The sequence below is a fragment of the Mobula birostris genome, chromosome 7 (genome assembly GCF_030028105.1).
Source record: "Mobula birostris isolate sMobBir1 chromosome 7, sMobBir1.hap1, whole genome shotgun sequence".
Lineage (NCBI taxonomy): Eukaryota > Metazoa > Chordata > Chondrichthyes > Myliobatiformes > Myliobatidae > Mobula > Mobula birostris.
In genome coordinates, this window is record NC_092376.1 from 101,989,214 (window position 1) to 102,565,929 (window position 576,716).

General features: G+C 42.2%; 1 protein-coding gene and 1 long non-coding RNA gene across 5 annotated transcripts; one reads left to right on the forward strand and one right to left on the reverse strand.

Annotated features, from left to right (window-relative positions):
• Positions 1 to 6,136: 6,136 nt before the first annotated feature.
• ebf1a (EBF transcription factor 1a) lies at positions 6,137 to 482,929 on the forward strand. 4 transcript variants are annotated; one of them, XM_072263544.1, is made up of 17 exons: positions 6,137 to 6,352; positions 7,453 to 7,686; positions 8,290 to 8,446; positions 8,880 to 8,943; positions 9,556 to 9,611; positions 13,910 to 13,983; positions 26,806 to 26,874; positions 234,803 to 234,884; positions 253,410 to 253,551; positions 301,182 to 301,312; positions 320,071 to 320,197; positions 389,439 to 389,527; positions 447,215 to 447,280; positions 448,245 to 448,422; positions 454,125 to 454,304; positions 467,244 to 467,438; positions 479,864 to 482,929. In XM_072263544.1, exons 2-17 carry the CDS (start codon positions 7,553 to 7,555, stop codon positions 479,893 to 479,895), a joined length of 1,776 nt encoding a protein of 591 aa, XP_072119645.1. In that variant the 5' UTR covers positions 6,137 to 6,352; positions 7,453 to 7,552; the 3' UTR covers positions 479,896 to 482,929. The 4 variants fall into 4 exon arrangements, with proteins under 4 accessions (XP_072119645.1, XP_072119644.1, XP_072119646.1 ...); XM_072263543.1 differs by lacking the exon at positions 6,137 to 6,352 and adding an exon at positions 6,661 to 6,766; XM_072263545.1 differs by lacking the exon at positions 6,137 to 6,352 and having other exon boundaries at positions 6,792 to 7,686; positions 253,410 to 253,527.
• On the reverse strand, positions 378,935 to 391,164 carry LOC140200346 (uncharacterized). The gene is made up of 4 exons (XR_011886602.1): positions 391,091 to 391,164; positions 389,369 to 389,556; positions 381,608 to 381,704; positions 378,935 to 379,020 (listed from the first exon to the last, which is right to left on the reverse strand). It is a non-coding gene; the product is annotated as an uncharacterized lncRNA (long non-coding RNA).
• Positions 482,930 to 576,716: the final 93,787 nt, after the last annotated feature.

Genomic DNA, 576,716 nt, shown 5'->3' on the forward strand with positions numbered 1-576,716 from the left:
GTCCTATGTCAGGCTTTATATGACGATGGTTGAGAAGTTGTGAATATCTCACCGGGAGCGTTGCTTTCTGAACCGTGGTACTGTTTCTGTGGCGAGACTTGCTTTAAATGCTGGACTTTCTCTCCATCACCCAGCTGACACACCCCTCAACATTAAAGCTCCTCTGGCCACTGATTCAGCCGCTGGTTATGAATGTGCCATCTCCCTCCCTTACCCACATTTCAGAGCCGTTCTGTGGGTATTGGAGCACAGGGGGAGGAGGTTGCTGAATAGCAGATACTGCACGCACAGGGTTCCAGACACCTCCATGAAGCGATAATAGTTATAATGTCATGAAGGTTTTCTCAATATCCACGCTGCCGAGACGTGGACCAGTAACTGTGTTCGGGGAGGTTAGCGGTGTTTGCCGCTCGTGCCGAAAATTTTCAGATGTTTTGGAATGTGCAAGGTCGCGAACCACCTCCTCCCTCACTGCTGTACAAAGAATGGTGGTTTGTTAAAGCAAATCGGGTAAAACAGTTCGCCAGAAGTGATCGGATCCCTATAAATGGGGCCTCTATTGGAATTCGGTCTTCCTTGGTAGGGGCTTAGTTACATACAGAACCTGATGTTTTAAAGGAAGTATTCCTTTCTCCCAAACTTTCGGGCATTCCATGACAAAGTTTTTTACAACCCGCTGAATTGACTGTCAGCAGCTGGAGAAGAGTGGCCTGCATTGGCCGGCTGTTTCACTATGACTCCGTGTACTCGGCGCCAACCAGCGGAATCAGCGCTGGCCTCACCTACACAGCTTCAAGGGAAGGTTATGTTTTTTACAAGGGTAATACCTATGGGCAAGCGGGTTAAACTCCGGCTTTATCTTTCATCAAAACAACTCGGTCTTGTTTGAGCGTTGGAAGAAGCTGCTCCTGCAGACAGGAAACGTGGAAGCTGCGATATTACACGTTTCAGCAAATGAAAGGCGAAGTTTCAGATGTTAACTAGGATAAAGAATTATATTTCTAAGACCTGTGAATTTACTTCATCTCGGTGACATAAAGAAAGGACGCGGTAAAGTGTAAATGTATGAGGCGAATTTGGAGCAGTTATTTCATGAATCTCATCGAAATCAGCCACTGAAAAGGAGAGCAGGAAATGTTCAGCAGTTCGGGAGGTGTCTTCGGAGAGGGGGGGCACATTAACAACTTAGCTCGGTGACCTCTTGGCAGTATCCCCTGGATATTTCCATGGCTGAAAGGTTTTAAGATTCCCATTCGCTGTTAACTTGTCCCGGGCACTTCCGTCCGCCCTCGCGGCTCCCATTCTGTAATATCGGCACTCGAGCACTGGGTGTCAGTGTTGATATTAGAACGGCAGATGTTGCTCTGGCTCGGAGATGCAGCTGCAGAGATAGAACCGGGTCAGGAAAAGGCACCGCAAACTTTGCCCTCATCCTTCCCCGAAGTACTGTTTGCGTTAACCCTTTAACTGTTTTATTGCCAAGTCAGAGTAGCAGCGATTCTATCCAAATATCTGTGATCTGTTTAATGCGATTAACTCCATCCCTTGAACCAAAATCGTTTGGCGCTTAAAGGCGCGACAAACAGCAAAATAAGAACGGAGGCGGGGGGTGGTGGGTTTTTAAACCGCGGTGCCTTCTACGTTTCTTCGTGTGCGTGGTCTGGATATATGATTATCGACTGTGTGTGTGTGTTCAGTGTTCAGGGTCCCCAAACATTTACTCGTAAGCGGATGTTTCCAGCTTGTAACCCCGGGGCAGCGTGGCCCCAGAGGCGAGACGATCTCAAAGCCCGAAACAGCCTGACAGTCTGTGCTGAGATATCCCGAGCCACCACATCTCTGCTTGGAAATAATTCTTCGTCATTAAACGTTTTATATAGCAAGTCATATTCTTTTTATAGGAAGAGGAAACCCACGCGGCACCGTACTCCAACAATGTGTCTATCACTCTCATTTGGCTCGCTTTTCAAAATCCTCCCTTCTCGCCTGTTGCCACCCCACCTCACCGCCACCTTGGGTTCTTCTGTCTGCTCAGAGCTGACCCTGAGAATCCCTCTCCTCTCTCTCTGGTCGACACTTGTTATTGCAATAGCAACAGACCCTCTGGTCTGGAGCTGACCAGAGCAGGGTAAGACCATGGGTCATTTCTCGGACAACTCTCCCATGTATTTTCCACTCATTCCCGCCCCCTGTCATAACTCATCTCTTTATGCCTGCGTTTTAACGCTATCGCTACCCTCAATCCCTGATCTTAATGAAGGTACTCGCCAGGTGGCTCAAAACTGGGTTTACTCCCTCCTCGCTCTTCAGTCCGACTAACTTTTCCAACCTGCTAGTTGTATGGATATGGTCGGAAGTTAAAGTTATAAAGTTTTCTCTTTACAGGGGTCATGTAAAGGTTAGGTCTTTTCTTACCCATTGTTCATCTCCGTATGTGTTTATAAATGTACAACTACATGTGCGTCTATCTGTGTGCACGTACACAGATAGAGGTGCGTATGTATGATTATGAAGGCTGATAACTTCGGAAATTCGAACGCAACAAATGACTGGAGACTTAAATTATTCCCGTTCCTACTCCTTTCCCCAGAAACTCATTGCATTAATCTCTTAACTGACTACAGTAATCAGTTTGTTAATTTGCGTGTTTTTTTTAAACCATGGTAGTCTGCAATCGTATCACACAACTGTTTATCAGCGTCACCCTCACTCAATCCCGCCCCAGCGAACCTCTATGTTCATTTCCCTTGTGAATGCGAAGTTAGTAAAGTTATTATTAAACCCAAAATATAATAAATAAATAAATTTTCATTAGACTTTGTAAATGTTGGAGTCATAGCAACATATTTCAGGTATTGATATCCTAATGGGAAATTCAGAGAAAACTTCAAAAGGCGCATTTCCACAACATTGATAGGAAATAATACTGCAACTAAAATTAAGTTGTTTAGTGTAGGTTTGATGTTTATCAAACATTTCCTCTTCCACGAGCCTTTCATCTGATGACATCCTGATAATTACCGTGTGAGCGGTCTGATAACATCCCAAAGATCTAAGACACGTTTAGTTCTGTTTGGTTCGACGAGTGCAGCCGCGGCCACATGTCGCCGTTAGATGGCGCGCTTGTGCACAGAATGCCCATCAACCTGACGGATGTTAATGAGAAACACTGACTTCCCCAACCTTCTCCGGCTCTCGTTTATTCAATCCTTATTATCTTCGCTCTCTGTCTCCTGCACCCCCCCCCCCAACTTCTCATTCTTACAAACCACCTTCTCTTATTCTGCTCCTTAGTTATTCCCCATTCCAAGTCCTTCGACATTTTCTGAAAGTTTGCTTTTTCATTGCAAATAAACTTATTATTCCGAGCTCCTGCTCTCAAACAAGTAAAAGGTCTGTTAAACATACATTTAATGAACTGGAGCATTTGGGTTTGCAAAGTGTTAAAGAGCTGAAGATTGTGTTGGTATTAATATATCGCGAGTCAATCTGAACGATTTTACGTGGCTTTAAAAACAAACTATGTTATAAGTCTAAAACCAGACAAGGCTCGTGCGCGTATAAACATATAAAGAAACGCTCATTAAACTGCGGCCAATAAAATTAAAATGAAAATAAATAGTGGGAAGAGATTTTGAAGAAACTGGGGTATGTAATTGTACACCGATTTAGGTTGCGCGATGGGACTCAGTCCTTGTCGGCACTGTACCTGACTCCAAAAAAATAACTGAGCCCTGAAGGCAGCAGGAAAATAAAACCAGCGCTAACACTCCAGCAGCCTGGGAGATCCCTCCGAACTTTTTTTCAGATTAACAAACGTCTCTCTTAGATACTAGTCCAGTGTTTCGTTTGAGGGGCTGCCTGTTAAACCTATTCCTGGGATGCTATTTTCCCGTAGGAATTTTTTTACCCCTGCCTTTGACCAGTTGCATTATGTAAGGCTTTACAAATTACTAGCACTAACGGCGCGACGATTTAACGGTTCGCATATCTTTGACCAACTCAATGAAAGGTGCAGTTTTAAAAAAAACTCAAGATCCCGTCGCAGAATTTGGTTTTCCTGGTGCGCCGTCCTCAAGGAAAAAAGAATTTGAATATTTGAGAGCCACGATATCTTGCCTAATACAAACCCTGGAAGAAAATGTCGCGGCTGAATATACGACAGAAATTCAATAAGACTGAATGTGTTGGAGTTCATTCCGTTCTCCTCTCGCATATTTTGGGTCTACAAGGCATTAAAAACATTTATGCCGTTCAGTAGAAGCAATTTAATGTAAAAAAAAATAAAACGCCTTTTCACCTAATCGATGGGACGAAGTCATTAACTTTTCCTAATATTATTCAACGGCAATGTCGTTTAAATAATTGTTTTAATTGGGTCAATTTGTTACTTGGGGGAGAAACTGTAGGAAGCAAATAAATATTTTATCGCATGCATTCACGTGTGTGCTAGTAAAAATCCTGATGTATATTTAAAAGATCACTGTCATCTCTCAAAGCTGATGGAACCTTTGTACAAAGCTGTACTTTTCCGCCTCCTTCGCTAAAACGTCTTTTCCGGGAAGAATCTGTAGCTATCGCACTGGTTATTATCGATTGGAACAAGCAATATTTAATAATGAAAGAAATGACCCCTGTGATAACTATCTCCGCAGTTTAATTCTGCGGGATAACGGAATTTTGCCGGTTGTTTGCTCGGGATTCTATAAGTTTTTCATGCTCACTACTTTATTACGAGTTTTACTTAATCGGTGTGCGCAAGGTATGGACAAATTTAAATATTTAATGTGATTTTGCCAAATTCTCTCCCCTCGTCTAAAGCGACATGGGAAAACTGGAATGAAATATTGACTGAAACTGAATTAAATTGTTTTCATTTTTGTATCATCTCTCTCCCTCTCCATAACCCCACAATCAAATTCGCAATTAATCGAGATTAACGCTCTGTGCTTGCTCGACGATCTCTTCCCTAAAGAGTTGGGACCTATTTTCCTGGTCATATCCGGAATGCCTTTGAGGCGCTTCATTTCCCTGTCCAGAATTACTGTGGTTACGGTGTGGAAAGTCCATCTCCTCACCTGGATATCAACAGACACTGAATTCAAGTGGGACCGCCTCTCAGGACCCGAGAAGTGTGAAGTTCATGCTGTCAATGTAACTTTGGCTCTGTTTTCTTCACCTTCCAAAATGTAGCCTTGGGTCAAGAGCAGAAAATGATTTACATTCGATCGGTCAGGACCGGGGGTAGTGTGGGGTTTGGGCGGGAGATGAGAGGATGGTGTCTGGGCGGCGTGTTTGTGTTTTGACGGGAGATGGATTAAAACAATATTCAGACCCAAATTCCCTGAGTTCTTGTGAGAGAGAGTCAATTTCTCCATTAGTCAGGGTGTGAGTGAAGGCTGCCGTCTGCACACTGGAAATTGGTAACTCTGATTCTTTAGCAAAGTTATGTTCTTTTCATGTGTTCCCAAGTAGCGAGGGTGAGAATAAAGCTCAGGCGATAGATATACGGAAAGCTCTGGGATCCGAGGTCGGAAAAAGAGCTGCCCGTTCCAGGCTCTTTTACCAGGAATCTTCCCCCTGTTAAATCCCGGGATTAATAGGCGAAAGGAAACAATCTTGAACGGTGCTACATGCTGTACACACGGTTATTAAATGCGATATGTAGTAAATCTTAAACCCTTATCTGTGCATGAGGTTAATATCCAAATACTCACATAAAAACATTCAAACCTACAAGTCATGGTGAGCATTATTCTGCTTTATAAATCAAAATAATCACACCTCTTGTTCGTATACATCTAGTTAATTTACTTTCGCTATAACGCCAGTGAGAGCGGGCATCAGTTTGTAACTCTTTGCGTTCGTATAAATAAGGTGCGACAGAGCAGAAGTATATCGGTATATTCTGTGTGTGTGTTTAGTGTGTCTATTGTCTATACATGTATTTAACATATGTGCACGTCGTGTGTGCGTTTTGTTAGGCATTGTGTGTGAGCACATGGACATGAGAGTGGAGGGGACGTGAGAGTCATTTCAGGAAGCACATCGGATTTGCCTGGTTGGCGAAGGCCCGAAGGCCATCCCCTCCTCTTTAACTCTCGCCAAAGATATTACACCCACCAATGTTTCTCCAAGAACTTTCCAAGACGATTACCTATGGGAAGGTGCAAAGCTGTTCGTGTTGATTTAGCATCCTCACCCTTATACAGGGATTGAGTGAGTTTTGTGGAGCGGGACGGTGGGAAATACACACCTCAGCGGCGTTGGCAGATCAGGATACAGTATGCGACTCCGGGTGAAGTTGCAAGGTTCTCAGCGAGCGATGATCAACACACTCAGATCAACCCAAGTAAACTCGTGTGATTTTTTTGCAGAAAAATATATTGTTCATAAAATAAATATTTCATAAAGATATTGTATGTAACCAATATTCCAATGGGACAGATTGTATTTCTAAAGAGTGAATTCCTTGTACCTTTGCCGCTTTGTTATGTCAAATATGAAAAGAACAAAACATGTTTTACTCTATTGTCAGGTTTTGCTGTCAATCATGAGCACGCCGCATCGCTATTGGCTCAGGGTGGAGGCGGGTTTTACCATATTTGGTATGCATCGTTCAGCCTCCCCCCCCCCCCCAGCCCTCCAACCCTCTCACTTGCCGCGACCCATACGGGAGGCTGCTTGCCCTCGGGAAGAGACAGGGGTTAGAGTGGGGTAGCTCAAAAAGCGTGGCAGCGAGAGAGAGAGAGAGAGAGAGAGAGAGGTAAATCCGAATTCCTTCAGGGCAGTCGGCTCCCATCACTGACTCCCGCCCGCCCCCTCCCTCTCCGCCTCCCACCCCGAGAGATCAGAGAACAAGCATTAGTCCCACCAATAATACCCACCCCCCCGCTCTGAAATCCCCGCATCGTTCACAAGGGAAAACCTCATCGTCCCGCATTTCCATTCATTCGCTACACCGCAGATGCGACCGTTTGTGAATACACACACACACACACACACACACACGCACACACACACGCACACACACACACACACACACACACACACACACAAACACACACATACACACACACACGCACACACTCACACATACACACTCACATACACACACACACACCCACACACACACACACACACTCACAGAGCAGGAGAGAGAGAGAGAGAGGGAGAGAGAGAAAATAAACTTAGTTTTTCTAATTAGACCATGACACTTGGTGCTCCGAAGCCTGTCAGTCCGGCCTGATTTTTCCGTCTGCTTCAATCTCACCTGCTCTCTCCACCTTTTGACCCTCTTTCTTGGGAATATTTTACTAAAACGGATTACAGTGTCCCCCCTCTCTACTCCCGTTCTCCCCCCTCCCTCCCTCTCTCTCACCCATCACTTTTGTTCCCTGGTGACCAGCGCAGCGCAGTTATCACTCTATTATTTTTGCACTTTTTTTGGAGGATACTTGACGGCCGTAAACTGCGTTTCAACATCTTTAACTGTTCTGGTGGCTTTTGACGGCGGCGAGAAGAGAGTGGGGGAAAAGACTAGCTTGTTCCCATGTTTGGGATTCAGGAAAACATACAGCGAAGCGGGGGCAGCATGAAGGAAGAACCGATCGGAAGCGGAATGAATGCTGTCCGTTCCTGGATGCAGGGAGCCGGGATAATGGATGCAAACACGGCCGCTCAGAGGTAGGCATGGTATTGCTGTTCATGATCCGCCCGCACCTCCGTAATATCAAAGTGCGTATTTATTATGCTCGGTAGATCTCGTAAAAATCGGGTTCGAGATCAAAGCAAGCCCATATATTTTATCTGACATCTTTTAAACATTTCTTTTACGATCATTCATTGTCTCCCTGTTTTTGAGTCTTTTCGCTTCTTGGATGAATATACAAATTGCCATATTGCGACCATTGGTATTTTGCGTTACGCTCTCCCCGTTATGCTCTCCCCGATAGCGTGACGCTAACTTTTCCAAAAACGTTTTTTTTAGAAAAAGAAAACGACTTAAAACCACTAATAATAAAATAATGCAAGTTTTGTTGTAAGAGCTGCGACTGGTGCCCGGAATCACTAAACTGGCGGGTTAAACATTTCATCGTTTCTGACACTACATTGCAAATTAACCAGGAATTTCGTAAAGTGCAAAATTATTTTAGATTTGGGTTTAGAAGAAGTTTAGTTAATGTGAATTTTGTACATTGCCTTGAGAAGGGATAGATTTTGGAGTTCTTTTGTCATTCGGTGTCTGTTTTCCGCTCACCGACTCCCCCTGCTCTTATTTGCCCGCAGTGGCGTCGGTCTAGCCCGGGCACATTTCGAGAAACAACCGCCTTCTAATCTGCGCAAATCCAACTTCTTTCACTTTGTACTGGCCCTCTATGACCGCCAAGGTCAGCCAGTGGAAATAGAGCGGACAGCCTTCGTGGGCTTCGTGGAGAAAGAAAAAGTAAGTTTAATTTTGTTTCTGGAATAAAAGTTTGAGACTAGCTTTTGGGAGACGGAACAAGCGGGAGTGTGAACTGGCTAAGCACTGGCTATCAGTTATCACCACCGAGATCACAGTGATTTCTCAATATATTGGCAAAATATTGTATAATATGGACAACTACCCTACTCCAATTAAATCGATATTTTAAGTTCTGTCTCCACTTCTTAAATTAAAAAAGAGAAAAAAAAGTAATTGACAATTTTCCAATCTTTAAAAAAATAATTACTCAAAAGCTAATTACCCAGATTTTAGGCGAGCGAGTTACTGCGCGCATCGAACAGACCTGGATCTCTCACCTTAAAACTTTATAAAAGGAATTTAAAATTGCGGTTTCGCTTTATTTAGTGGAGCTTTTTTAAAAAAATCGCGTTCTTTTCAAACATCGTTTCAGGAATTAAGTGGAGAAAAGACCAATAATGGGATTCATTACAGATTACAGCTGCTCTACAGTAATGGTAAGTTGTTTTCTCTGAGTTGTGCTAACTTGCAAATCCGCGACAATGATTGCGGGATTCACCTCTCCCGTCCTGGACCAGACACTGCTCAAAATTCGCTCCGAGAACCTCGCCCGTTTCCCTTCCGTCTCGTTTGCACACGCCATTCCGTTTGTTAGAAGTGTAATTTCTTACCGTCTCGGAACTTCACTTCTTTTAAACCCACACTCTGCCTTTAGCTCTTTCTCTCTCACACACACAAAACACAGGCTTTAAGTTTTCCTTGCTCCGCACATCTGCCTCCCGCCGTTCTTCAATATTTCCAAAGGAGTAGGAGTTTTGCTGTTTAATTTTCGTTGTGGAATCACATAAAACCAAACGCGGTTTGCATTAGTAAAACGTTTCCAACAGTTATCCACGATGGTCCTTAATCCGCTTTTAAATAATCTTCCCTCTACATGTTTTCACCTAAAAGGACTGCTCCACACTAATCACACCTTCCCATCCTCTGAGTTTGGTTCTCACACACCTGACGGGCGAGGAAAGGGGAATAAAGTGTTGCTGTGCGGTTTTAAATGCTAGTCCTAACATCTTCAAGTTGAAGCTGTCAATTTTCACTATTCCTATGATTAGGTATCAGGACCGAACAAGATTTGTACGTGCGACTCATAGACTCGATGACAAAACAGGTAAGCAAGGATATAAAAATAATTTCAGAATGGTTAAAGTTTAATCGTGTTGGGGGATAAGACACGGGTCCTGGTTCTGATGCTTGTGCTGTACAGTTTGAAATACGAATTAAATTACCGAGAAAATTGTTGCGCGACCAAGCTGTTGTATTGGAAACAATAACGAAAAGGTTTTGAGGAAGTTTGGTGTTGCTGACGTGAAGTAAAGCTGTAGTTGTAGTAAGCGCCCCCGCGAACATTGTGAATGTGTAGGTGAGGAGGGAGGGGTGGGACAGAGAGGATTTTGACCAGCAGTTCCGAAAGTGCAGGAGTGAAAAGGCGCTCTGACAATTGCAGGCTGACGGGGGCTGGAACGTGGGTCGCTGTGCAGCCCAGATGTTCAAATCGAACAAGTTTAATGTCTCCAAACTTCAGTGGTTGTGGCATTTTGTGATGGATTTTGTTTCTGTGATTAGTGAAGTTTATCTTTGAATTTTGTAATCTATGATGCACAATGTAGTTTAAAAGTTGCGTGAAACTGCCTGGTGTTCCTACTAGCTGCCTACAGTTTTTCACGTTATACACAGTACTCTGGCTATGTTTGTTTACAGTTCGGTGAGGTTTGCTACTAGATACTCCCTTTTGGGTTAATCCAACGATTATGCTCGCCTCTAAGCACATATCATAATATATCCATTCTCCAACTAATGTACAGATTCACATGAGGTTAATGAGTCCCTAAGTTACAGGGTTGAATTCAATTAGCGTTGATTTAATTCCAATGTTTAATATTTATTAATAATAAAAATAATTATGATTCCACGGTTTAAGGCCCAGTAATACTATTCGTGATCCATAAGTTCAAGAATACAAGAGAACTCACCGAAACGGGATTTTTACCCGAGTCAACGTTTCCCTGTGCTCCAAACTTGTGAACTCTGGTCAATTTTAAGAGAGCTACAAACCCGAGCTATTTTACAGCGAGACAACGATGAATTTTGTAACAAAATAAGAATAATCTCTTTGTCTGAATTGTCCATCTTTGCTTCCCGCCACGTTTGGTTTCTGAAGTGCCTCGCTTCCTGTCCCTTAACAAACCATAACATCAGCAGGCAAATCTTGTTATGAAAATATCTCAACAGTTCTTTTGATATTTGTTTTTCTTAACTCCGCTACTGAGGAGTACTTGGGCCAAGGAAAGGACTCATCTGTAATCTGAGAAACAATGTACAATTTCAGTAAGAAATCATGATACACATTTAAATCAGTCCTATTTAACAACACAGAACTTTAACACATGTGTGCAAAAGATAATAATGCACGTAAAATCTTTTTCAAAATAATGAAGACGCATTAATCACAATGGCAACCGCGTTATATATCTTCTCAATATGCCTGTATATAGATACTTTAATATACTACATATTACACAGATATATACGCTAGGTAAATAATGTCATATCAACTTTTTGATAATCTGGCATCACCAATCTTAAAATAACCTGTTGATAGTGTAATTCTATTTCTGGGTCATTTTTAACATAAAAAATAAAATATAGCAAGTTCGCGCCACTTCATCACACTACCCCCGCCTAGGTGCTCCTTAACAGCGGCGGTGTGATGTGTCGAATGTTGGAAGGGCATTTATTTGCTGCTTTTCTCTAAGTGGAAAGATCTGATATAATATATTCCGATTGAAGCAGCGATTTCAGGGAGACGGTCTTTTCGATTCTGAAGGTCGAGGGGCCGTTCAGTCCTGCGGCTGCGTTTGACCTCTGAGATTCTGATTATCCCATCCCATCAAACTTCTGATATGCCCACATATACTCCTTTCTAAAATAAATCTTAGCTTTTAAGTTCAGCTTTGTTTTCCTTCCTTTCCAGCGTACACTCAGTATACCCAATTTTAAAACACCCCAGGTGTTTGTACGTTACATCCTAAGTCAGATCGAGAATTATTCTAAATGCCTGATCACATGCTCTAACGGTATGCGTAATAGAAGAATAATTATCTGAATACATTAAAAATGAATGAAGTTAAAAAACTCTCAGATCGCACCTCTGATCAAACGCATTACTTTCAAGGGGTTTTATTCCCACCGCTGGATTTAATACGATTTTTGATTAAACCATTTATTAATATATTATTATTTTACATTTTCCCATTTTCATTCTATGTTATAAAACGCACAGAAGGTTAGTTCTGCGTATTCCCATTTTTCTTTCGCCTCAGTCGTTGGTTTCTCTGGTGTGTCTGTAAGGGAACGGGGTTAAGATTTCACAGGAAAACAGAGCTTGCGGAAACAACAGTAAACACATGCGAGCAGTTGGGGTGGCATTCTGAACGCGATTCACCATCTGTCGGCGAAAAGCTCTCCAAATCTGCCGCCCTGTTTCTCTTCATCATTGTCTTGGGCCCAGAGTCTAACACCCCTCCCCCTCCACACGACACTCACTGATCGCCTATGGGTTGTAGATGGATTTTTGTTTGTTGTTTTGCAATATTAAATTAAATTTAATTCGGCCCTGTATTGGGAAACTAAACTACATGTACACAGGCGACGTACGCATATTCTATTTAAACAACTGTGAAACGTGTGAAAGCATACTTTGTCAAGGGATTTTTTTTGCAAATGTGGAAATTAACATGAAATTAGCGAGCCGTGTAATGAGCATTCTATACTGGATTTCCATTTTACCCATTATTTATAGTGATGTAAGTAATATTAAAAATATATATGTTGGTGCATCACAAGGTAACTATAAAGATGGGGAATTGTGCAATAATTATGCAGAGTTGTAATGTTCACCTATTGTGTCTACATTATTCATAATTTGATAACTCTAGTGCTTAACACGACATTACGGTTTATGGAAATGATTTACATTTTGTTTCCTTTTGCTTAGAGAATTCTCTCAATTTGCATCTTTGCAGTTAACTTGGTTTTATAAATAGCAGTCTGCCCAGTAGTAAAGGACCAACTCCTTTATAGCTTGCAATATTTCATAAATCCTGCAACAACCTTGCATGAGATGTTTTGAGTATGTTTTCACCAATGAGTTATTGCCCAGCTGTAGGCAGTGGTCAGTAGGTGGAGTGTTTTAATTGGCATCCAATACAGGTGAATAAATACCACCTTAAAGCAAAGATTTTGGAACTATTGATAACCACATCTTTACCAGAGTGCCTAAAAATTTGCAGCCATCATTTGCAAAGCACCTATTTTACTTTGAAATACACTCTTGTTTCACAAAATCCCAAAATCTAAAGTACTGAGATGACAAGGAAAAGGTCTTGCTGGGTTGTAAATACACTCCACACAAAAGCGTTGCCAGGGATAAAATTGGGATTCTAATTTTTTCCCTTTCAACTAATGTAGATGAAAGTTTTAGAGTGAACTATTTTCTGCTCTGCTCTTAATATGGACACATAAGTTAAAAACAAAATGTTAACCAAACTTAAAATAGGCTGCAGTATTAATATCGGTCAAACAGATGTTAAAATATGTGTAGCCTATCCTGGTAAAGCGTAGATTTAAATGTCTCATCAGATTATTTTAATTTGCCATCATAGCTTTGATTGAAATTCAGTTAAATTTGATGTTAAGTGTGATCTGAGATTACTGGTAAACACACAGTTCAACTGCCGGGTTAAACATTACTACAACCCATAAATATGCAGAACTCCCCCCAAAGGAAATGAAAATAGTGGAAGCAAATTGCAAAGTAGCAAAGTATCTGATTTTGTTCAGCTTTGTAATTTTTGTTCTATGGCCATAGAATGTTTCATTAGGTTGATATTTAATAATTAAGTTACTGTGAGTGGTATGCTGACTAATTATCTTAGTTATTATGTCTCAGTAAATATGTACTAGTCACAGAAAGTTTTGCAAACTTTTCTCTGCCGCAGTGATTTGATATAGAGAAGCTGTACCCTGGTATTCATGTCAATTCTATTAAAAGGATTGCATTAGAGGTTGTACATCCTGCTGTTATGTGACATTGTGGTTATACCTTAGTCAAAGATCTAGGAGATGCGGGGAATGAAATTCCTGCAGTGACAGTTTGAGAATTCAAATTAAGTTTTTTTTTGAAAGTAAATCTCCTGTATGACAAAACTCAGTTGTTTCCCTAATTACATTTCAGGGGAGAAGTTTATCCTACTTACACAGTCAGGTACAAAGCCATCCACTCATGACAGCCAGGGTAACTAGTGATGGGCAATACTAACCTTGCCCAGGCCAAACCTGAACAGAAGTCTGAGGAGTGAGTGAGAGAAGTCCACATTCTAGTTTTTAACCCTTCTCTTTCTGTTCCAGGCTATCATTTATGAGGGACAGGACAAAAATCCTGAAATGTGCCGAGTCCTTCTGACACATGAGATCATGTGTAGGTAAGAGATGTGTAAAGCTGGTGTCCTGTCATATGTATGTCCAATTTTTAAGGGGCTTGTATTTTGGCCTGTCAGCAATATTGTGCCTTCTTATATTGAAATAATATAGGAATAATCTATGTTCATGATTTCACTAACCTCCAGCCTCTCTGTACTCCAGATTAGTCCAGTCTTAGTCACAGAGGTTTTCTTTATTACGTTCTAAAAATATCCAAGCAGCTATTTTTGTCAAAGCAGCAACTTCCAAAAGCATAATTGCAGTAAAATGAGTTTCAGAGTATTTGTGATTTTTTAAAAAAATCACCAATATTTGATATGCCTTAATTTCAAATAAGCATGTGTATGAAATGAGACACTGATAAACTTCCATGGGCCCTGTTAGCTTATCTGTTGTTTTTATACTGAGTGACCATTTCTTCATATGTGTAAGCCTAGGCTGTTCTGCTTGCAGAGGTGGGCTGGGGAAGACATATGTATATTCAAATCTACATTTTTTTTAACAAGGAATTACTGAACATTGATTTGGAGCAGGATACCTGACTGTTATTTTTCCTATCTAACCCTGGAGCACTGAAGCCAATCTATGTTGTTCTCCCCAGCTAACACAGAACAGATTAGGAGTAGGACTTGGGACCTTCTGCTCTTGATTTTACTGTTTGGTTTGGAAGATTTGTGAGATTTGACAAATTATTCCATCTGACTAATGACATTTATCTCATTATAACAAATTCAGGGATTAGAAAGCCTCCCATTATAATAAATGTTTCCCAAGCTCCCAGCTGGACTGCATTAAAGACTGTGGTATACAAACCCTGTTAAAACAAACTTTGCTGTAAGAGAAAGTGATTTATTTCAAACTGGTTCCATTGCATCTTACTCTTAGTAAGTTTTAAGCTGTGTAATGACAGCTGTAATTATTTTAGCAGTCACAGGAAGTGGACAGTGCCATCAAAAAATTCCTATATGTGGTTCCAGAACAGACATTAATGTCAAAAAACCACAGCAGTCTGTTTTGAAGGAATAACATTAGTAAAGCAACTCTGTGTCCTAGTAACAAGTCTGTTCCTCCTTCTCCACCCAAATCCTTGTTCCTTTCATAGGAAGAGCCTGTACCAGAATCTGTTGGCTGCAATGCTGAAATACTGATCTTGATATACCGTAGTCACAACACAGCATGGAGCCTGTTCTAGAAATTGTCCTTGTTCCAAGTTGCAGAAGTATGTCAGTTGAAAGAGATGAAAAATGCTTGCATTTATGTAGTGCATGGTAATGTCTTAACGTTGTTCCCACAGTGAATTTATTGCTGAAATGCAGCAACTGTTATGTATAGTTTAATTAATTTGGAGAAGTCCTTTTCCAATAGTTGAGTGGGCATCGATACCGTACAGCAGTGCTTACCATCACTTCAGGATAGATCACACTTACGACCCATCATCTAGGCAGAGTTACTACCTGTGCCACATTTGGTCACTGGATTAGAGAACACGGAAGCTCTCTAATTCAGTAGTTCTTAATACTGATTACAATAAGGCACTGTGCTAAAGTTTCTAGCTGCATTGGAGGCCCATCCCAATTCTAAACCTTCGGAGAATGAAGAGTGAAAACCCTAAGTGCCCTAACATCAAATAAGTTATAAACAGGAGAAAATCTGCAAATGCTGGAAATGCAAGCAACACACACAAAATGCTGGAGGAACTCAACAGGCCAGGCAGCATCTAAACAGTCAACGCTTTGAGCTGAAATCCTCCATCAGGATTGGAAAGAAAGATGAGAAGATAGAGCAAGAAGGTCGGGGGAGGACAGGAAGAAGTACAAGGAAGTATGTGATAGGTGAGAGGCGGAGGGGCGAAGTAAAGAGCTGGAAAACTGATCAGTGAAAGATAAAGGGCTGGAGAAGGAGGAATCTGATCAAAGAGGGTAGAAGGAAGGGAAGGGGTAGGAGCACCAAAGGGAGGTGATGAGCAGATGAGGAGATGAGATGAGAGAGGGAAATAAGAATAGGGAATGGTGATGGGGAGGATGGGGAGGGACAATTGCCAGAAGTTTGAGAAATTGATGTTCATGCCATGAGGTTGGAGTCTACCCAGATGGAATATAAGGTATTGCTCCTTCAACCTGAGTGTGGCCTCATTGCAGCAGTAGAGGAGGCCATGGACTGACATGATGGAATGGGAATGGGATGTGGAATTAAAAGAGGTGGCCACCAGGAGATCTCGATTTTTCTGGCAGACGGAGCATAGGTGCTCGACGAAGTGGTATCCCAATCTACGTCAGGTCTCACCAGTATACAGGAGGCCGCACCGGGAGCACTGGATACAGTAGATGACACCAACAGACTCACAGGTGAAGTGTCGCCTCACCTGGAAGGACTACTTGGGGTCCTGAATAGGAGCGAGGGAGGGCCAGGTGAAGCACTTGTTCTGCTTGCAAGGATAAATACCAGGAGGGAGATCAGCGGGGAGGGACAAATGGACAAGGGTGTCATGTAGGGAGCGATCCCTACAGAAAGCAGTAAGTTGGGGGACAGGAAGGAAAGATGTGCTTGGTGGTAGGATCCCTTTGGAGATGGAGGAAGTTATAGAGAATTGTGCTGGATGCAGAGACTGGTGGGATGGTGGGTAAGGACTAGAGGAACCCTATCCTTGCTAGGGTGACAGGAGGATAGGGGTGAGGACAGATGTGTGTGAAATGGAAGAGATGTGAGTGAGGGCAGTATTGATAGTGGAGGAAGGAAAGCCCATTTCTTTGAAGAAGGAGGACATCTCATTAGTTCTGGAATAAAAAGCCTCATCCTGAAAGCAAATGTGGTGATGATGGAGGAAATGAGAGAAGGAGAGACAGGATGGGAAGAGGTAGCTGTGAGAATTGGTAGGTTTATAAAAGATATCAGCTGGTTCCTGAGACAGAAACAGAAAAGACGAAAAAGGGGATAGAGGTGTCAGAAATGGACCAGGTAAATTTGAGGGCAGGGTGGAAGTTGGAGGCAAAGCTGATGAAGTCGATGGACTCAGCATGGGAGCAGGAAGCAGCTGTAAGTTGCCGATGTAGCCTAGGAAAAGTCAGGGAGTGATATTGGTATAGGCGTGGAACATAGACTGTTCCATGTAGCCATCAAAAAGGCAGGTATAGCTGTGCCCTTTGGTTTGGAGAGAGTTGGAGGAGCCAAAGGAGAAATTATTGAGAGTAAATAAATTATGGATGCTAGTTATAATTGAGGCAGAGCCTTTATCTCACTCAGTCAACTCCAACCAACAAGCACTCCTCTGCACCAATTCCTGCTTACTTTTTAAAAGTTTCAGCATTAGGTGAAAGTTGGATATCATATCAAAGAATTCCTTTGCAGTTACATAGTATCATAATGCACACAGTACTTTAAGTTATTATATTTGATAGATACAGTGTAATCTTGATTGGTTAAATCATTAATGGCTCTTCATGAGGAATATACAGTTCAATGGACAGGTAATGTTGACCTCTTGATCAGGGCATTCTCCCCTACCCTGTATCATTTTGTTACATGTTACTGCATTACGGACTCTGTTAAGCACATGATACGGAGAAGGTTATTTCTGTTGCTGGGGATTATTTTATGGACAGGTGTGCTCTGATTTACTTTTCATTATATCTGAAAGGACCAGAATAAATGCATAGGAAAAGTATAGACATGATGGTCAGCAAAGATATAGTAGGACCAAAAGGCTAGTGTACTTCACTTGGAAAGGTGCTGGCAGTCCCAGAGAAGGAGCCACGATGGTCACTAAGTTGTCAGTTTTGGATATTCTTCTCTAGACTCAAAATGCAGGTCTAACTAGCAGCTTGTGTCACCCCAGGTTGCCATGGGGCTAATTCAAGTTAAAGGAATTAGCTGGGTATTAAAACACCTCACAGTTCAAATTTGTCTTCTTCAGCTAACTTCTGCTGCTTTGCAGGCATGTAACTAATACTACATAAAATGTTTATTGTAAGGATAACCAGTAAACAGATGAAAAGGTGTGTTAATTCAAAACTTAATGCACAGTGGAAAAGATGCATAACAATTGCTAATGTGAAACTACGGTGACAAGTTGCAGTTTATAGAAAGAGAGTTGTCTTTTTGTAATGTAACATCGTTTGTGATGAGGACATTCAATGTGCTTTACTGTCTATACATTACATCTGAAGAATTAGAATTTTCATGTTTCTTTTATATATTCAATCCTGGGATGTGGGCTTTGCAGACTGAGCCCGCATTTAATTGTCCATTCCCATTTGCCCTTGAGAAGGTGTTAGTAAGGTGCCATCTTGAGGTGTGGATCTACCTGCAATGCTGTTAGGGAGGGAGTTCCAGGATCTTGACCGAGTGATGGTGGGGGATCAGGGATATCTTTCTAAGTCAGGATGAGTGTGATGTTTGGAGGGCAACTTCCCGTGGTGTTCTTCCCGTACTTTGGCTGCCCTTGTTCTTCCAGCTGGTGGAGGTTGTGGGTTTGGAAGGTGCTATCTAAGGTGCTTGGTGAGCTGCTGAAGTGCATCCTGTAAACAGTGCAAGCCCCTGTTACTGTACATTAACTGATGGTGAGTGAACAGGCTGCTAGCTTCTTTGAGTGTTGCTGAAACTGTGCTCATCCACGCAAGTGCAGAGTGCTCCATTACATTTCTGACTTGGGTCTTGAAGCTGGTGGATAGGCTTTGAGGAATTTGGACGTGAGTTACTCTCTGCTATGGATGTACAGGGAGCTACTTTGAGCATAGCAGAGGGGGATATATCATAGCTTAATATATATCCTTAATAAACGAGGAGGGAGGAGAAGATAGCGGCATGACGCAGTGTGCGCGGCCGTTCCGAATGAATATCGTTATGTGTAACTAGGGGGCCGTGCATCAATCCGGATTTGATGCAGACAGCTGTGAAAGCGCAAAGGAACATCTGGAGCAACTTCTGAAATGCCCGCTTCGCTGCTGCTGCTACTGTGCGATCGAGAATCTCCGGAGACATAGGCCCCAAATCCTCGGCTTTGCATATCTCCTGTTGCCGGGGCCAGAGTCGAAACACTCGGCAGAGAAGGTGTTCAGTGCTCGGTGTCGGGAGGTGGTCGGAGGCTTGGAGTTTTTTTGGACAGACTCGGAGTTGGACTGTGGTCGGATGCTTCCGGGATGCTGCATCGGAAAGTTGGCGGTACTGGGGGTTTACCGTCTGCGTGAGATGATAGGACTTTGAGAGACTCTGAGACTTTTACTGTGCCATGGTCTGTTCTTATCAAATTACAGTATTGCTTTGCACTGTTGTAACTATACATTATAATTATGCGGTTTTTGTTAGTTTTTAAGTCAGTTTGACGTGTTTTTGTGATATCATTCTGGAAAAACATTGTATCATTTCTTAATGCATGCATTACTAAATGACAATAAAAGGGGACTGCGTGTCCTCATAATCATATTGAACGAGCAATTAGCTTGTACACTGTTCTTCTGTGAAGGAAGGATGATGGGCAGAATGCAGAAGAGAACTTAAAATAGGCCAACCTTTTTCAGTCTGGGAGTGGAGTGGCAATGGATTTCCAGAGAGGGGGCTTCTCCTGTGCAAGAATGGGATACAAACAATGAATCCTTTAAGGTGCTGGTGTGGGAGAATCCAGGGACACATTGTGAAAAATGTGGATGAAGGGGGTTAATATGGAGGTCTGGTGGATTGAGATTGTAGGGCCATGGAGGAATTTTGTATGGAAATCTCTGTTCAATATCTTTAAAGTGAAGTTAACCCATTTAAAATAAATGGGTCAATGCCTTTGTTAAAATAGCAGGCAGAGGAATGTCATATCACAGCAGCAACTTATAGGCTTGAAAGCACTTATCATTGTAATGCTGTCTCTCTTTTTGTATTAAATGTCCTGTTCCTATTGAGGCTTTCCTGCAAGCATAATTAATTGAAAAAAGATGGATAAATATCTGGCTATTCTGGTGATTAGCTGTACAGATCAATGTTGTTTTCTGGTGTGTACTCAGTTACACAGTGTGACTGCTGGGCATGGCTCTTTTAGCCTCAGTATCACTTGATTAAGAGGGGCAAAATAAATTAACTGGAGTGCCTGCATTGACTCTCGACGGGAATATATGTCCAGATAGATAAGGTGTGTGTGTGTGTGTGTGTGTGTGTGTGTGTGTGTGTGTGTGTGTGTGTGTGTGTGTGTGTGTGTGTGTGTGTGAGAGAGAGAGGAATTGGTGTCTGTTTAGGTAAGGACATGTTCTACTTAAATACGTAGTTTACTGATATTACCTGGAGTGCATAGACTGAAAAGTGAATCCCAAGCATTTTCAAAACAGGTTTAGTAGACACTTGAGACAAAAGCTGTACAGAGCTATCAGCACAACTGGGAGGTTGAGACTAATTCAGTACCTATTTCAAAGTGTTAGCATAGCCACCACTGTCTAATGACCTTCCTTTGCACTGTATGATTTTATGACCATTTTAATGGCATTTTCAAAAGATTGACATCCATAAACTCACGAAAAAAATATGCCTGTGAGTCTGCTGCTGCGAGTTGGGAGTAGTTTCAACAATGTGAGTATTTTGAGTGGCTCATGGAGGCTAAAATGCTAGAAAATTTAGATTCAAAAGCATAAAATAAAAATAATTATTTCCTGGGTTTACAAGTGATGAACTGGATGTTGAAGAAAGCTAGCTTTAGTAACAGACACAGAAGATAAGGAAGGCAACCCAACAGGGAACATAATGTATGAAGAAACAAGACCTTTAGGTAGCTGCTGTATGTCTTTCTGTGTCTGTATCTCTGTCTGTGTCTGTATGTCTGTCTGAGTGTCTGTATCTCTGTCTGTGTCTATAACTCAGAACCTTTGTTTCTGTTGGTACCTGTGCCTTTATTTCTGTGCATCTACTTATGTCTTGTCCTTTGTGGGTGTTAATTCTCCCAGTTTGAAATGCAAGTTGTGTGAGAACCAAGTGTGTATTTTCAGAAACGCATTTCTCTGGGCAGTACTCAGTTTGATTTTTTTCATTCATTCTGTTAAGCAGAGGAAGTTTTTGTGGTGTTGAATATTGTTGTGAAGTTAAGCACTGTAAGAATACCTTCATCGGGTATCACAAGTGTCTAGAAGACTACTAGCACTGAAACTTTCTCTGAGCATTCACCTCTGATCTTCTGGAGCTGTTGACTCCTGGTTTGGGTGTGTTGTGTGTTTTGATGGACGTGAGTGAAGTCACTTGATTCTGGGAGTGGGCTGATGTATCAATGCCTGATCCTGCTCACCAGTGCAACCTCCATTAGCCTGATTGGAATGGGCCCCCTTTCATCAATGCAGCAGCACAAAAACTAGGGCACCACTGTGGTGGACGGGCTAGCGCAAAGCTATTACAGCTCAGGGCGTTGGAGTTCAGAGTTCAATTCTGTACGTTCTCCCTGTGATTGTGTGGGTTTCCTCTGGGTGCTCCAGTTTTCTCCCACAGTCCAAAGACATACAGGTTAGTATGTTAACTGGTCATTGTAAATTGTCCCGTGATTAGGCTTGTGTAAAATAGGTGGGCTTCTGGGCAGCACGGCTGGTTAGATGGGAAGGGCTTGTTCCACACCATATATAAAAGAAACAAGTCCCAGGTGTGGATAGCTCATTCAGAATCAGGTTTGCTATCACTCGTATATGTCCATTGCAATACATAATCATAAGAGTCTATAAGTTACAGTAGCAAGTATTAAAGAATTAATTTATATAAATAGTGCAAAAAGAGAGGGTAAAAATACAGAGGAAGTGTACTTGGATTCATTGTCCACTCAGGAATCTGTTGGCGGAGGGGAAGAAGCTGTTCCTGAAGTGTCGAGTGTTAGGCTCCTGTACCTCCTCCTTGATGGTAGCAATGAGAAGAGAGCATGTTCTGGGTGATCGGGGTCTTTAGTGATAGCTACTGCATTTTTGAGGCATCGCCTTTTGCTGGGGAGGCTTTAGCCCTCGATGCTGGGGAGGCTAGTGTCTGTGACGGAGCTTACTAAGTTTACAACTTTCTGCAGCTTTTCCTGATCCTGTACAGAGGCCCCTCCACACCAGATAGAACAGACCACCAATTGTCAGTCTGACCTGATACTCGTGGACCAGCCATGCAAGGATTTATTTACAGGAGCCAGAAGGCAAGGGTGCTGACATTTTCATGGGTGGCACAATCATCTCTTTGGGTTTTTTATTTGTGGGAATCTTGCTTTGCACCATAATTTAGCATGCATGACAAATAGCTGAGCCCATATTGACAATTGTCTCTGTTGTTTACATGTTAGTGTGTGGGGTGTTGTGGGTTTGCAGCACTCTGTAGGTGAGGGTCAGCTCTGATTACCGAAGGTGCCCAGAATTCCCACAGCTGTATGGTTTAGATTATAGGAGACAGAAAACCGGAGGGATAATATCTTTCAGTGTGCGGAGGGTGTTAAGAAAGGGATGAGAAAGGCACCTTCAGAAAGGTCAGTCAGCTGATGAGGGAGATTACAGGTTCATTGTTGGCTATTGAAGTGAGGTTTTGTGAGGGTGCTGTTTGTTTATTACTTGACGTGACCTGCTGATGTGGAAGCTGTCACCCATTGTGTCACTAATGCTGCTTTAAATTGCAAATAAAGTGCTGCTGGCTTGTAGCAGGGCAGCAGGCATGCACCTTTTCAGCAACTCACAATAAACGCTGGAGGAACTCGGCAGGCCAGGCAGCATCTATGGAAAAGAGCACAGTCGACGTTTCAGGCCGAGACCCTTCATCTGGACTGCACCTTTTTGCCACTCTGAGTGTTGCAAGACTGAGTTCTTCCTCTGCATTATAGTCTGTCAAAGTTTGGATATGCTGAATTTGCACTTGGGTGCAAATGTGCCCTCTGTGAGAAGCATAAAATGAGAGTCTGTTTGCCATTAATCACCTCAGCTAATTGCTATGCTATACTATCACCCATATGGTGTGAAACTAACTTTCCTTGTGGGAGCAGAGCCATTCAAAGTTTCAGGAGAGACCCAATTTTAACTTCCTCTGTGTAAACTTAACAATGACGCACAATACATTACCACAGAAATAGTATGCATAGGGTATCATGTTAGATGACATGCATTATTTTAGTAAGGTCGATTGACCACATCAGCCCCAGGCCAGTTCTTGATTAGTGACAGTAATCAACACACAGAGAGATGACAATTGCTGAGGGAGGAATCATATCAGTTTCCTGTTAATAGGCCAGGGGCCTCCTTGTTAATCAGCAATTTTGAGTCCTTCTCTCAGTACAACTGGACTGACTGAGCTTGTTGTTATTCCTCTGCAGAGTTTTCAACTGGTTCAGTGAATGAATTGGAAGTGTTAGTATGGAGATGATCAGAACAAAATGACTACCAGATTTACAAGCCAGATAAAACACTTGTAAATGTCTGAATTTCTGCTGAGAAGTGGGAGTTAGGCATCGAAAGCCGTCTCTATTTAGACATAGACACAAAGCAAAAATCACAGATGTTTCCCCTGGTGCTCCCGCCTCCCATGTTCGATACCCAGGCTGTGGATTATTTGTCTCAGCTGTTGGAGAGCAGCAGCTCAGCTCCCTGAGCCCTGCCAACTGTGGAGAGGCACAAAGCAACTGGGGTTCTGCTGCTGGTCATAAGCTACTCGCCCCTGGTGAGTGTGTCTGGACGGTAGAAAGAAGTACATAGTATGTGCTACACGGAGTCAGGCCACTGGGCCTGTCCAATCACTGCTGCTCTGCCTGGCCCCTCAGCCATTGTGAAGTGTTGGTGGTGAGTGAGTATCCTTGTGATGGCTCCGGCCCTTACTTGGAGAATGATCTTTGTCTGAGGTACTCCTAGCAGCACTCACAGCAGAGGCAGACCCAAGAACTATTGAAAACTAGTTGGGGAACAGTAACAGCAATTTACATTTATGTAGAACTGCAGAGTGGTGAGATGTGCCAAGGCATATGAAGGAAGGTTATCACACAGTTATTTATCCTGAGCAGCGTCGTAGAATCATACAGCACAGAAACTGGTCCTTTGGTCTGTGCTGACTATTGATCACTGATAATGTTGTATTCTCCCCACACTCCCACCAGTTCCCACCACTTACCTACATACTGGGATCATTTACAGCAGCCAATTAACCCACTGATCTGCCTTTGGGATCTGGGAGCACCTGGAAGAAGCCTACAGGGAGAACGTGCAAACTCTATGCAGTTAACACTGAAGGTCAGGAATGAATCTGGGCAGATGGAGCTATGACTTCCAGCTGGCCACTGTGCCGTCAATGGACGGGTGACCAAAATCCCCAGCAAAGTGTAAATATTTAGGAGAGTTTTACCAAAGAAGTGTGAGGCAAAAATGCAGAGGTTTATGGATAAGAAATCTCCCCTTTGCCTAGTTAGTTAAATACATGGCTGTAGGAAGTTAAGAGATGTTTTGATATCTAACACTTGCTGCAAGTCCTCTAGCAAATTTGCTTAAAAGATTGCATAAGCTTTGGTTGAATGACGTGCATTAACATCACTCACAGGTAGGATGGTGTCATTGAACCAAAGCTTTGTATAATCTGAATGCCTTTGTCCACTCTGTTGACTTCCAGCTCACCCTGCACATTCTGGCTAAACAACAGTGGCCATAAGACATAAAGGAATAAAGCAGAGCCTAACTCAACATGATCTAGCCAGAAACCTCATCAAGTGCTGTCCTAAATGGCCTTTATTCTAAAATCTATTCTGTTGCACAAATTAGATTGAGCGTGCTGAAATTTATTTGTCTCCCCCTTTCTTTGCTGTGTATCTCACGTTAGTAGCTTTCCAAGAGAGTGTGGCCCGCCTTCATACAGGAACAGTGGTAGGTCATTTTACCCTCATTCACCCCTGCCAAGGTAATGGCCTTGCAATTACAGATTCATAGGTACTGACTGGCAATTTTCCCCTTCCAGTCCTTAGAGTGCTGACGTAATTGTAGTTCTTTAAATACTGAGTCAGTAGGCAGAGCTAACTGAGCAGAAACCGGAATCAACCTGGAAAGCCAATGGCTTGTGCAGAGACTGCAGCTGTCTATACGTAATTACTGGTGACATCAGTATTGTGTCCAGTGTAGCATGAAAGATGCCTTCCATGTGACAGCCTAGCGGATGTCATTGTTGACAATCCAGAGGAGGAGTTCCCAATCTTTTTTATGCCATGGACCCCACCATTTACTGAGAGGTCTGTAAATCCCTGGTTGGGAATCCTGGTCTAGATATTATGGGTTCCACTCTGATAAATATCTCCAGACAGTAGTGTTTATATTGTGCCTAATCAAACCAAAGAAAGATGTGACTAATCTTGACATAAGGAGAGTGTGGAACCAAGAAGGTTGAGGAAAATTGAGGTCAATGGCCATCAAGGAGAAAACACCCTTGGTTGGAGTTACCCTTGAAAAAGGTGTTATCGGTTGTTGAAGGTCAATAATCCTAGCATCAGGATAGCATTGCGGAACTTCCTCAGGGTAGTAATCTAAGCCCAACCATCTTCAACCACTTATCAATGACCTTCCTTCACCAAAAGGGCAGAAGTGGGGATGTTCTATTCACAAATGAAGAAGACCAAGTACTGAGAGGGACCTCAGCAAGTTTCCAACTACAATTTTTTCCACTTTAAGGGAAGGTAGATATGGATGAAGAGTAGTTACTTTGCCTAAAGATGAGTGTTGGGCCCTCGTGTAATCCCATTGTTGTGCTGTTACAAAGTGGTTTTGACTCCCTGGGGAGAAAGAGTGATGACCTCGGAGATGGAGGATCACTGGTTGTTGGAAGACCTGGCAACTATCGCCACTGCCTCTGACCACTAATTAGGTCTTCAGGACTTTAGTCTTACAGTAGCAGCTCAGGGTGTTCCAGAGTTGGGAGTACAATTCCGGCGCTGGAGTTTGTATGTTTTCCCCATGACCACTTGGGTTTCCTCCGAATGCTCCGTTTTCCTCCCACAGTCCAAGAAAGTACCATTAATTGGCCATTGTAAATTGCCCTGTGATAAGGCTAGTGTGAAAAAGCAGGGCTGCTGGGCAGTGTGGCTACTTGCTCCATGCTGTATCCATAAATAAAAATAAAAAGTCAGTGTCTATCTAGTCGCCTGAAACTGTCCCTCTTTTTAGCCGAGTGCCATCAGACATTTAGCACGCAACATTCGTGTGCTCAGCGCTTGGTTAGCAATGGTAAGCTCTCTTCTGAAAGCCATAGGTATATGCAGTGCAAAGGTATTACTGCATGCATTACTATTGATAAGGAACTAGGATTTTACCTGTTGAATGTGTAATAGGGATTCTTTTATTTCCCACTTGTGAGTTAATCAGGAATGTTATACAGAAACAGTGGAACCCAAATAATGAACTAGTTTCAATCTTGAGTTTCCACACTCAAGCTCAGTGCAACATTGCAAGCTTTGAAATAGAACGTCAGAATGTCAGAATGACTGTCGTGTTCTGCTGAATAGTTTTCACCATCTGTGATGGTTGTAAAATGAGAGACAATAAGACCAACATCTTGGTGCTGAAGAGGTTTACTCCATCTATTGTTTTGAAAAGGGGTTGCTTCCCTACGTCAGGTGAGCCCTGGTTTGCTGCACACCTTTACAAAGGCATCTTTTCACTCTTTAATTATCACCTGCTGTCTAGGGGAAGTGGGAAGTAGTAATTTTCCCAAATTCAACCATGGTTTCCTACTGATTTCTACCTGTTGTGCCCTGCAATAGGCTTGGCATGAGTTACTCAGCCATTAAATTATACCTACAATGGCTGATCAGTACAGCGAGGGAAGACATCAGTAATTTAAGACATTGTAGCAGTTATTTGATGCTGATTTCAACTTCTCTTTTCCTCCTCCTGCAGTCGCTGCTGTGACAAGAAAAGTTGTGGCAACAGGAATGAAACGCCATCAGACCCAGTGATAATTGACAGGTACCAACAATTGTTTGTTATTGATTATTGTGTGACACTGCCTCTGCAAGTGGCAGTGGTTCATTGGCTGGTTTTTATTGTGTCCTTGCAAACGTGTTTGATTTTGAATGTGTAACTACTCTGTCTCCTTCATCTTGTTTTGTGTGTTGTAATTGCCCTTTTTATCTGAGACCAGCTTGGAAATTTTCTGGTGTTTTGTGCATTGGGACAATTTGTGATGTTTAAGGTGCTAAATAAATACAAATTGTTATACTTGTTATTATTAGAGATTGGAGCTCTTATGAATTTGGCTTAATGAGGGAATTGTTCAAGGTGACAGATTCCTGCTGTCTGGTTTTTCAATTGATTGTTATAGTTGATGTATGTTGTTAAATTGTAGATAACTACATGTACAAACAAATGTATGTATGTATTTTTCTACGAATATATCTACTTGAATATAAACTCTATAGTTTGTGATTTTGTGTTACTTGAATCAGTGGAAAGATGGAGAGTTTAAGAACTTTCAACATAATTCCTGAATGATTTGGTGTTTCACAGTATTGTATCCGTGCTTTGTTACTGGACACTTCTTGCTGCTTATACTCCAGCTCCAGCCATTAGGAAATGCACTGATGAACTCTGACTAGAAAATGTTCCAATTTGCCAGAAGCATGACACAATACAGAAGGGAGTAATGAGGCTCTTGCTCAGTGGATAAAGGGAGATGATCAGGCATCTTCCTTACTGACTGCTGATCAAGTAACTTTCAATGGAGAATACATTGTGTGTTGTTGGCCAGGTTGATGCATGGATGCTCTTTTGTCAGAGTGGCTGTTGGCACTTGTGTGTGTGAGTAATGGACACTTGGTTAAGGTGTCAGAGATTGGGGCTGCTCTAAGACAGTGCACGTTGATACCTTCAGGAGAGCAGGAGAAAACAAAGATTTGAGGAGCACCCTCATGTTGCATAATTGCAGTAACATTGAAGAGCAGAAGGCAGAATCAGACCCTGTGTGTTTGGTGCAGTGTTTGTATTATATGCATTGAGCTGTAGAACATGGAGAACCCGGGGCAATGATTTTATTTCAGTGGAGCATTATTGGAAGTACCTGTATGCACTTTGTGTGACACATTAATTACTGTATCAGAAAGACTTCTTTCAATCATTTCTTTAGTTAAACAACAGTTTGTAACAGCACAGAATGGTGATTCCCGACACTGAAGTACAGAGAAGTAATCCTCATCTCTCGTTTGCAGCCTTGGCTGATTTGTGATTAGCAATAATGGTGAACAAAGAGAGCCAGCAAAGTACTGTGGCTACCAGTGGAGTTCTCTCTGAAAGGGAGACTGGGTACCTATGGAACAAACGTTGGGATCTCATTCATATTGTGACTCAGCCGGTGCATGATAGCCTATGGTTGAAGTCGCTGGGCAAACATACACTGGGGTGCATCCTCTCCTTCTTAGGAAAAGTCATCACTATAGAGTTATCTTAATACTGTTGACCAGTTAGTAGTTGGGTAATGGTGTTAGTTGGATCCTCAGTGTTTTAGAGTCTCTGCAAGTTTTTATTTAAGTCTTTAAAGTTTTTCTATTAATTACAATCCTGTAATGTGGCAAATCTCTACAAGGGAAGGCTGAGATAGATGATGTCCAGTCCAAGTTCCCATTGGAAATGTTTTAACATCATTTTCTTGTATATGTGTTGTGTCTAGGATGCTGCAACTCCCAACCCCATCCATCACCTCTGACAAGAGATGGACTTTCTATAGGTTCTCATGAAAGCAGAGGACCAAATGGAACTGTACCTGGCAACAGATCTCTTTCAATTTCCCAAACACCAGCTGAGTTAATGGGAAGCTGAGGGAGAAGGGAATAGGGCAATGTAGGACATGGAATAAGAGAGAGGAGAGGAATTGCAAGATAACTCATTGTAGCCTGTTTCTGCAGTAAGTTCTATGGGGCCGTTCTGAATTGGTCATTCATCCAACAATATCATTGCTGGTTTTTAAAACTGTGAGACTAGATCTTTGGCCTACAGTATTCTGTGCAAGAAAGGAAACCAATTCATATGTCCTTATGACATAGAAAGACACAGTTCAGCGTGCCATCTTCCAGAGCAATCCCAATAGTCCCAGTCCCTTCTTGTTTCCCTCTAACCTCACTTCCCCATTAACTGTCCTTTGGTTTCCCTTACCAACTTCCTATTGCACTTCAGCCTTTTCACAATGACCAATTAGCTTCCCAACCAGCACATCTTTGGGATTTGGGAAGGACCAGGAGCATCCAGAAATAACCTGTGTGGTCCCAGGATGAATCTGCAAATTCCACAGAGATCATATCCAAATCCATGTTCCTGGAGCTGAGAGATACTACCTGTTGTGCCACCTGGCTAGTCATGGGATATGCAGAAAGGGGTGAGGGGCAGGAAGAAACATGAATTAGTGTGTTAGACTGTGCAACTGATGGTTCCCAGTTACCATCAGACATTCTGGCAAAATCCGAGTGGCAAGTGTTAACTGTAAACTGTTAAGTCCTGGTGCTTGGTTTGAGGTTTTGGGAATTGTCTCGGGGCTTACTTAATTCAAACTTGTGATCCAGTGGGTGATTTATTGGCACAGAGTTGAAACAGCAGCAGCCTGGCAGATCTCAGTTGAGCCAGTAATGGCCAGTGATTTTATAGGTCTGGCAACATAGTGTGGGTCTTAGATTACTGTGGAGCATGAGATCTACAATGGGGAGAAAGAAACCATCTTGATTATTAACAAAAAGAAACTTGCTCTTTTCTTGACATCAGAAAACAATGTACCGGAATAACAGGAGAAACTTTGGCTTGAATCAAATTCACTGTTAACTCCAAGAATACATTGCACACATCCACTATTAAACCCATTGTTCCTAACCCACTCCACATCCTTTACATGGATTCCATACTCCTCTTCTTCTCCTGGCAGATTCTATCAGATGTGGTCATTTGTTGTCTCCTCCTATCACTTCCGAGCATCCTTTTCTATCTCCATCCTTCCCTCCTCCATTTGCCAGTCATTCCTCACCTGGACCAATCCATCGTCTGACAGCTCTTGACCCATCCCTCCCCATCATCTCTTTATACTGGTTGCAATCTTTCTTTTTTCCACCTCTACTCTTTCAGTTTAGATGAAGAGTCTCAGTTCTGAAACATTATTTGTCCATTTCCCTGCACAGATACTGCCTGACCCGTTGACTCCTTCCAGCAGGTATTTTTGGTCCATTGTTAAAGCCAAGTTGACTGAAGCAGTCTTCATACAAGACCTAAAGATAGGCTTGTTATTTTTGTGTTAGCTTCATATCAACCCTGGACTTGCACTATAAATAAAATGATAAAATTGCAAGAAGCAATCCTGAAGGACACTTTGAGATGACCCTAAGTTGCTGGGTGTGAGAGGCACAGTTATGTCACTCTGTTGATTAGTAATTCTCTTAAAAGTTTACTGCTACCCCACTTCAGACACTGCATTCTCAAACACCAGAATGTATTGCAAAAATATATACCTTCATTTGCTTCCACAGATTGTCATTTGTCTAAAGTATATCATCATGGAGTTTAAAATGTACGTGTGATGTGCCCTTCTTGACAGAGGTGGGCAGACTCAGCCCCCTGTACCAGCTGCCAGCCTCCAACCAGAACCTGCACTTTTCAATGACCTGAGCACAGTTGTACTGATGTCATAATCCTGCAGCTCTGGAGAATCTGGGTCACTCTTCATTGTCACCTTCATTAGTCAGCAGGAAGGACCTGCCCTGGGTTACAGGAGTTAATTAATTTATTACATCAAATTCAACAAAAGTCTGGCTGGGACAAACCCTTTTTTTAATATGAATAATCACATGAAGTCCATGATTACAATTGTTGTATGTGTCATTTATGTTGTGATTATTGTTTAAGGTAAAATTCCTCAGTGAATGGTAGGTCTTCAAGTTATGCGCTAAGGCAAAGAGAGTTAGTTCCAGCACACAGCATTCAGTTTTCCTCTGCATGTTTGGTGCAATTCTGTTATGTCGACTTTGAACACTTAGTCAACTGCATATGATGGGATTTTAAGAAACAAAAGAGCAGTGGAGAAAGAGGAGAGTGCGAATCATGCATTACAATACCTTCTTGATTTACGAATATTTATCATTAACCCTTTGGTGTACATGTCCACAATTCTTTTTTCTTTCTGTGAACATTGTTTACGCTCCACAAGCATTGTACCAAAGAGCCCATAATGCACTTTGCTCAGTTTTTCTATTCAGTGTAAGTTGAAGAATTGTCATATCATTGTTTTGGTGACATTAGATGCATTTTCATCAAAGGCCATCGTGGATGAAAATAAGTGGAAAAATATTTTCCCAAACACTTCTTTTTGCAACAACATCATATTAATGACAGGAGTAGTAAAAAGTTTGCTGATTTTATTTTCATATCACTGGCTTCATTTTCATTGGATGGAGATGATGCAGGAATGGAAACAATAAGCAATGAACTGAAAAAGGCTCATTCATTTAAATAAAATACAGTGATGTTCAAACTGGATATAATGTGAGCTGTGTGTGATATTTTCAAGGATGGTGTAATTCTTGTAATGTAGCCTAGAGAAGTTGGGAAATTGTGAATGAAATCCAGAAATTGAGTAAAAAGAGGACCTTGTTTTTGGTTTGCCAAGACTGGGTTCTGTGGTAAATAATGCATGGAAGGAATACATGGCGAGCTGCAATTATTGTCAGCAATTGCTTGTTCTGTTGAGGCAGTGCGAGGTATGAACAGAGCTTGGGGCCTTTCAGGACTTTTTGGTGGGCTACAGTCATAAACATCTATTAGGCACTTGGCAAAGGCCAATAAAAATAAGGGAGATGTAAACAGAGTGGCCATATTATGAGTGGATAATGTTAGAGTGGTCAGGCTTTGGCTCTGCATGCTTCGGTGAGAACAGGTAGAGGCTCTAAGTTAGACTCTAGTAAGTTTTTTTTCTCTTTTTTGTACATAGTGAGGTGAGATTGGGTTTAGAGTTAACGGTATACTCTTTGTTGTGAGATGTGGGAACTCTAGATGACCTCCAGTCTTCTTGGTAACTACATCTACACAAAGTGCAGTGAGCAGCAGTTCCTTACAGACTGTGGTGAAGAACTGCAGCTGCAGTTGGATGACCTTCAGTTCATACAGGAGAATGAGGAGGTTATAGATGGGAGCTTCAGGGAGGTAGGCATCTTGAGTGGCAGGAGGCAGGTATCTGGGTGACTGTCAGGAGAGGGAAAGGGAATAAGCAGCCAGTGCAGAGTATCCCTGTGTCCATTCTTGTCGCTAGTAAGCATAACGCTTTGGATACTGTTGAGGGGGTGATCTAGTGGGGTAAAAAGCATGTAAAAAGGGCAATATTATGTTAGTGTTGGGGGATTTCAATGTACAAGTAGACTGGGAAAATTAGGTTGGTGTTGGATCCCAAGAGAGGGAATTTGTAGAATGCCAATGAGATGGCTTCTTAGAGTAGCTTGTGGTCAAGCCCACAAGGGGAAAGGCAATTCTGGATTGGGTGTTGTGTAATGATCCAGGTTTGATTAGGGGGTTAAGAAGTTTCCTTAAGGGAAGAAGATTTACAAGAATAATTCCAGGAATAAAAGTGTTAACACATGAGGAGTGTTTGATGTCTCTGGACCTGAACTTGCAGGAGTTTAGAAGAATGAGCTTATCTCATTGAAGCCTATAGAATATTGAAAGGCCTTGATAGAGTGGACGTAGAGAGGATGTTTCTTACAGTGGGTGAGTCTAGGACCAGAGGGTAGCTCATAAAAGCCACCAGCATAGGGAACACAAATGATTTATTTTCTATAGTCATGTTAACAGTTACTGAGGTCTCTTTCTCTGCTCGTGGTTCACTGACCATTTGTAGATTTTAGAAAGGGGTAAAGGAAGATCCATTTTTGTTTTATTTTCTCTTGGACATCACAGTTGTACAGCAGGCAGTGCTGCTGTCTCATGGTTCCAGAGATCTGTGTTTGAGTCTGACTTGTGGAGTTTGCAAGTTCTCTCTGTGACCACATGGCTTTCCCTGGGTACTCTGGACTATCCTTACATCACATGGAACTTCTGGTTAGTAAATTAATTGGCTGCTGTAACTTTCCTCAAGAGTAGGTGGGTGAGAAAGAATCAGTGGTGGGTGGGGGGGGTGCTGAATGTTGATGAGTGACAGAGAACAAGGAAGTATTTGGGAGAATAAGATTAGTAGAATTGCTTTGGGAGCAAAACATAGGCTAAATGGGCCATATTCATATAGTCCCCTTTTATTTCACATATTAAGACAATCTTTGCTGGTATATTCCAAACTTCAGTAATTCATTTCCAATTGTCTGGATTGGATGAAAAAGGATGAGGTTGTTTGTAATACTGAATGCAATCAGGTTTTCTGTTAGCTTGTATCCTCTGCTCCCTGTGCAGAAGATGCTGCCATTGTGAGGAGGTTTGACCACAGAATGGTTGGTTGAGGACAATCTGTCATCATATATTATCTTCCCCAAATAATTGGCTGGGCCTGTTGCTGCAAACTCTGGGTTGAATTATTCCAGGAGGGCACTTGAACGTTTTGACACATGATCTCTTAACTTTTGATTGTTAGGGAATCTTTTTTCCAGTTTCCACTATTATTGTAACCACAAAATAAAGGTATTTAATGACATTAAAAGCAGTTGTTTACTTAATATCTCAATCATTATTTCTCAGCTTTGGATATTAATCTTCAAATCCTTGAGATTGCAGGCAGCCAAGGCCTTGCTTGATGGGAAATACAGTGGCTGAGGTGAGAATGATTGGCCTCAGCATTATGTATAACTTGCTGAGTGTAAAACTGAACAGTGGGCATCAAGGAGTTGGTGTGGGGGTGGGGCTGAGAGACACCCCATCGGTCAGATTTATATCTTTCACAAAGGTAGATGGTCTTTGGAAACCAATCATCCCAGCCCAGGGTCTCATGCCAGGCGTTCATCAGAGCATTCCCATAGAATCAGTTACTTTTAGCTATTTCATCCATGACCTTCCCAAGGGCAGAATTGGGAAAGGTCATTAACCATTGCGTGATGTTCTTTGACCATTGTATAAAGTTACTTCCATTCCAGCCCATACCTGCATACAGCAAGGCCTAAGACAAATCTTGGTGTGGGCTGATGAGTGACAAGTTATGTACATGCCACAGAATTGCAAGGCTATGGCCATCTCTAACTAGCAAGAGCCTAACCATGTACCCTTGCCAAGTGCTCCACCATCAATATCCTGGAGTTACTACAGGTTTCCCCCACCATCCGAAGGTAGAGCGTTCCTATGAAATGGTTCATAAGCCGGAACGTCGTAAAGCCAGTTTTCTGAAACGCCAGTTTGCTGCTGTTGTTACTGCATGGTCGGGAATCTTCCGGAGGGAAAGCCTCAAAATCCCCGGCTTTGCCTGCTGTTGGCGACCGAGATTGAGGTTGAATCATTAGGACAGAGATGGCGCTCAGTACTCGGTGTCGGAGAGCTGACCAGAGGCTCGAAGTTTTCAGATGACTCAGATTCGGAGTGTGGTTGGGCATGGCAAGGAGAGTTTTTCTTCCTTCTCCCCTCTGCGTGAGATGAGAGAATTTGAACTTTTTACTGTGCTCATGGACTTCTTCATCAAGTTATGGTATTGTTGCACTGTTGTAACTATATGTTATAATTATATGGTTTTGTTAGTTTTTTCAGTCTTGGTCTGTCCTGTGTTTTGTGATATCACACCAGAGGAAATTTATGCATGCATTACTAAATGACAATAAAAGAGGACTGTGTGTCTTCATAATCTAAAAAAAAGCGAAGAAGCAATTATCATTTATTTATATGGGAAAAATTTGTGAGTGTTCCCAGACCCAAAAATAACCTACCAAATCATGCCAAATAGCACATAAAACTTAAAATAACAGTAACATATAGTAAAAGCAGGAATGATATGATAAATACACAGCCTATATAAATTAGAAATACTTCTCCACAACGATTGCCTGCACTGTTTTTGGTAGCGAAAATCTCACGCAAGCGCTGTCGGCAGAAAATCGCACGCAAGCGCTCTCTAGTAACCTTTAAGCTATGAAGCTGCCAAATCATACCAAACAACGCATAAAAATAAACAGCCTATATAAAGTAGAAATAATGCATGTACAGTCTAGTATCACTTACCGGAATTGGGACAGTGCGGAGCACACTGATGATGGTGTGTTAGGCTGAGTCAGAGGTTGGGGTGGTGCAGTGGACCCACCCTCCGGGCAGCGACCCGATACTGATCCGTGAAGCATGCAGGGGTATAGCGGTAGCCGGGAGGCACCCAGCACATCTTTAAGAAAAAAGCAGAAATAAACAAGCTAATTAATTAGGTGCTGCCCGGCACGTAAATGTCAGCCCAGATCAGAGGCAAATCACCTCTGATCTTCATGTCCCTGGATGAGCTCAGCTTCAACTCTCATGAGGACCTGGACAAGGTAGCCCCGACTGACAGATCATCCAACACGTTACACATTCATTCCCTTTACAAAAGCCATACAGTAGATGCAATCTGTACCTTCCACAAAATGCTTCTCCATCAGCACCTCTCATCAAAACAGTGAGAAGGGTGAGCAGTTACCCAGAACACCATATCTTTTAGGTTCCCTTCAATATCGTACACCATCTTTGATTTGGAAGAATATTTCCATTCCTTCCTTGTCACTTTGATCCAACCTTGGAGGTACCAACCCAACAGCACTGTGGGAGGACCATTATCAGAAGGACTGTGACAGTTCAAGAAGGTGGCTCACAAAAGTAGCAGCATCTCCCTAGGTAATTAGGGATGGGTAGTAAATACAGGTCTTGGCTTGACATTGCTCATATTCCATCTCTTGACTTCCCCTTCCTGAAGTCCACAATCAATTCTTTGGTCTTACTGATGTTGAGTGCAAGGTTGTTGTTGCAAATATCAACACAGAAGTCAGAAAAGGTCAGGCTGTGTCTGTGGTTCAGTCATTGAGATTACTGGGACGACCATTACCAGTACATTGAAGTGGGACAAGCGCATTACACTCATCACTAGGAAAGTCCAGCAGAGATTGTTCGGTCTATGCCAGTTTAGGAAACACAACATCTTAGGGCCTATCCTGAGAAATTTTTACTCAGCCATCACTGAGGGTGCTGTGACCACGTCTGTCACCACTTAGTTTCCCACCGCCTCCTCCCTCTCCAAGTTCAGGTTGCAATGAGTGGTCCAGTCAGTGGAGAAGATCATTGGCTGATGTTAAAAGACCGATTCATTGCCAGAGTGAAGAAAAGAGCTGAAAAAATTGCTGCTGACTCCACCCACCCTAGCAGTCATCTATTCACCAAATTGGCATCAGGGAGACGCTACAAGTCCATCACCACCAGGACTATACGTCACCTCCAAAGCTTCTTTCCTATAGCTATCCAGAGTCACAGCAAAACTCACTCTGGTATAATACCCTGACTGTCCCTGTGCAACATCCGTTAAATGGTCTTTCCTGCTCTCCTTGTTCTGTTGATAGTTGTTAAGTCTGTTCATGTGTTCACATTTATTTACGTTGAGTATTGATGTTTGTGCATGGGACCGTTCTGCTAACTGTTGATTGCTCATGGCTGTTTGTAAATAGTTGCTTCCGATTGTATTGTCTGTACTTGTATGGTGCTGTCCTATGTTTGTGCTTCCAGTGGTCCACCATCAATTCCGGTATGTTTCACATACTGCCAATAAAGTGCTTCGGATTCTCATTCTAAAACCAGTAGAAAATCCAGACCAGAGAAAGTGAACATCAGTTTTACAGTGCGTTCACAGATACCATAAAAACAATTATCTTTTCTTGTGCATTTGCTTTTGGTGTAATTAATCCTGAATTCTCGCAGACTCCTGCACACACACTGAGAAATGTCTCCCCAGTGTAAGCACAAGTGGGACAATGACATCTCCTCTCCTTACTGAGACCATGCAAGGTGAAGATGTAACCATGGAGAGAACCGCTCTTTGAGATAATTGAACGGTTTAATGAATTTTCTCCCAGTGCACTCAGATGAACCAAGGTCTTGAATTCCTCCTTTTAATTCACATTTTAAGACCAACCGCTCCTGGATGACAAGAAAAGTTAAAATGCATCCTAAAACATCTTCGTTTCATAAATTGCAAATCATGTTTGGAACGCAGATTAAATTGGAAATAGTGAGAAGATATGGAAGACTGGATCTTTCCATTTTGGGAGCAGAAAGTTCAACAGTGAATGGTTTTTGTACCAATCACAAAACTTTCAAGACAGTTGTGGTTGTGAAGGGATTAAAAAATGTTTAAAATTCTGTGGGCATTACCTTTTGTAATAAAAGTGTGAGCCTTTAGTTTTATCCTTTTCATATTGTCTTATCCACATTAATTTGTGTGGGCAAGGCAGTTCTTAGACCTTACTAATGCTTTAACTTAATCTGCTATTGAAATAGACACAAAAGGCCATTACCAATGATAATTTTATAGTTTATCTTTATTCCTTTTCTTGTTCATATGATTTGCACTTTATCTGTTACAAAGTTTATAAATAGTAACTCTTCTTAGAGTCAGTGCATGGGTTGCAATGGAGTGAGAAGGAAACTGGGAAAGGTTATAAGAGGGGGAGAAGTCGGGCTTGATAAACTTGACAGCATAGTCCATAAGTTAGACATCATGAAAGTAAACATAGTTGGGAGCACTTGCGACAGACAGGGCTGTTTTCAGCAATCCTGAAAGAGGTGTTCAGAATTGTGTGCAGGCCACAAATTTTCTCCCCCTTTCAGATAATCTGATGCTACCTGGATAGGTCAGATGACAACACGCCCAGATACACAGGGTCCAAAAAGCAGCTGCCTGTTTGTTGCTTCTTGTCTCCCAGAAGGCCAGTAAGTGCAGTCAGCAGAGCAGTGGGGCCAATGTGGAGGAAGGAAGTTGCTTTTCCTTCTCTTTTAGATAAGATGTCATTCATGAGAGCTACTTGTTGAACTAATCAGGTTAATTGAGAGCCGTGTACAGCAGTCAATGAGCTGAACTTTCCTTCCTGTCAGGATTGAGCAGGTGGGGGAAGGGAAAAGATCTTTTAGCTAATTGGTTTGAATTCTCACCATGCTCAACCAGAGATTCATAATCAGCAATATTTACACTTTATTGTGGCTTTGTTTGAATAGCAATCTCTTCAAGTGTGGGAGGATTCTATCAGCCTTTTTTGATACTAATTCTCACCTGGTGCCTGGTCTGGATGGGACACATCTGGACTGATGCTGGATGCCATTACAATTCCTTGTCAGTCACAGACTGGAGCAGGTTTTTCTAACATGAGGAAGACATTGACATTGCTAGCCTGATCAGGCTGTGCATAGTGTGTACTCATTGTTGGGGGAGGAGTCCCATTTTCTGACAAGTCTGGATCCAAATACACTGGCACATCACATTCTGGACGTATTGGTCTGTGTAGTTTAGCTAAACTCTGCCTTTATTAACCGCAAAGAAACCCTTTACCCCTGTTCCAATTTGTAAAATCATTGTGGGTAAACATGCATACTCAGATGGAGAATTAGATTATATAAATGCATGGATTATAAGTGTTATAGGTATCACTGTGTTTTAATGGGTCCATGAATATCAACTGTGCTGCATAATTAATGTGAATCAACATTGTATGAGGATAAATTATCTGACCTCTGCTGCTTCAGAAAGCCAAGGTACCTGTGCAGAAAATGCATAGCTTTCAATGCAAATTGAACTGGCAGTACTGTGACCCTGTTAATGGACTAACAGCTGTAGTAATTTTCGTGATGGGCTGAGGTTGAGATTAGTTTGTTTGCAGTTTGGAATCAGAGGGCAAATGACAACAGAATCAGAATCAGAATCAGAATCAGGTTTAATATCACTGGCATGTGTTGTGAATTTTTTTGTGTTGCAGCAGCAGCGCAATACAGTACATAATAAAATAAAACTATATATTACTGTAGGAAATATATTTTTAAAAAAATTAAATAAGTAGTGCAATAAATGAAAACATACTGGAGTGGTCATGGGTTCATTGTCCATTCAGAAATCTGATGGCAAAGAGGAAGAAGATGTTTCTAAAACATTGAGTGTATGTCTTCAGGCTCCTGTACCTCCTTCCAGATGATAGCAATGAGAAGAGGGTATGCCCTGGGTGATGGGAGTCCTTCTTGATGGATGCCACCTTCTTCAGGCATCGCCTTTTGACGACGTCCTCGATGCTGTGGAGGCATGATAGAACATAGCGTCATTAAGGATGTTGATGAATGCACTTACTTATACCAAGATGCAATATGTCAGCATTGCCTTACATAGAGACTAAAGCCGCACCTTTACGATAGCTCACTCCAGTAGCTGATCTTGAAGTGTGAACCTTGTTGGTTTGCTGGTGAATGTAGATGCCAGAATTACTGCTGTTCTTAACCTCTGTGGAGGAGTCACTGGATTGCAATCCACGGCGTCAGCCAAAGTGTCTCTCTTTACAAAGGAAATAAGTGGATTAGAAGAGAATTGTTTGGATGAAGTGCCATAGTGGCCAATGGGAAAAAAAATCATTTCATGGATCTGGACAAAAAAAGAAAAATCTAAAGAAAGAAGATGGCAGCTCTGCTGAGGAAATACAAAGAAGTTTGTCTGATTTTGATTTCATTTTTTGTTGCAGATAAAGGGATTGTCTGAGTGAGATAGCACAGCCAGATTAAAGCAGTGATTTGCCTCCAAATAGTTACTGTGTACATTTAATGATTTGGAGTCAGTCTGAGGCGTGAAGTACAGACCTTGAAGAGTTATGTTTGTTTTTTGAGGTAGCAACACCTTGCCATCTCATTGCCCATTGAATTCAGCTTCAGGAAGCTGAGTTTGGGGCTTTGAACAGGTTTTTTATACTTTTCATATTTATGCTGTCGTGGGCCCTTTTTGCTTCTCTGAATGTACAATGTGAAAAGTATCTGCAATGTCATTAGTACAAGAATCTGCACTCACTCTGCCTGATGAAGAATATTTAAGAGTTTTTTTCCATAATTTCCTCCTCTCTTCTGAAAGGGGTGAATTTACTGGGGCCTTGCTAGCTGTTTCCATTGTATGATTCAGTGTTGTTACCTTATGAGATCCACATAGTAATGACTCAATATTTGATCATAAGGGCACCCATATCCTTTCCTCGCCTCTCAGTTTCCTCATGCAATAAAGAATATTGAATAAGGTTACAAACCTGCCTTTAAACATCTCAGGGCACACCACAGAAGAGATATCAAAGAAAACGTGAGGCTAAGTCACATAAAGAGGTAATGAGATAGGTGACCAAATGAGGTAGCTTTTAGGGATTTGATTAAAGGTGGTCCCAGTGGAAGGAACTCCTCCTCAATCCTGATAGACTGTCCAAGAAAAAGAAATTAAAAGAAGAAAAGGAGGTGGAGTGTTGGGGAAGTTTACAACCTCGTGTTTTGACAGCTGAAAATATTCCTACTGATAATCGAGTGATGAAAAGTAGTAATGGTCAATATTGGTGCAGCTTTGGTACCTTGAACAGCTTCAGGGATGGAAGAGATATCTAGATGCTATGGAGTAATGGAGTAATTTAGAAGCAACAGGTCAAACAGGAGTTGGACATACTGTAAGTGGTTGGCTGCGAAGCAATTTTGATGAACAGAGGGGACTTGTGTTACAAGTCTATAGATTCCTGTACATGTCAACATGGCTAGATAGGGTGTTGACAAGGCATTGACATGCTTGCCTTAATAGGTTGGGCACAGAATATTAAAGTTGGGTGGTACTTTGCAACTTTACTAAACACTGATTAGGCTGCATTTGGAATATTGTGTGCAGTTCTGGTTGCCACGCCATAGTAAGAATGTGGTTGGGCTAGGGCGAGTGCAAGGGAGACTTACTATGATGTTGTCTGGATTGGAGTACGAAGGGTGATTGATAAGTTCGTGGCCTAAGGTAGAAGGAGTCAATTTTAGAAAACCTAGCACATTTATTTTTCAACATAGTCCCCTCCTACATTTACACACTTAGTCCAGCGGTCGTGGAGCTTATGGATCTTGGACCTCCAGAAAGTGCCCACAGCAGGGGTTATTGATAAGTTCGTGTTCGAGGGTAGAAGGAGATGAGTTATACAGCTCTCGTTACATGCAGATGCAGTTCAACTCTTTGAGTGATTATGCAAAAAGTTTGAAGTTAATAACTCATCAGGGGTGATTGATAAGTTCGTGGCCTAAGGTAGAAGGAGATGAGTTATTAACTTCAAACTTATTGCACAATCACTTAAAGCATTGAACTGCATGTGCATGTAATGAGAGCTGTATAACTCATCTTCTTCTACCTTAGGCCACAAACTTATCAATTACCCCTCGTACTTTAAATATGGGTTAAGGTTGAGAGTCTAGATTTATTTTCCCTGGAGCAAGGACTACTCTATGGAATGGAAGAGAATGATAAAACAAAGTTAAAAACAGAATAGTACTGGACATTTCAGTAGACGTTTAGATTTGACACCATGTCACAGACCAGAAACTTTGACTTTTTCTGTTTTCACAGATGCTGTTTGACTTGGTAAGTTTTTCCAGCATTCTCTGTTTGCTCCACATTCCTAATACCTGCAATTTTAAAAAGATATGGCTCTTACAAAACAAGGAACTGCAGAGGTGGCCTGTTAATGCAGATCAGAGGGGACCGGGATAGTGGGTGAGTTATGAAGTTCTCTGGGTGAAGGAACCTGATGTCACTTAATATTTTGCAACACAGAAAAAGAGCAGCCACTTGGACAAGGAACATGGGAGAAGCCAGCATTAAATCCTATTCTGGCAGGTGGTCAGAGTCTATCCCAAGTATGATGTGTTGAGACAAGATCCTGAGTATCTGTTGAGGTAGAGATTAAAAATCCCATGGCCATACATGAATAACCAGGAAACTGCCAAGTGTTTTCATTTAATTTATTCATGTTTAGGGAGCAGGGTTTTGTTGGCAAGGACAGAATATACTGCTCTTGAAAAGATGGTGATGAACTGCCTTCTTGAATTGCTGCACTCCTTCTTGGAAGTGGAGGCTGTGGTTTGGGCGGTGCTGTCAGGGCAGTTTGTACTATGTACCTACAGTGGAATATGTAGTGCCTGTAGTTTTCCTTACTCAATGCCTTCTAACTGGTTAGTCAGTCATCACTTTCATTGCCCTTGTGGCATACGCTAGTGACCTGTGATGCAGCTAGCACAGAGACCTGGATTCAGTCCTGACATTGGGTGTTACCTGTGTATGGAGTTTTCACGTTTTCTTGTGACGGCATTGTTTCCTGGAGATTTTCCAGTTTCTTCCTGCATCCCAGAAAAATGCAGGTCAATACGTTAGTGTACGACAATAAATTGCTCCTAGATGTAAGTAAGGGGTACAACCTACAAAGTAGCTGAAGGGAATGTGTGAGAATAAAATGGATTAGGGTAAAATGGGCAGGTGATGGTCAGCACGGATGGTGAGCTGAAGGGCTTGTCTCCATGATGTATGACTCCATGAATTCTAATCATTCTCTTGAATTTACCTCCAGTTTTGAGGAGATGCCATGCTATATACATGCAATTCCTTTTCGAAAATAAGGGCAAAAGGAATAACAAATGGATTAATTCCATGCAGTGTGGTGAAGGAGAAGCAATAAACTGATCTGGGAGGGTTAATTCTGTGATCACTTCTGAGAGGAAGAAAGCTTACATGTTGGTTAATTTAAACAAGATTTCCTCTGTGTCATTTTGAAACTTAAATGAATGATTTAAATTGTATCAGCAATCTGACTGTTGCTGCTATTCTCAGGAAAGAGTTCCGCTGCAGGATTATTTTCTTTAGCACTTGGGGATAAGGGAAACTGTTAGTTTTCAAATTGGAACCATCTGTGCTCCCCTTGGCAACCAAAGGGGGAACCTAAAAAATGTAGCATGTCTACGATCAAACTGCCAGCACTCTCGTTGGTTGTAACAACAGACATGGATCTTGAATGTTTGGTCTACCATTTCTGACAAGGCTGAAAACTATCAAGGGCTTCTAAATAAATTAAATACATTTAATTACGTGGAACATTAGCAGGCCATTCAGCCCATGTGTTCTACACTGATGTTTGTGCTCTATTTGGTGGTTTCTCACTTTACTACATTTCCCCTTCTCCAGCTATCCTTCTCTTCCTCTTTATCTACTAATTATCTAGCTTTCCCTCGGAGCTGTGCTTGTTATTTCCCTTGGTCACCTGAAAGTGAAAGCAGATTCCTCATGCAAACCACTACAGACCATGAGGACATAGAATCACAGATAATATACAGCATGAGGCCCAGCTCATCCATGGTGGCCACAAAACCCCTTCAGTCTGCCTGCATTTGTCCAATATCCCCCTAAACCCTCCTATCCACGTACTTATCCAAATGTTATTGATTTGCTTTTCAGTTTATTAGCATTTGCATTATATATGCGGCTTATAGTCTGGACTGCCTTCATGGAACTCTTAGACTCTTTCATGGGCAACAGAGTGATAACCTGATGCTTGGCTCAATGTGGCAATGGTCCTTTTTTGAAAGGTGGTTCATATACAGCACCCATAATTTAGCCCTGCATGAATTATTCTGTGGTTCCTGGTATTTGAATGTCAGCATTACAGGCACGTTAGTGTTGGGATATTTTTCTTCTCTGGACAATGTTGATTATAATAATTGGAGATATGGAAAAGTACAATTGCACCTGGCTGGAGATGTTACGCATGTCTTTCAATATCCATCCAGAAGCCTTGCTAGATTTAACTCTCAGAACCAATTAAAACTGTATTTCCCCTTGAAGGCAGTGACAATGAACGGAGAAGTGTATACCTCCTGACTCGTGGCACCTCTTTTGGGGTAGATGCGCGTCAAACAATACCTCAGCCAATACCGCGGCTGCAGCTTTTTCTAGTTTATTCCTCTACCCCCCCAACAGCCCCTCCCCACTTTTTTTATTTCACTTCCTGTCATAAAGGTCGAGGCAGGGTGACCCCTGCATCGCAGCAAGGTTGCTGAATTATTCATGCAATTGACTTTGTGTCAGCGTACACATTTGTGCAGAGGGATGTTTTATTCATTTGTCTCATTTAAAGGCCTTCCCTGCACCTGTTCTACCACTAAGTACCCAGTGATTTGCATTTGATGCTAATTTAGTTACAGTATCTGACTGATTTCCCTCTTAATTTCATTTTCCAATACTCTCTCAGAGTAGTTAGTAAACAACACATTTGCCTTATTTTTTGTTATATTTATTAGCTGAATTTTAGTTACTTGTATTTCACGTTTACATGTGCACTTTCACCTTAGTAACATGTCTTTTATCCTGCAGAATGAAGCTGTCTCTATTTAAAAATAACATCAAGCCAATATACCAAGTTGACTTCATTACTCAGAGCACTGAATTCCATCTTCCTCTTCTACTTCCTCCTCCTTTTCTCTTGTCCCTTGGGAAAGAAGATGACCTGATTGTTCTCCACTTCTGCGAATCCTGAAGCAGCTGATGAAGCCAGTACAGGGCCCGGGGATTCTGCCACAGGTGCGACATTTAGTCGCTGCATGAGGTGCTTGGGTGAGCTAGCTAGGATGGTGTGCGCACTTCCACCTGCTGCTGGAATAGAGACTTCAGGATGATCAGTGGCTTCCTGGATACTTCTCAATTATTACGAGGGTGATTGATAAGTTCATGGCCTAAGGTAGGAGGAGTCAATTTTAGAAAACCTAGCACATTTATTTTTCAACATAGTCCCCTCCTACATTTACACACTTGGTCCAGCGGTCGTGGAGCATATGGATCTTGGACCTCCAGAAAGCGTCCACAGCAGGGGTGATTGATAAGTTCGTGGCCTAAGGTAGAAGGAGATGAGTTATACGGCTCTCTTTACATGAACATGCAATTCAACTCTTTGAGTGATTATGCAGAAAGTTTGAAGTTAATAACTCATCAGGGGTGATTGATAAGTTTGTGGCCTACAGTAGAAGGAGATGAGTTATTAACTTCACCCCTGCTGTGGACCACATTCTAGGGGTCCAAGATCTGTATGCTCTACGACCGCTGGACTAAGTGTGTAAATGTAGGAGGGGCCTATGTTGAAAAATAAATGTGCTAGGTTTTCTAAAATTGACTCCTTCTACCTTAGGCCACGAACATATCTATCATCCCTCGCACATGGTAGGGATTTCCATAAGACAGTGAAGATGTTTTTAGGAGATTTTGAGAAAGTTTAAAGTACATCAAGCTACATATATGTTGTTACTTTGTGATTCATTTCTTTTGCATGCATTCACAGGGAAAATACAATAGGATATTATGAAAAATTATACATAAACAGACAAAGGGTCTCAGCCGGAAACGTCGACTGTATTCTTTTCCATAGATGCTGCCTGGCCTGCTGATTCCTCCAGCATTTTGTGTGCGTTGCATAAACAGACAAAGACTGACAAAGTTTTTAGTGATATTCCAAGCCTATGCAAACTTCTGAGAAAGTATAGGCCTTGTTGTTCCTTCTTTGTGATGACTCATGTGCTTGTCTCAGGACAGATTGCCTGATATGTTGATGCCAAGGAATGTAAAACTATGACCTTCTCCACCTCTGTTCCCCTAATGACGACTGGCTCATGGACCTTTGGTTTCTTACTCTTGTAGTCAATAGTCAGCTCTATGATTTTGCTGACTTAGAGTGAGGAGTTGTTGTTCAGTCAGGTTTTCAGTCTCCCTTATATATGCTGCTTTGTCACCACCTTCGATTCGGCCAACAGCAATAGTGTCACCACCAAAAGTGAGTAGAGCAGAGGGCTGGGCACACAGCCATGCCTAAAGAGTGACCTGGGTCTGCTCCAATTTGCCTACTATCACAACAGATCAACAGCAGATGCCACTTCATTGCATCCAGGTCACTCTTCAGGCAGGGCTGTGTGCTTAGGGTCAGCAGCTTTAAATTCCTTTCATCAGAGGAAATGTCCTAAAACCAGCATGTAAATGTCATCTTAAAAAAAATGACAATGCCTCTACTTCCTTAGAAGTTTGTGTAGATTAAGCATGTCACAAAAATTTTTTGAGAGCGTTCTGTAATGTACAGTGAGGGGTATCCTAACTGGTTGCATTGCAGCTGAGCATGGAAACCCCAGTGCTCAGGACTGGGAACACCAGTGCTCAAGAATGGGAACTCCAATGCTCTAGAATGGGAACAGCAGTGCTCAGGAATGGGAATTCCAATGCTCAGGAATGGGAACAACAATGCTCAGGACTGGGAACACCAGTGCTCAGGAATGGGAACTCCAGTGCTCAGGACTGGGAACACCAGTGCTCAGGAATGGGAACTCCAGTGCTCAGGAATGGGGACACCAGTGCTCAGGAATGAAAACAACAGTGCTCAGGAATGAAAAGGCTACACAAATTGTTGGATAGAATTCCAGTCCATCACCAGAAAATTTTGACTACTTTTTATTTTCTCACGTAGCATTCACTACAACAAGTGCTTGCCTAACATCTGCCTTTGGCGGTATGTAACTTCAGTAAGGATCATAGCAGAAATCTCTCTCAGTAAGTAGAATGGTCGGCACTTAATGATTAGATGTTGCAGGTCAGGAGAAGAAGGGTGAGACAAGACTGCTACGTCCAAGCTTCCAGGTGCTGCACCTGCATCCTGAGAGTCAGGTTTCTCAAGTCCTTCAGGTTCATCAGGAGATCATAAGATCACAAGTTCATCTCGATGATTCAAATTCCATTTCTTGAAGAAAAATTAAAGGCTGCACATTGAATTGGTATCAAGTTGATTAGACTGATAGTCATAGGAAAGTATCAATGTTCACAGTTCATATAGACCTGTAACTTCCAGACAATTATTGGAAACTTAAGATGAGAGAGGAATAATTTGCAAAATGCTGTTTCCAGGTTTGTGTGAAGCAGAGAGATAATGCAATGGGAATGGACATATTCTGCAGCTTTCATTATGTCTGGTGTGAGCTATATATTGGTGTGCGTTGTATGAGTGGGTTTACCCAGTGACTGATGGATCCATATTGCAGTATAGTGAAATTAGTTGTTTTAAACCAGTGAAGTAGGATTAATGTAGTGTGATCTAGCTAGCATATTGAATGTAACTTTTCACTAAGTTGTCTGGACAGTTGGTTGTGTTGGGTAGACCAAGTCAGTTTGCATACCCAACAGCAGTCTCCTGAAAAAGACTATATTCTGAGTTTGCCGTGGGAGGAGATTACCAGGCAGACAGCAAAATAGCTTCATGGAGGCTCAAAGTCTCTTTGAAGAAGTGCAATATTATTACTGACTCCTGGATATCTCAAAGTGGATAAAGAGCATTCAGTATAGTATTGAAAACTTCAAGGCCATGCATCAGCACCAAATAGAGAACTGCATAAAGAATGGACACTTCACCGACCATGTGGCCACCTGATTTGTTGGTTACCTGCTGCCCCATCTTGTGGCAAAGCTGGTAATTCCCACATTGGACTCTTGGGCCAACTCAGAACCCACTGAAGCAGGTCAGGCAACTCATCCTCATTCTCAAGGGTCTGCCTCAAAAGAAGATCATGCATTCCTCTAGTTAAGTCGTCAAGTTTATTGCATTTAACTGTATACATGCATATAACGTATATAACCATATATTGCATATAGAAAGGAGACAATGTTTCTCCGAACCAGTGTATAAAGCACAGTAGTACACATAACACACGATAACTTATGAAGGTAAGGATAAAACCTTTTGATAAATCACACATAAATAACAAACTAAAGTATATTAATTAAATATTGTAGGGTACAGAGCAGATTAACCAGTGACACTCCAAATACAATGCTGCAGGGAGTTCAGAAGCCTAATGACCTGGGGAAAGAAACTGTTTCCCTTCCTGACCATTCTTGTTTTTATGCATCATGGTCTCCTGCCTGATGCTAGAAAGTCAAAGAGGATGCTGGATGGATGGGTGGGATCCTTAATAATACCAAAGGCCCTGCGTATGCAGCGTTCCTGATAAATGTCCCCAATGGATGGTAGGGAGACCCTTATGATCCTCTCAGCTGTTCTCACAGTCCTTTGTAGGGACTTCTGGTCCGATGCTTGACTGCTCCCATACCAGGTGAAACTTTTCAAAACAAAAATTGATTACTCCTTTGGTTGCCAACTGCCTTTCCATGATTTCATGGCTGAAATCAAAGATCCTGGTGGAGAATTAGCTTGGAAAGGTGTCAGGTGCATGCACTATACATTGAATCACAGAGGCGTACAATATAGCATGGAAAGAGGCTCAAATCCATACTAAACATTAATAACTCATTTACACGAATGCTGTGTTAATCCCATCAGTCCTCAGATTCTACCACGTTAGGAGCAAGGTGCAGCAGTCAATTATCCTAACAACCGGCAGATCTTTGGGATGGTGGAGAAAACCAGGCCCAACCATGGAAATGACATGTGATCACAAGGAGAACAGGCAAATGGTACCAGATGTCAGCACTGAACATGGGTGACGGAGCTGTGAAGGAATAGCTCTACAAGCTGCTGTACAGGACATCCCCCATTATTTCACTGTACTGATGCATGGAAACATACAATAAATTCCAGAAGACAAACACTTAGATAATGTAGTAAGAGAACAAATATTGACCAGAAGTATCCCTTATCCTTGAACAATACCTTGACCATGAATGTTTCATCTCCATCTGAGAGCCTAATGGAAAAATATATAATGTTTATTTTGACCCATAAAAAGCATGACTTTGTTGCTGTGGCAATCTCTCAGTACTGAAGATTTTGCTTTGTGCATGTGCCAAACCTTTTATTTTCTGGCTCAAAGCCTTGGATGTTATGAGGGTGAAGACAAGTATTTCAGGTCCTTAGTAAATAAGTTACTTCAGGTGTTTTTATTTTTAGAAAATTTGCTTATGATTATGTTGTTGAATAGGAATCTAACTTTTATTGAGTACTGATCTTCTAATATGATGCTGAGTAGTGGAGTAGGTACAATCCTTAGTAATTGTGCAGTCACACTCAAGGTCCTTACAATTCACCATGATTTTGGACAACTAACATTCCCACCCCCAGCCTCCCTGTGTGGTAATGCTGGAAAATCATCGTAATATGAGTGAATTTGTCCCTACGTACTAGTGATTGTAATGCATTATAAATTCATTGATTAACCAGAGCAGATGAATATCTTAGTAACATTTCTGTGTATGACGCTACCGACTATGAATGTGGTTGCTCTCAGCTCTGGGAATGAAGTTTGAGTTACTGCAGATTGATGCAATGTTATAGTGCCTATATGGCTGCAATCATACAGTTTATTATTGGAATATGGAACTGCTCAGGCATGTAATATGGATGAGATTAATTTTGATGGTTGCATCATTTATATATTTATACAGTCACTTTAAGAGACACTTGGAAAGCATGTTTATACAAGAGAAGATTATCACAGGCATTACTAAAGCACTGTTAAATGAAACAATCCATTTCTTGCAGATTTGACCTGTTGCATAACTTTTTTTAATCTTAAATTGTTATTTCAATGTAACACTGACTCAAAAAGCCCAGATCTGACTGTGGTGCAATTACCTATTCATATGCTGCCTTCATATGCAGCTGTTAGTGCTGCTGTTGCTGTAATCTGTAGTGTTCAGAGGAGCAGGCTGATGTTAGGTGGTAGTCTCTTGTCAGGGGCTACAGCCTAGTCAACAGGTTAAACCTTTCAAAAACTTTTTGTCAATATTGTCTCTGCAGAGTGCAGACTGATCCAAATCTACTGATTAGATAATGATGCATTTATAAACAGTGGCCCTTTTACCATGAAGTAGTACCTAAAGGGTGAACAAACCAGCTATTACCCTATATTGGGATATAAAAAGGTCTGATCAGAAAAATATCAGAATGTATGTAGAGGCAGAGGGAGAAAAAGTAGGAGATAGGTGATAAGGAGAGAGCAGGGCTGAGAGATGACGCTTTTACAAGTGAGTGCTGGAGACCTGCCTAGTGCTCTGGGACAGGTAGGTGTAAAATGATGAAAGGGGAGGGGTGTTGAGCAGGAAGATAAAGCGGGTACAATGAAATATTTGCTAGAAGTACTAGGTTTAGGCAACACACAGAATATAAATTATACATAAGTTATAAAGATTGAAGAAAAATGGACTGTACAAAACAGAATGTTAGTGCAAGTAGAAACAAGGACACAAACAAAAAATGCATGAGGTGGTCTGTAATGTCCTGTTACTGAGTTAGGGTAGTGACAATGGCCATTCTTATCACATACAGCATGAGGTACTAAAGGGTGACTGCTACACTGCAACGTACATGAGTGTATGAAGGAGAGTAGGACATTGGGTTCCAGCCAGATCCTGAGTTATTTCCAATGCTGCTGAGCTTGGCTAATAGTGTTTTGTCAGCATACAAGTTATGTCCTTGTATTGCTCAATTCTCCTCCAAACTTGCTCTTCTTCCCTCCTGAATCGAATTATTTTTGGTTCTCCTCTTCACCAATAACTTACATGTAATATACAGCTCTGAAGTTACTTACTTAAGACCAAAGATGTAACTGACCATTTGTTCTCCACATAGGCCTCCCCACCCCTCTTTATCTAACCCTGTCAGCGTATCCTTCAGTGTTCAGCTGGCTCCTTGTTATATTTCTCTTTTTATTTATTGAGATACAGTGCAAGACAGAACCCTTCTGGCCTTTTGAGCCATGCTGCCCAGCAATCCTCTGATCCCCCTAATCACAGGACAATGTACAATGCCCAATTAACCTACCAACCGGTACATCTTTGGACTATGGGAGGAAACCAGAGCACCACGAGGAAACCCATGTGATCACGTGGAAAATGCACAAACTCTTTATATGTGCCTGCGGTAGCAAGCTTCACGTTTTACCTACTTTGTTCACAAAGAGCAACTTTCTCTTGGATTTGTTAGTAAATATTTTATATTTGTGACCCTTAGTTTGGGGGCATTTTCTGTGTAGATTTTGTTAGACACCCTTTCTTCAGTCATTCTTGTGTCACTGGCAAGGTTGGGATTGGTAGTCCATCCCTGGTTTTTCAGGAGCTAATGGGGATAGCCTTTATAAACTGGTAAATTGGTTTATTATTGTCACATGTACCAAGGTATTGTAAAAGATAGTTTTGCATGCCATCCCTACAGATCATTTCATCACATCAGTCAGTTGAGGTAGTGCAAGGGAAAATTGATAACAGAGTGCAGAATACAATGCAACAGTCGAAGAGGAAGTGCAGTGCATGTAGACAATAAGACACAAGACCATAATGAGGAGGATTGTGAGGTCAAGAGTCCATCTCATCACACTAAGGAACAATTCAATAATCTTATAACAGCAGGAGAGAAGGTGTCCTTGAGCTTACTGCTATATACTGCATGTTCAAGCTTTTGAATCTTCTGCCTGAAATGGACAATATCTAGTAACATGAGGAAACGAATTGAAGCAGCAGAGATGTAGTTTTTGAGGAGGATGCAAAGAATATCATGGACAAAATGACTATCTAACGAGGATGTCATGAACAGAACCAACACAAAAAGAGAAATAATGTATGAGATCATGAAAAGGCGACATAACTTCATTGGACATGTGATTAGGAAAGAGGAGTTAGAATGCACGGTGGTTATGGGAAGGATTGAAGGGAAGAAAACAAGAGGAAGACAAAGACAAATGATGATGGAGACAGCAGCCAGAGAATTGGAAATGAATACCAATGAATTAATCCACTTGACCCGAAACAGGAGTGTGTGGGTCATGGCAGTCAAAGTTCAAACTGGGCATGGCACCTGATGATGATGATGATGATGATGCCTGAAATGGGAGGGAGTAGAAGAGAGAATGTCCAGAGAGGGTGGGGACTTTGATCATGTTGGCTGCCAACTTGAGGCAATGAGAAGTGTGGACAGACTCCATGGAGGAGAGACAAGTCATCATGATGGGCTGAGCTGTGTCCACAACCCTCTGCAGTTTATTCTATGCCGGTGAGAACAGAATTAGTGAATGAGTTGTGTTTTCATGATTATCCCGCTGTTTCATGGCCACTTTTATTGATGCAGCTTTTTGTTTATGTCTAGAATTTTTTAACTAAGTGCATTTTCTGTAAATGTTAATTCAAGGTAGAATTTGAATTCATTAAAGAGAACTGTCCATCCCCATCTGTCCAACCTCATCTGTCCATCACCCATCTGTCCATCCCCATCTCTCCATCCTCATCTCTCCATCCTCATCTGTCCATCCTCATGCTGTCCATCCCCATCTGTCCATCCCCATCTGTCCATCCCTATCTCTCCATCTCCATCTGTCCGTCTTCATCTGTCCATCCCCATCTGTCCCTCCCCATCTCTCCATCCCCATCTGTCCCTCCCCATCTCTCCATCCCCATCTGTCTGTCCCCATCTGTCTGTCCCCATCTGTCCATCCCCATCTGTCCTTCTTCATCTGACCATCTCCATCTGTCCATCCTCATCTGTCCGTCCTCATCTGTCTATCCCCATCTCTCCATCCCAATCTGTCCATCCCCATCTGTCCATCCCCATAGTGTCCATCCTCATCTGTCCATCCCTATCTCCCCATCCCCATCCTGTCCATCTTCATCTGTCCATCCCCATCTGTCCCTCCCCATCTCTCCATCCCCATCTGTCCGTCTTCATTTGTCCATCCCCATCTCTCCATCCCCATCTGTCTGTCCCCATCTGTCCATCCCCATCTGTCCGTCTTCATCTGACCATCTCCATCTGTCCATCCCCATCTGTCCGTCCTCATCTGACCATCTCCATCTGTCCATCCTCATCTGTCCATCCTCATCTGTCTATCCCCATCTCTCCATCCCCATCTGTCCATCCCCATCTGTCTATCCTCATGCTGTCCATCCCCATCTCTCCATCCCCATGTTGTACATCACCATCTGTCCATCCCCATTTCTCCATCTCCACCCCCATCTGTCCATTTCCATGCTGTTCATCCCTATCTCTCCATTCCCATCTCTCCATCCCCATCTGTCCATCCCCATGCCGTCCATCTCCACATTGTGGGACAAAGCTGCAGAGGAATGTTTCACAACAAGTGAAGTCTACTGTCAGGTACACAAGTACGTGAGGTACAGGTACAATAAAAAAGTTGCTTGCAGGAGCATGTAGGTTAAGACTACAGACAAAGCATAAATTATATCAGACGGTGAAGAGGGAAAATAAGACCGTGCAAGACAAGACATAAGTGTAAGAAGAACGGAGTCAGTCCATTATAGTACAAGAGATGGTCCATAGTGTTCCGTTACTGAGGGAGGTTTAGAGTTGTGCAGGAAGGTTCACAAAACTGTTTCTGTTCAAAAGGAACTGTTTCTGAACCAGGTGGTTTGGGTCTTCAGGCTTCTGTCCCTCCTGTCTGACAATAGTAGTGAGAAGAGGGCATGACCTCGATGGTGGAAATCTTTGATGATAGATCTTGACACCATGAAGCAGTGCCTCCGGTAGTCGTTGTCAGCAGCTGAGAGGACTGTTGCTACAATGGTCCACTACCATTGGAAATCTGCCTCTGTGTGAATGCTCAGCACTTGACAATTAGGGAACTGGTAAATGTGGCTAAGTTAGGTAAGTAGGAATCATTGTAAAAATGTGACTGGACAGGCAGGATAGAAGGGCTGAAATAGCCTCGTCCTACCTCTGTTTCTTTTGTGTCTAAAGGCGTGTGTTCTGTTTTGTGTTAACTGGGGAATAATATGGGTGGACTGCTCACGTATTGGCTTAAGTTTAACAGAGATGCCAAAGGAATTATTTCATAGAACCAGCTGGCAACTATTTTAATTTCCAGTATGTGATGATCCCATATACCCATTAACACAGTATGCTAAAAGCTTATTAGGTGGCCCCTGATTCTGTTTAATCAATAGGCTTCTAAACTGCTCAGAAGGACAAAGGGAGTTATTAACTGTATTTGTCCTTCTGCAAATGCCACCTAATGTGTTAAAGGTTTCCAGAATTGTCTCCTTTAGTTTTAGATTTCCGACATATACAGTTTTGCTTCTGATTTTTATTCACTGTCTTCCTCCCACTTCCAAAATGATGGAAAGACCTAGAATTTCAAATCTTATCATTTCCTTCCTTCTCTTCAAAGACGTGATGCCAAGTGTGCCTTGTTAAGGGAGAGCCAGGAAACCATCCTTGATCATAGTTGTTATCTAAATGTTTCCACTCAGTGGCCACTTTATTAGGGACAGGAGTGGAACCCAGTGTGGTCTTCTGCTGCTGTAGCCCTGCCAGTTCAACGTTTGATGTGCTGTGTGATCAGAGATGCTCTTCTGCACACCACTGTTGTAATGCATGATCATTTGAGTGACTGTCGCTTTCCTGTCAGCTTGGACCATTCTGGCCATTCTCCTCTGACCTCTCTCATTAACAAGGTGTTTTCCTACACAGAGCTGCCACTCACTGGATTTTCTTTTTGTGTTTTCACTATTCTCTGTAAACTCTAGAGATGGTTGTGCATGAAAATCTCAGGAGATCAGCAGTTTCTGAGATACACAAACCACCGTGTCTGACACCAACAATCATTCCATGATCAAAGTCACTTGGATCACATTTCTTTCCTATTCTGATGTTTATTCTGAATAACAAATGAACCTCTTGACCATGTCGGCATGCTGCCATATGATTGGCTGATTCGATATTTGCATTAATAAGCAGATGTAAGGTGTAGCAAATAAAGTGGCCACTGACTGTATGTATATGCATGTGAGTGTGTTAGTGAATCAAGCTGGGCTGTATTAATATCCATGGTTGAATGGTGTGCCAATATCCACTGCCCAATCCCATGCTTGAGTGAGATGCCTGAGGCTACTAACAGCTATAGAACTGAGGAGGGAAATCTGCCTGGGTTTGGGAAGCTCATGCAGAAATGAAAGCAGATTACATGTTTTGTTTGCTGATCTTTCACTCAGTCTTCTGTTAGTTGTGAAGGATAGAGTGAAGAGTGAAACCATTACAAACCAAGCTCTTAACAGCAACATTCCCCATTTAAAGTAATCTGAAGAAGAGTCTCGGCCGAAAACATTGACTGTTGGTTCATTTCCATAGATGTTGCTTGACCTGCTGAGTTCCTCCAGCATTTTGTGTGTGTTGCACTGATTAAAAACTTGGATTTGAGATTTACAATAAAAAAGGCATCAGGGTTTTATTTGCTAAATAAACGTTTCAAAATCCAGGAGGAGAACTTCTGGTAATAGATCAGATTTCATATCTCAGGCTTCAGAGATAACACTAAGCACTTACAGCTGTGTAAGTTACATTTAGGTTAGTTTTGATTAAATTTTCCTTTTAAATGTTGATTCACCAATGACCAGCATCACAAAAGCAATGACGGTGAAAGGAAATGTGTGACATATTTATCAGCGTAAGTGGAATTTAAAGTTCAATTTATGAAGATTTAGCAGCTTCAGGAATATTAAGTGCTGTTTTTGGGAGAGAACTTCTAGTTTGCTGGTCCTCACCTTCATCGTAGTGTTTCTAGAGACAAAATATCAGGGTGAGTATATCCAGCAGATACAGCGCAGCTACAGGAAACTTATAATTTATTTTCGTTTTTCAATCCTTCTGATATGACACTTCACACTTGGGGCTGTAGTACAAGACATCTATCACCCTGAACTCCACCGAAACATGTACCTCTGGACTCAGGGGAAGAAAGAAATCTATTTAAGCTTTCTGTCTCCATTTGATGTTGATGAGCGTCTGTTGGAAAGTTTGTGCGCAGTCGTGTAAGGTAGTGAGATGGTTTGATGGGAATGATTTAATATGATACCTCCAGTCACACCAAATCCAAGCTTCACAGACAAAGTTACTGAGAAATGACATCATGTTAATTTGAACAGAAAACAAACAAGTTAAAAAAAAATCTCCTGCTGTGGTATGATGAGGAAAGATCCAGCAAACTGTACATGCTGAAAATCAACACAGACCTATTGGTGTTGCTGGACAGAGCGCCTCAGTGTTAATGTTGTATCGTTCTTACCCATGAGGCCAGAAACAGGCAACCTCACCAAGAGGTGTTCACAGGCACACATTCTGTATGATCTGTTGTAGCAAGCTGTGAGCTAAGGGTGGCACAATACAACCAGCTTTTTCAAAGTTGTTTTTAGCCAGCAACACGCGCTGCCAGTTTTCTCTTAAAAAAGAAAACACGTATTTTGACAAAAGCCTGCTTTATAAACAATATTTTGACAGCAAATGCAGAAATGGGCAGAAGTAGGAGCCGTAGAGAACCTTTTCCTGTCACTGGATTGTCAGTAGCAAGTCAGACCATCTGTCAGAGAAGGCCCATATGCAGGGACTAGCCTTCGCTCTGTGTTTTCTTACCTCTAACCAGCCCAGGAGAGATGGCTCAGGGGAGCTGGGAGACTCTGATTGACAGCTTCAATGTCAGGAAGTGAAATGTGTGAAAAAGTTTAACTTACATTTGGCAAGATCCCAACAACCCCCTACCCTCATCCTTTTCCACTACACTGGAATAAAAACCAGGTTTAAGTGACCTTCTCACTACACAAGTATTTCACCTTGAAAACGATTAAAGGCACAGGGTCTCCTGTATTATCTGACTGACACCACCGTGCTACACACAGAACTTCAGCATTACGGTTAATAGGTTCACATTTCCTTCTTACAAAAGTCAATTTAATTTGCAAGGGAGTGACAGAAAGAAGTAGATTGGTTTGAGGGAAAGGAGTCTTCTTCCCTGTAACTTGGAAAAATAATACTTGAGACAAAAAGGGAATTGTAATTCAAGGTACATGACCCTTACCCTCTTCGGAGCGCCACTAACCATCACCTTAGTGCTTAGAGTTTCTACTGTAATTTGTTCTCATTTGCCTTTCCACTTTGCATCCAATGTTGCCGACTCCTCTACCCCTTGGAGTTGCATGGAGATCCATTTTCCTAGCAGTCTGCTGCGTGATTGTCATCACCGCAATGCACTCCACCGCTCCCACTCCTGTCATTCACGTGTCTGTTACGGGCTGTAGGTCTGGATAGCAGCACTTACATTGCTCTGGGAACCCTGAAGTACCCTAAATTACTCCAGTGTCTTTTCCTACCTACAGATCTCTCCAGCCTGACCTTTCTGTCATTGAATACAATCCCTGCTATAGGGCAGTGCATTCCACTATGCAGGTTCCAAGGTTTGAAGCATCACCGAGGATCACTAATGGCCAGCTGGATATAATTCTGAAGCTTAACCTTGGAAGCATGCCAATGTCAGCCAATGCCTTGGTGGAGAAAAACAAAAATGGTGAAGAAATGAAAAACTTATTGAAATGCCTAGCAGAACTTCTTTGTGGAGAGTACCAGGCATTCCACGGTCCAATTTACTTGAAGTCTGGAGGTCAGCAACAGGTTTTCTGGCCCTTCATTCACATCACCCTCTCTAAGCACCCCAAGTGATCAAGCTTACAGTCAACTAGTTACAGCCCTGAGCTTGGTCTGCAAGCCTCTCTGAAAAAGCTCATCAAATATGATCTCTCCTGAGTTTACTTTGGCTGACCGCCACAATTTTTCCTCTAGAAAGGCTGTCCGATTTTTTATGTACTGAAGCGCCTTAGGATGTTTCGTTATGTGTAAAATTGCTGCATAATTCCATGTTGCTACAGTTGCCTTACAGAGGTCAGATATATACAGTGTACAATGCATTCGAAGCAGTGCCTTATATCACATGTCTCATATCAAGAGAAAAGGAAGTATTTAGAGTCTGAAAATTAATCTTTTTTTAATGGTTTACTAAGCAAGAATGTTACAGTATAATGGCCATACCTTGAGCTGAAGGGGATAAGGTCGTAGAAAATGGTTCAGACTCACAGACAGACCAAGAGGTAGCAGAATAAGAAAGCAGTGTTGTGCCTTTTATCACTAGTGTCATTGTAGGTAGCTGTGAATTAAACCTTAGTTTGACATCAGCTGCAATAAATCTCAGACCCTCTGATGAGTTCAGTGTGGGCAATGGCGCAAGGAGAAGGAGAAGGAGAAGGGGGTGGAGGAAGGCAGTGTTTGTGTTGTTCTTAGTGACACGTTGCAAAGATCCTCCCCCCCCCCACTATCCCCCAACTCCTGAACGGAAGGCTCTGGCTCCAGCTTGTCGCCACTGAAAGCAGGAACATTGCTTGCACATGTGGTGAGAAAGATCAGTGTTTTTTTTTAACCAAGGGGAGTTGAACCAGCCACTGTATTACTGCAGGATCTAAGGAGTATAACCTTATGGTGGAGTTGGAGGGAAGAGAATACAAGAAAGGGAAGGGGATGAGAAAAGACAACTTTACGTAAACCAGTACAATATAGGAATGCTGCAAAGTGTTTAGGAACTGCATTTCAAGTCGTCAAGCTTATTGCCATTTAACTACACCCACATATACCGTCAAATGAGACAATGTTTCTCCAACCCAGGGTGTAAAACACAGTATTACACATAACACAAAATAACTTATGGAAGTATGGATAAAATCTACAGGTGAATTAAAGTGCTTAAGTTAAATATTGTAAGGTACAGAACAGATTAACCAGTGACATTTCGAATACAAGTGATGCGGCAGGGCCTGGATCATAGTTTGCTGCATTCCTATGTGACACTCTGCATCTATTCTGTTGCACAGTGATCCAAAGTCAATGTTGTGACACATGCACCAATACCTTGGAATACTGAATTTTTTAACATGGTAGGCAGTGCATAATACCTTTTGGAAATGCACCATAAATATTATTATTAGAGCTAAAGAGGATGCAGCACTCATATATCACTCTATTATTAATAACAACGTCCAAATAAAATGCAGACCTTGTCAGTTTTAACCGATGACTGCAGACATCCTAGTTTAAAACTAAACATTCGCATCAAGAGCCGTTCAGCTTTAATTCCCAGTCTGGTTAACTCTTCCTTTACATGGGCGGTGTTCCTTCTTTCCCCTTGCCCCTCCCTGTCTTTCTTTTGTACTTCCTACAACTCACTGCTCCCCATCACTCCTCCACCATTCCGCAGCCATCTACCAATCAGCCAGCAATTTGTCCATGCCTGCAAATGTACAAAGACAGGGCTCTCTGGGATTATTCTGGTTCCCAGGAATCAAAACAAGAATTCACCCATATGCTGCTTAAAGCAGCTCAGGAGAAATAAAACTGGTGTTATGAAATTGTGGACGAAACTTCTTTCAACCGTTTAACTGTACAAAAAAATTGGCTGGTTGGGGAAAGCATATGGAACAGTGAGGTCATGTGATGAAATCTCCAGCTTTACTTAACAACAATCCTCCACACCCCAAAGACTTGAGGATTACCCTTTGTATGTAGGCGTGTGCTAGAACTCGTGGAATTTGAAGGGAATATGGGGAAAATGAAAAGTGGGATTAATATTAAATGGATCGTTGCTAGCATGGGTTCAGTGGGCTGAGGAGCCTGTTTCTGTACTGATTCTCTGTATGATTAATATTGCAGACAGCTCTCAGATCTAAGGCCATTGTTCCATTTCAACAAATGAAACATTGGGAGTCTTCACTTGAACAAAGGTGTGGAGAACGTTACCCAGTAGGAATAAGCAGGTTTAGTAAAATGGAAATACAGTCGGCATTCTGTATCCATGGGTTCCACATCCGCGGATTCAACCAACCACTTCCCGGAAGTTCTCTCTCATTGTTTGACCACTGTTCGCCCCACATCTCGTTCGGTTGCGAAGAAGCAATTACCATTAATTTATGTGGGAAACATTTTTAAGTGTTCCCAGACCCAAAAAAATAACCTACCAAATCATACCAAATAACACATAAAACCTAAAATAACACTAACATATAGTAAAAGCAGGAATGATATGCTACTAGCAGAACTAATGGTAGCATCAATAGCTTTCAAGATTCTTTTTCTCTGCGTGAAAATACAGTAGTACGAATGGTGGACACAGGCAAGTTCAACTCACGCACGTCTTTATTTTGTTCACCATGATTGAAACACTTAATTACGTCCAGTCTTATGCTAAGCGTTACACCGTTACGAGCTCTCTTAGGCTTTTCTGATACTTTAGGACACACCTTGCTAACGGATGCACAAAATAAATCAAGATAAGGCACTCTTGCTGCTTGGGGTGCGCGCTTCCTCTATAACGGCTCACTGCAAAACAAACGCTGAACGCTATTTTCGCTTTTTGTAACACCCTTATGAGCTCTCTTAGGCTTTTATATAAGGGACTTGAGCATCCGCGAATTTTGGTATCCACGGGAGGGGTCCTGGAACCAATCCCCCACGGATATGGAGGGCCGACTGTACACAACAGGGAGAAGATTGCCAGAATCTACTTTGTCAGGATTCCACGTACTGGTGGTACTTACTGAATCATTCTCATGGCTGTTCTTCCACTCGAGTGCGACTCATTGATTGCAATCCCCTCGTGGCTAAACCCAATCTCCTGCACCTAGTATCCACAGGCGATTTATCTCTAGCCTGAATTAGACTGAGAGGCAGTTCATTCTTCCAACTTCTTGCACATTGCCTGGCTTAACTGCTCTGCATATCCCCACACTCTCACTTTGTTTTTATTTCCAAAAGCCCAAAATCTTCGATGCCGATTATCTACCAACCCACTTGAAATCAGTCATCTTGGCACAGACCAAGAATTAAATCTCAACCAGCTATCCCATTTTAATTTAAATTGGCCTGGATTTTCCAGCCCTAAGGCCAACCATGTACAAGTGGCTGCTGAGTGAATAATCCTGCTAATGCTGAAAAACTGAAATAAGTGCAGAAAATGCTGGAAACACTCAGCAGGTCAGACAGCATCTGTGGAAAAAGAGAAGTGGAGGTCGTGTTTCAGGTTGATGAAATTTCATACAGAATTTTATCAGACCAGATGGAACTTTTACTCTTGTATCATCTCCAACCATGGTGCCTGAAGCACAATACAGCAGTTTAATCCCAGGGTACGAAAGACTAGCCTTATGCTTTGCATGTTTTTTTCACTAATTATTTACCAGCTGTAATCATCCAAGCTAGCCCAATTGGTTAGCTCACCATGGTTAGCCAACTTCATTCCAGCTCGTGTGATGTATCAGTTACATGGTGAATCAGCAGTAGTAATGACAATGCTTGAAAGCCACTACTTCTCCTTTATAATTACAGCAACCCAGCTCTTGAGGCAAACTCTTAGACAATCATATGGTAATTACATTAGGCTCAGACACAACAGCTAAAAGGGCAGATTGTGTTGATCAAGCACTACATCCCTTTGTTCTCTGCTCCTTGTTCCTTGGAATTAAGTAAAGTGGATGGGGTGGGGGATGGGGAGCGAGAGATGATTTAACACTTTAACCCATGTGAAGGAGGGAGGAGGAAACACTGGAGTATAGAACTTTAAAATGTTAAATCACTTTAAAAAATTATCTGTCATGTTGAACAGAATCAACACGAGTGTCATTACATCAATAATTAGCATTAAAATTTAGCTGCAAATAATATTTCACAGAATGTAATAAAAAGCTATTTATTTTAGGATATAGCTAAGATTACTCGCGGTATTGCTGTTACAGAACCATAACTGGTTCCCTTATTCCAATGGTTTAGTGAACTGGAAGAGCCTTGCCACTGTAAGGTACGTGCACAGCCAGTCCCATTCTCAGGCTGGAAAACAGTCATGGTGAACGGGCATACGGGTTAATTCAGGTGACTCATACAGTTACTGGGTAGTTTTGGTAGGTGGTTATAAGATTATGCTGGTGAAAATTTTGCATCATCCAATCACTTGCTAGCTCTTTCTCCAATCTTTCCATTCACCTTTTTATACTGGTTATCTCCCATCTGTCTTTTCGCCCAGATGAAGGGTCTCAGCCCAAAACATTGACTGGCCTTTTCCCTCCATCGATGTCTGATCTGCTGAGTTCTTCCAGCATCTTGTGTGTTGCTCCGGAAGCCAATGTGTGCACTCGCTTGTGTCTTCCATCTTAGCAGCTGATGACTCTTTCTGAAAAGAAGTTCCTGATTTGCTGCCTCTCGCTCTTTCAACTCGTTCTGGACAACATCTCACAGCCCTTAGACAGTGAATGATTTCAAACTAATCCACGTGACAGTCCCTGCAATGACCACACATGTACATTTTTTTTCCAGTTGGATTTGTGGAATCCCAGAACAGGATTTCTGAGCACTCCTTCCTCACTCCCTAACCAACAACACCCATGCACACCAGTTCACAGTCCCTCTGCCTACTGACCCAATAACAGAGATCTTGGGTGATAAAGATTCAGTACTGGGATGCCAAACAAGAGAAAATCTGCAGATGCCAGACATCCAAACAACACACACAAAATGCTGGAGAAACCCAGCAGGCTAGGCAGCATCTATGGAAAAGAGTACAGTCGACATTTTGGGCTGAGACCCTTCATTAAGACAGGGAAAAAAGGATAAGTCAGAGTAAGAAGGGAGGGGGAGGGAGAAACACAAGGTGATAGGTAAAATTGGGAGGAAAAGGGATGAGGTAAAGAGCTGGGAAGTTGATTGGTGAAAGAGATATAGAGAAGGAGGAATCTGATAGGAGAAAACAGAAAGCCATGGAAGAAAGAAAAGAAGGAGGAGCACCAGGGGGAGGTGATTTGCAGGCAAGGAGATAAGGTGAGAGAGTGAAAAGGGGATGGGGAATGGTGAAGGGGAGACGGGGCCATTACCAGAAGTTTGAGAAATCGACTTTCATACCATTAGGTTGGATGCTACCCAGACAGAATATACCTGAGTGGGGCTTCGTTGTGACAATAGAGGAGGCCATGGTCTAACATGTTGGAATGGGAATGGGACTGGGACTGGGAAGTGCAATTAAAATGGGTGGCCACTGGGAGAACCCACTTTTTCTGAAGGATGGGTCGTAGGTGCTCGGTGAAGTGGTCTCCCAAACTACGTTGTGTCTCACTGATATACAGGAGGCCAGACCAGGAGCATCGGATACAGTAGATGACCCCAACAGACTCACAAGTGAAATGTGACCTTACCTGGAAGGGCTATTTGGGACCCTGAATGGTAGTGAGGGAGGAGGTGTAGGGGCAGGTGTGGCTTTTGTTCTGCTTGCAAGGATACATGCCTGGAGGGAGATCAGTGGGGAGGAATGAATGGACAAGGGAGTTGCATAGGGAGCGATCCCTGCAGAAACTGGGGGGAGGGGAGGGAAAGTTATAATCGGTGGAGGGATCTCATTGGAGATGGTGGAAGTTACGGAGAATTTTGTGCTGGAAGCGGAGGCTGGTAGGGTGATAGGTGAGGACAAGAGGTGTCCTTTCCCTGGTGGTGGGTATTGGGATGCTTAGGGTGGCGTTACCCAATGTATCTTTTTGATAGCCAGGATCATGTTGTTTGGTATGTGCATAATTTACTGAAAAGTTGGTCTTGTTGCTGTCTCTGTTGAAGTCTTGTCCATTTGTCCCTCAACTATCAGGCTCTTGAACCAAAGGGGATAACTTCACTCAACTTCACTTGCATCATCATCGAAATACTCCCACAACCTATGGACTCACTTTCAAGGACTCTTCATCTCATGAGTGTGATATTTATTGCTTATTTATTTACTATTATTTTTTTTTGTATTTGCAGTTTGTTGTCTTTTGCATATTGGTTGAATGCCCAAGTTGCTACAGTCTTTCATTGATTTTGTTATGATTATTATGGATTTACTGAGTATGTCCACAAGAAAAATAATCTCAGGGTTGTATATGGTGAGATATATGTACTCTGATAGTACTTTTATCTTGTATCTGATCACTACACTGATGCAGTAGAACAAAGCCTTCAGTCCGGTCAGAAGGGGGATTAGACTGGGGAGAAGCGATGGCTGCAGTTTAGGAAAGGCACTGGTTTTAGAAACAATGCAGCTTTTGTGTTGTTGCAGCCCTGGTGACTGTTGTGAGTAAGCGATGGAGCTTCAGATTTTTCCACAAGGACAGAGGGCATTTTTGTACTTGTACTGTTTTATTACGCCCTCTGTTCCTAAATACAAAGTGAACTTTCACCAATACAATAAACCCAGAAAATACAATAACTACTGGAGGATCTGTATAAATTGGAAGCCTTTACAAAGCTCCTGTGTACAGTATGCTGCTGGATTTAGGAATCCATTTACAGTTGTGGGTTCAGTGAAAGAGGTGAAAAATTACATTCAGACTGTCTTCCACTCTTCCAAATGTGACTTCAAATCTTGCACAAAAGCAAACTGTGCAGGTTCAGTCGATGATACCAAGACAGCCTCAGCCCTGTTGGATGAAAGCTGGAAGGGGTTCAGAGGTCTCCAGGCTTCCTTCATGAGAGCACTAATCGATCAGTAGGCAGGATGGTACCAGTCTCTCGAGTGGGAACCAGTATCTACAATGCCTGCTGCCTTATTTCCCACCTTATTCTAAACGTAACAGAAGTGGCTGTCAAACGGGGTATCGATTTCACATATGTCTGGGGTAATTTGGTTCCTCACAGCTCATGAGACCATGCACAAATTTTGGAATGTGCTGTTTCCAGAGAGATCTATAGAAAAATATAGGTATATTCTTAAAGTTTTGTCCCAAATAGGTGCATAACACCAGCCTTTTTGCTATCTAAGGTGAATACTAAGGCAAAAATCAACTCCTGCTATGTTTCGATTTCCCTCCTTTTCCTGACACTCTGTTATTATTCCCTTCCCAACATTACTTTCTGTTCTGAGCAGGAGGACCAGATGCCAGTGCCAGCTGATCCATTTTGAAGAAGAAGGCATGGTAACATGGAAAAAAGCTTCCTTAAAGCACTATCTCATCTCTAATCTGGGAAAGTCTTCAATGGTGTCATTGGGGGAAAGGGCGTGGAATTGTTGGGGTCTGTGGAAGGAAAACATTTCCTGCAGTGCTTCCTTGCTCCTGATACTTACCAATAGTTTAAAAAAGAAATACAAAATTAACTTTCCTGTGTCCAAAACCACACACCCATCTCTGGAATTAAAGTCACCCGAGTTCATTGTTTTCACTTGAACTTCAAATACGGAGATTCTCTTTGTCTTTGACAGGAAGTTGCTGGTAGCCCAGTGTAGAGTTCCAAAAGGAAAGAGTTGTGTGCTCAGCATTGATGTACCTAGTTTGTTGACATTGAGTGTTGCTCCTGTTATCCAATGTAAGAGGCAGTCACTTGATGATCCGACGGGAGAAACGGACTCTCTCTGAGGAAAATGCAGGAAAAGTTGACTTTCCATTAATATGCACAGTGTTCAAGGAAGGAAATTTGGGCAAAATGCTATAGAAAGGTGACAATGACGCAACAGGATTTTTCCCCCAGTTATTCCACTGAATTGTACTTAAAAAAAACTAGTTTCTTCCTTTTTAAAGCACAAAAAACAGTTGACGTCATCGCACAGAAATAAATTCCACTGTTTCCAAGCACTTAGATTCAAAGATATTTCATGCACGCATCATAGGGAATAACTCTGTAATGATAAAAGATAGTGTCTAAGTAATTCTCTCTCTACTTGCTGTCACAGATACTGACTATAACAATGCACTTGTCTCCAGACAGTTGATGTCTGGGTCCTGTCCACAGGTGAGCTTTAACGTGACACTTCAGAGGCCTTCATTGCAAATCTGGGGCACAGTGTTCTCTCTGGTTCCCACGTCAAAAGCAGCTAAACCCCCGTCTTTCTGATCAGCTACTTGTGCAGAATGGTAAAGGAGAAATCTGCCCTCTCCTGCTGTTTAACTACCAACCTGGTCTATCCCTTTAAGGCTATGACTTGAAAAAGGTAAGGCAGGTAATTGAAACTGCTTGTAACCATTGGAGGTGAAGCTGGGGTCATTCATAAGGGCTAGTAATTATCACCTTTCAGTCAATGACTGGATTTACCAAGGAAGTGAACCTGGTGTTGCCTGCTATCCAAAAGAGACACACCGATGTTCTCTCCCCCTGGGATTTGGTGATCTAGTCTCAGTCCCAATGTGAGTTAGTCTCTGAGAAATAATGTGCATCATATTCTCCATTTTTGACTCATTTTCTCTCAATTTTCATTAATTTTGGAGAAAATGTTCCAACTATTTACGTAATTTCTCTTGGAAAGTGATGTATGAGTAACTCTGTCCCTGTGTGTTAGAATGGGACGCATACAGTCAAATATACCCAGCAGATATGGACAGGGATGAGATGGGAGGAATTTTCAATTGTGGGCAGAAAACTTTTATTAGTAACTGATCATGAAAGGAAGGGGGATGTGCTATTCCTGCTATGGAAAGATGGCTCTGCTCTTGTGACCAGATTCCATCCTGATCTCAGGTGCTGTCCGTGTGGAGTTTGACTCCATAGGTTTCCCCCAGACATTACAGTTTCCTCCCAGATGGCAGGTTGGTTTTTCGGATTGTCCATTGAGTGTAGGTGGGAATATAGGAAGAAAAGTGTAAATGGGTGGTTGATAGTACAGTTTCCAGGAGACACCAGCCCTGTTCACTTACTGTATGGCCCCATGATTTCACATATCACCTTTCACATTCTCTGAACACCGCAAAATTATTCCCAATAAATGAAGTGCTTTTGAAGTATGACCGATAGCCGATGGATAAGTACTACAGGTATCCTCCTCATGGCAAATGGTGATGTGATAATGATAAAAATGAATGGAAACACTCATGAACTCAGGCAGTATCTGTGGAGAGAGAAAGAGAAAGAGATGCTTTGTCAGAATTGGGAAGTGATATCGGTAAAACTGGCTGTAGGAAGAATGTGGGCAGAACACTTGGGAAAGCCCCTAGCTTTTAAACAGCGTCCACTTGGCAGGGCAGTGAAGGGTATCCTTGTCCAGTAAACCACTGTCTATGCAGATCATAGGGCCATAGAATAACGGAGACCTTCGGCCCAACTCGTCTATGCTGACAAAGATTCCCATGTAAGCTAGTCCTATTTGTTTATGTTTGGCCCATATCACTAAACATTTCCTGACAAAATACTGTACCTGTCCAAACATTTTCTCAGGCAACTTGCACCCCCCACCCTGTGTGAAGAAGTTGCTCCTCAAGTCCCTTTAAGCTTCTCCCCTATCACCTTGGCCTATGCCCTCTAATACAGGATGGAAGAGCAAAGCTAAGTGACCGCTCAGGTATCTGGACTAGGGCTCACATATGTAATCTCCAGCATTGCAGGTGAGTGAGCTACCTTTGAATGAACTCTTGTCTAGTTGTCTGTGAAATAAATTGCCAACTTTTATCCAAGTGAAGAGAGCATTTACTTCATAAGGTTTATATTGCAACTTGGGATGAACAAAGTGCCAACTTCAACATTGACAGTGCACAGTTCAAATGCAGAGCAAGTAAACCCTGGAGATGAGGTCCTGTCATGGTGCTGAAATGGCAACTCAGCCCTAGCAAACATTTGGCTGAACGAAGAAAATCCCAGGTACTCTTCCTGGTGGAACATGGCCAAGCCTTTACTACTGTTACACTGTAATTGCATATATTCTTGCATTCCTAGAGACGTACATGGCAGAAACGAGCCCTTCAGCTTATCCTGGCCATCTCTACTGATATTTGACGATGATATTTTCCAACACTTGGCCTGAAGCCTTCCATGGTTCAAGTGTTCTGTAATGTTTTGAGTGTCGCTGCCTCCATCAGCCCCTCATAATTTCAGTTGCAGTCGATGGATGTGTGGCTCCCATTTTACAGTATATTTAAGGAGCCCCTTTACTTAGCTTCATGGAGACCCACAATGGACCTGCTGGAACAACTCCCCTGTGTTCCGAACCTGCATCTTAATGCAGTAGGTGACACCGTGTTGATTATATATTGATCTGATGATGAGGTGCTGGGAAGGGGGTCAGGGTGAATGGAATTTTGCACCCAATGCCATATGATACCAACCAAATCAATTGCGGGATCGAATGTCTCCAAACCTACCTATTAGCAGAAGCTTGGTTTTGTCTTATACATTGTAGAAAGCAGTATTCCTTTATGTATTTGTAAACTCCTCCCTCCTAAATGATTTTTCCCTTCCCTGAAAGCATTGTCCCTTACTTCAAAGCAAATTTATTATCAAAGAAGGGATATTTGTGAAGGGAAGGTTGTGCCTCACGAGCCTAACTGAGTTTTTTGAAGAGGTAACAAAAGAAATTGATGAGGGTAGGGCAGTAGATGTGGTCTACATGGATTTTAGCAAGGCATTTGACAAGGTCCCCCATGAGAGACTCATCCAGAAAGTCATGAGGCATGGTATCAGTGGAACCTTGGCTGTTAGGATAAAAAATTGGCTTAAAGGAAGAAAGCAGAGGGTAGTAGTGGAAGGAAAGTATTCTGCCTGGAGGTCGGTGACTAGTGGAGTGCCGCAAGGATCTGTCCTGAGACCCCTGCTCTTTGTGATTTTTATAAATGACCTGGATGAAGAGGCGGAAGGATGGGTGAGTAAGTTTGTGGACAACACGAAGATTGGAGGAGTTGTGGATGGAGCTGTAGGTAATCGAAGTTTACAAGAGGATATAGACAGGATGCAGAGTTGGGCAGAAAAGTGGCAGATGGAGTTCAATCTAGATAAGGGTGAGGTGATGCACTTTAGAAGGGCAAACCAGAAGGCTGAGTACAGGGTTAACAGTCGGTTACTTAAGAGTGTGGATGAACAGAGGGACCTTGGGGTTCAAATCCATACATCCCTCAAGGTCGCTGCACAGGTTGATAGGATAGTTAAAAAGGCCTATGGGATGCTAGTCTTCACTAACAGGGGGATTGAGTTCAAGAGTGGAGAGGTCATGTTGCAACTCTACAAATCTCTGGTGAGACCACATTTAGAGTATTGTGTTCAGTTCTGGTCACCTCATTATAGGAAGGATGTGGAAGCTACGGAGAGGGTGCAGAGGAGATTTACCAGGATGTTGCCTGGATTGGAAAACAAGTCTTATGAGGCAAGGTTAGCAGAGCTGGGACTTTTCTTTTTGGAGCATAGAAGGATGAGAGGGGACTTAATAGAGGTCTACAAGATTATGAGAGGCATAGATAGGGTGAATAGCCAGTACCTGATTCCCACGGCACGAATAGCAAACACCAGAGGGCATATGTACAAAGTTAAGGGAGGGAAGTTTAGGGGAGACATCAGGGGTAAGTTTTTTACACAGAGGGTTGTGGGTGCCTGGAATGACTTGCCAGGGATGGTGGTGGAGGCTAAAACATTAGGGGTATTTAAGACCCTCTTGGACAGGCACATGGATGAAAGAAAAATAGAGGGTTACGGGGTAGTGTGGGTTTAGTACGTTTGTTTAAGAAATATATGGGTTGGCACAATATCAAGGGCCGAAGGGCCTGTACTGTGCTTTAGTATTCTAGTATCTAGTGTCTAGTGTCTAATGTCACTGTATACAACCCTGAGATGCATTTTCTTGCAGGCATTCACAGTAAATACAAGAAACACAATAGAATCATTGAAAGACCACACCCAACAGGTTGGACAAGCACTAGTGTGCAAAAAATGACTGTGCAAATACAGAAAGAAAGAAAGAAAGAAAGAAAGGGAAGAAGCCATAAATATCAAGAACGTGAGGTGAAGAGTCCTTGAAACTGAGCCCAAAGGTTATGGGAACAGTTCAGTGATGGGGTGAGTGTAATTCAGTGAAGTTATCCCCTCTGGATCAAGAGTCTGATGGTTGCAGGGCAATAACTGTTACTGAACCTGGTGGAGTGGGTCCTGAGGCTCCTGTACCTCCTTCCTGATGGCAACTGTGAGAAGAGAACATGGACTTGATAGTGGGGGTCCTTTAATGATGATGGATGGCTAACCATTAAAGTCACTGTAGCTAACTGCCGATCCTAGTTCCCTTAACTCAGCTTCCCATTCAGCAGTGCTGCAGATGCAGGCTTAATGGATCATTTCCCAATTCCTCTCCCCCTCCCTGCCTTCCTCTGCTCCTCTCCACCTTAGGAACACTGCACTCAGCTGTAAAGCCCCTGGCTGATTTTTTTCCTATGTAGGTAAGAAACAATTTTGCTACTGTCCGAATTTGTGGATCTCATTAACTGAGTGAGCAGTAAGGCAGAAATGCTTTTTTTTGTTTTAAATAGCACACCATACCTACCCAGTCCTTGTGTGAAAAATATATGAAATTCTTGGCACTCTGATTGAGCTTTATGGGGTGATGTCACTGAAGGCATGGTACAGGCTTTTAATATACGTATTCATCACAAGGCAGCATGCTAGTGATTTAGTTATTGCCTTGTGTATACCATATTAGAGCTGATTCTTAGGATAGCTTGGGAGAGCCCTCTGGCATTGATGAAATACAGAACTCACTGGACAGTGGTCATTAAATCAATCAGACAAAAACTCCCAGTGGTGTGCAGATGATCCTGGGGAATGTTAAATCCCATCAAAGCTTTTCCCACTTTGTTTTCCATCTGAATTGGAATTTGAATCTCCTTTATTAGGCAGTGGCTAATATCTCTAATTAACTGAGAGACAAAAGCTCTGGTTACAGAGGGGTGTGTGTGTGTGTGTGTGTGTGAGAGAGAGAGAGGGGGGGGTGCTTCTTTTCCATGTGGCACCTGGGAAATATCCCTAAGAGAGCAGCATCTGAAGTATGCCTGCTAATCTATTAGAGAAAACTTATATTTATGTAAACACCTTGCAAAGGAGATTAAGCACTTTAAATAATTGGATGGCCAAGAGCAGAAACATACTGGCTGCACGGCACTGAAAACAAGAGCAGAAAAGGAGGCTGCCGTCAGAGTTTAAGTTGTGAGACCTTCTACAGAGGAATAATTTCCAGTGGTTTTACACAATACTGCACTAGTAGAGGTATCAACACAACAAGATACAACAGTACAATAAGCAGTTGTGTGAAATGCTGGTGGGTCCAGACCTGGAGTATTGTGTTCAGTTTTGGTTACTCTGCTATAGAAAATATGTTATTCAGTTGGAAAAGAATGCAAAAAAAGATTTACAAGGGTATTGCCAGGACTAAATGAACAGGATTATAAGGAGAAGTTTGACATGCAAGGACTTTTTTCCTTAAAGTGTAGGGACTGAGGGGTAACTTTTAAGAGTGTACAAAATCATGGGGGACATAAATAGGGTGAATATGCATAGTCTTTTTCCCAGGGTTAGAGTCATAGAGAAGTACAGCACAGAATCAGGCCCCTTGCCCATCTGGTAATGGCTAAACTATTTAAACTGCCTACTCCTACCAACCTGAACCAGGACCATTGGGAGTCAAGAACTATAGTGCATAGGTTTAGGATGAGATGAGAGAGGCTTACTTGGAACTTGAGGGGCACTTTTTTACACAGAGGGTGGTGCATATATGGAGTTGCCAGAGGAAATGGTTGGGAATGGTATGCTAACATCATTTAAAAGACACTTGGACAGGTACATGAATAGAAAAGGTTATATGCCAAACAGGGGCAAATGGGGTCAGATTGGATGGGATTCTTGGTTGGCATGCTCCATTTGCACTGAAGAGCCATGCTTCAGGACTGTATGACTCTAATACTGAGGGGTTTGATGGACTCTGCTGCCCAAAGAGGTCAGGTATACAGGCACACCAAACTGCAAGCAAACTGCAGAGAAGGAAGAATATAGTGAGTCTCAGGCTGGGCATCATTTTCCCTTTCCTGGGTCAATGAAGTGAATATGCTAATATTGAAACCCTTGTCTTAGCTGAATGGCATTTGCCAGGGTACCAGCAGAAGCAGCAGGCTGACTTCTGGTTGCAGATTATTTTTAGAAGAATGAAATGATAAGACACCCTGGACAGCATGACAAGTACTAACAACAAGACTACTGCACCACAACTTGCCAGCAAGATCAATATGGTAACATTCATGCAAATAGACCTGGATGCATATGATAAAAGAACAAAGATGGACAGCAGAACACTGAGGGTCCAGTGCAGAAGATACCAGTGTGCACTGGATGAATGTCCTCTCCTTGAAGTACATTCCAAACTTCCAACATAGCATCTTTTTTCTTGTGGTGGGCAAGTGGTTTGGGCTTGATGATGTGTAGATGAGTTGACCTGAACATTCAGCAATCAGTATGAGAGTCAGCCTGCTAATGCAGGGATGAGCTTATGTTGGCATTTCAAATCCATCTAGACTGTCTCAGTGCACTGTAGTCATTGTGATGAACATAGTGAAAATCCAGGACCAGATTTTTCACTGAGTAAAGGAACTTTATTTGAATGTGTTTTCCTTCAGAACTAATGCTGAACTGAAACTTTAACCTGACTCAAATTTCCTTGGAACACACATCAAAGTTGCTGCTGAACGCAGCAGGCCAGGCAGCATCTGTAGGAAGAGGTGCAGTCGACGTTTCAGGCCGAGACCCTTCCTTGGTTCCATTTCCCTCAGCCTGATGTAGCTGATTACAGTTGGAAGTTCAGATTGCTTGCTGCTTCCTTGGCCAGGGAAGTGGGGAAAAAAAAACCATCCTGGGTTTCTGCGTTGGGAAGTGCTTGTGTATGGATATTTGGAGAAAACAGCATTAAGCTTGGTACTTCCAGTAGATAAGATTACATCTTGGTCTATTGGACCCATGGAATTATAAAAGTGAGAGTGATGATAGGAATCTGGCGCATGCACACAGATGTAAACACATGTAAAACATACACAAATACACACACACACAAACATACACATATGTGTCTGTACACACACACACACACACACATACACACACGTAAATCTGTAGATACGGACCCAAATGTGGAGGCCACATAGAAATTGCCTGCTGTAAGTTCCCAAATTATTTCGTAGTTTTAAAAGCAAAGTATAACATGCAATAGTGATAAGACTTGAACAAATAATTCTAACATTTAAAGAGAATTCAAGACTTGTTCACAAAGAAATTAATTTTAGTTAGTGTTGTGAGTCTGCTACATGGTGAGTCATTGGACCAGTGAAGTGAAGAAAGTCATCCAATCTGATCTGAAGCTTGGCTAGAACTGTGGTCTCAGCTCCGTTCAGCTGGATGGTGACAAAGTTCAACCAGGGGCTCAGGTGTTGAATACTATTTATTCTCTCTAAACTAAGTGCATGTGAAAACTTGGCTGATTGGTGGTATAGCCTCCTGTCATTTGGTGAATGAGTTCCTAACCCAAGAAAGGTCACTCAGTGAGTCACACATAACCTGAAGTTGTATCAAAGCGTGAACCAATGCCTTCAGGTGAGGTGAGGAGAGGAATGGAGCCCTTTAGGAATTTTGTTTATTCATTTCCAGGAGAACATGTGATGATGGAAGGTGGGAGAAGGATGTGAGCATGTGGATGGAGATTGATGACTGGTGAGACTGGAGCTTGGGCTAACGAAAGACCTGTGAAGGGTATCAGTGGCAGAGGGGTGGTTGAGACTCTGAGGCATAGGAATAAGGGATAAATAAGGATCTTCCGTAAGGCATCAGTCTCACACTGTGTGGAGTGCTCGATGTTATCTGATTTCAAGTTCATACATCTCGAAACTTGTAGCACTGAATTAAACAGCACAGCGCAATCCAATTTTGGACCAATGAAATTAAGAGCTTCTGAAATTGTGAAAACAAATTAATGTTTTTCCTCAATGCTAATAAAACTTCCCTGTTTAAACTTTAATTTCATATCGCTCAATGTATATTTTAATTACTTAATGTACTCAGCAAATTTCTGTGGAGGATAACATATTAATTTCAGTAAATCTGCAATATTAGAACTGAATTTGCATATGCTTTTCGCTTGTTAAATGCAAACTTTGCATTGCATTGAAATAATTATAGGTACAAAATAATTCAATCAATATTTTCTTAATAAGTATGCAAATAATTTTACATATTTTGCTTTGAGTATTTGGTCCATTTTCACCCTGGGTTATGTTGTGCACTGAATGGATTTTTCTTGTTTGAAAATGAGTAAGAGCTGGAGGTCACTCAAGTTCTGAATAGCTCAGATTTCAGTGGATAATTGATTGGTCCTTGCAGAATAACAATGGAAGCATATGGTCTTCAAAACCACATACATTTATTGTTCATTATACATACAAATGGCCCAGACATTCTCTTTGGTGTCCAGTTTTGGGAATACTACCGCACTGAGTACAATAGTTGATGATTGCATTCAGTCATCCCAGGTGATCCGCACAGGTTAAGTCAATGACAGGGATTTCATGAAGTCCCATGTGGGAGGCTGATCCAAAGGGTTAAGGCATATGGGATTGAAGGTGAATTGACTAATTGAATCCAAAACTGGCATAAGGATAGGAGGCGGAAGATAGTAGTGGAAGGATGTTTTATTGACTGGTTGTGTTTGACCAGTGGTATACCACAGGGATTGGTACTGGGACCTTTGGCATTTCTGGTATATACAAATATATCATTTGTTCATTGTGTGCCATGTCACATGATATTGCTGATCATGATCTTTCCATGACCATGATTGTTCTTGGTAAGTTTTTCTACAGAAGTGGTTTGCCATTGCCTCCTTCTGTGCAGTGTCTTTACAAGACGGGTGACCGCAGCCATTGTCAATACTCTTCAGAGATTGTCTACCTGGCGTCTGCGGTTGTTTAACCAGGACTTTTGATATGCACCATCTGCTCCCATTGCTTCTCACAAAGATTAGTGGTGTTGTGTCGTAGGCTACAGTAGGATATAGATCAGCACGGTAGTTGGGTAGAGCATTGGGAAATGGAATTTAATCCTGACAATTGTGAGATGATGCCTTTTGAACATTAAATAGGGTTGATTCATATACCCCTATGGGCACTAAGGAGTATACAGGGGACGTTGAAGTTCAAAACCATCATGAAGAAATCATATGGCACTCTTTCCTTGATAGTTTGGGGCATTGATTCAAAAGTTGTAACTTTATGTTGCAACTTTACAAGTTAGACTGCATTAGGAGTACCGTGTGCAGTTCTAAATGACATCCGACAAGAAGGATGTGATTGCATCAGAAAACGTGCAAAGGAGATTTATCATGATGTTGCCTGGTTTGGAGGGCTTTAGTTGTGCAGATAGATTAGATAACCTGGCTTGTTGTCCCTGGACTGAAGGCTGAAGACTGTAGGAATTTATAAGAGGTATAGATAGATAGCCAGAATGTTTTCCTCAATGTAATGGTATCAAAATCAAAAGGTTATAAGTTTAAGGGAAGAGAAAAGCATTTAAATGGGATCTGAAGGGAAAGTCTTTGACACTGAGAGTGTTTGCTGTCTGGAACACTTTGCCAGAGGAGGTGTTAGAATCCGATGCAATCACTACATATTAGACACATTTATACAGGCAAGGATCGAATGATGTGGACGATGGAATTAGTGCAAATGGGCAAAAATGTTGACATGGAGATAGTGGTCTAAAGGACTTTATCCTGTGACTCCATGAACCAGTGGATGGAATTTAAATCAATACATGGTCATGAGGCTATGTAGAAGCAAGAATAGCAATCAGCTATTCACATTTCCCATTTTTATTTCATTTTTAAATGATGTCATTATGTCCATCAAGTACACACTGGCCCGCAGAGCAATCCCATCAACCCCATTCCTCCATTTATTTCCCTGTAACCTATTTCCTGTCTCTTACACATACTCATCAACTGCCCTCTGATTCTGTTGGTTACCAGCCCACACAGAAGGTAACTTACAGTGGGTAATTAACCAACTGAACACACGTCTTTGAATTGCTGGAGGATATCGGAGCACCCAGTAGAATCCCACATTATGCAACAGTGGCCCAGTTTGGAGCTATAAGTCGGCTGCACCACTCTGCTGCCCAATGTTAATTGTTAGAGCAAAAAAAGTGGTCCAGAGGGCTTTGGTAAATGTTACAGACACAACACGCTGGAGAACTCAGCAAGTCAGGCAGCATCCATGGAAATGAACACGCAGTTGAAGTTTCAGGCCGAGACACTTCTTCAGGACTGGGAAAGACTTAAAAAAAATTATTTGCAGACACAGCTGAAACGTGGACAGGTTTTCCTCAGCTTATTCTGGAATAGATTTAATTTAATTGGAGTAAATTGGTTGTTGGTCAGTGTGGACTCGATGGGCTGAAGGGCCTGTTTCTGTGCTGTCATGCTGTAGACTCCAGCTTGATGAGAAAATGTTAGTGAAATTTCATTGCAGTGTGTTCTTATGTCTACGGAGAGATTGTTGCTGGTTACAGCAAGAAAAAAGTTATAATCAAAAGCAAAATGCCAATGGCATCTTAAGAAAAAATTGTAAATAGAATGATTATAAATAGAGGATTATTTATAGAATATTGGGTTGAATAGTTGGGGATGGAGATACTGCACTGCATATCCCTATAAATGTGAAAAAACTGAATTCTCCATAAACACAAGGTATTTAGTCTTCACTGTAATAGCGACAATCAAAATTATTGCAGAGAGCCTACAGGAGAATTATGGGATTTAGTTATAAACTTGATAGGGTGACCATATGAAGCAAATTGATTGGACCTGAACTTAACTCTTGAGAAGATGAGGATAAAAAGGCATTTGATAAAGGATTCAAAAACCAAGGAGGACCAAAGTATAACATTGCAAAAATCAGAAAAAAAGTGAGACTAACCAACATTTTACTATATAAGGGCAGTTGTAAAGCAGAACAGAAATGTGTATTTGAAGGAAGGACAGAACTTAAAATAGGATTGGAGGAATTCCTATTCGGGACACATACAGAATAATCAATTCTATCATAAAATGTTGGGTGGATTGGAAGGATCGCTGTAAAGGATATTGGACTTCTCCAGCCTGGAATATCACCACATTTGTATTTAAAGTTGAAACGTTACTAAATGGTATTCTCTGTTCAAATCACATCTTCTTACATTGATGACATAGAACCACATTGAAGAGGCATTGGGGGTGAAATTCAATCTGAACAGGGATGTAAAACTGGCATAAATGGATTGGCTGCTTGTTATATGTCCTGCCTGATCAGGAAGGATAATGCATGTAGTGTTTGTCTCAGGTTTATGATCGTCGTGGTGATAAATGCCTTGACGTATCCCTTTATCAGGCAGCCCTTCCCAATTAAAACACACTGGATGCTGTCAGGCCTGCTTCCCTCTTCCCGGAATGAGAGCTTATTGATCCAGGAGAGAAGCTCAGGCCATCCTAGACTGACCACAAAAATTACCAGTTTAAAAGAGGAAAGTAAAAGCCAAGCCATTATTTTTATTTCTAGCATACTGTTCAATATTTGAAGGTAATGGAGGTTGTCAAAATGTCAAATGCTGGCAAGGGTTAATAAGGTTAAACAGACAGTGCTGGTAGTATCCATAGCAACAGAAGGCTGCTTTAAAACTTGGGGCTAATAAATATAGATTTCTGTGTAAAAGCTGAGAGTCAGGTGTGTACTACTTTGAATCCACAGTGTTATTGCTGTAATGTTATGTGAAAATGGATGGTTGCCGTGAGGTTGCATGGCTATTACATGTAATTGATTACTCAGTCAGGCTTGTGCATTGCCACCAGGCCTGCTTTATCTCCATTTGCCTGGTGTTGAATCTTAGGAACCAGCTGGTCATCACATTAGGTAACTGAGACAACAGAAACAGAGAGCTTCCTCTGGCAATCAAGGGTGGAGGGTGGCAGTGTACTTAAGTAAAAGTGAAAGAAGATCATTTTTTAGCTAAAATAATCTGTACACATTGTTCAGCAACTGCAACTTAAATTCATTAATTTCAACTTTTATAGAGGGTAGTAACAAATAGGCACACGTGCACTGTTACTGTGAACAACTTTGCAGAATATGCCATTATGCAAATAATTAACATACTAGTATTTGCCAACAGTAGTTGTTGTTCTTTGAACGGAGTCATTTAAAGCACTGGTAGGTGGGGAGCAAAATTCGTCCAGTAGCACTTACATCCACAGTGATGAAGTGTTTTGAGAGGTTGGTGATGAAACATATCAATTCCTGCCTGAGAAGCAACTTGGATTTGCTCCAATTTGCCTACCGGAGTAACAGGCATAGAGCAGATGCCATCTCGTTGGCTCCTCACTCAACCCTGGAACATCTGGCCAGAAAAAATGCAAACATCAGGATGCTCTTTATCAACTACAGCTCAGCATTCAATACCATCACTCCCTCAAAACTAATCAATAAACTCCAAGATCTTGATCTCAATACCTCCTTGTTCAATTGGATCCTCGATTTCCTCACTTGCAGACCCCAGTCATTTCAAATTGACAACATCTTCTCGACAATCTCCATCAGCACAGGTGCAACACAGGGCTGTGTGCTGTGTGCTTATGACTGTGTTGCTGAGCACAGCTCCAATACCATATTCAGTTTTGCTGACGACATTGTTGTAGGCCCAATCAGAGGTGGTGATGAATCAGCTTATAGGAGGGAGATTGAAAATCTGGCTGACTGGTGCCACAACAGCAACCTCTCACTCAATGTTAGCAAAATCAAGGAGCTGATTATTGACTTTAGGAGAAGGAGACCAGATGTCTATGAGACAGTCCTCACTGGCGGATCAGAGGTGGAGAGGGTCAGCAACTTTAAATTCCTCAGTGTTATTATTTCAGAGGACCTGTCCTGGGCCCAGCATGTAAGTGTAATTACAAAGAAAGCACGACAGTGCGTCTACTTCCTTAGGTGTTTGCAAAGATTCGGCATGAGATCTAAAACTTTGACAATTTTCTACAGATATGTAGGGAGGGTATATTGACTGGCGAGACCACAGCTTGGTATGGAAACATCAAGGCCCTTGAACGGGAAATCCTACAAAAAGTAATGGATATGGTCCAGTGCATTATTTAAAGTTAAAGTTTCTCCCGAGCCTTGTGGCCCATCAGGCCGGTGCTTATGCCGGTTTCTGTGGCGTGAAGCGACTGAGAGTACGAGACTGCACCCCCCCCGGATAGGATGCCATGAGGTTAACCCCCAGCATTTTGCCAGTACCCATTTTCAGCTGGGTGAACTGGAGCATTGTGTGGTTAAGTGCCTTGCTCAGAGACACAACACACTGCCTTGACCGAGACTCGAACCCACGACCTTCAGATCGTGAGCCCAATGTCCTAACCACTTGGCCATGTGCCATACCCAGTCCATTATAGGTGTAGCCTTTCCCTACCACTGAGCACATCTACATGAAATGCTGTTGCAAGAAAGCAGCATCCATCATCACGGACCCCAACCAGCCAGGACATGCTCTCTTCTCACTGCTGCCATCAGGAAGAAGGTACAAGAGCCTCAAGACTCACACCGCCAGCTTCAAGAACAGTTATTACCTCTCAACCATCAGGCCCTTGAACCAAAGGAGATAACTTCACTTAACTATACTTGCCCCATCACTGAAATGTTCCCATAACCTATGGACTCACTTTCAAGGACTTTTCATGTCATGTTCTTGATGTTTATTGCTAACTTATTTCTTCTTATTATTTCTTCCTTTTTATATTTGCACAGATTGTTGCCTTTTGCATATTGGTTGAATGCCCAAGTTGGTGCGGCCTTTTATCGATTCTGTTATTATACTATTATGGACTTAGTGAGTATGCTCACAAGAAAATGAATCTCAGGGTTGTATACGGTGACATATATGTATGCCTTGATAAGAAATTTACTTTGGACTTTGAAATGCACATCTCATTGGAGGAATATGGCAGGGCACTATTTTATTTCAATTATTTAGTTTGAAAGTGTACTTATGAAGGATGATAATTTTTTTATTGTATGTTTTTTTTGTGATTGGAAGATACATTGACAATAACTTTTCTCAGGTTGGAAATAAATTATTAGTCTTTTGATGAGGGTAAGATCATGGGTACATATATACATAGCCTAGGTTGCCTAAGACCTTTGTACAGTACTGTATTGTCAACGTGGAGCAGACAGTGAGTTTGTAAATCTGGTGAGAGGAGAGGAAGTTGGGAATGGTGAGGATAGAGCACTGTGGGAAGGGTGTGGGACAGGTGGCAGAGAAGGAGTGCCAGTGGCGGGTAGTGGGTGTGGTACGGGTGCAGACACGCCCAGCCCTGAGACACCAGGCAAGGTTATTTGATTCCGCTCAATTGGTTTATTAATTGTTACAAAATGTTTCTCTGGTGCTTCCCATTCCCTACCTTCTCCCTTCCCCTTTTCCCAACCATGATTCCTCTCTATCTGCCCCTTTCCCACTCTCAGTCCTCAAGAGAGACCCGTACCAGAATCAGGTTTATCATCATTCACAAATGTCATGAAATTTGGTTTTTTTTGCAGCAGTACAGTGCAATACATAAAATTACTACAGCACTGTCCACAAGTCTTAGGCACCTGAGCTATATATACATGCCTAAGAATTTAGTACAGTACTGTAGAATTATAGAGAGAAAGGGACCCTTCAGCCCATTGAATCTATGCTGACCATCAACCATTAATTATTCTTGGAGCCTGTGAAACAGAAATCCAATAAAGAGTGTTCTGTGATTTTGATATGTGCAGACAAACAAACTTTGAATTGAGTGAGGAAACATTCACCGTGCAGTATATGATTAAACCCTCAATGAGTCAACGCTGGCCATAGAGGTCGAGATAAATCGAAGAAAATGAACAGCTTTGTTTGTTCATTCACCAAGAGTGAGCTCACCTAGGCGGCAGTGGAGGTGCTAGAATTTCAGAAAGTTTCACTTGATATGGCAAAACCACCACAAACCACGAAAATAATGCAAAATATTGCAGATACTAGAAATCTGAAATAAAAGCAGGAAATACTAGAACCACCCAGTAGTTCAAGAGGTGTCTGTGGAGTGAGAGGGAGTTAATGTTTCAGGTCCAGTACCTGATGTCAGAACTTCTGTGTTTCATCACACCTCAAAACAACCTTGTCTCTGTTGACAGAGAGCAAAGAAATAATTTTCTCTTATATGGTGCCTTTTATGACCTATAGAAATCCCAAAGAGGTTCTGAAGTTGAAATAGTTCAGAAACGTATTTGTTGTGGTGTGAGAAATGTGGCAGGCAAATGTGTGTGAAGCGAGCTCCCACAACAGCAATGGCTGGACCATTGTTATGGACATTGGGAAAGGGATAAATATTGATAAAACACAGGGCAAATTCTACAGCTTTATAGACTACTAGAAGATGTTTTTTTTTATCCATTACTACAATTTTATATTCACATCAGCGGGAGTTGGGTACCAGCCAGCCCTAGGTTTCAGACTGGGATTTGGGCCTCTCTGGGTGTGCTAGGGAGAGATAAAGATAGTTTTGTTAGGAGGGAGAATGGTTATAAAAGCAAATAGCTTCTGATTGGAGCACTGGGGACCAATGGGTGAGGAAGTCGCTGAAAAAATCCTACTTAAGGCACAAAAAAATCTTTGTAAAGCCTGGCCTAGCTATGTTCACAAATTTCTACGGAGTCGCTTGGATCCAGTATTTGACTTACTGAGACGGCGTAGTTTTGATTACCTTCTTAGCAAAGGCATCATTAAGCTGGATGAATGCAGAGAAGATTTATGTGTATTTGCCAGGACTCAAGGCCTGAGTTATAGGAAGGGATTGAACAGGCTAGGACGTTGTTCCCTGGAATGTAGGAGATTGTGGGATGGCCTCATGGAGGTGTATAAAATGATGAGGGGTTTAGATAGGGTGAATTCTGGTTTATTTCCCAGGATAAAGAACCAGTAAATAGACAACATAGGTTTAAGGTGAGAGAGGAAGATTTAAAAGGGACCTAAGAGGCATCTTCCTCATGCAAGGAGTGGTGTATATACGGAACAAACTGCCAGAGGGAGTGGTCAAAACAGGATCAATAACAAGATTTAAAAGACATTTGGATAAGATCATGGACAGATGGAGTTTAGAGGGCTATGGGGTAAATGAGGGCAAATGGTTCCATGTTGGTGGGCACCAGGGTTGGCATGGATGGGTTGAGCCTGTTTAATTGAGGTATTACTCCATGAGGGTGCTCTCGACTGAAGCATAGCATATACTCACTGCAACAGTCACCTGAAACTGTAGCTGATCTGTTGAAAATGATATTAACAGATCCAGAGTCCATTTGTTAATGTGTCCCGCAAATCACATTTGGGAGATGTGTGACTGACTAATCAATTTAATGCTCATGGTCTGTGTAAACGAAGATGCCAACTAATGGAGTATTTGCAACTAATGCAATAAACCCCAACTAAAGAATGTATTTATTACTTAGCAAATACCTGGATTCCTTCAGATTTCTTCCCAAGTCTGAACTGACCTGGTGTTCTTGGCCTCCTACACGCACAATCAGACATGGAGGAATGGCTAGGCCTCAGGCCTGATTATCACAGAGGCACCACCCTTAGACTGAACTGACAGGACCTATTCTGGGAGCAAGAATTATTTCCTTTCAAAGGCTGTGGAGCTTTGTAGGAGTTTTCCAACATCCAATATTTAGTGATGTTTAAAATATTTTAATTGCTTAGATCATCTGTAATAAAAATAAAATCTTTTAAATGGAAGCACATCAAGCACATTGAAACACTGAATAAAGGGGAAAATAAATATCTGGATGTAGCTTTAGCTTCCTAATCCCTAAATGAAAGAGACTCTGTTTGTTTATCCAGTCTGACGGGTGTAATATCACCTGGCATAATGTTGTGGAATTCCTGTTCATAGTAAATCCAACAAAGGATTGGGGAGTCCTGCTGAAGGATCTTGGCCTGGAATGTCGACTGTACTCCTTTTCATAGATGCTGCTTAGCCTGCTAAGTTCCTCCAGCGTTTTGTGTGCGATGCATAGGAGTGGGGCGACAAGAATCTTGTGAGCCTGAAACATACTTACCTTTGAGTGACTGAATGGTAATATTCGCCTCAGAACCACTGATCACACGTATTCTGATTCAGTCCATTATTGCAGCTGCCTGTTCAGTTGAAGGTATTTGGCTCATTTGCAAACTACAATGTTCAGTGTAGGACCTAGTTACAGAGACCATGATTCACTGTTCTCCACTTTGAGCTGATTAATGATAGTGATTAACACCTAATGGTTGTGGCCATAAAACTTAGCCATGTGTTGTGTTGCTTGTCCTTTTCTGTGAGTTTATCCAGACAGATGTTGGACAGTGCAGGATCTGTCTTGGTTGTGATGTTTCCTGCTTTGGAGAGCTTTCTACCAATCAGGCTAGATTGCCAGTATTCACTTGGACGAGGTGCAATAACAGCTTCAGTACTTGTTGATCTTCATTCCAGGATGAGTTCTGATATGGTGGTGCAGTAGTTGGTGCCACTGTCTCACAGCTCCAGCAACAGGAGTTCACCCTGACTGTGTGAAGCTTACCCGTTCACCCTGTGGCCCACATCCGAAAGGTGTGTGGGTTGATAGTTTAGTTATGGGAGTAAGGATTGTTATTAGGGTACCAGGGAAAAGGAAATGGTATTGAAAGATTGCTCTGCAGGGGCCAGCAGAGTAATCTTTAACTTTAAACACAGCCATGTCTCAGACCAGCCATGAAATGGATGTCTTCAATGTACTTCATGGTGTTTGTTGAGGCCAGAACAACAGGAGATCTGTACACTTCACTTCAAGTAATATTCTGGTATCTTTAAACTCTCACTTGCAAGTGAATTTTACTTCACGTCATCCAAAAACTAGCATTAGATGCTCTTTGATGCTACTAAGGAAGCACCTATAATATAAAAACATGTTTCAGAGTAGGAGTTGGGGATTTTTATAACACAAAGCACTCATAGTCTTTGAATGGCTTCTTGATGCTAATTCCTGCTTTAGTAGTAAAACAGCTTACAATATCACACTGTTGACCTTTCATTTGTTTTCCTTTTGGTTTTCCACAGGTTTACAAGAAACTATTTAATGGAAGTTGACTTACTGTAATTAATACCAAAGATTCTGAAATTCCTTGGAAGGGATTTGTGATATAATCTTAACAGTTTTATGACATTCTGAATTTACAATATGGACAAAGGCCAACTTGGCAGTGCAGTGAAGGTGCTAAGTTTATTAATGAAAGAAAGTTCCGTGTAAATCATTTGTAATGGAGGAAGCGGGAATGCTTGTAAGTAGTCTGGTTCTGGTATGTTTCTAAGGTGGCCTAAACTCAAATCTGCAATATATTTTCAGGAGCAGATTCCTCCAGTTTCTCCTTCCCTCCCCCCACCATCCCTAAACCAATCAACACAAACCACAGCTTTGAAGCCCTGCTGTCATCAGCCTCAGGAAGGTCTTCGCAGGATCAAAAACAAATTGAGCAGTGCAAGGCTTCCGGGCAGTAACTAAAGAAAATATACAATCAGAGGATGTGGGCCAGCAAGCAGCAAGGCTGTCACAGCAGTAGACTTGGACCCTGTCTTCCGTTTTCTGTACTGCACCCTACATCTGGTCAGATTCCAGCAATTATTGTCGAGATGTTCTAAAAGTGGAGGCTGTAGGGTGATCCATAAAACTGGCAGGAAAGACCCCTGGCTGCCTTCTTCCTTACAAAAACATGTATTATATTGTATTGCTGAAAGTTTCTAAAATGGGACTTTGGCACGAGCCTTTGTTGTTTTTCCATGCATCTTGCCTTACGAGCAGCCGTGAGCTTAATCTGACCAGCTCCTGTTGTCTTGGTGGAGGCCAGTGTTGTCAGAGAATGTGCGTGTTCAGTTCATCTCTGTGACATCCATCTGTGCCATCTAACAACAGAAAGAGCAAGCACCAAATTTTCAAGTTTGTATTTGCTGAGGATGGCAGGTAGCTCTCTTCCAAGCAGTTTGTAAGGAGGAGCTCTTATCATGCAGATTGCCAAATACCATGCCCTGGCAACTCCTTTGCCTGAAGGTATCAACTCCTTGCTGTAATGCCAGAGTCCCACTCACTTCTCAACCATTTTCATAGTAGCTTTAAAGAAAGGCTTGCATTTGTATAGGGTTGTTTCCAAGCCCCAAATGCCCAAACTGCTTTACAGGATATTAGGGATGCTATTGTAATGGAGGTTTCTCAATGGTGAAGGTTTCAAATCCAGGCTCTCCTGTCCAGAGAAGGTCACAGTATGAATGCCTTACGTAGACACAGAGGTAATAAAATATCCACACTTCAAAATAAGCTTGGAATCCCCTTGGCTTTTGCAATAATGTTAAATGGGCATTTTGATTCACATGTGCAGAATGCTTCTGCGCGAGTAGAGTTCACACAATGAGTCTGGTGTTAACAGGCCTGATGATATACTGACCTCACACTGGATGAATACTGACCTTACACCTGGAGAGAACTGAACCCACACCTGCTGAGTACTAATCCCACATTTTCTTAGTACTAACCCCACACCAAGTGAAGACTGACAACCCCCATACCTGGTTAGATACTGAACTGCCCTCCTGCCTTTCAACCATTCACTTTCTCTGATGGTGTTACCTCATCTGGCTTGACTAGATGAGTCTTATTCAACATTCTGGGCACTTTTACATGAGATAAGATACATCACTCTCATCCTTTACCTCAATTTAAGTGTGAGCAGCTGACTGAATCATCATGGTCTCTGCCTCATCGGTTGTTGGGCTTAGGACTTACCAGACATTGGACTCAGCTTCTCAGCAGATGTTGGACAGCACCTCACCTGGTGTTGGGCCCAGGATCACAGCAGTGAACTGCCTGGCCAGCTGACATTACGTAGTTCTGCCTTGAGTAACAGCAGCAGTCTACAAAAGTGACTGGACCATTATAGAGTAGAGTGATGAAGATGGTTTGATGGAGAATGCCAGGCAATGTCTTGATAATATTTTAAGCGGCAAGTAAGTGTGTAGAAGTCTGAGGGTAGGGAAAGCTGGAGTGGGAGGGAGCAAATGTAATTGTGCAAAGAGATCACATTGGATGAAGATAGATCTGACATCATGAATCACAGACAAGCCTGGCTGACAACAAAATAAGTTTCCTGTCTGCAGGAGTTGCCTTTCACCTTAAGCTTCCACTTAAAATCTTTCAACCTTTCGTTGAGTAGCTCATTGTCAATCCTGTCATGGCATGTGGGTGTTCCGAGGGCAGAATGCACAGAGCTTCAGTCCAGTTACAGATAAAACCCTCCAGCGGCCCCAGCGTGGCATTCCAGAAGACTAAATACTTTCTGTGTGTGTGTGAATGCTGAAGTGATCAGATTGCTACTGTATCAGATACAGTCACTTTTAGGATTTGATAAATGAATTTCCCAATCTCTTTGCATTACTTCCTTTTGTTTGGGGATTCTGGTGAGATGTCAGTGGTTGAAAGAAAGTGGGAGGCTGGGCATTCTTGCTTGCTTGCAACCTTGCAAAGAGCTGCATCAAGACAAGGTAGATGAGAGCCAGCAGGCCTCTGTAAGACTGAATCTGCCATTTGTTGGCACACGCTTTTACTTTCTTCGAAGCTGCCTTTCTTGAAGTGCATTGGTGTTATATCTTTTGCAGACACTGACTTTTTATATTATTCCTGTGTAGTGAAATGTAATGTTAGGCACTTCCCCTCACAGCTACATTATTATTCAGGAGACCACATAGGATTTTTGGTAGTAAGCTGTCGAGCTATTTGTGCAGAGATTCATTCCTGCAGTTTGCTTCTAGCTTTCTGAACTACTGTTGCCCGGGGTGAAGAGAGGCACTGGTATGTAGTCATCTTGGCCACATTTCTGGTTCCTGTTTGCCCCCAGATTACTGTGTTCACAGAGGGCAATTCTGCTGGGATTCTCAAAGACAGACTGACACAGCCCTACTGCAGTTATTCAATGCCAACTCTGGTGGACGGATCTCCTGGCACCAGAATCCTGTGTAATAAGTGAGGGGAATGGTAGTTCAGAATTCAGACCTGGGGCCTCAGCTGATGTGGGAATTGAGGAGATACAAGATAAGGCAGCTGACCTGCTGGATGGTCAAGTATCCTCTGATGCTCAGGCTGCTTCTTGGGTTAGAGTTCACTCGTTCTATGATAGAATGGGAGAATTGGAAGATTAGAAGAAATGAAAAGATTGTGGAATCTTACAAGAAAACATTCAAAAATAGTCCTAACTGAAGCACAACTTACATTTAAAAGAGCAGTTGAAATAGCTGTATCAATGGAAATAACAGGTAGAGACACAATTGAGTTGCAGTCAGGAATGAAAGTGAGTGTCAACAAAATTGTAGCGTCTAGATGGAGGCCTGCCTAACAGAACAATTGTGTTACCATTGTGGCAAGGGCTCTTATACACCAGACAAATACAGATTTAAAAGTGTCATATGCGGAAAAAGCAACAAAGTAGGTCACATATAAAGAGCATGCACTGCACAGAGAAGAGAAAAAGATAAAAAAAATCAAGTTGCAGTTTCAATAAGAGCACTAATCTGCGTGAAGAATCCGTTAATGATGGGAGTGACACAGAACTGGCTAGCCTTGAGATTTTTGATGTGCAAACTAACAATAGACAAGCAAAATGGTTTACACCAGAAGTGAACAACAAATTAATTAAAATGGAATTGGACACTGGCTCAGCTGAACGACATTTCAAAGATACTGAGCTGGAGCGTGCAGATAGCCAATGAAGAACTTATACTGGAGAAAAGGTAATTCCTGTGCGAATGACATTCGTAACAGTAAAATACAACAACCAGCAAGCCACATTGAGCTTGTGTGTGGTACAAACAGAAGGACCAGCATTGTGGGGCTGTGATTGATTGAGACAAATACAATTTGATTGGAGATCCATCTATCATTTGCATACCACATCCTCTGCAATAGAGCCAACTGAAAGTGAATTAAAGAAGGTATGGATGATGCTACAACTGTTTCCATGCTGTACACCATGGACCATTGCCCAAAGAGGGCAAACAGGTGTTGGTGCCAACCTCTGTATGTCTCGTTAGAAAGCATATTGAACCAAGAAAGGACCATGCTGCTCAGAAGAAACGTGAAAGTGAGGAAAGCAGTGGTCCAACTAAAGCAGTTTTCATGGGCAACATATCTGAGAAAGCTGCTGATATGTTAATTAGGTAGTTACTTGTGTCTGTTGCTGTGCCATAGTGCTCTGTGACTCTGTGGCCAATGCCCAACTGGATGAATGGAAGGCCAAAAAGAAAGGAGACAACAGAGATATGAAAACTGAGGATTTGTCAGATGATGTCGTGGATGAGGAAACCAAGAGGAGAGATCAGATCATAAAGGGAGCAATTGAAGGATTAATGAGAGAATACTCCAATGAACTAAATGCACCTTCCCAAGATCAAGATGCAGAAACTAGAAAAAGAAAGTTGTCCAGTGCTGTCAGAACCAATTCATGCAGTTTCACAATCAACTCATACAACCCCCACAGAGGAGGGCCCAGAATCTGAGAGTGTTTTCACAGCCACAAATCTCACCTGACAAGCAGAGTGCCCTTTGTCAGGAAAGATGTTATCCCACAAGAGTAAGAAATCCTCTACAATGATTATATAGTATGCTGTGTATATAGTTGCGATGCATTCTCTATTGATTTGGAGTTTATAGCTAAGCAGGGAGGAGTGTAGTGTATTTAATATTTCAGTAATATTTGAGTAATGTTGCAAATACATTGTTTGATTAAACATTCTTGGTTTGTTTAAATGATTAATTATGGGTTATATGTAAAAAGATGTGAATTGCATACACCATAATGCTTCCCCATGGTATGTGCGTGCCTTGCTTAAAGTAAAACTTGGAGTTAGACTCGCATTCCAGGCTCTTCTTGTTTTCTTTTTAAATGGTTTAATGTTTTGAAGTTACAAAACATAACTGCTGCTGTGGTTGGAGGGTGTCTCAGTGTGAAGAGCCAGGGAAATAGAAGGTAGTCCTGGGATCCTTTCCTCTGAATAGTGCTGGTTACTGAAAATGAAGCAGTTAATGTGGCTTCCTACGAATGTGTCATTTGCCAAGAGGAAGCCACAGTCTTATGAAATGAGGAAGTGGAATGTTTCCAGTTGATGAAAATTTTATTCTCAATAGCAATTCCATAGACACATGAGTGTGGTGAATGACTGCCATCTCTCCTGTAAATCCAGTGCCCAACATATCATCAGGTTCTCAGTGAAATTCAAGCAAATCCCTCTGTAAGTGCAGCCCCTGTGTGACCGCTGAGTGATAGAGCAGCAATATGGGTCACTGCTTGCAAAGAACCTGTTAAGAATCTAGGTGACCTTGACTTTCAAAAAAACAGCTCTGTTCAGGCACAAAACCATGATTAATGGTCTTCATACAAAACGTTAAAGATCCCAATACTGATAGTCCTGGAAAACCTGAGGCTTTTCTTTGCATATATTCAACTTTTGGGATCTTGGCATCACCAGCAAGGCCATTCTTAATTTCTCTGGGGATAAGCTGCCTTATTGATCTACTGGAATTCTTCTGGTGAAGGTTCTCCCACAGTATAGTTGGATGGAGATCTCTGAGACTTAATGATGATTAAGAACCATTATTATATATTCAGATAAGAATGATGTGAGACTTGGAGGGGAATCAGCAGGAAGCAGTGTCCGTACGTGCCTGTTGCCCGACACATCCTGGACATTCTCTCTTCTCTCTCCTCTCATTGGGCAAAAGATATAAAAGCCTGAAAGTATGTCCCATCCGGCTCAAGGAAAACTTCTATCCTGATTGTTTAAAAAGACTAATGAATGATCCCCTAGAGCCAAAAGATGTGTAGATCCCCTAGATCTCACAATCTACATTGTTATGGCCTTTTACCTTATTGTCTGTCTGACTGCATTTTCTTTGGAACTGTAACACATTATTCTGCATTCAGTTATTGTCTTCCCAATGCACTGATGTGATGAAATGATCAGAGTGGGTGGTAAGCAAAACAGTATTTCACTCTACATCAATGCATATGACAATAATGAACCAATTTACCAATTTGTCCTTCTTGGTAGTTGAAGTTCCAAAGTTGGGAGATGATATTGAAGTAGCCCAGGCTTGTAACTGCTGAACATTTTGTAGATGTATGCACAGCAGCCACTGTGCTAGTGGTAAAGGGAAAGGATATTTGGGGTGATAGATAGGGCTTTGCCCTGGATATTGTGCTTCTTAAGAGTTATTGGAGTGTGCTCATCCAAGCAAGTGGAGGATATTTGATGCAGATGGTGAAAGGCATTTGGGTTTCAGGAGATAAATCACTTGCCACAGGGTACACAGCCTTGGTCCTGCTCTTGTAGCCACATTATTCTGTGGCTGGTGTTCTTGTGTGCCTGGCCGTGGCAATGATAATACCATTGAATTTCAATAGGTGGGATGCCCTCCCTTGATCAGCATTTCCTGGCACTTTTCTAGCCCATAGCCTTTGTCGTTTCCAGCCATTTAGGGATATTTTCTCAAGCAAGCTAAGTTGACTAAAGACAGGATTTTGAGTTAGTGGGATCTTGGGAGGGAGCTGAGTTGGGCCATCCACTCAAGACCTCCATTGAAAGTGACTGTGAATGTTTCAGCTACATCCTTAGCTCTGGCATGTGGGGCCATGCTTGACCTTGCAAGTACTGTATATTTTTCATGTCAATCCCTGGTGGGATATGCTGTCTCTGGAGACTTTGTAGGAGTTCATTGGTGGGATCAGGTGTTGGAGCAGTTTGCAGTCAGTTCCGTCAAGGATCAGACTGATATCAGTAGAGTGTCACTTTGCATAGTCAATAAAGACAACAGACTAGAGTGATATGGTCCTGGTTCAACCGAGACTATTCAATGATGATTGTTAGTCATGCATTTGAGTTCCAACTTCTGTCAACAATTGGGGAACATCTAATGAAAGAAATGGTCTATGTTTTTAGCATGTAAAACATCAGTGACGTGAACAGTTAGCTCTGGGATTCCTTTCATATATGCTGCCTCACCTGCTAAAAATTTCTGGATCCAAATTTAGTAAATTTGTTTAATTATTGTCACATGTACAGAGGTACTGTGAAAAATTTTGTTTTGCATGCTATTCATATGGATCATTTCATCACTTTAGTGCATTGAGGCAGTAAAAATGGAAATCAATAGCAGAATGCAGAATATAGTGTCACTGCTACAGAGAAAGGGCAGTGTAGGCAGCTAACTAGTTGTAAGACTATAATATTATTGAGGCAGACTGTGAGCTCAAGGGTCTATCTTACCGTATGAGGGGACCAATCGATAGTCTTATATTAGTGGAATGGAAGCTGGCTCTTAGTCTATCTCTATTTATATTTTAGAATTCCAGCATTTACAGTGCATTGCTTCTGATATTAAAACCTACATAATGAGAACAAATGTGAAATTAAATCAAATTTAACATTAAAGCCATTGTTGTTATAGTTAGTCTCCTGCCACAATTACTCCTCACTGCTTCATGCACTACATTGCCCACCACACACACAGTTGAGAGAGTCACGCAGCAACAGAGAAAAGCATGGGTGGCCACAACTCTGAACATGCCATGCTTTTTCCTCTCATTGTCATCTGCAGATTAATGGTGTCATTGATTTAACGTTAGACAATTGTCAGCTTTTTCCTGGCAGGAGTATAAAAAGAAACAAGGTGTCCCCACCCTTGTGCACATTGAGTTGATTTAAATATGTATTTCTGATAGAAACAGACATTAAATCAAGCATACACAGCGAGAGCACCCATGAGTGAAGCTGTGTGTGTGTGATCATGCTGGATCAGAAGCTACTATTGTGAAACCTGACTGTCTGGGTGGATAGCGATCCCTCTGGGGTTTGTCAAGACAAGACAGGAAGGGGCAAAGTAATTGTTAATTCTTTTCTTCGCTTTATTAATAATTCTCTGTGTGTTAACTGGAACCTGTAAATAGTCACAATTCATACCTTTGCCAGCTCCTGTATACAATAAGAGAATAATATTTTCAAGGCCAGTTGTATAATACCTGACATTGCTGTCAGCCTCTAGTTTCAGGATTCGGGTTTAATCTGTCCTCTATGGGAAAGCATTTAACTCAGATAATTTCATTCTGTGCTCCTAAGTGTGCTGCCTCTCATTGACACAACTCTCTGTCACTCTCTGGGACCTCTCCCGAGTCATCATTCTTCACAAGCAAACTGAAGCAGTGAGTGCTGACATGCTATTCAACTGTGAGGGAAGCACCCTACAGATACTATTTTTCATTAAGTTCAATGTTTATACCTAAAAGGATTGCCATGAGTGAAGTTGGAAGAGGGGAGACCATAATGATTTTAATCCTGTTAATCTCCCCTGAACCAATCATGCTGAGGCAAATTGTAGCATCCCTGCTGCCCCCTGTAAGCACAGCAAGCTCAGAATAGCTCGGTCAACATGAATAACTGCATTATATATGTCATTACTCATTCTGTGAGCGCCCTGAGACTGAAAAGTAAAAGAAACATTGGCCTTGTTTAGGATCAGAATTGGTGAAGTAGGATAATTTATCACCGTCTCTTTGTGCAAATTTTGTCTAGTTTTGCAAGTGAATGTCATTAGGAACAATGAAGGATTTTGTTGGTGAATGGAAGGAGACTGTTCTCACCTGGTGATGAGGTGACGAGTGGCACTGCTGTCACAGTCCTCTAGGATATCAGCCAGCTCCCCTGTCCAAGCTCCGTTGGCTTTGCTCGGGAGCTGGGAAGTGAATTGATCATTAGTTGTTCTCTGGGCTAGGGGACGTTGAAATGCAGCAGGATTTTTGCTCCTGATCTGTGCCTGGCTGGCTCTGTTAGGAAGTTGGGAAGTCAATGGACATCAGAATTGTGAGCAATACACAAAAGAAAGCTCAGCTGGTATAGCAGCAGCTACAGAGGGAGATGGACAGTGGATGTTTCAGGCTGATAGCCTTAAAAACATTAACAACTCTTAAAAGAGTATTTGGACAGGTACAAAGATAGGAAAGGTTTAGAGCAGGGGGTCCCAACCTTTTTCTCAACTAATACCATTAAATAAGGGGTCTGTGGGCCCCTGGTTGGGAAACCCTGGTTTAGAAGGAGGTGAGCCAATTGCAGGCAAATGGGAGGAATTTAGATGGGGGACTTTGTCATCACAGAAGGGCCCATTTCCATGCTGCAGGACCTTATGACTCTGTGATCATTCATCTCTCACTGTGCGAGTCACTCTGCTGCGGTAGATATGTTGGAGGGGGGAAGATGGCAGTACTGATTGACAGTACTTCTGTAGGAAGATGAGATTTAAAATTAAGGTGAAGAAGAGGGAGATATAAAGATAGTTCAGCTTCCCTGAGTTATGGAGCTTCAAAGTCAGAGCACATGGACTCACTAATATTTAAGTAATTTGTTTTTGTAACAGTTAGGCTATTGCAGAACTTAATTGAAGCTGAAAATTGATATTTTCAGGACTTTTGTCTGCTTACATCTTCTTCCCAAATTGGTGCTTTGGTGCAAATTACCCTTAAGTGATGTGCTCTATAGTTAAATAAGTCCCTGCTTTTTTCTGTTATGGTAATAATTTATATGAAAAAGTACATACATTAATGTCATTTTCATTGTTAAAAAGTTCCAGCACCATTAAAGTGCCTTGATAGGTGCAATTATGTTTCACTTAACTTGTTAGCACTATACAAATTGACACTATTTGATTCTTGGAACTTGATTTTTTTAAATTGTGGGAAACCTCTTTTTATTTGTCTCTCTTGGGTGTATTTAAGAAAATAGAAGAAACTACACAACGGCCTTACAAAAAACGAAATCATTTCATATCATTCTTTTCTTACCCACTATGAACAAAGTTGGTGGCTGGAGCTGGGCTTAAGGGTCAGTTTATGTGGTGTTTCAAACTAAATTTAGTTTCTGAATTGTTCCAAGCATGTAGCAGAAGATAAGGTTTCTTGACCTTATTGATCCTAATTAAATAGAACTACTTTTCACAGAAAAACAAGAAGACTCGTATTTATACACTATGTTTCTAAACACCTCGGAAATGAAGGCTGAGAGGTAATCTTTTAGAGGTGTATACAGGACATAGATGGGCTGAATGCACACTGTATTTCCCCTGGTGTAAGGTAAGGTGAAAGGGGGAAGATTTAGTAGGAGCCTGAGGGGCAACTTTTTTTTACACGGGTTTTTGGAGTAAGCTGCCAGAGGAAGTGATTGAGGCAGGTATATTCACAACAATTAAAAGATATTCGGTACAGTAAGTGGACAGAAATGATTTAGAAGTCTATGGGCCAAATGTGGGCAAAAGGGACAAACTTGGCTGGGCATCTTGGTCAACATGGACCAGTTGGGCTAGAAGTGCTGTTTGACTCTATGACTTCATAACTCCCTGACATGCTTCCAGTCCAGTTCTGTGGGTTCTCGGATGGCTGATGAGGGCAATATGGACCCGCACACAAGTTAGGTGGGTGGAGATTTTGAGAGGTGAGGTACTCCTGCTGGTTTTACTGGTCTTCTCTCTGCTCCTTGGAATCAAGACTCTCAAACCATCCCAAACGGTGCCTCTTTACTTTGAGTGATGGCGGCCAGAGGTTCCTGAGAGAGAGAGAGGAAATGTTGCAGTTTTTCACCAAGGCTTTGAAACATATTTGATTTTTTTCCCTTTTCCCACCTGGTAATCTTTTCTCCAAAGAACTCAAGGTATATTATCTGTTTCAGAAGTATGATTTTGGGCATGTGAATGAGATAGCCTGCCAAGACTGAATATAATTGAAGCTCAGTGCTGGGAATGTTGGCCTGTGAAAGAACCTTTATGTTTATTTAGTGGGCATGGGGAGAGTCTTATGGACTCAGAATTGGTGGTATCTTTCCATTACCTGCTGTAAGTAGTTGAGATAGCAGGGTCATGGTTCCCTGTTGCCTGTTATACTGCTAGTTTTGTGTGAGGTTTGAGTTCATGATTTTCAAATACTCCTTTCCTCAGTCAGCCAAGGGCTCTCCTGGAACACTGAAGATAATAACTTAAGCCTTTGCAAAGAGGTCCCTCCATTTCCAGGCTCACACCATGAACTGTTGCTGTTCGTGGGCAGGGTGGTTCCTCTGGGGCAGTCAGTAAAGGGACCTTTGTCATGTGGATGTTTCAGGCATCAAATTAAGAGTAACTTAGACCTTGGGTTTTTAATGAGTGCAAACACAAGTTATGATTGTTGATTCTGGGGTATAGGCTATGCAGATTGAACAGTTTCCTATCAATCCTCTTTGTCAACTACACTTCATTGGGGAAGTTTGTTCAAGATAATGTGCAACATTGCATTGAGGAAAAGTTTTAGGGCAATGAGGTGGTTCACACCAAGATTATAGACATTTTGGCTATGATCATGGCTTGCATGCATCAACAAACAAATGAAAGGTGGAGACATGGTGTCATTCAAAAGGGTGCAATGCATTCTAGCAAATATTCCTTCCTTAATCAACACCATGACAGAGAAGAGAAGAACATACTGTATGTAATCGAGGAGTGATATACCAGTTGGCTTAGCAGGAATGAAAGGGCTCAGTGGTGTAGCAGTTAGTGTAATGCTTTAATGCTCCAGTGATCAGAAACCTGGGATCCAATCCCTGCTACTGTATGTAAAGAGTTTGTATGTTCTCCCCGTGACCACATGGATTTTCTCTGGGTGCTCTGGTTTTCTCCAACATTCCAAAAAGACATATGGGTTACATTAGTAAGTTGTGGGTATGTGACAAATAAAGCTAATCTTTAAAAACCAATGCAATTTTACAAGAAGGTCTGTTCAAAGTGAATAGAAAGAAGTCACTGCAAACAATTTCAGAATTGGTCAAAGTGATGGGAAATCATAAAAACAACATCAAAAAAATCCTCAGTCAAATATATTAAAACTCAAATTGCTGTAACTGTGACTAAAGCCAGACAAGAGTAAAGAACAAAACTATATATCCTTCTTGCTGGTGTATCTGTTTTATTGCTGAATGTGATAGGGGTCAAATCATGGGTAAGAGATGAGGTGTTATCAAATAAATAACACAGGTTTTCATTCTAAGAAGAGTTTGGATACTGGCAAGTGTGATTGAACAGTGAAAATGAACCTCCTTGTAAAGCTATCTTGTTGAAGTGAGGGTGAATATGAAGATTGGTGGACTTGACCTCAGACCTCATCCATCAGTCACTTTGCCTTTACTCAAGCACCCTGCTTGCATATCCATTATTGGTTTAAATCCAAATTGACTGTTTCTTCACATTCAATCAACAGCCTTTGGTGTGAAGGGAGAGCTCCAGTAAAGCACTTGTGAGTGTTATCATAGCAGGAAACCAATAAAAGGCTTAACCAGAGGGGATGGAACTTAGCAACAAGAGGAGTGGGGGGGGGGGGTGAGTGGGGGGGGGAGGTAGAGCGACCTGAATAGCCTGGAGACCCAGCCAGCGAACATCAAAATAATTAAAGAGCAGGGAACACAAGAAATTGAGTACATTACTCGTCAGATAGTGCAACCTCATCTGAAATCAAATATTTTACTGAAGTTTTCACTTGTTTACTGTCAGCCCTGAAGAACGTATTTTTTAACTCTTCAACACAGCACTGGTTTGTATAAATATATAAAACATGATTGGTTTCAGGGTGCTGTGTTTTGCTGGCTCTATCTTGAAGTATAGCCATGCAGTTATACAACTCCTGCTAGACACCATGTGCTTTCAATTAGCAGTAACTTGTGATTGACTGATTTCATGAGGCATGTCAATAACAACTCACTAACTCAACCAAAGTCAAAAAAGTTTCCTTAATTAAGAAAACACATGAGCCTATTGTTCTTTGTTTATCAAAGTGAAGACATTTCTGTCCATTGAATTGAATTGTCTGCAGTGTGATGGTAGTTCAAGACAAATTGTCCCATTGTTGTGGTCAGAGTGGGCAGGGAGGTGGAGAAAGGTACTTTAAAGGGTATCTACTTTACCTATCTTCTGGCTGATTTCTCCTTTCACTTATAGTGGGTTGACAAGGAGTAATGCATATGCAGCACAGTCTGTAGACCATGAAAATGATTAGGTAATTAGGTAATTCCTGACGAAGGGTCTCGGCCTGAAACATCGACTGTACCTCTTCCTAGAGATGCTGCCTGGCCTGCTGCGTTCACCAGCAACCTCGATGTGTTAGCTCATTGACTGATCTAACTTCTGAACTCTTTAACCAGCTTCCACTCTCACACATTCCCATCTGCTTTATGTATTTGACTTCTTTTTAATACGCAGGCCTTTGATGTGAAGTCTACTTCTCAGTCAGTTCCTCAGAATTGAGAATAATTACTTTGCGCCACAGTTCAGTGGGCCCTGGGATAACTGAGGAGACCATTGCAGGACGTGCAGACTCTTTCCATAGTTGTCACAGCAGATGTGTATTCTGGCAGGCAGGAGGTTAGATTCTGAGGTGGTGCAGTCTCTCCTCAATTTACAAAGGCCTTCTGAGTCCTCCTGAAGCATGGACTCAAAGTTCTCAGTACCACCTCAAATGTTGCATCTCTACTCAGAACAGTCATAGCCAGATTCTCGTGAATTGTAGGGATGTTGCACTTTCCCTGGAGGTGTAGAGAGCATCTTGAATTGTTTCCTGTTTCTTAGCAGAATTATGCATAGTGCAGAGTGTCTGTTTTAGTTTTCTGATTTCAGCTATATGTGCATTATGTGTCCTGTCCATTGGGTTTACTGGAGTGTCAGTACTGGGGATATTGGACTGGCAATGTTAGTTTGCGTATCCTCCCTGTGGCTTTGGAGAACTTTGTGGAGCTATCACTGATGTAGCTCTCTGGTGCGTCAAGGTAGCTGCTATCGACAGTCTGCTACTCTGAAGTGTAGAGGAGGGCAGGGTCAATGCCGTTCAGCAGACCATGAATTTTGTGCTGAATTTAAGCTCCAGGAAGTAGTACCTACTTTTAAGGGTCTTATCTGGCATCTTTATTATCAGAGGGCAGAATTGTACAGTGGCAGCAGATTGGTAGTGGATGTGTGATCTGTGGATGTTGTGTGTAAGGCCTGTACTCTTGTGTTTTTCTGTGAGTGAGAGGGAGATGGCTTGGAGCATACTTGAGTCCATGAAATTGTGTGTTATGCATATATACAAATATATGCACATACACGTACGTGTGTGTGTGTGTGTGTGTGTGTGTGTGTGTGTGTGTGTGTGTGTATATGTGACATGTGTTTATATGTATTTGTTATTTTGCATCCTTCCCTGTCCCACGAAGTGTAGAATAGGCAAATCCCGGGAGTTTCTATGTTACCTCAGCAGACATCCCACCCTGCAAAAACTCATTTCAGGGAGGTAGCATCCCCCACCCACCCCCCCCGCAACCCCATATCCCCCCCCCCCCCCCGTCGACCTCCAAGGGTGTATGTAATACTTTGTTTAGTGATTTTGTCTAATCTGTGAACCAAGTTGGGTATGTGCAGCAAATGTGACATTAAAATATGTACTTATATTATATTATCATGTTTATTCTATTACAACTTTAAGCAAATCTACAGAGAGTTTGGCCTCATCACGTAGGACATAAATAGCGTAGCTCCTTAGCAGCTAGCCAGCTAGTTTAAATAACATTAGCTATGCTGTAATGACACCTGTTAAACTCACCTCAACATGTCTTTTACATTTTAACCCACCATGGACAATAGAAAAGTCACTGTTGCAAACAGTGCAGCGAGCAACACTGTCATAATTTTTGAGGTCGACTGTAAAGCCCACCCACAGAGAAAACTGATAGGTCTACTTAGCAGGGGTCCCCAACATTTTTTGCACCACAGATCAGTTTAATATTGACAATATTCTTGCTGACCGGTCGACAGTGGGGGGTGGGGGGTGTTAATCACGACCGGAATGTAGGTGATAAGTCAATAGCATCATAATATTTTAAGTAATGTTTGGATATTAAACACACAGTGCATATTTTCCTCGTATGAACATGTAAAATCATTGCAACACACCAATATCGCTGAATCAGTGCGAGCCCTGGGCTTGTTTCCCTGCAACAAGACGGTCCCATCGAGGGGTGATGGGAGACAGCGATACTTGAAGGGGGTTCCTTATGTCCAGTCTATTCCGCAATTTAGTTTTCATTGCATTCATTGCAGAAAACTCTGCTTCGCAGCGATATGATGTTGGAAATGGAAGCAACGTTTTCAATGCTTTCGTGGCTACCTCAGGATACTTAGCCTTGACTTTGATCCAGAATGCCGGCAGAGATGTTATGTCAAACAAACTCTTCAGCCCACCTTCATTTACAAGCTCGAGGAGTTGATCTTCTTCCCGCGCTGACATGGATGATGCGTGCATAATGACCTCGCGTGCGTTCAAGTTCAACAGTGTGTGACAGGGAATGAGGAAAGGTGCAAATGACTCATATCGTTTCATATCGCCAAATCATATTGTTTCCTCACGGCCCGGTGGTTGGGGACCACTCTTAGCACGAAGAGAGACCAATCAGGATGCTCGCTTTCCCTCTCCCTCTCAAAAAAATCTATTTCCGGGATACTGTATATAATTTCCGGGCATCAGGGAGCCACTATCGATATGCGGGAGACTCCCGGATCTTCCGGGAGAGGTGGGATGTCTGCCTCAGCAGCTGCTTCCAACCTGGAGTGCTTTATACTTTCAGTGTCAATGTATTCTGTGGTTCATGTTCCTCTCTGCTGCTGCTACATCCAGTCTGAGGACTGGGCCTTGCTGCTGTGCTGCCGTGCAGAGCCAACCCTTGGATCTGCCCTCCGTACCTACCACTAGCCTTTGCTTGCCAGTGGTGTGTCAGATACGCATTGTGGTGGAGAGAACCAGTGCCTTTTGCTGAATCCTGGAGAGTTAAAACACTTTTGATTGCTGCCTGTCTCTTCTTATTCACAACCTCATGAAGTTACAGTTTGCTTACAAGGCTGATTTAAAACATTAACATCAGCTTGATGTTATTACCTGCAGTTGCTAAAGAATGCTGGTCCTGGCTTTTTTTAGCAGTGTAAAACACAATCTTAGAAAATTGGAAACTGCTGACACCTCTAAATGCAGATATTTACTTAAGAAAGTGCACCCTCGACACTTAAATAAATTCCAGCCCATCAGTGATGTTTAACAATAGCCACAAAGTGGAGATGACACAGAAACCACAGGCACGACATGCTGAATCATGGATACTGCACATGAATCACAGAAATCATATTCTGAATCACTGATGATATGCACTGAATCACAGATATTATAGTTTGAATAAGATATTGCAGTCTGAATCACAGATATTACACACTGAGTCAGATATATCAGACTCTGAATCACAAATAGCACAATCAGAATCACAGATAGCATTCTCAGAATCACAGATATTACAATCTGAATCACAGATATCACACTCAGAATCACAGATATCACAATCTGAATCACAGATATCACACTCAGAATCACAGATATCACAATCTGAATCACAGATATCACACTCAGAAACACAGATATCACAATCCGAATCACAGATATCACACTCAGAATCACTAACATTATTTATGCAGAACCACAGACTTAATCATAGAATAATACATAATAACAATGCACAATCATGGCTATCACACAGTGCCATGAACCACATGCACTAAATCACAGATATTACACAAACCATATTACAGATTGTGCACAGTGAATCACAGTTTTCACAGACCGAAATACAGATTCGATAGACTATAACTCAAAACTATTTGGTATATTTTTTAGTTTGGGCAGAAGTACAGATGAGTATGGGTAAAAACAGACATGGTGTTGCTAAAAATGCTGTATTTACTAGGAAGATGAAAGTCATGTTAAACTGATCTGGCTGTGCAATGATTAGATGTGTTACTGTGTCATCCACTATTCCCTTGTTCCACTTTCCCCTCCCTATCTCCCTATCTTACCTCCGTCCACTTCCAACTCCCCCAGATCGACTCATATCTTTGCTGTTGTGCTCTTACACAAGCTTACGGTTGATCAGCCGCTCATCTATTCCACTGACTATAAGCTCGTGGGGGTTAGGGTGGGTGGGGTGTGCTGTTGAACTGCTATTGCAGCCGGCTCAGTTGTACATTGGTGCTCACCCTGCTTGGGCAATTTATCACAAGAAGAGCTGTCTCCACTTCAGCAGGATTTCCCTCTACATTGAGCAATACCTTCAACAGAGAGACAGAGAGGGAGAGGGAGAAATAAATCCAAACAGTCTTGGGTGTTGAGGCTGGGATTGTTTTATCTTCCATTCAGGTCTCAAGTCAAAGCTCTTTTTAATGTGTGTGCATTGAGAGCTAAATGGTACACAAACAGCACACAAAACCTCTTCTCTGCCTGCTTCATCCCATTCTTTAGGTACCTTCAGGGCAGCAGTCTTGAGCGTTAGATCAAACTGTAGGTTTCTAGTCAATATTATGGTGTAGTACATTTATACCGTAACAAATGCATGCTTGGCTCTGTGTTGTTTTAGCCACACAGTAATCAAATGCAGCTTCAAACAGTATTGAAGGAACAATTCTTTGTGCTCACTGCTTCATTAGTTTTGTTTTATCCTCCAACTGTCCCATCACAGTCCAATCAATAGCACTCTGGAGAACCCTCAACCAATAATGGAAACAGATCTCACTGCCTTGAGGTAGAATCTGGACAGTCTTTAAGCTTAGAAAAATAGTTGCAATAAATGTATCAACAGTCATGTAAAAGTCTGGCCATTAATCTTGTCAGGCAGGGAAATATAACAAGTGGTTTTAATTGAAGTTTATTTCTTTGAGCGTAGTTAGTTATTAGGTGGAAAGTGATTTCAGCAGTAAATTGTTACAGTGGAAATCTGCTTAAATGCAATCGACTGCAAAGCATTTTAATACATAAGCCAGATAGATGGGGAGAATTTTACTGTGTACAGAGCTTAGTCTCCTTATCTAAGAAAAATGTACCTACTGTGGAAGGAGTGCAGTGAAAATTCAATGGACTCTGGAAATATAAAAACGTAAACACGAGGAAATCTGCAGATGCTGGAATTTCAAGCAACACACATAAAAGTTGCTGGTGAACGCAGCAGGCCAGGCAGCATCTCTAGGAAGATTTTGCAAATCTCTTACTAGCTCTTCTTTCAGTTATTCCTGACGAAGGGTCTCGGCCGGAAACGTCGACTGCACCTCTTCCTAGAGATGCTGCCTTCACCAGCAACTTTTATGGGTGGACTTTGGGAATAGAGAGGTTTCCTTATGAGAAGAGATTGAATAGATTGGGACTCTGTTCTCTTAAGCTTCAAAGAATGAATGCAGATCTCATTGAAACTGATAAAGTATTAAAGGGTTTACAAGCTGGGTTCTGGGATGATACTTTTTCCCTGTTAGAGGAGTCTGTGATCATTGTCATGGTTTGAGATTAAAGCCCTTGGACTTTGATGAGGGAAAATTTCTCACTCTGAAGGGGGTGAACACTTGGAATTTTCTGCTCATGTGATTTAGTTGTTAAGTTTATTAAAAAGAGAGATCAGTAGGATAGTAGGGATCAAAAGGATATGGGAGTAGTGTAGGAACGTGTCAGTGAGCTAGAAGATCAGTGATGATTTAGATAAATGGTGGAGCACACTCAAAGAACTGGGTGACCTATTCCTGCTCCAGTTCCCTCACCAACACTCTAAAACTCATTCAACTTTTTGAATGTGGCATTAATAATCTTTGATAATGTTGCTCTTTTCAAAGCACTACATTACAGATCTTTCCCAATTTACAAGCACACAATTTACTTGCAGACTAGTGTTTGGGAGACTGGTGGGATTGTTTTGCTGTTTGCTGGGGGGTTGCAGGCATCTTCTGTTGTCTGGGAACTCAGTCATATTTTTGACTTACAAAATGTTTGGGTTGGAAACAATTTACAGATATTCTGCGGAGAACTTGCAGTTTTTTACTTCATTATTATGTGGGTTCTTAAAAAATTGTAAATGATGTTTACTGTTTATTCAGTGAATATCTACAGGATAGAAATCCCCATTGAAAAGGCATGTCTTTCTCCTGTTGTGAATTGTTGTTACTCTGCTAATGATGAAAGACAAACCCTTTGTGTAGGGAATGAGTCTCATATTTTCCAAACCAATAGATTTGTTGACCCACCAAAGGTGAACAAAGTGACATAGAATAAACAGGGGAAAAGAGTGCAGGGAATTCAGAGAAGTGAAGAGTAACTTTATAATGAGCTTAATTACATCTTCTTGACCACATCTCATGTGTTTTTATCCATTAGACTGTAGGTAAACAGAGTGATTTGGCACTTCTGTTGAGAAGTGGAAGCATAAAATATTGGAGAATTGGATCTGTAGTTCCCCAGCCCTATCTCTGACTTCTGTTCAAGAGCTAATTGGTGTAATTTTCCTTTATATCTATAATAGAGAAGAGAGTAAATTAATTCAAATCTGTCCTGGATCTTGATTCTGTTACGAAACACTTGTTATGAGAGCATTTTCAATGGTCTTTCTAATAGAAAGGAGAAGTATGTGTTAGATCTACACTGAATCAATGTGACAATGCTAGCTGGAGCTAGGCATGTGTTGCAGAAAGGATTTGCTAAATAGTTTCCACAGTACAGGAGCAAAGGATTTGCCTGGAGTATTATATCAAAAGCTTAGGAGTCGGTACGTTACAAATTGCTTAGCATGTCCAAATCCAATACTCAAAGTGTTAATACAGCACTTTTCAAATACCTGGCTTTAAATTATGCCTTGCAGGATTTTACAGATTTGGAGAGTCCCATAGGATTGTGCGAATGTGATAGGAGAAAGCATCAGTAATTATGTAGATATGGGATGGGGGAAGGGCATTTTGGGTCTTCTGTGTGATTAATATGAGAGTCGGGGTCCTGGATCAATGAGCAAAAGCAACCATTCCCTTCTTAAACTGCACTACTGGGCATTTTAATGCAAACCAACATTGTGAAGCTCTCCTTATGTTCTGTCCAACATAAGAATCTAATATGTGAGCAGGTATTACAAGAAGAAGTTGTGTGCCATCCCAACTTGGAAGAGCTACCTGATTTCTCCAGAAATTGATCTCTGCAACCCAGATATTACAGAGTAAAGTAACATCCACTCATTGCTTTTGCTTCTAGGTAGCAAACAAGACTGACTGGCAGCAGATTTAATTTTGTCTTTGCCACCTCTGGACTTGGGTATTTCTACACTAACATCCTTCATTCTGTTTTTCATGAACCTGGAGTCATCCAAATCTCTGCTCTATATGTGTACAACCCACTTACCCACCACTTTGCTGACACACAAAGAAACACTTGATTTGAAAATTCCCAGCATTTTTCTCAAAGAATTCCAGAGTTTCACTCCTCCATGTCTCTGTAATCTGTAATCTCCTCCAGTACAATCCCTCTCTCAGAGGTATACGTGGTTGTTCAGTTATGGTGTCTCACTCATTCACCATCTTAACTGCTCCAAAACTTCCGATGGAAAGATTGAAAGCGAGATTTTCCTTCTGAAAACCTTTCTGTTTCAATCAACCTTCCTTACTTTGACCTTTTTCACAAGCCATCTGTTTGATAAGATAATATTTTTTAAAAACTCCAGATGCTGGAAGTCAGAAATAAAATTAGAAAATGTTGGAACACTCAGCAGCTCAGACAGCATCTATAGAGAGAGAAACAGAGTTGATGTTTCAGATCAAAATCTGATGAAAGATCTTCAACTGAAGTGCTAACTCTGTTTCTCTCCCTATCGATGCTGCCTGACTTACTGTTAAAGATGGTGCTGGACTTTACTGGCAGCAAACAAAACTACTAGCTGTTCTATTAATTACACTTTTTCTGGACAATGATCACTGCAATCCTCAGGCTTGAATTTCCATTTGGGAGTTGTACTTTTGAACCACCTGTACAACCTGCTGCATTTTTAGCATCCTGAAGGATTCAGCTGACTGGACTCTCAAGAATGAAAGGGGTGGCCATTGCTGGAGAAGACGGGGCTGGATTGAAGCGGGGAGCCTGGGCCCGAGAGCAAAAAAACCAAGCGATGTTTGGCCGATTTAAGCACCGAGATTAAAAAGATCAAGGCATTGACGCCGAGGGCGAAGGACAAATTGGCATTCAGCTCACTATTCCGGGTTGTTTACTTGCCTCAGGGCTGGACTGGCCACACAGCTGTGGCCTGCAACCATGAGCACTCACCTCAGCACTGAACTGGCTGCATGGCTGTAGCCTGCAGCCATCGGGCTCCTGGCCCAGCTGCAATACTGGATTAGCCCTGTGGGTGCAGCCTGCAGACTTTGGGCTCCTGGCCCATCTGCAATTCTGAATTGGCCCTGTGGGTGTGGGCTGCAGCCTTTGGGCTCCTGGCTCAGCTGCAATTCTGGATCGGCCCTGTGGGTGCGGCCTGCAGCCTTTGGGCTCCTGGCCTGGCCGCAGTGCTGAACTGTCTCGGTGACCATCAGCTCACTTTCGAGGACTCTGCCATTCACTTTCTGTGTGTTGTTTACTTTTTTTTGTCTGAGCAATTTGTTTTATTCTTTTACAAATCGGGTGTTTGTTGGTTTTTGTTCCATGGGTTTATTTTTAATGGGTTCAATTGTGTTTCTTTGTTTTTTGGCTGCCTGCAAGAAGACGAGTCTCAAGGTTGTATACAGTATACATACTTTCTTAATAAATCTACTCTGAACTTTCTGTGCTTCCAGCATTTTGAATAAGTTTTTTGGTGTTCAGTCATGAAACCTCCTTTTGTGAATGTGTCAGCTTTTGTTTGATCAGGCTTCTGTGAAGCAGCATGAATCTGCACACATGAAAGTGGTAAATAAATAGAGGCTGATTGTGTTGTATTCGTGAAGATGCCCCAAAAAGTCAAATAGCCATCCAGAGAGCTGGGCGAATGCAGCAGGGCAGATGGCATCTACAGAAGGAAATGGACATTTCGGGTCGGGACCTTTCTTCAGGAATGATTGAAAGATTTTGATGCGAAATGATGACTGCCCCATTTCCTTTCATAGATGCTGCCTGACCTGATGAGTTCCTCCTGCAGTTTGTGTGTTGCTCCAGGTTCTAGTCTCTTGTGTCTCCATTCAGTGTTCACTGTTTAGATACCTAGAGTTTTGGTTTGCTGTTGGAAGGTGTCTCTGGTACTACAGTACAGATCAAGAAATCAAGACCTTGAGGAGTACAGGAAGAAAGCTTTGCTCCATGTGTCTGCAGAACAAGTGTAAATGTAAAAAAATAGCAGCAGACTCTGCTGATTGAGGAAGGTACCTGTGGAGAGAGATGTCTCATCTGACTCAGATCTAAGCCGTTAATGGTGTTATTCTCTAGTACTTTGATGTTTACAGAGACTGTGGGATTTTTACATGGGTGTCTGATCTGTTGCTGTGTGACTGCCTCTCTTTGCAGCCTTCACCTTATGCAGACACATTACCCCATTGTGAGTGAACTGAAGCCAGGGTTTTTTTATGATAATTATTTTGTTTGTTAATGACCTGCCAATAAACAAATGGCAGCAGGAGGAATTTGCCAGGTTTTGCCGCACCATGTCTCTCTTCACACCAGCTGAGACTCTAGAGATGTTCTTTTTAAAGATGAGAAGACTGACTGCCAGATCCCAGTCTCGAGTGGCACTTCACAAAAGAATGTGGCTGGCCTAGTGGCAACACATCACGACAAGCTCGGAGAGACTGTGAAGTGTTAAAACGTTTACACAAGAAGTGCCAATAATCATTAGCTTTCGATGAGGAATGCTTCTAAACATGCCTGCTGGTTCTCTTTCCAAGGACTGACAGCCCCACAAAGGCTTGCTGGTTGGAATAAACCCACGCAATTTAAAGAATCTTTTTGCTTTTCATAACTTAACTGAGAGTAATTGAATGGACTAACGGTGATTAATCGTTGCATGTGAAAACCAAAAATCAGACATTTTTGCAATGTTTTGATATTTACCTGTTTCTGGGGGTGGGGAGGTTGAAGTTATTACAATATGTTTCTTCTCCTCCTCTCTTTCTGTTTATTCCCATTCCTTCATGACACTGAGGAGAAGGCTGGAGCACAGCGTTCTACTTCATTCAGTTGTCTAGTAGAGAAGTATTGCAGAGCAGGTTTCTAATGTTGAACTCCTCTGTCTCTCTCTGCCTTGCACCTCCTGAAACCAATGCTCAATTAGTGCCCTAAAACCCCATAGTGGAGCCTCAGCCAATATTCTCTGTTCCAGTGTAGCAGACACACAATAAATGTGCTAGGCTTACACACTCATCCAAAATCATCAGCTACTGCCTCACAAGCTCCATACCCAGGTTCAATCCTAACCTCTGGTGCTGTCTGTGTGGAGTTTGCAGTTCCCCCAGTGACCACCTGGGCTTCCTCTGGGTGTTTCAGTTTCCTTCCACAACACAAAAATATGCAGGTTGGCATGTTAATTAGCCACTGAAAATTGCCTGTTCTGTGTGTCTGTGGAGCGGTAGAATTTGGGGAGACTTCATGAGAATGTACCAGAGAATAGATGATAGGAAGAGGCTTCAGGGAAATGCAAATGGAAATGCTCTGAGCTGGCATAAATATAATGGGTTGAGTAGCCCTCTTCTATGTTGTAAGGAGAAAAGAATCAAATATTTTGTTTATCACATTATCCAAGCAAATTCTATGTTTCTTACAGCCATCATGGACCAATGACTTCCTGATGTTTGAGGGTATTTTTAATTCAACTAATCATCCCCTAGGATATTGGAAATCTAACAGAACTTTGGAGTCAAAAGCATCCAGCATGCAGCAAAGAGCCAATTTCTAACACACATCTGTGAAGAAGCTCTTACTTACAGGAGATCTAAAAGGACATTTGTTATCAATGCCAATATCACTGGTGTGAAAAACAAGCTATCAAATAATTTCAAATTTAGAGTTCTACTCATAAATTGGCAGCCTATGTTCTGTCTTCTTTTCCTTATTTTCATTTGCTTAAGTTGGTGATTTTCTCACCTAATGCAGGAAATCTTTCAAATAATCAGCATTATTGCTGCTTCTACCGAAAATACCATTTGGCATCACCTTGTTTTATAGTAGAGGGTTCAGCGAGATACTGAGAAAATGACAGCCAGGAGGCCTAGATAAAAAATCCCCTTTAAAAGTGGCATATTGAATGGTAAAGCCTAAAGGAATTGTTCTGTTTATCTGAGATTGTGAGAAAAGATAATTAGCAAATACCCATTAAATAGGGTTAGCATATATACTGGAATATTTTTAAATTAATTTAAAACCATGCTTTGTCAACATTGATAGAATTTGACAGCAAATATTTCAGTGGTCGCTCAACATTACAATGATTTTCTGGCCTTGGCACTGTTGCTGTAACTTATCCAAGATGATACAGTTTGGGAATGAATATTTGATACAGCATGTTACAATAAAGGCAATGATAAAGGGCTAAGTGAGAGCTTACTCGCAACTTTAGAATGTCTTGACAAATGCTGCAGGAGGTTCCATGGCTCCATTCCAGCTTAATCTGAAACCTCGCTGGCCCAACCAACCTACCCTCCATTGATACAAGAATGGAGGGGGAATCAATATGGTATGACTGATCTCATCAACTGGGCAAAGAAATGGATTTCCCTGTATCCACTCCCAACACCTACTGGAAAATGCATGCTTCTGCATTTAACCAGAAGTCACCATTGGATAGGTATTCAACAGGTACTCTCTGTCTAGGCTCAAACTGTCTGTGTGCAAACTGGAGTCTCAGATGTGGTGTTAGAGACTGCTAATGTGTGAAACTTGTACCACAGTGTATGGATGAACCTGTAGAGGAGAAGATAGAGATTTTTTAAAAACGGCTTTTGATAGCATAATTTCCATTTTAAACAATGCAACCTTTTGAAATGAATCTTAACTTAGCATATGCTGTTTAGATAATGTATAGGGAGGAAAGGACCTATCAGCATGAAAGATTATTTTTCAAAATGGATGTAAAATAAACAGCCCCATAAAGTAAATTTATTGTTGCCTCATTCTAATCATTACCAAAAATAAGGTGGTGCTTCATGAAAACTCATGTAAATGTTTTTATTGATTAATTCTTGAAAGAACAAAACAACAAAGAACACCTCTGCATTCTGTGCCTCAAGTACAGAAGATGAATTATAATTGTTGATTGCTTCAGGGTTTTTAGCAAATATGTAAGATACATATCTTACTGTGTGGTGCCATAATATTAATGATAAAATGTAAACATTTTATATTTGTGTGTGTGTGTGTGTGTGTGTGTGTGTGTATGTATGCTTCGTCAGATCTTCTTTGCATTCCTTGGATCATTCAGAAATTCTCCTGTTGGCGGCATGCTCAATTTTTAATAGCTTTCTTGTTTGGGTGTGGCCAGGCCCTGAAGCTCTCGACCAGGGTTGGTCAACCTTTGACATTGCATGAGTCAATTTTTTCACACACAAGTTCAGATGCACCATACAACTCTTGTACCCCCATTAAATTCTTATAAAAATATGTTAATACAGACATATTTAGCATTTTTATGTGATATATTGATTTAATATAAAAACAAGATAAACATTACTTACCTTAATGAGACTTCTTTTAGCATAACTCAGACCCAAGGACTAGCTTCAGTTTTCCTTCTACTTCAGTCTGGTGTTGTGTTTTGTAGTGTCTATTAAGGTCATGTCTTCTATTATGTGAGGAAGTGTTTTCACAAACAATGCACAACGGTTTTCCTGACAGACCCGCTATAAATAAGAACTCATTTTCCCACTGTTCATTGAAATCACACTTACTATCACTTTCTGCTTTTGCTCATTTTCTTTTGCACTGTGATGGGCAACTGAATGTAAAAACAAGGCTTAACTTTCAAAAAAGTACAAAACAGCAAATGTTCACAAAGGACGAACAAAGCACAACTCCGTAGCGCAGGAGTGTCAGTTGTAAACTGACTGGCGAAACCCTGCGACGCACTGCTGGTGCAGACGCCTGGCGCCTCAGGATCAAACAAGCATCAAACGTGTATTGAACAGTTATGGAACGGCTGCAGAACAAAAGTCCTTCTTTCCTAGTTTGACTCATTGAACATTTTCTTTAATTGAAAACAGATTAATGTGAAAGAAGATAACATTCGACAAAAGATGTGCACAAAATAATAAAATAGCTAAAAATAATTGCTAAGTTTTAGATTTATTCTCAGTAAAACCTATTTCTAGCTCTAAGCTACTTGAATTCCTGTTACAGATTTTTTTTCTATAAATCGGTTTTTGGTTAATACATTTTGCATGAGTAGGCTTACTTTTTTAATATTATCGCTGGGGTGCAATGCGTCGCTTCTAATCACCCAATGTGCCACTTTTGGTGCATGTGCCATAGGTTGGCCATCCCTGCTGTAGACGCTAGCTTGGCCAGCAGTTCCAGTTGACTCTGTGTAGCATTCTCCTTGGCTCACTTTGCTGCTTCTTATCTTCAGTTTACCCAGAATGAGTCGCGATGGCTGACCAGTGAGAGCAATTGTCCCATTTGCATCCTGTATCCCATAGAGGTGTCTTGAGTGAACTTGTTTTCCTTCAGTTTCCTTCTTGATCTTTGTGATCTCCTCCAAGGATCTACCCTTCCACAATCAGTCTGGTACTCCACCCTGCTCCTATTGTTTCTGCCCAACAATGATGCTGCCTCTCTTGGTCCTCCTCACTTCACAAAACCTCATTAATGGGGTCTCTTCTGTATTGCTTTATTTCCCATTTTTTGGCCTTTGCTCTTATGTGCCTTGCCTTGTACTTTGTATCCGATATATTCTTATTGACTGAGTTATTAACTGAGCCAGAAGCAGGAATAAGGGCCTACATGGCCCAAAACATTGACTGTACTTTTTTCCATAGATGCTGCCTGGCCTGCTGAGTTCCTCCAGCATTTTGTGCATGTTGCTCGGATTTCCAGCATCTGCAGATTTTCTCTTACAGTGGCCTACTGTTTTCCATCTTCAGTGGGCCATCTCGACCGGTGTGATCGACTAGTAAGGATATGAACTAAGGTTTCATTGCCCAGAGTAACAAATTAAGGAGCAGGCGAGACAACAATGTGCCTATTAGAAGGGAAGTCCTGTTTTTAAGTGAAAACTTACTCATCTCTCTGCAAAAGATTGCTTCAACCACTGCATAAAATGAACAGGAGTTGCTTGATGATTGTTGCAATAACAAGAAATACTCCTGGCAAGTGTAAGTGCATGGAGCTAATTATTTTTGTCAATAACTACCAGGGGAGGAGGGATGTAGTGAAGTGCTAGGAAACTTGTCCCTTCCTTTTGAAATCTCTGTTGGCAACCCTACTTTCATCTGACAGGGATTTACTGGTGTTATTCTTAAATACTTTGATGTTTGCAAAGAGTGGGATTTTTACATGGGAGTCTGTTGTGTTTGGTGTTCAAATAATTCTCTTACAAGTTTTCATTTTTCAGTAATTTTCTGCAGACATAATACACCAAGCAGCAGTGAGTTGAAATAAAGGACTTTATTTTTGTTGGTGTCATGCCAATCAACATACTGTATGACAGTGTGGGTAGATTGCCCTGATTGGCCTCATTGTCTAAGGCTAGAAAAAGCAAATAATATCACTGTAACCTGTTGGCAACACTTGAGGTTCTCTTCATATTGGTTGCAATCTTTTGGAATGGTCCACCAAAGAAAATGATGAATCTAGAATCAATTGGCAGTCAACTACATTTTGATGGGTAGGAGTATACTAAACTAGATAGACAGAATGGCCTCCCTTGCAGCCATTCTTTTTATAAACTCCACTGAATTCCTATTGGAAACGCCAGGTTCAAGGGTGCCAATGATTCATAGGTTACCAGCACTCCATTGCCTGGGTGGACCTAGCTGATTAAGTACAATTGGAGAGTTAGCATGGGGCCTCCAGAATAATGCAGAGGTTCATGCTTTGAAATACTACTGTAGAGATCAGGAAAACTTCTTTCAAGTGGGCAAATCCTGATGCTGGGTATCAACCTGAAGTGTCAACCTACACTCAAAGCATCAACTCAACTGATGCAGCTGAGTTCTTTCAGCATGCTCTCTTTTTCTGTTTGATATATTGTCCGCAAGGAGTGAAAGAATTAAATAAACAACCCCCAGTTAATCAGATTTTTCAAATATGCTAGTTATTTTGCTCAAACTGACAATTTATAATATGTGGTAAAATAAAACAACTTTTCCATTTTTCTCGCTGAGAAAATACTTTTTTATTGCAGTTCATCTTTTGATTCTTTTTTGACAATTCTGTCAAAATTAGTGGAATCTGTGACTATATGTCTTGCACATTTAACCTTGTGTGTGTGTGTGTGTGTGTGTGTGTGTGTATGTGTGTGTGTGTGTGTGTGTGTGTGTGTGTATGTGTGCGCGCATCTGTGTATAGTTGTTTTTTCAGAATCCATTGTGTCAGAAATGCATCCTTCTCATGTATATTTGATGCCAGGCTCCAGCCTAATCTGATAAAGTGCACTGTGCCTGTTGTAGCTTACAATAAGCCAACTGTGTTAGTGCTGGGAAAAATCAATACCGATTTATAATTTACAATCACAAACCTATCAGTTTTTATGGCCCCTCCATCCAGTCTCATTAATATTACATTAAGACAGACTGCAACAGGGGGAGAAATTTTAAGCTAGACTTGCCTTTACATCTTGAGCCTTCATAACAAAGTAAGCTTTAATTGGGTTCAGTTTAGTGCTTTTCAAAGGCTGCTCCGTTGCTTTAGATGTATTATTAATGGCCAGTCAGGTGAATTCTTGAAGAGCTTTACTAAAATAATTTCTTTTCTCTTGTGCAGTCTCTTTATATTCAGATGTGTATCATACTGTCATACTTGAAAATGTGTGATTTGAAGGGCAATTATTTAATTCCAAATAGCGACATGCGACTGATTTGTTCATCTTAATGGATTAACTAACAATTAAAAGCCTTTTGTTTCTGAATTCTTCACTTTGATAAAAAAAAGTTTATATGAATTTTAAAAGATCATAAATTAGTTTTCTCAATTAACATATAAACATGCAAATAAAGTTGTGCTTCTGTCAGGTTTTGTATTAACATTGCTCTTGCTGCATAGCAAGCCACTTCTGGTGGAAGACAAAGCAACTCTGAACATATGATCCCAGATATCTGCTGCGTTTGCTGATCTCAACCGGGCCATCAGTTAAGGGCTGCACAACTGGTCTTCACCCTGTAAGTAAAGGAGCAGGAGTAATGAGCTATTCTGGAAAATGTACCTATTTGGACATTAAATAAGGAAGTACTAGGTTCAGATATAAGGTCCACTTAAAATGCAAAGGTGAGATTAGTTTAAAAAGTCATCCCCAATGGCATTGCCTCCATGGAGGCACCCGAGGAAAGCAACAGTCTAAAAAAACATCTTTATTTACATAGTAGTACTTATAATACACTTGATGTAAAGTTGTGTTGATTCTTGATTTTACCTCAAAACCAAATAATGTAAAAATGCTTAAATAACCTTTATTCCTAATCCTTTAATAAAGATAGTAGGATGTTTGCTTGAATAAGGTTAACATCTTCCTCAATACACAGTCAAAAATCAAATTCTGAAGCATTTTTAGTTTAAATGTATCCATCTCAGCAAGGTGCTAGCACTTTTACCTGGAAGTCAGAAGGTTGTGGATTCCAATCCCATTGCATCAAGTTTAGCACATATCCTATCCCTACATTTCAATGGGTACTGACAGCTTTTTCCTGACAGACAAGTTAAATTAAAGCCCTATCTGTCCTATCAGTAGCATTTTTAACCCTCTAGAGCCTTCCTATAGTTTCTAGGAACTGAAGATTAATCTTTGGGATGTTGCTGCAAGCACCACTGAGAGAAAAATTCTGAGACATGGAAAAAAGTTATTTTTAAAAATATGAATACCCTTCCCTGTCAGTAAAATAAAAGGTCTATTTGGACAGCTGAAGGAAAAGAGATGTTGAAAACATTGAGGGATATATCACATCAGTACTGGATACCTACCACTTCCATTTCTACCTCTACCAATGGAATAAGCTTCCATTGAACACAAGGGCTCATCTCTCGCAACCAGTATGTTGAAACTAGATCATCTGGGTTTATTTGTTTAATTACTACTTTCTGGGCATTTGCTGGCTTTGAAGCATTTTCACATTTAGAGATTAAGAAATGTTCTATAAAAAAGTAAATCGTTTCTATCTTACACCTCCATTCGTGCCATTTCGGGACATGATTTCTTGAATACCCAGTGATTGATTGGGAGGATTGGGGTGGCACAGTGGCACAGCTGCTGGAGAATGACTCCAGCAGCCTGGCTCCAATCCTCATTTTGGGTGTTGTCTGTGTGAATTTTGCACATTTTCTCGGGGTGACTCCTGTTTCCTCTCACATGCGAGTTGATAGGACGATTGGTTACAGTTAGTGTTTGGTGGAGTATTCAAGGGAGGGCATTAATGGGCATGTGAGAGAGAAGAGGGAAATAAGTAGGGAAGTGGAACTGATGGGATTGCATGAGAACTGATGTAAACTTAAAGAGGTAAATGGCTTTTTTCTTTGTCATGAGGAATGTTTTGAAAATAATATAAAATAATTTGATGAATATGCTTGTTCTGATGGAATAGTCAGAAGCCATTGAAAAGGCCGGTTATATCTTCTGAATGGATGAGTCTATCATGCATTGCATGGTTGAATCATTTAGATCATTAGCACATGGGTTTTTCTGTACTTGTGTTGGGAGGTTACCATTAGTCTTGGTATCCCTCAGTTCAGAAGTTGAGTCCTCTTTTGAATGTTGATTAAGGTTGGATTTCAATTTGGATGTGACATCCTTCAAGGTGGAATTGTTTGTTGACATTTGTATCTAGGCTTGAGCTGCTGAGAGAGTACTTATCAGAATGATTTTCCAGTGAGAACCAACATCTTCTGGAGTAGAAGAGATAAACGAAATTGAAGAAAAAAACTAAAAGCTACTTCCACACACAAAATGCTGGTGGAACACAGCAGGCCAGACAGCATCCATAGGAAGAAGCACAGTTGACGTTTCGGGTCGAGACCCTTTGTCAGAACTAACTGAAAGAAGAGATAGTATGAGATTTGAAAGTGAGAGGGGGAGGGGGAGATCCAAAATGATAGGAGAAGACAGGAGGGGGAAGGATAAAGCTAATAGCTGGCCTACACTAAAAGCTACTTGTTCAGTAAATAGTGTCCAATTACTTTCAAGAAAATCACTCAGTAGATCAGCAGATTTCATTAGTGGAATGTGTTTACAGGTACCCTGAGTGCTGGACCGTTATGGAACTAGTTAGACTTCTATATTTCTTGACACACTGATTGAAAAGCTGGTGCACTCTGGGGTGGCTAGAGAGATGGTCCCAGCTCTTGGCTCTGAATGTGATGATTTCACGTGGAGTGACATTTCACTAAATAGAGATGCTGACTTCTTTCCACCTTCACAAACAAGATAGACAAGACAAGATAAAATGGCAGTCAGTTCAACATGACACTGCCAGGCAGTGAGCGATGGCCAAATGACACAGTGAGTTAAAAATTTCCTTTGAATTATTTGTTGCTATTAATATTGGGGATGTCTTAATGTTATATAAACATTCAACCAATATATCTCATTGAATAAAGCCTTGACAATTGCACCATCTGTTTTATTCTCTATCCTAATAATTGCAACTACGATAACTTTATATAGCTGTGAGGAATCACCACAAAATGGGTTTTATGAAGATAATGACAAAGCTTTCCTACTTGGCAAGAGAAAGTTTCACTTTTAGTGGAGAAAGGAATGGTGTATTCAAGTATCAGTGATGTTACACAGTTACTGATGTAGAGAATATGGAAAGTACACCCCAAGAATATAGCAGACAAGCTTAACAGGAGCCTCTGCAAATCTTTTTGTCAAAAGCGCAGATTAAAAATATAAACAGTGCATAAAAATTTAATGCCTTTCACAATCTTATGAAATACCGTTGAAGTGTTGTCACTGATCAGAATAGAGGGAATAGGCTGCCAGTCACCGCACAGCAAGCTCCCTCCAAGAACTAAGCTCTCTCTTTCTGGGAATCTCAGCTGAGAGAGACTTTGTTTTCAAACACACACCAGGGTAACTTCCCTGCCCTTTTTTATCATGGAATATTTTATATCCAGCTGAGAGGGCAATTTAACATCTCATTGGAAAAACAGCAGAATCAATAGTACAGCTCTCTCTCTGTAATATGTTGGAAGTGCCAGATTATGTCATCAAGTGTCTAAAGCAAATCCTACCAACTCAGAGCTCAGGTGGGTGCCACTGACCAAGCACAGCTGACAGTAACACTACCCAGGCCATAATCTTTGAAAAATAGGAGAGGAAATGTTAGTCAGCCCATTAACATCACCAGAGAGAGCAACTGGGGTATAGTGTTGGTGAAAACTCTTTGTTTCGGGGCAACGTGTAAGGTTCAATCCTGGATTTGGCTAAAATTCCCACTATAACTTCCCCATGCCACACTCCATCCACCACCATCCCAGTCCCCTCCCTTACCTGCTCACAGTTGACAGTGAGTCCTAGCCCTCATGAGTTAGGCTGCCCTCCTGGCTCCCTTTTATTGCATGGCTGCATAGATTGAGACACAGGAGGAATAGCAGTGCGAACAAACCTATACCTTGGCAGCCATTAGTGCATTCATTTGCAAGGAAGTGCAGTATCTGTTATTTCACACAGGAAAAGGCATAAAATATTGAAATGCACAACAGGTCTGCTTGTGCCACAAGCAGAAGCTCAGGTTGTTCAGACAAAAGATGCATATCCAAAATGTAAGCTTCGTGCAGATGCTGACACTGCTTCTGTTCCTCTTTCTGATTTCATTGCCCACCGGTACAGAGTCTATATTGGAACAAGAAGGCTTGTCAGATTGAGATAAATGAAACACAGTCAATGGGGATGCGTGTAACATGTGAGTGTTTGGTGGGGGTGGAGGGAATGATTGGCAGGTGCTGTTCAGTAGGTGGAAGGTTTGCGGGAGAGAGCATTCCTGTATGGGAACATTTTCTGAAACATATATCGATTCCCGGTGAATTTAAATTAGTATTGATGGATGTTGCTTAATAGGGACGATACAAATCAGAGACAGCCTGGAGGCTATATGGGGCCACTGAGCCACAGGGTAATTGTGGGAGGAGGCTGAGATGCCCTCATGAAATTATGTTGAGTTGAATACTGTGCAAATCTTTCCTAAATCAAATACTTGTGGATTTTACAAGTTGGAAAACAAAAGAAGATTTAGTCTATCATCTTCTGTTCGTTTATCAAGGTTGTGTCCTAGATATTGGGGAGTTCACTAATTATTTAAAAAAGCTGTGGTTTGATGCAGTACTGAGGGAGTCCTTCACTGGTGGCAATACTGTGTTTCATAAACTGATCCCCCTTCTACTCCTCCCTTAGAATGAGATTGGAGAGCTCTCGGTAACATTTATTCTTCGACCAATGTTTGATACAGATCGATCATTTGCACCCTGACATTTATGGGAGCTTACTGTGCACAAACTATTACTATGCTAACCGCATTTGAAATGTGGTTAAAAGGCTCAATTAGTGCAAATACTTCAGCAGTTCAGTTAGTTGTGAAACACACTATTGAAATGTAATTTTTTATTCTGCTGTTAGTTTTATAAAATGGATTTTTTTTTCATGGCCTTTTTTCTCAGAAGTCACTAATGTAAATGTCCCTGTAGTCCTTGGCATGACAGTCTTTGTTACCGACATTTAGCTGTTCCGTGGTGTCTTTGGGTGGGGTTTGTAAAGCAAGGGAGTATTATACATACTGGCTCACACTTTTGTTCAAAGCACCAGCTCCTTCCATCATTCAGGAGGGGAAAGGCTGACTGACATTTGACCTTCCTGAGAAGCTCTAGCTCTCTGGGCCTGGTTGTTGTGTTGTCGCAGTTGACCAGCTGGAGAATAATACAAAGGACAGGTTGGCCCTGAAGGCCTCCTGATCTGTCCAGCTCACTGACATATTGTTTTTCTGAACAGGAAGTCACTTGGGACTGAGGATGATTCTATGGTCTCTGAGGTGGCTAATGAGACCAATGTTGGGAAAGCAGATTTTTCTGCAGATGGAGCAGGAAGTGGCTGTTGAGACAGTTTGTGAGATGATGTGCCGCTAAAGCAGGGCTTCCAGACCTCCTGATCCATGGCCTTATGGCTCTCAGTACTTCTTCATTTTGACCATCTTGAGTCAGAACTTCACAAGAGTCAATAGGGATGCTATATTTCTTCAGGAAGGCTCTGAGCATGTCCTTGAATCCTGATCTCTATCTGCCTAGTTATTTCCTCTTATGACCTAGCACAGAATCGAGCACTTTGTAACTCTAGTATTGAGCAAATGAATGATATTGCTTGCCTCAATTCTGGGGATGTTAGCCTGAGAGAGGACACTGACATTGATTTGCATGTTCTTCCAATGACTTGAAGGGTATTCCATTTACAGCATTGATTATTTTCCGGTTATTTGAAATGCCTGTTGTACATATTTCAGGTCCAAGGTGTGTAAGAGTTTAGAGTCATAGTCATAGAGCCAAAGAGAGATACAGCATGGAAACAGACCCTTCAGTGCATCAAGTTTGTGCTGACCATCAACCACCCATTTACACTAATCTGACATCAATCCCTTTTTTGTTACCCTTCCCATATTCCCATCAGCTCCCCCCCCAGATTCTGTCATTCACTGACACTCTAGGCACAATTATATTGGTCAAGTAACCTATATGACTGTAGGGGGAGGTCGGGCCACCTGAGGAAACCTTCATGGTGATACGGAGAATGTGAAACTCTACATAGACAGGTCACGATAGAACCTGGCTCCATGGTGCTTTGAGGCAGCAGCTTTACCAGCTGCATCATTGTGCCACCTTTGTGCCTTAGGCCTTGTGGGCCATGAGATTCATGCCAACGGCTTTGATTTACTAAGATTGTGTTTGTTTGTTTGTTTGTTTATTAATTTACTTATTTACTATTTTAAGAAACAGCATGGAACATATCCTTCTCCCCCCGATTTAACCCTAGCCTAATCACAGGACAATTTATAATGACCAATTAACCTGCCAACCGGTACGTCTTTGGACTGTGGGGGGAAACTGAAGCACCTGGAGGAAACCCGTGCGTTCACAGGAAGGGCGTACAGATGACGTTGGAACTCTGACGCCCTGTGCTATAATAACATTTCGCTAACAGTTACGCTACTGTGACGTACGTCCTACCATGTCGCTCCAATATCATGGCTTAAACAAAGAAGGGAAAGTGGCCCTAGGAATCCCTGGGCCGTGGACAGAAAAAAACCTGAGGACAAGTTCCCTAGTGGAAGATTATCCGTGACTCCCTCTAGGAGTATGAGCTTGGACAAAATTAAGTACAATCAAAACCTTCCTGATGTTCACCACCACATGGAATATACAAATTGATTTAGGACTCACGTTGTTATAGCCCAGCGTTTATGCAATAAAAAAGGATAAATAGAAACTGAGAATAAAAAGAAGACTCAGAAACAAAAAAAATTAAGCACTGACCCTACCTTATCAGAGGCATAACCTTTCTAATTTCTGAACCTTCTGTCATTTGAAACAAGAACCCAGTGCACTTTAAACTTAAAACCAGCTCCAGAATGGGAGATAAATTGATCAGTCTTTATGAGGTCTGGACTGATAAGGCTGATTAATTTGGAAGAGAAATGGAGATGAGAGGAGGAGAGGGAAAGTGAACGCTCAGTGATGCTGTAAAGTAACAGCCTTCTTGCATAAGATGGTCATTACAGTGATGCAGAGATTAGGGACAGCAGGAATGAAATAAGGGAATTTGTTGATTTCTCAAGTGTAGTGCATGGAGGTACTGTGCGACAGACTGTGTCGTGATTGTTTTTTTTAAGCAGTTTGTTTCCTTGTTGACTGACAGGTCTATTGATTTTCTGAAGTCTCTGCCATCATCTGTTCCGAGAAGCACAGAACCCATATGTGGAGGTCAGAACGAGCTAGGGGTTCAGGTGAGCAGGTACCACCAGGACCTGAGTGAAGGGCTGCTGAGAGAAAATCAATCATGTCATAAGTGGCAAACAATGGAATGGTCTCCTCATTGACTAGGGTCCAGCAAGTCTGCTTGATCGAGGCTTAACAGTCAGAGCTGGAGAACTCTCAAGTCAGACTTGGCAAAAAGGCTTTCAAAAGGCACTGAACTTCCCACATCTCTCCATGTTACTGTTCCTGAGTCCACTCAGTGAACTTGACAGAATATGTACAGCCTTATTTATTCATAGATGCAGTAATTTATCAATAAGATGAAGTTTAGCATTTCAGAAAGTGCTTAAGTAAATACACTGATTAAAGTGGACAGGTTTTGAAATGGGAGCAGGAAACGTCATCATTTATAAGGCTGTCATAAAAAAAAACGAAACTGTTCCCAATAAGTGTTTTACTTTCAATGTGCTTTTTGAGTTCCATTGCTTCTCTTTTGAGTAATCCTACTTAGGGTGTTAGTGTTAATGACACTTATGGGGAACTTACTGCAGAGGATTTGTCTAGCTTGCCTGTGTCAGGGAGTTGAAGTAATGTGGCCAATTTTATGGCCAATATCACAAAAAGCTGAACCACAAACAAGATTTGTATCCCCAAAGATAAAAATCAAAGATCCAGCTCAAACTGCCATTTCCCCTTTTGCCTGTATTTTTAGTGATATAAATCCAGCACTTCTTAATACTGTCAGCGAGTAATAACCAGACAGACCCCTGGGTAATGTACCATACCTTCACATGTGTCAATACTTTTCCCTCACATTGTCCAGCTCAGGAATTTCCCATCAGTTTTCAGAAGGATTTCACAAAAGACCAGGAGGTGTTTTGGAATGAGGGAGCAATAGGTAGAATGTCCAAATTCCCTCAAGATTTTGCTGCAGAGAAGGGGTGCCTGGAATGCACTTCCAGCAGCTAAGTAGCTCTTTTCAGGTAAATGATTGTGCAGAGATGGAGGAATATAGACACTGTGCAGACAGAAGGGATTAAACCAGTTAGGTATTTAGTTACTTTTTTAATTAGGTTGGGATAATATTGTGGGCCGAATATTCCTGTGCTGTATTGCTCTATGTTCTATGCTCTGTCAACTAAAATACGTTTAACATGGGGTTGTGGACGCATTTGCCCCATATTATGCTTGCCCGTCCCTCTAAAACTTCAAATTCCTTCATACATCTCAGCCAATTCATTCAGATGAACAGAGAGGAAGATATGATTAATTGTTAAAATTTGACTAATGTTTTTCAAACTAAAGTGCAGATGATGATCGCCAATGTTAATTTTCCCAGCAGACCAAGCAGTTGAAAATATGGCTGCATGGCCTGTTACTTTATATACATCAGAATAATGCAATCTGAATTAATTAATATTTACAAAATTGTTCTTTTTTATGTCTCTTTGTCTTAGTGAGACAAAGAGAACAATTTATGATTTGTAGTTTTTAATGAATTGGATAACTTGAATCCTGGATATTTTTTAATGTTGGTAATTTTCGTATTAGTTAAATTTGACAACCTTTGCTGTAAAATTTGGATTGGTTTCAAGTTCCTCTGTACATACCAGAAGCTGGAAGGACAATAGATTCTCTGAACACAAGACTGGGCTTGGATGAAGTCAATGTTAGAGCTCCCAGCTGATGATGGCAGATCTTTTACGACAAGTGAAAACAAGTTAGAGGTAAAGTGTTCTGCAGACCATTTGTCCTCCCTCCTTCCCAGCGGGGCTTTTGCATCTCCAGGACTTCCCATCTCAATTCATCATCTTTGAAGGTAATGAAATTCTGAGATAATGGTCATCCTACCATGTACAAGAATAGACACTAGACAGTGCCTGTTAATTGTTACAACATCATTCCCCCTTGTCCACCCTTACACAACCTACTCTCTTTCGTATATATATGCCAACTTCTCTTTCATTCACTTGTCACCTACCTACAGCAGTTGCCATTTAACCTGCTGTACCTGCATGCCTCGGGGCTGTGGAGCAAACTGGAGTACCCGGGGGAAACCCACAGTCACAGGGGAAATGTCAAATAGCATTATCCTCAGGAACAGGAAAGTGCTGATTGCGGTGTCCGACCTGAAACGTTAACTCCATCATTTTCCATGATGCTGCCTGACTGCTGAATGTTCCAACATTTTCTGCTCTAACTGAAATTAAAACATTGCCCCCACTGTTTGGACGAACTATCGGTTCCTGAAGGTCCCAGTGAATCCATGGACACTGCCCCCTCCCTCTCCAGGGAGGGAACAAGGCATCAATGAAAACTGGGAGGAGGGGCAGGCATTTGGCCGAGTTGGAGCCCTTGCTGCCCAGCTGTCTAGACCTGGACTCTGGCCAATCTCCTCTTATTTGGGAGATTTGAGACTTTCTCATATTCGGAGACTCTGCTGTCAAGAATATGGGGTAGAAAACACCAGTAAAACCTGAAGCTATACAGCAGCACTGGGACCAGACCTTAAGGTAAATAAAACCATAATTATTTTTTTGTGTTCTTGCCTTCTGTTAATCTTCCTGAAAGTAATTGCTTTCAGCTGTAAGATCTTTTAACCCTAGTAACTCGCTGACTGAAATATCAGCTTAAATCACACGTGTTCACATTGGGAATCTTATTCTAGTGTCTCCATGGGCTACTGCTTTTGCAAATATGTTTAGACTTTACTGTCAAAATAAAGAGGAAATGAAACAAAAGCTCTCGTGCTGCTTGCTGAGTGTTGATATTTCCAACATGTTACACCTGGGGGAAGGAGCTTCATTCTCAATGCTGGCAGAGATGGTACAGGTACACCTGGGCACGTCCCATGTTTGCCCTCAGTTTCAGGTTGCCTTTCAGAGATTAAGCTTAAATCAAACCTACACAGTGAAGGTCCAGTTTGGCAGTGGAGTACTGAATTAGTCGTCCTGCACTCTATTTCAAATCTAAGGGCTAGCAGAGAGAATGAACATAGCAACCATTATTGCCTGCAATGAATTTCTGCCAAGCTTCTCCCTTTTGAGTTTTCGCTAGAGCAGAGATTGGAGATAAAGTGACTGACTTTCTTTTTTGTTTAAATCCATACAAGGAGCAGAATTTCAATATTTAAAATGAACACTAATTCAATCTACCTGTTACACACTATTGAGATTTGGATGCTTCCAACCAACCTATGTTGCTGCCTGATTAACATCCTGAGCTCCCATTTTAACAGCCCTATGGGAGGACCTTGATGTACAGTACAGGAGGGCTGTTTAACAATGCCATTTCAACAGAAACAAGGCAAGGGCAATAGGTTCAAAGTTCAAAGTAAATTTATTATCAGAGTACATATATGTCACCATATACTACCCTGAGACTCATTTTCCTGTGATATTCATAATAAATACAAAGAAACACGATAGAATCAATGAAAAACCGCACACAAGAGATGGACAAACAACCAGTGTGCAAAAGACAACAAGCTGTGCAAATATAAAAAAAGAAAAAAGCATAGTAATAAATAAGCAATAAATATCAAGAACAAGAGTCACAGAGTCCTTGAAAGTGAGTCCATAGGTTGTGGAATAAAATCAATAAAATTATCCCCTCTGGTTCAAGAGCCTGATGATTGAGGTGTAATAACTGTTCCTGAACCTGGTGGTGTTGGACTTGAGGCTCTTGTATCTCCTTCCTGATGGCAGTTTCTCAAAATTTTAAAGGATCAGCCTTGCCCATCTCCAACAGTACATTTAGAAAAACTTGTGATATTAAAATATATTTTATCAGAGAATCAGCTGTAAGATAAAGCAAAATTAAAAATGGAACTGGATCCAAATATTTTAGTTAGTTGGCATTTAGTAGTTATCCATTTTATCCTCATTGTATATTTAAATCTAATGCCCATATTTAATATGCAAGCAAAAAATGCTAGAACAGAACTACCCCAATACTTCATTTTGATGATTATGCTCAGGTTGGTCACCCTGCTAAAGGAAAGATGGCAATAAGCTAGAAATAGTGCAGAGCAGATTTATGAGAATGTTGCTGGAACTAGAGGCACTGAGCTATGGATAGAGATTGTGCAGGTTGGGACCTTTCTCACTCAAGTGCAGGAGAATGAGGAGTGATCTTACTGAGGTATATAAAATTATGAGTGGCGTAGATCGGATGAATGCACACAGTCTTCTTCCCACTGTCAGGGAATCAATAACTAGAGGGCATAGGTTTAAAGTGAGAGGGGAGAGATTTAATAGAAAGCTGAGGGGCAACTTTCTCTACCTGGAGCGTGGTCAGTATATGGAATAAGCTGTCAAATGAATTGGTACATTAACAACATCTAAAAGGCACTCAGACAGGTACATGAATAGGAAAAGTTTAGGAAGGTATAAGCCAAACATAGGTAAATAGAGCCAGCTTAGGTGGGAATCTTGGTTGAAGGTCCCATTTTATGCTGTGTTACTGTATGACTCTAATAAGTGAAAGATTAAATTATAGAGAGATGGAGTCTAATCATAGGTGTAGAGGGAGGTATTTTATAATGTGAAAAATTTTCAGGAAGGTTGGTGATTAATCCTCAGAAATCAAGAACACAAAAATGTGCAGGTGCTGTAAAGCTGATATATAAACAGAAAATGTTGAAGATACTCAGCAGGTTAGGCAGCACCTGTTGAAGGAGAAGAGGGTATTCTCTATTTCTTCTAAAATATTCCCTGTTAGAGCAAAAAGGGAGAGAAATTACTTAATCTTCCCACTGATGTTGCCTGACCTGCTGAGTAGTTTCAGCTTTGTTTGCCTTGGTAATGTTGGAGATATTGAATGCTTTGGATGTAGCCGCTAACCCTCATTAAGCAACAGTTGATCCAGGGGAATATTCTGCCTCGGATCTGGTCTATTCGTGTATAATCTTGGCTATTAGGGATAGAGGACAGCATTTTCCTGTATTGTAAACATTCAGAGATAAATTAAATTATGAAAAGTTTTCTAAATTAAAACTGGTAATTGCCAGAAGAGTCCAATGTGTTGGAAACCCCAGGGTCTTAACAAACCCACTGTAATCAGATATTTTTGTTTCTTTTCCCTTTAGAGATAAACAAGCTGCATTGCTCCTTTAAAAAAAATAAAAATATTTTTTATTAAATTGGCACAAGTATCTGTTACCTCATAACATTCCCCAGGTGACTTGTGTCACCATGGCAATTTCCGGCCTTAATGAAGGAAACCTAATTAGCAAAAGACTCGCTGATTGGTTTGCTGGTATAATTAACACAGGTGATGCTAATTAATTCCTTAGAAACCAGCAGTTCATGGAAAATAAGTGGAGCTTTGCAATATTGCTTATTGGACCGTGACATTTGGAAAGAATATTTTGAAGGGTGTTTAATGTGTTTTGGTCGGTCACACAAGTGGCTTTCTGTGTGACAGAAAATGACTGCAAAAGTGTTTCCTGTGCTTTGATTGGATTTGTCCCGTCCATATCCCCCTCCCCCATAGTTTTGTTTTACATCTGTACTCACCTGGGAAATTCTGGGTCTGTCGTTATTCCAACTAACAATGGAAAAAGGAAAATAGGCAGATCGTAAACTTCTTTAAGTGAATGGCTGCATGCTTGTATCAGATTGGAGAGGGAAAGGGATTACTTGTATTCAGCAGTGGACCAGGCATTTCTTCATAAATACACCACAACTGGTGGATCATGTGCACGCTTTGTTTTTGTTGCTCTTTAGCAAACACGGCATGTAACCAGTGTACAGGAATCAGGCAATGACCCGTTTATATAATTCAGCAGTATCACTGAAACGAGGCTAATGTAAGGAACAACCAAGGTTCCCTAATGAGTGATCTTAGGTGGCTGATGATCAGGATTGACTAGCTGTGATGCTTCATATAGTCAAATAGTTTATCAGCCATGTCTTTTGACCTTCATGCAGAAATAATCATACAGTCTGTAGAACCACAAACCAAGTTCGGTTTGGGCTTTGAGTGGGAAAAATGTCTAATTTTTACCCAGGTTTACAGTCCTCTTTTTTAACTCCATTTGCTTTTCTTTTTTATTATATTGTTATTGCCTGACTATGTTAACCAGGCCGAAGGGGCCAGCAATGGCACCTTGTATCAGCGCCTGTCTCTCTAAGGAACAAGTGTGTTCATGGTCTGCTGTTAAACATCTTCCCACAGGCTTGCAAACTACTTGATTAAGTAGAGATTTTTTTTGGCTCAAACCTTTCACTCAGCACTACAATGATCTATAAATCTTGACACTTGGTACTTGTTTATTGAACTTATTAAACCGGGAAACTGCATGCTATTGCCCAGCAAATACAGCACATTGGCTCAATTATGTCTTTTCCTGTATATTTTCTCTTCACATCTGTTCTTCTCCACTTGCTCGGTGCAGACGTTGAGGGAACAAGTTCCCACTTCCTGTTAGCAGCAATGCTACTGCTGGAAGTTGGAGGAACACACAGGGAATGCTGGGAACATCGGGCACCATTGCAGGAGTGAGAAAGACTTCAGTTCCATCTTGATGACCTTTCATCAGATCAATAGTCAATGCCCCAAATTGTGAACTCTCTTTCTCTCTCCAGAAAACCTTGCCTAAATGCTAGTCTTTTCAATGGTGTCATAGTGCAGCCACACACTCAATGTTGAGAATTCAGGGACTTGCATGTTGCTGAAATTATGTTTGTGCTACTTGGCTATATTTATGCTCAGCTACTTTGAAGTGCCCTGCTGAGAATATTCTCTCTTATCCACCTAAAGAAACTCCTTACCCATTGTTTGTCTTTTGTATATATGTTTTCACTTTTCCCTTCTCCTGCTGCCTGTCATTATCTGTTTTCTCATTCTGTATAACTTGTTCCTTTCTCTACTTTCAGCTGAATTGCTAATTTCTATCCCTTCTCCTCTCCCTAGTCTTTCTGGGATTTTAAAAACTGGACTAATCACTTACCCATTGTCTGTTCCATGTTCCCTTTTGCTTTCTGTTGTATTTTCTTGTTGTTTGCGCAGTAATATTCAAGACAGTCTTGTAATCATAAAGCCCTTCACAAGGTCAGGATATCCCAAATCCCATTATGGCAAGTGTCGTACTCAAGTGAATCCCACTCTTACAACTGCTTGATTGAAAATGGTTTCTTTTTGGCTTTAACACAGGACCACAATGATCTAAAAATCATGATGCTTGGGACCTGGTTATTAAATTTGTTAAATTAGGAAACTGCATTCCATTGCCCAGTGATTTCAGTGCTATGGCGAGATGATGTATCAACTGTCTTTTCCCCTATCTTTTCATGAGCTGTAAAAGTAGTTTTGCTGTAACATGATCATGGTGTTCCTGAGGAACCTCTCATTAGAATAAGTCATGTAATGGTAGAACAGGCTGTGGTTGCCTTCAGAAGTCAGATTTGAGCAAGTTTGCCTTTCTGCAACAGTGCATAATAAATGGTAATGTAAATAGTGTTCCCTAGTCAATCAATCAATCAATCAATCATTTTTATAACCGATTGGCAGCCTCAGAACTACCTGTATCTCCAGATCACTTCTTTCCCGTCTCCATTCCAGTCGCTATGCTTGCAAGATCATAATTCCCAATAGGTCTCAAAGCACACATGATGGCAATGCGAGGAATGGAATGCTGGAAGTACTCAGCAGCATCTGTAACGTAAGAAAGCTTACAGCCAATTTTGAGATATCTATGTTCCCTAACAAATACTTAGATAATGACAGGGTTGTCCATTCTGTAATGTGATTAAGACTGAGTATTGTCCAGACACAAGAGAGAATCCCTTTCACTGAATCAAAAGCATATTGTGGGAGCTTTTACATTTTCTTGGAAGACCTTGGCTAAATGTTCTCTCCCACAGCATGCCTCTCCCTTATTGTTGCATTTAAGTATTTATCCGGCTTTAGTTCCCAAGACACAACTTCACAATTTGCTAGACTAGAGATAGAATAGAATCTCCCAGACTCCAATGGGTGTGGAAAGATCAGTTCAATGGTGGGGCTTAGGTGTTCTCCTTCCTGCATGGAGCCTTGTTCAAGGAGCGTATGGATCATGGAATTAGATATGAAGGCTGCTAGCTTCCCTGATATTCTGCTGAGGAATTCAATCAGTTGGAAAATTGGTTGCCCACAAATCACCGGGTTTGTTGTACAAGGAAAGTAATTGAACAAATTTCACCCTTAAACTTTAATTCTTACCTTTTTAAATCTAGCTTTTCTTACTTCCTCTTCAGAAAATGCAAAAACAAAACCTTTTGTTGTTTCACATAGATGTCCACTTTTTAGATGCGAGTGCTGCAAAGCTAATTGTTGTGGGGAATTTACAGCAGGGGTCCCTTAATCATATAACAGATCCTGGCTGATCTTTTCCTTCTGGCAAGCCCAATGATACTTATCTCCATTGTAACAATGCCATCACTACCAAATAACTCTTCTGCAGCCCACAGTCTGTAAATCATCTTCCAACACACGGAATTGGTGGTTGGTTTGTTATTGTCACATGTAGTGAAAAGCTTCCATCTACATGCCTTCCAGAGAGATCATTCCATATGCAAGTACATTCAGGTATTATGGAAGGAAAATAATAACAGTATGTTACAATATTAGAAGAAGTCACTGTAGGTAGACAAAAAGGTTCAAGGGCCATCAAGAAGAGAATGAAAATTATTGCAGATGCCTGCTTTGAATAATGCTCTACCTTGACTTGGTTTGCAGCTAGAAGCCAGCGAGCTGATCTTAAGTAATGTCTGTGCGTGGTTCACATTGGCCTGCACCAGATTCTCCTAATGCTGATGTCAAAGTTATTTGACACAACTTGTATCTGACAGAGTCACTGCAATATTGCAGACAATCTGATAGGTTGAACACACAAACATAGGTAAACAAGCAGTGGGTTCTCCAAAAATAGGTTAACATTCAAAGATGTTGGACATGTAGATCCGCAGGAAAGCAGTCAATCATCTGAGTCACTTCTCAGTAAAAAAAGATCATGCTTGAATTTACATTCCATCATATAATGCCTTCTGCACACTCTATTTTTAAGTACTTCGCAATCAATGCATCATGTACTTATTTTTAAATACAGTGTTTACTTTGATAAATGGGCTATTATTTAGTTTAACTTGGCTATATCCATTGTAACTAGCTGCTAACATCACATTACATGGAACATAAAATGGGCCAGTGGCTGTGTACACCACACAGTATGGATTTGAGTCATGACCCAGAGTTGCCAAGGCTGGGGAGAATTCGTTGGCCTCTGGGTATTCACGATGGAGAGTATAGACTGTCGGAGCCAGTGGAGCTGCTGTCTCACAGCACCAGAGGCCCCAGTCAATTGTAACCTTGAGTGCTGTCTGTATGCCCCCACCTCTTTAAGGTGTTTGAGTTGGTGAGTTAACTGCCCTTTGCATTCCTACGTAATGTTAGGACAGTGTTAGCATCTGGGGAAATTGATGAGAATAGGGCTTTATGTAGGATTAGTGTAAATGGATGGTTGATGATTGGCATGGACTCCATGGGCTGGTCAGTTGATCAATCAGCACGGAGGTTGCATCCCTGATCACTGGCCAGGGTCTCCACGAGTCATACATGCACACAGATGTTGAGTGAAGACCATGTCACCTCAGTTGAAATTCATCCAACAGCTGGATAGTTTATCCAACAACATTTCCCAGTATAAGCAAGCACAGTGATAGTGGACCAGCATTTCATAACTAATGCAGTAGTGCAAAGCTGCCAAAGGACGTATTTATATATATCCTAGCCACTTCTCCGCATCCCTTTCTGGAGGATTTGATAACAAGCTGATTGCAATTGTTCTGCAGAATGTTAGATGTCTTTACTGAATACTTGATATTCATGAATGACCAATAGTGGTGAGGGCCAGGAAGCGCTTTTCACAGGACAAACTCTACAGACACCTGGGATCCTTGTCTGCGCTTCCAGACTTCTGGAAGAACTAGAAAATGCTCCAATGCCTTGTACTCAACATCTGAACATTTCAGGAGGGGAAGTCAGGAATGAAAGTGCAGAGAAAGGGAATTGATGTTTCATAATTTGTCTGTGCTTACCTGATGAAAAGAGACCAGAAGCTCTGCAAAGTGAACATGTGAATTCTAAATGTGTTGTTCACTTGAAAGTGCTCTTTAGTAAATGCAGGGATGAAGAGGAGAACATATGAATGAAGTTGTATGATGCTCATATCATTTAATGGCAGGGAACAGTTGAGTCTGAAAAGCAGCCTGTCATGCCATGTCAAACTGACATTTCGTGACATTAATTAGTTTGGACAATTTTTACCTATTGTGAATGAGATGGCAGCGGAAAGTGTAGCATCTTTCAAAAGAGTAGCAGGTAATCGATAGCTTGAGATGAGCCTTGAGCTTGCTCCCCATTACATTGAGATCAACTGTTGGCAGCAGAAGGCAGGCATAGTGTCTGGCTGATCCAAGGAGACACTGCAGGCAAAGGTACACACTGTGTGGCCATGCCTGTTTATATACCTGCAGGCCTGCGAGTGACTGTGTATACATAGGGAGTGGAAAGGCAAGTGTATGATTGCTTTCCAGTAATTATTATATCAAAATTGTGATGTATGTGTACCTGCAGAGTTTAGAGAGTTATTTTTGTATTTCTGAGTGCTTTTACTCTTCTGCCCATGTTTGGTAACTATTACTGTATGATACCACGGTATGGATGCTCAACACGCTCTCAAATCGCCACCTCTGTCAATCTAGCAGAAGTGATAGCCTGCTTATTGCAAAAGGGCAGAGGAACCTGATACAACCATGTTCAGTGCTTAATTCTCCCCAACTTCCTTTAGTCTTTGTTCTTCCTCAATTTTGTGTCCAGTTTCCCTCCTCTTTCTGTGATATCTACCTTTCCCATTTCCCCTGACACTCCCTCCATTCCTCTTTTGCTAACTTGCATCTTACTTAATTCTCCCAATGGCAGAGTTCCTGTATCTTTCCTATGTCAGTATTTTGTCAGTTTTCTGCCCTGCTCTGTTACCCATTGCCGCCTGTTTCTCTTTCCTCTCATTTGCCTCTTTTGTTTCTCTCTATTTTACCTGCTCTCTTTGGCTTTCTTTTTATTCCTCTTCTCCTTATTCTAGTCTCAATTTTTCCCTATGCTTCCCTTTAAATCAATAAATTGTTTCTTGACCTCTGATGACCCTCAGGAGGCTATACACTTAAAACACCTCAGATGTTCTTGGATGTTATGAAAGTGACCGGCAGTCGGAAGAGCTGAACTGAAGGATTTCCCAATCAATTTTTATGACTAAATTGCTCCGAAGCCTACAGGGACTAAAAGAAAAGTCAATGCAGATCTTGTGAAACCAAATCCAGTTGTAAATGGAAACCAGTGAATAACAGCAGCTCCCTTCATCAATCACGTAGAATGAAGAGTCCTTTTGTGATCGAAACATTTTATCCCCTACGTTCTGTATTTGTACTCAGGACTCTGTGCCTCTTTCCCCCATCCCTGGCCTATGGATCTCATTTCACTGTTGATTTGATTCTGTGAATGATTTTACAATTGTTTTTGCTTCTTTCTGCCCCTTGTTTAGTGGTTGGATAGGCAATGGGTTTTCCATTGTGATCAATCAGCAACAGAAATGCTTTCCTTGGCATTTTTTTTTCTCTCTGAGTTTTACTTAGGCATGAGTCAGTCAGCTCAAGTCGGATTACTTGTCAGGTCCGAGGAGAAGAAGAGAGCTTTGGTGAACTAAGGTCTAGTGCCGTTAGTCACAGAGTCGAAAAACATGAAACAGGCCTTTCAGCACAACTGGTGTATGCCGACTAATGAAGCTACTTGCATTTGCCAGCATTTGGCCCATATCCCTCTAAACCTTTCCTACCCATGAACCTATTAAAGTACATTTTAAATGTTGTTAATCACCATCACTGCCTCAACCACTTCCTCTGGCAATTATCCCATATACTGGCCACTCACGGATAAAAAATTGCCCTTCAGGTTCCTATTAAATCCTTTCCCTCGCACCTTAATTCTGTGCCCTCTAGTTCTTGGTCCCCCAATCCCGGAAAAAAAATATTCACTCTATTTATGTCCCTCATACTTTATACTCCTCTATAAAATCGGCTCTTTTTCTCCACTGTTCCAAAATAAATCCCAACATAGGCAACCTGTCTCCATAACTTGATCCTTCAAGTCGTGACAACATCCTTGTAAATCTGATCAACTCTCTTTTCAGCTCAATGGCATCTTTCCTATATCTGTGTGACCAGAACTGAACACAGTATTGTTATAGGTTTGTTGTTGTCACATGTACAGAGATACAGTGAAATGCTTGTCTTGCTCATTGTTTATACAGATCAAATCATTACACAGTGCATGGATCTAGAACAAGGCAGATTAATAAAGTGTAAAAACTGCTGAAAGAGTGCAGTGTAGGTAAATGATGAAGTGTAAAATGATGTCGAGTTAGATTGTGAGGCCTATCTTATTGTACAAGGGGAGCATTCAAGAGTCTGATAACAGTGGGATAGAAGCTGTCTTTGAGTTTGGTGGTTCATGCTTTCAGGCTTTTGTAACTTCTGCCCGATGGGAGAGGGGAGTGGAGTGAATATCCGAGGTGGATGGGGTCTTTGGTTATGCTGGCTCTTTTACCGAGGCAGCAAGAAGTATAGGCAGAATCCATAGAGGGGAGGCTAGTTCCACAAGCCTCTGCAGTTTCTCATGGTCACGACTAGTTGCCATACCAAGCTGTCATACTGTACATCCTGACAAAATGCTTCTCTGGTGCATTGAAAATTGGTCAAGAATTGATGAGGACATGATGATTTTTTAAATCTTTCTGAAGAAGTAGAGGTGTTAGTGAGTTCCTTGGCTGTGACATCAATATTACAGTATTACAGTTGGAATTATAGTATTACTAACATCTTGTACAGCTGCAACGTAACATCCCAAATTCTATTCTCAATGCCAGCATGCCAAAAGCTTTCTTCACCACCCTGTCTACCTATGATAGCATTTTTAGGGAAAAAGATACTCCAGGTCCCTCCATTCTACACAGGTCCTTAATGTTCACCCTGAAAATCCAACCCTCATCTCAATTAAACTCCATTTGCCATTCCTCAGCCCACTTGCTCCCTGATCAATATCCCTTTGTAAGTAATGATAACTGTCTTCACGGTCAGTGACATCATCTATTTTAGAGGGAGGGGTGTGAGGTAATCCCGAGTCTTCTGCCCACCACTGGCCCTGCTCTCCTTCACCTTGTAAGTCAACCCTTTTAAACAGTGTACAGCTTTCTGCAGTAGTCCTCCTTTTCAAGAAACAACGGAGTGCCTGTTTTAGTCTCTAGCCAACCGTCCAATGCAATTGTGGGAGAGTAGAGTTTCTGAGAGACATTGATGAGTTATAACAAAAAGAACTGTTTCTTCTGTACTTCATTCAAAGAGAAGCTTTGAAGCATGGGAGCTAATTGCCTCTGGGCCATGTGCAAATGGACTGGCTTTAATACCCATTACTACCCCTGGGGGTAGGGACAAGACCAGCTGTCATGCTCTTCACTGCCCCAGAGGAAAGCTACCTATGGGTGAGGATACAATCGGCTTTGATGTCCTAACTACTCGGGGCAATGGAACCAGGATATCAGCCCCGAAGTAAATGGAGAGAAAGGGTTTCTTCCATAGATATTAATGTGGGTGTTCACCGAGTGAATCTACCATCAATTGCTTGCACGATGTGAATAATTTCCTCTTTCTTTGTTGCCTGGACCACTCAGTGAGTTGGCCTGTTCCCTGCCATGATCTCAGCAGGTTTCAGCTGCCAAACTGTGAATATTGATAGAAGTAAATACCAGGAGACTGCAGCTGTATTGCAAGAGGGCAAGTGAGTGCATTCATTTCTGTAGAGGCTTGCAGACATTTATGGAACAGTATTTACTTAGGATCTGGGCCTTAGGTTTGTTGGTTCTATCTTCTGCACTTTTTTCATTTTGAACAGAATATTGAATTCTTGTTTACTTGAATCAGTGAGATTATTTATTTTACAAACCACTGTTTGAGAATACTAATAAGTCTGTTGCAAGTCTGGCAGGATCACTGTTCTGCTGCATTTGAAATCATAACTCAGCCTAATGGAAATGTGAGCCATCTTATTTATTTAAAGAGACACAAAGTAGGGACTGCTCTGGGTGCTGGAGAGGAGGGGAAGATGATTTACGCATCTTCACAATCCATTGCTTTTTCTTGATTATGCAATCCGCTGTTTGGGTAAAGGAGCCATTTTTACGGACACAAGCAGCCTGAAGTACAGAAATGTTGGTTAACATGTTAATAAAGGATTTGGATGCACATACAAAGATGAAAAATTGACTGTCTCTGTGAATAAACAGCTGGGGCAGTGGAACTAATACGCTAGCCCCTTGAAGTGGCTGAACATTTTTGCTATGCAGTGATTAAAGGTGCAGGTTCTCTGAACAGCATCCAGGTTCATTCCCTCTCCAGCATGATGTTTGCCAATATGAACTGTTGAAACATTTGGGTAACTCCTTTAGTATTTTGTGAGAGAAAAGGAGTTAATGACAGTTTTTCCTCCTGCTTGTCACACAGTGACTCCAGTGACTTCATCCATAGTAGAGAGGGGAATCCAGGTGTTCCCTTCAGGAAGAATGGCTTTGTTGAAACCATGTCCAGATCATCACATCACATATGGAATGGGGTTGTGTGAAGAGTCCTGCAGAGTTCCCACTGTCACTGAAACTCAACCACCTGCAATGAAAAGAGAAAAAGATGCTGGAAACACTCAGCCGGTCAGGCAGCATCTGTGGAGAAAGAAACAGAGTTAATGTTTCAAGTCCAAGACACTTGATAGGAACTCTATCCCTAGATAAGTCGGATGTCTTTGGGAATGAGGAGTAAAGAAAGAAGGACCCGCATTTATATGGCACCTTTTGCACCCCTTTCAGCAAAATGCTTTAAGGCCAACAAAGAACTCTTAAAATATAGTCACTGTAGGAAGCACCACTGCTGACGTGTACACAGCAAGATCCACAAGAAGTACTGCTATTATGGGCAGATAGTCTGTTTCAAGTGATAATAAGGTTATGTATTTGAGTCTGAACAGCGTAACTCCCTCAAATCCCCTAAAAGTGGTGATGTAGGATTTTTATGGATATCTGAGTTGGTAGGACAAGGTACCTGTTCAACACCTGTCTAATGCCGGACAATTTAGTATGTCTGCCATGGCAGTGCAAACCTGGATGGTGTGTTCACATCTCTGAAAAGAACCTGAGTACAGGCCTTCCTGATTCAGGTATGATCATGCCACCTATCTACAAACGTTTGTAGCTGCAGGCATAGAAGAGGCACCGACAGGTAGACCAGGACAGCTAGTACAATTTTCCAGGGTTATCGGTACCCAGCCTATTTTCAGCCCATCCATGCTAGCTAGTACGTGGGAGACCAGTGAGGTGGATTTGCTTGTTGCTGTGGGACTGCAGGCATCTTCTGCTGTGTGTGAACTTAGCTCGTGGCTGCATTTCTGACTTGCAAAATACTTAGATTATGAAGAGTTAGAAGGGAGAATAGTACAGAACAAGAACAAGCCCTTTGGCCCACAACGTTGTGTTGAACCAATTAAGCTAATGATACCTAGCTAAGCTGTCCCCTTCTGATCACTATCCTTGCATTCTCAGCACTTCTATCTGGCTATCTAACAACAGCTTAAATGCCTCTATTATATCTTAGGAGTTTGTACCTTCTCCCTGTGACTGTGGGTTTTCTCTGGGTGTCTTGGTTTCCTCATACAGTCCAAAAATGTACTGTTGGGTAGGTTAATTGGTCATTATAAATTGTCCCTTGACCAGGCTAGGTTTAAATGGGGGGGTGGGGTTACTGGGCAGTGCAGCTCAAAGGGCTGGAAAGGCCTATTTCACGCTGTATCTCAATCAATCAATCAATAAATAAATAAATAAATCATTGCCAGGCCATTCCAGGCTCACAACTCTCTGTATAAAAACATGCTCCACATAGCTAATTTGAAATTCCCCCCCTCACCTTAAATGCATGCCTTCTCATTTTAGACATTTCTACCCTGGGAGAAAGAGGCTGGGTGTCTGCTCTATACCCCTCAAAATTTTCCTTTCAGCTCTCCCCTCCGCCTCTGCTGCTCCAGAGAAGACAACCCATGTTTGTCCATCATCTTCTAGCCGGCACATGGCCCCTAATCCTAGTAAGCCTCCTCTGTACCCTCTGCATAGCCTCCACATCCTTCCAATAATGGGGGTGATAACGCAAGAATGCAAATCCATAGATGTGGCATGAGCACAGTTCTATAAAGCTGCAGTACAGTTCACAGGCCCAGATCCCACAGTAACACAACATTAATACACCTTGGAGTGTTCCCGAGTCTGCAGTTCAATTCCAGCAGCATTCTGTAAGAGTCTCTGTACTCCCGACAGAACATTCCCTGTGGAATGTATAGGTTTTCTCTGCGTCCTCCAATAGGTCGTTGTAAATTGTCGTGTGATGAGGTTAGGGTTTGTCGGGAGTTGCTGGGGTTGCACGGCTCGAAGGGCCGGAAGGGACTACTCTGCACTGTATCGCTAAATAAATAAATAACAGCCTGCCTTAACCCGCGGAAGACCTGTAACATCTGCAGGAGGATGTCCTGGTCTGTCTGGCACATGCCAGACTGGTCATAAAATGCAAAGACAGCTCTTTAAGTTGAACTCCTTATCCCTTTCTGTTTTGGTTAAGCAAAGGCCTGCTGCCAATGTATTTAAGAGCACCCCAGTGCACATTCCACCTGACAAGAGAGAGGTGAAAGTTTTGGCAGTGAAGCAGTCTAGTATTCTTGAGGACCAGTGGGATTTGTCTGTCCTACTCTGCAGTTATTTATGCGGAACTGTAAGGAATCTTGTCGTGTGAGTTGCTGTCTTGTCTCGTTTTCCAGGTTAACTGTCAGACTACCCAGCTCCCCCCCAAAAAAGGGACCAATATGAATTTTATTTGCCCTATTTACAGTGAGTTAGGGTGTTTAAACTGCATTATAGTACAAATGACCATATTAAAGCCTGGTGATGACAGTGATTTTAGTGTTTTGCAGATTTATTTCCTCATTAGCATACTGCCCTTGGGTTAGTATAATTGGTACACGAAGACTCTCTCTCCCTGCTACTTATAATGTCCCCTTTGAACCCAGAGAGAAACCAACACGGGAAACATATAATACAAAGAGCAAAAGGGTTGTTCCATTATTCATGCAGCTTTGAACTAATAAAGCACAATGTCAATACATTTAGAGATATTTGACATAATGTAGATAGGTGGGAGAGTACCTATCTACCATTTCAAGTTGCTTGCTGAAATCTCAGTGCAGTTGCTGAAAAGATATTCCCTCTGAACACAATGGAACCTGGGCAGAGAGTGGAGAGAGTGACAGCAGGGGGCAGGAGACCTGGCATGGGAAAGCGAGGGGTTTGGTTAGTCCGTAGAATGAAGGGTAGTGAAAGTGAACTCAAAGTTTCATTCTCCAAAATAAACATTTTGCATCTGTGGTGTGGGATTGTTTTTGAAAATGTGGACTTCGGTTTACTGGAGGGTGTTTCTGAGCGTGAGAGGAAAGACACAGTCCTACTACAATCACTGCTTTACATGGTTCATGCTCTAGTGACAGTAAATATTAGCCTGGGTGAGCCACTTTATTTCAGTCACTCCAAGGGAGGAACACGAAACATAACTTAAAGCATAAAAAGGAATAATGCTATTATAATGCTATTCCTTTTTCTCGGTCCCTTCATCACCACTGCATCTGTTCCCAGGATGTGGTTTCCCTTTCCAGGACATCAGAGGTGTCCTCCTTCTTCAAAGAACAGAGTTTCCCTTTCTCCACCGCTGATGCTGCCCTCACCCACATCTATTCCATTTACTGAACATCCATGCTCACTTCATCTTCCTGCTGCCTTAATAGTGATAGAGTTCCTCTTGTCATTACTTACCCCCCCGAGCCCCCACACCCAAAGCATCGCCCTCTGTAACTTTCACCATCTCCAAGGAGATCCTACCACAAAATGTATATTTACTTTCCCCCATCTGCATTCCACAGGAATTGCACCCTCTGTGATTCCTTTGTCCATTGTTTCTCCCAACTAATCTGTCTCCTAGCACATATCCCTGTAAACAGCCCTTTCTCTTATGGTCTATTCTCCTCTCCTATGAGATTCCCTCCTATCCAGCCTTTTACCTTTCATATCCACCTGGCTTCACCTGTCACCTTCTAGCCTCCTGTCCCTCCCCCTACCTTTTTGCTCTGGCATCTTCTGCCTTCCTTTCCTGTCCCAAAGAAAGGTCTTGGTCCGAAATGTTAACAGTTTATTCATTTCCATAGATGGTGCCTGACCTGCTGAGTTCCTCCAACATTTTGTTTGTGTTCCATTAAAATATGATCCTTATTGTCATTTTTCTGTCACTAATCTGAAAATTTATCTTTTCTGAAAATCTAACTTGCAGGGGTGAGGACGGTGTGAGGAAAAATGGCCACAGTTGGAGAACTGATAGAATATAGTGCATCAGCAAATTTCCACAATTCAGAATGGGTGGTATATTTTAATTTAGTGATAATGAGAAGGAAAATATTCATTAATTGGTAAAATAATTCACATCAGTGCTGAAACATTTGTGATGTATTTTAATCACTAGTCAGTAGGGAATATTATAAAGAGCTTTTGTGCCATTTTGTTTTTCTTCTAACTTTCTTCTGCTTGACACAGTAAGTAATTATGACTTCATTATTGCATTATTTTTCTTCGCATCTTCCTTCTGACTGTTGACAAAGACATTAAGCACCTTATGTCATGTATAACTCTACCTATCCTTGTGTTCTTCATGGATTAATTGTGACCTGAAGCAACAATTCACTCCAAATCAAGCAACTGTATCTGTTGGTTCACTGAGTGATATTCTTCTCTTTGGGATACTGGATAGAGGGTTCAAGTTCCAATTCTGAAACATGACTGCATTTAGAGTGACACTTCAGCCTAGTGCAGGGGGATTGCAATATTCTCAATCTTTGCAAGAGACATTGAACCAAGGATGCCTAAAAAGGTTAAAAGGTTCATTTACCATCAAAGTATGTATGCAGTATACAACTCTGAGATTTGTCTTCTCGAGATAGCCACAAAACAAAGAAAACCATGGAAGGCATTCATCTAACCCTCCCCACACAAAAAAAAACTAATGGATTGCTCCACACAGAAAACAACAAGAAGAATATCAACCCCAGTCCCCTCTCTCACACACAAAAACTTACAAATTGCACCAATCAACAACAAGAAAGAATGGGCTCCAGCACCTTTCAGAATCTGAATCAAATTTAATATCACTGTCTTATATGTTGTAAAACGATGTGTTTTGCAGCATCAGTGCAGTGCAAAGACATAAAATTACTACAGCTTACAAAATAAGTAAATAGTCCAAATAAATGAGTACATTTTATGGGCCATTCAGAAACCTGATGGTGGAGGGGAAGAAGCTGTTTCTGAATTGCTGAGTGTGGTCTTCAGACTTTCATACCTCTTCTGTGATGGAAGTAATGAGAAGGAGGAGATTAAGATCTCGTGGTCATATGTCAGGAAAGCACTGCAGATCTCCCTGGTAAACATTTCCTACATTATAATCGCACCTGACATCCTTTTTCTGGGGGTGGGGGAGGCGGGGGACGGGGTTGGTGCATGTGAAGTCAACACAGAAGGCAGGGCTTGAAAGTAACAAAGTAATTCTAAAAACTTCTTGGTCTTAGTGAAAAAGTTCTACCTTTCCAGTAACTGTCATGTTAATGAGGAGGATAAAGGAGAACTCTTGCTGATGTGACAATTGATGGTATAAAATGAGCCATCTATGTTACCTGCTGGATGAATCTCCTCTCTAATTGTTAGTTTAATTCACCTTGTGCCTTTTGCACCTGTTACTCCTATTCTCAGAAACCTCAATGCTGGATACAGCCCTTCATTCTGCCGGAATGGAGCCAATACTGGAAGAACTTAATCCTGTGCACTTGAAACGAAAAGGGAGAAAAACACAATACACAAATGCAACTACAGTAACGTTTGAATGCAAATATCTTCAGTGTTGATGAGCAAATTATTTTCCCTCAGCTTTTATTAGTTTACAGTTCACAGCTCAGTCAGTGGAGGTGGACATAACTGAAATTTCTTCCTGCTGTAGTCATATTGCTAATATTAACACAAAATACTCTGCAGGTGCTGGGGCAAAGCAACACTCACAACAAGCTGGAGGAACTCAGCAGGTCGGGCAGCATCCTTGGAAACAATCAGTCAACATTTTGGGCCGGAACCCTTCGTCAGGACTGAAGAGAGAAGGAGCAGAGGCCCTATAAAGAAGGTGAGGGGAGGGTGGGAAGGAGAAGGCTGGTAGGTTCCGGGTGAAAAACCAGTAAGGGGAAAGATAAAGAGGTGGGACAGGATTAAGCTCTTCCAGTATTGGCTCCTCCTCCACCACTTTATCTTTCCCCTTACTGGTTTTTCACCTGGAGCCTACCAGCCTTCTCCTTCCCACCCTCCCCTCACCTTCTTTATAGGGCCTCTGCCCCTTCCCTCTTCAGTCCTGATGAAGACTTCCGGCCCGAAATGTTGACTGATTGTTTCCACGGATGCTGCCCAACCTGCTGAGTTCCTCCAGCGTATTGTGAATATTGCTAACATTAATGCTTGAAACCATTTGTGCTGATTGGGTTGGTACACTATGCATCAGTAGTTACTCTTAGCCCTGTTAGCAGAGACTGGAAAGGGCATGTTGGAATAAAGCCAGGGAAAATTGGAAATGCTCAGCAGGTCAGCAAGCAGCTGTGGTGAGACCGTTGCTTCTCTCTCCACCTATGGACCAGACAGTCAAGATCATGAGAGGCTGCTGCAAATTTTCCTGTATTTCAAAATTCTGGGAAGCCCATCTGTGAGTTTTAAGTCAGTCTGAATCCTGGCTGATTGTTATATCCAGACTGCAGTCAGTTTGTGTGAGGCAGTGAGTTCAGCTACTGGCTTGTCACTGTACTGTTAAAAGCAACTGAAAACTAAGGCTGGGGACTCCTGCCTGTTGTGTTGTTGCTTGTTTCCACAGTTTGTGCTTCACAGAGCTATTAGCATCTCTTTATACTTAAGTGCTGAATGTTACCAGTTATGCTGGATGTGTCCCAATATTGATGGTAATGTGGGAGTTTTTGCAGATCGGCAGCTTGAGGGGCTGGTGCCATTTAGGGAAAGTCGAAATGAGATTGGCAGCAGCAGATAACTCAAGTCAAAATAAAGGGAGTTTGTGCTGCATGAAATGCAAGAAAGCTTCGCAGAATAACCTGTGTTTATGTTTTAATGCAGCAAAGTGTCCAAAGCATTTCACACATCATCAGACAAAAAGCCTGCACCACATGGGGAGATATTAGGACTTGGAACCAAAACCTAGAAAGACAGAATTGCGGATGCCTTAAATGGAAGAGAGAGAATTGGTAAATTAGTTTATTATTCACAAGTACTGAGGTAGAGTGGAAAACTTTGTTCAGTGTACTGTACGTACATTCTGTTAATGCATCAGTGCACTGAGGTAATACAGGGGAAAAGTATTATCAGAATGCAGAATTTAGTGATACGGTTACAGAAATAGTGCAGTGCAGGCAGACAATAAGGTGCAAGGCCATATTGAGGTTAATTGCAAGGACAAGAGTCTATCTTACCGTACCAAGTAACTGTTCGATAGTTCAATCGGTGGAAGCTTTCTTTCAGCTTGGTGCTATGTGCTTTCAGGCTTTTGTATCTTACGCTCAAAGAGAGGGTGGACAAGAGAGATTGTCCAGGATAGTGGGGTCCTTGATTATATTGGTTGCTTTAATGAGGCAGCAAGAAGTGCAGTCAAAGTAGACTGTAGTTTCTTGTAGCCTTGGGCAGAGTAATTGCCATTCCAAGCCATGATAACTATAAGACCGTAAGACATAAAAGAATAAGGCTTTTTGGCCCATTGAGTCTGGTCTGCCATTCCATTACGGCTGTTTTATTTTCCCTCTCAACCCCGATTTCCTGACTTCTCCCTGTAACTTTTAACACCCTGACTAATCAAGAAGCTATCATCCTCCACTTTAATGGCTTAGTACTGCTGACTGTGGCAATGAATTCCAGAGATTCACCACCCTCTGGTGAAAGTGATTCTTCACATTTCCAGCTATACCCTTCCTATCATATCAATGCAGAGATGCCATTATTCTATTGTAAACTCCGCTCTTACCCTGTCAGGATATGCATCACCCAATCCCATCAACTTCAAAGAGTCATCCACAGCTGACTGTTGTACTCGGACTCGTACAGCAGGTCAGACAGGAGAGAGCAAATGGGGATTACCTCTCAGCAAGACTGAAGATAAAAGATGAGGAGTAGATTTAAATGGTGGCAAAGGAGAGAGAGAGTGAAACCGGGAGGAGCGGGGATGAAGTAAAGAGGTGGGAAGTTGATTGGTGAAAGAGATACGGGGATGGAGAAGGGGGAATCTGATAGGGGAAAACAGAAAGATAGAAATAGAAAGAGAAAACAGAAAGCAGAAGAAAGAAGAGAGGGGAGAAGCACCAGAGGGAGATGATGGGTAGGCAAGGAGATAAGGTAAGAGAGGGAAAAGGGGATGGGAAATGGTGAAGGAGGATGGAGCCATTACAGCAGGTTCGAAAAATCGATGTTCATGCCATCAGTTTGGAAGCTACCCAGACAGAATATAAGGTGTTGTTCCTCCAACCTGAGTGTGGGTTCATTGTTACTATAGAGGCCATGGATTGACATATTGGAATGGGAATGGAAGGTGGAATTAAAATGAGTAGCCACTGGGAGATCCCACCTCTTCTGGCAGACAGAGTGTAGGTACTTGGTGAGGCGGTCTCCCAATCTATGTCAGGTTTCACTGATATACAGGAGGCACACCGGGATCATCGGACACAGTATATGACCCCAACAGATTCACAGATGAAGTGTCGCCTCACCTGGAAGGACTGTTTGGGTAGTGAGGGAGGAGGTGAAGGGGCAGGTGTAGCACTTGTTCCGCTAGCAAGGGTAAGTGCCAGGCGGGAGATCAGTGGGGAGGGACGAATGGACAAGGGATTCCTGTGGAAAGCAAAGTGCTTGGTGGTGGGTTCCTGTTGGAGATGGCAGAAGTCCTGGAGAATTATGTGCTGGATGCGGAGACTGGTGGGGTGGCAGGGAGGATTTTTTTCCATAGATGCTGCCTGGCCTGCTAAGTTCCTCCAGCGTTTTGGGTGTGCTGCCTGGATTTCCACATCTGCAGATTTTCTCTTGTTGGGGGTTACCTTACTACACTTTGCCTGGCTGATGATCCAGGTAGATTGATCAAAAATATAAAAATGAGTAAGGGTCAAAATGGAATATGCTGAATTTCTTTAGCCCCGTAAGCAAGATGTTTATGGAAGGAACATCAAAGATTAATGTTTGATTGTTGAAGGTAGTCAGTCTGGAATACATGTATGAGTTCTTTTACACTGTAATGTCTCAGTGGTATTATGACTGGATTAATTATTTAGATACCCAGAGCAGTGTCCTGGGGACACGAGTTCAAATCCTACCACGGCAGATGGTGATAAATTTGAATTAAAAATCTGGAATTAGAAAGTCCAATGATGGCCATTGTTAATTGCTGTAAAGACCTGTCTGGTTCACTAATGTCCCATATGGGAAGAAATGTGCCACCCTGACCTGGTCTGTCTAACATGTGACTCCAGGCCTACAACAATGTTTGACTGAGCTGCCCTGTGAAATGTGTAATAAACTGCCAGGGCAGCAGTTCAGGAAGGCAGATCACCGTCACCTTCTCGAGAGAAAATCAAGATGATGTATAAATAAAAAAATGGACCCATTAGGTTCCGGATGGCTCAGTGTGAACCCTATAGCACAGCACAAGATTATGAAATACGGTTATATCAGGTTCAGGCTCTGGGATCTGCTGAAAGAGCTGATTCTCTGCAGGATGGCTGCGATGGGCCGCACTTAGCTTCTGTAGCACTGTACCCACAAAATGAATTGGCTTTGTCATAGTCACTTCCTCACTGAATGCTCCCTTCAGGATTGTTTTCATGGCTATTCTGAGGAGGAAGGCACTTGAGTGTGATGCTGTACAAGTAGTTGTGTAGGATTTGGGGAGAAAACTATGGTCATTGTAAATCTGGAAGAAAAGCAAAAGAGCTGGCAATATCCAGAAGGCTAGTGGCATCAGTGGAGAGTGAGCTGAAGGAAGGACATTAACTTGAATGCGAACTCTATATGTCTCTATAGGTGCTGCTTGACCTGTTGAGCATTTCTGATATTTTCTGCTTTATACTTGTTGACTGTGAGCTGCAGCCTTCAGGACTTGAAGGGGAGGGTCCTGCGACCTTCTGAGTATTGGAAGAGAGCACAATTGAAATCGCTCAATCTGATTGCTCATGTACATAGATACTTTAGTCAAATGATCTTCAACTAACCCACTCTACCACATCAAGCAGGCTTTTTCCCATTTCCAATATTTCTATCATTTATACGCAGAAATGAGCAAACCAAATCTTTAGCGCTGCTATAATGTTTTTCTGAGCTTGCCTGCAGCAGGATTTTGAAGATTAATCTTTAATTCTTGGAGGGTGGGATCCTAATATGCAGTGTTGAGATGTTTAAGATAATTGGTGGAGCTGGTTGAGTAAAAGGGAAGAGACTTCCTCTTCCGAAGATTCTAGGAAAAGGAGCCCTGCTTGTAAATGTAATGGATTTGAGTCGCAGAAGTTGTGGTACAAATAGTGCAGATGCAGTGTTTTGACCCGAGATACTGAATGTCCATTTCCCTCCACCAGTGCTGCCTGATCCACTGAGTTTTTCCGGCATCTTGTGTGTTGCTCCCGATTCCAGCATCTGCAGTCTTTTATGTGTCCAGAATGATTTTTTAAATCCTGTTGTTGGTGTGTGTATGTGTGTACACATTCTTCCATGGAGTTGTGTGTGTTTGCATGTGTGTGCACACTAATGTGTGTATATGTATGTTTCTCTGTGTGCGTGTGTGTGTGTGTGTGTGTGTGTGTGTGTGTGTGTGTGTGTGTGTGTATATCATTCTGTTGCCATTTTGATGAGCTGTGGCTAACTGCCTTTAGTGCCAGAAAAATTAGCCTAATCTGATTTGTGTGGATTAGACAGGTTTGTGAGGGGGCCCCACAAGTGCTCATCAGCAGGCTGGAGGATCCCTGCTGGCCTTTGATGAGAGTGGTGACTCTGACTGCAAAAAGGAGTTGAAAATGCTGTAGGGAGGAAAACAAGCTTCATTTACTTATAAAGGGATCTGTCATTACAACAATAGGATGCAAGCCAAAAAAGATGGATAGAGACAGAAGCCAGAGAGAGGAAAGGACCACCAGTTTCTGTCATATCACAGGCCCTTAAAGTAGTGGGAGCTGAGCGAATGGGTATTTTACCAATTCGTCTGCAAACATTATTTTTTTTCTTTGGGTTCTTCAAATCACCAGGAAAAGGTCAGATTCATTAAGTGCTACGATGAGCTTCAACTATTTACTGGTTAAACACTGAAAAAGAAACCAGCCCTTGATAATATGTGTTGCAGACACCTTACTAATTGATAGATTACATTAGAATGAGTTTTGGCTAAACATGCCTGAGAAAGTAAGTAACTGAGACAAAGCATGCACTCCAGTGTTTCAGTCTCAGGGACTGAATTGAACTCTTGTGAGATACTTCATGTCTGGGGATAGATCTATGGATACACAACCATGGGGATAGATCTGTAGGGTACACAAACTCATATCAGAAAAACATGGACAGCCCTCTGGTGCCTCACCCTAGTGTAGTTTTCTTACTGCAGTTTCTGCATTGCAGCCTGCATCTTGGGTGAGCCATTCCATTGCATTAGCCAGCTCTCGGTTCCTGAGATTGGCTGTACTCCTGGGTGATTCTGCGTGAATAATACCTTGACCATGGCCGTTTTGGCAGAGATCAAGGGCAAGGGTGTTGTGATGCATTATTTCTGGGAGGTGGGACGATATAGAGCGCAGATGGTGGTGGCTGAGGTGGTGGGGTCAATCAAAGTTGGTGGATTGACTGGTTTCAAGTAAGTAAGTAATAGTGAAACAACGAATTAACAATAACAGCCTGACCTGTTTTAAAGTTGGTGATGTTATGGATAGCAAGCGAGGTTGTCTAGGGCTATATATCAGATGGAAAGTTGGGTGAAACAATAGCAAATAAAATTTAATTCAAAACAAGTGAGCATTGAATGAAAGAAAACAAGGTAATGTCTGGGGCAGATCTCTGCCTTTGGCCTGGAGTTCTTGTGGGCTTGCTGGAGGTGGGTCATCATTTCCATTGGTGAATGCACTACTCAATGTGCCTCTGACCAGTCCATTCCAGAAAGGGACCAGTCTGAGGTCCGGTACTTGCCAAATCAGTTGAAGCAACAGGAGAAGCATGTAAACCTATCAGTGGCCTTGAGAGTAGGAGATTAGGGTGCCCAATGAATATGGAACTGGAGGTGGCTTCACTGCTCAAGTCCAAGCTCATGATCAACAAGTTTCCTAAGTGAACTATTGAAGACAGTGGTCATAGCCAAGCAGTAATCCAGCAGAGATACAGGCCATTCAGTCTACCATATTTGTGCTGACCATCAAGCACCCATCTATCCTAATCCAATTTACATGGTGCATAGTTTTCTATTTTTTACCATTTCAAGTTGTAAAGTACTGGTCTAGGTGCTTCTTAAAAATGGTGAATTTCATCACCTATACCTGCCTCCAGTGTCAAGATAAGGCTTTTCATGGCCTTTCTGTGAACTTTTGTAGTCAGAAGTCTTTGTGTTGCTGGTGGAAGATGATGGTCTTATAGGTGTTCAGTGTAGGGCTTATCCTCATGTAGATGAGTAGACAGTGTGTTGGAGTGCAGCCTCCAAAAGTGCATATTCACAAGTATCACCTGTACACCCCAACTTGGCCATTGTGATGACCTTGGTATGCAATGTAGTCACTCTGCACTGAACAATTTCCCATTAGTTCTGCAGATTGATTTTACTCAAATTGGAAGTTTGTGAGATGCAATGTTGTGTCAAGAATGGTTGTGAAAAGCGTTGTGGCAATTTTGCAGCATTGTTTGATACCAGTTTTCATTAAGGTTCATTTTCTTGTAGTCCCGTTAAGAACAGACTTTACATAACTAACCACTGAACCAGATTCAGCAAATATTCCTGCTGGACTGCAGATGCTGGAATCTGGAGCACAAAACAAACTGTTGGAGGAACTCAAGTCAGCCAGCTTCTGTGGAGAGAAATGGATAGCTGATGTTGTGGGTTGAGCCCCTGCATCCAGTCCAGATAAAGGGCCTCAATTTGAAACGTTGACTGTTCATTTACCTTCATAGATTCTACATGACTTGCTGAGTTCCTCCAACAGCTTGTTTCTTGCTCCACCTTTTTAAATCTGCCTTGGGGCTAGAATATTTTTGGAGACTAATTTTGTCTGATTTGACTCTACTTTCAATGCCCTGGGATGCCTAACTGTGTTAAAAATAATATTCAAATGCAGAATGCTTCTCCCAGTTTTATAGCCTTTTGTGTGATGGAAGATCTTTTCTGGGGAGGTATCTGAATTCCATTGATTCTATGTTTGAGAGAGGAGAGGGAGAGAAGAGAAGTTCTAGATGTGTAAACATGCCTTACAGTATATTTGATTTGAAATCAAATTTATTATTATAGTAGGATTGTAGTTACAAATGAATGTTTACTAGTTTTCTAAAGCATGTAACTCAACGCAGAATAGAGGTGAGCTTGTAAATGGTCATTTATTTTACAATTTTGCAAGTGTTTTCAGATTTTGTTTTTGCTCTCAGAATAACAACTGAACAAGCTAATTAGACTCATAAATCATGCCCTCTACTTGTATTAATTTGAAAATTAATTAATGAAATAATGATTGCATCTTTCCCAATAAATATTTTACCTAAATGCAGAGAGCAGTAAATCACAAAATGATGCCTTTTAGCTACATAAAACTACTGCTAATATTTAACCCAATAGTCTCAAGTAGGAAATAAGTTGGGTATATACAGTCCTTCTAATTATATTTCAAGTAATATTATTATATTATATCATGTTATAAAAAGTAGCAAGTTTGTTTTCTAATCATCACCTTCAGAACACTGACTGGGTTTATTGTATACTGGGATAAAGCATTCTATTTTGAGGCAACAATAGAATGGGTGGTAATCCTTTGACTTTTGTCCATGGGATTTCTCAACAAAAAAAAGGGTTAATTATCGCCTACTGTAGCTCTTTGACTAACAAAAGACACAGGTCTCCTTTCTTCCTTTCTGACTTACTGTAGGGCCTTTGAAATACGATAGTTTAATCGGCTACACCTTCTGTATGACAATTTATGCATGCAGGGTCCTTCAATAGGTTTCTCATGTTGCTGGGAACCTTACAGCAATGAGGAGATATGACCTTTCGACTGGGTATGTGATCCAGCCTTTTCTTATGAAAATCCAGTACACGATGATTCACTTTGTACCTCCTCACATCACTATCGAGCTTCATACAGAATCTATTTTAATTTTCTCTTTTGTATCAAGATATCTGCAAACTCCTTCATTATTTGTTTTGATACGGCAATGCAAAAGGAGCATGAGGGGAATATTTACATTTTTGTTGTTTGAAGTTTTTGTGGGAGTAAAGAGAACAAAGTTGAAATAGACGAACATAAATGCAACGGGGTTAGGAAGAGGAGATATTTGGGGTTTGATGCTTCCCTGTGTTTGTCTGGGGTGATAAGCATCAGCTGTTCTGAATTCCCATGTATGAAGAGAAGACTGTCAGCTGTCAGTCAAGGTGACAGAGAAAACTAGGGTTTGCAGAAACTGATGGCAAATCAGGGAAAAAATAAAGGCCATTTGGATTGTTTGTTACGTTTCTTCTCCCACCTTACTTCCCACAGTGGCCCAGTGGAATAGACCAAAGGTATCAGATACAAGGACTCCACTCCAGACCCACTCCACCCACGAGCTCTGTTCCTCTTTACAAATCTTAGTCCTTTTTTAAAAATGTGCCTCCTGCTCTTTCCTCCCTCAGGGGCATCAAAAATAAAAACAAAACTGAAAAGCAGAACAATAAACAAAGCTGCCTGGTTTTCTACAAGTCATTTCTCATGCCTGGGGTTCTTGATATCGTGGTTCTTCAACATCTTTAGCTGTCAAACCTGTTTGCATTTTTCATCATTCTGTGGCATTTTCTTCTGCCGTAGAGCATGTGGCTTTGTTGTGTGTACTTCTGCCGTATAATTATGACAGAGAGCAGCCTTCCACTTGCTGGGTATCAATCACTGAAGGGGTAACCCAATTTTGGCAGATCAAGCAAACGAGATTAAGGTGTAAACCACTAAAGGCACAGAGGCTCAGGGAAACACTCAAGGCGTCCTTTGAGAAGCAATCCTGCAAAGTGTTGCTCTTTAGAAGTGGCAGGATAGATCGGTTCGGGATGTGAGTCAGCTCTGCATACCTACGGCAATTTTTCTTTGAGGGAAGAAAAAAGTTCCTTTTTCCACCCCTTCCTGCACAGTATGACCCAGGGCTGGCCTTTCTGTGTTTGAGCTGATTTCATTTTGATTAACATTAAAAAATAATACCTGTAGGCATATAATTTAACACTTATACTCACAGGCATACAAGCAAGAGTTATTTGTTTAAGACAAGCGATTGCCATTTAATTGTGAAGCCTCACACTAAGTCTGACAGGCATTTATTTATTTATTTATTTATTTACTCAGTGGCCTGCTGTTAACCCTCTGATAGCTGCACCAGTCATGAGTTCTGACAGGGTTTGCTTTTAAATCATCTGAATTTTTCACATGATCATTTCTCTCAATGAATGTGCAGAGTGATTAACAATCCTCGTGACTGCTGCAAAAAGGTTACCAGACACACATTTGGGGAAATTGGAGTGCGGCTTCACTTTAACAGTGCAGAGTGCTGGTAGATATTCATTCAGGAAATCAGAAGGCAGGGCCGGAGTAGAGCTTTGAAAAGCAAACTAAATCGAATTTGATAGAATAAACTGGAGTCCTTATATGTTTGTCATTATTGGAACCCACAGTGAAATTTTGCTGCTCCTTATATTTATCTTATGGAGCTCTGTTTGGCCACGAACAGCCACTGGGCTAAATGGCCTATGAATTAAAGTGACTGTCATAATATTAGAACAAGCAGGGCAGATCTGGGCACTGTGGACTCCCACAGTCAGAAGGTGAAGAGTGTCCAAAAATTTGTTAAGGGTGTTGAATAAAGGATCAACCTTAGCTTGACTTTGACAAGAACATATTTGAACCTGTGAAGTAATTTCATGGAATCTATTAGCCCAGACAACAGATGTTGCCTTTGTTTTGCATTGCACCTGCAAGGCAGCATTCCCTCAGTGCTGGACTCACAGTGTGCGGCACAATTGTACCCGAATGTCAGTTTGGGACTTGATGCCACGGTGGCTTGTGATTCAGAGCAATTGTAGTACTCACTGAGGTACTGTTGTCACTTTTAGGGGTTTTCTAGTGTTTATGGATTCCCTACGGCAGCAGAGGGAGGTCTATGATGGGATCCATCTACCAGTGGTGAGCTTGATGACCCGAGTGTCAATTCCTTATAGAATTGGTTTTATTATCACATGTTGTGGCATGTTTTGCGGCAGCTGTACAGAACAATACATTAACAAAATTACTTTAATTACAATAAGAAATATAAAAAGGTAGCAAATAGTGTTCATGGACCATTCAGAAATTTGATATCGGGCGGTAAAAGCTGTTCCTAAAATATTGAGTGTGTGCCTTCAGAATCCTGTATTTCCTCCCTAATGACAGTAATGAGAAAAGGGCATGTCCTAGGTGGTGAGGGTCCTTAGTGATGGGTGGTGCCTTATTGAAGATGTCCTTGGTGGTGGGGAGCTAATACCTATGACAGAGCTGCCAGAATTTATAACCCTCTGCAACTTTTTCCAATCTTCATACCAGACGGTGATGCAACCAGTCAGAATGCTCTCCACAGTACAACTGTAGAAATTTGCTCGAGTTTTTGGTGACATGCCAAATCTCCTCAAACTCCTAATGAAATGTAGCCGCTGACATGCCTTCTTCATTATTACATCAATGCTGGGCCCAAGATAGATCTTCAGAGATGTTGACACCCAGGAACATCAAGCTGCTCACTCTTTCCACTGCTGATCCCTTGATGAGGACTGGTGTACGTTCTCTCAATTTCCCCTTCCAGAAGTTCCCAATCAATTTCTTGGTCTTACTGATATTGAGTGCAAGGTTATTGTTCCACATTTTCTGAGAATAATTACCTTATTTTAGAATTAATTGGACAAAAGTCAAAAAGCTATAAACCAGTCACCTTAGGTATTTCAGTAGGCTTCTGTCACCTCATTTTAGATCAACTAATTTGGCTGAAGTGTGCAATGATGCTCCTTGGTGATGATGCCTGTAAGCAGAGGGTCAGATTTCACATGAATGCAGTCAGAGCTCAACTCCAGAACCATTTCCATGTTGTCAGGCTGGCAGAATAGTATCAGATTCTGGGTCATGCTGGAACTTCAACTCATCACGGGGTAGGCCAAAGCTGTGGATTAACAGCCAAGCGATATGTGCAAGGGGACACAAAGTGAGAAAAGGCCACGCAGGCTCTACTAGGGAACTCCAGGAATTGAATGAGAATCAGGTGGGGAAAGTGGAAAGTGGAGTTAACATCTCAAATCCTGCGGTTTGATAAAACTGATGTTAGGTTGGGTGCAATCCATTCATGTATTGACAAGCAGTTACCAAATACTGGAGATTAAGAGACTGCAGATAGTGGAACCTGGAGTAACACAAAACAAGCTGGAGGGAATCAGCAGGTTGCACAACATCCCAGAGATGAAAGCAATTGTTGCTGTTTCATGACAAATTCCTGCATTAGGATGCACTGGACTCTGATGATGGGGAAGGGGGAATAATGAACTGAAGTGGTTTGCCAAAAACAATATTTGTATCTTGCACTGCTGGAGGTGTTCCCTGGGACTTAGTGTGCAGGACATGTGCAAAATGATTTGGGGGACATTATTAAGAAAACGATGATGAAATTTTGAGATCAATAAAGTCTAGAAGCCACTTAGAGGCATAGAAGGAATTTTGCCCAGAGATCATAACACTCTGGCCAGGAATCTGAGCTTGGCTGGACTCAACTACATAGCTGACTTATCTCCTCAGCCATAACTCAGTTGTGCTGGCTATAAACTGAAATTACTTAAAAATCTTAATAATTGAATGACTGAGTGTGGTTTATGTGATCTTGAGCTTAGATGTTGACTGAATATATCGAAGAGTCCAGAAAAATTGAAGCCTTTTCAAAGCATTCTTCCAAATCCTTTCACAAACTTCCTGAGCAACATTCTGTGTCATCATATCTGATGTGATTACTCTGGGCTTTAGCCAATTGCTATAGACTTGCCCACCTAGTATGCTATTAACTGCAGATTTTGATTCATCATTAATACAGTTATAGGACATGAATCTTCAGTATAGGGTGTCAGTCAATAATATTATAAGCATAGAACCCATTCTGGACACTATCAATTTCTAAATCTTTAAGGGGAAACTTATTCCAGCTGTTAGTTCATTGATCATTTTTTAGTGTTTCCAGTAAAATAGGTAGACTTATTATGTTCAACTTGCTTTGGTACTGAACAGTTGTGAAAATTTTTAGTTGTGAGGACACCGTAAAACTCAGATATTTCTTTCAGAATCTAGATCAACAGTGGAACTTTTTGTCAGTGTTATACACAGCCCCATAAAGCACCAGGACCTCCGAAACATCCATGCCAAGTGTGGAGGATTTCCTAGCTATTCAGAATGACTGTGTGTTATGAAACGACTGTAGTTTAGTGCAAAGTAAAGGAATGTAAGGTTCAAAAGATGAGTGTCATCTCAATCACTGTAGAACCTTTGTTAAAAATTTTAAAGAAGAGAAGTAGAAAAGGATCTACCTAGTGAATACCATTAACTATGGTCAATTTAATTGCCCATGGGTCATTTGACACAAGGTTATGTGTTTTACTTTTAAACCAGTAGGTGACATTTTTAACCAAGTGTGGTAATGTCTCAATTGTATTTTAGAAACACATATTCATTTAAGTAGGGAAAAAAATCTTCAGCACTTGCCGGATGGGGTGGGGGAGATTGTGTAGGGTTCTATGGATGAACAAAGCATTGGTCAAAGGTCCAGAGAGTTAAATACCTCCTTAATGTCCATTCTGAAGCCTGGCACATGTTACTACCTGGCCTTCTGACCCTGAGTCAACCCACATATAAAAGATTGTCCCTTGTCTACTTCACACTCGACTGATAAATGATGGCACTCCCTCTCTGAAGGAACTCCATAGACTGTTGTGTAAGAGGTCACACTGTTGGGAGGAAATTATCATCTGTTTTACTTAACAAGAAACTAGAACAGCATTTGAAAGAAGTAATAGATCTCAAGTAGCCATTGAGATCTTCCTATAACTTCCCACAAATAAATCAGAATGGAGCAACCTTGTGTTGCCCTGATGATGCCTCTGTCTGCTCTGATGCTGGTTGCTGCTGTTGGACAGCTGTGTCACATACTGCTAAGTATTTTTCTGGAGCAGGAGACTGAACACTTTGGGCTGTTTGACTGTTACCTGATGTCAAGTTCACAGCACTCTAATAGTTGAGCATCTTGCTCGGCGTGGACGTTGGGTTGAGGGGCCTGCTTCCATTCTGTATTTCTTCACGAGTATTCACCCAGCTTCACTGGACCATATTTGGATTGAGCCCTCTCCCCAACCAAAGATTCCAAGTGTACTGAGTTAAGTAGAACAAGTCGAAAACAGGGTTTTTTCCATTATAATGCTCTACAAAACAGTCATTCTGTAGAACTGTAGGAAGCCCCAACGACACAGGAGAATAACGCTACAGAGTTGGGACAATTCATTCCTTGCAGAAAGGACAGGACCTGATACAGAAAGTACTCCTACGGACAAAGATGCCATTAGAAAGCTGTTCAATGTTGCTGCAAATGGCAGAGAAAGAAGAACTAAACTTTTAATGGACAATATTTGTGGTAAAGAAATGTTTTTGACAAGTCCCTGGATAAACACATTTAACGGTGTACTGAATTGCTGATATATCATTTTCAATGACCTCATTAGTGTCAGTTAATTAAAACTTTCAGCACTTGACTTTGATGCTGTTGCAGCCCAAAAAATAGAGTTCTGATTGGACCGACACAAAGCTGATTGTACTAATGAATAGCAGCAATTTCTAATGGAACCGAATTATACCTGCTTCTTGCAACTCAGATAAAATATTATTAAATTCATGGCAACTTTGCATAAAGCAAATTAATCAGCTGCCCGTGCTTTCGCTTCATAATAATCTCTAGTGCTTATTGATCATGTTTTTAACGCAATTTTGAAAGCGCGTGCATCAGGTTCTCGCTAATTAAAGCCACAACTTCAGAAAATGCCATAATAACGGTTAATTAGGAGGATGCTATTTTCAACATAATTTGCTAATTAGTCACTGAGCTAGTACAGTGTATCTCCCTAATTACAGCGAGGACTGAGCGTTAGGCACTTGTGACTGGAGTGCAAATGACACCATTATGGGGTCCTGCGTTACGATTCCTCTGCAAACGGTTAATTGCCCCTCTTTCTCTTTTGATATTGCGACAGAAAAATAATAATCTTGAACTCATGTCAAAAAATAGTTGTAACTGAGATGATGGAATTCTTTTTTATAATTGTTTTTTTTTGGCAGGGAAATGGGAAAGAGGGATCACAGGTTTCATTTCTTGTTATAAACTTCTTACAGGTTTTCTTGGCTTCTTAATGGATCATGTATACTCCCAGAAACCAGTGGCAGTCTTGTTGGCTGTCCAATTGTGGGAGCCTTCGTGTGGGGCAAACAGCTAAACAGCTTTGCCTGACCCCCAGAGACAGGCCCTTCTACAGCAGGCTGACTGCCTTACGAATTGGTGGGGTGCAAGCTCTTAAAACTGGATCTTCAACTTGCCCTCACATCATTTTCCTGGTGCGAGGTAAACACAAGGAATTGTCTCGGTGTATGGTGTAACAATGGTTAAGTTCCTGTTTGCTTACAATTCTCGTTCTTATTCATCCCAGGCCATTGATATCAAGTATTATGCCCCTAATGACAAACTGACTAGGACAACAGGCCATACTGAGGGTTGAACCCAAGACCTGCATTGTCTATATAATTCATTGAAGCTACTTATGGAGTCAAAAGAATCTTCTTTTCAAGGGGAGAGGAGGAAAGGAATGCATATTTAATCCAATAATAAATGTGCCTTAGTCCAGTGTTAGAGTCACTTAAAGAAAATCTTATTACAAATGTCCCTGTTTAAATAGCATGAATGATAGTAAATCACATTGGGAAATGCACAGACGGCTCTCATTGCTATGCTGTGAGGGATTATAATTAATAGAACCTTCCTCAACTTCTGTGCAACTGCCTTTTAGCTGTTGTGACTGACAGTGTTATGACTCAATCAATGTGACTTTGATGTAATTATAGCTGAGTAAAATCCAGCAAAAATTATATTTTGCATTAGATTCACATTTTGTCATCCAGATTCTGATGTTTCAAGGGCAGTCATATTGGGTTGCCTCTATCATTCCACTTTAGGAATACCACTTTGCAGCAGGAAATTTTTAATTTCAATTCCTTTACCCCCTATAAGCTTGTACTCATCTAAAATGCTGCTACTTAAAACCCCCAATGAGTTGATAGGACTCTCCAGCCCTGATATCAGCTGATTGTCGAGCAATGCCTTGATTTTGAATTCTTCATCATTATCTTCAACAAATCCATGCCTGTCGTCTGACTTGTACCAAATCCTGCAGTTGTGTGGGTCTCTGCAGTTTGTACACCCCTCCTCATCTGTCTTCTTTACCATTTCCAATTACTGTTAGTCCACTACTGACAGCCACACCTTCAAGTGACCAGACCCTAACATCTGTAGTCTCTTCCCTAAACCTCTACATATTTTAGTTCATCTTCTCTTTTGAGAAGCAGTTGAGAAATTACTATGCTGACAGGCACTTTGTCGTATGAACAAATATTAGACAGACTCACTGGTTTTTAGAAGAATGTGGGACAATTTGATTGAAAAATATAAGACCCTGAGGAGTCTTGATGGTACATATGGAGGGGATGTTTCCTTCTGTAGGGGAACATAAAACTAGGGGGATCACTGTTTAATTATAAGGGTTGTGCATTTAGGACAGAGATGACATGAAGAAGTATTTTCTGGAGGATCATGAATCCTTTGAACTCTCTTTCTTAAAGGGTGGTGGAAGAAGTACTTGAGTATTCCTGATAAGCAAAGAGTAAATAGTAATTGGTATACTGTTGCCACATGTACAAAGATACTGTGTAAAACCTTGTTTTGCAAGCTATCTATACTGCTCATTTCACCATATAGGTACACGGAGGGGTTGTACAACAGGATAGAAGTGATCTCTGAGCTTGGTGGTATGTGATCTCTGAGCTTGGTGGTGTGTTATCTCTGAGCTTGGTGGTATGTGTTCTCTGAGCTTGGTGGTGTGTTATCTCTGAGCTTGGTGGTATGTGTTCTCTGAGTCTGGTGGTGTGTGATCTCTGAGCTTGGTGGTGTGTGTTTGCTGAAGGTTGCTGTGGGTGAATGGGAATATAGAGTTGAAACTGCATTTAGACCCACCATGATCTTATTGAAAGGTGCAGCAAGCTTCTCTCTCCTGTTCCCTTCTACTTCCTCTCAAGGTGTAACCAAAGCCAACAGTCTTGTTACTTTGGTTAACTTCTCACCTACTTCCTGCTCGATGTTCCAAACAAGGCAACTACTGTACCATGTAAAGCTTTATCTAAAGATAAATTGTTGTCATTGAGACAACACCAAGAATTTACATTGATGTCTTTATTTGCTTCATTCTATTTGTCAGAAAAGTTTCTAAATTGCTATGTGAACTTAATTGCTATTAAGTGTGCCATACCATATTGATACTGTATAAGTGAACAGTTGTTATTGTATAAGCAGCAAGATCCAACCAATTGCATATAATCAGAGACACACTTGCTTGATAATGATGGTTTGACTGAAGTAGTAATGTTAGTTCAAAGTACACTGTGTTACCATATACTATCAAAGTACAATGTGTTACCTTATGTTACCTTGAGATTCATTTTCCTGTGGGCACTTGTAGAAAAATTAAAGAATACAATAAAAATTTTGAAAAACTGTACAAACTGACAAAGACTGACAAATGATCAAAGTGCAAAAGAAGAGAAACTGCAAATAAAAGAGATAACATGGAGAACATGAGTTGCAAAGAGTTCTTGAAAGTGAATCTAAAGTTCATAGCAAGGTCACAGAATCACTTCAGAGTGGTAATGAGTACAGCTGTTCACACCAGTTCAGAAGGCTGATGGTTGTAGGGTTATAAGTATTCCTGAACCTGGTGGCGTGGGACCTAAAGCTTCTGTACCTCCTGTCCGAAGGTAGTAATGAGAAGAAAGCACGGCCTTGATGGGTGGGGTTTTTGATGGGCAATGCTTTCATGTAAATATACTTGGTATTGGGGAGGCCTTTGCCTGTGATGGACCAGATTGTTTCCATTACTTTCTGTCGTCTTTTCTGTTCCTGGGCATTGGTGTTTTGATACCAGGCCATGATGTAACTAATTAGGATACTCTGCTCTCTGCATCGATTTAAGTCTGTCAAAATTTTTGGTGACATGCCAAATCTATGCACATTTCTAAGAAAGTCGAGGCGTTGTCATGCCTTCTTTGTGATGCCACTTATGTGCTGTTCGCAGGAAAGATTTCGGAAATGGTGATACCAAGAAATTTAAAGCTATTGATCCTCTTCACCTCCAATCCTCTAATGACGACTGGCTCATGGACCTCCGGCTTCTTCCTCCTGTAGTCGATAATCAGCTCTTTGGTTTTGCTGACATTGAGTGAGAGGTTGTTGTTGTGATACCACTCAACCAGATTTTCATTTTCCCTCCTATATGCTAATTCATCACCATGTTTGACTTGGCCTACAACAGTGGTGTGTCAGCAACTTAACTGGAGCTGCACTCAGTCACATAGTCATAGGTATAAAGTGAGTAAAACAGGGGCTAAGCAGACAGCCCTTTGGTGCAGCTGTGCTGATGGTGAGTGTGGAGGAGATGTTGCTGCCAATCTGAACTGATTGGGATCTATCAGTGAGGAAATCGAGGATCCAGTTACACAGGAAGGTATCAAGGCCTAGTCTACAGAAGAATTCCCTGCTGTCCTTTGAAGAGCTTTCTAGGATTTTAAGACCAACCTGAATGAATAACTGATGTAGTCAACAGAAATAAAAAAGCAGCAGACGCTGGAAATCTGAGACCCAAACAATACCGAAAACAGTCAGCAGGTCAACAGTGTCAGTGGAGAGAAAAGCAGGGTTAATAATTCAGGTTGAAGATTCTTCATTCGAAATTGCAAAGAGAAAAAAAATTAAACATTTTCTGTGTAGCAGAGACAAATCTATGAATTGAGGCAGGGCTGCAGGGAGGAGCTTTGAGAATGTTTAGATAGAAATAGAAGGAATTCACTCAGCCTTGTTAATGGATCTGACAATGTAGCTTGGCTAAAGCATCATAACACTGCGATCATATGAAAACATGGGATCTGGGGATTTGAAGAATGCAAATTTTGACTGCAGAAGTCTCCTTGAAAAGGTGGAAAATCCTTTTGCAGTTTACAACAATTATACTGTACATCAGTTTGTGAGAGAGAACTGAAGAAGTTGCCTGTAAATTTCTGTTAAGCTTTACTCTGTGAATGTGAGCTCAGTGCAAAACAAATTCACTGGATCTGAAGTGGAATTAAAACAGCACTTTAAAGACAAGGATCAGCAATGTGCCTCCAGGAAAATCTGTTGGTAATTCCAGGGTGGGGTCCTGTTGGAATTATGTGTGTGTTAGGGATGGGCTGGGTGAAGTAGGAGAGTCTGAGCCTGGGGAAGGATCAGCTGCCTTGTGACCCTGATGCCCCCATACACAGCTGGGGACAGATGGAAGACTAGTGCAAATCAATAAGTGTCAGCCTCACAGATGGGCAAGCAGGCGGTGTTCATATCCTCTCCCCCATCTCCTTGCAAAAGGAAATCGATGAGCCCTCCATGATAGGCAAAAAGGATGATGCAATCTGACCATCACCTCCCCCCACCCCTCTGCTTCCAACCACGTCTGCAAGCAGGGACTGTGGATATTAATGAGGAACACAGTGTGTTAAAGCCAGCTCTAATTAATGTACTACAGCACGTCTGCAGTGCAATTTGCAGACAAGCAAGGAAAAGCCTTGTTTTGGAATGAGGTCGCAGTCCTGAATCCTGGGGTTTCACAGCCGCGCTCTGACCTCAACATGATCTTTTCTGGAGCAACCCAGTGATAATAAAGGAAGGGCATGTCACCTTGCTGTTGTCTTGATAGCCTCTAAATGGACCGATTTAAAACCCAGTCAAGGTCTTGCTGGTCAGCCCCAGAACAGCTGTGAGCATTGAAGGCAAATGAATATTATATTCAACGCCAGCTAATCATCACCATGGCCAAATGGTGTCTGACTGGGAGACAGTGGGAGGGGTCATTGTGAAATGGTGTCTGACTGGGAGACAGTGGGAGGGGCCATTGTGAAAAGCACAGCTTGCAAACTGGCAAAGTGCAGCCTGTTTTTTTCCCCTTCAATAATCTCCGGTGTGAGCTTTCCATAAGTAAAAGCCTTCAAACCTTCAGCCTGCTTCTTACACGATCGTCTGAGTATTATTTTCCTCACCCTATCACATCACAATCCTCACAGTCAGTTAATACGGCAGGCAAATAGAAGCCAAAGTGAACAGTTCACAGGCATTCATTATGTATTTGTTAGTATTACACATTAAGGAACAAATAACAACAAATGTCACTGGATTTTGCCAGTTGGACCGACTCCACAGTGCTTCTCTATGCTGGTTGATGTTTTCATCTCTTGAGGTTGAAGAGGGGCACCCCTTTTGTGAACTGTAGAGCAAGCTAAAGCACTGTAAACAACAAACACCTGCCTTTCTAGAGGGCCATGATACTTCACAAGAATGTTATCATTATGAAATAAGGAGATATTTGGTGGAAAATTAAAAGATTGGTGAACATGCTGCGTATTAGTGAGCTTTGCAGAAGTAAAGCTACCTAAGTGGAGTGATTACATCTTAATAAATAGGTTGTATTGTCAGTAGAAATTTTAAAAATGGCAAAGTTCAAAATAAATCTCTTATCAAAGTACATATAGGTCACCATAAACAACCCTGAGATTCGTTTTCTTGTGGGCATACTTAATAAATTTGTAAATATATAATAACCATAACAGAATCAATGAAAGACCACTTTCCTAGGTATTCAACCAGAGAGCAGAAGACAACCAACTATGCAAATACAAAAAGAAAATAATAATACTAATAATAAATAAATAAGCAATAAATATCGAGAACAAGATGTGAAGGGTTTTTGAAAGTGAATCTATTGGTTGTGGGAACATTTCAATGATGGGGCAAGTGAAGTTAGCTCCATTTGGTTCAAAAGCCTGATGGTTGAGGGGTACTAACTGTTCTTGAACCTGGTGGTATGAGTTCTGAGTCTCCTCTATCTTCTTTCGGATGAAATTCCAAATGCAGATGCTGGAAATCCTAAACAAAAGCATTGCTGGAAATGCCCAGATGGTTGAGAGAGAAACAGGGTTAATGACTTAGGATGAAGACCCCTCAACAGAAGTTGAAGAGAGAGTCTGCTCAAACTGGTTCAGATTTTATAGCATGACTGAGCTGGTAGAAATTTCAGAGAGGATAGTCAAGAGCCATGGAACAGAGGATTTTAAACTCAAAAGTGCTCATGTAGGTCAGCAAGGTCAGGATGCTGTGTGAATGGGACTTGGTATATGTTAAGACATACAGTAGATAAAGGAGTTCCGGGTGATTTTAAGCCAGATAGAATACAGGAGCATGATAGCAAGGTATTGGATAAAAATCACTTTCAAGCCAATGATGTTTTTGTTTGGATCTGATTGTAAAAGTTCCCATTACTGAATGTTGTTCTTCAATGGTGTTGGTATATACATTAATCTATGTATATAAGTCATCTTATGTACTTATATTAATTGAGTTTTTTATTATTGTGTACTTTATCTTATTTTGTTGTGCTGCATCGGATCTGGCGTAACAATTATTTCATTTTTCTTTACACTCGTGTACTGAAAATGACAGTAGACAATCTTGAATCTAGAATGGTGAACAATCATCGAACAAAGCATATAAGCAGCGGACAAGGACATGCGTTACATAGAGATGGCCCTTTCTCAGCACTGCTACTCAGATGTTTCCAATGGGTAGACCTTGGTGTTTGCTTGTCCAACACCAGGTTCCTGAAACAGTCTTGAGCTCTCTCATAGGAAGAGGTTTTTGGTGGACAGAGGAAAACATTCAATAATGTTCTCCTTGAATCTGTGCAATACTCTCACCAGCTCCTGGGAAGCTCAGACCCCAAGGAGGAGCATTTGGAATGGTATTGTGAACTTTGAGTCTATGAGTTAGGAGCCAAAGGAGTCTAGTAGAAACTATAAAAGGAGTACATCATGTCACCGACTACCTCATGTCCTGTCAAGTACATCCTGCCCACCCTGATTCTACAGGGCTGACACTGAACCCGCAGAATGAGAGTGAAGTGAATCATTCTTGATTTCAAAGCAGCATCTAAGTACTAAGTGTGTCTGCAGAATGAACCCAAATAAAATCTGGTCTAGCCAATCATAAAAAGGAACTTCATGGTCTCTTTAAAATAAAATCACCTGGGAAAAGTAATGAAGTGAGGGTGTATAGTGTGACTATCTCTTTGCTTATCTTCTACGTCAGAGGAAAGCTGATGGTTTATCTGCACCGTGTGAAGATTAGACTGTTGATGCAATATAGTGTGAAGATTCAATTGTTTACATGGATATATTTGGGACAACAAATGAAGATCTGCAGAGCCCAAACTGGGAGCAGATTCAGTAATGTCGAACTTGACAGAATATGTCCAAACAGATTTGGTAGTACCACCCACTAGCCATAACTGCAAATAAGATTCCAAAATAAGAATTCTGACTCCCCACATTCTTACTCAGACATCAATCCTTCAGTTCAGCTGAGGCTACGTCCACACTAGATCACATACATCCGTAACTGAAGCTTTTTCTCTTCGTTTTGACCGTTCATTCACACTGAAACGGCGTTTTCCTCTCCCGAAAATGGAGCTTTTCTAAAACACCCTCCAGAAATTTCAGAACAGACGACACCAAGACTGAAGCCAGAAGAGTTAGAAATGTACTCACCAAATATTTGACCCATAACTTACTGAATAAATAAGTATACTCACTTTGCCCTGTTTTCTGTCCTTGCTTGTATGAAGGTGGTTTACTTAGTTATGTAAGTACTTCTCTGACAATACAAACGTTTGTAGATGTGTAACAGCCTATAGAAACATTGTATGGAAATACAATATAACACAGATGCAGACATGTTTTGTACATTTAACAAGGTGCTCTATTAATGCAACAGAGTTAGTCAGTTTTTCAATGTTCGTCGTCAGCTGGGTCATGCTGTGGATCCCTCATCAGCCAACTCAGAACCCAAAAAACTAGAGTAGAAATACATCTTCCTCCATCCCACAGGAGTGCCCAAGAAAAAGGCTCTTTAAACACTTGAATCTTCACACTGTACTGTATAAACAGTCTAATCTTCACACTGTACTGTATAAACAGTCTAATCTTCACACTCTGCAATATAAACACTTCAGCTTTGCACTGATTTATAACATAAGCAAAGGGATCTTCACTCTATACAATATGAACTATATAATATTCAGGGCTGATTTCATATTGTTGTACATATGAAATGTTTACGCCTCACCATACTGTTTTATTGGATGATGAAATAGTTAAATTTTCACACTATTATCAAACTGAAGTACTGTGGTGACACTGTCTAATACAAACACCCTGTGTGACAACACTAATGTGCAGAATAAACAGTCTGATACTTGACTCCGAGATAATCTTGGAATCACAAATCCACAGAGTCACTAAGAATGCTTATTACCACTTCTATAATGTTGTTTAACTCTGCTGTGCCTCAGCTCATCAGCCACTGAAGCCATCATCCATGCCACTGTTCCACCTATTCCAGAACAACTCCAACCTTCATCCATCCTCAAAAGCCTTTTTGTCCTAAATATGATGGTCCCATTTTCCCATCATCCATTTCTTGCCCCCTTACGCAGATTCCTGTTGAAACACTTCCTAAGGTGAAATTTTCGTCTTGGCCCCATGGCTTTGAGTCTCCCAAACTCTGTAACCTTTTCTGTTCCCTGAGATGGGCGCACATATCGAGTTCAGGCGCCTCGGTTGTTGTGAATTCAGCTTTTCTACCATTGGCAGCCTTGAGCACAGTTGTCAATATCACAGACCCTTCATTTCTTTCCCTTTACCGCTCCATCATTCTTCAATCATATCTCTTTGACTTAGCTTTTGGCTACTGAACATAAAACATAGAACTGTACAGCACTGGACAGGCTATTCTGCCCATGATGTGCTGATCTTGATGAAGGTGTTGATCGGTAAGGCTGTTTACACCTGCACCCAATAAACCACTCCTCCGCCACTTCTTTATCATATCCCATCAGTCACCTTATGTACAGATACTCCTTTATGGATGTACAATCAATCTACAGTATGTCTATAAGCTACTTCTGTATTTATGTGTATTGGGTTTTTTTGTGCTGCATCGGATCCGGGGTAACAATTATTTTGTTCTCTTTTACACTTGAGTACTGGAAAATACATTAAGCTATGGTGAATATTGAATCAATTTATCCTTTTACTGTGTATCATCCGTACCCTTCAAGTCCTTTCATGTTGATATGTCTGTCTAAAACTCTGGCTAACTGCCGTCTTCTACAGCCAGCCCAGGCACCTGAGTAGAAGATGACCACGTGGTTATGTGGGTTGGTGTCAAATCTCTCATCAATTGTTTATATTTTCTTTGAGATACAGCAGGGAATAGGCCCTTCAAACCCTTCCAGCCACATTGCCCCAACAACCCATTCAACTCTAACCTAATCACGGGACAGTTAACAATGACCAGCTAATCTGGTAAGCAGCACGCCTTTGGACTGTGGCAGGGAACCGGAATACCTGGAGAAAACCCACACAATGTACAGGACGCACAGACTCCTCACAGGTGACATTGAAATTGAACTCTGAACTCTGATGCCCCGAGTGTTACTCTAATCGCTAGACTACCACAGCATCCTGTTGATAACACCTGCGAGGATGATTGGGACATTGTTCTCTGTAACAGTATTGTACAAGTGAAGTGGTTAGAACTTCTCCCCATACAATAGAACCAAGTGCAGAGTGGTGCCACACATAGAGCTGCTGACTCTCAGCTCCATTGACTGGTTTCTCCCCTGACCTCTATTGCTGTCTGTCTGGAGTTTACAAGTTCCCTCCCTTGACCACGTTGGTTTTCTCTGATGTTCTGTTTTTCACACACTGCTTAAGGATATGCAAAATTGATAGGTTAATTCGTCATGGTTAATTACCCCTAGTGTAGTGAGGGAGTCAGGGAGGAGTCAATGGCCACATATGGGCAAAGAGTTTACTGGGAAAGGAGAACAGGGATGGCACTGACAGGAATGATCTGAGGGCTGCGATCAACTGGACGAGACAAATCTCTTGTTCTACATCGTGACAATATAAGAATATGAAAATCTGGGGCTAAGCATTCAGATAATCACATGAGTGTATCATCTGAACAGTGAGGTATTCACAATGCAGCCAGCAGTCTGACTCACAACATAAATAGACTGATCACACTTTACAATTTAAATGGTTTTGTCTTCACACTACACACTTTAAACAGTTGAATCTTCAAACTGCTCCACTTAAGCAGCTGGATCTTCACACTGATGTTCAATAAAAGCCAATCTGTTCACGTGTACAAAATGATAGTATGATCTTTACCCTGGTGTTTTGTATGAACTATTGGATCACAGAGCACAATGTAAACATCTGATCTTCACACTAATATTTTGTGTAAGCAGGCAACTCTTCATCTTAGTTTTATGTAATCAGTCTTGTCTTCACATATTCCAGTACAAACAGACGGATAATCACTATGGTATATTGTGTTAATAGTTGAGTACTCATATTCTACAGTGTAAACAAATAGATTTTCACACTGTGCATCATGAACAGCCCAATCTTAATTCTGGTATTTTTTATATTGCCCAGTCTTCAGATGCTACAATATAGATAGTCTGATCTTCACGATGGTATACTATGTTAACAGTCCAGCCTTCGGGTTGGTGTGTTATACACAATCTTGTCTTCACACTCTACAGTATAAATTGTCAGATCTCTCCAATGATGTATTGTGCTCCTATATTCCCACCAGCAGTTTAATACAACCCTGAGTCCCAATATCCTACTACTTGAGAGTTTATTGAGTAGGAGGCAGGTTGACTTAGATCCTGGGCTGTGCTTGTCCCCTGTGATTTGGCTCAGCACCCTAGAGTTAGAGACAGTACATCAACTGCAGAGTCAAACAGAGCAGAAGAGGGGGACGGGGCGAGTGATTGTTATGAGGCAATCCATATACTGTAGAACCAGTTGCTTGACTGGAAGCCTGTGATGTAAAGTCTCCCAAGAAATCCGTGGCAGGGAGCACTGTGCGAGTCCTCCTTGCCCTGTTTCAAATTAACCTGCCTCCCCAGAAAGGTCATGCTTTCTTGTGTGGACTTGTTAGCAACAAAGTATAGGAGATTAGTGCATGCCTGTAGAGGTTCGTCAGTGTCTGGTATCAATAATTTAGCTGCCTTTTTCTTAGTGCTACTGAACAACAGGACTGCCCCATATTCACTGTCAGCTCCCTATAACCTACCAGTCCACTGAACTTGATAAGTGTCCCATCATCCTGTTAATCAAATTACTTATGAACCGAAATTGACAGTTTTCATTAATTATAAAGGATTATTCTAATTGCAATTCAAATTTATTCATTTAGAACAGACGGCATTCAGTAATATTTCAAGAAATTTGCATATTAAATGGAGAGGGTCGTACATTAAGTATGATAATATATGCATATTTCCTTATTTTTAACTTCTGGGCCATATGTACCGCTGCTGTTTCAGCAGGTGAAAGCCTGAATGTGTTTAATTTGCTCAACAAACACAGGGCTCAAGCTTATCCTTTGGCACGTATAGTACTGGCCTCACTTATACCTCCCCCTGTGTCTCAGGTCTGCTCCTCTCTGCTTACCCACATACTCCCCCCACCACCATCCCTAGTGAGCTGAGAAACGATGCAGTGGGTTACATCCCAGACAAACCACATCTGGGAAGGGCTGGTGAGAGGTCTATTGGATGAATTCCTGCGGCCCAGTCCCCTCGCTACCTGACTCATGTGTTCAATTGGCAATGGGAACCTTCTCCAGCATGGCCTCATATAGTAAAAGGGCTGTTTTGCTCGGGTTTACATCAGTGGCTTGTCAGCCCTTGGGTTAGTTCCTCTATGAGAGACAAGCTCGCCTCTCTAGTGATTGGGACGCAGTCTGATCAGTGTGCAGGTTGATCCAGCGCATTTTGCACGTTTCTATGTAATGTACTCTGAGTGTGTATGTGTGTGTGTGTGTATTTTTATATATATAAACTCTTTCTTGATATAGCCATAACTGTCAGCACCAGGTCTACTGAATCAGAGATTTTACAGTTCAAATTGTACGTTTTGTAATTGATTTCTAGTTTTTTACTATTTTTTAATGGGCAAAGCACAGCAGGTGGAAGTTTAAGAGTTCTGCGAACCTCTTACAAGATTACTGGGGTGACACCTTCAAAATAACTATTAAAGATGCTGATAAGGAGATTGAATTCATTAATTTCATAGCCTACATTTGCGGTCATAGAAATATAAAATATGTTAAATATGGAAAAGCCTCAGCCAGAAAATTAATAGCGTGACTGAGCCTAAGAAACTGAAGAGTTTGTGGCTGAATCTTGTCTAACAGTGGCTTAGTTGAGCTCAGTCACTCTGGTATAGGCAGGTGAAAGTCTCTATCACTATCACTTGCCTCTGGGGAGGAGAACAGCAGTGACAGGATGTATGCTCTTGTTGGTCTGTGTTGCAAGGACTGGACTGCTAACACAGGGCATTCAAAAACAGAACTGCCGACCAAAGAATTCGCAGCCGGGTCAGGGAATACTAAGAAATTTCCAGGTCTGGAAGGATGAGAGGGGAGAACACTTTATAGGTAATTGGCCAAAATAAGGCCACTCCACTTCTCAGTGACAACATATCACAAATACTGTAATCAGTGAAGTTTACTCAGTATTATTCAGAAGGCTTCTCATTGATATTGTTCGTTAACACAAGGCAATAATTCATTAAATGTTCGACAAAAAATAGAACGGTGAGTGTTAATAACATTGCGGATCAGTAATTGACCTTCTGGGTTGTTACTATTTGTAATAAGTTCTTCTTTTGCTTCCTGCTAAACATGCCGTTGACTGTTCTAGCTCAGGTCTGTTCCTCGAAGTTATAGAATCCTTAAATAAGGAAATGTCCCTAAATCCCTCTGTAAACTCACCCTGTCCTATCTCACTCAGTCTCTCATGTATCCTCTGTCCTTCCCAATTGGATATTCCAAATCTGATCTTTGACCACCTCCCTCGATCACCTCCTTCCTTCACTCCCACCAATGGTTCCAGAGCTTTATGTGAACCACTCATGCTCTTTGAAACTCCATCCCTGACTGTGAATAAGTTCTTACCTTGGAAAACTTCATATCAATCACTTTGGCCCAATTTTCTGTTGACGAATTCTCCATCCTTGGCTTGGATGTGATCATCATCTCTTTGTACTTTCTCCCTCAAGTAGCTTTAGTTTCTCTTCTGTGTGGTTGACAATTCATGCTCTTGCTTTGTAGTGAGGTGGTGCTTCAACTTTGGAGAACATCTTACAGCAGTTGTGTTTTTGGTCTATTTTGGAAGCACCGAGTTAGGTTTCAACAAAAGTGGACTATTCCCTGGAGGAATGGAGCTGTCAACATGAATGACGCATTCTCCTCACTTGGGTCTCCTGTGCCCATCACTCTGCTAAACTTGGAAACAATAAAACGTGATTCCAACCAGGCTTATTGAAAGGTTATAACTGGGCAACTGGATATAGAAAGCCCAGTGTTAGGAAGCTAATAGCTGTCACAACTTTGTTAGGAGTTTTCATGGCATTGTAATCTTAATTCATTTTGTTTTGCAACAAATCAGAACCTTTCCTGCCACTGTCTATATTCTCCCTGTGACCACGAGGGTTTCCTTCGGGTGCTCTGGCTTCCTCCCACTGTCCACAGACGTACAGGTTGGTAGGTTAATTGGTCATTGTAAATTGTCTTGTGATTAGGCTAGGATTAAATCGTAAGATTGCTGGGTGGCGCTTTATCCTAAACATAAAATAAATAAATTAATTAAACTGGCTCCCCAGAAAAGTCACTTTTGTGTGTGAATTTGTTAGTGACAAAGGAAACGAGATTAGTGCATGTCTGAAGAAGCTCATCTAACTGCATTCGAGACATTCCTGTTTTAATGTTGTCGGATGGAAACTCATATCTTAGCAGTAATGCTGTGTGGTGTTTTCTTGTGTACCAGCATCATTCCCAATAAAATATTGAGAGCAATATATTGCTTAACCAAATGGGTAGATACTTAATTTGTGACCTAAATTGGCTATGTTAAGGAGCAGGTAAACAAGCTGATTAATTCCTGTGCACCTTCTTGTCTTTTGTTGAGATACTTCCCAGGGATGAGAGAGGACCGAGACTAACCTAACAGCTCTTTCAAAAGACTCAGCACAGGCACAATGACTTCTGTGCTCTCAACACTATGGGCCTGCGTTGCTAAACAAAAATGATTGGATGAGGAGCTTTGGCAACTGGTGACACACAGAGTCAGTTTGCAGCTGGATGAGGAGCTCAGAGGCACAAAAGATAGAGCGCGAGCCATGCTTTGCTTTCAGCACCACTCAGCATGTTTTACTCATTGCACAGCCCTGCTACCTCATTCCCCTCCACAATCTGGTTGGTAGAACTTATGCCTGTCACTTGAGCTTCAAAACTGGCCTCCAGTCAGGAACCATGCTGCCTCAGTGTGCTGTGTCCACCAGTGCCAGCTGGCCCAGCTTGGGAATGCATACAGCAAGGTGTGGTAGTGGGGAGCAGAGTGGTCAGCCTCACTGTGATTCATTGACCCCACTAGGGGTGTGTATGTGCTCACACGGCATGTTGATGGGGCTTGATTTGTTGAGTGGCATATCTTGTTAGCATTCACTAGAAAGATCACACAAAACAGGCATCCTTTGGAAGAGAAATTGGCACAACCACCATTGAAATCGTATATTAGTAGGGAATCAACACCTTCACTCATGACGTTTACTGTGCAGTGAGTAGAGAGACTGCCTCACATCCAGAAACCTGGGTTTAATCCTGTGTCGAGTTTGCATGTTGTCCCTGTGACCATGTGTATTTTTCCAGGGTGATTCAGTTTTGTCCCACATCCCAAACATTGTGGCTTGGTAGGTTAACTGTCTCTAGAATGTACTGTAGTTGAATGGTAGAATCAGGGGGCATTTATGGGAAAGTGGAATGAGTGTAGGTGTACTCAATGGGCAGAAAGACCAGTTTCTGTGCTGTACAATTCCATGTTTGCATGACTGAAGAAAGTTGGAAGGACGACTCTTACTGAAATATGGGCCCTGTACTCTAAGATTCTAAGCTGGGGATGAATATCACAATCTGTTTCTAATTTAGATTTTGTTGTGGAAAGGGAAACACACAAAGTCCCTCTATTGCTGGGGAATACAGGAGCATTCCTTCTTCTTCCTTTGCAATGGCTAATGTAACATGTTTGCAGTAAAATGTACTCTTGTATTAGGTGACCCATTACATTAGCTGGGAAACTCTCCATGTGCAAAAGGATTCATCAGATGATTGGGTATCCTTCTTAGCCTACTAAGCAGATTTGTTCTATGAGGAATGTTTCCTGACAACCTCTTCCCTCAGACCAGTCGGAACTGATAAAAATGTGTTTCTGAGGGAAGAAGGGCTCCTGAGAACTCATCTTTGCTAAATGTTAGGCAAGATGGGTTGGGCAACTTTTTATCTGATTCCCTCTTCCTCACTGTTGAGGTCTACACAGCATAAGAAGGAACTCAATATTCAACCTTTTAGGCCAGTAAGCACTGGCTTGTAAAACAGAATAGCCAATAGATCTACAACTTTCAGAATGCAGCAACTGCAAAAATATGTTTTCCTGATCTGTTGTTGCAGCTGACAGCAACTCATAGTCAGTGGGGTAGGTTCAATCACTTGATTGCAAGTGATAGAAGACTCTAACTGCAGTAAGGATCTCCAAAGATACTGGATTCTTTTAAGTGCAGCTCTGCAAGCTATGTATATGCTTATCTGATCACACTTGATCTTTCGAGGAAGACCAAGATGGTTTCCTATGTTCCACAAGCAGCCACCACCCAATCAGAGGAGATCATTGCTAAGCCCTATTTACCTGATCTTAAGTCACTTTGTTTCAAATGCAGCAGATTACATAAGACCATAAAGCATTGGAGCAGAATTACGTCATTTGGCCCATCAAGTTTTCTCCGCCATTCCATCATGCTGATGTATTATCTCCCTCTCAACCTCATTTTCTTGCCTTCTCCCTGTCACCTCTGACACCTTATTAATCAAGAACCTATCCACCTTTGCTTTAAATATACCCAATAACTTGGCCTCCACAGCTGTCTGTGGCAATTAATTCCACAGCTTCACTACCCTCTGGCTAAAGAAATTCTTCCTCATCTCTATTGTAAAGCAAAGTCCTTGATTTCTGAGACTGTGTCCTTTGGTTCTAAGTTCCCCCACTATAAGAAACATCCTCTCCATGTCCATCTAGCTGGGCCTTTCAGTATTCTACAGGTTGTAATGAGATTTCCCCCCCCCCCCCACCATTCTTGAGAACTCCAGCAAGAAAAGGTCCAGAGCCATCAAATGCTCCTTATGTGTTAAAGTACATATAGTGCTTTCAGATGACCTTAGGGACATGATAATGTATTCCATTAGGTTATATGCTTTCTTCTCCATATCTTGTTACTTCATGTTCTTTGCAATTCTATTGAACTGGTCCAACATTATAAATGGATTCAAATGGAACAGAAACTGTGGGAAATACTCAGGAGGTCAGACTGCACCGGTGGGAAGAGAAACAGGATTAACATTTCAGGTCAACTGTGTTTCTCTTCCCACGGATGTGGCCTGACCTATTCGGTATTCCCAACATTTTCTGTTTCTATTTTTGATTCCCAGTTTCTGCAGTCTTTTAGAATTTAAAATAGATGGAAATCTGTCATCTGGCAAGGGGTATGGATTTAGGTAATGCAAGGTCATCATATATCAACCTAGAAAGTTGTCAATATGTGGAATAAGCCACCAGAGGAGATGGTTGAGGTAGGCACACTAATTACATATAAAAGAACAGTTACGTGGAATTGAAAGGTTTCAAGAGATTTGGGCTAAATGGGGGCAAATAGGACTAGCTTGGATGGAAATCCTGGTTGGCATTGGCCATTTAGGCTGAGGGGCCTGTTCCCATGTTGTGTGACTCCATAACTCAATATTATGTTGACTAAGGATTAGCACTTGCAGAAACAGTGGAAAATTAGAGTATACATTAGTAAGAGGATGGTCTACCAGGGACAAGTTACCTTCCAAAGGCCTGAGCTCAATTCTTAACTCTTGTGCTATCTATATGGAGTTTGCAAGTTCCCTCTGTGAGTGTGCAGGTTGAAATATTAGCTCTGTTTCGTTGAGAAGGGTCATTGACCTGAAATATTAACTTTTTTTATCTTCCCTACACCCATTGCGAAAATCCCCACTTTTAGACCCCTGAGTCCTTTCAGTCAAACAGCCTAAGACTGGGTGATCTCAATACTGACCGAGTATCAGACTGTGGACCTTCCAGTCAGTGGCGCTCCCTTGTAGAAGTCAACATGAAAGTCAAAGTGAGTTTATTATCATATGCACAAGTATGTTAGGGAGTATTTCTCATAGGCCCGGTATTTTCGCTCTGTATAGTCCATGGCAGATTCATCAGCTTCCCAAGCAACTGAAATTATCACTCCTCAGTTATTCTCTCCTCCTCCCAGTCGCTACCTCACTAATTCCCTTAAGTTTTGAGACCTCAGCTCATTACTGCCATTCTCATTAGTTGCCTGTGTTCCATCCCACACCCCTGGGGTCAGACTGTCCCATATATTTCTCAGGCATTTAGCTTCAACCAATACATGTATGTATTTGGAGTGCATCTGGTGACTTCAACCATTACTTCCAACTTATGCATCATTCTGCATTTCCACAAGCAACTCTAGGTGAAGGCAGTTCAGAGAGAATGCTCTGCTTTTCTCCTGGGGTGAAGGGCCTGTGGATAGTGGTGATGAGTGTGAGATTTGGCTGGGATCATTGGGGTTCTGAGCTTGCTGATGTCCAGTCTCCATAGATGTCATTCTGACAGACAGTACTGGGTATAACCTCTCCTGTTTGAGGGTACTTTCCCACTTGTCAGCTGCCTGGTCCAGCTCTTCCCATTTCCCTCATCACCTTCCTCAGCAGTTATTTTCATGACTGCTGTCCAGTGAGCATCCACATGCTGGGCCTTGTCCCATTTACCTCTCAGTCTGTCCAGATGCCTGACTAATTCATTCTTGTATTGTTCTGATTGTTCTACCTGTATCTCAGCTGTGTCTCTCACTCTGTAAAAGTTTTAACAGTTCCTGCAATTTGTACTGCCCTGCTTCTACACTGTCCCACTGTTTTCTGTATTCATCCCTTTCCTACGGTTGACCTACTATTTGTACATGACATCGAATGACTGTTGTTTTATCTCCCTTCCTCTTTGATTGGCTTTTCCACCATTGCTAATGCTCCTCCGGGCTCCAGGTCTTAATCCACCTAACTGTCCAATCTTCCTTATGTTTGTCGAGTATATATGCTGTGAGTTCTCTCATCTTCATAATTGAGTCCATGATGTTGCTGTATCCCTCTTATGTAGAAAGTGAAAATTTCTGCACTGTTGCCCACCTCAGGCTTTGATTCTCTGGTTTTCCTACACACAGTCAGACACATACTGTACAAGCAATTCCCTGAATGTGTATACCATCCGGAACAGTATTTCCACCCGACCCGAGCTTTTTCAGTAGTCACACCAATCACATAAACATGTACTCCTCTGGCACCCTGGGTGATCAGTGACCACCTTTTGCAACTGGTGGCCCTGTCACAATGTATTACCCAGTGGGGTCTGGTGACTGTTCCCTTATACAGACATAGACACGCTCATCATTACAGTTTAACATCTACCTCTCCTGCTCTCCACCATGTTCTTTGATACTTCCCAGTCCCTTTGTCATTGCCCTAAACGGATCTAAGCATGGGATGTCACAATCAGAAATTCTCACCCTCCTTAGATTGCTGAAGTTGCTGACCAATTAATTGATCACAAATAAACCCCAGATGAGCCACCAAATATTGTGACTCTGATTGAAGTTGCCAAAGAGACACTGCTGTTGTGGATATGAATTTCTTTACTCATCATGACAAACAGACACTCTTGGTTGAGGCTCACAGTTCCAAAAGTACATCACATATTTATACCCTTAAATATAAGGTAACGGTGGGTGATTCAATACAAACTCAATAGTTACAATGACATAGTTTACTTCAATAGTCTGGGTTGAGTATGTTTCCTTTGAAGTGCATATCTGCAATAGGAGACTCCTCTGAATGTTCAAGCGCCCCTGTTGACACAGATACTCTAAAATCTTCTGAAGAATACGTAATAGATCAGCTATTGATTGCAACTATACCTGTGACCATATATAGTTTAGGCTGAGCATATATGTCTGTTATGCTAAGTGACAACATCAGCCTGGTCTTCCAACATAAACTCAGTCACAGTGGTGCAAATAACTTAGCCATGTTGCCTGGTTTGATGCAAGCCAATTAACACAACCCCATTGTCTTATATTTGGCTGATGCAATCTTGTAGTCTGTTGGCCAGTTTAACTTCAATTTACTGCCTACAACTTACAGGAAAAACTGAAGACTATTTATTGTATGAATTAATATCTGCTATATTTATAAAACTCCAGAATACTCCCTAACATGAATATGTAAGCATAAGTCCAATAAAAGACTCATTTGCAGCAGCACTACAGACACATGGCATTACATACAGAGTCTTCAGAAGGAAAACATAAATTAAACATCAATTGTACAATTTTTTAATGAGAAAGAACACAATTAGACCAAAAGCAGACCAGTTCATTATAGTGCAAAGTGCTCACCAAGATCAAAGTGTTGCTATTCTGTGGTTATGATTAGGGTTGTGCAGGATGATTCAAGGAGCAAATGATTGATGGGAAGTAACTGTTCTTAAATCTGGTGGCGTCTGCACTTTTTGCCCAATAGTGGTGAAAAGATGTCATGGCCCAGGTGGTGGGGATCTTTGATGACAAAAGTTGCCTTCTTGAGGCAACGTCGTATGTAGCAGCTACCAATGGTGGGGAGGGATGCACCGGTGATTTACTGGCCTGAGTCTACTACAGTCTGCAGTTTCTTTTATGTTCCTGTGCCCATTTTAAGAGATATGAAACAAAGTGATACTGAGCAAATAGCTCATTACTGCCATGTAGCTGACCAGGGAGACACTATTGATTCCTGTTCATTGATACTCTCATCCCAGTCAAGAGAGAGGGTTGGACACAAAGGGAAGTTGCGGTGTAATCATTTCCCATCAATCAGAATTATCTTCAGCAGCTAAAATGTGAATGGCTGCTTTTCAAAACAGTCATGATGGGAAATATTCATCCTGTTAATGTGTTATTTAATATAGCTTTCAAACAATAGTCAGTGGGACTGAGATGACAGGAAATAGACTATGATATAGGAGGGGCTGCTAAAACTTTGCCACATGTTTATTTATTTATTTAGCGATACAATGCGGAGAAACTTCCGACCCTTTGAGCTGCACAGCCCCAGCAGCCCCACAACCCTGACTTTACCCTACCCTTGTCACAGGGCAATTCATAATGACTAATTAACCTTCCTGGTACATCTTTGGACTGCGGGAGGAAGCTGGGGCAGGGGTCTATTGGTCACAATCATACTAGGACTTCATTAGCACCTTTCACATCGCCTCCAGAGTTTACCAAAGGACTTTAATTGTTTTGAAGGGGTTACTACGGTAATAGAGACAGCCAATGGCATACAACAAATTCCACAAACAGGTCATCTGTATTCTCCCAACTTGAAAGTATACTGTATTCCCGTTTCATCAATGTTGCTGGTTCTAAATCCGGAAATGCACTCCCCAGCAACACTGTGGCAGAACCTTCATCAGAAGGATTGTAGCCATTCAGCATCACCTTCTCAGGGGTAAATAGGGGTGGGCAATATATACTGGCCTTGCCAGTGACGTCCATATCCCAGGAAATTGATAAAATAATTTAAAAAATCTATATAGTAGTCGTAGTCATACTTTATTGATCCCGGGGGAAATTGGTTTTCATTACAGTTGCACCATAAATAATAAATAGTAATAGTAATATTACTATTAGTAAATAGTAATAGTCATAGAAATAATAACTAGTAATAGAATAGTAATAGAAAATAGTAATAAATAGTTAAATAGTAATATGTAAATTATGCCAGTAAATTATGAAATAAGTCCAGGACCAGCCTATCGGCTCAGAGTGTCTGACCTTCCAAGGGAGGAGTTGTAAAGTTTGATGGCCACAGGCAGGAATGACTTCCTATGACGCTCTGTGCTGCATCTCGGAGGATTGAGTCTCTGGCTGAATGTACTCCTGTGACCACCCAGTACATCATGTAGTGGATGGGAGATATTGACCAAGATGGCATGCAACTTAGACAACATCCTCTTTTCCGACACTACCGTGAGAGAGTCCAGTTCCATCCCCACAACATCACTGGCCTTACGAATGAGTTTGTTGATCCTCTTGGTGTCTGCTATATATGTGTTATATATTACAAGAATGCAAAGAAGCATTATTCAATTAGATTGATCATGAAGCAAATTAATCTATAATTTTGATAATTTATTTGCATGTACACTTTAAGGTAACTTCCGCACAGCTTGCTGAGAGACATGACTTTTCCTGACTTAAGGATAAATTGCTATCTGTCCCTCCTTGCTGACTTCAGCTGGGAATTTTCTTCCCCCATTGTTAGCAACCATTCTAACAATGCAGGCTGTTGTACCATGATGGTAGCAGCTGTAGTTGGGGTGATTCAGGTCCCCAATGATCCTTTGGGCCCTTTTCACCTGTTGCTGTAAATGTCCTGAATAGGTAGAAGTTCATATTCACAGATGTGCTGGGCTGTCCGCACCACTCCCTGCAGAGTCCTGCGACTACAGGAGGTAGAGTTCCCATACCAGGCAGTAATACAGTAATATATATATATATAGAGAGAGAGAGAGAGAGAGAGAGAGAGAGAGGGTGGGGGGAGGGAGGGGGAGAAGGAGAGAGGGCTGCTCGCTAGGGTGCCTGAGGCTTCTGCACAGTACTGTGGTAATTTTATGTATTGCTCTGTACTGCTTCCGCAAAAAAAAACAAATTTCAAAACACGTGTGTGATCATAAACTGATTCTGATATGGGTCTCAATTGTGAACTGAGAGTGGGAAGGGGGCAGTGAGATGGGAATCATGGTCGGGAAAGGGGAAGGGAGAGGGGAGGGAGTAGGAAGCACCAAAGAGACGATTCTGTAATGATCAATAAATCAAGTGTTTGGAATCAAATTACCTTGCCTCGTGTCTCAGAGCCTGGTGTGTCTGCGCATGTGCCTCTCCCACCCTGGCACACCTTTTCTGCCATCATTCCCATACCCCTCCCAAGGCTCTCCACTCTTGCCATTCCCAACAATCTTTGCTTCAGCCAGATTTGCAAACTCGCTCTCCACTCCACATCGACAAGTGCTGCACTGTGCAGAAGACTTAGGCACCCCAGCTACTATATATATATATATATATATATATGTGTGTGTGTGTGTGTGTGTGTGTGTGTGTGTGTGTGTGTGTGTGTGTGTGTGTATGTGCCTACAACTTTTGCACAGTACTGTATATATGTATCTATGTTGAGATGCATTCTATGTTGAGTTGGAGTTTATCCTCCAGTCTTATGGCACCTCACCTGTGGCTATTGAAGATACAAAAATCATTTTCAGGGTCCTAGCAATCTCCTCTTTTGCTTTGCATAGCAACCTAGGATAGATCTTTTACAGCCCTGAGGATTCACCAACCCTATGTGTTGACAGAAAACTGCTCTTAATACTGAACTGCTCCATGATATCTACGTACTCTTCCCTGAAAACATGATCAGCCACGTTCTTCTCAGTGAAGGGACAGCAAAATTGTCTTGCATGGCACTGAATCAACAGCTCAAATAGTACTGGAGTGGAGAATCTTTCAGAGAACACCAAAATAGCTTGGATTTGGGATGTCAACTGAGCATCATGGGTGCCAGTGAATGGGAATAACAATTGATCTTCCTGAACTCTTGTAATCCACAGAGAGGAAAACATGGTGGTGACAACTTAGCCAGACGAACGGAAGCAAAAGTAAAGAAAAGGAGAAAAAGGAATTAAGTTTATATTTTAATAAATCACTACTTTAACCAGCAGAGAGATATGGAATCAAAAACAGAAACCTCTTATTTCAGCTCAGTGTTGGTTGATGTGTAGGCTGAACTTCAAGTGGAAACGGTCTGATTTTAAAACTTTTCCTGGGTCTAAGGAAAAGAATGGCATGGTTACATAGCGGTTAGCACAATACTTTACAGTACAGGTCACCTGGATTCAATCCCCACAGCTGCCCGGAAGTAGTTTGTACATTTTCCCCATGATCCTGTGGGTTTTCTCCGGGTGCTCCGGTTTCCTCCCACAGTCCAAACACCTACCGGTTGGTAGATTAATTGGTCTTTGTAAATTGTTCGGTGATTAGGCTAGGATTAAATCAGGGGGTGCTGGGCAGTGTGCACCGCAGGGTCCGAGGGGTTTTTTCCATGCTGTATGTCAATAAATACATAAACATCATTACTGGAAGACAGTTCTCACAATCTATACATTGTGAAACACCATCTGCACTTTTTCTGGTGGTTTAATCAGTATTGCAACAATTTCTCTAAATGTAATGATTTGTTAGAGAGCCAAGTTCAGTTTATTAGTATGTTGCAATAAGAATCCCTGTCATAGCTCATGTTTCTGTGCACAAATATGTTTGTGTATATGAATGTGTTTGCAAATAATTTCATTTGAGTGTATTTGTATATTCTGCTGCATATGTAGGTGTGCGTATCTGCATGTGTTTGTGTAGTATGAGTGCAGACCTGAACCTGACTGTATGTGTCAGTATATATGTGTGTGTCCTAGTGTGTGCTTGTGGGTGTTTTTGTAAGGATGAGGGAAGAGGGTGGGGAGAGGGAGAGAGAGAGGGTGGGGAGCATATGTTTCCTACACCTTTAGGGTCATGCTGGCATGCCTACTTCACTGCTGTAATATTAATGTGCTTCTCTTCTAGTGCCCTACCTCAGGGTCAGATCTGTGTTTCTCAGTGAAAGACATGTGACTATAAATCTCCTTAAATAATACAGCAGGCTGGGAGGGTCAGAGAGGAAGCACAGTGTTAGTCTGTCTGAGATGGCATCAATGCATAGCAAAAAGAAGAGGTGAGATAGGCAGGGAGATGGCTGTGAATGAGGCAATCTGGAGGCCTTGTTTCACTTATTGTGTATAAATTGGTATAATTTGCACAAGAAATAACAGCAAGATATAGGCCATTGGACAAATATCAGTTAAATATTCTGCTGCATGAAGAAAACAGCTTTTCTTCTCAAACTTGTACAGCTCCAATTTCCTCTCTGCTTTCAAAATCATAGCCCAGGTCCCTATACATCAGTTACCTGCCCATGCCCGATCTTCCTCTCCTTGTTAAGCTTAGTACTGTAGATGTATGTCCATAATATATCCAACACTGTGCGTCTGCTGCTGACGATATTGGTGGGGCAACATGTAATCTGTTTTTTTGATGTTGCCACAAAATTGACTTGAACATAAGCATTAGCCCCACCAACCCCTCCTTAAATCAGCAAATGTGAAATGAGCATGTTCATTAACGTCCCAACCTGCATTTTTAGAATAATGAACAGTTTGTCAACACTCCTGCTATCAGTAGGAGAAAGCTATTAAATATATACAGTGGACTTTTAGCACTGCTAATTGTGTTCAGATGAGGCTTTGGCTTTTCTCTCTCTCCCAGCCTGGCTGCTTCTGACTGGACATGGATTGACCTGACTGATATCCTGTCCTGATTGTTGGGTCGATGCTGATAGCTCCACTGTCTTCCTTGCTGGCTGTGTCATCTCAACATCAATTACAGAGGTTGCAAGGAATATTGACACTGCTTAGTCCATCATGAAAATCAGCCTCTCCTTTTCTGGCTGCCTTAGGAAAGCAGCCCAGATAATCAAGGACTCCTCCCAGCCTGGAGATCGTCTCCTTCCATCAGGCAAAAGATACATGAGCTGGAGAACATATACCACCAGCCTCAAGGACAGCTCTCATCTCACTGTTAAGGCTTTTGATCTCACAACCTACCTTTTGAGGCCTTAATTGTCTATCTGCCTTGCACTTTCAATGTAATGGCAGCACTATACAGTATTCTTATTCTATTACTGCTTTAGCTTTATTGCTCATCCCTTTGTAGTACCTCAGTGTACTTAAGTTTTGGAATGATCTGCATAGATACCATACAAAGCATAGTTTTTCACTATTATCTCAGTACACGTGACAATAATAAATTCTTGTATCAAATATGCAAGGAATTCAAGTGTGAACCTTGGGCAAGTAGTGTAGTTTGATTGTTTCCTCATTTGCAGAGCCTATTTGTTCCTCTCACCACAGATGTTGCCTGATCTGCTGAGTGCTTTCAGCATCTTCCTGTTTTGTTGGAGGAGCAGCTTTTCATGCAGTGCATCAGAGGAGGGAATAGCACAACCAAGCAGGTGGCTAAGCTGGGAAGTCGTACTAAAATGGTGAAGGGTAACCTTCTCTGTTTTTAATGCAATCTTAATCACGGCATCATACAACAGTACACAGAAACAGGCCATTCGGCCCTTCATGCCCATTCTAAAATCAAGTCAACACCCCGAGTAATCCCATTTGCCAGCCCATCTTCTACACACTAGTGATCCAGCTACTTGTGTAGATTCTCCTGAAATGTTCAGATCTTAGGTTACAGATTTGAACCATCCTCTACACGTCCTATGCCTTTCCTTAAACACATGCCCTCTACTTTTAGACATCTCTTCTGCAGGGAAAATTCTTCTACTTTCTATCCCTTTATCAAGTCCTCTTTCCTCCCTGACTGCAAGGAAAACAAACTAGCCTCTTTTGGAGACTTCTCATGCTGTTTGGCTTTTGGCCAAAGGGACAGGTCAGTGGGCCAACATGTTTTGAAACCGGAGGGGATTCTCAAGGGATCACAGCTGGGGGATGTGGAATGGGTTGGGAAAATGGCCAGCTCTCACCAAGGAGTCAAGGGATGTACGTGAGCTAACAAAAATCTTCTGTGCTTTTCTTGCTTTTCAATATGAAGTACTGGTTGCTGTTCAGCTGCTGTGACTCAGCTAGAATTACCTCCGCTACAGTGGATAACGTGATAGTTTTCTCCCCTCTTGCCCACCCCATGCTGCAATATGACACAAGATCCAGGACTCGATGCCGGGCATTGATGTACTGTCAATGGCAAATAGATATCCCTAATGTTGAATGAATTCCTGTGAGATTTGAAGGTAATAGAATCGAAACCATAGGGTGTGCCCAGTATTTGGGATCCAGTTACCTGTTGGTTTTTGGTGGTAAGGATTACATACAGCTATGTCCTGGGTTTGTTGAAGCTACTGATCTTGAGCCCTGTAAATATACTGCCCAGTGTGGAACAGAGCCAGGCAGGCCAGCTAGGTTTAAATGTTAAAGTAACTATTGTAAGCTAAGAAATATGATCACAATAGTGCAATCACTACAACAATTCTCGCAGTTCCTATTGAAGCTTACCCCTCCTGCTTTGTGACTGAAGCCTGCCCCGGTAATTACCCACTGATAATTAGCATGTAAAGCCATTAGTGGGGAGGATGATTGACTCCACTTGGTCATAGAGTAAAACAGCACAGGAATAGGCCACTTGGCCCAATTTGTCTGTGTTGAGCTAGTCCCACATGACCCACATCCTTCTTTTAAACCTTTTTTATCCATGTACCTGTTCAAATGTCTTCTGGCAGCTCCATCCTCTGTGTGAAAAAGTTACCCCTCAGGTTCAGATTAGATTTTTCCCCTTGCATTTTATCTCTATGCCATCTAGGTCTTGATTTGGGGAAAAGTCTGTGTGCAAATTTGCACTTGGGATACAATTTCAGGTAAACAACCAACTGACATAAAGTATGTCATAGCAATGTCCCACCTATGGTGGTGGAAGGTAATAGAAGCAACCTTCCAACCCAGGTGTGGAGTAATATCTCTGTGATTTTAAGGTGTGGGTGCATTTACTGGCCATCCCCTGATTTCTGTTGAGAGCAGGCGCAGTGAACCACCTTCTTGAACCATTGCAGCTCTTCCACTGAACGTGGTCCCACATGCTGTTAGACAAGAAGTTCTAGGAGTTAGACCCAGTAACAATGAAAGGTGACTTGACAGTTTAATGCCTGTTCTAGCATTCAGGATTTTTGCCCAGGTTTTCTCCACCGCTCAACAAAAGCCGACTATTCAAGCTGCTGAGCTTCTTATACCACTCATGACTGACCTGATCTTTAGTCTCAGCTTAATTTTCCTGGGCAGACACTTTTTAACCCTTGATCATCCTGACTAATTGCATGCCTTCAATGGTTCAACATTCAGCTTCCACCATTCCCTGGGGAAGAGAATTCAAAAAATTCTCAGCCTTCTGAGAATAGCAAAACCTTGAGATTAAGCACCTGCCTCACACAACTTGACCACATCACCACATATTCTAAACTGCCCCACCGGGGGAATTATCTTGTTATACTACATCAGAGCCTTAAGTGTCTCAATGAGGTTCCTTAAACTCAGGCTACTCTCCTGAAGGTGCTGGAATGCTATCCCACAGACAGCGTCCATAACTGCACCCAAGCGTCCATTATCCATCATCAATGTTGAGGGCCATACAACTACTTGTGCAAGTGTTTGTATCAGCATATTCTGTGTATGTGAATGATGTGCTTCTGTATGGGTATTGTGCATTCGGTCAGGTTGTATGCAGTGGATTTGGATCAGACTTGTGTATGCTGTGCATGTGCATGTTATCCCTGTACATATATGTGGGCCTTGTATATCTTACGTGTATCTTACATGCATATCAACATTCAGCAATTGGGAATCTGGTCTAATCTGGTTCCCCCCTCACAGAAACTTTTGCCCAGGAACACTAAGGATGGTTTTGGTGGCCTAACAACTGAATTAGCTAAGCCTGCACCTATTAGGGACCAAATACTTGAGTTAAAACATTTCTTTTCCGAAGCTGTCGATCGGTAAAAGGTTAACAAGATTCAGTGGTGCTGTGCAGTCTTCTTGTAGCCGCAACGTCAATTCCAAATTGTTGGAAGTCTCAGCTACACGTGGTGCACACCTATGCTAACTAGCAGAATCTCCATCAATATAAGCTGTCAATCAGACAGGAGCAACCACAGACCTTTGACCTCTCTTCTGCTTCAGCAACAATATTCCGAGCGCACAACTCTGATTTACGATAAGCTATCGACAGACAGTCAGCATCCCAGAATTTCCTTCAAAAATTTTTTTTAAACCATCCATATTTTAGACATCATTAGCACTGGGTGTAATGCATTGGATTTATTCATAACAGCTTGTAAAACTGGTGCAATGGGAATGAAATGTAACCATTCAGCCCTGTCAGGGCAGTGTGTAATTCATACATGCCAGTGTACAGCAATCCAACAGGGTGAGTTCTTCCTGGAACTGTGGTGCCTGCATGCTTCAGTAACGAGGAAGAGAAATTGTTTTATATTAGTTTAATAAAGCAGGAGACGAACGCTACCCTAGTGCTTCAACTGAATTACACACTTCATGAACCAAATTAGTATCACAATGCATTGCTTTGTTCAAAAGGTGATGTTCATTTATGAGTTCATTTTTCACCAAGATAAATATGACATGAGTCACAACTCCCCCGAAGTAAATATTGTAAATAATAAAAGCCACTGCCAAGGCAGGTGAGAAATGGCTTAATCTTCCCCATTTATACAGTGTGTTTGAGTAGTCACTGACCGAGTTGTGTAACAAACAACGTGGCTAATCTTTTCCACTTAATAGCTGAATATGAGGCAGCTTTGGGCTCAGTAATATGTAATAGTTAATATGCTGTATGATGTGTTTGTATTCTGTGTAATGCCTTGATTTAAAAAAAATTCAAACGTTTACAAAATGCAGGCATTCATGGGGGGGGGGTCTGACCTTACATATGGATTGAATCTTGGATTTTTGGAATCCTTTTAATTTCAGAGATTTCCTCCTCTCTAATGGAGAGGTTGACCCCCTTGAGAAGGAGGCCAGCTTACCCTCTAACATTGTAGCCAGCTTCAATGTGAAGCCTTTGGCCTCAAGCCATTCCCTTGCTGAAGGCATTGTGGCCAAAGGCAGTGCAAACGCTGGATAATGTCTGTTTTCCTGCTGGCTTGTTTCAATCTGACTTCTGCTGCACTGTGTACCGTTTTGACACTTTTGTAAATTTGTTCCTGTTCTGAGATTTGGCCAGTATTTTTATGCTTATTTCTAATTGGCCTTTAGAAGGTGGTGTTGAGCCATCTCATTGATCCGGGGCAGTCCTACCGGTGAAGGTGCTTTCACAATGCTGTTGGAGCAGAACTCATGGATTTAAACCCAGGGACTATGAAGGACCAATAATGTACTTTCAAGTCATGAGAGTGTGCAACATGGAAGGGAAATTGCTGTTGCTTATGTGCCTATATGGAATGTGCTGTTGGAGCAGCCTATACGGATGTTTTTGCAGAAGGCAACTGTATGCCAGTGGTGGAAGGAATGAACATTTAGGGTAGTGAATAGGATGCCATTCAAAACTTTGTACCAAAGTTTGGCATCCACAAACATTTGATAGAGTGATTTTGAGCAAAAACCGAAAATGATGCAAATGCTCTGCAGATCAGGCAACATCTGTGGAGAGAGAGGTGGAGAGAGAGAAGGAGAGTTAAGGATTCAGAATTTGAGTCAAAGACCCTTCAACAATACCAGAAATAAACTTGTTTTAAGTTGGAAGGAGAAGGAGAGGTATAGAGAATAGACGGCATGTCTATAATAGGGTGGAGAGCAAAATTGTGTCACAATCAGTACTGATAGTTGAACAGCTATCAGCTGGTTAATGTTAGAGAGAGAGAGAGAGAGAGAGAGAGAGGGAGAGAGGGAGGGAGGGAGAGGGAGAGAGAGAGGGAGAGAGGGAGAGAGAGAGGGAGAGAGGGAGGGAGGGAGAGGGAGAGAGAGAGGGAGAGAGGGAGAGAGAGAGGGAGAGAGGGAGGGAGGGAGGGGCAGAGAAAGGTGGAAGTTGGAACTGTGTGATGCAGCTGTGCATAGAGAAAAACTGTGTTAATGTTCAGAACTTAACGTTTGAGGATCTGGGTGGTCCTTTGGTGGCCTAATGAGATTGTTAATAGAGGCAGGGGTAACAGTTTCTCTGCTTGTTGGTGGAAGAGTTGGATGGTGCAGACCGTGTTACTGCTTCTACAGGAAGGCATTGGAGTTGATGTGCGAAGGTGGTGTGCAGTTTAACAGCGAGTGACTCTTTTAGACATTTCTCTTGTGATCGCAAGACCCTGTTGGACATTGGTAATGTAAAATGCTGCAAGCCTATTGGGGAGACTGATGGTGGGGGAGCTGTGTGGCCTTGGTTGTAGTGAGCACTAGGCCTCAAGCCACAGGCTTGCCTGTTGCAGGAGAGGAGAGACTCGAGATGGTGTAGTGCTGCATTGATGCTGGGTTGGAGGTTGGCCCTTCCCATTGGTGCTGCCCTCTAGTGTTTGAACAGTGGAACAACAAGCAGGATTGCGCGTGTGAATGCGTACATGCATCTGCAGACTGATGAAAACTGCTTGCTCTTGCCAATAACACCCATGCACCATCAATTTTACAGGGCAGGTCACTTAGGGACTAGGGACTTGAGATATATACTGGATGTATATATTGTATGACTGAATGTTTACTTGCTATCTTATATGTGTCTTGTGTTGTGTTGTTACTGTATTTTGCGCCTTGGAGGAATGCTGTTTTGTTTGTCTGTATTCATGAGTATTTATATTTGGTTGAATGATAATTAAACTTGAACTTGAAGTTAATGGCTGCATTAAAACAGATCAATGTCCTGTGATTGCAGTAAATAACTGCATATGATGCTTGGGGTACAAACGTAAAATGAGGCCCCACCTAACTCTCAGATGGGTATATCCCAAGACACTATTTGAAAAGATGCAGGGTTGTCCGACCTGTTGTCCCATTATGTCTTGACATATATAATTAAAAATGCACATGATATGATCATTAACTCATTACTGCTTGTGGGAGCTTGATGTGTTTCTTGCATCACCACAGCGATTATGGTTAAACATACCTCACTGGCTGCAAATGATTTGGGATGAGTTAGGTCCTGAATCATGCTATAATAATGTAAGTTCTTGATTTTTTTCCAGTTAAGCATATCTGTTGTGTGCATTTTCTTGGTGTCAAAAACAGTACTATATATGTATAATGAATACTATATGAGAGCTTTTGCAATTAGTGAAACCATGATGCTGGAGTAAATTTTATATTAAAATCATAAGTGTACTTGTTAGAATTTACTCTGGTATGTTCTTTGACTCAAGATTTAAGTCCATGACATTTAAATTTGTCAAGCTCAGTCCCCTGAAGCAGTTAAAGTACAAGGAGGTTCAATGTGTACATTATCCATTCTGAGAGCGGAGCTTTTGAGATGCTACGTGTGTTGTGCTGTTTTGAGTTTTATTTCTTTCCCTCTTCCAGCTAGTCATTTCTTTTGGTTCTTGAGTGATAATGCTGCTGTATCACTGGAGCTTGGGAACAATTTAGAAATAGTATTTTAGTCCCTGAAGGCATGCTTAGCCTCTGCATTGCCCGTCCACCCTGGACAAACTGTCCGAGAGAGCAGAGAAAGAAAGATTGTTTGGATTTTGCATTCAGTAATTTAGTACCACAGACTGTGGATGTGTTCTATTCTTGTGTGGATCTCATCGAAAAATTCATTTTCTACTGGTATTTTACATGTCTTACTAAGTATTTGGACAATTTCTGCCTTGTATTATATCTGTAATATCTTTTATAGCAGACAGTTGGCCTTGATCTGGCATAGGATTATGTGAACAGATTCTGCTGCTAATAAACTCAAAGACATTTTACAAGCAAAGAGGGGGAATGCAGGGGAAATAGTTTATTTTTGAGTTTGGCTCTTATCATGATAGCTAAAGGGTTTACAGGATTCCAAGCCTCATTTTGCTTCAAAACTACAAACCACTTTTATTAAAGAATCCAGTTTCTCACTCTGTGTTGGAGTTCTCCGGAAACAAGAGCAGAGATAATAATTGAGAAGAGACTGGCTGAGGAAACTTTCAGTTATACTGTTACATTAGTTGCTTTGATTCTGATTACGCTTTATTATCCAGGTTATATTTCCCCTCAGACCCACTCCACTCTCTTTCTTTAACCACTTACTTAATGTTTCTGGTGGGGCCAAGTTGGCGCTGAGCTGCAGTGTCCATTGACGCCATAGTCAGATACAGTAGTTGTCTTTTTTTTAAGGCTTGTAGGGATAGTTTTGGGACACCATAGTGATTTAGGGATCAAGTTAAGGTTTAGGGACGGGGTTGAGGGAGAATGAATGGTCAGGAGCAGGAGATATGTTCAGAGTCCAGATTGGAATGCTCCACAGTAGAAGGTCAGTGATCTGGAAGATTGGGTTAACAGGTGTTTGGGAGACCTGTGATATCCAGGTCAGCGAATCCCAAATCAGATGTCCTTACAGGCAGGAGTCATGAGGGCCAGAGACCCCCCCCCACCCCCCCCCACCCAGGCCACCAGGATCTGGACACGCAAGTCTGGAAATCAAGGCCCAATGTGCTCCATGGTCAAAGGTCAGTGATCTCCAAGGTCAGATTAGTTGAGGCCCAAAGGTTAAAACCTATGATTTGCAAGTCCTGGGGTTGAGTGCCAAAGGCCAAACTGTGAATAGTGAGTCCTGGGGTAGATATCCAGACATTAGTGAAGTCCGGAAGGCAGTTGAAGGTTAAAGTCCAGAGGTAGAAAGCCCAAAAGGTCGAAGACTGAAGTCAGTGAATCAGGAGATGGAGGCTCGATGTCTGAGAGTCTTTGAGTTCGGGACCATGAACAGGAGAACAGGTAGTGTGTGTGAATAGGGGCAGGTGGGTGGGAGGTAGGAAAGGGTTTGTTTTATTCTGTTGATGGTGTTGTTGCATGTGTCGTTCTGCTGAACATTGGTGGTAGAATGTGTGGTGACCCAACTCATCCTTGGGTGTGTTGGTTGTTAATGAAAACAATGCATTTCACTGTATGGTTCAATGCACATGTGAGAAATAATTCAGAATCTGAGTCAGAATAAGACTTACAACTATCTTCTCTTATTTATTACTGGCCTCTTTACACACCCTCTATAATTGGCAACTGTGCCTTAGCTGGAAGTTCCAAAGATGAACTAACTCATCTCCCACCACACTCTGCCAAAGACCCTGTATCTTTTCTTTAACATCACACTCTTCAGCAAGCCTGAATTGGTTAATGTTAATATTTCCAACATTAAATATCCTATATAAATCAGTTGTGATGCATCATTCAAGGATAAGCTTTGACAAAAGATACACATTTAAATTATAAGTCAGTTTTATAGGGAATAGAGGCATAATACCGTTCAAGGAAGCACTTTCTATAAATGACTCTTTCCAGCCTTTTACCATTTCTGGGTTATCCATTTAAATTCCTGTTGCTCCTCACCTCCAGAATTTCCTCCTTTTGACATTATTTTCTTCACTCACCATCTTTCCAGCTTTATTAGAGAGCAATCAGGAAAGTTGGATCATGTCTTACCGTCCTGTTATGGCCATTGTGAAATTCTGACTGCTACTTGTCATGAGAAGTGCCGAGTGAGGCAAAAAAAAACGGCCTGCAATGGAGATGGGAAGCGGAAACAGAAAATACAAAAAGCTGTCAGGAGTTCTGGTCGTCTCTGTGGAGAGACACAAAAACACAATCAGTATTTCTGAATCTTCATCGCGAGAAGCACTAACACAACGGAGCCCATTTGGTGATTTTCTGGTTACCAATACACCACACCATAGAACCATAGAACACTACAGCACAGAAAACAGGCCATTCGGCACTTCTCCTCTATGCTAAATGTTATTCCGCTAGTCCCATTGACCTCACCCAGTCCATAACCCTCCAAACCTCTCCCATCCATGTATCTATCCAATTTATTCTTAAAACTTAAGAGTGAGCCCGCATTTACCACGTCAGATGGCAGCTCATTCCACACTCCCACCACTCTCTGAGTGAAGAAGTTCCCCCTAAACCTTTCCCCGTTCACCTTAAAGCCATGTCCTCTCTTATTTATCTCTCCTAATCTAAGTGGAAAGAGCCTATTCACATTTACTCTGTCTATACCCCTCATAATTTTGCAAACCTCTAGCAAATTCCCCCTCATTCTTCTACACTCCAAGGAATGAAGTCCTAACCTGTTCAATCTTTCCCTGTAACTCAACTCCTGAAGACCCGGCAACATCCTAGTAAATATTCCCTGCACTCTTTCAATCTTACTGATATCCTTCCTATAGTTATGTGACTAGAACTGCACACAGTGCTCCAAATTTGGCCTTACCAATGTCTTATACAACTTCATCATAACATCTGAACTCCTATACTCAATACTTTGACTTATGAATGCCAGGATGCCAAAAGCCTTCTTTACCACCCTGTCTACCTGTGATGCCACTTTCAGGGAATTATGTATCTGAACTCCCAGATCCCTTTGTTCCTCCGCACTCCTCAGTGCCCTACCATTTACTGTGTAAGTCCTACCTTGATTTGTCCTTCCAAAATGCAACACCTCACACTTGTCTGCATTAAATTCCATCTGCCATTTTCCGGCCCATTTTTCCAGTTGGTCCAGATTCCTCTGCAAGCTTTGAGAGCCTTCCTCACTGTCCACAATGCCTCCAATCTTAGTGTCATCAGAAAACTTGCTGATCCAATTTACCACATTATCATCAAGATCATTGATATAGACAACAAGCAACAATGGTCCCAGCACAGATCCCTGAGGCATACCACTAGTCACAGGCCTCCAGTCTGAGAGGCAATCATCCACTACCACTCTCTGTCTTCACCCACACAGCCAATTTTGAATCCAGTTTACAACCTCACCATGGACACCTAGTGTCTGAAACTTCTGAACTGACCTCCCAAGTGGGACCTTGTCAAAGGCCTTGCTAAATTCCATGTAGACAACATCCACAGCCTTTCCTTCATCTACTTTCTTGGTAACCTCCTTGAAAAACTCTACAAGATTTGTTAAACAGGATCTACCACGCACAAAGCCATACTGACTATTCTTAATCAGCCCTTGGCTGTCCAAGTACTTGTATGTCTGATCTCTCAGAACACCTTCCAATAATTTACCTACTACTGATGTCAGGCTCACCAGCCTTTAATTACCTGGTTTACTTTTGCTAGAATACTCCTTGCATTGAAATAGATGCACCTGAGAACATTTCTAGCACGTACAAACCTTTGATTTCTGTCTATACATGCAGTCCTTGCATGACCTTTATCCTCCTCCACCTCACTATCTGCTCTAACTCTCTGGTTCCCCTCCCTCTTCAAATCTAGTTTAAACCCCCCAGAGCGGCACTAGCAAATCTACCCGCAAGGATGTTAGTCCCCATCTAGTTCAGGTGCAAATCATCCTATCGGATCAGGTCCCACCTTCCCTGGAACAAAGCCCAATTGTCCAAAAACATGAAGCCATCCCTCCCACACCACCTCCTTAGCCACGTACTTAGCTGCATTATCTTCCTATTTCTAGCCTCGCTAGCATGTGACATGGGTAGCAATCTTGAGATTGCAACCCTGGAGGTCCTGTCCTTCAACTTTTCACCTAACTTCCTAAACTCTCTTTGCAGGACCTTCTCCTCCTCCTTCCTATCCACGTCATTGGTCCCTACATGGACACAACATCTGGCTGCTCACCCGCCCTCCTGAGAATACTGAGAACTCGATCTGAGATATCGCGGACCCTGGCACCAGGGAGGCAACAGACCATCGGGGATTCTCGATCTCTCCCACAGAACCTCTTATCTGTTCCTCTAACTATCGAATCCCCTATCACTACTGCTCTCCTCCTTTCCCTCCTTCCTTTCTGAGCTGAGGGTTCAGTCTCAGTGCCAGAGATGCGACCACTATAACTTCTCCCTGGTAGGTCATCCCCACCAACAGTATCCAAAACTTACTGTTGATGAGAACAGCCACAGGGGTGCTCTGCTCTTTCTGTCTATTCCCCTTCCCTCTCCTGACAGTCACCCTGACAAATTCTCATTGTTCATCTCACCCATCCATGTACTTGCTGTACTATCTCTTCTCTTGAGTAACTCACCAAGTTGTTACCTAATCTGTCTGCTATAAAACCCTCTCAGTTCCACAACCCTTTAGCTGAAAAATAATTCGCTAACCTCTCTTCTCTAACTCTCCTGGTGTTTAATTCGTGTCTCCTAGTTTCTGGCCAATTTGCTCAGATCAGTGTTACCATGTTTTATACCGGTTTACAACATTTTCGTCTCCCCACTCTCAGTTTCCTGGTTTATTCCCAGATGGTACCCACCTACTTATCAGTGTAGTTTGGTGTTTATAGGAACACTTGGCTGCTTCTCTTTATTATTTCTCCCCTCCTTTTCTAGTTTAATCCACCAATGAACTGCTTTTTAAAAAAACTTTGACTATGTTTCACTTTCCTATGAGGAAGTGCCTTTTAAAGAAAATGTCATACAATAGCTCGGTTGTCTCTTGGGCTGGTTGGATTTGCATGTATCATCACCTGCGACAGCATGGTTACCTTTTCCTGAGCTTCCAAAGCATTTTGGAGCATCCTCTAGTGGTGACTGTCCAGAATGACAAGAGAAAACAACTAACGCTATATCCACACCTATTTAAACATAATTTTTCCACACTGCAAGGGGGAGCTTTTAATGGGTCAATCTTGTTACTGAGAACACCAGTTGCCGTGCCTTACTCTTCAGATTTCTAAGCAACCTCACGAAGCTCACAGTTCTGTGGGTTCTGAGGTCAATGTAAGACCTGCAGATTCTGTTACAGGTGGGCTATGAGAGGGCAGGTAATTTATGAGGTGATGTTCTCCCTACCATCAATTCAGAAGTTCCATGTGCTTTCAAAACAGAATGGAGTTCATAAAGATGAGAAATCCTACAGATGCTGGAAATCCAAAGCAATACACACAAAATGCTGGGAGAACTCAGCAGGTCAGGCAGCATCTATGGAAATTAAAAGATAGTCGATGCTCCAGGCCAAGACCCTTCTGCAGGACTGAGAAGGAAGGGGTTATGGGTGGAGTTCTAAGTCTTTCTCCTCTTTGGGCTGTCAAGGGATAGGGATTCCCAAAATTGAGTTGTAATATTGCATTTTCTCAAGGAGTCTTTCAGAGCATCCTGTTCCCCCGATACATTCTTCCTTTCAAGGAGCTTGGAATTGAATGTCTGCTCTAGGCATCTGGAGCTAACTGAGTGTAAAACTAGGGCTTCCGTGTTGGGGATGTCAACTTCAGCAATCTTCCTACTGGAGTGCAACTACAGCAGAGAAATGGAAGGGCCATCAAACCATAGAATGATGCAGTGTGGAAACAAGTCCTTTGGCCTAACCTGACCAAAGTTGCACAGTGACTCAGAGCCACAGATCAAGAGAGCGTAGAAAAAGGTCCCTGCCACAACCTGTCTTTGCTGATCAGGAGTGTTGATTGATATTACTTTACATCTGGGGACATGTCCTGCTTTCCCTGCTAATGGTTGTACTTGGAATTTTGACTATGTTAGAGCCAGGTACCTCGAGATGTCCTATTGTAGTTTAGTGAGTCTGCCCGCAAGGGGACAGGCAATTCGACTCCTCTGAACAGTGTGGTGTGTGCAGTTGAAACCGACTCAGATGCAGCACCTCTCTGCTCTCCTCCAGAGTCAAATAAGATTCACTCATCTTGCCATCACTCAAACAGGGAGAAGGAAGGTGGTACAAGAAAGCATGTGTGTGTGTGTGTGTGTGTGTGTGTCTGTGTGTGTGTGTAAATGATAGTGGCTTAAACTGCAAACACTATGCTATGAACTGCAAAGAGGTGGTTACATCATGGCACAAGTCCTGGAAGCCAGGGCTGGGTGTAGAGTTAATTTTAAGGGATGCACTTTAAATGATTTTATTTTTGTAAACTAGTTCTGTGACTGTTTGGTTGAAGTAAGCTGCCAAAAGAGGTGAGCAGTCAGATACTGTGTCATTACTGCTTGGCCTTGACAATTCACTCACTCTACTCCCTCCTGAAATAATTGATTTCCAGGATGCATTATTACAAAGCCAAGCCAGCCCCATTCAGCAAAACCCCAGTCACTGGCTTTGGACCAAGAAGTGCAGATACAGCAGTGCATAACCCCCTCTGATTCTCTCCAGGCTCTCTCCCTCCCCCTCACAGTCTCCTCTCTGCCTGACCCAGCAGGGAATTCAGTGTGTTAGTTGATCAATCAGCTTGCACAAATTGTATTTGAATAACTGAGCCTCGTTTCTCAAGACCATGCTCACCACATCTCATCACTAATGATTCTTCCTGCTGGAAGGCAGTGAAGGAGCCTCGGCCTTCCAGTCACCCTCCCCCCTAAAAATCAATCATTCCCTTATGAATTATTCAGATGTTTAGCGTGGGTCTTCTGAAATATACAGGGAGCATAGCTGGAAATTTCATTTTGTCTTAGTGAGCGTCTACACAATATAAATAATAAAAAAGACATGGCAAAGTTTTTTTTGTGCTGAAAAGGTAACCACAAAACTCTTTAAAATTCCTTTTCACTACGACTTAGTGAAATTCTTCCACTTGTTCCTATGCGACACATTTGTCTCGTGCACCTTTGTATTTACTTGCATAGTACAGTTTTATGGATGACCTATATAGGGAAAACTTGAAACTTATCAGACATTTATCTTATATAACATCCCAAATTGGTATTTTCTTTCTTCTTTCACTTGCTGGAGACCTTCTTACCTATTAGATGGTGCCATGGGTCAGAATGCAGTGGTAAGGGATGTTGTTCTCCTATACTCTGACATTGGGTTTACAATCTCCTCTCTTCCAACCCTTCTCCTGAAGGCAAGGACTCCTTGCAGAGTCAGTATTCACTCTCCAGCAAATCACATTGGGCCGTTCAGCAGTCAGAAGAATCATATGGAGACAGTTCCTGTTTTTATTGGCAGGAGCAGAAGCTTTTAATCTTTTTCATGGACAAGGAATTCTCTGGACAATAGCACCACCACAATCAGCCCATCTAGTCCATGCTGAATGTTAATCTGCCTGGTCCCATTGATCTGCACTCAAACCACAGCCCTCCAGACCCCTCCCATTCATGCACCTATCGCGATTTCTCTTAGATGCTGAAATCGAACCTATATCCACCACTTGCACTGGCAGCTGGTTTCATACTCTCATCACCCTCTGAGTGAAGAAACTCCCCCTCAAGTTCCTGCTAAATATATCACCTTTCATCCTTAACTCATAACATCTAGTTCTAGTTTTCACCCAACCTCAAGGGAAAAAGCCTACTTGCATTTACCCCATCTACACCCCACATAAATTTGTATACCTCTATCATAGCTCCTCTAACCTATTCAACCTTTCCATATTACTTCAGAAAACTTTATCAAGACTGTGCACTATACTGGGATGATGTCATGCTTTGTCTCAGCTTGAAAAATCTCAAAACTGTTCAATCTCTAAAGAATTTTAGGACATGAAGGGCTCTATATAAACCCAGGTATTAGTTATCCATCTTCTCTGGGCTTGCTAACTCTGGTGGGCTATCCTCTTGGAGATGCCATCACTTGTATTTTTGCCTTCAATTACCTAGTTACAACTGCCCAGTGACTGACTAACCAACCATTTGCCTCCTCAGAGTGAACTTGAAATTGAAAAGATGTTTGAAAGACTTTGCTCTTGGACCATCAAGTCTTATCTGTTATCAACCATAAAACTGCATGAAGAGCTACTTAGAAAAATTATAAACTTTTTCAATTCCTGGAATTTTAAAAAATTTTCCCTGTGATTTCTCTCACCATTGGCCAGGAAACCAATCTTAACTTCTGCAGACATCAGGGCCAATCCTGAGTAGTTGTTAAAACTATTTCACTCAGAACCCAGTAATGACTATGTAAATGAGAAGGCAATTTAGGTTGAATAGGAGGAGATTGACAAGACAGGCAGAATTTAATGGCGGGAAATGGAGAGTCAATGCTGTTCGAATGAAAGCCAGATAAGGGAATAGCTGGGATCTAAGGCTATTTCGGTTACTTTATTTTCACCTCTCATTACATTTTTTTCTGCCCATTACGGTGCTGGTGCTTAGGGCAGCAATGAAAGCCCTCCATCTCTGGCAGTGTTCAGAGCTTCCTTTATTTTGTCAGTGGCTTCCTTGGTTTTCACTGCTGTCAGTAATGCAAGTCCTGGGTGGAGATTCACGAATATCAACGCATTCAGATACTGAATGGTTCTTCAGTGCTGTTTCCGTAACTATCTTGTTTTACCAGTCAAGGTTGTTAGCCCTGAGCTGAACCCCCGAACCTGGAGGACCAATGGACCCCGCTTAGTCTGTCCTCTACACTGTGATCTGTTTGGCACGAGTGACCCGACCAAGTGCCAAAGCACAAAGCCCTGACTCCAGCCAACATAGCTCTCCAGATCATTGAGGCATACAAGCCTCCAAATGCTTTGAAAAGGTTGTGGTCCTCTTGGAGGTTCTTACCGCATACAGGTAGCATAAGGTGATGCAACAGCTTCCTGCCCAGTTAACAGACACGCAATCAGAGTCCTGCGTTACCACATGCAAGATGAAGACTTGCAAGCCTTCAGAACATTCTAGAATGGATTCCTGGATCTCCAGTGAGTGACCCTAAATGGAATCTATACTTTTATCCCTGTTCCCCTCAGCTCCACTAACTAAAAGAGGAAATCACATTGCTAAAGCCCCTTTCAGCATCATCTGAAATGCTTTCAAACTGATCCGTGCCCATAATATGCAGACTCCAGCAATAATAATACGGATGAAAAAGCTATGGAGGCAAATCCAAAATGATCACTGGGATGAGGCAGCAGAGGGTGGCACATGCCTTGGGACTGTAGATCAGGAAGGAAAGAAAACTGGATGCTAGTCAAGCAGGCTGAAGCCAGCCTATGTTCCTAAATTGAAGAAAACTTCCAGAAATTTTAAGCAAATAGTTCTGATTGATTTTTAAACGCAAACAACAGGAATTCTGCAGATGCTGGAAATTCAAGCAACACACATAAAAATTGCTGGTGAACGCAGCAGGCCAGGCAGCATCTGTAGGAAGAGGTGCAGTCTACATTTCAGGCCGAGACCCTTCGTCAGTTCTGATTGATTTACTGTTTTATTCTTTGTGAATCATTCTAAAGAACAATTGCCAGTCCTGATGAAGGGTCTTGGCCCGAAATGTCAACTGTTTATTCTCCTCCATAGATGCTGTCTGACTTGCTGAGTTCCTCCAACATTTTGTGTGTTGCAAAGATAGGCTCACTTCTCTAACAATATAAGCATCTGTTAGTCTCGTGAGACCATGGATTTGCGCCTTGGAAGGTTTCCAGGGTGCAGGCCTGGGCAAGGTTGTATGGAAGCCCGGCAGTTGCCCATGCTGCAAGTTTCCCCTCTCCACGCCACCGATGTTGTCCAAGGGAAGGGCACTAGGGCCGATACAGCTTGGCACCGATGTCGTCGTAGAGCAAAGTGTGGTGAAGTGTCCTGCTCAAGGACACAACAGGTTGAGGTTGAGATGCAACTAGTTCAGCTGAGGCACGAACTAGCAGCCTAACAATAAAGTAACTTGTATTTATACAAACCTTTTTAATTCATAAAATTTCTGAAGGAGCTTCCAGAATTAGAATCAGAATCAAGTTTAATATCACTGCTATATGTCATGAAATTTGTTGTTATGTGGCAGCAGTACATTGCAATACATAAAATATTAATGCAAGATTTTATATATGTGTATACACAGTGGATTCCAGTTAACCGGGGCAGCCGTTTATTTGGGACAACTCTTAAAGAAAAAAACTAATTGATAAAATGGCCAGGATTCCTTTGTTTATTTGTGACACTATTCCATTATTGGGACAGGACACTGCTGCTGAACACTTTCTAACTAGAGTCAATCACGTGCGCTTGTGTGGCTGCTAGATGCTACGCCGTGCTTAGAGTGAACAGTTTTTAAATGGTGTCAGTTGCACAGATTTGTGTTCAAAAAGCAGTGACTTTTGTCACTGATAGTTGGCAAGAAGTAAGCAGTAAGAGAGTTCAAAACTGTTTTGCTCACTGTGGTTTCAAGCATTCAGACTTGGAAAAGCCCGAAACAGCCAGGAGTGAAAATGAAACGATTTCACTACTTCAGCTAATTAGGAACTATGAAGTTTTTGAAGGTAGTGACAATCATTAATGGATATACACCGAGACACTGCATCGACAGGTGGGCTAATCCATGTGAGTGTAGCTGCAGGGTCTCCTACTCCAGTAGACAGGAAAATGCTTGTCCTAGCATGCGAATTCAGCTCCGGCGGACTGGGCATACAAAATCTACAGTGAGATCCACTAGCCAAGAAAGTGGTTCTGCAAAGCTACGTACATAGAGAATACAGAGCCATCACAAGGCACAGAAGAAGTGATGGTCATCCACTACAACCAGGGAAGAACACTGAGGTCGAGAGAGTGGAACTGCCCCGTGTAACAGCTTTTCCACTCCAAAAACTCTTTTTCAACCACCAGTAGTATTAGTATTGTTCTAATTAGGTCTGTATTTCATATAAATGCATAATTTGCTACTCACTTAAATGGCAGTTTGTCTTTTTTTATACCTTTTTTACTATTTCTAAGAAACTTTAGCTAATTGGGACAGATCATTAACTAGGCAAAAATGATCTGACCCCGGTGTGTCCCAATTAAATGGAAAATAGTGAGGTAGTCTTCATGGATTGGTTCATTTTTGACTGAGAAATGGGATGGCAGAAGGAAGAAGCCCCTCCTAAAATGTTGAGTGTGTGTCTTCAGAACTTCATCAAAAACATCACTAAGCAAGATATATAACAAAGATACATAATACATCTTTGTTCAAAACTGGTCAGAGAGGAAACTTGCTTAAAACGAGGATGAGGTGTGCAGGCCTAAAGGTTACTGCCGGAATTTCAAAGGCCCTGGTGGTAGAACAGCTAAAATGGAGGATGTGGGAAGACCAGGATTGGAGAGGAGCTGAGTTTTTGGTGGGTTGTAACACTGATGGTGGTTAAGGTAAGTGCTCACGGTGAGCCCACCTTGGGATTTGTAAACAACTGCAAGAATTTTAAAATTGAGATATTGCTGAACCATGAGCAAACATAGGTCACCCAGCGCAGAGGTGATAGGTGAACAGGACTTAATACAAAGCAGGAGGATGGTAAGCCTTTAATTGCTTGCTTGCTGAGAAAAAAAAATCAGTGCATGTTGGAGTACAGTAATAAGGCCCTCATTTTGCAGTGTTCTGATACCTCATGCCCTCTTGTACATAACGTGCATTGTTTATGGCTCCCACAGTAATAAAGTGTACAAAAGACCCTCATTATAATGTAGCTTTCAGTGTAATGGGGCTTTCCTACAGCTCCCAAAAGGGAGCATTATAGTGAAGAACTGCTATTTAATGCTCGACTATTGCTGGTTTGGGTCCCTGCACCGTGGTAATTGCTTGGAGCCCCTGATACTGAAGATAAGAAATTTAACCCTTGAGCTGCTTGCAGCTAGCAGAAACCTTAAGGACGATGCTTTCCAACTGAAATATAATGTGCATTATTGATTAATGGATTCGGTCAGTGAAAGCGTTACTTCAATAATCTCAGAACTAATCAGGAAGTTAAGGGTTGGCAAGTTATTAACCATTAATCTTCACAGTTACAGACGTACCGAGAGAGTTTGGAAAAAATAAAAGGGAATAAGATTCCGACAGATCAGGGTATAGACATAAACTTGACAAATACAGTGCTTTAGGACTGCCTGACTATATCAGCATAATGCGAGTAGGAAGCAGTCTGTCATTCAGGCAATGGCTGGGGATGATTGGCAGCTTAGCTAGCTGAACGTTGGCCCATTTCCCTATCATTTTGGTGCCTATCAGTTACAATTTGCAACACGGAGTGTCAGTAATGTAAAATAATGCTGACCCCTGCTCCTAGCCTGGGGCCAGCATGTGGCTTTGTGCTTCATTTCTGTGTGCAGAAGCCTGTTCAGTTGTGTGAGCAGCAGATTTTCTCAATGTCAGTATTCAGATGTTGTCTCTGAATTGCTGGGAGCAGGGATTCTGAAGGGTAAAATCTCTCGCCCAGCTCAGCCTTATGACACTGGGATGGGAGTTCACATACTGTATTCTAGCACAGCACTTCTTGGTCACTGTCCGAAAGGTGGAGGGGCAATCCAACCCTACCGTTGTATATGATAACAAGCCAGCTTTTCATTGTGTGCAGTGTCACCTGTCCTGAAACAGAGACTGAGACAGTAAGAAATACGCAGTAGGCTTATTTGTATCTGATGATAAAAGGGAACAGAAAGGGGTAAAAGTCTAGCTTTAAAGTTTTCACTTAGCTTATTCCCAGGTTTCCTTTCTTTGTACTTTAATGCAAGCAGGAAGAGTTTGAAACTCCATTTCTTTCACCCTTTTTCTACATTTCTCTCCTCCAATGCCCCAAGGACAGAACTTGCGGCGGGGACTCTAGTAACTTCTGTTCCTTCACTGGGAGCCTGATCACTAAGTGTGGGCATGTAGGTGAGGACTGCCTCCACCATCTGCCAGTCTGTGGACTCCTGACTTCTTTCAATTGTTAAGTGGGCTTCCAGCTCCGTTGTAAAAGAACATTTGGAAGATTGCTACTTTTTGGAACCAACACAGTTTTCTTTGAAGTGTGGTCACTCTGGCAATCAAGGGTAATTAGAAGCTAATTGATACACAGGAAACACCCACAGACATGTCTTGTAAAGCCATACAGAAACATTTTTCTTTCTTTCCCTATATGGGATAAATATTGGCCAGGATGCCAGATTAGAAGTTTCCTGCTTTTCTCCTCACGAAATTCATTCCTCAAGTTGCTTCACGTCAACCTGAGAGGAAAGCACAAGACTACAATTCAACACCTTATCTGGAGGACAACACCTTGGTCATAGCCACATTCCCCAATGCTGTACTGTATATGATGGGGAGTTAGACTTCTAGCTCAAGTCACTATAATAGGACTTCAACTCCTAACCTTCTGACTTTCAGAGAGGCTTTTTCTGAACTGCAGAGGAATAGGGTAGGTCCATAATACCACCACAGTTGAAAGCAAGAGCCTTTGAAGTTCCATGATTCCCCACCAGCATGCAATGAAACACGAGTATCTGGCACAACCTCTAAGTAGGAAGGGAAGAAAGTTTGTGGAGAAATGGAGTAGTTGACTGGTGACCTTCTGCAATAGATCACTTAGCAGGGATTAACTTTTCTAATGGAGATATCAGCCAGCTGGCAATGTGTCGGGAAGCCAGGCAACAGGATTGGTTATAGGCTGACTCGTGACTTACTTTTGGCAGGATTACGATGGGTGGTACCTGTACACAAACATCTGTTATTGTGAAATGAAATTATGTCACATGCTTATTAAGAAAGATATTTAATAAAATATCAGTTTGTTTCCAGTAAAAATCTGAATTGTAGCACCATGGTCCTGGAGGATCATTGTTTCGTTTTTACTGTGTACTGTACCAGCAGTTATAGTTGAAATGACAGTAAAAGTGACTTGACTTGACTTGAATTATTGTCCATAACTAACCTTCATAATAAGTGGTACAGCAAAACTTTCAGGTCAGGAGAATTGGGGGAAGTTGCTGGTTTTGCGTGAACAGGTTATAAGGGTCAATGGGACTTATGACATTGTTCTGTTGGCATTAACTCAGTGGGCTGAATGTTGTAAAGATGACAATCATGAGAAAGTCTCTGCCCATCTGCTCAGTTTCTGCTGGCTGTGAGGATCTGTCACTTGGCTGGATGGTGTCAAATTACTCTGTGCAAGGACTTTAATCCAAACTGCACAGAACCACGGTTGCAGCTAAGACAAGTAGTGCAAACAGAATATGGTACATTGAACATAGACAACAGTACACACTTCCTTTGAACTTACCCTCTCTCACCTCAAATGCATGCCCTTGAGTATTAGACATTTTGACCCTGGGAGCAAGAAACTGGCTGCCTACTAGATCTATGCCTCTCATTATTTTCTGAAGTACTATCAGGTCTCCCCACAGACTCCACCACTACACAGAGATCAACACTAGATTGTCCAAGGTCTCTAGCACATGCATTCTAATCCAGGCAACAACTTGGCAAACATCTTCTGCACCCTCTCCACATTCTTCCTAAAAAGGGATGACCAGGATTGAATGCAATATTCCAGATGTGGCCGAACCAGAATTTCATAAAGCTGCCATATAACTGATCACAGTGCATTGACTAGTACAGGAAAGCATACCACCTGCCTTCCTTGCCACCCTTGGTCCCCAAGTTCCCTCTGTACATCAACACTGGTTCTGCCATTAACTGTGTACTTTCCTTTACATTTGATTTTTTTTAACAGTTCAAACCACAGGCAGTTCCTGGTAAAAATTTATGAATGCCTACAGCATTGGAGGAAGCCATTTAGTCCTCATGCTTGTGCTGGTTGCTAGACTAATGCACCACTTTTCCCCCTAAGGCTTGTGCTAGTCCCAGTTTCAGATAGTTATCAGGTTTTCCAGTTTAGAGAGCAACCCACTCTCTCTGCTGTGTATGTAATACTGCACCCACCATCTGTGAAAACAAATTTGTCTTCGCCTCTTCTGTCACTGCCAACAGACAACTCACTCACAGAGCTTTTCTTTCCCAGTTTTGTAAAGCATTCTCTTTTGTTACTGGCACCCAATACTGGGAACTCCTCCCTGTGAGACAGGCCATCCCTCCAAAGCCAGAAGAAAAATCATTGAGCCAGTAATTTTCTTTAATCAAATTTATTAGTTGTAAATGTTTGGAGAAATTTCCAAAAGACGAACAAAGCCTGGAGGATGAAGCAATGTTGGGAAGGAAGGAGTGGTATGAAAGGGAAGTGGAATTTTTTGAGGATGTAACTATGAAAATGGACAAGGGAGAGCCCGTGGATATAGTGTATCAGGACTTCCAGAAAGCCACTGATAAGGTTCCACATAGGAGATTAGTGGGCAAAATTAGAGCACATGGTATTGGGGGTAGGGTACTGACATGGATAGAAAATTGGTTGGCAGACAGAAAACAAAGAGTTGGGATTAACTGGTCCCTTTCAGAATGACAGTGACTAGTGGGGTACTGCAAGGCTCAGTGCTGGGAGCGCAGATATTTACAATATACATTAATGATTTAGATGAATGGATTAAAAGTAACATTAGCAAATTTGCAGATGACACAAAGCTGGGTGGCAGTGTGAAATGTGAGGAGGATGTTATGAGAATGCAGGGTGACTTGGGCAGGTTGGGTGAGTGGGCAGATGCATGGCAGATGCAGTTTAATATGGATAAATGTGAGGTTATCCACTTTGGTGGCAAGAACAGGATGCAGATTACTATCTGAATGGTGTCAAGTTAGGAAAAGGGGGAGTACAACGAGATCTAGGTGTCCTTGTTCATCAGTCACTGAAAGTAAGCATGCAGGTACAGCAGGCAGTGAAGAAAGCTAATGGCATGTTGGCCTTCATAACAAGGGGAGTTGAGTATAGGAGCAAAGAGGTTCTTCTGCAGTTGTACAGAGCACTGGTGAGACCACACCTGGAGTTTTGTGTGCAGTTTTGGTCTCCAAATTTGAGGAAGGACATTCTTGCTATTGAGGGAGTGCAGCGTAGGTTCACAAGGTTAATTCCCGAGATGGCGGGACTGTCATGTGTTGAAAGATTGGAGCGACTGAGCTTGTATACACTGGAATTTAGAAGGATGAGAGGGGATCTGATTGAAACATAAGATTATTAAGGGATTGGACATGCTAGAGGCAGGAAACATGTTCCCGATGTTGGGGGAGTCCAGAACCAGAGGCCACAGTTTAAGAATAAGGGGTAGGCCATTTAGAACGGAGTTGAGGAAAAACTTTTTCACACAGGGGATTGTAGTTCTGTGGAATGCTCTGCCTCAGAAGGCAGTGGAGGCCAGTTCTCTGGATGCTTTCAAGAAAGAGTTAGATAGAGCGCTTAAAGATAGCGGAGTCAAGGGATATGGGGAGAAGGCAGGAACGAGGTACTGATTGTGGATGATCAGCCATGATCACAGTGAATGGCAGTGCTGGCTCGAAGGGCCGAATGGCCTACTCCTGCACCTATTGTCTATTGGTGATTAAACCCTCCAGAAAATGCTGAAACTTCACTTACTGGTGAGCCTGACATCTCAGCTAGGATTCCCCTTCTCTGGAGCCAATAGTGCAGGATAGCAAGGAGCTGTTGTCCCACTCTACACCTGTGTTCAAGGACCTTTGTGGCCAGGAAACCCACGAGGTGGCAGAGTGGAGCAACTGGTAGAACTGCTGCTTGACAGTGCTCCAGGTCTGGGTTCAATCCTGACCTTGGGTGCTGTCTGGTTACACGCTCTCCCTGAGACTGTGCGGGTTTCCTCTCAGGGGTCCCCAAACTGGGGTCCACAGACCCCTCGCTTAATCGTAGGGGTCCGCAGCTTAATAAAGTTCTCAAGCATCACCAAGGTGTTCAGACTGGTAGCCACTGTAAATTGTCACTCCTGTGTAGGGGAGGGGAAAATCAGGGGAAATGTGATTATTCTAAATGGGTGGCTGATAGCCAGCATGACTCAATAGGCTGAAGGGGCTGTTTCCATGTTGTATAGTCCTCCATGAAAGTGAGCTCTAGGCCAGCTGTGTAGGTGAGATAACAATGAAAAGGGAACAATTCCAGTTTGGGAAATCAGAACAGACTGGACTTCAGTTTGGTTGTGATGCTGCTTGTGGTCAAATAGTCAGGAGATTCGGACCGTCTGCCTCATATCTGAAGAATGAATAGAGGTGGGGTTCAAGGGAGTGGGGGCCAACTCTGCTCTGAGAGGTGGAAATAAATGGGTGTGGAAGCAACAATAATAGCTGACAAAAGTCTGTGTAAACTCCAGAACTGAGGGAACACAATCTCTACAGATGATATCAACATGAATTTCAAGTTGAGTTCGGTGGTGGGGGAGGGAACTTGAGAGACCGAGAGAGAAAATAAAGAGAACTAGTAAGGCAGGAAGACAGTGAACAGCAGCTGAGGCTCAGATATTGGTGATTCATTCTGAGGGCTGTTTTAGCCCTCATAAAATATTCATTCTGGTGTGGACGTGCTCCATAATTGCCATCTCTAGCCTTGAATTATTTATATGGTGGGCCGCTCAGATACGCTCATTTGCTGATACCTAGGATAACATTGAACAAGTGGATCCCAAACACTGTAATGCTGCTACTTTGCATTTAATAGCAGGATTCTATTACATAAGGTGTGAGGCACTGGCCTCTGTGCATGTTATTCACCTTGGAACTGATATAATTTCAGTATTTGTAATATGCATATGACTCACTCCTCTCCTCTCTGGCTCTCAGTGTTGAGAAACCTGGGGAAAAATTCGATAAAACTTAAACAAATATTCACCCTTTTATCTATATGCATGTGTAAAATTTGAACTGGAAACCATTACTGTATAATTACAGATCATTAGATACTCCATCCTAATGATACTTTAGAGGTGATTTCCTTAAAAATATGAGAAGTCTCTCACAATTTGCATTTGTTAAGAGCCGTTCTAACACAGAAGCGGATGATCGATTATGTTGGGGGTTATGGCAGGAATTGGCTGAGGTGGGGTAATAGAGATATCGAGGATGGTTTGGTTTATGGAAGAGATGCAGATGGAGGCAGAAGCCAGGCAATATTCTACAGCTTGGTGGGTTACGGAATGGGACATTGATCACTGACCATGCCAAGGGCTAGTGTGTGGGTGAAGGGGCAAGGGTACTGAGGTCATTGCCTGTGCTCAGTATATGATCTCTGACTGAGGGGTAAGATGCGGGCAGAGGAGAGAAGAAAATGCCTTCTTTATCACATTTGGCCACACTGCCTCCTGGGCTAGTGGCATCCAATTTTCTGCTCATGAACACAAATCAGTGTATCGTTCACATCGTACACGTGCATGATGGGGTTCAAGTCAGCTAATATGAATGCTTGGCAACTCTGTTCACAGCTGAAGTCATCCCTCCTTAGTCCACACCACCCCATTCTGCTTTGCCCCAGCCCACTTCTTCAGGTTTTAACAGCTATTTTGAAGCACAACATGCAGATTTCCCAATTATAATCATCTTCTTTTTAAGCACTCCCTTAGAATTGAGTACGGCTTGCTCTGCTCTAGTTTTGTGGGTTCTGAGGTGGCTGATTAGGTTAATGTGAGACTCTTCCACAGATGGTGCAGATAGTATCTGAGGGGGAGGTTAGTTTGTTAGATGACCTGCTTCCTCCACCACCACAGGCAGCCTCTGTGTTCTCCCAGTGTGTAAATCTGGTCTCCAGTCATCCTAGTTCTCCTCGCCATTGGATCGAGTCCCTGCTCTTGCAAGCCCATGTTATAATTGGTGAGCCACAACTAATTCCCGTTGAGGGAAACTGCATGGACAGCTCACACTCCACAATCTGAGGTTCAAGGCCGTCAGTATCAGGATCCTCACAGACAGTCCCAACAATGGAGTGCAGAATGACTTTGTATCTGAGGGTCATAGTGCAGAATGGGTGGAGGAGGTTTGTCTCAGCAACCTCCTGCTGTTGAGGAACAGGGCCCAATAAGACCACCTCCAATACAGATAGAGCCAGCCCACATTTAAGAGTGAAGCTAGAATGACAGATAAAAGTGATTCACTGGAGAGAAGAACAAAGAGTATGGGGTCCACCTGTCCAAAAGTGTTGGGTTCACCCGAACAAAGAGTGTGGGGTGCCCCTGGACAAAGGATATGGGGTTCACTTGAACAAAGTATATGGGGGTCCACCTGAACAAAGGACATGGGGCCCACCTGAACAAAAAGTGTGGGGTCCACCTGAACAAAGGGTCTGGAGCCCACTTGAACAAAGGGTGTGGGGTCCACCTGTCCAAGGGGTGTGGGGTTCACCTGAACAAAGGGTGTGGGGTCTACCTATCCAAAGGGTGTGGGGTCCACCTGAACAAAGGGTCTGGGGCCCACCTGTCCAAAGGGTCTGGGGCCCACCCGTCCAAAGGGTCTGGGGTCCACCTGTCCAAAGGGTCTGGGGTCCACCTGACCAATGGGTGTGGGGTCCATCTGTCCAAAGGGTGTGAGGTCCACCTGTCCAAAGGGTGTTGGGTCCGCCTGTCCAAAGGGTCTGGGGTCCACCTGAACAATGAGTGTGGGGCCCACCTCTCCAAAGGGTGTGGGGTCCACCTGAACAATATTGGAGAGGCGTTACCTCTGCACATTGAGAGTGAAGTCTCCATAACTTCACCTAGACCAGGCTGGGCAAACTAGCGACTTTTCTGAATTGAGGTTCACCATGGTGAAATTCTGTGAGTGGATGTCAACAATATCAGTTGGTGGATGTTACTGTTCCTGTTCTGGTTGTAACTGGCAACCACTGGAGTTAGGTATTGTTGCATGTAAGCACCAAAGCCCTTTCCAATGTAACATTTGAATCCTTCTACACTTTGTATGCAGCAATACCCAGTACCAGGTACAGTACTGTTTACTCAAGAATCATATTTGAAGTTAAACAAGCAATTTCATAATGCAAGTGGGCACCATTTGGAAAGGACACTGAAACCTTTTAACATACAATCTAGAGCTCTGTGGGATAATAGGTTACAGCTGCATTGCCTTGAGCTTCCAGGCATCTCAATCATTTGTACTCTCCTCTCTATTACCCATGTCACTGACTATAAATAGTCACTGACTGTCCAGGGTACTTTTAGTGAAGGGTTGGTGCAATCCTGTGGGCTCGGGGTGTAGGAAAGGAGAGGAGTTTGGGATATAACTAGGTACTATTGCATGCCCAAACCTCTCTGGACTGGCAAAATCCAACAGGCTAGAAGGAGAAAGCACTTCATAGCCTGTAGAACGGGCACCTGGAGAGCCAGCTCCAAAATGCCATTGGATCAGAGGGAGTTTACCTATGTTAAATATTTGAAAGCAGAGAAACAGTGGAACATTAAATGTGATTACCTATTTACCGATAGAATTACTGCTCAGCAGTGCGGTAAACAATGGCTGCTTTCTTTAATAACACACCCATGATTCTGGGCATGATCAGAGTCATACAAAGTGTCAGCAGAAACAGCTTTTTTAACAGGAAAGTGGTAATAACACAGAGGCAGATATAAAGCTTAAAGTGAACCCTGTTGACTTACAGTCCAACTGTATTATGTTTTCTCACCATATCAAACTCCATTCACCCATTCTTCTGCCCCCCTGCTCCTGGTGTCGTCGCTTCGGTAGGGGGCAGGCCGATATGGTGACACAAATGGGATATGGTCAAGGTGAGCTTATGGAAACTTCACTCTCTATGTGCAGAGATAACACCATGCCAGTATAAAATGAGGTTGTTCCCATATCTTCTGTTCTTATTGCCAGTGAGTCTCCTTAATTTGCCATTCTAGTTTCAGTCTCTATATTAGGCTCCTATTTATCTGCACTAGGGATGGCTTTGGCGGGGTCTGGTCACTAATAACAAGGATTCCCAGGATGAAACCCCACCTGCATTGACCCTTGCTGTAGTAGTCATTTAACTACACAGTACAACCCGAATGGATGTTCCCAAGCTGCCACAGCAGAGTAATGTTCAGTTTGCTCCTCGGTGAAGGTCCTGAAATACCAGGTTCAGAACCTCAGATTGTGGAGTGGGAGTTGGCCATGTGCGATTTCACTTAATGTGAAATAGTTGTTTCACATCAGCCATAACATGGGTTTCATAGAGCAAGGTCTTGATCCATTAACAGGTGAGGCCAAGGTGACATGGAGACCAGGTCCTGCACTGGGAGAATATGGAAACCCTCTCGGGGAAGTGCAATGATGGGGACACTTTTGGGGAAAGTGTGTATTTATAAGAGTATAACCATCAATTTGTAAAATGTGAGTGTAAGGGAGAGCCAGTTTTGAATTTTTACATGTCATCATTGGAACTTTACTTCATTCCTTCTGGACAATTTAATTATTTCATCACTGGACAAGTTACAGGCAATTATTCAGATGGTGCAATGTTAAGAGAAATCATCTGACCTTAAACCAGCTGGAGTTTCACAGAAGGACTGAGTCATTATTATTGGAACTGTGTTTTCTAGTACCTTATTACAAATGCATTGAATCACACTTTCCTAGAACTGGCTAATCTGCAAAACTACTAAAAAAAAGAGCAAACTTCTGGTCTTCATTTTGAAATAGAAACAGTCAGACGACATATTTTATGGTTTTATAAAAGTGTGGATTCAAATAACCCCCTTTTGTAAAGCTTCTCAGAAATTTATACGGGTTGCAATCATTCCTCTGAACTTGGCAGCTATTTAACATAGAAACTTAGAAACATAGAAACATAGAAGACCTACAGCACAATACAGGCCCTTCGGCCCACAAAGTTGTGCTGGACATGTCCCTACCTTAGAAATTACTCGGCTTACCCATAGCCCTCCATTTTTCTAAGCTCCATGTACCTATCCAAAGGTCTCTTAAAAGACCCTATCGTATCCGCCTCCACCACCGTTGCCAGCAGCTCATACCACATACTCACCACTCTCTGAGTAAAAAACTTACCCCTGACATCTCCTCTGTACCTACTCCCCAGCACCTTAAACCCTTGTCCTCTTGTGGCAACCATTTCAGCCCTGGGAAAAAGCCTCTGATTATCCACACGATCAGGTCACCTCTCATCCTACATCGCTCCAAGGAGGAAAGGCTGAGTTCACTGAAACTGTTTTCATAAGGCATGCTCCCCAATCCAGGCAAAAGCCTTGTAAGTCTCCTCTGCACCCTTTCCATGGCTTCCACATCTTTCCTGTAGTGAGGTGGCTAGAACTGAGCACAGTGGGGTCTGACCAGGGTCCTATATAGCTGCAACATTACATCTCGGCTCCTAAATTCAATTCCACAATTAATGAAGGCCAACACACCGTATGCCTTCTTAACCACAGAGTCAACCTGTGCAACTGCTTTGAGTGTCCTATGGACTCGGACCCCAAGATCTTTCTGATCCTCCACACTGCCAAGAGTCTTGCCATTAATACTATATTGTGCCATCATATTTGACCTACTAAAATGAACCACTTCACACCTATCTGGGTTGAACTCCATCTGCCACTTCTCAACCCAGTTTTGCATCCTATGAATGTCCCACTGTAACCTCTGACAGCCCTCCACACTATCCACAACACCTCCAACCTTTGTGTCATCAGCAAACTTACTAACTGATCCCTCCACTTCCTCATCCAGGTCATTTATAAAAATCACGAAGAGTAATGGTCCCAGAACAGATACCTGAGGCACACCACTGGTCACCAACCTCCATGCAGAATATGACCTGTCTATCATGACTCTTTGCATTTTGTGGGCAAGCCAGTTCTGGATCCACAAAGCAATGTCCCCTTGGATCCCATGCCTCCTTACTTTCTCAATAAGCCTGGCATGGGGTACCTTATCAAATGCCTTGCTGAAATCCATATACACTACATCTACTGCTTTTCCTTTATCAATGCTTTTTGTCACATCCCCAAAAAATTCAATCAAACTTGTAAGGCATGATGTGCCCTTGACAAAGCCATGCTGACTATTCCTAAACATGTTATACCTCTCCAAATGTTCATAAATCCTGCCTCTCAGGATCTTCTCCATCAACTTACCAATCACTGAAGTAAGACTCACTGGTCTATAATTTCCTGGGCTATCTCTACTCCCTTTCTTGAATAAGAGAACACCATCTGCAACCCTCCAATCCTCCGGAACCTCTCCTATCCCCATTGATGATGCAAGGATCATCGCCAGAGGCTCAGCAATCTCCTCCCTCGCCTCCCACAGTAGCCTGGGGTACAGCTCGTCCGGTCCCAGTGACTTATCCAACTTGATCCTTTCCAAAAGCTCCAGCATCTCCTCTTTCTTAATATCTACATGCTCAAGCTTTTCAGTCTGCTGCAAGTCATCACTACAATCACCAAGATCCTTTTCCATAGTGAATACTGAAGTAAAGTATTCATTAAGTACCTTTGCTATTTCCTCCAGTTCCATACACACTTTCCCCCTGTCACACCTGATAGGTCCTATTCTTTCAAGTCTTATCCTCTTGCTCTTCACATACTTGTAGAATGCTTTGGGGTTTTCCTTAATCCTGCCTGCCAAGGCCTTCTCATGGCCCCTTCTGGCTCCCTAATTTCCTTCTTAAGCTCCTTCCTGTTAGCCTTATAATCTTCTAGATCTCTAACATTACCTAGCTCTCTGAACCTTTTGTAAACTTTTCTTTTCTTCTTGACTAGATTTATTACAGCCTTTGTACACCACGGTTCCTATACCCTACCATAACTTCCCTGTCTCATTGGAACATACTTATGCAGAACTCCACACAAATATCCCCTGAACATTTGCCACATTTCTTCTGTACTTTTTCCTGAGAACATCTCTTCCCAATTTAAACTTCCAATTACCTGCCTGATAGCCTCATAATTCCCCTTACTCCAATTAAACACTTTTCTAACTTGTCTGTTACTATCTCTCTCCAATGCTATTGTAAAGGAGATAGAATTATGATCACTATCTCCAAAATGCTCTCCCACTGAGTGATCTGACACATGACCAGGGTCATTTCCCAGTTACAAATCAAGTACAGTCTCTCCTCTTGTAGGCTTATCTACATATAGATAAGCCTATTGTAAAGTTATTGACCCCTTCCTGTTCCTAACCTCCACCAACTGAGACTCTGTAGACAATCCCTCCATGATGTCCACCTTTTCTGCAGCCGTGACACTATCTCTGATCAACAGTGCCACACCCCCACCTCTTTTGCCTCCCTCCCTGTCCTTTCTGAAACATCTAAAGGGATGTTTAAGGATGGAAATGGCAGTGAGATAGGATAAATGTAACTGACATCCTCGGCTGAGGCTGTTTAATCAGCCAAAACAACTGAAAGAACTTGCTAGTATATATCAATTAGTGGCTAAACTCAGAAAGGACATTCAAGGCTTGGTTTACAGCTTCAGCTAAAGGATAGACCAATAAAGAATCCTGCATAACTATTGTATAACAACTCCCTTTCATTTGGTTAGATAGTTAAGGAGCTCACACTAAGTGCTTAAATGCACAGCACAGTTGGATGTAAACCCAGGCGTGATCTTCTTCATGTATCCATCACTAAAGTAATCGATCTTATGTCAAGCACAAATGTGTTGGAGAATTCACATGGATGGTGACAGCAGGATTGAACAGTTTAGAAGTAACCCCTAGTCCGCTCAGGACTTATTTGTATGACCCTGTTGTGGTAGTTAGTCACGTAGACAAGGAATGTTCTTCCCCTAATACTTGTACCTTTCTTCTTAGTGCCTTTCCTACCTGTTTGTTATCCACAAATACACAGGATCCTGTGCCACATTGGATTATTTCAGACAAGTAGTGTGCTTTGTGGGTGCAAGAACCCCCTCCACCATGTAAGGAGGGGTTGGGGAGAAAGGGAGCAGGAAACCTCCTCATTGTTTCCATGGAATTGTACTGCTCAAGGTCTCTGGAATTTTCACTCAAACCATTGAGGTTATTTCACTTATATTGGCTGCAGATGGTAAAGAAAGTATTTGAAAGGAGACTGTGTGTAGGGACTTTAATTTAAACTGCACAGAACCAACCATATTAACCCAACTACTTGATTTGTCCAGGTAGGACTTTGCAACATTATGAACTTAATTAGCCCCTCCCAGAATTTTGTTTGCTCTTGAAGAAGGTTCCCTTTGATGGAGCACAGTGCTTTGCATTGTCAGTGTCAGCAGGCTGCTTGACTATGAAGAGCAACACAGTTTTAGCCTGCCTAACCATATCTGTTGTCCCCTTGCACTGGGAGATCATATATTCAAATCATCATGTATTCAGAAATGCTGCTGGACTGCCTGAGGTGCACAATTTACATTATTCTGCATGAATTAGATCTTAAGCAAAAATTAAATCCTAGTATTGGTCCTGGGGTTTAAAGAATTTTTACAACCCACATTTAATGATGCGAGTAAGACTCAAATGTAAGGCAGAAGCTAGATCAAAAGAGGTAGAATTAGTAGGTTAATTGGCTACTCCATATTCCTCACTTTGAGTTGTAGAAACTAGGAGGGATTGATGAGAATGTGTTGGAGATTAAAACATTCAGATGGATGTCGGGTTAGTGGCTGTGGATGGTCAATATGAGCTCGGTTGGCTGAAGGGCTTGTTTCTATGCTGAATGATTGATTCTATGCTGTACTCTGCACTCACTACATTCTGTGGAGATAGGCAAGAAAGGGATACATTGAAATGAATGGCTCCTTATGTCTTCTTGGCCCTACCTTAATTTGTAGTGAAAACTGTTTTCCATTGATTATGTCTCTCCCTGACCACAGCAGACTAGAGGAAGAGGCCAGTTTATTTGTTAACAATGACAAAGGCACACTCATAAACTGTGACATGTTGCATTAATTTATAGCTGCTGAGTGACTTATTAAAAGCGACAAGTAAAATCTAACAGGGAATGTTGGCTAGTGTGAAGAATGATTTGTTGTTTCTCTTTCATTTGCCTATGATTTGTTGACAGGTTAGAGTTATGGACTGTGGGATCTGAACATGAATCTCACTCTCTCATTACTCTGCATTAGATACATTAATAGTAATAATTGCATGAATTAATCATTCATAATGTTTTAATAAATGTTCAGTCAGCATCTCATCTATGCTGCCAAACTTCACCAGTCTGTGCAGCTTGTAAGTGGGGACTTTTCTCCCAATGGATGAGGACAGGAACTGTCTCAGTGCCCGTTTCCACCCATTCAATGGTTTTCTGGGTCCAGAAGAATAGAGAGTTAAGAAGTTAATTCTATCATTCTCAGCCATAATCTGGAGCCAGCTATTGATCACCGGCTATTGGAACATGAATGTCTTTGACTGTACATAAACTCTATCCCTCTTCATTTAAAAAGCACCCTGATTCTGCTTGTGTGAAGGAGATTAAATACAGATACCCAAGGTTTCTGCTTTGTAGTCAAGCTGATGATCTGTGATAAATGAATAAGGCAAACACAGATTTTTGTGACAAATGTATAGGCTTGGAGACTTTTACTGGTGCATTGGGGATTATGCTCTGCGATCTCCCTTTCTTCATAATGTAAAGCTACAAATCACTGGCCTTGTTTATTTGATGCCATTTAGATACCGTAGGTCTTGTTCTACAACACCTAGTGGGGACAGGACTTAAAGAAGAACAAAGAATTGTGGGCTGATCCCTTGTCATGATGTTTTTTTAACAGCAGCTTACACCCTGTAAAATCCTGCTGCAGAACTGAAGCTCACTTGATGCTTAGGAATGAGGTGATGGAAAATTGTTCACTGTTTGTCAGAGTGCAGTGTCATATATAGACTTCAGCTATGGAATGTGAATGCACCCATTTCAGGGTTCTATTGCACTGTACTGGTGTTTGGGCTAAATTCTGCATGGAAGATTCCACCATCACCAGTCAGATTGCACTGGGGCAAGGCTTTGTCAAGACATCCAATGGGAATTGGTAACTCCTAGACAGGTGTTGAGGGTGGGGTCAGAGATATCATGACCATAAGGTTTTGGAGTGAATCAGGATGATTTCCTGGTATTGTTCCTGACTTGAGTTATTACTGGGAAATGGTTTGGAGCCATTCCTGTCACTAGCACTCTGAAATAGGGCTTTAATAGCACTATCCTCTGAGGTGCTGGCCACCCTTAACCATTGTGATGGGCTTTCACTCTCTCTCTACAGAAATCCCCTTGACTGAGGAGCACCCACGATCTCCAAGCACTCTGCACAAAGGAACCAGGCATCCTGGTTAACCCACAACCATTTCACTTGCTCTCCAACGCACAGCAACCCTATAGTACACTTCTTGGCCTTGAGGAGTTTCTAAGCTGCTGTATCTGATTGCTGTAAAGCTTCAACTTACATGGAAAGCTTTAAAAGGTTCCAGGCTTCTGGCCTAAAGAAACTAAAATTAAATAACTACTTCTTTGCCGATATTCTGAAGAAGTTTTAGATTGGATGGTGCACAATCTTGTAGTTTTCATTACCTTAAGATTTCCCAAGGTTCTAAACAAAAATACAAAGAAAGCAAATAGATTTGTGTCAGAGTAAGAGAATGAAATACAATTTGGAAAAGTATTGTGCTTAATTATTGAAGCTCTGTCAGAAGCAGGGAGTAAGATCTTCCTGTATTCTTATGAATATTTGGACTACATGCAGGTTTCATGTAAAAGGTCCTGTCTTGTGTTTTGTATGTAAGCTCTTGTAGTTATGCATTTTAAAGATACAAATCTCAGTTTACAATATCAGAAGCCCAAAAATACAAATGTCATCTGTAACTAAACTGTTCTTGATTTCCTTTTATTTATAAAAAGACATGAGCATTCCTGAAGGAATGAATTCAAATAGAAGTTTTGTTGCCAAATTCTGTAGATTAGGAAGGCTCTGAACTGCTCTGCCCTAATCCAGGAGGCAGAGAGTCAGAATCAGATTTAATTGTGGCAGCAGTACACTGCAATACATAATCACAAAAAAATCTACAAATTACGATAAGAAATATATATATGTAAATTAAATAAGAGAGCAAATAAAAAAATAGTGAGGTAGTGTACATGGATTCATTGTCCATTCCGAAATCTGATGGCGGAGGAGGAGAATCTGTTCCTAAAATGCTGAGTGTGTGTTTTCAGCTCCTGGACCTCCTCCTGGACGATAGCAATGAGAAGAGGGCATGATGAGGGTCCTTAAGGGCTAATGCTGCCAACATTGGTACTCTTTCTACCTCAGGGAAAGAATACACCCTCTTGATTACTGTTAAGGTTTGTTGGTTAGACAGTCAGTTCTTAATTGTATTTGGAAAAGCCTGGCCTCCTGCCAGTATTAAAGAGTCTGCCAACACTCTATGTTCACACCAGCAATTGAAGCATTGTACTTGGGTGGAGTTCTTGGGGCCTGTTGGGGAACCAGATGCCCAGTAAGGTCGGCAAGGGAAAGGAATTTTCACTTGGAGAGAGAACCGCCTGCTTTCTGCAGACTGCTTGATTCGTGAGGGCAGTGCATTGAAAGATGCATTGTGACATTGCACGGCCATGCCTCTGACAGAATCTCATATGATTGTGACACCTGGGCTTTCAGAAAAATGGCAAAGGAGGGGTAAAGGCATAATGGCAGAGTGAGTTCTATGACAGGTATAATTGACCCTGTGAAGACAAAGTGACCTTTCCTGAGAATCAGATACAAACATTTTTCTCAATATATTGCTTCAGATGATATATGATTTTAAAGAGAGAGACTAAGTACAACAGGAAATGCCAAGGACAATGCATACATAATAATGAATGCTTTCATGTCTATCTGCAAAAAGGTTTTCTTTACAGAAAGAAATTCCATCAAAACAGTACTGTTCTTGTGCTTATGATGTTCTAAAGAGTTCTTAACGAAGTGTCAGAACAAAATGTGGTCAGGCAAGTTGAGCTTATCGTCATATACACAAGTACATGTATGCACAGATGCCATGACAGCCTTACTTGTACTATCACAGACAGAGCATTAGATAAGTAACATTCACAAGGAAAACAAAAATGATGCACATTTTTCCAAAAAAAACAGAATTTAAAAAGTTCATTGTAATACGAAGTGGTAAAGGTGCCTATAGAGTTGTTAAACTTCGGTGATTAGATTGGTTCAAGAACCAAATGGTTGAAAGGAAGTAGTTGCTCTTGAACTTGATGTGTGGGACTTCAGACTTGTGTACCTCCTGCTTGATGGTTGTTACAAAAAGATGGTGAAGATCTTTGGTGATCGATGCTACCTTCTTGAGGCAGTTCCTCCACTAGATATTACCAACGTTGCTAAGTTGCAGGTTCTCAGAAACACGCATGAGGTCATTTGTTTTCAGTGGTTGGGCTGAAGAAGAAATATTCGTTGTATTACAGGAAGAACTCAGCTTTTCTTTTTTGAATATGCTACTATTACTACTATTACGTCTTAAATGACAGCTTGGGGCTTGCTTAAAATCTCGCCTGAAATTTATCTGTCTTGACAGTGAAGGTCTGTGGTGTCAGCCTAGGTTATGTGCTTAGTTCTCTGAGAGGGCTTCCAATGAGCTAAGGCTAAAGTTGTGGAAAGGTAAAATCCTGCAGGTGCTGCATATCCAAAACAAAAATAGGCAATGCAGGTAAAATCCTGCAGGTGCTGCATATCCAAAACAAAAACAGACAATGCAGGAAATACTCAGCAGGTCAGGCAATGTCTGTGGAGTGCTATTTTGGGCTGAAAATCTGCCATGTGATGTTGTGGAAATGTAGCACATCATGAGTTGGAGCATCTGGTCACCATTCACACTGTTTGCAATGACAACGTATACTGTTACTAACCAATGCTGATCTCAGCGTGTAGGGTGTTAGCGGGGCAACACTGGATGACGTAGAATCAGTCATGTGGCTGGTCCTGCTGGAACATCATGTGTGAGTACGTTTCGATGAGAACTTCTGGGCCCATTTGGTGATGCCTTTCCTGATCACCTAAGCACTCAGCATCTGGTTGGGACAGGTGGTGGATGGTGATCGATCTGTGGCTTTAGGAAAAGTGTCTGATAACGGAAATTTTGTCAGATTCGCTTGGACTTCTGCTGACGTAGTGAGCATGGCATGGGAGGGGATTGCATCATCAGCACACTTACACTCTATCCACCATTCATATTGACCATTGGCCCCACATCCCTCTACACAGATCAGGTATCTGAAGGTACAATAAGTAAAGGTATTTTTCCCGGTTTTCCTTGGGCTGAAAAACTGAAGAGAGGCCATTGTGATGGAGAGGCAACAAACTATGGCAGTGTCCTCACCAGGCTGGAGGAGAATTCATGGATTGGTGGACCCCTGAGAGACACAGGAATGCATTTTTCAATAATTAATCTCTGAAAAAAAAACACTCTTTTGATTGCACTGGGCCCTTTTTTGGATTATGAGAACACTCAGTCCTCTTTTATTGTCATTTAGAAATGCATACATGCATTAAGAAATGATACAATGTTCCTCCGGAGTGATATCACAGAAAACAGGACAAACCAAAGACTAACACTGACAGAACCACATAATTATAACATATAGTTACAGCAGTGCAAAACAATACCATAATTTGATGAAGAACAGACCATGGGCACGGTAAAAAAAAGTCTCAAGTTCCAATCGACTCCCGTGTCCCCGATAGCAGGTGGCAAAAGGGAGAAACTCCCTGCCATAAACCTCCAAGGCACCGACAACTGCCGATGCCTTGGAAGCAGCCGACCACAGCCGACACCGAGTCCGTCCATCCGAAAACTTCAAGCCTCCGACCAGCCCCTGTGATACAGCCTCCCGAGCGCCATCCTCTGCCGAGCACCTTCGACCTAGCTCCGGCTGCTGAAACAAGCAAAGCCGAGGATTCGGGGCCTTCTGCTCTGGAGATTCCGGTTATCACACAGCAGTAGCGGCAGCGAAGCGGGCATTTCAGAAGTTTCTCCAGATGTTCCTCCGTACTCTCACATCTGTCTCCATCAAATCAGAACTGTGCACGGTCCCCTACTTGACAGATTACAGATGTCATTCACCGGAGAGGCCGCGCACGCTGTGTTGCGCCGCCATCTTCTCCTCCTCCTCATCCTTTGGGAGATGAGTCAGCAGACTTCAGTGAGATTGGGATCTGCTTTGTGGAATGTATCCTTGTGAGCTGATGCTCCTTCTTTAAGTGATAAACCCAGTGAGTTGTGCTCCTTGTTCATCTGTGCCCCTGGGATTTTTGTGGATCTGGGAGCTCCAGTTTATGCTGAGATGGTTCAACAGTGAGTTGCACACTTCTTGAAGTCCTAAGTGCATACTGGAAGTTGGGAAAATATTGGATGCGTTATGGATCCCAAACCATCCAATTTCATCACAGGAGAGATTTCAGCCAGGAATGATTGCTAAAGCAACTTAACCCATGATACAGTATATTGATTTTGGATTGCATATTACTTTTGAAAAAGGGCTATGATATCCAATTTCAAGGTTTATCAATGTACCATTTCACATTGTAATGCTATCCTTTATGCAATGAAGTACTTTCATCAGAAGGAATTCTCTTCTCAGTGGAAACAAGAGTTTTTGAATATTTTTAATGCAGAGTTAGAGAAATTAATGATAAGCAAAAGGGTGAAAGGTTACCAGGCTGAGCTGAGATTACTATCAGATCAGCCATGATCTTATTGACTGGCTTGAGAACTTGAGTGGTTTATTTCTGCTTTTGTTTGTCTGTGTGCTTATAAGGAATTTCACCAACTTATGCCAACAATTTGTATCATCAATGCAGAGATAGGAAATGCAATGAGGACCTTGAGAGGAAGAGATTGTCATACTTTAACATGTTCATAAAGAACTCATGAGGTTCGTAAACTCCCAAAGGTGCTGTACCTGAGGTAATTTTGTATTTTATTCACTGTTATAATAAAGGAGATGTGGCAGAACTTTAAAGGCAGTAAGAGCCAAGGTAATGTTATATTTTTTAACCTCTTTATATTTTTTAACCTCAACAATCCCCCTTAGGTTTCACAGGAAGTGGAATACAGTAAATGGCTTGTGTGATATTAACAGTTGTGATGTTCCTCTGCATCACCTTATAGCAGCAGTATCAATTCACTTAAATAAACAATAGTGTAGAAACAGGAGTAGGCCATCCTGCCTTTCCATTCTGATCCACATTCAAGATCATAGCTGACCTTTTACTCAAACCCATTTGCTTACATTGGCCACCCCAAGAACAGGCCAACCCGAGTACAGGCCACCCAAGAACAGGCCACCCCGAGTACAGGCCACCTCGAGAACAGGCCAACCCGAGTACAGGCCACCCCGAGTACAGGCCAACCTGAGAACAGGCCAACCCGAGTACAGGCCAACCCAAGTACAGGCCAACCCGAATACAGGCCACCCTGAGTACAGGCCACCCCGAGAACAGGCCAACCCGAGTACAGGCCACCCGAGAACAGGCCAACCCGAGTACAGGCCACCCCGAGAACAGGCCAACCTGAGTACAGGCCAACCCGAGAACAGGCCGCCTCGAGAACAGGCCATCCCGAGTACAGGCCACCCCGAGTACAGGCCACCCCGAGAACAGGCCAACCCGAGAACAGGCCAACCCGAGTACAGGCCAACCCGAGTAAGAAACACTCCACTTATGGATACCATACACTTGAATGAGCTCTTGTAACATGATGGCCCTTGGAAGTCTAGAGTAAATACATACCTTTGTTACTGCGAACAGCAGAACTCGTTTCTTCCCTCTCTCTCTCTTTTTATTCACTTGCAATTTCCTTTCAAGTCAGTTATGTTTGCGCTTGATGCCATTCATTAGCATAGTGTGGTGGTAAAGTTACCATATTGAGTGATTTTTGTGTACTTTCTTACTTCTGGTCAAAACAAAAATCTGTACAATAATGTGTTTGTTTCCCAGGGATGGCCTGTTTCCCTTAATTCCCTTACTATTAAAAGATTATTTAAGCCTACTGAAATAAGAAAAATAATCACCCAAACCGCAGATAATATTGGCAACAGAGTAGACATCAGGACTGAGTAGGAATTTACCTAACCAGCAGGTGCTGAAGACTATTTGACCAGTGCACTTCGCTTGCCCATTATGATAGATATTATTAAATCAACAGAGTACTTCTACATGTTCCCTGGCGATGAAAGAATATACGTCCCACCTTCCAGCAAATCACTAGATACAGCTGTTTGAAGATAAAACTGAGGAGCCGCTACCAGTAACATAAAAAGGCATCCGACCCTGGCTAATGCAATTATGAGGTGGTGGAAATCAGCCCTCAGCACTACAGAAGAATGGGTTTGAAAGACAGTGACAATCAGATAAGCCCACACAAAGAAGAAGTGTCAGGCCTTATTGCTGAAATAAATCAGTCTAATCTGATGGAGCTTCTTTTAGCTCCTGTACTGAGGATGTGAGTTTACTGCATCAAAGCTTAATGACGAAGGAAAGGGCTTGAACCTTGTGCAGCATCAGCAGGCTGCCTCTTTCTTTCCTCCCTTGGAAATCCAATACATATTGACCTGTGTACCGCTGAGAGCATTTTGCCTGGATGTCAGCAGGTTGTTCAGGAACTCGTGTATTGGAATTGGCCCTGATTGTTTCGCGAATTTAATAAAACACATTAGACAAGCTCGAGTTTGACCAGATTAGCCAGCAATCAATAGGTATCATGCGAGAGAGTGTGCTTTAAATAAACCCTGTCAAATTGCTCAAAACATTTACTTTAAGCCAGGTGCTGTTTTCTTTCGGGATGGACAGTGTGGTTAGTTAACAATTGTTTCATTCTTTAGAGTGAGTTGTAGTGTGGAAGGATTGGAAAGACTCAGAGTGAACGGGAAAGAACTTGATAAAGGTGGAGAGGATAGCTTGTGGAGTAGGAAAAGAGAGGCTTGCATTCATGTGTGACTTGTCACACTCTGATTGTTCTGAAGCTTCAGCCATTGAAATGCTTTTGAGTTGTAATATCTGTTGTAAAGAAGGAAGTAAATATAGTTCAGGAATAATGTGAATTTCTTGACTTTCTGTTTTTGGTGCCTGGAGAAGGGTTCTGAGTAAAACAGTGAAGGCCAGTTCAAGCTTCACACACTGGATAATTAGTTCAGTGTCATGATAGACATCAAAGTTGCTGGTGAATGCAGCAGGCCAGGCAGCATCTCTAGGAAGAGGTACAGTTGATGTTTCAGGCCGAGACACTCCACACTCCCATCAGCTCCCCCGCAATCCTCTCATTCACTCTCACAGTGGGGGCAATTTACAGTGTCTGATTAACCTTCCAATCTGCATGTCTTGGAATGTGGGAGGAGACACGTGGGGTCATGGGGAGAAGGAGCAGACTCCACATGGAAGGCACTGGAGGTTGGAATTGATTGGAAGTCACTGCAGCTGCAAGGCAGTGGGCCATTTCTGTTGGTGTAATGGGTCATCCACACATTGCCAATGCCTGGAGCCAGTGTGTATTCAGTGATGCCTACTGTCTGGGCTGGGCAGTCCTTGACTAGAACCTACCAGAGCAGGAGGGGAATACAAGTGTTTTGGGCCACTGGTTTAAAGCATAAATGAACTCAGCTGGGCCATCTTTGGGCTCTTGATTCTTATGGCCCATGACCATAAATGAAGAAGACCCGTTGTACCAAATCCAGAGCATTGATCGGCATGCCAGCAAGAAATAAACCTTCTGGAGTAGAAAGCAGATGCCAGAGAAAGGGAAGTGTAGAAAGAATAAACTGACGTACTACTGCACAAATTACATTGCCTCAAGAGTCGCCACACGTGCTTCTAAGTGCTGCGTTAAATGGAGTCAGGGAATGTCAGGACAGGCCGTAAACACAATGGCGCCTAAACCAAACATGGGCTATACATTTTCTGGTGAACTTGAAGGTAGACTTGATTAGTATAACTTCACAGAGAGGACAGTGTTTCATCAGATGTTTTATATTCTGGAGCTAACTGCCTAAAGATGGCCCTGTAAACCTACCTCAAGTGGCTGATGCTCTCCCTCCTGGGTCAGTCCATGAAGAGTTCAAGTCCAGTGCCAAATGCCTCAGCACCAGAATTAGCCTGGGCCTCCAGCTCAGTGTTGGAGGCTCTGGGTTCTGGGTGAGGGGTTAAAACTGACACCCTGGAATTGGTTGTAAAAGAATCTGATGGTAGTATTGTGAGAAGAACTGGTAAGTTCTTTCCAATGACTTGGCCAACTGTTATTCTGCAATTAATATTGTTTAATAAATTACCAACAATGATCACATTATTGTCTGTTGAATCTTGCTGGACTACAAATTGGCTACCACGTTCATTACATATCAACAATTTATTTTGAGAAAGGTGGAATAGCAGTGTAGCAGGTGGTGCTCTGTGGATCTACGAACTATACACAGAAGAAAGTGCAAGCCAATCAATGAGGTCGGCAGCTCTGAATTTCCTGCATTAGCCGACTTTGGAATTGGCATCAAACCTGGAATCCCCATTGGGAGGCAGAAATTCTGCCCCTGAAGCACCAACGTACAGTAGGTAGTGCTGCTGCGTCAAGTCTTCAGGGATTAGGTTTGACCCTGATCATCAGGGTTGTCTTTGTGGAGTTTGGATCTTTTACTTGTGAATCCATATATATCCATGATTGCTTCCAGTTTCCACCCGCTTCCCAAAGACGTGTGAGTTGATTGGCTAATTTGCCTCTGTCATTGTTCCTAACGTGTAGGTGGGTGGCAGGAAAATTGGAGAGGCAGAAGGTAGTTGGTGTGCATTTGAGAAACACTAGGTAACAGGCAGACAAGGGTGATATGGGAATAATGGAAATATTCAAAAGATTGATATAGACTCAATGGGCTGAACAACTTCCTCCTGCATCATAAGGAATGATGAGAGAATATATGAGAAATCAGGTCATGAAATGCTGTTATTCCTCTTGTCTCTTCATTTCATACAACCAACCATAGACGGGAAGCAATTGTTCGGAAGTATTGACAGCGAGAGGAGGCTGTCAATGCCTTTTACACAAAACTCTCTGCTGGTTATGAATCAAGTGCAGCACCTGTTAGCATAGCGCTATTAAAGCTCACTATCTTGGACTGTGGAGTTCAATTCCAGCACTGTCTGTAAGGAGCCCCTTTATGTTCTCCCAATGCAATATGTGTGTTCTCCCCAGGTGATCCTGTTTCCTCCCACAGGAGGAAAGTGTAAGTTGTCCTGTGATTAGGTTAGGGTTAAAATCGGGGTTGTCTGGGATTGGTGGGCCCATGACTCGAAGGGCTGGAAGGGCCTACTCCATGCTGTATCACTAAATTGAGTTCAAACTGAATTCATTAACAAAGTACATATATGTCACCATATACAGTTCCGTACAAAAGTTTTTGGCACTGTACTACTGCCACAAAAATAAAACAAATTTCGTGACCTGTGAGACTGATGATAAACCTGATTCTGATATGGGTCTCTATTGTGGGCTGAAGGTGGGAACGGGGCGGGGAGAGGGGGAATCGCGGTTGGGAAAAGGGGAAGGGAGACGGAAAGGAGCAGGAAGCGCCAAAGAGATATTCTATAAAGATCAAAAAATCAATTGTTTGGAATCTGCACCTGTGTCATTCCCTGCCCCGATACTTCTTCTCTGCCACTTGTCCCTCACCCCTCCCACAGCGTTCCACTTTTGCCATTCCCAAAATCCTTTGCTCCCGCCAGGTTTACAAACTTATTTTCTGCTCCACGTTGACAAATCCAGTGCTGTACAAAAGTCCTTGGCACCCCAGCTATACAGTATATCTGTGCCTAAGGCCTTTGCACAATACTGTACAACCCTGAGATTAATTTTCTTGTGGGCATACTCAGTGAATCCAAGAACCATAATAGAATCACTGCAAGACGTGGCCCACAGGGCAGGCAAACCTGGGCAACAAACTATGCAATACAAAAGTGAAAAAAAAAGCAATAAATATCAAGCACGTGAGATGAAGAGTCCTTGAAAGTGAGTCCATAGGTTGTGGGAACAGTTCATTGTTGGGCAAGTGAAGCTGAATAAGGTTCTCCACACTAGTTCAAGAGCTTGGTGTGTAAGGGTTAATACCTGTTCCTGAATGTGATGATGTGAGTCCTGAGGCTTCTGAACCTTCTTCCTGATGACGATAGCAAGAAGACAGCATGACCTGGATGGCGGGGATCCCTGATGATGGATACTGCTTTCCTGCAACAACACTCCATGTAGATGTGCTCAATGGAATGGAGGGCATTACTCACTACTTTTAGTAAGATTTTCCGTCCAAGGGCATTGGAGTTTCCATACCAGCCATGATGCAAACAGTCATATACTCTCTACTACACATCTATAAAAGTTTGTGGAAGTATTAGATGCCATTCCGAATCTTTGCAAACTTTTAAGGAGTAGAGGCACTGCTGTGCTCTCTTTATAATTGCTTTTACATGCTGGACACAAGACAGGTCCTCTGAAATGATAATACAGAGTAACTTAAAGTTACTGACCCTCTCCACCTTTGATTCTCCCAGTGAGGACTGGCTCATGGACCTCTGTTTTCCTCCTCCTGAAATCAATAATTAGCTCCTTCATCTTGCTGACATTGAGTGAAGGGTTGTTGTTGGGACATCACTCAGTCAGATTTTCAATCTCCCTCCTATATGCAGATTTGTCACCAACTTTGATCCGGCCAATGAGAGTGGTGTTGTCAGTAAACTCACTATGAATACAGCATTGGAGCTGTGCTTAGCCGCACAGTCGTAAGTGCAAAGCAGGTAGAACAGTGGCTAAGCAAACACCTTGTGGTGCACCTATGCTGATGGAGATGTTGTTGTCAATCCGAAATGACTGAGGTCAGCACATGAGGAAATCCAGGATCCAATTGCACAAGGAGGTATTGAGGCCAAAGTCTTGCAGTGTTTTGATTAGTTTTGAGGGGATGATAATATTGAATGCTCAAATAGATAAATAAACAAACATTATTTATGGGGGATTTAGCATGACTGAAAGCAAAACAGGGTGTCAGCATGAAGGTTAAGCCTTGTAGCTAATGGAATCTCTCACGTTCCTTTGCTACTGATAGCCTGTGACAGCTGAGATCCACCGATCTTAGGGTTAGTCTGTGTTTATAAGGAAATCCTGATCTTGGAGTGAGACAGCAGCAGAGTAGCTCTGGGCAAACACACATACTCCAGTGGACACACACTAGGAGTGATACCTTGTTACAGATTCCTTCTCTCATTCAGAGGTTGTTGTTCTGTCTGAATCTCTGATCATTGGACTGCGTATGTAAGCATAACCAGTGGCGTCTGTGATCCTCGGCCCCAGCAACTTGAAAAGCAAAAATTTCGGCTGCTGGAACTTTGAAATAAAAAGGGTGAAATCCGAGCAAGATTCCTCTTCCATGATGCTGCTTGATCTGATGAATATTTCTATCAGCAAAGAAAGACTCCCAGGTTTCATGTTGAATACATCGACCTCAGCTAAGGAGACAAATAAACCCACCTCAGCACATCTCCGATCAGGATCATTCAGTATTGAATAAGATTACCCTGGTTGTGATGCACTCCATGATAGATTCGGTGATTCATCTCCACAGCCCAGGCTCACACGTGAATTGTGGTCCCATGCTAAATGTGTGCCCAACATTTTGCTGAACTATACCATGGCAGATACTTTTCCAATAATTCCCTTAACTGGATCATTCTTCATAGATTGTCCTAGATACTGAGAGATGGCTGGTCAATTAGCAGCAGACGGTTCAATAAACAATGTTCAATAAGCACACCAATGCATCTTCCACCAGGAGTCACTATATTGACAGCACAGACCAGTATCAGATGTAACTGTTGGAATAGGGGAGGGATGGATAGTGATTGGGTTTAAGGACCAATTTCAATGCTACTTTTACTTACTGGTCTGATAGCTACCTCAGTATGAACCCTGTGTTAAACGTGGGATCTTGCTGGTCTCGGTTTGAATTCATTTCTGTGGCATCTGGAAGGCTGAGCCAATGTTGCCACCATTGTCGCTGAAGCCAGGTGGTCATATAATCAAGGCTTGCTGAGAATTTGACTCCAGACTTCAGGATGATTTATCAGTGTAGTACTGACAAAATGCTGTAATGTAAGAGATGATTTGTGGATCAGGTCGTTACACTGAGGTTTTGATATTGACCTCGTTGGTGGATCTAAAAGATCTTGTGGAAAGTACAGGAGACTTCCTTGCGCTAAAAAGGTGATATTTTCCCTCAGTTCTCACTTCTGAAAAGTAGATGAGCTATTCGTTTTGCTCTTATCTGTTTTGGGGATTTCTGTACTGCTTCATTCGTCAAAGCTGAAAACCCGAAGTAAAAATAGAAGACACAAACACGAGGAAATCTGCAGATGCTGAAATTCAAGCAACACACACAAAATGCTGGTGGAACGCAACAGGCCAGGCAGCATCTATAGGAAGAGGTACAGTCAAAGTTTCGGGCCGAGACATCGACTGTACTTCTTCCTATAGATGCTGCCTGGCCTGCTGCGTTCCACCAACATTTTGTGTGTGTTGCATAAAAACAGAAGATGCTGGAATTACTTAGCAGATCAGACAGCATCTGTGGAAAGAGAAATGGCATTAATGTTTCATTAGACCCTGAAAGGCCACTGTTGTGAAATATTAACTCTCTCTCTCTGCCCCGCCTGTCTTTCTCCCCTATATCTTTCTTCTCTCCCTTTCTCTTTCTCTCTTTCCCTCTTTCTCCATCTCACTCTCTCTCTCCCTCCTTCCCCACACTCCCTTTCTCTATTTATGCAGCCTGAACTGTAAAATGTTTCTAGTATGTTCTATTTTTATGTTACAAGAAAGAAGTTATTTTGTGTCAAATCTTTTACAACCACAGTGTTCCAAAGTTGTTTCACGGTCAATTCTCTCCTGAAGTGGAATCGCTGTTGCAATTTTGTAATCGGTTTGAGCACAGCAATGGTGATAATGATCAGATAATCTTTTTTTAATGGCGTTAGCTTTGGCATAAACTTTGACCAGAACACTCAGGATAATCACTGGCACTCAGTGAAACTAGACCAGGGAATGTTTACACGATCTGAGAAGTCAGATGGTCTCATGGTTTGACACCTGATGCAAATTTGGCCTGCAGGTCTCCTCAGCTCTAAACTTAGTCCACTACCCAGTCTGCCATCAGGCAAGCTGCAAAGTCTGAAGTTGCTGTTAGAATTTGCATAGTTCTTGACGCTGATAGCATTTTAGACAACTGGAATAAATGCATTATGCACAAGCACTAGATGAGCTGTGAATATTTTCTAGTTTGCTTGTAAAAATGTGGTACATATGCAATGTAATCATTATTAATATTAAATTCAATCCATGTACATGCCTGTGCCCGTCCCAGTTATGGGGTAGCACTTCAACCAGGGAATGTGATGGAGGATATTGTAAACGAGCAGATGTGCAGTGATGCATTTGACCAGGGCACAATTTACATGACGACTTAAAAACATAAAGTTGAGAGCAATATTTTTTGCTAAAAGTCACTTTGTTTAAAATGTATCATGCAACAATTACAACTGTTGTGTTCAGTGGTTCATTAGCAGCTGCAGATTACCCACAGATCCCACGGCAAATGATTGCTTTGGTTTGGCTGTGGAGCATTGAGTTAACGCTAGGGTACCCATGTTCTGTTTTGAAAATATATAGATTTGGCCTCACTTTATGGCAGCTTGTGGAGCCTCTGCCACCCAGTTACAAGGTGTGTATTCAACCTTACACTTGGCCCTGCTTATATGAAGTTTTTTCACTTTCCTTGTGACTGTGTAGGATTCCTCTGGATGTTCGGTTTCCTCCTGTATCCCAGATACTTGTGAGCTGCTAGGTTAATTGGTCACAGTAAATTGTACCCAGTGTGTAGGTGAATGGTCGAATCTGGATGGGGGTGAGGTGGAGATGGTTGGGAATGTGGGCAAAATAAAATAGTTTTGGTGTTTAATGAGACTGCAGAATCTGGAAAAATTGGAGCAGGAGGAACTAGCGGCGTAGTGGTTAGCACAACTTGTTACAGTACAGGTGACTGGGGTTCAATTCCCACTGCTGCCTGTAAGGAGTTTGTACATTCTCTCTATGACCGCATGGGTTTTCTTTGGGTTCTTCAGTTTCCTCCCACAGTCCAAAGACGTACTGATTGGTAGGTTAATTGGTCATTGTAAATTGTCACGCGATTCAGCTAGGATTAAATCAGGGGATTGCGTGACTCCAAGACCCGGAAGGGCCTATTCCAAGCTGTATCTCAATAAGTAAAGAAATAAATAACCTTGGCCGGTCAGGCAGCACCTATACAGGGAAATGGAGAGTTGACATTTTGGGTTGAGGCCATTCATCAGGACAGATCAAGACAACACATCCTGTTGCAAGGTGTCAGCCCGAATCATTGACTATTTCCTTCCATAGGTGATGTCAGACCCCTGAGTTCCTTCAGTTTTTTGTGTGTTGTATTAACGTTTGATGGTTGCCATGATGAGCGAGGTCAAGAGACCTGTGTACTGCCAAGCTGAATGAACAATATTAGTGAAAATTCAAATGTAACCATGAAATGAGTGATAAGAACAGAAGACTGCAGTATCTAGCAGAATGACAATAGCAAACATATGGGCTATTAATAGCCTGCTGGAGGAACTCGGCAGGTCAGGCAGCACCTGGAGGGGGAAAGGAGTTGATGCTGGTTTGGGTTGAAATCCTGAATTGGTACGTCCGACTAATTCTGACTGGTCCACAGATGCTGGCTGACCTGCTGAGTTCACAGCTTAAAGTAAGTTTATTATCAAAGTTAAAACGACTGACAAACCAATGTGCAAAAGTAGACAAAGTTTGCAAATGGAGAACATGAGCTGTAAAGAGTCATTGAAGTGAGTTTGTAGGTCATAGAATCAGTTCAGAGTAGAGGCAAATGATGTTAACCATGTCAGTTCATGAACCTATGGCTGAAGGGTAATAACTTTTCCTGAACCTGGTAGTGTGACACCCAAGGCTTCTCTACCTCCTGCCCGATGGTAGTAGAGAGAAGAACGCATGATTCTTTAGCAGATTGTTTGTTGCTCCAGATACCAATATTTTCAGTCCATTGTGTCTCCAAAGAATACACACTATTACTGTGGAAACAAAGTCACATATGCCTATCATCATGCTCTCCTTCCCCAGTGGTAAGGACACATAATTCAAATGCATAGCTAATGAATGGAACTAGAAAAGGGGAGAAAGCAGGCAGAAATTAACAAAGAATTTATATGGCATCTTTCAAAAGGTGAGAGGTTCAAATGCACTGCGCAGCTAATAGTAGCACTTACAGAATGGAGTGTAATTACTATTGTAATGTAGAAACCAATTTGCACACAGCAAGTCTCCACAGAGACCAGTGTGATAATCACCAAATATTCAGATGGTGGTTAAGAGGTGAATATTGAATAGATATTTAGGAGAACCATTCAGCTCTTCTCTAAATTGTGTTGTGGCTTTATTGAAGGCAAACTTCTCATTCTGGTTTGGAGTCTCAAAGGAAAAATGGGATCTCAGACAAACGCAAAACTTTCTCAGTAGTGCATGGAGTGTCAACTTAGATACATGCTCAGATCTCCAGATAACGTCAAAATGAGAACATAAAAAAAATAGGAGCAAGTGTAGGTGGCCACTAAAATTTACCCCGCTATATAATATGACCTTGACTGGTCTGCCCGAAGCCTTAACTCTTCTTCTGTGCTACGTCCTCATATCCTTCAATTCCCTCATTTTACAAAAAAAATCTACCCCCTGTTTAAATATCCTCAGTGAGATGTTGTGGTTTATAAAATTATGAGGGGTATAGATAAGATAGAAAGTCAGTCTTTTTCCAAGGGTAGGGGAATCTAAAACTAGAGGACATTGGTTCAAGGAGAAAGGGGAATGATTTACAGGAGTTCTGAGGACGATGGTTTTGACACATAGTACATGGAACAGGCTATTAGAAGAGGTGATAAAGTCCAGCACAATAGCAGTCTTTTAAAGCATTTGCTTAGGCTTTTGCTTAGGAAATAAATAGAGATATGAGCCAATTGCAGCACAATGGAATTAGTGAAGATAGGCGGCTGGGTCAGCATGGACAAGTTGGGCTGAGGGCCTGTTTGTGTGCTGTACTACTCTATGATAATGATATATGGAAATAATTATAATGTGACAGTAGGCTGAGCATTAGCACTTGTTTGGCAGTAAATGAAGATGAATCAGAATAATTACTAGGCTCTTTATTCTGTGCAAAGTCACTAAGTTGTGAGCATTCTGACAAGGCCTGTCACTGGCCGAACCCCAAGCCTAAACCTTAGCACTCTATGGTCATGCTTTGTAGGCAGAAGAGAGAAATTGCTAGATTAGAGGAAAGAACTAAAGCAGTGAGTGTAATTTCCAGAGGAATAATAGCAGTAACTTGATAATTCAAGTTGTGTTGTGTTTTTAATATTTGAGCAATATTGTAAATATATTGTTAAATTAGGCATTCTTTTTGTTTAAATAATTTATTATGGATAATATGTAAAAATACGTGAAATGCATACATCGCTTATAAGTAAAGAAGAATTTATACTCACATGCCCTGCTTTCTTGTTCTCTTTCAATTAGTTTTTATGTTTTGGAGTTACCAAACAAAACACAGGACTTTGAGAATCACACTCTAATGGCCAAAAATAACGTTTTTGGAAGATGTAATAGTGAATATTCATGTCATTTCTAGCAGTTATTTAATAACAAATGTTGTTGTAGTTTATGCTGAGATAGTTCTACCAAACTGACAATATGATTCACTTCTTTCCAGTAGCTGACTGGAAAGGATTGTACAGATTCTTGTTTACTTCCAGAACACATACTTGTCAGACCTCAGGATAATTGCAGACGCAAACCTAGGCGGCGTGGTAGTGTAGCAGTTAACACACTAGAGGTTAATACAGTACTGCTTTACAGTAGCAGCGACCTGGGTTCAATTCCCACCACTGCCTGTAAGGGGTTTGTACATTCTCCTCGTGACTGTGTGGCTTTCCTCCCACAGTCCAAAGATGCACTGGTTGGTAGGTTAATTGGTTGTTATAAATTGCCCCGTGATTAGGCTAGGATTAAATGGCAGATTGCTGGGCAGTGTGGCTCGAAGGGCTGGAGGGTCTACTCTGCACTGTATGTCAATAAATTTAAAAAACTGTCAGTAGTTAAAGTTCTGACTAAAGTTAGAACCTTCTTCCTTCCTGCATCATCTTTAGAAGGAGCAGCTCTTATTTCCTTCTCATGCCTATGCTGCTCATGGTTGCTGATTTATGCTAGGGTACAATTGCCTTATCCCTGCACCTTCTTTAATAAAGAGATCAGTACTGACTTGGTCACTAGATGGTCCATTGCTATGTCAAAGATTCCTTTCACTCCCCCTCTGCGTTACTAACAACGGCTCTATCTCTTGCATGCTGAAATGTACTTGGCAATAAATACCAGCTTTATAAAATTGTGACAGCTTAGAGACAGATGTATTTTGGTTAAGAAATCATGCCTTTGGGTAAATCTTTCTAGTCTACTTACAAAGACAAAATATGACCCTGGGAATAGTTATAAAAAAGAGACAGTTTTATGACAACAGTCTTTTCCCTTTTGGAATGTGCAAAGTACTTTAGAGGTTATGAATTATAGGCATTGTTGTAATAGTGGAAGTCTTTTTGTACACAGTAAGCTCCCATAAATAACCATAGAATGATAAACAGCTAAACAAATCCTGTGGGTTACTGGGTCCACGCCGATCATCAACCAACCATTTACTTTACTCACCCTGTATGACCATCAACTGCTGCCAGATTCTACCACTCACACAGAGGTCAAAGTGCAGTGGCAATTTACCCACCAACCCTTGGTTGTGGGAGTGAACCAGAGCACCTGACGGAAACCCACACAGTCACAGAAAGAGCATGTAAACTTCCCCCACACTATACTGGTCTCTGGTGCAATGAGGCAGCACTTCTACCAGCCAAGAAGAGATTTGAAAATTGGACGAGGATTTTAAGACCCTGGCATCAGTGAATCAGGCACTCAGGGTGGTGGTGAATAGTTGCAGATTAGGACATGCACAGCAGTACTTGGAAATTAGTAAGCGAATATTGATAAGTTATCACTAATAGGCAGCCCTGTGGTAAGGTCAAAGGACAACCAACATGGAGGCTACTGAATAACCTGAAGTTACAAGCCTGAGAACATTGAGGCCAAATAAATGCTGCTTTGTGTAGAGTGATAGGTCATCACAAAGTGAAGATCTAAACCAGTGTTCTTTTGGACTCTGCAGCTGGTGTGCATTGTAGTCACTTAACCTTGTACTCCATCAGTAAAAGGGCTTGTGAAACATTATGTTATGAAGACCATACTTTTATAACATCACACAGATCATCACACGAGTCAAATGGATTTGAGAAATGGGGGTCATAATAGTGTGATTTATATGAATTCACCTGTGTCAGACTCAATTCAGTTTTACCAGGCCGACAATATGATTTATTTATTTCCAGTAGCTGATTATACGGGTTCCTGTTTACTTCCAGAACACATACTTGTTGGATCTCAGGATAATTGCAGACACAAACCTAGGAACATTGAGCAGTCAGAAAGAACCTAGAGAAATGCTGATTGGAGTTTCAGTTACAGCACTGAGTGTGATTACATGTGCGATGGGGGAATCACAAAATACCTTGCCTGATTTTTTGCAAATCCCCATCGATAATGAAATGAAACCTGAGGGGAGATATGGGATTTGAGGCAACAACTTGAGATAACCTTATTAATCAAAGGCAAAGTCCTCCCTTTGTACCATGCATAACTTTGGCTGTAACACTGTCAGATGTGGTCTCAAAGCTCAACTAAGAGCAGCAACCATGACTTAATTTAGACTCCCACCGTGCCTTTTGTGACCAAACGAATCTACAGCTCTTTGCCCTGAGTGTCAGCCTGTTCTGTTGCTTTGAAAGCTGTTTCATATCTGTTGCTCCCATGACCCTGTGACTCAGCTTTGAAAATAGTTTCAGCGTAGGGAAAGGGGAGGGGAGGGAGTCAGAGAATGAGCGAGAAAACAAACTGACCTGGTTGGCCCTGACGATATGAAATTGATCTGATATTAACACGTAGATGCTGGAAAATGGACACCACAGCTGACTGCCCTTCCAAACAGATAGTTTTCCTATATTTGGGAAATTTTGATGCATCAGCAACCTCCTTATGTCCTCCTCTTGTTTATAAATTCCAAGCAAATTTATCCCAGAAAAAAGATCCCAGCACTTGTTCCTGTGCACCATTGCTCAGTTTGGGGCGTGTGCCTGCTGCTATTTTTAACTATTTCAGCTGGTTCATCAGTTTAAAAGTATTTGTTTAGGGTGTCGAAGCCAAAGTGGGCAGCTGCAAAGACTTGTGTGCTTCAGAGTGGCTCAACGGACTTTCGAAGGGTCTCCAGTGCCTGTCCCAGCTCTCTTCTGGACCTGCCATTTCCAAGAGACATTGCCACATAAGGGCTTGTTTGAGGCACAGTGCATCGGTTGACAGGGCCACCTTCCCCTCCTGACAGATGGTGTTTCTCTTCACGTCAACAGACCGCTCGTAGCTGGAGGCCACAGTGGACCAAGCCACTGGCTTTGCCAACATTGCTGGCAACAGCAGTCGGTCAGGAACAGGGATCCGGTGTCTGTGCACTTCATAACTCAGGGCACTAACTGACGAGGTGTTGAAATGTCTAAGTGACAGGCGGCAGGAGAGATATATATAAATATATATATATATATTTATATGTAGAGAGAGAGCGAGAGAGAGGAGCAAAAAGCTAGTGGCATGGTATGAGCCCATGAGCCCATGCTTCATTTCTGTTTGGCAACATTGAGGAAACTGATGCATATAAAATTGTTAAAAATGCCAGCACACGGCTCTCTCAAACTGAGCAATGGGGGAAAGGTCCTCATCACAAGATAAATCCAGCAACCTTTATTGGAGATCCTCTTCTCTGCTGCAGTAATTATAAAACTGTCAGGAAGAAGGGGGTTATAGTGAGACTGAAAATGAAAGAGGAATTGTTGGACAACAGAGATTCTGATAATTTTGTTGAATATCGCATTAAGCATTATCTCCTGCTGGAGAGTGTGATGAATCTTTGGAATTCTTCACCCCAGAGAGTCTGTGAGGATAGATAATTAAAGTGGAGGTAGATGCATTCTTGAAAGAGTGGTGGATTGAGGGTGATGGGGATCTGGACAGAGGAGGAGTTGAAGTCTGGGCAAAAACAGCCATGATGATATCGAATGGTGGGACTGGATTAAAGGATTGAGTGGCCTTCTACTACTCCTAATATCTTATGTCATGGTGTTCCTCTCTTCACATACCTCTTCTGTGCATCCAGAGTATTCTGTTGTTTGATAGGGGTGGTGGGGGAGAGGCAAATACAGTGCTCACAAATAAGTGTGTGTTCTGGTGGGATCTTTTCCAATGTAAGCTGCAGTGAGCACCCAAACCAGCAACCCTTAGGAGTTTAAAAACGCAAACACGAGGAAATTTGCAGATGCTGGAATTTCAAGCAGCACACATAAAAGCTGCTGGTGAACGCAGCAGGCCAGGCAGCATCTCTAGGAAGAGGTACAGTCGACATTTTGGGCCGAGACCCTTCGTCAGGAGACCTTTAGGAGTTAATGGCTGATCTTCCCACATTAGGATAGACTGAGAGCCCTGGACAGCTAGAGCATATGTCATCAAACCTAATCCTACCAATTCAGAAGGTGCACCCAGCCATGGTCAGACCCTTCCATGGTGCTGCCTAGCTGAGGTCTGCTTAGGTTATATCATGTCATGACCACACCAGGCAGAGAAGCAAAGCAACAGTCTCTGACATTGATTTCTTTCTACACAAACTGTGCTTTCAAGAAACACACAAGAACAACAATCTACATGATGTGTCCAATAAAGTAAAAACACTGTAATTCTGAAATTCACACACACACACACACACACACACACACAATCAGGTACATTACACAAACAAACAGAAGCATCCCTACATATGGATAGTAAGTGTTTACCTCTCCTGGCTCTGTTTTGCAATAAAAGATCCCAAATTTTCCCCGACGTGAATTGCTTCAACGGAAGCAGCCTTTGTTTTGAAACTGTTAACAACTAAACTCCAGTGTATACTACCAAAGCCTCTTTTATGCATCTTTTCACCTTTAAGGCACTCCTTAAAACTTATCTTTTTGAACAAACCTTCGGCCATCAGCCCGGATGTAGTTTGGTGCTAAGTCTGTTCTCAGATGCTCTGTTTCTTGGGATACATTGCAAGATGAAAGGTATCATATATAGTAAATGAAGGTTGATGCTGTATATATAAGTGGAGAGAATTGTTATATATAGGTGGATGTTAGTGCTGTATGTGGGTGTAGGTTGATGCCGTATATAGGTGGAGGTATTTGGTACATATAGGTGGATGCTAGTGGTTTATATAGGTAGATGTTAGTGTTGTATGTCGGTGCAGGTTGTTGCTATATATAGGTGGAGGTATTGCCGGAGACTTGCAAACCTGTTTTTTGTTTATACCACTCTCATTCCTACTCTAAATCAAAGCCAGAAGGTAAAGTAAAGCAGAGGTTTATAGACAACGTGTGCTTTTAGGACGAGCCACGACTTGGCAATGATTCCGATTTGCCGTGAGTTTTACTCAATCGATGAAAATACAATTGTATAAATTCCCTCAGAGAGTGAACATTTCCTTTAATTCAGAGAAAGAGTCTTAATCAAATTCTGTTTTTTTCTCTCTCTCTCACTTTCTCACTCCAGGTTCTTCTTGAAATTCTTTCTGAAATGCAATCAGAACTGCCTGAAGAATGCAGGAAACCCCAGGGACATGCGAAGGTTCCAGGTGAGTGTGGTTTTTATCTCTATAGCCATCTCCTCTGAAAGCTAATTTGTGAACAAATAACGATTCGTTTGTGGAGACTTAGCCCTAAGTGGTAATGGCAAGGGAAAGAGATGTATTAGATGGCTTAAAGTGTTAAAGAAAAAATCTATCCTCACTTGAGTCATTTCTCACAGGGGAGAAGAAGGAAATAAAATGTCTATAGTTTTTAATGTGCTTGTGACAATAAAAACCTCTAACTATTTGACTTGGTGCCTGACAAGAATCCTTTGTTGTTGGAAAGGATCTGTGCAAGTGCATGTTGTCAAGTTCAAGTGTAAATCAATTTATACTTGTTGGAAGGGTTGCTGCATTGACTGACCCTTGTTCAAGGCTCATCTCACCTTCACAGGTCTGCATGCACACACTTTTCCTCTGCTCAGAAATAGTTTGTACTCTTTACAATGACACGCCTTGCCATCCACCAAACCAGCATTGAATGTAGACCTTTCCCCACTGTGTCTAATGGGATTAATTGCCTAATGCCTGGTCTCGATCAGTAAAATGTTGGAACCAAGTGGATCCCACCAACGAGCCTGTTATAGCTGCTGGCTGATATTGAGCTAGACTGGATAGGATTTGGAAAGTTAAGGATGGCAATGGAAGAGAAAAGGGGCAAGGAAGCAACAATTCCTAAAGCACAGAAAAAGAGAAAGAAACCATTTGTCCCACCTTTGATGGATGCACCCAAAGTTCACCCATTTGCACTGGATTTCCCCTGTCCTTTGGTTGGCATCCTGCTTTCTTTTAAAAGTTGATAATTTTCCTCATACTCTGGGTGTTAAATGTAATTGACACATGACTTCTGATTCTGGACTCCTCTGTCAGCGGAAGCCTCTCTTTGATTAAGCCTCTTCATCATCCTGAAGCCCTCTGTATAGTCACCATCTCTGTTCTGGACTGAAGCTCCAAGTTGCTCAGTGTTTTCTCACACCTGATACCAATTCTTTTGAATTGTGCTTAAGATTCAGGACAAAGGTTGAATACCTTGCCGACTGTTTGTATCAATTCCAGTGTCTGCGCTACAGTTAGTTCACGAAAAAAAACTCACAGGAATACCACCATTTCTCTCCCCTCCTCTCCTGTGACTCCATAAATGAATTAAGGTTCACTGTGACAGCTCTGTGACAAGTCTCCGTGACATGTCTTGGCAAATGACACAAACCTGTATTCTGATCCCAAGATGGAATTGTCCAGATGGGCTGAGATTTGACCAACATTCTATAAAGCTCCCTGGGGCAGTGTGTCTGTTGCAGTATTTATGGGAGGTACTAGGCAACGTGCAAAACAACCAACTCAGACCGAGCAAAGAGCAACCAATACTTGCAAAGGAACATTTGGAATCATACTATTGCAGCATTGGATTGCAATCACAAGGCCTTTCACTAACCGAGAGACTACTCTTTGGTCCCATATTGGGTCTGCTATCACCAGGCCTTTCACTGACCAAGGGACCACTCTTTGTTCCCATATTGCAGATAAGATCAATACAAAATCTTCCTCAGCCCAGTTTTAGTCAATAACAGAAGGTTCCCCATTTGTTGCTTATTATGTAGGGTCAAGGTAGGAATGCTCCTATGTTAGTGATGATGAACTGGCCATTCCCAATCAGGGCAGAAGTAGAGCTGTTGCAACAGAAAGGAAAATCAGTTGACAGGAAAGTCTGTGTTAATGTTCACAGGTAGGGTGGGTTAGAGACTATTCTCATCGTAATGGCAACAGCAGTTGGATCATAAATCAGTGTCTGCTTTGCTTGAATGTGTTTTGGTGATTCCTGCTATAAATGGCATAGATCATGAACTTTCCTGATTGAAAAGGGGAACTTGAAGTGAGAGACTTTCCCGGCCAGGTTCACCTTTGTAGAATCTGCATCTGGAAGGTCTTGGGAGCAACAAGGAATGAGGTATTGGGGGTGTGAAACACTGGGGCTTGGAGCTTCAGCAGGTAATGGGGTATTGCGGGAGTGCAACAATGGGGCATGGAGCTTCAGCAGGGAATGGGGTATTGGGGGAGTGCAACACTGGGGCTTGGAGTTTCAGCAGATGGGGCATTAGTGAATGAGTCAACAGCTAATGAGATATTGGGGGAGTGCAACACTGGGGCTTGGAGCTTCAGCAGATGGGGCATTAGTGAATGAGTCAGCAGGGAATGGGTATTGGGGAGTGGCACACTGGGGCATGGAGCTTCAGCAGATGGGGCATTAGTGAACGGATCAACAAGGAATGGGTTACTGAGCAAAAGAGGCATCTGGGAAAGAGTTATGAGAGTTAACACATTAACAATGGGCCATGGGGCATAATGAAATATCAGTGGTTCGGCCTTTGTGAGGTGGGACATGAGGGAAGGGGATGTAGGAGAATAGTGCATCAGAGAAATGGCCATTAGAAATAGGGTATTGAGGTGTGATATTTATTGGCTGTGTGGGAGCAGGAGATAGAATATCAGGGACTAAGGCATTGGAAGTTGACAGTGGGGCATCAGGTAATGGAACTGTGGGAATTCAGACACAGTGGGAAGGAGCAGTGATTTTGGAAGATGTGGAAATGGGGCTTAGTGGGGAATTAGATACTTGGTGGTAGTGCATTGGATGATGGTTGAGGAGTAATGGTATAGGAAAGGGGTGTTAGGGATGGGTAAGGGCCATTGGGAGAGTGGTGAAGAGTATTAGAGAGGGTGATGGTTATCAATAATGGGAGTGGAGTATTGGTGGTAGGTGAGGTCATGGGATTTTGCTGAGGAGCATTGGGATGGATGAGAGGCATTGAGATGAGTGACAGTGATTGGATGGGTTAGGGGCATTGGGATGGGTGAAGAGCTTTGAGAATGGGTCATCAAGAGATGGAGAATCATGCAATGGGGAAGGCATTGTGGGAGATGAAGCACTGCTGGCCTTGTTTTGTAGGATGCTCATTAGGACTGGGTATTGGCTGCAGGGTCATTGAGGTTGGGGATGAGCAATGGGGGATCGGCTTCATGGCACAATGAGACTGGACGTTGAAGGATGGAGCATCAGGGTTCGATCATGAGTGGCTGTGACCTGTGGGTGGAGTATTGAGGATGGAGCAAGAAAGTTAGTTTTATGTATGAAGTTGAGCATCAGAAGGCATACCACTGACATGGTCATCCAGGGTGGGGTTTGGGCACGTGATCGGGGGCTCCAAGCCATTGGCACTTGGAGGGTGGGGTGATGCAGGGAATGGACACAAAGTCAGATGCTTGATGGAGGGCCTATCTGCAAGACAATGGCTGCCCAGGATTACTGCTCACCTTCAGCTCCAACTCTCCCATTAAGGTCACTCCCATTTGTAAGCTTTAGGCAACCAAAAGAGTTTTATGCAGTTGCCACAAAATGTGTGTAGCTTGGGATATTAGGTTAAGGCTCAGGTGTCCAGGGAGGCCTGAATCAAATTTGTTTAAAAGTTAGGTTTTAGGTAAGATTTAATCAACCCAAGTCAAGTTGAGTTTATTGTCATGTGCTCAAGTACGGTGAGGTACAGGTAGAATGAAAATCTTCCCTGCAACAGCACCAGAGGCATGTATATAGGTAGAGATAACACACAGAATATACATTATATATGGATTGCACAAAGCAGTGAAGGAAAAGGCTGTGCAATACAAAACATTAGTACATAGTAAAACAGATCGGAAATGTTTCTATGAACGTTTTCCCCTGCCATTCAAGCATATAGTGGCACTCAGTTTTCTATTGTTGAGGTAGGATTAAGGTTATGCAGGTCACTTCAGGAACCTGGTGCCTGTAAAAAGATAGGTGCTCTTGAACCTGGTGTTGTGGGACTACAGGTTTCTGCATCTCCTGCCTGATGTTAGCAGTAAGAAGCAGACATGGCAGAGCCTTGTACAAACTGAAAGAATGTATATCTTTATGTGCAGGTGCAGGATTGGCATTGGCTTCAGCTCCTACATCTCCTCTTATACTATCCCATCCCATCTTGCTGGCATCCCATCCCATCCCATCTTCTGCTGACAGTCACTGACCAGGCTTCAATAGGAAGAATGATATAAATACTGATGTACCTGTGGTGAATCAGAGCTCCAACAATACTGAATTTCCATTTACATAGCACCTTCAACATAATGAAATATCCCATGCACTTCACAAGAGCAGAGTGAAAGTTTCTACTTATTGTGAGGAGAATTGGATACAAAAATGGGGAAGTTATGTTTGATTATTGACCAAAGTCAAAGTCAAAAGGTAGCGTTTATGGTCATATGCATAAGTATGTATATGTGTTTACAGGTACAATAAAGTATCTACTTGCAGCAGCATCACAGAGCTGCTGCTTCACTCACTGATTTTTGAAACAAATAGTATCATAGGTCTTGATATCCTAGATATGGAGAGCATCTAGCCTGGGGAGTTACCGTCCAAAAATAATGGCTTCGCCACTTAAAATAGATGAGGCAATAAACCTTCTTTCTCAGATGGTTTGGAATCCTCTTCTTTAGAAGGCAATGGAAGTAGAATATTTGAAGACAATATTTAAATTATTGGTATGAATGTGGGGAGACGTTATTAGGGAATGTGGAGTGCAGCTTAAATCAGATCAGTCATGGTTTTATTAAGTTATGAAACAGACCGGAAGGACCAAGCACTTGCTCCTAATTTGTATGTAATCATCTGATAAATGAGATTTTAAGTTTAGTGATTTCATACTTGGTCAAAAAGGCTTAATCTTACAGAGCAACGTAATAGGAGAAGGTGAGCTGGTGAGGTTGAAAAGTGACCGTAGTGGGGAGAGCCGGGAGAGCTGAGGACTGATGATGGGGTATTGGAAGTGAGGGGTGGTGGAGAATGAGGGCATTGGGCTGCAAGTGATAAAAGATAATGGAAGGAACCAGTTCATGGAAGGATTTGAAAAGAAGGATGAGCCAGAGAAGCCGAATGCTGAATTGCTAGAGAGATGCAGTGCTGGTTTTAATTAGCATTCCAAGAAAACTAGGTTTGAAAGCACATCTATGTTAGCCTCATTCAGATTGGAACTTGGCAGGCATGTGACTGCTCTTAAGTAGTTAGGAAATGGAAGTCACTTGTAGGACACAATAGGTCCTTTTTACTGTGGACCCTCCGGTCTTATGGTGAAGAAATACTTGTCTAGCTGAATACTCTTGACAAGCAGACATGGCAAGGGTCCACCAGGGAGTCCACAGGATGATATATACGATGGCTCAATTAATAAGTACTCCCACTCAATACTCAGACTAATTTCCATATGGTGATGACTTTTACTGTTATCTTGATTCCACAGTCAGCACTTCACTTGTGTGTTTGGTTGGATCCAGGGAAGGTTGCTGATCTGTTGACTCTAAGAAGCATTACTGTCAAACTAGCAAAAGCCCATAGTTGTTGAGTCTTCAAGTATGTGAACAGTTACTGCTTAATTACTTGTACTGTGTCAATTAGCATGACCTTAGAAATTGGTGGTAAAGAGAATGACTGGCTTGTACAAATGAAAAAGTAAAGAAAAAAATACTTGGACCTTATTGAAGTGTTTAGCTAAAGCTTCAAAATTGCAGTGGCCTGTCAGTTTCAACAAACACTAAAGCAGTAATTTATGCCGTCAGGTCTCAGTACTGTAACACATGTAAGCTGTCAAACAAACAGATGTTTTGTTGTCTCAGTTAGTGTGTTTCAAGCATCCACCACTGGGTTACAAGTATTCCTCTAACAGGGGATGTGTGCTGGCTTCTTGCTTTCTCATTTTAAACAGCATTTGATGTTATTGAAAGGAAGAACTTATATATGGATTTTTTTCTACTGTCAAGAGTGTGATCTATTAAGTTCCCATTCTAAACCAAATCAATCCCTTCCTGGAGCACCAAATGCTCTATTACACCTTGGGCTGAAGTAAGTTTTTGTGCAAAACTAATTGCTATGTTTCATTGATTAATTATTTTAGACTGATTTTACATTTTGTTTTCCTGCACAATGTTCTTCCTTTCTCCCCTGAAGGAATTGATTCATTCTGGGGGCCAGCATGACGTACATCGGCCAATTTGCATTTACTCTCAGGTGGCTATCCGTCTGAACAGGCTATTCATTAGAAGGGAGGGTATCACCAGTGTTTGTAGTCTATCCTCATGTGATGTATACACAAACAAATAAATATAGAGGTCCACGCACACAGATACACAAAACTTTAAGTAACAATTTGCATTTTAAATGCATACTCAGATGAAAATGTCCCAAAGTCCTTTGCAGAAATATTACCAAACAAACGTACACTTCCAGACAAACACTTCTTTTCATGATGGGCCTTAATCCAGTATTTGTTACTCGTCCGCTGATTGGCTTTGAGCTGAAGCTCTGCTGGATACTTTCTGATGAGGAATGTTGCTGTGGATCACTGGGACAGACAGGCACAGGGTTTTGGTTCCTTTCTCTGTCAGAGCTTCGTGAAACCACTCTTCTCTGATGGTTGATTCTTTGGCCAAAGGGATATTGACACCCAGTACAAACAAGAGAAAATCTGCAGATGCTGGAGATCCAAGCAGCACACACACAATGCTGGAGGAACTCGGCAGCCCAGGCTGCATCTATGGAAAGGAGTAAGACTGGAAAAAAAAAGATGAAAAGTACAGTTAAAAGGTGGGTGGGGGGGAGGGGACAGAGAAACACAAGGTGAAAGGTGAAACTGGGAGGGGGAGGGTTGAAGTTAAGAGTTGTGAAGTTGATTGGTGAAAGGGACAGAAGGCCGTGGAAAAAAGAAAAGGGGGAGGAGCACCAGAAGGAGGCAATGGGCAGGCAAGGAGATAAGGTGAGAGAGGGAAAAGGGGGTGGGGACTGGTAAAAGGGGTGGGCATTGCTGTAAGTTCAAGAAATCGATGTTCATGTCATCAGGTTGGAGGCTATCCAGACAGAATATAAGGTCTCCTTTTCTGACACCTCCCTCCCCTTGTCGATCCCTCTGTCTCTATCTCTGGAGACAGTTTATCTACTGATATCTGTTATAAACCCACAGACTCTCACAGCTACCTGGACTGTACCTCTTCCCACCCTGTTACTTGTAAAAGTGCCATCCCCTTCTCTCAATTCCTCCGTCTCCACCGCATCTGCTCTCAGGATGAGGTTTTTCATTCCGGAATGAAGGAGATGTCTTCCTTCTTCAAAGAACGGGGCTTCCCTTCCTCCACCATCAACGCTGCCCTCAAATGCATCCCTTCCATTTCACACACATCTGCTCTCACCTTATCCTCCCGCCACCCTACCAGGGATAGGGTTCCTCTTGTCCTCACCTACCACCTTACCAGCCTCCACATCCAGAACATGATTCTCCGCAATTCCAGCATCTCCAATGGGATCCCACCACCAAGCACATCTTTCCCTCCCCCCACTTGCTGCTTTCTGCAGAGACTGCTCCCTACGTGACTCCCTTGTCCAAACATTCCTTGCCACTGATCTCCCTCCTGGCCTTTACCCTTGTAAGTGGAGCAAGTGCTACATTTGCCCATGCACCTCCTCCCTCACTACAATTCAAGGCCCCAAACAGTCTTTCCAGATGAGGCGACACTTCACCTGTGAGTCTGTTGCGGTCATATACGATGCCCAGCGCTCCCGGGGTGGCCTCCTGTATATCAGTGAGACCCGACATAAATTGGGGTCTGCTTTGCCGAACACCTATGTTCAATCTGCTAGAAAAAGTGGGATCTCCCAGTGGCCACCTATTTTAATTCCCCTTTCCATTCCCATTCCAATATGTCTATCCATGGCCACCTCTGACATTTGTTCGTCCATCATCGACGTTGATGAGGACCTGGACACCATTATGATGGTGTGGAGACTAGCGCGTGATTTGGATTTAAGTGAGGGAGAGTTGCGCAGCGTCAGCCTCACTCTCTCTTCCCAATTCCCATCTGGATCCAGTGGTAAGACAGAGTCGATATGGCTGGAGATGGGACTAGGCGCAGTGGATGGCCAGGACGTCTTCTGTGTCAGGTCCTGCTCTACACGTTCCACGACGTTTGTGGAGACCGCCTTCTTGACCGTTGGACCTTCCATTAGTCTCGTCCACTCAATTCGCCGAAGTCTGTCTTCACATGCTGGGATAGCCACCTCTACTGTTGTGATGAAGTCACACTCAGGTTGGAGGAATAATACCTTATAATCTGTCTGGGTAGTCTCCAACTTGATGATATGAACATCAATTTCTCGAACTTCCGATAATGCTCCCACCATTCCCCATCCCCTTTTCCCTGCTCATCACCTCCCTCTGGTGCTCCTCCCCCTTTTCTTTCTTCCATGGCCTTCTGTCCTCTCCTATTAGATTCCTCCTTCTCCTGCCCTGTATCTCTTTCACCAATCAACTTTCCAGCCCTTTACTTCACCCCTCCCATTCCCAGTTTCACCTATCACCTTGTGTTTCTTCCTCCCCTCCCCCCACCTTTTAACTCTAAATTAACTTTTAATTCCCGAAACTGTCCAAATGTCCATTCAATATTGTAGCTGTGCCCATCTCTACAGCTTTCTTTGGCAGCTTGTTCCAGCCAGTGACATGGGTTCAGAATCAGAATCAGAATAGTTTACTACATAATACATGATAAAAACATAGATTACAATAACAAATATGTATATATTTGAACGTGTGTCTTCTGGCTCCTGTACCTCCTTCTTGATGGTAACAAAGAGAAGAAGACATGTCCTGGGTGATGGGGGTCCTTAGTGATGGATGCTGCCTTTTTGAGGCATCGCCTTCTTAAGACGTCCTTGATGCTGGGGAGGATAGTGCCCATGATGGAGAGTTTACAATTTTCTGTAGCTTTTTCTGATCCTGTGTAGTGGCCCCTTCATACTAGATGGTGATGCTCTCCACAGTACATCTGTAGAAATTTGCGAGCCTTTGGTGACCACACCAAGTCTACGCAAACTCTGAATAAAGTATAGCTGCTCTCATAGCTTCTTTGTCATTGAATCGATATGGTGGGCCAAAGATTGATCTTCAGAGATGTTGACATCCAGGAACTTGAAACTATTCACCCTTTCCACTGCTGATACCTTGATGAGGACTGGTGTGTGTTCCCTTGACTTCTCCTTCCTGAGGTCCACATCAATTCCTTGGTCATACTGACACTGAGTGCAAGGTTGTTGTGACACCACTCAACCACTAAGTCTACCTTGCTCCTGTACGCCTTCTCGTCACCATTTGAAATTCTACCAACAATGATTGTGTCGTCGGCTAATTTATGGATGGCCATTGAGCTGTGCCTAGGTACACAGTCATGGGCGTAGAGAGAATAGAGCAGTGGGCTAAGCATGCATTCTTGAGGTGTGGCGGTGTTGATTGTCAGTGGGGAGGAGGTGTTATTTCTAGTCCGCACTGACTATGATCTCCCAGTGAGAAAGACGAGGATCTAGTTGCAGAGAGAGGTACAGAGGCCCAAATTCTAGAGCTTGTTAATTAGAACTAAGGGTTTGATTGGGTTGAGCGCTGAACTGTAATCAGTAAATTGCAGTCTGATGTAGATATTGCTATTGCTATTGTTCATGTGATTCAAGGCCGAGTGGAGAGCCAGTGAGATTATATCCGCTGTAGACCAGTAATGGCAATAGGTAATTTGCAGTGGATCCCTGTCCTTGCTTAGGCAGGAGTTGATACTGGCTGTGACCAACCCCTCAAAGTACTTGGTTACAGTTCATATGAGTAACACTAGGTGATAGTCATTGAAGCAGCTCTCTCTGCTCTTCTTGGCATTGGTATGATTGTCACCCTTTTGAAGCAATAGTGAGAGATAGAAAATGTCCTTAACATTCCCACCAGTTGTTGGCATAGGTTTTCAGAGCCCTACCAGGTACACCATCAGGGCCTGGAGCCTTGTGAGGGTTCTCCCTCATGAAAGATGTTCTGATGCCAGAGATCACAGGGTCACCAGATGCTGCAGGGAATCACACAGGTGTAGTTTTATTCTCTCTTTTAAAGTGAGCATAAAAGGCATTCAGCTCATCACAGCCATTTATGATGTTAGGTTTTGTTTTGTAGGAAGCAATGGCCCACAAACCCTGCCGGAGCTGACATGCATCTGATTCTGAGTCCAATCTCAACAAGAATTGTTTTATGGCACTTAAATTAGCCTTCTGTAGGTTGTACCTGGACTTATTGTATAGTTCTGGATCACTGGTCATGAATATCACAGATTTAGCCCTCAGCAGACCACGAATCTCCTGGTTCATTTGTGGCTTTTGGCTTGGGTATGTTCTCAAAGGCACACACTCACCCACAGAGGTCTTGATGAATCCTTGATAAGTGTTCAGTTCACCGACTCAAAGCAGTCCTGCAAGTGCTGTTCAAACTCCCTTGACCATATTTTCTTCATCCTTACCACTGCTCTGTGGTTTTTAGGTTCTGCCTATACACCAGGAGTAGAAGTACTGCCAGGTGATTCGACTTTCCAAAGTGTGAGCATGGGATGGTGATATAAAAGTGGTCAAGTGTGCTGTCCTCTCTGGTTCCATAGGTGATATGTTGGTAATATTTGTTCAGAGACTTCCTCAAGGTGGCCTGGTTGAAATCCCCTGCAATGATTGGGTAGGCATCAGGATGTGCTGTTTCGTGACTGCTGATCATGGTGCTCAGCTATCCCCAGTGCCTGCTTGATGTTGACCTGAGGTGGGATGTTTACTACTACCAGGATGATAGTGGAAAGCCCCCTCGGCAGATAAAATGACGTTAACTGACTGCTAGATATTGCAGGCTGGATGAACAAAACTAAGACAGAAGCGTCATATCTGTGTGCCACAATGAGTTAATCATGAAACATACTCACCTCATAAACCTTTAAAAGACTCAACTAACCTGTCTTTGTGGAGAATGGTGAAGCCATCGAGCTATAATCCTGTGTATGAAATGGCAGACGTGAGCCACGTTTCTATGAAATAAAGTATATAGCAGTCACTGATGTCCATCTGGTACTGCAATCTTGATCTGAGGTCTTCAGTTTTTTTTTCAGAGACTGTACATTCACCAGCAGGACGGTTTGGAGTGGGTATCTAAGGCAGGCCTTTGTGTTTCATTCGGGCCTGCAGACCAGAACACCTTCCTTGCTTGCGTTTTCGGAAAGGGAAACTGCACTTGTGACCTGAGTCAATTATCTGGTGTCCAACAACTTTGAGGATTGATAGATTTTGTAATCATCTTAAGGTGATGCTCCTTATTGAGGTATCCATGGCGGTGACTGTGGGTTTGGCTGTAGGTAGGCCTAACTGTGAATATTTGATGATTCCCATTGGAGCCTCATGTAAAGAATTGTCACTTAGCGACGCCACCTTGAGTCAATTGCTCCGCTGCCTGTAAGGGTTTTGTATGTTCTCCCTGTGACCATGTGGGTTTCCTCCGGGTGCCCTGGCTTCCTCCTACATTCCAAAGGCATACGGGTAAGAAGGCTGATTGGTCACATGGCTATAATTAGGTGTTGCAGGTTCATTGGGCTTGTAAGGAAGATTGTGGGGAAGGTTCTGGCCCGCGTCCTGCTCAACCGCCTTCTCCAACATCTTGAGCAAGGTCTGCTCCCAGAAAGCCAGTGCGGCTTCCGTGCTGAACGTGGGACTGCGGACATGATTTTTGCTGCGCGCCAGCTTCAGGAAAAATGCCAGGAGCAACACAGCGACCTCTTCGTGACCTTTGTCGATCTAACCAAGGCTTTTGATACAGTCAGCAGAGAAGGCTTGTGGAAGATCATGGAGAAGTTTGGCTGCCCCAGCAGGTTCATTACAATCGTCCGGCAGTTCCACGACGGTATGATGGTGAAAGTTCTGGATGACGGCGACGAGTCGGAGGCCGGAAACCAGTGACAAATGGCATCAAACAAGGCTGCGTTCTTGCCCCGACTCTGTTCAGTATGGTATTCTCTGCCAGACTGACAGATGCCTTCCGTAACTTCGAAGAAGGAATCCACGTCAGATACAGGACTGACGGCAGGTTGTTCAACCTTAGGCGCCTGCAGGCAGTTACAAAGGTGCGAGAGACTGTCATCAGAGACTTGTTGTTTGCTGATGACTGCGCACTCAACGCCAGCACAGAGCAGGAGATGCAGCGTGAAATGGACTGCTTCTCATAAGCCTGCAACAACTTCGGACTCACTATCAGCGCCAAAAAGACCGAAGTTATGTACCAGCCTGCCCCAGGAAAGTCATACCAGGAGCCGCACATCACGGTGAAGGGCCAGAACCTCCAGGCAGCCGACAACTTCACCTACCTGGGCAGCATACTCTCTCGCGCAGTGAATATAGACGCTGAGGTCAACAACAGGATTGCCAAAGCCAGCGCCGCCTTTGGGAGACTCCGTGAGAACGTCTGGGAGCGGAGAGGACTCAGCCTTACCACCAAGCTGAAGGTCTACTGTGCAGTGGTCCTTACCACCCTCCTTTACGCCAGCGAGACCTGGACTGTCTACAGCAGACACGCCAAACAGCTCAACCACTTTCACCTGAGCTGTCTCCGCAGACTCCTCCACATCAGGTGGCAGGACAAAGTCCCCGACATGGAAATCCTGGAACGAGCTGGGCTCTGCAGCGTCTACACCTTCCTGCTGAAAGCCCAAGCCAGGTGGGCTGGACATGTGGTCAGAATGCCAGACAGCCGATTGCCTAAGCAGCTGCTGTACGGAGAACTGTGTCAGGGCAAGCGCTCAGTCGGGGGGCAGAAGAAACATTACAAAGACTGCCTTAAAGCATCCCTCAAAGGCCTGGGTGTCGACATCAACATGTGGGAGACGCTTGCCCTCGACCGTCCAGCTTGGCGCAGCAAGATCACCACAGGAGCCCATGCAGCTGAAGTCAGGCGCATCATCGAGGCGCAACGAAAGCGTGCTGTGCGCAAGGCCCGAGCAGCATCCACTGCCACGACAGCACCCACCCACTTGTGTCCCACATGTGGGCGAGCCTTCAGGGCCCGGATTGGCCTCATCAGTCACCTCCGGACCCACAGCCACCAATCTCCCATTTGACTTTGAAGCCATGGTCATCTTCGACTACGAAGGACGAACAACAAAACAACAGGGCCTGTTACCATGTTGTATCTCCGAATAAATAAATATCATCCTGTGTGTAACCTTTAAATCGTTCCCCTTTCACCTCACAGCTTTTCCTTCCAGCTTTAGACTCCCTTACACTGGAAGTAAGACTGTGATCACTTACTTTATCCATGACCCTCGTGATGACATCTAGATCTATTTTATATACTTCTCAGACTCCAATACACCAGGGAAAAAAATGTCCCAGCCTTTCCAGTCTTCCCTTATAACTCCAGCTTGTCCTTGAGAATCTTTTGTGCACCAATTCCAGCCTAATAACATCCTTTCTATAGGTGGGCAGGACGTCTGAGCACAGTACTTCAAGTATCTTGCTGGCTTTTCACACATTTGCATTCAATGGCAAGGCTCAGATGGTAACTAAATCTATAGCAAGTTGTGAACGGTGCCTAGGCCAGTAGAAATGTGACTATCAATGGCAAGGTGTGTATGGAGACTAAAACATACTCGGCAAAGTTTCATAGCAAAGATGAAGGCTGGCATCAGAAACCTGGAAGAAGTGTAAGTGACATTTAAAAACCAAATTTGAAGTAAGTGATTTAAAAAAATATATTAATTATTATGTTCTATTCGATATGAAATAAGAACACAGGTAATATGGGCAGTAGTAGACCATGTGGCCTGTCAAGCCTGCTCTGCCATTCAATAAGGTCATGTCTCATTTGGCTGTGGTCTCAGATCCTCCTACCTGTGTTTTCCCCATAACCTTTAATTCTCTTGCTGTTTTCTCAAGAATTAGATTAGATTACGAGGATACGCAGTCCTCTTTTATTGTCATTTAGTAATGCACGCATTAAGAAATGATACAATAAGAAATGATACAATATTCCTCTGGTGTGATATCACAGAAACACAGGACAGACCAAGACTGAAAAACTGACAAAAACCACATAATTATAACATATTGTTACAACAGTGCAAGCAATACTGTAACTTGATGAAGAACAGGCCGTGAGCATGTTAAAAATGTTCAAAGTCTCTCGAAAGTCCCACATCTCACGCAGACGAGAGAAGGAAGAAAACTCTCCCTGTCATACCCAACCACAGTCCGACTCTGAGTCGTCCGAAAACTTCAAGCTCCGACCAGCCCGCCGACACCGAGCACTGAGCACCATCTCCGCCGAACGCTTTGACCCCAGCCTCGGTCGCCAGCAGCAGGCAAAGCCGAGGATTTTGGGGCCTTCCCTCCGGATATTCTCGATCGCACAGTAGCAGCGGCAGCGAACCGGGCATTTCAGAAGTTTCTCCAGATGTTCCTCTGTGCTCTCACAGCTGTCTCCATCAAATCAGAACTATGCACGGCCCCTATTTAACAAATACGATATCATTTCACCAGAGAGGCTATGCGTGCTGCGTCACGCCGCCATCTACTCCCATATCTTTGGCTGTGCTCATTTTTCTCACTCTTTTTGACCAGTTGTCCTTGGGTACATGGGATGTTCCACGTAGAAAGCATTGATTGACCTCAAACTTGTTGGTGGCACTCCCAATGAAAGGGGGAAAAGTTGGCTGGCACAATTGAGGAAGTGGCCTCACTTGGCCAATCTTAGGGAGGAGCTTAGCTTGCTTGAAACCCAGGGTAAGTGTTTTGCTGATCACTGGAAGGCAGATTCTGCTGCTTATGAACCAAAAAGCCTTTGCAAAGCTCAATGCAATTAAAACAAGAGCCTTCTTTGTGGCTTGGGAATTTCAGGCAAAGTAAGTGGGGCAAAGCTCTGTGAGTCATTTATTATGAGAGCAAATCTATTAGCACTTTACTTTTTGTCTTTCATTTCTCAAGTGAGGCAATTTTAATTAAATTAATCTGACTGCCAATCTATCAATGATCAATCACGAATGCCAAAGCTCTTTCTGTGACAGCTAGCAAAGGGCTGACAAGGTCCGATAATGAAAAAAGGAATATACTTGTGAATTGAGTCAATTAGCCTGCATAATGGGTGGATTAAACAGCACCTAGTTTATTGCACTTTCAGATGTCAGCTCCTGAGTTGGGAGATTCTCCAGCAATTAACTTGGCTGTTATGATATTTGTTTATAAGGAGATTGCAAGCAGAAACATGCCTCAAAGGACTTCTCTAATCCCATCCTGGTGTGCTTTGACAAAAGTCACTATGAGCGCTTCTGGTAGTGGCTAATAATATTGGAAATACTGATTTAGGTGCCTGCATTATATACTGAATGACATGCACAGTTACAGAAAACAGCATTAGAATTCTGAGTATCTGTAGGCCCATGTGAGGAGAAAGTGGCAAATAAGCTGCTGTGGTAACAATAACAGTGACAGCACCAGATTGATTAATAACTTTTTAAAAAGAGTTAGACGAAATAAAATACAGGAGGCTGAGGAAAGAGTGGACTTGGTAGATAAATTAGAAAAATCCAGCCTAGAGTGGTGGTGGGGCCAAATGACCTCTTCATATGTTTGATGCGATCTACTTTTAGCCTGGTCACGCAATCAGAGGGGAGTAGGGGTCAGCCTATGGGTTTGATACTCCTGACACCATAAAGGTTATTGCTTCCTTTTCTGGGTTTGCTTCCGTTATGCCAGTGAGTCGAAATCGCAAGTGGGATATACTCACGTCTTTATGGTCATGCAATAGATTAATGCAGAGATTCCACCTTTTCAACCACGCAGCCCGGATTTTTCATGAGGCTATAACCCTGATGGAAGGTCATGACAGGATGAGCAGAGGGTACAATTATTGCAGATTTGTGCCCGAACCCTGTAATGGTGCAACCAGAAATGCAAATAATACTCAGTGTAGTTTTATACAACGGCAACATGACTTCCTGACTTTTATACTTCCTGCCCCCAGTGATGAAAGCAAGCATACCATATACCTTCTTTACCACTCTATATACTTGTGTTGCCACTTTCACGGAGATATAGCCTTGGATCTCAAGATTGCTCTGTACACCAATGCTGTTTAGGGTCCCACCTTTTAACTCTTTACTTCAGCATGTAGCCAAGTGCTTCTTGCCCAATATTTTGAACCTGAAATATTGTAAACATGGTGACCAATTTGCAGAATCAAATATTAAGACCGGATGATCTTGGGGACGGTATTGCAGGATATTTTGTGAAGAAGGCTGAGGGAATCCTTGATTTTACATCTCGCCTTAAAGACAGCAGGGCTACACTTCCTTGTGGCAAGCTGGTGTGAGGTTAATAATTAATCTTGTCACCTTCTCTGAGGAATGTGTGTGAGTGCTACAAACTAAGGGAACAGACTTGCTGTGCTTTGAGGTGACTCAATCAATCATCCAACTCTGTAGGTGAGTTGTAGAATCGGAAGGGGAATGTGGGAAGAATTAAAAAAATAGGATTCATGTAGGATTAGTGTATATGGGTGGCTGATGTTAGGTGTGCATTTGATAGGCTGAAGGGCCTATTTCTGTGCTGGATTTCTTTATGACCCTGTGACTATGGTATCATATTTTCCCTTAATGGAAATAGTCTGTAGGCTGCATTTGGATGAGAGACTCAGCAGCAGAGTTCATTGAAGGAGCAAATATTCACCATAACAATCCACATTAAAGTGCCTTTCTGGTGTTTATTAAAGTCATAACTTTAGTTAAGAAATAAATTGATCACAATTTGCTGTGAAGCAACACACACAAAATGCTGGAGGAACTCAGCAGGTCAGGCAGTATCTATGGAAATGAATAAACAGTCATTGTTTTGGGCCGAGACCCTTCTTCAGCATCGACAATTGATTCATTTCCATAGATGCTGCCTGGCCTGCTGAGTTCCTCCAGCATTTTGTGTGCATTGCTCTAGATTTCCAGTATCTGCAGAATCACTTGTGTTTATAGTTATTAGTATGAAGTTAGCTACAGCAAGATATTATGTTACCTGTTAGGACGCAGAAGCTAGGGAGAAAAACTCAGAGGTTGATTATAAAATATTATGCCAATCTGTTTAAAAGGGGAAAAGCTGGATTTACTTTCAACACAGTTGATTTTTAAAATTCTGATTGTGTTCTGCTGATAGGTTGATGGATCATCTCTGTTGAGGCTGAATAGAGGCCAGTCTCACTTTACACTCAGATTAACAGATTGAGTGCTGATTGAGTATCACAGTGGGGTTACGTATGAAGTCTGGCACTTTCGACACACAGAGTCTTCATAATCCGTTTTTTTTGTGCGCCTGATGTACTTTGACCTCTCTAGCATTGACCCAGAACACTGCTTTATTGGCCACATCGCACACAAAACACACGTCTTTAAAACTAAATTGATGAGGATTACTAAATAAACACAGGTCTGCACTTTACAAGTGGCACATGTGCTGTGTATAGTTGCATCCTGTTCTGTCCCACTGAAGTTCATGGCACAATAAAAGAGCCAAATCAGGGACCGGAATGTTCCTCAACGTACTTTAATTGCCCCACATCCTTAATTCAGTTTTGTTCTACTTGAGGCTGCCTGTGATATAAGGTATATAGTTCATGTTGCTGAAACTATCTTCTACTTCTGACTCAGTCCAATACAAAGTTCTCTCACAGGTACAAGGGAAAGGCAGTGGCGAGTCATCCTATCAAACTGTTCCGAACTCTCTCTTGCCTGCTTCTGCTCTGTAACTGGGATCCCAGAATGAATGAGTTCACTTGGAAGTTGTTTAGCAGAGAGCTATGCGACACTCTGTCCATGACAGCAGGAGGAATGCAAGTATTCCAGCATTTCAGATGAAGGATCTTGACTCGCAACATCAACTGACCATCCCACACCCCCTCCCCCCGCAGATGCTGTCTGATCCACTGAGTTTCTTTAGCAGTTTGATTTGTTCTTGCTCCATATTCCAACATATACAGCCTCTTGTGTTTCAGGATTTAAGTAATGATCATTCTCAGCCTTGGGCTTTGTAATACTGCAGCACACACACACAATGCTGAAGGAACTCAGCAGGCCAGGCAGCATCTATAGAAATGAATAAATTGTTGATGCTGAAGAAGCATCTGGCCCAAAGCAACGAATATTGTTCATTTCCGTAGATGCTGCCTGACCTGCTGAGTTCCTCCGGCTTCTGGTCGTTGCTACAGATTCCAGCATCTGAAGTCTCTTGTGTCTCCATTCTTTTGTCATTTTAGAGGCCAAACCTCCTGCCAGCTCTGCAGCTTGTGTTTTGGGTGTGCTTCCTTTGCCTTAATGAACTCTTATTAACATCATAAACAGCATTCTAGAAATACACAGCAGGTCAGGCAGTGTCTGTGGAGAGAAAAGCAGGAGACTTTGTCTTGAAACAGTAATTCTTCTCTGGAGAGTTCCCAGCAGTTCCTTTTTATTTCTGTTTCATTGCCTTAGGAACAAGCACTGTTTTCCAATAGATTTTACTGAACTTTTGTCTCTCTCCAGAACAAGTAAGGTTGGTCCAAAGACCCTCTGCTGTTGATACTTCAATTTTACATGTCGAGACATTCCTTCAACCCTCCCTTGCCTTTCTCTCCGCAGGTGGTCGTTTCCACAACGGTGAATGTGGATGGCCACGTTCTGGCTGTTTCTGACAACATGTTCGTCCACAACAACTCCAAACATGGTCGGAGGGCTCGAAGGCTCGATCCCTCTGAAGGTACGCCCTCTTATCTGGAACATGGTAGGCACATCACTTTCATTGATTAAAGCTATCCCCCAACACCCCACCCTCGCCATCTGATTGTGAATGCTTGTGAATTTCAGTATACCAAAGTCAATGTCTCATTTCTAGTAGATTTTTGTGGGTTAAATGAGGCAAGATTTACTGAGGTGACTGCGAGAATCCCATGCCATGCACTACATTGGCTCCATCTGATCCAAGCCTACTCTATGAGATTATTAGATATAGGAGCAGAATTAGACCACTTAGCCCATCGGGTCTGCTCCACCATTCGATCATGACAGATTTATTTTCCCTCTCAACCCCAATATCCTGCCTTCTCCCCATAATTTTACTAATTAAGGACCTATCAGCCTCTGCTTTAAAAACACCTAATAATGTCCTCCACTGCCATCTGTAGCAATGAATTCCATAGATTCACCACTACTGGTTAAAGACGTTCCTCCTCATCGCAGTTCTTGTGTTCTGAAGTTGTGCCCTCGTGTCCTAGATTCTCCCACTATTGGAAACATCCTCTGCATCTGGGACTTTCAATATTTGGTAGGTTTCAATGAGATCTCTCCCCTCATGCTACTGAACTCTAATGGGTACAGGACCAGAGCCATCAAACATTCCTCATACGTTAACACTTTCATTCCTGGGATCATTTCCATGAACATCCTCTGGATCCTCTCCAATGCCAGTACATCCTTTCTTAGATATGGGGCCAAAAACTGTTCACAATATACCAAATGTGTTCTGATCAATGCCTTCATAAAGCCTCAGCATAACATCCTTGCTTTTATATTCTAGTCCTCTTGAAATGAATTTGTCTTCCTTACCGACGACTTAACCTGCAAGTTAGTATTTAGGGAATCCTGCACTAGGATTCATAAGTAGCTCTATAACACCAATTTCTGAATTTTCTCGTCATTTCGAAAACAGTCTATACTTTTATTTCTTCCACCAATGTGCATGACCACACTTCTCCCTGCACCGTATTCCAATTGTCACCTTTTTACTCATTTTTTTGATCTGTCCAAGTCCTTCTGTAGATCCACTGTTTCCTCAACACAGCCTGCTCCTCCACATATCTTTGCATCATTCGCAAACCTGGCCACAAAGCCATCAATTCCTTGGTCTAGATAATAAACATTTAACTTGAAAAGTGGTGGACTCAATGTCCACCCCTGCAGAACATCACTAGTCACCAGCAACTAACCAGAAAAGTCCCTCTTTATTCCCACTCTTTGGCTCATTCCAGTCAGCCAATCTTCTATCCATGTTCGTATCTTTCCTGTAACCCTATGGGGTCTTATCTTGTTTAGCAACCTCATGTGTGGTAACTTGTCAAGACCTTCTGAAAATCCAACTAAAAACATCCACCTACTTCCCTTTCTCTATCCTGCCTGCTATTTCCCCAAGTATTTCCAAAAGATTTGTTAGATTTCTCCTTAAGGAAATAATGCTGACTTTAGCCTATTTTATCACATGCCTCCAAGGACTCCGAAACCTCATCCTCAATATTGGACTCTACCATCTTACCAAACACACTGAAGTCAGTCTAACTGACCTATCATTTCCTGTCTTTTTCCTCCCTCTCTTCTTAAAGAGTGCAGAGAAATTTGCAATTTTCCCGTCCTCTGGAACCATTCCAGAATCCAGTGATCCTTGAAAGATCATTACCAATGCCTTCACAATCTCTTCAGCTACCTCTTTCAGAAACCTGAGGTGTAGTCCATATGGTCCAGATGACTTATCTATCTTCAGACCTTTCAGCTTCCCAAGCACCATCTCCTTAGTATAGTGACTACACTCGCTTCTGCCTCCTGACGCTCTTGAGTTTCTGGCAGACTGCTGGTGTCCTCCACAGTGAAGACAGATACAGAACACTTACTCAGTTCATTCACCATTTCTTAGTGCCCCATTACTACCTCTCCAGTATCATTTCCTAGTGGTCTGATATGTACTCTCACCTCTCTTTTACCCTTTATATATCTCAGAAAAACTTTTGTTTATCCTCTTTCATATTATTGGCTAGCTTACCTTCATATTTTATCTTTTCTCTCCTTATTGCTTTTTTAGTTACCTTCTGTTGGTTTTTAAAAGCTTCCCAGTCCTCTAGCTTCCATGCTATATTGTATGCCCTCTCTTTTACTTTTATGCTGTTTCTGACTTCTTGCTAGCCATGATTGCCTCATCCTCCCTTTAGAATGCTTCCTCTACTTTATAGAGGATTAATCCAGCATATTCCGAATTTCTTCTGGAAGCTTCAGCCAATGCTCCTCTACTGTCATCTCTGTTAATTTCCCCTTCCAACCAACTTTGGCCAGCTCCTTTCTCATGCATCTGTAGTTCACTTTACTCCACTGTAATACAAATGCATCCAATTTTATCTTCTCCCTCTCAAACTGTAGGGAGAATTTTGTCATATTATGATTACTGTTTCCTAAGGGTTCCTTTACCTTAAGCTCCCTAATCAAATTGGGTCCATTACACGACACCCAATCCAGACTTGCTTTTCCCTACAGGGTTCAATCACAATCTGCTGTAAAAAGCCATTTTGCAGCCATTTACAAATTCCTTCTCTTGGGATGCAGCACCAACCTGATTTTTCCAATCTACCTGCATATCGAAATATCCTATGACCATCATAACATTGCCCTTTCTACATACCTTTTCTATCTCCTATTGTAAATCGTACTCCACATCCTGGCTAGTGTTCTAAGGGCTGTATATAACACCTATCAGGGTCTTTTAACCCTTGGTGTTTCTTAACTCTACCCACCAGAATTCTACAATATCTGATCATATGTCACTTATTCCAAAGTGTTTGATTTTATTTTTACCAACAAAGACACCCCAGCCTCTCTGCCCACCTGCTTGTCTTTTTAATACAAGGAGCGTGAAGCTTGCAGCTGTGATCTTCTTTCAACTGCGACACAATTATACCCACAATGACATATCTGCCAGTTTCTAACTATGTTACAAGCATCGACATTTTTATGTATGTTGTGTACTTTCAAATATAATACCTTTGGTGCTGTATTCATCAGCCTTTCTAAACTATTTGTCTTATCTTGCATTCTGGAGAACTCCTTAACATCTCCTGCGCTGGCTTTCCCTTTCACATTATCCATGCTTTTCCAAGCTGTTGAACCCATCCCCCTACTTTGATTGATTGAATACTTCCGGTCCAGTGAGTTTTGCCACCCAACAATCCCCCAATTTAATCCTAGCCTAATCACAGGATAATTTACAATAACCAACTAACCTACCAACAGGTACGCTTATTTTGAAATGTGGGAGGAAACCAGAGCACCTGGAGGAAACCCAGGCAGTTTGTCTGGTGAACATACAAATTCCTTACAGGTGACAGTGGGAATTGAAACCCCGTTGCTGGTACGGTAAAGCGTAAAGCTGACTACTATGCTGCTGTGCCAACGTAAACTACTATTTTGTTTAAAGTCCTATCCACAGTCATATTTATGCAATTCCCTAGGAATCAATAGTTCAGGGGTAGCCTGTCCCATCAGAACAGCTTCCACCTTCCCCAATACTAGTGCTAATCTTCCACAAATTTAAACCCACATCTCCCACACCAATCAACACACATCAAAGTTGCTGGTGAACGCAGCAGGCCAGGCAGCATCTATAGGAAGAGGTACGGTCGATGTTTCGGGCCGAGACCCTTCGTCAGGACTAACTGAAAGAAGAGATAGTAAGAGATTTGAAAGTGGGAGGGGGAGGGGGAGATCCGAAATGATCGGAGAAGACAGGAGGGGGAGGGATGGAGCTAAGAGCTGGACAGTTGATTGGCAAAAGGGATATGAGAGGATCATGGGACAGGAGGCCTAGGGAGAAAGAAAAGGTGGGGGGGGGAACCCAAAGGATGGGCAAGGGGTATAGTCAGAGGGACAGAGGGAGAAAAAGGAGAGACAGAAAAAGAATGTGTGTATATAAATAAATAACAGATGGGGTACGAGGGGGAGGTGGGGCATTAGCAGAAGTTTGAGAAGTCAATGTTTATGCCATCAGGTTGGAGGCTACCCAGACGGAATATAAGGTGTTGTTCCTCCAACCTGAGTGTGGCTTCATCTTGACAGTAGAGGAGGCCGTGGATAGACATATCAGAATGGGAATGGGACGTGGAATTAAAATGTGTGGCCACTGGGAGATCCTGCTTTCTCTGGCGGACAGAGCGTAGGTGTTCAGCAAAACGATCTCCCAGTCTGCGTTGGGTCTCGCCAATATATAAAAGGCCACATTGGGAGCACCGGATGCAGTATATCACCCCAGCCGACTCACAGGTGAAGTGTCGCCTCACCTGGAAGGACTGTCTGGGGCCCTGAATGGTGGTAAGGGGGGAAGTGTAAGGGCATGTGTAGCACTTGTTCTGTTTACAAGGATAAATGCCAGGAGGCAGATCGGTGGGGACGAATGGACAAGGGAGTCGTGTAGGGAGTGATCCCTGCAGAAAGCGGGGGGGTGGGGGAGGGAAAGATGTGCTTAGTGGTGGGATCCCGTTGGAGGTGGCAGAAGTTACGGAGAATAACATGTTGGACCTGGAGGCTGGTGGGGTGGTAGGTGAGGACAAGGGGAACCCTATTCCTAGTGGGGTGGCGGGAGGATGGAGTGAGAGCAGATGTGTTTGAAATGGGGGAGATGCGTTTGAGAGCAGAGTTGATAGTGGAGGAAGGGAAGCCCCTTTCTTTTAAAAAGGAGGACATCTCCCTCATCCTGGAATGGAAAGCCTCATCCTGAGAGAAGATGTGGCGGAGACGGAGGAATTGTGAGAAGGGGATGGCATTTTTGCAAGAGACAGGGTGACCCTTGAGCCACACATTTAGCTCTCAGATGTTATTTACCCTGTGCCAATTTGTATGTAGCTGAGGTAGCAATCCAGAGATAATTACGTTTATGGTTCTACATCTTAATTTAAACCTTAACAACTAAAATTCCCTCAGCAGAACCCCTTTCCTTGTTCTTCTTAAGTTCTTGGTGCCCAGATGGACCGTGACAACCAGATCTTTTCCCTCCTACTGCAAGTTCCTCTGCAGGTCAGATCAAATATCCCGAGCCTGGGCACTAGGCAGACCACACAGCCTTTGGGACTCTTGATCCTTACTATAGAGAATGTTGTCTATTCTCCTGACTATACTGTCTGCAATTATAACTACGTTTCTCTTCCCTCCCCCCTCTGGAATGACTCCTTGATCCACAGTGTCATGGTTTAGTTGCTCATCCTTCTTACAGCACCACTTTAATTCTCACAGGGAGAAATAGTCGCAGTCCTGTTGGACAAGCTCAAGGTTTGAGTCTCCTGCAACACCTCTTGGATCCCTCTACCTGCCTCATTCACAGTCACACCCTCTTGCCCCTGGAAACAGATTGAATTTAAACTAGTTAATCTAATGGGTGTGACTTGCTCCTGAAACACAGTGTCCAGTTAGCTCTTCTTCTCCCTGATACATTGTAGTGTTTGAAGCTTAGTTCCAGGTCATCAACTTTGAGCCGAGTTCCTCGAGCAACCAACACTTGCTACAGATGTGGACACCGGGAACCTTTGGGTCCACCAGCTCCCACAACATGCAGCTACAACACATCACCTGATCCTGCATTCTTATGTCATTTAATGTGTTGTAATTTTGTATCTTTTAAATTTACCCGTGTAGATAAAATACATTTTCTGTTCTTACCTGCTACTCACACGAGCTTCCTTGCTGAAGCTTCCATCTAAGCTTCTTTCGGTCCTACTTCATCTAAGCCTGCCAATTCATCATTATATTTTTTCTATCAGCCATATCTAGTTTCTTTTTAAATACATCTAAACTATTCACTTTAACTAATCTTTATGATACCAAGTTCCACATCATAATAACTCTAAGTGAGGAGAGTCTCCAGAAATCCCCATTGGATTTGTTACATTGCACTAGTAACAATAGCTTTGGACTTTCCAAGCAGCGTAGGAACTTTCGTTATGGCAAGCTCTCAAACCCTTTGATTTCTTGAAGACTCCGTCAGCTTTACCTTCTGCTTTTATGATACAAGATTTGCTCAATCCTTCTTGATAAGCATCATCTCTAAGTTCTGGTAATATCTTTGTGGAAAAGACCTAAATTAATTAATTACAAGCCTGCAGCAAATTAAGAACTGATGTTAGAAGTGACTTCATGATTACACATTAATAAGGCAAGTGATTTGCTAGTATTTAAATCATTTTTCACACCAGCAGTGCTATTGCCAGTGAGGCGTGTGCAAAATGGTTGCACTCAGTCTGTGAATCATGTTACTGGAGTAAGCTGTAATATGCTAAATTTGTTAAATGATATCACCTCATTCCAAAGCATTTGCCCTCTTCATTAATATTTATTTTCGGTTTGGACTGACCATTTGTTAATGGTGTACTCACAGTGACTTGCACTATCACCTAATACAGCAAACTCTTCTGCATTACAAAGTCAGAAGGCAAACTCAATCAGTTCTAATACAGGAAAAAAATCAGCACTCCACACATCCTTCCAACTCTTCATTGCAAATGTAAATATCTCATTAGGGGTGTTAGCTCTTTACATGAAAATATAATCACATTACCCTAAATAAAATTAACCTCTTCTGAGAAGAATAATTGTTTTCACCGTATTTTGTTCTTGAAGTTTAGCCTTGCTCTCTCATTGTCTCTTGACACTTCTTGCATTTCCTCATATAGACCAAACTGTCTAATATGCTTAGATCTATTAATTCAATAGCTACAGTCCTAGTCATCCAATATTTAATAAACCTAGTCATCCAACATATCACAGACCAAATGGTTCATTATAATGCTGACTCAACAATCCAATAACACCATAGACCAAGCCATGCAAAATACTGTTGATCCACCAATCTAACCATGCAATGTACTCAATTTCCAGTCACCCCAGGTGAGGTGGAATAAGTCATCCAAAGTAGTATACATTCAGCTATTCAACATATTCCCAATTTATCAATCCAGTGTAGTGTTCACCTAAACAATAAATGTTCTATCAAGCCAGATATTCAATAAACTGTATTCAAGGCAAAAATTACCAAATAATCTGATATAGTTTTGACCCAGCCTTCTACCACCCTCTAGACCCAAACAAGCACTCTACTACAGGCAACACAAGATACACCAAGGCATGTATATTACAGACAACAAAAAATTTGCAGATGCTGGAAATGCAAAGCAACACACACACAAAATGCTGGAGGAACTCAGCAGGTCAGGCAGCATCTACGGAAAAGAATACAGTCTAAGTTTTGGGCCGAGACCCTTGATCAGAACTGGAGAAAAAGGGTGAGGAGTCTGAGTTAAAAGGAGGGGGCAGAGGAGAAAGAAACAAGGTGATAGGTGAACTGCGTGGGGGGGGAAGGGAGGGGTACCTATCTGAACACAATCATCCAAGATACAGTTGATCTAACCTATGGATAGGCTTACGGCTGACCCCACCTTCAAAAATTTTAAGGTCCAACTTTTTACTGATTTGCAAACCAAACCATCCAAAAATGCAGTGGAACCAAACATCACTTATGTTAATGAGAAAAAAATTGGGCAATGAAGTTTGGAGTTCTGTTCTGACATCATCAGTAAGGAGTCTGTATGTCCTCCCCGTGGAATGTGTGAGATTTCTCCGGGTGCCCTGGTTTCCTCCCACAATCCAAAGACATACTGGTTAGTAGTTAATTAGCCATTGTAAATTGCCCCGTGATGAGGTTAGAGTTAATTGGGGGTTGCTGGGCACTACAGAAGGGCCTATTCTGCACTGTATCTCAATAAATAAATAACTAATAAGTAAATTAAATAATTTGGATTTTGATAGTACTTTTCAAACCTTCAGCTTTCCTGGATTACATCAGAGTCTTTTGGATACTTTAGGAATCTATGTTTTGTAAAATACTTTGTAATTATCCTTTAGTGAAATGCATTACCAATTAATGCACAACAAGGTCTTGAAAAAACAATTAAGATAAGTGATATCATGTGATGAATGTTGAGAGATAAATATTGAGTCACATACTATGGAGATTTTCCGTCTTTCTTTAAAATACTGTTGCAAAATATATGAAGTCCTCCTGACAGGGAGGTCTCTGTCCTAAAGATATTCTCCCCTTATTTTCTATGGTCCCTGACTTCTGCACTGGAGCACCAGACTTAATTATGTTTCTATGAACATGAATTGGAGTTTCACTTGAATGGTAACCAATACACAATGCCATGCACTCAATGTACTGGAGGTCTGACCATCTAGTGCACAATATGATGATGCGTCTGATCCACGATTTAATACATATACCCAAAGTTCTAGCTTGTGTAACCACTGGGTAAACCAAATTATTTCAGAATAATGAAAGTAAGTTTTAATTGAATCAGCTGCTTTATGTGTTACAATAAAACATCACTAAAGTTAGGGAAATGTTTAAGGACCTCCACAATCAAGTTGAGTTGCAAGGGAAAATTATGTTCTAATTGGTTCAATTTCCTATGTAAATTAGATACAATTAGCATAATTTCTTCATAAGTTATCCATAATAGCGTAACAATTACACTCTCTTAATTTTTATAAAGATTGTTCTTATGGATTTGCTGTTATGGAGCAAAGTCTATTTTCTAATTAACTTAATTGGCATAAGCAAATGAGATTGGATTAGCATAATGCACTGATATGTTATCCAAATTAGCCAAATGATTATACCCTCCTAGTTTCTTAAATTAGAGATTTCATTTTCTGAGCTACACATGAAACTGTGACAAAGTTTGAAAGCACGTTGCAGGGCTTGAAATATCTTTTGCCCCTTCTGTCTGGATTGTCAGAGGAAGCCAAAGAAAATCCATTTACTTAATTTGTTTTCACTATTAAGTTTGGTAACTTCTGTTGGTAGGAACTGAACTTTTCAGAACTACTTGGATTAACGATGAACGCATCAATTGGCAAAACAGGTTGATTGAACTAGTAGTGAAAATATTTTTAACTTGTGTTTGGAGGTTGAATGAAATGAAGAAAATTAAGAGGAACCTTCACGTTGGTTAGGACAGTTAGTGTCTGTGCTTCTGAGAGTGGGGATGGGAATGTTAGTCAGAATTCCTGTGCCCAACCTTTGCAAGGACAAGCATCCAACACAGCAAAAAGAGTGTGTGGTTAAAATGCAGCATTTCACAATTGAAAAATTGGTAAAAATTCAAACAACCAGCATAATACATGTGATGATGGGAGACCTCTACACTGGAATGGACTTTAATTTTCAGAATCAGAATCAAAATCAGGTTTATTGTTATGCGGCAGCAGTACCTTAATAAAATAATAAAAACTGTGCTGTTATTTGGATGGATTAAACATATATGCATAACAGTTCAAAGATGTATTGGTTGGTAGGTTAATTGGTCATTGTAAATTGTCCTGTGATTAGGTTTAGATTAAACCATGGGGTTGCTGGGTGGTGTGCCTCAAAGGGCTGGAAGGGCTTATTCTGTGCGGTATCTCACTAAATAAATAAATCTATATGTATTAAAAAGTTAAATTAAATAAGAAGAGCAAAAAACAGTAGTGAGGTAGTATTCACGGGTTCAATGTTCATTCAGAAATCTGATGGCAGAGGGGAAGAGGCTGTTCTTGAATCACTGAGTGTGTGCCTTCAGGCCCCTGTACCTCTTCCCTGATGGAAGCAATGCGAAGAGGGTGATGGGGATCCTGATGATGGATGACGCCTTTCTGAGGCATCGTTCCTTGAAGATGGTGGGGAGGTTGGTGCCCTTGATGGAGCTACTGTAACAGAGTTTGCAGCTTATTTCAATCCTGTGCAGTTCCCCCCTACCCACTTCCAGATGGTGATACAGCCAGTTAAAATGCTCTCCACAGTACATCTGTAGAAATTTGAGAGTGTCTTTCGTGACATACCAAATCTCCTCAAACTCCAAATGAAATATAGCTGTTGTTGTGCCTTCTTTGTAAGTGTATCAATATGCTGGGCCCGGGATAGAGATGTTGACTCCCTGGAACTTGAAACTGTTCACTCTTTCCACTTCTGATCCCTCTATGAGGACTGGTGTGTCTTCCCAGTTTAACCCTTTCTGAAGTACAATCAGTTCTGTGATCTTACTGACATTGAGTGCTAGGTTGTTGTTGCAACACTACTCAACCAGCTGATCTATTTTGTATGCCTTCTCATAACCATCTGAAATTCTGTCAACAATAGTTGTGTCATAAGCAAAGTTATAGATGGTATTTGAGCTGTGTCTAGCCACACAGTCATGGGTGTAGAGAGAGCAGAGCAGTGGGCTAAACACCTGCCATTGAGGTGCCCCAGTGTTGGTTATCAGCGAGGTGGCGATCTTTTTTCCCCAATCCACACAGACTGTGATGTTCTGGTGAGGAAGCTGAGGATTCAGTTGCAGAGGTTTTGGAGCTTTTTGATCAGACCTGTAGGAATGATTGTATTAAATGCTGAGCTGCGGTCAATAAACAGCAGCCTGACATAAGCATTAATATCGTCCAAGGCCGTATGAAAAGCCAATGAGATAACATCCATCCATTGTAGACCTATTGTGGCCATTGGCAAATTACAACAGGTCCATGTCATTGATGAGACAAGAGTTGATTCTAGCCATAACCAAACTCTCAGAGCACTTCATCACTGTAGATATGAGCACTACTAGACGATACCCTGCTCTTCTTAGGTACTGGTGCGATTGTTGCCCTTTTGAAGCAGGTGCGAACTTCTGACTTTAGCAATGAGAGATTGAAAATGTCTTTGAACAAACCTGGCAGTTGGCTGACACAGGTTTTCAGAGCCCTGCCAGGTAACCCATCGGAGCCTGACGGCTTGCGAGGGTTCACCTTCTAGAATGACGAACTAGCGTCAGCCGCCGAGACAGAGGTCACAAGATCACCGGGCACTGCAGGGATCAGCACTGGAGGGAATCTGTTCTCCCTCCAGGCTACTTTTGAAATCATGTTCATTGCTAAACTTAGATTGCCATGGTTTGTACTGAGCCGCAACTATAAATACACTGGGAGTATATTATTAGTGGTAGCAAAGCATTACTACAATGCAAGTTTGTCTTTAATGGTAGATCTAAATGAGTGATTGCAAATTGGCAGTCACTTTAGCTCTTCTGAATCCGCTGGTGAGTGCAAACCAAGTTGCTTTGTTATTACCATGACCTCCGAGGTCGATTTTCATCTGCTGGAGAGTACGTAATATGCTCATCATGTATGCCAAGTCCCAGGGCTAACACTAGAACATACTGAAGAGCCAACAGCACCAAAAGTCTAATGTGTTGTTGGTATGTAGCTTCCTGACATAGAAAGGATCTTGTTTCTTTAAATAATGATAATATATGTACCCATGTATGGAATTACCATCATTTCCTGGTTGCCTCCTATCTGACTTGTTGAAATTATTCCCAACATCTTCCGGAGTGTATTGTGTTGCTGTTAACCTGGAAGTTGCTGGAAGTTATTTTAAGTCACCAGCAGAAAGAATAAAAGAAAAGTGTCACTTATCAGGACAGGAAAGTTTTAAACTAAAACAAAAGTGGGCCAAATGGTCTTAACACCAATTCCTCCAAATCCATGCCAATTAACAGAAAAGCTTTTGTCAATTTAACGATTATGTATGGATTTGACAACTCTGGTTGGACATGTCCCTGGAGATGTCATCACACAAACTGCTGCCCCACCCTCACCCTCTTACCATTGGTTGCCCAAGGCATTCGTTTTGAGCATTATAACTGGTAGGAAGGCAAATTAACTCCTCAGTTTTCCACTGTCTGAATTTTCACTGTTTGTTGTCCCTTAGTTTGCTACAGCTAATAAAAATTTGTGATTTTTTTTTTTGATGGAAACAGCTCCTTTTAAATGCTCCTATGGTTGCTGGTGGCCTGAGGCCACCTCTGGGATTTCCATGAGCTGCCCGGGATAGTTGTAACATAAATGTGCATGATTTGAGTTTTAACATGCATGTCATTGGAGTACCAATCATATTTACAGCATAGTAACACAACGGGACTGTAGAGATTTAGAAACAAACCAGGCTTCCTGATGTGAAGGAAGGGTCCTTGTCAACATCTGATTACGGCATGCTGACTCTCAAGAGTGCAAAAAATTTTGAGAGTGCAACAAATGAGCCAGCTGTTTGTTAACATTGAAAGGTCTTATTAGTTGGCATTGAATGGTACCATACCCCTTCATACAGAGATCCACCCTCTCCCTAACCAGACAGCAGTGCCGAACTGGGTTAGTAACTCAGTTCTTCTACACTCTGTCATTGTAAGCAGGCTCCACTCCAACTGCGTTGATTTAACATGCAGAAGTCCTTTTGTTTTCCACATGACCCTTGTTGAATAGTCTCCCTATATTAAATATTACTCAATAAAATCCAGTGTTATTCGTGTTTGTCCTGGCCCACCGTGTTCACTATTTTCCTATTGCTCAAGTCAAGTCATATGAGGTTATTGCTATATGCACAAATACAGTTACAGGTACACTGAAAAGCTTGTTTGTATCACAACACATAGATTCGGACAAAACACAGAACAGAAATTATACAAATTAGCGAAAAAAAGACTTGAAAACAAGATATTAGTGCAAAAACTGAACATAAATCAGAGATTTGCTTGTTGCAAATGTCAGTTTTTCACGACTGTAGGCTTGCAGATCAGATGACAATAATATTTACTGTAGGTGGGAAATCTCTCTAGTTCAACAACTTGAGGACCCGACTTGTGCTGGATCATAGAAAACCCAGAGTACAGAACTTATCCCCTCCCCTTACCCCCCATTATCTTCCTCTGAGCAGGACTGTTCTTTTATGTGTGGGTACTTCCCCATTCACATTAGCTTCTGAGAACTCTCTGTAACCCAAAGTTTGCATGTGTTGGACATGTTGGCAGCTGAGATTGCGAAAGTTAATTACCTACATGTCAATATAGATTTTAGTTAGACCTTAATTAGAATTAGTTAATTAGTAGAGATCCATACTTAAGTTTCAAAACATACTGGATAATAGGTGTTGCTGGACCACAGAATGTGGGAGCAAAGAATTTAAACCAATATAATTGTCCAAAAGGTAAGAATCTTCAAAACAGATCTTTTATAAAGATTTCTGCCAGGCAGTTATAGCAATGTACCCAGTTGTTGGAGTTTGCACTCAATGACAGATTTCCTGAACTGGTACACATTGTACTGAACACTAAACGTGACTTGCTTCAGAGACAAAAAGCTGATAATGAACATTGGGGGTGGGGGAGTTGGATAATCAGTGCAGCCTGGTTCTTTTGTCGAATGATTTCAGGTATTTATTAGGTTTTAATGCATATCTCTAAATTCCTTTCTACTTAACAGCATTATATATATTTATAATTTTTGAGTAATTTGGGGAAACAATATTTCTTTGCCTTGTAGACATTCATTGGTGGAACCAATTAGTGTGATGTATCCTTGTATTTAATTGCTGTCTGTAACCCACAATTAGAGCACTGATTTTCACTATTATTACTGTGAAATATGATACAATATTTATTCAAAGATATGTTGGCAAACTCTGCAGTAAAAAAATGAGTCTAATTTACAATGTCTAAAGGCTTATTCCAAGTAAAAGAAATTCCGGAACCTTCCTTTAACCCCTGAATTATCTGACATTTAAACAGTATGAGGACTGTGCAGGAACTCACCCTTTAGTAGGAGCCTGGTTAGAATCAGGATAACTGATAGGAATCAGACTAATATGGGCACCGACACCAGATTTCTGTGCTTTGGCTGCAGGAGAGAAAGTCAACCCAAAATTTCCTTTTTGTCTACTGGTGGGAAAAGATGGAACTTGTGGATTAAGGGGCAGTGATATTGTTGAATGGAATGCCAAGAGAAACTGGGTTTAGGTAAGATGAGTGGTTGAAATTATATATTCCTGCTTGGAGATCCCCATCAGAACAAGGGTCTACCATGGTTCACACTGCAGTTAGTAGTTTATAGGTTCTGGGTCTAACCCAGAGCCCAAAGATTTTGGGACGAGTGTTGTGACAAGAATACACATAGATTAAGATGTAGCTGTCCTGTGCTGGCACCAGTGGGATCAGCAGTTGGTCTGCCACCTGTCTTCAGGAGAGAGAGAGATAAGGAAAACAATGGAGCAGCATTTGGAGATGTTAATGAAGGGACGGGAGAGAATAACAGAAGGAGAGAGCTGTCAAGATCGGCTCCCCCTTTGAACCCTGAACTGTTTGAAGTGATGGACAGGCGATACCCCAGCAGGGGGATAAAAAGGGACAGGTTTGCTAAGGCAGGACACACACACGACACCCAAGGTAAGGAGACCCTGGAAGCGGTGCGTTTCTCACAAGTCGGTGGGAAGTTTTGGAAGGCCAGTTGCGGGACCAGGCCATAGACGCACAGGGTGGAAAGGCACGATCGGCGGGAACCTGGTGTGTGTCCACCCTTGCCTGGGTGCCGGGTTCACCACAGAGAAACGATCGTGTCTGGAAACGGAGGGGTCACGGTCGGTGACCTCAGATGACATCACAAAGGACTCGCCCGAAAGCGGACTGCGAAGGTCTGTGTGTGGAAGCCGTTTTGAATATTCATTCGTTTTGCTCTCTCTCTCCTTCCCCCCACTGTCCATCGCCACGGCAGCGATTACTGTGAACTGAACTGAACTAAATTGAACTGAACTTGGCGTCACTTTGAAACTGGTCATTTACCCCTAGACAACGATAGAGCTTGATTGATCCTGTTATCTTAATTCTGTGTACATGTATGTTTATCATTGCTGAACTGTTGCATTCATTATCCTTTTGATTAGAGTACTGTGTTGCTTGTTTCTTTAATAAAACTTTCTTAGTTCTAGTAATCCAGACTCCAACTGAGTGATCCATTTCTGCTGGTTTGGCAACCCAGTTACGGGGTACGTAACACTGTTTATGTAGTACTGAGGAAGCACTACATAGATTGAAGTGTGGTTTAAATGCTAATCTTGCCTGCACTGTCAAGTGGACAGGGAAAGAAAATCCATGATAGTGCTTTAAAGAGCAACGTTAAAGATAAAGTGTGTTTTTATGATCATAAGAGTATACTGGTCTCCAAGTACCATGGGTCCGCAGGTCTACCACATCAGTGATCTGCTTGTTGTTTCGAGCATCCGGTTGGGCTAGAAGGAGCCAATTGATGAGTCAGAGATTGAAAAGCTAGCTGACGGTTTGGAAAGGGAGAAGCTGGTGGACAGGTTGGAGAAGGATGAGTTGGCGACGGGTTGGAGAAGGAGGAGCTGGCGACGGGTTGGAGAAGGAGGAGTTGGCGATGGGTTGGAGAAGGAGAAGCCGGTGGGTGGGTCGGAGAAGGGGAAGCTGGCACATGGGTTGGGGAAGGAAAAGCTGGCGGACAGGTTGGAGAAGGAGGAGCTGGCGACGGGTTGGAGAAGGAGGAGCTGGTGGGTGAGTTGGAGAAAGAGAAGCTGGTGGGTGGGTCGGAGAAGGAGAAGCTGGCGGATGGGTTGGAGAAGGAAAAGCCGGCGGAAAGGTTGGAGAAGGAGAAACTGGCAGGTGGGTTGGAGAAGAGGAAGCTAGCAGTTGGCCAGGAGAAGGAAAAGCCAGCACTCAGCCAGGAGAAGAGGAATCCAACGGTTGGCCAGGAGAAGAAGAAGCGGGCACTTGGGTCACAGAAGGTTTGGAGGAGCTGACTTGGGTGCAGGCCTGTTTCCCTTGTCTGGTGGTGAGACAGGCGTTGAGGCAGCAGTGTGGCCTTGGTTGTAGCGAGGACTAGGCCTCAAGCCACGGGCTTGCCTGCTGCTTCAGTCCAGGGAAGGAAATGCCAGAGGCAGTATAGTTGTGGCTTCTGTGCTCGGTTGGGGGCTGGCCTGATCCATCAGTCCTGCCCTCCAGTGTTTAACTGGTGGAATGACAGGCTGGACTGCTGGCAACTGTACCATCAATTTGCATGTCACTCAGGGTCTTGGATTATTCATGTGTTTTCTAGAGTAATGATGTTTCTTTTTCCCTCTCTCTCACAACTTTGAATGTACGTTATGCATCTTGGCCCCAGAGGAATGCTGCCTCATTCAACTGTACCCATGTATGGTTTGAATGATAATTAAACTTGATTTGATTTGATTTGATTTGAACTTGTTCAGTACAACCATCTGCATTTGGATGGAGAATAGAGGATGATGTTGTGGTAAACAGAAATTGTTCTAAATATGATAATAAAGGAATTGTGCATTCATAAAACACACTCCAATTCCTAACATCCTTTACAAGTGAGGAAGTACTTTTGCAGTCTATTTATTGATGTAGAATAAGTAAGCTGTGTACGACAAGTAACAAGGAAGTAGTTGGTATAAGGCAAATCTAATTTCATGCAGAGGGATTTATTTTAAAAAAGGGCTCTGTTAAAAATATAAAGTTGTTATGGTAAACCCATTTAATATACAAGAAGGGCTGTGGAATGTGTATTAAAGCCAACTGTCATTCGGAAGTACATCTAGAGATGAGACTGAGGAGATCCAGCAGTCTGCAGAACTTCAGTTGCATTGAAAGACAAAAGAAGGTGAGGTTGTGGGGTTCGGGAGATGCAATGAAGGTATTCAAACAAAATAGAGAATTTTGAAATGAGATATTTTGGTGGATTTGGTTGCAGGAGTCAGAGGGTGGTAGTGGAGGGTTGTTTTTCACATTGGAGGCCTGTGATCGATGGTGTGATACAGAGATTCACACTGTTCCCTGTTTGTCATTTATATTAATGAGTTGGATGAGAATGTAGGTGGCATGGTTGGTAACGTTGCAGAAAATTGAGTACATTATTTTTTGAAAGTAGAGTCACAGGTAGACAGGGTGGTGAAGAAAATGGTTGGCATATTTACCTTCACCAGTCAGGACAATAAATACAAGGCAACACACACAAAATGCTGGAGGAACTTTGCAGGCCAGACAAAGAGTAAACAATCAACATTTTGGCCTGAGACCTTTCATCAGGACTGGAAAGGAATGGGAGAGTAGAATAAGGAGGTGTGAGGAGGGGAGGAAGAAGTACAAGGTAGCAGATGATATCAGGAGAGGGGGAATGGAGAAGTTAAGAGCTGGGAAGTTGATTGGTGAAAGAGATAAAGGACTGGACAAGGGGGAACCTGATAGGAGAGGGCAGAAGACAATGGAAGAAAAGAAAGCAGGAGGAGCACCAGAGGGAGGTGATAGGTAGGTAAGAAGAAAAAGTGTGAGAGGGAAACAGGAAAGGGGAATGGTGAAAGAGAGGAGTGGGGGCAATTACCAGAAGTTCGAGAAATCGATGTTCATGTCATCAGGTTGAAGACTACTTCCTGGTGGCCACCTATTTCAGTTCTACTTCCCGTTCTCATTCCAGCATATTGGTCCATGGCCTCCTCTACTGCCAGGAAACATCCTCACTAAACATTGCTGTGATTTACCACTTTACTGAGATAGCGAGAAGTGTAGACAGAGTCTTTGGAGGGGAGGCTGCATTCCATAATGTGCTGAGATGAGCCCACAAACTTCTGCAGGTACTTTTTTTGGGGTCACAGGAAGAGCAGCTGCCGTACCAACCTGTGATGCATCCAGGTAGCATGTTTTCTATGATGCATTGATAAAAATTAGTGAGGACATGCCAAATTTCTTCAGCCTCCTGAGGTTGTAAATTGGTAATTTTCATCAGAACTTTAAGCTTTCAACCCTCTGGACCTCAGTGTCCTTGATACAAAAGAGACTTGTGTATCTCCAACCCCCTAACCCACCAGCCTACCACCCCCTTTTTCAAGTCAATGACCAGCAAGTTCAAGAATTAATGGTGAATAAATCAGAGTAAAGTGATAAGGTAGCTTTAGCCTATGTTACATAGGGAGCAGATTAAGAATCTTATGTTATACTTTCCACGTGGTGAACTGTGCTTTCAGTCAGAAAACGATAGTCACAGACTCTGTCAGTCTGATCTGATTTAACTGTTTATTATCTAATGATCTGATGCACATGCAGGCAAGGCCAGGGCATTGCTCTGACAGGCTGCCTGGGAGAAACATCTCCATCAGTTTATGTATCATCACTGCCAAAGCAAAACGAAGTGCAGTGCCAGCCGTATGCAAACCTCTCTCACTATCAAGCGAGCTTGTGCAGCAAAGGACTGAGGAGAGCTGGGCGCTTTTTATGTCAACCTCCATAAAGTACAGTGGGTAGGTTTTGAAGAAGAAAATTAATGGAAGGGAAACCAAACAGAACACAATGACCACAATGGCTCAGTTGTTAATGTGCCCTTGTTTTATAAACATTTATATTAAGAACAAAAATTTAACGATTCTGGCCTTTTGCTAAAAGTATTGCACTCACCAATTCTACCCTTTTTGGCCTCTGTGAAGTTGGTGATTCCTCCCTGATAACCATTCCAGTAAATGTCCAGATTCTGAGCCGTCAAGTGTCTTCCTTCAGATTCTCCTTCTTGCTCCCTTCTCTTCCCGAAGATACCACTTACAATTTACTACTCTTAACTCATTTTTCTTCATACCAACTTGCAAGGTGCACTGACAGCGTTTAATTCAGATCGCATCCCTATAAAGTGTCCAAAAGACATATCATAATGTTGAAGGCATTGTATAAATGCAAATAGTTAAAATGAAGTTTTCTTTAAAAAGACCTAAAATACTCAATTGTTTAACTCTGCTGGTGGTCAAGCTTCTTTATAGCATTTGAGTGCTTTAATGTCAAAAGGGAAAGTTTATAAAATCAGAAGACAGTGATTCCAATCCACTTTCCTATCAGTGTACAGGTATATCAATGGCTTTTCTGTTTCATTTTGTGCTTATAGTGTTTTGCAGAGCAATTGGTTCAGCTAGTTTGATGAATCATTATCAAGCAGCAATCTATGGTGCTCAGTTCAGAAGATGACCCAGTGGTGCAGCTAGTGGAGCTGTTCCCTCACATCAGCAACTCTGGTTCAATCCTGATGTCGGGCACTGCTGTGTGGCACATTCTCCCTGTGACTACATCAGTTTTGTCTGAGTGCTTCAGTGTCCTCCAACAGCTGAAAGACCTAAGGGTTGGTAGGTTAATTGGGCTCTGTAAATTGCCCTGGTGTATATGTAAGAGGAACGGATGAGAATGTGTAAACCGAGCCACATTTCCTTGTGGATTTGCCCATTCTGCCACCTTAGTATTATCTGAAATCCTATTTCCATATCTAGGGGTATTCACAGTCAAGTTAAAGCAGGAAAAGGGCTCCCTGATTTCCCCCCAACGTCAGCCTAACAGCTCAGTCAGATCTTTGCTGTGAGGAGAGATAATCAAAAAAAACCTGCCACCCAGGCTGCGCTCCAATGTTCAGAGGCTGCATTCTCAGTAGCACAGCCTGCACACATTCCAATGTCAAAACTGAAATGGGTTGATTTTATTTATAATGTGGAATAATCTGTGTAACAGTATGACCTTTACATCGCAGCAGATAGTTTGGCTGCTCATGATCAAAAATAAATAATGAGAAGTGTTTTTATTTAGTAAATACTACAGGGTTGTGTGCACTGCCTTGTGTTTTCTATAGAAAGAGAAGTTGTGTTGGGATATGATTTGTTGGGAAGTGGTTAGTTTCTGTCAACTCTTTCCTCTCACTGAACACCCGGGCTCAGAAATTCATCAGGACCTTCTTTCCAACTTTAAAAAGGTGTAAGAAATTTGCCTAATGCTGTTTTAAAAAGCTCTAAAAAATCCTGAAATTTTTTGCTGCTGGTTCCAAAATAGTACTGGTAGAGTAAGTTATTTAAGGAACCGTGAGCTTTAATGGTTGAGTTTCAGTTGTTTGTAAACACTTTTTCTCACAGGCCTACTCTCAGGAAATTTGACTTAGAGGATCTGCTCACTATACAGCCAACACTTTGTAGCCATTTGGAAGTTTTGGCAAGGTATCTCCTTCCCGCTGTCCATTACACCACTGGCGTTTAGGGCAGCAGTGAAAGTCCTCCACCTCTGGCATTGTTCAGGGTTTCCTTCATCACGTCAGTAGCTTGGCTTTCACTACTGTCAGCCGTGCAAGTTTCAGGTGAATACTATCGCATTCAGATATTGAAGGATTCTGCATTGTTGTTTCCATAACAGTTTTATTTTACCAGTCAGGGTTGTTAACCCTGAGCTGAACTCCCAAACCTGGAGGTCCCGTGGACCATTCTGAGTCTGACCTCTACCCTTTGATCTGTTTCCATGGGTGACCCTACCAAAAGCCAAACCATAAAGCCTTGACTTCAACCAACATAGCTCTCCGGGTCATTGAGGCACACAAGCCTCCAAACCCCACAACAAGTTTGTAGTCCTCTTGGAGGGGCAAGGATGTTACAATGGGTGACAGAGAAATATGTACAGAGTTTAGAAGAATGGTGCACCATTGAGGAAGCTTCCTTATGCAGATAGCACCTACAGGAGAATATTGTGCCAGGGAGGTAGAGTGTTGTGAGGAGAGGAGTGTTATCAATGAGTAGTTCAAGCTTTTTGAAAAAGTATAGGGCATATTTGATTATTTCTTTATGTTGGAAAGAGGGCCGTGTAATGAGAGCAGGGAGATGACAGAAACTACACCCAAAAAACCTTGTCCCAGCACACCTTGTCTCCCAGAAATACAAGGCAGTGAAAGGAAGCCTAAGTGCCCTGTCTGTTGATGTCCAGCATAGTCACATGTAGCTTAGGTCAGCAGAGGTAGATTATGTGGTTCGTGAGGGAATGGGTCATTCTGACTCAGACTTTGGGAGCTGTGTAGTACATGAGCCTTTTCCTGAAGTTGTCGGAGATCACTGGTGTGAGGGAGAGCTGTTCCATAGAAAGGTGGCTCCTACAGACATTGTTCCTATAGTAGTTATTGACTGGGCTGGGGAGGGAAAGGTTTTTACTTTCAACTCCTTGGCCAGACGTTGCCCTTCTATTTCTTTTTACACTCATTTATTTTCTGAGGAGCATGCAACCAAATATCTTTTTGGAAGATTTATTCTGATATTTCTGCCTGTTCAGTTCTGAGGGAGGTCTGCCCACTCCGCCTGGCTGGGTAATATGGGGTGCCAGTGTATTGGTATTGTTAGTTATTGTCAATTTTGTTTGCATGCTATCCAGATCATGTCAAATTGACATACTTCAACTTGCAGAATATAGTGTAGCAGCTACAGAGAAAGAGCAATGCATGTAGCCAAATAAAATGCAGGGGCCACAGTGAGGTAAACTGGGAGATCAAGAATTCAACTTTAATGTATGAGACATCATTCAAACAACTGACATCAATGACACAGAACCCATCTGACTATTTTTCAGAAGTGTAGATGGAGTCAATGGAGGCAAGGCTGCTTTGTGTGATGGACTAGGCTGTGTTCTCAACTCTCTGAAAGTATTTGGAGTCTTGGGTAGTGCAGTTGCTGTATCAAGTGGTGAAGCAACTAGAGATGAGGCTTTTTAATGGTGCGTCTGTAAGAGTTGGTAAGAGTCCATAAGACCATAAGACAAAGGAGCAGAAGTAGACCATTCGGCCCATCAAGTCTGCTCCGCCATTTTATCATGAGCTGATCCATTTTATCCTATTTAGTCCCACTCCCCTGCCTTCTCACCATAACCTTTGATGCCCTGGCTACTCAGATACCTATCAATCTCTGCCTTAAATACATCCAATGACTTGGCCTCCACTGCTGCCCATGGCAACAAATTCCAGATTCACCTCCCTCCAGCTAAAAAAATTGCTGGAGCTTTTGGAAAGCATCAAGTTGGATAAGTCACCGGGACCAGACGAGCTGTACCCCAGGCTACTGTGGGAGGCGAGGAAGGAGATTGCTGAGCCTCTGGCGATGATCTTTGCATCATCAATGAGGGCGGGAGAGGTTCCAGAGGATTGGAGAGTTGCAGATGGTGTTCTCTTATTCAAGAAAGGGAGTAGAGATAGCCCAGGAAATTATAGACCAGTGAGTCTTACTTCAGTAGTTGGTAAGTTGATGCAGAAGATCCTGAGAGGCAGGATTTATGAACATTTGGAAAGGTATAATATGATTAGGAATAGTCAGCATGGCTTTGTTAAGGGCAGGTTGTGCCTTATGAGCCTGAATGAATTTTTTGAGAATGTGACTAAACACATTGATGAAAGAAGAGCAGTAGATGTAGTGTATATGAATTTCAGCAAGGCATTTGATAAGGTACCCCATACAAGGCTTATTGAGAAAGTAAAGAGGAATGGGATCCAAGCGGACATTGCTTTGTGGATTCAGAACTGGCTTGCCCACAGAGGGTAAAGAATGGTTGTAGATGGGTTCTATTCTGCATGGAGGTCAGTGACCAGTGGAGTGCCTCAGGGATCTGTTCTGGGACCTTTACTCTTCATGATTTTTATAAATGATCTAGATGAGGAAGTGGAGGGATGGGTTAGTAAGTTTGCTGTTGACACAAACATTGTGGGTATTGTGGATAGTGTGGAGGGCTGTCAGAGGTTACAGCGGGACATTGATAGGATGCAAAACTGGGCTGAGAAGTGGCAGATGGAATTCAACCCAGATAAGTGTGAAGTGGTTCTTTTTGGTAGGTCAAATATGATGGCAGGATATAGTATAATGGTAAGACTCTTTGGTAGTGTGGAGGATCAGAGGGATCTTGGGGTCCGAGTCCATAGGATGCTCAAAGCAGTTGCGCAGGTTGACTCTGTGGTTAAGAAGGTATATGGTGTATTGGCCTTCATCAATCATGGAATTGAATTTAGGAGCTGAGAGGTAATGTTGCAGCTATATAGGACCCTGGTCAGACCTCACTTGGAGTACTGTGCTCAGTCCTGGTCACCTCACTATAGGAAGGATGTGGAAACTATAGAAAGGGCACAGAGGAGATTTACAAGGATGTTGCCTGGATTGGGGAGCATGCCTTATGAGAATAGGTTGAGTGTACTCGACCTTTTCTGCTTGGAGCAACGGAGGATGAGAGGTGACCTGATTGAGGTTTATAAGATGATGAGAGGCATTGATTGTGTAGATAGTCAGAGGCTTTTTCCCAGGGCTGAAATGGTTGCCACAAGAGGACACAGGTTTAAGGTGCTGGGGAGTAGGTACAGAGGAGATGTCAGGGGTAAGTTTTTTACGCAGAGAGTGGTGAGTGCGTGAAATGGGCTTCTGGCAACGGTGGTGGAGGCGGATACGACAGGGTCTTTTAAGAGACTACTGAATAGGTACATGGAGCTTAGTAAAATAGAGGGCTATGGGTAACCCTAGTAATTTCTATGGTAGGGACATGTTCTTTGTGGGCCTAAGGGCCTGTATTGTGCTGTAGGTTTTCTATGTAAGATGATGAGAGGCATTAACTGTGTGGAGAGGCGTTTTTCTAGGGCTAAAATGGCTAACATGAGGAGGCATAGTTTTAAGGTGCTTGGAAGTAGGTGCACAGGGTACATCAGAGGTAAGTTTTTCACACAGAGAGTGGTGGGTGTGTGGAATGGATTGCCAACAACAGTGGTAGAGGCAGATACAATATGGTCTTTTAAGAGACTCTTAGATAGGTACATGGAGCTGAGAAAAATAGAGGGTTATGTGGTAGGGAAATTCTAGGTAGTTTCTAGAGTGGATTACATGGTCAGCACAACATTGTACCCAAAGGGCCTGTTGTGTGCTGTAGATTTCTATGTTCCTATGTTTTCTATGTTAGTGCAATGTCTGCACATGGTTGCCTCTTCCAGTGTTGTACAAGCAGATTTAAGACCCTGGAGTCTGTATATCCCCCTGGTTACCTGCAGATATTTTTACTCTCCTTATCTGCCTCTCAATGCATTCCCATAGACTATGGATTCCCTTCAAATTGCTCAGTAAATGTTACTTAGGCAATAGCGTTTGGGTGGCACTTGGGGTTTGTAGTCTCATTGTGAATTAGGGTTACCTGGAAGTTGCCAAGTTAAGATCAAGATTGTTTAATGTCATTTCCAGTGCATAAGTGTAAAGGAGAATGAAATAATTGTTCCTCCAGATCCACTGCAGCACAAAATATCACAATCAGATAAAGAACACAATAATTTAAAAAACCACTATAAATATAAATACGCAAGATGGCTTATATGCATAGATTGATTGTATGTCCATAAAGTGACGCTAGGCACAGGTGTGTCTGTCTATAAGATGACTGACAGAAAATGATAAAGATGTGGTGATGAGGGGTGTGGAGGTTTCCTGTACAGACCTTTAGAACTAAGCAGAGATCCTTTCAGCTTTCCTTCAATGTAGGTGTCCCCTGCTCATACACAATCCAATTCATAGGATGTTTCACCAGCCCGTGAAAGCAGGTGGGTACACTGGAGAATGGGCGAGATTGGAAGGGGTGCTTGATGGAGGGTCCATGCCAACCATCAACCACCCATTTACACTTAATCTACATAAATCCCATTTTATTTTACCTGCCCACATTCTTATCAAATCCCCCAGATTCTTTCATTCCTAACAGAGCAAATTTACAGTGCCCAATTAATCCCTAACCCACTTGTCCTTTGGATGTCAGAGGATAAGGTCACAAGGAGAACATACCAACTCCACCCAAGATCAGAATTGAACCGGGATCACTGGAACTTCAAGGCAGCAGCTCATCCAGCTGCCCCAAAATGCCACCACATTGGCTAGGAAGGAGATAATCCAGCAAGGCCAGCAGCTCTTGGATTCTGTATTGCTTGCTCTGTCTCAGCTGCCCAGTTAACACAACTGACCTGACGCACAGTAAAAGGAAGGAGCCTTATTACAATATTTCAATAGCATTACACTTGCTACAAGGTCACCCATCCCTCGCTCCGTCTCCTTTAAGACCAGGATAGTAAAGGTTGAGTTCCTATTCCAGACCTTGCGCTTTCAGATGATGCTAGCCCACCCTCTTTAAGGTCAGGAAGAAATTAAGCCACAGAGCACCCTCACACTGGTACAGTGCCAGTGCTTCTTACTGGCAGTCATGATAGCAACCCACAGAACGCTTCACTGGGATCCGCTATCAGGTGTGTTTGAGGCAACACAGCCCAAAGTGGGTACTGCCCAGGGTGGAAGGTAGGATGTGGAGAGTTGGATCCATTGGGTAACTTACAGAGACAGAATGGGTACAGTAAATAGACTGAATGCACAATTATGCCCAGGTTCAAGAACAGCTACTTCCTTTCAGCTGTTCTTGAACCAATTGGCAAAACACTAATATGCAGTCCTATGACCACTTTGAACTAAAGTTGACTTTTAACTGTTGAAATTATAAATATTTATGTTGATGTTTCTCTTGTGAATGCTGCTTATATGAGACTAGGTGTTCGTGATGCTGCTGCAAGTGAATTTTTCATTGCACTTTTGGATGACAATATTCTCATCTTTGATTTTGACTTTGACTTTGAATTCCCCATGGCTGGACTCCCTGTGCTCCAAGTGGCTGTCCTGTGTGCCACTACTCCCATCCCACCTACCAAGCACTGAGTTCCAACGGAAAATCCAAATACCGCTTCCTCTTTGAGATGGATGATTGTTATTTGAGAAGTATGTCTGTGGCATAATAAAGCAGAAATACATAACTTCTGGTGAAACTTTCAATATGCTTGTGGGGAAGAAACATAATCTGGGCTCCTCAATAGTGGATCACCAGTTAGCACCTCCAAACATCAATACCCCTTATGGGGTCATGCATGTCCTCTAATATTTAATAACTCTTCACAGTTGAGAATAATTCCACCCTTAGAATAGTGAAATGCACAAATAACTTATTCTTTCCTTCATATTTCCACATACTCATCATCTCTTAACAGGAACAGCTTTGTAACTGAATTACATAGAAACATAGAAACATAGAAAATAGGTGCAGGAGTAGGCCATTCGGCCCTTCGAGCCTGCACCGCCATTTATTATGATCATGGCTGATCATCCAACTCAGAACCCCGCCCCAGCCTTCCCTCCATACCCCCTGACCCCCGTAGCCACAAGGGCCATATCTAACTCCCTCTTAAATATAGCCAATGAACTGGCCTCAACTGTTTCCTGTGGCAGAGAATTCCACAGATTCACCACTCTCTGTGTGAAGAAGTTTTTCCTAATCTCGGTCCTAAAAAGGCTTCCCCTCTATCCTCAAACTGTGGCCCCTCGTTCTGGACTTCCCCAACATCGGGAACAATCTTCCTGCATCTAGCCTGTCCAATCCCTTTAGGATCTTATACGTTTCAATCAGATCCCCCCTCAATCTTCTAAATTGCAACGAGTACAAGCCTAGTTCATCCAGTCTTTCTTCATATGAAAGTCCTGCCATCCCAGGAATCAATCTGGTGAACCTTCTTTGTACTCCCTCTATGGCAAGGATGTCTTTCCTCAGATTAGGGGACCAAAACTGCACACAATACTCCAGGTGTGCTCTCACCAAGGCCTTGTACAACTGCAGTAGTACCTCCCTGCTCCTGTACTCGAATCCTCTCGCTATAAGTGCCAGCATACCATTCGCCTTTTTCACCGCCTGCTGTACCTGCATGCCCACTTTCAATGACTGGTGTATAATGACACCCAGGTCTCCTTGCACCTCCCCTTTTTCTTATCGGCCACCATTCAGATAATAATCTGTTTTCCAATTTTTGCCACCAAAGTGGATAACTTCACATTTATCCACATTAAATTGCATCTGCCATGAATTTGCCCACTCACCTAACCTATCCAAGTCACCCTGCATCCTCTTAGCATCCTCCTCACAGCTAACACTGCCACCCAGCTTCGTGTCATCCGCAAACTTGGAGATGCTGCATTTAATTCCCTCATCCAAGTCATTAATATATATTGTAAACAACTGGGGTCCCAGCACTGAGCCTTGCGGTACCCCACTAGTCACCGCCTGCCATTCTGAAAAGGTCCCGTTTGTTCCCACTCTTTGCTTCCTGTCTGCTAACCAACTCTCCACCCGCATCAATACCTTACCCCCAATACCGTGTGCTTTAAGTTTGCACACTAATCTTCTGTGTGGGACCTTGTCAAAAGCCTTCTGAAAATCCAAATATACCACATCCACTGGTTCTCCCCTATCCACTCTACTAGTTACATCCTCAAAAAATTCTATGAGATTCGTCAGACATGATTTTCCTTTCACAAATCCATGCTGACTTTGTCCGATCATTTCACCGCTTTCCAAATGTGCTGTTATCACATCCTTGATAACTGACTCCAGCAGTTCCCCCACCACCGACGTTAGGCTAACCGGTCTATAATTCCCCGGTTTCTCTCTCCCTCCTTTTTTAAAAAGTGGAGTTACATTAGCCACCCTCCAATCCTCGGGAACTAGTCCAGAATCTAACGAGTTTTGAAAAATTATCACTAATGCATCCACTGTTTCTTGGGCTACTTCCTTAAGCACTCTGGGATGCAGACCATCTGGCCCTGGGGATTTATCTGCCTTCAATCCCTTCAATTTACCTAACACCACTTCCCTACTAACATGTCTTTCGCTCAGTTCCTCCATCTTACTGGACCCTCTGTCCCCTACTATTTCTCGAAGATTATTTATGTCCTCCTTAGTGAAGACAGAACCAAAGTAATTATTCAATTGGTCTGCCATGTCCTTGCTCCCCATAATCAATTCAGCTGTTTCTGTCTGCAGGGGACCTACATTTGTCTTTACCAGTCTTTTCCTTTTTACATATCTATAAAAGCTTTTACAGTCCGTTTTTATGTTCCCTGCCAGTTTTCTCTCATAATCTTTTTTTCCCTTCCTAATTAAGCCCTTTGTCCTCCTCTGCTGAACTCTGAATTTCTCCCAGTCCTCAGGTGAGCGACTTTCTCTGGCTAATTTGTATGCTTCTTCTTTGGAATTGATACTATCCCTAATTTCTCTTGTCAGCCACGGGTGCACTACCTTCCTTGATTTATTCTTTTGCCAAACTGGGATGAACAATTGTTGTAGTTCATCCATGCAACCTTTAAATGTTTGCCATTGCATATCCACCGTCAATCCTTGAAGTGTCATTTGCCAGTCTATCTTAGCTAATTCACGTCTCATACCTTCAAAGTTACCCGTCTTTAAGTTCAGAACCTTTGTTTCTGAATTAACTATGTCACTCTCCATCTTAATGAAGAATTCCACCATATTATGGTCACTCTTACCCAAGGGGCCTCTCACGACAAGATTGCTAATTAACCCTTCCTCATTGCTCAAAACCCAGTCCAGAATAGCCTGCTCTCTAGTTGGTTCCTTGACATGTTGGTTCAAAAAACCATCCCGCATACATTCCAAGAAATCCTCTTCCTCAGCACCTTTACCAATTTGGTTCACCCAATCTACATGTAGATTGAAGTCACCCATTATAACTGCTGTTCCTTTATTGCACACATTTCTAATTCCTGTTTAATACCATCTCCGACCTCACTACTACTGTTAGGTGGCCTGTACACAACTCCCACCAGCGTCTTCTGCCCCTTAGTGTTACGCAGCTCTACCCATATCGATTCCACATCTTCCCGGCTTATGTCCTTCCTTTCCATTGCGTTAATCTCTTCTTTAACCAGCAACGCCACCCCACCTCCCCTTCCTTCATGTCTATCCCTCCTGAATATTGAATATCCCTGAACGTTGAGGTCCCATCCCTGGTCACCCTGGAGCCATGTCTCTGTGATCCCAACTATATCATAATCATTAATAACAATCTGCACTTTCAATTCATCCACCTTATTACGAATGCTCCTTGCATTGACACACAAAGCCTTCAGGCGCTCTTTTACAACTCTCTTAGCCCTTATACAATTATGCTGAAAAGTGGCCCTTTTTAATGCTTGCCCTGGATTTGTCGGCCTGCCACTTTTACTTTTCTCCATAGAACTTTTTGCTTCTACCCTCACTTTACACCCCTCTGTCTCTCTGCACTGGTTCCCATCCCCCTGTTGTGAACTAACCTCCTCACGCCTAGCCTCTTTAATTTGATTCCCACCCCCCAACCATTCTAGTTTAAAGTCACCTCAGTAGCCCCCGCTAATCTCCCTGCCAGGATATTGGTCCCCCTAGGATTCAAGTGCAACCCGTCCTTTTTGTACATGCTCAATACAGTAAAATATCACAAGGCACTTGATAGGTGTGTTATCACACCAAATATGACACCGAGGACTATGATTAAAAGCCTGGTCAATGAGCCTGAGAGACGGAGAGCTTAAGGGGAGCTTCAGAAGGACTGGTGCTGGTGAAATGATAAAACTGGGGATGAACAAGAGACCTCAGGTGCAGAGGCTGGAGATGTGAGAGTAGAAGATTATGCAAGTAGGAAGGACTGAGGCCCAGATATGATAATGAATACAAGGATGAGGAATTTGAACTTGATATATTGCTCAATTAGAATCCACTACAGGCCAACAAGCAGAAGAGTGATGAAAGAATATAGAACTGAGTGTAAATCTTATATTTACTTAACTGTTCATGGTATAAGAGAAACTCCTGAACTGACCATTACTTTCGGACCTATATCAGAATATGCTTTTAGTCCAGCTTTTACCTATTTTTTCAGCTGAACATAGAACAAGGAACATAGGAATAGAAAAATAAGCAGTATAGCACAGGAACAGGCCCTTCAGCCCACGCTGTCTGAGCCAACATGATAATTTAACCAAATCTCTTCTACTGCACGTGGTCTATATCCCTCCAAGTACCTGGGTCTAAAAGTGTTTTAAACACCACAATCAGGTCTACTTCCACCACTATCCTTGGCAGCCTATTCCTTTTATTTTAAATAAATTTTGATTTCATTTGTCTCTTAAACTTTCCCCCCTCACCTTAACTGCATGTCCTCTACCGTTTGACAGCCCCTCTCGGCTGAAAAACGTTGCACCCTCAGTAATGAGTTACTTGGGCTGATTTATTTCCCCTTGTTAACCCTGGAACATTGAGGTCGATTGTTGTTGATTCAGTAATGGATCCAGGAATGAAGACCTTCTGGTCATGTGTGGCTTATCAAGTGCTAGCTCGAGTGGTGCAGAGCTCCTGCTGTGTGATCCTACTGATGCTGAAGGAGGTTGCAGCAGGACGATGGTATTTTAAGCTGCTGGAACTAAAGAAAGTCAACTGGCCCAATTGAACTCATTGCAGTGTATATACCGGTACTGAGGGCTTTGTTACGGGGTTGCCGAACTCCTCACATACAACAGAGAGCAAGTGGCAGGGTTAATTACTTTCTCACAGTGCCAATGACCCAGTTTCAATGCTGTCTGTGTGGAGTTTGCACGATCTTCCTGTAACTATTTGCTTTCCCACTCTATTTTCACTTTTCTCCCATTTTCCAAAATACCAAAGATGTGCAGGCTGAGGGGTAAACTCGGCACTGTAAACCGCCCCGAGTGTAGTCGAGTGGCAAAGTTTTTGGGAGTCAGTGTGTAATTGGGGGAGTTGATAATAACACGAAAATGGAATGAGATTGGATACTCAGGGGGGTTTGTTTAGTCAGAGGGCCCGTGTCCATGGAGGAGAGATGAGAAAGGGAAACAAGCTGCAGTTGCAGCACTCATGAAATCTGTGAAATATTTATACTGAGTGAATTCAGCTTTCAGCTATAAGCCATGAGCAGCCAGGTACTTGATTAATGTAACACAACCAAGTTTCTTGATATTTATTGCCTCGTGACAATAATCCAATATGTGTCAATACCGTTCATGGCCTCTTGGAAAGTTCCTTGCAGTCAGCTGGTCTTATTTCTGTGACATACTATATTGTATTGGTGGTTCTGATTGCTGACTTTCTGACACTGTGGTAATGTGCGCGCGTTCGCTGGAAGGCTTGCTTGGAGAATGAAGCGTTGCCTCAGCTCACTCATGAAGGAATGGTGGTGGAAGGAGTCAATGGATCTGCAATCCAGCACAAGTCAATTCCTGCAGAAGGCGGAAGGGGGATAAGATGAGGGAGGGCAATCATCAAATACTGATGGACATTCAGCAGGTAAAAAGTTAACATATAAAGGCAACACATAATGTAGCCTCAGTGTTGGTGTAGTAATAATATATACAGGCTGAAGATTGGAAAGTAGCTGTAAGTATGTTAAACAGGACGTTATAGAGATTTCAGTTTTATTAGTTTTGGCACAGCAACCTTGAAAAGCAGCAAAGAGGGATACTGTGGGATTCATTCTCGTTACCACATCTAGCTTTCTCCCAATGGAGCATAATATTATTCTGTGCACAGTCTGTGTGCAAGAACCACAGAAACCTCTATATCAGTCCCTATGGTTGTGAGACTTGGAACTGTGAGACACTGTGTGAATGGATATACCAAAATGGAGATCATACCCTGATTTGGAGTACTCTTTCAAGGTCTTTGTGAGTTTGTGAAGCAATTTTGTACTCTCTGCTGTTAGGGGAGTCTCTCAATGCCTGTGCCCCAAAATTAAACCAATCATGCCATTGCTTATTTGCATGATCCCTCTTAGTTCTTACCCTTCCTTCTGTAGCCATATTGGCTTTGAAGAGTGTTCCATATTGTTACCTTCTCAGTTTTCCTCACCTTTTTTACACTGTTCCCACATTTTGAATAATAATCTTGGGAGTTCAGTTGAAGAAATAAAGTAATGTCATTTTTATAGCCTTGCTGTATTATGTATGCCAATCCTTGGCCATTTTTTGGGTTGGGAGTGGTTGGTTTCCACTGTAGGTTGGGTTAAAGTGGAGACAAAGTAATTGAGCAAAATAGAGGGATAATACCAAAGATTTATGGGTGCTTGTATTTGATTCAGAGATGGCTTTTATGGGATGCGATTTCCATATTCCCTAAGGAAGCAGCGTGCAATTTCAACAATGTATGCACCAGTCTTAAACTTTGTTCCAAACTGTATGTGTAGTTCAATATACAACCGTAATCCCTTCTATGACTTTTCGAGGTATATGAGAGTGCTTATCAATTCAGCCCAGTGCTCACCCTGAAACTTAAGCAAGCACATTGAGGTGTCTGTGGAGGAGCGCTGCTGAGTGGCACATCCCGGACTGCAGGAGTATGTGCTGAGGGATGCCCTGAAGCTTGGTGCAGCCACTGGAAGGGCTCAGAGGCAAGGACCACAGTGTAGGATTCTTTTCCCATTGGAGATCGAGGGGCCAAGTGCGGGGAGGAAGCCCCTCACTATTGTAATAGTATACCACTGCAGAGAGCCACACAAGTGGCAGCAGTGCTAGTCATGTGTGTGAATGTAATAGAACATTGACTATGACTGTGAACGTAAAGAATGAAAAGGCATTGAAAGGTTTATTCTCGAAAATACTTTTATTATAAATAAAGTTGATTTTGTTAGAAAAATATGAGAGTGCTTTGACATTCACGGTAAAACCAAAATTTTGTGATAGTCTTGTTAAAACTTAAGCAGATTTTAATGGTGTGGTTACATACTGTGATAGTAAATGACAGTTGATTTTAAAATAACAATAAGGAAAATGCTAAACTGGAGCCTTGCTCTGTAATGATGTGTGGAGAGCAGAGACAAGAGCTACATTTTAGGAGATGTGGTTACATTTCAGGAATAACAGATGGAACAGAGAGAGCCACAAAGGTCTAATCCTATCAGACGGATTCTCCTTCCACCATCTGGATAATCTGTGCACATTTCAAGCCATATAACAGATTCCACTTAGGCCAAGATTAGCGTTGGAAATTTTCCACTTCATTTTTTTCATCTTCCTGTTTAATATTTTATAAACACAGATTAGTCTTTCATAAATTGGTATTAGGACATCAAGTTACTTAAATGAGAGAAAAGTGAAAGGAAAGATTGGAGGATTTGATAAAAAATATTCTGCTCCTCAGATTGCTCCTCAACAAAAGTGGACATAAATATTCTGAGGCAAATTGATCATATCTTGGTTGATCACTGTGCATTTTATTTTTGCTTTCTGCTTTGGATGAAACTTGAAGTCACAGAGTCATACAGCTTGGAAGTAGGCCATTCAGCCCATCACCATAGTGATAATAACACATTACTCCTATTTGTGTTATTCTCTCCACATTAAGCCTACTTACACCAATGGCCCAGTAATCCTGTTTTTGTTATTTTACCCACATTCTCCTGAGTCTTAACTTTGTCTTCTTTGCTGAGGAAGACACATTCTTGGTTCTCAAGTAGTGGTTACTCTCCATATGAGAGTTCGAGCAGGAAATGTTGGCAGTCCACTGAAACGTGAAAGGGCATCTCCCATCCTCTTACTGCCATATTTTCCTGGCCAGGTAACAACTTCCTAAATATTTTCTGCGCATGAAATTTCCACCTTGCAATAGATAGATAAAGGGTTTATTGCAGCAGTTACATGTTTACTGCCAACATCTAGTTAAACTCCTGGATTAGGTCATAACTTACAGAAAAGACAGGTGGTATCCAGCAACCATTCCAAACTCCTGGAATGATTAGACTTGTCAATCGATGTTGCTGAACTCATTGACTAGTACCCAGCCTGACTGTGATCTCTAATTCGTATAGATTGGTCAAAATTATTTGACCCAGCAGCTGACTCAGGGGCCTGTTGTGCTGGTGCTGAAGGGTGTGTTGTTAATCCCTGGTAGGGAGATTACACCACCATGTCTTCCTTTTCTGTAATAGTCCCTTACAACTGTGCTACTTAGGGACAACTGTCCATTCAGTCATTGAATCATGGACACAGCACAGGTTTGATGCTGTGAGCGTGTTTCTTCCGGTAGGAGATTTAGAGGTAAGGGTCCTCAACTCAGAGTAAGGAAAGGATGTATGTATTCAGAAGCCTGTACTAAGGAGGAATTTCTTCTTTTAAAGGTTTATGAGTCCTTGGAATTCTCTGTCACAGAGAGCTATGGATCCAGAATCATTATATTCAAGGCTGAGGTAGATTTTTGGACAGAAAGAAGAAAGATCTTGGGAATCAGGTGGTAAAGAGCACATTGAATAGTGGACCAGGCTTCAGGAGTCACCAGGCCTATTCCTGCTCCTTTTTCTCAATTATGTCAGAATCAGGTTTAATATCACTGGTTAATAGTGAGGTAGTGTTCATGGGTTCATTGTCTATTCAGAAATCTGATGGCGGAGGGGAAGAAGCTGTTCTTGAACTATTGAATGTGTGTCTTCAGGCTGCTGTACCACCTCCTTGGTGGTAGCAATGATGAGCCTCTTGGCTGATGAGGGTCCTTAATGAAGGATACTGCCTTTTCGAGGCATCATCTTTTGAAGATGATATGATTGTCACCCATTTGAAGCAGCTAGGAACCTCCAACTGCAGTAGTGAAAGGTTGAAGATGTCCTTGAACATTCCTGCCAGTTGAATGGCACAGGTTTTTAATGACCTACTAGATGCCTTGTGAGGATTCTCTATCTTGAGAGATGTTCTGTTGTCAGCCTCCGAGACAGAGATCACAGGGTCACCAGGTGCTGCAGAGATTTGCAAAGGTGTATTTTTATTCTCCCTTTCAAAGTGTGTATAAGCGGCATTGAGCACATCTGGGAGTGAAGCATCACAGCCATTCAGGATGTTAGGTTTCAACTTGTAGGAAGTAATGGCCTATAAACCCTGTCAGAGCTGATGCATATCTGATTCTGTCTCTAACTTAATTGGAATTTTTTTTTTCACCCTTAAAGTAGCCTTCCGTAGGTTCTATCTGGACTTGTTGAAAAGTTCTGGTCTTGAATGCCACAGATCTAGCCCTCAGTAGAGTATGACTCTCCTGGTTTATCCACTGCTTTTGGTTTGGGTATTCCGGTATGTTCTCAGAGGCACACACTCATCTACACGGGGTTTGATGAAATCAAAGTCAGCTGCAGCATATTCATTCATATTCGGAAGAAGAATCCCTGAATATTGTCCAGTCTGCCAACTCAAAGCAGTTCTGTAAGTACTCTTCCGCCTCGTTGACCATGCTCTCTTGGTCCTCACCACTGGGGTTACGGTCTTCAGTCTCTGGATATCTGCTGGGAGTAGAAGTAGAGCCAAGTGATTGGACTTACCAAAGTGTGGCGTGTGATGGTATGGTAAACATTCTTGATAATAATATTACAGTGGTCAAGTGTATTGACTTCTCTGGTTCTGAAGGTGGTAGTTGTTCAGAGATCCTTCAAGCTGGCCTGGTTGAAATCCCCCACAAAGAGTGTTCATTACGGTGCTCAGCTCCTCTAGAGCCTGGGAGACATTGGCCTGAGGTGGACTGCATCGATGACAGAAAATACCCTTGGCAGATAAAATGGAGGCTCAAAATGGTGGGCGTGAGCCATTTTTCCATAAAGCAGAGTACACAGCACTCCCTGATGTCCCTCTAGTACAGCAATCTTACTCTGAAGTCTTCAGTTTTATTTTCCAGAGACTGTACATTCACCAGCCGGATAGTTGGCAGTGTGGGTTTAAAACTGTGTTTCAATTGTACCTTTATGAAATTAGCTTCCGTTTTCATAAAGGGGATCTATACACACCATCCAGCGTCTGCTAATATTACTAGATTTAAGTATTGGCAGATTCTTTTTTAAAACAGCTTAAAATTATGTTGCTGAAGCATGCATGGCTATGTCTGGATTTCAGCTGTGGTAGTCCTAAATGGGAATATTTGATGGTTCCCATCAGAGCTGCACGCAAAGAGTCGACATTTATTTGTGCCACCCTTATGTGCGGAGATGAATCTGGAGTGGATGCTTGTGTATTGAAACTGCAACTGGAGCCAGCTTGATGGAGTATAATGGACTAAGTGTGCATTGTTGGCATATAGACTTTAACTAGAATAGTATCAAAATCTCGACACATTCAGGGCATAAGAAGCCAGAACAAAGTGGCAAATTGCCCATCATCACCCATGCAGTTCCTTGTAGGGAATGAATGCAACCTCATTGCTTGTTCCTTTTAGCTGTAGAGTCGACATTTCCATTGCCTTGGGAAAGCAGCAACATAATCAAGGACTCCTACCCCAGTTATTCTCTCTTCTCCCCCTTTCCATTGGGCAGAAGATATACAAGTTTGAGAACATGTACCCACCAGGCTCGGGGACAGATTTTACCCCATTGTTATCTCTCATACTTTTGATTTCAATCTATCTTGTTAAAGCACTTTTTCTGAAAGTGTAACACTATATTCTGTGTTCTGTTATTGGTTTTGCTTTGTACACCTCGATGTATGGATTGATGTTACTGGATGACAATACAAACAAGCACTGTATGCTGGTACGTGTGACAAAAATAAACCAATTTCCACATTGAGAAAAAGCATGAGTTTCCCATGAGATTTCTGCCAGCTAGGCTCAGCAGGAGGGAAACAGGGTTAACTTTTCAGGTCAGAGATTCTGCATCAGTACCTGTAATGATAACTCTTTCTATCTTCAGAGCTGCCGCCTGACTTGCTGAATATTTCCAGAAGTGTTTGCTTCCACTATGTACGTAGGATGGAACTGTCTCAATGCTGTGTGACGATTGTATTGAACATAGCCTGGGGTATTGCCGATGGTTGTCAGTTCCAGATCTAGTACCCCAGCCTGTGAGTATTCTTCATACACCTCCCCATTGTGCTGGAAGTCTTTTGTGCCTGGAGGTCAGGTTGGACCAGAGATGCACTTGCAATTGATAGCCCATGAAGGAGGTGCATGAAGAACATTCAGAGGATAGGGCACCAGAGCTGGGACCACACCTCAGTAAGAAACAACATTAGCACCAGATGGAGAAGAGTATTAGAAGAAAAATGACAAACAGATTGAAGCATGGGTATTATTATCCCCTGAGGGAGTCTCACCTCATATTACTTATTCAGTTTAATGTGGTCCAATAGCTGAATTGCTCCATTCTGTTGAAGGATTATTGGTTGGTTTGAGTGTGTTTAAAAGCATTAATATCAAGTATAACAATTAGCCTTATGTTTACTAATTTAAAAAAGGCCTCCGAATAAAATAGAATAATTAATATTTACACAGCTGATCCTTCCCGATTAGGACCAGATGTAGGTCGAAGAGCTGCAGCTGTCAGCTTCTGTCTCTATTGGTCTGTGGTCACTTCTCTCACTTCTCAGCAAGCCTCTTTATTCCATCGCACTTCATCCACATCATTCCACCGTGGTCTAATCTATGCCACCCCACACTACTCCCTTCTCCTCCTGCTCACTCCACATGATCAAATCCCTCACATTACTATGTCATCTCTTCCCAACTCTGTGCTTTGTCACAAAAAATCTCAAACAAGCAGGCACCACTCTATTTGACATCAACTCCTCCTGTTCCCACCTTCCTCTAAAACTTGATCCAAATCCAAATTTTGCTTTCTTCTCTAAACAAAAGACTCCAATCACTCAACTTGTAGTAAGTCACAAACATGAGAAAACCTGCAGAAGCTGGAAATCCAAGCAACACACAGAAAATGCTGGAGGAACTCAGCAGGCCAAGCAGCATCTATGGAAAAGAGTCAACAGTCAACGTTTCAGGTTGAGACTCTTCTTCAGGACTGAAAAGGAAAGGGGAAGGTGCCTGAATAAAAAGTTGGTGGGGGGAGGGGAAAGAGTCTAGGCGAAGGTGATAGGTGAAGTCAGGTGGGTGGGAAAGGTCAAAGGCAGGAGAAGAAAGAATCTGATAGGAGAGAGGAGACAATAGGAGAAAGGAAAGGAGGAGGGGACGCAGAAGCCAGTAACAAGCAGGGGAGAAGAAGCGAAAAGTCAGAGTGGGGAATAGAGGAGAGGGGAAGGGAAATTTGTTCACCAAAAGGAGAAATCGATATACATGCCATCAGGTTGGAGGGTAATCAGTAAGACTATAAGGTGCTGCTCCTCCACTCCGAGGGTGACCACATCTTGGCACAAGAGGAGTCCACAGATCCACATGTTGGAACAGGAATGGCAATGGGAATTAAAATGTTTGGCCACTGGGAAGTCATACGTGTGGTGGATGGAGCAGAGTTGCTTGATGAGGCAGTTCCCTGATTTATGATGGGTCTCACAATTAAGGCCACATCAGGAGGACCAGAGGTGGTGAATAGCTGAACTGTCCTGAGAAGGAAGGGCATTTCAGCATGACCATCACAGTCAACATCCTTTTGGAGAAGATTAAAATATGGGCTGAATGGCCTCTTTCTTTGCCATACATCTCTTGACTCCATAGTCATATTGAATGACTATGACCATAGACATTCAATATGCCTATGACTATTTACTAACTTTGGGTTTGTAACGGGTTAGTAAGTTGTGGGCATGCTATGTTGGCACTGAAAGTTTGGTGACATTTGTGAGATGCCCCCAGCATATCTTTGGGCTATATCGGTCATTGAGGAAACATGACACATTTCATTATATGTTTCGATGTACACATCACACAACAAATAAAGCTAATCTTCCACCATCCTGAAAATCCTTTGATACAATGCAATAGAGTGTTGATTGTCAGCTGTGTTAATTAGAGTCAGAAAAGTGTATGGCTGGTTAAGTTTCATTGAAAGGACATTGAAGTAAGAAGGTAAGGAAGCCTTGATTCATCTAACTTTCCTACTGGTGAGAGCATATCTGGAGAACCACATTCACCTGTGCTTTCTTTACCTAAAGAGGGCTCTACTTTCCATCAGTGAAGTGGGGAGAGGGTGTAGCAAAGGGTTAGTCATAGTCATAGTCATAGTCATACTTTATTGATCGCAGGGGAAATTGGTTTTCGTTACAGTTGCACCATAAATAATTAAATAGTAATAAAACCATAAATAATTAAATAGTAATATGTAAATTATGCCAGGAAATAAGTCCAGGACCAGCCTATTGGCTCAGGGTGTCTGACCCTCCAAGGGAGGAGTTGTAAAGTTTGATGGCCACAGGCAGGAATGACTTCCTATGATGCTCTGTGTTGCATCTCGGTTGCTAAATTTACTGGTGGTTGTCATGTGAGGAGAGATACAATAAAACAATATTTTGAAGAGTTTGAAGTATTTTTTAAGAATATCTAATATACGGCGAGCTGCAGAAAACTTAGAGAACGGGGACTGGGTGGGTCAGAGCAACAGTGAGGGGTGTGGGGTTATATAAAGAGAGATCTCGGGATGAGGCTCATGCATGGGTACTTTCATATACCTCTTTCCCACAGCCCTCAGTAACCATTCAGAATCAGAATCAGAATCAGGTTTTTAATCAACAGCATGTGATGTGAAATTTGTTAACTTAGCAGCAGCAGTTCAATGTAATACATAATCTAGCAGAGAGGAAAAAAATAATAATAAATAAAATAAAACAAAAGTGATAAATAAACAAGTAAGTCAATTATAGATATTGATATTAAAAAAAACATGCAAAAACAGAAATATTGTATATTTTTTAAAAAGTGAGGTAGCTTCCAAAGCTTCAATGTCCATTTAGGAATCAGATGGCAGAGGGGACGAAACTGTTCCTGAATCGCTGAGTGTGTGCCTTCAGGCTTCTGTATCTCCTACCTGATGGTAACAGTCAGAAAAGGGCATGCCCTGGGTGCTGGAGGTCCTTGATAATGGACGCTACCTTTCTGAGACAACGCTCCCTGAAGATGTCCTAGGTACTTTGTAAGCTAGTGCCCAAGATGGAACTGACTAGATTTACAATTTTATGCAGCCTCTTTTGGTCCTGTGCAATAGCCCCTCCAGACCAGACAGTGATGCAGCCTGTCAGTGGAGACTCAAACCCTACCTGGAATTTCGCTGAGCCCAGAGGCCATTCACTCCACAATTGCTGACCCATACCCCAGCTGCCTGAGTGGCAGAGATCAACGACACATGCAAAGGCTGGGAATCAGAATAAGATTATCATTGACTTTCATCATGGAAAATTTGTTGTTTTGCAGCAGCAGTACAGTGCAGACATAAAATTATCATAAATTACAAAACTAATTAAAATGGTGCAAATAAAGGAATGATGACAGAGGGGAAGGAGTTATTTCTGAATTGCAAAGTGTTAGTCTTCTGGCTCCTAAACCTCATTCATAATGGTAGTTTGAAAAGAGGGCAAGTCCAGGATGGTGAGGAACTTTAGTGATGGATGCCAGCTCTTAAAGGTGTCCTTGGAGATGGGGAGGGTTGTCCCCATGATGGAACTGGCTGAGTCTGCAACCTGCTGCATCTTCTAGTGATGCTGTGCACTGCAGCCTCCAAACGGGACTGTGATGCAGCTACGCAGAATGTTCTCCGCTGTATATCTGTAGAAATCTGTAAGTGTCAACACCCAGAAAATTGGAAGGCCAGTTACAGGGTGTGCACTTCTCCTGAGTTGCCCAGCTTTTGACAGAATTGTTGTTAAACTGTCAGCAGCTGTGGCCAAGGGTGGTAGTTTACACTGTTTTTACCACCTGCTTAGTCTTTAACACATGGGCATTGCAGCTTTCTCAATTCCAGTCCAATCTCAGAGCATTCTTGCCTGTTTCACTTCCCCCCCCCCACCCTCCTCATCACTCGTTCTTTGCAATTTTACGTAAATTGTTTCATGTCATAAGTCTTTATCTCTGTGTAAATGTGGCCTGTACACACCCAACCAAACAGGTACAGTTAGCTTTCAAGCCATCTTTCAGTGCTGAACAGGTCGAAAGTTCACTCTCTTACCCAGTGCTTTCCCCTGTCCTTTTAATGGCTGTATTCTGAGCCAAGTCTTCCTCGCTCACCTGGGAACAGCACTAAATTGAGTTTTTATATTCATCAATGTAATATTTTAAATTATTGAGTGTGTGTCAAGGTTTTTTTTTATGTGTGACTGGATCGGAGAGCACACTTAAATGGAGTCTTTCAGCAAAATTATGAAGAAGTGTACAGTACCTCAGTGATTTTTTTTTGCTCTGTCCCTCACCGTTCCATCTGCAACAGCTTCTAATATTTCAGGTAAACTGTAAATGTGTTTGCTGGACTGATCAATCTGCAAAAGGACCTGCATTTTGGCAGAAGCCTTTTGCAATGTTCCACAGAGTCGTGCAGCCAATGGAATACTGTTGAAGTGCGGTCACTATGTCAATATAGCATGTGTATCAATCTATTTGTACACAGCAAGCAGTAACAACCACTAGAAAGACTGTTATTACTTTTGTTCTTTAAAATCTTGTCCATCAGATCTTTTTATGTTTATCTGAGAAACTTTTATTTTCTTGGCTTTAACATAAGAAGAAAAGAATTAAGTCTCAGCCCTTTAAGCCTGTTCCACTATTCATCCCAATCTGCCTGATCTTCTGCCTCAGCACCATTTTCTTGCACTATCCTATTCTTTGATTCCTTTAACATTCAGTGTCTTTTCTGAATGAACAAAGTCACTGAACCTCCATCAGTTTCTGGGGTAGAAAATGCCAAAAGCATGCCACACTTTGGGCAAAGAAATTTCTCCATATCCAAGTCACTTCATCATAAAGAGAGTACCTCCAACATGAGAGCTTTCCTCAGTCATGCATAGGAGTTTCAGCCTTAGTGTATGAAATGTAATTTAAATGCATAGTTCTTATGATTCAGAGGCAAGAGAATCACCAAATTCTGCACTTAAACTATTTTCCCTCTTCCTCAACTACCTTCCCTCACCTTGAAGACATTGCGGTCAAATACAGAAAGCACTGGAAGTCTGCACCATTGCAGTCAGGGAAGTGAGAACTCTTTCCAAGAGGTTCAGCTGAGCCAGTGACCAAGCTGTTTCAGATATTGACTGACTTGTGTATTCTTTCAAACAAGTTCTGGATGTATTGTGAATGGAATGCTCACCAGTTCTCTAAACTATCCTTGACATTTTCTACTCCAAACAGAATGAACTCCTCAACTTGCCTACTCTACAGGCAACTAACCTTCACCCATATCCTGAGGTCTCTTAAAGCATTATTGTAATTGATCCCAGGAATGAAAGGATTAATGTATGAGGACCATTTTTTAGGTCTGGGCTGTTACTCACTGGACCTTAGATTAACGAGGGGAGTTCTCATGGAAGCCTTTTGAACGTTGTAAGTCCTGGACAGAGTGGATGTGGGAAGGATGTTTCCATCAGAGGGCCCAGCCGCAGAATACAAGGATACCTCTTTAGAATAGAATGAGGAGGGAATTTCTTTAGCAAGAGGGTGGTGAATTCATCATCCCAGATTGATTAGTCAGGGTGTCAATATTACGGGGAGAGGTCAAGAGAATGGGATTGAGGAAAAATAAATCATCCATGTTCGAATGGTGAAGGAAACTCAGTTGGCTGAATGGCCTAATTTTGCTCTTATGTCTAAATGTGTAATGGTCTACTCTGTGGACCCTGTCCAAGGGTTATGGTTTTTTCTTGTAATTTATGCACCTTCTCCAAGGACTTAAAGAGTCATAGTGCAGTACGACTTGGATAAAGAGCCTTCAATTCAACCAATCCATGCTGACCATATTGCCCAACTAATTAGCCCCTATTTTCAGCATTTGGCTTGTATCTGCCCAAGTCCCACTCCTTCCATGAAATGACCCAGATGTTTCTTAAATGATAGTATTGCCTATGTCCTCACCACTTCCTCCGGCAACTCATTCGATATACTTACCACCTTGTGCATGAGAGAGTTGCTTCTCAGGTCCCTTTTAAATATTTCATCTCTCTCCCTGAACCCATGTCTCCTGGTTTAGGATTCCCCTCCCCTGGGGAAAAGACTGTTATCATCCACCTTCCCTAAACCTGCTATAATTTTAAATGTTCTATAAGATTGTCCTTCATTCTCCTACATTCCAAACTCTGCCTATAACTCAGGTCCTCTAGTCCCGACTTCTGGCCATTTTGGGGTGTGATCTTGTCTCATCTCGAGCATTCATAAAATAGTCCAGGGTATTCATTTTAGAGGTGCTTTCCCAAGAAGAGTTGTACCTCTACCGAGGCACTGGCCAATATCTATAGAACTACTTCCCAGAGAGCACCAGTGTCAGTGAGGTAGGGCAGGGCAAATTGGAAACCAGAATAATAAAGCCCGATTTGTGCAACAAAAGCCTCAGATTCCTGGAAAATATGCTGATTAACTCAAGGCTAGAACCTCTAATCTGATATAGTTGCCTTCATCCTGATGTTGGCAGTGAATCGCTCCTCCTCTCCCAGCTACCTTGCTCCTTTAGAACATCTGCTTCCAGTTAATGTCTGGTGCAGGTGCATTCTTATCTATGGGCAGCATGAGGTTAAAAAGTTTCCAGTGACTGATCCGTGCTGATGAAAGATATTGGATATATAGTTTTCTTCTGTGGGTGGTGGTTGTCCATCCATTGTATCATCCCTCAGTCACCTCCTCCCTCATTTCCGTTCCTTGTGCAGGAACATTGGGATTGTAGTTACTAGACTCTGATTTACAGAAATGGCATGAGGATATGAAGCCAAAGTTCGATACCCCAAAATGAAATTTAAATCAATTAATCTGTTAGATTTTTATCACTTCTCCATGTTTTCCCAGCAATTCCCTCAGTGCCTGGCCTTTGATCGACTCAGATCAGTTTTGCAAGAGTTCTGATTGTCTGCCCAGTGCTTCAAACCTTGAGATGACATTTACACCACACTCATAAAACAATCAAATTTGCAAAGCTTTTAAACAACTGGGGCATAGTTATATTTAATAAAAGCCTGTCTATAATAACCTGAATTAGCATTTTATGCCATGTAATACCTCTGAGAATGCAGGATTTTATGGAGTCATGTACTGTTGAGCCCATCTTTTCAATAGGTAGGATTATCTACTGACTGTCTGCTGGTTAACCCTTCTGTTTCTGGAATACTTCATATGAACTGAAATCAATATAATTGTTCCATTTCTATATGAGCAATCCAGCCTCAAATCTATTTCATCCTTCATGGCAATCACTTAAAGGAACAGCCTTTATGTGTAAAAAGTGATTGGTCAGAACATTTTAACCGATTTTGCATCACTTCTGGCCACCCCATTATAGGAAGGATATGGAGTCTTTGAAAGAGTGCAGGAGGGCACCTGGGTTAAAGGACATGTACTCTAAAGAAAGGTTGGACAAGCTTGGGCTGTGTTATCTGGAGTGATGGAGCCTGAAGTGAGGCCAGTTAGAAGCATGTAAGGTTACGAGAGGCAAAGATAGAATAAATAGCTGTTATCTTTTTCCTAGGTTTGAAATTTCTAATAAAAGTTAGGAGGGAGGTTAGGTCAAAGTAGATGTATGGGTATATTGTCTTACACAGAGGGTGGTGGGTGCCTGGAATGAGTACCGGAAGTGGCTGTGGATTCAAGTACAACAGAGACATTTAAGACACTGTAAGATTAGGACATGAATATATGGAGAATAGAAGGATATAGGCTTGTGTATTAATTACTTGTCTCATCAGTTTAATTCAGCACAACATTGTGGAACAAAGATCATGTTCCTGTGCTGTTCTGTTTAAATTCCATTGGTTCTTTCAATAACCTTGTGCAGAAGTGCAGACTTACATCAAGAGAAGAGACTGAGACCACAAGGTGTAGCAAGGGCTCTAGAATCACAGGTATCACAGCTGTAGTATTGTTGTCAGTCCTGATGCAGGGTTTTATATATGTACTCACTGAAGGAATGTGGGTGGGCTTTGCAGATGGAGCCAGCATTTAATTTCCTTGTTGCCTTTGACAAGATAGTGGTGAGCTACCTTCTTGAGGTCTGGGTGCACCCACAATGCTGTTAGGGAGAGGGTTCCAATGTTTTCACCCAGTAATGGTGAAGGAGTGTCATGGTCTGTTCCCTGCCATTGATATCCTGGGGTCACAATTGACCCAGAACTCAGCTGGACCACCTACATAAATACTATGGTTGCAAATGTACACTAGAGACAAGGTATCCTGTGATGAGTGACTCCCTCCTAACTCTGCCCTCCATCACCTTTAAGTCTCAAGTTAGGAGGCTGGAGGTTTCTGCCTTTGCATGCCAGATGAGTGCAGCCTCAACATCTCTCAAGAAGCTTAACATGAGACGGGACAAAGCAGCGCCACTTGGCTGACATCTAATCAACCGCCCTAAACATTCGTTTCTTTCACCATCTTACTGCTTAAACCCTCAAGCTCTACACCCAGAAGGAGAAGAGCAGCATTTTCAAAGGGACAGCACCACTTGCAGCTTCCTTTCCTAAATGCACTCCTTTCCGACTTGGAAATATATCTTCTCCGCCATCCTTACTGGGTCTAAAATCCTGGAATTCCCTACTCAAAAGCCAGAAGGACTGCAGTGGATCAAGAAAGTGGCTTGTCAGCACCTTCTTAAGGACAATTGAGTGCAATGTGCTCTTCAGGCAAATTAACCCAGGTACGGAGTAAACTTGAGAGTCGAAGGTAGAAAGTAACAATGAAGATTTATTTGAAGAACGTAACGGATGAGTAATGAATGACTCAGAGTGTACTCACTTGAGAGGGCCAGAGTACACAGAGCATTAATTCACTCAGAATGCAAATTCAGAACTCAGCGAAGTCTTGACAAACTTCAGTAGTGCATATAGTATGGGAACCTCATGCATATCAAAATCAAAATTCAGTAAATTCATAACAGGATGCACTATGAACCCACATTCAAATAAATAAATAAATAGCACAAAAATGCAAGGAAAACAATGACCAAACTAGTCACTTAACAAATTCTAGTTAAAACAAGTCAATGAGTTAGTGAGTCAGAACACATGATGCCCTGCATTGGTCTGAAGAGTTGATGGCATTTAGGACACTGTTCCCTCCAAGCTGCATGGCCGCACAGCAACTGAACTATTGTCTTTTATATGTTAATATGAAGTGCTGCACTGTTTTCAGGTGGTGTAAAAATTTCCTTCTCAGAGCAATGGTTGTTTCACTCAGCTGTAAAAAATATTAGAGGGAAGGTTGGTAAGGGATGATAGTTTTGCCAATGATTCTTTTTAAGTTCCCGTAAAACAAATCTAAAAGGATACTATGCTAATTCCAATGACACTCCCAGTACATTAGCTGCGAAGAGAAAAAGGTATTTCCAATGAACAAAGACATTTGCCTTTGAATTACCAGTTCACTGTATTCAATAATTTATATGTTAGATATTTGAATTTAATTAACTGGAAAGAGTATGGTGTCTCCATTAGATAAATGGCTTCACCGGATGTGATAAAATTGGCCACCATCTTGGCACGTTGCCCAAATATGAAGTTCTAAGAAATCAAAATCAAAGTGGCATGAAAAGCAGGTGGCTGATCAATGGTGTCAGCTTTCACAACTAGCTTAGGTTTATCTACTATATATCTTGTCCTCTCCAAAGTCTGTACTTCTTAGAAATAGCTGATTGTCATCTGGGCATTTTTTCAGTGTTCATGTTTATTGAAAAACAGCCTATTCACATGTAAGTTTCCCCAACTCTTTATGAGGTGATGTCGAAGCATAGTTAAGTGTAGAATTATGGTCTTCTGTCCACCAATACTAATTTTCTGTGTAAACAAGCCCTTGTTCCAGGAAATAAACAAACTGTAGATCCATATCGGTGTGTGACTCTAATCCAATCATTGGAACAAGAGAGCTGGTGGGGAATGGGTGTGATGTGAGCAAATGGTTTGAAGACTGAGAACTGTAAAGGCTGGCATATTGGAAAGATCAAGGCTTGCAATCCAGATGGAAGACCAAACACACAAAAAAAATCCAGATGATTGATATCTGAAATAAAATAGAAAATGTTGGAAACACTCATCAGGGCAGGCAGCATCAGTAGAAAGAGAAATAGAGGGAAGATTTCAGTTCAGGGACATTTCATCTAATATGAACTTCTAACGAATGACCTCAGACTGGAAATGTTGACTGTTTCTTCCTGCACAGATACTGCCTGGCCTGCTGAATGTTTTCACTATTTTATGTTTTATTATAGTAGATTGGACCCAATAGTCTGTGGAATGAAACTGTGGAATATAACTGTGAACAGAAAGCTGGTTTTGCACTTCCTTTTTGATCTGAAATGTTTGTTTTGGCCACCCTTGATCACTTGTCCCTTGCCAGGGTACAATTGCTCTCAGGAGACGCAAGCATCTGCAGATGCTGGAATGCACCATGTCCCTGTGCATACAATCTCTCCTGTGAGAAGCCCTGTATTGCAATCAGAGGGAATTCAGCAGGTCAGGTGGCATCCATGGAAGGAAATGGACAGGTATATTTCAGGACAAGACCATTCTTATGTCTCCTTGCCTGACTTGCTACCAAACGAATTCTAAATCCCATCGTAATTTCCATCCATCTGTGCAGCCTCAAATACCACTGCAAGACCGCATAGAGACTGCTAAAACTGAAAGCCAAAATTTCTCACTCACTTTTCACACCACTTTCCCCTCCCACTCCAGGCTCTCTTCTAATTATTGCCCATAGCCCCCCACTCCCACCTCCCCAACCATAGTGTTTAACAGCTTTCCATGCTGTCTTCTTTTCTGTGTTTGACTGCAGACTAACACATTTTACCCCTTCGAAAATTAAGGAAGCTTTTCTGAATCGTATTTCAGATTGGTTTTACATCCAATAAAGCAAACATCCTTTAGAGTGAAATTGCATATTTGCATTAATAGATATGTAATATTTATTTGATTTGCATTGAAGGGCAGAATTTTATCTCAGCTTTCTGAAGGAATTTCCACTGATAATGGAATGAATGTTAATTCATGACTATTATTTGTCAAGGTTTAAGCATTTAAATCTTCTGCCTCAACTCAAATACAGTGAGTTACTAAAGCACCGGAACTGAACCCAGTAGGATTCCTTACATCATTAGAGTGTTGCACATTTTCATGAACATTGGTTTACGAATTGGTGAAAACTCTCAGACATTTTTCCCCTTAATTCTTGACTTTATTTCTTTCCATTTTTCTGCTTTCAACAGCCACACCTTGCATCAAAGCCATCAGTCCCAGTGAAGGTTGGACCACTGGAGGGGCTACCGTTATCATTATCGGAGATAATTTCTTTGATGGATTACAAGTCATATTTGGCACCATGCTGGTCTGGAGTGAGGTACGTGAAGGAAGTGCATGCACTGATAATTTAACAATAATCATTGATCTTGTTCCATTTTGTTTCCATTTTCCACTCTCTGTCTCTCTCTCTTCCCATTTGCTTCTCCCTTTCTTTCTCTTTTCTCTTTTTCTCTCTGCCCCACCCTATTTCTCTTTCTCCCTCATGCACATCCTTTCTAGTCCAGCACTCTTCCTCACCTTTCCTCACTTTCTCTCACCGTCCCTGCTTCGTAGTCGTTTCCACACTCTGCTTTTTGTTAACCTCCTGAGCCTTGTCAAATATTTTCTGGAAATTAGCAGAAAGGTCAGGTGGATACTGGCATGGAAGTAAAACAAGATGGTTAGAGCAGACTAGACACTATCTCGGGTGTTGAAAGGGTTATGCACACAGAGGAATGTACCAGAGCCGATCATTCCATTCTCTCTCCGTATTTTCCAAGGATTATTTTAAAGTGATTGAAAGACGCATTCGAGCAGGAGCTTACATGGCCCTCGTGACTTTGTTGCCTGTCAGAGACAGCGATCCAATTAGTCCAAACCTCCAACACCTACCAGATGGAGTTATTTTCAGAGCTGGGTGAAGTATTTCACTTGACATGTTTGCCATGATAGCTTGACAGGCATGGTATCCATGGCTGTGAGCTCTAAACGAGTGATATAGTCATAGACGGGTGAATACTTCAGGTCAACTGTGGAATTGACCCTTGGAAGCAGATGCACTCAGTGGTCATGACAGAGTTTAAATTTCTACCCCAAAGTAACTTACACATATACACCACATAAATTCTCCCACTTTTAAAGTCATCAGCTTTAGCTGGTGTAATTTCACATGTGACAGCTCATAACCTTCAAATATGTGAGCATAGGTTTGAATGTCAGTAAAACTATTTGATATCATAACTAATACTGATCCTGTCTTTGTCTGTCCTCAGAGATCACAGCAATCAGACGGAAAGATGGTTGTTTACTTTTACCACTCCTCCTCACTTACACCATCCCACTGTTAATTCCATTTCCCCTGCCTTATGCCAGTTTAGATGAACTGACTTAGCACAGACACTGGAGAATTTATTTTCAAACTGAACCTTTGGGAGAGCTTAATTTAAGACATGAATGCATTCAGAAACCATTACCAGCATAACAGTAACACAAAACACTTGGCAGCCAGTCGGATTAAACTTCATAATATTCTTTGTTACCATAATAGCAGACTTGGGCAAACAATGCCAAGATTTATTGGAGGAATGATTCTCTCCTTGAAATGGAGGAAGAATATCAGGCAGCTCAACTGTTAGCAATTGTCCTAACATCTTATGTGTAATGAGCATAATTTGTGATTCACAATACAAGACTGAGTGTACAAATGAGTTTTGACCATAACATCCAACTTTGTTGCTTTGGGTCATAGAATACAGTAAAATCAGCCAGATATGAACAATGGATTTAATTGCAGGGTATCCATCTTCCAGTTGAAGTGTTGGGCTAGGTAATCTAGGCAGGTTCTTAGGTTTGGTCCTATGAAGCATAGGGGGCTAAGGTATTGGATACCCTGCCATTGTCTTTCTCATGACATGTTCTCACTGGGTGGCTGAGAAGTGTACTTGCACCCCTGTATTGTACCTGAAGAGCAGAAATGCCAAAGATGTGGTAGTGTCTGAAGAGTGAAGCAACGTTAGTATTGATATTGGAATACAAATTAATTGCATTAGCATTCTCCATATATGATTGGTTGGTATTCCTGATGTAGCTGTAAGTATGTTGGATTAGTAAATAAATGTTCCCATTGGGCATGTGATCCTGAAACTCTTTTTACATGTGGACTTTGATCTTTGCAGCTGTCTATTGGTGAGCCCCAGAATTCTGGTCATTTGACACAGTGAGCTTTAGCCATTCATAGAGTGAGTCAACTTATAGACAGCAAGACAGGATTGTTTGCGGGTTTCATTCAAGTGACAAAAGTTCCAGAGAGTGCAGTTGCCAGATGTACTTCAGCAAATGAGCAAGGGAACGTTTCTGCAGATTGTCTCACCAATTTCACATCTCTGATAATACCAACCTGAACTTCCTTGAGAAAATACAATTGCCATACTGGGCCAGTATCACATCAACATCAGACGGTTTGTAATATCTGCCCTATTTCCTATCCTACTTTTGGGATCAGGCAACAGTTTCATCTGATCACTTGCATGCAGTCTAGACCATCTTTCTTGTTGTCGCTCCCCATTTTTCTCTCTCCTGTTTTCCTTTTATTTCTTCCAGTTAACTCTTTCACTTTTTACATTTTTGCCTTTGTTATCCTTTCTCTGTCTGACACCTGAGACCAATCGCACTGTCTCCTGGCCATCTGGGGATCAGAATCAGAACTAAATTTATTACCACTGACATACAGTATGACGTGAAATTTGTTTTGTTTTCTTTGCAAAAACATAAAATTCTATAAATTAGTAAAATAAATAAATAGCGCAGAAAAAAGGAATAACAACGTAGTGTTTATGGGTTCATGGATAGTTCAGAAATCTGAAGGCAGAGCCCTTTTCCCGCCGCTGTCTTGACCATATACCAACCTCCCTTAGCTCTCGCTCTTGGTTTCATTTCTTACTCTCTCTCTCTCTCTCTGTAATTCTTTCCACTTACTACTCTCTCCCAGTATTTCTGACATAATCCTCCTTTTGCTATCTCCCTCCACTTCTCTCCCTATATTATAATAATAATAGTAACAACCATACCTTACTATAAATACCAGCCTGATCCAGTTTTAGTTTACATTACAACCAATCCATTATTATGGATAGGACATTCCATAATAACAATCTAGATGCAATATACAGGAAAAACAAGCAAGAACAACTTACTTAATAGATATGGCCAATCCAAACACACATAACATACAGAAATCAGTAAGTGAAAAACACCAGAAACATACTGAATTGTAAGGCTATGCAACATGAAGAAGGTATACATTGTCCCAATAGTAATATCTACAATTGATGTCATCCCAAGTCACTACACAATAGCAATACACAATTAGGCCACACAACAATATTTGCAAAATTCTTCAGAAAGCCACAATACTAAACACCACTAAAATAGTTCGAAAATTCCTAGCAATTGAGAAATAAGTGTGCTTGGCTATGCCCCCACCTCAGATTTTACCAGCTTGAGCAGAGAAAAAATAAAAATACAATAATAATAATAATAACTTACTTATAGAGCACTTTGCATACAGATAATGTTGTTCAAAGTGCTTTACAATGGGATAAAGTGTAAACATGATATAAAAGACAAAAAGATGTTAGTTAAAAGCAAAGTTAAATAAATAGGTTTTGAACTGGTGTTTAAAAGTGTCAACTGAGTCTGCATCCCTTATAGTTTTAGATATTGAGTTCCACAGTTTAGGAGTGTAGTTCAAAAAAGCTGACCTACCAATTATCATTTGAGGGAAATTGTTTAAATTTGAGAGACCGGCATAAGAAAACTTGAAAGCTTGAGCAGGAATATAAAATGCAGCAGCTCAGTCGTGCACTTCGGTCACAGACCATTGAGAGCTTTAAAAACAAGTAGGAGAAATTTCAAATCATTTCTTAAAGATCTAGGAAGCCAATGCAGAGTAGTTAGGATGGGAGTGATATGTTCCCTTATCCTGGTTTTAATTAAAAGTCTAGCAGTGATGTTCTGAATGAGTTGAAGTTTGTAAATATATTGCTTCGCAAGGCCAGTAAAAAATGCATCGTAGTAATCTAGTTTCTTCGATATAAAGGCATGGATTAGTATTTCAGTATCATTAAATGACTGAAACAGATGTACCTTTGCAATCTATCTTTCTGTTTGTCTGTCTGTCAGTCCCTCGCTCTAAATATCTGTCCCCATTCTCTCTTTTACTACTTCTCTTGATTTCTGCGTTTGGTTTCTATTGCTCCCTTTCTGTCTCTCCCCAGCTCTCTCTCTCCCTCTCCCTCTCTCTCTTTCTTTCTCCACCTATCTCTCTGTCTGTCCCCAAAGTCTCTTTTATGCTATCTCTCTGTTTCCCCCTGTTTCACTATCTCCTGCTCTCTCTGTCTGTCTGCATTCTCTCTGTTGGCATTCTCTTTCATTCTTTCTTTATGTCTCTGTCTCAGTCAGCCCTGCTTGTCTCTCTGTTGGTCTTTCTCTCTCCGTCTGTGTGTATGTGTCCCTCTCTCTTTCTCTAAGTACTTCTGTCTCACCTCTTTTCTTCACTCTCCCCATATTTCTGTTTCAGACTCTGTATCCTGCTGACCACCCCCTGGGCTGATTGAGGTGGACATATGGCAACAATTTCCATTTGAATGACACCCTCTGGCCATTCTTGTAAATCTCAGACTGGCAAAATTCACCTCTCGTTCCTAAGCCTGGGGCCCACCCAGCGCCATATGTTAACAAAAGAGAAACTTGAATGGCTTAATATCCTCAGCGTAAGCAGTGAGGGATAGATCAGATTTTGTATTATTTATTTTAAAGGTGACCTCCATAACCCCTCAGATTCTGGAAGGGTTTCAGATTATAACGCCCTGCAACTGGAGCCTCTAAGTACTGGCAAGCCTTTATTGGCCTTGACTCAGATATGAGATTTATGCAAAGCAGAGCTTGTTTTTCATTAAATCGGGCATGAGTGCTGATTATTTACACATTCCCCTAATTGTCCCTGTTAATAAGTATTGTTCAGCTGGTAAACTATTATAATTCGAATGACATTTTCGCACATGTGTCACCAAGAGAAGAACTGAATTGTTTTGTTGTCAATTTAACAGCGACTTCAGTTCCGTCAGTTACAAAAGGCAGGATCTCCCGGTGACCACCAATTTCAGTTCAATTTTTCATTCCCATACTGGCATGCCTCCTGTACGGTCACGATCAGGCCACACTCAGGTCGGAGAAGCAATACTTCATATTCCTTTTCGGTAGCCTCCAACCTGATGACATAAACATCGATTTCTTGAAAATAAATCCAAGGATCCAATCACAAACAAGAGAAATTCTGCAGATGCTGGAAATCCAAGCAACGCACACAAAACGCTGGGGGAGCTCAGCAGGCCAGGCAGCATCTATGGAAAAGAGTAAACAGTCGACGTTTCGGGTGAGACCCTTCATCAAAACTGATCTGATGAAGGATCTTGGTCCGAAATGCCGACTGTTTACTCTTTTCCATAGGACTCACCAGGCTCCAGCATTTTTTGTGTGTTCCAAGGATCCAACCTAGGACTTTGTTACACTGGAAAGCAAAGCAGAGTTGATGATTCTTCCAGAGACCCTTTTGATAATGGGTCCCTGACTGGATATATTAAGTTTGTTGTCTATCCACAGATCTGCAGATGTTGTCTAACCCATTGGGTGTTTACAATGTTTTGGATTTTGTTAAGGTTGGGTTTTACATCTGACACTGCAGTTACACAGTAAGTGACAATGTGAGCTAATAGGACATCCCATTTCAAATCCAGCAGCACCCTGTCTTGTATCTTCTGTATCTAGTCTCTAGGGGTCAGTTGATGCTATGTAATGCACAGTGCAATGTGAATAAACAGCATTAATGATGCTAGGGTGCAAAGTGTTACGGATTAGCACAGACACACACAAGTACACAAAACATGTGTGTTCATATTCTTCGACATATGAACATACTGTACACGCACAGACATAAACTCTCAGCTTGTAAATGTCCAATGCCCCAGTGAGCTTGGTGGTATATCCTTAATTGTAATACTCTGTGTAGTTGGATAGAAATTGCTCACTCTCCAGACTGGAATGTGAAACACTGAGCACTGGGGCAAGACTCCCAATGATTCTTTCCGTGGTGAACGTAGACCTAAGGAGGAGAGGAGGAGGCAGAAGGACCGAGCAAGTAGATAGTTTGCTGAACACAGCATCACAAGTAGATAGTTGGTGAAGAGGGCATTCGGCATTCTGGTCTTCATCAGTCAGGGTATTGAGTATAGGAGTTGGGAAGTTATGTTACAGTTACTTAAAACATTGGTGAGGAATAGTGTGTACAGCTTTGGCCACTCTGTTGTAGGAAAAATGTTATTAAACTAGAAAAAGCACAGTAAAGATTTACCAGGGTGTTGCCTGGATTTGAAAACCTGGGTTATATGGAGAGATTGCATAGACTAGAATGTTATTCCTTGGAACGTAAAAAAAACGAGGGGTATAGATAGTATGAAAGCACAGTCTTTTTTTCCCTGAAAGGGGTGCTAAAAACAACAGGATTTAGGCTTAACATCAGAGGCAAGAGATTTAATTGAAGCATCGAGGGCAGCTTCTTCTCACAAAGGGTGGTGCGCATTTAGGAGCAGCTAGAATAGTGGCTGGGGTGGGCACATTAGTAGCATTTAAAAAGCATCTAGATCAGTGCAATAATAGGAGAGGTTTAAAGGGCTATGGGCCAAGCACAGGCAGGTGGGACTGGCTCACTGGGCTACACTGTTGGCACGGACAACTTGGTTTCCATGCTGACTCAATCGCTCTGAGTATCTTCAGGATGGCAAGAGCAAACAGAACTACTCCTGCAGGGTTAAAATGGACAAGAGGTGGGATTGGAAAGGTTAAACAGCAGGCAAGTTTTCAATTTATATTTAATTATGCAAAAATTTGTACCCAATAAGGGGTTGTTTATCTGGCAGTGCAAGCTGTTTGGAGACTGATAATGAGTGTCTTTACCTTGTTGATATTGATCATGGGGTTCTCTGGTACTGATTGAGCTGTTAAACACTTGCTGAATACAGCACCCTGAAGTTCCACAGCACTCTGTGGAACTGTGACAGATCATCTCAAGTGGATATGCAAATTAACTTCAGTAAAGGTTCTTCATACTGGTGTGAAATTTCACATTTCTTCTCTTGCAAAACGATTTTGTCAGTGTTGTGTCTGGGATTGATAAAGTCTGCAGTGTGGGAATACGAAGTTTGTCCATTTGAGCTGTGAGAAATATCTAGCTCTTCAGCCTCAGTACTTAGAACAATAATTGAGCTACATGTCTGACACTGGAAGGGGCAGTACTGATATTGTGAGGGTACAGGACTGGAAAGGATAAAAGGATAGCAGAATGCGAGAAACATAAAATACACTGTAGTTAATGTAAAAATAACAAATGTTAATGTGTGATTCTTTGAGACTCGGATAAAAGAGTTTTTTTTAAATGGTGCCCATGGCCTGCTCTTTATCAAATTATGGTATTGCTTTGCACTGTTGTAACTATATGTTATAATTATTTGGTTTTGTCAGTTTTAGTCTTGGTTTGTCCTGTGTTTCTTGTGATATCATTCGGAAGGAACGTTGTATCATTTTTTTAATGCATGCATTTCTAAATGACATAAATGAGGATTGAATGTCCTCATAATCTAATCTAATCTAAAGAAATCATTTTAGATTCATGGAGCACACAAATTGACCCTTCAGCCCATCTAGTCCATGTCAGTCTAGTCCCATTGACCTGCACCTGAACTTTAGCCCTCCCATCGATGTACTTACCCAAATTTCTCTTAAGTGCTGAAATCAAACCCACATCCACCACTATTGCTGGCAGCCTGTCCCATATTTTGTTTAATAAGGAAATAGAGGAGGCATTTAGCATGTATTTTGGGTGTGTCTCCATCGAAAAAAATACAGGAAACCTCCCAGAAAGACTGGAGCAATTCTGGTCTGACTGTGGAACCAAAAAATAAGCATTAAAAACAAAAGAAATGTTGCAGTAATTAATGTTATTGAAATTCAATATGTCCCCAGGATATGATGGCCTGATTCCCAAGACTTTAATGAGATGACTATGGAGGTAGTGGCTTCACTGCTTGTGGTCTTCCAAAGTTCCTACAGAGTAAAACCCAAGGAGAAGAGAGGGAAAGAAGAAGAGAGAGAAAGTGCAAATCTATATACCAGTTAGTCAAACATCTGCATGAAAAGTTTTAGGGCTCTATTACTAAAGCAGTGGGAATAGAGCACTGAAAATATAATAGAACTGGGAAAAGTCAACAAGGGGTTTATAAAAGGAAAATGATGCTTGACATATCTGCTTGACATTTTTAAGATTGTCACTAGGGTATCCATTGGATATGGTATATTTGATTGTTTGGAAGACCATTGAGAAGGTGCCACAGAAGTAATTAGTAAAATTGGAGCCCAGGACACTGGAGTAAGACATGGGTATGGATACCGGATTGGTTTATGGTCTTGTCTTCCTCTATAAAGAAAGATGTAGGGCAGTTGAGAGTCACCAGATTGATTAATGGCTGTTCGCAGTTTGTTTTCTGAGGAAAGTTTCAAATTCGGATTTAGATGTATTTAAATACATGTACGTCGAAGCATACTGTAAAATGAAATGTGTCATTGACGTTAACAATTGATACACCGAAGGATGTGCTGGTGACAGTCCACAAATATTGCCACACATTCCATTGTCAACATAGCATGCCCACAAGGTTCAGCAGAACAACAACACTGGGCAAAATGAGACAACAATAGCAAAACAAGCCCTTTTTGCACCCACCCACCCTCTCATACACACAGATAGGCCTCTGTTACGCCAGAAACTAATCACGGTAGGGCAGTACAGAAGCATAGTGGCACAATGCTTTACAGTAGCGATGACCAGGGTTCAATTCCCGCCTCTGCCTGTAACAAGTTTGTATGTTTTCCCTGTAACTATGTGAATTTCCTCTGGGTGCTCATGTTTCCTCCTACAGTCCAAAGATGTACAGGTTGATAGATAAATTGGTTATTGTAGAGTGTCCCATGATTGGGATTGTTGAAATCGGGGGATTGCTGGGCAGTGTGGCTTAAAGGGCCGGAAGGGCCTGTTCTGCACTGTATCTCAATAAAATAAATTAAAAAAAGAGAGATACAGGAGCCGGGATGATGATCTACCTAGTTCTTTTCCTTTAGTGAGGCGCTCACATGTGATGTGCTGGCGTAATGACAGGTGCCATTCATGTAACCCATAATGAATTATGTAAATAAAGAACCAAACAATATATTTACAATATTACTCAAATAGTACTGAAATATTAAATACACAACACTCTCCCTGCTTAGCTATAAACTCCAATTCGACATGGAATGTATCTTAACTCAAATATGTAACGTATTGCTCTCTTTTCATCTCTGTATACAGTATACTATATAATACAACTACTATATAGACATACACAGCATAGTAAATTTTAAATACAGGCCTAAAGATTTATTCATTGTGGAGGATTTCTTACTGTTGTAGAATAATGCCTTTCCTGACAAAGGTGATCAATCTGTTTGGCAGTTGAGACTTGTGGCTGTGAATCAATATCAGGTTCCGGGTCCTCCTCTGTGGTAGTTGTAGGAGCTGACCCTGGGACTGCAGGAAGTGGTTCTTACAGCTCTGGACACCCTTTTCTCTAACATCTAACACTGATTTGCTCAACTGATAGATGTGTCATCTCCAGATGATAACAGGCAGAATCTCCACTGTGTAAGAGAGTGGTTCAGTTCTGTTCTTAATTTTTCCAAGTACCCACTTCTGATAACTTCTGTAGTCCCCTGCCATAACTGCTTGCTCAGGAGTGAAACATCAAAACTCTTTGTTTGTGGAGTCCTCAGTGCCTCAGCTGTTTGTCCTGTATCCTCATTCTGAGATTGGGTTTGAGGAGATCCGAGCACGAGTGCAAAGAACAAGCCAGGAACAGCATAGCTGGTGAGTCATTGGTTACTGAATTGCCATATGCAAAGAGGAAATTCGTGAGCATCTGGTTCAGCTGTTCTGCTGACATTGCTTGCAGTGCTTTCTTTAGACTCTGGGCAAACCTTTATGCCAAACCATTTGTAGCTGGGAGGTACAGTGCAGATATAATACGTCTTATTTCATTCATTTTCAGGAATGATTGAAACTGTTACACAATGAATGTGGCCCATTGTTACTGACTAATTGTTCTGGAACACCAGAACAATTCTCAACATATCAGCGGTGTGCCAGGCTACTGGGAGTACTCCTGGCCAGTTTGTAGCTGCATCCACTACTACCTAGAAATTTGTGCCCATGAACGGTCCAGCAGAATCCACATGAATCCTCTGCCAGGACAATGCAGGGATGGAGAGGAAATCAAAGGCAAGTTCATCCCAGCACTGGTAAAAATGGGAGGACTAGAATTTCTGCTGCACATTCCAAACATTTTGGGCTGCATGTAGATCTGGGAACTTTTCTGGTTTCCCTTTAGATCATGTCTGCTATAACAGGAAGACTATCAATTTATATTAGGGAGAATATGCCAATTTGTACATTTTCAGGTATTTCCTTTTCCATCAGTATTTCCATGATTAGCTGTCCTTTTGAGTTCGATCTTGTAATTGTGTGCTCCATGAAACAGAGCCCATCTCTGCACTTGTGCCGCTGCAGTTAGTGGAAAACCCTCATCTGAAGTGAAAATGGACATTAGTAGTTGATGATCAGTTATGAGGATAAACTAGTCAAAATGTTTTGAACCCCAAACCAGACTCAAGGCCGCTTTATCAATCTGTGTGTAGTTTTTTCTCGGCAAAGGCTATGGGACGTTCACTTGCCTGGCTCATAACATATGTCCTGATTGCACCTACACCATAAGGCAAGGCGCCACAGGCAAGCATCACTGGACGATATGGTTCATAATGTGTGAGTACAGTGTCTGATGTCACCATTTCCTTTGTCTTTTGGACAACCACCTCACACTGTTTTGTCCATTGCCATTTCTTCCTGATCTGTAGTAATGAGTGGCTGGGATCATATGCACTGCAATTCAGATGAATGAGAAGGGATCTTGTTGAACTGGGGACAAAGCCTCAGGACTTGGGGGAATAGATTTAGGATGGAGATGAGGAGGAACAGCTTTACCCAGAGTAGTAAATCTGTGGAATTCTTTGCCCAGGGAAGCAGTTGTGGTTACTTCATTAAATGTATTTAAGATACAGTTAAATAGATTTTTGCATAGCAGGGGAATTAAGGGTTATGGGGAAAAGACAGGTAGGTGGAGCCAAATCAGTCGTGGTGAAGGGTCTCGGCCGAAATATTGACTGGTTACTCTTTTCCATAGATGCTGCCTGACCTGCTGAGTTCCTGCAACTGTGTTGCTTTGATTTTCAGTCTCTGCAGATTTTCTCTTATTTGTCAGTTGTGATTTTATTGAATGGAGGAGCGGGGTCAACGGGCCAGATGGCCTACATCTGCTCTTTTCCCTATGTTCAGATGTTGTTATGTAGGTCTCCTGAAGTCAACAGATTCTGCTTAAGGGGTATGCATGGAAAATTAATTGGGGACAACAATACGTCAGCAGTGCAGGCAGTGTGTCCTACTCAATAAAATCCAAGAAAAGGAAAAGGAATCATTGGCATAAGGAAGCAGGTAGTTTATCAGTTCAGTGTCTCAGTCAAACCTACAAATTTCAGCCAATTGTTGAAATCAAGCAGCTTCAAAAACCAGCAACCAGTCCACACCTATAAGATGGAGACTTGAGTTCTATTCTGCTTCAAAAAAGCAGCAATATTACTGGTGCCCAAGCAGATAAGGGTGAGCTTCCTCAACAATTATTGCCCCATAGCACTCACGTATACTGTGATGAGGTTCCTCAAGAAATTGGGTTATGGCTGGAAATAACTCTTGCGTGAGCAAAGACCTGGACCCAAAGAAATTTGTCTACTATCGCAACATGTTTACAATGGATATAATCTCACCTGCTCTCCACTCTGCTTTGGAACACCTAGAAACAGCGGAACATGCATCAGTCTATCTGTTTATCGATTACAGCTGGATGTTAAACACCATCATCCACAGTATTAATAAGCAAGCTTCAAACTTGGGTCTCTGTACCTTCTTCGGGAACTGGATCCTCAGTTTCCTTATCAGGAGACCACAGTCATTACAGTTGGTGATAGCATCCCCTCCTTGCTGATACTCAAAGTTACACAACTCAAGAGTGTGTGCTTAGCCTACTGCCCTACTCTCTCTATCCCCATAACTGTGCGGCTAAGTGCAGCTAAAATGGCATCTGTAAATTCAGTGATGACACCACTTTTGTTGGTAAAACAAGTGGTGATAAGGAGGCATACAGAGGTGAGATATGTTTGGCACAGCTTTGTGGACCAAAGGGCCTGTATTGTGCTGCAGGTTTTCTATGTTTCTGTGCTTCTAGATAGATTGGCTGGTTGAGTGATGTGGAACAATATCAGCAAGATCAAGGAAATAATTGTGGGCTTCAGGGAGAGGAGGTCAGGTGAGTACACACCAGACCACATGGAAGATCAGTGGCAGAAAGGATGAGCAGTTTCAAAATTATGAGGGTCAACATCTCAGAGGATCTATCCTGGGCCAACATATGGACACAATCATGAAGAAGGCACACTGGAGGCTGTGCCTCATTAAGAATTTTGAGGAGATTTGGTATGTCACCAAAGACTTACAAGTTTCAGTGGAGGACATTCTAAGTGATTGCATCACAGCCTGGTATGAGGACTTCATTGTGTAGGATCACAAGAGGCTGCAGAGGACTGTAGACTGTAGACTTTGCCAGCTCCATCCCACCATCGAGGATTTCTTCAAGAGGTGGTGCCTTGAGAAGACAGTCTCCATCACTAAATACCCTCACCATCCAGGACATGCCCTCTTCTCCTTCCTACCATCAGAGATGAGGTGCAAGAGACTGAAGACCTACACTCAGTGATAGGAACAGCTCCTTCCTCTTTGCCATCAATTTTTGAATGGTGTATGAACCCATGAACTGTGCCTCATTATTCATTTTATATGCATTATTTATGTATTTTGTAATTTGTGACTTTGCACTGTACTGCTGCTGCAAAATATTTTTACATCATACGAGTTAGTGATAATAATCCTGATTCTGGTTCAGTTGTGACAACATTGTCATAATTTCTTCTATTCAAACATCTATTAATATTAAGTCCCAGGGAGTTGTAAGAGCAGATGTGGGATGTGCACATTGGTAAAAAAGCTAGCAGAGTTCTTGGAGAACCTTTACGGAAAGACAGTGGGATGAAGTAACCAGGAGGATAGATTTGGTGAGAGAGTTTGAGAGATGAGGAACAAGGAATGTATAAAGAGCAGAAGAGTAAACACGTTTGTTTACTTGGTGTGTGCATGGAGAACTGAAGTAAAACAAGCAGGATGTTAAACCTAAAACTGAACTAAAAATAGGGAAAACATGCCTTCTTTTCATAGTTTCCTGAATGTGGTGACACAGGTAGATAGACTGATGAAGTAGGAAGTTGATATACTTACCTTCATCGCTGAGGCATTGAGTGTAAGAGTTGCAACATCATGTGAGAGTTGCAGAAACCATTGGTTAGGTCACAGTTGGAGTATTGTGTCCAGTTCTGATCACTACACCATAGGAAAGTTGGGATTAGGCCAGAGAGGATGCAAAGAAGTATGTTTCAAGGACAGGAGGTCTTGGGTTATAAGGTAAGACACCCATACATGATGTGGTGGTCTAATGACGAATGCCATTCAAGCACTTTATACATATAGTATAACAATAATCAATTATGTAAACAAAGATTGCTTAATGAAACAATATATTTACAATATTACTCAAATATTACTGAAACAATAAATACACAACACTCCTTTCTGCTTAGCTATAAACTCCAACTCAATATAGAATGCATCTCAACTCAAGTATATAACGTATTGCTCTCTACTCATATATACAGTATGCTATATAATACAACTACTGTACTATATAGACATCCAAAGCATAGTAAATTTTATATTGTCCCATTCATGCCTAAAGATTTAATCGCTGTAGTATTTCTTACTGTCGTAGGGTAATGTCTTTCCTGAGCAAGAGGGTGTGGGGAGGGATCACCCTGCTTGGCAGGTGAGACTAGTGGATGTGAGAGAATCTCAGGTTCTGTGGCCTCCTCCATGATGGGTGTAGGAGTTGACTCTGGGACTGCAGGAAGTGGTTCTGACAGCTCTGGACACCTTTCCTCCGGATGTATTGGCATTTGAACAGTACATGGCAAGCTGCTCAGTGTACTGATCTATCCCAAGACAACAGATAAAGCTTCGAGCCAACGCTTCATTTTGACCATGCCTAGACAAACAGCATGTATCTCCTCCAACTTGTTAGCTCGCAGGTTGGGTGGTGCAACAACTCTCAGTCCACACAAAGGCAACCACTGCCAAGGGCAAGTTCATCCCGAAACTGGTAAAACTGGGGGAACTGGAGATTCTGCTGCACATTCCAGCCATTTTAGGTGGCCATGCAGACCTGAGACAGTGTGGGGTCTCTTTTTGATGCCTTTGGATGATTTCTGCCATAATAGGGAGACTTTCAATTTGCATTGGGGAGAACATGTCAAGAGGAGCATCCTCTTTTGTGAATTTTTCAGGTATTTCCATTTCCAAGGCTAATGGGACAATCCATCGACATTAACATGATTAGTCACCCTCTTGAATTCGATCTTGTAATTGTGTCCTCCAAGAAACAGGGCCCATCTCTGCATTCATGCTGCTGCTGTCAGTGGATGGAAAATGGACACTAGTATTTGATGATCAATAATGAGGGTAAACTCTCTCCAATCGAAGCTCTGGTTGAAGCATTTTACACCCCAAACTAGACTCAAGGCCTCACCGTTAATCTGTGCATCATTTTTTCTCTACAGTGGCATGGGAACGTGCTGGAAAGGCTTTGGGGTGTTCACTTCCATTCCTCATAACATGTTACATGCCTGCACCTACACCATAAGGCAAGGCATCACAGGCAAGCATCACTGGACGATGTGGATCATAATGTGTGACTACAGTGTTTGATGTCTCCATTTCCTTTGTCTTTTGGAAAATCACCTCACACTGCTTTGTCCATTGCCATTTTTTCCTGATCTGTAGTAATGAGTGCAAGGAGTGAGCACATTAGCCAGGTTTGGCAGGTACCTGTTATAGTAATTGACAAATCCTAAAAAGGACCACAACTGTAATACATCCTTTGGTCTTGGGAGCACCCACCACAGCTTGAATTTTCTCAGCACACTTGTGTAATTTTTGAGCATCAATGATGTGACACAGTAACTGATGCTTAGTTTAAAGAATTCACACTTGTCACGTTCTGCTCTGAGGCCATACTATTCTAATCTTTCTAACACCTCTTTGTCCCCACCAGTAAAAATGATGTCTGGGTAGCCTTGTAGCACCTGGTCCAGAGCTTTCTGCCAGAGTGCAGGTGCAGGCACTACTCCAAAAATAACTGATAAAACCCTTTCTGAAAACTTATGGTGAGAAGCCATCTTCTATCTCCGTCTGTAGGTAAGCCTCCAGTAGGTCCACTTGGCTGAAGTGTTTCTCTTCGGAAAGATTTGCAAAGATATCCTCTACTCTGGGCAGAGGATATTGATCTACTCTCAGTACTGGGTTTATGATGACTGTAAGATTACTACAGATCAAGACAGACCCATTCCTCTTGGCTACTGGGACCATTAGTATTGCCTATTTGCTCCAAACAACTTTGGAAAGAATCCCTTCAGCCTCCATGCAATTTAGCTCACTGACTACTTTATTATGGATGGTATAAGAACCAGATAGGCTTTGTAAAACTTGGATGTGGCATTTTCATTTAACTTTATTTTGCCCTTGATGTGTTTGAGTCTTCCAATGCTGTTCTTGAACAGTGCTGTGGTATCACCCAGTGTCTATCCTATTTTGCTTTCAGTTGGCTTGGTTGCAGGGGATGTAGCGTACAAGTGGTGGATCGATCTGCAATCAAGTTGTAGTATTGTACCCACAATACTGGTCCTACTATTTTTGCCACTTTCAGGCCCAATGTTGGTTGTTGTATTTCACTGTTACAAATGTCATTCCCACAGGAGTTATTGTTTCTCCAGTATAAGTTGTTAGTTGGATACCTGTGGGCTTCAGTTCAGTATCTATGAAACGTCATTCAAACTCATTTTGTCAAATGACTGAAACAGCAGAGTCATTGTCAAATTCTATCTTAATTAATTTGCCATTCATTTCTTGTGTAATCTCTATTGTTTATCTCTTGTTAGTTTCCACATTGTAAATCTGAAGACTATGCAGTCCTGTGTCACTCTCATCATTATCAGAATTTTCATCAACAGCGTGCAGCTTAGTGTTCTTTTTGAAACTGCAACAGCTTTTATCTTTTTCTCTTCCCTGTGCAGTCCATTTATTGACTGTTGTGCATTTGTATGCGTCCTACTTCGTTGCATTTTCTGCAAGTTTTGTCTTTAAACCTTCACTGGTCTGGTGCCTGTGAACTGTGCCAAAACGGTAACACAATTTGTTCAGCCAGGCATATGTTGCAATTTTGTTCATGGTTAATTTCATTCCTGACTGCAACTCACTAGCATTCCTGTCGACTGTTTATATTGATACAGCAATTTCAACTACTCTTTTAAATGTGAGTTGTGCTTTAGTTAGGAGTCTTTTTGAATGCTTTCTTGTAAGACTCCAAATTAAATGAACTTTTGGTGAATTATTAAGCCCATCATTGAACTGACAATGCTAAAACAATTTCTTTAATTCAGGCATGTAAGCTGAAATGGACTCCCCTTCCTTTTGATTCCGCTTATGAAATCTAAAACATTCTGAAATCAACAATGGCTTCTGTTCTAAATGTTCCCGCATTACGCTTATAACAGCAGAAAACTTCTAATCAAACTCCTGAGCACGTTGGTGCTTCCGCACCAGATGGTGATGCAACCAGTCAGAATGCTCTCCACAGTACATCTGTAGAAATTTGCGACATACAAAGTCTCCTCAAACTCCAAATGAAATATAGCCACTGGTGTGCTTCCTTTGCAATTGCATCAATATGTTGAGCCCAGGATAGGTTTTCAGAGATGTTGACAGCCAAAAATTTGAAACTGTTCATCCTTTCTACTGCTGACCCCTCGATAATTGATGCAATTGTGAAGAAGGAATCTGATAGAAGAGGAGAATGGACCATGGGAGAAAGAGAAGAAGGAGGGGCACCAGGGGAGTGTTGACAGGTATGTGAGGAGAAGAGAAAAGGTAAGGGTATCCAGAATGGGGAATTGAAGAAGAGGGGAGAGGGAGGGGAAAATTACCGCAAGCTTGAGAAATCGATGTTCATTCCATTAGGTTGGAGGCTACCTAGACGGAATATGAGGTGTTGCTCATCCAATCTGAGAGTGGCCTCATCGTGCCAATAGATGAGGCCATGGACTAACATGTCAGAATGGGAATGGAGATTTGAATTAAAATGATTGGCCAAGCGAAATCCTGCTTTTTGTGAATGGAGTCAAAGTGCCTGACAAAGCAGTCGCTCAGTCTATGTTGGGTCTCAGCAATGTAGAGGAGGCCTCATCGGGAGCACCAGATACAGTAGATGACCCCAACAGTTTCACAGGTGAAGTGTACCTCACCTGGAAGGACTGTTTGTGGTCCTGAATGGAGAAGAGGGAGGAGGTGAATGGGCAGGTGTATCATTTTTTTGCTTGCAGGGATAAGTGCCAGAAGCAATATTAGTGGGGAGGGACAAATGGACAAGGGACTCATGGATGGAGCAATCCCTGTGGAAAGTAAAGAGTGGGGCAAGAAAAGGCAAAGATGAATTTGGTGGTAAGATTACACTGAAGTTGGTGGACGTTGTGGAGAATGATATGCTGGATGCAGAGTCTCATGGGGTGATAGGTGAGGACAAGAACTCTCTCCTGTTAATGTAGTGGGAAGATGGGGTGAGGGCAGATGTCTAGGAAATAGAGGAGGTGCAGGTGAGGGCAACATCAGTGTTGGAGGGAGGGAAACCCTTTCTTTGAAGAAAGAAGACATCTCTGATACTGGAGACAATGTAACTGAGAAAATGGAATGACGATTTTACAGGAGAGAGGGCAGGAAGATTGGGAAGTCAAGATTGTTTCTGACAAATGACTTTTCATTAGAAAGATTTCAGCAGGCTATTTACATGAAACATAGCATTGCCTCTCTCTGTGGTTACTGCCCAACCTGCTGAATATTTCCAGCATTCTGATTTTACTTCCAATTTCTGCAATTTTTGTTTTTGTTCATGAGAGATCAGTGAGTCAAAGATACATATTAAACACAAATTTAACTGGCCTTTATTATTATATAAATATTGCCTTGACAGGATGGCAGAACATAACCAACACATAGTAAAGCTTTGGCCTTTATTTTATCCTAACGGTTTTCAAACAGTATGGATTTGAGTTTCTTGTCCATTTTGCACATAAATTTACACTGATTCCATTGAACACAGTGTTCATCAGGCAAGGTGCAAAATGAATATCTGAACTTTCTACTTAATTCTATTGTGTCAATTATGTTGTAATCAGGGTTTGGAATAATCTGCCAGAAAGGTTAATGGAATTCTTCAATAGCAAATATTCGCTGTCAGAGACAAACGGGTGAAGTTAATACCATCTTTTGCTCTGAAAGGAAATGCCTTTCCATCCCCTTTTGTTATCTGAGAAATGTATATTAAAATAACTATCTGGTTACAATAAAACACTTTTATGAACCTTACTTCTGTTGCTCGCTATGTTCAAGGTAGGAAATCAGCCAAGCCATGCCAGACCAGGGAAATACAAAGTTAATTGCCTTACAACTGTGTTGTAAAACACTTTTAATACTCTTTGTCAGTACATTTTAATGTGCATTCTATCAGCAGAGTATTAGGGCAGTGACACGTTTATTGCAGGTTTGAAAAAACCCTGTTTACTGAAACTTGGCAGTCAAGTGCTGCTAAAGAACATCACTTGATAGGTTGATGGCATTTTTACTGTGCTTTATTGCAGCTAATCACCCCGCATGCAATTAGAGTGCAGACCCCTCCCCGTCACATCCCTGGTGTGGTGGAAGTTACATTGTCCTACAAGTCGAAACAGTTCTGTAAAGGAACCCCGGGCAGGTTCATCTACACAGGTAAGCAACCAACTCTTGGATTTTTTGAAGCTCATTGGGACTGTAGAAAGGCTGATACTTCTTTCTTTCTTTTGTGGTTTTAGGAGTCATTTGTACCCTTTGGTAGATTTTCCAGTGTTTTTTCCTTTAACATTTGAATTGCTCCATTAGATTACTCTGTCAATGGCTCCATTGTATGATTTTGTCCCCATTGGGTTCATACTATTTTACTCAGAGAGACAGAGTTATTTCACCCTCTGTGTAGCCTAGATTTGCCCCCTTCCCCACTCTCTCCCAAACCCCGTACTGGAATGTGTGCTTGTTCGGATTTTGATAATGATAAACCTGTCCTTGACTGCCACCATACATGTAAATAGTCTGGCAAAGCCCAGTCCCAGCAATATATCTCCAGCGGTTAGAAGTGAGAGTGGAAGGTGTTCGGCAAAAATCCGTGCATTAATAGAAATGTAAGGGATGCTGGGAGAATGAAGAGTAGATAACATTAAAAGAAAGCTGCTGTACTAGTTGGTCTGTCTGATGTACTTAGCCTTGTCTTTTCCCACTTTACCTTTCCAGTAACTATTCTGAATAGTGTCAACTAAACACATCACTTAGCCAATGTCTCAGCTTGTTTTCTCTGTGGATGTAATCCTTCCTCTGGCTGTATCAGTTTTACACTTAGAGGTGCTTGGAATTGATTGGTTTCACCTAAGCTATATGTTGCCACCCTTCCCATCTGCTCCCAATGTCCACCCTCACCCTCACTCAAGTCACAGTCCAGGTTTGAAATCAACAGTGATACAGCCACTATGTTGACCTCCATAAGTGACTTACTGCATTCCATTTGCATTCAAGTGCAACTCCATTTGTATTTTTGGGTACCTCTGAAAATACATGCGACAAAGCTGTGAAGAAAAGATCTAGTTAACTGATTAACAATGCTCTGAATAGTCTTGGGTACTTAACTCCATCTCCTCCACTTTTACACTGTAGGCTAGAAGACAGGAAAGTCCTCCTATATTATGGTCTTTGATTGGACTTTGTAAGGTGTTTGATGCAGTGTCCTAATTATCTTTGAAGTTTTTAGACAAGCAACTTTAAATTGATGATGTAATTGAAGTTTGGGAGACTCATCAAATGTACTACTTTTGCCATTTGCAATCTGCTTGGTGGCCTGGGCAGAAAGAACTTCAAGTATGATGTATACAAAGAAACTATATATATAGGAGAAGAAATGAAGCAAAGTCACTTGGTTCTGTAGAGAGTTCTTCTCACGCGGTAATGTAGAAATGATTCAAATCTTGTTTCTAAGCAGTAAATTTGTCAGATCTGAAGATATAAATTTTCACTTTCCTGGGTCACATAGGAAGGTGACTTCTCCATAACCTTCTCTGCATCATTTATGAATCAGCCTGGGGATTTCCCATTAGTGGCTTGGCTGGTCTTCATCTAAGTCATTCATATTCTCGGTGTGTGATTCTGATTAACTAATTATGTGATGTTCCTAAAATTGGCCTCCATGCGTGCTGTATCTCAGGCTCTCACTGACTCAGGTGGCACACAAAAATAACCAGGACATTTTTTATACAAAACAAAGTTGGAAGTTCCCCAACAACATTACTGCAGGGAAGGCAGTCATCCTGTGACACAGGCAATGGGTGTTAGAGCCTTGATGAACCTTTACACAATCTTGGAGAAGCTGCAGGAATGGTTGTGAGGGAGGTGAAGGGAAGTCCAGGGGAGGAGACACCGTGTGGACTCAGTACGTGCAGCTACTCTTCACCCTGCTCATCATCCCATGGTGCAACTGACCCCCACACCACGGAGAGGCAGGGGCTCTTCATGCTGGCCCTGGTCATAGCGGTTGTTAGTGTTGTCAGATATATAGAGAGCCTGCTACAGTTCGTGGGATGCTGAATGAAAACCTGGAATGTTGTTGAGGAGAAGGTGAAACCGACATGTGGGCTGATGCAACAGTGGTCACCTTCTCAGCTTTCTGGAACATGAGGTGCCTCTTCAGTACACTAAGCCAAGGTGAATTAGTAAAGTCTTTGAGGAGAATGATCTCTCTAAAGCAGTATAAAATACATTTGAAAAGTGCCCAGAAGAAAACTGTTCTTCAATGAATAATGAGAGAACAATATTTCCACCCAAACGTTTCTAGTATTCGCAGTCTATGTCTTTCACATTTTTAAATGCAGCCACAATATTGCTGAAACCTTCCCACAGTGCCTTGCATTTTATCGGTCTGTCTATAATTAAACAAACGCATTTTGTTTGCCTGTTTGAATGACTTCTGATATATTTTATTCATTTTAAAAGAAATTTCAAAACATATCTTTCATTTCTCAATACATTAAAATGACACCTTTATACTTATGCCAGAATTTAAATCGTTCTGACATTTGGTTGAATTCTGTCAGCAGTGCAACTACAGGAAGTAATAGTCAAATATATTTTCATTTTGCCTCCATGATTGCCTTTTTATTTGTCTTATCTTGTCTGAGAGGCTGCTGTCTGGATTGCAGTGAGACTTTTGTTCCATGTCGAGGCACAGTGGACAAAGAAGGAGAACGACAGCGAGCAGCATCAAACACTCAACCTTTTCTGACCTCATAATGCTTTGGAGTTCATCAGTCAAGAGGGACCCTGGACTAATAACCGACAGTCTGCAGGAAATCCCTTCCATGTGTAATCTGTAATAAAAGCAGAAAATTCTGGAAATACCTAGTAGATCAGCCAGCATCCGTGAATAGAGACATGGAGTCAGCATTTCAGGTTGATGGTTTTCCTACCTAAAGGGTTAGGGTTAGGGTTAGTAAGTTGTTGGCACCGGAAGCATGGTATTGCTTGTCAGTTGCCCCCGGCACATCCTTGGGCTGTGTGTTTCATTAACATAAACAATGCATCGCACTATATGTTTCATGCCGAAGGGTCTCCACCCGAAATGTTGATTGTACTTTTTTTCCATAGATGCTGCCTGGCCTGCTGAGTTGCTACAGCATTTTGTGTGTGTTGCTTGGATCTCCAGCATTTGCAAATTTTCTTTTGTTTGCACTATATGTTTTGATGTTTCGATGTACATGTGACAAATAAAGCTAATCTTTAACCTTTATTAACAGAAGGATATATTGGTAATGGACGGAGTGCAACAAAGGTTCTATATTCTAAATCCCTCCTCATATGACAGTGCTACCATCCAGTTACAGGGATAGGAACAGTGCCACTAATCTGTACTAAACATAATGGCAAATTAAACTAAGGCTTTTCTGCCTGTATCTGGTCCATATCCCTCCATTTCCTGCATATTCATGTGTCTTTGCAAAAGTCTCTTAAACGTCACAATTGTATTTGCTTCCACCACCTACCACCCTTGGTGTAAAACACTTCTGCACAGCCCTATAATCATTCCCCTTCTTACCTTAAAGCTATGCTCTCTAGTATTTGACATTTCTACCTGAGGGAAAGACTCTGGCTGTTTGCACCTCTCTGAACTTTATAAACTTTTATTAGATTTCCTTTCACCCTCTTCTGCTCCAGTGAGAACAACCGAAGTTTACCCAATATAGATTCTGTCTTCTAATCTGTTAAGAATCCCTGTAAACTTCTGGACCATTTTCAAAGCTTCCTATCATTCTTGTAATGAGGTGGCCCAAGCTTTACATAATACTCTCAAATGTGGCCTAAGCTAAGTTTTATATAACTGCAGCCTGACTTACTGTTGTACCCAGTATCCGACCAACAAAGGCAAGTGTGCCATGTGCCTTCTTTACACCCGATCTACCTGATGAGGCCAATGTGTACTAGAAACGGAGGAACAAAGAGGATCTCATTGAAATGTACAAAACCCTGGCAGGGCTTGGCAGGGTGGACGCAGGGATGATGTTTCCCTTCTCTGGGGATTCTTGGGACCAAGGGTTACAATCTCAGGATGGGGCAGGGGCAAGACCTTTAGCACTGAGATAAAGAGAAACTTATTCACTAAAGAGGATAATGAACATTTGGAATTCATTACCATGGTGTGATATGAAGGTCTGGTCCCTGAATATGCTTAAGAAAGAAGTAAATAGATTTTCATATACAAAAGGCACGGGAGCATAAAAGAGCAGGCATTTGGCACTGAGATTCTGCATCATGCATAGAATGACAGAGCTGACTTGAAGGGCTGAATAGCCTTCTACTTCCATGTCTATAAGTAAAGAAATAAAAATAATTGAAGTTGATTATGTAAAAGTCCCAGATAGAAATGTTATTAGGAATGCTGATACTATTTATATAGTATCTTTCCAAGAGTCATTAAGAAAATATCACTATTCATTGAGGTTAGATTGCTCACTGATTTCCCATGGTGACTGAATGGAAATCCATCTACCCCATGTGAACCTGAACCATCAGACTCAGGATCCTGGTCCATACTATAGGGGTAATGGTCAGTACTGCAGACCGTCTCAGCTTTCCCAGGACAGAGAGATGCTGAAACTAAGAATTTCTGGAGGGTCCCAGTCTGGAATGTAAGACGGGACTAAAGATGAACTCAGTCACAAACATGAGAAAATCTGCAGTTGCTGGAAATCCGAGCAACACACACAAAATGTTGAAGGACCTCAGCAGGCCAGGCAGCATCTATGGAGAAGAGTAAGCAGTCAACGTTTCAGGCCGAGACCCTTCATCGGTTCTGATGAAGACCCTCCAGCATTTTGTGTGTGTGTTGCTAAAGGTGAACCAGCCTAGATGAGATTCCTACTGTTATGCAATAGCCTACAAAAGCAACTTCAGTGTACATACTGTGAATGTTCTGCAAGGTACCTCAATTAGCCAGGGAGAAGGTCACCTGTTGAAAGGAGGGGCGCAACTAGGTATAAATCTTAAATTTATCAAAACCTCACATCTTCTCTAACATAATTTCAATTTCATCACTTGAAAAGAAATCCCAGAGGCAGTCATTTCAAGTGTAGGCAGCTTTCTTAATTGTGCCCCATATTAGCTGTGTATGGAACAGATTTGCCTAATTTGTTTGTTTCTGGTTTCTTCTGGCATCCTGAAGAATGTCAGTTACGGAACTGTCAACAGTGTGTGCACTGTGTGGCGATGGGTGCAGGGGAAGTGCATTGGTCATACAATTTACCCCACTCTAATAGGGGCAGTGAACACTGGCAGACTGCTGTGTGTTGACATTGTTGTTGTACCTAATTAAAAATCATAAGCATGACCGTGGAAGAAAAATTTGTTTGTAGTACAATCATTCTAACATCAAATTAGAGAAAATGGTTACAAGCCATTTAGCTGGGGTTTCACACTGAGTTCAAGAATTCCCCAAACAATTTTTGATTCATTTAATGAAGATAGTCAGCATTTTTGCAAAAGGAAAATTGAGAAACAATTTTTTTCTCTCTTTCTGTTGTGGAAATAGTACCATTTAATAGTAAAATCTTTAGCCTCTGAAGTACACGAAGCATAAATCCTGTCGTAATCTGGACCCAGTGGACTGCTGTTTTTTAATTGACTTTATTGGTCTCTTGCAAGTTTTGAATAACAAGCTAACTAGCTGTTTAGTAAACCCATCCAACGTCTGTGTGTAGGTCATTCATATTTCCCATGTGAACTTGTTTTAACTCCCACACAGTTTGTACTCTGATTTTTTTTTAACAAGCCTCATTATAGTTCTACAGGAAATAGACCAATTGGAAGTTCTGAACCTAACACATTCCATGAAACATTCCAAAAAACTGGAGTGTTTTATTTTTCTTCTCTCCCTCTGTAATGTTCCACAGTGAACGCAATGTTCTGGAACATATTATAAAACCACAGTGGCTATGTATTTTCTCAGAGTGGATAGACCTTAGTCCTTCAACTAAATACTTAATATTGCTTGTTCGTTTGACCTTATTGGGGGGGGGGGGAGTAGTGGAGATGATTGAGGGAAATGGACCAAACTACAAGGCAGTTCTTTTATTTAGACAGTGATTCAATGTACCGTCAGCTGTGCTTTCCTGGGCTGTAGGAACTGCCTGCTTCTGTTGCTTCATTGCTTGTGGCCAGGTCTCATTCAGAAGAAATTATTTTTAATTGTTGCTAGCCAAAATATGGCCTTCAGCTATCTATCTGTCTGAAAACTGCCTCTTAAGCTGACCTGAGTGACATTCCCCCAATTTTTTAATATAAACATACACATGCAACACATGACCTGATCCCACCAGTTAACTTGCTGCATTCAGGATCATGCGCCCTGTGCCCTTACCAACCAGTGAAGTGGAGACAGGGCTCTGTCTTAGATACCAGCCAGATGGTCTTAACTTCCCTCACTGTGAACGACTTTGCACTTTTGCTCCAGAGCTTCACAACACAGACCTGCATCTCTGTTAGCATGAAGCCAAAGCTAGGGGGTTGTTTTGAAATCAAAAGATAGTGTTAAATAGTGTTAAATACTGCAAATATCAGTCTCTGGTCAGGAGAGGAAGGGAGGATGAGTGATGGTACATAATGATGGCTTCAGCCTCTAAGCTTCAATAGGGAGATGTAGTTGGTTGATATTAATGGCTGAGATATTACATTTTAGTATCATGGATATAACCAGGACCTGTTTCTCACTCACTGCCATGAAGTTAGCCAACAGTTAACTTTTCAGGAAATATGAGAGACTGCTGATGTTGGAGCCTGGACTAATAAGGAGGAACTCAGTAGGTCAGGTAGCATCTATGGAGGGAAATAGACAGTTGACACTTTGGGTCTAGGTAAAGGTTTTCATCCCAAAGCATTGGCTGTCAATTGTCTTGTTGCCTGATCCATGAATTCTTCCAGAATTTTGTTTGTTGTAATTACCACCTCAGTTATGTCTCAAATCACCAATGTAGTTGGGTTAACATTTCATCCTCTTGGCAATACTTGGTGTCCCACTCTATCTTGTTTCAGTCCTTTCATTCCAATGTTTGATCATATTGGAGCTCCTAAGTATGTGTCCATTTTGCCAGATAAACTCCCAGACCAGCCTGAAGTGGGGCTGCCCGCACTGCTGGGATGTATTACTAGGGATTTTAGCACCATAACCAACCTGCCCATCTCCAGTATCTTTACAATTAAAGAATGACAGTGCTTGCAGTTTAAGTATTTATGATGAGAGACTCCTGGACAACTCTAGAGATTTCCACACTCGAGTACAAGGCCTATAGTATCTACTCAACCACTTTTTCATATGGAGGCACAAGAGAGTGGATATCCTGGAATCTGGAGCAACATACAGTCTGCTGGAGGAACTCAATGGGTTGAGCAGCATCTGTGGAGAAAAGGGGACAGTCAATGTTTTGGGTCAAAGCCCTGTGTCTCTTTAAAATGGATTCATAGGTTGGAGCTGTTCTGATTTGAATCATAGATTTTGGGGCCAGGGATGTTGATGAGGGAAAATGGAATAGAGGGATTTGGGGAGAACTGCAATAGAAAAAGATATAACTGCTGATACTTGAACCTGGAGCAGGAAATTATCTGCTGGGTGGAGCAGCATCTGTGGGAAGAAAAAATTGTCAGCATTTCAACAATTCCTTTCAGTTCCTTTCTTCCTACAGATGCTGCTTGGTCTGCTGAGTTCCTCCAGCAGATTGTTGTTGAAGAAGAGAGAGTATTGGAAACATTGATTAGACCAGGCAGTATCTGTGGAGCAGGAAACAGAGTTAGGGCTTTGGGCCACTGATCCTACGACAGAACAGGAGAAACAGTGCTTGGAGCCGTGTGAGGAGTGAGCAATACAGACCATTTTGCTCACAAGGTCCCTTTCTATTCTATTCTGTGTAACCTAAAGCTCCATTTCTTCAGCTGCTGGTTGAACCTGGAGCACTGTACTTTGCCTGACTCTGCTGAATGTGAGTTCAGTGCGGAACCCAATTTTGTCAGCTACTAGCAGTTTCCATCGGGGCTGCTGAGCATTAAGCCAGACTACTTGTTTCTTCACACCCCACACCCTACCCATCTAAGAAACACTACTGCAAGTCAAAGTAACATTACCACGGTAAGAGTTGAGGTAGATTAACCTCTCATGGGCCAGGAAGGAAAAGTTCGAATCTTTGGAAACTAATATTCCTGATGCTGGGACACTAGGAAGGAAGCAAAGAAGTTAGAGTAGAGTAGGAAACCAAAGTTAGTGGAAGTGTTTTTTATGAGGCATTTGAATGGAGGGACAGTTAAGAGAACAATCCTGTTAAGAAAGAAATTCTAACTGGTGTTGGCAATCCTAGCAAAAGAGAGGTTCTGAAGGCAAAAGATGATCTGGAGTTCTGTAAGTTACCTTCGATGATGTGTGCATGGATGGCTCAATTATAGGTTATGCTATGTCTTGGACTGAGCCATGATAACCTGCAGGATGCTTGCTTCATTGGCATGATTCACCATTTCTGCTGGTCATTTATTGGGCAGTGTTTGCAATGCTATGAAACATCCAGAACAAGAGAGGACAGGAGTTATCTATGGATCCCTCTTTGAATTCCTGTCCTTTAATCTCTGCTGGAACTGTGGAGAGCAGTTGAAGCCGTTCTTGAGTTTTTGAAAGATGCTTCCTATAGTTGGTGAACTATTAAATGGTTGCTGGCATTGGTGAAATTGCATGGGCCCTTTTGTAGGCAGTCTTCAGGAGATTGCAGAGCGTATAGGATAAAAGGACAAGAGCTCTAGTACTGTAGAGTAGGATGATATAGAAGAAGGATAGTAGTGCTAAAAGAGCTGCTGCCTCACCATTTCATTGCATTGTTTTGATCATGAACACTGGAATATCGTTCACATATTCTTGTGACCACAGGGGTTTCTCCTGGGTGCTCCAGTTTCCTCCTACTTTGCAAGAGTTACAGGGTTGGATCAAGGTGAGCACTGTGAGGGCAGTTACACCCTCAGGACAGGATTGGATCAAGGTGAGCACTGTGAGGGCAGTTACTATGTGGCAAACAGGGCCTGAATGGATCTCTACAGAATGGTTGAAAGTTTGGAGATCAACAGCTATGGAAGGGCATGGGGTTGATATATTCACTTTGAAGGTTGTTGTGTGTGTCAGGGACCAGCTCAGAAGTAAAGAGACAAAATGCAAAAATAACATCCATTACAGATGTGTGTGTGGTTAGCTCTGACGTTCTGTTATCTGTTTAACTTGAACACCTTCTGTGTCTCACAACACTGGGCAGCATACTGATAGTTTTGTGGCTTCCTATGCTGTAAGTTTCCTTTTGATTGTTGCTACTTTTAGGTAAGAAAATAATTATAAGCACAGCTAATCTTGAAAGGTTCAGCTCCTATTATTCTTACATCTGAGCTGCTTCCGGCATCTGTTACAACATTGCCCTGACAGTTTCGATCTTTACAGAATTAGTAGAAAGCCTGCGAGGGAAAAAAATGCCTCAGACTCCTTTCTCACCACTTCTTTTCTCTTTACATAGTCTGTAACAACCTGAAGAAACCAATTAAATTAAGAAATAGTACAAAAGTCATGCCATACACCAATTTCTAAATGTTTTAGTTTACATTACAAATTACAGAGACAAGGAGACAAGCTGGAAATGCATTCTTGTGACACTTTAAGTCAATGCTGATTGGTGTCAAGTAAGGTAACGTCATGGATCAACTTCTCAATCTCCTATTACAAAGCTGTGTCTCACCCAAAACTTGACTGAACTTGTCTACTGGATACTAGTCAACCTACATCACCTCCATTTCACAACCAAGGTCACTCCAGCCTCAGTCATTGAATCGCAGTATGGTTGAGCTCCAAATCGTCAACTCTGTGTGAGAAGATGGATCTACCAACGTAACCTGTTGCATAATACACAATGATAAAAGGGTAATGAGGGTTTGGGATTCTCTACCCAGTCAGCTGAGGAAGCTCTGCCATTGAGCACCTTCAAAACTTCCAAAATGGCCAACTCCTATCCCTTTAGTTTCTAATGTAAAGTAAAACTATAAAAAAAAGTGGATAGCATGATTTTTCTACTACTTCTTAGTAGTTTTCTGGATTTTAGAAGAATTAAAGGAGATGGATGTTGTGCTGGAAAGTGGAGTGCTTTTGGAAGATCAGCCGTGACCTCAGTGAATGGTTAACAGACTTGAGAAACCCTCTGGCTTACAAACAAGCTCACTGCCTTCTCTTATTTCTTATTATCTTAAACAGTCTTAATTTCAGCAGGAAGTTGCCAGAGTGGAGTGAAAATTGGAGTTGCTGCATATTCCTTTGTCGTGACTAAATGCCAATTCATCATTTTGGAGTTTAACCACAGTCACATAAGTAACAGTATATACCTTTATAAGAAATTGAATTGAATTGAACTTCTGGGTGGCACAGTAAAGTTGTGGCTAGCATAACACAATTACAATGCCAGCAACTCAGGTTCAATTTAGCAACTGTCTGTAAGGAAGTTTTACGTTCCACGTGGGTTTCCTCTGGGTGCTCCAGTTTCCTTCCACATTCCAAACACGTACAAATTAGGGTTAGTAATGTTGGGGCCGGGAGCATGGTGACATATGGGGGCTGCCCCGCCACACCCTCAGATTGTGTTGGTCATATGAGGGGTGATTGATAAGTTTGTGGCCTAAGATAGAAGGAGTCAATTTTAGAAAACCTAGCACATTTATTTTTCAACATAGTCCCCTCCTATATTTACACACTTAGTCCAGTGGTCATGAAGCATAGGGATCTTGGACCTCCAGAAGTGCCCACAGCAGGGGTGATTGATAAGTTCGTGGCCTAAGGTAGAAGGAGATGAGTTATACAGCTCTCTTTGTATACACGTGCAGTTCAACTCTTTGAGTAATTATGCAGAAAGTTTGAACGTGGTGATTGATAAGTTTGTGGCCTAAGGTAGAAGGAGATGAGTTATTAACTTCAAACTTTCTGCACAATCACTCAAACAGCTGAACTGCATGTGCATGTAATGATAGCTGTATAACTCATCTCCTTCTACCTTAGGCCACAAACTTATCAATCACCCCTGCTGTGGGCACTTTCTGGAGGTCCAAGATCCGTATGCTCCACGATCGCTGGACTAAGTGTGTAAATGTAAGAGGGGACCATGTTGAAAATAAATGTGCTAGGTTTTCTAAAATTGAATCCTTCTACCGTAGACCACGAACTTATCAATCACCCTTTGTTGATGAATCAGAACATTTCTCTTCGTCAAGTCCTCTGGTGGCCTAGTGACTCAAGTGTGATGAATTGGGTAGTTTCTTCAAAAGATCCAACTGAAAGGTATGTGTCATGTGGAGAGTAAGATAACTGATATTGGTATTGCTTTATTATTGCCACATATACCGAGATACAATGAAAAAATTAGTTTTGCAAACCATTTGTACAGATCATTTGTAAAACATTTCTGAATTCTGAGGGAGTACAAAGGAGAAGCAGTAACAGAATGCAGAGTATGGTGCTACAGTTACATTTATGGGAAGCATACAGTGCAGCTAATGAGTGACGTAATGGCAAGGCCATTATTCGGTAGATTATGAGATCAACAGTTTGTCTTTATCATAAAAGACATCCATTCAATCGACTTCTTAAAGGAGGATCAAAGCTCTCCTTGGGTTTGCTCAAGCTTCTACATCTGTGATTGGAGGGGAGCGATGAAGAGATTGACTGGGCTAGGAGGGACCTTTGATTAGTCTAATTGTTTTTCCAACGTAGCAAGAAGTGTATGAGGGGTGATTGATAAGTTCATGGCCTAAGGTAGAAGGAGTCAATTTTAGAAAACCTAGCACATTTATTTTTCAACATAACCCCCTCCTACATTTACACACTTAGTCCAGCGGTCGTGGAGCATACGGATCCCTTCTTTGTAGAAGTTGGCGTCTTGGATCTCCAGGAAGTGGTCCAAAGCAGGGGTGATTGATAGGTTTGTGGCCTAAGGTAGAAGGAGATGAGTTATTAACTTCAAACTTTCTGCATAATCACTCAAGGAGTTGAACTGCATGTGCATGTAATGAGAGCTGTATAACTCAGAGCAGTTGCAATACCAAACCTGTATATCCAGAAGGAAGTCCAGGTGGTTCATATGCATGAAGCCATTGGAGGGGAGTTGAGGCTTGGGGGCAGTTCAGTGATGATCACATTCAATGGCAGGGCAGGTTTGTAGGGTCAAGTAGCCCACTCCTGCTCCTATCTTCCTGTGTTTTTATCATTGTTGGCTTCACAGAATCCTCGGTGAAATGCCACATGTTGTAGCACCAATCCATAAAGACCAGAAACTTCATTAAATTCCACTCTCTAACCACATCAGTTTCAACGTTTGTGTAGTCAAGAGCAAAGGAATTCAGCATGAAGTCCGAGCTCCTGTTCACTCTTCATAAATCACACAAGGAGGCTTGATGACGATTTCCCCCTCCCTACTTGCCACTGTGTTCTAATCTTGCACAAATGGACACAGACTGGGTGAATTAATTTCCAAGCACTTGCACTCTGTCTGCTGTGGTCATCTGGAGCTCCCACTTGCTAGGAATTTTAACTTTCCTCCCCATTCCCACATTGACATGCCTGTCTCTGGCTTCCTTGGCTGTCAAAGTGAGGCTAAACATAAATTAGAGGAACAGCACCTCATATTCCACCTGAGTAATCTACAACCTGACTGGATTTTCCAGCGTCTAGAAACCCCCTCTGTCCATTTTCTCTCTCCTCTTGATCTACCCACTTTTTCCTAGGCCAGATCACCTTTTTCCTTCCTGTTCTCCATCCTCTCATCTGTTAATCACCCAGACACTTCTCCCACTGGTTTCCCTCCCCATCTGCCCTTCCCCTTCTTTGATTCAATGCTCTACCTTTCCTTCCTTGCAGCATCTATTGTCTGCAGACCTGTGTCACCTTCTAGTGTTTGGGACCATTTCCACTCTCCGCTTCTCATCCTCTTCTCACCTGGATCCACCTATCACCTACAAGCTGGTGCTCCACCTGTTTCTACTGGCTGTCCCTCCTCTGTCTTTCAGTCCAAACTGCCTTGACTCAAAACACTGACTGTCCATTCTCTCCATGGATACTGACTCATCTGTCAAATTCCTCCTGCTCTTTGTGTGCTGCTTGAATCATGGTTTGGGTGGGAAGAATTGTTGTTTGGGACCTTTACCTGAGGAAGAGGAAAACATTGGAAAAAAAGCCTTTTTTAAAAATGAGTTTTAACAATAAAAACCTCTTGAAACTTAAATCTCCTTTCAAACTTAAACAAAATTTCCTTATTGACTCCTGTGGGAGAGATTTCTGTTAATTTGTAATGATAAGGGCAAAGCTTGTTTTAAACGTACTTTTTTCCATGCACAATTAAGCAGCAGATTAATGGCCCAGTTCTCACCTGTTATTGTCCCCTCTGCAGGTCAGGTTAGCACCTCATTACTCACAGCTGACTACAGTCTCCCTATTGCAAATTGCACACGTGTGCTTGTTAAAATTCTGCTGTAAACGTAAAACAACATTTTCCTAAATAAGTCAGTGGCATCCATATGCTTACTATGACTAAACTTGAGAAATTCGTGGATATTCTGTAAAACAGTGTTTATACTATAAATAGTACAGATCGGTAATGACATCTTCTCCTTGCTGACATTCAACATATCCACACCTCAAGGATGTGTGCTTAGCCCACTTCTCTACTCTCTGCACTCATGACTGTGTGGCTAAGCATAGTTCAAATGCCAGCCACAAATTTGCAGATGACATCACTGTTGTTGGTAAAGTTTCAGATGGTGAAGAGATATATAGGAGTGAGACAGATCGGCTGTTCGAGTGGTATTGCAACGATAACCTTGCAGTCAGTGTAATCAGGAACAAGGCATTGATTGTGGACTTTAGGAAGGCAGACATCCCACTCAGGGAGGTAGCACCCCCACCCCCCGCAACCCCATATCCCCACCCCACTCCCGGTCGACCTCCAAGGGAGTATGTAATACTTTGTTTAGTGATTTTGTCTAATCTGTAAACCAAGTTGGGTATATGCAGAAAATGTGACATTAAAATATGTACTTATATTATATTATCATGTTTATTCTATTACAACTTTAAGCAAGTCTACAGGGAGTTTGGCCTCATCACGTAGGACATCAATAGCGTAGCTCCTTAGCAGCTAGCCAGCTAGTTTAAATAGCAAACACAAAATATTCTGCAGATGCTGGGGTCAAAGCAACACTCACAACATGCTGGAGGAACTCAGCAGGTCGGGCAGCATCCGTGGAAATGATCAGTCAACGTTTCGGGCCGGAACCCTTCATCAGGACTCATGAAGGGTTCCGGCCTGAAACGTTGACAGATCATTTCCACGGATTCTGCCTGACCTGCTGAGTTCCTCCAGTGTGTTGTGAGTGTTAGTTTAAATAACGTTAGTTATGCTAATGAACGAATGACACCTGTTAAACTCACCTCAACATGTCTTTTACATTTTAACCCACCAAGGGCAGTAGAAAAGTCACTGTTGCAAACAGTGTAGCGAGCAACACTGTCATTATTTTTGAGGTTGACTGCAAAGCCCGCCCACAGGTCTACTTAGCACGAAGAGAGACCAATCAGGATGCTCGCTCTCTCTCTCCCTCTCAAAAAATCGATTTCTAGGATATTGTATATAATTTCCAGGCATCAGGGAGCCACTATCAATATGTGGGAGACTCCTGGAACTCCTGGGAGAGGTGGGATGTCTGGGAAGGGGATATGGTGGCTGAAGGTTTTTTTGCGCTGCACAGCTTAGGAAGAACAATCCTTATTGAGGAGTCGGGAGTGGAAAGGCTGAGCAGCATTATGTTCTTGGGCCTAATGCATTGATAAAATCATGTAGGCATGCCAGCAGCTCGACCTCATTAGGAGTCTGAGAAGCTTTGGTATGTCACCAAAGACTTTTGCAAATTTCTGTGGTTGTAAAGTGGAGAGCCTTCTGGTTGCATTACAGCCTGGCATAGAGGCTCCAGTGCACAGAATCGCAGAGAACGCAGGGTGTTGTAGACCCAGCCGGATCTGTCACAGGCACAGCCACCATCAAGAGGCAGTGCCTCAAGAAGGCGACTTCCATCACTCGACCCACACTCAATGATTAGGGAAATCTTCCTCCCCTCTGCCATCAGAGTTCTGAATAGTCCTTGAAACCATTAACACTACCTCATTATTACTTCTTTGGCACTGTTGTTTATCTTGTAATTTATAGCAATTTTATGTCTTGCACTGTACTGCTACTGTGAAACAATAAAGTTCATGTCATGTAAGACTGTGATTAAACCAGATTCTGATCCTGGAATTACTTTATGCATATGCTTGTTAAAATGTTACCACCTGGCTTATTATTTTGCATAGACCATAAGATATAGGAGCAGAATTAGGCCATTTGGCTCATCGAGTCTGCTCCGCCATTTCATCATGGCTGATCCATTTTCTCTCTCAGCCCCAGTCTCCTACCTTCCCCTCATATCCCTTCATGCCCTGACTAATCAAGAATCTATCAGCTTCTGCCTTAAATATTAGCTAATGACTTGAAACTGTTGAAGAGTTATAGAGGGAAGGAGAGATAAAAAGACAAAATAATAATGGAGTGGTAGACTATGGACTAGACTCTGCAAGGACTATAGGGCGTGGAATGAGGCTATCTGGCACATCCCTTGTACCTGGGTGATCTCATCCCAACCTCTAAGCAGGGATTGATGGAACAAAATAGGCTTGGAAAATAGTGAAAGGGGTATCCCTCTGAGATTGTGGAAATCTCCCTGGATTAAAGTTGGACAGGGTCAGAATCAGTCGGGACCACATCAATGTAACTCAATGAAGTTATAGAATTGTACAGCACAGAATGGGCTTCACCTCTCCCCTCCCCATGTCCTTGTCAACCATTTTGTCTGTCTATAGTAGCCCTATGTGCCAGCACTTCCTTCTATACCTTGCCTATTTAAACGTCTATTTAAGTGTAAAGATTGAGTCTGATTTTACCACCTCCTCTGGCAGTATGAACCACTCTCTATGTTAAAAAAAAAGCACTTCCAAGTATGAACCACTCTCTATGTTAAAAAAAAAGCACCTCAGTTCCCCTTTAAAACTCCTTCATCTCATTTTAGGATCAAAAGAGAAAACCTACAGAGGATTGTAAACTCACCCTGAAGCATCATGGGCAATAGCCTCCCCACCATTGAGGACCTCTTCAAAAGGCAATGCCTCAAGAAGCTGGCATCCATCATTAAGGCCCCTCACCACCCAGGACTTGCCCTCTTCTTATTACAATCAGAGAGGATTTGCAAGAGCCTGAAGACACACATTTGTGTTTCAGGAACAGGTTCTTCCCCTCCACCATCAGATTTCTGAGTAGTCCATGAACCCATGAACATTTGGCCCCCTTTTTGCACAACTTATTTAGTTTATAGATTTCATATTATAACTTATAGTAATTGCTTTAGAGTATTGTCCCGTACAGCTGCCGTAAAACACAAATTTCTTGACATACTGTAAGTTAATGATAATAAACCTGATTCTGATTGCCATTCAAGTTATCCTTCAGCCTCCTTCATGCTGGGGAAAATTAGGCCAGCCTGTCCCTGTCCAATCTCTCCCCATTACTAAAGTCCTCTATTCCAGGCAATTTTCTGATGAATCTGCTCTGTATTCCCTCCAGCACGTTATATGTTAAGTCGTAGTAACTTATCAAGAGTATTAAAAAGGAAATAATTTTCATTTATCGATCATTGTTATTGTAAAAGTGACAATAATCTATCAAGCATCCTGATCAAAATAAAAATATAGACAGCTTAAGTGAATAGGCAAAAACTTGCAAATTGAGTAGAAATGGGAGAAATGTGAAAGGAGGAAATAGGAAGAAGGAAAAGGATCAGATTTAATATCGCCAGCAAATGTCCGTAAGTCCATAAGACAAAGGAGCAGAAGTCGGCCATTCGGCCCATCGAGTCTGCTCTGCCATTTTATCATGAGCTGATCCATTCTCCCATTTAGTCCCACTCCCCCGCCTTCTCAACATAACCTTTGATGCCCTGGCTACTCAGATACCTATCAATCTCTGCCTTAAATACACCCAATGACTTGGCCTCCACTGCCGCCCGTGGCAACAAATTCCATAGATTCACCACCCTCTGGATAAAAAAATTTCTTCGCATTTCTGTTCTGAATAGGCGCCCTTCAATCCCTAAGTCATGCCCTCTCGTACCAGACTCCCCCACTATGGGAAACAACTTTGCCACATCCACTCTGTCCATGCCTTTCAACTTTCGAAATGTTTCTATGAGGTCTCCCCTCATTCTTCTAAACTCCAAGGAATACAGTCTAAGAGCGGACAAACGTTCCTCATATGTTAACCCTCTCATTCCCGGAATCATTCTAGTGAATCTTCTCTGTACCCTCTCCAACGTCAGCACATTCTTTCTTAGATAAGGAGACCAAAACTGCCCACAGTACTCCAAGTGAGGTCTCACCAGCGCATTATAGAGCCTCAACATCACATCCCTGCTCCTATACTCTATTCCTCTAGAAATGAATGCCAACATTGCATTCACCTTCTTCACCACCGACTCAACCTGGAGGTTAACCTTAAGGGTATCCTGTACGAGGACTCCCAAGTCCTGTTGCATCTCAGAACTTTGAATTCTTTCCCCATTTAAATAATAGTCTGCCCATTTATTTCTTCTACCAAAGTGCATAACCATACAACTTTTCAACATTGTATTTCATTTTCCCCTTCTTTGCCCATTCTTCCAATCTATCCAAGTCTCTCTGCAGACTCTCTGTTTCCTCAGCACTACCGGCCCCTCCACCTATCTTCGTATTGTCAGCAGACTTAGCCACAAAGCGATCTATTCTATAATCCAAATCATTGATGTACAATGTAAAAAGAAGCGGCCCCAACACGGACCCCTGTGGAACACCACTGCTAACTGGCAGCCAACCAGAATAGGATTCCTTTATTCCTACTCTCTGTTTCCTGCCAATCAACCAACGCTCTATCCACGTATGTAACTTTCCTGTAATTCCATGGGCTCTTGTCTTGTTAAGTAGCCTCATGTGTGGCACCTTGTCAAAGGCCTTCTGAAAAACTAAATATACAACATCCACTGCATCTCCTTTGTCTAGCCTACTTGTAATTTCCTCAAAAAATTGGAATAGGTTCCTTTAAGGAATCCATGTTGAGTTCTGCCTACTTTGTCATATGCCTCCAGGTACTCTGTAACCTCATCCTTGACAATCAACTCCAACAACTTCCCAACCACCGATGTCAAGCTAACAGGCCTATAATTTCCTTTTTGCTTCCTTGCCCCCTTCTTAGGTAGCGGAGTGACATTTGCAATCTTCCAGAATCTATCGACTTTTGAAAGATCATCGCTAATGCCTCCGCAATCTCCACAGCTACCTCCTTCAGAACACGAGGGTGCATTCCAACTGGTCCAGGAGATTTATCTACCTTTAGACTATTCAGCTTCCTGAGTACTTTCTCTGTCATAATTGTGACTGCGCACACTTCTCTTCCCTGCCACCCTTGAGTGTCCGGTATACTGCTGATGTCTTCCTCAGTGAAGACCGATGCAAAATACTCGTTAAGTTCCTCCACCATCTCCTTATCTCCCATTACAATTTCTCCAGCATCATTTTCTATCAGTCCTATATCTACTCTCACCTGTCTTTTACTCTTTATATACTTGAAAAAGCTTTTAGTATCCTCTTTGATATTATATGCTAGCTTCCTTTCATAGTTAATCTCTTCCCTCTTAACGACCTTCTTAGTTTCCTTTTGTAAGCTTTTAAAAACTTCCCAATCCTCTGTCTTCCCACTAATTTTTGCTTCTTTGTATGCCCTCTCCTTTGCTTTAACTTTGGCTTTGACTTATCAGCCACGGTTGCATCCTTTTTCCATTCGAAAATTTCTTCTCTTTTGGAGTATACCTGTCTTGCACCTTCCTCACTTCTCACATAAACTCCAGCCACTGCTGCTCTGCCGTCCTTCCCGTCAGTGTCCCTTTCCAGTCAACTTTGGCCGGTTCCTCTCTCATGCCACTGTAATTTCCTTTACTCCACTGAAATACCGACACATCAGATTTCGGCTTCTCTTTTTCAAATATCACAGTGAACTCAATCATGTTATGATCACTGCCTCCTAAGGGTTCCTTCACTTCAGTCTCTCTAATCACCTCCGGTTCATTACACAATACCCAATCCAGTACAGCCGATTCCCGAGTGGGCTCAACAACAAGCTGTTCTAAAAAGCCACCTCGCAGACATTCTGTAAATTCTCTCTCTTGAGATCCAGTGCCGACTTGATTTTCCCAATCCACTCGCATGTTAAAATCCCCCACAATTATCGTAACACTGCCCTTCTGACAAGCCTTTTCTATTTCCTGTTGTAATTTGTAGTCCACATCCCTGTAGCTGTTTGGAGGCCTATAAATAACTGCCATCAGGGTCCTTTTACCCCTGCGATTTCTTAGCTCAACCCGTAAAGATTCTGCACCTTCAGATCCTCTATCACCTCTTTCTAATGATTTAATATCATTTCTTACCAATAAAGCCACGCCTCCCCCTCTGCCTACCTTCCTATCCTTCCGATACACCGTGTATCCTTGGACGTTTAGCTCCCAGAGACATGCATCCTTTGGCCAGGTCTCAGTGATGGCCACAATATCATACCTGCCAATCTGTAGCTGTACGACAAGATCATCCACCTTATTCCTTATGCTGTGTGCATTTAAGGATAACACCTTAAGACCAGTATTTGGTACTTTTCACTTTGATTTCACTGCAACTTTATTGCACTGCAACTCGTCCCAATGGCTACAAATTTGCCCCATCACCTGCCTGTCTTTCCTGACATCTTTACTGCTCACCATCTTAGATTTATTTCTGTTTTCCTCTTCCTCCACTCTATCATTCCGTTTCCCATCCCCCTGCCAAATTAGTTTAAATTCTCCCTAACAGCTCTATTAAACCTTCCCGCCAGGATATTGGTCCCCTTTGGGTTCAGGTGTAACCTGTCCATTTTGAACAGGTCATACTTCCCCCAGAAGAGATCCTAATGATCCAAGAATCTGAAGCCCTGCCCCCTGCACCAGTCTCTCAGCTACGCATTCATCTGCCTGATCCTAGTATTCTTGCCCTCGCTAGCACGTGGCACAGGTAGCAATCCCGAGATTTCATGTCATGGAATTCATTAACCTTACGGTGTGTGTGTGTATCTACTAAATAGTCAAGTTAATATAAATAATGCAAAATAACAGAAATAAAAAAGTAGTGTGGTAGTGCTCTCGGGTTCAATATCCATTTAGAAATCGGATGGCAGAGGGGAAGAAGCTGCTCCTGAATTGCTGAGTGTGTGCCTTCAGGGTTCTGTTCCTCCTTCCCGACAGTACCAGTGTGAAGAGGGCATGTCCTGTTTGGGGGGTGTTGGGGATCTTTAATAATGGACGCCACCTTCCTAAGGCAGCGCTCCTTGATGATGTCTGGGATACTAAGGAGGGTGGTACCCATGATAGAGCTGACTGAGTTTACAAGTTTCTGAAACTTATTTTGATGTTGTTTAGTAGCCCACCCGCCACACCAGACGATGATGCCCCCAGTCAGAATGCTCTCCACGGTACATTTCTTGAAGGTTTTGAGTGTTTTATTTCACAAACCAAAACTCCTCAAACTCCCAATGAAATATAGCCACTGTCTTACCCTCTTTATAGCTGCATCAATATGTGGCATCCAGGTTATGTACTCAGAGATTTTGACACCCAGGAACTTGAAACTACTCACTCTCTCCACCTCCAGTCCCTCTATGAGGGGTTGATTTGTGTTGCCTTGTCTTACCCTTCCTGAAGTCCACAATCAGCTCTTTGGTCTTGCTGACATGGAGTGCAAGGTTGTTGCTGTGATACCACACAGCTAACTGGTATATTTCGCTCCTGTACGCCCTTGTGTCTCCATCTGAAATTTTGACAACCATGGTTCTATCATTAGCAAACTTATAGATGCTGTTTGAGCTATGCCAAGTCACACAGGACTCTGAGATGTCAGGGTGACCTTGTGTTTGATTCACAAAAGGTTACTCTGAGATGTCAGGGTGACCTTGTGTTTGATTCACAAAAGGTTAGAATGCAGGTACAGCAAGCAATTAGGAAAGGAAAAAGAATGTTATGTGTTGTTCAGGGAGTTGAATACAAAGGAAAGAAGGTTTTGCTTCAGTCATGTAGGGAATTGTAGAGGGCAAAAGTGCAGTAGTACGTAAAGTACTGGCTTCCTTATTAAATGAATAATTTTAGTGTGCTGGGAACAGTTCAGTGAATTTGTGGTTTGGATGGGTTGTCATCTGAGGAAAGGTTGAACTAGCTAGGTTGGTATCCATTCAAGTACTTGGATTTACATTGTGTTTGACAAACCCCGAAGGATTTTGCAACAGAAGAAGTACTGTTGAATTACAGTTACTTCTGCATCGTAAGAAATGCAAAGGCCATTTACATACAGCAATGCTCCTCTAAAAGCAGCATGATGATGACAAGATAATTCTTTCTTTCAATGACGTTGGTTGAGGATATATATGAGCTGACACAAAATTCAGAACTTCCTTGCTGTTCTTCAAAAGTTACGTTAACTTGGGAAGTACTTGTGGTTTTGATTTTTAATGTCTTATCTGAAAGAAGGCACCTTGTCCTGTTCCATGTGTCCACTATTAGATTGCTATGTAAGTGTTTTGGCTAACATTTTGTGCGCTAGAGAAGGACCAGATTCTTCTGACTCTAAGGATGGCTGATACAATGACAGATTGTAGATCCATTTGTAACTAATAACAGTGCAGTGTAAATCACAGAATATGTGCACAAAATGCACTTACCTTGTATTTTAATGATGTAATTAAGAAAAAAAGTTCTGAGCACCATTACTGTCCATAACTGTAAATAGTGTAGTGATAAACTTCAGAGCCATGAGTCAGAATGGTCCTCTGTCCATGCTGACAAACAAGTACCTTTCTGCAATAATTCTACTTAGCAACTCTTGGTCCAATGCCAAGGGCTCTTCCAGGCATTTTTTAAAATGTTGTGAGAACACCAGTAGCTTCCGAGGCAGGGCATCTAGATTGCCACCATCCTTTGGGTGAGACTTGCTTTCCTCAGAACTACTGTAACCAACCTCATCCACACCCTAAACTTACACCTTCTGGTTTCAGATGGTCTCCGTTATGAGAAAATAGTTTTGTACTATCCAGCTCATCGATGCCTCTTGTAATTTTGTTTACCTTCATCAGGATCCCCTTCAGCCTCTTACATACCAAGGAACCCAAATCCAATTTCTCCTCATAACTGCAATCTTCCATCCTAGGCAATATCCTGGCAAATCTCCTCTGCTTCTTGTCCAGTACAATCACATTCTTCCTATAATGTGGTCAGAGGAGTTGCACACAATATTCCAGATGTAGCCTAAGCAATGTTTTATAACCTCACTTCTCTTATAGCTAATGTTAACCAATACCTTGCCTGCCTTCTTCACCACCTAATCTACCTGTGCTGTCACCTTTAGTGATCCATGTATTTGTATTCTGTCTGTTCCTCAATACTCATAGAAACATAGAAAACCTACAGCACAATAAAGGCCCTTTGGCCCACAATGCTGTGTCAAACATGCCAAACTCCTTAAAGCTCTACTATTCATTGAGTCTGTCTACCCTTAATTAATCTACCAAATTACATCACTTCACACTTACTGGTGACTACATTCCATGTGACGTTGCTCTGCCCAATTTACCAGCTAATCAATATCAATCTGTACCCTAAGACTACCCTTCTTACGAACCATAACACAGTCAATGTTTGTTTTTTCATGAATTTACTAATCTTAACTCAGATATTCATATCCAAATTATTAATGTACATAGCAAACAGTAAGGGTCCAAACACCAATCTTTGTAGTACACCATTCCAATCATTAAAACAACCCTCCACCATCATCCAATATTATTGTCTCATATTACCAGGGCAACTTTGGGTCCAATTTATCAATGTACCTTGGATCACAAGGATCAATTTTCCATATGGGACCTTGTTAAAAAATCGCTAAAGTTTTGTTTTAGTCTTGATTTCTGTAACTACATTAACAATCACAATTTAGCTGCATAGCTTGAATTAATATCTGGATTATATCTTATTCTTTGGGGAAGAAAGTTGCTTCAAATATTGTAGAAAGCCTCATCTTTGATCCATAAGACCAAAAGGCCACAAGAGATAAAGCAGAATTAAGACATTCAGCCCATCGAGTCTGCTGTAACATTTCATCATGGCTAACCTATTTTCTCTCCCAACCCCATTCTCCTGCCTTCTCCCCTTAAACTTTCACAACCTTACTAATCAAGAACCTATCAACCTCTGCCTTTAGCCAATGATCCGCTTTCATAGTCACTGTGGCAATGACTTTCAGTCTCCAGCTAAAAAAAATTCCTCCTCATCTCTGTACTAAATGGACGTCCCTCTATTCTGAGGTTGTGCCTTCTGGGTCTAGACTCTGGGATGTAGCCCATCTGGTCCAGGTGACCTATCTATCTTCAGATCTTTCAGCTTCTCAAGCATTTTCTCCCTAGACATAGCACTAGTACTCACTTCTCCCCCTGACACTCTCGAACTTCCTGCACTGTGTCTTCCACAGTGAAAGCAAATGAAAAATACTTATTTAGTTCATCCACTATTTCCTTGTCCCAATTACTATCTCTCCAGCATCATTTTCCAATATCTACACTTGTCTCTCTTTTACTCTTTACATATCTGAAAAAAATACTTTTGGTATCCTCTTTTATAGTATTGGCAAGCTTACTTTCATATTTCATCTTTTCCCTTCTTATGGCTTTTAGGTTTCCATCCTTTGGTTTTAAAAAGCTTCCCAATGCTATAACTTCCCATCAATTTTTGCTCTATTATGTGCCCTCTTTTTTGCTTTTATGTTGGCTTTGACTTCTCTTGTCAGCCATGGTTGCATCATCCTGCCTTATAGTACATCTTCTTCTTTGTGATGTATTTATCCTGAGCCTTCTGGATTTCTCCCAGAATCTCTAGCCATCATTGGTGCTAGTATCCCCTTCCAATAAACTTTGGCCAGTTCCTCTCATACCTCTATAATTCCCTTTATTCCACTGTAATACGAATATACCTGACTTTATTTTCTCCCTCTGAAATTGCAGGGTGAAGTCTATCATATTATGAACACTGTCTCTTAAGGTTTCCTTTACCTTAAGCTCCCTAATCAAATCTGGTTCATTACACAACACCCAATCCATTGCCTTTCCCCTGGTGGGCTCAACCATAAGCTGCCTTAAAAAGCCATCTTGTAGGTGTTCTGCAATTCTCTATCTTGTGATCCAGCACCAACCTGATTTTCCAAATCTACCTGCATGTTTCAATCTCCCCTGACTATCCCTATGCCCTTATTACATGACTTTTCTATTTCCCATTGAAATTTATATCTGACATCCTAGCTACCTTTTGGAGGCCTGTATACAACTCTCATCAGGGTCTTTTTGCCCTTCCAGTTCCTTAACTCTACCTACATCTTCCAATCCTATGTCACCTGTTTCTAAGCATTTCATTTCACCCTTTATCAACAGAGCCACACCACCCCCTATGCCTACCTACCCTTCCTTTCAAAAGAATGTGGATATATTGGATGTTAAGCTCCCAATTAGGATCTTCTTTCAGCCATGACTCAGTGATGCCCACAACGTTATTCCTACTAGTCTCTCACTGCACTACAAGATCAGCTGCCTGTCTTTCCTGACAGTCTCACTCTGCACTGCAGTCATATACCAATAGCCCCATCCTCATCCCTATCACTCCGGTTCCCATTCCCCCTTCCAATTTAGTTTAAACTCTCCCCAACAGCTTTAGCAAACCTGTCCACAAGGATATTGGTCCCCATTGGGTTCAGGTGTAACCGATCCCTTTTGTAAATGGAGTATAACTCTTCAATAGTTTTGTCCCACATGTAAATCTTGCAGCCGGGAAGAGGAGAGGGCATTTCATCCTCTCAGTCCCCAGTGCCAGAGGTGAAAATATGTTGTGATAAAGTCCAGGTTATACAATCTTTCAGAAACCAATTCAATATGCATGGTAATCAACTGACCGTGCATTTTATTGACAGTAAACCACAGAACCTCAGGGTGAGCAACTCAGAAGCAAAAGGCAGCTCAGTCCAAAATGTGTACATGTTTTCCCAATGAAAGTGTCGAGAGATCTTACTTAGCATGTCATCCATTTGCTGATTGATATGGAGATCCTCGACAATGCAGTGTGGACACATCTTGACTCATTGCCTAAACCACGCTGTATTTTACATTTGTACATGGAGAACTTTCTTTCTTATCACAGGAGAGTGTAAAATATCTTTCTTCATTGCAAAGAGCATAGAGGGTGCCTAAACCCTCTGATCCATGGATTCAGCAAAGTTGGCCATATCTCAGGTACCATGATGATCAAAATGAGAGGGATGATAAACTTGAATCCACCCAGTGCAGCGATCCCTTTTAATAAACTTGTGATATTTGTCGTTAAGACCAGGTTAGGCTAAATGTCTTCCAATTACTGAAATGTATACTCATGGTACCCTGTGCAAAGGATTCATTCTTAATAATGCACGTTGTCAACAATGACCCTTCAACATTAATATTTTGTTCCATAAAAATGACACAGGGATATTATTAAACAGGTGCACATCAAGAGCTATAGGAAAAGATAAATAAAATTGGTCCAAGATGTAGGTTTTAATAAGTATTTTATAGCCCTTTTGTCACTGTTACCATCAGGTAGGAGGCACAGAAGCCTGAAGGCGCACACTCAGCAATTCAGGACCAGCTTCCCCTCTGCCATCTGATTCCTAAATGGACATTGAATCTTTGGACACTACCCCACTTACTAAAATATACAGTATTTCTATTTTTGCACGTTTGAAAACAAGCTATTCAATATATGTAATTGATTTACTTGTTTATTTATTATTATTTATTATTTTATTTATTGTTATTATTTTTTTCTCAGCTAGATTATGTAATGCATTGAAATGCTGCTGCTAAGTTAACACATTTCATATCGCATGCCAGTGATATTAAACCCGATTCTGATTCTGATAGAGGAAAGAAGAATTGAGCCGTTTAGGGAGGGATTTCAGAGCTGAGGCCTCGGCAGCTGATGCAGTGCTGCACTCAGGGATGGTTAAAAATAAAGCAGAAGGACTCAGCTTAGAGAGTCACCAGACTGAGTAGGATTACAGCAGTATGTCGGGACATTTGAAAATTAAGGAACTGTTTAATTAGCAGCTAGGAAAGGCATTGCAGGAGAATAGAACTTAGTATGTGTTAGAATTCAGGCAGGAGACACTTGAGTGACCTCAAGTTTATGGGGAATAAAGCAAAGGAGATATAGAGCTCTAGTAGTGAAGTCTAGAGATCCTATATCAATTGATGGAGATTTTGGTGTAAACTGAATTGAGGGAGAACAGTGTAGGGCAATGGAAATACAGGGTTTGAGTGAGGCTACTCTGGTGAAATAATGAGAATTCATTGGCTGAAATACATTTATACAAACTGCTCACCTTTCAGCTATAACCAAATCAAGGCAAGATGAGTTTATTAGCATGTTCACAAGTACGGTGAGGTATAGGTATAATGCAAAATTTGTTTGCAGTGGCATCACAGGCATGCAGGTCCAGACAACTTGCAGAATATATATTTACATGCATTAATACCATAATTGAAAAAAAAAGACACCACAAAAGCAAGAACTTAGTGCAAAGAAAAAAAACAGACACAATCAAGGACAAGTCCATGGTCCTGATGCTGAGGTAGTGTTAGCATTATGCAAGTTAGTTCAAGTAATCTTCTGCCATTCCTTTGGATCATGGAAAATCTGTGCTTGAAGTCCGTTTTGGTTCCCATTCCATCATAGCCTTACCTGGCTGTATTTACCCTCCAATTTCCATCACTGAAAGATAAATTGTTGTTTATAGGAGCTTTCCTACTATAACTGCTGCTGTCTGTGAGGAATTTGCACTTTCTTCTCATGACCACATGGGTTTCCTCCAGGTGTTCTAGTTTCCTTCCACATTCTAAACGCATACGAGTGGGCATGCTAAGTTGGAGTTGGTTGTTCACGCAAGCCACACGTTTCACTGTATGTTTCGATGTTACAATGTACATCTGACAAATAATGCTAACCTCAGAATCAGGTTTATTATCACCAGCATGCAACGTGAAATTTGTTAACCTTGCAGCAGCAGCAGTTCAATGCAATACGTACATAATTTAGCAGAGAGAGAAAAGAAATATTAAATAAAATAAAACATAATAATAGATAAACAGGTAAATCAGCTACGTATATTGAATAGATTTTTAAAAAATATGCAAAAACAAAAATACTGTATATTAAAAAAAGTGAGGTAGTGTCCAAAACTTCAATGTCTATTTAGGAATTGGATGGCAGAAGGGAAGAAGCTGTATCTTTAAGTGACTGCTGAAACCTGGAGCAAAATTCAGTCTGCTGGAGGTTGCTCCAGATTGGTGTATTGAGAAGATCTGTGATGGGGAAAGAAATTGTCAGTGTTTTGAGTCATGATCCTGCATTCTAACTGAGAGTGGTGAGGGGAGATAGCCAGTATAAAGAGGAGAGGAGAGAAGTAGTGAGACAGGAGCCTGAGGTGATTGATGGACTGAAGAGAGTTGAACCAGGAGGCAAAGGGTGGATTTGGGAAGCAGAGGCAGATGAAGGCAGAGAAAAGAAAAGAAATGAAGTGAGTTGGGGGAGGAGAGACTGCAGGTGGAGATCGGAGGACTGCTATTATTGTTTCTGAAGGGCATGGAGATAGTGAGAGACTATATATATAAAATCTTCAGGGTGGTATAAGACAATCTTTCTTTTACCACCTAACATAACTCCGATTTTGAAAACTTTAGTTGATTTCAAGTCTTTAGACATCTCTATTAACAGTAATTGGCCTAACTTTTAGTTTTAAAGTAACATATCCTGATTTTTGAAATTACAAAGAAACTGTGAGATTAATTTTAATGAATCCTCAGCCTAAATGAGATGTAGGCTTAAACTAAGATTTTCTTGACTCACATAAATTTACTGAGGAAGGCACTTTCTTACAATTTTTAGAATTCTGAATACAGTTAATTCTTCTTGAGTTTTGAAAACATTATTTCCTATTTAAGAAGTGCTGGTTCTTGAATGTTACAAGAGTTCCCCTTTAGGTGACAGCAGATCCATCAGACTAAAGTGCTGTCCCATTGAGGTGCATACATCTACATGACTAGAGGTAGGAGAAAGGCAAGTAAGGCAGAGAAAGTGACTTGCAAAGCAGAGCTGGATGGTGAGAGTGCTTATGAATTCTCAATAGGAAATCAAGAGACAGGATTCATAACCTGATAGTGTATGTATATAAAACCCCTGGGGATAAGGCTGAACATCGAGAGTATAAAGGTTTCTTCCTTCACCAAAGAGCTTCCACCTGCAAATGCATAACAGCAGAAAATAAATACAACTTGAGCTATCACTTGAAATAACTTCATCAGGAAGTTAAATAATTGATAGACCATTGATGCTAAATGGTGTAATTTGGCAAAATCAGTTGTTTGCTTGCACTCTGCTGGTTGGAGAGAATAGTTGGCTTATTATTGACAGATGTAGGACGTACAGCGGAAAACTTTATTTTGCATGCCATCCATGCAAATTATTTCATCACACCAGTGTGTTGAGGTAGAACAAGGGAAAACAATAACAGAATTCAGAGTAGCATGCTACAGTTACATAAGATGCAAGGCCAAGTTGAGGTAGATTGTGAAGTTAAGAATCCAATAGGTCCAATAACAGCAGGAAAGAAGCTGTCCTTGAAAGAAATGTCTGGGCTGTTGCTCCAGCACAGAACTGAGAGAGAGTCACACAGTGATAATAGTTGTATTTGTGGGGTTACTGAGTGTTTGTAGCATTAATCACTCAGTGAGCAGTGATATTTGTAGAAGTCTCTCATTGTGTAAAATTATTTGCTGAATTTTTGACCATGTGGGAATCTCTGCGATAATGTGTGCAGTACTTTCTCTATACTCCTTTTGCAAACATTGTCGGCAAAACATCATTTATTGTCATCCCCAAATGTCCTTGGGGAGTTGGGGGTGAGTTATTGTCTTGAATCTTTGCAGTCCTTTTGTAGATGGCACACTGTGCATGTGGGTATTATTTAAGCAGGTTAGTTCATCCTGATGGGTGTCAATTCTCTTGTGTTGTCCTCATCCGGACAAGTGCAGGCTTATTCCATTACACACTCTTGGAAAGGCTTTAGGAGGTGAGTTACACACCACTATGTATCCAGCTTCTGGCCTTGTAGCCATTACTTACTGTCATGCAGAAAGAGGCTATTAGGCTCTTCCAGCTCGCAATGGAGCACTCTCATTATTCCATTGTGTCTCTGCACTTTATGCTCTCTCACAATCCCATCAACCTGCCTTTGATTCTTTTTTCCCTGTGTCTATACTTGGAGTAATTTGTGTGTCTAATTAATGGAACTGTGCATTTTTGGAGTATATGGGGGGAAACCAGAGAGTAGAGAGAGAACATACAAACTCCACACAGACATCATGATGGAACCCAGGACCCTGCAGCTGTAGGGCAGCAGCACTAACTTCTGTGCCACTGCGACAGTTAAGGTTCAGCTCAGTGGGAATCTCAGAACGTGTGCTGTTATTTGTGAGTGCCTGCAGGCATGTGGCAGCAGATTGAGGGTCAAAATCTGGGAAAGTATGCAACATCACCTGAACTTGGAAATTTCTGAAGAGACCAAAGGTGGAAATATCAATATTTGCTCATTCCTCTTGCCTCCACACGTGGAGAAGAATGTGCAGAAGTGAAGAATTGTGCAGTGGAGTTTTCAGCTGTGAATTTTCTTTGAGTTTAAGTGCATATTTTAAAAGTGAATTGAATTAATACTTCTGGAAAATCTGGGCACTGTATTTGGAAGTCAACAGGGAAGTAATAACAGCTGGACAATTCAACCAAAGACATGGTAGGCCAAAAATCTTCCTGTTTCCAATATCTTTCTGTCAATTTATAAATGGAAATTCCTCCAAATATTGTATTTGTGGCAGGGCCCAAGTTTTACAGTGATGGATGAAACACATGGAGAATTTTCTGGAAAGTTATTAGCTGATTATCTGGAAAGTAAAGGAATGAACTGATTAGAATAAGTATTATAGAGAGAGGGCATGGATTCTCCATCCATTAACTAGACTCAGACCATGGATGTGTCACTGTCGTTCATTGACACTTTGAGAATTTTGCGCTGATGTTTAGAGTTCCAATGCAAATCTAGACCATTTGAGTTAGAGGTTCCCGGCCACGATACAGAGGCAGACAAAGGAGACTGCTGACAGCTGCTGACAGAGAGACTGGTATTGTGCAAGTGTGTGGTCAATGGTGCCCTGCACAAGTCACATTTGGGGCTCCAGGGGAGATCTTTTAATGGTTAAGGGTGAGATTCATGGACACATGCAGAGTCAACAGCTTTGCCCACTGGCGGACTGGCAGTGAGACTCTCACACTTGGGACTTGTGCTGTTGGTTTGCTGAGAAAAAAGTTAGTCATGCATGCTACCTGCTAGGAAGTGGAGTTGGCAGACTATCACTTGGGTATAGGTCAGGTGGGTCCTGTCTTCATTATGTCCTGCAGTCATATAGCTAGATCATATAAGGTGACAAAAATGGTAACCCTAAGCTGATGGCATCTGGATCTTTCCTAGTCTCTACATTTCAGTGTCCTGCAGGGCATTGTATTCACTACTGTAACTGTATAATTAGGGGTGCTTTAACAAAAATTAAATGTTATTTGTTGTACTCAAGCGTCAAGGATAAATTGTAAATTGGTTAGTTATTGTCACATGTACTGAGATACAATGAAAAACTTTTGTTTTGCATGCCATTTTATCCTAGCAGCACATCAAGGTAGTACAGGGGAAATAACAGAATGAGGAACATAGTGTTATAGTTACAGAGAAAGTGCAGCGCAGATCAACAGTAAATGCCATGTGGAGGTAGATCAAAGTACTGAGTAAAGGATATGGGATGTTATATTGAAGTTGTATAAGACATTGTTGAGGTCCAATTCGGAGTGTTGTGTGCAGTTTTGGTCATCTGCCTACAGGAACGACGTAAATAAGTTTGGAAGTGCGCAGGGAAAATTTACAAGGATGTTGCCAGGTTTTGAGGACCTGAGATATAAAGAAAAGTTGAATAGGTTTTGACTTTATTCCTTGGAATGTAGAAGATTGAGAGGAGATTTGATAGAGGTATAGAAAATTATGAGGGGTATAGATAGGGTAAATGCAAGCAGGCTTTTTCCACTGAGGTTGGGTGGGACTACAACCAGAGGTCATGGGCTAAGTGTGAAAGGTAAAAAGCTTAAGGGGAACATGAGGGAAAAGTTCTTCACTCCGAGAGTTGTGAGAGTGTGGACTGAACTGTCAGTGCAAGTGGTGGATGTGATTTTGATTTCAACATTTAAGAGAAGTTTGGATAGATACATGGATAGTAGGGGTACAGAGTATAATGGTCCCAGTGCAGGTTGATGGGAGTAGGCAGTTTGAATGGCTCGGCATGGACTAGATGGGCCAAAGGGCCTGCTTCTGTGCTGTACTAATCCATGACTCTAAGTCTATCTTATTGTACTAGGGCACAGTTCAATAGTTTTAAAACAGTGGGATAGATGCTGTCCTGGAACCTAGTGGTGGGTGCTTTCAGGCTTTTGTATCTCCTGCCCAATATGTGTGGGGGGTGCGCGGGGGAAGGGAGAATGTCCAGCGTGAGTGGGGTCTTTGATGGTGTTGTCTGCATTACCAAGGTGGGGAGAAGTGTAGACAGGGTCCATGGAGGGAAGCTGGCTTGCATGATGTGCTGATGTGTCCACAACTTCGCAGTTTCTTAGTTATTTCGAAGGAGTAAAAATGCAGTGAGTTTGTTCATGCTGGTCAGTTGTCCCAGGAAGCTGCTTTCAGTAATCTCCCGGTGGTCCCATCCCTGACTATCATTTGGTGACTCTGACAGTGGGTGGGAAGTTGGACGGGAGGGGTAGGGTGTGAACGTGGTGAGGAGAAGATCATACTCGGCAAAACATCTTTACAGACCAATTACCATTGAATATGGGAGAACATCATTAAACACTTCCCCTGCCTCATCTTTACACCTCAGGAAAAACTTACCCAGGAAGGACTGAAAGATGACAGGGCAAGTAAAGTGACTCCACAACATTCATCAAGTAAGGGTCAGAAACCTTGAGAATTAAGGAAATGAATCAGCAAATTTGAATACAACAGGAATTTTGTACAGTGAGAGTCACAAGTTAAAGTTGTCTTTGGATCACTGGTATATTTACTTTGGAAGTATGTGCATTATGAGAGAGTGAAATTAAAGAAGAAATGTTTGGAATGATGCATGAAGAAAGGAAATTAAGGAAGGAAATTGTCAGCCAGAGTGGTTTACATTTTGCAAGGTGTTGGAATGCTTGAGCCATGAAGAGATCTTCAATCGTCCACCTGAAACATTGATAATTGTTTTGAGTAATTATCAAGAATTAGTTTTGCCTTTAGCTGATTGCCATTAGTGAGATATGAGCCTCTGTCCTGAGGGAGTGACGGCCTTGGAAAGCTTGTGTGTCCGCCCCTGTTCCCTCACTAGTCAGGGAGTTAATAAAGCAAAGCACAGTCAGGTGGTAAATCACTCAACTCCTTGTCAAGGAGAACATATTGACTGCAGCCAAGCAGATAACAGTCAGCACCAACACCTTAATTCATCATTTGACTTTAAGAATGGTCTGCAATACATTCGATCTCCCACGGCGCAGTGACTTTGAGGTTGAACTACCCCTCTGGATCTGAGCTTTGATCCCCCATTGCCTCAGTTTATACAGGGATTACCAGAGATTCTTGCTTTGATTTGAAGAATTTGATGAGGTGTTTCAATGAAAATTCACCTTGTAACATATGATTCAGGCTAAGAGAACATCAGCCACACTCTGTACCAGTGTGGTTCTGCATGATGCATAGCACACAGAATTATGTGCAAATTGTTGCCAAAAAATGCCAGCTGACCTCGTAGCCTGAGGCTTGGAGAAGAACTTATTTGCGTTTAAGGAACACTTTTCATGACCCCATTTTACAATTGATAAGACATTTGTGCAGCAGAATCATTCCTGTTGCAGAAATCTGCACAGCAACTGTCCACAATCAGCATTACAATGGTGGCATACTCATCTGCTGTTCTGTGATATTGTCCAGCTCATCAGGGTAATCTCCTCTGCTCTTCTTTGAAGTAGTACCATGGAATATTTTTATCCATCAGAGAATGCAGAGGGGACCTTGATTCACTGTCCCCTCCAGAAGATGTCATCATTGGCAGTGCAGCTCTTCCTCAATGAGATGTTTGTGTTCATGTTTCCACAGTGTGACTCAAAGTCGCATTCTGCTATTTCACAGGTGAAAATGCTACTGGTTAATACGAGGGGTGATTGATAAATTCGTGACCTAAGGTAGAAGGAGTCAATTTTGGAAAACCTCGCACATTTATTTTTCAACGTAGTCCTCTCCTACATTTACACACTTAGTCCAGCAGTCGTGGAGCATACGGATCTCTTCTTTGTAGAAGTTGGCGTCTTGGACCTCCAGAAAGTGGTCCACAGCAGGGGTGATTGATAACTTTGTGGCCTAAGGTAGAAGGAGATGAGTTATACAGCTCTCGTTACATGCATGTGCAGTTCAACTCTGAGTGATTATGCAGAAAATTTGAAGTTAATAACTCATCTCCTTCTACCTTAGGCCACGAACTTATCATTCACCTCTGCTGTGGACCACTTTCTGGAGGTCCAAGACGCCGACTTCTACAAAGAAGGGATCCGTATGCTCCACGACTGCTGGACTAAATGTGTAAATGTAGGAGGGAACTATGTTGAAAAATAAATGTGCTAGGTTTTATAAAATTGACTCCTTCTAGCTTAGGCCACAAACTTATCAATCACCCCTTGTATATGGTCAGTGGGAGAAACTGAGTTAGTTTACCTTGGAGTGGAGGAGAAAATTGAGAAGAGACCTGATGGCGGTATCTAATATCTGAGAGGCACAGATGGTGGAAATCATTATTCTATAGAAGAGGTGTACAAAACTTGGGGTATAATTTTACAGTAAAGGGCAGGATACATAGAGAGAAACATAAAAGACTGCAGATAGTGGAATTTGGAGTAACAAAAAAAACATCAGGCAGGATCCGTGGAGAAAATGAACAGTCAATGTTTTGGGTGGATGTCCTCAACCTGGTCTGATCCAGATATTAGTTCTCAACCTGAAATATCAACTGTCCATTTCTTTCCACCAAAGTTTAAAAAGGCTTGGAGGAAGAATGTTTTCACTCAGAGAGTCGTTACAGTCTATGTTGCACTGCTTTAGATGATGGTAGATACTGAGACTCTCACATTTATGCAGTATCTCAAAAAGCACTTGAATCATCAAAACATACATTAAAGCTATGGACCAAGTGTTGGTAAATAGAGCTAGTATAGAGAAGTATTCAATAATTGGCATGGATATGCTAGGCCGAATGGCCTGTTTTTGGAGTGTATGGCTGTATGACCTTCATTCAAATAATTTGCATACACATTCCAACAAGTCACAAATGCCTTTAGTGGAGAAGCATTGACAAACAAAGTAAAAGGAATAAAAACAGTGGACATGACTTTTCTGTGCAACTGGTTAGAATAGCCACCTTGTGCTAAAGGTTGCTGATTTATTGGTCCCATTCCAACACTGAAATTACTTTTTTTGTGCTGAACCGACAGCAAAGTCTGTGCATGTAGATTTTTAATCCTGTATTCAGTAGGTATATTAGACTGACATAAATGAAGTCAAACCACCAGCAGTCAGTGCGGTCAGAATCAGGCAAACCAATTCATGCACCTTTTCTTTTGTGCTATTTATCATTAATAGATCAGACACTACTAGGAACTGTAGCTGTAATCAAATTCTTCCACGTTCACAGCCCACAAAATACCCCCTTGCAACTGATTCTACACAGTAGACCATGACTTGAGGAGGGGGTGAGGAGGAGATGGATTTTGAACCGTGCATTCATCATTTAAAAGCGGGAGATGGGCTGTAAGTTATCAAATATTGAAGGCCAGTTTAAATTAATCAAAACAATGTTCATCTGCTGACTTTTGGCTTTGTGAAATTAAAGGCAGAAAGGTGACTGAGTGGGGAAAGGAGAAAGAGGGGAAGAGAAAGAGAGAAGTGGTGAAGAAGAGAAAGTAAGAAGAGAAGAAAGAAAGAGAGGTGAAGGGAAGGAAGGGGAAAGAGAAAGAATGCAAAGAAAGAATGTGGAGGAGAGAAGGCCAATTTGTTAGGGAGCTTGAAATCACAGGAGAAAGAGATTGAGCAAGCAAAAAGGAGACAGATGAAATGTCTCTGCTGCTTCCAGTTTCAGCCCACAAGTTGGGAGTAGGTCTTCTGATAAGCAAGGATGCCCATTGCCATGAGAGTAACACACCTGTGCGTAGGTGTCACAGTGCTTGCTGGATGTAGAATCAGTTCAAACCAAATGCTCCAAGTATGCTCTTTTTAGTAACACCCACACCACTGAGTCAAAAATCGGTGGCTTCAGGACATACTGAGGGAGCATTGATGTAAATCTTTCCAAGGTACTATTTAAAGAATAAGTGGAAGTTCTTTTTGCTGACCTGCCCAACACTAATCCCAGAATTAATATGTCTATATTTTGAGCTTTATTTGTCATTATATTGCTTCTTGTACTTCACCAGTGTCTATGCTGCTTCATTGATCTTTTGCTGTGGTTGGCTTCTGAGACATTTCCTATATTAAATTGAAGAGGAAAGCAGCTCAGGGAAACTTGGTCTTATTGCACCAGGGTAACTCAGGTGTTTCCTCTTTGGTGATTTCCCCGAATAATGTTGGACTCAGGGATAGGTTTGTGCTGTTGGAAATAGATTGAAATTGCCTCAAAGTAACAGCAGACAAAGGAATTTCATATGCACAATAAAAGTAAAACTTTCCTCTGCAGTTCACTTTTGTCTGATGGCTGAACTCACCTGTATACTTGAATCCTTATACAATAGTATTTGCTGTGGTGGAGAGCTGGTTTGTACTTGGTGATAGTTTTTGGCTACCTGAGCTGGACAGGAGGAAAGCTAACAGGCAAGATCCCAGCTCCTATCATGTGCTCAAAGTCAAAGCTTCAAAGTAAATTTAGCATCAAAGTACATACATGTCACCATATACAACCCTGATATTCATTTTCTTGTGGGCATACTCAGTAAATCCATAATAGAACAATAATCATAATGGAGTCAATGAAAGACCACACCAACTTGGACATTCAGCCACTGTGCTAAAGACAACAAATTGTATAAATACAAAAAGAAAGAGATAATAATAATAAATAAATAAACAATGAATACCGAGAACGTGAGGTGACGAGTCCTTGAAAGTGACTCCATAGGTTGTGGGAACATTTCAATGACAGGGCTGGTGATGTTGAGTGAAGTTATTCCCTTTGGTTTAGGAGCCTAATTCTTGATGACTAATACTGTTCGTGAGCCTGGTGGTGTGAGTCCTGCGACTGTTCTACCTTCTTCCTGATGGCAGCCGTGAGAGGAGAGCATATCCTGGGTGGTGGGGGTCCCTGATGATGGATGCTGCTTTCCTGTGACAGCACTCCATGTAGATGTGCACAATGGTTGGGAGGCTTTTACCTGTGATGGACTGGGCCGTATCCACAATTTTTTTGCAGGGTTTTCCATTCAAGGGCTTTGGTGATTCCATTAGAAGCTGTGATGCAGCCAGTAAATGTATTCTCCACTGCACATCTATGGAAACTTGTCAAAGTTTCATATGTTATGCCAAATCTTTGTAAACTCCTGAGGAAGTAAAGGCACTGTTTGTTTTCTTCATAATTGAATTTACATGCTGGGCCTGGGACAGGTCTTCTGAAAAGGGAACAGTGAGGAATTTGAGGTTGCTGACCCTCTCCACCTCTAATTCTCCAACGAGGACTGGATCATGAACCTTCCTCCTCTTGAAGTCAATAATCATCTCCTTGGTCTTGCTGACATTGAATGAGAGGTTGCTGTTATGGCACCACTCAGCTAGATTTTTCAGTCTCCCTCTTTTATGCTGATTCATCCCCACATTTGATTCGGCCTATGACAGTGGAGCTGTGCTTAGCCTCACTGTCATAAGTATGAAGTGAGTAGAGCAGAGAGCTAAGCACACAGCCTTGTGGTGCACCTGTGCTAATGGAGCTCATGGAGGAGATGTTGTTGCCAATCTGAACTGACTGGGATCTTCTGAAAAGATAACACTGAGGATTTAAAGTTGCTGACTCTCTCCACCTCTAATCCCCTGATGAGGACTGGCTCACAGACCTCTGGCTGCCTCCTCCTGAAGTTAATGATCAGCTCCATGGTCTTGCTGACATTGAATGAGAGGCTCCACGCCCCATTCCCATTCTGACATGTCTATCCACGGCCTCCTCTACTGTAAAGATGAAGCCACACTCAGGTTGGAGGGACAACACCTTATATTCCGTCTGGGTAGCCTCCAACCTGATGGCATGAACATTGATTTCTCTAACTTCCGTTAATGCCCCACTTCCTCTTCATACCCCATTCACTATTCATTTATTTTTTATTATTATTAATTTTTTTTCTTTCTCTCTCCTTTTTCTTCCTCTGTCCCTCTCACTATACCCCTTGCCCATCCTTTGGGCTTCCCCCCTCCCCCTTTCTTTCTCCCTAGGCCTCCCGTCCCATGATCCTCTCATATCCCTTTTGCCAATCACCTGTCCAGCTCTTGGCCCCATCCCTCCCCCTCCTGTCTTTTCCTATCATTTCAGATCTCCCCCTCCGTCTCCCACTTTTAAATCTCTTACTAGCTCTTCCTTCAGTTAATCCTGACGAAGGGTCTCAGCCCAAAATGTTGACTGTACCTCTTCCTAGACATGCTGCCTGGCCTGCTGCGTTCACCAGCAATTTTTATGTGTGTTGCTTGAATGAGAGGTTGTTGTTATGGCACTACTCAGCCAGATTTTTAATCTCCCTCTGATATGCTGATTCATCACCATTTTAGTTTCAGCCTATGACAGTGGAGTCATCAGCAAACTAATGTATGGTATTTGAGGTGTGCATAGTTACACAGTCAAGTAAAAAACAAATAGAGCAGGGGGCTAAGCACACAGCCTTGTGTTGCACCTGTGCTGATGGAGAATTGGAGGAGATGTTGTTGCTAATCTGAACTGACTGGGGTCTGCAAGTGAGGAGATTGAGTTGCTAAACAACTGGAGTTTCAGTGGAATTATAAAGGCCTGACTGATGTTTTAAGGTAGGGAAAAAAACTCAGCAGGACTTATTTGTCCTGTCGGAATTCACAGTTAAAACTAATCACAAAATTTATGGAGAAATTGATAAAAAAAGGTTGTAAAATATTGATCGGGAGAAAATAACACAACTCATCTATAATAAGAAGAAAAATGAAGCAATAATTCAAGCCTTATTGATCAGGTTTGCCTCTTTGTGTATTGATCCAGTGCTTTAGTGTATGAGATCGCACCCGAGATTGGATCAGAACTAGCTAACGGCAGGCCACTATCGAGCCCCTTTTTATTTCCAGCTCCTATCAGTTACTGTAGAGCAATGCCCAGCGTAGGGAAGACAGAGCTTGCTAAGCCAAAATATTTACCATCTATGACATTCAAAATCTCCAAAAATATAATAATGCTAAATAATAAAAATGATTAAAATTTCTCCTTGGGTCTTGTCGAATGGTGGTGCCTTTGAGGACTCTATTCTGTGTCTGCCCTGAGGCCAAAACTGCTTCCTTGCGGTCATTATCTTGAAATATGAGCTAGAGCGAGCTGACAGTGTTCTTAGAGGATCAGTGTTCATGAAATTTCTATGAGCATTGATCCGTGTGATTGCATTGCCCTTCCGTGGATCTTTGAAATTGTAATTTCTGTAAAGTTTGCCTGTATATTCCCCCCCCCCCCCACCCACTGGTAGAATACAATCGATAGGCACTGACAGTCAATAATGGAGTTTGTGCTGTTCACACTCTTCTCAATGAAATGGTAAAGCTCAAAGTTCAAAGTAAAATTTCCTAGTCTGCCTGCTGGGTACAAATGCACCAACATAATGTGTTCACTAAAGGACAGGGCACTCTCCTTGCTGACAATTTCACTGCTAAATAGACTACCCACACAGACAAAGGCTCATCTATTCTTCTGTAGCAGGTTAGATAAACTCAACTGAGCTGGAACTACAGCCACTAAAAGTGTTTCTGCTTCTCGGAGTTTAACTTTTCTAACAGTCTTCACAGGCTTGAAGCTCAAAACCTATATTCTTCTGATGTGAACCTCATCTTTGCCAATTTTCTTAGCCTGAAGCAGTTACTGTGGTTTTGATGTCTGGGATAGCAAGACTTACTTATGAGAAGAAATTGGGTGAATTAGGCTTGCGTCCACAAGAGTTTGGAAGAATGAGAAAGGATCTTACAGAAACCTGCAAAGTTCTGGGAGTGGACAGAGTAGAGTCGGAAGGATGTTCCCAATGGTCAAGGAGTGAAGGACGAGGGGTCACAGAGCAAAGTTAGCCATTTGAGACTGAGAAAAGGAGAAATTCCTTCTCCCAGAAAGTGGTGAACCTCTGGAATTCTCTACCACAGAAATCATTTGAAGCCAAATCACACATGCACCAGGCTCAAGGACAGAATCTGTCTCACTGTAATAAGACTTCTAATCAGACCTCTTGCACAACAAAGAACTTCTGATCCCTCAGTCTACCTTATCATGGACCTTGCAACTTATTGACTACGTGCACAGCGCCTTCACTGTAACTGTAATACCATACTCCAAATTGTTGTTTGGTTAATTGTCCACTGTAAATATGTTGGTGAGTAGCAGAATCTGGGGGAAGATGATGGGAATGCAGGAAGAATGAAATGTAGGATTAGTTAGGCGGATGCCTCATGGTTGATACAAACTCGAGGGGCCAAAGTGACTATATTTATTGTGAATGACTCTATAACTTTAAAGTAACCAAAGGTCCGATACCTATCTTATATTGATCATTGACGCTGCAGAGATCTCTTACTGAGTCTCACTCAGTCTTCCAGTCATGCTTATTTATTCTGAGCTTTCTTACTCCTAATATCTCATCAAGGAGCATTCTCGTGATCTGCCAGCAGCTCTGAATCAGTGGATGATATTCTTAGCAGGTTGTGCATTCTTGACAATTCATGTAAGATGTACATTGATCCTTTGGTGTGCTATAAGAAGTATATTGGACCTTTTCACTGATCTGTTAATCTGAGGCCTTGCCAGCCTGCTCAGGTGAATGTTGAACAGTACATTACAGGAGTAGGTCCTGATGAAAGTAGTAATTAAACGCCTCACTAAACTAATCCCACCTACCTATGAAAGTCTATATCCCTCCATTCTTTGCACATTCATGTGCCTATCTAAGAGCCTCTTAAAGGCCTCTGTCATATTTGCCTCACTGGCACCCTTGGTAATGCATTCCGGGCACCCACCACTCTCTGTGCAATAGAAGCTTGCCCCACCCATCTCCTTTTCATCTTCTCACCTTAAATGCACACTCTCTAGTATTAGACCCTGGGAATAAGATGCTGGCTGTCTATTCTATCTATGCCTCTCATTACCTTAAAAATCTTCTCTCAAATCTCTGCTGCTCCAGAGAAATCAAAGTTTGTGAACTTCTCGTAAAAACACATACCAGGCAGCATCTTGATATGGTTGTAGGAAAGAAAAAAAAATTTTCACATCCAGCATATTAGCCCTCTACATTCTGTACTCTAAGCAATATTAAAAGCAAAATTTTTCTCAAAAATAATAACACAAATGATAGAAACACTGAACAAATCAGGCAGCATCTATAGAAAGGGGAACAGTCAAAGACTAGTCAGAGCTGGGAAAGAGAGATGAACTGTCTCCTAGGTTTTTTATACTGACAAGACGTTCAATTGTTCAAATCCCATTGTCTGCACAGTCATCCTTTTCTGCAAGAAGCATGTCAAAAAGGAAAGGTTGTAGGTTTCTGTGTTGTGGAGCTGGTGCTGACATGATTGAAGAATAACCTGGAAGTGGCAGTGAAGGTACTCAACATTTCCAATCCTGTAGCCATTTCAAAGAACATGTCCACTGACAGCCAAGAGACTGTTATCATCTTGCCACCCTTATCTGAACATGTCTCATTGCTCAGTGTCTCTTTATAGTGGAGAGCAGTAGTACCGTACTAACGTGGAAAAAAAAACGATGTAGAGAAACTTTCTACCTGCAAGTCTGTATTACTGAAAGGAATGGTGGCCTAGATGCTCATAACATTGGCACAGTAAGAAATTGGCAAAATTTTTTATATTAAGCAAATTGAAATTTATGGGGTTATGACCTAGTCTACCAGACATTATTTCCTCAAGTGTATTCAAGATATTACATTAAATTATTTCTTTTCTTTATTGGCCCTATTATTTTTCTCATGTTATGTGTGTTCTGTATTCTTCCACACAACTCTGTTGTGAGCTGAACCATGATCTTGTTGAAAGGTGGGACAAGCACAAAGGGATGAAAGGCCAATATTACTAAAACTAAAAGCAGATTGCCAGGTACATCACACTACTGATTTGAAGAGAATTTTGTGTACAATTTGGGAGGCACATTTCATGTATTGGAGTATTGGTTATACTTCAGAAGTACTTTACAGGATGTAACGTTTTTCCCAATATATTGCCTTGGGTTCAGCTCACAACAGAATTGTGTGGAAGAATATAAGAACAAATGTAACTCTTCTGGTTACTCAGATGAGAAAAATAATTGGGCCAATAAAGAAAAGAAATAATTTACTGTAATATCTTGAACACACTTGAGGAAATAATGTCTGGTAGGCTAGGTGAGGTGATTGAAAATTGGAAGCCATATGTCCAAGCTCCAGGAGTATGCCCATCCAGAGTTGGCAACACCATTGTAAGTCAACAGAATAAATTTACAATGACCATTCCCAGTGGAGCCTTTCCATGAGGTGTACAGATATACATATGAGGCTTGTACTTTGAACCAAGCTGACAGATTATTTTAATCAAGGCCCATTCATATTTCAAAACTTCTAATTTAAATTCCATCCAAGACATCAAAAATAACAACAACAAACTATACAGAAGCCTCTAAGCCACATACGATACTTTGTTTTTTGAAATTTTAATTTATGAGGGAAGAGGCAGCAATAAAAAAAACAGTTGAAATAACAAATCTGGCCAACTATAAATATATGTGCGGTTTTAACAGTTCCGCATTTGAAAAACTCAGTGTTGAAAATTTTGCAGCTCAAGTGGCCGTCAAGAATTTCACTTCCTCTTTGACTTAACAGAGCCTAAATGTTTGCCTATGTTGGAGACATGGGGACAGAAAAAACCATCCACTGCAGAAGGTAAACTTAAATAGACTGCTAATTTAAACAAAAACCCTCGACCACAGACAAGTTGTGGTCAGCAACTCTCCATTGTCTTCTTCACTCCAGTGAGCTCAGCATACAAGTCATGGCAGAAGGCAGTGTTTCCAATGTTGGTACCATTGCCTTTAGGGATTGAGCATTAATCTCCTGGCTGCTGCTCTCAGTGATGAGGGGGTCATTAACAACAAGCTTGGTAAAAATAAAATATTATATTGTGACTGAAGCTGTATTTCTAATTTTGGATAATGATTACCGTTTTTGCTCCAGAATAGTCCTGTGGCCTATCCATTGCAAAATTCTCTTTATTCGGAGATAATTCTTGGACTGTTGCTCCCACTACTGATTCTGGAAGTTCATTCTGTGCATTGCCTATCTGTTTTGATGCCAGTCCTAAAAGTGCACATTTGAGCTCTTGTTCTTTTCATACCCCACAAGTGCCACTTTCCTCTTATTCTTCACCTACTCATGTCACATTAGGAGCCTGAACAGTGAGAATCAAGCAAACAGTGCACATAGTAAATAAAGCACTGAACACACTTTGCTGTATACATGCATATGCACTTGGAGGTCCAAATATTCACTAACATTCACTAGACACGGACTACAACATATATGCAGCTGAGCTCTTAAGTATGCACAGCTTTCTCTGGTACACTTAGGGACTCCCTCTACATAAGGAGCTTGCTCAGTCACACACCACAATGCAGACAACATGGCCCTTTCTGCACTCCAGTCTGTAATATCAACAGAGTTTACCAGCAATCAGCCCAGAAAGCTGAAAAGGCCCATAGTAATCCCCCATGTCTTCCTCTACGCTAGAGAGTTGACAGGATTATCTGCACAGATCACAATACATCACTAAACTCTTCTCATCAATGACCAGCTCACTGACATAGAGTAACTTGTGAGGAGTTGCATGTTTCTGAGTTTCTTGACTGAATGGGGATCCTTATATCAGGAGAGAAGGCTGAAGCACCTCTTGGCTGCCTTGGAACACAGGTCCTCTCCTGGGCATTTATTGCATTCATGAGAATTTCCAGGAATCAGCCAGTAAACCTATGGCTGTCTCCCTGTCCTCCCTTTCCCCTTATGGGAGCCATTATATGTGTTGCTACTCTCTAATTGCCAGTAAAGAGTGCCCTTCTTAGATTAGTGCACAGCAAGTTCTTAGTTGCTCACAAATAGACACGGCGGTGAAGAGTGGCGTGGTATGCTTGCCCTCATTGGCTAAGGCACTGAGTATGAGATTTTGGAAGTCACGTTACAGTTGTACAAATCGTTAGTTTGGTTGCACTTCGTGTTAGCGTGCAGTTCTAGTTCCCCATCTATAGGAAGAAAGCAATTAAGCCGGAGAGGCTGCAGAAAATGTTCAAGGAATTCTAGAGAGCTAGACTAATAAGGAGAAACTGGACAGGTTTAGACTGTTTTCCCTGGAATGAAGGAGATTGATGGCAGACCTTATTGAATGATCAAATCACATTTTATTTATAACATTATGAAGAGCATAGATATGATGGTAGTCATAACCTCTTCCTAGTGTAGGAGTATGTAACATTTAGTCTTGGCATAACTTACAGAAAAATTATTATCTGATTGTGCGAGGAGAGGCACCCCACACAGACTTCCAATCTGCGCATTGTAAGGCATGAAAATGCCCGACGCAAGCCTCTCATGGTCTGAGTCGACGTTCCCTCCTCCTCCCTCCCTGTAACACTTGCTGTATATACATCAACTGTGGCACTTCCTATTTAATAGTAATTACACATCAATAAATCTTCAAAACCAAAGCAGGGAAGATACAGAAAATCTGAAATACAGGCAATAAATACCCAACAGATCAGCTTGTCGACCTGAAACATTAGTTTGCTGGCTCTTTTCCCTACAGACACTGCCTGACCTGCTGGATACTTTGCAGAGCTTTCTATTTCATCAAATATACTTCCATGGCCTTGAACTGATATGGAATTGCTGAGCCAAAGTAAGAGGTGAAAACAAGCTTTAGAAATGCCCTAATTAATTGGCTACTGCTTTGAAAACTCAAACATTTTGATCAAACACTCCAGATTAAAATGTTAGACATTCTAAATATTATTACAGGATATTGCTTAAGGTAACATGGAAGTTATTAATGTTGCAAAAATATTTTTAACCATTCACCCAAAACTGGGAGGAATGGTGGGCTAAGCAGAGAAGTGAAAGTGTCTGTCGGCACTTTATGAATGGAAACTTATGGTTAGGTCATAGTTTATGAATGACCCAGATTAAAATGCTGTCTGCAGCTAGAGTAAAATTATCCCTTGAAGCTGTGTGAATAATTTTAACTATGGACCATACTGCACACAGAATGTATTGCTCTGTATGGCATTGAGTTATTCAAATGCAATAATGCCAAGCTGTGGTTTTGCTGGCATTAGGGCTGTTAATTGTTCATTTTCCATCAATGGTAAAATTACTAGGTCATTCATTTCCTGCCTGTTGTAAGCAGAAAGGTCTGCTGGAGAGCCCATGATGTGACAAGTGACTGTAATTCATTCATTGCAGGTATGGACTACTCTGGGAGCCAGTGTAACGCACCACTGCCATACTTTGTATTTTTAACCATTTTCAGGTACTTTCTAAAGGAAGCCATTAACTAAAGAGTTTGCATTTAGTTCAACAACTTTTATATTCCCAGACTGTGGCAAAGCCCGTTCTGGACATTGGTGTTTTAATTGTAATGGAGAGGAAAGCATCAGCGAGATGAATGACCAGATGGCTGGCATTAGGTACTAGTTGAAGGCAATTATTGTCTGTAACAGTAGCGAGACTTGCCCAGGATCTTTTAGACTCACCTCTGTGGGCAAATAGGGTTCTAATTACGGCGGGAGGAGAGAGAGCAGCGCACTGCGTGTGCGCAGCCCTCCGGTGAAAAATGATATCGTATCCGTTAAATAGGGGCCGTGGACAATTCTGATTTGATGGAGACAGACGTGAAAGCACAGAGGAACATCTGGAGAAATTTCTGAAACGCCAGTTCGCTGCTGTTGTTACTGCGTGGTCGGGAATCTTCTGCAGGGAAGGCCTCAAAATCCTCGGCTTTGCCTGCTGTTGGCGACCGAGATTGAGGTCGAATCATTGGGACAGAGGTGGCGCTCAGTACTCGGTGTCGGAGAGCTGATCGGAGGCTGGAAGTTTTCGGATGACTCAGAGTCGGACCGTGGTCGGGTATGGTAGGGAGAGATTTTCTTCCTTCTCCCGTCTGCGTGAGATGTGGGACATTTGAGAGACTTTAAACTTTTTACTGTGCTCATGGACTTCTTCATCAAGTTATGTTATTGTTGCACTGTTGTAACTATATGTTATAATTATGTGGTTTTGTTAGTTTTTTCAGTCTTGGTCTGTCCTGTGTTTTGTGATATCATACCAGAGGAGATATTGTATTATTTCTTAATGCATGCATTACTAAATGACAATAAAAGAGGACTGCGTGTCTTCATAATCTAAAAAAAATTGTCAGTTCATCTGGCATCGGGCTGAGCTGTGTACTGTGGTGCTTGAATAACATGCAGGTGGAGCAGCATCTATGGTTGGAAAGGGATTTGTTGGTGTTTTGGGTCGAGACCTTGCATTACAGCTTAAGTGAGCCTCGGATAGACAGATACTGAATATGGGGCACAATTGCCTTCATTATGTCGTTGCAAGCAATTATAAGACCATAAGATACATATAGAAGCATAATTCGGCAATTCAGCCCACTGAATCTGCTCCGCTATTCAATCATGGTGAACTTTTTTTTTCTCAACCCATTCTCCTGCCTTCTTCCTATAATGCTTAGCACCCCCCCATCACCAATCAAGAACCAATCAATCTCTGCCTTAAATGCACTCAGTCACTTGGCCTCCACAGCCCTCTGTGGCAATGAATTCTGCAGGTTCACCACCCTTTGGCTGAAGAAATTCCTCCTTTTCACATTTCTAAGGGCATGTCCCTTTATTATGAGACTGCACTTCAGATCTTAGGCTTTCCAACTAATGGACACATCTTCTCCAATTACCTGCTGTGTTGAGGAACTTGATCTGTAGGAGGAACAGTTGAGGTGTCAGCCTCAGGGAGTAAAGCAGTCCCACTTGCCTCATATGGATACTGAGAGGGGGTGAAGGAGAGCATTAGCCAGTGGTCCATTCCATAAATCCACCCCCGGCTGGTTCTTCCAGAGATAGTGCATACACAAAATGCTTAGCGGACACAGAATGGGCTAGGCTGCGACGGTTTCACTGTTTAGTGTGGGTGCAAGTATGAAGAACGAAGACGTGGGGAAGTTGTGGAGGATTATCTCTGAAATTGGACTTGTGAATTAGTGACAAGAGAGCTCTGGGAGCTGGGGAAATCCTGTAACATTTACTGTCAATTTGTTTAATATTAACCAAGGCTATATAATGATATCAATATTTTTGTTAGAAATTTAAAATTTGATCAAATTCACACGCAAGTCCTTTAGTACTGCTGCTTTTTTTTAATTATCTGCTTGGCTAGTGACCAAATTGCAAAGAAGCTGAAAATCAATAGCAATAAACTGAGCAAACAGACAGTGACAGCACAAAACTGCAGCACATGTTTACCCAGAGCCAACCTTATCCATCTTAATATCAGCTGGGGACAGCAGAGTGGTTGTCTGGGCTGCCCAGACACTTGTCTTGTAATCGCCCTTGTTACTGGACAGGAAAGCTCTTATTGAACTATGAATGTCCTGCATTACTTGCCAGTGAGGAGATCTTGGCAGCATTTCAATGTTGCATTTGCTGTACACAGTTAGACATGCCATACTAATCGTGACTTCCATTTTTCCGATGTTTTGGTTGCAATTCTGGTTTCTATGGTCATGCCAACCCTCCAGACTGTTTCAGCTTTATATTCCTGATTTCTTTTCTTGTAACGTCTGTTACTGTGGATTACAGCATCTACGCTGTCTTGGGTCACCGGGCTACTGCTCCTACTCCACCATACAGCACATGTCCAGGAGACAAGCCAAACAGGTCCAACTCTTGCTTAAAGAAATTTGGTGAATGAATATTGAGGGTGCCACAGTGGTGAAGTTGGTCGAGTTCCTACCGAAGAAAAACTTAGCCTTTGGAGGCTAATGCTAACCTTACCAAAGTCTGTACACCCCCTGTTATCTGCTTGTGAGTGAGAGGGATTCTACAAACAACAGACTCACACAAAATGACACATGAACCAGAAGGCAACTCATTTATTGTTGAAGTGTTGCAGATAAGAAATGGCTTCTGACTCCTTTTGTTTTCACTTAGTGTTTCAAAGTTATTTCTGAAGTCATGATAATTAGAAATCACAGTCATAAGGAGCCTTCCTTTAGAATGAGTGATTGAAGCCTTGGAAACAGTGGATATCACAGGAAGCTGCTGTTTGTACTTCCTTTACATCTGATGAAAATAGACAGTGATCACCCATTAGAAAAGAAATCAATACGCTTCTCCAAATCATAATGATGTTCATAAATGAGTTTCATTTAAAAGGCTTGGTATCTAGGTTCAGTTACTGACTTGTGCTGAGTTAAGCAGCCCCTAGCTACAAAGGGTTAACTGGTATTTGTTCTCCAGGAAGTGAAAATAAACAAGATTCGAGCTGCACTTGATCACCATCTACTGGTATCTGTACCCCATCTCTATTCATTGGCTCCTGCCTCTAACCTCTGTGCAAGGGCTTCTACTCTTGTCCACTAATCAATATCTAATGCTCCCAGTCTTAAGAATCCACTGTTTCCTCTCCACATCCTCCCTTCAACTTAACTCTCTCTGCTCCTTCTTCACTCTCTTCCCCTCTCTCTGACCGTCTCCAGTATCTGTGTACTGTCCCCCTCCTGATCCTCCCTCTCCATGCTCCCTCCCCTCTCCTTCCCTCTTTCTGCCTCCTCTGCACTGATTCCTGCTTTCTCCCTTTCAGTGTTCTGTATCCCTTGCTCTTCTCCTTCTGCACTGACCCTTGACCAGAGTCCGGAATCCAGTTTCCTTGTTCTATCTCCTGCTTACATTCCATTAATTCCAGTTTGTTGCTGCTTGGAAATTTATCTGGTCCACTTAATGCTTCATTCAGTCTGCCAAATCAGAGCAATGGAACTGAATTGAATTAATTGAATTCAATTCATGGTGGCCAAACACTTTAATTCTGATTTCCATTCCTGTTCCAACATGTCGGTTCATGGCCTCCACCTGTGCCAAGAAGAGGCCGCCCTCAGGGTGGTTGAGCAACAACTTATATTCCGTCTGGGTAGCCTTCAACCCAAAAGGCATTTTCTCTTTCCATTAAAAAAAGATCCCTCTTCCTCCATTCTTCTTCTATTCCCCACGTTGATCTCCTACCTCCCCCTGGGTCCCCTCCTCCTTCCCTTTTTCCTCTGGTCTACTCTCCTCTCCTATCAGATTTCTTCCTCTCCAGCCCTATATCTTTCCAAGACAGCTATCACCTCTGGCTTTCCTCCTTTCCCTTCCCCTAGCTTTTTATTCTGGCATCTTCCCCCTCCCTTCTCAGTCTTGAAGGAAGGGATCTGGCACAAAAGGTTGACTGTTTAATCATTTCCATAGATGCTGCCTGACCTGCTGAGTTGAATTGTTATTTTCTGAATTTGGTGGTTGTAACCAGAGCTAAGCTACAGTTTTCCTTCCGTGGAAGCAGGCACTTTGGCTCACAGATTGACACTGGTCCACAGTGTGTGGATTACTCTTCAACCAGTTCCATTTACTGTTCACTGCAGTCTGCATAGGGGATATGAGCATTTGGCAAAGTTGGACAGACTTCGGTGTTCTTCTCTGGAGTGTCAAAGCCGAGGGGGAGCCTGATTGAACTTTTTTAAACAAACTAAACTTTATTCATAATAAAAAATTATTTACAAGAATAAACCGTTCACTGGCTTTACATTCTTTACGTTGATAGTCAATACTTCCCAAACTGTTCAATTGCATTCGTACACATTGCTAACCTTGCTGCTACTCCTGTGGCACTCTAGGGTAGTATACTGTTACAATAATAATTGAGGGGCTTCCTCTCCCCACCCAGTCCCCCCCTCTCCAGCATGGGAAGAACCCAACACTGTGGTCCTTCCCTACTGTGCCCTTACGATGGCTGCTCAAGATTCAGTGTGTCCCTCAGCACGTACTCCTGCAGCCAGGAATGTGTCAGTTAGCACCATTCCTCCACAAACATCTCGATGTGCTAACAAATTTTGGGCAGACCAAAGAGTGTCTTTCACCAACTTGATAATCCATCAGCAGCACTTGATGTCTTTCTCTGTGTGTGTCCCTGGGAATAGTCTGTAGATCAGCGAGTCCTCTGTCATACAGCTGCTTGCAACACTGGCCCTTTCATCTTTCTCCACACCCTCTTCACAAACCCACAGAGGTGACCACTGTCTCTACCCTGGTACTGTCATCCCGTGGGCACGCAGGAAGGATCTGACAGGGAGGGCCCCTTTCACCGCCAGCCAGGCAAGGTATCAGTGCCTGTTGGTGAGGGCTAGTGATAAAGCATTCTGCCAGATGATCAGCACTGTACTGTAGCTGTGAGCGCACCTCATGCCTGATGACCAGGTTCTTCCCAGTTATCTGTAGGCAGCATCTTTCTCACAGGCCTAATTTATGTTTATCCTTCCCAGTCCACTCCAGCCACTTCTTGTTGCACGCTTCAGCCCTACTGAACCAGATCTCTAGCACTGTCATCTAATCAGACCTGATATTGAAGGGGACACTGGATCGGTCACCCAGCTGCTGAAGAATTTGGCTTCGCTCTTTGTGTGGCTAGCCCTGGTCCCTGATGCCAACTCAAACTGGTTGCAGATGTTGATCAATCTGTAAACTGTCCTCAGATCAGAGCAGAGGATGGTGATGTCGTCCAGGCACAGGGAGATTTTCACCTGGGTCCCTCCACGGCCTGGCAGTGTCACCCCTCTTATGCTCTCGTCCTTCCTGATGATTTCAAGAAAGGATTCTATACAGCATACCAACAAGATGGAAGATTGGGCAACCACACCTGACTCTAGACTTGATGGGGAAGCTATCTGTTTCCCACTCATTAATTTGGATTATACTGCAGATGGCTGTGCAGAGTAGTTGAGTCCAATTCCTGATTCCCTCCCCAAATTCAATTTTGGAGAGTATGTCCATCACATATGTGTGTGATATCCTGTCAAAGGCTTTCTCCTGGTCCAAATTGACCAGGCAGGCATCCACTCCTCTGTCCTGCATGTCGGCGGTAGCACAAGGCTGTCAAAGATCTTCCTGCCAGGTTCAGCACAGGTTTGGTCTGGGGATGGTCTTGGATGTGATCTTATAGTCTACGTTCAACAGTGGAGTGGGTCTCCAATTCCTGATGTCCTCTTCTGCTTGTAGATGAGGGCAATGATGCCCTTCCTCATGGAGTCCAATATGCTGCCAGGTAGAAACATAGCAGGTCTGGGCCCATCTGGTCCCACAGAACCAAGTACAACTCAGCCAGTAATCCGTCCTTTCCAGGAGTTTAGTTCATCAAAGGAATGGATGGAGCCATAGGGTGAAGACGTTGGGTACCTTGAGAAACGTTAAGGGGAGGTAGCAGAAGCAGATACCATAGCAAAGATTGGGTGGCTTTTCGATAGAAACATGAACAGATACACATCACATGTAGGCAGATAGGATTAACTTCTGGTCAGCATCACAGTCAGTGCAGATGTAATGGTTAAAGGGCCTGTTCTGTGCTGTAGTGTTCCATCTTTTAACTGGGCACTAAGAGTTAGATTTTAACAAAGGCATTGGATAAGGTGTCCTATCCCTAAAAAAAAATGCAATTCCCTCTTTATTGTTCATGGGAGCTTTTGCTGTATAAATTGGCTGCTGTGTTTCCAAGCTTGCAACTATGTCTATGTTATCAAAGACTTCATTGACACTACAGGACTTTGGGATTTACTGAGGTCATTAAAAACATCACAAGGATATAACTTTGTTCTTTCTTTAACTATTGATCTGAGAACCCCAGTGTCACAGTGCACTAGTATCAGGAGGAGGCAACTTAAACATATGTAGATCTACTTGGCCTGAGCTTTACAATGAGTTTATATTCTTTCCATTCATACTTTGTGTTAGGCTGTTGTTGGCAGGGGTGGAGGGTGTGCTTGGTGGAAATACTTATGTTTTGCTCTCAGGGTTAATAATAAGGGCTCATCAAAGAATAATGTCTTGTCTCAATTTGCATTATCGTATAGCAGCTGGTTGTAGAAATTTCAGACCCATTATGTCTGACAGTGTTTATCTGATCTGCTTCTTTGCAGTGTGTGAGTTCCAGTAAACCGTGTCTTATTGTCTGACCTTTTCATTTTCTACCGAAAAAGAGAGATCAGTTCGTTGAATGTAATCGAGTGAGCTACAAGGCAGGATACAGGGAAAATGCATGCTTTGAAAATCCAAGCATGCAGGGAACAAGATGCTTTAAATCAATGCCATTCATCTTCTGCCTTGCCCCAATAAAGCCAGCACTGGGCTCATTTAGAGACAAGGTAGCTGATATAAGTGTATTATCGCAATGTTCAGTAGTGTGTGAGAGCACTGAACCAAGTGTTCTTAAGCTGTCCCTTTATATCTAATTTTTGATGAAGTTATTACAGGTAGTGCCACTGCTGGATAGAGTGCACAGAACGATCATGTTAAATAGTAGTGCAGGGCATGTTTTCATTTGAAAAATAATAAAGTGCTTCTTCGCCCCAGCTCTTAGCTACACAGAAAGATGCTTCGACCCCTGGTCAACCTCTCCAATGATGCTCTGCCAAAGCGTGCCTCTTCCCTTGAACACACAGCTAAACTGAATCACGCTGGCTTATTTTATCTTTTTCAAATTGGTTCGATTTGATTCTGATTCAATCTGAATGTCCTACATACCTGAACTTTTGGGGTTTCCTGTCACCTGAAGTGCACAAGTAGCCTAGAGAAAAAGGGAGAGAGAGAGGGAGATGGAGGGAGAGAGAGAAGGAGGGAGAACGTGGCAGGGAGAGAGAAAGGGAGTAGTGAGAAAGGAGGGAGGGAGGGAAAGAGAAAGAAGCGGTGAAAGAGCAGGTGAGAGAGACAGAGAGAGGTAGGAAGGGATAGAGAGAGAGACAGAGAAAACTTCATCCTGGAACTTGCATATCTTTCTTTACAGAGCACAGTACCAGTGGTCTACAACTTGCTGCTCCTGTTGGGGTTAAAGGTATATGAAATGTTGGAGGTTGTCCTTTAATGCATAGATCCTAGAGAGTACTTGAAGGCAGGTTATTTGATTAAATGCATTTTTATCTAGGCTTTTCCTCACACAGTGTCACTGTGCAGAGTTCACTTCCTGGAGACTCGTATTGGATGAGGTCCCCAAAGAGTGCGAACTGAAACAACATGACGAATAGCCATAGAGTCACAGTCATACAGTATGGGAATGCGCCCTTCAGCCCAACTGGTCCATGCTGACCAAGGTTCCCACTCAGCCAGTCATATTTGTCCACGTTTGGCCCAGGAGAGTTGTGAGCACATTTCGGCACTCCATGGGAACCAGCCTCACTCCACAGATGCTAGCTGCACTTCTCGCTGCCTCAGTAATGCAGTCAGCATAACCAAAATCCACAGCCACTTCAGACATTCTCTCTTTTCTCTTGTCCCTTTGAGCAGGAGATACAAAAGGCTGAAAGCACGCACCATCAGGCTCAAGGTCAGCTTCTATTATAAGATGATTCAATGGTTTTCTGGTATGACATGATGGAGTCTGATCTCACAATCTACCTTGATATGGCTTGAACCTTATTGTATGCCTGCAGTGCACTTTCTCTTTAATTGTAACACTTTTTCTTCGCTGTAATATGATGAAATAATCTGTATGGGTGACATGCAAAACAAAGATTTTCACTGTACTTCAGTGTATGTGACAATAATAAACCAAATGACAGATTTACCAGTTCAAAACTTTCCTGTCCATGTATCTGTCAATAATCCTGTCACCAACACAAAACACAAGGAAATATAATCACCCTCATCCTATTCCACTAATCTGTTTGTCCTGGTCACAATCTAGTACAGGTTCCCTCTTTTTCCTGTATAGGTATATCTTCCCTAACATCTTCTCTACCAATGTTTAATCTCTCCATCACAGTTCTGATAACGATTCTCCAACCTGAAACAGTAACACTTTTTGCTTCTGGAGATACTGTTGGACATGTTAAGGGTTTCCAACATTTTATGTTTGTAGCGAAAACTTGAGTTTGTTGCTGGGCCTAATTTCTCAGATGATTTTGTATTCTCTCATCTGCCTGTGACAGATCAGTTGAACACAATATTTGCCGTGGAAAGGTAAAGGGTGAGGCTTTGAAATACAGGGAAAATGAAACAAAAGTATAAAGTTATTTAAAAATGGTATAAACCTACCTGTAGCACAACTGGTTTATTATGTGGCAGTGGCATACATAAGAATCAATTCCTTAGCCTCAATAAGCAGCTACACTCCCCCACTTTCTCACAGCATTGATGGGCATAGGCTATCCCTTTTCCAAATGATCATTTACTTTACTTTATACTTTATTGTCACCAAACAATTGGTACTAGAACGTACAATCATCACAGCGATATTTGATTCTGCGCTTCACACTCCCTGGATTACAAATATTAAATATTATAAATATTTAAAATAGTTTAAATTAGTAAATATTAAAAATTTAAATTATAAATCTTAAATAGAAAATAGAAAAATAGGAAGTAAGGTAGTGCAAAAAAACCGAGAGGCAGGTCCGGATATTTGGAGGGTACGGCCCAGGATCCGTTCAGCAGTCTTATCACAGTCAGAAAGAAGCTGTTCCCAAATCTGGCTGTACGAGTCTTCAAGCTCCTGAACTTTTTCCCGGAGGGAAGATGGACGAAATCATTTGATGACAGGATTCAACTATATGACCCTCTTTGTGTGTAAGACTCAGTGTTAAGCAAAAAATAATGCAACACACTCATAGTCATTCAGATAATTAAGCAATTTATCAGAGTGAAAGAAGTCTTAAGAAGTACAAGTACTAAACATTCAATATGATTGGAAATATTTATCCATTGGGAAGATCTGTGAAGAACACTGTGTATATTTCCTGCTGCTTTAGTAAAACAGCCAGCATATTCAAAGACTCCACCCCCCTCAGACATTCTCTCTTCATCCCCCTCCCATCAGACTGAAAATACAGAAGCCTAAAAGCATGTATGACCAAGCTCAAGGATAGTTTCTATCCTGCTGATATAAGACTATCGAACGGTATCCTAGAATGAAAAGATAGACTCTTGACCTCTCAATCTATCTTGTTGTGGCCTTGCACATTATTGCTTGCCTGCCCTGCACTTTCCCTGTAATGTAACATTATATTCTGCTGTTATTTCTTTCCCTTGTACTATATTGCTGTGGCAATGTGATGAGATGATCTGTAGAGATGGCATGCAAAACAAAGTTTCTCACTGTACCTTCATACATGTGACAATAATAAACCGGTTTACCAATTTTAACCTTTGTATAGATTATTAGGTTTGGACTTAAGAAATGCTGTTCTGTAAGTCAGTTACTTGTGAGTATTAAATTCTTTCTTGTGCAATTCTTTTAGGACTGGTTTATTTTCATCTGTATTTGTCTCTTAACCCACTCTTGTATTTAAAAACAGTCCCAGAGCAGAGCAGGCTCTTTCTTTATATATTCTATGTGTTAGAATCAACTCTTCTGTTCTTAATGTAGAGAGGTTCCCAGACAAAAAAGAACAATTTCCTTCGTAGACATATCCAATCAACAATAGAAAACAGACGCCACAAAGACACATGACTATGCAGGCCATTTGGAGGGAGATATGAACATTCTGCATGTCCACATTGAACGCGCTAGCTTTCTGCACAGAGCAAACTCTGTACTGGGCTTGTAGATCAAAGGAGCAACTCTGCTAATTAAATCAAGGAAACAAACCAAAGGATTCTAGAAGTTGAAATTAAAAATTGGATTGCTTTACTTGATTTCATTAGCTGTACTATTCTTTGATGTATAAGAACTAATTCCTTTATAATAAAAATAACAAATACTTTTCTTCTTTCCCACAGAGTAATGAACACAGTCATTATTCGTTTCAAGCGCTCTTTTTTCCTTGCTTATTGAATATTTTGTATTCTCTTTATTGGTCTGCACCCCACCCAGACTTCCTTTCCCTATATTTCAGCTTGCCAAATATCAATAGAATGTTTTCAGGGAAGTCATATGGGACGAGACGATTCAGAAATGTGGAGCCAAGCTGTCAATTCTTACAGTTATTCAGTCAGTGCCCTGCTCTGACATTTCCAAGAGGGTAGTCGGAGTAAAGGAAAGACATTTTCTAAGCACAGCCAAGTGCCACCACACCTTTCCCTTTTATCCAAGCAGTGCTCCTGAATATGAACACTTGTGCTCACAAAACATAAGCATTCATAATTTCTTTCAGTGAGTACTCAGTGCTTTAGAGTTTTTGCTAGTGTCATGCAGTCTGCTGTTAAGTTGGTGGGATGTCAGCTTGCAATCACAATGCTCCAGACCGCATGATTCAATACCACTTATGGACTGGATCCTAGGCACTAAACATCAGGCTTTCCAAAATGAAATAGCTTGATGACACCAGTGAAACATTGTTGCTGTTCATTCACATGTGGGACTGAGAAGAACAATGAGAGGCTTGCGTTTGTACAGCTTGTTTCAAGATTCTGGGCATCCAAATAGGCTTATGGCAAATTAATTACTTTTAGTAAAATATTTTCTGTGGTGGTGTGGTAAGCCCTTAGCAGCCAATTTGCAGAAGGCATGATCTTATGGACTGAATATGATGCCAATAATCTGTTTGCATGATATGAGTTGGAGGATAAATATTAGTCATTGTCATGACATCAAGTAGAATACCCAGCTCTTCAAAACAATGCATGACCTATTTTATAACCACCTAAATTTACAAAAGTACAAGTATACATAGGAACGATGAAAAACTCATTTGTGCAACATCACAACAACAAGGCATCATATAAGCAGTGTTCACAGGAAAAACATAAAATAAGCATAAATGGTAGACAATTTTTACAATAAAGAACACAATTATAACAAAAAAGCCCAATGTAGGACAAAGTGGTCATATGTTGATACACTGAGGTAATGACTAGGGTATTGCAAGTTGTTTTAAGAAGCGAATGATTGAAGAGAAACATCTCTCCTTGAGCCTGGTGGTGTGGCACTTCGGAGTTCTGCGCCTCCTCCTGATGGTAGCTTCAAGAAGATGGTGTGGCTCCAATGATGGGAGCCATTGATGATAGTTGTTGCCTTCTTGAGGCAGCATCTCCTCTTGGTCGGAGGGATATGCCCATGACGCATTCGGCTGAGTCTGTTACTCCGCATCTTCTTATGCTTCGGCATATTCAAGTTGTTGTACCAATCTGATGCAACCAGTCAGGATAATTTTTACAGTACATCTGTAGGAGTTTGTCGAAGTGTTTGGTGACATGCTGAGCATCCTGAGAGGGAAATACTGAACTACTCCCATGGGAATCAAAATCCTGTAAGTGATGGTGAATTCACTTGAGGTCTACTTCTATCCAGTTACCAATAGAATTGAATCTGTGTTACAAGTCTCTCACTCTTCTGCATACCGTAAGCCTAAGGAATGGTGTTTTTGATTAAAAATGGCCAGCTGCAATTAAATATCAATTAAGGAAAGTTAAATAGTATTGGACTGTAGAGAGACTTAGGTTGATGTGGCATGAATCAGCATATCAGGAGAAAAACACCATGAAAATACTCAAATGAAGAGTATGTTCTAAGTCATGAGATGTAGAATATAAATGGTAAATCTTTAGCTCTCAGTTGGATTCCATATTATATCATCAAACCTTGGAATTATATAACATTGTTAACATTATGAAATGTTTGAAGTTGTCCCAGTAGAATGTTAGCAGACATCATTTGGTGCCAGGCTGAGTAATAAGGTATCAGACTAGGTATCCAGAAGCCTGGTAGGTGATGGATGCTTTATGGGAAGAAAGAAATAGAGTGAAGTAGAAGTATTTTGAGGAGGGAAACTGAGAACAGCAGGACCAGGCAGCTGAAGGTTTGTCAGTGATTGGTGGAATGGTAAGTAATCACAGACAAAAAGGCAGACTTAGGTTGGGTGGGTGGGTGGGGTGGGGGGGCAGCTCAGAGACGGTGGAAAGAGTGTTACAGAGTTGTGGAGAGACGAGACAATCAGGAACAAAAATCTTTATCAACAGGCAGGATATTGGATGGGTCTGTCTGTAATTAAGTACAGCAAAGGAAAATGGTTGAGGAGAGTAGAGTGGGAACATAATGCTTGGGCAAGATAGAAACATTAGACATTTATTCTTTGCTGTGCCCCGGTCTTCAAATCTACTCCATTGATATTGGCAGCAGGTCATGTGACAACACCTGCTACAATCTATCCAGCTAGTATTGGCAACCCTAATTTCATCTCATGCCAGGATGAATTCTCCATTACATCACACTGAACCTCAAGCAATCGAAAATTCTGATGTAATATCATTTACAGCACATCACGGCCAAATAGCATAAATCACATCCCAGTTCTGTGCTGGATCTCTCCACAAAATTGTACAAGGACCTGGTTTTCTCATTTCTTTTTATTTCCATTAATTTCTTCTCTGAAGCAGTGGGACTTCCCAACAATAATGGATGTTTAAAAAATTGTGTTGTTTTGGCACTGTTGAGGTAGACCAGCCAAAATCTAAAAAAGGGATGGGGCTCTGGAAAGAGAAAAGCATTCTGTTTCTTTCTAGTTTGGAAATAATGCAGATGTTCAGAGAATGTGCCAGATGATCACATGTATTGAATTAACAAATGCCAAGCTAACAAGTCACTATTGTATCTTGAGACAGACTGTTACTCGCTTGGCCAAATTATTAGTGCTTTTAGACAGTGTTCACTGTATGGTATAGCTATCAGGGATGAAAAATTATTGAAATCTGTCAAACAAAATATCTGTCTCATTGGCCAAAATAAGTTACATTTCAGCATTGGCAGCCTGATGCAATATACACCCAGATCATTTTTTTAAAAAATTAATTTTAATTCCAGAAGTTTTCCTTTGTGTTCTGAACATGGAAACTCTATTCAGATTTTCAACCCTATGAAATGATTCTCCTGCTCAGTGCCATTATAATCAATAATTACTCTGATTTCACTGCTTTACCTGATCATTCCCTATGGATCTTGTCCTTTTTGAGTGATAACTGGAACGTTTTGAAAGAGAGACTTCAAGAAACTGGGACATCTCCTTGGGTTCTCTGGGTTGTACAGTAGTTGTGGGATCTCACCAAACTGCAGGTTCATTCAGCAAACCATTTATAAGACTACAAGACATAGGAGTAGAATTAAGCCATTCAGCCCATCGAGTCTGCTTCCCTATTCCAACATGGCTGATTTATTATCCGTCTCAACCTCATTCTCCTGCCTTCTCTCTGTAACATTTGACACCCTTACTAATCATGAACCTATCAACCTCTGCTTTAAATATACTCAATGACTTGGCCTTCACAGCCATCTATGGCAATGGGTTCCTCAGATTTACCACTCTCTGGTTAAAGAAATTCTTCCCTATCTCTGTTCTAAATTGATGTTCCTCTATTCTGAGCATTGTCCCTCTCGTCCTAGACTCACCCACTATAGGAAACATGCTTTCCATGTCATCCTGTCTAGGCCTTTCAATATTGGATAGGTTTCAATGAGACCCGCTCCCCTGGTATTATTCTAAACTCCGGTGAGAACAGGCCCAAAACCATCAGTATGTTAACCCTTTCATTTCCAGAATAATTCTTATGACCCTCGTCCAGACTCTCTCCAATGCCAGTACATGCTTTCTTAGATAGGATAGGATAGGATAGGATAGGATAGGGCTTTATAAAGCTGCAACATAATTTCCCAACTCTTGAACTCTGTGACTCAATTAATAAAGGCAAGTATGCCCCAAGTCTTTTTACCACACTATCAACCTGCGTAGCCATATCCCTGAACTTCATAGTTTAGTATATCCCATAATTGCAACCCTGCCCACTTCCAACCTGGCTATGCAGGTAGGCCCATTGTTTCTGCCTCTTCTGCCCACTGACTTGTATATGCACACCCTGACTCCATTTTGTCCCCCTTGGTTCAGTCCCTTCCTATCTACATCCACGACATATCACAGACTCTCAATCACTTCACTTTGAGTTCCCTGGCCCTGTTCTCCTCATTTCCACTATGGATGTCCAGTCTCTATGCATGCCTACCCCCATCAGGAAGGTCTTAAAACTCTTTCTGGACAACAGACCTAACCAGTTTCCCTCAACTTTCTCCCTCCTCCATCTAGTTCAATTGGTTCTCACCCTCGACAATTTCTCATTCGGTTCCTCCCACTTTCTCCAAACCCGAGATGTAGCCATTGGCATCTGCTTGGGCCTCAGCTATGCCTGCCTTTTAACGGTCAATGTGAAACAGTCCATTATTCCTGCCTTCCTAGCCTTTTCTCCGCTACATTGATGACTGTATTGGTACTGTTTCCTACACCCATGCTGAGCTTGTCAATTTCATCAACTTTGCCCTCAACTTCCACCCAGCCCTCAAATTTACTTGGTCCATTTCTGACACTTCTCTCCCCTTTCTTGATCTCTCTATTTCTATCTCTTGAGACAGACTATCGACATATCTTTTATAAACCTACAGACTTCCGCAGCTATCTTGACCATCCCTTTTCCCCTTTCCTTCATCTCCACAGCATCTGTTCCCAGGACGTGACTTTCCATTCTAATATCTGAGCTGTCCTCCTTCAAAGAATGGGATTTCACTTCCAGCACCAGGAATGCTGATCTCACCTTCATCTCCTCTATTCCCCACACATTCCCTATCCTCCCACCATCATAACTCCAGGGATAGTGTTAACCTTGATCTTACATACTACCCCACCGGTGTCTGTATTCATAGGTTCCACCATCTACTACAGGATCCTGCCACTAAGCACATCTTTTCCCTCCTGCCCTCCACTCTCCACTTTTCACAGGGATCATTCTCTATTTGAGTCTCATGTCCACTCATCCCCCTATCTCCCTCCTGCATTTATCCCAGTAAGCATGACAAGTGCTGCATCTGCCCCTACACCACCTCCCTCACCACCTTTCAGGGCTCCAAGCAATCCTTTCAGGTGAAGTGAAATTTCACCTGTGAGTCTGTTGGACTACAGTATCTGGTGCTCCTGATGTGGCTTCCTCTGTAATGGTGAGACTGGCTGCAGACTGGGAGAACGCTTTGTTGAGCACCTTTGCTCCGTCCGTACAGGAGGCCGGATTTCCCGGTGGCTACCCATTTAACTCCCACCTCCCATTCCCAATCTGACATGTTGGTCCATGGCCTCATCTACTGCCAGGAAGCCACACTCATATTGGAGGAGCATCAATTCATATTCCATCTGGGCAGCCTCCAACCTATTGGCATGAACATTGGTTTCTCTAGCTTCCAGTAATTTCTCCCTCTCCCCCTTCTCTCTTTTCCCATCCCATTCCCCGTTCTAGTTTACACTCTTACCCTTTCTCTTCTCCTCACCTGCCCATCAACTCCCTCTGGTACCCTTCCTCTTATGATCCACTGCCCCCTCTTATCAGATTTCTTCTTCTTCAGCACTTCACCTTTCCCACTTATCACTTCCCAGATTCTCACTTCATACCCCTTCCCCATCACCTGGTCTCACCTATCACCTGCCAGCTTGCACTCCTTCCCCTCCCCCACCTTCTTACTCTGATTTCCTCTCCAGTCTTGATGAAGGTCCTCGGCCTGATATGTCAACTGTTCATTCCTCTCCATTGATGCTGCCTGATCTGTTGAGTTGGGAGGGCTTTGCCTGTGATGTACTGGGCCATATCTATTACGTTTTGTACGATTTTCTGTTCAAAGGCATTGGTGTTTCCATACCAGGCCAAGTAAAGGAGGAAATTAGAGAAAATTCAGCTTTTGGAATTCCTGATGTTCTTCTTGTGCTGCTTTCGATCACCTCCGTTCTGTACTGATCCTGGAACACAGTGAAAGAAAAGAGCTCAAACAATTCCTCAGCCAGTTACCCTCCCAACTGTGTATTTATTTTTCTTAAGAGTGGCATTAATATGTGTCACAGGGTAGAGGCTCCATGTGTGCAGCACTTTATTACATCTTGCTCTGCAGTGCTGTGTACAGCTTAATGCCCCTGGGCTACCAGCTCGGTGGAGTTTTTAAACAAGTTATTTTAATTGCTTATATGAAGTGTCGATCATTCTGCCACTCTTGGCAGCACAGCTCAAGAAAACAAATTCCTTTCCAAGTCAAATCAGACAATCTTTTGATTAAGAACTGAGGCAGCGTTGATGTGTTCAGGATTTATTATTGTGAAATTATAAAAATTGGTTCATGCAGAGGACCATGCAGCTGAGGGCAAAGAGTGAGTTTTAGTTGCTCAATGTGGTAAATAAATGGGCTTCAGTAAATGTTAGAAAGACGTGACTTTGCAAAGTGTTCAATGTCCTTTTCTGAAATGTGTTCACTGCTGTCTTCTCCTGAGCTGGTCCTAATGGACAGAGAGTTCTCTGGGTTCTAAAATGGCTGATGAGGCCCATATTGGACTGCACTACAGGCAGGCAGGGTCAGTTTGTTTGGGAGATTGTGTGTGCCTTCTGCTGTTTGCTCTTCTATGTCAGAGATCTGAGGTGTTCAATATCACCCCACGCTCTCCTCCGTTTGGATCCGGCACTGAGCAGAAAGTGACTTTTATACGAGATGTTGGTGAGGCTGCATCTGGAATATTACGTTCAGCTTTAGTCATCCTGCCATTAGAAAAATGTCACTCAGCTGGAAAGAATGCAGAAGAGAAAATGTTCCGGGACTTGAGGGACTGTGGTATGGAGAGTGGGTTGAGCAGATTGGGATTGTTTACACTGCGGCATAGGAGAATGAGAGGAGCACTTATAGAGGTGTGTAAAATCATGAAGGGCATAGATTCACAGTCTTTTTCCCAGAGCTGGAATCAAGAACTGGAGGTTCCATAGTTTTAACATGAGAGGGAGAAATTTAATAGGAACTTGAGGGGGAACCTTTTCACTCAGAGGGTGGAGTGAGTCACTAGAGAAAGTAGTTGAGGCAGGCAAATTAACATTTAAATAGTAACTCACACAAAATGCTGGAGGAACTCAGCAGACCAGGCAGCATCTATGGAAAAGAGTACAATCGATGTTTCAGGCCGAGACCCTTCATCAGGACTGGAAAAAAGATGAGGAGTCCGAGTAAGACAATGGAGGGAGGGGAGGAGAAAACACAGGGTGATGGGTGAAACTGGGAAGCAGGGAGGGGTGAAGTAAAGAGCTGCAGAGTTTATTGGTGAAAGAGATACAGGGCTGGAGAATGGGGTATCTGATAGGAGAAGACAGAAGCGATGGAAGAAAGATAAGGGGGAGGAGCACCAGAGGGTTGGAGGTGATATTCTGGTAAGGAGATAAGGTGAAAGGGAAGTAGGAATGGGAAATGGTGAATTGCGAGAAAGGCAGGATCTCCCAGTGGCCACCTGTCTTAATTCCACTTCCCATTCCCATTCCGACATGTCAGTCCATGTCCTCCTCTACTGTTCCATCTGGATAACCTCCAACCTGATGGCATGAAAATCAATTTCTCAAAATTCCAATAATGCCCCCCCCCCCTACTGTTTCCCATCTTAACCCTGTATTGAGTTGATCCTAGGGTTATAACCAAGGTTCTTCATATCACTTTGGCTCACTTTGTTACCCAATTTTTTTTTTATTTTACACCAGTTATAGAAAATTAATGAATAGACATTAATACAAATATAAAAACAGTAGCAGTTGGAAATACTTAGTAGGTCAGGCTGCATCAAAGGGAAGTGAACAAAGTGTCACGTTAGAGACGCATATAGAGGGCTTTTACAAGCTGTTAATATTTACAAGTTATCACTGAGCATCTCCTCAGGATTTTAAATTATTGCTGCCGCTAAAGTTTGATTTTTTAAAAATGTGCATGCCCAGGGAAGGGTTAAATAATCTGATCAAAGAGACATTTAGAAAGCTCCCTCAGCTATACAAACAGAGAAAGTCCCAACTCTGGATCTTGACCTGACATGTCGACAATTCCCTCCTCCCCCCACCCCTCACAGATGCTGCTTGACCCACTCAGTTCCTCCGGAGGACTCTTTGTTGCTCCTGTTTCCAGAATTTGCAGTTTTTTGTGTTCCCTTCATGCCTTGACCTGTGTGGTGAAAGGCTAGTGTATGTCCCGCACACTCTCTTCTGTCAAAGCCGATCGGAAGTTAAACCTGAGTCTCTGCACTTGTCAGAGGCCATCAAAATAAAACCTGTGCAAACTTGGTGCTTTGCTTTCTAAGCCATTTTGCAGCCACTCTCACATCTCTCTGCTCTCCCAGCCAACCCCTAAAAGCAACCGTCTTGCTAACTGTTGTCCCTTTGAAACTGTCTTCTCCTGCTCACAGACTCGGCAAGATTAAGGAGAAATCAAAATAAGATTAAAAGGGGCAAGGGCTTCCGATCTTGCTTTTTTCCCTATATTCAACTTGTGTGATTTACATGTCATGAAGACATGTTTATATTCAAATTGCTGTTTCTTTCCTGACATTGAACAGAACGTTAATCATTCTGCTGATTTGAGTAGGTTGCAAGCGTTTACCACTCGTGCATAGAGTATTCTGATAAAGCTTCATACCCAGCGCTGGCGGGTGAAGTGCTGTCACTCAAGAGCTTGCCTGCATGTGCACCGTGTGCTGGATGACTGACAACAATTTGGGATTTTCTTTTGGTGGATGACAAGTTAAGGGTTTTAGTGGTGCAATTATGCACTAAATTCAAGGTGCTCAGATGTAAATGTCGTCTAAGCACTCTGTCATGCCAGGCCTATTACACGCCGTTTCCTTCACTTATAAACCCCCACCTCTCGCCTTTCTGGGAGGGGTTAGAACTCAGGCGCTGACAGTTCATATGATGGAGACTGTCAATTCACTTTATTTTATGAAAAAAATATTTAAAAGAAGTAGCAGTAAGTGATATGTGAATAGTATATAGCATTTAATGTCTGAATTGTAAATTAAGTGGAAGAGACCTGACACTAGTTACTGTACTTTACACATTATCACTCCTGTCTCTTGGAAGCTTTGACACTGAAGTCCACGTCTCTAGCTGTTGGCTCTGTGCTGCCTCTTCATCTGCATGCAACTGGAATTAAGGGGGTATTCTGTTCACACATGATGGTGAAGTGGTTGGATAGGTGGGGGACATTGCAGTTTAGCCTGATCCTATTCTGATGGATGCTAAGAAAATTTGGCATGTCTCCCATGACCCTCACCAATGCACCATAGAAAGCATCCTATCTGGACGCATCACAACTTGATGCAACTGCTCTTCCCAAGACCGCAAGAAATTGAAGAGATGCTGGAAATTGAAGAGATCCTGGAAAACTTGAGCAACACACACAAAATGCTGTAGGAACTCAGCAAACCGGGCAGCACCTATGAAGAGAAATGAACAGTTTCCTCCTTCATCAGGATTGCAAAGGAAGGGAGCCGGCATAAAAAGGTGGGAGGTGGGGGAGGAGCACAAGATAGCAGGTCACAGGTGAGTCCAGGTGAGAGGGGAAGGTAGGTTTGCAGAGAAAGGGGATTGATGTGAGAAGCTGGGAAGTGATAGGTAGGAGAGGTAAAAGACTGAAGAAAATGGATTCTGATAGGAGAAGGCAATGGACCATGGAATAAAGAAAAGTAGGTGAGGAAGCAGAGGGAGGTGATAGGCAGGCCATAAGAACAGGAGAGGCAAAGGGAAGGAGTGAGAGGGCCAGCAGAAAGGGGATTGAGACAAAGAGGAGAGAGGTTACCAGAAGTTAGAGAAATGAATGTCCATGCCATCAGGTTAGAGTCGACCAAAGTGGAATATGAGCTGCTGCTCCTCTAACCTGTGTCTAGCCTCATCACGGCCATGGACTGACATGGCAGTCTGGGATTTCAGAGTACTGTGAACAGAGACTAGTCCATTGTGCAAACCAGCCTCCCTTCCATAGACTCTGTCTGCACTTCCTACTGCATGGATAAACAGCCAAAATAATCAAAGATTACCCCCCTCCCCAAGCACCTTGCTCATTCTCTCTCCTCTTCACCCTCTGCCATCCAGCAGATTATACCAAAGTTTGAGTGCACATACCACTGGGAACATCCTTCCCACCGTTAGACTCCAGAACAGACCCCTTCGAGACTAAGATCTACTTGCTCCACATCACTCCACATATACTGTCATTGATTTGCTTATTTATTTATTTTTTTTCTATGTTATTATGTATTGCATTGAACTGCTGTTGCTAAGTTAACAAATTTTATGACACATGCCGGTGATAATAAATCTGATTCTGATTCTGATCAGCAATATGAAAGAGCTGGTAGTTGACTTATTCGGAGTCCTTATGTGTAATATTCTGTCCTGTACTTTCGATGTTTTAAATTTTAGTTTAGAACTGTGGCTCCTAATTTCAGATCACTCATTTTCTTTAATGGACTAAAACCCTTGCTTTGCTGCTATGTTATTTAGAATACTTCTAAGTAAATAAATAATTCACACTTAAGATGAAATAGAAATGCCTTGCATATTCCGAGGTCAGCTGTGGGATTGAACACACCACCATGTTTGAGAACTTTATTCGGCTCCACATCTAACATAATATCAAGATGGATTATTGCCTTTGGCCAGTTCCAAAGGTCAGTTTTTATGTAAAGCAGTGGAGAATATCTGAAGTTCCCTTTGCAGTTTAATGGGTCCTGCTGAAGGGTCTTGGCCCAAAACGCCAACTGTACTCTTCTCCCTAGATGCTTCCTGGCCTGCTGAGCTCCTCCAGTATTTTGTGTGATGAATTGTGTGGTGTATTTCTGAGCCCACAGCCCATGGAAGTCCCAGGTTCAGTTCAGTTTGCTCTCAGTCAGATGCTAGGAACAATGCTGAATTAGCCTTTAACACCTTGGGTCAGTGAGGCAGAAGCACAGCGGAACACAATCTGTCAACTTCTGTTGTACATGGGTTTGTGTTAGGAGATCAGGTGAGGATCCCTTCATTAAGGGTCTCAGCCTGGGCTAGTCAGCTGACTCACACTGCCTCTATTCACACAGCCTGGGCTGCCAGTCAATAGAGTTGCTAACAGTGCAATTTTTCACCACTTTCAAAGGCATGGTGCAAAAGGAGAAATTTTAAGACTGCAGGAAAGTAAAGTCTTAAATCAATTTCCTGCCATTAATTACCGGGAACTTGTTTTTGTGGTTCCTTTCTACTGACTCAGTCCTTCTCCCAAATTACTGTATAAAGCTGACACAAATTGTGTGTAATCTTGGTGTCATACTTGATCCCAAAGTGAGCTTCTGACCACATATCAAAATGATTGCTGGAAACCACAACACAACGTCACTTGTCTGACTCTGTCTCAGCTCTTCTGCTGCTGGAGGACTCAACAATGCATTTCTCATATCCAGACATGACCATTTTAATGCACTCCGGACCAGCATCCCAATGTCCATTATCCATACATACATGGTTATCTAATTATCCGCTGCCTTAACCTTGACCTGAGGACTCTAACTTCACTGGTTTACACTGACACTTGGTTAAGCAATGACTCTATTTTATCTTTCTGTTTGATTTTTAAATCACTTCATAGCCTCATCTCACCCTAATTCTTCTCCTGCCCTAACAAACATCTATCTTCTCAAAGTGTGGCCTTTTCTCCATCTCCCGTTTCAATTGCTGCAACATTAGCAAATGTGTTTTTAAACTCCTGAAACCCTTGTATCCCGCCTTCATCAGTGATCTGCTTCAATATCTCCATTGCCAAATGTAATGACGTTTTCCTTCAACAAAGTTGCTGTGTTTGTTGTTGTTTATAGACAACAAGATTATAGGAAATCATTTAAGACCTCATTTCCTGCAGTCTTGTAAGTTTTCATTTTGCAATAGCATTTTGAAGGTGATGACTGTTTGTAGATCTTTTAATACTTAACATTGATTGTACTTGGAAGGAATATTATCAAGGATCAGCTGTACTCTCAATTTACATATATTTAGGAATTTGCTGTGGTGTGCTGGTCAGGGGGCGACATGCAATAAGAAACAACAACATTTAACAATTACAGAAAATTGATTGGAGAGTAAAATATGGATAGGGAATAAATTGTGCATAAATACATGAATATTGTCATTTATTTATAATGTAAACAGTATTACAAAAATGGCTTAAAGTTTTTACAGTGTAGTGCATTGACTGAGGTAGTAGATAGAGGGGGTGAGGGCTAACTAGAAGGGTTGATCAGATTAACTGCCTGGGGGAAGAAACTTTTAAGATGGTGTGATAATTTAGTTTTAATAGCCCTATAGTGCTTTTGAGAAGGGAGCTTCTGGAAAAGGTAGTTTACAGGTTTGGTAGTGTTATTGTAAAGACCGTGGAAGAAGTTAATCCATACATATTTTCTATTAAAACATACTTATTTAGTTAATGTAATAACCCCAAATTTACTGTAGAAAGGAATGTATTACAGCATTCCATAGAAACCATAGAAACCATAGAAAAAGTACAGCACAGAAACAGGCCTTTTGGCCCTTCTTGGCTGTGCCGAACCATTTTCTGCCTAGTCCCACTGACCTGCACACGGACCATATCCCTCCATACACTTCCCATCCATGTATCTGTCCAATTTATTCTTAAATGTTAAAAAAGAACCTGCATTTACCACCTTGTCTGGCAGCTCATTCCACACTCCCACCACTCTCTGTGTGAAGAAGCACCCCCCCAGTGTTCCCTTTAAACTTTTCCCCCTTCACCCTTAACCCATGTCCTCTGGTTTTTTTCTCCCCTTGCCTCAGTGGAAAAAGCCTGCTTGCATTCACTCTATCTATACCCATCATAATTTTATGTACCTCTATCAAATCTCCCCTCATTCTTCTACGCTCCAGCGAGTAAAGTCCTATCCTATTCAACCTTTCTCTGTAACTGAGTTTCTCAAGTCCCGGCAACATCCTTGTAAACCTTCTCTGCACTCTTTCAACCTTATTTATATCCTTCCTGTAATTTGGTGACCAAAACTGAACACAATACTCCAGATTCAGCCTCACCAATGCCTTATACAACCTCATCATAACATTCCAGCTCTTATACTCAATACTTTGATTAATAAAGGCCAATGTACCAAAAGCTCTCTTTACGACCCGATCTACCTGTGACGCCACTTTTAGGGAATTTTGTATCTGTATTCCCAGATCCCTCTGTTCCACTGCACTTCTCAGTGCCTTACCATTAACCCTGGTTTGACCTTCCAACGTGCAATGTTCTACCTTGGTTTGACCTTCCAACGTGCAATACCTCACACTTGTCTGTATTAAACTCCTCATCAATATATTGCTGTCCAATGTGTCCATCCATTTCTACCTTTATTTCCTCCTCTCTAACACAACCTCTAGCTAATCATCTCTAACACAACCATTATCCCCATTTTCCCTTTCTGGAGAATGGTTATTGGGTTATTGACCTCCCTCAGACAAAGGCCAAATATATAAGAGTTAAATGGTGAATGAAGTCAATGGGCTACTGGGCCCCAGTTGGAACTCACAGGCACTTAGGCTTGTTACTTATGGGTTACTCTATTATATCCTCAATTGTAGGTCTTACCTCTTGTGTTTTGGTGCTGACCCAGGGATTCCTTCCTCTTATTGATCTGCATTATTCTTCCTTGTTCCAGCACTGAATGAACCCACCATTGACTACGGCTTCCAGCGGTTGCAGAAAGTTATTCCCAGACATCCGGGTGATCCTGAACGATTGCCAAAGGTCAGTACACAACTTTTCCAATTGAGCAACTGTTGCAAAATAATGCCGCAAGGCTGGATTAGCACAAGGTGAACAAGATCTGTTGCAAATTACAAGGAGGAACTTAACTTGTGGGTGACATCTGTTGATGGAGCAACCTCACTGCACCCCATCTTTCTCCATGGTAACAGGGTCCCTTTTTTCCCTGTACAACTGCTGAGTGCAGTGAAAGGGACAGAGAAAAAAAACACTACGGGGTTATTGGTGTATGTTTGAAGAATATCGATGCTATCAATTGGTGAAGTAAAATGCACATCAGTAATCCCTCACTGCCCAGATAATCTTTTGTACTAAATATTGGTTAATTGATAATAGTTAATCTGTGATGGTAGTCTGCTACAGTGATGATACCCACTGGTTACGCTGAGTCACTAGAAACTGGATTGCACATAACAATAGGGAGCACTGGGACTTTGTTTTACCTTCACACCTGGGTGGAGAAGATTGACCACATAGACTGGTAGAATCAAATAGCAAAAACACAGGCCCTTTGGCCCACCAAATCTGCGTAGACTGTAAGCAACCCATTTGTACCAATCCCAGACTAATAGCATTTTACTCTCTCCACATTACCATCAATGCTCTCTAAATCCAAACCGTCTTCTACACATTAGGGGAAACTCATAGTTGACAGTTAGCCTCCAAGCTGTATGTCTTTGGGCTGAGGAAGGAAACTGGAGCACCGGGGGGCATTTCCCCAGATCACAGGGAAAATGTGACCCACACTGAACTCTACCCACTAGAGTCAGGCTCCAATCTGAGGCACTTGAGCAGTGAAGCAGCAGATCTACACTTTCACCCCATTTTTACAGAAGCTGCCACCCTCTGTCCCATTGGGCTGAAAAGTGGGCAGATTTCACTCAGACCACCACCCAGTCGTTGTGACCATTGCCCACTTTACGCCAGATCTCTGCCACCTGGTCACAGGGATGTACTTAATTGTCACTCAACTGCATCCCAACCTGCTGCCTTCAAAACAGTAGGGTGATGAGGCTGATCAGGATGGCTTTGTAGCACAGTGCTTTACAGTACAGGTTCTATTCCCCCCACTGCCGGTAAGGAGTTTGTACATTCTCCCCGTGACCCTGTGGGTTTCCTCCCACAGTCCAAGATGTACCAGTTGGTAGGTTAATTGGTCATTGTAAATTGTCCAGTGATTTGGCTGGGATTATATCAGGGATTACTGGGTGGTGTGGCTTGAAGGGCTGGAAAGACCTGTTCCACATTGTATCTCAACAAAATAAAATGAAAAAAATATGCAGGAACCACCATAGCTCCTCTCAGATTCACTGCTGTGACTGAACTGGGAAGCGGTGTGGCCAGCTGGGCCTCAGGTGGGGGATCCCCATCAGGTCATCTGATAACCGATTCAAGGTCCCTTACTGTAAATCAGAAATATTTAAGGAGACTTGACATAGACTCAAACAAGTAAATAAGAACACATTTCCTTAAGAAATCATATTCTATTTAATTAACGACATTAAGACCAATGAAGATTAAATAAAAAAAATTAACAGCACTTACCTTATTAATGATTACACATGGAGAGGGCTGTGGTATGATGACTCCCCAATGTCAATAATTAAGCACAGTGATTCAAAGTGGGTCCATTTTTTTCAGTTCCCTCAGCTTAGTACATTTGATGACTCATGGAGTGGGAGGTCCACTCCATTCCCTACCCCATGTGACAATCTGAAATGCGCTTACCCCCAGGAGTGAGTAGCTCCCCACAGAAGTGAGGGCCAGCCACCAGCAATGTCACGTCAGTATTCTACATCAGAATCAGAATCAGGTTTAATATCACTGGTGTATGTCTTGAAATTTATTAACTCTATGGCAGCAATACCATGCAATACGAGAGAAAAAGAAAACTGTGAATTACAGTAAATATATGCATATAATAGTTAGATTAATTAAGTAGTGCAAAAAATAGGGAATAAAAAAGTGGTGAGGTAATGTTCATGGGTCCTAGATGCAAGTCAACCTGCATTTATGTGAAGCCTCAAGAGATTATAAAGACCTTCACTGCCGATAATGAATTACTGAGGTGAAGGCAGCTAGATCACAGAGATGCAGGGATAACAACCAAACCGTTTTTTTTTTAGTGAATCTGATGGAGGCATAAATGTTGGTCAGGGTATCCGCCATTCTACAAATAGGGCTGTAGACACTTTGTGGAGCACTCAACAGGACACATGGAAAATGTTTCATTTGAATGGTTGCACTGCATGGAACCATTGTCCCTCTGCATGGAACCCCCCCCCCCCCCCCGAAGGACAGAGTGTAATTAGACGTACATGGGCCAGAGGAGAAAGTTGGTAGAATATACACATACGTTTTAAATGGATTAATATGTTTGCCTTCAAAACCTTGCCTGGCTGTGTGCAGAGTGCCATGGGGAAATAAATATTTAAATGTTTTAATTTAAAAACAAACTGACCCAATTGCCAGCAATGAACTGGAAGGCCTCTGATTATGTGCGCCTAAACACATCAGGATCTGTTGTAAGGTTGAGCTGAACCTCTGTCCAAAGTTCTACTCCCTGGTGTGCCCATGATGAATTACGAGTGAATTATCGCCTAAGCTGAAGTTGGCAGGATTCGTTTGACAGGAAGCAAACACGATGAATAGATAGAGAAAAAAAGAGGTCAGTTCATATCAAGCTGACAAACATATTCTACTTGTCAAGGCAGTTCATGCAATGACTTTACGGGGGCAGGGCTGGAGAGATTTCCTTCACATCCCTTCGACAGATTTGCATTGCGCTTCCCTTCTTTAAAAATCAGTTGGCAGTCAAAGCCTTGATCCCAGCATGTCCCTGGGCTTTATCAAGAAGATACAGGGGCTGTTGTACATTATGCCAGAAGACACGGATTTGATCTTTACATGACAGGGGTATCACAGAGAGATTCTGTTCAGAGTGGTTAGATTGCACCCAGTGTCATGGCTGCCTTCAGAGCAGAGTTTGATAAAAGACAAAATTCAGTGGAGAAAAAGGAGAACGGCATTTGTGTTTTGCTTCTTCGATCTGTAAAATACCAGCCAAATTGATCCTTTGGGAGTAGTAAATACACATTACTTTATCTTGTACTTCATGTCCATGGCTTTCATATACCCCTGAGCCCTGATAGAACAACAATAGTTAATAGACTAAAAAGAGTAATTACAAGCATCTTTTCAGCACTATCAGCTTGACTGACTTTGTCTGACCTTATAATTTTTACCTCAGCTAATCTGGCTGCTATGTTTTTGATTCAATTTGCATAGCCTATGTAGTGTATAGTAATACATGACCTTTAGTTAATGTCACCTGTCAAAGAATTTTACACCAGTGTCGTTAAAAAAAAATCCCATTAAAGAATCAAAACCAGATAAACAGGAGCCGTAGGCTAATGCCAGCTTACAAAGTGAATCAACATTGCAGAGGGATAATGACAAGGAACAGAAGATTCTAGGATGGGATAGTAATGGAAACATGATAAGACAATGACGGAAAACTAAGGGTCCAGGAATGGGATAGTGATGGGAAACAAGGGAGAGCCACAAAGATGGAAAACAGGGAGAAAGCTGAAGAGTTTGTTCTGGGACAATTTTTAAGTGCCAACCCAGCATAGAAGGGTTTTCTGAGTATAGGTGCAGCATATTGAGACCAAAGTCCAGGTAAAGGCTTGAATGAGGTGTTGGGGACTGTTGAAGTGTGTACAGTTTTGTTGGAGTTTGACCAGCTAAACACAAAGAATAACCCAGCACAGAGGACTAAGTGGTTTCTATAACTTCACCACCTGGAACCACTTTAACCACTTGGCTTGCAAGCTAGTCTGTAGTTGATTTGGAACAGGAGGGAGCTATTCAATCTCTTACCATATTTCGTCCTTTATCTAGAGCAAGGCTGCCTGCCCCTAACTTGGTCTTTGCTCTATATCCCTTTATCTCTGACTTTTAACTTCCTTTATGTATATCTTAATTTTCCTTAAATGCATCTGTGCATTTCAACACAGTTCTCTTATGGTATCAAATTCCACATTCTTGATGTTCTCTGGGCAATGATCTTTTCTGAATTCCTTGCTGTGTGTATTTGAAATTAATTTAGATTTACTTCCAAGTTTTTGGAATTTTCATTTGGCCCCAACAGCTTACTGAGAAAGCAAGTTTCAGATTTCTCCCACCCTGAATATGAAGAAACATTTCCTGATATCATTCTTGAAAAGCTCAGCTATAATTTCAGCCCCCGACACTAACCCCTGCATCCCAGAGTTTTTTTAGTAACTGGTTTACATTTTTCCACAGTTCCTTGGAGAATTGCGCAGTCACTTGGCTCTGATAGAGGTTTTCAAGTCTGCCAGAGTGGGTTAACTTTATTCCAGGTTTTCACACCAGGCTTGTTACCTCAGGGCCAAGTCCATCCCATGGCATTGGGCCTTAGCTTTCCATTCAGGAAGATGGATCTTTCAGGTGAAGAGGTTTATAAGTTATTCTGACATGGAGCTGCCACTTTCCATTTCCTCCAGTCTTGTTAAATCCAATTAACTTCATTTTAAATAAATGAATAATTAGCTAAAAATGCCTGACCCTTCAAGAGTAGGCTATATCCAATGCTTGTAAATTTAGAGGTATGTGTGGATGAAAGTATTATTTAAACATTGTCTTATTCTTGAATGGAAAATTAGATAAAAATTGAGGAGCATGATTTATAGAACTGCTCGTCCAATATGTGATAGGACACTGCTTGAACATAGAATATAGAACATAGAACATAGAATAGTACAGCACAGTACAGGCTCTTCGGCCCACAATGTTATGCCGATCCTTAAACCCTCCCTCCTTAATAACCCCCCACCTTAAAATCCTCCATATACCTGTCTAGCAGTCTCTTAAATTTCACTAGTGAATCTGCCTCCACCACTGACTCAGGCAGTGCATTCCACGCACCAACCACTGTCTGAGTAAAAAACTTTCCTCTAATATCCCCCCTGAACTTCCCCTTACCTTAAAGCCAAGTCCTCTTGTACTGAGCAGTGGTTCCCTGAAGAAGAGGCGCTGGCTGTCCACTCTATCTATTCCTCTTAATATCTTGTAAACATCTATCATGTCTCCTCTCATCCTCCTTCTCTCCAAAGAGTAAAGCCCTAGCTCCCTTAATCTCTGATCATAATGCATACTCTCTAAACGAGACAGCATCCTGGTAAATCTCCTCTGTACCCTTTCCAATGCTTCCACATACTTCCTATAGTGAGGCAACCAGAACTGGACACAATACTCCAAGTGTGGCCAAACCAGAGTTTTATAGAACTACATCATTACCTCGCGACTCTTAAACTCTATCCCTCGACTTATGAAAGCTAACACACCATAAGCTTTCTTAACCATTCTATCCACCTGTGAGGCAACTTTCAGGGATCTGTGGATATGTACCCCCAGATCCTTCTGCTCCTCCACACTGCCAAGTATCCTGCCATTTACTTTGTACTCTGCCTTGGAGTTTGTCCTTCCAAAGTGTACCACCTCACACTTCTCTGGATTGGACTGCTTGCCAGAGGCTCAGCAATCTCTTCCCTTGCCTCGTGGAGCAGCCTGGGAAATATTCCGTCAGGCTCCAGGGACTTACCCATCCTAATGTATTTTAACAACTCCAACACCTCCTCTCCCTTAATATCAACATGCTTCAGAACATCAACCTCACTCATATTGTCCTCACCGTCATTAAGTTCCCTTTCATTGGTGAATACCGAAGACAAGTATTCATTGAGGACCTCGCTCACTTCCACAGCCACCAGGCACATCTTCCCACCTTTATCTCTAATCAGTCCTACCTTCACTCCTGTCATCCTTTTGCTCTTCACATAATTGAAGAATGCCTTGGGGTTTACCTTTACCCTACTCGCCAAGGCCTTCTCATGCCCCCTCGTTGTTCTCCTCAGCCCCTTCTTAAGCTCCTTTCTTGCTACCCTATATTCCTCAATAGACCCATCTGATCCTTGCTTCCTAAACCTCATGTATGCTGCCTTCTTCCACCTGACTAGATTTTCCACCTCACTTGTCACCCATGGTTCCTTCACCCTACCATTCTTTACCTTCCTCACTGAGACAAATTTATCCCTAACATCCTGCAAGAGAAAGGTAAACATCAACCACATGTCCATAGTACATTTCCCTGCAGAAACATCATTCCATTCACATCTGCAAGTTCTAACCTTATAGCCTCATAATTTGTGTTGGGCATGTGGCCAAATGGTTAAGGTGTTCGTCTAGTTACCTCAAAGTCACCAGTTCGAGCCTCAGCTGTGGCAGCGTGTTTGTGCCCTTAAGCAAGGTACTTAATCACACATTGCTCTAGTCTGTGTGAGGAGTGGTGCCCCACACAGACTTCCAATCTGCGCCCTGTAAGGCATGAAAATGCCCGACGCAGGCCTGTCATGGTCTGAGTCGATGTTCCCTTCCCAATTAAAAATTTTCCTGTTCACTCTGATTCTATCCTTTTCCATGATAATGTTAAAGGCCAGGGAGCGGTGGTCACTGTCCTCCAGATGCTCACCCACTGAGAGATCTGTGACCTGACCCGGTTCGTTACCTAATACTAGATCTAGTATGGCATTCCCCCTAGTCGGCCTGTCAACATAGTATGACAGGAATCCGTCCTGGACACACTTAACAAACTCTGCCCCATCTAAACAATTGGAACTAATCAGGTGCTAATCAATATTAGGGAAGTTAAAGTCACCCATGATAAAAAAAAAACCTGTTGATTTTGCACCTTCCCAAAATCTGTCTCCCAATCTGCTCCTCGGTATCTTTGCTGCTACCAGGGGGCCTATATAATACTCCCAATAGAGTAAGTGCTCCCTTCCTGTTCCTGACTTCCACCCATACTGACTCAAAAGAGGATCCCGATACATTACCTTTTCTGTAATAGTATCCCTGACCAGTAATGCCACCCCTCCTCTCCTTCCACCCCCGCATCCCTTTTAAAGCACTGATATCCAGGAATATTGAGAATCCATTTCTGCCCTGGTGCCAGTCAAGTCTCTGTAATGGCCACTATATTAGACGATAGCTTGCCCAATATGTGATAGGGGGTTGTTTGTCCAATATGTGATAGGGGGCTGTTTGTCCAATATGTGATAGGGCACTGCTTGTCCAATATGTGATAGGGGACTGTTTGTCCAATAAGTGATAGGGGGCTGTTTGTCCAATATGTGATAGGGGACTGTTTGTCCAATATGTGATAGGGGACTGTTTGTCCAATATGTGGTAGGACTCTGTTTGTCCAATATGTGATAGGGGACTGTTTGTCCAATATGTGATAGGGGACTGTTTGTCCAATATGTGATAGGGGACTGTTTGTCCAATATGTGATAGGGCACTGCTTGTCCAATATGTGATAGGGGACTGTTTGTCCAATAAGTGATAGGGGGCTGTTTGTCCAATATGTGATAGGGGACTGTTTGTCCAATATGTGATAGGGGACTGTTTGTCCAATATGTGATAGGGGACTGTTTGTCCAATATGTGATAGGGCACTGCTTGTCCAATATGTGATAGGGGACTGTTTGTCCAATAAGTGATAGGGGGCTGTTTGTCCAATATGTGATAGGGGACTGTTTGTCCAATATGTGATAGGGGACTGTTTGTCCAATATGTAATAGGGGACTGTTTGTCCAATATGTGATAGGGGGCTGTTTGTCCAATTTGTGGTAGGACACTGCTTGTCCAATATGTTATAGGGGACTGTTTGTCCAGAATGTGATAGGGGACTGTTTGTCCAGAATGTGATAGGGGACTGTTTGTCCAGAATGTGATAGGACACTGCTTGTCCAATATGTGGTAGGGGACTGTTTGTCCAATATGTGGTAGGACACTGCTTGTCCAATATGTGATGGGACACTGCTTGTCCAGTATATGATAGGGGACTGTTTGTCCAATATGTGAAAGGGAATGGTGTCTAATATGTGATAGGACACTGTTTGTACAATATGTAATGGGGTACTGCTTGTCTAGTATGTGATAGGGGACTGTTTGTCCAATATGTGGTAGGACACTGCTTGTCTAATATATGATAGGGACTGTTTGTCCAATATGTGATAGGACACTGCTTGTCCAATATGTAATTGGGGTTGTTGTCCAATATGTGATGGGACACTGCTTGTCCAGTATATGATAGGGGACTGTTTGTCCAATATGTGAAAGGGAATGGTGTCTAATATGTGATAGGACACTGTTTGTACAATATGTAATGGGGTACTGCTTGTCTAGTATGTGATAGGGGACTGTTTGTCCAATATGTGATAGGGGACTTTTTGTCCAATATGTGGTAGGACACTGCTTGTCCAATATGTGATAGGACACTGCTTGTCCAGTATATGATAGGCGACTGTTTGTCCAATATGTGAAAGGGAATGGTGTCTAATATGTGATAGGACACTGCTTGTCCAATATGTAATTGGGGTTGTTGTCCAATATGTGATGGGACACTGCTTGTCCAGTATATGATAGGGGACTGTTTGTCCAATATGTGAGAGGGAATGGTGTCTAATATGTGATAGGACACTGTTTGTACAATATGTAATGGGGTACTGCTTGTCTAGTATGTGATAGGGGACTGTTTGTCCAATACGTGATAGGACACTGCTCTCCAATTTGTGAAAGGACAAAAATGTCAATATACTCATTAACAAGCATTTTCAAATTAATTTCTAAGACTTCCTCTTTAACTTTAGGCTTTGAAGTTTTGTCTGAAGCTTTTTAATATGTTGTCATCACAGTAACTCTTACATGAAAATACCCTAGGGTTCATGGCATTTCAAGGAGTTCAGATGCTTTATAACCCTAAATTTTGACTTATTAAACTATTCAGAATATGTAACTTGCCCAATCATTAATTCACTGAAAAGGTAGTTTACAGAGTTTATTGTCATTTGCAGAAGTACATGTATGCACGGATGCAATGAAAAATTTAGCAGTGGAATCACAGACACGTACCATTAGAGCTATAACATTCATAAGGAAAACCTAAAATAAATGTAACATCCAAAATTATACATGAAAGAACACAAACCGAATAAAATAAAACAAAGCCCTTTGTAGTGCCCGAAGAGACCATGAATAGGGTTGTGCAGGTTGATTCCAAAACAGAGAATGATTGGAGTAAAGTAATTGTTCTTGAACCTGGTGACTAAATATATTGCTGGTAAAAAGGAAAAAACATAAAGTATAAACTTAATGGCACCCTATTTGGTACACCCGTCCATCTGCTGATTAATGTCAATAACTAATCAGCCTATTACGTGACAGCAACTCAAAGCATAAAAGCATGCAGACATGGTCAAGAGGTTCAGTTATTGTCATATCAAACATCAAAATAGGGGGAAAATGTGATCAAGTGATTTTGAGCATGGAATCGTTGTTGGTGCCAGATGGGGAGGTTTGAGTACCTCAGAAACTGCTGATCTCCTGGGATTTTTATGCATAACAATCTTGAGAGTTTACTGAGAATGGTGCAAAAAATATCCAGTGAGCATCAGTTCTGTGGGTGAAAACGCCTTGTTAATGAGAGAGGTTAGATGAGAATGGTCAGTCTGATTCAAGCAGACAGGAAGATGACAAATAACCATATGTTACAACACTAGTGTGCAGAAAAGTCTCTCTGAACACACAAACGTTGATCTTTGAAGTAGATGGGCTACAATAGCAGAAGACTACACTGGGATTCACTCCTGTATCTAAATATGTGCATATTAACATTGATTGGAATTGTTTTTCTGAAAGACGTTTGTAACCTGTTCTGATTGTGATATCATTGGGTTATGAGCTTGTCCAATATGTGATAGGGCTCTGCAATTGCAGGCAAGAATGTTAACATATCTCAATACCAAGGATTTTGAAATTACAGAGGTTTTAAAAGGAGCACATAATTTTCTTTAAGAAATCCTGTTCATTGTATCGGTGCAAATCGTGTCCTTGCTTCTAAATGTGGTTGCTGAGGATGAAGTCTATCAAGCAAGTTTTTCACAAGCCCCTGACTCCATTATCCCAGCAAGCAAGTTTAGAGTCAATCTTGGTGGAGGTTGATGGGAGCTGAATCCACAACTTCATATTACCCAGAAGGGCAGGTCCTGTTTGACAAACTTACTGGAGTTCTTTGAAGACATAATGAGTGCAGTGGATAGAGGGGAACAGGTGGATGTCGTATACTTGGATTTCCAGAAGGTGTTCGATAAGGTGCCGCACAAGAGACTTATAGATAAGATACGGATGCATGGAGTTGAAGGAAGTGTATTGGCATGGATAGTGGATTGGTTAACCAATAGAAGGCAGAGAGTTGGTATAAATGGGTGTTTCTCCGGCTGGCAGTCAGTACTGAGTGGGGTGCCACAAGGGTCGGTGCTGGGCCCACAGCTGTTTACCATTTACATTGATGATTTGGAAGAGGGGACTGAGTGTAGCGCAGCAAAATTTGCTGATGACACTAAACTGAGTGGAAAAGCAAATTGTACAGAGGACGTGGAGAGTCTGCAGAGGTATATAGATAGGTTAAGTGAGTGGGAAAAGGTCTAGCAGATGGAATACAACATTGGTAAATGCCAGATCATCCACTTTGGAAGGAATAATAGAAGAGCAGACTATTATTTAAATGGTGAAAGATTGTAGCATGCTGTTGTACAGAGGGACTTGGGAGTACTTGTGCGTGTATCGCAAAAAGTTGGCTTGCAGGTACAACAGGTTATTAAGAAGGCAAACAGAATGTTGACCTTCATTGCTAGAGGGATTGAATTCAAGAGCAGAGAGGTCATGCTGCAACTATACAGGGTACTGGTGAGGCGGCACCTGGGGGACTGTGCAGTTCTGGTCTCCATACTTGAGGAAGGATATACTGGCTTTGGAGGCAGTGCAGACGAGGTTCAACAGGTTGATTCCAGGGATGAAGGAGTTAACCTATGAGGAGACATTGAGTCGCCTGAGACTATAATCTCTGGAGTTCAGAAGAATGAGGGGGAATCTTACAGAAACATACAAAGTTTTGAAAGGGATAGATAAGGTAGAACTAGGAAAGTTGTTTCCATTGGTAGGTGAGACTAGAACTAGGGACATTGCCTCAAGATTCAGGGGAGAAGATTTAGGACGGAGATGAGGAGGAACTATTTTTCCCAGAGAGTAGTGAATCTGTGGAATTCTCTGCCCGGGGAAGCAGTTGAGGTGTCCTCACTAGATATATTTAAGAAACAGTTAGGTAGGTTTTTACATAGTAAGGGAATTAAGGGTTATGGGGAAAAGGCAGGTGGATGGAGCTGAGTTTACGGACGGATCAGCCATGATCTTAGTGAATGGCGGGGCAGGCTTGATGGGCCAGATGCCCTACTCCTGCTCCTATTTCTTATGTTCTTCTGTTTATGTTCCTATTTGCATTTCAGAAAAATAACATTTGTCCCATCTGGTATGTGATGGTTTTTATACTCCTTGTGAACCCTCTTATCCAATCAGCATGCCCCAATTTCCTTACTTACCTCAGCATCTAGCTTCTCTTTAAGTGCAACTATTCACCTCCACCATTCCTGGTGAGGCAACTTTGATGATGGTCAGTTGTTTCGTGATTGAAATTCACATTTCACAAAAACTTTGTGTGAGACTTTTCAGTTCACTTTGGTTCTATTGCCGCGTTTTTTTTCCCCTGATGACACAAGAGCTGGTGTTCTTCAACTCTTGTGTTCTTTTTATAGCTGCAGAGGAATCAAAGAAATTCTGATGGTTAAGGGAGTGGGAGGTTATAGTGAACCACAAGGACAAGTGAGCAAAATAAATGTTCCAGCTCACAAATGGGAAAAAAAACAGGAAGTGAAAATTTAAATAAAAACTGCAGATACCAGAAATCTGATATGAAATAGAAAATGCTGGGAAAGCTAACCAAGTCAGCTAGAAGCTCCTGACCACACCACTCCACCATCCTTCTCGCTGAAAACCTACTTGCATCTGTTTAATTTCCAGGGTCACAGACCCAAAGCATTGACCCTTTGCATAGATGTTGCCTGACCTGTTGAGGTTTTTCAGCATTCTATGCTCCAAAGAAAAATACCTGCAGGTGCTGAAAATCTGAAATAAAAACAGAAAATAATGCAACATTTGTGGAGAGAGAAACAGTCAACTTGGTAAATTGTAAACACAAAAGGTTCAGATGTTGGAAACCTTGAGCAAAGCACATGAATGCTGGAGAAACGCAGTAAGTCAGTCAGCATCTCTGAAGAGGAATAGTCAATGGTTTGAAGTGTTGTGCTTTGTGTCTTACCAAGACCTAGCTTACTCAAAGTACACCAGATATGGTGATCAGACCTGAAGGCTTCTCGATACACAGGATGGACCAAACTGCTGATTTGGAAAAAGCTAGAAGAGAGAGGTGTGTGTTTCATGATAACCCCTCTGTGGTGCTCGGATGTGGTGGTTTTGTTGTACTCTTCTTCCCCTAACCTTGAACACAAAATAAGGTAAATGCTGACCATTCTATTTACCAAGGAAGTTCTCCTCCATAATCCTGACCACAATTTACATGCCACCATTGACTGTAACCAGGCACTGGCAATGCTGTATGATGCTGTCACCAAACATGAAACAAATCATAGTCAAGGATTTCAGCCAGGCTTATTTGAAGCCAGTTACCATCAGCATATAACCTGTAGCACCAGAGATCCCAACACACTAGACCACTGCTAAACGAAGATAAAGGATGCCTACCATTCAATGCCCAGACTGCATTTCTGAAAATCTGATCACTTGGCTGCCCTTCTCCTACCTGCATACGGGCAGAGGCTAAAGAACAAGGCTCCAGAGATTAGGACAACAAAGAGGTGGAGTGGCTACTGGATTGCTTTGAGTTGGTGGACTGGGCCATGTTCAGGGATTCATCTGTGGATCTGAATGAATGCACCATGGTCATTAAAGACTCTATAAAAGCAGTTGTAGATGAGTGTGTCCTCACAAAATCATTCAGAGTCTTCCCCAGTGGATGAAAGATAAGATCTGCAATCTGCTGAGTGCCAGATCAGACGCATTCAAGTCTGATAACCAAGAAAGATACACAAGGTCCCTCCAGAAAGCCACCTCACAGGTGAAGTGGCAATTCCGGACTAAACTCAAATCAACAAAGGATGCCTGACAGTTGTGGCAGGGACTGAATACTATCACCTCTTATAAAGTTAAATCAAGCCACGTAGGTGATGACAGGGCTTCACTTGCAGATAAAATCAATGCCTTCTATGCTCGCTTTGACCATCAAAACATGGAGGAACCATCGTGAACTCCACAGCCCCCAATGATCCTGTGATTTCACTTTCTGAGATAGAAATGTGAGTAGTCTTCAGGAGGCTGAAACCACGAAAAGCATCCGGCCTAGATGGATACCTGGTCAAGTACTAAAGACCTGCTGACCCACTGGTTGGAGTGTTCACTGGGATCTTCAACCTCTCGCTTCTGCAATCCAATTGCTTCAAGCAGGCTTCAATTATACCAATGCCTAAGAAGAACATGCTAACCTGCCTCAGTTACTATCATCCTGTAGCACTAACATCCACATCTGGACAGCAAAGATGCAGACATCACAATGCTCTTGATCAAATACAGCTTGGCATTTGATACTGTTGTCCCCTCAAAACTAATCAATAAGCTCAATACTTCCTTGTGCAACTGGATTCTCGATTTCCTCATTTGCCAACCTCAGTCAGTCCGGATTGGCAACAACACCTCCTCCACAATCTCCATCAACAGAGGTGCAGCACGAGGCTGTTGCTTAGCCCCTGCTCTACTTGTTTTACACTTATGACTGTGTGGCTAACCACAGCTCCAATGCCGTATTTAAGATTGCTGACGACACCCCTGTCGTTGGCCGAATCAAAGGTGGGGATGAATCACTATATAAGAAGGAGTTTAGAAAGGCAGCTGAGTGGGCCACAACAACCAGTCAGATCCAATGTTACAAGACTGCTTTGATAGCGTCACCTGGGAGGTATTTTGAGCTGAGAACATCTCCAAATACGCGGAGGTGGTCACAAGCTTCATTCAGAAGGGCGTTGAAGACATTGTTTGCCAAAAACCGGTCCAGGTCTGCCCAGACCAGAAGCCTTGGATAAACTTTTCAGTGCTTCTTGCTCTCAGCACAAAGGATAAAGCCTTCACCACTGGAGACCAGCAGGATCTCCAGAGATGCCACTATGATTTGCATAGAGCCATCAAGGTGGGAAAATGGAAATACAGGGACAAAATCCAGTCACATCTCTGCGACAATGACACACGCAGTGTATGGCAAGGACTGCACACCATCACAGACTTCAAGAGGAAACATAGTAGTACAGCCAACATTGCTGCCTCGATCCCAGATGAGCTAGATGTTTTTTATGCTCGATTTGAGGTTGTTAAGACTGAACTCCCAAGGAGAGCCACCGATGAAACCTGCTCCTTGGTCATCTCCAAGGCTGAGGTACGCAGAACATTCCAGTGTGTCAACAACCTCAAGGCAGCAGGGTCGAATGGCATCCCAGGGTGCATCCTCAAAGTGTGTGCAGAACAGCTGGACGGTGCATTTAATCTCTCCCTCTCCCAGTGCATAGTGCCCTCCTGTTTCAAATCGTCCATTATTGTCCCTGTACCTAAGAAAACCAAGGTAGCATGCCTGGACAATTGGCGTCCTGTTGCACTCACTTCAATTATAAGCAAATGCTTTGAGAGGCTGGTTAAAAACTACAGCATGCCACTATCCACATTAGCCACCCTACAATTTGCCAACCGATGGAACCGGTCTACCAATGACACCATAGCCACAGCTACACACCATCCTCACTCACCTGGAGCAGAGGGATGCATGTGTTAGAATGCCATTCCTGGACTACAGTTCAGCATTCAACACCATAATTCCCTCCAGACTTGACAGGAAGCTCAGAGACCTCAGCCTGCACCCCACCTTGTGCAGCTGGATCCTAGACTTCCTATCAGATCACGGACAGATGGTAAGGATAGGCTCCCTCACCTCCACTCCTCTGACCCCCAACACAGATGCCCCCAGGGTTGTGTCCTGAGTCCCCTTCTCTACTCCCTTTACGCCCATGACTGTACTGCCACACACAACTCCAATCTGCTGATCGAATTCACTGATGACATGACTTTGATCGACCTTCTTTCTAGAGGTAATGAGACAGCTTACAGAAGAAGGTACAGGAGCATCAGGACTCACACCACCACATGCAGGGACATTTATTACACGTCAACCATCAGACTCCTGAAACAGATGGGATACTTCATTTGCCACACAACCTATGGACTGACTTTCCAGGATTCTTCATCTCATATTCTCAATAATTATTGCTATATATTTGTGCTGTAGGTTTTCTATGTTTCTATATTAATTATTATTATTTCTTTCTTTATGTATTTGCACAGTTTGTTGTCTTTGTATACAGGTTGTCCACCCAGTTGGTGCGGTCTTTCATTGATTCTTAATGGTTTTTCGATTTATTGAGTATGCCCGAAAGAAAATGACAGATATGCTCTTTGATAATAAATTTACTTTGAACTCTGAACTTTGAACTGAGGTCATTTATCAGGACTCATGATGAAGGGTCTCAAACAAAAACATCTACTAGTTATATCCCTCCACTGATGGCGCTTGACTTGGTAAACTGGTTGATTATTGTCACATGTAACAAGGTACAGTGAAAAACTTTGTTTTGCGTGCCATCTGTAGAGGTCATTTCATCATGTAAGAGCATTGAGTGGTACAAGGGAGAACAATAATGCAGAATGGAATGTCACATTTACAAATACAGGAAGTGCAGTGCAAGCCAACAATAAGATGCTGGACCATACTGAAGTAGATTGAAAGAGTCCACTTTAACAGAGTATGAGGCCATTTATATCATATTCTAACTGTGAAATAGAAGCTGTCCTTGGAGACTGGTGGTACGTGCCCTCAAGATTTCGCATCTGCCTCCCAAAAGGTTGGGGGAGTGAGGAGAACAGAGAATATCAAAAATGGGTGGGGTCTTGGATTACCTAGGCAGCTTTACCAAGCCAGATGGAAGTGTACTTGGAGTCGTTCCCAGAGCCTTTGGAAGAGAGACTGGTTTCCATGATGGTAGCGGGTAGAAGGTACCAGAGATGGAGATGGGGAAGGAAATGTCTGCTTGTCAGACAGGAGCTAATAATTAATTCCTTGTCTGGTTCAATTTTACCACAGAAAGAGGTGCACCATAGTCAGTTTGAAAGACTGTATACACGAGGATGTTAGACAGCCGTCTAAGAGCAATGAGTTTTTGTTTGGAGGCAACATCCCAAGATAGAATGCTGGAGCAGGTAAATGGAGCTGTAGTAAAGATCAGCTGTGATCAAAGTGAATGTCTCAGGGGGATAGAGGGACTGAATCAGCTTATTGAAAGATGCAACTGTGGTTAGTGACAATGCATTTCCATTTTATATGCTGGGATGTGTTATTCAAAATGTGTCCTAATGGTGTATTGGAGCACCAATATTGAATCGTTTAGTTTCACTTGCTAAGTGTCTTTCTGAACAAAGTTACATTCTGTGGTATTGCGAGCAAGTGGATGTATTACCCATGGTCATGCCTCTGAAACTTTGTTATTCAACAACAATATCCCATGTTGCTACTGACTCACTCCCCTCCCTTCCTCCACCCAACATACCCCCACCTACCCACTTGACCATATGGGACCTAGTAAGACGAGCTGGGGTTCCAAATGGGGTCTCTATGATGTGACCTATATCTGTTTGATATTCGGGTGAGAAACTTGCTTCTTAGCTGAAGCTTAATTTGGGTGCATCAGCTGCCGGCACAGTGTAGTTATGGCAACTGTGCTCCCGTAAATATTCTAGCCTTCCTAGTTTCTGTGTCAAATACACTTAAGCATCAGCATGACAGTAACTCCACCAGCATTGTGTCGCTCTGTAAGTGACGAGATTTGATGCAATTAAATCTCATTCCTGCTTCAGCTGAAATGATTGAAGTTTCACTCCAGTGGATTACTTTTACCTTCGGATTTTGGAATATTTTAGAATGATAACAATTCAAACACGTCACTAATGTAAACAGCAACGGTGTCTGTAAGTGGATCATTGAGGGCACAATGTATAATTACTCTTGGAATATATATCATACTAACCTGCCCACATGGCAGAGATATTTTCAATGTATGTTATGATTGTTGTTAAGGTTGTCACCTACTTATTTACCATAACTGATATGCAGTTGCTAAATTTGAATTGAAATTGATAGGGATGCATTAACTTCTATTGTTTTATTATTGGACCCTAATGTTAAAAAAGGGATGATATTTCAATATAATGCTTGGCTGCTCAGTACTGATTAGTTACTATTGGGGAAAATGCTGTGGAGGCAAATTATAAAAGCATTATGAGCAAATCCGGTTGTAGCTGGGCAACAGCCTAAGCTTAGAAAAGAGACATGTGTAACATGTTAATGGAATATCATGGCAACTCTTTGTTCTTAAACTTAATCCTTGAACTTATGTTGGTGGTGGCTCTCTTTTATGATTGAACTTTACATTTACATTAACAACTTATTGGTTGCTAAAGGCAAACATATTTCACCTTCTTCCCAATGTTTGCTTTCTGCTGGACTCTGATCAGAAATGGTAGTCAAGGCCATTGTCATTGTGATCATTAACAATGAGAGTAATTGGCATACAGCCTCCTTCTCTCCCAGTATTCTTCAACTACGACGAGCTAACTCGAAACTGAACATCAACTCTGTGACCTTTTCAATTTGTTCTGAATACAAATCTGTCAAGTATGGATACTCATTGTTCCTCAATGTGACTGACCAGAGCTTCTCTCCAGTTACCTAGTGATTCATACTTAGGAAAAGATTATGGATGACTTTACACTAAGCTGGGTGATTTTGTGTTGAAGTTGCAAAGGTTAAAGTCTTATCTTTGAGAAGCAAGGCCAACAATCGACCTGTGATGGAGAAATAGTTAGTTTGATAAAGCAGCTGCAGGAACAGCTAAATGAAAGGGTGGTGCCATAGGATGACGTTACTTGAGCACCTCAGGGCTAACACAGAATAACTCCCTTATCTCAATGCCATTCAGCTCAAATATACCATAGATGCTGCCTGGCCCGTTGAGTTCCTCTAGCATCTTGTGTGCATGGCAACAGATTTTCTTTTCAGTTTTGGCAGCAATAGCAAGAGTCCTCTTTGGAACCTAGTTATCCCATTACTCCAGACAGCTAAGAGACTTCAGCAAGAGCGCAGAAGGCCAGAAAGCAAAACAGCATGAAATAGAGGACGTATGGAAGGAGGAGGATTGCATTCATGTTGTCCAAGTGACCGTCTGCTTGCAGTTCCCAGCCTTGTTAATATGGGTGGGCTCCTTGGGTATATGATACTGCACTGAAGATCTTGCTCTGAAGTTTGTCCTACACTGACAGTACAATAAAACATGTGCATTTTTGAACTATCTTACATAACAAAACGTTGGTCTCTGATTAAGGGTGATGAGGAATGAAGAGAGGGGAAATTTCAGATGGTGGTGAGGATTTGTAAGTTTCTATTCCAGAGACTGCAGAGGTTCAGATTCATTCAAAACCAAACAGTAGATTTGTGGATATGAAGGGAATCAAAGAAAAATGGGGAATAGGAAGAAAATGATGCTGAGTTAGAAATCAGCGATGACATTTTTGAATGAAGCGACTGAATGACCTTCTTCTGATCTTGTAATCTATTTTCTATGTTTATATTCTCTCATTGTTCCAAAGAACTTCAAGGTCAGTGAACTCCCTTTTAAGATGTGCATATTGTTGAGATGCTGGAAGTGACAGTATCTTAAAAGTAGTCGAACTGCTGCTTTAAGTGCTAGAGATCCAGGCACAATCCTGACTCTGGGTGCTGTCTGTGTGCACATCCTCCCTGGGAATGGTTTGCTCAATGTGCTCCAGTTTCTTCCTGCATTCCAAAAGCACCTGAATTGGTCACTGTAAAGTGTATAGGTGAGGGATGGAGTTAAACTCCATGAAAGATCACTAACTCTGTTTTTCTCACCACTGTATCTGTCTGACCTGCTGTGTATCTCCACAACTTCCATTCTCAATTCAAATTGTCTTGCTGTCTGGACAGCTCCTCCTCATGCTTCCAGTGACCACCCACTCTGCAGCACAGGTCCTGCTTTTACCATCCAGGATCTCTGGGACACACCAGCAACCCATGCTCACCCGTGAAGGATTGCCAGTTGATTAGAGCACAGCAAAAGTACTGACCAACAGCGAGACACAATACAGTATTGCAAAGAGAAGCAAGTTACAGCTCAGGGAGGAGAGAGTTAATTGAAATGCACCTTTGTTTCTGCGCTCCTTACTGTCCTTTTTAACGTTCAAAAATTTAATTTGAAATATATTTTTGGAGGGAGCTAATTATGTGGGGGAAGATCTATGGCCTGTATTAGATATGAAATGCATTAATCAATGGTTTAATATATGCCGAGGACACTGGCCACATTTCTTACTTCTCAGAGCTCTACAAACTCCAGTTAACCTACTTTGCCACATTACTTCTCCTTTGCTTGTCTTGATTTATGAAATTTTGTGACCCAGTACGTTAAAAGTAATTTCCGCACTGTTGCCAGGCAGCCTGGCCTGAGAGCACCATTTACAGCAATAGTAGTAGATGAGGTGCTTAGCAAGCATGCAGATAGCTGAGACTCTCTGAGAACTCAGTCTGGTGTTGCTCTTTGTCCATGTGGACATCCAAACCTCCAAGCTTTGCATTTCTCAGTGAATAAAAGCACATAGTGGTGTCTGCCAATCATAGCCATTAACTCATATTTCAGAAGGAGAATCAGGTATGATATCACCAGGATTCATCATGAAATTTGTTAACTTTACAGCAGCAGTAAATGAAATACATGATAAATAAATAAGGAGAACAAAAAAACAGAGGTATATTAAGTATATAAATGTCTATTAAATAGTTGAGTTAAAGTAGGTAACGCAAAGAACAGAAACAAAAAAAAGTAGTGAGGTAGCGTTCATGGGTTCATTTCCATTTAGGAATTGGATGACAGAGGGGAAGAAGCTGTTCCTGAATCACAGAGTGTGTGCCTTCAGACTTCTGATGGTAATAATGAGAAGAGGGCATGTCCTGGGTGGAGGAGATACTTAACGATGGACGCCACCTTCCTAAGGCACCGCTCCTTGAAGATGTCTTGGATACTACGAAGTATTTGATGAGAGAACTAAATTTACAGAGGGTGGGGAAAACAGGCCAGTGAAGGACTTGTAAAAGTGTAGTCAGTATATTAATGTAGGACATCTATTCATCAAGTTGTTTCATTGGGGTATAAGCATTGGCAGAAGACCATAGGGAATTCTTCTGTTCTTCTTGCAATGTTACCTTGAGATTTGTTTGACATCAACTGTGATGCCGTTTGGTTTGATGTCTTAGCTTTTCAATGCTTGAAAAACAGTGTCGACTGCTCAGTTCTGAGTGGAAAGGTCAGATGGAAGATTGTATTAGTGAATCAGTGCCAGTGTTTATTAGAGTGCATTCAAAAGCAAATGATCTTGCAGTGAAGTTTAGTTCTATTGCTTAAATATAGTGAGCTATTTGAGCATCCTTCGAGACAAGCCTAATGACTAATTCCAAACTTTGTTCAGCCAGTGTCTAGGTGCATAGATACAAGTAGGTCAGTCTAGCAATTTTGCTCCACATACAATGTTGTTTAAAGGAAATATTTGCTCATTAGCAATTTCACTTTGGAAACAATGGTTCACTCAGTAAGAGGAACCATTTATCATTAAGCTCATCAGTTTGTCAAAAGAGAAATGGGGCTCCAGCCTTTCTGTCTCTACTGCCCAGCTGCAGTGCATGCATTGTATTCCTGACATCTAGTGCTGTCCTTGTAGGGTGTGGAGTTCTCTGATTGCTCAGTTCTCTCCAGGTACTCTGGTTTTCTCCCACATCTCAAAGCCGTGCTGATTGGCTGGTTAATTAGCCACTGTAATTGAGTGCAAATGAGTGGGAGAAACAGGAAGAGTTGATGAATTTGTGGGGAGAATGGATTACAGGGAAATACGTGGACAAACAGGTTGATACAATTGGTCTTGGAGCCAGAATAGCCTCAATGGTCCGATTGTCTTAAAAATTAAAAATAAACAGATTTAGGTTTTGAAGTCTACATTTTTCAGTTTGAATAATAAACTGTTAACGGTTGAAGGCAGGGTTTACCGTGTGTCTCCTCCCATGTGCCGTAGTGAACTTGGCACAGAGCTGTTGATCCATCTCTGTGGAGGCAGCTGTCCAAGACTGGCTGGCTGAGATCACCCCTATGAGCCCTAGGGGCAAAATCTGTCTTCACTTAAAGCAAACATTTCACTGTTATTAATGCATGTAAGATTTGTTTTCCTCAGGTTTCCAAAAAGTGAATTGAGATGCAATAGATGTTGGAATGTCTTGGCTGCTGTTGTACTCAAAATAACTTGGAGCTTCATGTATTCCATCAAGGCAACCAAAAAATTCCTCCTCATGTTATCTGCGAATTGGTGGGTTGGCATACGCATTCAAGTAACTAAAAGAAAGATTTAGGAGGGTCTCAGCCTGAAACGCTGATTGCTTACTCTTTTCCATGGATGCTCCTGACCTGCTGAGTTCCTCCAGTATTTTGTGGGTGTTGCTTTAGTAAGAGCTGACTGGAGTAAAATGTACTAGAGATATAATGGTTAATTTCAGGCTCTCAACTGAATTGTTTGTTTTCTGACTGGGTCTTTCTGCAGTGCAGAGTTACTCAGATAGAGGTGCCAGCCACAAGCTGTGCTACCCTGCATTGCTTATATTTTGCACAAATATAAACAGTTTCATTTTTGCCAGCTGTAGCAGGCTTTGGAAAATTGTGCCACTTTGATAGCTTTTTCTCTGCTTCTTGGCAGAGAATGCTTTAAGTAAGTGATCGCAATTGATTGCTTTGAGTAGTCCATAGCGCCCAAGAAGATCTATCTTTAAGTGTAAGGATCTTGATCTTACCTTGCAGAGTAAATCCTTGCTTAGTTTGAACAAGGAAATCTAAATTAAATTAGCTTTTTATTGTTCGCCGTGGCTATCCCTCGAGGTCGAGGATGATGGTCTTCATTCCGTTGATCTATTTATGGGCTCTCAAGTGGCTTATGAGCCCAATCTTGGCTCCGAGAGTTCTTTCACATTCAGGACAGGTAGTTCCAGATGGCAGATCGGGCTTTGGTTGTTGCTGCCTGTCTTTCCATTTTCTTCTAATTCTGCACATCTGTTGGCTTCAAAAGTTGCTGTTCCTTCTTGGATGATGGCTTGCCAGAGTTTCCTGTCCTTGGCATTGGTTTCCCAATTGCTGATGGCGATGCTACCTTTCTTCATGTTGGCTTTTAAGACGCCTTTGCATCTCTTCTGTTGTCCGCCTCTTTTACGTTTGCCTTCTTTAAACTGGGAGTAGAAGATTGGTTTCAGCAGATGTCCGTCTTTCATCCGAACAACATGAACCGCTCCATCTTAGTTGGTTCTTGATGATGTAGGCTTCAATGCTTGTTGTTTTTGCTTCATTTAGCATGCTGACGTTTGTTCTTCTATCTTCCCAGCTAATATTTAAGATGTTTCGAAGACAGCATTGATGGAACTTTTCAAGTGTTTTCAGATGTCGTCGGTATGTTGTCCAGGTTTCTGATGCATACAGGAGTGTTGGGATTACCACTGCTTTGTACGCTAACATTTTGATGTCTGTTCGGATGTCACGATCATGAAAGACTCTTGTTCGGGGACGTCCAAAAGGTGTTCCAGCGCATTTAAGGTGGTTGGATCTCATCATTAAGGTCGACATTGGAGAAGAGGTGACTTGCAAGATACGGAAAGTAGTCCACGTTTTCCAGGGTTGTTTTGCCAAGTTGAATTGATGTTTCTATCCGATTTGTCTCAGTTGGTGACTATTGATAGATGATCTGAGTCTTCTTGGAATTGATGGTAAGTCCAAGTTTTGTGTGTGCACAGTTGAAGGCAGTCAGAATCTGTTGTAGGCAGTTTTCTGAGAGAGCTGCAACACTGTTGTCATCTGCATATTGGAACTCAATGAGGGAACTCATGGTTGTCTTGTTTTTGGACTTGAGACTGGCAAAATTGAAAAGTCTTGCCATCTGTTCTATAGATTCCTGCGGGCAGGTCATCCCTGATGATGTGGATGTTTGTCACAATGAAGATGGTGAACAAAGCTGGGGCAGTCACACATCCCTGATCTAACTTGAAAAGGCTCACAGTTACTGTTGCTGACCATGACTGTGGCAAGCACGCCATCATGGAGGAGTCTCAGGATTCAGGTGTACTTCTCAGGGCATCCATAGGTGGATAGGACATCCCATAGGAGTTCCCTTGATTCTGAGTCAAAGGCTTTGGTGAGGTCGATGAATGCCATGTACAAAGGTGGAAGTTGTTCACACATTTTTCTTGTAGTTGCCGCATTGTGAAGATCATATCGATTGCTCCAGGTGATGGTCTAAAACCGGCTGGTGTCACTGGAAGGATCTTCTCGGCTAAAGGCTTGATCCGGTTATTCATGATGCGGGTGAGGATCTTTCTTGCTGTTGCTTACAGGGAAATTTCACGATAGTTTCCACATTCGGATCGACCGCCTTTCGTTTTGTAGATGGTAGCGATTGCTGAGTCTCTAAAGTCTGCTGGTACGTCTTACATAGAAAACATAGAAAATAGGTGCAGGAGTAGGCCATTCGGCCCTTCGAGCCTGCACCGCCATTTATTATGATCATGGCTGATCATCCAACTCAGAACCCTGTACCAGCCTTCCCTCCATAACCCCTGACCCCCGTAGCCACAAGGGCCATATCTAACTCCCTCTTAAATATAGCCAGTGAACTGGCCTCAACTGTTTCCTGTGGCAGAGAATTCCACAGATTCACCACTCTCTGTGTGAAGAAGTTTTTCCTAATCTCGGTCCTAAAAGGCTTCCCCTCTATCCTCAAACTGTGACCCCTCGTTCTGGACTTCCCCAACATCGGGAACAATCTTCCTGCATCTAGCCTGTCCAATCCCTTTAGGATCTTATACGTTTCAATCAGATCCCCCCTCAATCTTCTAAATTCCAACGAGTACAAGCCCAGTTCATCCAGTCTTTCTTCATATGAAAGTCCTGCCATCCCAGGAATCAATCTGATGAACCTTCTTTGTACTCCCTCTATGGCAAGGATGTCTTTCCTCAGATTAGGAGACCAAAACTGCACACAATACTCCAGGTGTGCTCTCACCAAGGCCTTGTACAACTGCAGTAGTACCTCCCTGCTCCGGTACTCGAAGCCTCTCGCTATAAATGCCAGCATACCATTCGCCTTTTTCACCGCCTGCTGTACCTGCATGTCCACTTTCAATGACTGGTGTATAATGACACCCAGGTCTCGTTGCACCTCCCCTTTTCCTAATCGGCCACCATTCAGATAATAATCTGTTTTCCTATTTTTGCCACCAAAGTGGATAACTTCACATTTATCCACATTAAATTGCATCTGCCATGAATTTGCCCACTCACCCAACCTATCCAAGTCACCCTGCATCCTCTTAGCATCCTCCTCACAGCTAACACTGCCACCCAGCTTCGTGTCATCCGCAAACTTGGAGATGCTGCATTTAATTCCCTCATCCAAGTCATTAATATATATTGTAAACAACTGGGGTCCCAGCACTGAGCCTTGCGGTACCCCACTAGTCACCGCCTGCCATTCTGAAAAGGTCCTGTTTATTCCCACTCTTTGCTTCCTGTATGCTAACCAACTCTCCATCCACACCAATACCTTACCCCCAATACCGTGTGCTTTAAGCTTGCACACTAATCTCCTGTGTGGGACCTTGTCAAAAGCCTTCTGAAAATCCAAATATACCACATCCACTGGTTCTCCCCTATCTACTCTGCTAGTTACATCCTCAAAAAATTCTATGAGATTCGTCAGACATGATTTTCCTTTCACAAATCCATGCTGACTTTGTCCGATCATTTCACCGCTTTCCAAATGTGCTGTTATCACATCCCTGATAACTGACTCCAGCAGTTTCCCCACCACCGACGTTAGGCTAACCGGTCTATAATTCCCCGGTTTCTCTCTCCCTCCTTTTTTAAAAAGTGGAGTTACATTAGCCACCCTCCAATCCTCAGGAACTAGTCCAGAATCTAACGAGTTTTGAAAAATTATCACTAATGCATCCACTATTTCTTGGGCTACTTCCTTAAGCACCCTGGGATGCAGACCATCTGGCCCTGGGGATTTATCTACCTTCAATCCCTTCAATTTACCTAACACCACTTCCCTACTAACATGTATTTCGCTCAGTTCCTCCATCTCACTGGACCCTCTGTCCCCTACTATTTCTGGAAGATTATTTATGTCCTCCTTAGTGAAGACAGAACCAAAGTAATTATTCAATTGGTCTGCCATGTCCTTGCTCCCCATAATCAATTCACCTGTTTCTGTCTGCAGGGGACCTACATTTGTCTTTACCAGTCTTTTCCTTTTTACATATCTATAAAAGCTTTTACAGTCTGTTTTTATGTTCCCTGCCAGTTTTCTCTCATAATCTTTTTTCCCCTTCCTAATTAAGCCCTTTGTCCTCCTCTGCTGAACTCTGAATTTCTCCCAGTCCTCAGGTGAGCCACTTTCTCTGACTAATTTGTATGCTTCCTCTTTAGAATTGATACTATCCCTAATTTCTCTTGTCAGCCACGGGTGCACTACCTTCCTTGATTTATTCTTTTGCCAAACTGGGATGAACAATTGTTGTAGTTCATCCATGCAACCTTTAAATGCTTGCCATTGCATATCCACCGTCAATCCTTTAAGTGTCATTTGCCAGTCTATCTCAGCTAATTCACGTCTCATACCTTCAAAGTTACCCCTCTTTAAGTTCAGAACCTTTGTTTCTGAATTAACTATGTCACTCTCCATCTTAATGAAGAATTCCACCATATTATGGTCACTCTTACCCAAGGGGCCTCTCACGACAAGATTGCTAATTAACCCTTCCTCATTGCTCAAAACCCAGTCCAGAATAGCCTGCTCTCTGGTTGGTTCCTCGACATGTTGGTTCAAAAAACCATCCCGCATACATTCCAAGAAATCCTCTTCCTCAGCACCTTTACCAATTTGGTTCACCCAATCTACATGTAGATTGAAGTCTTCATTTATCCAGATCTTGATGAGAGGTTGATACAGTTGGTAATGAAGTGGGTTACCTCCAATTTTGTAGACCTCGGCTGGTATTCCATCAAGTCCAGCAGGCTTGTTGATTTTCAAGGTTTTGATGGCTTCCTTGACTTCTTCAAGTGTTGGTATTTTGCTTAGGGAGTCGTCAACGGGCTGTTTTGGAATGTTGTTAATCACATTCCTGTCAAATTAGACGGTTTGATTTAGAAGATCTTCAAAGTGCTCCCTCCATCTAGAATTGATGTCAGAATTGTTCTTCAGGATGGTTAAACCATCTTTGCTTTTGAGAGGGTCTTGACCTTGAGTGGATGGGCCAAAAATAGCTTTAGTTGCGTTGAAAAAGCCTCGAGTGTTGTTGAGGTCTGCTAGTTGTTGGATTTCCTGAGCTTTCTTCCTCCATCATTGGTTTTTCAGGTTTCGGGTACTCTTCTGGACTGCGGCCTTGCATTCCTGATAGCGTTTCCTTTTGGTAGCTGATTGTTGGTCATTTTGTAAGGTGATGAAAGTTTTTCTCTTTTCGTCGATGAGTTGTTGGAATAGTTTGTCGTTATTGTCAAACCAATCTTGATATTTTTTTGTCTTGAACCCGATTGTTTCTTTGCAGGAGGTGATGATAGCATTCTTCAATTGATTCCCGTGTTCTTCTACAGATGGTGGGGTTTGTTGAGGCAGTTGTTCTTGAAGATTTTGTTTGAACTTCTGTACACGGTTGATGTCTTGAAGGATGCCAACATTGAAATTCTTAATAGTGTTCTGATTTTGATGTTTCCTTTTGGGCCGAATCATCCTTTTGGGACGAGATGAGTCGATGGTCTGTCCAGCACTTGTCGGCACCAGTAACAGCTCTTGTTATCAGTACATCTTGTTGGTCCTGAGATCGTACGATGATGTAGTCAATGAAGTGCTAGTGTTTAGAGCATGGATGCTGCCAGGAGACTTTGTGCCTGTTTTTCTGGCGAAATAGGGTGTTTCTAATCACCATGTTGTGTTCAGCACATTTAGTGAGGAGGAGTGTTCCACTGGTGTTGACCTTGCCAACTCCTTCCTTGCTTATTATTCCAGTCCAGAGCCTATGATCTTTCCTGACTCTGGCATTGTTATACTGTATACTGATGTACAGCGAAAATTTTGGGGTTCTTTATGCCATGCTGATAGATAATTTCATCACAACAGTGCATTACAACATTACATAATCCAGAATAATGTGTTATTTACAGAGTAAATGCAGTGCAGCTAGACATTAAGCTGGAAGACCATAAGGAGGTAGATTGTGAGGCTAAGAGTCCATCTTATCTAACAGGGCATCATTCGTTAGTCCTGTAACAGTGGGACATGTTGTCCTTGAACCTGACAGTACATACTTTTAGGCTTTTGTATGCTCTGCCTGATGGGAGGGGGGGAAAGTGAGAATATCTGGGGAGGGTGGAATCTTTGATTATGTTGGCTGCTTTACTAGCAATGAGAAGTACACGTAGAGTCCATTGAGGGGAGGCTAGTTTCTCTGATGTGCTGAGCTGTGTTCATAACCCTCTGCAGTTTCTTACAGTCACGGGCAGAGCAGATGCCTTAGTGCATCCTGATTGGCTGCTTTTTATGATGCATGAATAAAGCTTGATGATGGTCGATGGATTGACAAATTCCTTTGGCCTACTGAGGAAGTAGAGATATTGCTGACCTTTCTTGTTTGACCTGGGCAGGCTGTTGGAAATGTTCACTCCAAGGAACTTGAAGCTCCCTACCTTCTCAGCTTTCTTAATAATTAAAATCTGCAAAGAAACCTGGAAATCTTGCTGTCACCCAAAATGACACGATGTAGCAGAGCAAATTAGCTTTAAGAAATATCTGCTCTGTGTGATTTGTGTGTGATTGTGTTATTGGTTAAAGTACCTTATCAACCGAGAACGTAGTAGCAGTGGCAAACTTCAGCTATGCATCATGATTGGAAGTTTCTTTACCCTTTTAAAGCAATCCCCACCTGGTCACAGATTTTAAGCTTCAACTGGTAGAGAAATGCTAACTTTACATCAAGACTCACATATGCATGGCTGATCGATGTTTCTCCCTGTCAAACGTACTTTAAACAAGAGCATGGAGGTGAAAAGACTTGAGGTTCATTTGAAGTTATTATAAGTCTTCTAAAACAGGAACTCTCATCAAAGTAGGACGGGTGACCTCCTTTTCTTTATGAAGCACAGTGCTGTTAGTTTAACACTGGCCGTTCCACCGTCAGGATTTACTTGTTAGTGTGGGATTTATACCCTGATACAATGGGTCAGGTAACGTATATATCTATTTACTGTTTCACTGAAAGTGGTCTCCCTGCATTGTAAAGTGGGGGCTAAGATATTGGGCCTGTTTTACAGCAACATACTTAAAAAGGACATTCAAGCCATATCTTCCAGATACAGTCAGTCTCCAATTCTGGTTGGATGTGTTCTGAGAAGATTCATCATGTGACTTCACACCTCTAATCAGCTGAATGGACTTTTCTTGCTTCTGTAGCCACAAATTCAAAGAAAATGAAATGAGTTAAAAGTTACTTAAGTCCACCATTAATTTCTCTTTTAGATTATGTATTCAGCTATTTACTTGTTTCTTATTTCCCCGAGCTACAGTCCTTTCTTATCTCACATACTCCCTGCATAACGACACACTGTTGTGCTCCCAATGTATCATGACGAGTATGCAGGAATAATAATATTATAATAAATTGGCCTTGGTTAGTGGTTAGTTGCTCATTTTTGCTGAAAGGGGAGCTCTTTTAGCTCTTTATGCGCTGAGTTCATGAGCACAATTGCACAATCTGATGCTGCATGCAAGAGCCAATCCCCCATGTATTGTCCAGGACAGAAGATGGACTTTTCACCTCTGCCCTATGTGTACCAGCTTGTTTAGTGCATCCTGGTGATATCTGATGAGCTGGGAGTGTTGTGGAATAGAGAGTGACCTTTCTGTACAAGTTCATAGTTCTCTGTAAGTGGCATCATGGGTGGACATGATGGTGAAGAAGATATTTGACATGTGGGTCTTCATCAGTCGGGGCAATGAACATAAGAGCTGAGACTTAGAACTGTAGACATTGGAGAGGCCACACTTGGAGTATTGTGTACAGTTTTAGCCACCCTGTTATAGGAAAGACATCATTAAGCTGGAAATAATACAAAGAAGATTTATCCAAATATTGCTAGGACTTAAAGGCCTGAGTTATAGGGAAAAGTTGGGCAGGCTAAGGCTTGCTTCTTTGGAGCATGGGAGACTGAAAGGTAACCATATGGAGCCGTATAATATCATGAGCAACATAGATAGGCACTCAGTCTTTTTCACAGGAAAAGGAAACCCAAAAACTAGAGGCAGATTCTTAAGGTGAGAGGTGAAAAATTTAAGAGAGCTGGAGGGGGGGAGGGAAGCAACTTCTTTCTATAGAGGATGGTTGGTATATGGAATGAGCTGTTGAGGAAGGTACAATTTGATGTACTTGTGTTGTGAAATATTCTGCATGGATGGCATGCAGAACAAAGGTTTTCACTGTACACGTGACAATAAAAAACAATTCCAATTATAAGCATGCAGAAATTTTTGAGGAAGTTGGGCCAAATGGGACCAGATTGGATGGGCACATTGGTTGGCAAGGATGATTGGGCTGAAGAGTACGCTTCCATGCTGTATACTCTGATATTTTGCATCAGTGCTCAGGGCTAACACCATTCAAAATTTAAAGAACATTGCAGATGCTCGAAATCTGAAATAAAAAGCAAAGATCTTACCAACTCCCATCAGTCAAAAATAATCTGTGGAAAAAGTAACAGGTAGCACTGCAGCTCTTGGACCTTCATCAGAAGTCCAGTCCTGATACATTAGCTGTTTCTCTCTGCACAGGTGCTGCCTGAACAGTAGAGTACTTTTGCCATTTTCTGCTTCTATCATAATTAATCAATATTTTCCCCATCATCTGACCTGCTCAAGCACCACTTGCCCTGACCATTACGTGGCACATTCTTTACCCTTATTGGTATTTGCCTGCCCCTTTTTGCTTAAAAGGGTTCAACCTCTGCCAAGAATTTAGATAGTTCATTTATTGCTTTGTACTGTTGTATGATGGTGTACCAGTCACCAACAAGCCAATTGTTCAATAACTTCATTAATATTTTGGGTTTTCCAAATAGAAGTAAAGATTTTCTATTGACTTTTATTAAATACATTTGCAAGGGTTTCTGGAGAAACCTGATGACCAAAAAGCAAAGCACTCTATGACCTATATTTAACAAATCACAGCTTGAAAGACTTTGAGTGTCGACTTTGCAGCACTTAACATTATTGAGGGAGTATTGATTAAAAACAGATGGGGGAAGGTAGCAGGCAAATACAGCTGCAAAAACATTGTCTGAAGGCTGTAAAGCAGAATATTTCACTCATTGCTTGAGTCTTGCAGCTTGCAGGTTATTTGGATCCTCAAAGGGATGTGTTGAGGAGAAGGAAGCTATGTGTAATAATCCAGAGCAAAGGGACTAGGTATTATTTGGGGTGTGGGCAGGGTTGTGATTATGGGATGTACTAAACTGTAAGGTTCAGGAGTATGGCTGTACAGGTTGATAGGGTGGTAAAAAGAAAGGCCTATGGCATGCTTGCCTTTATTAGTTGAGTTACTGACAGCAAGAGTTGAGAAGTTATGTTGCAGCTTTGTAACCTTGGGTTAGGCCTCATCTGGAGTACGGTGTTCATTTTGGTGTACCATATCCTTCCATTATAGGAGTCTTTGGTGAGGGTGCAGAAGAGGTTTACCAGGAACTGCCTGGATGAGAGGACATATACTATAAGAACAAGGTGGATGGACTTAAGCAAACATGTTGAGCAAAACTTAGTGTTGCTCCTGGACAAACTTCTGTTGTTTTCTCTGGCGTGGCTATGGCTGAGGGGAGATCTGAAGTAGTTTATAAGATTATGAGAGGCATAGATCAAGTGGACAACTTGTGTCTTCCTCCCAGGGTCAAAATGTCTAATGTGAGAGGTCATGTATTAAGGAGACAGACAGATAAGTTCAAAGGAGATGTCTGGAATATCCTTTCTTGTACAGAGTGGTTGGTGCCTGGAATATGCTGCCTGGTGTGGTAGGGGAGGCAATTATGATGGAGGTTTTAAAAGGCTCAGAGGTGGGCATATGAGAGTGCAGAGAACGGAGAGATGTGGACATTGTGCAGAAAGAAAGGATTAGTTTACTAACGCATATCATTACTAGTTTATCACAATATTGTGGGCTGAGGGGCCTGCTCCAGCTCTGTACTCTTGTATGTTCAGTGTGTAGAGAAGAAATCCATGTAAGGACAGATTTTTAAATTGGTTTCACAGTGAGTTAATCAAAATCAGCATTGAGAAGACTAAGTGCTGGTTAAGTACACGCAGGATAGGGACAGCAGTGTCTTGATCAACTCAAGACTACAAAAGGCACAGGATGGGAGGATAGCCGAGTCTAACTGACTGGGCAAACGAGGCCTCAGTTTCATGCTTGTCTGAACAGTGCCGCAATTGCTCATGCTTTGCCATAGTGTCGACATAACAGGAATTAAATGAAATCACATGTACATATTATAAGTAAAACAGTGGAAAAAGGCACTTGTCGTTTTAACAATCATTTGCTTTCCGGAGCACAAACAAAATTAAATGATAATAGAGTAGTAATGGCAAACTTAAAGGTTGCTTAAGTTAATTTGTAGTAATGGAACATCAGTACCAACTGGGTAGAGGTGTTAAAGCTGACAACCAGCAAAGAGGAACGTTCAAAAAGAATCCTCTTTCATTTGAAATAAAAATCAATGTAATATTGAAAGGAAGTGTTGCTTCAAACATGTTTTTTTCGGTGTGGAAATGCCATTGCGCAGTTTCAATTCTGCTGAGGTAACTCAATCGAGTTATTTAGTGAGATTTGTGCCTTGTTGATTACAGTGGGGCAAACTGACTTAAAGACATACAAGAGAGGCAGATGAATGATTTGTACATTATGCTGTGACGGGATAGCATTGTAAATGGAAAAGAAGGCTGAGTCCTCTTGACCTGTAGCCAGCCAGCTTGCCTCCTGGTTGTTTGCTGGTAATCAGAGTATTTAATTGAAAAAGGGACTGGGTCACTCATAGCTTCGTAATGGAGGGTCTGTTAAATAATTACTGATGAAGTCTGCAGCAAGTACATCTCAGCAAGCCATTAGTGAGCAATAATTTATCAGGATTATATATCAGATAGTTATTAATATTTAAATTGACAATGCATGTGGCGAGATGAGTTAAACAGCTTTATGAGCTGTGGTTATCGGGAATTGCTCAATTTATGGAGGCCAGTGCAGGAGGCTCACCCCTTTATCAGCGTCAATAAAAGAAACAAGTGTTGCTCTTTATTATTTTGTGTCCCTGATGATTTTTTTTCCTGTGTCATGCAATCTCAAAGTGTGGCCACCAGCCACGTTCTATGTACACTGCAGTGGTCACAATGAGGATCAGAAACCACAGCGTTCTAATAAGAGGCTTCGGAGCTTTGAGGTATTTCACTGGCTGCTTAGTACTCTGACAATGGAGTCGACATGATATAAATAAGGGCCTTTCCTACCATTGTCATTTTCTTCTTCCTTTCCCAAAGCAGTTATTACATGAACGTTTTAGCAGGTAAGCATCCTTCCAGTACAGAGAGAGAAGAGAGAGGGAGGGAGGGAGGGACAAGGGGTATTTAGTGTTTTAGTTGTTGCACTTTGCCTCAAAATTCGGAGAACTACATAAGCCCTACCTCATTTTATCATAGAGATATATGGAAACTGTTCCTTTGGCATATAGAGTCCATGTGGAACATCAAGCACCTATTTATACAAGTCCTATATTACTTCCATTTAAACTCTAGTGGAATTCAGAATAGAATTTTATTCAGTTGGTACTCAGTTGAGTACTTGCTTCTGGGCAAGTTGGTGGCCCAAGAATTTCTTCTCTTCGCCTTGAGTTACGGTCTGTATAAAAATCCTGGTACTTTGAGGCCCAGTTACTGTTAATCATCATCTAATGGTTAATTTAGTATCTTTGCCTCTGAGAAAGAAGCCATGGGGTGCTCCAGAACCTTAAACGTATCATGCAGTACTGAGAAGATTTGTAACTGTAAGAGATATCATCCTTTAAATAGGAAACTGTACTGTTTGCCTCTCCAGCTGGCATAGGCACATTTCAAAGTTCTCACATTGTAATTCAAAAAGGAAATGGCCTCTTCAGTGCTCCGAACAAGCCCAGATTAACAGGATCTTACAAAATAGACAAGGACAGTAGCATTTCTCAGGTTCTCGGAGTATGAATACTTTGGGATAACATGAGTAATCATATAACATTGCTGGAGATGGTGTTTTATTGGCTTCAGTGAAAGTAGGAAATAGGTCAGACTGACTACATTAGACACATCACAGAGCTCATGGTGCTTTGAAACATCTAACTTTCCAGTTTTGGAAAATAGATGGTGGGTTAGGAGGTGCGGATAAGATGTTTGAAGTGCTTTATGGCCAAGAAGGAGTCCTCGTGCAGGATTCCTGGAAGGTTAATTTTCAGGTGGCGAGGAAGGCAAATGCAATGTCAACATCCATTTTGAGAGGACTAGAATATAGAAGCAAGGATGTAGTGCTGAGGATTTAGAAGGCACTGGTGGGGCTTCACTTGGAGTATTGTGAGCAATTTTGAACCGCTTATCTACGAAAGGATGTGCTGGCATTGGAGAAAGTTCAAAGGAAGTTCACAAAAATGATTCTGGGATATGAAGAGCGTTTGATGGCTCTGGGCATGTGATCACTGGAATTTAGTTTCGATAGGTACATTTAATGTCAGAGAAATGTATACAATATACATCCTGAAATTCTTTTTCTTCACAAGCACCCATGAAAACAGAGGAGTGTCCCAAAGAATGAATGACAGTTAAATATTAGAACCCCAAAGCCCCCACCCCCCCAAGCTCTCCCCTCCCATGCACAAGCAGCAGCAAGGCAATGACCCATCCCTCCCCCACCAGGCACTCAAGTGTGTAGCAGAGCATCAATAAGACACAGGCTTGCAGTACCCCAAAGACTACCCGTTTACCCAGTAATTCAACATACCACAGGCTCTCTCTCTATGTATAATAAGGGAAAAAGGGGTATTCCTCTTTCACAGTGAAGGAGAGACATAACAAACAACTCGCTGATTTATGATGTCAAAAGTCTGTTGCGTTGCTTTTTCCAAGCTCTGTGCCCAAAGAGTCGGCCCCATGAAGGCTCAGGTCTCTGGACACACAACCCATGGCAGCTAACCCCATGTTCCGTGTTCTCCCACATGCCTCAGTCAGGGGCACCAGCCTTGAGTCAGCCCGTCTCCAGAGCCAGGAAAATCCGGCACCATGGAGGCGCACTATTCTTCCAGGCTACATCCTTGGGATATCGGCTGGTTGTGAGGCTCTGAGAGTGGGTCCTTTTCCTGCAAAGAACTTGTGTCAGCGTGTAATTCCAGGTCAGGGTCTTCAAAAGAACCTTGAAAAGGAAAGAAAGAGATATCAAGGATAGAAATAGAGCTGTTTCTGAAGATGTAAGCAAAGGAGTCGCCAATTAGCGCCAAAATAACTTTGCTCCATTTCTTGAACTTAGAAGAATGACGGGGATCTCACTGAAAGGCTTAGATAGAGTGGATTTGGAGAGGATGCTTCCTAAAGTGGGGGAGTCTAGGACCAGAGGGCATAGATACACTAGATTTGGAGATGATGTTTCCTGTAGTGGGGGAGTCTAGGACCAGAGGGCACAAGCTCAGAATAGAGGGATGCCCATTTAGAACAGAGCTGAGGAGGAATTTTTTTAGCTAAATGGTGGTGATTCTGTGGAACCCCCTCAGGAGGTTGTGGAGGCCAAGTCATTAAGTGCATTTAAAGTGGAGGTTTATAAGTTCTTGATTAGTCAGGGCATGTAAGGTTATATGGAGAAGACAGGAGAATAGGGTTGAAAGGGAACTGGATCAACCGTGATCCAATGGTGGAGCAGACTCGAAGGGCCAAATGGTCTAATTCTGCTCCAGTATGTTATGGTGTTATGTTCTAAGAGGTTACCAGATGATAAATGGAAACAACCTTTGACCTGTTTGATTGTGGAAAAGCTCTTCTGTAACATGATACTTCCAACTAAAATTTCACTAATTGGGAAAGTTTTTAGATAGGGATAAATTTAGCTGGCAAAATTCTGAGCTAATCTTGGCTGCAGGTCCCTATTCAATCCTGGAGCTGTGGAAGATGAGGATTTGACACCATTCAATGTGCATGACCAGTGACCTGTCACATCAGAGGAAATGAAGGCACGAACTTGTTCTTCCCTGTATAAGTGAGAAAAGTAGACATGACACATGGTTATTACCACAATAACAGATTATCGTTTTGATTTGCAATTTAATATGGAAACAAATAGAAAATAGATCTGGTAAATAATTTAACTCACTTCTACTTCACCTGATACTGGCAAAACTTACTTTTTTTTTGGAAAACGAGTCACTTTTGTGGAGTCAATCAGCAACAGAGCACAGAGACAGGTCCTTCGGCCAATAATGCCTTATCCGGGCTGCTCCCATTTGACAGTATCTGGCCTATAATCTTCTAAGCCTTTCCAATCCATGTACCTTTTGCAAGTTGTACCTGCTGCAGCAGTTGATTCCACATACTGCAGATAGCAGCCTCTGTGCAAAAAATGTTGTCCCTTAACTTCCTCTGAAGTCATTCCACTCTCACCTTAAACACATGTCCACTTGTTCTTGATTTCCAAATTATTGGTAAATTGCTGAGTGTGTTGACCCCCGATGAAGCTTGTTCTTTTCAAATGGTTCTTGCCTTACAACAACCACTCTCCCCTTCTCCCCCACTGCCCCCTCTGTCTCCTCTTCCCCCTTGGTAAAAGACTGAGTGTTTTCACCCTATCTATGCTCTTCATGATTTATACACCTCTATAAGATCACCTCTTACTCTCCTATGCTCCAAGCAATAAATTCCTAGCCTGTCCAGCCATTCTCCATAATTCAGTCCCTCAGGTCTTGACAATATTCTTGTAAATATTTTCTGCACTCTTTCCAGTTCAATTACATCTTTCCTAGTTTACTAAACAAATGCTCTCAAGTATGGCCTCACCTGTGTCCTCTACAAGGACTTTTACACTCAATGGCTTATCAATAGTTAAAGATTCATTGATTGAAAACCATTTAGATTGTATAAAAGCTATGGATTTATAGAGTTACAGGGCACAGAGAAAGGCCCTCAAGTCTGCACCAACTGCCAAGCACCAATTTACAGTGACTCCATTCCCCCTACTCTCATTACCATGAACCTATGAACTGGTGGCAATTTATAACAGACAAACCCACATGTTTTTGGATGAAGCTGAAGGAAATCTACAGTCACAGGGAGAACCTGCAAAGGTCGCACTGACAGAACCAGAGGTCAAGATTGACCCTGAGCTGCTGGAGCTCATTGAACTATACCACTGTACTCCCTCATAAAGTTATCTCTACGATTATGTATCAGGTTTAAATATGACCTTCTTAAACCAAGTCAGCAATGACCAAGTTATAAGGAAATACTTTTGAAGAGGTGACTATAGATTACACAAGTAACATAAAGTGTAGAGCAGGTCACTTGATGGCGCAAACAAAGGTGAATGTTGTTGAAGAATTCTAGCTTACAACTTAAGAAGTTTGTTCCACTCAAAGTGTGCAAAGCCATGAAATTGTCCTTTGGGTAAAATGCTGGAGCAAAGATTAGCTGTGCAACTAGAAAATTAAGGGGATATGGTACAGCAAGCTCATCAAGAGTAAAATAGCCCTTAATATCTTTATTCATCTTGCAAACATGGCATAATTCTTTATTAATTGGTGATAACCTATAAATATTCTTTGCTCCCTCTTAATCCACAAGCTAGTACAAAGGCATTGGATGCCTGTTGCTTGCTTAAATATCAATCAGTTTTATGTGGAGATCAGTATGACTTGCTCCTCTTGTAATCCAGGATGAATTCACTTTCAGGTGCATCTGTATGTGGTGATATAGGTACAATATAAAAACATGTTTGTAGCAGCAACACAGCTACATGGATTCAAGCAACATAAAGAACATAACTTATACTTAAAGTTATATATAAGTTGTACAAAATATTGTAAAAAAACAAGATGGTTAGGTAGTGGCTCTTTATGGATGGCTGTGACAGAATTGAGATGGCCATCTCTTCTGTTCATGGGGCTGCAGCTTGGTAGAAAGCTCCGTAGAATCCAATGAGCAGAGCTAATAATTTGTGATGATAATCACTGATGGTGCTAGTTTTAGAATCAGAATCAGATTTATCATTTCTGACTTACATGATGTAAAATGCTGTTGCTTGGTGGCAGCAGTACAATGCAAAGACATTAAAATTATTATAAATTGCAAGAAATAGTGTAATAAAGGTCTAACGAGCCAGTGTTCGTGGGTTCATGGACCATTCAGAAATCTACCAGTGGAGGGGAAGAAGCTGTTCCTGAATCATGTGTGGGTCTTCAGCCTGCTCTACCTCTTCCTTAATGAGTGTAACAGAAAGTAACAATGGAACGGTGATCCTCTGTATTCAACGCCTCTGATATTTGGAGAAGGAAACAGTGATGTGTGGAGATACACTATCATTGTTTAAATCTGTTAAATCCTGACAGGGAGTGATAACACTCAGTTTCATTGTCACTGGACCACTCAAACTTGAAGCAGTTAAAGAGAGTGTCTGTGCATCCAGCAGTGAACAGGTCCCAGCACTTGCAGTCAAAGAACGGATCACAAACTCTACTGGGCTTGACAGCTCCGTCTTGCCATGGAGCAGTAAGATTTGACTCTAGGGTCACTCCGACAGAAGAGAAAATGATGGGAAATTGATGGGGCTTTGAATGATGTCATTGTCATGATGGACCTTAATGATGTCATTCAGGCTTCACAGCTGCTTGCCTGACAGATGACTCCTTGCCTGCACTTCAGCTCCACCTTAATCAGTACGCTTAGCAGCACACTGCCCAGCCATCATTACAAACACCTACCCTTATACTTAAAGTCACACATCACTCTTTGTAATTTTGTTCCCTTTAGTTAAAACCATCGGTAAGTAATCGTTTCTGGCTTGGCAGGTAAATGCAGTGCACAGAACCTGGGTCTGATCCAGGGCTGTACTGTACAAGTCTAGGTCAAGTTTATACCGTATTTCATCACCTCCCTAAGTTTGAGAATACAAGCTGATAGAAGTAGAGGCAAGAATATATTCATGGAATAGGGAGGAGTACTGCAGAACGTAGAACTGTACAGGAAAGGATTTGGCCCCTTGGTCCCCTGGCCCCCAGCGTCTGTGCTGAGCATGATGCCAAGTTAAACAAATCCATTCTGCCTGCACGTGATCCACATCCTCCATTCCCTGCATATTCCTGTGCCTATCTGGAAGCCAGTGTCGTATCTCCCACCTCTGACTGCACATTCCAGGCACCTACCACTGTGTGAAAGAGAACACACACCCTGCACATCGCCTTAAACTTTACCCCTCTCACCTTAAAGCTATGCCCTCAAGTATTCAATATTACAACTGGGGGAAAAGATTCTGCCTGTCATTTCTATTGATGCCTCTCATATTTTTATAAACATCTATCAGGTCTCTGCTCAAAGTTTTCTTTCCAGTGTTATTGACAGATTGCAATGAGGTGCAAAAGGGAAAAATATGTAGTTAGACAAGGTTTTATCTTAAGCACCGCTAAACATCCAACAGAAAGGCGCATTGTCTTTTTGTGATGGAGGTAAGCAGCCATTTGCATTCTGTGTGGCAGTAACTTGAACTGTGATCTAGCCTGCTGGTGGTGATGATAAAGCCAGCATCCCCAGTGTACAGGCTCCCATTACACTTGGCCCGCTCCATTAGGCAGGCCGGATCACTTGCCTGTCTCATCCCAGACTTTTGAGTTAACAGGGTCCTGAGCAGAATTATGGAAAGAGTCACCAGGCAGAGAGAGAAAAAGTTTCAAAGACATGAACAAAATTTGCTTGAAAAACTTTCCAGCATCCCCTCTGATAACTCTTGGCCTATGGCCACTTAAAGAGGAAAGGAGCATTCAGGCCAGTGCTAAAACCTCAAGTTCATGCACTAGGAGCACACAGTAGATGGCAGAGGAATCTCACCATCTCTTGAGCTCTGCACCTGTCCTGCAAGTTCTTCCTGTTCTGTGGTAAAGTCTGGAGGCTCTACATTCCCCACAGAAAGTAAGGGGAAGCAGGTCATCCTTAACCTCCCAAGAAGGAGAAACAAGCCATAATAAAGTGACTTTGGAGGGGGAATGTTCGATAGGATTCCAGGAAGGCTCTTGGGTCTTTAAAGATAAAACTGGAACTGGCCCACATAAAGAATGCCGCTAAAAGGCAGCTCTTCTCCTTATCCTGAGCCTATCCGTCAAATGGGTTAAACTCAGTAATCTTCAAAGTGAAAATAAAAAAAAACCTAACCTTTAACGTTTTTCTGAAAAAGCTCCTATAAATTAATTCAGTTGCTGAAACAGAGCTTGCCGTACAGGAAACATGACATCATTTGCAATCCTCTCATTTCTCAAAAGACAAAAGGTTGTCTCATTGCTCTTGAGTTAGGGCTTAAACAGAATATTATATGATGATAAAGCTGCTAATGAACACAACCTGCACAAAGAATCCATCATATTTTACAAGCACTGTTCCATAGCAATACTGACACCCTGCAACCCTTCCTCCATAAGTCAGCACTTTGGGAGTACCTTGTCCATTATACAGACAATATTCCTACTTCACCTCTCTGCAGTAGCGTGTTTTCTTCAGGAAATATAACAACGTCTACATGATGTTACTTTCAATAGTGTGGGACACGGCATTGGAATCTATAATGCAGATTACCTATACCATCGTCGGCAAGTCAAAGCTTGACACATTAATGACTCTACCCCATGCTTCTGTTGGGAGTCTGACCAGTCTGTCACAGAATGAGGTCATTGTGGATCAGCACACTCGCTGAGGCTTGAAGCAGATTGCCTTTAAGGTCGTGGACCACTGTATGGTATTCTGTTTTAGTGAAACAGCTCTACTGCTGCACACTATGTAAATTTATAACAATTTCCCTCTTGTGCCTCAGAAAGGAAAATGCATTAATCCTGAACTATTACAAATTGCACCAGTGGTTCTCAGCTCTGATAGCTCGTGTGCAACCTCCCTCTTCCACTCATACCTATCTCTTGGTGTTCCCTTTAAAAGAAATGGTTGAAGAGATGGTTATCCATATAGGAGAAAGGTTAGTTTGTTGCGCTGCAGAAATAACATTGGTCACAAGTCAAATTTACAGTAACCTCAGGTCTTTCCAGTCTATGCTGCCCAAATACAATGCTGTTCCAACTTGAAAGTTTAAACTTTAAAAACTTCTTTAAATATAGCAAACGGAAAAGAAAAATTGGTGGCTACCCTCACAGCAGTGTCACACTTCCACCCTCCACACTCTGGGTATGCTGGAATAGGAAAAGAAGCTATTTCTTTCATTTATAGGCCTACATGTTAATACAATAATATTTCTGCTTAATACATTTTCTTAACATCACTATTACACTCCTAAACAGTAACAGGTGATTAGATGATTCTTCATGGCAATGAAACCTGAACTACCACCTCCATCTTGCCTTCGGAATTATAACCTTCCATACCCACAGTATCTCTGTTTTAGTTCTACTGTTATGGTGGATGTTCCTCTGGGCTTTCCAGTTTACAGAATCATAGAACTGCATGGAATAGAAGGAGCCTGTTCAGCCCATCATGTGTGACTAACTTTCTGAAAGAGCTCACCATAAGATTCTATTGTCATGAGTTTTCTACAAAGCTTGACAAATGATCACTTTGCAAGTAAAAGACAGTTAGGGCATGAAGAAGTTCCCTTTCAGTTATACAATTGATTCAATGCCTTCTCTCCAATGTCCCACAGATTTCCCATCCTACACTCTCATCCTTTTTCCTGCTTTCTCACTGTATCAGTGCCTTGATGAATTGCTTGGGGCATTCAAGTTGTCCCGACCATAGTTTTCAACATAAGGTACAGTGTTTCCATCTGTCGCAGTTCCCAAACCAACAAAAAGAAATGAATTTGTTGCCCAGCAACCAATTACTCCAGATATATTATCACCACAGATTTCTGTCTTCACAGTTCTTTCATTTTTGCTATAGAGTCGAAAACAATGGCTACATCTCGGCCCTGAGATTTAGCCCACACAGGCACCTCTGCTGTTGCCAACTCTGTTTAAAATAACTGAGCTGTAGAGCAGATGGAGGAATATTGCAGAGCTCTTTCCTTGCCTAGTGTTTGTATCAGATGCCACTTGGATTCAAAAACACAGTAATCTGTGAAGCAGATTGTGTTGCACGGGATGTAGACATTTAGCAAATGGACTAAACCTTGCCCACTGCTGCAGTTCAGTGAGGGGAAGTCAGCCCTAAAGAATGAAGACAGGTCAGGGATTTTTCACTGCTGGAGCCTATTTTCTGTGGTGTAGCAAGGGGATTTTGAAGTACAATAGTCAAAACTGTTAACAAGTAGAAACACAGTGTATTTGTATCCAAAAAGTGCAAGTGATGCTGTAGCCATATAGAGCTGCAGCCTGACAATATCCGTATTAATTTTGGGCAGTATATCTCTTGAATGATACGTTGGCCCTAACTGTCAGTGACATATCAAGATAGCATTAAGTTAGTAGGGAAAGATTTCAAGGTGAGGTTTAATTTCCTTTTGGAATAATTGAGGAGTAATCAAATTGCAGTCCTTCAAATCCTAGAAGGATTCCTCAGAGAAGGGAAGGAAAAACCTTTCTTAAAATTAGTACACTACCTTTCAGAAGCAAAATCAGGTAACGTCTTTTTCACAAAGGTCTGTTCAAATTTGGACTGCTTGAAAGTTTCAAGATTCATATTGACACATTCTTTCATGACAAGGGTTTCAAAAGATATAGATTAGTGGTGTATAGCTAATCAAATTGAATTGTGAGGTAATATTAATGGGCTGAATGACTGGACCTTTCTTTCTGAATCTCACCTTTTTTAAATCACAGATAATTTCAAGCACCCTGTGCAACTCTTTTTTTAGGCCTTCCATTTTGATCAATTAGCATTTTTCTCTTAATTTCCTTTTATGATTAGCTGTTAAACCATTTATAATTCAGAACTGGCTGTAACACATTAAGATCTGGAAAGCCAGCCTTGTGGATTCATGATCACAGTTTAATGTTGAAATTGTGGTTTGATACCCTGTGTTCTCCTCCGGCTCACTCTTTAATAGTAACTCCCAACATTTCTAACCTCTCAACCTCTCCTCTCCAGACAATACTTTGAAGCACTGCTCCTTATCTTATCAGTTCTCTTCATACTTAGTAGTCTTCTACATGACAGATCTTCACCTGAGTGTTGTACATCACAGAAACAGCCTCCTTGCCCTATAACGTACCTGATGACCTTTTTTACCCATCTGCACAAATCCTATTTTGCTTGCATTAGGACCGTATCCTTTTTTGTTTTTGTTATTCAAGTGCCTTTCTGAATAGAAGTAAACATAATATTTGTTATTTACCCCACCACTTGCTCTGGTAGTGAATTTCAGTTATCAGCTACCCCCTCAGATCTCTTTGAGATGTCAACTACTTTCTTTCAGATCCCCTTCAAAATACTTAAACCTCTAACCCTCTTGTTTTTGATATCTCTCACTTTGAAAAAAAGATTCTGACTATTTGCTCTAAGTCTCTCATAATTTTAAAGCTTCCGTAGCTCCAGGGAAAGCAATCCAAACCTATCCAATTTTTTTCTATAACTGAAGTCCTCAAGTTCAGTCAACATAATGAAAATTATCCTCTCTACCCTTTTCAGTACAATAAACCCTTTCATCTGTTTTAGAATAAGGAAAAGAAAAGTAATTGCAAACAACTTTTTATAAAAACTTTCAAGTTACGTACATTTGGCTGTTTATTGTAATAATTAAATAATCATTTATGAAAATTTACTGATTGCCAATTAAACAGAGGCATTCCTTTGATTTGTGTCTTATAAAGGTAAACACCTCAGCTTAAGCAGCAGATAGCAGAATTTCTCATAAAAGCAATGTTCTTTTATGAACATAGTTAAGATTCTTTACTAGCTGCCCTTTCTTTGGCTTTGACTCAACTTGGTTACACCGTCAAACTGTCAGTTGCCTCTCAGCCTCACTGTTTAAGAATCCTTTTGCCTACTGAACAAGTTCCAAGTAGTTCTATCTTGAGTACCAGTGTGTAATTTTTAAGAGCTCATAAATGAATAAATGGCAGTTGATTTCTACAGAACTACTGTCATCTGCCTTGAGTAAATTTACTTAAAATATTCTGAAAAGATGACAAGTCTTGGATATGTAAAAGAGAATGATTGCTGATAATTGTAATATCCCATCTTATAGACGGTAATGAAACAGATAAAGTATTTTATTCACTTAACAAGAGCTGAGTAGAATGATGTAGTCACATGATCTGGTATTATGTAGCTAAGAGTCTAAGAAAAGAGTTGAAATGTTCACTAAAAGGTTTATACTTACTTCCCAATTGTTTTTTTTCCACAATAGTTTTACCTACCCAATTATAAAACAATTTTACTCTTTGCTTCTCGGAGAGTTTTTGATAGCCCTTGAACTATTATCGATCTGCAGATTGTCCAAGAGGAAAATTACCTCACGCAGTCCGAAAAATTAAAGAGCCACTTCCCAGATTAACAGAGCAGATAAGATTAAAAATAAGTGCATGTTTAGATGCATATCATAAAGGTTTGTGTAGGCACATGTTTTAACTTTGTCAATGTGCTTGCTATGAAGTTGAGAGTGTGGGTGCATGTGTTTGTATATGTGTGTTGTGAGGGTGACTGTGTGTGTGTGTGTGTGTGTGTGTGTGTGTTTGTGCACACGTAATATGTTGGTTAGGGTATGTGTGCGAGCTTGAGAGCGTAGGCATCTGTGTGCATGTCCATGTGAGTGTGTAAGCTTGTGAGTGTGGGTGCTTGTGTTTGCGTGTGTGTGTTGTGTAGTGATAGTGACATTGTGTGTATGTGCCTGTGTGAGTGAGTGTAACCATAAAGACATTGGTTTGGGGGGAGGGTGGGGAAGAAATCGAGTTCTGCAGTTAAAATGTCTAAAAAGACACTTAGTATTCCCTGCTTGGACTCCGATATGAAGAAAATGTGTACCCAAGTATTTTCTCTTACCCATGGAAATATACACCAAGTACAATAAAGTATTAAGGAGAAGGTAGGGTCAGAGATGAGAAAGACTGTCCACATTTTGTTCACATGAGTTCTAGTTGATTCTGTATCTCACCTTTGAATTTCTTGCTGATGTGAATCCTAAATTAGACAGAATATGGCTAGAATTTAGCATATTAACTTTACTATGTGAGGGCTGCATTGCCAAGGACAATGACAGGCTTCGCATGCTCATTAAAGTCAGGCAATAAAGCACCATCATCTGTCCCTGTATTACCCTGTCATCTAAATATAACTGGTCTTTAAAATACATTTGAAAAGTTATGAAAACGTATTTAAATGTCAACCGGTGTTATAAATTTATGGAAAATTATCCTTTCAGCTGCAGTTTAAAATTCGGTAATAAATAATGCACAGAATATTCTTTTGGCTTAAGTGCTGTGATTATCTGAAATCCATATTTAAAATAGATGATAAAATTCCCTGACCCAAATTAAGTGCACTGTGCCCAGCTGTAATTGTGTTTGCCATTGACCTAGTGATGTCACCCAAATGGCTGTGACATGAAAGATATTTTTTTTCCCATTTTTGTGCCAATTCTACTGCTTGAAGCTCGCCTCTATTACTCCGTGTCACATAATATTATGGCTATAAGGAGGCCTGGAGCTTGTGCTCTTGACACAATGCATAATAGAAGCAGCTCTCCTGCGCTGCAATCTCTTATGGGATTTTTTCCCTTCCCTGAATAACAGGTGCAGGTTCTGTACCATAAATGATGTTGCCAGGAGTGTTTTAAAATACCTGAACTTTTCATTGTCTTTGGAAGTGGTTATGGTTCGTCAGCACGACTCTGGATTCCAGCCTTCCAAACTCAGATATTAATGGTAAACATAAGAAGTAGTGGTAAAGGTAGACCACTCTGCCCCTCACACCTGTTCCGGTATTTAACAATGCCTTCCACCATTTTTACTCTAACCCACGGGGTGACAACCTTTTTTATACCATAGACCCTTACCATTAACCAAAGGGTCCGTGAACCCCAGTTTGGGAACCCCTGATCAACCCCTTATTCCTTGATTCCTTCAGTTTTAAACAAAAAGCAATTTATCCTTCATGATCATCTTAACCTCCACCCCTTCCTGATTTATTAAGTAGCCCATTGGTAGTTCAAACACAATTAAATGGGCTGAGGCAGTTGGGCTTTCTTAGTTATTGCCATAGAAAAGATAGTTTCTGGAAATGATACCTAGAGGTCTGGGCTTATTTACACTTCTACTTATTTGATAAGTAATTGTTTGACTAGGGGGCTTGGTGATTAGAGCATGAGCAATATTTGCATTTATTCAAGAATATCTCAAATTATATTGTTGAAGAGTTCACTGTTGAATCCTGTGACTATTTTCCACTCCAGCAGTTAAGTGCCAGAAACTCTTTCTTAAACTGACTTTAAGATTAAAAATGCCCGTTCTTCCTCTGGCGCTGTGGGTTCACCCCATTACCAAATGTAGCATCATTGACAGAAAGGTATTCTGTGGAAGTGACAGCCTATGTTCAGAGTTAAAACTTTGACACAAGGCTCAAAGCTATAATCAGACTCAAAGATAAAACCAATCTCAGTTTGGCAGACATGAGGAGCAAAGTTGATCAGCGTTCGTATGATCCTTCTGCAGTAATTTAGAAAATGAGCTCTCATTGCTAAGAAAGAAAAGCAGAGACTTAAACCATCCTGATCTGGTCTTTATCCTGTGAATTAGCCCAGGAGTTGAGTCGACTGATGGACCCAAACTCTAAAGGTAATTCTGTTTATTGTGACATTGTGGCGGACTAATCTGAATAAAGAGAAACAAAATTGTTAGTCAGGCAGCTTATCTGGACAGACAGGGCTGGTGTTTCAGGCTGAGTGACCGCTCAAAGATTATTTCAGATTTCCAGCATCTGCAATATTTTGCTCATGATTCCCATTTCTAAATTTAGAAATTTAGCAATTGCTCTACAAAGAACACGCCTGTAACCACCACCCCGCCCCCACCCAATACCTTCCCATCTAGCTTCCATTCAACATTTCCATTGGGAGAGTTCTATGCCAGAGATTTTCATATGAACTATGAAAACTGACCATCCCAAGAATCAACCCAGTGACTTATACTGCAAACATTGGAAATATGTCTCTGCTTGAGCTTTTGGGTATTGTCTCATTGAAGGCCTATATATACTTACGGTGAGATATTTTTTTCCAATAAAGAGCGTTTTTCTCTTTTTAATACTCATATCTTCTTCCATTAAGGCAGGCAGGAAATATTTATTTAATTGCCCTACCAGGAGTAGGCCATTCTGCCCTTCACGTCTGCTTCAGCAGACAGTACAATCCCAGCTGATGTTCTGCCTCTATGCCACTTTCCTGCACTGATATCATATACCTTGATTGCTTTAGTCATGAGACCATCATTTAAAGAGCCACTGTTTGAGTTGTGAAAGGGGTTAATTAATTAGACATGTCTGAATGATACCTTTCAAAGCAATCTAATAGAGTATGCCTTGTTTGAAAAGAATTAGATGAAGCAGGAAGAGAAACAAAAAATACTTGTAAAACTCAGCAGGTCAGGCAGCATCTGCAGAGGGAGAAACAATCAACCCTGAGGACAATTCAGGTGGAGTTGACACTGATGAATTGCTGGAATTCTGCAGGGCATCAACAACATCATCATCAAAATACAGTACACAATCAGCTTAAAGTACTAAAGCTGGAATATACTGTCTAGTGTCTTCTGTTGTCAGGGGTTTGGAAGGAAGGCATGGGAATAGGTTCACAATGCTCCCACTCTCAGGCAACGCAAGTGCTTTGGGTAGACTGCTTCCTCCAAAGTGGTTCAGGAATAGAAGATGGGCTTGTAAATACATAACTGGGAATGAGCAAATCTATCTTGCATATAAATATGTTCATCTGTTGCTTGCCGTGTTCCTATATGTGAATATGGTTCATCTTTTAATTATAGTGCTGTTCAATTTCACTTAAGAGGAAAAGAACCATGGAGTGGTAGTGTAAAGAGTAAATGTTATTCCAGACTGTTGTTACTTACAGAAACAAAGTCACACATGTTACATGCTAGTTTGCAGCAAAACTTGTATGTATTACATCTCAGAGTCTACTGAGCATTACTGTCAGGAGAAACAGACTTAATCCACCTTTTATGTCACTCCATAATAAAGTAAATGGTCCTTAAATTCACTCTAGTGTCTGGTCATGTGCTCAGTTAGTTCCATGGGTGCTATAATTTTCAGTCAACAGGTAGTGTGATGTGGTTGATCCACAAATAGCTTCTCCCAGACTGCAAGCTCCAGTTGATCCACAGGTGGTGTCTCCTGATTGGTCCATAATTAGGGTTTCCTGGTTGCACTTCATGAAGTTCCTCCTGATTGGTCCATGGGTTGTTAGTCTTTCTTGTTCCACGGTTAGTGTGTGCTAGTTGGTCTAAAGGCATCAAATCTAAGTTGGTCTACTGGCAGTGTTGCTCTTTGGTCCATTGCCACTTTGCTTCTACTTACCCACATGTGTTCCGACTGAAATAGTCCACAGCAAGTGTTCTTAAGTCAGTAAACTGGAGAATCAGGTCATTATTGTCACATGTGCTGGAGAACAGTGAAAAGCTTTGTTTTGCATTTCATTCAGACAGGTCAGTTCATCATGGAGGACAGTAAAGAGAAAATCAATAACCGTTACAGTGCAGGCAGGTTAGAGGTGCAAGGACATAATGAGGTAGGGCGTGAAGTCAGAGTCCAGTTTATCCTACAAGGGGTCCATTCAAAAGTCTTATAACAGTCGGATAGAAGCTTTATTCATTCTTCAATTGGTCTGTTGGTAAAATATCTCAGATGGTCCACAATGCATTACAGTTACTCATCATACAGTGATGACCACACGTAATGACTAGGTCCCAAATTGTGTGACACAGTCAGGAATCAGAATACTGTTATAGTCCATATTTTATGGCCTTGACATTATCAATTGATTCCCCATCCTACTTGTAAGTGGAAGAGTAGATATCTAGCTGAAGGTGAGATCAGTCTTGCTCCCCAAACCAATTTTATTGAAAAGCCAGCTGCTCAGCTTGTCCTTGAAGCACTCTTACTGGGTAAGTGGTGTCCATTGAGTCTCCTCAGGTCTACATCAATGGTGTATTCAGGGAAGTGGAGACCTCTTCACATTGTTAGCATCAGTGATGTGGAGAAATCTCAACTCAGAAAGAATTATCTCGGTGCAGAACTAAAAAGGCCTGAAGCAGCAGCCTTTCTATATGCATAAAGAACTCTTTGAATTGTAAGTGGCTGTTAGCAGGAACAATTTTACTGTGTACTGTGGAGAATTTAAAAATCTAGTAGCTTGTCATCAGAAAATAGACTGAATGATTTTTGAAAATGTTGACGTTGACAGCTAAATGAATGTAATTATGTTACTAAAGTGTTTTACCTTCTTTCCAGGGGCCTTTATATATACAAACACTTAAATAGTGTCTGGAAATTGGCCATAACTACTAAGTTGCCTATAGTGTCTACATTATTTTATATGAGGTGAATTTTAACTATAATTAAAGTTCCTGTTGTTAGGATATAGAATAAATCCTATAAGTCTTTTACTGCTATCTGCATGGTTTGATATATTGCTTGCACACAGTCAGCGAAGAGTGTTATTTGTAACATTCAAAGCACTTGGCGGGCCAGTCTTCCTCAGATTTGAATACACTTCTCACGCATACTATCACTCTTAAAGGTGCAGGCACCTGCTTCTGCCTTGTTTTTCTATGTGTGGAACAAAAAGGGTAAAAGAGTGAGGATTAGCACCAAAAAGCTGCTGAAATTAAATATTAAGGCAGGAGCCTTCATACTTGTACACTTTGCTTTGCAGTAGAGTCATACAACTTGAAAACAGGCCCTCTGATCCACCACACTCATGCTAACACCAAGTGCCCATCAACATTCATCCCATCTTTCCTCCCATTCTTTTATCAACTACACTGCCTATCCAGTTCTCCTACTGTTCACCAACACACTTGGGGCAAGCCACGGTGACCTTAGGACAGGGGTTCCCAACCTGGGGTCCATGGACTCAGTCAATGAGAGGGGTCCGTGGCATAAAAAACGCCGGGAATCCCTGACTTAGGAAGTGGGAGTGGGAACAGTAGGGACTCAGTCCTTGAGCATCCTTATGCATAATAATGACACCTGTGTATGCAGGTGTGTGTATATACGCATCTGTCAGAAGTACCTAAGCAAAGGTGATTACATTTAAATGTGCTTGCATTCTTCTGTAATATAGGAAACAGATTTTACACTTCAAAACTCAATGCACTGCTAATGCATTTAGTGCCGCCAATTTGGGAACATTTCTTGAAGGAAAATTGCGCTCTTCCTCCTTTCTACTCTTAGAGCCAATTTTAGTGTAAACAACTTCACTTTTACATTGAAAATAAAAAAAACAGATGACAGACATCTAAAAGAAACACAGAAGATGATGGAAATTCTCAGCAGGTCGGGCCTTATCTGTGGGAAGACAGACAGAGGTAACGTTTTGGCTCAAAGACCCTTCATTGGAATGATCTGAAATAAACACAGGGAATGGTGCAATTGGTCTGGAAGTTTGGGTCCCACAGAATCTAGAGCAGATCAGCATGGTGGACTCAAAACTGGCTCAGAGGCAGGGTGGTAGTTGAAGCTTGTTTATCAGAATGGAGGACTAATGATTAGTGGTGTGCCATGAGCACCTTGTTAATCATTATTTATGTAAATAATATAGATACAAATGCACAAGGCTTGATCAGTAAGTTGACGGATTATGCAAAACTAAAGGTTTTTGATAGTGAGAAAGCTTATTGTAGATCTTTATTAGTTAGGGAAATGGCTGAGGAGTGGCATATGGATTCCTATACAGATAGGCGTGTGGTAATGCATTTTGGAATCAACGAAGGACTAACACTACAAATGGTAGGGCACTTGGGTGCGTAATGGAACAGAGGGCCTGAAGACTACAAGCGTATCGTTTGTTCCGCCTCCTTCTACTACCCATTGTGCTTTCCCCTATTCCTTCTTCACCTTTCCTGCCTATCCCCTCCCTGCTCCTCCTCCCCCACCCCTTGATCTTTCCCCTTACTGGTTTTTCACCTGGCACCTACCATCCCTGCCCTGAGTAGAGTGGACATGGTTGCCCCATAAATGTAAAATATCGTTAGCCTACTCCTAGGTAGAACAGTGACACAGCAAACACAGCTGCTGCTTCACAGCTCCAGTGGCTGAGGTTCAATCTTGGGCTCTGGTGCTGTTTGTGTGGAGGTTCTGGCCAGGTCGGTTCCTCCAGGTTCTCCTGTTTCCTACTACAGCACAAAGATTTGCAAGTTGCTAAGTTCATTAACCTCTGTAAATGGCAATGAACGTATAGCTAAATTATGGCATCTGGGAGGGGGAATGATGTGGGGAGTTGCAGATCTGTAAATCTAAATAGGTGCTTGATCGTTGGTGCAGACTTAAGTGTCAAAGAGTCTGTTTGCAACTTCCATGTTACTCTGTGTAAGTTGAAAAGGCGCCACAATTTTAACTGGAACAAAATGTCTGTTTTAACCTGCTGCATTTAGCTTTGTGTCTCAGAGTAGATGCTTTAATAAATTTTCATGTACAAATTCGATGGCAGAAGCATGGTAGACAAAGGAGGAAGAATTTCCACAGACATACCTCAATAGCTGAGATCTAGGTTATGAATAATGAGCTGTTCTGTTTTGCCGCCCAAAGGCTATTGAACAAAGAAGAGAAACCCCTGAAACATCCTCCACTGCAACATGGAGAGATTTGAGTCAGGATGTTATTAATAGCAGGAAGAAAAAGATTAATACAAACCTTCCAAAGTAAGAACCTTTTTGGATTGGAATATCTTATTGGGTTGGAAATGTGTAGGATATATTGTTGAATTCTTCCTTATCCTGAGGACCTTATAGAATCAATATATATTAGGAGATGCTAGTAATTGTGTATATACACAGTATATACTACATATTTACATGAAATTGTCAGCATTTCCCAATCAGTCCTTGTTACCCAGTTTGAGAATTCAACTGTGTTTTCCGGTTGTAACCTGAACCTCTGCTATGATAGCAACTGGCTTGTCAGAATGCTCATTGACAGAGTGACAGAGTGCTCCTCATTCCCCACTTACTGGTGGTTTCTGCTTTGCTTTCTGTAGGCCCTGCAAAATAACCAGCAATTACTCCACTTCTTTCAGTATCTTTACCAATCAACCTCTCATGTATTCAGGAGATTAAAGTAAGCAAGAGTTAAAATAATAACTTGGATGAGGTGGTGGGTGAATGTGTGGCTAAAGGATTAGAGAAAGGGGCAGGGATTCAGATTTCTGGATCATTCAGACCTCTCCTGGGGCAGGTGTGACTTGTACAAAAAGGACAGGATGTTATTGGGGAGGGTTTAAGCTAGATTGGCAGGGAGTTGGGAACCGAAGTGAAGAGGCAGAGGATGGGGAGGTTGGAGCACAAGTAGAGACATTGTAGGGAGTTTGTGAGGAAGGATAGGCAGATGTTCGAGCAAAAATGCACTCAGCCTGATGGTTTGAGATGTGTCTGTTTTAATGCAGGGTGTATCATAAACAAAGTGGATGAACTTACAGCGTGGATCATTATGTGGAACTGTGACATTATGGCCGTTACAGAGACTTGGATGTCCCGGTCAGGAATGGCTGCTGAGTGTGCCAGGCTTTAGATGTTTCAGAAAGGACAGGGAGGGAGGCAAAAGAGGTGGGTGCATGGCATTGCTAATCAGGGATATTCTCACGGCTGCAGAAAAGAAGGAAGTAATGGAGGGATTATCCACTGAGTCAGTGTGGTGGAAGTCAGAAACAGGAAGGAGCCAATAACTCTACTGGGTGTTGTTTATAGAATCCCCAGTAGTAACAGGGACATTGTAGAGCAGATAGGGAGACAGATTCTGGAATGGTGCAATAATAATAGGGTTGTTGTGATGAGAGACTTTAACTTTTCTAATATTGACTGGCATCTCCTTAGTGCAAGATGGGGTGGAGTTTGTTAGGTGTGTTCAGGCAGGTTTCCTGACACAATATATAGATAAACTGACTAGAGGGGAGGCTGTACTTGATTTGGTATTGGGAAATGAACCTGGTCAGGTGTCAGATCTCTCAGTGGGAGAGCATTTTGGAGGTAGTGATCACAACTACATCTCCTTTACCATAGCACTGGAGAGGGATAGGAACAGACAATTTGGGAAAGCATCTAATTGGGGTAGGGGAAAATATGATGCTATTAGACAGGAAATTGGGAGCCCATGTTCTCAGGGAAATGCACAGCAGAAATGTGGTAAATGTGTAGGGAACATTTGCATGGCATTCTGCATAGGTATGTTCCATGGAGGCAGGGAAAGGATGGTCGGGTGTAAGAACCATGGTGTACAAAGTATGTAGAAAATCTGCTTAAGGAGAAAAGAAAAGCTTTTGAAAGGTTCAAGAAACTAGGTATTGATAGAGTTCTAGAAAATTACAAGTTTGCCAGAAAGGAGCTTAAGAATGAAATTTGGAGAGCTAGAAGGAGCCATGAAAAGGCCTTGGCAAACAGGATTAAGGAAAACCCAAGGCATTGTACAAGTATGTGAAGAGCAAGAGGATGAGCTGTGTGAGAATAGCTCCAATCAGGTGCAATAGTGGAAACTTGTGCATGGAGTTGGAGGAGGTAGCGGGGGGTACTTAATGAATACTTTGCTTCAATATTTACCAGGGAAAAGGACCTTAGCAATTGTAGGGATGACTTGCAGCAGACTGAAATACTTGAACATATAGACATTAAGAAAGAGGATGTGCTGGAGCATTTGAAAAGCATTAAGTTGAATAAATCACCGGGACCGTATGAGATATACCCCAGGCTACTGTGGGAAGCAAGAGGGGATATTGCGGAGCCTCTGGCGATAATCTTTGCATTATCAGTGAGGACGGGAGAGGTTCCGGAGGATTGGAGGGTTGCAAGTGTTGTTCCTTTGCTCAAGAAAGGGAGTAGAGATAACCCAAGAAATTATAGACCTGGGTAAGTTGTTGGAGAAGATCACGAGAGGAAGGACTTATGAGCATTTGGAGAGACACAATCTGATTAGGGTTATTTAGCATGGCTTTGTCAAGGGCAGGTCGTGCCTTATGACAGGGGACCCCAACCTTTTTTGCACATTAATATTGACAATATTCTTGTGGACTGGTCGACCGGGGCCGGGGAGGGGGTAGGGTTGCCAACGAACAAGAGTAGCAGTCAAATGCGTTGTTTACCCAAAAGACTACAATAACCATGAAGCCTTGCGCGGGCACCAGTGCGCATGCATGTCGTGACCTGCCGATTCCTCCCCCCAACCCCAAGCAAATCCTTTCTGGCGATTCTGTTCGTGGGGGTGGGTGTTAATCACTACCGGAATATAGGTGATAAGTGGGTAATACACTCAATTTTGTTTCTAAAAGGGTTTATCTAACGAATTTAATATTAAACACACAGCGCATATTTTCCTCACATGGATATAATGATAAGTCAATTATCAGGGGAGCTTGAAGTGTTGAACCAACTTCCAGTAGAAGTGGCAGAAGCAGGTTTGATATGATCATTTAAAGAAAAATTGGATAGGTATATGGACAGGAAAGGAATGGAGGGTTATGGGCTGAGTGCAGGTCGGCGAGACTAGATGAGAGTAGCGTTTGGCACGGACTAGAATGGCCGAGATCGCCTGTTTCCGTGCTGTAATTGTTATATGGTTATATAGGTCACTTATAAGTCGATAGCATCATAACATTTTAAGTAACGTTTGGATATTAAACACACAGCGCATATTTTCCCCGTATGAACATATAAAATCATTGCAACACACCAATATCGCTGAATCAGTGGGAGCCCTGGGCTTGTTTCCCTGCAACAACACCGTCCTATCGAGGGGTGATGGGAGACATCGATACTCGAAGGGGGTTCCTGATGTCTAGTCTATTCCGCAGTTTAGTTTTCGTTGCATTCATTGCAGAAAACTCCGCTTCGCAGAAAAATGTTGGAAATAGAAGCAACGTTTTCAGTGCTTTCGTGGCTATCTCAGGATATTTAGCCTTGACTTTCATCCAAAATGCCGACAGAGGTATTATGTCAAACATACTTTTCAGCCCATCGTCATTTACAAGCTCGAGGAGTTGATCTCCTTCCCACCCTGACACGGATGACACGCGGGTCATGACCTCGCACGCGTAATGGCTGAAGAGTGGCCGTGACAGGGAATGAGGAAAGGTGCAGCTGACCAAATCATATCGCTTCCTCGTGGCCCGGTACCAGTCCGTGGCCCGGTGGTTGGGGACCGCTGCCTTATGAGACCGATTGAATTCTTTGAGGATGTAACAATGACGAAGGTAGAGCAGTGGATGTAGTGTATATGAATTTCAGTAAGGCATTTGATAAGGTTCCCCATGCAAGACTCATTCAGGAAGTAAGGAGTGGGATACAAGGAGACCTTGCTTTGTGGATCCAGAAATGGCTTACCCACAGAAGGCAAAGGGTGTTTGTAGATGGTTTGTATTCTGCATGGAGATTGGTGACCAGTGATGTCTGCAGCGATATGTTCTGGAACCCACTACTCTTTGTGATTTTTATAAATGACCTGGATGAGGAAGTAGAAGGGTGGTTAGAAAGTTTGCTGATGACACAAAGGTTGTGGATAGTCTGGAGGGTTGTCAGAGGTTACAGTGGGAAATCGATAGGATGCAGAACTGGGTTGAGAAGACGCAGATAGAGTTTAACCCAGATAAGTGTGAAGTGGTTCATTTTGGTAGGTCAAATTTGAAGACAGAATATAGTATTAGTGGGAAGACTCTTGACCGTGTGTAGGATCAGGGAAATCTTGGGGTCCGTGTCCATAGGACACTCAAAGCTGCTGCACAAGTTGACAGTATTGTTAAGAAGGCATATGATGTTTTGGCATTCATCAACTGTGGGATTGAGTTCAAGAGCCGTGAGGTAATGTTACAGCTATATAGGACCTTGGTCAGACCCTACTTGGAGTACTGTGTTCAGATCTGGTCACCTCACTACAGGAGGGATGTAGTTACTACAGAAAGTGTGCAGAGGAGATTTACAAGGATGTTGCCTGGATTGGAGAGCATGCCTTATGAGAATAGGTTGGATGAACTTGGCCTTTTCTCTTTGGAGCAGCAGAGGGTGAGAGGTGACCTGATAGAGGTGTATAAAATGATGAGAGGAATTGATTGTGTGGGTAGTCTGAAATGGCTAACAAGAGGGGCCATAGTTTTAAGGTGATTAGAAGTCAGTACAGAGGGGATGTCAGGGGTAAGTTTTTCATACAGAGAGTAGTGGGTGCGTGGAATGCATTGCCGGCGACTGTGGTGGAGGCAGATACAATAGGGTCTTTTAAGAGGCTCTTAGATAGATACATGAAACTAAGGAAAATAGAGGGTTATGCAGTAGGGAAATTCTCGGCACTTTCTAGAGTAGGCTACATGGTCGACACAACATCGTGGGCCAAAGAGCTCGTAATGCGCTGGAGGTTTCTATGTTCTATGCTCGATTACCAGGAGAAACTCAAACTAAGGAGCATCATTAAGTTTTTTTTTTTTTTTTTTTTTTTTTTTTTTTTTTTTCATCATGAAGCATGAATGATTTAAAACTGAAGTACATTGGAGTTTCTTCTCACCGAGGTTGCCGAATCTCTGGAATTCTCTTCCAGAAGGCTTGTGATGGCTAGATCACTGGGGATATTTAAAGAAGAGGTAGAAACATTTCTGAAAGATCTGAGGATAGAGGACCATGGGGATCTGGCACAAAAGAGAAGATAAGACCAGGAGTAGTTGAAAAAATGGGGTAGGCTTTACTTCTGCTCCTATTTCCTCGTGTTTGTTGCGCAGTCTCGTATCTTAAAAAAATGTTGAGTATTCAGTTTAAACTTTAAAGGCCGTGATGTCACTGATAATATTTGTAATGCACTGTAAAGTTCTATAGTTATATGCCACAATAAAACACTTCCATTTTTCATCAGAGCTGGATGACTGATATATGCGAATGTAGTGCAGGCATTTGATTGTACTTTTATTCATAATACCTTCAGATTCTATCGTTCTGGCATGCTTACATGTAATATTTCAATAAATCATGAGTTTCTGCTGGATTTTTACCCAAAGTCAAATAAGTGAGTTCAATGAGTTTTCTTTTGCTTCAGTGGAGTTCTCCCTGAACTAACATTAACTTGATTAAGAGGTCACGTACTTCACATTTATTGGGATCTTAATGTGCTTGTGTTATGTATGTGACCGTGTGGCAGCTGTAAATGCAGTGCACAAGTAGATCACCTGAATATACCAAGTGGATATATGTGAGAGCATTTACAATGAAAGGACATATAAGCAAATTAAATGAATTACAAAAAATGATTGTAATAAAAGCAAAAATGAAATTACAAAGGCACGTATAACACTGCATGAGGAAGAGTATGATTAAAGCACTTGTGTATTTAACTGGAAAGTACAGTAAATATATTGCTAAAAGGATTCAGTAGCAAATTGCCACAGCTCTGTGCTGTGAGGTCCAGCTGTAACATATGTAAGGAACACATAGGAGTGACTTACTGCATATCACAAGCAGAAACCTTGCTGTCCAAAAGAAATGGTCTGTGGGTTTTGTGCTGAAGACATTCATTAAGGCTTGAACCTAGAATTCAAACACCAATAGGTAAAAGAGGTCAATGATGAATTGAATGGTCAAGAAGTTCCGAAGTCGATCCTTGTGCTAAGTTAACTAATCTTAGCAGTGCTCCTGTAAGCGATAAACAGCCTTAATAGTCCTGATTGAATAGATAAAATTATCTGGTATTACAAAGTCTGACGGATCTTTCACAGCACCTTTTCATATAAGCTCATGAATGGTAGCTGTTGACAGCTTTGGCCAAAGCTGTGGGTTAAGTTAACTCAAACACTGCTGGATTGGTAAGTTGTAAGTTTGGGTCAGCCATTCACAATACAGTCAAGAAAAGCCCATCTCCTTCCCACATTTAACTACCCCATACCACTTGCTCGCATCATGTGGATTTGGTTAAAATGAATGAATGTAAGGAATCTATTGTGGATTTGAGAAAGAAATCTATTTTATTTCTACAGGAAGTTATACTGAAGAGGGCGGCAGACTTGGTGGAGGCACTATATGGCATGCCACATAATAATCAGGTAATAACTGGTTCACTCTTGGATGCTATGGAGGTGAGAGCTGATACTGAGAACTGGATGCTGGAGGGAGAATTCTGTACTCTGTATTTCACTCCCAGTCCTGTGCTGAGTTAGCTAACATTAGCATTGCTTCCTCTTCAAGCTCCAATGCTCCTGAGCTGAATAAGGAAAAAAAAATCCAACATTTCCAGCCTGATGGAGTAGGCCAAGGGAGATCTCTCTGTACTCCACTCCCAACCATTTGAGATTCATGTTGTGGAATTTCCAATTCACAGGCAACTTCCAAGCAATGACTGATTCTCTCAGCACAGTGGTTGCTTCAAGCCTGGTGGGAATTAGGCAAGGTTTGTGATGGGAAAACAAAATGTGTGAGTTCACAGGAGATGCAAGTAACTCTGAAAGAATCTGGAGCAACAAAGAACTTTTCTGGAGGAACTCAGCAGGTTAAGGAATCATTGATGCTTCAGGTCAAAACCCTGCATCAGTGGTGAAGAAAGGAAAAGCAAAGAGGAGAGGCCAGGTGGTGGGGAAGGAGTTAGTGGGTGCTTCTTGGACAGTGGAGAAGTGCATCACTGGAATTCTCATGTGGGAGGTAGGCAGGGGTGGTCCTAGGATGTGCACTACAAGTTCCAACGAGTCCCAAGTGACGAATCTGGTGAAATAATTGGTTATATGCTTTATTAGTAAGGAAGGTGGCAGTTTGTCCATATTTAGATCCTTCTGTGCCTTCCTCCCTTGTCCTGGGGAAGGTTTGGCAGGGGAAATGGGTTGCCGAAAATCACTCTGACCTCCATAAACTAGACTCAAAACACAGAGAGAAGCAGAAGTGTTTATAAGAAAGAACTACTTTTATATTTTCTCAAACCACATTATATTACTACCTTAAACATGTCTTTATCATTACAGTCAACATTTTTATTGGATTTTTAGTCATAACTTCCATTTTCTTTAAAATCCCTGCTAGGAAATCATCCTGAAGCGAGCTGCTGACATTGCAGAGGCCCTGTACAGTGTTCCCCGGAACCACAACCAACTTCCAGCTCTCAGCAACACATCTGTCCACGCAGGGATGATGGGTGTCAATTCCTTCAGTGGGCAGCTGGCTGTCAATGTGTCTGAATCTTCGCAAGCAGCCAATCAGGGTAAGGTTTAACTCATAGAACGCAATTATTCTTGGTGTTGAACAGCTTGCTATCTTGCCCTTACCTCTATCCCATCACTCTTAAATAACCATTTGTAGGTAACACATGAGCAGTTCCATGAACTAAGCCCTAAGACACATGCAGTAGAATGGTTATAGTGCATCATCACAATATACCACTCAAAGTGCGCTCTAACATAACCCTTCAATATACACATATTGTGACATAGCACCCTTCAAAGGACATTAAGGGTATCCTAACAGTATCAGTAAAATTGGTAAATTAGATTATTATTGTCACTTGTATGGAAGAACAGTGAAAGGCTTTGTTTTGCATGATGTCCATACTGACCATTTAAACACAGTGCATTGAGCCAGTACAAGGGAAGACAATAACAGAAAGCAGAATGAAGTGTCTTATTTACAGAGAAAGTGTAAGATTGCTGTGAGGTAGATTGTGAGGTCAAGAGTCCATCTTATCATATTATGGGACTGTTCAATTATCTTATAACAACAGTGGAAGGTGTCCTTGAGCCTGATGATACATGCTTTCAGGGTTTTTTAAAATTTCTGACTGATAGAACAGAGGAGAAGGGAGAATGTTTGAAATGGCTGCTTTGATTATGTTGGCTCTTTTAATGTTGCAGCTCTATAAAGCTCTGGTTTAATCACACTTGGAATGGTTGTCTCACTATAGGAAGGATGTGTAAGCTTTAGAGAGTGTGCAGAGGAGTTTTACCAGGATTCTGCCTGGATTAGAGTGAAGGAGGATGAGAGGTGACTTGACAGAGACCTACAAGATGATAAGAGGAATAGATTGAGTGGAGAGCCAGAGATTATTTCCCCAGGGAGGAAATGTCTAAGACAAATGGGCATAATTTAGAGATGTTTTGAGGAAAGTTTAGGGGGAGATGTCAGAAGTAGGTTTCTTTCACAAAGAGTACCAGTTGCATGGAACACATGGCCAGGGGTGGTGGTAGAGGCAGATGCATTAGGGACATTTAAGAGTCTCTTAAATAGGTACCTAAATGAGTGAAAAATAGAGGACTGTATGGGAGGGAAGGGTTATATTGAGCTTAGAGTAGGTGAAAAAATTGTGGCCACAGGGCCTACACTGTACTGTATTGTTCTATGTTCTGTGTTTACTGAGGCAACGAGCAATATGGACAGAGCCTGGAGAATGGTTTCTATGATGGTCTGAGCTGTGTACAAAACTTTTGGCAGTGTCTTGTAGTTTTGGACAGAGTAGTTGCCATACCAAGTGGTATTGCATAAGATGCTCTCTACAGTACATCATTAAAAATTGGTGAAGGTCAATGTTAAGATTCTTTAGCCTTTGAAGAAGTAGAGGCATGGTGCACTTTCCTGGCCGTGGTTAAATATTAAAAGTTAGCTTTGTTTGTCACGTGTACATCGAAACTTCGAAGCATTCAATGAAGTGTACGTTTTTGTGTCAATGACCAAATAATCTGAGGATTGTGCTGGGGGCAGCCTGTAAGTGATTCCACACTTCTGGGCCCAACATAGCATGCCTGCAACTCACTAAATCTAACCATACATCTTTGGAACCTTGGAAGAAATTGGAGCAAACCAAAGGAAGCCCAGATGGTGATGGGCAGAATGTACAAACTTCATACAGACAGTGGCAAGAATCAAACCCAATCAGTGATCACTGTCACTGTAAAGCCACTATGCTATGTGGTGTCCTTGTGAGATGTCTATGAGATTGGACCAGGACAGGCTATCAGTGATTTTGGTGATACCCACACCTCAAGTATTGCAGTGCTTCACAAACTCAGCTCACTGCCACCTTCTCAAAGGAAGCCAGGAATGGGCAATTAAATGGCTGGCTTAGCCTACGAAGCCCACATCCTTTGAGAGAATGTATCACTAAAATGATCTATTTCACAAGGTGATTGCAGTATAGTATCCGCATACATATGAACAGCAGACATTGTTTATAATACAGGATTCCTCAATCTGTGAAAGTGACGTATTCATGAAAAATCTTTTGTGAATTAGAATTTCAGAAATGGAAAACACTGTGCAAAAGGCATCCACTGACATTTGTTTCAACAAAATGTGTGTTGGACTGAAAATTCATTCATTTATCATGCCTAAATCAAAGAATTACTGTAAATCAAGCAGAGTGCAAATTTCATTCCATAATATTACACACTTATGTATATTGACATTATATATTGTTAGTAGTTAATATTTTGTAATGCACTATGTTTTGATAAATTCTAGGTGTAGATTTCTTGCGGAAGCTGCTTTACAAGCTTGTATGAAAATATACATTAATTTTGGAAGTTCTGTTGAAGGTCTTAATCATGGTGCCAATGATCCATGTAAATAATTGTGGGTTGGTATTAAGCTTAACATCTCTTTAAATTCCTGATTATTTTCCCAACGTTTACTAGTGCTCACAATACAGTTCCCCTCCAATTTATGGGAGCCTGACCTACAGACCTATTGAATGTTTCAGAGACTGATGGATGGGTTGCTGGCTGCTGTGAGGCTGCATGCAACTTCTGCTGGATGGAAGTGAACTGACATTTTTCCACCTCACCTCTCTGAGCCCCAACTATCAGGGGCTGAGTCAAGCCAAGCAGAGCTCAGAGGCTAACTGGTGGCCAATTTTCCCTCTTTGTTCTCCTTTTAGTGCTACTTCTGTGATCCTCTCTCAGATGCTGCCATTCATTTTCTACTTTTGAATATTGCAGGTCAGGAGTGGGACCTGTTGTAACTTGAGGATGCTATGTAATGGTTGGGATTCTGGTATTCAATTTTTATGAGTTCCCTATATCCCCACCACTGTTTATGTTTCTTAAAAAAATCTCTGGATATCCATTCTCAAATATAGTTTTAAAAGCAGCATAGAAGCTAACAGCAAAGGCTTTTCATCATTCTCTGTGACAGTGAATCCCAGACCTATTTAACCCTCCAAGCAGAGATGCTGGTAAACCACTGGGTCTCAGTTCATGGCCAGCCAACATGTCCAAAGCAGGTAGAGAGCCTGAGCCCAATTTCTTTATTTTAGGTTGAAGAGGAGTGTGTGCAGACTGTGAATGAAGAACAGTGGATAAACAGTGCTAATGATTGCCTAGTTAAAGTTGAAGTGCACCTCTGTGAGATGACCTCCTTCTTCTACTGTGTTCTCAATAGGGGATTAGAGTTCAAGCATGCGAACATATCTCAAAGAGAAATTGATACAACAACCCAGAACGCCTATGTGTTAAGAAACAGAAAATGCTGGAAAAACTCAGTTTGTCAGGCAGTATCTTTGGAAAGAGAAAAAATAGAATTCTGGGGGCTGGTTCACCTCTCATCATTTGATCAATAAATCTGACACCTACCCGAATAATTTCTTCGTCTATTTATTCTAAAAACAGTCAAGACGAGAGCAGCATTACAGCTTAGCTCAACCTATGGCTTTAGCCCTGTTGCAATTAGGAAAATCCTTGCAGGACAATGTGTGATGACTTTATTCCCTCACCAAGGCTTTGTAGCTGCTCATTATTTTGGTAGTGTCCATGCTTATGGTTCCTTAACAAATCAAGAATGGAATGATTAGTTATTCAAAAGCATTGGTTTTGGTTTGATAAGAAATTAATGTAGGAAAGGATGTTGCATGGATTGGAGGACTTCAGTTATGGAAAGAGATTATTGAGGCTGGGCTTACTTTCCCTGCAGTGAAGGTACTGAAAGGGGTGATCATATAGAAAAATACAAAATTATAATGGGCATAGATAGCCAGAAGATAATCAGGATGATTTTTTCCCCATGCTTGAGGTATCAAAAACAAAAAGACTCAAGTTTAAGGTGAGTGGAAGGAGTTCAACAGGGATCTGAGGTGAAGGTTTTTCTTACACAGAATGAGGCCGGAAACATCGACTGTTTACTCTTTTCCATAGAGACTGTCTGACCAGCTGAGTTCCTCCAGCATTTTGTGTGTACTGTTTGGTTTTCCAGCATCTGCAGATTTTCTCGTGTCTGTGATTACACAGAGTGCGGTTGATATTTGGAACATGATGTCAGATGAGGTAGTGGTCAGATATGTACACTGTTTAAGTGGCATTCAGACAGGAATGTGAATAGATAAGGCATAGAAGGATGCAGACCACTTATGAACAAATAAGATTAGTGTAGATGGAGGAAAGGTCAGCACTGAGCATTGTGGGCTGAAGGGCCTATTTCTGTGCTGTATAATTCAATGAAAAATACAAATTATTTTCCAGTGTAAAATTCATTCAGAATTAAATATTTGTTTTAGACAATATTATTGTAATTTTCTCCCATTGTCATCAAACCAGAGTTATAACTGGATTGTAGAAAATTGTGAGATCAACACAGAGAACAAATTCTAAGGCAGATTTCAGGATGCTTGTGAAATGTTGATATGGAAGATTGGGAAATAATCAAGATTCACTGAAAACCAAAGGGGAGATTGATCAGTACCTAACATGGTATATTAAGCGATACTTCACACGTCTGCTGTAGCTAAGCACTGAGAAATTACTCCCTTCTTGCTACTGAAGTATTGCCATCACTCTGTAATTACCCAATGTGACTACACTGTGGTTTATTTTAACTGCTCTTCCCCCTACCTCTTCCACTCTTGACATTTTCCTTGATGTAAATGAACAAGTGATGGATTTCAAGCACAAAGCACAGACTGAAGGTGGAAAATCGTCCTTGCAGCTAAATCCCCAGGAAGCACACCTTTGCTGCCCTTCCCCCAGACTCTTTCATGGCTTGTACCTCTGTTAACTCTGTAAGGTTACATTCTTCCTATTTTCCTTTTATAAACAGAGCTGATTTTGGAATTGGAACATAAATGTAATTTTTTAATCTCCCAGTTTATTGCACATTGTTTATTTAATACAATTCTTTGCGTAGTTCTCCCACTCCTGATGAAGGGAATGAGCCTGAGAGGAACTGTACTTTTTACACAGTTGTTTACAACTTTATTTCTTCTATACAGATGTTGACTTTTACAGAGAAGGGAGAACACAGGCAAACTGCTACCCTCCAATACCCTCTCACAGTGGCCTTATTTATTGATACAGCACAGAGTGGGCCCTTTTCATCCACCCAGCAAACCCTTGATTTAATCGTAGCCTAATCAAGCGACAATATACAATGAGCAGTTAACCTGCATATTAGCATTATAGGAGGAAACCCATGTGGTCACAGGGAGAACGTACAAACTCTTCACAGGCAATGGTGGGAATTGAACCCTGGTCGCCTGTACTGTTAAGCATTGCGCTAACTTTGTGCAAGACTATTGATTAGGAGCGAGCTGCAGTGGTTTAGGAACTTTGATAATCATCCCTTTCAATTCAGTGTGAGCTATGGCGTACCTGTCTTCAAACTTCCTCTTTGCAAGGGTATGAGAAATAAGAGCAGGAGCTCTTCATCAGCAGAGTTGCCCTCATTAACCCACACAGCTACCTCATCAAAAAACTCAGCAAAGTTAATTGAGCACAATTTTATTTTAACAAACATTAACAGATGTGATATATCAAGCATTGGCCAGTTAATTTATCAATTCATTTGCGTTTCAGCTGTTAGGTCTTTGAAGTGAGCTCCTGGGATCGGCAACGGGAATGTGGAGATTTAGGTCACGGGCCATTGCAGGCACAAGAGAAAGAGTGACTATGAGTAAATGTGTTCAAAATTGTCCTTCATTCAAAATAGGTTTTACTCGCAACACAAGCAGCGTGTCTCCTCATGGATATGTGCCGAGTTCCACTCCACAGCAGACAAACTACAATTCTGTGACAACGAGTATGAATGGATATGGCAATGCAGGGATGTCCAACCTAGGAAGTTCTCCTGGTTTTCTCAATGGGTCTGCTGCCAATTCGCCATATGCCAGTAAGTAAAAAAAATGCATTAGACCTTCTGCTTATTAATAGTCTCATGCTGGTACACTATCATATCTCACTAATTCTTTAGGAATATTGACATTAGAAGCTATTGAATGCAACTCACATGCTTCACGTCTTTGTTCAGTTCTTAAACAGTATTCCATTTGATCTGAGACAATTTAATATATTATTGTTCTCAACTGTTAAAGCAAAGTTATTCTTATATTTTGAGAATTATGATTTACCATATAGTTAGATCTAAGCTTCATTCACAGTTAAGATGGTGATAGAGTAAATATTTGTACTGTTGAGAAAGGTCAAATGGTCTTCAGAATGAGCCAAGTTCTCAGTGTAAGATTACCCATTGGAACGCCCTTTGGTGTTGAGCCTGTCACATTCTAGACATCATGCTTTGTTACAGAGAAAGGAAGACAGACATTTCCTGGTGTATTTATCTAACTCCAGGGAGGAGGCAATTAAGCTTTAATTGATTTCAGGACCGAACTAACATTCACACTTCATTGGAAGTTACATTCAGATTATTCTCAAAATAATCATATGCCAGGGAAATCTCTGGGATGTTCCTTAGGGAGTTCCCTCAATTGGACAGTATAACTTTGTCAGATGATTGGCAGGAAACTCTAGGAAACTCCCAATAAATATAAATGCACATAAGAGAGAATTTACAACAAAGCAGACAATGTTCCACAAAAGAGAATAAAATTACCTGTATTAAATCTAAAAAAAAATTATGAACATATTTTAGAAGAAAATCTTGATTCTTATATAATTATGGAGTTGGGTGCAAATTTTTAGACTTCTACCCAGATGCTTGTCAAACAAAATGGCTTTCTCTTTTCAACTCTGAACATCTTCAATTTAGGTAGGTTTTGTTAGATCTAAAAGTAGATTTGTGGAGTGTAGTTCAGCAGGGCATGTAAATTAAGAAGGGAATAGCAGTATATTTGTATATTCTAGCAAGACTGATAATTAAATTTTCAAAGTTAAGAACAATTTTCTGAAGAGTTTTGAAAAGAATTAAATATACGACTCAGAAATCCACCATTCTTTAATGACTTACCAAGTGTAATTAAGACTTTGGTTTTAATTTCTCACAGGAATTTCCACCTCACCATCTTTACTGTCTCAGATGGTAACAGCCTGATGTGGAATAAGCTGTTTAGACAAAGGAAGTCACTAATGTGATCGCTGGTTCAATTGTATAATCCCTAGCGAGTGAAATCTGAGCAGCAGGAACACGGTTGTTCCTGGGGTAATGTTGTGTTATGACCCCGAGGGATTTCCCAGGGCGATTTTGTTAAGTAATGTTAGAGGCTATGCCAATAGACATGCCAAGGAATCATCCGCTCCTAATACATTCCTTTAAGAACTTCTGGTAAGATGGTGATGCAACTCAGACGCCACAGCCCCTCCAGGGCCAACCAGAGGTGTTACTGCCTTTTTAAAAATTCTTTTCTTTACGATCACAAGACACTGCTGGACATTAAGAACTCCAAATACTGCAGGCCCACCTCATCAGCGAGTTGGTAGTTGGCGGAGGTGCTGGTCATGGTGCGGACCACGTTGTGGCCTGCTTCAGAGAGGTGTTGGAGTCAGTGTTTGAAGGCAGTGTACAGTCAACAGCGAGTAATTGTCTTAGACGTTTTTCTTGTGATCGCAGGATTCTGTTGGGCATTGATAATGTTGAATGCTGCAAATTTGGTTCCCTAGTTTATTAGTGGGACCGACGGCAAGAGGCTAGACCTCATGCCGTGGTGTTGTCTGTTTACAGCTGCCCAGGAGAAAGGCAGCAGAGTCCGTGTCTTCACTCTGTGGAAGATAAGGTGGATTGTGTTCAATTGTGGGCTTGCTCTTGCTGACATATTAATGGACTCAGGGACTTAGGCTATATTATAGTCTTTTGCGTGATTGTATGTTTACTTTTATTGTATATGCATTATATGTGCCTTGTGCTAGATATGACTATTGTTATTGTGTTTTGCTCCTTGACCCCAGAGGAACAGTATTTTGTTTGGCTGTCTTCATGGGTATAGCTGTATCCTGCATGGTTGAATGACAATTAAACTTGTTATGCTGCTCAGAGATTTGGGTTTGGTAAGAAGTAATGTAAAGCTAACTGTTACACATGGGATTTCTGATGGAAAACATCATAGAGTCATGGAACAATTCAGAACAGAAACAGGCCCTTTGGCCCGTCTTGGCTCTGCTGAACCATTAATCTGTACGGTTCCATTGACCTGCACCTGGACCATAGCACCCCCCCCCCCCCCAACCCTCCGTACCCATCTTATCCATGTACCTACTGAAATTTCTCTTAAATGTTAAAATCGACCCTGCATCCACGACGTGCTGGCAGCTCATTCCAGATTCTCACCACACCTGAGTGAAGAAGTTACCCCTCATGTTCCCCATAAACATTGAACCTTTCACCCTTAACCCATGACCTCTAGTTGTAGTCTCACCCAACCTTAGCGGAAAAGATCATTGAGATAGATGACAAACAACAACAGACCCGGCACCAATCCTCAGCTGGTCAGACCTCAGACAAAGTTAGGAATCAAAAGGTTGAGCATGGTGTGACTAGTGTCCTGAACTGCTTATATTTCAGTGCAAAAAATATCATAGGTAAGGTGGATGATAGTGCTGAAAATGAGGTAGCTGGTTTACATACAGAGGTAATGTGTATTGAGGAGACGCTGTTGACAGGTCAAAATTGCAGTCAATAGGATGTTGCAATGTAAAAGGCGGACAAAATCAAAAAGAGTGAATACAGGACTGAAGGTGTAATATTTGAATGCATGCACTATATGGAAAGTGCATGAACTTTAGCATAGTTGCAGATTGGCAGGTATGTTGTAGGCATCACTGAATCATGGCTGAAAGAAGATTACAGCTGGGAGCTTTATGTCTAAGGTTGTATCGAAAGGACAGGCAGGAAGGTAGAGGGGGCCAAGATGCTCTGTTGGTAAAAAATGATCAAATCATTAGAAAGAGGTGACATAAGGTCAGAAGGAGTTGAATTATTGTGGATAGAGCTAAGGAACTGCAAGGGCAAAAAGACCCTGATGGGAGTTGCATACAGACCCCCAAACAGTAGTAAGGATGTGGTCTACAAATTACAATGGGAGATAGAAAATGCATGCCAAAAGGGGCAATGTTACTATACTCATGGGGGATTTCAATATGCAGGTATATAGGGAAAATCAGGTTGGTGCTGGGTTCCAGGAAACGGAATTTCTAAAGTGCCTATGAGATGGCTTTTTTGAGCAGCTTGCGGGTGAGCCCACTAGAGGAACAGCTATTCTGGGATTGTGTGTTGTGCAATGAACTGGAATTGATTAGAGAGCTTAAGGTAAGAGAGACCTTAGGGGACAGTGATCATAATGTCATTGAATTCACCCTGATATTTGAGAGGGAGAAGCTGAAGTCAGATGTATCAGTATTACAGTGGAGTAAAGGGGCATGAAAGAGGAGCTGGTTAGAATTGATTGGAAAAGTACATTGGCAGGGACAATGGAGGAGCAGCAATGGATGGAATTTCTGGAAGCAATTTGGAAGTCACAGGATATATAATCCCAAAGAGGAAGAAGTATTCTAAAGAAAAGATGACATAACCGTGGCTAACAAGAGAAATCAAAGCCAACATAAAAGTCAAAGAGAGGGCATATAGTGGAGCAAAGATTAGTGGGAAGTTAGAGGATTGGGAAGCTTTTAAAATCCAACAGAAGGCAACTAAAAAAGTCATTTATAAGGTAAAGATGGATACGAAAGTAAGCTAGCCAATAATATTAAAGAGGATACCAAAGGTTTCTACAGATACATAAAGTATAAAAGAGAGGCGAGTGTGGATATCAGACCACTGGAAAATGATGCTGGAGAGGTAATAATGAGGGAGAAGGAAAGGAAAAGATAGTATTTTGCAGCAGTCTTCACTGTGGACAACACTAGCGGTATGGTGGAAGTTCCATGTGTCAGTGGTCTTGAAATTTGTGAACTTACCATTACTAGAGAGAAGCTTCCTGGGAAACTGAAAGGTCTGTAGGTAGATAAGTCACCTGGACCAGAAGGTGTACACACCAGGGTTCTGAAAGGGTGGGGGGGGGGCGGGGCTGAAGCTTTCTGGAGGCATTAGTAATGATCTTTCAAGAATCGCTAGACTCTGGACTGGTTCTGGAAGACTGGAAAATTGTAAATGTGACTCCACTCTTCAAGCAGGGAGAGTGGCAGAAGAATGGAAACTATAGGCCAGTAGTTAGGAAGATGCTGGAGTCGATTATTAAGAATGAGGTCTCAGGATGCTTGGAGGCACATGATAAAATAGGCCGTAGTCAGCATGGTTTCCTCAAGGGACAAATCTGTTGGAATTCTTAGAAGAAATAACAAGCAGGATAGACAGAGGAGAATTGGTTGATGTTGTGTACTTGGATTTTCAGAAGGCCTTTGACAAGGTGCCACACATGACGCTGCTTAACAAGCTGTGAACCCATGTTATTACAGGAAAAATTCTAGCATGGACGAAGCAGTGGTTGATTAGCTGGAGGCAAACAGTGTGAATAAAAGGAGCATTTATTCACACTGCCAGTGACTAGTGGTATTCCTCAGGGGTCTCTGCTGGGACCGATTCTTTTTACGTTATATGTAATATGATTATATGATTTGGATGATGGAATTGATGGCTTTGTTGCAAAGTTTGCAGACAATACGAAGATAGGTGGAGGGGCAGGTAGTTTTGAGGAAGTAGAGAGGCTTCAGAAGGACTTAGACAGATTAGGAGGGTGGGCAAAGAAATGGCAGATGGAATGTAGTGTCGGGAAGTATATGGTCATGTACTTTGGTAGAAGATATGAAAGGATTGACTATTTTCTAAATGGAGAGAAAATACAAAAAACTGAGGCACAAAGGGACTTGAGAGTCCTTGTGCAGGATTTCCTGATGGTTAATTTGCAGATTGAGACTGTGGTGAGGAAGGCAAATGCAACGTTAGCATTCATTTCAAGAGGACTAGAATATAAAAGCAAGGATGTAACGTTGAGACTTTATAAAGCACTGGTGAGACCTCACTAGGAGTATTGCGAGCAGTTTTGGGCCCGTTATCTTAGAAAGGATATGCTGAAACTGGAGAGGGTTCAAAGGACGGTCACGATCCTAGGATTGAATGGCTTGTCATATGAAGAGCGTTTGATGGCTATGGGCGTATATTCACTAGAGTTCAGAAGAACGAAGGGTGAAGTAATTGGAACCAATCAAATGGTGAAAGGCCTTGATAGAGTGGATGTGGAGAGGATGTTTCCTATGGTGGGAGAGTCTAAGTCCAGAAGATACAACCTCAAAATAGAGGAGTGTCCTTTTAGAATGGAGATGAGGAGGAATTTCTTCAGCCAGAGAGTAGTGTATCTGTGGAATCCTTTGCCACAGGTGGGTGTAGAGGCCAAGTATTTATGTATATTTAAGGCAGAGGTTAATAGATACTTAACTGGTCAGGGCATGAAAGGATATGGAAAAAAACAAGAGTTGGAGTTGAGAGGGAAACTAGATTAGCCCTGAAGAAATGGCAGAGTAGACTCTCTGGGCCAAATGGCCTAATTCCTCTCCTCTACCTTATGGTATTATGGACTTATGGTCAAATCCCTGTAGCTTCCCACTAATCATGGGCCTCACTCAGAGAATGAATCATCTACTACCACTCTCTGCCCTCCTCTGCAAAGCTAATGTCTCATCCAATTTACTATCTCATCTTGAATGCCAAGTGACTGAAACTTCTTGACCAACCTACCATGTGGGATCTTGTCAAAGACCTTGCCAAAGTCCACGTAGATCACATCCATGGCCTTTGCCTTCATCAATTTTTCTGGTAACTACCTTTAAAATCCCTATAAGATTGGTTAGACATGACTTACAGCAGATAAAGCCAAGTAAACTGACCCTAATCAGTCTCTGTCCATCCAAGTAGTTATATATCCAGTTTATTAGAATACCTTCCAATAACTTTCCCACTACTGATGTCAGACTCACTGGCCTATAGTTTTCTGGCTTATTCTTAGAGGCTTTCTTAAACAAAGAAACAATACTAGCTTTCCTCCGATCCTCTGGCACCTCACCTGTGGCTAAGAATGTTTTAAATATCTCTGCTAGGATGCCTGCAATTCTGGACTAGCCTCCCACAGGGTCCAAGGGAATACCTCGTCAGGCCCTGGGGATTTATCCACACTAATCTGCCCAAGAGAGCCATGACCTCCTCCTCTGTAATCTGTGTAGGGTCCATGACGTTATTTCTACATTTCTTCATATCAATAGACTCTGTATCCATCTTCCAAGTAAATACAGATTCAAATAAATCCATTCCAAGGTTTCCCCCTTCTCTTTTAGCTCCATGCATAGATTACCTTTCTGATCTTCCACAGGATCAACTTTGTCTCTTGCTATCCTTGTCTTTTCCTTTATACTCATGCCTCCTTTTAGCCCTTTTGATTTCCATCTTAAGAGTTCTCTTGCATTTCTTGTACTCCTCAAGTACCTCGTTTGTGCTTGCTTGCCGATACCTGCTATGCTCCTCCTTTTTCTTAACCAGGGCCTTTTATTCTGACAGGAACATATAAATTCTGTTCTCTCAAAATTTCTCTTTTGAAGGCCTCCCATTTACTAAGTACACCTTTTGCCAGAAAACAACCTATTATGATCCACACTTTCCAGATCATTTCTGATACCACCAAAACTGACCTTTCTCCAAATTAGAATCTCAACCCAAGGACCGGACCTATCCTTTTCCACAATTACCTTGAAACTAATAGAATTATGATCACTTGGAACAAAGTATTCTCCTATATAAACTTATCACCTGCCCTGTTTCATTCCCTAAATGGAAATCTAGTATTGCACTCTCTCTATTTGGGACTTCTATGTACTGAAAGTATTTGACAAACTCTTTCCCATCCAGCCCTTTTATAGTATGGAAGTTCTAATCAATATGTGGAAAGTTATCACCTACTATCACAATTTTATGTTTCGTGCAGCAGTCTGCAATCTCTCTATAAATTAACTCCTCTAAATCCTGTGGATTGTTGGGTGGTCTATATTATAATACCTTTGATGTGGTCGTACCTTTCTTATTCCTCCGTTCTACGCATAAAGCCTCACTAGATGAGCTCTTCAATCTGTCCTGACTAATCACTGCCATAACATTTTCCCTGACTAGCAATGCTGCCCCTCCTCTTCTAATCCCCCCCACTCTATCACATCTAAAACAACAGAACCCCTGAACATTGAGCCGCCAGTCCTGTCCTTTGTGCAACCAAGCCTCCCTAATGGCTACAATGTCATAATTCCACATGCTGATCCATACCCGAAGTGCATCCAATCTTTTCTACAGTACTCCTTGCATTGAAATATATGCAGCTCAGAACATTAGTCCCACCATGTTCAACGTTTTTATTCCTGATCTTGTATGGAGGTTTAACAATATCTTTCTCCACAACCACTCCACTACCTGTTCTGGTTAATCCCCCTGCAACTGTAGATTAAATCCCACCGTGCAGCACAAAAAAACCTTTCCACTAGGGTATTAGACCCTCTCCAGTTCAGGTGCAAACTGCCCCTTCCGTACAGGTCGCACCTTCCCTGAAAGAGAGAACAATCATCCAAAAATCTGAAACCCTTCCTCCTACACCAGATCCTTGGCCACATATTAAAGCTGTATAATCATCCTATTTTTGGTCTCACTAGCACTTCACACAGGTAGCAATCCTGAGATCAGAACCCTGAAGGTCTTTCCCTTTAACTTAGCACCTAACTCCCTGAACTCACTTTGCAGGACCTCGTCACCCATCCTCCCCATGTCATTGGTACCGACGTGGACCATGACCTTTGGCTGCTCACCCTCCCACTTAAGAATACTGTGGACTTGAAATGAGATGTCCCTGACCCTGGCACCCGGGAGACAACAAACCATCCGTGAATCTTAGATTAGATTATGAAGACACGCAGTCTTCTTTTATTGTCATTTAGTAATGCATGCATTAAGAAATTATACAATATTTCGTCCGGTATGATATCACAAAACACAGTACAGACCAAAACTGAGAAAAACTGACAAAACCACATAATTATAACATATAGTTACAACAATGCAACAATACCATAACTTGCTGAAGAAGTCCATGAGCACAGTAAAAGTTCAAAGTCTCTCAAACATCCCACATCTCATGCAGACGGAGAGAAGGAAGAAAAACTCTCCCTGCCATACCCGACCATGGTCCAACTCTGAGTCATCCAAAAACTTTGAGCTCTGATCAGCTCTCCGACACCAAGTACTGAGTGCCATCTCTATCCAAATGATTCAACCTCCTTCTCGGTCGCCAGAAGCAGGCAAGGCTGGGGATTTTGAGGCCTTCCCTCCGAAAGATTCCCGACCGCGCAGTAACGACAGCAGGGAATGAGCGTTTCAGAAATTTTTCCAGATGTTCCTCTGTGCTTTCGCGTTCATTCTCCATCAAATTAGAACTGTCCACGGCCCCTATTTAACAGATACGATATTATTTTTCACTGGAGGGCTGTGGCGCGCTGCTCTCTCTCCTCCCGCTGTTCACAATCTTGTTCTCGTTCACAAAACTTCCTTTCTGTTCCCCTAACCAATGAATCCCCTATTGCTACAACTTGTCTCTTCTCCCCACTTTCCTTCTGAGTCACGGAGCCAAACTCAGTGTCAGACACCTGCTCGCTGAGTCTCCTCCCTGGTAAGTTGAGCCCCCCCCCCAACAGTATCTAAAGCAGTATACTTATCATTATGTAGGATGGCCACAGGTGTACTCCGCACCGGCCGCCTATTCCCCTTCCCTCTCCCGACAGTCACCCAGATGCCAATTCCTGCAACTTAGTGGTGACAACCTCCCTGTAGTTCTTATCTATCACCTCCGCATTTTCCTGTATGAGGTGAAGGTCATTGAGCTTCAACGTTATGTTACTGCAGGCTAACCCCTGAGAACATCCAATGATCAGTGCAGTAGATGCAAAGGAGCTCTTCTCATGTAAAAGGCTAAAAGGCAAGACAAGACTTTTTCTCAGACCCATTTATTTATAATTTATCTTTCTGTCAGCCTTTCTATTAGCATTTGTGCTCCTTATAGTGATTTATGATCAAGCGACTCATTTCCAGATGTGGCATATATCTCCAGTGTGACAGATTCAGATGACTGGCGATAGGGAAGATTCTACCCTTAGATGTAGATCTAAAACCAGGATTATACCTTAGCTTACACAGTAGGGCTAAGATATTTGGTAAATTAGCAAATTAGTTTATTACTGTACTAGGATACAGTGCATACAGTTCATCCAGATCATTTCATTACCATAATGCATTGAGGCAAAACAATAACAGAATGCAGCATTTACAGTTACAGAGCAGGTAATGTGTAGAGCAGGTAGTCAGCAAGATACAAAGCCATAACAATGTAGATTGTCCATTCTTACTGGAGTACAACAATAAGATAGAAGCTGTCCTTCAACCTGTCCTTCCACTTTCAAGCTTTTGAATCCTCTGCCTGTTGGGAGGAGGGAGAGAGGGAATCCCCTGGGTCTTCAATTATGCTAGCTGCTTTATTGTGACGGCAAAAATTATAGGCAGAGTCCATGGAGGAGAGGCTAGTTTCTGTGATGTGTTGAATTGTGTCCATGACTCTCTGTAGTTTCTTGTGGTCATGGGCACAGCAGTTGCCGTACCAAGCTGTGATACATCCAGACAGGATACTTTCTTTGGTGCACCAATAAAATTGGTGAAGGTCTTTAGTTTCTTGAAGAATTAGAGGCACTGGTGAGTCTTCTTAGCAGTGGCATCAATTTGCTTGGACCAAGACATGCTATTGATAATGTTTACTTCCAAGAACTTGAAGTTCTTAACCCTCACCATTTCAGCACTGTTGATATAAACAGGAGCATGTTTGGGGCTAAGATGAAAAGAAATATCTTTTGTCAGAGTGTTGTGGACCTATGTAAATGTTTATAAAGGAAGCCAAATTGCTGAATATGTCTAAGAAGGAGATAATTAGATTTTTAGGCAAAAAAGACATCAAAGAGAACAAGAATATGTTATTGAGATACAAATCAGGATTGATTGTGTTGAATGGTAGAGCAGGATTGAAGAGCTGAATGTCCTACTGCTGTTCCACTTTGTCTTTGTTTCTATTAATGTTTGATATCAATATTAACTCAGATAATTTGGAAATCAAGGGCAAACTTGAGGAAGCTTAAGCTGGATTCTGCAGTAATGGAATGATAGGTCAGTGAAGATATTCAGTTCCCATTCCAGGATGAGCTTGTTCATCTCAGACAAGTCAGTGAGTGGGCTGTGACAATTAGCCTCAGTGCCCCCGTGAATGATCAGTGTTCCCTCTCTTCACTGATAACTACAGGAATAAATATCACCTGAAGACTGTATAAACAGGGGTGAGATATTGGACAACTATAGCCTAATGTCTCTAAGACCGAAAAGAAGGATGCAGAAATAGTCGAGATAGAAGGACATCATCAAATAACTTTGTATAGTCTGGATGCTTGCTTGAAAAAGATGGAGAGGAAAATAATAGCTGGTTTACCAATAAAGACTGAAACAACATAATGAAACACACACAGCTATCCTGAGAGAGGCAGCAAATGCCAGCTTATCATTATAGCCTCTAAAGCATGCTGAGGCTTTGTTTTAAATGGAATTACTTTCCCAGAAGATTCCAGATGACTCTTTAAGTCGGTACTTTGGGGATGGCGATCAAAGAAACCCTCTTGTGCACCATTTGAGGAACAGCTGTCTTGAGGGTGGGATTCCTCATTGTACAGGAATGTAGCTCATTGTTAAACTAACACACAGATACTGTTGTTATTTAATTTCATTGTTAGCTTTAATGTTTCCTTATTTTGTGTCTTGTCTTTCCAGCATACTGCACTGTGGGTAGAATTCTGTTAACCCCCAATTTCTCATTTCAAAGAAATAGTTAATGACTTTGCTTAAAAAAAATCACATGAGCTAGTTTAGTCCAAAACCAGACACAATTATTCTGGTTCTTCCGCTTGTGTTCTTTCAAATTTATGAAACAGAGATTCTGCTTCATTGTGAACATCTTGACACCATTGTTAATTAATCTCAAAGGAAATGCAAAGCACCATAGATGAAGGCCAATATGGAACCTAATACTTCTTTAATCCTTCATGAATCAGCTTGGTGTGTCTCGAGGCTTCAGTTTCACAATGAGCCTATAATGACCAAACATCAAAACAGCAGCTGATTTCTATCATACAAACCTTACTTCTATTTTTACGTGGGCTCAATTGTACTTTACAATAGGATCTGCAGTCAGTTGTTGGAAATCCAGAAACCTCTCTCTCATAAGATGCCTGAAAGGAAACTATGTTTCTTTAAACAAAAGGCGAGTTGGTGAGAGACCAGGGCCACTAATAGTGGACTTATTCCATCAGACACTGTTTCAATCTGGTTCTGTAATTTAAAGGTGTCATTCTTAATTAAATCAATAAACTAATTGCATGAGTAATGATGAAACAACTTGTTCTCAGTTTGCATTACAAGGAGATGAAGTGACCTTAGCTAAAGATATTTACCTCTCAGTGGCTATGTACCTCTAATTTTCATCAGTTGATTTCTTTTATTCTTGCCCTGATGTTTAGCCTGAATACCGAGTGCTTGCATTGGGCAATTGTACTGGGGAGTAGAAGGGGCATGAGGAGCAAGATGAAGCGGTCCCTTGGTCCATAAGGGAAAAACACTACACGGTTACTGTGGGAACAGAGACAAACTTAGTAGCTGATCCATCTGAGGTAACACCACCATGATGTGAGATGAAATTATTCAACCACAAGTGACTTTGACCAGCCCTGCCCCCCCATTCCCCAACCTTTTCCATTTAGTGTCCTAAGTTTCATGACAAATCTGTAAAGTAAACTTAGAACAGAAGAAAGCAGGAGCAGGAGTAAGGCACTATATCTCTCAAGTTTGTCCTTCAATTCAGTATGATCATGGCTAATCAATGCTTGTCTCAACTCCTCCTCTGTGCAAGTTCCCCCTTATCTATGATCCCTCTTGTCTTTTTGAAAATCTGCCTACTTTCACCTTAAGTACTTCTAACAACTCAACTTCCACAACCCTCTGGTGGAGAGGATAGCAAAGATTCACCATTCTCCGGCAAGAAATGATTCTGCACCTCAGTGTTAAATGACTGGCCCCTTACCTTGTGACAAGATTCATGCTTTACTTTTGTTTTCTGCTTCTTTTGAGTTACAAAACCCTAAATTTGCCATGGCTCTGACTCAAATACACTCCTTTAAAAGATCGCACTGTGCAAAGTTAAGGTTTGTGCCAATGTTGTCAGGTAAGTGGCCCAATGGATAGGTAGAGATATCAGGGTACAATAGTGGCACTGTGGTTAAGTTACTGGGCTAGTAATCCAGAGGGCTGAGCTACCACTCTGGAATTCTGAGCCATCACAGGATTTATAATCCACTTAATATTCTTTAATTTGGAAGCAACATCGAGTCATAATGATAACCACAGGAATGATAAAAATAACTACAGGATGTTTGTAAAATCCCACATTCTTCATGAATCTGGTCTGGAGGAGTATACCTGCCATCTGTACCCAATCTGGCCAATACGTGATTCAAGACCCCACAATGTGGTTGACACTAAAACAGCCAAGCAAGCCACTCAATTGTATCATTACTGCTACCCAGCTGTGCTCACAATTTTTTTTCTCTCTTAACATCTTAAAATGATTCTTAAAACGTCTTGCACCATCATTGATTAACCATCCTGAAAATGGTTGATGAATTGTACAAATATATATATATATATTATTTGAGAATATATATGTATATACATATATATATGGCACCCAAATGGTTGACATATTTCCTCCTTTCTTGTTTGCAGTAGTACCGTCCAGTCCTACTATGGCCTCCTCCACCAGCCTTCCTTCAAATTGTAGCAGTACCTCTGGCATATTCTCCTTCTCGCCAGCCAATATGGTGTCTGCCGTGAAACAAAAAAGCGCCTTCGCTCCGGTGGTGAGGCCACAGACCTCCCCTCCCCCGACCTGCACCAGCGCCAACGCTAACAGTCTCCAAGGTGAGCGCGCACACACACACACACACACACACACACACACACATACACACACACACACGCACACAACAGGCTCAGGCTGGTTGCGTTCACTGCACTTAGGCTGAAAATTGATATATTATTACACAGAAAAAAACAATTACTGGAGACTTTAAATTCTATTGAAAGTAGTTATGTATGTATAAATTGCTGTTGTGATGGCCCCGTCATATGATATTGGAGCTCTCTCATCGTTCGATTAAACTGCCCACTGTTGTAGTTCAGTCTGGATCCACAATGGGCTTCACTGTGACTAATTGTAGTGTTCGAATACATTTAAAGTGTCTTACTCACTGGTTATCCTCTTTCTAAATGCACTGAGCCATCAAGTTGTTTTTTCACTGTGTTACTAAATAATGTTTCTCCAATGTCAGCCAGTGAGGATTAAATTTCAAAGGCAAAGGTTAACAAACTGATGATTCAGATGAAGGCAAACCTGGTTTGGTCTAATTATCATACTGACCCTGCGGGATTATTTGCTGCCAATTTTGTAGAGTTCCTATTTGTTTAGCAGCATAAGAGTTAAATTCAGATCTTCTGGTCTCCACCTCTTCCTTGAAGTTTGACCAAAACTGTTGTTGGAATGGTCCATATGCCATCATTTTGTTACTGACACCATCCCTTCCAAGACATTTTGCAAAGAGAATCTTTAAAAAGTGATCTAAGGAAGGAGAAAAACTTGCATCCTCAACATAAAAACTAACACAGTGCAGTAAAACCAAACTAGTGTCTTGTCAATGTGTACAGTCTCAGTTGTTTTACTTGTTTCAATCAAATTATTGACTAAACTGTATCTCTTTTCATTAGATGTCTTTAACATAATCTCTATCTCTACTTCCTCCCAAATTCCCCATCTTCCCCCCCCCCTTTCTCCTACCCCTCTCTCCCCACTATTAGGCCAATCTCTTGTGGACTATATTAAATGGTCTACTGCAGAGTCATTGCCAATCTGTTTTCCGTCACACCTGAAACTGAGTAATGACCTCATTTCATGATAGTATATTACTTTGCAATTTCCAGTAGCATATTTTGCTAAATGACGCTGTTTGCTAAACTCTGTCCATGCTCTTTCCAAACAGGATTTGTATAATTTTAAGAGCAATTTTTGGAAAATAAAGCCAAATGCAGCAAAGCTTTGCTTCTCTACCAAGACTCTCCTGGTGGGAGTTAAGGTGATCAACAGAACTAAATTCCTTATCTTCATTTCAAAGCTCCCACATCTACCCACCAGGGCCTCCTTTGCACCAATGAGTTTTCTTCTGGTCATGTCTCAGAACGACCTTTGTGAGCATTTCCAACAATTGGCTCAGCAATACAGAGTTACAAACCAGAATGCTGAAGCTCAAGTCATGTTGGAATTGTTCTCTGTTAGTCCTCTACCATTATAGAACTGTGTACAAGTCAGATGACAGGAGTTTCAGGCTTACGTGCACACTGTACTTCATGATTGGATAGCACCCTTCCCCCAATGCTTGATTGCCGAGGACTGACAAGGTTGTGAATGGGTATGCCAGTTTATTCCAGAGCAAGCTGAACCTCTTTGTCCTGGAGCCATAGAGGTTGAAGAGTAACCTGATAGAAGTCTATAACATTTTGAAAGGCACAGATAAGATAGACAATAAAGAGTTTTTTTCCTAGGGTGGAAATATTAAATATTAGAGCACATGCATAGAAGATGAGAGGAAAAGAATGTATAAAGAAGATTTATGATGCAAGGGTTTTACATAGATTGAGGTGGTTGCCTGAAACACACTGCCTGGGGAAGTGGTGGAAGCTGATATAAGAGGCAGTAGGACAGCATGTTGAACAGGCAAGGAATAGAGAAACAAAGACTGTGTGCAGACCGATGGGATTTGATCATCCTAGATGGCGCAAAGGGTCTGTTCCTGTGCATAGTGCTCCATGTTCTATGTCCTAAGTAAATGATCTTGGGGCAAAAAACTGGAGAACTAGTTTGCTGCTCCCATGAGTTGGTGGTGTTGAGGTCTATCCAAGCCTGACTGATGTCAAATACTAATAATGGTTGCTTTAAAAAGGTATAACGGTGTACCACTTATATTACTTGCGGTGCAAGGTGATTTTGCAGTCTTGCTAGAGACCAGCCTGCACTGAAAATGGATTTACAGTGTACACGTTGGTTAAGGTCAAGATGATTCCACCATGAAGCACAGGGATGAAGTGGGGAAGAGTTTCTGCATGCGGACTCATTGGAGAAGGCTGTTCCACGTTCCTCATTGATTGATGAATCCAAAGGCTTTGTAAGATCAGAAAGACTTGCATAGTGGTTGGGTGCACTTCTTCTGGACTTGATGCATTGTGAAGATCATATCCACTGGGCTTCTGAATGGGCAGAACTCACTTTATGATCTGGGGAGCATGACTGGGAGGAGATAGTTGAGGAAGATCCTAGCAATGAATTTCCCTGGGACAGCAGCAGGGAAACCCTCCTGTACTTACTGAAATCAGATTTGTCTCCTTTCTTGAAGATGGTCAAAATCAATAGATTTCAATAGGTACACTTAATGTCAGAATTATAATATAATTATATTATACAATATAATTCTTCACAAACATCCACGAAAACAGAAGAGTGCCCCGAAGATTGACAGTTAAATGTTAGAACCCCAGAGCCTCCCCTAGTCCCCCCTCCCATGCACAAGCAGCAGCAAAGCAACAATCCCCCCTCTCCACCAGCAAAAAAACATCGGCACCCCCCACCTAGCACTCAAGCGTGCAGCAAAGCATCAATAAAGACACAGACTTGCAGAACCCCAAAGACTACTCATTCACCTGGTATTCAACATACCACAGGCTCTCTCTCTCTCTCTCTCTCTCCCTAATAAGGGAAAAAGAGGTATTCCCGTTTCACAGCGAGAGTGGAGACATAACAAACAACTTGCTGATTTATGGTGTTAAAAGTCTGTTGCATCGCTTCTTCCGAGCTCTGTGCCCAAAGAACTCAGGTCTCTGGGCACACAGCCAGCAACCAGCTTGCTACTTTTGATCTTCTGTCTCCCATGACGCATCGGGCGGCGGCACTGAATCAGCCCGTCTCCACAGCCACAAAAATCCGGTACCCTGAAGGTGTGCTAGTCTTCCAGGCTGCATCCTTGGCATATCGAAAAGCGGCTGGTCATGAGGCCCCATGAATGTGTCCCGTTTCCACAAAGAATCAAAGTCAGTGTGTAACTCCAGGTCAGGGTCTTCGAAAGAACCTTGAAAAGGAAAAAAATATATCAAAGATAGAAATAGAGCTGTTTCACAGTGTCTCAGCGACTCACTGCCACTTCACTCCTTCCCTGGAAGGGAAAATGAGATTGTGAATTCGTGAAGTGCTTCTTTAGGGTCGATGTGATCTGCTCTTGAGGCTTTGTTATTTTTATATTTGACGAATGATCGTGTTGGCTTCTTGTTGGTGGGGTGTTGGCCAAGCCAGGCCAGTGTATTTGCAGTGAAATGGAATCAGGAATGCGTTGCATTTAAGATTTGAATGCTTTCCAGCTGATGCTGACTGCCTGTCTGACCTCAATGGGTCACCTCCGCTCTTGCCTCTCATTGAGGTGCACCGTTGAGTGTTTGGCTATTGTTATCCCTGTCAGTGATGAAGAGTCTGTACTTGTCATTGGCTATCACTAAGTCATTGTCCCTCCTATCCTTTGTCCATCCACCATTTATTTAGATCACAGACCTACTGCTGGTTCTGTGCTTTCACAAAGCCGGAGAGCTGCTTCTTTTCCCTTGAGGCATGGTAGGAGTCTCCTGATAACTCTGCTCAAACTAGTTTGCATGTTTTCTGGTGAAGAAGCTCAGAACCTCTTCATACCACCAAACCTGTCTCTGTAATGTCTTCCAAATCCGTTGGCACAATGAACACACTAATATTGACATCCTTGTTTAAGTCTCCTGCACTTCATTAAAAAAATATATCCTTGTCCAAGATTTCCATCAGCTAATCCCATTCAGTCAGTGATGTGGAACAGGCTACATTGATCACATGTTTGACAACAGCCTTCAAAACCAGACATATTCTTCCTGGCTCTGCCATGGGAAAGAATACCGGACACAGAGGGGGAAGTCCTTAAGTCTGGCTCAGAGCAGTGTGGCATTCCCACTGATTGCTGAGTGTCCCTGGCACATGACCCAAGGTGAGAAAGAGGCTTCAAGTTGGCATAGAGAACCTTAAGCCTACACAATGGAAGCGCGCCTAGTCCCAATGTAAATGACAGAAAGAGTACTCTACTTTACAAACAGTCCACCTTCCCACCCTATCAAGCAACACAGCCCAGTTCAGCAGTTTCCCCACTGCTTTCATCAGCCCCCTCAGAATGAGCAGGACCGGAGTGGAAACAAACTGTCCCCGATCCTGAGAATAAGCAGGGCATGAGTCATCCAACAGGAACAGAGAAACAGGACTATGGGGATACCCTCCTGCTTGTCTACTAATAGTGTCAAGGATTTGCTTCTCCCCTGAAACTGTGGGCACTTCCACTGCTTTAACACCATGTCTGAAAGGTGGCATCCCTAAAACCCCAGGGCTCTTCAACCACAATGACCTTCAGCTTTCGTAGTCAAGGTGGAAATGAAAAGCAGTCAAGTTGGCCTCTATAATTGGTAGGCATCAGTAATGGATGAAGGTAGGATTGCAGATAGTTTTGATGCCCACAGTATTGGTGGGGGGGGGTGTTGTCAGAGAATGTCAAAGCTCCCATGTAACAGGTTTGTTAGTGGCACCAAAACTATGGACATCCAGATGGAGAGAGCAGATTTGCCAGAGTAGATGGGGTGGGTGTGGCTGTTGAGGACTACATGGGGCAGAATGTTGAACTAATAAAACAAATTTGTTTGTTTTTTTATGAACTCCTGGCCAAATTAGCATCCGATAGTCGGAAACAATTACATTAAAAATTGTCAGCATGAAGGCAAAACAAAAGAGCGTGAAAGCTTTGTTCAGGCCACCTTTGCGTGTGGGCCAGGAGAGATCTTGCTGGGAATTGAAATTATTTTCCTCTCAACCAAGGAAAGCCCACAGGAATTCTCTGATAAAAATCAACTTGCTAACTTTCCTTCTAATAATCCCAGATCAAAGATACTACACAGAACCGGATGTGCGGAAGTGGGAGGGGTGGAGAGTGGGCCATTTAGGATAAAGCTGAAGAAGAATATTGTCAGGGATCTTACTGATGCTGTCCATCTGTGGGACTTCACTGTCAGGCTGGGAGATCTCAGTGTGCGACCTGACTAGGAGCTGTGGTAACACGAGCTCCATGAGAGCGAAACTGGGTGGCAACACTCATTAATTAACCCACAGACTGCGTGCAGTCTAGCCTTCTCCTTTCCTTCTCTGTTGTCAGTAATTAAAACATTCTTGCCCCCAGTTTTCCAGTTGCATTTTTTCAGGTCTGTGGTTAATAAAATTTGTAGTTTGCTTTTGACACCCAACAATACAACCTTATAAAACTAGTAAATTTCTTTCACCATATCATTAATTTTCCAAAATAGGAGTTTAGATCTCTTCACCTATGTGTTACTAAATTATGTTTGCTGCAAATACTAAGGTGACCATATAAGACAAATAATGGTTGAAATTTATTTAGCTCTGTCCCAGCATTTCGTATAATAAGGAAGTAACAAGCTTTCTTTCAGGAAACAGGGAATCCCTCACCCTCCTTCCAAAGTTAGGGAATCTCCCACCCTCCTTCCAAAGATAGGGAATCCCCCACCCTACCTTCAGAGGTTTACGGATTCTTCACTTCCACTTCACGAGTTACAGAATCCCTTCTCTTCCTTTCAGGACACGCACTGTCATTCGATTACTCCCATGCAAAGCTCATGTTGGTGCTGAGGACATAACAATCGCCAGATTATATTTACCTTTGTTGCTGCCTGAGGGATAAGTTTTACTCGGGAGATTAACAGAATTTCCTGTTGCTATTCAATAATGTATTGACCACACAATCATTCACCTGTGCTGCAGCAACGAGAGTTTGGATTTTAAAAACAATTATGTAACAAGGCTTATTGCTGATCCTCTCAGTCTCTGCCATGACAGAATAAACATTCCTTGGAGCATGGATAGAGAAGAAAGGAAATTTTACATTATAGAAAGCCATACAATATTGCTTGGCCAATATTCCTCAAAACATTTTCTGTTCATCTACCTGTCTAAATTTCTTTAAATGTTGTAATTGTACCTGTGTCTCCCACTTCCTCTGCCAGCTCGTTCCACATGTCTATCATGTCTGCTGTAGAAAAGTTGCCCCTCAAGTCCTTCGTAAATCTTTCTCCTCTGACAGTGAATATATGCTCTCCACCTTGGGAAAGAGGCTGTGACCTTATCAAGGCCACTCATAATTTTATATACCTCCATAGAGTCAGCTGTCAGCCTCCCATACTCCAGGGAAACCAGCCCCAGCCTATCTGGTCTCTCCTTTTAACTCCAGCCCTCCAGTCCCAGCTCCATCCTTTGAAAAGCCTTTCTAAACAGTTTCCAACTTCTTGACATCCTTCCTATCGTTAAGTAACCAGACAATACACTAACTGTGGTCCCTCCGACACCTTGTGCAAGAAGAGCAGGAGTACACGTTTTGGCCCTTACAACCTCTTCCATCATTCAAGATGTTTGTGGCTGATCATTCGGTTTCAGTCACCAGTTCCTCCTTTCTCCCCATATCCATCCATCACTCTAAGCCCAAGAAGAAAAAAACTAATTCCTTCTTTAAGATATTTAATGATTTGGCTTCAAACTTTGTGTAGTGGAGAATTCCACAAGTTAGTCACTCCATGGAAGTAGACCTTTATACTCATCTTAGTATTAACTGGCTTACTGCTCATCCTTACTCTGTGGCCCCTGTCCTAGACCCTTGATCCTACCTGTCCAGTCAGAGATTCTCTCTTATTCTTACACTGTAATGAATATTAGCTCAAATGACTCAATCTCTCCTCACATGCCTAATCCTGCCAAGGCAGTAATCAGTCTGGTGAATCTTCACTCAGCTCTTTCCATACTTAGAACATCCTGTCTCAGATAGGGGGACCTGTATTCAAGGTGTGGTCTCACCATACCCTGTAGACTTGTAGTAAGACATCTTTGCCTTGATTCTTAAATCTTGTACAATTTGTTTTTTTAAGCATAAAAAATTAAGGATTCAGAAGGATGTTGGGAGGACTGGAGGCCTTAAATTATTAGAAGAAACTGAATAGGCTGGGACTGTTTTCCCTGGGATGAGGGGTGATCTTATAGAGGTTTATAAAATCATGAGCATCATAGAGTATTTTTCCCAGCAAAGGGAATACAGAGAAGCTGAACAAAATAAACCCAGATACAAATCCTAAACCTAAAAACAATTTGGGCCACAAGTGGTCGAATACTGGATGGAGGGTAATATGCACTTATTTCAGAAGGATTGTAAAGAAAACCTGGGAACTATACACCAGTAACCCTTGCATCCATGGGAGGTAAGATACTGGAGGGGATTCTGAGGGATAAGATATACAAGCTTTTGAAAAGACAGAGCTTGTTCAGGGATGGTCAGTGTGGCTTTGTGTGTGGGAGATCATGACTCACAAATTTGACTGAATTTTTTGAAGAAGCTATCCAGAAGGTAAATGTGGGCAGAGCAATAGATGTGGTCTATAAAGACTTCAGTAAGGTCTTTGATAAGGTTCCATATTTAAGCTTCTATGGAAACTATCTCATTTCTCCTGATTAGGGTAGGGTTAATTGGAGTTATTGGATTGAGGATTGCTGGAGTAGCATAGGTGGATGAGCTGGAAGGGCCTACTTTGCGCTGTATCACTAAATAAATAAATACATACATACATATGTGGGCTGAGGAATGGCAAATAGAGTTTAGTTCAGGTAAATGTGAGTGTTGTATTATGCGAAGATGAATGAATGTAGGACATTCACAGTGAACAGTAGGGCTCTGGGAAACAGAGTGACCAAGGTGTATAAGTACATGGTTATCTGAGCATGGCATCACAGGTAGACGGAGTAACGAAGAAGGTTTTTGGCATGTTAGCCTTCATTAGGCAGGGTATTGTATTCAAATGTTCCGTTGTGGTTGTACAAGTCAGTGGTAAGGTCACATTTGGAATATTGTGTTCAGTTTTGGTTATCTCTTATAGAAAAGATGCCATTAATCTGAAAAGCATGTTCAGGAGATCTGTGAGGATATCGCTGGGACCAGTCAGACAGAGTTATGGAGAGAGCATGAGCATGAGCATGAGCATGAGCATGGTGGGATGTTTTTACCACTGGAATGCAGGAGAATAAGGAGAGGCATAAAATTATGAGGGTGAATGTGCTCAGTCTTTTTTTCACAGGGTTAGGGAATCAAGAACTAAAGAGCACATGTTTAAGGTGAGAAGGAAGTGACTTAGTAGTTGGGCTGAAGGGCCTCTATGCCTCGATGACTCTGTGACATACTATCAATTTGCACCTCCCAGAGTTGTTATTAATTACACCTGGGGAACCCAGAAATATTTTTAAAAATTCCTCAATATCAATTTGCAATTTTAATATTTTTATGATTGAGAAAGCAAATGTATACTGGCCTTCACAGAATGATTCTGCTGCCATCTCTGGATTCTGTTTCACTAAGTAAGGGGTGAGGCAGGGTGGTCTTTTTGCATCGAGGGCCACCAGTGCAGTGAGATGGCAGGTTCTGATAGTGCTGTGCTCATAAACAGCAATCAGATGCCAGAAGGGAAGGGAGGAGGAAGGAACTGCAGCCACACACAAAGTAGAGGAGGCCGCTGGAAGCCACTTGTGGAACTTTAGAAGCCTTCTGGCCCCAGCTCAGCACTCAGTTCCTCAGCAAAAACTGGGCTCAAATCCCTCAGGAGTCTGGATTGGAGATTATTATTGGGTTCATTTCCCACACACACTCCCTTGTGAATATACATACACTCACACACATATACTCACAGAGTGTAAAATCCATAAATTCCATCTTTTTCCCTTCAGGGAGGGGGTAAAATCTTTCACTCGATTAATCATGGATCTGATTAGCTGTGGCAAACATTCTGTTGCTTCATTTGCACTTAAGAAAGATTAAAAAGTTGGAATAAGAAGCTGTCATAATTTATCGTACATTGGCAGGTCTATCTGCTTTTGTTTTCAGTTGTGATGCTGATCACTTTGTGTCTCTTTTTCTCTCCACGTTTCCCGTCATGTTCCCCCTACCTCAGTGAGGGTGCCACTCATTTCATCTCTCTTCCCCTTCATTGTGTGGAATTCTGGTCACCACGTTACAGAAAGGATGCAGAGACTTTGGAGAGGGTGCAGTAGCTGGATTTGAGGACATGTGCTATAAGAAAAAGTTGGGCAAACTTGTGCTGCAATGGCAAAGGCTGAGGGAGACCTGACAAAAGTGCATGACATTCTGAGAGGCATAGGTAGGGTAGAGAGTCAGAGTCTTTGTCCAAGGGTTGAAATGTTAGAGACTAGAGAACATGTAATGAAGGTCAGATGGAAAGTGTTTAAATGAGATGTGCAGGATAAGTTTTTTCATGCAGTGAGTGGTGGGTGTCTGGAATGGGCTGTCGGGCAGATATGCTAGTAGCATTTAAGATTATAGATAGGTGCCTGAATTTACAGTTGATGGAAGGATATGGATCATGGACTAGCAGAAGAGATTTAATTTAGTTCAACATCATGATTAGCACAGACATTGTGGGATGAAGGGCCTGTTCCTATTTTGTAATCTTCTATTTTCCATGTTCTATGATAATGAGCTGTCTCAGCAGATACGGCAAACTGAGTAGTGAACCATTGTGTGTGTGTGGGAGGGCAGGGGGGAGTGTGTGTGTCTCATTTCATCAGGGAACTTCTGAGGTGATGTTGAATTATAGACAAAAAGTATACGTAAATAAGTTGGCTTCTGCTTCAGTTTCAACTGAGCTGACAAGCAGGCAGGCTAATGAAAGGAAAGGGACCAGGGGACTATTCACACCTTAAGCTTTGCAGAGAAGATCTATCCTCACATCTGGTTGAGTCACAAAAATGCAAAAAAAAAACACAGTAAGTTATGAGAAAGCTTAGTTCACTCAGTCCTTCAAGCCTGTCCCTGTCATTCATTATGTTTATGGTTGACCTACCCCAGATTCTATCCCAATATTTATCTGTCTTCTCTTTAAATACCCCTGACACTGGGAGCCTGACTCAGGAATTTTCTTTATCATTTATTTACTTATTTGCACTGAAGCACTCCTCTGCATCTCACAGTCCACAGCTATCAACCACGCCCCCCCCCCACCCCCTGGGATCTCACTGTGGCCCAATTTGACAACTACTCTCAGCAATTACACCTCACAACCAAAACTCTCCCAGCACTAATCAATGGGCCTTTCTCCCACTCAGCCCCATTAGAATCCATCCTTCTTTTTTTGTTTTTGCTATTGATGCAGAGGAAGGAATGAATGGAGTTTGACACTTTCGAGAGTTTTACATGGTAACTGCATAATCAATAGTGGAGATTCACTTTGCAACGATGAGTTTGGGGACCCAATACAGCATTGAATTTCTGGATCATAACTTTTAATCAACACTTAGATTAAATTAGATTATGAGGACACGCAGTCCTCTTTTATTGTCATTTAGTAATGCATGCATTAAGAAATGATAATGACATCACAGAAACACAAGACAAACCGACTAAAAGACTGACAAAAACCACATAATTATAACATATATTTATAACAGTGCAAAGCAATACCATAATTTGATAAAGAACAGACCATGGGCACAGTAAACAGTCTCAAAGTCTCTTGAAAGTCCCATCATTTCATGCAGACAGTGAACCTCCAGCGCCGCGAACTTGCCGATGCAGCATCCTGGAAGCACCCCACCACAGTCCGACTCCGAGTCCGTCCGAAAACTCCGAGCCTCCGACCAGCTCTCCGACATTGAGCACCATCTCTGCCGAGCGCTTCAACCCCGGCCCCAGCAACAGGCAATAGGCAAAGCCAAGGATTTTGGGCCTTCCCCTCCAGAGATTCTCGATCGCACAGTAGCAGCAGCAGCGAAGCGGGCATTTCAGAAGTTTCTCCAGGTGTTCCTCTGTGCTTCTCACGGCTGTCTCCATCAAATCAGGATTGTGCACAGCATCCTAGTTAACACATACGATATCATTCAGAACAGCCGCGCACGCTGCGTCGCGCCGCCATCTTCTCCTCCCTCCACTTATGAATTGTGAATCAAAGTTTGAAGTGTTCTCACATGATTAAGGAAAGAATTCAAACATTATAACTAAATGAGGAAAATAAAATTGTTTTATAATCCATTGGGGTAGAAATTCATTCTCTGTGGAATGAGCTGATCACATCACATTGAAACATATGCACGTTGAGTATCAGTGCTAAAGTGTGTCCATGTCACAATATCACAGGTTTATCAGGTGTAGAAATGGATACATCTCTATTCTGTATCTTCTGAAAATTTTGCTTGACTGGATTGTAATTGGTGTGTGTAAAACTGATCTTTTGGTGTTGGAGAGTTTGCAAAACTCAGGCTAATATCTGAGTTTGCAAAACTCAGAGTAATATCTTCATGATGGTTGACATTAAAATTAATTTATAAATGTTCTCATCAATTCATGCGAGTTTCTCTTGTTTGTGGAGTTGAATCGGCAATAGGAACTTAAGTGCTTTGTGTTTAAACCTGTTGTGTATGAAAATATCAACTTTCCATTTAGTTCCACTGTGAAATGAGGGGCATGTATATATACTTGCTATCACTTCAACTGCAAAATGTGGAGCACAGAGCTCTCCTGGCATCCTAGCTAACCCTCTCTCAGTCAGATATAACCATCATAATAGAATAGCAAAGTGGAAGTGCACTTTGTATTATTGCTGTTTGTGGAATATTGCTGCAACATTTATGCCTGACATTAACCTAATATTGTTTTTGAAATAATTCACAGATTTGAACACTTGAGTGCAGCAGGTTTGAACTCCTGAAACAGGACCCCACAGTTGAATGGGCTGGCAGTAAACCTTTACTTTGTTTTGTGGAATTGGAACAGCTACTTGTGAACCTGGTGTCCAAAAGCAAAATATTGCAAAGACTGCAAGCCCAAAATAAATTTGACAGATGTTGGAAATACTCAATAGCACCTGTGGGGAAGAGGAATAGGATAAATTAAATTTTTGATAAAAGTCTATCAACTTAAAATGTTATCTTTGTTTCTATCTTCATGAATGTTTCCTGACCTGCCAGGTATTTCCAATATGCTCTGTTTTAATTAAGTGCCCAAGAATTTCAGAGAGTGTGGGAGGTACAGAAGTAGCAAAAAAAGAGTGAATGGATGTGAGAAAGCTAGCTTTTATTTCCATCAATGTGTTACTCTTTCCAATAAAAGTTTCCTTTTCTCATTTCTGTTTTACAGCTATTTCTGGTATGATAGTCCCTCCAATGTAGGTAAATCCCATGCCTTGAAGACTGCATCTATATGCTGACAATTACAATGAATATTGTGTTTCGTAAGGAGATGCAAGTCCCACAGATGAATGGAACTTTTAACTCAGGCCTTTCAGAGAACGATTGTGTAGAGTTAAACGATCTCAAATAACACTCTTTAAACCTTCAACCTTGTCAATTCTGATGAATTGAATGCACGGTGACAACTTACACGTTATTTACACCGGTCCCCGACATTCGAGTGATGTAAACAAAGCAAAATTGTTTGTTCTACTTTGCTAAATGTTCACTTTTTCCAGACACTTAAAACCCAATTTATTCATTTTAACAGAACATTACTTGCTTTTAGAGTCAGTTCTGGAATATCTGGAAGGAACTCTGTAACAGAATGTGATGTTTAATTTATAAAGAAAATCAAATTTGACTGAGAGAAACAAAAAAGTGTGTGAAGAGAGATGAAATGAGTAGTGGTAATGATTAGGTGGGGAAATGTAGAGAGTTTAGAGTGTGGTAGTTGGTTCCAACCTGTAGATTTGACAGTGGGGTTTTTAAACTGTAACTCGATTGAATCTGGATGTTGCTGTATCCAGTTTCACCATCAGCTGTCACAGTGCTAAAACTGTTTCATAGGAGACTATACTCTGCTTGTAGGCTGGTTGAGATTGTAGATGTATAAAAAACAGAACAAGACATAGGACTAACATGCAACAACCCTACAGATACTAGCGATGATGTTTGAAGTGATGAACTGCTTAGTTGGACTGTGCAGAATCAAATAGAAGCAGGAATCATGTATAAAGCAGTGAGCTGCTATGATATATACTTGGGACCGTGGCTTATTTTGTAAAAGGTATAGTGGCAGGGCAGAATGACTTTGGTCATTCACTTCTGTCTCTTCAGGGTCAGGGAGGGTAGAGGAATGACACCAGCTGGTACCTTAAACAATTTTAGTGCTTTCCTCTTTGTGTTGCCAACACCAGTGCCAGCTGGTCACTGCAGTCCCAAGCCAATGTCCAATCAGCCCGGTCCAATGGCCTTGTCTCAAAAAATCAATAAATATATCAGGACTACATATTTTACAACCAGCAATTCACTGACAAGTGTTTGTATATTGTGAAGGACTTTGCAAACCACAATATAGTTTTAGCTGCTGTATTTACAGGAGTGGAAAGTAGACAGAATTAAATACCTGTGCTACCTGGGGACAAACACAAAGGGGAAGATTTTTTTAAAAAATTACAATTTTATTAGCACGGTATTGAGAATGCTCTTAGTGGACTTTATCAAGGAACCATCAGAGTTCTGATAATGCATTATCCAATAATTTTCCACTGTATTGTGTTTGTATGTAGTTATAAATATTGTAGATTTTTTGTGTATTTTTTCTTTTGCCAAAGTTGTTGTTTAAATATTTATACATTTCAATGTCTTAAATGCAATTTTCAATATTAACAAGGAATTTTATTGCATAAACTTATTTTTTGCGGCCTATTTTTCGTTACTGCAAGGAGTTCACTACTATCCATTTTATTTTGCTTGCACATCCTTGCAAAATTAAACATGCATCAGTTTAAAGATGACATTTGTGTTTTGTTTTGTAAAATACGCTTATAAATAATGTATTTATCTTTGGAAATTTGTACATTGCTTTGTTTGGGTTGTATTCTTTTTTCCTATTTGTTTATACTCTGGACTCGTTTTAACGTGTAAGTACGCTAATACATGGGAGGTGTCAACACAGCAAGCCATTTAAAATTGTACCAGAGTAAGAAATTGTTTAAATGTAATTTTAAAGCTTTTGTTTGCAATATATATAATATATCATATTACATTTTCCAATTAAGTCAATATTGTGCTAAGTATTGGTTTGAATCATGCTTCCCTTTTTTGTTTCAAGTGTCAAGTAAAAAAAAGCCATCGTCTATTTTTATATTTTTTTGTCAGTTGAACTGAATTGTCAAGATTAAAAAAAAGTGTTGCAAAAAGCAGCATCTTATTCAATAGCATTTAGTTCTGTAGATTTAAGAAGGTAAATTTTGTTTTTCCACAGCTTATAGAAGTTTTAGAAATTAAATTTATTATTATGCATGGGGTACCCTCTCCACATTGGGCGATGGTCACTTCTTTATTGTATTAAAATAGGGAAGACATAAAAATCATTTAAAATAAATTTAGTGAAATACATTCTTATATCACCTGCTAGTTTTTTCTTTCTCCCTCTCTCTGTCTCTCTCTGTCTATATCTCTCTCTTTCTCTCTCGATCCTTTATCTTGACATTAAGCAAAATTTATAAACCAGCAGTTTGGATGCCTTAACAATGCAAAGCATATTCATTTCAGTCAAACATTGTACCCTGTACCTAAATTGTCCATAAAAAAGGTGAAATCAAATACTTAAAAAAGCACAATGTTAAGTGTTCTGTTATCCTATGAGATGTACCTCTTTTGTTGCCATATGATGCACACATGATGTGACAGTGCTGCAATGCTCCCAGTCTAATATTTCAGTGGCTTTACAAGGATATTTTGAGTCTCACTTCCAACGTGAAAAATAAAAACAAAAAAGAGAAAACATTTGATGATTTTCATAGGGAGGAATGAGGAAAAAACAAAAGCTGATGCTTGGGATATGGAAAAGATTTGTCATTTTTTGACCAAGTCCTTGTCCTAGCTTTTCTTCAGCCTCCATGGCTGAACCAGTACATGGGTGCTTGATATCAACTAGTAGGTGGCATGCTGGCGATGGACTATACACAAAACAGTCAATGATATACTTAAGACTTGAATATTGAAACGAGAAAAAAATCTCGTGATTGAAATGTGAAGCAATGCCTCCCAGATGCCAACATCAGCTGTATCTCATTTGAACTGATTGCCTTCCACTTCATTTATGTGAACTGTTGGACACACTGTACAGATAAATGGTTAGACAAACTACTGTAGAGATTGTTATAAATTTTTTGCAGAAATTTGAGCTGTAAAAAAACTTTTCAACTTACATAATATTTAATTAAAGTTACTTCTTGTCTGTGAATCTGGTGTCTGCCTTCAGTTTTTTATCATTTTCTCGCATCAAGCCTATAACTTGGAAAAGATAAGAGAGGTTTTCATACTTCAGAAACCCTTGTAGTATCTGAATGAGATTAAAGAGCAGAGCAGCTATGATTAAGTGGAATGGTTTCAGAACTGATTGGCTCCTGCATTCATAAGTATTAGATCATTAGAAGCATAGAAAATAGAAGCAAAAATAAAAGTTCAGCCCTTCTGGCCTGTTTCAGTTTTCAGCACCATCATGCTTGATCAGCCATTTTAATAGCACCCCCCCTTCCTTACTTCCCATATTCCTTAATCCCTTATTCATTGGGGGTATTTATTTATTTATTTATTGAGAGACTGCACGGAATCAGACCTTCTGGCCCAAGCCACGCTGCCCAGCTTCCCCTGATTTAATCATGGGACAATTTTCAGTGACCAAAGGAAACCCCAGCAGTCACAGGGAGAATGTACTTAAAGGCAGTGGCAGGAATTGAACCCAGGTCACCTGTACTGTAGAGCACTGTGCTGAACACTACGTTACCGTGCCACCTCACCTACCTATCTCCTTCATGAATATATTTAATTACTTGGGCTCCATTGTGTTCTATATTAGAAAATTTCACGTTCACCATTCCCTGGTTGAAGAAATTGCCAAGATGAGGAGCTTTCTGAGGGTAGTCGCAGGTCAATGCTCTCTGAATAGATGCAGGGCTAAGCTTCTTCTCCCCCCGTACTATGCCAATCGTCAAAAACTGCTTACAACTTGGTATCTCGATTTTTGCATTATCAACAAATCTTTATGTGATAGAGTTGCTTATTCCAGGAGATTTAATCGGTATTATTCTCTACCTAGTTGATGCTTCTCTGGTCCGCAGCCACTGCTACAACACATGCTCCTTTGATACAGGACAAATTCCATACTCATTGTTCCAAAGCTGAGTGTGGCAAATGAGTTCAACTGAGTCACAGAGTCATTCAGCACAGAAACAGACCTCAGCCCAATTAGTCTATGTCAGCCAAGATACTCATCGAAGCTAGTCCCATTTGTCCATATATGGTCCATCGCCTTTTGAACTTTTCCTATCTATGTACCTGTCCAACTTTCAGTTAGAAATTGCCAATGTAGCTGTCTCACCACATCTACTTGCAAATCATTCCATAAACGCACCACCATATGTGTTAGAAAAGTTGCTCCTCAAATTCATATTTAATCTTTCTACTCACATATTAAACCTGTGCCCTCTAGTTTTTGTTTGCCCAGCTCTGGGGAAAGGAAAGAGTGCACTCACCCTATCTATGCCTTTCATAATTTTATACACCTTCATAAGATCACCACTCATTCTCCTATGCTTCAAGGAAAAAAATCAAGTCATTCCAACAACTCCATATTATTAATACCCTTGAGTCCTAGGGTTTACTAAAGATTTACTAATATGACTAAATCTTTTCTGCACTCTTTCCCATAAAATAAATCCAAAATGAGACAAAAATGGAACCATAATACTCCAGGCAACACACATAAAAGTTGCTGGTGAACGCAGCAGGCCAGGCAGCATCTCTAGGAAGAGGTGCAGTCGACGTTTCAGGCCGAGATCCTGACGAAGGGTCTCGGCCTGAAATGTCGACTGCACCTCTTCCTAGAGATGCTGCCCGGTCTGCTGCGTTCACCAGCAACTTTTATGTGTGTTGCTTGAATTTCCAGCATCTGCAGAATTCCTGTTGTTTGTGTTACCATAATACTCCAGATGTGGCCTCAGCAGCATAACCTCTCAACATCTACACAGTGCATTGAATGACGAAAATCAGCGTGCCAAAAGCCTTCGTTGGCACCCCGTTTCCCCGTGACTCTACTTTCAAGGTATCATGAACCTCACCTCAAAAGTCCCTCTGCTTAACAACACTCCCTAGGCTTGACCTTTCACTTTGAAACTCCTACTTTGATTTGACTTTCTAAAATGCAATACCTCATTCTTACATGAATTAAATTCTGCTTCTCATTCCTTGGCACAATTATCCAGCTGATTGAGATACCACTGAAATTTGTGAAAACCTTCACTGTCAATAATGCCACCCATCTTACTGGGCCGAAATGTATAGGTAGAGGAAAAGCATGCTCAAAGAGATGGCTGTAAACTGGATCTGAAAGGATATGTAGAAACAAAAAAGCTTTTGGGAGGGAATTCAACTACAGGGGGTATTCCAGGCTCTGTATATTACCATTGGTGTTGGAAATGGGAGAGAGGAATGCTCAAGTGCAGTGGTCCCCAACCACCGGGCCGCGGACTGGTACTGGGCCGCAAAGCACGTGCTACCGGCCCGTGAGGAAACAATATGATTTGGCGATATGATACGATATGAGTCAGCTGCACCTTTCCTCATTCCCTGTCACGCACTGTTGAACTTGAAATAAACTACCAAATCATACCAAATAACACATAAACCTAAAAAAACACTAACATATAGTAAAAACAGGAATGATATGATAACTACAGAGCCTATATAAAGTAGAAATAATGTACGTACAGTGTACTTCCACTTAACAGAATCAGGAAGATTAAGCCAAAACCGACATTTAGAAAATAAATGGGCACGTACACGCATGCGCACGTCACGCATGAGGTCATGGTAGTCTCTCTCGGGGTAAAGACAAGTATCTTGTAGTTGACAGCTACTTTTGTCCGATATTTGGGAGCGAGAAAGTTGGCAACCCTACTTGAAAACCCTCCCCCACCGCCGTTGGCCAGTCCGCAGCATAATGTCAATAATAAACCAGTCCGCGGTGCAAAAAAGCTTGGGGACCCTGCACAAGTGGAACCTGTTCTATTGCTGTTGGAAAAGGGAGTCAGGAAAGCACAAGCCGACAATGTTCCATTGGTGTTGAAAGTGGGAGAAAGGAATGCACAAATAGATCCTGTTCCATTGGTGGTGGAAATGGGAGATAGGAATTCACAAGTGGGACATGCTACATTGGTGTTGGAGAAAGGAGAGAGGAATGCACAAGTGAAATCTGTTGCAATGGTGTTGGAAATGTTAGAGCAGAATGCACAAGTGGAACCCGTTCCATTGGCATTGGAAATGGGAGAGAAAAATGCACAAGTGTAAACTGTTCCAATGGTGTTGGGAAATGGGAGAGGGGAATGCAGAAGTAGAACCTGTTCCATTAGTGTTGGAAATGGGAGAGTGGAATGCACACGAGGAACCTGTTCCATTGGCTTTCGAAAAGGAAGAGGGGAATGCACAAGTGGAACCCGTTCCATTGGTTTTGGAAATTGGAGAGAGGAATGCACAAGTGGAGCCTGTACCATTAGTGGTGGAAATGGGAGAAGGGAATGCAAAAGGTTAACATGTTGTATTGGCAGTGGAAATGGGAGAGAGGAATGCACAAGTTGAATCGGTACAATGGGTGTTGAGAAATGGGAGAGTGGAATGCACAAGTGGAATCTGTTCTATTGGTAGTGGAAATGGGATAGAGCAATGCACAGGAGGAACATGTTCCATTGGCATTGGGAAATGGGAGAGAGGAATGCACAACTGGAATGTGTTCCATTGGTGTTGGAGATAGGAGCGGGGAATGCTCAAGTGAAACTTGTTCCATTGGTGGTAGAAATGAGAGAGGGAGATACACAAATGAAACCTGTTCCATTGGTGTTGGAAATGGGAGAGGGGAATGCACAAGTGGAACCTGTTCCATTGGTTTTTGATATGAGAGAGGGGATTGCACAAGTGGATCCTGCACCACTGGTGTTGACAAATGGGTGGGGGATATACACAAGTGGAAGCTGTTCCATTGGTGTTAGAAATGGGAGCGGGAGATGGTCAGCCAAAACCTGTTACATTGGTGGTGCAAATGGGAGAGGAGAATGCACAAGTGGAACCTGTTCCATTGGTTTTCGATATGGGAGATGGGATTGCATAAGTGGATTCTGTACCACTGGTGTTGAGAAATGGGTGGAGGAATGGCCCAAGTGGAAGCTGTTCCATTGATATTGGAAATGGGAGAGAGAATTCCCAAGTAGAACCTGTTGCATTGGTGTTAGAAATGCGAGAGAGGCATGCACAAGTGGAACGTTTTCCATTGGTGTTGGAGACAGGAGACAGGAATTCACAAGTGCAATGTGTTTCATGGGTGGTGGAAATGTGGAGGAGGAATGCATATGTGGAATCTGTTCCATTGATGATGAAAATGGGAGAGAGGAATGCACAAGTGCAACCAGTTCCATTGCTGTTGAAAATGGGATAGAGCAATGCACAAGTGGAATCTGCTCCACTGGTGTTGGAAATGGGAGAGAGGAATGCAGAAGCAGATTGTGTTATACTGCTGGTGGAAATGGGAGCGAGGAATGCACAAGTGGAACCTGTTCCATTGGTTTTCGAAATGGGAGAGAGGAATACACAAGTGGAACCTGTTCCATTGGTGGTGGAAATGGGAGAGGGGAATTCACAAGTGGAACCAGTTCCATTGCTGTTAGAAATGGTAGAGGGAGATGCACAAGTGAAACACGTTACATTGGTGGTGCAAATGGGAGAGGAGAATGCACAAGTGTAATCTGTTCCATTGGTGTTGGAAATGGGAAAGAGAAATGAACAAGTAGAATCTGCTCCATTGGTGTTGACAAATAGGTGGGGGATATGCACAAGTGGAAGCTGTTCCATTGGTGTTAGAAATGAGAGAGGGAGATGCACAAGTGAAACCTGTTTCATTGGTGGTGGAAATGGGAGAGGAGAATGCACAAGTGGAACATGTTCTATTGCTTTTCAATGTGGGAGAGGGGAAAGAAGAAGTGGATCCTGTTCCATTGGTGTTGACAAATGGGTGGAGGATATTCACAAGTGGAAGCTGTTCCATTGGTGTTAGAAATGAGAGAGGGAGATGCACAAGTGAAACCTGTTCCATTGGTGCTGGAAATGGGAGATACGAATTCAGAAGTGGAACATGTCACATTGCTGGTGGAAATGGGAGAGAGGAATGCACAAGTGGAACCTGTTCCATCGTTGGTGGAGATGGTAGCGTGGAATGTACAAGTGGAACCTGGTCCATAGGCATTGGAAATGGTAGAGAGGAATGGAGAAGTGGAATGTGTTGCATTGGCATTCAAAATGGGAGAGAGGATTGGAAGTAGAAGAGAGGAATGTACAAGTGAAATGTTTCCATTGGTGTTGGAGACAGGAGAGAGGAAGGCACAAGTGAAATCTGTTCCATTGGTGTTGGAAATGGCAGAGAGGAATGCACAAGTGGAACCTCTTTCACTGGCATTGGAAATGGGAGAGAGGAATTCACAAGTGTAAAGTGTTCCATCGGTGTTGGGAAATGGAGGAGGGGAATGCAGAAATGCAACCTGTTCCATTGGTGTTGGAAATGGGAGAGTGGAATACACAAGTGGAACCTGTTCCACTGGTCATTGAAATGGGACAGAGGAATGCACAAGTGGAACCTGTTCCATTGTTGTTGGAAATGATAGGGAGGAATGCAGGAGTTGATTCTGTTCAACGGTGTTGGGAAATGGGAGAGTGGAATGCACAAGTGGAATCTGTTCTATTGGTGGTGGAAATGGGATAGAAGAATGCACAGGCGGAACCTGCTCCATAGGTGGTGAAAATGGGAGAGAGGAATGCACAAGTGGAACCTGTTCCATTGGCGTTGACTAATGGGTGGGGGATATGCACAAGCGAAAGCTGTTATATTTTGTTAGAAATTGGACAGGTAGATGCTCAAGTGAAACCTGTTCCATTGGTGGTGGAAATGGGAGAGAGAAATGAACAAGTGGAAGCTGCTCCATTGGTGTTGACAAATGGGTGGTGGATATGCACAAGTGGAAGCTGTTCTATTTGTGTCAGAAAAGGTTCAGGGAGATGCACAAGTGAAGCCTCTTCCATTGGTGGTGGAAATGGGAGAGGGGAATGCACAAGTGGAACCTGTTGCATTAGTGTTGACAAATAGGTGGGGGATATACACAAGTGGAAGCTGTTCCATTGGTGTTAGAAATGGGAGAGGGAGATGCTCAGGTGAAGCCTGTTCCATTGGTGGTGGAAATGGGAGGGAGGAATGCAGAAGTTGATTCTGTTCCATGGTGTTGAGAAATGGGAGAGTGGAATATATAAGTGTCATCTGTTCAATTGGTAGTGGTAATGGGATAGAAGAATGCACAGGTGGAACCTGCTCCATAGGTGGTGGAAATGGGAGAGAGGAATGAACAAGTGGAACCTGTTCCATTGGTTTTCGATATGGGAGATGGGATTGCACAAGTGGATTCTGTACCACTGGTGTTGAGAAATGGGTGGGGGAATGGCCGAGGTGGAAGCTGTTCCATTGATATTGGAAATGGGAGAGAGAATTCCCAAGTAGAACCTGTTCCATTGGTGTTAGAAATGTGAGAGAGGCATGCACAAGTGGACGTTTACCATTGGGGTTGGAGACAGGAAAGAGGAATGAACAAGTGCAATGTGTTTCATGGGTGGTGGAAATGTGGAGGAGGAATGCACATGTGGAATCTGTTCCATTGGTTTTTGATATGGGAGAGGGGATTGCACAAGTGGATCCTGTTGCATTGGTGTTGACAAATGGGTGGGGGATATACACAAGTGGAAGCTGTTCCATTGGTGTTAGAAATGGGAGAGGGAGATGCTCAGGTGAAACCTGTTACATTGGTGGTAGAAATGGGAGAGGAGAATGCACAAGTGGAACCTGTTCCATTGGTGTTAGAAATGCGAGAGAGGAATGCACAAGTGGAACATTTTCCATTGGGGTTGGAGACAGGAGAAAGGAATGCACAAGTGCAACGTGTTTCATGGGTGGTGGAAATGTGGAGGAGGAATGCACATGTGGAATCTATTCCATTGGTGGTGAAAATGGGAGAGAGGAATGCACAAGTGGAATCAGCTCCATTGGTTTGGAAATGGGAGAGAGGAACGCAGAAGCAGATCATGTTACACTGCTGGTGGAAAAGGGAGAGAGGAATGCACAAGTGGAACCTGTTCCATTGGTTTTGGAAATGGGAAAAAGAAATGAACAAGTGGAACCTGCTCCATTGGTGTCGACAAATAGGTGGGGGATATGTACACGTGGAAGCTGTTCCACTGGTGTTAGAAATGGGAGTGGGAGATGCACAAGTGAAACCTGTTCCATTGGTGGTGGAAAAGGGAGAGAGGAATGCACAAATGGAACCTGTTCTATTGGTTTTCGATATGGGAGAGGGGATTAGAATAGCGGATCCTGTTCCATTGGTGTTGACAAATGGTAGAGGATATTCACAAGTGGAAGCTGTTCCATTTTGTTAGAAATGGGAGAGGGAGATGCTCAAGTGAAACCTGATCTATTGGCAGTGGAAATGGGAGAGGAGAATGCACAAGTGGAAGCTGTTCTATTGGTGTTGAAACTGGGAGAGAGGAATGCACAAGCAGATCCTGTTCCATTGGTGCTGGAAATGGTAGAGTGGAATGTACAAGTGGAACCTGGTTCATAGGCATTGGAAATGGTAGAAGGGAATGGAGAAGTGGAATGTGTTGCATTGGCATTCAAAATGGGAGAGAGGATTTTACAAGTGCAAATGTTACATTGGTGTTGGGAAAAGGGAGAGCGGATACAGAAGTGCAACGTGTTTCATTGGTGGTGGAAGTAGGAGAGAGGAATGTACAAGTGGAATGTTTCCATTGGTGTTGGAAACAGGAGAGAGGAAGGCACAAATGAAATCTGTTCCGTTGGTCTTGGAAATGGTAGAGAGGAATGCACAAGTGGAACCTCTTTCACTGGCATTGGAAATGGGAGAGAGGAATCCACAAGTGTAAAGTGTTCCATCAGTGTTGGGAAATGGAGGAGGGGAATGCAGAAGTGCAACCTGTTCATTTGGTGTTGGAAGTGGAAGAGAGGAATGCACAAGTTGAATCTGTTCTATGGGTGTTGGGAATTGGGAGAGTGGAATGCACAGATAGTATCTGTTCAACTGGTAGTGGAAATGGGATAGAGCAATGCACATGTGGAACCTACTGCATTGGTGGTGGAAATGGGAGAGAGGAATTCACAAGTGGAAATTGTTCCATTGGTGGTGGAAATAGGAGAGAGGAATCCACAAGTGGAATCTGTTCCATTGGTGGTGGAAATGGGAGAGGGAGATGCAAAAGTGTAACCAGTTCCATTGGTGGGAGAAATGGGAGAGGGAGATGCACAATTGAAACATGTTCTATTGGTGGTGGAAATGGGAGAAGAGAAATGAACAAGTGGAACCTGTTCCATTGGTGTTGACAAATGGGTGGGATTGGTGGTGGAAATGGGAGAGAGGAATGCAGAAGTTGATTCTATTCCATGGTGTTGGGAAATGGGAGAGTGGAATGCACAAGTGTCATCTGTTCTACTGGTAGTGGAATGGGATAGAAGAAGGCACAGGTGGAACCTGCTCCATAGGTGGTGGAAATGGGAGAGTGGAATGCACAAGTGTCATCTGTTCTACTGGTAGTGGAATGGGATAGAAGAAGGCACAGGTGGAACCTGCTCCATAGGTGGTGGAAATGGGAGAGTGGAATGCACAAGTGGAATCTGTTCCATTGGTTTTGGAAATGGGAGAGAGAAATGAACAAGTGGAACCTGCTCCATGGGTGTTGACAAATGGGTGGGGGATATGCACAAGTGGAAACTGTTCCATTTGTGTCAGAAAAGGTTCAGGGAGATGCACAAGTGAAGCCTCTTCCATTGGTGGTGGAAATGGGTGAGGAGAATGCACAAGTAGAACCTGTTCCATTGGTGTTGGAAATGGGAGAGGGGAATGCACAAGTGGAACCTGTTCCATTGGCTTTCGATATGTGAGATGGGATTGCACAAGTGGATTCTGTACCACTGGTGTTGAGAAATGGGTGGGGGAATGGCCCAAGTGGAAGCTGTTCCATTGATATTGGAAATGGGAGAGAGAATTCCCAAGTAGAACCTGTTGCATTGGTGTTAGAAATGCAAGAGAGGCATGCACAAGTGCAAAGTTTTCCATTGGGGTTGGAGACAGGAGAGAGGAATGCACAAGTGCAATGTGTTTCATGGGTGGTGGAAATGTGGAGGAGGAACGTACATGTGGAATCTGTTCCATTGATGGTGAAAATGGGAGAGAGGAATGCACACGTGGAACCAGTTCCATTGCCTTTGAAAATGGGATCGAGCAACGCACAAGTGGAATCAGCTCCATTGGTGTTGGAAATCGGAGAGAGGAATGCAGAAGCAGATCGTGTTACACTGCTGGTGGAAAAGGGAGAGAGGAATGCACAAGTGGAAACTGTTCCATTGGTTTTGGAAATTGGAGAGAGGAATGCACAAGTGGAACCTGTTACATTGGTGGTGGAAATGGGAGAGAGGAATGCACAAGTTGAATCTGCTCCATGGGTGTTGGGACATGGTAGAGTGGAATGCACAAGTGACATCTGTTCTATTGGTAGTGGGAATGGGATAGAGCAAGGCAGAGGTGGAACCTGCTCCATTGGTGGTGGAAATAGGAGAGAGGAATTCACAAGTGGAACCCGTTCCATTGCTGTTAGAAATGGAAGAGGGAGATGCACAAGTGTAACCTGTTCCATTCGTGTTGGAAATGGGAAAAAGAAATGAACAAGTGGAACCTGTTCCATTGGTTTTGGAAATTGGAGAGAGGAATGCACAAGTGAAACCTGTTCCATTGGTGCTGGAAATGGGAGAGAGGGATGCACAAGTGGAACCAGTTCCATTGGTGGGAGAAATGGGAGAGGGAGATGTACAAGTGAAACATGTTCTATTGGTGGTGGAAATGGGTGAAGAGAATGAACAAGTGGAACCTGTTCCATTGGTGTTGACAAATGGGTGGGAGTATTCACAAGTGAAAGCTGTTATATTTTGTTAGAAATTGGAGAGGGAGATGCTCAAGTGAAACCTGTTCCATTGGTGGTGGAAATGGGAGAGAGGAATGCAGAAGTTGATTCTGTTCCATGGTGTTGGGAAAAGGGAGAGTGGAATGCACAAGTGGCATCTGTTCTATTGGTAGTGGAATGGGATAGAAGAAGGCACAGGTGGAACCTGCTCCATAGGTGGTGAAAATGGGAGAGAGGAATGCACAAGTGGAACCAGTTCCATTGCTTTTTGGAAATGGGAGAGAGAAATGAACAAGTGGAACCAGCTCTATTGGTTTGGAAATGGGAGAGAGGAATGCAGAAGCAGATCGTGTTACACTGCTGGTGCAAAAGGGAGAGAGGAATGCACAAGTTGAACCTGTTCTATTGGTTTTCGATGTGGGAGAGGGAGTTGGAATAGTGGAACCTGTTCCATTGGTGTTGACAAATGGGTGGGGGATATTCACAAGTGAAAGCTGTTATATTTTGTTAGAAATTGGAGAAGGAGATGCTCAAGTGAAACCTGCTCCATTGGTGGTGGAAATAGTAGAGGGGAATGTACAAGTGGAATCTGTTCAATTGGTAGTGGTAATGGGATAGAAGAATGCACAGGTGGAACCTGTTGCATTGGTGTTGACAAATGGGTGGGGGATATACACAAGTGGAAGCTGTTCCATTGGTGTTAGAAATGGGAGAGGGAGATGCTCAGGTGAAACCTGTTACACTGGTGGTGGAAATGGGAGAGGAGAATGCACAAGTGGAACCTGTTCCATTGGTTTTCTATATGGGAGATGGGATTGCACAAGTGGATTCTGTGCCACTAGTGTTGAGAAATGGGTGGGGAGAATGGCCCAAGTGGAAGCTATTCCATTGATATTGGAAATGGGAGAGAGAATTCCCAAGTAGAACCTGTTGCATTGGTATGAGAAATGCGAGAGAGGCATGCACAAGTGGAATGCTTTCCATTGGGGTTGGAGACAGGAGAGAGGAATGCACAAGTGCAATGTGTTTCATGGGTGGTGGAAATGTGGAGGAGGAATGCACATGTGGAATCTGTTCCATTGGTGTTTGATATGGGAGAGGGGATTGCACAAGTGGATCCTGTTGCATTGGTGTTGACAAATGGGTGGGGGATATACACAAGTGGATCCTGTACCATTGGTGTTGAGAAATGAGTGGGGGAATGGCCCAAGTGGAAGCTGTTCCATTGATATTGGAAATGGGAGAGAGAATTCCCAAGTAGAACCTGTTGCATTGGTGTTAGAAATGCAAGAGAGGCATGCACAAGTGCAAAGTTTTCCATTGGGGTTGGAGACAGGAGAGAGGAATGCACAAGTGCAATGTGTTTCATATGTGGCGGAAATGTGGAGGAGGAACGTACATGTGGAATCTGTTCCATTGATGGTGAAAATGGGAGAGAGGAATGCACACGTGGAACCAGTTCCATTGCCTTTGAAAATGGGATCGAGCAATGCACAAGTGGAATCAGCTCCATTGGTGTTGGAAATCGGAGAGAGGAATGCACAAGTGGAACCTGTTCCATTGGTGGTGGAAATGGGAGAGAGGAATGCACAAGTTGAATCTGCTCCATGGGTGTTAGGACATGGTAGAGTGGAATGCACAAGTGGCATCTGTTCTATTGGTAGTGGGAATGGGATAGAGCAAGGCAGAGGTGGAACCTGCTCCATTGGTGGTGGAAATAGGAGAGAGGAATTCACAAGTGGAACCCGTTCCATTGCTGTTAGAAATGGAAGAGGGAGATGCACAAGTGTAACCTGTTCCATTCGTGTTGGAAATGGGAAAAAGAAATGAACAAGTGGAACCTGTTCCATTGGTTTTGGAAATTGGAGAGAGGAATGCACAAGTGAAACCTGTTCCATTGGTGCTGGAAATGGGAGAGAGGGATGCACGAGTTGAATCTGTTCTATGGGTGTTGGGAATTGGGAGAGTGGAATGCACAAGTGTAATCTGTTCCATTGGTGGTGGAAATGGGAGAGGGGAATGCACAAGTGGAACCAGTTCCATTGGTGGGAGAAATGGGAGAGGGAGATGTACAAGTGAAACATGTTCTATTGGTGGTGGAAATGGGTGAAGAGAATGAACAAGTGGAACCTGTTCCATTGGTGTTGACAAATGGGTGGGAGTATTCACAAGTGAAAGCTGTTATATTTTGTTAGAAATTGGAGAGGGAGATGCTCAAGTGAAACCTGTTCCATTGGTGGTGGAAATGGGAGAGAGGAATGCAGAAGTTGATTCTGTTCCATGGTGTTGGGAAAAGGGAGAGTGGAATGCACAAGTGGCATCTGTTCTATTGGTAGTGGAATGGGATAGAAGAAGGCACAGGTGGAACCTGCTCCATAGGTGGTGAAAATGGGAGAGAGGAATGCAGAAGCAGATCGTGTTACACTGCTGGTGCAAAAGGGAGAGAGGAATGCACAAGTTGAACCTGTTCTATTGGTTTTCGATATGGGAGAGGGAATTGGAATAGTGGAACCTGTTCCATTGGTGTTGACAAATGGGTGGGGGATATTCACAAGTGAAAGCTGTTATATTTTGTTAGAAATTGGAGAAGGAGATGCTCAAGTGAAACCTGCTCCATTGGTGGTGGAAATAGTAGAGGGGAATGTACAAGTGGAATCTGTTCAATTGGTAGTGGTAATGGGATAGAAGAATGCACAGGTGGAACCTGCTCCATAGATGGTGGAAATGGGAGAGAGAATGCACAAGTGGAATCTGTTCCATTGGTGTTGGAAATGGGAGAGAGAAATGAACAAGTGGAACCTGCTCCATTGGTGTTGACAAATGGGTGGGGGATATGCACAAGTGGAAGCTGTTTCATTTGTGTCAGAAAAGGTTCAGGGAGATGCACAAGTGAAGCCTCTTCCATTGTTGGTGGTAATGGGAGAGGGAAATGCACAAGTGGAACCTGTTGCATTGGTGTTGACAAATGGGTGGGGGATATACACAAGTGGAAGCTGTTCCATTGGTGTTAGAAATGGGAGAGGGAGATGCTCAGGTGAAACCTGTTACACTGGTGGTGGAAATGGGAGAGGAGAATGCACAAGTGGAACCTGTTCCATTGGTTTTCTATATGGGAGATGGGATTGCACAAGTGGATTCTGTACCACTAGTGTTGAGAAATGGGTGGGGGGAATGGCCCAAGTGGAAGCTATTCCATTGATATTGGAAATGGGAGAGAGAATTCCCAAGTAGAACCTGTTGCATTGGTGTGAGAAATGCGAGAGAGGCATGCACAAGTGGAACGCTTTCAATTGGGGTTGGAGACAGGAGAGAGGAATGCACAAGTGCAATGTGTTTCATGGGTGGTGGAAATGTGGAGGAGGAATGCACATGTGGAATCTGTTCCATTGGTGTTTGATATGGGAGAGGGGATTGCACAAGTGGATCCTGTTGCATTGGTGTTGACAAATGGGTGGGGGATATACACAAGTGGATCCTGTACCATTGGTGTTGAGAAATGAGTGGGGGAATGGCCCAAGTGGAAGCTGTTCCATTGATATTGGAAATGGGAGAGGGAATTCCCAAGTAGAACCTGTTCCATTGGTGTTAGAGATGCGAGAGTGAAACCTGATCTATTGGCAGTGGAAATGGGAGAGGAGAATGCACAAGTGGAAGCTGTTCTATTGGTGTTGAAAATGGGAGAGAGGAATGCACAAGCAGATCCTGTTCCATTGGTGCTGGAAATGGGAGATACAAATTCAAAAGTGGAACATGTCACATTGCTGGTGGAAATGGGAGAGAGGAATGCAGAAGCAGATCGTGTTACACTGCTGGTGGAAAAGGGAGAGAGGAATGCACAAGTGGAATCTGTTCCATTGGTTTTGGAAATTGGAGAGAGGAATGCATAAGTGGAACCTATTCCATTGGTGGTGGAAATGGGAGAGAGGAATACACAAGTTGAATCTGCTCCATTGGTGGTGGGAATGGGAGAGGGTAATTCACAAGTGGAACTCGTTCCATTGCTGTTAGAAATGGAAGAGGGAGATGCATAAGTGGAACGTTTTGCCCAAGTGGAAGCTGTTCCATTGATATTGGAAATGGTAGTGAGAATTCCCAAGTAGAACCTGTTCCGTTGGTGTTAGAAATGCGAGAGAGGAATGCACAAGTGGAACGTTTTCCATTGGGGTTGCAGACAGGAGAAAGGAATGCACAAGTGCAATGTGTTTCATGTGTGGTGGAAATGTGGAAGGGGAATGCACATGTGGAATCTGTTCCATTTGTGGTGAAAATGGGAGAGAGGAATGCAGAAGTGGAACCAGTTCCATTGCTTTTGAAAATGGGATAGAGCAATGCACAAGTGGAATCAGCTCCATTAGTTTGGAAATGGGAGAGAGGAATGCAGAAGCAGATTGTGCTACACTGCTGGTGGAAAAGGGAGATAGGAATGCACAAGTGGAAGCTGTTCTATTGGTTTTCGATATGGGAGAGGGGATTGGAATAGTGGATCCTGTTCCATTGGTGTTGACAAATGGTGGAGAATATTCACAAGTGGAAGCTGTTCCATTTTGTTAGAAATGGGAGAGGGAGATGCTCAAGTGAAACCTGATCCATTGGTAGTGGAAATGGGAGAGATGAATGCACAAGTGGAATCTGTTGCATTGGTGGTGGAAATGGGAGAGGGAGATGCAAAAGTGTAACCAGTTCCATTGGTGGGAGAAATGGGAGAGGGAGATGCAGAATTGAAACATGTTCTATTCGTGGCGGAGATGGGAGAAGAGAAATGAACAAGTGGAACCAGTTCCATTGGTGTTGACAGATGGGTGGGGGATATTCACAATTGAAAGCTGTTATATTTTGTTAGAAATTGGAGAGGGAGATGCACAAGTGGATCCTGTACCATTGGTGTTGAGAAATGGGTGGGGGAATGGCCCAAGTGGAAGCCGTTCCATTGATATTGGAAATGGGAGAGGGAATTCCCAAGTAGAAACTGTTCCATTGGTGTTAGAAATGCGAGAGAGGAATGCACAAGTGGAACGTTTTCCATTGGGGTTGGAGATAGGAGAGAGGAATGCACAAGTGCAATGTGTTTCATGGATGGTGGAAATGTGGAGGAGGAACGCACATGTGGAATCTGTTCCATTGGTGGTGAAAATGGGAGAGAGGAATGCACAAGTGGAACCAGTTCCATTGCTTTTGAAAATGGGATCGAGCAATACACAAGTGGAATCAGCTCCATTGGTTTGGAAATGGGAGAGAGGAATGCAGAAGCAGATCGTGTTACACTGCTGGTGGAAAAGGGAGAGAGGAATGCACAAGTGTCATCTGTTCTATTGGTAGTGGAAATGGGATAGAAGAATGCACAGGTGGAACCTGCTCCATGGGTGGTGGAAATGGGAGAGTGGAATGCACAAGTGGAATCTGTTCCATTGGTGTTGGAAATGGGAGAGAGAAATGAACAAGTGGAACCTGCTCCATTGGTGTTGACAAATGGGTGGGGGATATGCACAAGGGGAAGCTGTTCCATTTGTGTCAGAAAAGGTTCAGGGAGATGCACAAGTGAAGCCTGTTCCATTGGTGGTGGAAATGGGAGAGGGGAATGCACAAGTGGAACCTGTTGCATTGGTGTTGTCAAATGGGTGGGGGATATGCACAAGTGGAAGCTGTTCCATTTGTGTCAGAAAAGGTTCAGGGAGATGCACAAGTGAAGCCTCTTCCATTGGTGGTGGAAATGGGAGAGGAGAATGCACAAGTGGAACCTGTTGCATTGGTGTTGACAAATGGGTGGGGGATATACACAAGTGGAAGCTGTTCCATTGGTGTTAGAAATGGGAGAGGGAGATGCTCAGGTGAAACCTTTTACATTGGTGGTGGAAATGGGAGAGGAGAATGCACAACTGGAACCTGTTCCATTGGTTTTCGATATGGGAGATGGGATTGCACAAGTGGATTCTGTACCACTGGTGTTGAGAAATGGGTGGGGGAATGGCCCAAGTGGAAGCTGTTCCATTGGTGTTGACAAATGGGTGGGGATATTCAGAAGTGAAAGCTGTCATATTTTGTTTGAAATTGGAGAGGGAGATGCTTCAAGTGAAAGCTGTTCCATTGGTGGTTGAAATGGGAGAGAGGAATGCAGAAGTTGATTCGTTCCATGGTGTTGGGAAATGGGAGAGTGGAATGCTCAAGTGTAATCTGTTCCATTGGTAGTGGAAATGGGATAGAAGAATGCACAGGTGGAACCTGCTCCATGGGTGTTGGAAATGGGAGAGAGAAATGAACAAGTGGAACCTGCTGCATTGGTGTTGACAAATGGGTGGGGGATATGCACAAGTGGAAGCTGTTCCATTTGTGTCAGAAAAGGTTCAGGGAGATGCACAAGTGAAGCCTCTTCCATTGGTGTTGACAAATGGGTGGGGGATATGCACAAGTGGAAGCTGTTCCATTGCTATTTGATATGGGAGAGGGCATTGCACAAGTAGATCCTGTTGCATTGGTGTTGACAAATGGGTGGGGGATATACACAAGTAGAAGCTGTTCCACTGGTGTTAGAAATGGGAGAGGGAGATGCTCAGGTGAAACTTGTTACATTGGTGGTGGAAATGGGAGAGGAGAATGCACAAGTGGAACCTGTTCCATTGGTTTTCGAATTGGGAGATGGGATTGCACAAGTGGATCCTGTACCATTGGTGTTGAGAAATAGGTGGGGGAATAGCCCAATTGGAAACTGTTCCATTGATATTGGAAATGGGAGAGAGAATTCCCAAGTAGAACCTGTTTCATTGGTGGTGGAAATGGTAGAGTGGAATGTACACGTGGAACCTGGTCAATAGGCATTGGATATCATAGAGTGGAATGGAGAAGTGGAATGTGTTGCATTGGCATTCAAAATAGGTGACAGGATTTCACAAGTGTAAATGTTCCATTGGTGTTGGGAAAAGGGAGAGGGGAATCAGAAGTGCAACGTGTTTCATTGGTGCTGGAATTAGGAGAGAGGAATGCACAAGTGGAATCTGTTCCATTGGTGTTGGAAATGGGAGAAGGGAATGCACAAGTGGAACCTGTCCCACTGGTTTTTGATACAGCAGAGGGGATTGCACAAGTGGATCCTGTACTATTGGTGTTGACAAATGGGTGGGGGGATCGGCACAATTGGAAGCTGTTCCATTGATATTGGAAATTGGAGAGAGAATTCCCAAGTAGAACCTGTTCCATTGGTGTTAAAAATGCGAGAGAGCCATGCACAAGTGGAACGTTTTCCATTGGTGTGGGAGATAGGAGAGAGGAATGCACAAGGACAATGTGTTTCATTGGGTGGTGGAAATGTGGAGGAGGAATGCACATGTGGAATCTGTTCCATTGGTGGTGAAAATGGGAGAGAAGAATGCACAAGTGGAACCAGTTCTATTGCTGTTGAAAATGGGATAGAGCAATGCACAAGTAGAATCTGCTCCTATGGTGTTGGAAATGGGGGAGAGGAATGCAGAACCAGATCCTGTTCCATTGGTAGTGGAAATGGGAGATAGGAATTCACAAGTGGAAAGTGTTACATTGCTGGTAGAAATGGGACAGAGGAATGCACTAGTGGAATATGTTCCAATGCTGTTGTAAATGGCAGAGAGGAATGTACAAGTAGAATGTTTCCTTTGGTGTTGGAGACAGGAGAGAGGAATGCACAAGTGAAGTCTGTTCCATTGGTGTTGGAAATGATAGAGAGGAGTGCACAAGTGGAACCTCTTCCATTGGCATTGGAAATGGGAGAGAGGAATCCACAAGTATAAACTGTTCCGTTGGTGTTGGGAAATGGCGGAGGGGAATGCAGAAGTGCAACCTGTTCCATTGGTGTTGGAAATGGGAGAGTGGAATGCACAAGTGGAACCTGTTCCATTGGTTTTCGAAATGGGAGATGGGAATGCACAAGTGGAACCTGCTCCATTTGTGTTTCAAATGGGAGAAAGGAATGCACAATTTGTATCTGTTCCATGGGTGTTGGGAAATATGAGAGCAGAATGCATAAGTGGAATCTGTCCTACTGGTAGTGGAAATGGGATAGAAGAATGCGCAGATGGAACCTGCTCAATTGGTGGTGGAAATGGGAGAGCGGAATGCATAAGTGGGATATGCTCCTTTGGTGTGGAAATCGGACAGGGGAATGCACAAGTGCAAATAGTTCCATTAGTGATAGAAATCAGAGAGGGAGATGCACAAATGAAACATGTTCCATTGGTGGTGAAAATGGGGGAGGAGAATGCACAAGTGCAAACTGTTCCATTAGTGTAGTAAATGGCAGAGAGATATGAACAAGGGGGATACTGTACAATTGGTGTTGACAAATGGGTTGGGGATATGCACAAGTGGAAGCTGTTCCATTGGTGTTAGAAATGGGAGAAGGAGATGCTAAAGTGAAAGCTGTTCCATTGGTGGTGGAAATGGGAGAGAGAATTCCCAAGTAGAACCTGTTCCGTTGGTGTTAGAAATGCGAGAGAGGAATGCACAAGTGGAACGTTTTCCATTGGGGTTGCAGACAGGAGAAAGGAATGCACAAGTGCAATGTGTTTCATGTGTGGTGGAAATGTGGAAGGGGAATGCACATGTGGAATCTGTTCCATTTGTGGTGAAAATGGGAGAGAGGAATGCAGAAGTGGAACCAGTTCCATTGCTTTTGAAAATGGGATAGAGCAATGCACAAGTGGAATCAGCTCCATTAGTTTGGAAATGGGAGAGAGGAATGCAGAAGCAGATTGTGCTACACTGCTGGTGGAAAAGGGAGATAGGAATGCACAAGTGGAAGCTGTTCTATTGGTTTTCGATATGGGAGAGGGGATTGGAATAGTGGATCCTGTTCCATTGGTGTTGACAAATGGTGGAGAATATTCACAAGTGGAAGCTGTTCCATTTTGTTAGAAATGGGAGAGGGAGATGCTCAAGTGAAACCTGATCCATTGGTAGTGGAAATGGGAGAGATGAATGCACAAGTGGAATCTGTTGCATTGGTGGTGGAAATGGGAGAGGGAGATGCAAAAGTGTAACCAGTTCCATTGGTGGGAGAAATGGGAGAGGGAGATGCAGAATTGAAACATGTTCTATTCGTGGCGGAGATGGGAGAAGAGAAATGAACAAGTGGAACCAGTTCCATTGGTGTTGACAGATGGGTGGGGGATATTCACAATTGAAAGCTGTTATATTTTGTTAGAAATTGGAGAGGGAGATGCACAAGTGGATCCTGTACCATTGGTGTTGAGAAATGGGTGGGGGAATGGCCCAAGTGGAAGCCGTTCCATTGATATTGGAAATGGGAGAGGGAATTCCCAAGTAGAAACTGTTCCATTGGTGTTAGAAATGCGAGAGAGGAATGCACAAGTGGAACGTTTTCCATTGGGGTTGGAGATAGGAGAGAGGAATGCACAAGTGCAATGTGTTTCATGGATGGTGGAAATGTGGAGGAGGAACGCACATGTGGAATCTGTTCCATTGGTGGTGAAAATGGGAGAGAGGAATGCACAAGTGGAACCAGTTCCATTGCTTTTGAAAATGGGATCGAGCAATACACAAGTGGAATCAGCTCCATTGGTTTGGAAATGGGAGAGAGGAATGCAGAAGCAGATCGTGTTACACTGCTGGTGGAAAAGGGAGAGAGGAATGCACAAGTGTCATCTGTTCTATTGGTAGTGGAAATGGGATAGAAGAATGCACAGGTGGAACCTGCTCCATGGGTGGTGGAAATGGGAGAGTGGAATGCACAAGTGGAATCTGTTCCATTGGTGTTGGAAATGGGAGAGAGAAATGAACAAGTGGAACCTGCTCCATTGGTGTTGACAAATGGGTGGGGGATATGCACAAGGGGAAGCTGTTTCATTTGTGTCAGAAAAGGTTCAGGGAGATGCACAAGTGAAGCCTCTTCCATTGTTGGTGGTAATGGGAGAGGGAAATGCACAAGTGGAACCTGTTGCATTGGTGTTGACAAATGGGTGGGGGATATACACAAGTGGAAGCTGTTCCATTGGTGTTAGAAATGGGAGAGGGAGATGCTCAGGTGAAACCTGTTACACTGGTGGTGGAAATGGGAGAGGAGAATGCACAAGTGGAACCTGTTCCATTGGTTTTCTATATGGGAGATGGGATTGCACAAGTGGATTCTGTACCACTAGTGTTGAGAAATGGGTGGGGGGAATGGCCCAAGTGGAAGCTATTCCATTGATATTGGAAATGGGAGAGAGAATTCCCAAGTAGAACCTGTTGCATTGGTGTGAGAAATGCGAGAGAGGCATGCACAAGTGGAACGCTTTCAATTGGGGTTGGAGACAGGAGAGAGGAATGCACAAGTGCAATGTGTTTCATGGGTGGTGGAAATGTGGAGGAGGAATGCACATGTGGAATCTGTTCCATTGGTGTTTGATATGGGAGAGGGGATTGCACAAGTGGATCCTGTTGCATTGGTGTTGACAAATGGGTGGGGGATATACACAAGTGGATCCTGTACCATTGGTGTTGAGAAATGAGTGGGGGAATGGCCCAAGTGGAAGCTGTTCCATTGATATTGGAAATGGGAGAGGGAATTCCCAAGTAGAACCTGTTCCATTGGTGTTAGAGATGCGAGAGTGAAACCTGATCTATTGGCAGTGGAAATGGGAGAGGAGAATGCACAAGTGGAAGCTGTTCTATTGGTGTTGAAAATGGGAGAGAGGAATGCACAAGCAGATCCTGTTCCATTGGTGCTGGAAATGGGAGATACAAATTCAAAAGTGGAACATGTCACATTGCTGGTGGAAATGGGAGAGAGGAATGCAGAAGCAGATCGTGTTACACTGCTGGTGGAAAAGGGAGAGAGGAATGCACAAGTGGAATCTGTTCCATTGGTTTTGGAAATTGGAGAGAGGAATGCATAAGTGGAACCTATTCCATTGGTGGTGGAAATGGGAGAGAGGAATACACAAGTTGAATCTGCTCCATTGGTGGTGGGAATGGGAGAGGGTAATTCACAAGTGGAACTCGTTCCATTGCTGTTAGAAATGGAAGAGGGAGATGCATAAGTGGAACGTTTTGCCCAAGTGGAAGCTGTTCCATTGATATTGGAAATGGTAGTGAGAATTCCCAAGTAGAACCTGTTCCGTTGGTGTTAGAAATGCGAGAGAGGAATGCACAAGTGGAACGTTTTCCATTGGGGTTGCAGACAGGAGAAAGGAATGCACAAGTGCAATGTGTTTCATGTGTGGTGGAAATGTGGAAGGGGAATGCACATGTGGAATCTGTTCCATTTGTGGTGAAAATGGGAGAGAGGAATGCAGAAGTGGAACCAGTTCCATTGCTTTTGAAAATGGGATAGAGCAATGCACAAGTGGAATCAGCTCCATTAGTTTGGAAATGGGAGAGAGGAATGCAGAAGCAGATTGTGCTACACTGCTGGTGGAAAAGGGAGATAGGAATGCACAAGTGGAAGCTGTTCTATTGGTTTTCGATATGGGAGAGGGGATTGGAATAGTGGATCCTGTTCCATTGGTGTTGACAAATGGTGGAGAATATTCACAAGTGGAAGCTGTTCCATTTTGTTAGAAATGGGAGAGGGAGATGCTCAAGTGAAACCTGATCCATTGGTAGTGGAAATGGGAGAGATGAATGCACAAGTGGAATCTGTTGCATTGGTGGTGGAAATGGGAGAGGGAGATGCAAAAGTGTAACCAGTTCCATTGGTGGGAGAAATGGGAGAGGGAGATGCAGAATTGAAACATGTTCTATTCGTGGCGGAGATGGGAGAAGAGAAATGAACAAGTGGAACCAGTTCCATTGGTGTTGACAGATGGGTGGGGGATATTCACAATTGAAAGCTGTTATATTTTGTTAGAAATTGGAGAGGGAGATGCACAAGTGGATCCTGTACCATTGGTGTTGAGAAATGGGTGGGGGAATGGCCCAAGTGGAAGCCGTTCCATTGATATTGGAAATGGGAGAGGGAATTCCCAAGTAGAAACTGTTCCATTGGTGTTAGAAATGCGAGAGAGGAATGCACAAGTGGAACGTTTTCCATTGGGGTTGGAGATAGGAGAGAGGAATGCACAAGTGCAATGTGTTTCATGGATGGTGGAAATGTGGAGGAGGAACGCACATGTGGAATCTGTTCCATTGGTGGTGAAAATGGGAGAGAGGAATGCACAAGTGGAACCAGTTCCATTGCTTTTGAAAATGGGATCGAGCAATACACAAGTGGAATCAGCTCCATTGGTTTGGAAATGGGAGAGAGGAATGCAGAAGCAGATCGTGTTACACTGCTGGTGGAAAAGGGAGAGAGGAATGCACAAGTGTCATCTGTTCTATTGGTAGTGGAAATGGGATAGAAGAATGCACAGGTGGAACCTGCTCCATGGGTGGTGGAAATGGGAGAGTGGAATGCACAAGTGGAATCTGTTCCATTGGTGTTGGAAATGGGAGAGAGAAATGAACAAGTGGAACCTGCTCCATTGGTGTTGACAAATGGGTGGGGGATATGCACAAGGGGAAGCTGTTCCATTTGTGTCAGAAAAGGTTCAGGGAGATGCACAAGTGAAGCCTGTTCCATTGGTGGTGGAAATGGGAGAGGGGAATGCACAAGTGGAACCTGTTGCATTGGTGTTGTCAAATGGGTGGGGGATATGCACAAGTGGAAGCTGTTCCATTTGTGTCAGAAAAGGTTCAGGGAGATGCACAAGTGAAGCCTCTTCCATTGGTGGTGGAAATGGGAGAGGAGAATGCACAAGTGGAACCTGTTGCATTGGTGTTGACAAATGGGTGGGGGATATACACAAGTGGAAGCTGTTCCATTGGTGTTAGAAATGGGAGAGGGAGATGCTCAGGTGAAACCTTTTACATTGGTGGTGGAAATGGGAGAGGAGAATGCACAACTGGAACCTGTTCCATTGGTTTTCGATATGGGAGATGGGATTGCACAAGTGGATTCTGTACCACTGGTGTTGAGAAATGGGTGGGGGAATGGCCCAAGTGGAAGCTGTTCCATTGGTGTTGACAAATGGGTGGGGATATTCAGAAGTGAAAGCTGTCATATTTTGTTTGAAATTGGAGAGGGAGATGCTTCAAGTGAAAGCTGTTCCATTGGTGGTTGAAATGGGAGAGAGGAATGCAGAAGTTGATTCGTTCCATGGTGTTGGGAAATGGGAGAGTGGAATGCTCAAGTGTAATCTGTTCCATTGGTAGTGGAAATGGGATAGAAGAATGCACAGGTGGAACCTGCTCCATGGGTGTTGGAAATGGGAGAGAGAAATGAACAAGTGGAACCTGCTGCATTGGTGTTGACAAATGGGTGGGGGATATGCACAAGTGGAAGCTGTTCCATTTGTGTCAGAAAAGGTTCAGGGAGATGCACAAGTGAAGCCTCTTCCATTGGTGTTGACAAATGGGTGGGGGATATGCACAAGTGGAAGCTGTTCCATTGCTATTTGATATGGGAGAGGGCATTGCACAAGTAGATCCTGTTGCATTGGTGTTGACAAATGGGTGGGGGATATACACAAGTAGAAGCTGTTCCACTGGTGTTAGAAATGGGAGAGGGAGATGCTCAGGTGAAACTTGTTACATTGGTGGTGGAAATGGGAGAGGAGAATGCACAAGTGGAACCTGTTCCATTGGTTTTCGAATTGGGAGATGGGATTGCACAAGTGGATCCTGTACCATTGGTGTTGAGAAATAGGTGGGGGAATAGCCCAATTGGAAACTGTTCCATTGATATTGGAAATGGGAGAGAGAATTCCCAAGTAGAACCTGTTTCATTGGTGGTGGAAATGGTAGAGTGGAATGTACACGTGGAACCTGGTCAATAGGCATTGGATATCATAGAGTGGAATGGAGAAGTGGAATGTGTTGCATTGGCATTCAAAATAGGTGACAGGATTTCACAAGTGTAAATGTTCCATTGGTGTTGGGAAAAGGGAGAGGGGAATCAGAAGTGCAACGTGTTTCATTGGTGCTGGAATTAGGAGAGAGGAATGCACAAGTGGAATCTGTTCCATTGGTGTTGGAAATGGGAGAAGGGAATGCACAAGTGGAACCTGTCCCACTGGTTTTTGATACAGCAGAGGGGATTGCACAAGTGGATCCTGTACTATTGGTGTTGACAAATGGGTGGGGGGATCGGCACAATTGGAAGCTGTTCCATTGATATTGGAAATTGGAGAGAGAATTCCCAAGTAGAACCTGTTCCATTGGTGTTAAAAATGCGAGAGAGCCATGCACAAGTGGAACGTTTTCCATTGGTGTGGGAGATAGGAGAGAGGAATGCACAAGGACAATGTGTTTCATTGGGTGGTGGAAATGTGGAGGAGGAATGCACATGTGGAATCTGTTCCATTGGTGGTGAAAATGGGAGAGAAGAATGCACAAGTGGAACCAGTTCTATTGCTGTTGAAAATGGGATAGAGCAATGCACAAGTAGAATCTGCTCCTATGGTGTTGGAAATGGGGGAGAGGAATGCAGAACCAGATCCTGTTCCATTGGTAGTGGAAATGGGAGATAGGAATTCACAAGTGGAAAGTGTTACATTGCTGGTAGAAATGGGACAGAGGAATGCACTAGTGGAATATGTTCCAATGCTGTTGTAAATGGCAGAGAGGAATGTACAAGTAGAATGTTTCCTTTGGTGTTGGAGACAGGAGAGAGGAATGCACAAGTGAAGTCTGTTCCATTGGTGTTGGAAATGATAGAGAGGAGTGCACAAGTGGAACCTCTTCCATTGGCATTGGAAATGGGAGAGAGGAATCCACAAGTATAAACTGTTCCGTTGGTGTTGGGAAATGGCGGAGGGGAATGCAGAAGTGCAACCTGTTCCATTGGTGTTGGAAATGGGAGAGTGGAATGCACAAGTGGAACCTGTTCCATTGGTTTTCGAAATGGGAGATGGGAATGCACAAGTGGAACCTGCTCCATTTGTGTTTCAAATGGGAGAAAGGAATGCACAATTTGTATCTGTTCCATGGGTGTTGGGAAATATGAGAGCAGAATGCATAAGTGGAATCTGTCCTACTGGTAGTGGAAATGGGATAGAAGAATGCGCAGATGGAACCTGCTCAATTGGTGGTGGAAATGGGAGAGCGGAATGCATAAGTGGGATATGCTCCTTTGGTGTGGAAATCGGACAGGGGAATGCACAAGTGCAAATAGTTCCATTAGTGATAGAAATCAGAGAGGGAGATGCACAAATGAAACATGTTCCATTGGTGGTGAAAATGGGGGAGGAGAATGCACAAGTGCAAACTGTTCCATTAGTGTAGTAAATGGCAGAGAGATATGAACAAGGGGGATACTGTACAATTGGTGTTGACAAATGGGTTGGGGATATGCACAAGTGGAAGCTGTTCCATTGGTGTTAGAAATGGGAGAAGGAGATGCTAAAGTGAAAGCTGTTCCATTGGTGGTGGAAATGGGAGAGAGAATTCCCAAGTAGAACCTGTTCCGTTGGTGTTAGAAATGCGAGAGAGGAATGCACAAGTGGAACGTTTTCCATTGGGGTTGCAGACAGGAGAAAGGAATGCACAAGTGCAATGTGTTTCATGTGTGGTGGAAATGTGGAAGGGGAATGCACATGTGGAATCTGTTCCATTTGTGGTGAAAATGGGAGAGAGGAATGCAGAAGTGGAACCAGTTCCATTGCTTTTGAAAATGGGATAGAGCAATGCACAAGTGGAATCAGCTCCATTAGTTTGGAAATGGGAGAGAGGAATGCAGAAGCAGATTGTGCTACACTGCTGGTGGAAAAGGGAGATAGGAATGCACAAGTGGAAGCTGTTCTATTGGTTTTCGATATGGGAGAGGGGATTGGAATAGTGGATCCTGTTCCATTGGTGTTGACAAATGGTGGAGAATATTCACAAGTGGAAGCTGTTCCATTTTGTTAGAAATGGGAGAGGGAGATGCTCAAGTGAAACCTGATCCATTGGTAGTGGAAATGGGAGAGATGAATGCACAAGTGGAATCTGTTGCATTGGTGGTGGAAATGGGAGAGGGAGATGCAAAAGTGTAACCAGTTCCATTGGTGGGAGAAATGGGAGAGGGAGATGCAGAATTGAAACATGTTCTATTCGTGGCGGAGATGGGAGAAGAGAAATGAACAAGTGGAACCAGTTCCATTGGTGTTGACAGATGGGTGGGGGATATTCACAATTGAAAGCTGTTATATTTTGTTAGAAATTGGAGAGGGAGATGCACAAGTGGATCCTGTACCATTGGTGTTGAGAAATGGGTGGGGGAATGGCCCAAGTGGAAGCCGTTCCATTGATATTGGAAATGGGAGAGGGAATTCCCAAGTAGAAACTGTTCCATTGGTGTTAGAAATGCGAGAGAGGAATGCACAAGTGGAACGTTTTCCATTGGGGTTGGAGATAGGAGAGAGGAATGCACAAGTGCAATGTGTTTCATGGATGGTGGAAATGTGGAGGAGGAACGCACATGTGGAATCTGTTCCATTGGTGGTGAAAATGGGAGAGAGGAATGCACAAGTGGAACCAGTTCCATTGCTTTTGAAAATGGGATCGAGCAATACACAAGTGGAATCAGCTCCATTGGTTTGGAAATGGGAGAGAGGAATGCAGAAGCAGATCGTGTTACACTGCTGGTGGAAAAGGGAGAGAGGAATGCACAAGTGTCATCTGTTCTATTGGTAGTGGAAATGGGATAGAAGAATGCACAGGTGGAACCTGCTCCATGGGTGGTGGAAATGGGAGAGTGGAATGCACAAGTGGAATCTGTTCCATTGGTGTTGGAAATGGGAGAGAGAAATGAACAAGTGGAACCTGCTCCATTGGTGTTGACAAATGGGTGGGGGATATGCACAAGGGGAAGCTGTTCCATTTGTGTCAGAAAAGGTTCAGGGAGATGCACAAGTGAAGCCTGTTCCATTGGTGGTGGAAATGGGAGAGGGGAATGCACAAGTGGAACCTGTTGCATTGGTGTTGTCAAATGGGTGGGGGATATGCACAAGTGGAAGCTGTTCCATTTGTGTCAGAAAAGGTTCAGGGAGATGCACAAGTGAAGCCTCTTCCATTGGTGGTGGAAATGGGAGAGGAGAATGCACAAGTGGAACCTGTTGCATTGGTGTTGACAAATGGGTGGGGGATATACACAAGTGGAAGCTGTTCCATTGGTGTTAGAAATGGGAGAGGGAGATGCTCAGGTGAAACCTTTTACATTGGTGGTGGAAATGGGAGAGGAGAATGCACAACTGGAACCTGTTCCATTGGTTTTCGATATGGGAGATGGGATTGCACAAGTGGATTCTGTACCACTGGTGTTGAGAAATGGGTGGGGGAATGGCCCAAGTGGAAGCTGTTCCATTGATATTGGAAAGGGGAGAGGGAATTCCCAAGTAGAACCTTTTCCATTGGTGTTAGAGATGTGAAAGAGACATGCACAAGTGGAACGATTTGCCCAAGTGGAAGCTGTTCCATTGATATTGCAAATGGGAGTGAGAATTCTCAAGTAGAACCTGTTCCGTTGGTGTTAGAAATGCGAGAGAGGAATGTGCAAGTGGAACCTTTTTCATTGGAGTTGGAGACAGGAGAAAGGAATGCTCAAGTGGAACGTTTTCCATTGGGGTTGGAGACAGGAGAGAGGAATGCACAAGTGCAATGTGTTTCATGGGTGGTGGAGATGTGGAGGGGGAATGCACATGTGGAATCTGTTCCATTGGTGGTGAAAATGGGAGAGAGGATTGCAGAAGTGGAACCAGTTCCATTGCTTTTGAAAATAGGATCGAGCAATGCACAAGTGGAATCAGCTCCATTGGTTTGGAAATGGGAGAGAGGAATGCAGAAGCAGATTCTGTTACACTCCTGGTGGAAAAGGGAGAGAGGAATGCACAAGTGGAACCTGTTCCATTGGTTTTGGAAATTGGAGAGAGGAATGCACAAGTGGAACCTATTCCATTGGTGGTGGAAATGGGAGAGAGGAATGTACAAGTGGAATCTGTTCCATGGGTGTTGGGACATGGTAGAGTGGAATGCACAAGTGGCATCTGTTCTATTGGTAGTGGAAATGGGATAGAGCAAGGCAGAGGTGGAACCTGCTCCATTGGTGGTGGAAATGGGAGAGAGGAATTCAAAAGTGTAACCTGTTCCATTGGTGTTGGAAATGGGAAAAAGAAATGAACAAGTGGAACCTGCTCCATTGGTGTCGACAAATAGGTGGAGGATATGCACAAGTGGAAGCTGTTCCACTGGTGTTAGAAATGGGAGAGGGAGATGCTAAAGTGAAAGCTGTTCCATTGGTGGTGGAAAAGGGAGAGAGGAATGCACAAGTGGAACCTGTTCTATTGGTTTTCGATATTGGAGAGGGGATTGGAATAGTGGATACTGTTCCATTGGTGTTGACAAATGGTGGAGGATATTCACAAGTGGAAGCTTTTCCTTTTTGTAAGAAATGGGAGAGGGAGATGCTCAAGTGAAACCTGATCTATTGGTAGTGGAAATGGGAGAGGAGAATACACAAGTGGAAGCTGTTCCATTGGTGTTGAAAATGGAAGAGAGGAATGCACAAGCAGATCCTGTTCCATTGGTGCTGGAAATGGGAGATACGAATTCAAAAGTGGAACATGTCATTGCTGGTGGAAATAGGAGAGAGGAATGCACAAGTGGAAACTATTCCATTGGTGGTGGAAATGGTAGAGTGGAATGTACAAGTGGAACCTGGTTCATAGGCATTGGAAATGGCAGAAGGGAATGGAGAAGTGGAATGTGTTGCATTGGCATTCAAAATGGGAAAGAGGATTTCACAAGTGCAAATGTTCCATTGGTGTTGGGAAAAAGGAGAGGGGATACAGAAGTGCAACGTGTTTCATTGGTGGTGGAAGTAGGGGAGAGGAATGTACAAGTGGAATGTTTCCATTGGTGTTGGAGACAGGAGAGAGGAAGGCATAAGTGAAATCTGTTCCATTGGTGTTGGAAATGGTAGAGAGGAATGCACAAGTGGAACCGCTTTCATTGGCATTGGAAATGGGAGAGAGGAATCCACAAGTGTAAAGTGTTCCATCGGTGTTGGGAAATGGAGGAGGGGAATGCAGAAGTGCAACCTGTTCCATTGGTGTTGGAAATGGGAGAGAGGAATGCACGAGTGGAACCTGTTCCATTGGTGTTGGAAATGATAGAGAGGAATGCAGAAGTGGAACCTGTCCCATTGGCATTAGAAATGGGACCGAGGAATGCACAAGTGTAAACTGCTCTGTTGGTTTTGAGAAATAGGAGAGGGGAATACACAAGTGGAACCTGTTCCACTGGTGTTGGAAATGGGATAGAGGGATGCACATGTGTAACCTGTTCCATTGGTGGTGGAAATGGGAGAGAGGAATGCACAAGTTGAATCTGTTCTATGGGTGTTGGGACATGGTAGAGTGGAATGCACAAGTGGCATCTGTTCTATTGGTAGTGGAAAAAGGATAGAGCAAGGCAGAGGTGGAACCTGCTCCATTGGTGGTGGAAATGGGAGAGAGGAATTCACAAGTGGAATCTGCTCCATTGGTGGTGGGAATGGGAGAGGGGAATTCACAAGTGGAACCTGTTCCATTGGTGTTAGAAATGGAAGAGGGAGATGCACAAGTGTAACCTGTTCCATTCGTGTTGGAAATGGGAAAAAGAAATGAACAAGTGGAACCTGCTCCATTGGTGTTAGAAATGCAAGAGAGGCATGCACAAGTGGAACGTTTTCCATTGGGGTTGGAGACAGGAGAAAGGAATGCACAAGTGCAATGAGTTTCATGGGTGGTGAAAATAGGAGAGAGGAATGCACAAGTGGAACCAGTTCCATTGCTTTTGAAAATGGGATAGAGCAATGCACAAGTGGAATCAGCTCTATTGGTTTGGAAATGGGAGAGAGGAATGCAGAAGCAGATCGTGTTACACTGCTGGTGGAAAAGGGAGAGAGGAATGCACAAGTGGAACCTGTTCCATTGGTTTTGGAAATTGGAGAGAGGAATGCATAAGTGGAACCTGTTCCATTGGTGGTGGAAATAGGAGAGAGGAATGCACAAGTGGAATCTGTTCCATGGGTGTTGGGACATGGTAGAGTGGAATGCACAAGTGGCATCTGTTCTATTGGTAGTGGAAATGGGATAGAGCAAGGCAGAGGTGGAACCTGCTCCACTGGTGGTGGAAATGGGAGAGAGGAATTCACAAGTGGAATCTGCTCCATTGGTGGTGGGAATGGGAGAGGGGAATTCAAAAGTGGATCCCATTCCATTGCTGTTAGAAATGGAAGAGGGAGATGCACAAGTGGAAGCTGTTCCATTGATATTGGAAATGGGAGTGAGAATTCCCAAGTACAACCTGTTCCATTGGTGTTAGAAATGCGAGAGACGAATGCACAAGTGGAACGTTTTCCATTGGGGTTGGAGACAGGAGAAAGGAATGCACAAGTGCAATGTGCTTCTTGGGTGTTGGAAATGTGGAGGGGGAATGACCATGTGAAATCTGTTCCATTGGTGGTGAAAATGGGAGAGAGGAATGCAGAAGTGGAACCAGTTCCATTGCTTTAATGGAATAGAGCAATGCACAAGTGGAAATCAGCTCCATTGGTTTGGAAATGGGAGAGAGGAATGCAGAAGCAGATCGTGTTACACAGATGGTGGAAAAGGGAGAGAGGAATGCACAAGTTGAACCTGTTCTATTGGTTTTCGATATGGGAGAGGGGATTGGAATAGTGGATCCTGTTCCATTGGTGTTGACAAATGGTGGAGGATATTCACAAGTGGAAGCTGTTCCATTTTGTAAGAAATGGGAGAGGGGGATGCTCAAGTGAAACCTGATCTATTGGTAGTGGAAATGGGAGAGGAGAATGCACAAGTGGAAGCTGTTCTATTGGTGTTGAAAATGGGAGAGAGGAATGCACAAGCAGATCCTGTTCCATTGGTGCTGGAAATGGGAGATACAAATTCAAAAGTGGAACATGTCACTTTGCTGGTGGAAATGGGAGAGAGGAATGCACAAATGGAACCTGTTCCATTGGTGGTGGAAGTAGAGTGGTATGTACAAGTGGAACCTGGTTCATAGGCATTGGAAATGGCAGAAGGGAATGGAGAAGTGGAATGTGTTGCACTGGCATTCAAAATGGGAGAGAGGATTTCACAAGTGCAAATGTTCCATTTGTGTTGGGAAAAAGGAGAGGGGAATGCACAAGTGAAACCTGTTCCACTGGTGTTGGAATTGATAGAGAAGGATGCACAAGTGTAACCTGTTCCATTGCTGTTGGAAATGGGAGTGAGGAATGCACAAGTTGAAAATGTTCTATGGGTGTTGGGAATTGGGAGAGTGGGATGCACAGGTGGTATCTGTTCAATTGGTAGTGGTAATGGGATAGAGCAATGCACATGTGGAACCTGCTCCATTGGTGGTGGAAATAGGAGAGAGGAATTCACAAGTTGAATCTGCTCCATTGGTGGTGGGAATGGGAGAGGGGAATTCACAAGTTGAATCTGCTCCATTGGTGGTGGGAATGGGAGAGGGGAATTCACAAGTGGAACCCATTCCATTGCTGTTAGAAATGGAAGAGGGAGATGCACAATTGTAACCTGTTCCGTTCGTGTTGGAAATGGGAAAAAGAAATGAACAAGTGGAACCTGCTCCATTGGTGCTGGAAATGGGAGAGAAGAATGCACAGGTGGTATCTGTTCAACTGGTACTGGTAATGAGATAGAACAATGCACAAGTGAAACATGTTCTGTTGGTGGTGGAAATGGGAGAAGAGAAATGAACAAGTGGAAGCTGTTCCATTGGTGTTGACAAATGGGTGGGGATATTCAGAAGTGAAAGCTGTCATATTTTGTTTGAAATTGGAGAGGGAGATGCTTCAAGTGAAAGCTGTTCCATTGGTGGTTGAAATGGGAGAGAGGAATGCAGAAGTTGATTCGTTCCATGGTGTTGGGAAATGGGAGAGTGGAATGCTCAAGTGTAATCTGTTCCATTGGTAGTGGAAATGGGATAGAAGAATGCACAGGTGGAACCTGCTCCATGGGTGTTGGAAATGGGAGAGAGAAATGAACAAGTGGAACCTGCTGCATTGGTGTTGACAAATGGGTGGGGGATATGCACAAGTGGAAGCTGTTCCATTTGTGTCAGAAAAGGTTCAGGGAGATGCACAAGTGAAGCCTCTTCCATTGGTGTTGACAAATGGGTGGGGGATATGCACAAGTGGAAGCTGTTCCATTGCTATTTGATATGGGAGAGGGCATTGCACAAGTAGATCCTGTTGCATTGGTGTTGACAAATGGGTGGGGGATATACACAAGTAGAAGCTGTTCCACTGGTGTTAGAAATGGGAGAGGGAGATGCTCAGGTGAAACTTGTTACATTGGTGGTGGAAATGGGAGAGGAGAATGCACAAGTGGAACCTGTTCCATTGGTTTTCGAATTGGGAGATGGGATTGCACAAGTGGATCCTGTACCATTGGTGTTGAGAAATAGGTGGGGGAATAGCCCAATTGGAAACTGTTCCATTGATATTGGAAATGGGAGAGAGAATTCCCAAGTAGAACCTGTTTCATTGGTGGTGGAAATGGTAGAGTGGAATGTACACGTGGAACCTGGTCAATAGGCATTGGATATCATAGAGTGGAATGGAGAAGTGGAATGTGTTGCATTGGCATTCAAAATAGGTGACAGGATTTCACAAGTGTAAATGTTCCATTGGTGTTGGGAAAAGGGAGAGGGGAATCAGAAGTGCAACGTGTTTCATTGGTGCTGGAATTAGGAGAGAGGAATGCACAAGTGGAATCTGTTCCATTGGTGTTGGAAATGGGAGAAGGGAATGCACAAGTGGAACCTGTCCCACTGGTTTTTGATACAGCAGAGGGGATTGCACAAGTGGATCCTGTACTATTGGTGTTGACAAATGGGTGGGGGGATCGGCACAATTGGAAGCTGTTCCATTGATATTGGAAATTGGAGAGAGAATTCCCAAGTAGAACCTGTTCCATTGGTGTTAAAAATGCAAGAGAGCCATGCACAAGTGGAACGTTTTCCATTGGTGTGGGAGATAGGAGAGAGGAATGCACAAGGACAATGTGTTTCATTGGGTGGTGGAAATGTGGAGGAGGAATGCACATGTGGAATCTGTTCCATTGGTGGTGAAAATGGGAGAGAAGAATGCACAAGTGGAACCAGTTCTATTGCTGTTGAAAATGGGATAGAGCAATGCACAAGTAGAATCTGCTCCTATGGTGTTGGAAATGGGGGAGAGGAATGCAGAACCAGATCCTGTTCCATTGGTAGTGGAAATGGGAGATAGGAATTCACAAGTGGAAAGTGTTACATTGCTGGTAGAAATGGGACAGAGGAATGCACTAGTGGAATATGTTCCAATGCTGTTGTAAATGGCAGAGAGGAATGTACAAGTAGAATGTTTCCTTTGGTGTTGGAGACAGGAGAGAGGAATGCACAAGTGAAGTCTGTTCCATTGGTGTTGGAAATGATAGAGAGGAGTGCACAAGTGGAACCTCTTCCATTGGCATTGGAAATGGGAGAGAGGAATCCACAAGTATAAACTGTTCCGTTGGTGTTGGGAAATGGCGGAGGGGAATGCAGAAGTGCAACCTGTTCCATTGGTGTTGGAAATGGGAGAGTGGAATGCACAAGTGGAACCTGTTCCATTGGTTTTCGAAATGGGAGATGGGAATGCACAAGTGGAACCTGCTCCATTTGTGTTTCAAATGGGAGAAAGGAATGCACAATTTGTATCTGTTCCATGGGTGTTGGGAAATATGAGAGCAGAATGCATAAGTGGAATCTGTCCTACTGGTAGTGGAAATGGGATAGAAGAATGCGCAGATGGAACCTGCTCAATTGGTGGTGGAAATGGGAGAGCGGAATGCATAAGTGGGATATGCTCCTTTGGTGTGGAAATCGGACAGGGGAATGCACAAGTGCAAATAGTTCCATTAGTGATAGAAATCAGAGAGGGAGATGCACAAATGAAACATGTTCCATTGGTGGTGAAAATGGGGGAGGAGAATGCACAAGTGCAAACTGTTCCATTAGTGTAGTAAATGGCAGAGAGATATGAACAAGGGGATACTGTACAATTGGTGTTGACAAATGGGTTGGGGATATGCACAAGTGGAAGCTGTTCCATTGGTGTTAGAAATGGGAGAAGGAGATGCTAAAGTGAAAGCTGTTCCATTGGTGGTGGAAATGGGAGAGAGAATGCCCAAGTAGAACCTGTTCTATTGGTGTTAGAAACGCGAGAGAGGAATGCACAAAGGGAACGTTTTCCATTGGTGTTGTAGACAGGAGAGAGGAATGCACAAGTGCAATGCACTTCATGGGTGGTGGAAATGGGGAAGAGGAATGCATAAGTGGAATCTGTTCCATTGGTGGTGAAAATGGGATAGGAGAATGCACAGGTGGAACCTGTTCAATTGCTGTTGGGAATGGGAGAGAGTAATGCACAAGTGGAACCTGTTGCATTGGTTTTGATATGGGAGGGGGGATTGAAGAAGTGGATCCTGTTCCATTGGTGTTGACAAATTCGTGGGGGATATACACAAGTGAAAGATGTTCCATTTTGTTAGAAATGGGAGAGGAAGATGCCCAAGTGAAACCTGTTCCATTGGTGGTGGAAATGGGAGAGGAGAAGGCACAATTGGAAGCTGTTCTATTGGTGTTGGAAATGGCAGAGAGGAATGCACAAGTAGATCCTGTTCCATTGGTGTTGATAAATGGGCGGAGTATATTCGCAAGTAGAAGGTCTTCCATTGTTGGTGATAATGGTATAGGAGAATGCACAAGTGGAACCTGTCCAGTTGGCATGGGAAATGGGAGAGAGGAATGCACGAGTGTACACTTTTCCATCAATGTTCGGAAAAGAGAGAGGGGAATTCAGAAGAGTAATGTGTTTCATTGGTGGTGGAAATGGGGATGAGGTATGCACATATGAAATCTGTTCCATTGGTGGTGTAAATGGGAGAGAGGAATGCACAAGAGGAATCTGCTCCATTGGTGTTGGAAATGGTGGAGAGGAATGCACAAGCAGATCCTGTTGCATTGGTGGTGGAAATGAGAAATAGTAATTCACAACTGGAATCTGTTATATTGCTGGTGGAAATGGTAGCGAGGAATGCACAAGTGAATCATGTTCCATTGGTGTTGGAAATGAAAGAGAGGAATCTAGTAGAATGTTTCCATTGGTATTGGAGACAGCAGAGAGGACAGCACAAGTGAAATCTGTTGCATTGGTGTTGGAAATGGTAGAGAAGAATGCACAAGTGGAACCTCTTCCATTGATATTGGAAATGAGAGAGAGGAATCCACAAGTGTAATCTGTTGCGTTGGTGTTGGCAAATGGGAGACAGGAATGCAAAAGTGTACCCTTTTCCATTGGTGTTGGAAATGGGAGAGAGGAATGCACACTGCAGTGTGTTCCATTGGTGTTGGAAATTGGAGAGGGGAATGCACAAGTGAAACCTGACCCATTGGTGGTGGAAATGGGAGAGGAGAATGCACAAGTGGAACCTGCTCCATTGGTTTTCAATATGGGACAGGGGATTGCACAAGTGGATCCTGTACCATTGGTGTTGACAAATGGCTGGGGGGATAGGCACAAGTGGAAGCTGTTCCATTGATATTGGGAATGGGAGAGAGAATCCCCAAGTAGAACCTGTTGCATTGGTGTTAGAAATGCGAGAGAGGCATGCACAAGTGGAACGCTTTCCATTGGGGTTGGAGACAGGAGAGAGGAATGTACAAGTGCAATGTGTTTCATGGGTGGTGGAAATGTGGAGGAGGAATGCACATGTTGAATCTGTTCCATTGGTGGTGAAAATGGGAGAGAGGAATGCACAAATGGAACTAGTTCCATTGCTGTTGAAAATGGGATAGAGCAATGCACAAGTAGAATCTGCTCCTATGGTGCTGGAAATGGGACAGAGAGATGAACAAGCAGATTGTGTTAAACTGCTGGTGGAAATGGGAGAGAGGTGTGCAAAAGTGGAACCTGTTCCATTGGTTTTCAAAATGGGAGAGAGGAATACACAAGTGGAAATTGTTCCACTGGTGGTGGAAATGGGAGCGGGGAATGCACAAGTGGAACCCGTTCCATTGGTATTGCAAATGGGAGAGAGGAATGCACAAGTTGAATCTGTTCCATGGGTGTTGGGACATGGGAGAGTGGAATGCACAAGTGGCATCTGTTCTATTGGTAGTGGAAATGGGATAGAACAAGGCACAGGTGGAACCTGCTCCATTGGTGGTGGAAATGGGAGAGAGGAATTCAGAAGTGGAATCTGCTCCACTGTTGGTGGGAATAGGAGAGGGGAATTCACAAGTGGAACCAGTTCCATTGCTGTTAGAAATGGGAGCGGGAGATGTGCAAGTGAAACAAGTTCCATTGCTGGTGGAAATGGGAGAGGAGAATGCACAGGTGTAACCTGTTCTATTGGTGTTGGAAATGGGAAAGAGAAATGAACAAGTGTAAACCTGCTCCATTGTTGTCAACAAATAGGTGGGGGAAATGCACAAGTGGAAACTGTTCCACTGGTATTAGAAATGGGAGAGGGAGATGCACAAGTGAAACCTGTTCCATTGGTGGTGGAAATGGGAGGGGAGAACACACTAGTGGAATCTGTTACATTGGTTTTCGATATGGGAGAGGGGATTGAAGAAGTGGATCCTGTTCCATTGGTGTTGACAAATGGGTGGAGGATATTCAGAAGTGGAAGCTGTTCCATTTTGTTAGAAATGGGAGAGGGAGATGCTCAACTGAAACCTGATCCATTGGTAGTGGAAATGGGAGAGTGGAACACGCAAGTGTAACTTGTTCCATTGGTTTTTGAAATGTAAGCGAGGAATGCACAAGTGGAGCCTATTCCATTGGTGGTGGAATAATGAGAGAGGAATGCAGAAGTGGAACTTGTTCCATTGGCATTAGAAATGGAAGAGAGGAATGCACAAGTGTAAACTGTTCTATTGGTGTTGGGAAATGGGAGAGGGGAATGCACAGGTGGAACCTGTTCCATTGGTGGTGGAAATGGGAGAGAGGAAGGCAGGAGTTGAATCTGTTCTATGGGTGTTGGGAATTGGGAGAGTGTAATGCACAGGTGGTATCTGTTCAATTGGTCGTGGAAATGGGATAGAGCAATGCACAGGTGGAACCTGCTCCATTGTTGGTGGAAATGGGAGAGATGAATTCACAAGTGGAAACTGTTCCATTGGTGGTAGAAATGGGAGAGGGAGATGCACTAGGGAACCATGTTCTATTGCTGGTGGAAATGGGAGAAGAGAAATGAACAAGTGGAACCTGTTCCATTGGTGTTGACAAATGGGTGGGGGATATTCACAAGTGAAAGCTGTTCCATTTTGTTAGAAATTGGAGAGGGAGATGCTCAAGTGAAACCTGTTCCATTGGTGGTGGAAATGGGAGAGGAGAATGTGCAAGTGGAAACTGTTCTATTTTTGTCGGCAAAAGGAGAGAGAAATGCACAAGTGGACCTGTTCCACTGGTTTTCGATGGGGGAGAGGGAACTGCCAACTGGATACTGTATCATCGGTGTTGACAAATGGGTGGGGGATATGCACAAGTGGAAGCTCTTCCATTGTTGGTGGAAATGGTAGAGAGGAATGCACAAGTGGAACCTGTTCCATTGGTATTGTAAATGGGAGAAAGAAATGCAGAAGTGGAAACTGTTCCTTTGGTTTTTGATATGGGGGAGGAGATTGCAGAAGTGGTTGCTGTAGCATTGATGTTGACAAATGGGTGGGGGATTATGCACAAGTGGAAGCTGTTCCATTGGTGTTGGAAATGGGAGAGAGAACGGCTAAGTAGAACCTGTTCCATTGGTGTTAGAAATGCAAGAGAGGAATGCGAAAGTGGAACGTTTTCCATTGCTGTTGGAGACAGGAGAGAGGAATGCACAAGTGCAATCTCTTTCATGAGCGCTAGAAGCGGGGAAGAGGAATGCACATGTGGAATCTGTTCTATTGGTGCTGAAAATGGAAGAGAGGAATTCCCAAGTGGAACGTGTTACACTGCTGGTGGAAATGGGAGAGAGAAATGCACAAGTGGAACCTGTTCCATTGGCATTGGAAATAGTAGAGACGAATCCACAAGTGTAAACTGTTCCATTGGTGTTGGAAAATGCTAGCGGGGATTGAAGAAGTTGATCCTGTTCCACTGGTGTTGACAAATGGGTGGGGGATATTCACAAGTGAAAGCTGGTAAATTTTGTTAGAAATTGGAGAGAGAGATGCTCAAGTGAAACCTCTTCCATTTGTGGTGGAAATGGGAGAGAGAAATGCACAAGTGGAAACTGTTCCATTGGTTTTCTAAATGGGAGAGGGGATTGCAGAAGTGGAACCTGTTCCATTGGTGTTGGATATGGAGAGAGGAATGCACAAGTGGAAACTGTTCCATTAGTTTTGGAAATTGGAGAGAGGAATGCACAAGTGAAACCTGTTCCGTTGGTGTTGACAAATGGGTGGGGGATATGCACAAGTGGTCGCTGTTTCATTGGTGTCAGAAATGGTTTAGGGAGATGCACAAGTGGATGCTGTTCCATTGGTGTTGGAAATGGGAGAGAGAAATGCATAAGTGGACCTGTTCCATTGGTTTTCTATATGGGAGAAGGGATTGCACAAGTGGATCCTGTAGCATTTGTGTTGACAAATGCGTGGGGGATATACACAAGAGGAAGCTGTTCCATTGTTGGTGGAAATGGTGGAGAGGAATGCACATGTTGAACCTGTTCCATTGGGGTTGAAAATGGGAGAGAGGAATGCTCAAGTGGAATCTGCTCCATTGGTGCTGGAAATGGGAGAGAGGAATGCACAAGCAGATCCTGTTCCATCAGTGCTGGACATGGGAACCAGGAATTCAAAAGTGGAACATATTCCATTGCTGGTGGAAATGAGAGAAAGGAATGTACATGTAGAATGTATCCATTGGTGTTGGAGACAGTAGAGAGGAAGGCACAAGTGAAATCTGTTCCATTGGTGTTGGAAATGGCAGAGAGAAATGCACAAGTGGAATCTGCTCCATTGGTGTTGGGAAAAGGGAGAGGGGAATTCGGAAGTGCAACTTGTTTCATTGGCTGTGGAAATGAGAAAGAGGAATGCACATGCAGAATCTGTTCCATTGGTGGTGTAAATGGCAGAGAGGAATGCACAAGTGGAATCTGTTCCATTGCCGTTGAAAATGGGAGAGAAGAATGCACAAGTGGAATCTGCTCCATTGGTGTTGGAAATGGGAGATAGGAATTCACAAGTGGAAAGTGTAACGTTGCTGGTAGAAATGGGACAGAAGAATGTACTAGTGGAATATGTTCCAATGCTGGTGTAAATGGCAGAGAGAAATGTACAAGTAGAATGTTTCCATTCATGTTGGAGACAGGACAGAGGAAGGCACAAGTGAAATCTGTTTCATTGGTGTTGGAAATGGTAGAGAGGAGTGCACAAGTGGAATCTCTTCCATTGGCATTGGAAATGGGAGAGAGGAATCCACAAGTATAAACTGTTCCGTTGGTGTTGGGAAATGGAGGAAGGAAATGCAGAAGTGCAACCTGTTCCATTGGTGTTGGAAATGGGAGAGTGGAATGCACAAGTGGAACCTGTTCCATTGGTTTTCAAAATGGGAGAGGGGAATGCACAAGTGGACCCTGTTCGATTTGTGTTTGAAATGGGAGTAAGGAATGCACAAGCTGTATCTGTTCCATGGGTGTTGGGAAATGGGAGAGCAGAATGCACAAGTGGGGGGATTGAAGAAGTGGATCCTTTTCCATTGGTGTTGACAAATGGGTGGGGGATATACACAAGTGAAAGATGTTCCATTTCATTAGAAATGGGAGAGGGAAATGCACAAGTGAAACCTGTTCCATTGGTGGTGGAAATGGGAGAGGAGAAGGCACAATTGGAAGCTGTTCTATTGGTGTTGCAAATGGGAGAGAGGAATGCACAAGTATATCCTGTTCCATTGGTGTTGATAACTGGTTGGGGTATATTTGCAAATGGAAGCTGTTCCATTGTTGGTGATAATGTTATAGCAGAATGCACAAGTGGAACTTGTTCCATTGGCATGGGAAATGGGAGAAAGGAATGCACAAGTGTAAACTTTTCCATTGATGTTGGGAAATGAGAGAGGGGAATTCAGAAGTGTAACGTGTTTCATTGGTGGTGGAAATAGGGAAGAGGAATGCACATGTGAAATCTGTTCCGCTGGTGGTGTAAATGGGACATAGGAAAGCACAAGTTGATCCTCTTCGGTTGGTGCTGGAAATGCGAGAGTGAAATGCACAAGTGGAACGTTTTCCATTGGTGTTGGAGACAGGAGAGAGGAATGCACAAGTGCAATGTACTTCATGGGTGGTGGATATGGGGAAGAGGAATGCACAAGTGGAATCTGTTCCATTGGTGGTGAAAATGGGATAGGAGAATGCACAAGTGGAACCTTTTCCATTGGTTTTGATATGGGAGGGGGGAATGAAGAAGTAGATCCTGTTCCATTGATGTTGACAAATAGTTGGGGGATATACACAAGTGAAAGATGTTTCATTATGTTAGAAATGGGAGAGGGAGAAACTAAAGTGAAAGCTGTTCCATTGGTGGTGGAAATGGGAGAGGAGATTGCACAATGGAAGCTGTTCTATTGGTGTTGGAAATGGGAGAGAAAAATGCACAAGTGGACCTGTTCCATTGGATTTTGATATGGGAGAGTGGAAATGGGGAAATGGGGAAGAGGAATACATAAGTGGAATCTGTTCTATTGGTGGTGAAAATGGAGGAGAGGTATGCTCAAGTAGAACCTGTCTTGTTCACATGGGAAATGGGAGAGAGGAATGCACAAGCGTAAACTTTTCCATTGATGTTTGGAAAAGAGAGAGGGGAATTCAGAAGTGTAACGTGTTTCATTGGTGGTGGAAATGGGGAAGAGGAATGCACATGTGAAATCTGTTCCACTGGTAGTGTAAATGGGAGAGAGGAATGCACAAGTGGAACCTGTTCCATTTGGCGTTGAAAATGGGAGAGAGGAATGCACAAGTGGACTCTGCTCCATTGGAGTTGGAAATGGTGGAAAGGAATGCACAAGCAGATCCTGTTGCATTGGTGGTGGATATGGGAAATAGGAATTCACAACTGGAAACTGTTATATTGCTGGTGGAAATGGTAGCGAGGAATGCACAAGTGAGTCATGTTCCATTGGTGTTGGAAATGGGAGAGAGGAATCTACAAGTAGAATGTTTCCATTCATGTTGGAGACAAGAGAGGAGAAGGTGCAAGTGAAATCTGTTGCATTGGTGTTGGAAATGGTACTGAGGAATGCACAAGTGGAAACTCTTCCATTGGCATTGGAAATGATAGAGAGGAATGGACAAGTGTTATCTGCTCCATTTGTGTTGAAAATGGGAGTGAGGAATGCACAAGTGGAACCCGTTCCACTGGTATTAGAAATGGGATAGGGTATTGCACAAGTGGATCCTGTACCATTGATGTTGACAAATGGGTTGAGGGGATATGGAGAAGTGGAGGCTGTTCCATTGTTGTTGGAAATGGGAGAGAGAATGCCCAAGTAGAACCTGTTCCATTGTTGTTAGAAATGCGAGACAGAAATGCACAAGTGGAATGTTTTCCATTGGTGTTGGAGACAGAGGAGAGGAATGCACTAGTGCAATGCGTTTCATGGGTGGTGGAAATGGGGAAGAGGAATGCACATGTGGAATCTGTTCCATTGGTGGTGAAAATGGGAGAGCTGAATACACATGTGGCACCAGTTCCAATGCTGCTGAAAATGGGAGAGAGGAATGCACAAGCAGATCACGTTACACTGCTGGTGGAAATGGGAGACAGGAATGCACCAGTGCAACCTGTTCCATTGTTGGAGGAAATGGTAGAGAGGAATGCACAAGTGGATCCTGTTCCATTGGCATTGGAAATGATAGAGAGGAATGCACAAGCGGAACCTGTTCTATTGGCATTAGAAATGGGAAGGATGAATGCAGAAGTGCAAACTGTTCCATTATTGTTGGGAAATGGGAAAGGGGAATGCAGAAGTGCAAACTGTTCCATTGCTTTTGGAAGTGGGAGAGTGTAATGAACAAGTGGAACCTGTTCATTGGTGTTGGAAATGGGATAGAGGGATGCACAAGTGGAACCTGTTCCATTGGTTTTGAAAGTTGGAGAGAGGAATGCACAAGCAGAACCTGTTCCATGGGTGTGAAAGTGGGAGAGAGGAATGCACAAGTTGAATCTGTTCCATGAGTGTTGGGAAATGGGAGAGTGGAATGCACAAATGGCACCAGTTCCATTGGAGGTACAAATGGGAGAGGGAGATGCTCAAGTGAGACCTGTTCCATTGGTGTTGGAAATGGGAGAGAGAAATTAACAAGTGGAACATGCTCCATTGGTGTTGACAAATAGATGGGGGATATGCACAAGTGGAAGCTGTTCCATTGTTGTTAGATCTGGGAGAGGGAGATGCACAAGTGAACCATCTTCCATTGGTGGTTGAAATGAGAGTGAGGAATGCACAAGTGGAACCTGTTCCATTGGTTTTCGATATGGGGAGAGGATTGAAGAAGTCAATCCTTTTCCATTGGTGTTGACAAATGAGTGGGGATATTCACAAGTGAATGCGATTCCATCTTGTTAGAAATGGGAGAGGGAGATGTTCAAGTGAAACCAGTTCCATTGGTGGTGGAAATGGGAGTGGAGAATGCAGAAGTGGAAGCTGTTCTATTGGTGTTGGAAATGGGACAGGAGAATGCAGAATTGTAACCTGTTCTATTGGTGTTGGAAATGGGAGAGAGAAATGAACAAGTGGAACCTGTCCCATTGGTGTCGACAAACGGATGGGGATATGCACAAGTGGAAGTTTTTCCATTGATGTTACAAATGGGAGAGGGAGATGCACAAGTGGATCCTGTACCATTGTTCCTTTGTACCATTTGTTCCATGGATGCTTTGAAATGGGTCAGTGGAATGCACAAGGTGAACATGTTCCATTGGTGGTGGAAATAGGAGAGAGGAATGCACTACTGGTACATGTTCCATTGGTGTTGGAAATAAGAGAGAGCAATGAACAAGTGGTACCTGTTCCATTGCTGGTGGAAATGGGAAAGAGAAATGCATAAGTGTAACTTGTTCAGTTGGGACTGAATATGGGAGAGAGGAATGTACAATTTGAATTTGTTCCATGGGAATTGGGAAATGGGAGAGTTGAAATCACATGTGGAATCTGTTCTATTGGTAGTGGTAATGGGATAGAGCAATGCACAGGTGGAACCTACTCCATTGGTGGTGGAAATGGGAGAGAGAAATGAACAAGTGGAACCTGTTCAATTGGTGTTGACAAATGGGTGGGGGATATGCACACGTGGAAGCTATTTGATTGGTGTTAGAAATGGGAGAGGGAGATGCACAAGTGAAATCTGTTACATTGATTTTCGATATGGGAAAGGGGATTGAAGAAGTGTATCCTGTTCCATTGGTGTTGGCAAATTGGTGGGTGATATGCACAAATTGAAGCTGTTCCATTGATGTTGGAAATGGGAGATAGAATGCCCAAGTAGAATCTGTTCCATTGGTGCTAGAAATGCGAGAAGGGAATGCACAAGTGGAATGTTTTCCATTGGTATTGGAGACAGGAGAGAGGAATGCACAAGTGCAATGTGTTTCATTGGTGTTGGAAATTGGGAAGAGGATTGCACATGTAGAATCTGTTCCATTGCTGGTGGAAATGGGAGAGAGGAATGCGCAAGTGGAACCTGTTCCTTTGAATTTTGAGATGGGGGAGGGGATTGAAGAAGTGGATCCTGTACCATTGGTGTTGACAAATGGGTGGGAGTTATTCACAAGTGGAAGCTGTTCCATTGTTGGTGGAAATGGTAGACAGGAATGCACAAATGGAACCTGTTCCATTGTGCTGGAAATGGGGATAACAATTCAAAAGTGGAACGTGTCACATTGCTGGTGGAAATGGGAGAGAGGAATGCTCAAGTGGAACCTGTTCCATTGGCATTGGAAATTATAGAGAGGAATGCCGAAGTGGAATCTGTTCCATTGGCATTGGAAACAGGAGAGAGGCATGCACAAGTGTAAACTGTTCCATTGGTGTTGGGAAAAGGGAGAAAGGAATTCAGAAGTGCATCGTGTTCCATTGGTGGTATAAATGGGAGAGAGGAATGCAGAAGTGGAACCTGTTCCATTGGTTTTCAATATAAAAGAGGGGATTGAAGAAGTGGATCCTGTTCCATTGGTGTTGAGAATTGGGTGGGGGATATTCACAAGTGAAAGCTGTTCCATTTTGTTAGAAATGGGAAAGGGAGATGCACAAGTGGATCCTTTACCATTGGTGTTGACAAATGGGTGGGAATATGCAGAAGTGGATGCTGTTCCATTGTTGGTGGAAATGCTAGAGAGGAATGCACAAATGCAGCCTGTTCCATTGCTGCTGAAAATGGGAGCGAGGAATGCACAAGCGGATCCTGTTCCATTGGTGGTGGAAATGGGAGATAGGAGTTCACAAGTGGACAGTGTTACATTGCTGATGGAAATGGGAGAGAGGAATGCACAACTGGAATGTGTTACATTGATGTTAGAAATAGAAGAGGGGATGCAGAAGTGGAATTATTTCCATTGGTGGTGAAAATGGAAGAGGAGAATACACAAGTGCAAACTGTTCCATTGGTGTTGTAAATGGGAGAGAGAAATGAAGGAGTGGAACCTGTACCATAGGTGTCGACAAATGGGTGAGAGATATGCACAAGTGGAAGCTGTTCCATTGGTGTTAGAAATGGGAGAGGGAGTTGCTCAAGCGAAACTTGTTTCATTGATGGTGGAAATGGGAGAGGAGAATACAGAAGTGGAAGCTGTTCTATTGGTGTTGGAAATGGGAGAGAGGAATGCACAAGTGGAACCTGTTCCATTGGTTTTTGATATGGGAGAGGGCATTGCACAAGTGGATCCTGTTGCATTGGTGCTGACAAATGGGTGGGGGATATGCATAAGTGGAAGCTGTTCCATTGGTATTAGAAATGGGATAGTGAGATGCACCAGTGAAATCTCTTCCATTCGTGTTGGAAATGAGAGAGGAGAATACATAAGTGGAATCTGTTACACTGGTGTTGGAAATGGGACAGAGTAATGCACAAGTGGAAGCTGTTCCACTGGTTTTCAATATTGGAGAGGGAATTGCACAAGTGGATCCTGTTTCATTGGTGTTGACAAATGGGTAGGGGATATTCACAAGTGGAAGCTGTTCCACTGATGTTGGAAATGCGAGCGAAGAATTGCACAAGTGGAATGTTTTCCATTGGTGTTGGTGACAGGAGAGAGGAATGCACAAGTGCAATGTATTTCATGGTTGGTGGAAATGGGGAAGAGGAAGGAACATCTGGAATCTGTTCCATTGGTGGTGAGAATGGGAGAGAGGAATGCACATGTTGATACTGTTCCATGGGTATTGAGAACTGGGTGGGGGATATTCACAAGTGGAAGCTGTTCCCTTTTGTTAGAAATGGGAAAGGGACTTGCACAAGTGGATCCTTTACCATAGGTGTTGACAAATGGGTGGGGGATATGCAGAAGTGGAAGCTGTTCCATTGTTGGTGGAAATGCTAGAGAGGAATGCACAAATGCAGCCTGTTCCATTGCTGCTGAAAATGAGAGAGAGGAATGCACAAGTGGTATCTGCTCCACTGGTGATGGAAATGGGAGAAAGGAATGCACAAGCAGATCCTGTTCCATTGGTGCTGGAAATGGAAGATCGGAATTCAAAAGTGGAACGTGTCACGTTACTGGTGGAAATGGGAGACAGGAATGCACAAGTGGAACTTGTTCGATTGGCATTGGAAATGCATGAGAGTAAACTGTTCCATTGGTGTTGGGAAAAGGGAGAGAGGAATTCAGAAGTGCAATGTGTTTCATTGGTGGTAGAAATGGGGAAGCGGAATGCATAAGTGGAACCTGTTCCATTGATGTTGGAAACGCGAGAGAGGAATGCACAAGTGGGACATTTTCCATTGGTGCTGGAGACAGGAGAGAGGATTGCACTAGTGCAATGTGTTTCATGGATAGTGGAAATTGAGAAGAGGAATGTACATGTGGAATCTGTTCCATTGGTGGTGGAAATGGGAGAGGAGAATTCACAAGTGGAATCTGTTCCATTGGGATTGTAAATGGGAGAGAGGAATGCACAAGTGGAACCTGTTCCATTGGTTTTTGATATGGGAGAGGGGATTGCACAAGTGGATCCTGTTCCATTGGTGTTGACAAATGGGTGGGGGATATGCACATGTAAAGCTGTTCCGTTGGTGTCAGAAATGGGAGAGGGAGATGCTCAGGTGAAACCTGTTCCATTGGTGTTAAAAATGTGGGAGAATAATGCACAAGTGGAATGTTTTCCATTGGTGTTGGAGACAGGAGAGAGGAATGCACAAGTGCAAAGTGTTTCATGGGTGGTGGAAATGGGGAAGAGGAATGCACATGTAGAATCTGTTCTGTTGTTGGTGGAAATGGTAGAGAGGAATGCACAAGTGAAACTTGTTCCATTGGCATCGGAAATGGTAGGGAGGAATACACAGGTGGAACCTGCTCAATTGGTGGTGGAAATGGGAGAGAGGAATGCACAACTGGAATTTGTTCCATTGGTTTTCGAAATAGGAGAGTGGAATGCACAAGTGAAAGTAGTTCCATTGGTAGTAGACATCGGAGAGGGAGATGCACAAGTGAAACCTATTCCATTGGTGTTGACAGATGGGTGGGGGATATTCACAAGTAAAGGCTATTCCATTAGTGTTAGAAATAGCAGAGGGAGATGTACAAATGAAACCTGATCCACTGGTGGTGGAAATGGGAAAGGAGAATGCAAAAGTGCATCCTGTTCCATTTGTTTTCGATATGGGAGAGGGGATTGCACAGGTGGATCCTGTTCCATTGGAAGTAGAAATGCGAGAGGGAGAATGCACAAGTGAAACCTGTTCCATTGGTATTGTAAATGGGAGAGAGGAATGCACAAGTGGATCCTGTTCCATTGGTTTTTGATATGGGAGAGGGGATTGCACAAGTGGATACCATTCCATTGGTGTTGACAAATGGGTGGGGGATATGACCATGCAAAGGCTATTCCATTGGTGTTAGAAATGGGAGAGGGAGATGCACAAGTGAAACCTGATCCACTGGTGGTGGAAATGGAAGAGAAGAATGCACAAGTGCAACCTGTTCCATTGGTTTTCGATATGGGAGAGGGGATTGCACAAGTGGATCCTGTTCCATTGGTGTTGATAAATGGGTGGGGGATATTCACAAGTGGAAGCTGTTCTATTGGTGTTAGAAATGGGAGAGAGAGAGATACTCATCTGAAACCTGCTCCATTGGTGGTGGAAATGGGACAGGAGTATTGACAAGTGGAAGCTTTTTTTATTGGTGTTGTAAATGGGAGAGATAAATACATAAGTGGACCTGTTCCATTGGTTTTCATAATGGGGAGGGGATTGCATAAGTGGACCCTGTACCATTTGTGTTGACAAATGGAAGCTGTTCCATTCATACTAGAAATGGGAGAGAGAATGCCAAAGTGGAACCTGTTCCATTGATGCTGGAATTTCAAGAGAGGAATGCAAAAGTGGAACCTGTTAAATTCAAGAGGGGATTGCACAAGTGGATCCTCTTCCATTGGTGTTGACAAATGGGTGGGGGATATGCACATGTAAAGCTGTTCCATTAATGTTAGAAATGGGAGAGGGAGATGCTCAGGTGAAACCTGTTCCATTGGTGTTAGAAATGCAAGAGAGGAATGCACAAGTGGAACATTTTCCATTGGTGTTGGAGACAGGGGAGAGGAATTCACAGGTGCAAAGTGTTTCATGGGTGGTAGAAATGGGAAAGAGGAATGCACATGTGGAATCTGTTCCATTGTTGGTGGAAATGGGAGAGAGGAATGCACAGGTGGAACCTGTTCCATTGGCATCAGAAATGGTAGAGAGGAATACACAGGTGGAACCTTCTCAACTGGTGGTGGAAATGGCCGAGCGGAATGCACAAGTAGAATCTGTTCCATTGGTGGTGGAAATGGGAGAGACGAATGCACAACTGGAACTTGTTCCATTGGTGTTGGAAATAGGAGAGTGGAATGCACAAGTGGAAGTAGTCCCATTGGTAGTAGACATCGGACAGGGAGATGCACAACTTCAAGCTGTTCTATTGGTGTTGGAAATGGGAGAGAGAAATGAACAAGTGGAACCTGTTCCATTGATGTTGACAAATGGGTGGGGTATATTCACAAGTAAAAGCTGTTTCATTCGTGTTAGAAATGGGAGAGGGAGATGCACAAGTGAAACCTGATCCATTGGTGGTGGAAATGGGAGAGAGAAATGCCCAAGTAGAAGCTGTTCCATTGGTGCTGGAAATTCAGGAGAGGAATGTAAAAGTGGAACCTGTTAAGTTCGAGAGGGGAATGCACAAGTGGAACCTTTTTGATTGGTGTTGGAAAAGAGGGAGAGGAATGCACAAGTGGAACCTGTTCCAGTGGTTTTGAAAATTGGAGAGGGGAATGCACAAGTGGAAATTCTTCCATTGGTGGTGGAAATAGGAAAGAGGAATGCGTAAGTGCATCGTGTTTCTTTGGTGGTGGAAATGGGATAGAGGAATGCACAGGTTGAATCTGTTCCATGGGTGTTGGGAGCTGGAAGAGTAAAATGCACATGTGGAATCTGTTCTATTGGTGGTGGAAATGGGATAGAGCAATGCACAGGTGGAACCTGCTCCATTGGTGGTGGAAGTGGGAGAAAATCTGTTCCATTGGATTTTGGTATGGGAGAGGGGATTGCACAAGTGGAACCTGTTCAATTGGAGATCAAAGTCGGTGGGGGCTCTGCACAAGTGGAAGCTGTTCCATTGGTGCCGGAAATGGGACAGAGGAATGCACATGTGGAATCTGTTCCCTTGGTGGTGGAAATAGGAGAGAGGAATGCACAAGCGGAACCTGTACCATTGGTTTTCGGAAATGGGAGGGGGGAGAAGGGAATGCACAAGTGGATCCTGTTCAATTGCTGTTGGAGATAGGAGAGATGAATGCACAGGTGGATCCTGTTCCATTCGTATTGGAGATGGGAGAGAGGAATGCACAAGTGGAACCTGTTCCATTGGTGTTGGAAATGTGAGAGAGGAATGCACAAATGGAATGTGATCAATTGGTGTTAAGTGGAAGAGTGGAATTCACGAGAGGAATCTGTTCATTTGGTGTTGGGAAATCGGAGAAATGAATGCATAGGTGGAATCTGTTCCATTGGTGGTGGAAATGGGAAAGAGGAATGCGCAACTGGAATGTGTTCCATTCCTTTTGGAATTGGGAGAGGGAAATGCACTAGTAGAACCAGTCCATTGGATCTGGAAATGGGGAAGGGGTATGTACAAGTAGATCCTCTTCCATTGGTGTTGACAAATGGTTGTGGGATATACAGAAGTATAACTTGTTCCACTGATGTTGAAAATGGGAGAGAGAGAGTGCACAAGTGGAACCAGTTCCATTGGTGTTAGAAATGTGAGAGAGGAATGCACAACTGCAACTTGTTCCATAGGTGCTGGAAATGGGAGAGGGGAATGCACAAGTTGAACCAGTTCCATTGGTGTTAGAATTGGGAGAGGGGAATACACAAGGGAAACCTGTTGCACTGGTGGTGGAAATGGGAGAGGAATGCACAAATGAAACCTGATCCATTGGTACTGGAGAAGAGAGAGAGGAATGCACAAGTGGTACCAGTTCAATTGGTTTTAGAAATGGGATGGGGGAATGCAGAAGAGGAACCTGTTCCATTGTTTTTGGAAATGGGAGAGGGGACTGCACAAATGGATGCTGTTCCATTGATGTTGACAAATGGGAGGGGAATGTGCACAGGTATAACCTTTCCCATTGATGTTGGGAATGGGAGAAAGAATGCATAAGTGGAACCTGCTCCATTGATGGTGGAAATGGGTGAGTGGAATGCACAAGTTGAACCTGTTCAATTGGTGTTAGAAATGGGAGAGATGAATGCACAGGTGGATCCTGTTCCATTGGTATTGGAGTTGGGAGAGAGGAATGCACAAGTGGAACCTGTTGCATTGGTGTTGGAAATGTGAGAGAGGAATGCACAAGTGGAATCTGTTCCATTTGTGGTGGAGCTGGGAGAGAGGACTGCATAAGTGGAACCTGTTCCATTGATACTGGAAATACGAGAGAGGAAAGCTCAAGTGTAACCTGTTCTATTGGAGGTGGCAATGGAACAGAGGAATGCACAAGTGAAACCTTTTCCATTAGTGTTGGGAAATAGGAGAAAGGAAAGCAAAAGAGAAACTGTTCAATTGGTGGTGGAAGTGGAAGAGTGGAATTCCCAAGTGGAACCTTTTTAATTGGTGTTTGGAAATTGGATAGAGGAATTCACAAGTGGATTCTGTTCCATTGGTGATGGAAATGGGAGAAAGGAATGCACAACAGGAAGGTGTTCCATTCGTATTGGAAATCGGAGAGGGGAATGCACAAGTGAAAGATCTTCCATTGGTGGTGGAAATGGGAGAGGAGAATGCACAAGTGGAACCTGTTCCATTGGTGTTGGAAAAGAGAGAGGGGAATGCACAAATGGAAACTGTTCCATTGGTTCTGGAAATAGGTGAGTGGAATGCACAAGTAGATCCTGTTCCATTGGTGTTGATAAATGAGAATACATAAGTGGAACCTGTTCCATTGTTGTTAGAAATGCGAGAGAGGAATGCACAACTGGTATGAGTTCCATAGGTGTTGGAAATGGGTGAGGGGAATGCAAAAGTGGAACCTGTTCAATTGGTGTTGGAAACGGGAGAGAGAAATGAGCAAGTGGAACCAGTTCCATTGGTGTTGACAAATGGGTGGAGGATATGCTCAAGTGGAAGCTGTTCCATTGGTGTTAGAAATGGGAGAGTGGATGCACAAGTGAAACCTCTTCCATTGGTGGTGGAAATGGGAGAGGAGAATGCACAAGTGGAACCTGCTCCATTGGTGCAGGAAATGGGAGAGAGAAAGGCAGAAGTGGAACCTGTTCCATTGGTCTTCGATATTGGAGATGGGATTGTACAACTGGATCCTGTACAATTCATACTGACAAATTGTCCAGGGATTTGCACAACTGGAAGCTGTTCCATTGATGTTGGAAATGGGAGATAGAATGCCCAAGTAGAACCTGTTCTATTAGTGTTAGAAATATGAGAAGGGAATGCACAAGTGGAAAGTTTTCCATTGGTGTTGGAGACAGGAGAGAGGAATGCACAAGTGCAATGTGTTTCATTGGTGTTGGAAATTGGGAAGAGGATTGCACATGTGGAATCTGTTCCATTGGTGGTGGAAATGGGAGAGAGGAATGCACTAGTGGAACCTGCTCCACTGGTGTTGATTAATGGCTGGGGGATATGCGCAACTGGAAGCTGTTCCATTGTTGTTAGAAATGGGAGAGGGAGATGCACAAGTGAAACCTGTTCAATTGGTGGTGGAAATGGGAAAGCAGAATGCACAACTGGAACCTGATCCACTGGTGTTGGAAATAGGAGAGAGAAATGCACAAGTGGAACCTGCTCCACTGGTGTTGATAAATGGCTGGGGGATATGTGCAAGTGGAAGCTGTTCCATTAGTCTTAGAAATGGGTGAGGAAGATGCTTGAGTGAAACCTGTTCCACTGGAGGTGGAAATGGGAGGTGAGAATGCACAAGTGGCATCTGTTCAATTGGTGTTGGAAATGTGAGGGAGAAATGCACAAGTGGAACCTATTCCATTGGTTCTGGAAATTGGAGAGAGGAATGCACAAGTGAAACCTGTTCCATTGGTTCTGGAAATTGGAGAGAGGAATGCACAAGTGAAACCTGTTCCATTGGTGGTGGAAATGGGAAAGAGGAATGCATAAGTGTAATATTTTCTGTTGGAAGTGGAAATGGGAGAGAAGAATGCACAAGTGGAACGTGTTCCATTTGTGTTGGAAATAGGAGAGGGGAAGGCAGAAATGGAACCTTTTCCATTGGTGGTAGAAATGGGAGAGGGAGATGCACAAGTGAAACCTGTTGCACTGGTTGTGGAAATGGGAGAGGAGAATGAACAAGTGGAACCTCTTCCATTGGTTTTTGATATAGGAGAGGGGATTGCGCAAGTGGATCTGTACCATTCTTGTTGACAAATGGGTGGGGGATATGCACAAGTGGAAGCTATTCCATTGATGTTGTTAATGGGAGAAAGAATGCCCAAGTAGAACTTGTTTCATTGGTATTAGAAATACGAGAGAGGAATGCACATGAGAAACGTTTTTCATTGGTGTTGGAGACAGGAGAGAGGAATGCACAAGTGCAATGTGCTTCATGGGTGGTGGAAATGGGGAACAGGAACGCTGATGTGAAATCTGTTCCATTTCTGTTGGAAATGGGAGAGAGGAACGCACAAGTGGAACCTGTTCCATTGGTGTTGAATATGGGAGAGAGGAATGCACATGTCGAACCTGCTCTATTAGTGTTCGAAATGGGAGTGGGAATGCACAAGCAGATCATAAGTAGAAACTGTTCCACTGATACTGGAAATACGAGAATGAAGAGCACATGTGTAACCTGTTCAATTGGAGGTGGCAATGGGAGAGAGGGATGCACAACTGGAACCTGTTCCTTTAGTGTTGTGAAATGCAGATGCGGAATCTGTTCCATTGGTGGTGTAAATAGGAGAGAGGACTGCTCAAGATGAATCTGCTCCACTGGTGTTTGAAATGGGGGAGAGGAATGCACAAGCAGATCCATTCCATTGGTGGTGGAAATGGGAGAGAGGAATGCACAACTGGAACGTGTTGCATTCGTTTTGGAATTGGGAGAGGGAAATCCAGAAGTGGAACCAGTCCATTGGTTCTGGCAATGGGAGACGGTTATGTACAAGTCGATCTTGTTCCATTGGTGTTGACAAATGGATGGGGGATATGCAGAAGTATAACATGTTCCATTGGTGGTGGAAATGGGAGAGAGAATGCACAAGTGGAACCTGTTCCATTGGTGTTAGAAATGCGAGAGAGGAATGCACAACTGCAACTTGTTCCATAGGTGCTGGAAATGGGAGAGGAGAATGCATAAGTGGAACTTCTACTGTTGGTGGAAATGGGAGACTGGAATGCACAAGTGGAACGTGTTCCATCTCTGCTGGAAATTAGAGAGAGGAATGCACAACTGCAACTTGTTCCATAGGTGCTGGAAATGGGAGAGGAGAATGCACAAGTGGAACTTCTTCTACTGTTGGTGGAAATGGGAGACTGGAATGCATAAGCAGAATGTGTTCCATTGGTGGTGGAAATGGGAGAGGGGAATGCACAAGTGGAACCAGTTCCATTGGTGTTAGAAATGGGACAGGGGAATACACAAGAGAAACGTGTTCCACTGGTGGTGGAAATGGGAGAGGAATGCACCAATGGAACTTGATCCATTGGTACTGGAAAAGAGAGAGAAGAATGCACAAGTGGTACCAGTTCAATTGGTTTTTGAAATGGGAAGGGGGAATGCAGAAGAGGAACCTGTTCCATTGGTGTTGGAAATGGGAGAGGGGAATGCACAAATGGATGCTGTTCCATTGGTGTTGACAAATGGGAGGGGAATTTGCACAAGTATAAACTTTCTCATTGATGTTGGAAATGGGAGAAAGGATGCATAAGTGGAACCTTTTCCATTGATGGTGGAAATGGGAGAGCGGAATGCACAAGTGGAACCTGTCCAATTGGTGTTAGAAATGGGAGTGATGAATGCACAGGTGGATCCTGTTCCATTGGTATTGGAGTTGGGAGAGAGGAATGCACAAGTGGAACCTGTTGCATTGGTGTTGGAAATACGAGAGAGGAAAGCTCAAGTGTAACCTGTTCTATTGGAGGTGGCAATGGGACAGAGGAATGCACAAGTGGAAACTTTTCCATTAGTGTTGCGAAATGGGAGAGAGGAAAGCACAACAGAAATTGTTCAATTGCTGGTGGAAGTGGAAGAGTGGAATTCCCAAGTGGAACCTTTTTAATTGGTGTTTGGAAATTGGATAGAGGAATTCACAAGTGGATTCTGTTCCACTGGTGGTGGAAATGGGAGAAGAAATGCACAATAGGAACGTGTTCCATTCGTGTTGGAAATAGGAGAGGGGAATGCACAAGTGGAAACTTTTCCATAGGTGTTGGAAAAGGGAGAGGGGAATGCACAAGTGGAAACTGTTCCATTGGTTCTAGAAATGGGTGAGTGGAATGCACAAGTAGATCCTGTTCCATTGGTGTTGATAAATGAGAGTACATAAGTGGAACCTGTTCCATTCTCTTTAGAAATGCGAGACAGGAATGCACAAGTGGATGCTGTTCCTTTGGTGGTGGAAATGGGAGAGTGGAATGCTAAAGTGCAATCTCTTCCATTGGTGTTGGAAATGGGAGAGAGAAATTCACAAGTGGAATCTTTTCCGTTTGTGGTGGAAATGAGAGAGAGGAATGCACAACTGGTACAAGTTCCATAGGTGTTGGAAATGGGTGAGGGGAATGCACAAGTGAAACCTGTTTCATTGGTGTTGAAGTGGAAAGACGAATGCACAAGTGGAAACTCTTCCTTTGGTGTTTGAAATGGGAGAGGGAGATGCACAAGTGAAACCTGTTTCAGTGGTGGTAGAAATAGTAGAGGGAGATGCACAAATGAAACCTGTTCCATTGGTGGTGGAAATGGGAGACAGAAATGAACAAGTGGAACCAGTTCCATTGGTGTTGACAAATGGGTGGGGGATATGCACAATTAGAAGCTGTTGCATTGGTGTTAGGAATGGGAGAGGGAGATACACAAGTGAAAGATTTTCCATTGGTGGTGGAAATGAGAGTGTGGAATGCACAAGTGGAACCTGTTCCATAGGTGTTGGAAAATGGAGAGAGGAATGCACAAGTGGAAATTGTTCCATTTGTTCTGGAAATGGGAGAGTGGAATGCACAAGTAGATCCTGTTCCATTGGTGTTGATAAATGAGAGTACATAAGTGGAACCTGTTCCATTCTCTTTAGAAATGCGAGACAGGAATGCACAAGTGGATGCTGTTCCTTTGGTGGTAGAAATGGGAGAGTGGAATGCTAAAGTGCGACCTCTTCCATTGGTATTGGAAATGGGAGAGGGAAATTCATAAATGGTACGAGTTCCATAAGTGTTGGAAATGGGAGAGAGGAATGCACAAGTGGAACCTGTTCAATTGGGGTCAGAAATAGGAGATGGGAATGCACAAGTGAAACCTGTATCATGCTGTTGGAAGTGGAAAGACGAATGCAGAAGTGGAAACTCTTCCATTGATGTTTGAAATGGGAGAGGCAAATGCACAAGTGGAACCTATTCCAATGGTATTGGAAATGCGAGCGAGGAATGCACAAGATGAATCTGTTCCATTGCTGTTGGAAATGGGAGTGGGGAATGCAGAAGTAAAACATGCTGCATTTGTGTTGGAAATGGGAGAGAAGAGTTCACAGGGGGAACGAGTTCCATTGGTGTTAGAAATAACAGAGGGTAATGCACAAGTGGAACCTGATCCATTAGTGGTGTAAATGGGAGTGATGAATGCGCATGTGGATCCTGTTCCATTGGTGGTGGAAATTGGAGAAAGGAATTCACAAGTGAAACTTCTTCCATTGTTGGTGGAAATGGGAGACAGGAATGCACAAGTGGAACGTGTTTCATTGGTGGTAAAAATGGGAAAGAGGAATGCACAAGTGGTAGCTACTCCATTGTTGTTGGAAATGGAGAGAGGAATGCACAAGCAGAACCTGTTCCATTGGTGCTGGAAATGGGAGACAGGAATTCAAAAGTGGAACGTGTCATATTGCTGGTGGAAATGGGAAAGAGGAATGCACAAGTGGAATCTGTTCTATTTGTGGTGGAAATGGAAGTGGGGAATGCACAAGTGGAACCTGTTCCATTGGTGGTTGGAAATGGCAGAACAGAATGCATAAGTGGAAACAACAGGAATTCTGCAGATGCTGGAAATTCAAGCAACACACATCAAAGTTGCTGATGAATGCAGCAGGCCAAGCAGCATCTGTAGGAAGAGGTGCAGTCGACGTTTCAGGCCGAGACCCTTCGTCAGGACTAACTGAAGGAAGAGTGAGTAAGGGATTCCTTCAGTTAGTCCTGACGAAGGGTCTCAGCCTGAAACGTCGACTGCACCTCTTCCTACAGATGCTGCTTGGCCTGCTGTGTTTACCAGCAACTTTGATGTGTGTTGCATGCATAAGTGGAAGTTGTTGCATTGGTGTTACAAATGGGAGAGAGAATGCACAAGTGGATTCTGTTCCATTGGTGGTGGAAATGGGAGAGGGGAATGTAGAAGTGGAACTTGTTCCATTGGTTTTTGATATGGGAGAGGGGATTGTTGTAGTGGATCGTGTTCCATTGTTGTTGACAAATGGGTGGGGGATATTCACAAGTGGAAGCTGTTCCATTGGTGTTAGAAATGGGAGAGGGAGATGCTAAAGTGAAACATGTTCTGTTGGTGGTGGAAATGGGAGAGAGGAATGTACAAGTGGAACCTGTTCCATTGTTAGTGGAAATGGGAGACAGGAATGCACAAATAGAACCTGTTCCATTCTTAGTGGAAATGGGAGACAGGACTGCACAAGTGGAACATGTTCCATTGCTGGTGGAAATGGGAGAGTGGAATGCACAAGTAGAATACTTCCATTGGTGTTAGAGGCAGGACAGAAGAATGCACAAGTGCAGCGTGTTTCAGTGGTGGTGGAAATGGGGAAGAGGAATGCACATGTGGAATCTGTGCCATTTGTGATGGAAATGGAAGAGAAGAATACACAAGTGGAACCTGTTAAATTGGTGGTTGTAAATGGAGAGCAGAATGCATATGTGGAAGTTGCTGCATTGGTGTTACAAATGGGAGAGAGAATGCACAAGTGGATACTGTTCCATTGCTTTTGGAAATGAGAGAGGTGTATGCACAAGTGGAACCTGATCCATTCTTGGTGTAAGTGGGAGAGAGGAATGGACAAGCGGATAATGTTCCATTTGTGTTGGAAATGGGAGAGAGGAATGCACAAGTGGATCCTGTTCCATTGGTGGTGGAAATGGGAGAGGAATGCGCTAATGGAACCGGTTCTATTGGTATTGGAATTGCGAAAGAGAAATGCACAAGTGGATCCTGTTCCATAGGTTTTGCAAATGTGAGGGACAAATGCACAAGTGGATCCTCTTCCATTGGTGTTGACAAATGTAAGGGGGATATGCACAAATATAACCTGTTCCATTGATGTTGGAAATGGGTGAGAGAATGCGCAAGTGGAACCTGTTCCACTGCTGTTAGAAATGCGAGAGAATTGCACAAGTGCGACCTGTTCAATTTGTGTCAGGAATGGGAGAGACGAATGCACAAGTGGAACCTGTTCCACTGGTGTGAGAAATGGGAGAGACGAATGCACAAGTAGAACTTGTTCCAATGGTATTGGAAATTTGTGAGAGGAATGCACAAGATGAACCTGTTCCATTGGTGTTGGAAATGGAAGAGAGGAATGCATTAGTTGAATCTGTTCCATTGTTGGTGGAAATGGGAGAGAGCAATGCAGAAATAGAACGTGTTTTATTAGTGTTGGAAACAGGAGAGGGGGAATGCGCAAGTGGAACATGTTCTATTGGTGGTAGAAATAGGAGGGGTGAATGAACATGTAGAACCTATTCCATTAGTGTTGGAAACAGGAGAGGGGAATGCATGAGTGTAACATGTTCTATCGTTTGTGGAAATGGAATAGTTTTGTTCGGTATAGTCCCTCAATATATTCATGGTATTTCTATATCAGCCCAACATGTAATTGCATTTGTTACATTATTGGCCAGAAGGGCTATTTTATTGAAATGGAAATTTGCCTCTGCTCCCACTTTGATACAATGGTTCTCTCAGGTGATGTTATGTCTTAGTTTGGAGAAAATCAGAAGTCGAACTTTTGATCCTTGATTTGACTTTGACAAAAAGGTGGGGTTCTTCTGCCCACTACTATCATCTGATTTGAGTTTATTAAGTTGGTTTCCTTCTGATTCTTGTTTAAATGGATTTGAGTTGGCGGATTGATGTTTTCCTTTTATGGAAGTTTGTATGGACAAGGATAGATCTGGTCCTAGGGTTGAGGTTCTGAACTGGAAGAAGGCCAAATTTGAAGAAATGAGAAAGGATCTAAAAAGCGTGGATTGGGACAGGTTGTTCTTTGGCAAGGATGTGATTGTTAAGTGGGAAGCCTTCAAAGGAGAAATTTTGAGAATGCAGAGCTTGTATGTTCCTGTCAGGATTAAAGGCAAAGTGAATAGGAATCAGGAACCTTGTTTCGCAAGGGATATTGCAATTCTGATAAAGAAGAAGAGGGAGTTGTATGAAATGTATAGGAAACAGGGAGTAAATAAGGTGCTTGAGGAGTATAAAAAGTGCAAGAAAATACTTAAGAAGGAAATCAGGACGGCTAAAAGAAGACATGAGGTTGCCTTGGCAGTCAAAGTGAAGGATAATCCAAAGAGCTTTTACAGGTATATTAAGAGTAAAAGGATTGTAAGGGATAAAATTGGTCCTGTTGAAGATCAGAGTGGTTGGCTATGTGCGGAACCAAAAGAAATGGGGGAGATCTTAAATGGTTTTTTTGCGTCTGTATTTACCAGGGAAACTGGCATGAAGTCTATGGAATTAAGGGAAACAAGTAGTAAGATCATGGAAACTGTACAGATTGAAAAGAAGGAGGTGCTCGCTATCTTGAGGCAAATTAAAGTGGATAAATCCTCAGGTTCAGACAGGGTATTCCCTTGGACCTTGAAGAAGACTAGTGTTGAAATTGCAGGGGTCCTGGCAGATATATTTAAAATGTCGGTGTCTACGGGTGAGGTGCTGGAGGATTGGAGAATGGCTCATGTTGTTCCGTTGTTTAAAAAAGAATTGAAAAGTAATCCGGGAAATTATAAACCAGTAAATTTGATATTGGTAGTGGGAAGTTATTGGAGGGAGTACTAAGAGACAGAATCTACAAGCATTTGGATAGACAGGGACTTATTAGGGAGAGTCAACATGGCTTTGTGCATGGTAGGTCATGTTTGACCAATCTATTGGAGTTTTTCGAGGAGGTTACCAGGAAAGGGGATGAAAGGAAGGCAGTGGATGTTGTCTACATGGACTTCAGTAAGGCCTTTAACAAGGTCCCGCATGGGAGGTTAGTTAGGAAAATTCAGTCGCTAGGTATACATGGAGAGGTGGTAAATTGGATTAGACATTGGTTGAACGGAAGAAGCCAAAGAGTGGTAGTAGAGAACTGCTTCTCAGAGTGGAGGCCTGTGACTAGTGGTGTGCCACAGGGATCAGTGCTGGGTCCATTGTTATTTGTCATCTATATCAATGATCTGGATGATAATGTGGTAAATTGGATCAGCAAGTTTGCTGATGATACAAAGATTGGAGGTGTAGTAGACAGTGAGGAAGGTTTTCAGAGCCTGCAGAGGGACTTGGACCAGCTGGAAAAATGGGCTGAAAAATGGCAAATGGTGTTTAATACAGACAAGTGTGAGGTATTGCACTTTGGAAGGACAAACGAAGGTAGAACTTATAGGGTAAATGGTAAGGCACTAAGGAGTGCAGTAGAACAGAGGGATCTGGGAATACAGATACAAAATTCCCTAAAAGCGGCGTCACAAGTAGATAAGGTTGTAAAGAGAGCTTTTGGTACATTGGCCTTTATTAATCAAAGTATTGAGTATAAGAGCTGGAATGTTATGATGAGGTTGTATAAGGCATTGGTGAGGCCGAATCTGGAGTATTGTGTTCAGTTTTGGTCACCAAATTACAGAAAAGATATTAATAAGGTTGAAAGAGTGCAGAGAAGGTTTACAAGGATTTTGCCGGGACTTGAGAAACTCAGTTACAGAGAAAGGTTGAATAGGCTAGGACTTTATTCCCTGGAGCGTAGAAGAATGAGGGGAGATTTGATAAAGGTATATAAAATTATTATGGGTAAAGGTAGAGTGAATGCAAGCAGGCTTTTTCCACTGAGGCAAGGGGAGATAAAAACCAGAGGACATGGGTTAAGGGTGAAGGGGGAAAAGTTTAAAGGGAACATTAGGGGGGGCTTCTTCACACAGAGAGTGGTGGGAATGTGGAATGAGCTGCCAGTCGAGTTGGTAAATGCAGGTTCTTTTTTAACATTTATGAATAAATTGAACAGATACATGGATGGGAAGTGTATGGAGGGATATGGTCCGTGCGCAGGTCAGTGGGACTAGGCAGAAAATGGTTAGGTACAGCCAAGAAGGGCCAAAAGGCCTGATTCTGTGCTGCAATTTTTCTATGGTTTCTATGTTCCATTGGTGTTGGAAATAGGAGTGGGGAATAAACATGTGGATCCTGTTCCAGTGGTTTTCAAAATGGCAGAGTGGAATGCACAAGTAGGACCTGAACCACTGGTGTTGGTAATGGGAGAGGGGAATGTAGAATTGGAAGCTAATCTATTGGTTTTGGAAATGGGAGAGGGGAATGCACAAGTGGATCCTGTTCTAATGGTATTGGAAATGGCAGACGGGAATGCACAAGTGGAATCTGTTCCATTGGTGTTGGAAATGGAAGGGAGGAATGCACAAGTCAAATCTATTCCATTGGTGGTGAAAATGTATGAGAGGATTGCACAAGTGTAACATGTTCCATTGGTGCTGGGAAATGAGAGAGAGGAATGCACAAGTGGAATGTGTTCCATTGGTGGTGGGAATGGAAGGGTGGTATTCACAATTGGAATCTGTTCATTGGTGTTGGGAAATGGGAGAGAGGAATGCACGGTTGGAACCTGTTCCATTGGTTTTGGAAATGGGAGAGAGGAGTGCACAGTTGGAACCTGTTCCATTGGTTTTGGAAATGGGAGAGAGGAATGCACAAGTTGAATCTGTTCCAATGGTATTGCAAATGCGAGAGGAGTGTGCACTAGTGGGACATGTTCAATTGGTGTTGGGAATTGGAGAGAGGAATGCACAAGTAGAACCTATTCTTTGGTGTTGGAAATGGGGGAGAGAATGCACAAGCGGAATCTGTTCCATTGGTGTTGGAAATGGAAGCGGGGAATAAACAAGTTGAACCTGTTCCATTGGCTTTCGAAAGGGGAGACAGGAATGCCCAAGTGGAATCTGTTCCATTGGTTGTGTATATGGCAAAGGGGAATGCACAAGTGCATCCTGTTGCAATAGTGTTGGTAATGGGAGAGGGGAATGCACAAGTCAAACTGGTTCCATTGGTACTGGAAATGTGGGAGAGGATTGCACAAGTGCAACATTTTCTTTTGGTCTTGGAAATGGGAGAGAGGAATGCACAGGTGGAACGTGGTGCATTGGTGTTAGAAATGGGAGAGAGAAAGCACAAGTTGAAGCTGTTCCCTTGGTGGTGGAAATGGGAGAGGGGAATGCACAAGTGGATTCTGTTCCAATGTTGACAAATAGGAGGGGGATATGCAGAAGTGGAAGCTTTTCCATTGATGTTTGAAACCGCAGAGAGAATGCACAAGTGGAACCTGTTCAATTGGTGTCAGAAATGCGAGAGAGGAATGCACAAGTTGAATCTGATCCAATGGTATTGGAAATGAAAGAGAGGAATGCACAAGTGGACCCTGTTCAAATGTTATTGGAAATGCGTGAAAGGAATGCACAAGACGACCCTGTTCCATTGGTGTTGGAAATAGTAGAGACGAATGCACAAATCGAATCTGTTGCATTAGTTGTAGAAATGGGAGAGAGGAATGCCCAAGTGAAATCTTTTCCATTGGTGGTGGTATTGGGAGAGAGGAATGCCCAAGTGGAATCTGTTCCAGTGGTGGTGGAATTGGGAGAGAGGAATGTGCAATTCGAACCTGCTCCATTGGTGTAGGAAATTGGAGAGGGGAATGCAATAGTCAAACATGTTCCATTGCAATTGGAAACTGGAGAGAGGAATGCAGAAGTGTTTCTCTGCTTCTCTTTCTTCAAATTCCCTTTTCCTGTGGGCTTCTCTAGCCTTGAATTCCTTCTGTTTATTTTCAGCTTCTAACGACTTCTTTCCAAATCAGCTTCTAATTGCTTTAACTTTATTTATTCGATATGTAACTGCATCCGTAGATTATTGAATGGAAACATATCTAACACTTCTTCATCAAAAATACCCAACTCTTTATAGTGTACCACGATTTTTCTCTGAATTACTGGCTTTGTTGTAACCTTCGTAATTCCTTTAAGGTCCAACCTTCTAGCAATCTCGGATACATCAGCCCTTCCTGCCTTCGCCAAAAGCTCCGGGTCTGGCGATTCCATAAAGTCGTCAATATTCATTGCTGCCAAATACCATCCACAGACCAATCAAACAAAAGAATCGGGTATTACCCCTTTTCCAAATCAGATTGCTAATTAAACAAGCACTTATGCTCAAAATTGGAACAATCCCGGACAAGCCCCCAAATTATGTCACTTCACCGGCAACAATGAATATACAATTGAGTCAGGTTTTATAAAAACAAGCAGACATTTAATAAACTCTGCTCAAAAATAGGGAAATGTATTTAAATGACTAGCTTAACCAAAAGATAACTGCTATACGGCAACTCCGGAACAGTTCTTAAAAGGGTAAATGCGAAAGAAGTTCTTAAAGTGGTAAATTCGAACACAGTTCTTGGAATGGTAAATTTGAAAGTCCAAGAGATCTATACAATCAATTAGGGGAGACTTTCCTGAATTAAAGAATTGCTCGAAGATGTGACGTTGCTGCTGATCCAGCCGCAACCTGCCTTGTCCGCAGGATTCATGATGACGGAAATAAAACAGTCAAAAGGGAACTGACCTTTTCCTCTGGAGAATAGACACTCCATAATCCTTCCTGCTTTAGCAGAGGATATCTCAAAATACAGGTCATTATTTCTTGAACGAAGGTTCACTAAATGTAGATCCTCTCTAAAACCACCGAACGATATCAGCTTTACTTGACTCTGCGAGTTCCTGTACTTTAGTAAGGTTCTCACTCTCCAACACTACTTACAATAGAAAGTAGAACCCCACTTTAAAACGAAACTGTGTCATAAGATAAATACGCAGAATAATAGAGTATCTGATGAATTAATTAACGAACTAAATTTAAAACTCAACTGGAAAACTAACTGTGTCACGCCAGGCTCTCCCTTTATAAACCTGGTGAGAACATGTCATCATGTGACCTCACATCGGCAGGAAAATTACATCATGTGACCTCCACAAGACCATTACATCATGCTCATCAGATACTCAATTACATCATGGTCATAAGACAGTCACAAGGTATCCATGAGGTATGTAACAGAATCAATGAGTCTATTGCACAGATACAAGCTGTTTGGCCAATAATGTCAATGCCAACCATTTATTATCTATCTATACTAATCTCAAATACTAGCACTTGGTCTATAGCCTTCTATGCATTGGTGACTCAAATGTTGTGAGTATCTATCATTGCTGTACTCTCAGATAAAATGTTCTAGATTACAAACACCTGCTGGATGATAACTACACAAACAAAAACCACATAATTATAACATATAGTTACAACAGTGCAAAACAATACTGTAATTTGATAAGAACAGACCATAGCCCAATAAAAGTCTCAAAAGCCTCTCAAAAGTCCCATCATCTCACGCAGGTGGTAAACCTCCAGCGCTGCCAACTTGCTGATGCAGCGTACTGGAAGCATCCGACCACAGTCTGACTCCAAGTCCGTCCGAAAACTCCGAGCCTCTGACCACTCCTCTGACACCGAGCACCAAGCACCACCTCTGCTGAGCGCTTCGACCCCGGCCCCAGCAACAGGCAATAGGCAAAGCCGAGGATTTGGGCCTTCGTCTCCGGAGATTCTCAATCGCGCAGTAGCAGCGGCAGTGAAGCAGGCATTTCAGAAGTTACTCCTGGCGTTCCTCCGTGTTTCTCATGGCTGTCTCCTCCCTCCTCCCTAATTAGAGGCAAGGCACAACAAGTTTGTACGGCTTTAACTGCTGAGCAGGCACTTGATTATGATATTGTGAAGCAGCATATATTGAAAGTGTATGAACTGGTTCCAGAAGCTTACAGAGAAAGATTCAGAAATTTGAAGATATCTGTGGAAAAAAACATGCATGGAATTTGCCTACAAGAAATATGTGTGTTTTGAGAGATGGGTTTCCTCTAAAAATGTGAGGGGGGCATAATAAATTAAAAGAGTTGATTTTACTGCAGGAATTTAAAAGGAGCATTCCTATTGAAGTGAGAACATACTTAAATGAAAGGGACACTACTACATTGAAGGAGTCTGCAAAATGAGCTGATGAGTATGCTTTAATTCATAAGAGTAAATTTTCTCCAGGTAGAACTTTTAAAAAGAAAAATAGCACAGAGAGTCAAGGTAAACTAGAAATAAAATATGAAGTTAGTGTGAAGGGGCAAGGCTGAAGGGAAATATGTGAAGGAAAGACATTTTAGCCCTATTTGTAATTATTGTAAGAAACCTGGACATGTAATAGTTAACTGTTTTCGATTGAAAAAGAAAGAGCAGGAAGCAGTCACAGATGCTTGTGTGCAGTATATTGAAACACCTGTAAATACACAGAGTTTGATAAAAACCAATGAAGTTTTGTCAGAGTCTGACCAAGTTAAGAGGGGATATGAACACCTTATTACCGAGGGATTTGTACCCTTGAAAGAGGGATCCAATCCAGTACTAATAAGAATCCTTAGAGATACTGGAGCTTCTCAAACACTTATATTAGACAGTGTTCTAACATTTAGTGATGAATCTGACATCTGTGAGGTAAACTATATAAGAGGAGTTGGGAGTGCCCTTATGCCTGTATATTTGCATAGAGTAAAATTAAGGTCAGGGTTAGTTACAGGGCCTGTTAAAGTAGGACTACAACCCAGTTTACTCGTGAATGATGTTTCTCTATTGTTAGGGAATGACTTAGCAGATGGACAAATTTTTTCTGAAGTGCATTTGACAATAAAGCCTATTTCTGAGGAACCACAGGGGGATTCTAACACAGATTCTTCCTGTGTTGTAACCCGACCTATAGCTAAAAAGACTGATGTGCAGGATGGGTCTGTTACCCATGACTGTTCAACTTGAGATTCAAATTTTGAGGATGTGTCAGAAACTTGCTTACCTTCATTATTTGACCAAGGTTATTGTGATAAGTCTGACCATGAAGATTTGTCTTTATCTCGGAAGCAGAGCAGAGTAGAGACCCTGAGATTATGAAATTAAAGGAACAAGCTCTTCCAGATAGTGAAATTGAGAAGGTGCCAGTAGGATATTATTTTGAAAAGGGAGTATTACTGAGGAAGTGGAGATCACCTACAGTTCCTGCAAGTGAGGAATGGGAAGTTAATCGCCAGGTAGCAGTTCCTAAAGTTTATCGACATGAGATTTTAACAATAGCTCATAGTATGCCTTTGGGTGGCCATCAAGGTGTAAAGAAAACTATTTTTAAACATTTTTACTGGTTTTGTTTAAGAAAAGAAGTGGCGACATTTTGCAGGACTTGTCATACATGTCAAATTGTGGGTAAACCTAATCAAATTACTGCAGTAGCCCCGCTGCAACCGATTCCAGCATTTAGTGAGCCGTTATCAAAATTATTACAGATTGTGTAGGCCCATTACCAAAAACTAAAACTGGACATCAATATTTGCTGACCATTATGTGCACAGCGTCTAGGTTTCCAGAGGCAATACCTCTTAGGAATATAACAGCCAAAACTGTGGCAAAGGCTCTTATAAAATTCTTCACTTATTTTGGGTTGCCTAAGGAAATACAATCTGATCAAGGTAGTAATCTTATGTCTGGATTGTTCCAGCAGGTAGTTTATAAACTGGGAGCAAAACAGATAACCTCATCTGCATATCATCCAGAATTGCAAGGAGCCTTGGAGAGATTCCATTCTACCCTTAAAGCTATGATTAGGATGTATTGTGTGGAAAATGAAAAGGACTGGGATGAAGGCATACATTTACTACTTTTTGCAGTATAGGAGGCAGTGCAGGAATCATTAAGTTTTAGTCCTTTCGAACTTGTGTTTAGACATAGAGTTCGAGGACCTTTGGCCTTGTTGAAAGAACAGTTGATTAATAAAGAGGTACACACCAATTTGCTGGAATATGTTTTAAAATTGAAGGAAAGATTACGTAAAGCTCATAGCTTAGCCAAGGAAAATTTAAAATCGGCTCAGGAGAAAATGAAAACTTAGTATAATAAGGAAGCTAGGGTGAGGTCATTTAAGCCTGGAGATAAGGTGTTGGTTCTTTTCCCGGTGCAAACGAACCCATTACAAGCTAAATTTCATGGTCCTTATGAGATTAAATCTAAAGTAAATGATGTGGATTACGTGATAAAAAAACTAGATCGAAAGACGGCAACACAGCTGTGCCATATAAATATGATAAAAACGTATTATGAGAGAGAGACTGCTGCTATGACTGTTGTGGTCAATAATAATGAGTTTGATCCCACTGGGAACTTAATGGATGATTCATCTGAAACTCATTTTAAACCCAACATTATTCCTGCCAGATTACCAAATTCAGCAATTCTGGAAAATATTGATGAGAAATTAGCTCATTTACGGCCAGAGCCGACAGAGAAGTTGAAACAGTTAATTTTTAAATATAAGGATTTATTTCCAGACGTTCCTAGAAGGGCTTATCTACTGAGTCCTTGTGGGTGGAGTTGAGAAACAGGAAAGGTATGGCCACATTAGTGGGATTGTATTATAGACCACCCAATAGTCAAAGAGAATTGGAAGTGCAAATCTGCAGAGAGATAGCAGGCAACTGCAGGAAACATAAAGTTGTGGTGGTAGGGGATTTTAATTTTCCATATATTGATTGGGTCTCCCATACTGTAAGGGGTCTTGATGGTTTAGTTTGTAAAATGTGTTCAGGAAAGTTTTCCAAATCAATATATAGAGGGACCAACTAGAGGGGATGCAATATTGGATCTCCTGTTAGGAAACGAGTTAGGACAAGTGATAGAAGTCTGTGTAGGGGAGCACTTTGGTTCCAGTGATCATAACACCATTAGTTTCAACTTGATCATGGACAAGGATAGATCTGGTCCTAGGGTTGAGGTTCTTAATTGGAAGAAGGCCAAATTTGAAGAAATGAGAAAGGATTTAAAAAGCGTGGATTGGGACAGGTTGTTCTCTGGCATGGATGTGATTGGTAGGTGGGAAGCCTTCAAAGCAGAAATTTTGAGAGTGCAGAATTTGTATGTTCCTGTCAGGATTGAAGGCAAGGTGAATAGGAATAAGGAACCTTGGTTCTCAAGGGATATTGCAACTCTGATAAAGAAGAAGAGGGAGTCGTATGATGTGTATAGGAAGCAGGGAGTAAATAAGGTGCTTGAGGAGTGTAAGAAGTGCAAGAAAATACTTAAGAAAGAAATCAGGAGGGCTAAAAGAAGACATGAGGTTGCCTTGGCAGTCAAAGTGAAGGATAATCCAAAGAGCTTTTACAGGTATATTAAGAGCAAAAGGATTGTAAGGGATAAAGTTGGTCCTCTTGAAGATCAGAGTGGTTGGCTATGTGCGGAACCAAAGGAAATGGGGGAGATCTTAAATAGGTTTTTTGCGTCTGTGTTTACTAAGGAAACTGGCATGAAGTCTATGGAATTAAGGGAAACAAGTAGTGAGATCATGGAAACTGTACAGATTGAAAAGGAGGAGGTCCTTGCTGTCTTGAGGAAAATTAAAGTGGATAAATCCCTGGGACCTGACAGCATGTTCCCTCGGACCTTGAAGGAGACTAATGTTGAAATTGCAGGGGTCCTGGCTGAAATATTTAAAATGTCGCTGTCTACAGGTGAGGTGCCGGAGGATTGGAGAGTGGCTCATGTTGTTCCGTTGTTTAAAAAAGGATTGAAAAGTAATCCGGGAAATTATAGGCCAGTAAGTTTAACGTCGGTAGTAGGTAAGTTATTGGAGGGAGTACTAAGAGACAGAATCTACAAGCATTTGGATAGACTGGGACTTATTAGGGAGAGTCAACATGGCTTTGTGCGTATTAGGTCATGTTTGACCAATCTATTGGAGTTTTTCAAGGAGGTTACCAGAAAAGTGGATGAAGGGAAGGCAGTGTATATTGTCTACATGGACTTCAGTAAGGCCTTTGACAAAGTCCCGCATGGGAGGTTAGTTAGGAAAATTCAGTGGCTAGTTATACATGGAGAGTTGGTAAATTGGATTAGACATTGGCTCGATGGAAGAAGTCAGAGAGTGGTGGTAGAGAATTGCTTCTCTGAGAGGAGGTCTGTGACTAGTGGTGTGCCACAGGGATCAGTGCTGGGTCCATTGTTATTTGTCATCTATATCAATGATCTGGATGATAATGTGGTAAATTGGATCAGCAAGTTTGCTGATGATACAAAGATTGGAGGTGTAGTAGACAGTGAGGAAGGTTTTCAGAGCCTGCAGAGGGACTTGGACCATCTGGAAAAATGGGCTAAAAAATGGCAGATGGAGTTTAATACTGACAAGTGTGAGGTATTGCACGTTGGAAGGACAAACGAAGGTAGAACATCCAGGGTTAATGGTAAGGCACTGAGGAGTGCAGTGGAACAGAGGGATCTGGGAATACAGATACAGAATTCCCTAAAAGTGGCGTCACAGGTAGATAGGGTCGTAAAGAGAGCTTTTGGTACATTGGCCTTTATTAATCAAAGTATTGAGTATAAGAGCTGGAATGTTATGATGAGGTTGTATAAGGCATTGGTGAGGCCGAATCTGGAGTATTGTGTTCCGTTTTGGTCACCAAATTACAGGAAGGATATAAATAAGGTTGAAAGAGTGCAGAGAAGGTTTACAAGGATGTTGCCGGGACTTGAGAAACTCAGTTACAGAGAAAGGTTGAATAGGTTGGGACTTTATTCCCTGGAGCATAGAAGAATGAGGGGAGATTTGATAGAGGTATATAAAATTATGATGGGTATAGATAGAGTGAATGCAAGCAGGCTTTTTCCACTAAGGCAAGGGGAGATAAAAACCAGAGGACATGGGTTTAGGGTGAGGGGGGAAAAGTTTAAAGGGAACATTAGGGGGGGCTTCTTCACACAGAGAGTGGTGGGAGTATGGAATGAGCTGCCAGATGAGGTGGTAAATGCGGGTTCTTTTTTAACATTTAAGAATAAATTGGACAGATACATGGATGGGAGGTGTATGGAGGGATATGGTCCGTGTGCAGGTCAGTGGGACTAGGCAGAAAATGGTTCGGCACAGCCAAGAAGGGCCAAAAGACCTGTTTCTGTGCTGTAGTTTCTATGGTTTCTATGGTTTCTAATAATGTAGGTGTTGGAGATGCAAAACCCACAAAACAACATCCATATTGAATGAACAAGGAAAAATGTGAACTAACTGAACAAGAAATTAAGTTTATGTTAGAAAATAATATTATTAGACCTTCTAATTCAAATTGGAGTTCACCGTGTGTTATGGTGCCTAAGCCAGACAGTAGCATTCGGTTTTGTACAGATTACAGGAAGGTGAACGCAGTGACAAAAACTGATGCATATCCAATCCCTAGTGTAGATGATTGTGTAGGTAACGTCGGACAAGCAAAGTTCCTTACAAAGATTGATTTGTTCAAAGGTTATTGGTGTGTTCCATTGACAGATAGAGGTAGAGAGATTTCTGCATTTGTAACCCCATCCAGGTTATATGAATATAATGGTCTTCCATTTGGGATGAAGAATGCACCAGGTACTTTCCAGCAGATGATTAATAGTGTGATTCATGGGTTAAAAGATACAGATGCCTATATTAATGATTTAGTTACGGGAAATAATACTTGGAAAGCACATATTACTGCCATGGAGAAACTATTTGAAAGACTTTCAAAAGCTAACTTAACTATTAATTTAGCTAAAAGTGAATTTGGTCATGCCACAGTGACCTACCTTGGTTATGTTGTGGGTCAAGGAAAATTAGCTCCTGTTTAGGCAAAAGTTCAGGCAATTTTAGAAGCACCCACTCCAACTGGTAAGAAAACTCTCAGAAGATTCTTGGGTATGGTGGGATATTACTGAGAATTTTGCGAGCATTGCTCTTCCATTAACTAACCACTTGAAGAAAAATGAAAAGTTTTTTTGGACAGAAGCTTGTCAAGAGGCCTTTGATAAATTGAAAACTATACTATGTAGTCAACCTGTGCTCAAAACCCCTGACTTTGAAAAACCATTTTCATTAGCTGTAGATGCTAGTGATGAAGCTGCAGGAGCAGTGTTACTTCAAAGGGATGAGGGTGATGAAGTTGATCGTCCGGTAGCTTACTTTTCTATGAAATTTAATTTGCATCAAAGAAATTATTCAACAATAGAAAAGGAATTATTATCTCTTGTTTTGGCGTTACAACATTTTGAAGTGTATGTTGGTGCTACTCAGAAACCACTCATAGTTTACACCGATCATAATCCGTTAGTGTTTTTGAGTAAGATGAAAAGCAAAAATAGAAGATTACTAAATTGGCGTTTGATGTTACAGGAGTATAATATTTTGATAACTCATATTAAAGGTAAAGATAATGTGATCGCTGATTGTCTATCTAGATGTTAAATATACAATGTAAATTTTTTTGAAGTGGTATTTTAACATTTGTAACACTCTTACTGTATATTAGTTTGCAAGTTACTGTATGATACTGTGTATATTGTGTAAGCTGTAAATTTTATACATTTGTATTTTTTTTGTAAATAGTTAATTGTTAAAATTTTGCTCCTAAAAAGACCAAAATTTTTTGGAGGGAGGTGTTACATACCTCATCTTATGACCATGATGTAATTGAGTATCTGATGAGCATGATGTAATGGTCTTGTGGAGGTCACATGATGTAATTTTCCCACCGATGTGAGGTCACATGATGACATGTTCTCACTAGGTATATAAAGGGAGACCCCTGGTGTGACGCAGTTAGTCTTTCCAGTTGAGTTTTAAGTTTAGTTCTTTACTTAATTTGTCAGATACTCCGTTATGCTGCGTATTTGTCTTATGACACAGTTTCTTTTTAAAGTGGGGTTCTACTTTCTGTTGTAAGTAGTGTTGGAGAGTGAAGACCTTACCAAGGTACAGGAACTCGCAGAGTCGAGTAAAACTGATATCATTCGGCAGTTTTAGAGAGGATCTACATTTATTGAACCTTCATTTAAGAAGTAATGACCTGTATTTTGAGATATCCTCTGCTAAAGCAGGAAGGATTATACAGTGTCTATTCTCCAGAGGAAAAGGTCAGTTCCTTTAAACCGTTTTATTTCTGTCATCGTGAATCCTGCGAACAAGGCAGGTTCCAGCTGGGATCAGCAGCAACGTCACGTCTTCCAGCAATTCTTTACTTCAGCAAAGTCTCTCCTAATTGACTGTATAAATCTCTTGGACTTTGGAATTTACCATTCTAAGAACTGTGTTCGAATTTACCACTTTAAGAACTTTTTCGCATTTACCCTTTTAAGAACTGTTCCAGAGTTGCCGTATAGCAGATAACCTCCAGTTAAGTTAGTAGTTTAAATACATTTCCCTATTTTTGAGCACAGTTTAATAAGTGTCTGTTTGTTTTTATAAAACCTGAATCAATTCTATATTCATTGTTGCCAGTCATGTGACAATTCTATTAGAGGACCACATTATTACCTCAGTCTATGTAACACCAATCTGTACCAGCTAGTGATTCACATTTCTGGGCCTTCCTGCAATGGTGTTAGAATTGGGTGAATGTTTAGATGAATGAACTAGTGATGTTCTATTTCCCAAGAGGAGAAGATTGAGAGTTAAAGGTCTTTTCCCATACTTAGTGCGACACTTGGTGTGTATTGATGAGTGTCAGAAGTGCTCTCCTTTGCAGAAGAGGTTAGAACATAAAGCACATAAGAATAGTAGCAAGAAAGGGATATTTGGCCCCTCACATCCAAGTCACTATTCAAACTGGTCTTTTACCTCAACACTTAGTGATCCACTTTACCTTATTCCTTTTGCAGTGTAAATCCTACTGAACTTTGCAAAGAGTTCAGCTAGTACCAAAGCACTTACAGCCCTCTATAACAGAGAGCACCAAATAGTCATTCTTTTCTGGATGAAGACAGTTCTTTTCAAATCAACCCGAAGGGCTGACGTTTTACTTTGATCCTGTGAAGAATGTTATCTAATATTTCAAAAATATCCAGGTCCACTAGGAAATTGTGGGTGGAATTTAACTTGGATAGCGTGAAGTGTTACTCTTAGGGAAGTGAAACCAGGGCAGGTCTGATACAATAAATCGAGTGGTTGTTGAAGCATATTGTAGAACAGAAGGCACAGTGCACGGATACAAGTTCCCTAAAAGGAACAATACAGACTGATAAAGAAAGCTTTTGGGACACTTATCTTCATCAATCAGAGCATTGAGTACAAGAGCAGAAGACACATAGTCAATGAGCAATAGAAAGGATGTTGCTGGAAAGGGTGCAGAAAAGTTTTGCAAGGACGTCTTTGGGACTGGAGGGCCTGAGTTATCAGAAGAGACTGGATTGGCTGGTGATGTTTTCTCCCCAGAGAGCAGGAGGGTGAGATGTGACCTTAGAGAAGAATACAAAATCATGAGGAGCATTGATAAGATAAATGGCCACAGTCTTTTCCCAAGATAGGCAAGGCTCAAGCTAAAGGGCAAAGGTTTAAGGTGAGAGGGGAAGATTTAAGGAGGACCTGAGGGGCAACATTTTCACACAGGGAGTGGTGGGTACATGGAACAAGCTGGTAGAAGAAATGGTAGATATTGGTAGAATTACCACATTTAAAAAAAAACATTTTAAGAGGTACATGAACAGGAAAGGATTAGAGTGATTTGGGCCAAATGTCTGCAGCTTAGATAAGCATTTCGCTTTGCATGGCCAAGTTGGGCTGAAGGGCCAGATTCTGTGCTGTGAAACTGTATGAATCTATGGAAATAGGTGCAGATTTCACCTGCTATATCAGCAGTCTCTCTGCCTTTTAGTGTAAAGCCTTGGAATGTTTGTCCTAGATACACAGTCACAAAAGTTTCTGCTTGGGGATACGCCCAGAATGGCCGTCAGAAATAAAGGAGACAATGGTGATCTTTCCCTTGCTCCGCACTGTGGATGTGGTTTTTCCTGTGCTGAACAGTAACCACATTTGTCCTTCCTTCACTGTCAGTTTCTTTGAGACACCATTGAAAATGTAAATTCTTTCTTTCTAATTCATCAAACCGTAATTAAAGTTCAATAAGGCTTTATTACCAAAAATGAATTAAAGTTCAAAGTAAATTTACTATCAAGGTATCTTTAAGTGGTACACAGAGATGGATTTTCTTGCAAGCATTCACAGTAAAACAAAGAAATACAACAAAATTAATGAAAAACTGCACACAAACAGCTAATTGCAAAAAAAAAACCAACTGTGCAAATGCATAGAAAACAAATACCGATTATAATAAATTAATTAGTAAATAAATAATACTGAGAATATGAGTTATAGAATCCTTGAATGGAAGTCCATAGGTTGTGGAATAGTGCATTGTTGAGGTGAGTGAAGTTATCCACAGTGGTTCAGGAGCCTGACGATTGACGGGTAATAACTTCCTGAACCTTGTGGCAGCAGCAAGAAGAGAGCATGGGCTGGATGGTGGAAGTCCTCGAGGATGGATGCTGTTTACTTGCGGCAGTGCTTTTTGTAGGTGTGCTCAATGGTGGGAAGGGACTGGTCTACATTCACCACTTTTTTTAGGCTTTTCTGTTCTTGGGCATTGGTGTTTCCATACCAGATCATGACACATTCAGTCAGGATACTCTCCATTGTGCTTCAGTAGAATTTTGTCAAAGTGTCAGATGACATGCTGAATCTGTGCAAACTTCTAAGGAAGTAGAGACACTGCTGTGCCTTCTTCATAATGACTTACATGCTGGTCACAAGAGAGATCCTCTGAAATGACCCTCTTCTCTCTGATCCTCCAATAAGGAATGGCTCATGTACCTCCTATTTCCTCCTCCTGGAGTCAATAATCAATTCTTTAGTTTTGCTGATGTTGAGTGAGAGATTGTTGTGGCACCATTCAACCAGATTTTCAATCTCCCTGAAAGTAATTAAGATTAAATGTACCAGCCTTTGAAATGTATATCAACATTGCTACTTTTTTCAGAACCAAAGTGTCATTGCATTTAGACATTTCCCTCTTCCCAAGTCTGTCTCTTTGTCAGTTCACATGAAGTGTCCTTGGCTTGAAATAAACTGTGTCTCTCTACACAAATGCTACTGACCTGATGACTACATCTAGCGGTTTTGTTTTTCATTTCATTTCCATCATTTGCTCATCTAACAACAGGACAATACTGGAAAGGAAGGACAGAGATGTGGGTTATATTGAGTCAGGCATTTTCTAGTGTCCATGTAGTGACAGCACATCACTAGACTACCCTGAACACAAGCTGACGTTCAATTTTGTAACAGAAAATAATGCCTTGGTGTTTGAGGAAATTCCCTACTAGTGTGAACTAGGGGAAGATGAACTCATGTGCCTGAAAGTACTTCCGCCCAAGTTGTGAGCCCTTTTCTGCGGCGATCTGCCAATAATCGCTGTGCTATATTTCTTAACAAGTGCTAGTTATGTACTGCTACATACCTCATCTGTCTAACGAACATGATGTAATTGAGTATCCTGTGAGCATGATGTAATGGTCTTGTGATGGTGGGTGATGTGATTTTCCCAGCAGTGTGAGGTCACATGATGACATGTTCTCAACAGGTATATAACAGGAAACCCCTGTTGTTACGCAGTTTAGTTCGTTGTTTACTTCCTCAGTTACTCCGTTATGCTGCGTATTCATCTCATGACGCAGTTTCGTTTTAAAGTGAAGTTTTACTTTCTATTGTAAGGTAAAATCATTGTGCCGGCGGTTTCACCAATCACTGCCAGTTTTGTTTGGGGTATATTTAATTTACCTTTACCGTCTAGTATTGGAGAGTGAAGACCTTACTAAAGAACGGGAACCTGAAGCATTGAGTAAAGTTGGTGTTGTTCAGCTGTTTAATACAGGATCGACCTTATTGAATCTTCGTTCAGAAATAGTGACCTGCATCTGGGATAATAGAGACCCCTGTAAGATCAGGAAGGTTTTTTGCAGTGTTCCTTCACCAGGAAAAGGTCAGTTCCTTTAAGCCGTTTTATTTCCTTCGTCGTGAATCCTTTGGAGAATCAGCAGTAACGTCACGTCTTCGAAGAAATCCGTTTCAAGGGAAGTCTCTCTTTATTGACTTTGTAAATCACTTGGACTTTCGACTTTACCACTTTAAGTCTGTGTTCAAATTTACCACTTTAAGAACTGTTCCAGAGATGCCGTATAGCAGTTAACTTCCGGTTAAGTTAGTCGTTTGATTACTTTTCACTATTGTTGAGCAGAGCTTAATAAATGTTTGTTTGTTCTTTAAACCTGACTCAATTCTATATTCATAGTTGCTGATGACGTAACAGTACATGTGCCACAGATAAGATCATGTAAAATTATTAATCGCAGTCAAACACATTAACCCTTATGTTGAAGTTATCAGTCCTATTCCTCTTATTTACTCAAACACCAGAAAAGATGTGAATTAATTATTGTGATCACAATGTGGAAGAGTGGACCATGTGACCACTGAAGCCTGCTCCATCACCATTAGCCCTTTATCACTTCTATCTTCTGCTCAATCCCCAAAACTCTTCATTCCCTGAGTGTCAGAAATGCATTTCTCCTCACCCTCATTCTGATTGGTCAAACCATTTTCATGTGATCACATCTGCTACTTCCATTCTCTCCAGCTTCTCATTATTCACTCATCGATCCCCTTATGTGTTCCAGATTCTTGTGTGAAATAAAATTCACATTGTTCTAAGCTTTGTTCAACTTTACCCAGCAACCCATCCAGAGAAACTATGCTGTACTTTAGGCTACTAACCCAATTGCAGAATTCCTGCAGTGATTGATCATTGACTTTTATGCTTCTCAATCTAACCAGATGTGGCAAAATGCAAAAGTTCCTGGTGGCCTAGTGAATAAGCAATTTGTCAGAAATGTGAGTCAGACATCTTGAGATGTTTCCCCAGGCCACAAATATTGACTGAGTTAAAGTCAAAAGACAAAGTCAGTTTATTGCCATATTGCCATATGTACAAGTACATGAATGCATCGGTGCAATGAAAGATGTTTAATAAAATAATGACAAAAGTAATTGGAGATAAAGTTGCTTCTAAAAGGACTATTTTCATGTATGTCATGAAGTTACTTGATGTTGAATGCCTCCCTAACAAACCCACAATATTAAAAACATGAGGAAGTCTGCAGATGCTGGAAATCAAAATGCTGGAGGAACTCAGCCGGTCAGGCGATATCTATGGAAGTGAATAAACAGTCGATGTTTCATGAAGACTCTCAGACTGAAACACCAACTGTTTACTCTTTTCCATAGATGCTGCCTTTCTTGACGATTTCCTCCAGCATTTTGCATGTGTTGCTCCAAAATATAAAGGTATTTCTCCTGGTCTTTTTGAACCCTCAGCAAAGAGTTCAGACCGTATAATCTTGCCTTCCTAAAAAAGCAAGCAAGTGGGTGAATGGCAGATTTTAAATGAAGTACAATGTAATGATACACCATGGAGAGTTATGAACCATGTCTAAATGCTTTTCAATTACAGAGAACAATTCTGTCATTTTACTATACCTTCTTCCAGTTTGCATTAGCAGTGTTTGGTGCATGTCTTCTGTAGATACTAATGAGTGCAGCTAGCCTCTTGGTCTATTCTCACTTTTCTACTTCCCTGCTCGTTGGTTTAATTATGCTACACACTGTTGTCCTGATTGAGAGATGGGTACGTTTGCACCCACACAGATGAGCACGTACCTAAAACATTCATGGCAATGTAAATACGGAGCTGATGTTTACTTTTATGATGTATCTAAATGCAATGGTTACAGCCTTACAAAAAGGAAAAGGATGAGATGATTTTTTTCACCAAAGGGTGTTAATCTTTGGAATTCTCTCCCCACGGGGGCTGTATATACTCAGTTACTGAATATACACAAGATAGTTTTAGTTAGATTTTTATACATCAGTGGATACAAGGGAAATGGGCTTACAGAAAAGTGTCTCTGATCATTCTTTATCCCACTGACACAGGACTAAATAACCACTTCTGTTATCATTTTATATGTTCCTGTTCATGTATTTATAATCCCAAAGCAATCAGAAACCAACTTTGTTGAAATTAACTATGTCAACTGGTTTTTGAATCATAGATGTAACATTAAGCAGTGTTAATCTTTACTTCAATGTTGAAGGAGGAGCTTGGTTTGCTAGAGTAGATGTTGCCCACCAAGGCACCATGGTGATCAGCATGCATCCAAATCCCCTGCTAAGGCACTTTGTTAGGCTACTAAGTACCAGCTATAAGAGTGAAGAATTAGGAGCACCCACATGGAAGTGATACCATTCCTTTCTAGGCAGAATAAGTAAACCATTTTACAGCAATCTGACAACAACTTGGTCTCCATCTTTGCTGCAGTACCATGTTTCCATATTATTTTACAAACTGGAATTCAAATTCTCAAAGTACTATGGTGGGAATAGATCTCACCCTTCCTAGATTACTCATAAAATAGCCATCGTATCATGAGTGGCAACTACTGTTAATACAAAGCTCTGCTAAATCAGGTATCCAGGAGTAATCCTGATGTTGACATTGTACACCATGATTCTCAACGATCCCTCAAACTTCTGCAAAGCCTGATTGCTTGCAAGTCTGTGAAGGATCTTCAGCCTGAAATACGTAACTCCAACTTCCATCCTGCCTTTGATCCATTTCTGATAAGTCTATTCTTTTTCTTGATCTCTCTGTCTCCATCTCTGGAGACAAACTATCTACCAATTTCTTTAGTCAAAATGTGACGAAGGGTCTCGGCCTGAAACGTCGATTGTACCTCTTCCTAGAGATGCTGCCTGGCCTGCTGCGTTCACCAGCAACTTTGATGTGTGTTACCAATTTCTTTTATAAGCCTACTATTTTCCACAGCTATCTTAACTATACCTCTTTCAATCCTGTCTTGTGTAAAAATGTATTCACTTTTCTCAGATCCTTTGTCTCTACCACATTGAGGTTTTCCTTTCCAGAACTTCAGAGATGTCCTCCTTCTTCAAAGAATGGGGTTTCCCTTCCTCCATCAGTGATGACGCCCTCACCCACATCTCCTCCATTTCCCAGACATCCATACTCACCACGTCTTCACACTGCTTTATCAGGGATTGAATTCTTCTTGTCCTCACCCATGAGCCTCTGCAGCCAACACATCATTTTATGTAACTTGTGCCATCTTCAATGTGATTTGACTACCAGACACATCTTTATCTCCCCTCCACTCTCCATTTTCCTCAGGAATCGCTCCCTCTGTGATTCCCTTGTCAATTCATCGCTCCCCATTAAGCTCCCTCCTGGAATGTATACCTGCGAGTGGCAGAAATGCTAAACCTGCCCATTCACCTCCTCCCTCACATACATAGAAAACCTACAGCACAATACAGGCCCTTCAGCCTACAAAGTAGTGCCGAACATGCCCCTACCTAAGAAATTACTAGGCTTACCCATAGCCCTCTATTTTTCTAAGCTCCATGTACCTATCCAAAAGTCTCTTAAAAGACCCTATTGTATCCGCCGCCACCATCATTGCCGGCAGCCCATTCCACGCACTCACCACTCTCTGCGTAAAAACCCTACCCCTGACATCTCCTCTGTACCTACTCTCCAGCACCTTAAACCTGTGTCCCCTTGTGGCAGCCATGTCAGCCCTGGGAAGAAACCTCTGATTATCCACATGATCAATGCCTCTCATCATCTTATACACCTCTATCAGGTCACTTCTCATCCTCCATCGCTCCAAGGAGAAAAGGCCGAGTTCACTCAACCTGTTTTCATAAGGCATGCTCCCCAATCCAAGCAACATCCTTGTAAATCTCCTCTGCACCCTTTCTATGGTTTCCACATCCTTCCTGTAGTGAGGTGACCAGAACTGAGCACATTACTCCAAGTGGGGTCTAACCAGGGTCCTATATAGCTGCAACATTACCTCTCGGCTCCTAAATTCAATTCCACGATTAAAGAAAGCCAACACACCGTATGCCTTCTTAACCACAGAGTCAACCTGCACAGCTGCTTTGAGCGTCCTATGGACTTGGACCCCAAGATCCCTCTGATCCTCCACACTGCCAAGCTTCTTACCATTAATACTATATTCTGCCATCATATTAGACCACTTCTGGGTTGAACTCCATCTGCCACTACTCAGCCCAGTTTTGCATCCTATCAATGTCCCGTTGTAACCACTGACAGCCCTCCACACTATCCACAACACCTGCAACCTTTGTGTCATCAGCAAACTTACTAACCCATCCCTCCACTTCCTCAGCCGGATCATTTACAAAAATCATGAAGAGTAGGGGTCCCAGAACAGATCCCTGAGGCACACCACTGTTCACTGACCTCCATGCAGAATATGACCTGTCTACAACCACTCTTTGCCTTCTGTGGGCAAGCCGGTTCTGGATCCACTAAGCAATGCCCCCTTTGATCCCACGCCTCCTTACTTTCTCAATAAGCCTTCACCTCTATTCAACGCCCCAAATAGTCCTTTGGGGGTGAGGCAATACTTCACCTGCAAACCTTTCGGGATTGTCTACTGTATACAATGCTCCTGAGGTGGCTTCCTCTACAATATTAACACCTAGCGTAAATTGAGGGATGGTCTTATGGAGCACCTTCACTCCATCCTCAAAAACAGAATTTCCCAGTGACCACCGATTTTAATTCCCATCCCCATTTCCATTAAGGATTGTCGGTCCATGACCTCCTCTTCTGTCGTGTTGAGGTCACTCTCAGGGTGGAGGAGCAACACCTCATATTTTGCATAGGTATCCTCCAACCTGATGGGATGAATATCCATTTCTCCTTCTGGTAAAATTCAGTTTTTTTACCCTTCCCCTTCCCTCTTCTTCTATTCCTCACTATGCCCTCTTACCCCTTCTCCTCACCCGCTTATTACCTTCCTCTGCTGCCTTTCCTCCTTCCCTTTCTCACATGGTCCACTTTTCTCTCTAGCCCTTTGCCTTACTCATCCATCAACTCCCAACCTCTTTCTTCACCTCCCTTCACCTGGCTTCACCTATTATCTTCTAGATTATCCTCCTTCCCCTCCCCCCATCTTTTTATTCTGACATCATCCCTCTTCCTTTCCAGTTCTGATGAAGGGTTTCTGCCCGAAACACCATCCGTTTATTCATTCCCATCGATGCCGCCTGATCTGCTGAGTTCCTCCAGCGTTTTGTGTGTGTTTGCCATGGATATCCAGCATCTGCAGGATGTCTTAGAACATAGAACAGAGAGCAGTACAACACAGGAACAGGCCATTCAGTCCACAATGTTGTGCTAAACAGCTAAAAAGCAAATCAAAAACACCCAAACACTAATCCCTCCTACCTACACCATGTCCATATCGTTCAATCTTTCTTATGTCCTTGGGCGTATCCAAACATCTCTCAAAAGCCTCTAATGTATTTGCCTCTACCACCACACCAGGCAGCAACCAGCATTCCAGAAACCAACAGCTCCATGAGTAGAAACCTTAACCCTCACATCCCCCTTGAACCTATCCCCTCTCACCTCTAATGCATGCCCTCTGGTAACAGACATTTCAACCCTGGGAAACAGATACTCTCTGTCTACTCTATGTATGTCTATTATAATCTTGTAAACCTCTATCAGATCTTCCCTCAGCATCCAACGCTCCAGATAAAACAACCCAAGTTTATCCAGCCTCTCATGATAGCATATGGCAGCATCCTGGTAAAGCTCTTTGCATTTGCCCTACCAAGGTACAACACCTCATATTTATCTGGGTTAAACTCCATCAGCCATTTCTCTGCCAATATCTGCAAATGGCCTGCAGTATATCACACTGTATTCTTTGCCAGTCTCCTACATGATCCACAACTTCAATTATCTTGGTATGATCCAGAAATTTACTAACCCATCTGCATTTTCATCCAGGTCATTTATACACATCACAAACAGCAGAAGTCCAACCACAGATGCCCGTGGAACACCACTAATTACACACCTCCAGCTCGACTAAGTCCCTTCAACCACTACTCCCTGTCTTCTATGCGCAAGACAGTTCTGAATCCAAACAGCAAATTTGCCGCAGACTCCATGCATCTTAATCTTCAGGATTTACCTCCCATGAGGGACTTTGTCAACACCTTATTAAACCATATAGTCAACATCCACTGCTCTAATCTCATCAATCTCTCTCGTGTTTAACATTAGCTCTACTTCTCTTTCCACAGATACTGTTTGACCAGTTGAGCACCAAAGTCATCAAACTCATCAGATTCACAAATCTAATCCAAGAGAGGCAACCCCTCTGAATCAATGACATTGACTCTTAAATGTGGATGGAAAGTCAATGATGGCTTTGCCAGCTATGTCCAGATCTTGGGTAATGAATAAATTAAACAAAAAATTTTGTGTCTTTAGTGCAAAAGAATAGAAGTGAGTATTTTTTCTCTATTCTTAAAACTGACTTTTCTTTTTATGGTTCTTCATATGGCTTGTGGTGAGTGAGAGATGAATTAGAAAATGTTGTATGAGCAAGAGTCCATTCCCAACACTGTAAGAATTGCCCTGTGCAACAGTCCCTAAGGGAGGTAGAGTTGTGGCTTACTTCATTGCCCAGGCTCAATGAACCATATTAATATAATGAGGCCTCGCTTTCCATGCCAAATAAATCTAGCTTTATCCATCAATATAAATCAAAAATAAATAATCGATGTGGTATATTCAAAACTAAGTAATGCGGGACACATGTGAATTGCCTTTCAGATGGTGAGCATTTGAAAGGTAAAACCAAAGGGCTAAGCTGAGTAATATTTTAAAATTATCCCTTGGGGAAACTGTGGAATATAAAGAGTATGGGAAGGGGTTGTTTGGGGAGAAAATGAAAAATCCAAGTGAAATTGGTGAAAATATTTAATGAAAACCAAACATACCAAAAATGAATAGCAAGGGTGGTGGTAGAGGCTGATCCATTAGGGGCATTTAAGAAACTCTTAGATAGGCACATGGATGATAGAAAGTTGGAGGGCTATGTAGGAGGGAAGGGTTGGATTGATCTTAGAGAAGGTTAAAAGGACAGCACAGCATTGTGGTCTATTATGTGCTGTAATTTTCTTTGTTTTATGGTCTCTGTTAACACAGGAAAATGAAAATACCTGAAGAATAAGAAAGATTGGCATTCATCCCGAAGTTCTAATCCTGGTGGCCACAGGACGGAATGTTGTTGACTAATCAAAGCAATCTCCCATCACTCTCTTGTGTGGAGCAGAGTATGTTTAAAGAGCAAATGGAGTAAGTCTTCAAGTGTGGAACAGTTTAAGTGAACAATCCGTCACGGGCTTGTCACTTTCTTCCATCCTGTCCATCTTCAGGAAGGCTAGTAGTATCATAAAGGATACCTGCCATTCTGTCAATCTGGCCATTCCCTTTTCTTTCTTCTACCTTCTGGGTCTCATTAACTGTAAGCATGGCTGGAGATTGAACCATTCCTGGAACACATAGCTCTGCCAGTTCTGGTAAGAATGTGGTTGAAGAGCTAGAGATATCAAGAGGAAGAGCAGTGAGCAAGGATCTCATAGAATGGCAGGCAGTGACTAGTGGGGTACCGCAAGGCTCAGTGCTGGGACCCCAGTATATATTAATGACTTGGATGGGGGAATTAAATGCAGCATCTCCAAGTTTGCGGATGACACGAAGCTGGGTGGCAGTGTTAGCTGTGAGGAGGATGCTAAGAGGATGCAGGGTGACTTGGATAGGTTGGGTGAGTGGGCAAATTCATGGCAGATGCAATTTAATGTGGATAAATGTGAAGTTATCCACTTTGGTGGCAAAAATAGGAAAACAGATTATTATCTGAATGGTGGCCGATTAGGAAAAGGGGAGGTGCAACGAGACCTGGGTGTCATTATACACCAGTCATTGAAAGTGGGCATGCAGGTACAGCAGGCGGTGAAAAAGGTGAATGGTATGCTGGCATTTATAGCGAGAGGATTCGAGTACAGGAGCAAGGAGGTACTACTGCAGTTGTACAAGGCCTTGGTGAGACCACACCTGGAGTATTGTGTGCAGTTTTGGTCCCCTAATCTGAGGAAAGATATCCTTGCCATAGAGGGAGTACAAAGAAGATTCACCAGATTGATTCCTGGGATGGCAGGACTTTCATATGAAGAAAGACTGGATGAACTAGGCTTATACTCATTGGAATTTAGAAGATTGAGGGGGGATCTGATTGAAACGTATAAAATCCTAAAGGGATTGAACAGGCTAGATGCAGGAAGATTGTTCCCGATGTTGGGGAAGTCCAGAACGAGGGGTCACAATTTGAGGATAAGGGGGAAGTCTTTTAGGACTGAGATTGGGAAAAACTTCTTCACACAGAGAGTGGTGAATCTGTGGAATTCTCTGCCACAGGAAACAGTTGAGGCCAGTTCATTGGCTATATTTAAGAGGGAGTTAGATATGGCCCTTGTGGCTATGGGGATCAGGGGCTATGGAGGGAAGGCTAGTGCAGGGTTCTGAGTTGGATGATCAGCCATGATCATACTGAATGGCGGTGCAGGCTCGAAGGGCCGAATGGCCTACTCCTGCACCTATTTTCTATGTTTCTATGTTTCTAACTCTCCATCTCAGTTTTCCTCTCCTATCTGTCTGTTATATTACACTCCTCCTGCATTACCAGTTACCTTCTCTCCCCTTCCCTTCTTTACACTGACCTACTCACCTTTAATCAAGGGATCAGAAGTGTAACGTGTGAGCAGTTTCAATTTCCTGGATGTTATCTCTGAGGATCTATCCCAGGCTCAATATATTGATGCAATTAAAAAGAAGGCATGACAACAGCTATATTTCATTAAGAGCTTGAGGAGAATTGGTATGGCACCAAGGACACTGGCAGATTTCTACAGATGCACGGTGGAGAGCATTCTAACTGATTGCATGGAGAGGCCACTGCACAGGATTGGAAAAAGCTGCAGAAAGCTGTTAACTCAGCTAGCTCCATCATGGGCTTTAGCCTCCCCAGCACCCAGGACACATTCGAAAGGCAATGTCTCAAAACGATTGCATCTATCATTAAGGACATCCCTCACCCAGAACATGTCCTCTTCCCAATGCTACCATCAAGGAGGAGGTACAGGAGCCTGAAGACACACATTCAATGTCTCAGGAGCAGCTTCCTCCCTTCCACCATCCATGAACTCTTCCTCAGTATTTTGTTCGCTCTCTTTTTGCACTATGTATTTTTATATGTAAGTATATAAATATTTATGCTTATTGTAATTTATAATTTTTATTACTATAAATTTCATGATATATGCCAGTGATATTAAACTTGATTCAGGTTCTGCTTTGCAGCCTCAGTCCTGATACATCACCAACCCCTTTCTTCTCAAAGGCGATGCTCGACCAGCTGAGTTCTCCAACGGATTGTTGCAAGCTCTTTGTCCAGCCTAACACTAAATTACATCATGTTCATCAGTTGCCTTATTACTAACATCTGGGGGGGGGGAGGCTGCAGGAGGGACGGATAAGCTCATCATTGACTAGAAGTTGAATAGGAACACTCCTTGAATTACCATGGATATGAGGGCAGCTCAGAGGCTGGTTGAATTACGCAGTTCTTCACTTCTCAAACGCTGAAGGATGCAGCATTATGTGGGACATAGACAGAGTAGGTAGCATGAAACTTTTCCTCATAGCAGGGGTGTTTAAAACCACAGGGATCTTTTCAGCACTGCAAATCACTTCCATCATGAGATAATTGAAATAGCAGAGGCCGTTTGGTCTATTACCTCTGTGTTAGCAGTGTCTGAATAAACATTTCCACTTATCTCACTGCTTCTTCAGATAACTATCTTAAATCCTCATCTATTAGCCTTTAAATCTTCCACTGGTGTTTGTAAAGCCGTTCATAATCCTGAATCTGTTTAATTTTTCCTTTGTGGAACATTCTAGGCTTTCTTTATTTAAGTTTTTAAACCTCGTGTCATAGGACAAAATATGTAAATATAAGAAAATGATTCAAACTTTTGGCAAAATTACTTTTTAATGTATTTCTATAACAATTCTCTGAAGGATCTTTCAGACAAGCATCTTGATCAGAATACCTGGATGGGAAAGCGTTTTCAAATCTTACTGAAGGATTCTGCTGAAATAATATGCTCAACTTTACTTAGAGATTGACACTCTTTTCATTCATTGAGAGCCTTTCCATCATTATTGTTTTTATTAAGTGCTTTTCTAAATTTTCTTTATCATAACAGGCTATAGATGTTGTCTACATGGACTTTAACAAGGCCTTTGACAAGGTCCCTCATGGGAGGCTGGTCAAGAAGGTTCAGTCACATGGCATTCAGGATGAGGTAGTAAATAGAATTAGATACTGGCTTTGTGGGAGAAGCCAGAGAGTGGTAATGGATGGTTGTCTCTCTGACTAGAGGCTTGTCACTCACAGTGCACCACAGAGATCAGTGTTGGATCCATTATTGATTGACATCTATATCAATGATCTGGATGATAATGTGGTTAACTGGATCAGTAAATTTGTGGATGACACAAAGATTCAGAGCTCAGTGGACAGCGAGAAAGATTATCAAAGCTTGTAACAGGATCTGGACCACTTGGAGAAGATGGACCGGATGGAATTCAATGCAGACAAATGTGAGGTGTTGTTCTTTGGGAAGACCAACCACGGTAGCATTTACAGTGCACGGTGAGCAGTAGGACACAGAGGAGTGCAGTAGAACAAAGGGATCTGGGAATATAGATCCATAATTCCTTCAAAGTTGCATCACAGATAGATAGGATCATAAAGAAAGCTTTCAGCATATTGGCCTTCATAAAGCAAAGTACTGAGTACAGGAGTTAGGATGTTATGTTGAAATTGTTTAAGATATTGGTGAGACCTAATTTGGAGTATTGTTGCCAATTTGGTCACCTATCTACAGGAAGGATGTAAAGAAAACAGAAATAGTGCAGAGAAAATTTACAAGAACATTGTCAGTGCCTGAAGACCCAAGTTATGGGGAGAGGTTGAATAGTCTAGGACTTTTGTAACCGAGTAACCCTCAGATCTTATTCAGTATCGTTAAAAGTGTACTTAAGTAGCCATCTAGGCCATGCTAGAATAGTTGTCTGTACCTTTAAGGGGAGATGGTGATGTCATTACACACGCACGGGATAGTGGAGAGACCATTTTGTTTTCTGCTGAAGACGTGGCAAGGCGTTGGGTATTGGGTTCCTCCTGAGGCTGCGCATGGTGAGGAAAGGTGAGCATCAATTAACAATACCCATGTGTATTCATTTATTCTTGCTGGCGAATTGAGAATATTGGTAGTTTGACATGTTTTACATGTGGATGCTTTAGATTTTCTCGAGTGAATGAATCAACGCTGGATCGCATGGCTTGGGCAAGTTCCTCACCATCCAATAGGTCAGGCTTCCTCTAATTTAACTACCAGGCAATACGTTGCAAAAGTTATGCCAAACTGTACCTTTTGTCTATCTTTATTGTATCGGGACTGATTGTGCATGTAACCGCGTAACATGAATGTTTAGTCTCTGTTCGGAAGTTCAGCATGTGTGTACGTCTTAGATGAGATGTACTCGCTTACATTGTTCACTGTTATGTATAAGATGCAGGGTGGGTGGGATTCTAATGCTGTTTGTATTGTGTTCCTTCAGGATTGCCACTACCGTATTTGTACCGTATTAGATTTAGTATTTTTATACTGCATATGCAATTCTGTCCATACACGAGGGTGTGAATCGAAAGTTAAACTGAGATTGTAACGGCAAGGCAGCATCTCTAGGAAGAGGTACAGTCAACGTTTCAGGCCGAGACCCTTCGTCAGGACTAACTGAAAGAAGAGCTAGTAAGAGATTTGAAAGTGGGAGGGGGAGGGGGAGATCCAAAATGATAGGAGAAGACACAAGGGGGAGGGATAGAGCCAAGAGCTGGACAGGTGATTGGCAAGGCGGATATGAGAGCATCATGGGACAGGAGGCCCAGGAGAAGGAAAAGGGGCGGGGGGGAAAAACCCAGAGGATGGGCAAGGGGTATAGTCAGAGGGACAGAGGGAGAAAAAGGAGAGTGAGAGAAAGAATGTGTGTATAAAAATAAATAACGTATGGGGTACCAGGGGGAGGTGGGGCATTAGCAGAAGTTAGAGAAGACAATGTTCATGCCATCAGGTTGGAGGCTACCCAGACGGAATATAACGTGTTTTTCCTCCAACCTGAGTGTGGCTGCATCTTTACAGTAGAGGAGGCCGTGGATAGACATGTCAGAATGGGAATGGGATGTGGAATTAAAATGTGTGGCCACTGGGAGATCCTGCTTTCTCTGGCTGACAGAGCGTAGGTGTTCAGCAAAACGGTCTCCCAGTCTGCGTCAGGTCTCGCCAATATATAGAAGGCCACATCGGGAGCACCGGATGCAGTGTATCACCCAGCCGACTCACAGGTGAAGTGTCGCCTCACCTGGAAGGACTGTCTGGGGCCCTGAATGGTGGTAAGGGAGGAAGTGTAAGGGCATGTGTAGCACTTGTTCCGCTTGCAAGGATAAGTTCCAGGAGGGAGATCAGTGGGGAGGGATGGGGGGGGGGAACGAATGGACAAGGGAGTCATAGAAACATAGAAAATAGGTGCAGGAGTAGGCCATTCGGCCCTTCGAGCCTGCACCGCCATTTATTATGATCATGGCTGGTCATCCAACTCAGAACCCTGCCCCAGCCTTCCCTCCATACCCCCTGACCCCCGTAGCCACAAGGGCCATATCTAACTCCCTCTTAAATATAACCAATGAACTGGCCTCAACTGTTTCTTGTGGCAGAGAATTCCACAGATTCACCGCTCTCTGTGTGAAGAAGTTTTTCCTAATCTCAGTCCTAAAAGGCTTCCCCTTTATCCTCAAACTGTGACCTCTTGTTCTGGACTTCCCCAACATCTGGAACAATCTTCCTGCATCTAGCCTGTCCAATCCCTTTAGGATTTTATACGTTTCAATCAGATCCCCCCTCAATCTTCTAAATTTCAACGAGTACAAGCCCAGTTTGTCCAGTCTTTCTTCATATGAAACTCCTGCCATCCCAGGAATCAATCTGGTGAACCTTCTTTGTACTCCCTCTATGGCAAGGATGTCCTTCCTCAGATTAGGGGACCAAAACTGCACATAATACTCCAGGTGTGGTCTCACCAAGGCCTTGTACAACTGCAGTAGTACCTCCCTGCTCCTGTACTCGAATCCTCTCGCTATAAATGCCAGTATATCTTTCGCCTTTTTCACCGCCTGCCGTACCTGCATGCCCACTTTCAATGACTGGTGTATAATGACACCCAGGTCTCGTTGCACCTCCCCTTTTCCTAATCGGCCACCATTCAGATAATAATCTGTTTTCCTATTTTTGCCACCAAAGTGGATAACTTCACATTTATCCACATTAAATTGCATCTGCCATGAATTTGCCCACTCACCCAACCTATCCAAGTCACCCTGCATCCTCTTAGCATCCTCCTCACAGCTAACACTGCCACCCAGCTTCGTGTCATCCGCAAACTTGGAGATGCTGCATTTAATTCCCTCATCCAAGTCATTAATATATATTGTAAACAACTGGGGTCCCAGCACTGAGCCTTGCGGTACCCCACTAGTCACCGCCTGCCACTCTGAAAAGGTCCCGTTTATTCCCACTCTTTGCTTTCTGTCTGCTAACCAATTCTCTATCCACATCAATACCTTACCCCCAATACCATGTGCTTTAAGTTTGCACACTAATCTCCTGTGTGGGACCTTGTCAAAAGCCTTTTGAAAATCCAAATATACCACATCCACTGGCTCTCCCCATCCACTCTACTAGTTACATCCTCAAAAAATTCTATGAGATTCGTCAGACATGATTTTCCTTTCACAAATCCATGCTGACTTTGTCCGATGATTTCACCGCTTTCCAAATGTGCTGTTATCACATCTTTGATAACTGACTCCAGCAGTTTCCCCACCACCGACGTTAGGCTAACCGGTCTATAATTCCCCGGTTTCTCTCTCCCTCCTCTTTTAAAAAGTGAGGTTACATTAGCCACCCTCCAATCCTCAGGAACTAGTCCAGAATCTAACGAGTTTTGAAAAATTATCACTAATGCATCCACTATTTCTTGGGCTACTTCCTTAAGCACTCTGGGATGCAGACCCTGTAGGGAGCGATCCCTGTGGAAAGCAGAGAGAGGAGGGAGGGAAAGATGTGCTTAGTGATGGGATCCCATTGGAGGTGGCGGAAGTTACGGAGAATAATATGTTGGACCCGGAGGCTGGTGGGGTGGTAGGTGAGGACAAGGGGAACCCTATTCCTCGTAGGGTGGCGGGAGGATGGAGTGAGAGCAGATGTGCGTGAAATGTGGGAGATGCGTTTGAGAGCAGAGTTGATGGTGGAGGAAGGGAAACCCCTTTTTTTTAAAAGAGGAGGACATCTCCCTCGTCCTAGAATGAAAAGCTTCATCCTGAGAGCAGATGCGGCGGAGATGGAGGGATTTCGAGAAGGGGATGGCATTTTTGCAAGAGACAGGGTGAGAAGAGGAATAGTCCAGATAGCTGTGAGAGTTAGTAGGCTTGTAGTAGACATCAGTGGATAAGCTGTCTCCAGAGATAGGGACAGAAAGATCTAGAAGGGGGAGGCAGGTGTCAGAAATGGACCAGGTAAACTTGAGGGCAGGGTGAAAGTTGGAGGCAAAGTTAATAAAGTCAATGAGCTCAGCATGCATGCAGGAAGCCGCGCCAATGCAGTCGTCGATGTAGCGAAGGAAAAGTGGGAGACAGATACCAGAATAAGGTCGGAACATAGATTGTTCCACAAAGCCAACAAAAAGGCAGGCATAGCTAAGACCCTGCTTTTTCTACCTCTGTCCCTCTCACTATACCCCTTGCCCATCCTCTGGGAACCCCCCGCCTTCTCCCTGGGCCTCCTGTCCCATGATCCTCTCATATCCCCTTTGCCAATCACCTGTCCAGCTCTTGGCTCCATCCCTCCCCCTCCTGTCTTCTCCTATCATTTTGGATCTCCCCCTCCCCCTCCCACTTTCAAATCTCTTACTAACTCTTCCTTCAGTTAGTCCTGACGAAGGGTCTCGGCTTGAAACGTTGACTGTACCTCTTCCTAGAGATGCTGCCTGGCCTGCTGCGTTCACCAGCATCTTTGATGTGTGTTGCTTGAATTTCCAGCATCTGCAGAATTCCTCTTGTTTGTAACGGCAAGAACTGGTTGTGAATTTGTTTGTTTTGTTTCGCGACCCTCTACTGGCACTTAAACATCGAAAACCGATAAAGGAATTAAAGCCCGAAAAAGTCTTTGTTGTCCTGAGTTTGTACTTTTCCCCAGGCTACACTTTATTTCCTGGAGAGCAGATGGGGGAAACTTGACAGAGGAACACAAAATGATGAGGAGTATAGATAAGGCAAATGCAAGCAAGCTTTTTGCACTGAGGTTGGGTGAAGGGTGAAAAGAGAAATGTTTAAAGAGAATATGAGGGAGAACGTCTTCACTCAGAGGGTGGGGAAAGTGTGGAATGAACTGGCAGCAGAAGCTGTGGATGCTGGTTCATTGTCAATATTTAAGTGAAATTTTGGATAGGTACATGGATGAAAAGGCTATGGAAGACTATGCTCCGGGTGCAGGTCAATAGGACTAGTTTGGCATGGACTAGATTGGCCAAAGGGTTTGTTTCTGCGCTCTAGTGTTCTATAGCTCTATGACTCTTACAAGTAACTGGATGGAGCGGGGAGGATATTTTAATTAATGGAGCAGTCTATGACCCAAATGATATCATCAAAGACTCCACCCTTTACAGATATTCTCTATTCTTCTCCCTTCCATCTGCCCAAAAGCACCTACCACCAGGCTCCAGGACATCTTCCATCCTGCTGCAATAAGATATTAAATGGTCCCTAAATGCAATAAGGTGGACTCTTGACCTCACAAACTACCTGGTTGTGAGTTTGTCTGCCTTCACTGCACTTGCTCTGTATCTGTAACTCTTCATTCTGCATTCTATTATTGTTTTTCCTTGCACTACCTCAATACACTGTTGTAATGATATGATTTCCATGGATGCCATGCAAAACAATGTTTTTCACTATATATCTGACAAGTTCTTCATTCAGAGAGTGAGAAATCTGTGGAATCCATTGCCACAGTGGTTGTGAATGCCAAGTCATTGGGTGTCCTTAAGGCTGAGATTGATAGGTTTGTGATTGGTAAGGGGTTTAAGGATAATGGAGAAGAGGCAGGAGAAGGGATTTGAAAAGACTATCAGCCATGATTGAATGACAGATCTGACTCAACGAACCAAGTGGCCTAATTTTGCTTCTATGTCTTAAGGTTTTATGGTTTAATGAAAAATGAATGCAGCTGAAAAAACTATTATAAAATTTCACATTGCAGAGTTCCATAGAAGATATTTTACATTGATCCATTAAACAAAACTTATTAGTTTCAGTAGGAACCCTTTAGATTAGTATGCTACTTTGGCTGGGTGTCTGGTGCTTGAGTTTGTCACGTTTAACCTGGGCGCTCTGACACTTTCTCTTTAGCTCATCAATATGGATATCTAGACAACACTTTGTCTGTTCATTTGTGAGAAGACCTTTGCCAAAGAATAAGAAATGTATTGCGGCCTAACTTGTTCCAATCGCCAGTGCACGTTACTTTTTCCTAAAATGTTCTTGACTTGTAGTATGTACCGCAATACTTGCAGAAAAACTTATGCCTTCATCCATGCAATAAATAATTCAATACTCCCTCCTCAAGTTTGAAGATGGAATATGTGAGACAGAATTCAGAGTTTGGAACAGAAAACAGGAAGGCTTGAGGTGTAAGGACTAAGGTCTGAGCAAACTTTGTTGTTCTATATTCATTCTAACTGAAAATAGAACACAGAACATATAACAGTACCGCACAGGCTCTTCTGCCCACAGTATTGCGCTGAACTTATTAAACCAAAGACTCCCAATTCTTCTAATCCCTCTACACTCTACATTCTGTGCTGTCTGTCGTTATTATCACCACTGGCAATGCATTCTAGTCTCTGTATGAAAGACATGTCTCCTTTTTTACCTTCATCCCTCACCATACACTTTCCAGTACCAGACATTTCAATTCTGGGAAAAAAGATAGGGTATCTTCTCTATCTTTGCCTCATGTAATTTTATAAATCTACAGTATATCAGATCTCCCCTCAGCTTCCACCACTTCAGGGTAAACAGTGCCAGGTGGTGCAGCCCCTCCTTACACAACATGCAACATCCTGATAAAGCAACCTCTGAACCTTCTTCAAAGGCTCACATCCTTCTATAATGAAGCAACCTGAACTGTATATTATACTCCAAATGTGATCTAACTAGAGCTTTATAAAGTTATAACACAACCTCCTGACTCCTGAACTCAATACTTTGACTAATGAAGCATGCCATAAGCCTTCTCATTAATTGGTGCAGCTATCAAGATCAAGATTAAGATTGTTTAATGTTATTTCCAGTGCACAAGTGTAAAGGAGAATGAAATAGTTGTTACTCTGGATCTGATGCAGCACCAAGAGCACAAAAAGATAAAGAACACAACAATAAAAAAGCACAACAAATACAAATATTTTAGATAGCTTATGTTTGATTGTATGTCCATAAAGTGAACTAAGCACAAGAGTGTTTGTACCTCGGTGGCTGACAGGAAATGAAAAAGTCTTGTTGGTGGGGGGTGTGGACGGGTGTGTTAGTAAGTGAAGGTGTCAAGCAGTCTTACAGCTGAGGAAAGTAATTGTTTTTGAGTCTGGCTTGGATACTATTTAACCTCCTCCCTGATGGGACTGGGACAAACTGTCCATGTACCTGGACCCCAAGATCCCTCTGTTCATATAGGCAACTTAATTTGAGACCATGGATAATATGCCAGAAGAAACCCTCCTTATGAATTATCTAAACTCAAAATAAGCCATTGAATCATCAATTGCTAATAAATTATGTTAAAGCACAAAATCCCCTTTGGACAATATTTTCAGTATTCACGCCAAACGGAATAGATTGGATATTAGCCAGAATGTTTGAAATAGCTAAAACTCCACTGCCTGAGAGGAGTGCTGGAAGAAGATTGAACAGTAACTTTTAAAAATGATTGCATCTCTAATGAAGAAGGAAAAAGTCTGCAAGAAAGGAAGGATTTAAGTTTGAAGGAGGGGCTATAGCCCATCTACTTCAAGTTTTGATGTGTTGTGCATTCAGAGATGCTCTTCTGCACACCATTGTTGTAAGGCATGGTGACTTGAGTTACTGTCACCTTCCTGTCAGTTTGAACCATCTGGCCGTTCTCTTTTGTCTTCTCTCATTAACGAGGCATTTCACCCATAGAATTGCTACTCATTGGACGCTTTTTTTTGTTACTCGCACTATTCCCTGTAAACTTTGGAGACTGTTTTGCATGAGAATCCCAGGAGATCAGCCGTTTCTGAGATACGATCAGATATTTTATATATATTATATATATATATTATATCAGATATTATATCGTCACTGAGGAGGACGTTAGAAGGGCCTTCCTGAAGATAAATCCAAGGAAGGCGACAGGCCCAGATGGTGTCCCAGGACGGGTTCTCCGGGCCTGTGCAAGCGAGCTAGCTGGAGTGTTTGCTGACATCTTCAATTGCTCCTTGCTTCAGTCTAAGATCCCCTCATGTTTTAAGAAGGCAAATATAATCCCAGTGCCGAAGAAAAGCAAGGTGGCATGCCTGATTGACTATCGACCTATGGCTCTGACATCAATTGCTATGAAGTGCTTCGAGAGATTGGTTATGGCACACATCAACCACAGCCTACCGGTCAACCTCGATGCTTTGCAATTTGCCTACTGGAGCAACAGGTCAACGGCAGATGCCATCTCTCTGGCCCT

Coding starts and splice junctions, on each gene's coding strand:
- ebf1a (XM_072263544.1), top strand. CDS start 7,553: ATGTTTGGGATTCAGGAAAACATACAGCGAAGCGGGGGCAGCATGAAG. Junction 13,984..26,805: donor ACACATGAGATCATGTGTAG/GTAAGAGATGTG, acceptor CTCCTCCTGCAG/TCGCTGCTGTGACAAGAAAA. Junction 301,313..320,070: donor CCATGCTGGTCTGGAGTGAG/GTACGTGAAGGA, acceptor GCTTTATTGCAG/CTAATCACCCCGCATGCAAT.